This window comes from Mirounga angustirostris, unplaced genomic scaffold, assembly GCF_029215605.1.
Source record: "Mirounga angustirostris isolate CCGP_5_RB_7025 unplaced genomic scaffold, mMirAng1.0.hap1 SCAF_3, whole genome shotgun sequence".
NCBI lineage: Eukaryota > Metazoa > Chordata > Mammalia > Carnivora > Phocidae > Mirounga > Mirounga angustirostris.
This window is the reverse complement of record NW_026991711.1, coordinates 124,472,196-125,048,911: the sequence shown is the minus strand read 5'-3', so window position 1 is coordinate 125,048,911 and position 576,716 is coordinate 124,472,196. Positions and strand designations below refer to the sequence as shown.

The window sequence follows — 576,716 nt, the reverse complement described above, 5'->3', positions numbered from 1 at the left end:
ATGCATCCCACACTGGCTTGCTTGCTTGCTTGCTTGCTTGCTTTCTTTCTTTCTTTCTTTCTTTCTTTCTTTCTTTTTTAAAGATTTTATTTATTTGTCAGAGAGAGAGCACAAGCAGGGAGAGCGGCAGGCAGAGGGAGAAGCAGGCTCTCTGCTGAGCAAGGAGCCCAATGCAGGACTTGATCCCAGGACCCTGGGATCACGACCTGAGCCAAAGGCAGATCCTTAACCGACTGAGCCACCAAGGCATCCCCCACACTGGTTTTCTTTATGCCACAACTCATGCAGTTGAATATGCTTCATTTGTAGTTTCTCTTGTTCTCATCTTACTCAGTTTTGGATGTTGTCTCAGGTACAGTTCTTTCATATGTTAAATCAGTATCATCATGGTCCAGTAAGGAGAATAAAACCCGTGCCAGGTAGTTCAATAGAAGTTTAATATAGGGAAATAACCTTTTACAGAGATGTTGAAAGACCTAAAAATAAGTGCCAGTGAGGTTATCTAGAAAGTACCAATTACAAGAAGCTACTACTACCCCTGGGACCTGAGGAACAGAGAAGGACTAGTGTTATCCAAATAGGAGCCCGGGCTACCCTGTGGGAGCTAGAACCTTGGAGAAGGAAACACCCAAACATGCTGGAAGCATAGCACAGTTGCCTGGTAGGAACTGGACCACAAAGGGGGGCGCTTCCAGGTAGGAGGTGGAACCACAGAAGAGACACAGCCACTGCTTGGCATGCTCCCAAGGCATAGAGGAGAGAAACACCTTGGAGTCTCCCCCTCCCAAACTTCCATTTCCTGCCAGTAACTCTTATCGGCTGAACCTAACCAGAAGGTAGTGAGAAAAGGAGCCTGAGAATGCAGAGTAGGCCCTTGAGATTCAAAGCAGGGGAGGGCAGAAAGTGGATCTAAGAGAAAACTGGCAAATAACCTGAATAAAAATTGGAAAAGGAAATACAAATAACCAATAAACATAAGAAAATATGTTCAACTGCATTAGTAATCAGAAAAATGCAACCTTAAACTACAATGAGATACCATTTTGCTCCCCACCAAAAATGTTAAGATGCCAAGTACTGAGGATGTTCAGCAGCGGGAATGTTTGTACACACTGCTGGGGGTGCAAACTAGAAAGCACACTGGCATTGTCTAATAATGTTGATGCTGAACATACCCTATGCTCTAGGAATTCCACTTCTAAGAACTCACTCTCAGGAAAATCTAGCCATGTGCACCAGGAGACATGTACAACAATGTTCACAGAAGCATTGCTAACTACAGCAAATTACCCAGCTGGAAACTACTCAAATGTCTACCAGCAAGGGAATGGATAAAGTATGCTTTATTCTTACAATGGAACATTGCATAAAAATGAACAAACTATAGCTACACACACCAACACAGATAAATGTCACAGGCATGATTTTGAGCAAAAAAGATAAGTGCCCCCCAAAAAACTTGAAATGATTCTACTTACATAAAATTCAAAGACTTGCAAAGTTATATAGACTATTTAAGGAATGAATCATATATGGGGAAACTATAAAGAAAGGAATGATAACTCTGAGGAGGGGTTACGTATGTGTGAGAGTAAGGTGGACATGATCAGGAGGAGACCGACAGCCTAGCTACTCTTTTTGAGGTATGACACATTTTATAATTTAAAATTTCACTTTAGAGATCTAAAAGCTCATGTTCCCTCTTCCTAATTGTGATGGGGAATAAAATAATACTAACATTCTCACACATTCATGCAAGTTCTATAGTTAGATGTCCATTTTGGTATCCTTACTTATCTATTGACCTTGGCCTAGTTATACTAGTTATATCAGTCTTGTCTATGTTGTCTCAGTTTCCACATCTGTAAAATAAGGATAATAATATTTCATTCATAGGCTAATTATTAGATGCAAGAGCATACAGGAAATGCTCAGCACATGGCCTGGCACCTGGCAGGTGGCAGATGTCTGTTGTTTTGCTCACATCATGGCCTCAGCCATGTGGTGTCCTCCCCACCACCTCTATCTAGTGACTGTTACTCATCCAAGGACATCCAACCTAGTGCTTGAAGACCCTCCCACCCATCCACCCCAGCTGATTTCTCCCTTTTTTAAATGCGTAGATCTCCTGTTGCCTGCACCAGGCATTTACCATGTATTTATTTATTCATTCATCCTTTATGAGGCACTTACTGTGTATTTATTCATTCACTGATCCAGCAAATCATGGTCCAGGTACTGGAAACACAGAAGTGCCTAAACAGACACTGCCTTCATGGGTCCTGCAGCCTAGAAAGGGAGATAGACATTCCGCAAGTGAGCAAGTGAATAATTGTTCAATCCAGCTATGATAAGTGCTATCAAAACAAAGTGTGGGATGCATTGAGAACCTATCACAGAGGAAATTGACCTAGACTGCAGAGTCAGGAAAGATTTCTTTGAGGAAGTGACATTCAGGGTGAGACTTGAAGGATACACTGCTTTCTATTATCACCATAGGCAATAAATACTTATTTAAGACATATAACCTAGGTGGAGTATCAGTGCACATGTAACTACAGAAAAAGTACAGTAGTCCCCCCTTATCCATGGGGAATATGTTCTAAGACCCCCAACAGATGCCTGAAACCAAGGATGGGACCAACTCCGATAAATACTATGTTTTTCCTATACATAACCATGATAAAGCTTAATTTATATATTAGGTATGATTAAGAGATTAACAACAGTAACTAGTAATAAAAAATAAACAATTATAACATATACTGCAATAAAAGTTATGTGAATGTGGTCTCTCTTCTTTCTCTCTCTTTCAAGATATTGTACTATACTCATCCTCCTAGTAATGATGGGAGATTATAAGACACCTACATGATGAGATGAAATGAGCTGAATGATGTAGTGACATAGTTTTAGGCTTCTATTGACCTTCTGATCAGACATCAGAAGAAGGAACACCTGCACTGTGGTTAACTGAGGGTAACTGAAACCACAGAAAACAAAACCGCAGATAAGAGGCAACTACTCAAGCAGCAGGAAGCATACGTGTTAAATGCCAAGTGAACACAATGCAACAATATCCAGATGTTTGGAATCCCAAGGGTTAAGGTTCTTCTTAGAGACATTTTATATAAAATGTGAGATTTGAGCAGAGCCTTAACTGGAAGGGTAGGACTAACACAAGAGAGAGGGAAAAGAGGCATTCTAGATTGGAAAAAAATATGGCTATATGGGCAGAGATAGGAAAGGGCAAAACAGATCAGACAGGTTGCTTGAACCAAGGAGTGACATAGGAAGGTAATTAAAAGTTCAGATCGTAGAGGAGCTTGCTTTATCCTACATAAGTTTTCTTTTTGTATTATGGGCTTCTTTGAGACTCTCATGAAAGCCCTGGACCTCTTTTCTTTCTCAAAAAAATTTTTTTAAGTGTATTCATAAAGCTGTATATAATTTCAGGAGTTCACAAGCCTCCTGAACTCCCTGTTAGCACTGAAAGGATGTGAGTAGAAGAAAGGTGACATACTCCAAACAAAGATTCCTTTTCCTGAGAGAGAAATTGCTGGCAGGAAGGTCAATTGAGAAATTACTGCAACATAATGCAAGCAGGAGCTTTTGTGGCCCTACGCTAAGGTCGTGGCTCTAGGAATTTATTAATTAAGTAAACTCATATTTATTGAGAGCTTACTCTGGGTCAGGCCTGGTGCTCAGTGTAGGACGGTAATAATGAGAAGGTAAGACCCCTGCCCCCAACTAGCTCCAAGCTGGGCAGGATCAGAAAGGCAAGCAGCCACAAATGCAAAGGGAATCAGAGCAGTAGCAGATTGTCTTACTCAGAACTTTCCACTGACCAGTTCTAGAGAATCAAATCAATGCCTTTGACATCATATTCAAAGCACTTCACAACACAGCCACAACGCACCTCTCTGTTGTCATTTTCACTAAGTCCTCCACCACAACTACCTTCAACACACACACATGCACCCTGCAGGATGGCCATACTGGACTGACCTCTTCTGACATAGCTTTGCATTTTCCTGCCATTCTGTCACTATTTTTCTCCAAGTAGCTGTGCATGGTCAAATTCCTACCCACTACCCAAGGCCCAGTTTAGGTGTTGTCTTCCTTGAAGCTTTGTCTAGTCTCCGCATTCATTCTGCCCTGAGTTAAACTGTGTGTGCCTCAGTCTCCCCCAGTACTCAGTAAACCTGAGCAGGCAGGGATGTTGTCTTTTTATCTTATCCTGGGAGGTGCCCATCCTCATAATGGCAAGTGCTTAACATATCTACTGAACTAAAAGGCCCCGGTAGGGAGAGAACAGACCCAAGGTAGATTTGGGAGCCATCAGTGAAGCCTTGGCAGCTGGAATCAAGAAAGGCAACCTAGGGGCCCCTGGGTGGCTCAGTAGAGAAGCATCTGCCTTCAGCTCAGGTCATGATCCCAGGGTCCTGGGATTGAGGCCCGCATCGGGCTCCCTGCTTCTCCCTCTCCCACTCCCCCTGCTTGTGTTCCCTCTCTCGCTGTGTCTCTGTCAAATAAATAAAATCTTTTTAAAAAAAGGAAAGGCAACCTAGATGTTCCTCTCCTCATGGAAGAATTCAATCTTGGGGGACAGCAATGAAGGCGATTCTGGGTACACACCATGTGCTTTTATGAGGTTTGAAATTACAGGACATTCACACCCAGGCAACTTATTAAGTCAGCCTATTTATAATGACTACAGATCCCACAGGGAGAGGATAAATATTACTCTCACATCGCTGGTTTGGGATGCAGACTTCCACATTTCTACTGGATTATTATTATTATTATTTAATTATTAAGAAAAGAGCTTACGTGCAAAGGTCAGATGGTTATAAGGCCTAAATCGTTGGAAGTATTGATTGTAGGGTCACTCAAATAGCTCTTGCTTTTAATTCTTTAACAATTGTGGGTGAAACTGCAGCGTGCCTTTGTTTGCGCTACCCAAATACACAAGACGCAACCAAGGCCACCTGAATTCTTTGGCTTGACCGCAGCAGCAACCCTACGGGCGCAGACTTCCGCCTTTGGGGTCCGAGAGGTTGTGGGTGCCTTTCCAGCCCAGCCGGGCAATGAAGTCCTCCCACACTGAGGTGTGCTACACAGAGAACAAGGTCCTAGACAGACCCAACCCACCCACCAGGGTGTTGCCAAGTCCCAGCAAGTGCCGCGTCTCCTCAACTTTACTGAAGAAAAGGAGGGAGCCAGGACCCCCAAGCCCGGTAGTGTGCGAGACACTGCTCTCTCGCTCCACGCGCGCTTCCCGCCTCCGGGAGGGTCGGTCGTCCAGAAGGTGAGCCTAACTCTCAGCTCGCCGTCTTCCCGCCATCAATTCCACGCCCTTGCCCCGCCCCACCTCGCCAGATTGGCCGAGGGCGGAGGGGGCGTGGCCAGACCCCCCGGGAGGCTGGCGGCAAAAGCGCAGGCTGGGCGCGTCAGGACGGGTGGGTGCCGCGTGCGCCTGAGGACCCGGTTGGACTGCTTGGGCCGGCTCAGGATGAGGACGCGCTGGGCGACCCTTCGCCGCGCGGCGGAGCTCCTCGTGCTACTCCTCAGGTGCTTCGGTCTGGCGGAGCCCTCTGGCCGCACAGGTAACCGCGGGCGCTCCAGCCCACCGGCGGCTAGGGCCCTCGACGTTGTCAGGTCTGCCGGCTTTCCTCGGTTCGGGTTAGGGCTGCGCTCCGGGTCTCGTCAACTCTGCTTGCCCCGGGGGTCTGGCACCCAAGAAGTGAGCCCGCCGAAGGGGAGGTCTGAGTAGAAGGCGCTCCATGGCCCTCGGGCGCCGGGTGGAGGGCGGGGTGGGGCGTGGAGTAGCAGGGCCTTTCTCTTGCTAAAGAAGAGGCCACCTTAGAGAAGAGGCACAGTCTTCTGCGCCCGTCCCCCTCTCCCCCACCCCGCCCCGTCCTCTCGCTTCTAATACCTTGCTTCCCTGGAGTAAAAGGCTCCTCAGCACTCCCCAAACTCCGTCCAGCCCATCTCGCCCCTCCTTCGCCTCTTGGTCACCTTGGCCACTCAGTGTCTAGAGGAACTGTCTACCCACAGCGCCAAGGATGATTAATGATTGCCCGACTTCGCTGCACGATAGCCAAAGGTGCAAGTCAAAAAGGAAGTCCGGTTAAGCTATGTCTCCTAAAATAACCATGATGGTAATTCCGTTATGATGCCCTCCCCGAAAGCCTTGAGCAGCGATCCTTTCTTCTAATGAATGGGTGTATCAGCTCCAAAACACTCCGTCGAGGCCGAGGGCCGCACGTTGAAGCTCTGGTCGCTTGCCCAGGGACCTCCTTCCTGCCTCTAACTGCGGAAGCAGGACCAGGAATAGACTCCCTTCGATGGTGATGCTCTGGGTAGTGCCAGCCTCACCATACCCCCTGGCAGCAACCGGAGTTTGCTTTTACTTTCTTTTTGCCTTGGCAAAAGGTTCCCTGAGGACTTTCTTAGTTGTGCTGCATAGTGGGCAGTCAGTGAGCCATCACCACCTACCACTTCTGTTAATTTGCCTGTATGAGGAAGTAAAAGATGGGCAAGGAAGTTTTTTGAAAACTGTAGGTTCCCCCTTGTGGCTCTTCTTTTCTTGTGGCAGCTAAACTAAGTTACTGCCAGATTTAGACTTTTTTCAGAGAGTGATGGGAAGAAGCTTCCCGCAGTGTGAATAACATCACCCTATCTACATCAAGCTCCTTTTAGTGAATACTGATCTGATTCACCCTTCTCCATTCTTCTTTGACCCTCCCTGGTGGAAACTCCCAAAAGTCCTTTACTGGCTGTGAGAATTCTATTCCACCTGCCCCACAATCCAGGGAGAGAAATTTCATTGCCATAACTAACTACAGTCAAAACACACTAACCTTTCAATCACTGAAGTCTTGGTTTCCATCTACTTCTGCTTTAGTCTTACTGTTTTGTCTCCCCCACGGAATTCCAGATTGCCTTAATTTTTGCATTCTCTACAATCCCTGGCCTTTCTCATCAACCAAAACCAAAGAGCACCAGCTTAACTCCATTTTCCCTGCACTAGGTCCTCATATCCTCATAGGTATTTGTTTTCCTGCATCCTTCCTCATGCTTAGCAGCTGTCCTGGCCAGCTTACACTCACCCTCAGACCAGACTTGTGGTCCCATAAAGGGAAGCACTGGAATTTTGAAACCCCAGCCATTTGAGTAACTTGTTTGGCAGTGTGTCAGCTTCACAATGCTGGTAATGGCATGCACTCTGTCACATGTATGCAGCTAGGTTTGTGCAGATGGTCTGGGTTGCTCAGGTGCTGAAGGAGTTCCTCTGTGTCCTTGGGGAAATGCCAATGCTTATTTACTTTTTTGCCTCCTTGGAGAGCTAACAGCTTGAAGTAAACCAATCCTTCTGAGACTCTTGAGGTTCTCACCAGCCCACACCACCCAATCTGACCCCAAAGCTTTCTGACTCCTAGCAGACTGTCATGGACCCAAGGTCACTTCAGGACCTGTTTTTGAACTGGCAAACCCGGACTTCTGATTCTTTCCTACTCCACCTGTATACTCTGCACATGTGGTGGTGACCACAAAATGCTTAACATTTGAGCTGTAGAAGTTCCCCTGAAACTAAAAATGCTGCAATCTTCATCCTTCTGCCTCCATCTCCCCCTCCATTTGTCTGTGATCATAAAATGTTGATGTCCAGCTTCTCTTTGGAATGTGCAAAGCTCTCTGGTTTAAGTAAGACAAAGGTTACCTAATGATTAGGCAATAGGAGATGGTTTTCCTTTGATGAATGTGGCATACTAAAAGTTCATTTTCAATATATGATAATGCTACTTAGTTATTTCCTCTCAGACACCACTAGAATATTTATATAAAATGAAGCATATAAAAATTGCTACTAGGGATGATGAGGCTTCTTTTCATCAACCTCTGCCTTTTAGATTTGCCCAAATATTGTGTGTGGAAGTAAACATTAAAATTCCATTTAGGACCAATGTAAGGTAACATGAGCAAGATACAGCATAAGGTTGTCAATAAAGAATCTGTTTTTAAGTTGCTCTGTAATTACCTTTTCAAAGTGTAATACATTTCTGAAATATTTTATATACCCTTATTTAACAAATTTTCCTTAAAAAGGAATTATTTTCAGTCCTTCCCACTCTTCAGTCAACCATCCCAATAGGGTCACAAGACTGAGGCAGACTGAACAGCTTCTGCTAAGGGTACGGAAAATATGGGGAAACATCATGAGAAGACAAGATGCTCCCTACCTTATGTATTATGTATGAATGCTTACACATACATTATGTATGAAGGCTAATGGCAAGTTTCCTTAAATCATATCAATAATTAATGTTTGTGCTAAGTGACCACTATAGATGTCAAACATTGATTAAACATACTTGGTTAAAAGACAGATTTAGAATAAGGCAAGTATTTAGACCATAGATGTTGCAATTAGGTAAGTTTGGCAACTCTTCTTTAACAAACCTTCTCCATGCTACTCCACATCTCTCCTGTAGTCTTTCAGAGTTTCTACAAGCTTGTTAAGTCTATGGGTGTCCTAGAAGTAACACATAGAGTAAATGGGAAAGGACAAATTTTTTTTTTCTCTTCCAAAGAGTATTTGTAAAGCATCACTGTTACCTAAGTGCCCATGCCTGATACTAATAGGATTAGAATGACCTAAAATGCTACTAGCATTAGCAGGGCATAATAAAGTTGTGGACATCTGTTCAAGAATAATATACAATGAACTTAGCAAAGACTGGTAAAACCTACAAGGCTAAGAAAACTGTTATCTTGTGTAAGCATAGGATGTTAGTACTGAAAGTGGCTTAGATATCTTATATTATCTCTGCTTTCATCTTATATTTGGAGATACAGAGACCCTGGGGAGATTAAGCGACTTCCCCAAGGTCTCCCAGCTAACTGGTAGCTGAGGTAGGTCTTCAATCTAGGACCTCTAACTCCTTATTCCACTGCTTGTTCCACTATACTAACAGCTGTGGTAGCCTATTGGATTCTGCAAAGGCAACCTGAGAAGTCCAAAACTCCAAACTGCAAATGTAGCAAAGCTACTGTTAGTCCAGTTCACCTATCTGGGTTCAAGGGGCACAGAGCAAAGTGCCCAAGAAAGAGAGCAATGGGACCACAGGGCAAGGGAGGGGAAGGTTCCAGCAAGGGTGGTGGATGCCTATTCTGCAGAAGCAGACTTCTTTTTTCCTGCAGTAATTGCTGATACTTTGGAGTGCAAGATTTTTTTGGAGAAGTGAGAGAGAATAATTTGGGAAAGAGAGAATAGTTTGAAAGACCTTTGTGGGTCTGAGTGGATATTGAATAAGTAGGAGGACATTGGAGAAACTGTGAGTGATAATCTAAGATAGTATGTTTTCCTTTTTATGTTAACTGTCCTCCCAAATGGTGTCCATAAAGTAGAGAATGGCAGAGAGATGGCAAAGAAGAAAGAGTGAGGGATGGAAGCTGCTATGACAAAGACACCTACCTGCAGTCCTGTGTCATACTTTAAAATGTGAAAGCAAAAGTAGCTTAATGTTTTACAGGATTTTGTGGTGGTTCCTATTGTTTCTCTTCTTGCTACTGCTGCTGCTTAAAACAAAAAATTCTCTTTAAAGTTCAAGCTGAAACGTGACTTGATTTTATAGTTATTATTTACATGATGAAATTTCCCCTCAAGTCCTTGGTATGAGAATTTTTAACTCTGAAAGCCTGGGAATTATTATTAGAAAAGGTATTTAGCACCAGTAAAATCAGCAATTGTGAAGCTGGCATCATAATGAAAGTGCTTTTTGGGAACTAAAGTTTTACAGGTCCTTCTGCTGAACCCTTTGGTTTATTGACAATTATTGTTTAAATTTGTCTAAAATATTTCAGTTTTACTCTCATCCACATGAACTTTTGTGCTATTACTTCAAAAAATTTTTCTTTGTAAAAGCACTGGCCAAATTGTTCGATTGTAGTTTGTTGTAACAGATGTGAATCCTGTTCCACAAGCTCAGGTGTGCAAGAAACAATGCATTACTTTATTTTTATAAAATCAAAATAAATTTTATTCTGAAGTCCCATTCCACCAAGTTAACAGAACTTCAGTTTCTGTCATCACTGAGGTCTCCCTAATTCATGAGAAACTGCAGGGAAATATTCAGGGAGGTCCCTCCTGTAACCTTCAGCTTACACTCGTTGCTTCTGAGTTTCCCACTATCCAAACCTACTGGGTGTTGAATTCTGTATCTCAGGTGATTTCTGGAGCTCAGGTTCAACCTCCCTAGGTGATCCACACAGTCAGCAGCACCTGCCCAACCCCTCCCCACGGGCTTCCCATCACGTTCCTGAAGGTGCTACGGTAGAGCAGACCACAGGTCTCTCCTATCCTCAGAATCCAGACCTTCATTTCCTCTCATCCCTTTACCCCACTATTCTACTTCTGCCCCCTCAGAAGTCTCCCCATCTCCTCTGAGACACGGTAATGCCATGTAATAATTTACCCTGCCATAATAGGTAAAGTATAAGCAAGACAGAACTGTGGTCCTGAATAGGTTCAGGATATTTTTCATTGACCACCTGTCTAAGGAAGATGAAAACTAAGGAGCTTCTTCATCTCATTAAATAAAGGGGAGGGGGCATATTTCATGGAATAACAATAACAAATATACATACTCTTCTAAGTGCTTTACGGGTATGAGCTCATTTTAACCTAACATCTTCCATATGAAGTACTATTTTACAAAGGAGGAAACTGAGGCATAGTGGTTAAATAACTTGCCCTGATCACATGGGTAATAAGTAGCAGAGGCAGACTAGGAACCCTGGCAGACTGGCTCATGCTCTTAACACACACTATACTGCCTTCTGGCTACCACTGTCCTCTGACCTTGTGTAGTGCATTGCAGTTTATAGAGGTTGGAGGGTGGGAATAGTCCAGTGGTGCTCAGACTCTCCTCAGCAAGCAGGGGCCAAGGCACACTGACCACACAGTTCAGAATTCTGAAATGTCTTCCGTGACTGTCTGTCTTGACTCAGGCAATGATCCATTCACTATCGTCAATGAAAACATGGGCAAGTGCATCAAGCCACTGAATGACTGGATAGTAGCAACAGACTGTGGTGGAAGTAGGGACGTGTTATGGAAGTGGGTGTCTCAGCATCGACTCTTTCATTTGCAATCCCAGAAGTGCCTTGGGCTAGATATTACCAAACCCACAGATTCCTTGAGAATGTTCAACTGTGACTCCAGTGCCTTACTCTGGTGGAAATGTGAGCACCACTCTCTGTATGGAGCTGCCCAGTACAGACTGGCTCTGAAGAATGGACATGCTGTAGCAAGTACAAATTCATCTGATGTCTGGAAGAAAGGAGGCACAGAGGAAAACCTCTGTGACCAGCCTTATCATGGTGAGTATTGGAGAGGGACTTTGAGTCATTTGCTGTTGTGTTCGGTAAATGTGACATCGAACATGCACAACTGACCACAAATAAAGTCATGCACTGGTAAGGGCAATGAGCTAGCATTCCCAATTCCAGACACTGTGCATTATCATTGAGCTACGTATGCCTTACCATGGTGAGTATTGGAGAGGGACTTTGAGGCATTTGCCATTGTGTTTGGTAAATGTGACATTGAACATGCACAACTGACCACAAAGTCATGCACTGGTAAGGGCAGTGAGCTAGCATTCAATTCCAGGCACTGTGCATTATCATTGAGCTACCTATGTGAAATTGGTGCTACTTTTCCCCTTTTACAGGTAAGGCTAGAAGGGGTTGGGTGCCTTGTCAGAGGTCACACAGTCACTCTGTAGTAAACCTGGGATCTGGAATCTCTATGATACATGAGCATATGTATTTCCTATGATTACATTCTGAACTCCAGAGGAAAGGAAACATTAGAGTAACAGGAAATCCTTCATACAGGTTGAAATTCAAATGACCTAATAAAATCAAACCTATTCTAAGTTTAAAAAGAAGAAAAAAGAAAAAGAAAAATAAAGGAAATACATTTCTCCTTGTCTACAGATTTTTATGTAATGGAAAAACTTTAAGACCTTGGGTGAGTTCATTTTTATTTTTGGCATGGCTGTCACACTTTGATGTTTGTGTTTATGATTTTGAGTGGACTTTTTCCTCAATTGCTTTAAAAAATAAGTACAGTTGACCCTTGAACAATGTGAAGGTTAGGGGAACTGCCCCCCATGCAGTTAAAAAGTTGACTCACCCAAAACTTAACTACTAATAGCCTACTGTTAACTGGAAGCCTTACTGACAACGTAAACAGTTGGTTAACATGTATTTTGTATGCTATATATATATTACATACTGTAGTCTTACAGTTAGGTAAGCTAGAGAAAAGAAAATGCTATTAAGAAAATCATAAGGAGGGGCGCCTGGGTGGCTCAGTTGGTTAAGTGTCCAACTCTTGGTTTCAGTTCAGGTCATGATCTCTTGGTAGTGAGACGGAGGCCTAGGTCAGGCTCTGCTTTGAGCATGGAAGTTGCTTAAGATTCTCTCTCTCCCTCTCCCTCAGCCCCTCCCCCACTCAAGTGTGTGCATGTGTGTGCTCTCTCCCTCTCTCTCTCAAAAAAAAATTATAAGGAATAGAAAATACATTTACAGTACTGTACCGTATTTATCGAAAAAACCCACATATAAGTGGACCCTTGCAGTTCAAACCCATGTTATTTGAGTGTCAACTATATATGAATATTGCCTATGAGGGAGCTGATCATGAACTTTGTTCTGGGTCTAGAAACTAGATTATAACAAATTTCCAAGTTTAAAAAGAATGAGTCAGTTGGGGCGCCTGGGTGGCTCAGCTGGTTAAGTGTCCAACTCTTGATCTCATCTCAGGTCTTGATCTCAGAGTCATGAGTTCAAGCCCCACACTGGGCTCCACGAGTTGGGCTCCATGCTGGGCGGGGAGCCTACTTAAAAAAAAAAAAAAAAAGAATGAGTAGGTGTAATTAGTTACCACCCAAGCAAATCTTTTTTATCGTGTTGCTCTAAATTACATCAAATCTTGATATATAAACATATATTTAATCATCTCTAAGTCTTAACTATTATCTCACCTTTGCTCTTCTTTGTAAATTTACTTAGCTTTACAGAGATTTTTCTTTTCTCTCAAAGCTCAGTTAAGCTAAATTTGGCCCCTTAGTCTTTCAGTTATCTGCACAAATTCCTCTCCTGTAGTAACTATTTCTGTTTCCTATTGAAGATGCATGCATCCATTTCTAAGATGTGAGGTTCTACTCTTATGGGAAAGTATTAGATTAGAGAATTAGAGATGGGGATTTCCTTTTCTTTAATCCTCAGTCCTTGAGTAGTTGAACAAGTTTGTTTTTGCTAGCCAGCTTCTTCCCGTATATAAAATGGAATATTATGCAGCCATCAAAAAGAATGAAATCTTGCCATTTGCAATGACATGGATGGAACTAGAATGTATTATGCTAAATGAAATAAGTCAGTCAGAGAAATATTACCATATGGTTTCACTCATACGTGGAATTTAAGAAACAAAACAGATGAACATAGGGGAAGGGAAGGAAAAATAAGATAAAAACAGACTGGGAGGCAAACCATAAGAGACTCTTAACTATAAGGAAAGAACTGAGGGTTGCTGGAGGGAAGGTGAATGGGGGGATGGGGTAAATGGGTGATGGGCATTAAAGGGGGTATTTGCTGTAATGAGCACTGGGTGTTAAAGGCAAGTGATGAAATTAAATTCTACCTCTGAAACTAATGATACACTATATGTTAACTAACTTGAATTTAAATAAAACCTAAAAAGAAAAAAAAAAAGAAGCAATTACTTTCTGGATACCACTTAATGGCAAGTTTAAATTTTGCCCTTTGAAAATCTTTCTCTAACTTGGCAGCTAAGAGAGAACATGGAATGAAAGGAAAATGCCTTTTGAACTGGATTTGACTTGTTTCATTGTATTTGTTCAAAGATCAGAAAGGATAATTTTCTTGGCAGGGCTCTCCCTGTCTCCTGACCCAAGTTCTTTTGAGGGATATAGTTGTAATTGTAAATTCCTTCAGTCCCCCAAATTTCAGTCTAACTGGTTTTCTTTGTAATCCTATGGTTTTTATTTTATGCATTTGTAATATTCTCCTGAGAAGGGGACCTGCTCATTTCACACAGCTGCCAAAATGATCAGTAGCACAAAAAAGTTTAAGAACCCACCTAGGGTACCACCCCAGAGAGAGCTTAAACAGTCCCTCCAGCAAGAGCCCACAGGCATAAAGTATTTCCTGATCTTACCAGATACAATATTTGGAACACTGAATTTTCAAAGAAGAAATTTAGAGATTTCTGAGAAAAGGCTCCCATAGCTCTGACTCATCGTCACATACCTCAAGTTTTGATTTGCACAGAAGCCAGGGTCAAACCTGCCTCCTCCATTCCTTTCCAGGTGATTGGTACCATCTAAGTCATATATGTCAGAAATCTACAAGTCACCCTAGAGTGTCCTGCTTTCCTCTCTCACCATTTAAATTTAATCACATATTAAGTCCTGGAAGTTTTACTCTTTTAAATTTATGTAGTCCCTTCCTCTTCTTAGATTAGAGACTACTGTCTGAAGTTCAGGACTTTATCTGGGACTGCTATGTCAGACTCCCCATATTGGTTCCTGCCCTACCTTTTGTCTAGCTTTATAGAGATAAGAAGGATAAGATACTTGAGTCCCAAAAGAGTGAAATCCAAGGTTACCCAGCTTGTTAGAGCAAGGCTACCATTCAAAACCATGATTGAATTCCCCAAATATAGCTTTTTTTATTTCTCCCTTGGTTTTTGCTCTATAAATTTTTTTTATAAATTTTTTTACGTCTAATATAAGAAAAATTATTTGTCATTGTGTCCTGGGTTGCCTTTCTCTCCAACCCCCATGGGAGTCATGTTCATCTGAGAGAAAACTTTAGCTGTATAAATGTTATGAATGAATTGCTTTTGACTAGCATCCAGATATGCATTTATATCAATCATTAAGATATCTTGAGCTCACTCGCACTCTTCAAATTTTGAGTATTTGGCAAATCCAGGGGAAAATGACTGAACTGTCTACATTTTGAACAACTCTTAGGAGCCTGCCAGCCTCTTTAACCACTGAAGCTATTTTGCCTCAATGAAGAAATTAATGTTCGTTTTCCATGTAAGTGATTCAAATCACAAATTTGTACCTATTGCAGAATATGCTGTTGTTTTAAGAGTGCTATCATCATAAATTCACACAGAAGATTCTTCTCAGGAAAAGCCTGTCTCTCTAGAGGAACACATGGGATTTAAGAGGTCCAGTAGCAGTGAAGAATGTGTGAGAATAAAACTCTTCCTGAATAGTTAGCATAATTTAGCTGCTACTGATGTGGTGGTTGTTATATGCTTATCATTCTTCAAAGTATATTGTGAATAGGAGAGCTTTTTAATTGAAGCCCAGCTTTGAGCTATGAAACATAACTTGAAACCTGAGAAGGCAGCCATTAAAGTCACAAGGTGTCCTTAACATGTCAAGGACTCTAATGAGAGAGCCAGTTCTCATCTCTGTCACTTACAGTTTACTGAATGTCTTACTTAACCACACTGCAAAAATGGAGATTTCACAAAAAAGTGTAATACTTGCCCTATTAATCTCACAGGTTTACGGTAAAGAGGAAGTTTTATTTTATTTTTTTAAATTTTATTATGTTATGTTAATAACCATACATTACATCATTAGTTTTTGATGTAGTGTTCCATGATTCATTGTTTGCGTATAACACCCAGTGCTCCATTCAATACGTGCCCTCTTTAATACCCATCACCAGGCTAACCCATCCTCCCACCCCCCTCCCCTCTAGAACCCTCAGTTGTTTCTCAGAGTCCATAGTCTCTCATGGTTCATCTCCCCCTCCGATTTCCCCCTTCATTTTTCCCTTCCTACTATCTTTTTCTTTTTTTTTTTTTTAACATATAATGTATTATTTGTTTCAGAGGTACAGGTCTGTGATTCAACAGTCTTACACAATTCACAGCGCTCACCATAGCACATACCTTCCCCAATGTCCATCACCCAGCCACCCCATCCCTCCCACGCGCCACCACTCCAGCAACCCTCAGTTTGTTTCCTGAGATTAAGAATTCCTCATATCGGGGCACCTGGGTGGCTCAGTCGTTGGGCGTCTGCCTTCGGCTCGGGTCATGATCCCGGGGTCCTGGGATCGAGCCCCGCATCAGGCTCCCTGCTCCGTGGGAAGCCTGCTTCTCCCTCTCCCACTCCCCCTGCTTGTGTTCCCTCTCTCGCTGTGTCTCTCTCTGTCAAATAAATAAATAAAATCTTAAAAAAAAAAAAAGAATTCCTCATATCAGTGAGATCATACGATACATGTCTTTCTCTGATTGACTTATTTCTTAAGCACACTTTTAAGCAAATCTGTGAGACATTTTAATGGACCCTAATAGCCTGATAAAGGGTGATAAGATCTGACTATTATGCTTTACCCAATAGCCATTATTTGATATGATAATGACCTTGGTTTTAAACAAATTAAGGATATGGATAAAGGTAACCAAAATAATTACACAGTTAGCTGTTCTAATAAAACACCTTTCCAAGAGAACTGTTATCCGCAAAAGTATTGAGCACTTCCTTTAGTGTTTCTAAAGATACTTTGAGATCGGAATAATTTTTTCAGTTCCTCTCCACGTACCAGGGGAAATTATTAAAATGAAAAACTAGTTCTGCTACATCGCTGGCCACCAGCTAGTCCCATGACTGCCCAGCTAAAGCTGGTTCTTTTATAACCTGAATTACCATGCCCTGCTTCTCTCCAAGAACCTTCTCAGAGATCCAGCTGTTGTTTCCCCCACTTCTTGAGACGCACAACCTCAATTCTACCACCAATCAGTGAACAATGGGGCTATGTGTCCATCTGTCTAACTACAGTTGGTTCCAAAGTCCACACCCACCCTCAGTGATTCCAAGGTATTTTTCTGGCCCCACTCTTACTAAAGAAAATAAAATAGAATGTAAATTTAGTCTCATGCAGGGCACTCCTTCTGGTGAAGTTCTCTGCCATCCATGGTAATCAGTTGATCCCTGCTGAATCAAGCCAGAATCATTTAGCTCTTCATCACACCACAATAAATGAAGGTTTACATGGATTATCTCATTGAATCCTCTTGAACAAACCTATAAGCTAGATATGATTATTCCTAATTAACAAATATAGAAACTGAGGCTAATAAAAGTTGGAGAGCTTGCCCACAGTCCCACAGTTGAGCCAGCATTCAAGTTCAGAGCTGAATGCTGCATCCATGCTCTGAATTTTCACACTGTGCAGCCTACCTACATACTATATTCTCTTAAGTGAAAACAGCAATCTTTCTCTCACAGAAAATTTAGGAATCGGTTAACTGAAGGTGATTGTCCAGTTTTTAACTTTCCTTTCCTCTACTTCCTCCCCACACCACAGAGATATATACCAGAGGTGGGAACTCCTATGGAAGACCTTGTGAATTTCCATTCTTAGTTAATGGGACCTGGCATCATGAGTGCATTTTTGATGAAAATTATGGTGGGCCATGGTGTGCAACCACCTTAAATTATGAATATGATCAAAAGTGGGGCATCTGCTTAAAACCAGGTATGTATGGGCTAGCAGGCTTTATATATGAAAAGAAAATGGATACCATTTATGTGAGGCCAAAGGAAGAAGGAAGAGTTTGAGATAACTCAAAAATGACCGCAACAAATATTATCCTAGAGAAGGTATGTATTTGAGGAGAGAAAAGGAAGTAATGTGTAGCTATGAACTTGCTTTCAGAAGTAGGCCAAGGAAAGAACCAAGAGAAGATGGTGCCATGGAAGACAAAGGAGGAGGGAATGTTCTATAGCACAGATGCCTTAGGAAGAGGAAGTGGAAAAGGCATGAGCAGTTAGGAAATTGCTGCTGACCTTTGCTACAGCAGTTTCAAAAGACCAGTGGTCGTAGAAGCCAGGTTATAGTGGACTGAAGTGTGAACAAGAAGTAGAGAAAGCCTCTTAAGTTTTATGGAATAGAAAAAGAGCGAGGATGGTGGTTTTGGGGGGTAGATAGGTTGAAGAAAAACTGTTAGGGTGGTAGAGACTTAAGTATATTTATGGCCTAAAGCAAAGAGGGACCAAAGAGACCTATATCCCTGGTCCTCTCAAAATTAGTGGCACTGTTCTCCTGCCATTTCTTTATGTTGGGCAGAGCATTTTTTCTAATTGCTTCTTACTAGAAGCAAACTACTCAGGGTGTGCTAAAGAATTCACTGTTCTTTAGAAAGAGAGAGAGACCAACGTAGCAGTTGCATCATGATCTGGTATATAACAGACATATTTTCTTACCAGTCAGGTGGGAGTTACAGGTCATAGTACCTGACAAGTGGTAAGTGCTCCAGATTAATTGGGCAATAGTTTGGAAGAGTGTCTAATAAAGAGAAAGGGAAAAGCTCCAGACGTGGGTAATAATATTTAATACTTATAGGGCCCTGCCGAGTGTCAAGTACTATTCTAAGCACTCAAACTATATTAACCCATTCAATCTTCACACAACCCTCTAAGGTAGGTACCACTAATTATCCCCATTATACAGATGAGCAAAGTGAGGTGCAGGGGAGTTATATCATTTGCCTAAGGTCACATAGCTAATACTTTAGAGCTAGGATTCAAATCTAGGAAATCCAGTTCTGAAGTCCTTGACCCAAATAAATACACTATAATGCCTCATTCAGTAGCCAACCTGGTGGTATTACTAATGCTGATGCCTCCTTAAGGGAAGCTGAGCTTCAAAATGACGAGTTCTAAGCAACTAGAAGAGGTTATACTGAGCCAATGGTTCTGCAGCAGAATCACTTGGAAAGTATGTTAGAACAAAGATTTCTGGGGGCCCACCTCCAGAAATTATAATTTGGTAGATTTGGAGTGAGGCCCAAGAATTTGCAGTTCAGTGAGCTCCCAGGTGATGCTGATGATGCTGGTCTGGGGACCACACTTTGAGAATTTACTGTTCTCAGTAGAGGCACAGGCTTTTCAATACTCAGAACCTACTGAAAGATAAAAGCCAATATTTGCTTCAGCTACAGTTGATATCAGGCAGAGTTTGGTCAACTAGTCACTGATTTCATTTAAACCTCACTACAGTCTGGATCCAAAATTTTAGATGTGAAAGGGAGCTTAGAGGTTATCCAGTTGCAAACCCTCATTTCTCAGGTGAGGGGCAGCAGATGCAAATTAATGACACGGCCTGTCAGGGTCAGAACACATTTGTATGGAGTCTGGTGGAGATTCCAGAATTCCTGACCCTCATTCCCCAGTGTACTTATTCCACTCTACCTTGCTTCCTTGACTGTCATTAGTCTCAGTATCTTTAGCTTCCTTTGGGTGGTGGGGGTGAGAATGGGAGTATTCATATACCTCTCAGAGTTATTTTTAGGGAAGAAGCAAGACTGTGAGTTTCTCAAAACCAAGGATGGCTAAACCATGTACATTATATTTTATAGCAAACATACTGCCATCCCACTGGAAGCTTCTGGATTTACAGGCATAAGACCCCAGGGATAATAAGGAAACTTTAGGCGATGTACTTGCAAATCCACGTATTTTGTTTTCATCAAATGTCACATCCACCTCAGTTGCTATTTAGGCCATTCGAAAGTGGCTGAAGAAGCAGTGTATGCCATTCGGAAGATCAAGACCAGATTTAGGGACCAGTGCTCTGATTATAGCTCTGCCACAGACACTTCTAGATCTTTGTTCCCATCTGTGAAATGAGAGCATTAGACAAGATGATCTCAATGGGCCCTTCCAGCTTGAAAGGCCATGAGTCTAACATGTGATGGGTGACTGGTTATTGTAGGCCCTTTGGAAAACTCCCTGAGTGGAACCTGGGACACACTTGGTACAGTCTATATTGGGTTTCCTCTTCTAGAGAGTACATGGGAGTCTCTAAGTATATTTTCGAACCAGTTGTGTCAAGACCTATATATCTCATCTAAGAAATAATTTGAAGGGTCTTTGTCTGAAGTTATACTTGCTTTTTAGATTTTTGTTAAAGAAAATAATATGCACATTATACAATGAACATGTATGTCTGTATACATATGCACACGTATGTCTACATAGACATCTGCAATATTGGTTATATAATATTATGTGTCATATATTAAATCATCTGTTAAAACATTAAGGAGAAATTTAGATTGAGTTTTTCAAATAAGGTAGTCACTTGGGTTCTAAGTCTTAGTTTTAAGCAGCATGTCTGCACACACACACACACACACACAGTGGTTTCACTGCAGGCTGTAGGCAAACCCCTCTGCAGTCTGCCACCATCTTCAAGTGAGCTTGTTTTCCATCAGCTCAGGAGTTTGACAATGTGAACACATTTGAAGACTCCTACATTTCAGCAGAGGGCAGGCATGGGCTAAAATATGGCATTATAATTGATAGGGGATAAAGGGAGAGTAGAGGATAGGAGAGTTGAAGCTTTAATCAACCAAAGTCATTTAGTTCCCATGACTTCGATTTCTTTGTGTAACCAAAGAATCAAAATATGGTCTAGTCGAACAATAAGCTTTAATTTTAGTGTATCCTAAGAGTATGGAAAATGAATTGCAATATTGGTAAGCATTGTTAGTAATATAAAACATTATGCCCTTACTTTATGATCACTAATATATCTTTTTATCAACAGAAAATGGCTGTGAAGATAATTGGGAAAAGAATGAGCAGATTGGAAGTTGCTACCAATTTAATACTCAGGCAGCTCTTTCTTGGAAGGAAGCTTATATTTCGTGTCAGAATCAAGGAGCTGACTTACTGAGCATTGGCAATGCTGCTGAATTAACTTATCTTAAAGGTAAGTTTGCATGTGGTAGAGCAAATTGCTGGGATTGTAAAGATGCCATCTGTCTACCTCTATTTTCATATCCAGGTATGTTGTTTTGTATATATATTTTTCTATCTTCTCTTTAATGTCAACACTGAAGCCCACAGGCAGAAAAGTATGAATATAATCCTATTCTATCCATTGAAAATGCATTTCATGTTTGAGACTGAAAAGAGGGTAATGTTCACAAAATGGAGTGAGGTAGTGGGATTAAACTGCTACCCTAAGCCTAACTGACAAGATTTCTTAAAAGGTGAACATTAAACTCTTTGAACAATGAAAAGTAGAGAAATTAAGGAAGGTGACAAAGATGGCTGAGTCATACCAGAGGCCTCAGTGAAAGGTCCTTGTGTTGAGTAGAGGAGTGCCATCCTCAAAGGCAAGGAGAGGACTAAGAAAATCTTAAAGTGGATTTAATCAATGGACACATTGAGTGGATAGGATTTTGTTTTATTTTGTTTGTGTGGTAATGGTGGGAATTCTTAAATTTTTAATTATGAAAACATATATACAGAAATAGAAAATAACCTGAAAGAAATCTGTGTAACCACCACCCTGACTTTACACACTCTTTATACACTTAACATTTTGTCATATTGCTTTGCATTGATTGATTCCCTGCTTCCCTCCCTTTAAAGAAATACAATGATTTTGTTTTTTGTTTTTTGTTTTAAGATGTTATTTATTTATTTGACAGAGAGAGACACAGCGAGAGAGGGAACACAAGCAGGGGGAGTGGAAGAGGGAGAAGCAGGCTCCCCGTGGAGCAGGGAGCCTGATGCCGGGCTCGATCCCAGGACCCTGGGATCATGACCCGAGCCAAAGGCAGATGCTTAACCCACTGAGCCACCCAGGTGCCCCAAAATAAAATATTAACAGAGTTAAAGCTCCATGTCCATCTCTCAAAATAACCATTCTTTGAGTACTTTTATAACATATATATGTCTAAATACTGTATATGTTTTCATTATACTATTGTTCTGTTTTTAAATGATACAAATGCTTATTTGCCCATATGTAGGTTTATCCATTGTCATCTGCTGCTGTAAAGTATTGCATTGTATGAATAAACCACAACTTATCCATTCTCCTATTGAGAAACAGGTTATTTTCAGCTTTTCCTATTGCAAGGAACATCCTCAGATGTGCCTCATGGGGCAGACATGTATGAGAGTTTCTCTAGAATAGGAATTGCTGAGTCATGGGGCGCACATCTCTTCACCTCTAACCAAAAATTCTGAATTGCTTTCCAAAGGAGCTGCATTCATTTACACCTCCATTGGCACCTGGTGTTATCAGACTTAGTTGGCCAAAGTGATGAATGTGAAATGGTATTTCATTTTTCTTTTATATTTTACTGATAATTCATGTGGTTTTGTGTCTCGTGTTTATTAGGCATTCAGGTTTTCAGTTTATAATCTGCCGGTTGATATCCCTTGCCTATTTTCTATTGAGTTGTTTGGCTTTTTCTTATTGATCTGTTATAGTTCTTTACATATACTTATCTTTTCTTGTAGGATTACAAATATATTTTCCTAGTCTTTGGTCTTTTTACATTTGTTGCTTCTTATCATTTAAAAATATGTTAGTTTTAATTTGGTCAGTCAATCTTTTCCTTAATGTTTTGTGCTTATTTATATTACTTAGCAAATTCTTTCTTAGCCCTAATATGATAAACATATCCTCTCATTTTTCTTCCAAAAGTTTATAATTTTGCTTTTCATATTTATATCCATAATCCATCTGGAATAAAATTTCTAGAGGTGGGAATCTAATTTATCTTTCTCTGCATGAATGTCAGTTGACCAAGCACTATTTATTTCACATTTTTCCTTCAGATTTGTTATGCCACCTCTAATAAGTATAAACTCCCCTATTACATGTGTGTTATTTCTAGGCTCTCCATCCTATTCCTTTGGTCTACTTGTCTGTCTGTGTGTCTATTCCACACTGTTTTAATTATGCCAGCTGCATAGTATATATGGATGAGCAAGTCCTCTCTTATATTTTTTCTTGAATTGCATTGGCTTTTTTTTAATCACTTAATCTTTTCTATGAATTTAAGGATCACCTTATTAATCTCAATGAAAAACTTTATTGGGACTTTGGAATTGCATTGAATTATAGATTAATTAAAGAGGCACTGCCGTCACTACATTATTAAGTCTTCTCATCCATGAAAATGGTATGCCTTTGTACTTATTTGTGACATCTTTTATGAATTCAGTAAAATTGTATATCTTTTTTGGGGGGGATTAATTCTTCTTTTTTATTATTATTTTATGTTAATCACCATACATTACATCATTAGTTTTTGATGTAGTGTTCCATGATTCATCGTTTGCATATAACACCCAGTGCTCCATTCAGTACGTGCCCTCTTTAATACCCATCACCAGGCTTACCCATCCCCCCCTCCCCTCCCCTCTAGAACCCTCCGTTTGTTTCTCAGAGTCTACAGTCTCTCATGGTTCATCTCCCCCACCGATTTCCCCCCCTTCACTTCTCCCTTCCTACTATCTCCTTTTTTTTTTTTTTTAACATATAATGTATTATTTGTTTCAGAGGTACAGGTCTGTGATTCAACAGAGTCACACAATTCATAGCGCTCACCATAGCACATGCCCTCACCAATGTCTATCACCCAGCCACCCCATCCCTCCCACCCCCCACCATTCCAGCAACCCTCAGTTTGTTTCCTAAGATTAAGAATTCCTCATATCAATGAGATCATATGATACATGTCTTTCTCTGAGTGACTTATTTCACGCATAATACCCTCCAGTTCCATCCACGTTGTTGCAAATGGCAAGATTTTATTCCTTTTGATGGCTGCATAATATTCCATTGTATATATACACATCTTCTTTATCCATTCATCTGTCGATAGACATCTTGGCTCTTTCCATAGTTTGACTTTTGTGGACATTGCTGCTATAAACATCGGGGTGCACATACCCCTTCGGATCACTACATTTCTATCTTTTTCCATCAGAGTATTGCACATTTTTTACTAGAAAGTTTATAAACAGAAAGTTTTTATTTTATTTTTTAAAAGTTAAGAAACCCAGGGCACCTGGGTGGCTCAGTTGGTTGAGTGATCAACTTTTGATTTTGACTCAGGTTGTGATCTTAGGGTTGTGGGCTCGAGCCCCACATCAGGCTCCACCCTCAGTGGGGTGTCTGCCTCTCTCCCCCTCCCTCTACCCCTCCCCCCACCCTTGCTTTCTCTCTCTAAAATAAATAAATAAATCTTTTTTAAAAATCAAGAAACCCAAGTTATTGAGTCTCTGATGATTTGACAATGATGTTTCAGACTGAGGACTAAATGCTTTTCAGACATTATCTTATTTAATACCATATAACAACGCTATGAGGTATAGGTATTTTTATTATGCTCACTTGGCAGATGAGGAATGTGAGGATCAGAGAGGAAATGTAACTTGTTCAAGGTCACCCACAAGTAATTAGCAGAGCCAAAATTTGAACACAATCAGTCTGACTTGAAAACAAGTTTATCCTGCATGTATGTGCATTTACTTTTTATAAGACTAGTAAGTTCTTTAAAGGAAGAGGTGGGTCTCATGGGTTGTTTTTTTCCCTTTTGCACAAAACTCTAAGCATTTTTTCTATATATAAAACAAATACCTATTGACTAATTCAGATAAATCCTATCACACTGTTTTATAATAAATATAAATATTTGGTAAATTCAAACTATGAGTAAAACCCTAATATCTCCAGATAAATTAAATAATTTAATCATCATTACAGCCTCATAAGACAAGTATTTTTATGAAACTGGACAGATTCCTGACTTACAATCAAGGCCTTCAGATATTTTTGCTATTAGTAGAAACTTAAGTCTGACTTAGATAATAATTTAGGTAATTTTGTCACTTGTTAAAATTATATGATTCTTACAGAAAAAGAAGGCATTCCAAGAATTTTCTGGATTGGCTTAAATCAGCTATACTCTGCTAGAGGCTGGGAATGGTCAGACCACAGGCCATTAAACTTTCTCAACTGGGACCCAGGTAACTGCTCCCTCCTCCACCTGCTATGCACAGAGCAAAAGCTCCAAAAAAGTAAATAAACAAAAGCATCCCACTCACTGATAGCTTATAAAAATTTCAAATCTTGACAACTGTTATTATGGTTACTTCTCCAAAGAATTTTTTCCCCTAATTCCTTCTTTACTGTGATACCATTATAGACAAGTTGAACCATATCATGGATAACTGAGCATTTGTCTCTAACCTTTACGGCAACCCTACATTTTTAAGTAACAGCAGAATAAACCCCATCACATGGCCTAGAAGCTGTTCTGTATCCCTCAGGCAACTTGACGTGTCTATGACTAACCTGTGTTGTTTCATCTGCAGCTCAAATCCATACAGAAATATGTTCTCATTTTAAAACTCTTGGGGTCTCATACGGTAGTCCTCAAGTACTAACAACATAATGGCTGTATTTTATTACACAAATGAATACCTTAAAGAAAATTTTATAGTGAATAAAACAAACAAAATCCTACTTAGCCAAAAGATTTTTCTCCCCAAAAGAAGTTTAGATACCTTTTTTTAAAAAATAAAATCTTGGGCTTCTGACAAATGTAGAACCTAAGAGTTAACACTAGCTTCAATACGAAAGTATCCTGTACACATAAAAGAAAAATGGGTTAAGTGCAATAAAATACCAATAGGTCATTTTAGTTTAATGAAACTTCATTATTAGTGAATAAATTCTCTATTATCTCAGTAAATAAAATCTTTAAAGATAATTTAACTTTTAATTCAAGGTCTTAAGGGCATTACAGAATCATAAATTAGAATATTTATTATATAGAGTAGATTAAGAGCTACCGTCTGCAGAGTATGATATGGAAATTGATTGGGGGCAGAGGTTTGTTTTTGATTTTTGGTTTTGTTTTTTAAGTTAACTATACTGTGTCATAGTATTTGGCCTTGGATCCTGTATTTTAGAAGGAAGACGTATTTAAGCACATGGGTGTTCATTGAGGCTTATACATCTCAATTTAATAGAAGGTTTAACTATTTTATGAGTTCCAATAAAAGCAGAAAATTAGGAATACAAATTATTTTTTCTAACCACCACTCTGGGCCTAACCTTCTCTTTCTAATTCTTTGAAAATTCTACCGTTTAAGATATGCCTAGTGCACCTATGATAATAGGCGGATCCAGCTGTGCGAGAATGGATGCCATGTCTGGTCTATGGCAGAGTTTTTCCTGTGAAGCTCAATTGCCCTATGTCTGCAAGAAACCATTAAATAACACAGTGGAGTTAACAGGTATCTTTTTCATTTCCTTGTGCAAGTAGGTCTTAAAATTATAGTTTTGTGAAGTCAAGTAGATCCATTTCAGATATCTAATTCTACCTTTCCTTCACCTGTTCCTGCCAATGCCAAAAACTACTTCATTTAGACCCTGTGGTTGGCTATTATTAACTTTATATGTGTAAAGCTTTGGTTTGGTATATCGCCATAAGAAGGCAGAGGTATTCTAGGTAAGAAATACATTTCTGTTCACAGGTGGCTCTTTTTTCTTTGGAACAGTGGTGCTCAGAGTATGGTTCCTAGACCAAGAGTATCAGTATCACCTGTACCTGTTTGAAATACAAATTCTTAGGAACCCCCCCCCCAGACTTACTGAATCAAAAGTTCTGCAGGCCCCAACAATCTGTGTTTTAAGAAGCCTTCCTGGAGATGCTGATGCACACTCAGGTTTTATGTATGACTTGCCTCTGTGAAAAGTAGAAAACGACGGATGGGGGAACTCTTCTAGGGTTTCCAGTTCCTGCCCCGCGATGCCCACCTCTGCTCTGTCCTTCTTTGCCAGGCTGCTTCTTTAGGTTGTTGTGTTGATAAATCAGGTAGAAAAGGGGAGGTGCAGAAAGACAAACGTGTACAAGGAGGGTTTGTTTTTTTTTTCAAGGGATTTCAGAGATAAGAGAAACATGGAACAGTTGAAGTTTCTGAGGTGCAGAGAAACTTCAGAAGCCTTTGAAAGAATAAGAAGAGGGCCCTTACTATCTTGCACAAGCCCCACCACATACCTGGTATTTGATTAAATCCTCCTGAATAAGAAAAACTATTACTCAAAACTGGGAGGGAAAAAAAAGGAGGTTTTAAAATGTCTTGTTTAAAGAATGTTGGGGAAGGGAATAAAATTTCTTACCCATATAGGAGCATAAAGCTATTCTTTAAGACTAAAAAATAAATATATAGAATAAAGATTGTCAGGAGATGTTTTATTAAAATATAGGGGGAAATGAACATTCATCTTCCAAGTTGATTCAAACCAAATTTAGTCCACACAAAAAAGCATAATAGAAAAGACAGCACAGATGAAAATAAACCAGGGTGACTGATGACAGATCAAATAAATATGCTGCAGTAGCAATTATTAAGTAAATCATGATGTTTCCACATGATCGAGTAATATGCATTTATTAAAATAACTGTGCCAACAGGAAAATACAAGAGCAGAGCAAAATGATATGCCTACTTCTCATTTTAATCTTGTAAAAATATGTATTCATAGAGACAAAGACTAGAATAGGAAAATGTTTGTTCTAAGTTCAATTATGGGTATTTTTTCCTCTGTTCCTTTATCATAATTGTAAAATAAAATAATAATAATAATAATAGCAGCAAGTGCTATTTCAGAAACTTAAAATTGAGTTATCTTGCAAGTGTGAGAAGCTAACTGGACCTGAATTTTATCTTTAAATGAAGAATAAACTGTCCACATTTTTAAGATGCTGTGTTTTCTTTTTTTTTTAATATTTTATTTATTTATTTGAGAGAGAGAAACAGCATGAGAGGGGATAGGGTCAGAGGGAGAAGCAGGCTCCCCAATGAGCCGGGAGCCCGATGGGGGACTCGATCCCAGGACTCCGGGATCATGACCTGAGCCGAAGGCAGTCGCTTAACCAGCTGAGCCACCCAGGCGCCCAAGATGCTGTGTTTTCATACAACAGACATTCCAAACAGTTCAGAATCCATGAAGTCTGAGTAATTGACTTAATTTCTAATTCTATTAAGAAGGATAGAAATATTTTGTGCGGTTTTATACCTCAGTCTTTTTCTCCAGTCTTTCTTGACCATCATCTGAGTGAGTTTTAACATGATCAAAACAAAGAATCACTAATTGCATGAGGATGTAGGTCTACAAGCGGGAAGGAAAGAAGAGGTCCAGAGAGGTCCTGTGCCCTTTCCCTTGAATTGCTATCTTCTCTTTCATGTGGAGTTTTAAATGTTTTACTCTATTCCTTAAATCTCTGTCTTTTGTCCAATGGTAGGCATGAATGCACATCCCCTGCTAATCTGACCATACATGAAAGGAGGCTGGACTTCGTAACCTCTCAAAGTCAGAGATTGGAGGGGAACCTAACAAATCCCCATACCAAGGAAGATTGGTCAGCAACTGGCTTACCCCACACAATTCTCCTGTCTATTAGGACTAAGGGCAGTCCCTCCTCAAATAGTCGGAGCCTAATCATGTAGCACATTTGTATCACATTACAGTCATATCGTTATCTTTACCCTTGCAGTCATTCTTATGATGCTATGTAGAATGAAGCAACACATAAATTCATGTCCCTGTGCTATTTGACATCCCATTCCCCCGTTTTCCAGAATCTTGATGATTTAAGAAGGAAGAATTTGCAATGTTATTGATTCAAAATAGATGTATCTTTACTGGAACATAAATAGCTGCTTTTCCTGCAGATGTTTGGACATATTTAGATACACACTGTGATGCAGGCTGGCTGTCAAATAATGGTTTTTGCTATCTGCTGGTAAATGAAAGTGATTCCTGGGATAAGGCACATACGAAATGCAAAGCCTTGAGCGGCGATCTCATCAGCATTCATTCTTTAGCAGATGTGGAGGTGGTTGTCACAAAACTCCATAATGGCGGTAAGTTTTTAAAATATCCTATTTGAGAGGTTTAAAACATTCTAAGGTACCCCTATTTTTAGACTCTTGGTGGGAATGAAAGCTTACAATTTGATCCTTACAGATCAGCACTGTCCAATAGCATTTTCCGTGATGATGGAACTGTTCTATAATCTGTACTGTCCAGTACAGCCGCCACCAGCCATTTGTGGCTTGTGAACACTTGCAATGTAACTGAGGAACTGATTTTTACTTTTATTTAATTTTAATTAATTTACAAATAGCCACATGTAGCTAATAGCTGCCAATTTGACAGCATAGCCAGTGATTGAATAATTTCCCTCTTCTCATAAACTAAGTGCTATTTAAGTTGCTCCAGATGCTTAAGTGATGATTATTTCACGATTATTTCACTTTTGTAATTATTTAAAGGCTAAAGACTGAAGAACAAAAATACACTAGACAGGCTGTATTATATCCTCCTCCTAGGATTCACTAATAGTAATAGCTAATAATAGACACCTATTCTGTGTCAGCATGGTGTTAATTGTTTCCCCTGGGAGGACAGCATCATCATCCCAGGGCAGGGATGGACATCAATCCTATTCTAACTGGAGTATCTATGATTGTATTTGTAGAATTTCATTGCAGTTTTCCCCTGCTGTCCAAAAGGAGACTGTTCTTATGAAACCTTTCATAAACCAAAATGGCATAAAAACAAAGAAGCAAACACCATTTTGTAAAAGCAAAAATCCACCTCAGATTTCTTTCACTTAGTGAAAACAGGCGGTAAAAGTGAAGTGGCAGAAAGAGCTTTCGGATAGCAGAGGAAATCTGTATAACCCATAAAGCAAGGTTTATCTAAATCAGATAGCAGGAACACCTAACCTACAGATCACAGTGTGGCTTTTCCACTGTGTACTCTGACTGCATAAGTACCCTGAAACCCCTTGACTCCTGGCCTGCCTAAATTATCAATATTTTCATAGATTGATTATAGATACCATGGAGGCTCCTAAAACCCCATTATCAGAATGTAAAATCAATAACAATATACATATTGAAGTATGTAATTGAGTAAAACCAAATAAATAAAATATTTTTCTTTTAGATGCCAAAGAAGAAATATGGATAGGTCTTAAGAACAAAAATGTACCAAGTTTATTTCAGTGGTCTGATGGTACTGAAGTTACTCTAACATATTGGAATAAGAATGAGCCAAATGTTCCCTACAATAAGACTCCCAACTGCGTTTCCTATTTAGGAAAGGTAGGAAACTTCCTGTGGCTTATTTATATTCTTATTGTATACCAAATAATATTAAGATGATTTTGGTTGGGATATTTGTGTTTAAGCCTAGAAAGAAAATAAAAGGTCATAGCCCTGTAGATTGTCTTTCTGGAAGCTACTGGAAAAAAGATGTAAATAAAACAATGACTAAGTAAGCAATCCACTTCCTGTCTGAGAGTATCTGCTCTGGTCTGAAACACATGAAGGAAATCCCGTTAGAACTCAATTCTTGTGCCAGATTGGTTCTAATAAGCTGCTTTCTCTCTGGACCATCAGTATATTTAACATAACCACAACTTAAGGGAAAAATCCCATCTTCTGAATTCATGTTCAGATTTTTATATTAATCTTAATTTGAGAAGTGAAAAAATATTTTTATTTAAAAATTAGGTCCAGGGGCGCCTGGCTGGCTTAGTCAGTGGAGCATGCAACTCTTGATCTCCAGTTTATGAGTTCAAGCCCCACACTGGGTGTAGAGATTACTTAAAAAAAGAAAATCTTTAAAAATTAATTAATTAATTAAAAATTAAGTCTAATGTTTTTCAGAGAACAGCTTTCTTCTGTAGAATGCTTAACTATTTATTGAACATGCTTTAGTTAAGAGTCCAAAATAGGCTGCATGTTGAGAGAAAAGACATGTGTATCTTTATATTTTGTTTGTATCACTTTCCTGGGGACTTCTAATTATTTAGGAGGCTTGTGTCCCCCAAACTTCTAGAGAGACTTAAGTGGAAGTAATAAATGATATGTGTATTTAGGAGTGTTTCAAGAGTAAAGATGTATCTAGAAAGGTGTCATAGATGAATTTAGAAGGGTGTCACATTTGGTGCTCTATTTAAAAGGGTATTTAAGATGTCTTTGATACAGTGTCAAAGATAGAAATGAGATCCCACAGGCAAGACTAAACTGATAACATACCTAGACAGCATTCCAGTGTTTGAAACTGACTCTTATCACAATTAACTTGTTGAAATTTAATTTGAAGAAAGCAGAGTGACTTAAGCAAAAGTCATGCTAAGAGAGAATTTTAAAGTCTAAGCTAAAGTAAAGTGGAAGGAACTTTTGATTCTGGAATTCTTGGAGAGTAGCTGTTCTAATTACCATGATTATGTTATATATGAGGAGACTGAAATAGCATGGTTGGTTGACATGTCCGCAAGTTTTTAACCAATGGGCAAACTTTGACCATGTCATGTGGGAGAAGACTTGAACACTGTCAACTGCGTGTAGGCTGAGTTCTTCTTTCTTCAACTTCTGTACTAAATGTCCTTTGATGGTTTTATTGTTACTCTTCTAAGAAAATGGAATTCATCTCCACTATGATCTTGAGGTGGTGCTGAAATTACAGACTGTGAGCCACAACCTTGCAGGACTGTCGGGTAGCATTTCCTAGGAGTATGTTCCCAGACATAGTCATTCATTTTCCTTTTCCCTCCCCTTCCTCCTCCCCTTGCCCCTTGCTCACAGTTTTGTGAGAAGAAACTATCTTGATTTAAAATAAGTTAGAGTTCAACTCTAAATATATGGCAAATAATTTCTCTGTGGAAAAAATTTTTTTCTATTTTTAAAAAGTTAGGTCAGTGGAAGGTCCAGTCCTGTGAAGAGAAACTTAAATATGTATGTAAGAAAAAGGGAGAACAAGTGAATGATACAACATCTGACAAGATGTGTCCTCCAGATGAGGTATGTAAAGTCCCTATGTAAGTTTTTCTAAGCAATATTACACCTTCTTGGTTAAGGATGGTAGGTGAGACTGAAACAATTCAGACTTGGAAAATAGAAGAAATGGCTACCTTCTGTTCATTTACATTAGAGCAAATCAGAGGGCAGTGAATCATTACATATTGGCGTTCTTAGAGAAGAAAAAACGTTATAGGAAAGAGTTATCTGTTCATGATTTCTATAAAAATGTATGTGATTATAATCCTTAATGCTGATGTCTTTACTTCCCCCATTTATATTTTTCCTCTCCAAAAATAGTTCAACCAACAACGTTATAGTCTTATGAGGAGCTAGGCCCTGGAGGCAAAGAGAAATAAGACACACCTTCTGTCTGACACAAGCTCACAATCCTGTAGGAGTTATCTATGAAGTTGTATCCCACCTTCATCATGTGTATGAATTACCGGTCCATGTCCTTGATTCCTCTAAGTGTGAGATGTTACCAGTGTAGCAGAATCATGCTTAGAGGTAGGACATTAAGTCTGAACAGTGTGATATTTCTCCTCTGATTTAGGGCTGGAAAAGACATGGAGAAATCTGTTACAAGATTTACAAGGACGAGGTCCCTTTTGGAACCAACTGCAATCTGACTATAACTAGCAGGTATGACCATCAGTAAACATGTACTGGTGAACTTTTAACTCTGGGTTAGCTTTACGAAATAAGTCTCCTAAGGGAAAGGTGCATTTTCAATTTACATAGCAATTCAATCATTATAAAAACACCTACTAATTTAACTCTTGTTTTGTAGATTTGAGCAAGAATACCTGAATGATATGATTAAAAAGTATACTAAATCTCCAGGAAAATACTTCTGGACTGGCCTGAGAGATATAGATTCACATGGAGAGTATAGCTGGACAGGAGTTGGTGGAGTAAAGCAAGCTGTAACATTTTCCAACTGGAATTTTCTTGAGCCAGGTGAGTGCCTTACTCTTAAAGTAGTAGAATATATTGTTTTGTGAAATGCAGTGTACCTCCCAGATATGGTCTTCACTTAGCTTTGAAATGTGAGGCAAATGATGATCTTCAGGATGAGAGTCTGTCTATGCAACCATAAATAGAAGCAGTGACTGTGTCTCCCTTATGAAATCCTTGGGAATAACCCCCCAAAAGGAGCTAAAAAACTCAGTTTTCAGAAACCACCCTCTAATGGCACAAAGCTAGAACCATCAATGCAAGTTTATCTTTTCCATGTAAGTCTCAAACAGAATCTAGAAGCTTCATTTTGAAGTGCTTTACACTTTCATCTCTCTGCTTTTTTCTCTTAGCTTATTTCTCCAAAATTGAATGTGTTTATTTCTATTATTCCAAATGGGTGAGAATTAAGGAGGCAATATTGTAGGTATTATTTATCTGAAAGTTAGTTCATCTTTCTTTAACAAGCTCAAAGCATTGACCATAATTGGCCATGGAATCAGAATATTGTGAACCAGAAAGGACCTCAGAAGTCCCTTCTGATTTTAGAGTTGAGAAGACAGAATCTCAGAGAGGTGATCTACTTGACAAATGTTACCTAGTTATTGAATTACTAAAACCCAGATCCCCTGATTTCTAATCAAATGCTTTGTATTGGATTTTGGCTTTCTATAAAAAAAAGCTAATATGAACTACTTAGGCTATGCTGAGCAGCTTAGTAATTTCGGGTACAGCTCCAGATGCAGACCACCTGGGTTCCAGTTCTGGATCAACCACTTACTAACATGTGACCTTGGACAAGTCACTAATCCTCACTGTACCTTAGTATGACAGTAGAATCGACTCTGGAGGTCAGTTGTAAGGACTGATTCATTTGATACTGTTAGAATAGTACCTGGCAGGTAATAAACACTTCTCTTTATTACCATCATCGTCGTCATCATCATCATCATCATTATTATGAACAACACATTTCTTTCTTCTGTTATCTTTTATATTCTTTCTCCAGACCTTGGCCCAAATAAAGGGCAAGGATACTAGAAAGTATTTGGACTTTAATTTTCAAATGTAATGTTTAATTAAACTTTCTGATTCAACCCCAGCTTCTCCAGGCGGGTGTGTGGCTATGGCTACTGGAAAGTCTCTTGGAAAGTGGGAGGTGAAAGACTGCAGAAACTTCAGAGCGCTCTCGGTTTGCAAGAAAATAAGTGGGCCCATTCAGCCTGAAGAAGAAGTAGCTCCTAAGCCTGAAGACCCCTGTCCTGAAGGCTGGCATAGTTTCCCCTCAAGTCTTTCTTGTTATAAGGTAAAGTAACATTCTCATTTAGTTCCTTAATGAGGTTATCTTTCTACTATCCTAGTCCATATGCTTGTAGAAATTATGCTCCTCTCCAGGCACATATGTAACCTACCAACGTGTTTGCGAGCACCATTGAACCTTTGTCATGAGACAGCTCATCCCCAGATGAACTCATGTCTTACCCAAAAGAGCAGGGCCAGAGCCAGAACTCGCTCTTTCCTAGTGTTCTTTTGTTCTGAGAAGTTAAGTAAGCTACATGCCATGCTGACACTTTGCTTAGTATTCTCATATCCCTCTAATCCTTATGTCAAATGAAGAATTCTATCACTTCTTATAATTTAAAAAAAATTTATTCTGGGGCCTCTATAAGTCAGCTGTTCCCCAAAGAAACCATTACATACCATCCCAAAACTCAGTGGCTATAACAACAAACATTCAGTCCCATGCTCACAGATCTCTGGGTCAAACAGGGATTGATTGTTTTAGTTTAGGCTTGAATGGTGAGCTCTGCTTTCAACTGTGGGTCAGCTATGCTGGGCTCCAGGCTATGAGTTGGGATGTGCTGCCTTTTGATTGGTCTCAGGCTGAAGCGTCAGTAGCTACCAGGGGCTTGTTCTTCTTATGGTCAGTTGCTGGAGCCTGAGAGGAAAGCCTAACCATGTAAGCACATTTCAGGCCTCTGTTCATTGTACCTCCACTAATAGGCCATCGATCACAGCAAGTTACATGGCCAGGCCCCAAATCAAGGTACAGAGAAGGACACTTCACCCACCAGGAGGCCATGGCAAGAATATACGGTTATATCACAGGGAACTGAAGAACTGGGATCAGTAATTCAATCTACCATTGTATCATCCCCTCTTCTTCTTTTTTGGGAAAAAATTAATCCTCACAAACCAAAGAAAGAGTCTGAAGTGGCAAGTTTTGTTTCACCACCCTCTCTCAATATTAGCGCACCAGTGCAATCTGCCCTTTGCTTCATCTTCATCAGAAAATAGGCCTGTACTTATACTGGTCTTAGTGTATTATGTTCATAATTATGTTGTTTCTCTGCAGAAGTCTACTCCCAAAGTATTCATATGTATCCTTTATAGCCTTACCTGCTGGTCCTAGGAATGTGGGAGAATATGATGTCTTGTCGGAGCAGTTCCCCATCCTGGCTGAGGAAGGGCATCCATCTGACAGCAGTAGCTGGCCCCTGTCCTGGCCTTTTAGTTGACACTTTCAGCAGGTCCTGTTTGTGTCACAGTATATGTTTTTTCACCTGTTTTTATTACAGGTAAAAATAAAAACATTTTCATGTTATTATTACATGTATGAGAATCCATTTCAGAAGCCTACACATTTGAATTTAAGAAACAAAATAAAAGAACAAAGGGGAAAAAAAGAGAAACCAAAAACAGACTCTTAACTATAGAGAACAAACTGAGGGGAAGTGGGTGGAGAGATGGGTGAAATAGGTGATGGGGATTAACAAGTACACTTATGATGAGCACTGAGTAATGTATTGAATTATTGAATCACTCTATTGTACACCTGAAACTAATATAACACTGTATGTTAATTATATTTGAATTAAAATAGGAAACTTAATTTTAAAACCTACACATTTGACCATAATAAACTTTGAAATTATGAATACTTCATGATTATGCCAGAAAAGAGATTAACATTGTGTCTTGTTAAGCTGTTTCATATAGAAAGAATTGTAAGAAAAAGGAACTGGGAAGAAGCTGAGAGATTCTGCCAAGCTCTTGGAGGACACCTTCCTAGCTTCACTCATACGGATGAAATAAAGGAATTTCTTCACTTTTTAATGGACCAGTTCAGGTAATACTTTTAGAATGAGATCTTTTATGCTAAATTTAATGTCCTCCAGGTATTCAGAATTGACATGTTTTATTTTCTAAAAGGGTCATTCAGTGCTAAGCAGTCATTCAACATCAAGCATTTTTATGTGCAAGACACTATAAATAATTCAAAGATGAGGGAAATAGAATCCCCATCCTTTATGTGGCATGATAAAGTCCAACAGTGGGGATAAGAAAAGTATGGTGAAAATCTAGAACAAAGGTAAGGAGGGACCATGGAATTCTAAAGTCAGATGAAGTGCTTTGGGGAGTTATAATTGGGAAAAATGTTATGAAGAAGAATGGTTCTTAGAAAGTAAGGTAGTATTTTGAAAGGTAAGACCAGGAGAAGGAGCCAGAGAAAACAGAACATTAGCAAAGGTACTGAGACCAGAGTGTACAGATATGGTCAGGGAGAAATGAGTCATACCACTTAGCTAGAAAATGAGATTTGGATATGAAATTGGAGCATCCTTCTTTGCCAGGGAAAGAGTTTGATCTTAAGTCAATAAGCAAAAAACAAACAACAACAAAGGTGTTTATATGTGTGTGTATGTGTGTATATATAAAGAAAGAGAGAAAGAGAGGGGAAAGAGAGAGATGGTAGGTAGATGCAGGACAAGTAATTAGAAGGCTATTACAGCGCTTTGGTGGAAAACTACTTTGAGAATGGGTAGGAAGAATGTGAATATAGGGAAGTAATCAGAGATGCTACAAAGACAGAATCAATAAGGCATTGTGATTTTGATCTTATGGTGGAAGGATTCCTGGATGATTTTCCTGATGTCCTTAGGGACAATGTGGAGGAATATGGACCAGGTGATGCTGTCATAGGAGAAAAATTTCTCTGAAGCTTTGGGAGCAAACATGAGTATGAGGGCCTTCAACTTCACAAATTTATTTTTTTCCTTCCCTCATTTTTATGAACTGAAAAGAAGACCCAAATCTGTAAATCAAGGATTCGGGTGTACCAGGCAAAATTATGGAAAAGAAATTACCGTTTAGATATATCCTTGTGAATACTTTCCATCATTTTGACTCAAACAAAAGCCTGAAAGAATAATAGCAAAAAAAAAAAAATAAACAAAACAGGTAACAAAACACAAAACCCAGGTAGCTTCTTCTGTAGGACATTATATGTAGGAAGGCATTTAAAAACTGACATCTAAAGAGTTTTGAGGTGGGGGCACCCGGTGGCTCGGTCTGTTAAGCAGTTAAGCATCTGCCTTCAGCTCAGGTCATGATCCCAGAGTCCTGGGATCAAGCCCTGCATCCAGCTTGGGGATCCTGCTTCTCCTTCTCCCACTCCCCCTGCTTGTGTGCTCACTCGCTCTCTCCCTCTCTCTCTCTGAATCTTTTTTAAAAATAGAGTTTTGAGGTGGAAAATGTTTGCAGTATATTAATTTTAGTTCTCAATTACATTGCTTTTTGTTTGTGAAGATTATTATTGATATAACCCTATAGCTTCCTTCTCGAAAAAAATTCAAAGACACATTCCAGCTGAGAGATGAATTAAAAATCAGGAACACATGAATAGGTAGTTTATTTTAAAAGAATTAGGAGGAAGAATATATAATGTAAAAACATCCCCAGTCTAAATAATGCAATATGTATATGCAATAATAAAAATAGAAAGAAATTATCCTAAATCCTGAAAGAGAAACATGAGAATATTTTAATAAGACCAGGTGTTTAACTCTGTTTATAAATAAAAACTGGGATATAAAGAGATAAAATGGTTGTAAAAAATGAAAGTATAATAAATTCCTCATTTACCTAAAATTCATATTTAGAAACACAAATTATATACATTTTTTAAAACAGAGTGTGTTTATTTACTGAATATATAATGGGTGAAATAAAGGTTTATATAGTAAATTATAAAGAAATGAAATAACAAAGCAGGAAATCCAATATAAAGCAAGATGGCAGAAGACCAGATTTATCTCTTACCAGTTATGTTTAAGTATAAGTCTGCAAATTTCTTCAATAATGAAATTCAACTATATGCTGTTGAAAAATACCTCAAACGAATCTTACCAATTAGTACCTATCCAGCCCAAAGAGTATGATGTTCTTTTCCTAGAAGGAAGAAGCTACAAAGTGTTTCAAAGTTGAGAAATTTTGATAAAAATCCATATTTTTAACACTTCTTTAAAAATTAAAACAACAGGACACATTTTCATATTGTAGCAATAATTGGTTAGTCCTGAGTAGCCAATGGCTTACCAAGATAGGGCATCACTCTACGATTTGTGGTGGTCTCTAATTTATTACTCCTTGATCCACTTCACTTAGTTATGTTCTTGTCCCATATTAACCTAAATAGCATTTGAGTTAATAATCACAAACTTAGGGGCACCTGGGTGGCTCAGTTGGTTAAGTGACTGCCTTCGGCTCAGGTCATGATCCTGGAGTCCCGGGATCGAGTCCCACATCGGGCTCCCTGCTCGGCAGGGAGCCTGCTTCTCCCTCTGACCCTCCCCCCTCTCATGTACTCCCTCTCTCTCATTTGCTCTCTCTCAAATAAAAATAAATAAAATCTTTAAAAAAAAAATAATCACAAACTTAATACAGTAACTAAAATGGGAAAATTAAAAGAATGAGCAAAATTATATTGTGCAAATGTGAACAAAAAACTGGAGTTACAGTATTATTATTAGATAAAATACAAGTGAAGTAAAAATGCACCAGATGGGGAAATGAGATCTATTTCATATTGAATAAAGGTACAATCTACAACAACATTATAATAGTCAAGAACCATTACACATTTAATAATATTGGCATCAAAATATATGAAGCAAAAAAATTACTTATATTAGTGAAATTCTCCAATAAATAACAATAATGGGAGACTTTAACACTGTCTGATTCATCAACAAGTGAGACAGACAAAAGGAAATAATATACGAATAGTATAATTAAGATTGATTTAACCATATCCTCTTTGTTCATATATTACAAAGTCTATATATATTTTCTCTTCAGGCTCTTTGCCTGTATCACTTACAATAATTGATCTATTAGACTAAAAAGAAAATCTAAAATTCCAAAGTGGTGAAATTATACAGGTACATAAGAAGTGAAGTCAAACCCTATCCACTTATAAATTCAATGTTTCTAAGTAACTTTTTTGTCAAATAAATCAAAACTGAATAGATGATAATCACAACACTCATTCTGAAATTAATGGGATATAGCCAAAGCTATAGTTGGAGGTACATTAATAGCTTTAAGAGCTTTAATTATTAAACAAAAATAATAAAAATAAGCATTCACGTAAAAGTAAAATAAATTTCAACATCAATACAAGGAAACCATAAGAAAGAACATAATAAAGATTTTGTATAAGGATAAAGATACTTAAAATGAAGACTTAGTAAGGGATTATAAAACCCATTTCATGGAGAAATTTTTTAATTGGTAAGAATACTATGCATAATTCTATGCTGTTACAAATGAAGTTGTTAAAATGAACAATTTCTAGAGAAATACAAATTACTATACAATTGATATATTAAGTAGAAACCAAGTAATTTAATAGCCATGAAAGAAATGGAAAAAGTTAACAAAGAATTTCTTCCAAGAAAGAGATAGAAAGCATAATATATGGTTATATATGTGAATTTCTTTACATTTTATTTTATTTTTTTTAAAGATTTTATTTATTTGACAGAGAGAGACACAGCAAGAGAGGGAACACAAGCAGGGGGAGTGGGAGAGGGAGAAGCAGGCTTCCCGCGGAGCAGAGAGCCTGATGTGGGGCTGGATCCCAGGAACCTGGGATCATGACCTGAGCCGAAGGCAGACGCTTAACGACTGAGCCACCCAGGCGCCCCAATTTCTTCACATTTTAAAGAAGTGATCATTACCTTGTATTTCAGTAGTACAAGCAAGGGCTTGTATTCCATTACATAGAAACTGATAGAGACATCTGGTTTATTTTGCAAACTAGTTTAATTCTGATATCAAAGCCTATCAACAAGAGCACAAAGAATTACAGACCAACCTCATGACTAGACTTGAAAAAGTAAATACTGGTAAGTGATAGAATAACAAGCACTGATAGAGTGCTTATTATGTGCCAGATAATGTCCTAAGTGTTTTCTATTAGCTCATTTAATCCTTACAACAACCTATGAGGTCCGTACTATTACAATGACCATTTTATCTCAATGAGAAAACAGATACAGAGAAGTAAAACAATTTGCCCATGGCTATATAAATAATAAGTAAAGGATCCAATATTTGAACTATTAGAGCCCACTTCCTTCACCCACTACATTATAGTACACCAAAATAACATACCTTGACCGTGTAGGATTTCTTCCAAGAATACAAGGTTGGGTTAGTGCTAGGAACTCTGTATATCAGGTCAAGTGTCATATGAACATCTTACTGGGTGCTGAAAATACATCTGGTAAAATTCACTATTCATTCCTGGTTTAATATATAAATATATCGTAAAGTTAACATAATTAACATACAAATTCTTGGTAAAGTAAGAATAGGAGGATGGGGGTGCCTGGGTGATTCAGTCAATTAAGTGTCTGCCTTCAGCTCAGGCCATGATCCCAGGATCCTTGATCCCTGGTCATGATCAGGCTCCTTGCTCAGCAGCGAGCCTGCTTCTCCCTCTGCCCCAATCCCCTACTCCTTGCTCAGCAGGGAGCCTGCTTCTCCCTCTGCCACAACCCCCTCTCTTGAGTGCTCTCTCGATCTCAAATAAATAAATAAATAAAATCTTAAAAAAAAAAAAAGAAGGATAGTTCAATCAATAGCCATATCACATCTAATGAGTAAATATTAAATGCACTTCTGTAAAAGTCAGAAAAAGATAAAGATCCCTATTATCATCACTATTATTGATCTTTGTTTGGAATTTATACCCTGTGCATTAAGGTTTTTTTTAAAAAAAATATTATAGCATGCAAATATTTACAATATATTAAGTGGGAGGAAAAGCAAATTATGGAAGAATAAAAAAATATACTATTTACATTTAAAAGTAGATTACAAAAATACATCAAAGAAAGATAATAATTGTTACCTCTGGAAGATAAGATTTTGAGTGATTTTTGAAATGTTTGAACATTTTTCCACATTTTCCAGATTTACATTCATATACCTACTATTGTGTTTTTCTCATTAAGAAAGGGAAGTTTCACTATAATGTGCTGGAAACCTGATGCAAAATACAGTACATGTGTTCCATAAATATTCATTTATTAAGCATCTATTATAGAAGTTCAGACATTCTGGACTTCATTTTCTAGCACTAGAAATTATTATACAAGATTTCATTGCACACTAACCTGAGCTAATTTGGATATCTAAAGTCTTAATTTCCTTTTGAGGTTAGTGTTTCTTAGCTACTCCCCACAACTTTGAGAGTAGATTATAATGAATGCAAAACTCAGACCAAATCTTTCCACATATACAAACATTTATTAAGCATTCATTGAAGCAGACACAACTTATTTCATACAATCTGTTTCATAAGCTTCCAACATCCCAGCAGTCTGTCTGTCTTAGGTGTTCCAGCCACCATCTTGCAAGGAAGATTCATTTGAGGTAGATTTGGCAATATTCCTGAGGCAGGATTGTGTTCACATTATAGTTAGCATTGGGCAGTTCCGATCACCTCACCCAATGACTAGACATGGGATGATTTAGAGATCAAGCCCCAGATCCATTTCTAATGGTACTGGCTACCAGCCTCACCAGAAAGAAATAAACTTTCATGAAGGGTGAGAGTGTCTCTAAATATTTTAGCTATACCCCATATCTTAAACAATTTCAACTTCACCATTGAGAACCCACTTCTAACCTCAGGCTGATTAACAAGCTTCTTTTTTTTTTTTTTAAAGATTTTATTTATTTATTTGACAGAGACACAGCGAGAGAGGGAACACAAGCAGGGGGAGTGGGAGAGGGAGAAGCAGGCTTCCCGCCGAGCAGGGAGCCCGATGCGGGGCTCGATCCCAGGACTCTGGGATCATGACCTGAGCTGAAGGCAGACGCTTAACGACTGAGCCACCCAGGCGCCCAACAAGCTTCTAATTTTGCTGATATACACCTATTTCTGATATTCTCTCTGCTAATAACCAAAACCTCAGGTGTGGCTTTGGATAACAGACATCCTTGTGGTGGCCGCCTCTGGAACATCTAATACCCTGCTGATCCTCCTGAAGTGAGAATTTTGAGCAAGGCAACTTACTGGCCCCTAGATCTCAAGCTTGACACACACAGTATCATACTGTCTAGGCCAAAGTATTTTTAAGTAAAATATTGACATAAACAAAGTGGATTTCAACTAATACCAAGCAAGAGGTATTAGAAACCTTTAACTGGAACAGGAAGCCATGGATAAGTACTAAGCAATGAGGTTGTAGATATTTGTGGGAATTAATTGATGGAAAATGGAATATCATATGTGATATAAATGATCATTAAGAGCTTCTATATACAGAAGAGATTACACTATAAAATAACACTGGAGTGTGAGAGGTAATTAAGGAATTTTTCTTGATTTGTTTCTTTGTTTCTGAACACACTTGCTGAGTTTCCTTTCAATTAAAAAATTAATACAAGTTCATTATGTAAGATTTGGGGAATAAAAAAGTGATAATGAAAAAAATAAAAGTCACCTCAAGTCCTAGCTCTGTTATAAACATAGTTAGCATTTAATGTAAATCCTTTCCATTTTCTTCCATTCCCGTACATATAGTTTATTTTCCAAAGAATGTACAACAGTGTTTAATTTTTTTTCTGATCACAAAAGTAATATATATTTAATTCAGAAAACAGAAGAGCACAAAGAAAAACAAATCACCATAATCCTTTCATTCATAAACACCGTATTTTAGTACTCTTAACCCAGCAGCTGGTATGTGCCATATTAAGCAGCCTGTGTTGTCTGCTTACTATGTGCTCCATTAATAATGAGACCATTTGCTCACACTTTACTTAGAAAGACAACGTATTCTAAAACCAATATTGTAACCATGGCTTGAAGGGAAGGAAGGAGACAAACCCATTTATATCAGAAAATGATTCTAAAGCTTACTCCTTGAAGGCCTTACCTTTTTATTGCAGGAATTGACCTTTCTCAGAAGTCCATTGCCCAAATTGTGTATTGCATGCCAAGGAATTAAGTCAGATTACTGCTATACTTCTCTCAATCTAAGTTCCACATCTCTATTTGTATTTCAATGAAAAGGATTCATGGTGTACCAAGTCATTAAAGCTCTAAGATCTTTGCATCTCTTAATGGCAGCCCACCAGGGAAAGCCATTGTAGAACAAAAACAGTTTTAGGATTAAAGGAGAAAGCCTCGTTGGCTATGCTGTTGCTGCTACGTATACTACCTCCTGTGATGTGGCATGAATGGATTTAGATACAAATCTAAGGCTTTGCAGACTAAGCGCCCTCATCAAAGAGTATTTATTGGGGTTTATAGCTGAGATACTGTTTTCCTTAGAAACCAGATGCACTGGGAAATTTGATTGAGAGCAGGAATTTTAACACAGATGCACATAGTAACCTTTCGTGCAGTGTCTTCTTAACCTAACACCCTAAAACCACATATTTAGTGCTTGTTGGAGAAAAATTTATAAAGAGTGAGAAATTTTCCATTTGATTTAATTCTCCAGTTATGATCCATTTTTTCCCTTCCCTCAAATTTTCTAAATCCACATTAGAGGTATGCAGTGATTAATGTGATTTTCAATTTCTTCTTCTCTTTATCTGCCTATGGATAAAACAGGTCAAATCAGGAATAACTTAGAATTGAGGAAATATTTTCCACCTCTTACCACACACAGAAAAAAAACACAAGAGCTACTATTTTCTATATTTATAACACACTAATGAATCTCTTGAATTAGAAGCTAAGAACTCTAAATGTCTGGGTTGAAATGAAGTTCAATCTCAGAAAGTAGTAAAGATTAAAAAATTTTGGACAATGCAGCAAATTGTGTTTTCTGGGAAACTATGTTCTGAGGCAGAAGTGAGCTTGAGAGCAGAGGTTTCTAAGTGGGCAGAGGTAGAGCGAAGAGAGGACTGGGTGGAAAGGTAGAGACAGATCTCTAAAGAGGCTCTCTGTGGGAGCTGACTATAGAGTAAATGCAGGTGACAAATGATCTTTGACCATCTTCCTGGTTGTACTGTTGATTGTAAAAAGAAGATAGGCTGTCTAAGGCTTATTTTAGGGAAAAACAAAATGTGCACAAATTCCCCAGGCTCAAATATATTATGTGCAAAAATTTGAAAGAAATAAAGTTATATCTCCAAGGAACGAGGAAGCAAACTTTTCCTCCTCTTTATTTTACCTATCTGACTTTAATTATACTTATCTAGACCCTGTGGTTTTAAAATTCAGCAGTTGGGAAGTATGATAAATTTGGAAACCTGTTAGAAAGCTCTGAATAGTTGAAGACACAAACTGCAAATTCCTCTTATAGCTGTTAAATTCAAACTGGACTTAATTGTCTCCACTGGATTATCTGAAATCTACAAATTGGTAATCTTTTTCTGTGAAAGAAAACAGTATAGCAATAAAGACTGAAAGGGGACAGTCCTCATATTCCATTGCAATAAGTTGAAAAGCTTAAGACCGAAAAGATGAAAAGTATTTATTTATATTAAAGTATGGGGGAATGTTGAGTAGAGGGAAGAGGTAAAGAAAAGCAATTATTTTATTAAAACATGAGAAATTACTTTAAAATTAAGTTTGCTTGGGATGCCTGTGTGGCTCAGCCGGTTGCGCATCTGCCTTCAGCTCAGGTCATGATCCCAGGGTCTTGGGATCAAGTCCTGCACTGGGCTCCCTGCTCAGCAGGGAGTCTGCTTCTCCCTCTGCCTTCCCGCTCCCCACTGCTTATGCTCTCTCTCTCTCACAAGTATATAAATAAAAATTTTTTTAAAGAAGTAAAATTAAGTTTGCTCTAGCTTTGACTCACTAGCAAATTTTTTGAAAGGCAGACTTACATTTTTCAGCTAAACATTCCATATATTGAGCTTGAGAGTAAGGATTAATTTTAGATTTGGATCCTATGCCTTCTCTAATATGTGCTATATTTATATGCATGTAACATTTATATATGTATCTAGTTATGCATATATATATACACTCATATGTACTGACCATATATACTACATGCAATCAGAAGGTTAAATTATATGGAAAGTAATCAGCATCACCAAAAAAAAAAAATTACATGGATAACAGTCTACTTAAAAAGTGTCTACTTAAAAGTCTACTTAAAAAGTAATCGTTGGGGGCACCTGGGTGGCTTAGTCGTTAAGCGTCTGCCTTCGGCTCGGGTTGTGATCCCAGGGTCCTAGGATCGAGCCCCACATCAGGCTCCATGCTCAGTCTCTCCCACTCCCCCTGCTTGTGTTCCCTCTCTTGCTCTCTCTCTCTCTGTCAAATAAACAAATAAAATAAAATCTTAAAAAAAAAAGTAATGAGTAAAGTAATGAACACTATATCAAAAACTAATGATGTACTATATGCTGGCTAATTGAACATAATAATAAATTTTTTAAAAAGCCTAAAAAGTGTAACCCATTTTAGAGAATATTTTCAAACGGGGTTAGAGGTGAAGAAAATGTTTTTATGGCTACATTACTTCTATTTTTATTAGCAGTATCTTCCTAGCTAGAGAATAAGTTTAATTGAGGAAAAGGGATATTTACAATATATGTCCCTGCTTCTGTATGTTATTGTACATATCCTTCCTTGAAATGTCTATCCTTTCTCCTCTCAGTCAATCTGAATATTGAGTGTTAAACACTCAGATTTTACTCTAAGAAATATTAGCCATCCTTTGAAGACTGTCTTTTGTCCTACTAATCTCACAAAATGTTTCCTGACTTCCTGCAGTCCACAATGACCTTCTTTCTCTAAATTTTTGTAATGCTTAAAATTTATGCAGATTTTGTATCATTTGATATCTTTCCAAAATGGTTATTTCCTTGTTCATGTATATCTTGTCTCTCTGAGTAGTTTATATGCCATTTGAAGATAGATATTACGTCTTGTACTTCTCTGTATTACGATGGCACCTAGCTCAATGCCTTGTACATAGAAGTATAATAGTTATGAGTGTTAAATATAATCACTTAAATGACTGTTTAATTATGTTGTTCTGGTGTAACCCACGGAGTTTGGCTTTTAGAAGATACTTATTCTTTAAGAAAATGGTCGGGGGGCAGTTGACTGGCTTGGACGGTAGAGCATGTGACTCTTGATCTCAGGGTTGTGAGTTTGAGTCCCACATTGGGTGTAGAGATTACTTAAAAATAGTATCTTTAAAAAAAATACTTATATTTGTTTACTTTAAACTTAATGGGCAGTGGGGATTAAATAATTTTTTTAAAATCTTGATCTTGTTTAATAAAAATTTAGCCAAATGATTTGTTCTGCATTAAAAAAAAGATACTTGATTGTGTTATAGACACTTCAAGAAAATGCCGTTGCTATCTTTGTATCGAAAACATTGTCTAATATTGAAGCTCTCCATTAAAAGATTTAGAATAATCATGCACTTTTTCCCCCTCAAGTTCAAAGCAGAATAGTTTTTACCTTTCATATGAAGAACATAACTGAAAACTTAGTTCTAAGAAGTATGGTACTTTTTCCATAGCTACTTCATATTTAAAGTTCAGTTTTATTTCAGAAGACCTCTTTTTTATAGAGCTTGAAATTGTGCTTTTCAGTTAGTGACAAGACAAACTTATATGTCTTAAGTATTTTAGACATGTGAATGCTATATATTTTTGCCAAATCTGTGCTCAAATCGTTTTTTAATACTTTCTTTTTACATAGTGACCAGCGTTGGCTGTGGATAGGTTTGAATAAAAGGAGCCCAGATTTACTAGGATCTTGGGAGTGGAGTGATCATACACCAGTAAGTTTAAATTTGATTTACTAGGATCCTGGGAGTGGAGTGATCATACACCAGTAAGTTTAAATTTTCTTGTTTGGAATAATGTAAAGGGATTTTTTGTTTCCATATCAAGTAAGTTGATTGTTAAATAATACATCCACATCCTATATAACCATTAAAATTATGAAGAAGTATCTTTATTGAAATGGAAATGCATTGACATATATAAAGTGAGGAAAAAAAGATACTAGCCTCACTTTTATTTAAAAAAATAATCATGGAGCGCCTGGGTGGCTCAGTCGTTAGGCGTCTGCCTTCTGCTCAGGTCATGATCCCAGGGTCCTGAGATCGAGCCCCGCATTGGGCTCCCTGCTCAGCGGAAAGCCTGCTTCTCCTTCTCCCATTCCCCCTACTTGTGTTCCCTCTTTTTCTTTGTCTCTCTCTGTCAAATAAATAAATAAATAATCTTTAAAAAGATAAAAATTAAAAAATTAAAAATAACCACAAATAAATAAATAAATATTTTTTTTAGATTAAAAAATAACCATACAGATAGTTTCTCTATAGTCCTAAAAACATAAAAATATGGATATATAGATATAGTGGTCATCTTTGGATAGTAAAGTTTTTTTTTCTTTTTCTTTGTGCTGTTTTTTATTTCCTTTTCTCGTAATGAGAAGCTTTTACTTTTATTATCTAAAAATATAAGAGTTACATAAAGGTATTTACGTAACACTTACAGGAGCAAATTATTCTCAGATTTCTTAAATATTTACTCCACATTACCATTGTGTCAGTTCATCATATATTCTTCCAAATGTAAAATTTCTTGACTTTCATTTTCAAATGGGAGCATATCTGAAATTAGTTAATTGAATAACTAGCATTTCAACACATGCCCCAAAAAAGGTCTTTTGAAAGCTCCTTATTCTCTGTGATTTCCAGCTGCAAACTTAATACAGTATTAACCTCCACTTCTGGAACTGTAGCTTCCTTTGTTTGGACACTGATGACAGTATATTTTCTAAGTTATCTCATGATTTAACATCCTGATATTTAAAAAAAGATGAAAAAGTTTTCCTTCTTTGGCATGTGAATGTGTTTGAGTTATTAAAGCTGCCTAAATTACGTCTAAATTGCAGATACTTGCACATCAGTCTTAAGTTCTCAAGCCTTTCTTGTTTTTTAAGGTGTCTACTATTCTCATGGAAAATGAGTTTCAGCAGGATTATGATATCAGAGATTGTGCTGCTGTCAAGGTCAGTACAATGCTGGAAATCTGCATATTTAAGAAATAAATTAGGCATTGTGTGCAGTGAGGCAACAGATCTACAGAGTGTGTTTTGTATGTGGAGCATAATATTAGATGCAATGGGAGGTAAGAACACCCATGGCCCCGTCCTCAAGCCACCTAACTTAGACTTAAATTGAGAAGATAAAATTCATATTCAAAAAGGTGGCTCTTCTTACTGTACAGTAATAGGCTCCAAATTAGTGGGCCGAGGAGGGCTGATGAAACTCAGAAGAGGAAGTGATTCTTCTGGCCTATTTCCAGAAAGAGGTGGGACTTGAACTGTGCTTTTGTACAGGTAAAGGTAAGCCTTTCTAATGGGGGATGGCATGAGGAGGTGGCATAAAATACGGGAGAGTGGAAGGGAGAGGCTAAGGCAGTGAGGAGAACAGAATACAGATCAAGAAGTTTTCATTGGTGCCATAGTTGAAAACAAAGTTGGGAAATTAGATTGATGTTAGGCAACAGCATTATAAAAGTTTTTTGAGGGACGCCTGGGTGGCTCAGTCGGTTAACCATCTGCCTTTGGTTCAGGTCATAATCCCAGGGTCCTGGGACTGAGTCCCACATCAGGCTCCTTGCTCAGCGGGGAGCCTGCTTCTCCCTCTGCCTGCCGCTCCCCCTGCTTATGCTGTCTCTCTCTGACAAATAAATAAATAAAATCTTAAAAAAAAAAAAAAAGTTTTTGACATGAACCAAGGAGGGTAGGAAGAAGATTCATCTTAAGTCAGATTTCAAGATGCAGCAAATAGGACCAGAAGACATAAAAGAACAGTTAGGCATGTTCCTTTGCAAAATTCATTCAGTTACTGATTCCGTAAAGTAGTCCAAGCAGTCTGTGATGCTCTGTGGGATACACCAAAAACAAGGTGTAAAACAGTTGTCTTCACAGAACTTACGTCTAGTAGGAGATAGGTAAACAAGCAATTACAGGAGCTATGACAGGTGAGGTATAAGTTTTATACAAGAACAAGAGTGTTATGGGAGGTAATGATGATGATTAACACTGGTAATGGTGTTGATGGTGGCATCAGCTAACACTTGTTAACTCATGAGCTAGGTACTTATTATTTCACTTAGTACTTACATGACCTTGTGAGGTACAAATTCATTACAAATTCATCTTTTGAGGAAGAAATTTGAGTTCTAAGTATACATGATTACAGAACTGAAATTTAAACCCACGTGTCTGGGTCTACCCTGCTGTATGACTAGGTGTTTCTAGAAATAGAAAGGGTACTGGTTTATGGAGAAAATACTACATTTTATTTAGATATTTTGAATTCAAGCTAGTAGTAAGAAATATCCTATAGTAAGTTGAAATCAAAAGACCAGAGTTGAAGGAAAAATGTATATTAAAAAAAAAGTGCAAAGGACCAAAAGTGGATTTAGGAGAACTGTCAATGCATAAAATGTAAGATGAGGAAGTAGGAGACACATAGATTATATCTTTGCTATGCAAGCCCAAGAAAGAGATTCAAGAGAGTGATTGTTCAGAAATGCTGCAGGAAGCTTGAGACAAAGAACTGAGAAGCCCACTGGAAAGCACTATTTTCAAAGCAATTGTTCTAGTAATAAACTGCATAGTATCATGCCATTTTTATAGAATTCTCGGCTTAACACATGAGAAGGCGAAAACTTAGAGAAGTTTGTAAGGTTTCCAGAACACTGATGCAAAAACTATGTTCTATGTAAATAGAGTTCTTATGTGTAAAGAGATTAGAAAATCTCCCAAAAAAAAAAAAAAGAAAAGCTAAATAAAAGAGACACTGATGCAGCTTATGTCAGGAACAAGGCCAGCCAGGGCAGTGTTCTAGAAGGAGAATCTCCCCTTAATACCCACCAGAATCTTGGCCTTAAGAGAAAACAGACCAGCCCTTTATCTGATATGTCATTTGCAAATATCTTCTCCCATTCTGTCGGTTGCTGAGCGAAGTAAGTCAATCAGAGAAAGACATGTCTCATATGACCTCACTGATACGAGGAATTCTGAATCTCAGGAAACAAACTGAGGGTTGCTGGAGTGGTGGGGGGTGGGAGGGATGGGGTGGCTGGATGACAGACATTGGGGAGGGTGTGTGCAATGGTGAGCACTGTGAATTGTGTAAGACTGTTGAATCACAGACCTGTACCTCTGAAACAAATAATACATTATATGTAAAAAAAAAAAGAAGAAGAAGATAGTGGGAAGGGAAAAATGAATGGGGGGGGGAAATCGGAGGGGAAGATGAACCACGAGAGACTATGGAGTCTCAGAAACAAACTGAGGGTTCTAGAGGGGAGGGGTGTGAGGGGATGGGTTAGCCTGGTGATGGGTATTAAAGAGGGCATTTATAGAATGGAGCACTGGGTGTTATGCACAAACAATGAATCACGGAACACTACATCAAAAACTAATAATGTAATGTATGGTGATTAACATAACATAATAAAAAAAAAAAGAGAGAGAGAGAAAACAGACCAAAAAGTGATGGAGATTCCTCCTAGGTCATGCCCTCCCGTTTCCTCTCTTGCCTGCTTAGTGGCTGGGGTTTGTAGAGAGCTATCTCGGATCACGCAGAGGAGGTTAACATCCTAGCAGTGCAGAGCAACACCAGAGCAGGAACCTGGCCCTTGATGTCAGACTCTTATGTCCCATTTTCACAGATCTGCTTTAATCAAAATCTGGTGTTGGGAAGCCACTGAAGTAAACATTTTTTTTTTTTAGGTTGACCTTTCTCAGATTTAAAGGTGTAATCTATAATTTCATATCAGCAAAAACAGAAAAAAAAAAAACCAATAATTTACATTTTGGATATAAACATGACCTTATGATATATTTCCTGTATCAGCCCCTTTGAAGATTCTTGATTAGGCTGTTAACTATTTAAACACTGTGTTCATTCATAAACAAATGTCTTGGGTGCTAGGGCTAAAATAGATTAAAGACTATAGGGCTTACACTTTAAGGTTTTATAAAGCTGCATCAACTTCAAAATATTCTTCAATCCTCTTCCTCCTTTAGGTCACTCAAAGTCCAGGGCGAAGAAGCTGGTATTTCTATGATGACAGAGAATTTATTTACTTAAGACCTTTTGCTTGTGATACAAGACTTGAATGGGTATGCCAGATTCCAAAAGGTAAGTGGTAGTTATTCCTTTTCACAATCTTCTCATGTGAACAGTATAAATGCCAAGCCTAAAGTACCTAAGAGAGCATTTTAGTCTATAATTATAACTTTAAAAAGCCTATGAAGATGTAGTTAATACATTAAACTCCATCCTGCCTGACTCCTACCCCAAGTACAAGGCTGGTTTATTGAGATTAGATGGTACTTTCCTCTTTGATCATGAAAGAATTTGTATAGAAGATAAAATTTAAGATGAATTTAGAGAGATTAGATTTTGGAATGAAAGATTATTTCAACTAAAAGAAGACACATAGTGGAGGGAATCATTTCAATTTTTATTTTGATGCAAAATGAAGGACAAAATGAAGATAAGCTTGGGGAAAATGAGGCAAAAGTCAAGAAATCAAAATTTGGCAGGTCTCTGTAACATGTAGAAGCAATTTGCCCTGAACTCCAAAACTGGTAGTAGTTTATGGAATTCAAATTCAAATTCAAGAAACCAGTTAGCTTGATAGTAGAGGCTTTGGTGATAAAAAGGAGAGAAAGGAGAATAAAGAGATACCATTTTACTTAGCTTGTTACTAGGAAAATGTTAAAGAAATATTAAGGAAAATGTTAAGATTTTTAACAGCCAAATTATTTCTTAATAATTTTAAATAATTTTATTGGATATATTAAATTAATTAGTGGTAAATGCACAGAAAACTCTAAACTAAATTTCTGAACCGAATGTAGATCACTGAAACTACATGTATATCCTCCTCTAAGCTCTCAAAGAATGCAGAGGTTTCCTTCATGCAACTACCTATTAGAAGATTGTTCTTTTTCCTTAAAAAGGTTACCACCATATTGCCTTTAAAAGACATGATATCCAACACAGTAACTGGTAAGTCTCTTTCACAAAGGCAACTGGCAGGCCATTCATTAATAAAAGGGGAAAATGTGTGTGTGTGTGTGTTAGGTTTTTCTAAGGGAGAAATTATTTATTTCTGATTATTTGATGAAACCTAAAAGAGGAACAAAGGGAAACCAGTTTGGGTTCCCTTTAAACAAGCAGGGAGTAACTAGCATAATAGCTAATTTGGATAATGCCTCTGATTTGAAGCAGAAATGGTGATGTTCCCATTAGTCTTTGGTGTTTGCTAACATGGCACAGAGAGTGTCATTGCTCCCTCCAAGGTGCGCCCTCACCCAGTAGCTGCCACCCCACCCCCATGGCTCCTGTTTGAGTGGTGGGGCAGACCCAAGAGTTCACACCAGCATAACCATAGAAATTACAAACCAGTAACCACAGGAAATATTCCGAAGAGCATGTGGTTGTCTTTTTTTCTTTTTATGTATTTTTTCATTTTAAATGAAAAAGAAGGGAATTCACTAACTTAGCAAACTTAAATCTATTAACTAACTAAATAGATCTTCTAAATAATTGCACCCCTGCTGTCCCTGTGCAGAAACAAAATTTTAAAACTAAAGTACTTCCTGTCTCAGCCTGTTCACAGTTGTTTGAAGCCGTCAATGATTGTTTGATCCAGAGTTTAAAGGTTATGTAAACTCCCCTTTGATAGTCCCTAAATTCTAAGTTACAATGTGTCACATTCACGTAGCTGGATATTTAGTTAGTAGAGCCTCCAGAGTCTGCTCAACTGGATATTTCTGTATTAATCTGTATTTTTCTGGTTTTCTGAAAGCAGTTTACTTCTTCAGTAGCCTAAATCACTATACTTTTTCTCTAGCTCTTGCCTTTTTAAAAAAGACAAAAGATTCATATGATCTGGAGAGAAACCAGAGTATTTGCCTTTTTTATTACCTGACCCAATTGGTTCTAATTAGTTCTCTTCTCTAAAAGGGATGTTCTGACAAGCTAAAATTTTTAAATAGCCATAACCACTATAGATATATATAATTTTAAAATTATATTTTTCATTGAAAAACACTATCAAAAATAAGGCTCATAAAAATATTTTTAGGAAAATCACCTATAACACCACTATCCAAACACAACTGTTTTTATATTTCTTGATACCTTGTACACACATACATAAGCTTGTGGAAAAAAAAACCAACTTTGCACTCTGTTTTTCTCACTAATTTAAAGAAATTTCAAGATTAGACATAGGTTCGTCCAAAAAACAAATGAACAGATGGTTTTTAATTTTTTATTTAAATTCAATTTAGTTAACATATAGTGCATTATTAGTTTCAGGGGTAGAATTTAGTGATTCATCATTTGCATATAACATGTAGTACTCATTACCTCAAGTGCCCTCCTTAATGCCCATCACCCAGTTACCCCATTCCCCCACCCACCTCCCCTCCAGCAACCCTCAATTTGTTCCCTATAGTTAAGAATCTCTTATGGTTTGCCTCCCACTCTGTTTTTTATCTTATTTTTCCTTCCCTTCGCCTATGTTCACCTGTTTTGTTTCTTAAATTCCACATATGAGTGAAATCATATGGTATTTGTCTTTCTCTCACTGACTTCTTTGACTTAGCATAATACACTCTAGCTCTACGTTGTTGCAGATGATGAGATTTCGTTCTTTTGATGACTGAGTAATATTCCATTATATATATATTACATATATATAAGATATATATATAATACCATATATGCAATACCAATGCCATATATATACATACCACATCTTCTTTATCCATTAATCTGTCAATGGACATCAGGCTCTTTCCATATTTTGGCTACTGTGGACATTGCTGTTATAAACAGTGGGGTGCAGGTGCTCCTTTGAATCACTATTTTTGTATCCTTTGGATAAATACCTAGTAGTGTAATTGCTGGATCATAGATACTATTTTCCAGAGTGGCTGCACCAGTTTGCATTCCCACCAACAGTGTAGGACGGTTCCCCTTTCTCCACATCCTTGCCAAGATCTTTTGTTTCCTGACTTGTTAATTTTAGCCATTCTGACTGGTGTGAGGTGGTATCTCATTGTGTTTTTAATTTGTATTTCCCTGATGCCGAGTGATGTTGAGCATTTTTTCATGTGTCTGAACAGAAGTTTTTGACAAGATTACAAACAAGAAACTATGCATATTTTTAACTGATTTAACCCATTGTTGATAGAAATTATCCAATATACAAAGAGCTGACTCATAGAGAGAAACCAAAGATGTTGGATATATAGGCAGTCCTCTGAGGAGGGTCTTCTCTGCAGTAGGCCCAGACAACAGCAAAATTAAGAATAGCTATTTTACCCTGTAATTTCTAATAGTCATCAAACTATGTCTTTGCCTTGAAACCAGTATGACCTACAACCAGAATGAAAAGGGAGAGGGAGGCAACTAGCATCCTGTGGGAGAGGGGAGCCGAAAGTAACTAGCATCCTTGTGGAAGAGGGAAGCTGCTCAGCCCTGGAATTGTCTGGGTGCTTCTGTTGAGGCAGCCTTAAAGTGATTTTCACAGTCGTTGTGAGTTAGGTAGTGGAGTCTTGTTTTTTTTATAGAGTAGAGAGCTGAGTCTCAGGGAGCTAAGCAGCTGATCCAAAGTCCCACAGCAGTGAAGGTCTGGGAGAATTTGGACCCTGACCCACCCAACTTCAGGGCCCATAATTCTTTGTAAAGTACGTATTTTCTCTGTTTCTGATGAAGAATTCTGGGTGATTTTTATTATTTTTCTCCCAGTTTTGTCTCTCACCTCCTCAAAAGTTTCAATACTCTATTACTGTACATTGTTTACAAGGATGCCTTGGGGGACAATGAACTCTACTGACCCAGGTTTATAGAACAATTATTCAAATTGCATTAGATGGAAAAGTAGTTCCTGAATAACCTCATCCTGCAGTGATGATTATCTTGGTGCCTATTCCTTAGTGCTTCTATGTAATGTATATAATATACTCGTTTACTTATTTATACTTTCTAATTATTAGCCATATTTTATCCATCTAGTCTTTCTTTGTGGCTTCCGTGATATAAGATAGAAAACTGCTAGGAATACTTTAATAGTTAACAGATCTGCCTTTTTGATTGCCACTAAAGCAGCTTTAGCTTAGGCCCCACAAAATTCAAACTGAAGCAATCATAATATGAAAGGAAATGGTTTGGCCAGAAATGGTAGAACTCAGCAATCCTGCAAGTGCTCTTGAGTTAGATTAAAGGCACTTACTTATAGTATGACATTATCTGTAATTGGATACTAATCTTGAGCCTTTTGCTTTCTTTCTTATACAGGCCGTACTCCAAAAACACCAGACTGGTACAATCCAGGTAAGTTAAGAAATCTGAAACTTGGCCAAACTGCTTCTACCTTTTCAGTAATGTACTTAGTTAATTATTTAAGCCCAGGTCTGAGTGCCAGCTTCTCTATCACATCTTCAAGGGAGATGAAATACCTCCAGGCAGGAAAGGTGATTGGCTGGTGTGGAATGAGGCTTTGGGGCTGGATTTGTTCCCCCGTGAGTACAGGAGGGTGGCAAAGTCTCTGGCTCAGCAATCCTTGGTGCTTGGCAAGCAGCACTGCCCTGGCCAGAGAGAGCCAATAATCTAAATGGATTTATAAATAGTTTTGAACATTAATTCATGCTTAGAAGGTGCAGTTTGATCTGTGCATAACTCCAATATTCTTTTTCTTTAGAGCGTGCTGGAATTCATGGACCTCCGGTTGTAATTGAAGGGAGTGAATATTGGTTTGTTGCTGATCCTCACTTAAACTATGAAGAAGCTGTCCTGTATTGTGCTAGCAATCACAGCTCTCTGGCTACATTGACATCTCTTGCAGGATTAAAAGCCATCAAAAACAAAATAGCAAATGTAATTTGAGAGAATATATTTAAAATCTTTCTTATTTTGATATTTATTCCATTAAAAATGATTTCAGAAATCTTGCCAAAATCTACAAAAGTTAAATGTTCCTTTCAAGTAAAATTTGCCTAACAACATCCAAATTCATCGTTTCATGTTAGAAAAGTTAAATAGAACTGCATGTTTTAAAATATTCAAGATTAATTATAAATGTCAATTTATAAAATGAGCACAAATAGATAATATAAAATATTTTAATTCTTTGTTAAATTTTGTACTAGATTTTTGTTTCTTCTAATAACTAACTTTGTAAAATAGCTTTTTGTAGGAAAAATAATTTTATGTTTTTAAATTTATAATTATTTGCAATAGAACACTATATATCCAATTAACGTATGCCTATAACTACAGTGACCCTATTTTCTGTATGCAAAATAGCGCATAGTGTTATACGAAGAGTTTTCAGCTACTTCTTTGATGAAAGGACCTGATAATTTAGAGACCAAAGTCATGGAATGTCTGGAAATTTTAGTGGTTGTGGTTATGGTGGGACTGGCTATTTAAATGAAAACTCTTTCAGAAAACTGAGCACATATAAGCATGGGTGATTTTGTTGGTTGGTTGGTTTGTTTTTCAGATATCTGGTGATGAACAGAAGTGGTGGGTGAGAACTGCTGAGAAGCCGGCAGATCGTCATCGTTCTATGTAGTATGTGACACCATTGATGTTGCCTTTGTAAAGGCATTGGAAAGAAGCAGTCCCAAATTCCCCTTTAGAAAATGCTATTTATGGTCTGTTTTGAACATTAATCCATAAACTGCGTGGACTACAGAAACCAAGTCCTTTTGCATATTAGCATCAAGAAAAAAGTGGTATAAAGTAATGGCGTAACATTAAATTTAGAGTTAAAATTACAGTAGAAGACAGAATAGAACATGTAACTACGTTATGAGCTATGAAATCTCTCATTTTCTTTCAGCTCACGATATCCATGGCCTCACTTTCCTATAACATTTCGGGAGGAATGCCTGTGCATGTCTGCCAAGACTTGGTTTAGCGGTAAATTAATTCCAAATCCTTTAATGTTGATTATGTAATGTGTGAACTTCAGGTTCAGTTACTAGCTTACCCTTGCTTTCCTTTTGATTATACGTTTGGTTGCTTCATCTTCTTTTGGTTTATTGATAATGACCATGGCTCAAATTCCAAATACAAATAGAGGTGCTTTTCACTGTGAATATTTTGACTTCCTTTATCCTGCACAGTTACTTAGAAATAAACTTACCACTTTCATCACTGATAAGCATATAGACAAATTTGCAAAGATAAACAGGTAGCAATTCTAAATATAGTCTAGGTCTCTTTTCCCTTCGTTAGGCTTTGCTTTCAACCTATTTCCCACCATCAGGAACTGTGGTGGTAACTGTGGTCCTTCCACCAAATGTGTGCATTTTTATAGGCAATGCTGGTGTGCTATAGCCTACTGATAAGAGTAATGACAGAAAATAGAAATGGCTAGAGTAAAAAAGGAATACATTTTAACTGTTTGGGAAAGATCAATTGAAAGATATTTTCTTTACTACTGGATTGTTTTTAAAATGTGCTGAACAGAAAATTCTCACCCCTGTAATCTTGCTTTTCATTTCTCAGACTTAAATAAACCAGCAGACTGTGGTACCAAGTTGCCCTTCATCTGTGAAAAATATAATGTCTCTTCATTAGAAAAATACAGTCCAGATTCTGCAGCTAAAATACAGTGCTCTGGGGATTGGATTACTTTTCAGAATAAGGTAAAAAGAGAATTGCTACCTTGTACAAATGATAATTGCTTTCATGATGGTTGTATGGCCTGTGGCAGAATTGCAGCCCATCAGATAACTTCACTAAGAAAGCCTCTGCATGTTTCAGTAACTCACCTGATCCTCTACAGTGCCAGAAACCAGGTTAGCTCTCAAATTAGTCATGCCTACAGGTCTTTCAAAGTACTGTGTTCCTATTCTGTGCTAGTAAACTTAAATTGCTGAAGTTGGTTGGTCAATGGATTATAATACTTTAAATAATAAAACTATCTCTATAGCATGAAGGAAACTGACAATTTCTGGCTGATATATTTTCCACTTGAAAGAAAGCATTCAGGCAGCATCTACCAATTAAATTAGACCAGCATTGCTGTGGCTGAGGTCAAAGAGGTTGCTGCCTGTGTTCTCCTCAAGGATTTTGATGGATTCCTGTCTCACATTTAGGTCTTTCATCCATTTTAATCCCAAAGATACAAATGTAGTGATCCGAAGGGGCATGTGCACCCCAATGTTTATAGCAGCAATGTCCACAATAGCCAAACTATGTAAAGAGCCTAAATGTCCATCAACAGATGAATGGATAAAGAAGATGTAGTAAATATGTACAATGGAATATTATGCAGCCATCAAAAAATGAAATCTTTCCATTTGCAATGATGTGGATGGAACTAGGGGGTATTATGCTAAACGAAATAAGTCAATCAGAGAAAGACATGTATCATATGATCTCACTGATATGTGGAATTTGACATACAAGGCAGAGGATCATAGCGGAAGGGAGGGAAAAATGAAGACGAAACCAGAGAGGGAGACAAACCATAAGAGACTCTTAATCTCAGGAAACAAACTGAGGGTTGCTGGAATGGAGGGGAGTGGGAGGGATGGGGTAGCTGGGGTGATGGACATTGGGGAGGGTGTGTGCTGTGGTGAGCGCTGTGAATTGTAAAAAAAAAAAAAAATTAGACCAGCATTTCCCAAACTATTTTGGGGGCTCTACACTACACATATGCTAACAAAATGTTAATCATTGATCTTGCCTTCAAGGGTGTTTAACGATTAAATAGATTTGGGAAATGCTACGTTCTGTATCTGTGTCTTTGAAATGCATAATCCATATTGATATATTTATCTCTTTGGAAATGCATTTGGCTGCTAAGTAAGAGATTGCTATACTATGTTAAAACATCTCTTCTCTCACACAAAAGACGTTTGATGGTAAGTGGGCTGGGGCTGGTATGGAAGCTCCACCACATCTTCAAATCCAGGCTCCTTTTTTCTTTTTGCTCTGTCATCTTTAACATAATAAAGCTTCCAAGCTCAAGTTCAGGGTGTTCTGTCTAGAGTCTTTTCTAGAAGCCACCCAGTGACATATAGCTCATTGGCCACTCTAGTCTCTAAGGAGGCTGAAAAAAAGCATTTTGTAGAATGGTTCAAAGAACACTATTTAGGGTGTATCAATCCACACTAACATGATCATCATATTGAAAAGAAAAAGGAAGATATGTGTCTGACAACTGAAAGCATCTGCACTGAAGCTAAAATAGTAAGGATGTATTTTGGCTTTTTAAAATTAGAACAATCTTGGGGCACCTGGGTTGCTCAGTCGTTAAGCATCTGCCTTCAGCTCAGGTCATGATCCCAGGGTCCTGGGATCGAGCCCCACATCAGGCCCCCTGCTCAGCAGGAAGCCTGCTTCTCCCTCTCCCACTCCCCCTGCTTGTGTTCCCTCTCTCACTGTGTCTCTCTGTCAAATAAATAAATAAACTATTTAAAAAAATACAAATATTATAAAAAAAATAAAAAAATAAAATTAGAACAATCTTTTTTTCCCTCCAAAGATACTGGGACTAAATTAATTTACATAGTTGATGTAAATTTGAATTAAAATATCCTACCCAAAGAAAGGGGGATGAGGGTTGGGGGGATGGAGTAACCAGGTGATGGGTATTAAGGAGAGCACATATGGTGATGAGCACTGGGTGTCATATGCAACTAATGAGTCATTGAATACTACATCAAAAACTAATGAAGGACTATATGCTGGCTAATTGAACATAATAAAAAAAGGGGGGATGATTTTTTTTTTAAATGTGTGTTTTTATATAAGGAGGTGATGATTACGAGTACAGCCTTTGAAATCAGATGGGACAGAATCTAAGTGCTGACAATACCACTGTCTGGCTATTTTACCTATAGGTGAAGTTACTCAACTGCCCTGTGCCTCGGTTTCCCCATTTGTTGTGAGAATTAAATGAGATAGTATTGTGCAAACTGTTTAGCACATAGGAAGCAGTAAATGGGAGATTTTTTAAAAAAAAATAGTTTGACTAATAGACCACTCCTTAGTTGTTTATATTGAGAGTGTAGATCTGCATTTGTATAGTACTACTTTGTTAATTTCCATATCTCACAGACCAAAAATTAACAGCCCTCTAAAACATGAGGTGTTTACTTCCTATGTGAGCTTTCCTGTGTCTGGAATTTTATGCTTCATATATGTTTTTTGTTTGCAGTGTTTTCTAAAAATCAAACCAAAGTCTCTCACATTTTCCCAAGCGAGTGATACTTGTCGCACATATGGTGGCACCCTTCCTTCAGTGCTGAGCCAGAGAGAACAAGGTAACAGAATTGTTTTGGAAACATGTATTATTCTGATCTGGGGACCAAGGTAGTTCTGAGAGGCTTTGGGGAATTAGCATATTAAAAAAATCTTATTAAACTACTTTGTTACAGAATAGGCAAAAGAGTATCTTTGTAGGTAAGCAAGAGGTATTCAGTGACATTTTTAGTGTATCTTTAATTTGAATAAGTCAAATGCTTTTAAAAAAAAAAATCTCTTTTTGACAGATTTTATTACATCCTTGCTTCCGGATATGGAGGCTACTTTATGGATTGGTTTGCGCTGGACTGCCTATGAAAGGATAAACAAATGGACAGATAACAGAGAGCTGACATACAGTAACTTTCACCCATTATTAGTTGGTGGGAGACTGAAAATACCAACACATGTAAGTTTTTTTAATGGGAAATCTATATAGCTCAGGGCACCTGGGTGGCTCAGTCAGTTGAGCATTGGACTCTATTTCAGCTCAAGTCATGATCTCAAGATTGTGAGATCAAGCCTTGCCTTGGGCTCTTGCTGGGTGCAGAGCCTGCATAAGATTTTCTCTCTTCTTTTCCTTCTGTCCCCACTCCCACCTCTGCTTGCATGCATATATGTGTGCATGCTCTCTCTCTAAAAAAGAAAAAAAGTCTACATAGCTCTGTGAAATACCCAACTCTTCTATAAATTACTGTATTAAGAACAAGGGTCTGTTTTATGTTCTTGTCCTCTAAAGCTGTAGGGAAATCTTTCAGGGAACAAAAGCTACTGAGAGCAAACCCGAGCAGATTACTTAGCCTGGCCTCTGGCAAGGGCAGTGCAATTCTGCCTCAGGCAAAGACATCTGAGAATCACTGCAACAGGCCCCTCCCCCAGAAGATCAGCAAGAACATCCAGCCAAGACCAAGTTTACCAATCAATGAGAACTGCAAAATTCTAACACTAGGGGGATACAGCACATAGAATTCATGGCTTTTCCCATGATTCTTTAGTCTTTCAAAGTTAATTTTCTTAATTTTCATTATTTTTTCTTTTTCTATTTCTTTTTTATTGAAATCTTCTTCTTTTTCAACCAACATCTTATCAATTCCTCTTTTAAAGCCTTTATTAATTTTCATTTTTACAGTCATATTCTATCCCTTCATTGTATTTAACCTTATGTTTTGTGTATATACAAGTTTTTCTTTCTTTAAAATTTTGGAATACAGTTTCTCCTAACAGACCAAAATATACCCTAAATCTAGTGTATGGCTTTGTTCTGCCTGATCACATTCTCTCCATCTTAAAAAATTTTTTTTTCTTCTCTTTTCAACCAACTTCTTATCAATTCCTTTCTTAAAATATTTTTTAATTTTCATCTTTACAGTCATATTCCATCCCTTCCTTGTATTTACCCTTATTTTTGTACATATGTAAGTTTTTCTTTCTTTAAAATTTTGGGAGGCAGTTTCTTCTAACAGACCAAAATACACCCAAAATCTAGTGTATGGCTCTGTTCTATTCACCAGCCTGATCATATTCTTTTTTCTTTTTCCTTTTACCCCCTGGTTTCGGGTCTCTTCTGATTTGTTTAGTGTATATTTTTCTGGGGTCGTTGTTTCCTTTTTAGCATTTTGTTCTCTCATTCATCTATTCTTCTCTGGACAAAATGACAAAACGGAACAACTCACCTCAAAAAAAAGAACAAGAGGCAGTACCGACTGCCAGGGACCTAATCAATAGACATTAGTATGATGTTGGAATTAGAGTTCAGAATGATGATTATAAAGATACTAGCTGGGCTTGAAAAAAAAGCACAAGATACTAAAGAATCCCTTTCTGGAGAAATAAAAGAACTAAAATCTAACCAAGTCGAAATCAAAAAGGCTATTAATAAGGTGCAATAAAAAATTGGGCTCTAACTGCTAGGATAAATGAGGCAAAAGAGAGAATTAGTGATATAGAAGACCAAATGGTGGAGAATAAAGAAGCTGAGAAAAAGAGATATAAACAACTACTGGATCCTGAGGGGAGAATTCAAGAGATAAATGATACTATAAGACAAAACAATATTAGAATAATTGGGATCCCAGAGAAGAAGAAAGAGAGGGGGGGGCAGAAGGTATATTGGAGCAAATTATAGCAGAGAACTTCCCTAATTTGGGGAAGGAAACAGGCATCAAAACCAGGAGGCACAAGGAACCCCCCCCTCAAAATCAATAAAAATAGGTCAACACCCCGACATCTAATAGTAAAACTTACAAGTTTCAGAGACGAAGAGAAAATCCTGAAAGCAGCTCGGGACTATAACCTACAATGGTAGAAACATTAGATTGGCAGCAGACCTATCCACAGAGACCTGGCAGGCCAGAAAGGACTGGCATGATATATTCAGGGCACTAAATGAGAAAAATATGCAGTCAAAAATACTATATCCAGGTAGGCTGTCATTGAAAATAGAAGGAGAGATAAAAAGCTTCCAGGACAAACAAAAACTAAAAGAATTTGCGAACAGCAAACCAGCCCTACAAGAAATATTGAAAGGGGTCCACTAAGCAAAGAGAGAGCCTAAAAGTAACATACACTAGAAAGGAACAGAGACAATATACAGTAACAGTCACTTTACAGGCAATACAATGGCACTAAATTCATATCTTCCAATAGTCACCCCAAATGTAAATGGGCTAAATGCCCCAATCAAAAGACACAGGGTATCAGATTGGATAAAAAAAGAAGACCCATTGATATGCTGTCTGCAAGAGACTCATTTTAGACTCCAGATTTAAAGTGAGGGGGTGGAAAAACAATTTACCATGGTAATGGACATCAAAAGAAAGCTGGAGTGGCAATCCTTATGTCAGACAAATTAGATATTAAAGCAAAGACTATAATAAGAGATGAGGAAGGACACTATATCCTACTTAAAGGGTCTGTCGAACAAGAAGATCTAACAATTTTAAATATCTATGCCCCTAACATGGGAACAGCCAATTATATAACCCAATTAATAACAAAATCAAAAAACACATTGACAATAAATACAATAGTAGTAGGGGACTTTAACACGCCCCTCAGTGAAATGGACAGATCATCTAAGCAAAAGATCAACAGGGGAAAAAAGGCTTTAAATGACACACTGGACCAGATGGACTTCACAGATATATTCAGAACCTTCCATCCCAAAGCAACAGAATACACATTCTTCTCTAGTGCCCATGGAACATTCTCCAGAATAGATCACATCCTGGGTCACAAATCAGGTCTCAACTGGTACCAAAACATTGGGATCATTCCCAGCATATTTTCAGACAACGATGCTTTGAAACTAGAACTCAATCACAAGAGGAAAGTTGGAAAGAACTCACATACATGGAGGCTAAAGAGCATCCTACTAAAGAATGAATGGGTCAACCAGGAAATTAAAGAAGAATTAAAAAAAATCATGGAAACAAATGAAAATGAAAAAACAACTGTTTAAAATCTTTGGGAGGCAGCAAAGGCGGTCCTAAGAGGAAAGTATATAGCAAAACAAGCCTTTCTCAAGAAACAGGAAAGGTCTCAAATACACAACCTAACCCTACACCTGAAGGAGCTGGAGAAAGAACAGCAAATAAAGCCTAAACCCAGCAGGATAAGAGAAATAATAAAGATCAGAGCAGAAACCAATGAAATAGAAACCAAAAGAACAGTAGAACAGATCAACGAAACTAGGAGCTGGTTCTTTGAAAGAATTAAAAAGATGGATAAACCCCTGGCCAGACTTACCAAAAAGAAAAGAGAAGGGACCCAAATAAAATCACGAATGAAAAAGGAGAGATCACAACCAACAGCAAAGAAATACAAACAATTATAAGAACATATTATGAGCAACTATATGCCAGCAAATTAGACAATCTGGAAGAAATGGATGCATTCCTAGAGATGTATAAACTACCAAAACTGAACCAGGAAGAGATAGAAAACCTGAACAGACCCATAACCAGTAAGGAAGTTGAAGCAGTAATCAAAAATCTCCCAACAAACAAGAGCCCAGGGCCAGATGGCTTCCCAGGGGAATTCTACCAAACATTTAAAGAACAATTAATACCTATTCTTCTGAAACTGTTCCAAAAAATAGAAATGGAAGGATAACTTCCAAACTCATTTTATGAGACCAGCATTACCTTGATCCCAAAACCAGACAAAGACCTCATCAAAAAGGAGAATTACAGACCAATATCCTTGATGAACATGGATGCAAAAATTCTCACTAAAATACTAGCCAATAGGATCCAATAGTACATTCAAAGGATTATTCACCACAACCGAGTGGGATTTATTCCTGGGCTGCAAGGGTGGTTCGACATCCGCAAATAAATTTGATACAATACATTAATAAAAGAAAGAACAAGAACCATATGATCCTCTCAATAGATGCAGAAAAAGCATTTGACAAAGTACAGCATCCTTTCTTGATTAAAACTCTTCAGAGTGTCGGGATAGAGGGTACATACCTCAATATCATAAAAGCCATCTATGAAAAACCCACAGCGAACATCATTCTCAATGGGGAAAAACTGAGAGCTTTTCCCCTAAGGTCGGGAACAACGGCAGGGATGTCCACTAGCACCACTGCTATTCAACATAGTACTAGAAGTCCAAGCCACAGCAATCAGACAACAAAAAGAAATAAAAGGCATCCGAATTGTCAAAGAAGAAGTCAAACTCTCACGCTTTGCAGATGATATGGTACTTTATGTGGAAAACCCAAAAGACTCCACCCCAAAACTGCTAGAACTCATACAGGAATTCAGTAAAGTGGCAGGATATAAAATCAATCCACAGAAATCAGCGGCATTTCTATACACCAACAACAAGACAGAAGAAAGAGAAATTAAGGAGTCAATCCCATTTACAGTTGCACCCAAAACCGTAAGATACCTAGGAATAAATCTAACCAAAGAGGCAAAGAATCTGTACTCAGAAAACTATAAAATACTCATGAAAAAAATTGAGGAAGACACAAAGAAATGGAAAAATGTTCCATGCTCATTGATTGGAAGAACAAAGATTGTGAAAATGTCTATGCTACCTTGAGCAATCTACACATTTAAGGCAATCCCTATCAAAATACCATCAACTTTTTTCAAAGAAATGGAACAAATAATCATAAAATTTGTATGGAACCAGAAAAGACCCCGAATAACCAGAGGAATGTTGAAAAAGAAAAACAAAGCTGGTGGCATCACAATTCCGGACTTCAAGTTCTATTACAAAGCTGTCATCATCAAGACAGTATGGTACTGGCACAAAAACCGACACATAGATCAGTGGAACAGAATCGAGAGCCCAGAAATGGACCCTCAACTCTATGGTCAACTAATCTTCGACAAAGCAGGAAAGAATGTCCAATGGAAAAAAGACAGTCTCAGGAAGCCTGGGTGGCTCAGATAGTTAAGCGTCTGCCTTTGGCTCAGGTCATGATCCCAGGGTCCTGGAATCGATCCCCACATCGGGCTCCTGGCTCAGCGGGGAGCCTGCTTCTCTATCTCCCTCTGCCTCTCTCCCTGCTCATGCTTTCTCTCTCTCTCTCTCTCTCTCTCTCTCTCTCTCTGTATTTCTGTCTCAAATGAATAAATAAAATCTTAAAAAAAAAAAACTAGAAAAAAGTCTCTTCAACAAATGGTGTTGGGAAAATTGGACAGCCACATGCAGAAGAATGAAACTGGACCATTTCCTTACACCACACACAATAATAGACTCAAAATGGATGAAAGACCTAAATGTGAGACAGGAGTCCATCAAAATCCTAAAGGAGAACGCAGGCAGCAACCTCTTTGACCTCAGCCACAGCAACTTCTTCCTAGAAACATTGCCAAAGGCAAGGGAAGCAAGGGCAAAAATGAACTATTGGGACTTCATCAAGATAAAAAGCTTTTGCACAGCAAAGGAAACAGTCAACAAAACCAAAAGACAGCCAACAGAATGGGAGAAGATATTTGCAAATGCCATATCAGATAAAGGCTAGTATCCAAAATCTATAAAGAATTTATCAAACTCAACACCCAAAGAACAAATAATCGAAACAAGAAATGGGCAGAAGACATGAACAGACATTTCTGCAAAGAAGACATCCAAATGGCCAACAGACACATGCAAAAGTGTTCAACATCGCTCAGCATCAGGGAAATCCAAATCAAAACCTCAATGAGATACCACCTCACACCAGTCAGAATGGCTAAAATTAACAAGTCAGGAAATGACAGATGTTGGTGGGGATGGAGAAAGGGGAACCCTCCTACACTGTTGGCGGGATTGAAAGCTGGTGCAGCCACTCTGGAAAACAGTATGGAGGTTCCTCAAAAAGTTGAAAATAGAGCTACCGTACAACCCAGCAATTTCACTACTGGGTATTTACCCCGAAGATACAAATGTAGTGATCTGAAGGGGTATGTGCACCCCAATGTTTATAGCAGCAATGTCCACAGTAGCCAAACTATGGAAAGAGCCAAAATGTCCATCAACAGATGAAGGGATAAAGAAGATATACAATGGAATGGATAAAGTATATATACAATGGAATATTTGCAGCCATCAAAAAAAAATCTTGCCATTTGCAATGACGTGGATGGGACTAGAGGGTATTATGCTAAGCGAAAGAAGTCAATCAGAGAAAGACATGTATCATATGATCTCACTGATATGAGGAATTCTTAGTCTCAGGAAACAAACTGACAGATGGTAGTTACACTTGGGGTGGGCATAGCATAACAACATATAGAGAAGCTGAATCACTATGTTGTATACCTGAAACTAATGTAACATTGTGTGTCAACTATACTCAAATAAAAAACTTAATAATAATAGGAATACATATTTAGCTCTATAAAAACTTTTACTCATTTCCCTTGTGATAGTCCTCATATTATTCTTAACTATAATTATTTTGTTTCATTTTTGGTTCAATGTTTATTGTGTAGCATGTATGTATGTGTTTTTTAAAAAATCTGTAGCTCCTAAGATAAGCTTGTCTTATTTTTCTAAGTGTGTGATATGTTTCAAACATACAAAAAATATAGGAACGCTATACTTTGAGTAAATTTTATATCTAGTATTACTGATTTGTGGTCAGAGAATGAAATCTAAATAGATACTTTTATTTATGGTTGTCTTTATAGTGACTAGTATAGGATCAAAGCTTTAAGGTGAGTTCTCTATTGTGTAGTATTTACAGCTTGTCATCATAAAACTTTTATAAACATCTAATAGATTGAATTAATAATCATTACCTTTTTGCTTTGACATGTGAAGAATGATAGCAGAGTGTTACTTTTACCAGTTTTTCTTTATCTGTTTGCAATTTATATTTAATAATATTGCCATTGTTTTGTTTTATAATTTCCAAAGTTAGTTGCCCTTTGCCCATACTTTGGAAATTTTTGAGAGTTTTCTTGTGATTTCACGGTAAGCTCTTTAATGGAATTTTTTATAGGAAGAAAAATCCGATTTGGAATATAAAGTTCTCCTGCTAGGATCTTCAGACAGTTATAGTTTCATGATTGTTTGTACATGTTTGCCTTTTTGTTTAGATTTTTGAAGAAGAGTCCCAATACGACTGTGCTTTAATACTCAACCTCCAAAAGTCACCTTATACTGGGACATGGAATTTCACTTCCTGTAGTGAACGCCACACTCTGTCTCTCTGTCAGAAATATTCAGGTATAAATTATTATGTAGGTAACTATGGTACTTTATGCTGTTAGATATATACAGTATTTTTCACAAAAAATCTTATAAATGAATTTATATTAATTTGTAAACATAGCTTCCCTAAAATTTCAACATGGCTAAATCCATATTGGTTCAGTGAGTCAGATTATCTCAAAAGGAGTGTGATTTTTTTCAATTATCATTGGTTTACTTAATTAAATACCAAAATTAAGTATCAGTTGGAATTTAATAGGAGTTGCCTAATTATAGTAAGTTATGGTTGTTTTTTCTACTCTGACATTTTTCAGTTATTTGTTTCCTGGAGAAAGGAGAAAAAGTGTAATGTTTTTAATTGACTTTGGTAAACATTCACACTTAAGTTTATCACACACACACACACACATAAAGGTGTGAAGCATTATAAATGGATCACTGTGTATACCTTACTGTAACCCAAATAAAAATAAAATGTGCACTTAAAAATAAGAATCATCCATATTTTCAAAAAGATATTTTTAGAAGGTAGTACACTGTTTTCATTGATTACAATGTTTTTAACAAATGATTAAAAAGAAAAAACCTTTGTCATGTAACGAGAACCTCAAGTAGATAATCCATGTACTTCTAAAGAAATTTTTGTTAAACTATGCTCATTTGTCTCATACTGTTTAGGAACTGCTTTATTCAGAAAAAGTACTGTAAAGCAATAGTTCAGTACGGCCTCTTGTGGGTTGTTTTGTACATTTCTTTCATTGGAGCTCTCCCAGATGAAAACTTTGTAAGGGAACACCTAACACTTTCTCTTGTTGAAGGAGTTTAAACAAAGGAGGTATTTGACACCAACCTGAAATGGTAATCTTATCGAAAGCTACTTTTACTTACAGCTTTTTTTCCTTCCTAAATCAGATCAACAAAAACAGAATTTTGTTCTAATTTTAGAAAACAAATTTTGTGGCTCACACATATTACCTAAGGTACACAGCAAGACATACCTAGTTCTCCTAACCAAAATCTAAAATAAATGAATAGATTAGTAATATCTGAAGTACTCATTGTGGAGAAACTTGAAGATCAACGTCCCATGACTTGCCGGGTGGGTGATTTTTTGGTTTTTTTTTACACGCAGAAGTTGAAAGCAAACAGACCTTGCAGAATACTTCAGACACAGTAAAGTATCTAAATAATCTGTACAAAATCATCCTGAAGAATATGACTTGGTTTGATGCTCTAAGGGAGTGTCAGAAAGATAACATGCAGCTGGTGAGCATCACAGACCCTTATCAGCAGGCATTCCTAACTGTACAAGCAGTTCTTCATAACTCTCCTTTATGGATTGGACTCTCCAGTCAAGACGTAAGTTTTCAGTCCCAACTGCCTGGATTGGGTGATGGAATGTGAAATTTTTGTTGCACACAGCATTTCTCATATCAGACTAAAAGAACCTGGAGATTGTAAAATCTTACTCCAGTGAATAAGTGGATTGAAAGGACAAGTGAGATTGAAAGGACATTATTCCCTTCATGAAGTGTGTAATTTTTAGTGGCCATCATCTTTCTACTGTTGAAAGATCTGGTGCTTTATCGTTTAGATGAAGAAAAAGTTCTAGTGGACATATGTAGCTGATCACTTCTTTTTATTCTAGTTAAAGACTGAGTGGGACTCAGGAACTGCTATGTCTCCCCAGCCAATGAAAAGAAGAGAGGAAGAAAAGAATTCAAAAACCAAATAGGGTTGAGTCAGGGTGGGGGGTGGGGGGGCAGAGCCCAGAGAGAGAGGGAGAGAGAGAATCCCAGGCAGGCTCCACACCCAGTAGAGCCTAATATAGGGCTCCATCTCACAACACTAAGATCATGACCTGAGAGGAAATCAAGAGTCAGACGCTCAACTGACTGAGCCACCCAGGTGCCCCTATAGTAAATTTTTTAAAAAGAAAATTTAAATCATTTGTAATCCCAGTACCTAGTAATAAATATGATTTAATAATTTGGTATATATCTCTCAAGGTTTTTTTCTATGTACACGTATATTTTTAAGACCTTTGGGATCATACCATTTTTTAACTTTTTTTTTCACCACTTAAGGATTTTGATCTTGTTTCTTATCCTATTTTCTTTTTTTTTTTTTAAGATTTTATTTATTTATTTGAGAGAGAGAGTGAGTGAAAGAGAGCAGAGCACAAGCCAGGGGGAGAGGGAGAGGGAGGAGCAAACTCCCTGCTGAGCAAGGAGCCCAATGCAGGACTCGATCCCAGAACCCCGGGAACATGACCTGAGCTGAAGGCAGGCGCTCAACTGACTGAGCCACTCAGGCACCCTCTTATCCTATTTTCAATCTTCACCTATGTTTCTCTTTTTCCTTTCACTCTTTAACAGGTTTATTACATATCTGCATAAACTGCCTTAAATCTTTGGAACATGATATAAATAATCAAAACTTTACATTGAAAGCAATGGAAGGGTGTTGAAAGATTTTAAACATGGTAGTAACAATAACAGATTTTTACTTAAGAAAAATTATATTGGCAGAGGATGGGTGAGGAAGTGAGGGATCTAGAGCTTTCTTGTAGAAATGCATGCAGGAGCTGATGTTGGCCTGAACTAAGGCCTGTGGCAGTTCTGGGTTATATAAAATCCAGAGTGTGGCTGTGGCAGCTGGTCTCTTAAGTAGGTAGAACTGGAAGTACATAGAAATAGAGGAAGTCAAGAAGGCTGGGGAACTGGTGAGTCATCCACATGAACATGAATGTCCATAAGTCAAAGGTAGGACCAGGAGGACGAGCAAGACATGGGGCATCACCTTAGTAAATGTCAGGGAGAAACAAGGAGGCCAAGTCTTAAGTGAATGTCAGAAAGAGGCAAGGAATCTGGGAGTTGGCATAAACTTTAAAGGAATGACTAAAGGAGATAAAAATACCTATTATTCCATTCTCATAGCCCTGTGGTATCTGAGAATGGAAAAATAAACAGCCTTCCCTTGTGGGTGTTGAAAGGACATTATTCCCTTAGAAAAGCTATGTTTTAATTAAGATCAATTAAGGTCAAGAATTTAGTAAAGAGATACTTACAGTCTTAATAAAGAGAGAGGGTATTCAGCAAAGAGGGTGCAGGGATTTATCTACAAGGAATAGAAGTTCCAAAGGCCCCGGTACCTGGGTTAGTTGTGAGTGCAGCAAAGGTGAAGGAATCCAGGGTGATACCAAGTACAAGCAACATCACTTGGCCAAAGGTCCTCATTGGAGACCCAGGGGCTTAGGGATTAACTGGCCACAAAGTTACAGCTGGAACCCTAGTGGAGAACAGTTTCAGAATGAAACGGTGAACGGTGGTGTTGAAACTTAAACATGTTTGCTATTTATAGTTCACTAAGGATACTGTGTGTGGCCTTTACCCAATATTCCAAATAAACCAGTGATGTAAAATTGCCTTGGGCCTCAGGACAGCTTAGTTCATTGGGTCAGTATATAAGGCCTGGTGCTTTGGGAGTGCCATGGGGAAGGGCAAACAGGTCTGTACCCCACAATCTATCCCCTGGACTCTGTACCTCTCTCAAGATAGGTGGGTGGTCAGGCCCTTGTCAGGATGTAAAGACGGACGGATGTTCACAGACTTTTAGTGCACAATAGAATAGAGTGAATGAGGAAGCTTCATCATAAAGACAAGTGTAAAATCAGCAGTGTGAGATGCACAAGGCCTGAGTGAGGGTTGAGAGGAAGGGAGCTAACATTTATGTAGCTCTTCCTGTGTACCAGCTGGCCATTATGTTACACATTACCCCACTAATTCCAGCCCTGAGGTTAAGTGTCACATCCATTTAATAGCTGAGGGGATGGAAACTTGGCAAGGTAAACTCAAATCAAAAACTAATACATGACTGAACCAGAACTCCAAACTAGATATGCTTAGTGTCAGAGCGCATGTTCTTTCCACTACTTCATGTTGTTTCTCTGACTTCCAACAACCCACAGTTCCAATTATGTGTGAGGTAGCCCAGTGTAATGGCTCAGACCATAGACTCTAGCGTCTGATGGCCTGGAGTAGAATCCCAGCACTGCAGTATATATTCTATGGGACTTGGCACACATTACATGCCTTCAGTTTCTCATCTGTGAAGTGGATACAATAGTTCCTATCTAATATGGTTGTTACGAAGATTAAGTAAGTTAATATCTGCAAAGCACTTACAGCCCTGCCTGGCGCATGGTAAGTGCTATGTAACTGTGTGTTAAATATAAGGTAAAATTAAAAGTCGTTAGATTGACTACAAGGGACAAAATAATACAAAAGGGATAACATGATGTATTGCCACTTGACATGTATTTCTGCTGCTTACAGGATGAACTCAACTTTGGTTGGTCAGATGGGAAGCGTGTTCAATTTAGTCGCTGGGCTGAAAATAATGGGCAACTTGAAGACTGTGTAATATTAGACACTGATGGATTCTGGAAAACATCTGATTGTGATCATATGCAACCAGGTGTTATTTGCTACTATCCAGGAAGTATGCTAATTTTAAATATTTTAATTCTTAAATTATTATCAGTCTCATGAATAGTGAGATTTATGGGGAGTAGTTTTGTAAAATTTTTGTAATTTTTTGGTTTTGAAATTATAATCATGTCCTTTTTTACAACAAAATTTGTTGTGAAAATTTGTATTCAGGTAGAATTACTATATTTTAGGTACTTTGTCATTGATTTGTTATTTTAGACATGTTGTATCTTTATTTTTGTCAGCTGACAGTGGTACTTGACCTTTCAGTTTTAAGTTCCTATTAGCCTCATTTTGTATATATTTTGTGTTTATATTCTATAGGAAACTCTATTTGTGGGAATTTTTTTGGTAATTCTTATCAACAACTACTGTTTCTTTTTAAGAGCCACCGTTAAGATTCATTTGTTTGTAAGTAACAGTAATCAGCTCAAGCTAGCTTAAGCCAAAAGGGAAATTTAGATCCTCAAAAATGGGGATATAGCTGAGCTTCATGAGAATGGGAATAAGAAACTGAATGGAATCAGGAACCCAGGATACTATCTCCCACCTATCCCTTCTGTTTCTCTCTATGGATTTGCACTCTTCTTTTTATATACTTTCTGCTTCTCTCTGCACATGGTGAAACATGGCAGCTCTGTAGTTTTCAATAATAGCTGTAACTGGAGATGAATTGACTATCCCTGAATTCCAAATTCTTAGAGAGAATCTGATGTACCCTACTGAGTAAGGTACGCGATCTCTAGCCTAGTCAGAGGAAAGCGGTTTTACAACTGCCAGGGGCCCACGTTTTTGCATTTGCAGTAGAAAGAAGATACAGCTACTTTCCAGACAAAGGGAGTTGTGAGCTGGGAGAGATTCTGAATGGTCTCTACTGCATATTAAATCTGCTTGATTGGCTTTGAGTAGAGCATATCTATATTTGGATCTTCTTAAATGTATGGCTTTTTCATAAAATTTTTTAAAAAGCCAGATTTTCTAGATGTCAGATTTTCAACTATTTCTGTTTGCTTTCATTAAAGCAACAACTTAGAACATTACGTATTTCATTAAAATGTACCTTTAAAAAATAAATAAAAAATAAGATGTACCTGTCAAATTAGAGAAGATATCAGTAACCAGAAACTTAAAGATGAGTTCCCAAAGTTATAGTTAGGTGCCCATTATTAATATCTTTGTATCGTCTCTGAGGTCACCCCTGTATTTCAGGTTTGGTGATATAGGAAGACAGAAACTACATTTAACCTAATAGCGTCTCATGTTTTATATTCTCCCACTCACTCCACAGCAGGGGAAAGAAATTGTGTTAAATAAATTCCTTCCTACAGAAACCCAGTTAAGAGGTCACATTATATTTGAGTATAAACAGAACAAGCATCATTAAGCTATTATTAATTGGCTTCCTGAATATTCCCTACAAATCAAGCCTAATTACCATGAACGGGATTTAACATTTATGTCTAAAGTTAGAATTCATACCGTTGTCTTTTTTTTAGACGATACTGAAAAAGAGGTCAAAGCACTTGACAATGTTCAGTGTCCATCTCCTGTTCTATTTACTCCATGGATACCATTTCAGAACTCTTGCTACAATTTTATAATAGCAAAGACTGAATATACGGCAACATCACCAGATGAAGTTCATTCTAAATGCCAGAAAATGAGTAAGTATCTTATGTGGCCATTATGTATATGTTCATTAAAAAACAAATCTCACCTGAGGTGTGTTATAAATATTTCTAATTAGCACTAGATCTCAAAAATATTCATCTCCTAATTTCTACATTGTCAACAAAAAAAGGATTAAAATTTTGTTTAGTTAAAATGGAGAATATAAGAGTTAGTTCTTTACCCATCCATTAGAGAGCTAGTCTGTCTTTACATGTATAAACAAAATGAGTTCTACTTACAAAGGAAAAGAAATAACTCTAGCAAGCAGAGAACTGGATGTTAAACCAAGTTAGACTGTGGGCAAAGTGAAAATAGGTGAATTTGGGTGGTCAAAAGCTCACATAAGTGGTCAAAAGCCAGATAAGTAGTCAAAAGCAAAGAAGCAGCTCTGCTTAAAAGAAGTGCATATTTCACACTTTCAGCTCTTAGGACTCTTCAGATATTCCCTATGAGATCCACGGAGGATTTGTGACTTCTGAACAATGGACCTGTGAACCGTGGGAAGTTCCTATGGAAAATATCAAACCATTATTCCCAAAAGTGTGCTGTTTAGAAACTAGTCTTGAGAGATAGTCTACAAAAAGGGTCCTTAGAAAAAGAACAAGGTTGAGAAATACTATACACCACGGCTTCCTATTAGACGTTATCAAGTGTACGTCAGCATATACTTTAAAAATTATTGCCATAAATGAACTAGTTTAACTTTGTTTAACCAATGTTGGACACTTTTATCCATCTAGTCTTTTTCTGAGAAACTCCTGCTAATTTCCTGAGGAACACCTTTGGGAAATATTAAACTTTTTTAACCCTAATATAGTGATCTCTAAGGAAAAGGAAGATCTATCATATAGACCATCCAAGAAGTTTTGTTTATTATAGTCTTTGGCAGTGTATCATTAATATGGCTAAATTTGTACCAATTCAAAATAAGCTTTAAATGGGGAAAAGTGAAGTGAATCAATGTTTTAAATTCTCCACTCAGCTGCTAGTTTTACACTATTGTTTAAGACCAAATTTAACATCAAGATGTTTGGGGTACCTGGGTGGCTCAGTTGCTTAAGCATCTGACTCCTGATTTGGGCTCAGGTCATGGTTTCAGGGTCGTGAGATCTGTGAAGGGCTAAGCGTGGAGCCTGCTTAAGATTCTCTCTCTTCCTCTCTCCCTCCCCTCCCATGTGCTATCTCTCTCAAAATAAATAAAATAAAATAACATCAAAATGTTTGAAAACTTCTTTATCTATTCATTTTAGTACAATGAGATAGTTTTTAAAAAAAGATTTATTTATTCATTTGAGAGAAAGAGAGAGAGCTTAAGCAGGGGGAAGGGGCAGAGGGAGAGAATCTCAAGCAGACTCCCTACTGAGCACAGAGTCCTATGTGGAGCTGGATCTCATGACCCTGAGATCATGACCTGAGCTGAACCAGGAGTTGGGTGCTCAACTGACTGACCCACCTAGGAGCCCCAGGACAATGAGATAGTTTTAATTTACATGTCTGTCTTATTTTCCAGTATTGTTTTAGAGTTTATTAAGCTGGGAAATAAAATTTTCTAAATCTATCAAAATAAAGTGTTCTAGATAAGTAATTATTAAAATTATCGACTATTTTTTATTTAACAGATCCAAAATCACATGTTCTGAGTATTCGAGATGAAAAAGAGAATAACTTCGTTCTGGAGCAACTTCTGCACTTCAGTAATATGGCTTCATGGGTCATGTTAGGTATAACTTATGAAAGTAAGTTGTAAATCTACTGATTTTCTCTATTTGTATTCATACCTCATTATGAACTACTTGTTTACCAACCTACAAAAATATAGTTCTTCAAAGTGTATGTTTACCAATATACAAAATTATAATTATGCACTTAGCAGAACTTATATAAATACCAGACAATTTTTGTATCTCAAATCTGCCATTAAAATGCCTTTACCACCAAGGTTAGAGTTATCTGGTGGAAAATAATTTCCTTTCTCCACTATCTCTCCTACCAATTCAAGACTAACAAAAAATGACCACGCTGCCATAGAAATCTTCAATATTTTCCTTATATCTCTACTATGTATATGGGATGAGTGAGAATGGAATTATACTTCTATTAATGTTGCACCTTTGGATTTACAGCATTGGCTTGGAGTATGCATTAGAAAAATGAGAAACAGTCTGACAATGAGATAGAATATTCGAAATTGGGACTAAATGCCACAAGTCCAGGGTATAATTGCTATGAAATTTTTTAAAGATTCATTCATTTATTTTAGAGGGAGAGGAGAGAGAGAGAGCACATGCATGCACACATGGTGGCAGGGGAGGAGCAGAGGAAGAGAATCTCCAGCAGACTCCCTGCTGAGCAGGAGCCCCATACAGAGCACAACCCCACAACCCTGAGAGCATGACTTGAGCTGAAATCAAGAGTTGGCCACCCAACCAACTGAGCTACCCAGGCATTCTGCTATGAAATTTTTTAAAACACAGATTCTTTTTTTTTTTTTTTTAAAGATTTTATTTATTTATTTGAGAGAGAGAGAATGAGAGACAGAGAGCATGAGAGGGAGGAAGGCCGGAGGGAGAAGCAGACTCCCTGCTGAGCAGGGAGCCCGATGCGGGACTCGATCCCGGGACTCCAGGATCATGACCTGAGCCGAAGGCAGTTGCTTAACCAACTGAGCCACCCAGGCGCCCTAAAACACAGATTCTAATAATGGCAGAAATAAGACCAATTTAGAAAAATACTCAGAGATGTCCTGAAAATCATAGAAGTTTTAGAATTAGGAAAAAAGTAACTCTGAGACATCACACATCAAAAGCATACATCTAGCCAAAAAGGGCGGTGGGCCTTACTAAAGGGCACAGGATAATGACAGCCAAAGGCAGAAGCTAAATTACTCAAATATGAACATTTTATTTTATTTTATTTTTAAGATTTTATTTATTTATTTGAGAGAGAGAATGAGACAGAGAGAGAGAGCATGAGAGGGGGGAGTATCAGAGGGAGAAGCAGACTCTCTGCTGAGCAGGGAGTCCGATGCGGGACTCAATCCCGGGACTCCAGGGTCATGACCTGAGCTGAAGGCAGTCGCTTAACCAGCTGAGCCACCCAGGCGCCCAAATATGACCATTTTAAAAATAGCCTTCTTGGGGTGTCTGGGTGGCTTGGTCGGTTAAGCATCTGCCTTCAACTCAGGTCATGATCCCAGAGTCATGGGATTGAGACCCACATCACATCTGGCTCTCTGCTCAGTGGGGAGTCTCCTTCTCCCTCTGCCCTTCCCCCTGCTTGTGCTCTCTCTCTCAAATAAATAAATAAAATCTTTAAAAAAATATATATATAGCCTTCTCCTTGCTATCTAACCTAACATTTTTTAGAGTTGCTAAGGTTTTTCTTAAATATTTATGGCATGCAGATGAGTTAACAAAAATTAAGGTATCAAGCAATAGGTAAGACTTAGGTTGCCAGTTGAAAATGAGTTCATCGTAGGAGGACTTAAGGGCCCAAATCCTTTCTCCAATGACACTTGAATACCCTTAAAATTAAAATGGAGAGAAATTAGGTGGAAAGTTCCCAGGCTTTACCTGGAAATGACTGAGGAAACAGTGTTCCCATAGGGACCAGTGGAGACCACACCCAGGATATAGAGATTTCAATTTTACCTTCTGATATACTTTGTTAGTTATATTATCAGAAACAACTGAAAATGTATTCTGTATTCTGAAAAGCACTTTCAGATCTGTACACTTCCTTTTAAGCATCTTAACTTCTTTTTATAAATTGTATGAGTAACAAAATTTCTACTAAAATATATAGACATGAGAGATATAGAAAGATGTTTCAAGCAAACAGCAAATTTGGTTTAAATCTAATTCTTACTGGCTTAATTCACATCCATAGATTTGTTTAATTATTTCATATACTTAAATAATATTTAATTATAATGCCACTGATACAAAGGATTTTGTTTTTTTTTTTAAGTTCTGACTTTTCACAATCAGAGAAAGACAAGTATCATATGATCTCACTGATATGAGGAATTCTTAATCTCAGGAAACAAACTGAGGGTTGCTGGAGTGGTGGGGGGTGGGAGGGATGGGGTGGCTGGGTGATAGACATTGGGGAGGGTATGTGCTATGTGAGCGCTGTGAATTGTGTAAGACTGTTGAATCATAGACCTGTACCTCTGAAACAAATAATACATTATACGTAAAAAAAAAAAAAAGAAAAAGATAGTAGGAAGGGAAAAATGAAGGGGGGCACATCGGAGGGGGAGATGAACCATGAGAGACTATGGACTCTGAGAAACTAACTGAGGGTTTTGGGGGTGGGGAATGGGTTAGCCCAGTGATGGGTATTAAGGAGGGCATGCATTGAATGGAGCACTGGGTGTTATACGCAAACAATGAATCATGGAACACTACCTCAAAAACTAATGATGTAATGTATGGTGATTAACATAATAAAATTAAATTAAAAAAAAAAGTTCTGACTTTTCAGAAGTAGGTCCATGAATAGAAACTACTAAGGAAAGCCACTTGTCGACTGAAAGATGCTTCAAACTAAGTGAAAAAGTGGCCCTTTTGTACAGCAACTTTAGGAATACACCCTCGTCCATCATACTGGCCAGAAGATTGTCAGTTAAATGTTTGGGGAGAGGGAAAGAGGGCCTGGGAGACAGGAGGTGATATGAAGCAGTGAGCAGGAACCAGATCACATGTACAGTGTTTCTAGCATGTCTTTGCTGCAGGCAGATGTTTGGGTATAACCGCCTTGGAAGATGGTCATCAGTGAAAGGTACAAATAACCAGGACAACAATGGGTATGTGTAGTTTATAGTGACATCACTCTTTATGCAAATTCATCATTTTAATAGGCCTAGCAACTTATTTTTACAGAAAGTTTGGTATATTCCCATACCACACAATTCAGCCATTTAAGGTATACAATTTAATGGCTTTAATGTAGTCCCAGAGTTGTGTAGCTATCACTACCCCAAAAAGAAACACCATACCCATTAGCACTTCCTCCTCCTTCCCTATCCCTTCTCCCAACTCCCAGCAACTACTGATCTATTTTCTGACTCTATAGATTGCCCATTCTGGACATTTCATATAAGTGAGATCATACAATATGTGATTTTGTGTGTGTGTGACTGGCTTGTTCTACTTAGCGTAATGGCTTATGCATGTAGCACTGCAGTACGTGTCAGTATTTCAGTCCTTTTTATGGCTGAATAGTATTCTATTGTATGGATATACCATATTTTATTTACCCATTCATCAGTTGATGGACGTTTAGATTCTTTTCACTTTTTTGGTTGTGAATAATGCCACTATGAACATTCACATGCATTCTATGTGGATGTATATTTTCATTTATCGTGGGTATATACTTAAGAGAGGAATTGCTGGGTCTTTTTTTAACCCTTTGAAGAACTAACATACTGTTTTCCTAAGCTGCTATACCATTTTCCACACCTTCCAATTTTTCTATATTTATGCCAACACTTGTTTTTATCTCTTTTTTTTTGATGTAGCCATCTTAGTAGGTATGAAGTGGTATCTAATTGAGGTTTTTATTTTATTTTTATTTCATTTCCCTGATGACTAATGATATTAAACATGATTTCATGTGTTTATTGGCTGTTTATATATCATCTTTGGAAAAAACTTTATTCAGATCATTTACCCATTTTTTAATTATTTGTCTTTTTTATTGTTGAGTTATAATTATATATTCTGGATATAAGTTCCTTGTCAAATAAATGATTTGTAAATATTTTCTCCTATCACTTTTTTTTTTTTTAAGTAAGCTCTATACCCAACATGGAGCTCAAACTCACTACCCCAAGATCAAGAGTCTCAAGCCCTGGGGCGCTTGGGTGGCTCAGATGGTTAAGCGTCTGCCTTCAGCTCAGGTCATGATCCCAGGGTCCTGGGATCGAGTCCCACATCGGGCTCCTGACTCAGCGGGGAGTCTGCTTCTTCCTCTCCCTCTGCCTCTCCCACTGCTCATGCTCTATCTCTCTCTCTCTGTATCTCTGTGTGTCAAATGAATAAATAAAATCTTAAAAAAAAAAAAAGAGTCTCAAGCCCTACTGACTGAGCCAGCCAGGTGTCCCCCACCATCACTTTGATAGTAGAATTTGTAGCATAAAACTTTTTTTTTTAAGATTTTATTTATTTATTTGAGAGAGCAAGTGAGATCACAAGTGGGGAAGGGGTGGGGGAGAGGCAGAGGGAGAAGGACAAGTAGACTCCCCACCGAGCAGGGAGCCTGACTCGGGGCTCCATCCCAGGACCCCAACATTATGATCTGAGCTGAAAGCAGACGCTTAACCAACTGAGCCAACCAGGCGCCCCACACAAAACTTTTTAATTTTAATGAAGTCCAATTTATCTTATCACTTATGCATATCTATGCTTTGCCTACCCCGTGGTGTTGAAGAAATACTCCTATGTTTTATTCTAAGAGTATTATAGTTTTAGCTCTTATCTTTAGGTCTATGATCTATTTTGAGTTAATTTTCTGTATGGTAAAAAGAAAGGGTCTAACACATATACACATATAAATGTGTTTACTTATGTATATATATATGTTTATATATATGGTTATATATATTTATATAACTATGTATATATATATGTTTACATAAATCATATATATATATATTTTTGCATGTAGATATCCTGTGGTCCCAGGGACTACTCTTTTGTATTGAATTGTCTTGGCACCCTTGTCAAAAATTAGTTGACATAAATGTGCACAATTGTGTATGGTTTAGGTCCAGAGAAGAGATTTCTATCACTAGTTTTGTAATGTGTTAATTTTTAAATAAAATAATTATATTCACTTTCATTGCAATTAAACATATGTACAGGAGAAATGAAAATTTGATTTAAAAAATAACAAAACATAAAGCTATTACAGGATGGTGAAATTATAAGTTTAATTTTTATGTTTATAATTTGTACTTTCCAAATTAAATATAAGCATGATTTCCTGTTATGGTCAGAAAATATTTTAAAGGGATATACATAATCATAAAACTTTTTAGAAAGTAGGTAAAGAAGAAAGAGAATCGGTTGAGTTTGAAATATTAACTATAATTCAAGTCTTCATTTAATCTCTAAACATAGAAAAACTCTTTCTTCCCTAGATAATTCTCTTCTGTGGTCTGATAAGACCATGCTGTCATACATAAATTGGAGAGGAGGAAGACCAGATATAAAAAATGACAAGTTTTTTGCTGGCTTGAGTACTGATGGCTTCTGGGATTTTCAGACCTTCAGTGTTCTTGAAGAAATACTTCCCTATACCCAGAACAGCATTCTTGCTTGTAAAATTGAAATAGGTAAGTATGCTAAAGTAGACTTTCCACTCCAGGGAAAGAGAACATAAAGCTGTCAGCTCCATGGGTGGGAATCATGAACTGTACTGTTTGAGTGCCTCCTCTGTTTTCTGTCCTATGAGAGGTACTACGGAACTTACAGAAGAAGGAAAAGACACAGTCTGCATTGTCATGGTCTTAAAATCAAGGACTAAAATGTAGTTGGGGAGACAGCATTTAACTTGTTAGCATTGTTTTATGTAGGTTAGTTTTAGGTTATTTGGTACTGGCTTAAGTTTGTTGGAAAGTCAAAAGAGATCGATGAAAACAGGAATAATGAAAACAAAAAATGCTTTGAGGACAAGGCAAGACTTGGTTGGGTCTTGAAGACTGAATAAGATTTTTATAAATAAGAAAGTGTGTTTGGGTAAAGTTTTAACATTCTAGCCTAAAAATAAATGTCTCTTAAATTTGCCTAATTCCTTAAGTAAATCTATTTTTAAATGCATATCAATTTTAAATTTTTCACGGTTTCGAAACTGTTATAATGGCCACTATGGTTTAAGGCTTCTGCTAATATCCAGGCTGATCTCCCTTCATAGTGCCACAGAATAACTTTCTGGAGCATCATTTCGATCAGCAATCTCCAGTGTTCTCCTATTACCAATTACTTTGAGTCCATGTACGCTTCTAAGACTTTTTAGAAACACTGTCGATTCTAAAATTCTAGGCTTTCTTCCAGCCCCCAATTCTTCCCCCATTCTTGGCTCAATAAGGCTCTTTTTATGTCAGGCTGATCTCTTAATTGTCCCATGTACAGTGTATGCTTATCCTCATTTGCACATTTATTTATGTTTTTTTATGCACAAAAGACTTCCACCTTCTTTTTTACTTCTTTAACAAACTTTTTACTTTAGAATGATTTTTATATTTATAGAAAAGTTAGAGACAGTACAGAGAATTCCCATATACACCATAACCAATTTCCCCTATTGTTGACATCTTATGTTACTATGGTACATTTGTCACAACTAATAAGCCAGTGTGATAGATTACTATTCACTAAAGTCCATCCATTATTCAGATTTTTTTATTTTTTACTTAATGTCCCTTTTCTATTCAGGATTCCATCCAGGATACTATGTTACATGTAGTCATCATGTCTCCTTAGGTTTCTCTTGGCTGTGAAAGTTTCTTAGAATTTTCTTACTTTTGATGACCTTGACAGTTTTGAGGAGCACTGGTTATGTATTTTGTGGAATGTGCCTCGCTTTGGGTTGGCTGATGTTTTTCTCATGATTAAACTGGAGTTGTGAATTTGACGTTTAGGAAAAAAACCACAGAGTTAAAGTGTCATTTTCATCACATCATATGAAGGGTTTATGCCATCAACACGACTTACCACTGTTGATTTTAACCTTGATCACCTGGCTCTAGATGATATTTGTTAGCTTTCTCCACTGCAAAGTTACTCTTTTGCCCATTTCCATACCATATTCTTTGTAAGGAATTCACCATAATCAGCCCACACTTACAGACTGAAGAGTTATTCTCCGTCTTCCTGAGAGGGGCATATCTATGTAAATTATTTGGAGTTCTTCTGTACAAGAGATTTGTCTCTTCTCTCCCATTTTTAAATTTATTCAGTCAGTTGTTTATATCAGTATCAGCTCATGGTTATATATTTTATATTTTGGGTTATAATCCAATATGCTACATTATTTAATATTTTATTCAAATTGTTCTAGTTTGGGCTCTTTCACTTGGCTTCTGTGCCTCTTTGAAGTACCCTCATCATTGTGGTTTTGTTACTGTTATATTATTCTTCATTTGTTTTTAGCTTACTTTCTGGTTACCTTATTATTTTTTTTTTTTAGTCCTAATTTCATCTAACCTAAACTCTGCAAACTGAATTTGTGAAGCAGGCTTTCTGACTCTCTTACTTCAGAGGAATATCTCCTTCTCTACTGAGTCACACATATTATAGTGGTTAATTGTTTGGCCTGCATTTCAGGAACTGTTGTTTTCTGTACCCAATTCCTATGTGAGCTCCTTAAATGAAAGACAGTGTTTATACCTTTCTTTAGTCAACCAGACAACTGTAATATTTAAGAACCTATTATATGTGTTGTGGCAATAATGAAAATAAAGTCTACATTTTACTTCCTTTGTTAATAAGAAATCCAGTTTTATTTAACTTTAGAAATGATTGCATGTCCAGTCTTACCCAAAATATGTACTTTTTTAAATTTTATTTTATTATGTTATGTTAATCACCATACATCATTAGTTTTTGATGTAGTGTTCCATGATTCATTGTTTGCGTATAACACCCAGTACTCCATTCAATACGTGCCCTCTTTATACCCATCACCAGGCTAACCCATCCCCCCCACCCCCCTCCCCTCTAGAACCCTCAGTTTGTTTCTCAGAGTCCATAGTCTCTCATGGTTCATCTCCCCCTCCGATTTCCCCCCTTCATTTTTCCCTTCCTACTGTCTTCTTTTTTTTTTTTTAACATATAATGTATTATTTGTTCCAGAGGTACAGGTCTATGATTCATCAGTCTTACACAATTCACAGCACTCACCAAGCACATACCCTCCTCAATGTCTATCACCCAGCCACCCCATTCCTCCCACCCCCCACCACTCCAGTAACCCTCAGTTTGTTTCCTGAGATTAAGAATTCTTCATAACAGTGAGATCATATGATACATGTCTTTCTCTGATTGACTTATTTCACTTAGCATAATACCCTCTAGTTCTATCCATGTCATTGCAAATGGCACTATTTCGTTCCTTTTGATGTCTGCATAATATTCCATTGTATATATATAGACCACATCTTCTTTATCTATTCATCTGTCGATGGACATCTTGGCTCTTTCCATAGTTTGGCTACTGTGGACATTGCTGCTATAAACATTGGGGTGCACGTACCCCTCCAGATCACTACATTTGTATCTTTGGGGTAAATACCCAGTAGTGCAATTGCTGAGTCATACAGTAGCTCTATTTTCAACTTTTTGAGGAACCTCCATACTGTTTTCCAGAGTGGCTGCACCAGCTTGCATTCCCACCAACAGTGTAGGAGGGTTCCCCTTTCTCCTCATCCTTGCCAACATCTGACATTTCCTGACTTGTTAATTTAAGCCATTCTGACTGGTGTGAGGTGGTATCTCATTGAGGTTTTGATTTGGATTTCCCTGATGCCGAGTGATGTTGAACACTTTTGCATGTGTTTGTTGGCCATTTGGATGTCTTCTTTGCAGAAATGTCTGTTCATGTCTTCTGCCCATTTCTTGATTGGATTATTTGTTCTTTGGATGTTGAGTTTGATGAGTTCTTTTTAGATTTTGGATACTAGCCCTTTATCTGATATGTCATATACAAATATCTTCTCCCATTCTGTCGGTTGTCTTTTGGTTTTGTTGACTGTTTCCTTTGCTGTGCAAAAGCTTTTTATCTTGATGAAGTCCCAATAGTTCATTTTTGCCCTTGCTTCCCTTGCCTTTGGTGATGTGTCTAGGAAGAAGTTGCTGTGGCTGAGGTCAAAGAGGTTGCTGCCTGCGTTCTCCTTTAGGATTTTGATGGACTCCTGTCTCACATTTAGGTCTTTCATCCATTTTGAGTCTATTATTGTGTGTGGTGTAAGGAAATGGTCCAGTTTCATTCTTCTGCATGTGGCTGTCCAATTTTCCCAGCACCATTTGTTGAAGAGACTGTCTTTTTTCCATTGGACATTCTTTCCTGCTTTGTCGAAGATTAGTTGACCATAGAGTTGAGGGTCCATATCTGGGCTCTCGATTCTGTTCCACTGATCTATGTGTCGGTTTTTGTGCCAGTACCATACTGTCTTGATGATGACAGCTTTGTAATAGAGCTTGAAGTCCGGAATTGTGATGCCACCAGCTTTGTTTTTCTTTTACAAAATTCCTCTGGTAATTTGGGGTCTTTTCTGGTTCCATACAAATTTTAGGATTATTTGTTCCATTTCTTTGAAAAAAGTGGATGGTATTTAGATGGGGATTGGATTGAATGTGTAGATTGCTCTAGGTAGCACTGACATCTTCACAATACATGTTCTTGCAATCCGTGAGCATGGAATGTTTTTCCATTTATTTGTGTCTTCCTCAATTTCTTTCTTGAGTATTTTATAGTTTTCTGAGTACAGATCCTTTGCCTCTTTGGTTAGATTTATTCCTGGGTATCTTACGGTTTTGGGTGTGATTGTAAATGAGATCGACTCCTTAATTTCTCTTTCTTCTTTCTTCTGTCTTGTTGTTGGTGTATAGAAATGCCACTGATTTCTGTGGATTGATTTTATATCCTGCCACTTTACTGAATTCCTGTATGAGTTCTAGCAGTTTTGGGGTGGAGTCTTTTAGGTTTTCCACATAAAGTATCATATCATCTGCAAAGAGTGAGAGTTTTGCTTCTTCTTTGACAATTCGGATACCTTTTATTTCTTTTTGTTGTCTGATTGCTGTGGCTAGGACTTCTAGTACTATGTTGAATAGCAGTGGTGCTAGTGGACATCCCTGCCATTGTTCCCGACCTTAGGGGAAAAGCTCTCAGTTTTTCCCCATTGAGAATGATGTTCGCTGTGGGTTTTTCATAGATGGCTTTTATGATATTGAGGTATGTACCCTCTATCCCGACACTCTGAAGAGTTTTAATCAAGAAGGGATGCTGTACTTTGTCAAATGCTTTTTCTGCATCTATTGAGAGGATCATATGGTTCTTGTTCTTTCTTTTATTAATGTATTGTATCACATTGATTGATTTGCGGATGTCGAACCACCCTTGCAGCCCAGGGATAAATCCCACTTGGTCGTGGTGAATAAGCCTTTGAATGTACTATTGGATCCTATTGGCTAGTATTGTGGTGAGAATTTTTGCATCCAGTTCATCAGGGATATTGGTCTGTAGTTATCCTTTTTGGTGGGGTCTTTGTCTGATTTTGGGATCAAGGTAATGCTGGTCTCATAAAATGAGTTGGGAAGTTTTCCTTCCATTTCTATCTTTTGGAACAGTTTCAGAAGAATAAGTATTAATTCTTCTTTAAATGTTTGGTAGAATTCCCCTGGGAAGCCGCTGGCCCTGGGCTCTTGTTTGTTGGGAGATTTTTGATTACTGCTTCAATTTCCTTAGTGGTTATAGGTCTGTTCAGGTTTTCTATCTCTTCCTGGTTCAGTTTTGGTAGTTTGTACATCTCTATGAATGTATCCATTTCTTCCAGATTATCTAATTTGCTGGCATATAGTTGCTCATAATATGTTCTTATAATTGTATTTCTTTGCTGTCCAAAATATGTATTTTAAATAATTTAAATATAATCCCTAATACTTTTAATTTAAATGTTATAGTTGACTACGAGGAAGAATATAATACTACTCTGCCACAGTTTATTCCATATGAAGATGGTATTTATAATATTATACAAAAAAAGGTAACATGGTATGAAGCATTAAACATGTGTTCTCAAAGTGGAGGTTATTTGGCAAGTGTTCATGACCAAAATGGCCAGCTCTTTCTGGAAGACCTCGTAAAACGTGATGGATTTCCACTATGGATTGGGCTCTCAAGTCATGATGTAAGTCTTGTTTTATTTTCCAGAAATTTTCCAAATGTGTTAGAAGGTTGGAAATTTGAGCATAAGATATTAATTCAAAGTATAACATCGGATTAAGTCCTGGGACTCAATTTGCACAGCATAGTGCTTTCTTACCTTTTTGCAACACAAACCAAATAGAAAATTGTATTTGTAGAATGAAGTAGGGCAAATGGCAGACTGCAGCTGCCCTAGACACTCCCGGGCCATCCCAAGGGCCCAGTAGATGAATATCTCAACAACACCTCTCTGTCACCTCGTTGGGGCAGACCAACTGGAAAGCGGGTAAAACAGGAATAGCACAGAATCAGAAAAACCTGAGGTCCAGTATTAGTGGCAGGTCTTCCATTTACATGTTCAGTGATCGTGAGCAGGTTATTTAACCTTTGCAAGCTTATTTCTTCTTCATCTGTAAAACTGGGGTGATAATATTTTCCTTAATATAGGATTATAGTGAAGATTAACACAAAAATTTGTATAAAATGCCAAATAAAATTCTTAATGTTAGAACTAATAAATGTATATTTTCTTCTCTCACTTTCCCCCTACAAATTGCACTATATGAGAATGATGTTTTGGTAGTAAACATATCTTTTGTGCCACTATTTGAATCTTATTAATTAGTATATTCATGTACCTATAATAATGTCCAGTATACCAAAAATAGGCATCTATTGAGATTAGAATTGAAGGCCTAATTTAAATAATCTTTAGAACAAAGTGAAGAAAACAAAAGAAAGGATGACACATTAGGATTATAGAATCAAGGGAAAACCAAAAGTAATCTTCCCAAATGAATTTTGTGGGAAGTATTTTCTTCTTCCAGCCCCCTGCTGTTTGATGGCTTCCATAATATGAAAAAATGTAGCCAGAGACACAAATCGCAGAATATAAAACATAAAAAACAATATTCAGGATATTATGGAGATTGGGATTATAAATCTGTATTGTAACAAATGGAAGCCATTTGCACATCATTTAATTTCAAGTGTTATATAAACTCATCCTTAGAAAAAATAAATCTAGAGACAGAGTATAGTAACTCTGTCCATAAATTTAAAGTCCTACTTAAATTGCACCAGAACAAATGTCTCAAATCAAAGCATCAAAAGTAAATCCCTTATTTTACAAATAGGTCCAGACCGATAACAATTGTAAGCAAATAATTAAGAATCCATTCCAATACTTCTTAAAGTATATACATATATATATTTTTTAAAGGTTTTATTTATTTATTTGGCAGAGAGAGACACAGCGAGAGAGGGAACACAAGCAGGGGGAGTGGAAGAGGGAGAAGCAGGCTTCCCGCTGAGCAGGGAGCCTGATGCCGGGCTCGATCCCAGGACCCTGGGATCATGACCTGAGTCCAAGGTAGACGCTTAATGACTGAGCCACCCAGGCGCCCCTATATATTCTTTTTAATGTTATTTTTGAACATTCTTTTGTCTGGAATCAGGTTATCTCTATTAATCTTTAAAAAAATCAATTCTTATGCTAAAAAAGTCCTAAGCTTTTTTTATCTCTATTATTCGTAAAACAGGGAAGTGAATCAAGTTTTGAATGGTCTGATGGCAGTACATTTGACTACATCCCATGGAAAGATAAACCGTCTGCTGGAAATTGTGTTGTCTTGGATCCAAAAGGAATTTGGAGACATGAAAAATGCAAGTCTGTTAGTGATGGTGCTATTTGTTATAAACCTACAAAATGTAAGGCTTGATTTTGAATAACTATATTTATTAAAATATGACATTTTGTTTTGTGCACATGATTAAATATTCAAAGGAATTTTTTGTCAATTTTTAAATAAGGTTTATTCACAAATCCTATAAAAACAATTTTGATACTTTGTGAAGAGAAACAAATATGATATACCCATTCAGGGTATGTTCCCGAAGACTTTCAGTTCCTCTGTCACTGGGTACCTATTACTAATATGTGAATTTTAATTGCACTTAGCAATGTTTTTCAAAGGCTGAAATGCTCCTTTTATTTATTTATTTTATTTTTTATTTTTTTAAAGATTTTATTTATTTATTTATTTATTAGAGAGCGAGCAAGAGAGAAACAGCATGAGAGAGGAGAGGGTCAGAGGGAGAAGCAGGCTCCCTGCTGAGCCGGGAGCCCGATGTGGGACTCGATCCCAGGACCCTGGGATCATGACCTGAGCCGAAGGTAGTCGCTTAACCAACTGAGCCACCCAGGCGCCCTGAAATGCTCCTTTTAAAAAAGAGTTCAGCAACATATAAATTTGGGAAATACCTCAGGTTTGATTTACCATATTGATGGCTCTGGGAATTTCTATAGTAAAGAAATCTATTTAACTTTGTGTAACTAAGCATTTTCCAAACTTATATGATCCTTAAAATCTAAGGAAAAAGCCCCTTCCATCAGGAGCTAGACTTGGGGTCATCCTGACAGGTGGAGGCTTGAAGAAGAGCACAAGAACCAAGACCACCCAGGAGCTGCAGAAGCCTGCTGGACAAGGCAAGAGATGGTGGCAGTGGTAGTTCTCAGGGCTTGCCCTGCTTTCTGCTCCAAAGAATCCTCCAGAGAAGATTCAACATTTGGAATTAAATAGATTCAAGCAGGAAAAAAATGTGAAAACCTTATCCAGAGAAGCAAGTGAATATAAGAAAGGGAGAATGATTTCAAGAATGAGGAATAAATGGGTAATTGAGAACTGACATCTCAGTTGTTAGGTACAGAAAATAAATGTAATGTTTTAGAAAAACAATTGGAATACATGAAAAGTAAACAAAAAATGGAAAGGGCATCTGTGTTAGCTAAACAGACTTTATAGGAGCAAGTAGAATGACAACATGAACAAACACAAATTCAGTGCTATACTGGGTTGAATAGTATCCCCCCAAATTCATGTCCACCCAGAACCTTAGAATGCAACCTTATTTAAAAAGAGCCTTTCCAGATGTAATAGTTAAGATGGGGTAATGTAATGCTTGATTAGGATGGGCCCTAAATTAGGGGCACCTGGGTGGCTCAGTTGGTTAAGCGACTGCCTTCGGCTCAGGTCATGATCCTGGAGTCCCGGGATCGAGTCCCGCATCAGGTTCCCTGCTCAGCGGGGAGTCTGCTTCTCCCTCTGACCCTCCCCCCCCATGCTTTCTCTCTATCTCATTCTCTCTCAAATAAATAAATAAAATCTTTAAAAAAAAGAAAAAAAAGGATGGGCCCTAAATCCAATGACTGGTGTCCTTGTAAGGGGAGAGAAACAGACACAGAGGGAGAAGGCCCTTTGATGACAGAAGCAGAAATTGCAGTGATGGAGCTGCAAGCCAAGGATTGCCATCAACCACCAGAAGCTAGGAGGCCTGAAACGGATTCTCCTTGGGCGCCTCCAGAAAGAACCAATCCTGCTGACACCTCAGTTTTAGACTTGCCTCCAGAACTGTGAGAGAATAAATTTCTGTTGTTTTAAACCACCAGGTTTATGGCAATTTATTATGGCAGCTCTGGGAAACTAATACAAGAGCAAAATTTATTTTATTTTTTTAAAAGATTTTATTTATTTATTTGACAGAAAGTGGGAAAGCACAAGCAGAGGGAGCAGCAGAGGGAGAGGGAGAAGCAGGGAGCCCAATGAGGACCCCGAAATCATGACCCAAGCCAAAGGCAGACACTTAACCGACTGAGCCACCCAGGCACCTCCCAAGGGCAAACTTTAAAAATTGAATCTTCAAGGGGCTCCTGGATGGCTCAGTAGGTTAAATGTCCAAGTCTTGACTTCAGCTCAGGTCATGATCTCGGGTTGTGAGGTTGAACCCCCGTTGAGCTCCACATTGGGCATGGAGCCGGCTTAAGATTCTCTCTCTCTGCCCCTTCCCCTCAACCCATCTCTCTCCTTCTCTCAAACAAAACAAAACAAAACAAAAACAAAAACCTAAAAAAAATGGACTCTTCAAAAAAAAAGAAAATAACAAGTGTTGGTAAGGATGTGGAGAAATTGGAGCCCTTGTACATTGTTTATGGGAATAAAAAGTCGTATGTAGCCACTGTGGAAAATGGCATGGTAATTTTTCAAAAATTTTAACATAAAATTACCATAGGATCTAACAATTCCACTTGTGGGCATATACTCAAAAGAAATGGAGGTAGGGACCGGAACAAATATTTGTACAACCGTGTTCACAGCATCATTATTCACAAAGGCCAAAGGTGAAAGCAACCCAAGTTGTCCACTGACAGAGGAATGCGTAAGCAAAATGTGGTCTATACACACTACGGAATATTATTCAGCATTCAAAAAGAAGGAAATTCTGACACGTAATACATAATACAACCTGCATGGATGAATCTTGAGGACATTATTCTAAGCGAAATCAGCTAGACACAAAAGGACAAATACTGTATGACTCCAATTATATGAGGTACCTAGAGTTGTCAAATTCATAGAAACAGAAAGTAGAAAGATGGTTTCTGGGGGCAGGCAGGAATGGGGAGTTATTATTTAATGGCTACAGAAGCCATAGCTACTCTCTTGGTAGGAGACAGATTGTGCTGTGCAGATATACTGTATTTTGTAAACAAATTACCAAATTTTCACTTGTGGATATAATTTTAAAGTAGTTTTTTATATGGCAAGGTAAAACTAGGTTTATATTATCAAGATAAAAAGCATCCAAAGAAAGCAACAATTTTAAGTATTATCTCAAAGTAGTTACAGGCCTGCCGAGCCCGTCTTTGCTTCTTATTCTGTCTCTTCAGTTGTTTTTTACTTTAGGGTAATTCCATCTTCGAGGGCTAAATACTTTCTTCTGTTTTCTCAGTTTTAAAAATGGTATTGCAAAAAGCTAAGCAGAACATATACTCTTAGAGTATGGGCTGTAGCTGTCTCTGATGTGGGTAGTGAGTTGAATGCTTCTTACCTACAGGAACCACAGTTGCAAATAGGAGTTAGTGAGATTTTAAAAGTCAGCTATTTTTTCTGTGCATTTTTACAGTCATGTCTAACATTTTTATAGCTAAAGAGGTGTCCTCTCATACATACTCATCAAGATGTCCAGCAGTAAAAGAGAATGAGTCACAATGGATCCAGTACAAGGAGCACTGTTATACATCTGACCGGGCATTGCGCAATTTCTCAGAAGCCAAACAGTTCTGTTCAAAACTTGGTGAGTTAAAATTTATTGATTTTCTTGGACTCCATAATTTAATCATTGGATTTTTTTCCAAGAAAACAATTTGAAATAATGATTATTTTTTTGAAAATATTTTGGGGGCACCTGGGTGGCTCAATCAGTTAAATGTCCAATTCTTGATTTCGGCTCAGGTCATAATCTGAGGGTTGTGGTATCGAGCCCCGAGTTGGGCTCTGTGCTCAGTGGGAGTCTGCTTGGGATTCTCTCCCTTCCTCTCCCTCTGCCCCTCCCCACCAACACATGTACTCTCTCTCTCTCTCAAATAAATAAATAAATATTTTTAAAACATTTTAAAAACACTCAATATTTATAATAGCATTTTATAACCTATTTGCCTCGTGGTTAAGTATTTTACGATATATGAGTTAAGTGGAGTATTGGAAGAGCCATTATAAATGACCAATGTAAGAGTAAGTACATGGAAAATAAAAGTAAGTGGAAAGAAGTAGAATAAAAAATTGCTAAGTGAACGATTTGATGTGAAAATGACACATGAAATGGTTTTAAATAAAGCTAGATATGTTTAGATGAAGGGATTAGGAGGCAAATTTTTTGTAAAGGATAAGTATTAAACACAAAATTATAGATTTTCCCACTACTTAGTTATTAATAAGTAAGCTTATCCTGACCAGAGTAATCAAGGAAGCATGGGTTGTTCCTCCATTCTGCAACAGAAATGGCCCACATCCTCTGAACACCGTAAGGAACAGGACTTTTTGTCTTCAGATTTAACTATTTTAGAAAGGGCAACAATAACTGGATCTCTCCCATGAAAAATTTACCCTATAGTCAAACTGTGAAATGACTTCTAGGGAGAATACCAAGAATATTTCAAAGACCTGCATCCTTGAGTAGCAATTTAGCCAGACTGATGGCATTTATCTCATTTATTTTGCTAACTGTTGTGGAGACATCTGGCTGATTTTAAAATCTCCTTGTTACTGCTAACTACATGATGGAAATTTTTGTGTGGGAACTCTCATGTGTTATACATGTATACACACACACACACAAACACACACACAACGGGAACTATTGTGAACTATACATATGTCCTGAAAGTCAGAAGCCTCTTGCTCCCACAGGAGAAAATAGAAAGGTTTACTGTCACTGTAGTGTGGGGGTTATGCATGTAAACCTTGGAGGCAGACAAGTCTAAGTTTTAACTCACAGCTCTGGTACTTACTAGCTGAGGGATATTATGGAAGTTACATAATTGCTTCTCTTTTCTCATCTGAACAGTGAGAATGAAAATAGGACTTATTTCAAAGGTTGGGTTGCTGTAGGAATTAATGAAATAAGATAATGTATGCAAATGTAGCATAGTGCCCTGCAAATAGTGAGCATTCAAACTATTCTTATTATTAGAAAGGATTGGGATTGGCTTTCTAATTTTATAACTGGCTAGCTGCGTAAACCTGACTAATTTACTTAATCTCCTTGAGCCTTTGTTTTCTCATCTGTAAAATAGTGATAATATCTTCCCCTACAGTATTATTTAATATTAAACAAGCACATGCACACTGTGGTCTTCTATAAAGGAGGAAAGACTTGCCTTTGCCCTTCTTCCAAAGCCACCACCACCAAAGAAATGCTTTAGTTCAAGTGCTTGTCGCTGTTAATAGGCTTGTCACTGTTGAAGACTATTTGATTCCACTTAGGATTGATTTCCAAGTCTAGTTATTATTTTATTTCTATCCCTTGCCTGATGATGGTGACAGTACTATTTTCTCTGTGGGTTTAGGGCGATTTATCAAACTTCAAGATTATTTGATTCTATACTACATTTAGGAACTTACCATAACCAAATGCCAATGGGCATAACCAAAACGCTTATGTATAAAATAGTATTAAAGGAAATTCTCCCCAAGATCCCAAACCTATTTGCTTTCATTTTCATTTTAATAGAAGCAAATTTAAAGCTGAGTTATTATACAGAAATGGTTGTTGAGGAGAGCATGCTGAAACACATCTTTCTACAATCCTATACCCCACTTCTTATGACTAGCTGTTCATACACAATGGTCTCTTTGGCAGGCAGTTCCAAGATCAAAATGTTTATCAGGTAAACATAAAAATTTCTCTATGTAAAGTTTCAATCTATTTCTAAATTTTTTGGAATCTATTAATGCTATACTTTTAAAAATCTGACACAAATACCAGATTTTCAAAATATTCTCTATGTAAAGCTTGAATTTCTCAATGATCTTGATCATGGTAGTTTTTTGTTTTTGTTTTTGTTTTTCCAAATGGCTGGTTGAGAAATAGCCACTTCCCTAGTTTGCATAAAGCTAATTAGTTTACGGTTTGTTTTCCTTCAACAGATCATTCTGCAACTATTGTTACCATAGAGGATGAAGATGAAAATAAGTTCGTGAGCAGACTGATGAGGGAAAATAATAATATTACCATGAGGGTTTGGCTTGGATTATCTCAATATTCTGCCGGTAAGTGACATATTTGTGTGCACAGTGTGCAAAGAGTTCCAACTTGTCCTAAATACCAAGTCAGCCTTGCTAAAGAGTGTTAAGTGATGGTTAATTCAAATGCTCCTTATTGACGAATAAGCTAGGTCTGCTGGCTGTTTTGGAGACTTATAAATTCCTAATGAATATGCGAGTGATGTATTAGTAATGATGGAAAACACTAATGAAGTAGAAGATCAGGTTAAATGAATTGGGATGTTCTAGAGGTTTAAGATACTTGGGTTGACAATGTATTTTTTTCTCCGACAGCAATATCTGTGCCCCCCAGGCTCCCACAAAGAACTCATGACTTACTTCCCTTAGAGTTCTAGTGTCTCTCACCTGGTCTTTTGTAGCTTTTAACTGTTTTTCAGAAGGTTCTCTTCTTGTTGTTCTCTTCCCTCTTGAAACATTTTTACCAGAGAGAAAAATTTTCTTAAATGGTTATTTTGTTTTTCAAACAAGCTTAATAAAATTACAGAGAATTGGTTAAAAAAGATTTGTGGAAGAAATTTTCAAGGAATAATGGATTAATCCAAGCAATAATGGATAAAAGATTTGAGTGAACTTTAGAATTGATAAAGAATGAATTAAGAGTACAAATTCATGGGGCGCCTGGGTGGCTCAGATGGTTAAGCGTCTGCCTTCGGCTCAGGTTATGATCCCAGCGTCCTGGGATCGAGTCCCGCATCGGGCTCCCTGCTCGGCAGGGAGTCGGCTTCTCCCTCTCCCTCTGCCTCTCTCCCTGCTCATGCTCTCTCTCTCTCTCTCTCTGTATCTCTGTGTCTCAAATGAATAAATTAAAAAATCTTTAAAAAAAAAAAAGAGTACAAATTCAGTAGAATAGGAAATATGTTTTACATTTTAAGCTAAGGTGAATTCTAAATAATTGAAATAAATGCGAATCCCAAAATATTAAGTACTTGTCAAAAAGTGAATGGATTCAAAGTTGGCCATCTAAATGAATTCTAAATTGTGTTTACACTATCACCACAAGGTGGTGCTATCTCAGCTGGAAAATAAAAATGGAGTCATGGTGGGAAACCCCTCCTGGACCCTCTTGACCCTTACTCCCCCAGCACATCTTTAATGATACGAGTTTTTTAGTTGGGGGTGAGGATGCTGATGGGGATTCAGGTCTTTAGAAATCTATCTCTCGGGGCACCTGGGTGGCTCAGATGGTTGAGCGTCTGCCTTCGGCTCAGGTCATGATCTCAGGGTCCTGGGATCGAGTCCCGCATCGGGCTTCTTGCTCAGCGGGGAGCCTGCCTCTCCCTCTGTCTGCTGCTCCCCCTGCTCGTACTCTCTCTCTCTCTCTCTGGCAAATAAATAAATAAATAAAATCTTTAAAAAAAAAAAAGAAATCTATCTCTCACACAATCAAAGTGCAAGCATTATGCACTTTAATCAAAACACCACATTTTATATCAGTGCTAATAGAACTTTCTGCAAAGATGGAAATGTTCTATATCAGTGCTGTGTAACAGAGTAGTCACTAGCCACATATGGCTATTGAGCACTTGAAATGTGACAAGTGCAACTGAAGGACTGATTTCTTTATTTTTTTTCACTTTCAATAAGTTTCATTTTAAATAATGACATAGCATAGTTCTAAGTAAATGAGTTGTATGCCATTTACCTTAGAAATTTAGAGGCAGCTACCCTATGACCCAGCAATTACACTACTAGGTATTTACCCCCAAAATACAAATGTAGTGATCCGAAGGGGCACTTGCACCCCAATGTTCATGGCAGCAATGTCCACAATAGCCAAACTGTGGAAAGAGCCAAGATGTCCATTGACAGATGAATGGATAAAGAAGATGTCATATGTCATATCTCACACACACACACACACACACACACAATGGAATATTACTCAGCCATCAGAAAGGATGAATACTTACAATTTACATTGATGTGGATGGAACTGGAGGGTATTATGCTGAGCAAAATAAGTCTATCAGAGAAAGACAATTATCATATGGTTTCACTCATGTGGAATATAAGAAACAGGGCAGAGGACTGTAGGGAGAGGGAGGGAAAACACAATCAGAAGTCATCAGAGAGGGGGAAAACCATGAGAGACTCTTAACTGAGGGTTGCTGGAGGGGAAGTGGGTGGGGAGATGGGGTAACTGGGTGGTGGGCATTAAGGAGGGCACATGATGTGATGAGCACTGGGGGTTATATGCAACTGATATAGTATGGAACACTACATCTGAAACTAATGAGGTACTATAAGTTGGCTAATTGTATTTAAATTTAAAAAAGAAAAGAAATTTAGAGGTAATAAACTTAATTTTTTTCTTTAGGTCAGTCTTGGAATTGGTTAGATGGATCAAAAGTGACATTTGTCAAATGGGCAAATAAAAGTAAGACTGGTGGTGGAAAATGTAGCGTTTTGTTAGCTTCAAATGAAACTTGGATAAAAGTTGAATGTTCACAAGGCTACGGAAGAGTTGTCTGCAAAGTTCCTCTGGGTAAGTATGGAAGCTGTCCTTAAGGAATATTTTTTGAGGAACAGGTCAGGAAATAAATGTGCAACTCAGTTATGTGCAAAGTTTTGTACTGGGCCCTAAAGTCCTTATTTAGTCCTTAGCATAGTATATCCAAAAAACTTGATGAAGCCATGCAGATTTTTTCTGTCAGAAAAATAGATTGCAAGAGATAGAAATGCCAAGATGTCTAAGACTCCCAGATGAAACTACTAGACAGCCTAAAGTTTGTATAATTCTTCCCTAAGAAAAGTAGAAGCTGCCAGAGTATTAGGGAGCTCATTTCTTTGAATATGTTCTTAAGATGTATTTGATTCTATCAGTCAAATATGTAAAAGCTCAAAGGTCTAATTCTGCAGTTAGTTTGCTTCCTTTCTCCTCATTCCCATAAAACTCATGATTAATTTAGCAACAGTGCAAAACTGGACTTAATTACTTAAAATTTCCTGGAAGGAGCATCTATAGGAAGTCATAATTTAAACTTAGATTTCATCATGAATTGACATATAAAATAACCATAAAAATCTTATCTTAATTTCATTTCTAGAGAAAGGAGCTATAAATTTTTCACAGCAACAGTTTTGAAGATTTAGCATAAAAATGTCTTTTTGGTGTGTAAATATTAAATATGAAACCCCAATGCTAGATGATTGGTGTTTGTATATTCATGCATTGATTCAGAAAATATTTGGAGTGTCTGCTTATACATCATGCCCTGTTTTGTGTGCTGGGTAGGGGGATGGCTACTTTCGATTAGGTTATCAGGGACGACATCTAAGAGCAGGAGACACTGAGGCTGAGATCTGAAAGGCCAGCCCAAGCAAAGATCAGGGGAAGAGGCCCACCAGGCAGAACTACCGTTTGGAACAAAGAGCCTAAAGCAGAATGAGCTTGATGAGTGCTCAAGGAAGATCTGAAAGGTAGGCAGGCACCAGACACCCAGGAGTCTGGAAGCAAGGGTCAAGAGTTCAGGTTCTATGCTGAGTGAAATGGAAAACAACTGGAAGATTATGGGGGGAGCTGGGGAGCAGGGTTATGGTGGCATAAACCAAGAGTTCTGTTTTGGCATTCTGAGCTGTCCATACGGAGAAGAGATATTCATATGGAATGTCTAGCATGCAGTTGGACATATGAGAGAGAAGAGAGGTCAGCATAGAGATAGTATTTAAAGCAAGGGGACAAACTGAGTCTGTCTGGGCAGCATGCAAAGAAGAGGTCTGGGACAGCATTTGAAATTGAATAGCTTGGAGCTAAATGAAGTCATCCTAAAGTCTTAAATTTGCTTTAGAGCAAATAACACTTTCTTTGGCCCTAGGTAAGTCAAACACAAAAATTTACAACTTTTAACAATTTGCTATCAAAGTAAGGTAATACACTGAATGTGATGTTCTTGAAAGGGTGATGGGGAAAGTGAGAATAAAGATAATGCTTTAACTTCTTTAGAAGAAAATTGCTAAAACAATGAATAGGATTTAAATGAAAGGGAAAAGAGTTAAATCTGAAAAGAAAACGCCTGAGTGTTTGATGATGGAGTTTGCATTCTGTGTTAATGCTATGAAACAATCAGGCACTTCTTGTGTTTTGTACAGAGGTTACACACGTGACACACAGCCTAATGTATAAATCAATAATGATGACTTTTATATTCTCTCCTCCAATGTCAAACCTTTTCCTATTCTAGGCCCTGATTACAGAGGAATAACTATCACATTTGCTGTGTTAAGTGTCTTAGCTCTCATCAGTGCACTGGTTTGGTTCCTCTTCCAAAGGAACCGGTCACACTGGCCGGGCTTCTCTTCAGTTCGATATGAACAAGGAATGAATGAAGATGAGATTATGCTTCCCACTTTCAATGACTAAATTCTTCTAAGAGTTTGCTAATTTGCACTAACGTGTTAGGGAAAATGAGCCATTTCGGTTTTTCCCAGTGTCAGTATTTACTCTGTTCTAAAGTACAAATCCTAAGTACTTTTTCAGTTGTTTAATTGCTGTGCTGGTATCTACAGCGAATTATCCACAAAATGCCATGTTTAAAACTTTACTTAATAGAATGGAGAACCTTAATAGAATGGAAAAGAACCAAAGCTGGAACTAAAGTCCAAATTATTTACAGGGTAATAAATTTAATGTGCATTTTTCTCTGTAAGAATGTAGTTAGTAACTAGGATATGTATATATGAATAGCACAACTGCTTAGAGACTTAAAATTGGCATGTTACTAGGTCATAAATCTACCTTTTAGCTTTTAAGAATATTTAGCTTAGGGGCGCCTCAGTGGCTCAGTTAGTTAAGTGTCCACCTCTTCATCTCAGCTCAGGTCTTGATCTCAGGCTTGTGAGTTCAAGCCCTGCGTAGGGCTCCATGCTGGGTGTGGAGCCTACTTAAAAAAAATATCCAGCCTAATGTGAAATTTGTACCTCAAGGTAAAAACATAACTGTAAATAATATCAACATTATTTCAAAATAGTCATTTGTAGCATTTAGGAGAAATTATTAAACAATGAGATATGCTTACTTTTTTACACAGTAAAATAATGCTTTTGGCAAGATGCTTCTTATACCGCTCCAGAGATATTTCATACCAAAATTGTTTAAATGCAAATATTTTGCTTTGTCATAGTTATTCATAAAACAATGGCTTTTAAAGGAAATTTAGTACTTAACATTTTCCTAAAGTGTGAGAACATTGTTTTTAGATTGATTTAGATATACTGTAGCAGTGTGTTTTTTGTCTTTTCTTGTGTACAATATATAACTCTTTCCTCTTAAAGGGAACCAGCTAAGGATACAAGTTCTTGAAGATTTCATAATTTTTATGCTTTCTATGACATGCCAAATTTTGACTAAGAAATTTGTGTTACTTTTTTGCCCTTTTCTGTAAGCTAGAGAAAAGGGGTCTATGAAGGAAATTGTATATCTTGCATTTGTAAAAATGAAAATTTTACAGTGAAACTCTAAACCTTGTGATTACTACTAAAATATTTTAGATGATAAATGATTAAGGAAACACTGTTTTGTGATTATCACTTTAAATTTTACCAGCAAAAATATATTTTTATATTGTCCATCACCATTGGACATGATGAATTTTTTATTCAGTGTTTATACTTTAGAATATTTTTGTATAATATTCATAGATTTATTTTAAGATTTAGAGTGTTTATACTATGATAAACTTATAATTTTCTAAGACAGTTTTATTATAATCTAAAACTATAATACAGTTGTCCTGATATATTTTTATTGAATTTGTTAGACTATTCCTCTTGCCCTGTCATCTGCACAATTTTAGCTGTTAAAGACTTTCTTCAAAGAATTAAATCAACTTGACGTGAAAAATACACCTATGCACGGTGCCTGGCTGGCTCAGTTGGAAGAGCGTGCAACTCTTGATCTTGGGGTTGTGAATTCGAGCCCCACATTGGGTATAGAGATTACTTATAAAATAATAAATAGTAAAATCTTTAAAAAAAGAAAAGTACAGTTATATATAGTAGCGATGCTGTAATAAAGTTGTTTTATTTTTTTAAGTAAAACTGTTGTTGGTCCTTGTCAGAAAAAATATCTCTAGGTTGGGTTTTATTATGTTAGGCATATAGTATAACAAAAAATAAGTGTGCAGTTGTTGTAATGCAAGGTATCCTTTATTTAAAGAATAAATGCAATCAGGGGCACCTGGGTTGTTCAGTCGGTTAAGCATCCAACTTGTTTTTGGCTCAGGTCATGATCTCATGGGTCGTGAGATCGAGCCCTGCATCAGGCTCCACTCTCGGCACAGAGTCTGCTTGGGTTTCTCTCTCCCTCTCCCCGTCCCCCTACTCTCTCTCTCTCAAAATAAATAAATAAACAAAATCTTTTTTAAAAAAAGAATATAATCATCCTACATCTCTGAATGTTTGATTTGAGTTTCTTTTTCAGATGCCTTTGACTCAGCAATTCTTAGCAAGTCTTTTAACTATTGGATCAGCAGAAATTCCAATTTTGGCCCACTTACTTCTCATTTTTGGTGCTTCTTCAGGAGATCCTACCCCCATTGCCCAAACCAGGACATTTGTCAGCCACTTTTAAGTCAGTAGGTCACATGTTCAGTTCCAGGCTCATATTTCTAACTTCCACTGGACAATCTACCTCAAAGTCCTTCTCAGCATGACCAGAACTGCCCATATTGGGTTCCTTTTCCCATTTTGCCTGTTGCAGAAGAACTGAAGAAGCCTTTTCCAGTCTTCCCTAGCTTATCCAACCCCCACCTGTGGTCTAACAAAATTGGTCTCTCAAAACCAGGTACCTAAAAAAGCAAGTAAATATACCGACTGATCAGGTACAGGGGACAAATGTAGAAGTGATACCAATGATCACCCTCTTTTTCCTCTCTTCACCCCGCACACAACATGTTCCCCTCCCTGATCCTAGGGCAAGATGTCACCATTATCTGGGAGTCCCCTCTGCACATGACTGCAATGGTTTGGTAACCCCCGATCCTTATGCCACTGCTGAGTTTATGCTAGGGAAAAAGATTCAGATTCCTTTATCTTAGGTTCATTTAATCCTAAAACCCTTTTGGAGAAACGAAGACTTGTTATTAGTTCAGTAATTTTGTCTTAAGAAGACAAATTTTAACTAGATCTCAAAGACTTTTTTTTTTTAACTAGACCTCATGATCTATACAAAGTTACACCTAATTCCCTGCATATTCTAAATTAAAGCATTCTTACAATATCTACATTTCAACAGATTTAATATATGTGTATTTCTTTTTTCCAAGCTAAATTAATCACAGGCAGAATTGTAGAAAGTTTTTTTCCAACCAGTTCTACTTCTTATACTCTCTTTCATTCAATATGAAGACGCCATACCCCTCTACTCCCAAGCTAGAAACCCAGAATTCATCCTCACATCCTCTTTTTCTCATCTCCCTAATCCAACAATTCTGTCAATTTTACCTCAGGCTTCTCACAGAGTGGCTGTCTCCATTATCAACTGTCTTAATTCAGGCCTTTATCATTTTTCCTGGATTATTTGCATCTCCTCATCAGCCCTTCCTCTTCATCCTGTTTTTCCCACTCCTGGGCCTACAGGAGCTGAAATACACAGAAGAGGACTCACTCTGTTTTTGGCCTAAAGTTATCTAGGCCTCCTCCCTATCTCAGGCCAAAAGGGATCTCAGCAATGCTCGGCCCAGGGACCTACCCCAGGAACCTTCTGTGGGCTGACGATCAGCTCTGGGAAGCCCTAGGGGTTAGGTTTCCGGGCCAAATACTCTTTTAATGCAAGGTAAGATCAAGTAAACATTGTTCCAATTGCTAAACAACAGAGAAGCAAAGTCAGATAAAACTGGACTCTGGAAATTAGGAAAACATTAGTGATCTAAGCCAGTGGAAATGTAGCTAGCGGAGCCAGAATCCAGAGTGAGCTTTGAAGTAAAAGGGAAACTAGAAAATGGGGAAAGTGAAATGCTGAAAAGTATAGTGGAGAAGGAAAGGACAGGGATTGGGTCACAGCTAGAGGGAGGAGGGTGGAAGAAGGTTTTTTTCCAAAGAAGGAGGAAAGTGGTTCACAGGTTTAGAAGCTGAGAGGAAAGAAACCAGACAAATCAAAACACCCCAAAGAGTAGACAGAGAGAAGTTAATGATGAAGGGGAGAGAGATGGAGTCATGGAAGAAGATCTTGGGGAAGATGGAGGAGAAGGGTGGGTCTAAGCCCACAGAAAGAGGAACTGGGTTTGAATGGATTGGGGAAGCCTACCTTCCTCTCTGAGGCCACACAAGGAAGACCTGCGTGGAAGAGGAGGGGAGAGCAGTAAGTACTGAAGATTTTTGTCTATACCTCATGCCCCCCTATCTCTATTGAGTAGAAAGGGAGGTCTTCTGCTGAGAAACGTGAGTAGCAAATTGGGTCTTGGCTTGAAGAGAGTAATAAAAAATTTGAAATACCTGATCAGAAGAATGGGGGAGGACAATGACCAAGACAAATAAAAGGATCACAGAAAAGGCATATAGGGCCCCGATGAAATTAAAAACCATATATTTGTACTGACAACCATTAGGAAAATTGATTGGTTTCCTCTACCTGTCCTAACTTACTTCAGGAAAGTTGAGGAACAGGAGTCTGTGAAGAAGAAAGAAGAGACCCCATCCTCAAAAATTAAACATGGAATTACCAGGGATGCCTGACTAGGTCAGTCTGTAGAGCACGCAACTCTTGATCTTGCGGTCATGAGTTCAAGCCCCACGTTGGGGCTTGAATTACCATATAATCCAGCAAATCCCACCTCTGGGTGTCTATTCGAAGGAAATGAGAACAACATCTTGAAGAGATATCTACACTCCCATGTTCACTGCAGCATTATTTACAATAGCCAAGACATAGAAGCAACCTAAGTATTTGTCAGTGGGTGCATGGATAAAAAACTTTATATATATACATATCTCACACATACATATACAGTGGAATATTATTTAGCCAAGAGAAAGAAGGAACCTAGCATTTGTGACAACATGGATGAAACTTGAGAGCATTATGCTAAGTGAAATAAGTCAGCATCACAAGAAAAAAAAATTTTTAAGAAAAAAATTTATAATTATAATGGCAATGGATGTTAACTAAACTCATGGCAATCATTTAATAATATATACAAACATCGAATCATTATGTTGTACACTTGAAATTAATATAATGTAATATGTCAACTTATAACTCAATACAAAAAAAAAAAGTAAGACAGAGAAAGACAAATGCTGTATGGTATCACATATATGAAATCGAAAACAGCTGAACTCCTAGAAGAGTGTAGAGTTGTGGTTACTAGGGGCTTGGGGGTGGGGGAAGTGGGGAGATGTTGGACAAAGTTCCAGTTATAAGATGAAGAAGTTTGGGGGATCTAATGTGCAGTATAGTGATTATAGCTAATAATACTGTACTATATAAGGTTCTTCCACGTCTTTTAATGACTTGATAGTTCATTTCTTTTTAATGCTGAATAATATTCCATTGTATGGATGTACCACAGTTTGTCCCTCACCTATTGGAGGACATCCTGGTTGCTTTCAGGTTTTAGCAACTGTGAATAAAGCTACTGTAAACATACATATGCAATTTTTTGTGTGTATATAAGTTATCAACTTGTTCAGATAAATACTAGGAAGCACAATTGTTGACTTCTATGGTAGGAATATATTTAGTTTTGCAAGAAGCTGCAAACTGTTGTGCCATTTTGCATTTCCACCAGCAATGAATGAGAGTTCCTTTTGCTCCTCATCGTCAACATTTGGTTTGGTCAGTGTTTTGGATTTTAGCCATTCTAATAGGTGTATAGTGGTATCTCATTTTTGTTTTAGTTTGCAATTCTTTAGTGACATATGATGTTGAGGGTTTTCATAAGCTTTTTGCCATTTGTATATCTTCTTTGGTGAGGTATCTATTCAGATAATTTGTATATTTTTAAATTGAGTTCCTTGGCTTTTTATTGTTGAATTTAGACTCGATTTTAAAGCACTCTTTTGCTAATGATATGAGGCTATGTCAGGGTCTTACTTGGCCCTGTTTTGTGCATTGTGTTGTCTGGTGCCAGATGCCCTCCCCAGTCAATTTACAGTTGTCTAATTTATATATCTATTATAGCAAGCATCATTTTTGTTTTTTGTTTTTTCCTTAAACAACAGAACTTTATTGCTTCACATTTCTGGAGGCTAGAAGTTCAAGGTAGGAGCAGAATTCATCAAGGGCTGTGCAAGCATAGTTTAATGACACTTAATCCAGGAAACTGGTAACAAATAAAAGTTATCTGAGGGGGGCATTTGGGTGGCTCAGTCGGTTAAGCGTCTGACTTCAGCTCAGGTCATGATCTCCAGCTCAGGTCATGATTTCAGGGTCCTCCCATCCAGCCGCATGAGGCTGGGTGCTCAGTGGGGAGCCTGCTTCTCCCTCTCCTCCGCCCCTACCCCTGCTTGTGTTCTCTGTCTCAAATAAAATAAAATCTTAAAAAAAATAAAAATAAAAAAGTAGTCCACGGGGTGGAGGCTTTGAAAAGGTTTCTTATCATTAGACCCAAAGGAGGAATCTGGCAGACACTTTAACCAAGTGATCAAAACTAGCATCACCAATATGACACAGATCGACAGGGGGTCTCTCCTGGGCAGGACACATCACTTCTGTGGTACTCTCGCCAAACAAACAAAAAAAACCTGAATCCTGTTCTTCCAATCTCCCTTAAGAGGAAACCTAAGACAAACCAAAACTGAAGGACATGCTACAAAGTGTCCAGTACTCTTCAAACGAGATGGGGGAAAGACAGACAATGACAGAGGAAATGTCCCGCATTAAAGGACACTAAGGAGTCGTCATCTCGATGCCATATAAAATGATGGATTGGATTTTAGAACAGAAAAAGATCATCAGGGGGACAACTGATGCGATGTGGTAAGGGCTGCAGATTAGTGAATACTATTGTACCAGTTTTAATTTCCTGGCTTTGACCATTTTACTGGGGAGTTACATACGATGTTAATATTTAGAGAAGCTGGCTGAAGGGTTATGGAAATTCTTCCGACTCCTTTTGTAACATTTTTGAGAGTCCGAAATTATGCCAGTTCAAACGCCAGAGAGACGTGGGAGAGGCGGCGCGCGGGCGGGCCCTTGCAGCCGGGTCGGCCCCGGGCTGGCCCCCTCCCCTCCCCCTCGCCTTTCTCCCCCCCCCCCCCCCCGCCGGCCGCGTGGGCGGGTTGGTCCGCGCCCCGCACTTCCGAGGAGCGCAGCCCTCGGCGTCCGCAGCCGCCGTCATGCCCCGGCCCGCGCGGCCCGCTCTCCCGCTGCTGTTGCTGGGCCTGGTCACCGCCGCCGTCGCGGGTGAGCTGCCCTCCTGCCCCGTCCCCCCCCGGGAGCCCGACCCCGAGCGGTCGACCTCAGCCCCTGCCCAGCGGTGGCTGCAGCCACCCGAGGGTCTCGCCCTGCCCTGCGCGCCCAGCGCGTGCGCCCCCGGGGCCCTGCGCCCCCCCCCCCGCCCCGCGCCCCCCCCGCCCCCCGCCGGGCAGCGGTTTCTGAGAGCGCGCCCCGGGGAAGGGCTCGCCGAGGACCCGAGCGTGCCCTCGCTCCGCCCCCGGGCCCCCAGCTTCGGCACAGACCCCACTCGCGGGGAGGGTCCCCAAACGGGGAGCTCGTTGACGACGGAGCGATGAGACTGAGAGCCCCACAGCAGGGTAGTTTCGGGGCCACTTGGGGCTGAGAGGAGGAGTGGGGCAGCTGGCTGCGGAGATTTCCCGTCTGCGCAGCGGGGGCGGGGGGGGCGGGGAGCGGGCCCTCAGCTGGCCGCCCTGTTTGTCCCGCTGCTTGGTGTTCAAGTTGTTGAAACGGGAAAACAGTTCAGCCAAATAACCCCTGGGTCGAAGCGGGACGTGAACAGGCGAAGCTTGGAGTCCTCTAAGTTGTGTGATTTAAAAAAAGTCTTTAAGTCTGCTCTGCTGTTATGCGAGTGTCACCTGAAAAATTATACATGATTAATCAAGTCATTTCCCAAATGACTCCTGAGGAAAATAGACAATTCTGTTGACTGTGAGGGGTGGTTTTTTGTTTGTTTTTAACAAGTTTTTCGTACAAGCATGTCAAAAATATTGAATGGGGGAAAGACCTCCATCCAAAACCACTATTGATGAAGTAATTCTAGGAATTAACAAAGTAAACAAGAACTGAGTGAATCCTTATGTGGGTTTGAATAAAATGCTTATGCAAGTGTTTTGTTTTTTGGTTCTTGGGTTTTTCCCCCCCTTGAATTTCACTGTCATTTTCTAAGTTTCTCCTGGAAGCCTGCTGACAGGGATCTCTGTGTTGGAGGCAGCAGTAGAGTAGGCAGCTCAGAACCTGCTCCCCAGCTCAAAGCTCCCTTCCTGGAAGCTCTTGGGGGTCAGCATATACGACTAGTTATGCCATCTGCTGCCTGTGGAGGAGCAAAAACAAGATGGGCTGACTTGCACACTTTGTTTATGAGCACGTTCGTTTTCTTTAAGACAAGGCTGGACGGTTTTGAGACCCCCCCCTGTCCACACCCTCATATGTTTGCCAGTAACATCTGCCTGCCTGTTTAACCCACCTTCTGGGTTGCCATGCCTTCAGACTTCAGGTTAGTCAAAATATACGTCTCTTGTCACATTAAAAAAAAAAAAATTCCGTTTCTAGATGGTGATATCTCTCTTTTTCAGAGAAGCTGTTTTGAACAGTAAAACAGCACAAGCTATCTTTGGAGAAATTTGTTCTTTTTTCCTAAGTCCGGTATTAAACAGGCTTTTCAAGAGCTTAAGAGGTGCATGTCGAATAAGTTAATGCGGGTAATTAACCAACTTCTATCAGTCAGGAGGCTTTAAGGATTAATTTAGAAAGAGCATGAGCTTTGGAGTTGGGTACAAACCCTATGGCCTTGACCAAGTTACCTAACTCATTGCACTTGGAGATAATACCCCGTAGGACTATCACGAGCATTAAGCATACCTCTTGCAGGCATGCTAAATCTTGGTGTCCTCCCCTCTGTTCTCTTCCTACAAAATGAAGGGTAATTATTGCGACTAGAAAACATCGTGAGTGCCATTTTATGTGGGTTGGGTATTTGTGGTTACTGAGCACATTCACATTCATGTTGATGATATAGGGCTGAAAAACTATGCTTTTCATCACAGTACTTCACAATATCTTACCCAGACAAGATCAGGAATCTTACTACACTTAGAACTAAGTCACGAAAGAGCTTTTCAAGGTTATCACAAAATTAGCTGAGTGGCAAGATCTTAACAGAAGAGCTCCCATGGTATTGCATGAAGTATAAGTTTAATGTTGAAGTGGCAACATTCTCTGTTATTTTGGAGTTTATTAACGTAAGTGATCTTATGTTCTTAATCATTATCTTGAAAATCACGATGAACAAACCATTGTTTAAATTCCTAAGTAAGGTTCCATGGCATCCCTTTTAAAAAGTTCTTCTGTAATTGTGCCTTTTTACATTGTGGGTGATCAGTGTGTTTACTGGGTAGGTGATTTCCCATGGGTGGTATGAGACGAGTGAATATAAGCTTGTTCAGAGTAAGTCCTCATTCTGTGGTCATCATGTGGATCAGAATCTAGGTTACGAATTTTGAACTGCCATAGCCTACAAGCCCTAGATGAGCCCCTGCCTTCCTTGCTGACATTATCTTTTTTACCACTCTTCTTGCTGTTGACTCTGTTTATCCACACTGAGCCCCTGGGGACTCAACCACCTGCAGGCTCTTCTGCCCAGACTGTCCTCCCCTTCCCCTGTCCTTGGCATGGCTGCCCCCACCCACATCATTCAAATCTCTCTTCGTATGTCACCTCAGGCCCTCCCTGAACACCCCACATTCTCTATCACATGCCCATATTTTATCTTCTTCCAAGCACTTAACACTATCTGAATGCATCTTGTTTATTTATCATTTTCTTGCTTGTCTTTCCCCTTACCAGAAGGAAGATAGATAATAGCAGAGACTTTGCTATCTTAGGAATTTTTGTTTTGTTTTGAGTTGTGTCTTTGCACTTTATTCTAATTTATAATAAAAGGACCAAGAATTTTAGGTGAATGATTTTAAAAGTAAGGGGGATAATGGGATTTTAGTTTCTTTCAAATTATTTTACTTCTGTCATGAACTGATTTCAGAATTAATTCAAAGCATTAAATCATTTAATCTATTGATGTGACTTTTTCTAATTCTTTTTTTTTAAGATTTGATTTGTCAGAGGGAGAGCGTGTGCTCGCACAAGCAGGGGGGGGCGGCGGGCAGAGGGAGAAGCAGGCTCCCCGCTGTGCAGGGAGCCCCATGCAGGACTGGGTTCTAGGACATGACCTGAGTGGAAGACAGACTCTTAACCCACTGAGCCACCCAGGCGTCCCTGACTTTTTCTAGTTCTTGTAAATGGCACCGTGATGTTTCGGGGGAAATTATCTCAGATAAATTTTTGTAAATTTTGAAACATTAATAAATATTTTTCTTCTAATGAAAAAGTGAAATTACAGTTAGGTAATATTTCAGGACGTCTTTCATTGTTGAGAAGCATTTAAAAATGTGCTTTTGTGTTGAAAACTAGTTTTGCAACAGGGTTATTGTCCACAATTTTTTATGATACATATCAAATATTTCTTTATTTGTGGGTTATTTTGGATTTTGAGGGCAGATCTTGAGACTGAATCTCTAAGAAAACAGACCAGTGATGCCCAGTGAGAAAGGTGCAAAGTAACACCAGCACCCGCATTCTATAAATAAATCTCATGACAGCTCTTCTGCAGAGGGACTGGAGGGGAGAAGATGGAGGTGGACATCCTGGAAGGTGGGTTGGGGAGGGTGATGTGGCGAGGGAATGGAGTGTCAGAGTGGCTGAATTTCCTTGTGACTGCAGCCCAGAGTATGGCCACAGGCTCTCTGGATTAGTCAGGGACTTAGAACCCCACTCCTGCCTCCGTTCGTAATAAACATAATAAACAGCTCCTCTTCTTTCTCTGTCTCTGCCACAGTTGCTCTTGTGGAAGCTAAGTCCCTGTGACTCATATGTTAATGGGTGAAGGGCAAAGGTTTTGTTATTGACCAGGGGAAAAACTGCAGTCTTTGCCTTCGCTTTGTTAACATTCAGAACAAGTTATTTCCCAAGGATCACTTCCTCTTACGCTGTGCCTAGTTGCTTAAGACGAGAAATTACAAGGGAACAGAGAGTTCTGCTGGAACTGACTTGTAGTGCCAAATATTCTTGTAGATATGCCATTTTATTCTTCAGCACATGGTAATTTAGGCAGAGGATCTATATAGAAACTTTTGGAATCTGGGGTGCCTGGGTGGCTCAGTCGTTAGGCGTCTGCCTTCGGCTCAGGTCATGGTCCCGAGGTCCTGGGATCGAGCCCCGCATCGGGCTCCCTGCTGGGCGGGAAGCCTGCTTCTCCCTCTCCCACTCCCCCTGCTTGTGTTCCCTCTCTCGCTGTGTCTCTCCCTGCCAAATAAATAAATAAAACTTTAAAAAAAAAATTTTAAAAAGAAACTTTTGGAATCTTAAGTACAGGTCTTAAAAATTTTCATCAGGCTCCTAAATTTCTGTATATATTGAGTCAATAGAATTATAAAGTCATCAAACCCATAAAGAGTCACTTAGGTGCATTATTAATAACCTATCTTTCAGGACAGCTGTGAAGAAGTAAGAGTAATAGAAAAGCACTTCGCAGAGAGCATTGTGTGTGTGTGTGTGTGTGTGTGTGTGTGAAGTATATTTGTTGAAATATAATTTTATAGAAGATATTACAGAACCTCTAATTGAAAACTCATGGCAGTATTTTGGGGAGGCAGGTTTTTAATGGGAATGGGGTTATAGCAGAGATAACTTTTCGCATCAAAGAAGGCTGAGCTTAGCTTTCTGCTCATGAAGTGCATGAGCTTCAATAGCCTTCCTCACACAAAAGGAATCAGCCTCTTCTTGAACACGTTTCTTCTCAAAGTACAAATAGATGTCTTAAGTAGGGCTTAGGGCTTGTTTCTGGGCCACACACTGACCGGTAGCATGACAAGAAGGGTTCGGTGGTGAATTAACCGGGGTTACTGCTAATGCTGAAATGAACCTAAGGAGAAGACAGTTGAAAATTTTGAGGAAGTGAAGTTAGCAGTTTGTTTTGTATTTTTCTGCCTATAGCTTCTTAATTTTTTTTTTTGTCTTCCCATGTATTGCTTATTTAATTATTCAACAGTCGTCTTTGAGTTGCTGCAGTCATCATCATCCTCCTCATCCTCATTCCCATCTCAGGGGCCCATGTTTGCTATTCCCTGTCTGACCCAGATTTCCACAGGGCTTTTTTCCTTCAGCTCATTCAGACTTTTTATATGTCACCTTGATAATGAGATCGTTCTTAGACACCTTTCTAAAACTGTAGCTCTAACCCCTACCCTACTCCCAGGATCTTGCTTCTCTGTTTTAACTTTCCTCCTCAGTACTTATCACCATCTTTGGTTGCTCGTCTCCAAGATGGCCCCAATGATTCTTTCCTGCTGGTAGTCATAATTTTGTGTAGCTCACCCCAGCACTGAATAGGGGTGACCTATGTAATCAATAGGATATTGCAGAAATAACAGAGTGTGTCTCTTAAGGCTGGCTTAGAACCATTTGCTCCGAGAGAAGCCACCTGCCATGTCCTAGGGACCCTCAAGCAACCCTGTGAAGCAGTCCACATGGTGAGAAACTGGGCCTCCTACCTTTGGCCAGCACCAACCCACGAAGGAGCCTTCTTGAAAGCTTATCCTCCAACCCCAGTTCAGTGTTCAGATGGATGCGGCCCTGGCAAATAGCTTGACTGCAGCTTCATGGGAAACCCCAAGCCAGAATCACCCAGCTAGGTAGCTGCTTCCAAATTCCTGACCCAGAGAAACTGTGAGATAATAAAGGTTTTTTATGTTGTTGTTGTTTTAAGTTGCTAATTTGTTACATAGCAGTAGATTGCTAATATATCATCTAAATATAAAACACCATCTAACATAGCTTGCCTTTGTGTATCTGCCTCCACTAGAATGTAAGCTCCAGGATGGCAGGATTTTTTTTCCTTTTTGTTCACTGTGGTATCTAGCACCTAGAACACCTTTCTCACAACAACCCCCATGATAAGTACTGTTATTATCCCTGTTTTCCAAATAAGGAAACTAGAGCACAGTGACGTTAAGTAACATATCCAGGATGATGTGGTCAGAGCCAGATTCTCCACAGCTTAATGTTCTTACCAGAACCCTGCCCTGTCCTAGTGCTCTGCATGATATCTTGTGTTATGTACAAGACGCTATGATAGTTACTATTGAGGGTACACTGAGGTTTAAGAAATGGTCTCTGTTGTCATGCACTTAACAGTCCAATTGGGAAAACGGTAAATATCAGATAACTGGCATACAGGGCAGGATTTGATCAGTGCCATATGAAAGTGTGTTGGTCATCAAAGGGTAACAGAGCTCCTTTTCCAAGAATAATGGCTACCTGTGGTTCTTATGCGTAGGTCTCCATGGTTTGTGCCATCTACTCAGTTCCCTAGCCACAGCTAATCCAAACAGCGATAACTACCTAAACCAAAGATCTAGGCTAGACAGCAGCTCAAGGGAGTTCCTGGTATAAAAACCCTGTGAGGCCTGTTTACTGAGATAGAATCTTCAGATTTCTTATTATCCCATGTATTCTTACAAAAAATCTCTATCATTTGGAGTAACCTGAGCAAGTCTTTAGTCCTTGTAACCAGAAGGGCGTCTCATCCATGGTGTAATGCAAAGTGCTGTGGAAGTTCAGAGGAGAGAACTGACCCGGGAGCTGCCTCTGAAATAAGAGTATATTTTAACCAATAGGTAGTTTAGAGAGCAGAGTTCTAAAGCTTTCACAGAGCATAAGAACTACAAGTGTACAAAGAAATAATTTATAAATTTACATCATTTGGTATTGATTATATTTTTGTGTATTCAATAAAAGACTTATTTTATTCCCTATAAACCATATTGCAAAAAATATTTTTATATTCTTATTATCAGGAGAAAATATTATGTGTGGCTTTGACTAGAAATAATATGGCAGCATCTGTCAACTTGTGATTCAAGAACTTCCAGTGATATGGAAAGGTGTTTCAGGTGTCATCAAACATGGTAATGGAGTCTGTTTCCATTTAAGTTTTTTTTTTTTTTAATTCTATAAGGATAAAGAAAAGGCAACAAAAGGAATCAGAAGAAAATAGGAGAAGAAAAAAAAAGAAGAAAATCAAAATTTGCATTTGACAGCATCTGCCCTTGTGACTTTGTATTTGAGTTTCATTCTGGAAATGACTGTTTGTTTTGTCTATCATGTCTTAACACAAAGAACAGTATCTGATGGGAGGAAGGAGAGGAGGGAAGAGACCTGCCTACTTCACTCATTCAATATTTGACTCTTTACTAGGTGCTTGTCATTTTGCTTTCTGTGGTACTCCCTCTGTTTTGGAATTTCTTTTTCTTTTTCCTTTTGTACATGGCAAACTCCTTTATCCTGTAAGTTGTAGCTCAAATTATTTCCTTCTTTTTGAAATGTTTCTTAACTTTACAGGTTATTTACTCTTTCTTTTATTATCCTATACAGTATTTTACCTATCATACCTTTGTAATATCTGTTACGTGCATGTGTCAAACTCGCCCATCAGACTGAGCACTTTATGTGAAGGACTCATTCCTCGTTGTATCTCTTTCTCCTTACCCCTTAGCACTGACCATTATATCTGACATACAGAAGATGCTCAGCGAATGTTTGTTAGATGGGTGGTGGGTAGATGGATGAACAATTATTAATAACTTGTTCAAAGGTGTGAAAAGGGAACTCTGCTTCTGGCTATCAATGAGTGGGGAGAACAACTAGAAATTCTAGATGAAATTCCATACAAATCGTAATTGCAGGCCGCAGAGAGCTGCTATGGGCGTTGGTTGAGGTGAGCCCAGTATTGTGTGTATTAACTTTTCCCCCTAGGAGAGTTGCCAAAATCTTAAGCAGCTAAAGGAAGAACAGAGTTTTGGGCAGTCTCATGGTGTTAAGGAGACAAAAATTTGAGTTTTAACTTGCCAAAGAAGAGAGGCTGTACTTAGTATCCAGACTTTCTTTGGGATCCGTGGATATTGAGCCTCCCAAAGGCTATAACACCTCCCCAGGTCAACTCAAACCCTGACTGTATTAAGGTAATTGTCAATACCCAAGCTTCCTACCAGAGTACCTTCTAGAGAAGAATAGCTTCATCTAGAGCCTCTGCATTTTTTCCTACACAGTGTCTGGTAATTGATTAAAAAACAAAACAAAAAAAACAAAACCAAAACCCATACCAGGCATAACAAGTAATAGGCTAAAGGAGAAAAGAAACAAAAATAGACCAAAAGGCAACCCAGAAATTAGAGTTCTCAGAAATGGACTTTAAAATAACTAATAAGTTCAAGAATATAGATAATAAAATTGAGAATTTTGGGCACCTGGGTGGCTCAGTCGTTAAGCGTCTGCCTTCAGCTCAGGTCATGGTCCCAGAGTCCTGGGATCGAGTCCCACATTGGGCTCCCTGCTCTGCAGGAAGCCTGGTTCTCCCTCTCCCACTCCCCCTGCTTGTGTTCCTGCTCCCGCTGTCTCTGTCTCTGTCAAATAAATAAAATCTTTAAAAATAAATAAATAAATAAAATTGAGAATGTCAGCAGAGGTCCAGAAACTACAAAAATATAAACAAATTGGAATTCCATAACTGAAAAAACATTGACATTATGAACTCAATAGATGGGTATAACAGCAGATTTGTTAAAACCTAAGGAGTAGATTAGTAAACCAGAGGGGTGCCTGGGTGGCTCAGTCGTTAAGCGTCTGCCTTCGGCTCAGGTCATGAGCCCAGGGTCCTGGGATCGAGCCCCACATGGGGCTCAGTGGGGAGCCTGCCTCTCCCACTCCCCCTGCTTGTGTTCCCTCTCTCACTGTGTGTCTCTCTCTCTCTGTCAAATAAATAAAATCTCTTTAAAAAAAAAGATTAGTAAACCAGAAAGAACAAGATTATAGTATGGAGAGCCAAAAGTATTAAAAATATGGAAAGGAGCAAAGGGAATATTTGGGACATGGTGAAAAGTCTAACATAAACATAATTTGAATCCCAGAAAGGGAGGAGAGAGAAAATGGAATAGAAGTGTTATTTGAAATAACAATGGTCAAGAGCTTTACAAAAGAGACCAATGAAAATAAGCCATAGATTCAATAAGTGCACTGAATTATTAGCAGGATTTAAAACACACGCGCGCGCACACACACACACACACACAAACTAAGCATGCCACTTTCAAACGCCTAAAAAACAAAGATAAAGATGATCTTGCAAGCAGCCAGAAAGAGCAACAATCAGACAAACCGCTGATTTCTCCATTAGAATGATGGAAGTCAAAACAATAAAATTACATCTTAATGAAAGATAAGCTGACAATCTAGAATTCTGTACTTGCAAAAATATCCTTCAAACATGAAGGCAGTATAAGATATTTGCAGAAAATAAAAAACCGAGGGAGTTTGTAATAGACCTGTACTTAAAGAAACACCAGAGGGTGGAGGATCAAGATGGCAGAGTAGGAGGATCCTGAGCCCAACTCCTTCCATGGACACAGCAAGGCTGTAACAACATATAGATCAACGGTCTCAGACCAACCTGAAGACTAGCACAGCAGCTCTTCCACAACCAAAGATGCAAAAAAAAAAACACCACACTGGGAAGGGTAGGGAGGGCAGAGATGTGGTCATCACCACTAAACCGGCCTTATGAGAAACTTTCAAGGGACTTCTTTAAGCAGAAAAGGCCATAAATAGAAGTAAGATTATGAAAGAAAAAATTTCACTGGTAAAAGGAAACATATATAGTGAAAGTAGTGGATCAACTACTTATAAAGTTGGTATGAAGGTTAAAAGAAGTAGTAAAGTCAGTTGTATCTACAGTTAAGGGATACACAAAAAGTTGTAAATTATGGTGTCAGGCATAAAATGTGGTGGGGGGAGTAAAAATGCAGTGCTTTTAGAATGTGTTCAAACTTAAGCAACCATCAATTTAAAATAGACTGCTATATACATAGAATGTGTATATATGAACCTCATGGTAACCACAGACCAAAAACCTATATATAATAGGTACACAAAAATAAAGAGAAAGGAATCCAAACATAACATTAAAGTCCTATCACAAGGGAAGGAGCAAGAGAAGAAGAAAGGAACAGAGAACTATAAAAGCAATCAGAAAGCAATTAAAGAAATGGCAGTAAGTACATAGCTATCAGTAATTGCTTTAAATGTAAATGGTCTAAATGCCCCAATCAAAAGACATAGGGTGACTGAATAGATTTAAAAAAATAAATAAGACCAGGACGCCTGCCTGGCTGGCTCAGTTGGTAGAGCATGCAACTCTTGTTCCTGGGGCTGTGAGTTCAAGCCCCACATTGGGCATAGAGCTTACTTAAAAAAACAAGACCCGTCTGTATGCTGCCTACAAGACTCGCTTCAGACCTAAAGACACATGTAGACTGAAAGTGAAGGAATGGAAAAAGACATTACGTGCAAATGGAAATGGAAAGAAAGCTGGGTAGCAATACTTACATCGAACAAAACAGACTTTAAAAGAAAGACTATAACAGACAAAGAAGGGCATGGCATAATGATAAAGAGATCAACCCAGCAAGAGAATATAGCAGTTACAAATATGTGTACACCCAACATAGGAGCACCCAAATATATAAAGCAAATAGTAACAGACCCGAAGGGAGAGATTGACAGCAATACAATAATAGGAGGGGACTTTAACCCCCACTTACATCAATGGACAGATCATCCAGACAGAAAATAAGGAAACCACAGCCTTAAACAACACATCAGACCAAATGGACTTAATAGACATATAAGGAACCAAGCCGCAGAATATACATTCTTTTCAAGTGCACATGGAACTTTCTCCAGAATAGATCACATGTTAGGTTACAAAACAAGTCTCAATAAATTTAAAAAGATTGAGATCCTATCAAGCATCTTTTCCAACAAACATCTGGTATGAAACTAGATATCAAGTACAAAAAAAAAAAGGGGGGGGGGGAACCCCGCAACCGTGGAGGCTAAACAACATGCTACTATAAACAACCAATGGGTCAAGGAAGACATCAAAGAGGGAATTTAAAAATACCTTGAGAATAACAGGTGTTGGCAGGGATGTAGAGAAAAAGGAACCCTCATGCACTGTTGGTGGAAATGCAAACTGGTGCAGCCGCTGTGAAAAACCGTATGGAGGTTCCTCAAAAGATTAAAAATAGAGCTACCATATGATCCAGGAATTCCAGTACTGGGTATTTACCCCCCAGAACAAAAGACAATTCAAAAAGGTATATGCATCTCTATGTTTATTGGAGCATTATTTACAATAGCCAAGATACGGCAGCAACCCAAGTGTCCATCCATAGATGAATAAAGATATATACATCACCACACAATGGAATATTACTCAGTCATAAAAAAACTGAAATCTTGCCATTTGTGACAACATGGATAGACCTGGAGGGTATTATGCTAAGTGAAGTCAATCAGACGGAGAAAGACAAATACCGTTTGATTGCACTTATATGTTATATCTAAAAGAGTTCCTCTGAGTAAGGACCAGACTTTCAAAGAGGGCAGCAGAGGTATATAGTGAAAGTACGATGGCTGAGTACTGTTTCTCAGGAAGAGGGTCTACGGGCCTAGCTGCTCCACTTACAGACTTTCAGCAACGCACCCTGTTTTCAGACCCTCCCTGAACCCTGCCCCTCCAGACGTGTCTGGCCTCTCCAATTCCTAAACATTTCTGGACTTCCTTGCTTTTTAACTCCTGGGATCATACTGCACATATAATTTTACACTCAGGTTTTTTTTTAACTTAATGTTTCATTAAGCAAATGTTCCTAAAATATCCCTACCAACTACCTGTAAGACACTACACGGAGAAAGTTCTAGATTCCTACCAGAGTTCAAGCCAAGGTAGTCAACATGTGTAATGCAAGTACTTATAGAACAGCAGGAAGGAAAAAACCTGTATACAAAATAAATTTTATCTTGAGACACCTACTCTCATGCTAGTGCATCTTGAATGATTTAGTTTTTATTTTTTTTAAAGATTTTATTTTTAAGTAATCTCTACATTGAACATGGAGCTCAAACATAGAATCCCGCAATCAGGAGTCGCATGTTCTATGGACTGAGCCAGTCAGGCAGGAGCTCCCATTTAACTACTAAATGTAGCAGTATGAGGCCAGGAAAAATTCAGTTCTCACCATGGGGACAATTTTAAGTAGCCTCTAGTATTGCTTAGGTTATTGACCCACCTGCTGTAACAATGAATTAACGATGACTAACAAGATAGTAGTTTATTTTTTTCTCTCCTCACAGTCTGAGTGTTATATGGCTCCATGTAGGATCCTTCTGTCTTGTTGCTTTGTTATTCCTAGGCTGTTTCCATTGTTTACATGATTAAAGGGGGCTAACTACATTTCGGCCAGTGGGAAAGGGAAGGTATGATCCAGGGAGCATACTCCTTCCTTTTAAAGGCAATTTGCACCTGTCACTTCAGCTCACAGCTCATTATCCAGAAGTTGCTGGAAGACTGGAAAACAGCTTGGTGGACATGTTCTGTGCTGTATGAGAAGCTGAGGTCAAAAGACCTTCACAAAAAATAAATAAAAATAAAATAAAATTATACCGAGTAAATACACAGGGAGAAAAAAGTGCTGGGTTCAAGTAGGGGACAACTAATGTTCCCTGCCATATTCTGAGTTTAGTAAACTCAAGGTTGTTGAATTTAGATTAACAGTGCTGATGGTTAAGTTCTGATCTTTGTGGTAGGGCGTTCTTTTACTTGTTCATATTAAAATTACAATACATACAGAACTTAAAAATAAAGCTAGGTAAAAATCATAGTGACTTTCCCTACATAGACCTAAGAGAATAGGGAAGATTAAGCTCTTTTTATTCACTGGAATTCAGTAAAATCCTCCCCCTTTCTCCATTCTGGCCTGTGAAATCAAGCTCTTCAAGGCTTACTTTTGAAAGTAAGTTCATGCTAACTAATGAAATTCCAGAGCCAAGACTTAAAAATGTAAACATTTATAATGAACAACAAAAAATCACAATAGGGAAGAAGGAGGTGCCATTCCACTCTGCACCTACAGAGGAGGAGATATAGTTCTGTTTCATAGAATTAGTTCAAAGAATCTGCTTTGATGAGGTGTTAAATTAAGAACATTCATAAGAACATCAACCTTGCTTTCCTGTGTGACAGGAAAACTTGTCTGAATATTCATAATCTCGCAACTTGTCTCTGCTCTTGGAAGTATAATTTTTAAAAAAAGCTCTTGCAAAACTCTTGAGCCTTGAAATTGTTACTAAATACTGCAAAGATAACCTTCAAAAAGAGTTTGTAATTCTGGTTGGTTTTTCTTCTGGATAGTTTGTTGCCTTGGTAATAATTCTGTAATTTACAAGTCTGAGTTCCTAAACACCCTAAAGACTTGTAACTTTGCTCTGTCAAATCAGAAGAGAATCATTGGCACATTTCTCTTTTCCCACATGTAGAATGGAGAAAAATAAATTCCTATCACACTAGTTGATTTCTTATTTTAACAAAGAGCTTTGTGTCTAAATTCTCTTTTTCTTTGAAAATTGAATATCTAGTATCTTTATCTTTAGGAATTCATGGAATTCTTCCCAAGTTATTTCACAGTGTTTCTCTTTTCCCACACAGACTGTCCTTCATCTGCCTGGGTTCAGTTTCAAGACAGTTGTTACATTTTTCTTAAAGAAGCCATCAAAGTAGGAAGCATAGAGGATGTCAGAAATCAGTGTACTGACCATGGTAAGCTTATTCTTTTTTTTTCCACAGTCGTAAATGGTTTTATCTAATTTCTTCAAAAAATGGTTTTGTCATATCTTTCACCTGGGTCCTTGTAATAAATGAACAATTTTTATTGTACAATATACAAGCCACACAATGGAATTGGGTATATATTTAACCTTTGAGTTTGAAGACAGCTGTTAGACAATCCTGTCCAAAGCTACATGACAGAAACTTAGCAACGGCACTATCCTTTTAATGTGCATACTCGGTGCCGGGCCCTGTGCTCAGGTACATCAGCTGTTTACCTGGGTTTAATTATCCTAACAGACCTATCAGGTGCTTTATCATTAGCCTCTTTTCATCAAGGGGAGAAATGAAGTTCAGTTATTTGTTCAAAGTCGTGCGGTAATAATTGGCAGAGCCAGAATTCAAACCAGGTTCGGATCTGAGTTTAGGGCCATGGTTCTTAATCACTCTGTTTTCTGCCCTTGAGAGTGCTGTTTTGGGTATGCAGTGTGGGCAGAAGTCAGATGGGACCACGAAGTGAAACTGGTAAAGAAGTGTCTGTTGGAGAAAAAGGAGAAAAAGGCTATTTGCTAGCAGATACACTTTGTGTTCTCTGGAAAGTATATTTACAACTCCACATTGTGAAATATTTCAAATAAATATGTCATTTTTAAAAAAATTTATGAGAGAGAGAGAGAGAGAGAACATGCACACACAAGCAGGGAGAGTGGGAGAAGCAACTCCCCGCTGAGCAGGGAGCCTGACGCGGGCTGATCCTGGGACCTGGGACCATGACCTGAGCTGAAGGCAGATGCTTAACCGACTGAGCCACCAAGGCACTCCTAAAAATGTCATTTTTAAAAAGGTGTGTCTGGGTGCTCTTTATACATTTGGCTGTTTGGCCCAAAGTGCATCCTTGTTGTTAAGCCTCTAATTGTTGTGATTCTCATAAGTTCAAACTGAAACTAGGATGTGGAATAGCATCTCTTTCAACTGAAATATCTATGATGGTGATACGACAGTCCTTGATTTTTTAGAAGTGCTTTTTATTACTGCATGAGATCTAAAATCTCTTGATCATTTCATTAAATTTTGTCTTAGGCTTATTAATAACTCCAGAATTTAGAAATGCCCTTTACCTAAAAAAAAAAAAAAAACAAACCAATTTCTGACAACCAACCAATATGACATTTTGGAAGAATATCAAATCATACTTATAGAAGGAATGAACGTAAGCATAGAAGTTTTTAATCCCATTAAGTGCCACATAGTACTCATATTGTTTCCCTTTGAGAAACTCATACCTGCCAAATGGTGTTGAATATTGCTTCTCTGAAAACAAAACAAAATTTCCAACGTACCAGTATGGCTTCATTTTAAAGGAATTGAATAATAGGAATTTTTTTAAAAATATTTTATTTTTAAGTAATCTCTACACCTAACATGTGGCTTAAACTCACAAGAGATCAAGAGCCATGTGATCTACCAACTTAGCCAGCCAGGTGCTGTGAATAATAGGAATTTTTTATTTATTTTTTAAATTATTTATTTATTTATTTGACACAGAGAGACACAGTGAGAGAGGGAACACAAGCAGGGGGAGTGGGAGAGGGAGAAGCAGGCTTCCCGCTGAGCAGGGAGCCCGACGTGGGGCTCGATGTGGGGCTCGATCCCAGGACCCTGGGACCATGACCTGAGCCGAAGGCAGACGCTTAACGACTGAGCCACCCAGGCGCCCCAATAGGAATTTTTTAAATGGGGTTTCCCCGTAACAATTTTCTATCTCTTTTTTGAAAAAAATCACTTATTTTACATATACTTAGGCATAGATTTCAGTAACAGAAATTATATCGGAGGCTGAGAAACAAGAAGAGACACGTTTCTGTACTCGTATTAGCTTGTATGAACCACAAGGTCAAAGTTTACTGTCCGGCTTTAATACGTATGTTTAGCAGGTAAGCAACTGCTTAGAAAATAGAGGCATAATTAATACTTGTTGGCTGACTTCTACAATTCAAGTGTAGTGGTTTTTTGTGGGTTTTTTTTGTATTTGCCATTTTTCTTTAGCCAACAAAGCAAAACAGAATTGGAAACACCCAACAACTTTGTGACTTGATCTTGACTGCTTGTTTCGGAGTCCATTAACTCTCCTTGTTTAAGCAGGGTAGCCATTTAGGAATTTTAAATTGTTATGTACAAATTTGCTTATAAAATTTATCTTCTGTCTAAAAAGATATATATCTCTTTTCCCCAGTTAAAATTTATAAATTCAGTTCATATTACTGATTAGATTTTTTAAGCTTTCTCATACATTTCTGTTAACCTTACCATTTATTTGATAATCCTCTATATTTGTTTCCACTCTGGAAATACCCAGTTCACTGATGAATTAGAAAATTAGCTAAAATTAATCATAATGCTGGTATTTATTTTTGGCTAGAGTAGTGTTTTCATTTAGAGTAGTATGGTGGACATGGATTCAGGGTTTGCTATGTATGAAGAAGAAAGAGCATAGGAATACTAGAATATTTACCTTTGGATTTATAAAATCTTCCCAGCTGTACAAAAATCCTATCTTAAACCTATCACTAGGGATTTAGAAAACAAGTGACTTGTTACCTTTTGGGCTGCAGAGAGCTATATTTAGAAATATTCCCAGGGCTTTGTGCTAATTTTCTTGATATTACCCTCTCATTATTCATAATGAGGAAAATGCGAGAAACTAAAATTTTTCTTATTTTGCAACATTTACCTTTAATTTATATGTTATCATTATAATAGAAGAAATAAATGTTTTCAGCCTTCCCTTTTTGTGATTTGTGAGCTATGTCACTAGCTATTAAAAGAATTAAAGGGGTGCCTGGGTGGCTCAGTGGTTAAGCGTCTGCCTTCGGCTCAGGTCATGGTCCCAGGGTCCTGGGATCGAGCCCCGCATCGAGCCCTGCATCGGGCTCCCTGCTTGGCGGGAAACCTGCTTCTCCCTCTCCCACTCCTCCTGCTTGTGTTCCCTCTCTCGCTGTGTCTCTCTGTGTCAAATAAATAAATAAAATCTTTAAAAAAAAAATTAAAGACCCAGATTACATCTCAACAGGTACTGTCACTGGTAACGCATTGTAAAAAAAATTTTCTTGAGCACATGCATTCTTCAGGGACTTATGCAGTCATTTGTTAATGAAAATGAAAGTGTGTCTTATTTGCCTGACACAGTAATTTAAGTTTATACAGTATTTAATTAGATTACAGGTTACAGGGTTAAGAATCATTAAAGTTCCATTGGCTGCCACAAGGTCAAAGAAAAGGATGAAAACCTCATCTCTGAACACTTAAGCCTAAACTATAACCTAGTTAAATACTTCCCTTGAGAATTTTTCTAGAGTGGCATTTTGGTTACGTTTCACACGTGAATACAAGTATCAGGGTAAAACAGATGAAAAGTCTGTGTGACATTTAACAGACAAGCAGCTGGAAAGGATAAGAAAACCATCACAGAGTTTTTAAAAATGGAGATAGGACTCAGGGAACCCTGTGAATCCTAACTTTGGATTAAAGTATTATTAAGCATTTTAAAGGCCAGTCTTATTATTTTTTTTCTTTTAAAGATTTTTGGTAATTGCACAATTTATGCAGGATCACTATAAAAAATGAGAAAAACGTGTGCAGATCTTCTAAAAATAAAACAAATCAGGGTCCCCTGGGTGGCTCAGTTGGTTGGGCATCCGACTCTTAATTTTGGCCCAGGCCACGATCTTGGGGCTGTGGGATCGATCAAGCCTTGAGTCAGGTTCGCTAAGCGGGGAGTCTGCTGGAGATTCTCTCTCTCCCGCTCCCTCTGCCCCTTCCCCCCGCACTCTCTCCCTCTAAAATAAATGAATAAATCTTAAAATAAAATAAATCAAAATCACCCTAAATTGCACCACCCTAAGGAAATGTAATGACTGTTAACATTTTGGTAAGTATCCTAGGCTTTTCCCCCCAGGCAAATTTATAAAAAAATACTTTTTTTTTTTTAATGTTTAAGAAAAGGGATCATAGTTGGCAAACTGCCCTGTAATCTACATTTTCCCTTAAAAATGTCTGTGGCAGTAAAAATACAATGCATATTTCCTAATAAATGTACATTAATCTGTACATTAATAATGTGCAGAAATTCCATAACTGATTTAATTAATCCTCTAATATTGGCTATTATTTTCAATCTTTGTCATTATTTTCAATCTTTCATTGTCATGTGATAACCATTAATAATTGTGTTTATTTGAACACAGAGCCTATGATTGTTTTAGCATAATTGTTAAGGATTGCTGGGTCAAATAATGTGTTTTTAGGGTTTTTGACACATCTTGCCAAATTGTTTCCAAAAAGGCTGTACTAATTTTTACTCCACCTAATCACTTATGAGTTCCTATTTTGTTATACCCAAGGCCAGCACTGTTTAATCTGTAAGCCTGGAAGTCTGCTTATTTTAATTTTCATTTATCAGTGAGATTGCATTTTTCACACATTTCTTGTGTTCTCTTTGCTTCTATGAGGGTGAATTATCTTTTTTACAGTTTGAAACTAATTTTTTTTTCTATTAAGGTGTTTGCTTCTTTATTTATAATGGAGCTTTAGTCTACGAGTTTGTGATTTTCTTCTTTAATAATACAATATGGTTTGGGGGAGATTTTTTGGCCCTACAGTAATTTTCTTTCCCCTGTAGTTAAATTTCTTCTTTTGTACAAGCCCCTTTTAAAAGATGTAGAAGTGGTCACCTAATACAAATTTTTTTTACCATATCAGTATGTAACAGGAGCTCTGTCTTTTCCATTTGTTAACTTATGAAAATCATTATCAACTTGAGCGTAATGTCATAAATAGAGCAGCCTATGATTTAAGCCTCCTATAATTCTCAAAGTGTGGTCCCTGGATCAGCAGCAGTGGCGTCACCTGGAACCTGTTAGAAATGTAAATTCTCAGGCCCCATCTCACTCTGGCTGAATCTGAAACTCTGGATGTGGCCTAGCACTGTTTTAACAAGCTGTCCGGGTGATTCTGATGCTTGCTCAAGGCGGAAAACCCTGAACTAAGACAATATTCTGACATTTTCGGGAGCCTTTGTTAAGTCAGGATGGTTTTGGAAGCATGTAATTTAAGAGTAGGCAAGACTTCTTCCTCGTTTCTCCGTGTAGTTATATTAGTTGTAGTACAGATAGTGGGATGTTTAATTTGCGAGAGAGATCTTTGTCTAGGTTGCGAAGCAGGGTTAAAGGGCTCTCGGAAGGGTAGTCACTCCTGACAGTTATGGGGTGCTTAGACTGTAAGGACGACAGCTAATGTATGTGACACACACAGATGGCTGCTGGTCTTGGCTCTGGAATCGTGCGAAAGAGCCCCAGGAAGGATCAACCATCTAGTGAGAGCGAGGACCTCCTCGCTCAGTTTCCCAAAGCCGAGACTTTTCTGAGGACCACAAAGACAGTTAGGGGAAGGCGCAGGGCTTTGGGCAACAGGCACAGGCAGGCAGTTAAGGAGGCCGGTCAGACACTGTTGCTTGAGCTTCACAAGGTCTTGGAGCTGTTCTGGCAGGTTGCCCTCACAGTTTTTAGCTCTCCTGGGTGTGGTCAGAGCTTGGCCTCCTTACGGTAGTGCAGTGACGACAGGAGAAACCATGAGTTGCTAGAGCAAGAAGTCATGGGAAAGAGTGAAGTTGAGAGATGCAGAAAATGTGTTGATTGCTCAAGCCTCGCATGAGGTTTTGTTCCCTTGTCTGTAAATTACCGACTCTGTGAATGAAATAGAGTATAAAATGGTCCTGCCCAATTTATCCCATTTTACTTTTCTCATATTTTCAGAAATGTGCTTATTCTCAAGCTGAATCTTAAAAAGGTGTATAAGTGTAATGTTATTATAAGTATTATAATAATGTATAATTTTTATATACTTCATGTGATTTTCATTGATTCTGGAAACATGCTTTTTTTTTTCCTACCTAAAAATAATTCCAGGAGCAGACATGGTAAGCATACATAATGAAGAAGAAAATGCTTTTATACTGGATACTTTGAAAAAGCAATGGAAAGGCCCAAGTGATATCCTACTAGGCATGTTTTTTGACACAGATGGTAAGTAATATTTACCCTTGTAGGAAATCATTTTTTTTTTAAAGATTTTATTTATTTATTTGAGAGAGAGAGAATGAGAGACAGAGAGCACGAGAGGGAAGAGGGCAGAGGGAGAAGCAGACCCCCTGCCGAGCAGGGAGCCTGATGTGGGACTCCATCCAGGGACTCCAGGATCATGACCTGAGCCGAAGGCAGTTGCTCAACCAACTGAGCCACCCAGGCGCCCCAGGAAATCACTTTTTTTAAATGGTACTAAAATTGATGACTTTGAGATTCTTCAGTTCTCTAGTTCAAGTTGGTGTTTCCTGTGGTGTCCGGGTATTGTTTGTTCAGTGTGCACCCTGTACCCAGTACATGACCTGTACTGACTGCAGCTTTTCCCTGAGCAGCTCAGTGTGTTTCACACAGAAGAATCAAAGTTGATTCTTTTGTCTGGATTAAAATACAGTTCTAGGCTCAGTATTTTTCTAATATGGTAGGGTCATAAATATTAGTGTGTCAACAATAGGATAAAGGTAATTGAACTATCAGAGCAATACTATGTATTTAGTGTCCCTGTAGAAAACAAAAGTACATACATAATTAATGAAATGAAACTACTAAGTTTACTATTAATATTTTAATTTTCTTGGCTATTTCCCCATGAAAATGTTACTATATTAAATTCTTTTCAAGAACTTTTTTTTTTTTTAAAGAGGGAGAAAGGGGGAGAGAGAGGAGAGAGAGAATCCCCAGCAGGCTCCATCCCCAGCGCAGAGCCCAACACAGGGCTGGATCTCATAACCCTGAGATCATGACCTGAGCTGAAATCAACAATCAGATGCTTAACCAACTGAGCCACCCAGGCACCCCATCCATAGAACCTTCTTCAACCAATACCTTTTTTAAAAAAAGATTTTATTTGAGAGAAAGCGAGAGAGAGAGAGAGGAAGAGTGACAGCAAAAGTGGGGTGGAGGGGTGGAGGGGTAGGGAGAGAGGGAGAGGCTGACTCTCTGTTGAGGAGGGAGCCCGACTTGGATCTCCACCCCAGGACCCTGAGATCATGACCCGAAGCGAAGGCAGATGCTTAACGGACTGAGCCACCCAGGCGCTCCTTGAACCAATACCTTTGATGTGCTTGTACACAAGATATATTCTTCCTCCTAATTTAAATCCCACGATGAAAAGTTTTGACCAGACATACCTTAGTAACTTCCCATCTTTAATCCTAGACCCTTTTCTATGGCTCTAACGGTTTAAAACTGTCCTACTGATGAAAATATTCTTAACTGACAGATGCACGTTTCAAGTGGCTTGATCAGTCAAATATGACATTTGATAAGTGGACAGACCAAGAGGATGGTGAGGATCTGGTCGACACTTGTGCCTTTTTGCACACCAAGACAGGTGAATGGAAAAAAGGAGATTGTGAGATTTCTTCTATGGAAGGAACCCTTTGTAAATCAGCTAGTAAGTATAACTGAGGACTTTTTTCCATTCCTAGAGGGGTGGGGAAAGTAGGGCTGGTTTTAAAATAATATTCTCTGAGACAGTTATGCCTCAATAAATTAGAGGGAGTAAGAAAGATTTCAGAACATATTAGGATGGTTTGCTGGCAAGTCTCTCAGAAGTCAAATGTAATTCTCTTACATTTCAGAGGTAGGACCAAGCTTATGTGAACCAGGCATACTTTTATCCTATCTTATACTTAAAAGCCTACAAGAAGTTAAAAATTTCTTCTGTTGTTTGAAGGAATCCTCAGTTCCCTTGCATTTGATTTGATTAAACAGAAATGAAGAATACTTTGACTTCCAAAATTCTAATGTTTACTACAAAGAATTTGACCCTGTACAAGTACTAACTAACATCTTTTGTTTAGACAAATGAAGAAAAACCGCATTGTAGTTTATAATTCATTCTGGATTAAAGTGTAATTTTTCTTCTGACCTCTCAGAATGCTTTTCTTTTTTCCTTTTTCCCAAGGGCTGAGCTCTGAACCTGGCCCCTGCCCCTCCACACACCTACCACTCCCAGGCTCCGGCCATCCCCTCCTCCTCATCAGAATGCTTTCTAATGAATATAATTATTGTGTCCCACAGTATTTTGATGTTATTATTAAACATCAAAGTTTGTTCTAAGTTTTAGAATTGTTTTCCCATTAAAAACACTTAAAATTTCAAAATATGATTTCAGGATGCCTGAGACACATTGGCCATTTCCCCATTTCGCCTCTTTAGGATTTACCCCCTTCTACTTCTACTGTAAACCAAAGCTGTTTTTCCCTTTACATTTTACTTTTTTTTTTTTTTTTTGCCTCAGCAGGGTTCTTAACTACAGTTTATAGTGACTATACTAAGTTTCTCATAGTTTTATGGTAGTAGAATTCAACTTCCAGTATTTATTGGATTTTAAAAAGTTGGTTCTTTTCATGTATGAAGTCTCAGGGCACCATTATTATAAACCAAATTTTTAAACTGTAACTTTGAAACATCAGAAATAGTGAATCCATACTAATAAGATCACAGGTGTACACTTCAATTTTACTAGCTTCGTTTTCTATACTTTTCTACCAAAATTCTGTTTTCTTCACCTCATCACTTTTTCTTGAGTTACCTAATACTTTTCCACCAACCAAGCTAATGCATTTCTTTAGACCTCTATATCTTCTTTAAAAAAACAAACAAAAAAAACCTTTGTTCAAAATGGAAAACACAATTGACCAAGCAATAGAAATATGGATAATATTAAGCTGTTAAATAAGGGGTTCATTTTTAACTATTCTGAAAGTGTTTAAAGGCAAACTTAGAATAAACATACTTGAATTTTAATTTTAATTTTCTTTTTTCTTTTAGTCCCATATGAAAAGAAATATTTATCAGGTGAGTCTTTTGTTAAAATTCTTCCCACAAGTAATATTAAGATTCAAATGTTAAAATATTAAAGACCCCTTAAAAATTAATTGTATAACATAAAGTAGAACAACTTTTGTAAGAATTTAGAAGGGTCTCTTAGTTTAGGAATAAGACTTGACATTCTAAATATAACTGCAGGTTACGAATTTTATAAACACCAAAAAATATTTCCCATTGAATTCCATTGTTTTTGTAGGCAGTCACTCTGCAATCTTTCATTTAAAAAATTTGACCTCATAGTTGTAATTCATGAAGCATCTGTCTTAAGGGTTTACTAAATCCTTTTTAAAGAACAGGTAATATATTAACATGGCTCAAAAAGCAAAATTATAATGAGGCAAACACTAAAAATCTGTCTCCCAACTTGCCCCCATCTACCCTGTTCTACCTTTATCCTTAATGGGCACCCGTTCAGTTTCTTCTTTAAATGAATGTCTTATTTCTTTTTGCCAAAATAAGCAAACTGAGATATGGGACTTATTTTGCCCCTTTTATTCACTAATATATTTTAGATATCTCTGTATCATTACCTATAGATTGGACTTCTTCTTTACAACTGAATACTCTTTCACTGTATGGATATACAGTTATTTAACCAGCCCCAGATCCTTCTTAGCTTGTTTCCAAACGTGCTATTACAGTGCTGCAATGAATGAATCTGCCTTGCACAAATACTTGTTATCTAAAGATTAGATTCCCTGTAAATGGGTTGAAAGTGGATATAGAGCTTGGATCGATACTAATAGTAAGAGGAACTGCACCATTTTGCATTCCCAGAAACAAAGGGTTACAAAACTTGTGGATTTTTGCCAATTGGTTGTATAATTTTTAATCTATTTTTTTTAAGAGATCGTGTGTGCGTGTGGGGGGGGGGAGGGGCAGACGAAGAGGGAGAGGTAGAGAATCTTAACAGGCTCCATGGTCAGCGTGGAGTCAGACACAGGGCTCCACAGCGTGGAGTCTGACAACTGAGATCATGACCTGAGCCAAAATCAAGAGTTGGACACTTAACCAAGCCACCCAGGCGCCCCATTTAATCTCTTTGAGGTGTAAGTTGCACAGATCTTAAGCGTATAGTTTGATGGTTGCCTCTGTATACACCTGGCTATCTCTCTCTCAAATCAAGATACAGTACATTTCTGTTATATTAAAAATTTCCCTCATGCCCTTTCCCAATAAATGTAGCTCCTACCACCATCTATCCTAGTTAACCACTATTGAGTTCTATCGCCATAGTTTAGAGTTGCTTGTTGTTAACATAAATGTAATTCTACTGGCTTCTTTCAGTTTTTTAAGATTCACCCATGTTGGGTATATGTTGTACCTATTTTACTGTTGCATAGTATTTTATAAATACATCACAATTTGTCCAATCTCTAGTTATGTATATTTGGGTCATTTCTAGTTTGGTACTACTATGGTAAGAGCTGCTTGTGAACATTCTCAGTTGGATCTATTTTGTCACTCTCCTGGAGTACATTCCAAAGAGTAGAATTGCAAAGTCATAGGATAGCTAATATGTTTAGCTTTTATTAGAACCATCACATAATTTTTCAGTGGTTGAACTGTCACATTCCTGTCAGTGTATGCAAGTTCTATTCACTCTACACATCCATTCCATGAAAGTCAACCTGATTTTAGCCATTCAGATGTTACATGTAGCAATCTGTCATTTTAATTTTCATTTCCCTGATGAATAATGTTAAGTACTTTAACACACTTATTAACCATTTCAATGTGTTCTTTTGTGATATGGCTCTTCAGGTTTTTTGTCCTTATTTCTAATTGGATTGCCTTCCCGATTGGTAGTTTTTTTTTTAATTCTAGATATGAGTTGTCATATGTATCGTGGATATTTTTTCTCTGTTTAGGGCTTGCTAGAACTATGATGGAAGAGGAGGAAAGGAGTGTTTGAGAGTTCATGTAGATATTGCAGAATCATGTTCTCACTCTTCCATAGGAATAAATATTAAAAAAAAATCAAAAAGGGGCACCTGGGTGGCTCAGTCGTTAAGCGGCTGCCTTCGGCTCAGGTCATGATCCCAGGGTCCTGGGATCGAGCCCTGCATCGAGCTCCCCGCTCCGCAGGAACCCTGCTTCTCCCTCTCCCACTCCCCCTGCTTGTGTTCCCTCTCTTGCTGTGTCTCTGTCAAATAAATAAGTAAAATCTTAAAAAAAAAAAAAAAAATCAAAAAGAGCAAAGGAGCACCTGGCTGGCTCAGTTGCCCAATTATGGGGCTCTTGATCCTTGGGGTAGTGAGTTCAAGCACGCTGGGTGTAGAGCTTACTTAAAAAAATAAATCAAGGAAGGCACCACTTCATAGCCATTAGGTTGGCTATGTACAAAAACAAGAAAACAGAAAACAAGTGATGACAAAGATAAGGAGAAGTGGAACACTTGTGCATTACTGGGTAAGAATGTAAAATGGTAGACAACAGTATGGTAGCTTCTCAAAAAACTAAAAATAGAAATACCTACGATCCAGGACCTCCACTTCTGGGTATATACCCGAAAGAAGTGAAAAGAGGTATCAGACATGTGTATGCTCACATTCAGAGCAGCATTAGTCACGATAGCCACGGGTGGAAGTTGCCAACCCAAGTGTCCATCAACAGATGAATGGATAAGCAAAACATGGCTATATAACATTATTTAGCCTTAAAAAAGGCAATTCGGACACGTCCTGCAACATGCACAAACTTGGAAGAAATTAGTTGCTAAGTGAAATAAGCTGGTCACAAAAGGACAAATACGATTTCATTCCAATTATATGAAGTACCTGGAGTAGTCGACCTTATAGACACAAGGTAAAATGCTGGCTGATGGGAGGGGCGGGAAGAATGGGGCATTCTTGTTTAATATATAGTGTCTCGGGTTTGAAAGATGAAGAGTTCTATGGATAAATGGTGACACAGCACAATGTGAATTAATGCTATAGAACTGTCAACTTAAAATGGTTAAGACGGTATATTTTGTTATGTGTATTTGACATTAAAAAACTGAATCAAGAAAAGCCGTGTAAGCATGTTATTTTAAACATGGAGGCAAATAACAGAAGTTACCAGGAATGGGAATGCAGGGTGAGTGAGTAGTAGGACAGAAGGAGCACAGGATTTTTTGTTACATATCTTGTAGAACTCTGAATTTTAAGCTATGCACATGTATACGGGGGTGGGGGAGGATATATGCAGATGAAAATGTGTAGAAAAGAGTTGGTAGGTCTATGTGGTTCTCAGAACCCTATTAGGAATAGCTGAAAGATCTGGCAACATTTGATCCAGAGTGGGCTCTGAATTCAAGAAATACGTATTTCATGGGGCACCTGGGTGGCTCAGTCGTTAAGCGTCTGCCTTCGGCTCAGGTCATGATCCCAGGGTCCTGGGATCGTGCCCCACATCAGGCTCCCTGCTCCATGGAGAGCCTGCTTCTCCCTCTCCCGCTCCCCCTGCTTGTGTTCCCTCTCTCGCTGTGTCTCTGTCAAATAAATAAAATATTTAAAAAAAAAAAATACGTATTTCATAAATGTTTAACTACAATGTGCCCCGCTGTCTTGATACACATTTTTTTATCTGAGGGTCTCCAATAAGAATACAACCCACACCTTAACAAATTGTGACTACTACACACTTTTATTTTAGGACCAAAAAGGAGAGAATTCAGCTGTGGCCATTTACCCAACTCCTCCTGTGTTATTTTTTTAAAGAAGCCTGTCAGTATTTTAAAAATATCAATGGTTCTCTCTCACTTTAACAAGTAACTTTTGGCCAATTTTCTTTGCTAATCTTTACATTTTATCATTTTAAAAGCATAGCTTAAAGGAGGATATAGGTACATTCAAATAACCATAATGTAAAAATACATCTATAAAGAGAAAATAATTTGAGATTTTTTGGACATACTTTTGGGTGCTACTAAATGTAATACAAATACCTTGCCCCCAAAGCATTTACCTCCTCCTAACTCCTAAACTGAGTTAATTTCCCTGGACTGACTTACTGAAAGATTACAAGGGTTTTGAATAGCCAAGAACTGTTAAGGTTGAACATAACTAAGGAATACACACATAGATACTTGAATTAAAAAAAAAAAAAAAGGCACCTGGATGGCTCAGGTCATGATCTCAGGGTCCTGGGATGGAGCCCTGTATCTCCTGCTCAGTGGGGAGTCTGCTTCTCCCTCTGCCCCTCCCTCAACTCACGCTCTCTCAAATAAAAAATGTTAAAAAAGGGGGGGTGGAGGATACTTTTATTGCCATTCCTGGTTTTTTCAGTGGAACAAATTTTAAATGCCAAACACCAGGGGCACCTGGGTGGCTCAGTTGGTTAAGCGACTGCCTTCGGCTCAGGTCATGATCCTGGAGTCCCGGGATCGAGTCCCACATCAGGCTCCCTGCTCAGCAGAGAGTCTGCTTCTCCCTCTGACCCTCCTCCCTCTCATGTTCTCTGTCTCTCATTGTCTCTCTTGCAAATAAATAAAACCTTAAGAAAAAGAAATTAAAAAAAAAAAAAAATGCCAAACACCAGATGAACCAATAAGCCTCATTAATGTAAACAAACCTCTAAAGACAACTAGTCTTGAAAAGAGCAGTAAATATAAAGTAAAACCCAAGGGAGACAAACAGAACTGTAGTATACCCTGAGTGTGGGTGATTTCCATTTTAGGATCTCAAAGTAGAGTGGCAAATTGTAAACCTTGGTTGAAATCTTGAATGACAGTTATTCAAGCTAAGAAGCATAATAAATGTGTAATTTATTTTATCAATGTGGGAAGATCCTTAATTTTAGGCAAATATGTACATGATGAAACTATATTTGTGCTCCCCCAAGTGCAATACCAGTAACTGATTTCCATATATATATACATATATATATATATTTTTTTCTGTCTTTTCCTTTTCAGATAACCACATTTTAATATCAGCTTTGGTGATTGCTAGCACAGTAATTTTGACAGTTTTGGGAGCAATCATTTGGTTCCTGTACAAAAGAAACTTGGATTCTGGTTTCACCACAGTTTTTTCAACTGCACCCCAATCACCTTATAACGACGACTGTGTTTTGGTAGTTGCAGAAGAAAACGAGTATGCTGTTCAATTTGACTAAGATTTTGGAAATCTCAGATTAAGGCGTCAAATACTTTGACAGTGATTCCTGTGCAGGATTTTAATGTAAAACTTGGCAATGAAAATTAGTTTTTATGGTTTATTTCCTTATTCCAGTAACGTTCATTATTCTCATGTAATCGCTGTGACAAAAATTGATCTTTAGGTTCTTATAAGAACTTTTAAAAAATAATCATAATTTAGTAGTTTTAACCACTTCCCTAAATGCACCTTTCACTTGAAACAGTTTAAATAAAGCCCAAAGTAGTAAAGCAGATAAAAATAACCCAGTCTACTGCTCTATCTTCCTTCCCATTTAATTGAACCACCATGGGTTATAGTTGAATTAAAACAAAAACAAAACCAAAACTCTCCCTACCACTGTAGTTTTACAATCACCAGGTCTTTACAGTTTCTAGGTCTTGCTCCTTTATTAATAAACAAGATACGGGAAATAAAAGACTATTAAATAGATCCACATGCTATTTACTATGGCAGATAATTCCTCTAATATTTTTTATCTTCCTTTTTGAGTTAGATGTAGAAAATATTGTAGATTTTAAGGAGCCCATATTCCACGTAATTTTACAATTTCATTACTTTAGAAATCACTTTGGAGCAGAAATAGTATTTAGCATTGATCACAAATGGTTAGAACTTCAACAAAATTTTATAGATTTTTTGAAACAGTAAGATTACAGCTATACCAGGAAGGTGTGGAGGAGGCTGGCAGTGAGGCTAACACTTTTACCATAGAGCCCCTTTAAGGATTTTTCTCCTACCACCAGATCTGTTCCTATCTAAGGTATCTCATGCTCTCCAACTACTGATGAACTAGCCATTCAATGACATGAAAACTATGTAAGCAAAAACTCTAGAAAAACACTACGTACTACTGTAGTGGTGATGCTCAAAGTTTTCAGTGAATGTACATTTTAAGACAAAGGTGAAAATCATTTTGGGGGTAAAAAATGAAAATGAAAGCTCTGAAGCAAGAATGATTTTCCTTATCCTTTACGGCTTAAAAATAAAAGATAAAGAATATGCAGAGTTCACATAAAATTAGATTTACTCTATTTAGAAACTTGGAAGCTCAAAGAAGTCATCTCTCTCCCTAACCCACATGCCATCAGTTATGGGGAATACTTAAGGGAAGATACACTCTCTCTCATGCTTGACCAATGGCAACAAAGCCCCAGCTTGTGCCATCCGTTTACACTGGCACTATGAACAACATCCTTCATCACAACTGATGGCACTATTGTTTACTGACACAGGAAAAACTACGAAGTGATAACAGGACTATGCAGTGTGGCTATGTGGTACTAAATGAGCAGATGTTACACTAGCTGTAGTCCACAAAACAATGACAATCTGTAAGCGCTTTAAACTTCTGAGATCTTGGATACTGTCTATTTTATTATTGATAGGCTGAGTGGTACAAATAGTGAACAGACTGGAATTCCTTCCTTTTTCTATTCAAGTTCTACCAGTCCTTTAAGAACTAGGCATGATCCTAACTCTTCCTTAAAATTTTCTCTAATAGTCAAATTTCTACAATGTCCAATATGGTAGCCACAAGCTACATGTGGTTATTTAAATAAATTAAAATTAAATATAACTTTACATTCAGTTCCCTAGTTGCATGAGGCACACTTCAAATGCTCAAAACACGTGTAGTTAGTAGCTACCATGTTGAGCAAAACAAATTATAGAACATTTCCATTATCACAAAGTTTTATCGGACAATGCTGCTGTAAAATCTCCCCTTCCACTTAACTCCCATACAACTAATTTTCTTCTGTTCATTTTGATAACTTCTACCCAGTGATAGCTCTTCCAAAATGGCTGCTTTAACTTGATTTAATTTTCCACATTTGATTTCATCTTTCAAGTAAGTTCTTAGAGGTCCCTGGTAGTGAAGTAGTAAATCTTAATTTTCTTCATGTATCAGAACATCTGTAACCAGCCCTTGTATCTATTTGGTGGTCAACAGCTAACTGGATCGGTCAAATCTGTATTTATTTTTAACATTAAGAATAACATAAAGTTCTTGTTTACATTCAAAATGTATAAATTTCTTTTTTGAACATCTTGGTTCTAGCTAATAAGGACAATATAAATTCTTAGGTTTGGCAAGTATCTAGAGAGAACAGTATTACAACTTCATTTTCCTAGGAATTTGCATTCTACATATGGTCTCTATTTGTTTAGGGTTTAAAAGTAACAACCAGTGAAAAGACTTTCCTTATTCCCTCTAATTCATACTTACAGGGTATTGGAAGCTTATACAATACTGAAATATGAAACAGTAAGTGGTACTAAGGCACTATGAGAATACTATAAAGCTCAAGCCACTGTGTATCTGTCATTAAGCATTTCATATAACAACACTATAAACTGCACGCCAATGGAATGTTTTCTACTATTTAAATAAAAAGTTTTGTGGGTTAAGCAGAAGATACTTAATTTGCATGCTGAGTTCTATTAAAAGTGTCAATGTTTCAAACTCAAAGCATCCCTAAAGACCTGGACAATAGATACTGAAACTGGCATCCTTAAATTTTGTATTTTTTCTTTAAGGCAATGAATGCAAAGGTAACCTGTGAGTTGAGCAAATGTTTTAGAAAGTTATATATTTTTATATGAAACAGGATTTTATTTAATAAAGTTCTTGGCTCTAATGTTTGAAGTCTACTCTGAGCACCAATTTAAAAGGAAACATTTCAAACTATAAAGTAAATCAATCAGTATGCACTTTATTTCCAGCCAAAGTTTTTACATTAAGACCAACAAACTACGTGTGGGCAAACTGTTGATTCACATTTGAGAAATTACATGGTTTCTACTTAGGTTCTGAAAATGTAGTTCGTTGCTGTAACATAAGACTTTATTTAATCTGAAACCACCTGAAGGTGTTTAAAAGTGTATGCTAAGGCTGTTGACAGAGGAAATATACAGTGTTATGAAAGTATACACAACTCATGACCACAGTGTAGATCTATTCATGGTGAATAGGTAATGTTCATCTGTTCTCCAAAAGTCGTGAAAAATATTAAGTCACTAAATAAATGCTCAGAATTACCAAGGAACAGTTAAAAACGACCAGGATCCAAACAGGTTATTTATATCATATTTATCTATAAAGCAGTGACAACACTAAAAAACACATTGAAAACCAGTGTTTTAAACTTTAAATGTGGGATTAAAAATATTCTGTTAACTTGAGATTGCAATAATTTTTTTCCCAAATAGCATTTGACGGGCAATTCTGATATATTTTACAGCTGTAATATTCCTAAAAGGAATATCTACATACTATGGCCTATCAAATATAATCTGCATTTTGCAAATTAATACAAAACTTTATCCATCATTTATACATTTTATACTTATATATTTTTTAAAAATTAGATTTTATTGCTAAGTGAATTTATAATTCATATTAAATTTGGAAACCTAATATATATGCTTTCATAACTTACTCCCCAGTTGATTTTTTAGAAACACTGGAAGCAAATAATTATGAAAATGAGACTGCAACGTAAGGCATTTTGAAAGGAAAAATAATTAGGTGCCATTTGCCATTTTTATTTCAAAAGCATATTTTGTCCCACTTTTTTCACTAGCAAGAGACTAAAACATGAACCTTTTTTCGTAGATATGACTGCAGTAATCAGAACACAAAAAAGAGTCATCAGCATTGCTTAGATATCTAAAACAAGGGTAACACTTTCCCACTCACCTAAAAGAAAAATACTTTTTGATTACCAGTTTATAAACAGATTCACTGGCCATGTTAAAAGGTCCAGCAGAATTTTAATTCAGCAATACTTGAGAATGAATATATATACTTGTTGTGTGTGTATATATACACACACACACACACATATAGTCAATGTATTCAATAGGCATTCCCCCACAGAATTAATTCATACTTAATTGCCAGTTTTAATAAACACTTGTTCACAGATCATCCATTTGTCTTATATGAAGTTAGGCAATATCAAATGTTCTGTTATGGTCTCCATCTTCTTCGGAATCATCCTCTGAAGCTGTGGAAAGAAAACAGGATGATCAAGAATGATTTTAAGGGGGATGAGAATGGAAGTGTAAACATGAAGCCAGAATAGCAATGACTTGTACAAGTAAAATAAAAATCCCAATTTAGTATACTGTTTGGTCAAAATGCTAAGTTATGACAGGGTTAGGGTGGTTTGACTGTGGGTGATGCGATCCACAATGCTCCCACCCCCAACATCTTCCTGTTAGGTTAGTTTTTATAAATATGAAAATGCTTAAAAATGTGCTTCAAGAAACGTCCTCTAGGAAGCGGAGATCAATCTGTGTTGACAGCAGCTAATGATACAGACACCAGAGAGAAGATGAACTTGAGGCAAGTGCTCTCACACACCTGAGTAGAATCTGGTTTATTACTGCTGCATGTTTGATGCATCCGATGAGAATGAAAAAAAATGTACACAGAAGAGATTATGGGTGTTCTTGCAATTTACATCAAAAGCTATGTCTATACAATGCCAAGAAAAGCTCTATTTAGTCAAAAAAGCTTTATATAGACACAGCCTAAGTTAAAATAATTGGACTCAATAAAAATCTTTTGTTGAGATTACTCTTATGCTTCCACATTGTCAGAAACATCATTTTTGCATATTTCTGACATCAATTTATTATTAAAGTAGCTCAGAAGTTTAAAATACACATCCTAGAATGTCTATAGGAAAGACATAAGTAAAAAACTATGTATTCTATAAACTGTTCTAGGTGTTGAGGAAAATGGAAGTTCACTAAAATAAACACCCAACCAGCATTTCCCCTATTATCAAGGGCAGAAAGGCTAAATGTATACTCTTCTTGTATTAATACTGGACCCAATATTTAAGAGCACCCAACAAATGGAATCAACAAAAAAATTATGCTACGTGTATGGATGAAACTAAGTTTCCACATTTCAGTCTATTTATCTTGCAGAAATCTTAAGTCCATTTTTAATAAATGGTATCAAGCATATACTTAGCTCATGAATGAGTAAATCCTATGGTTAAGTTTTATGCTGTATCATGGAGAAATATCAAACTAAAAAATAAAACAGCTTTTCAGGGAACTTCTCATGTTTTCTATTTGATTAACTCCACCGGAGAAGAAAATTCAGGGTAATATTCTAAGTACTAATCAGGTAAGAATCTAAGTACTCTGGTACTTAGGAGTAAGCTTGCAGCACTCACATCTTTCACTCACAGCTGAGTTTGGGTATATTTTACCTCCATCTTTCTCATATGTTGGGAGTAGACACTGCTATGTTTAGGAAACTAAATTCTAAATGAGAATGTTAGTTTAAAAAACAAAACAAGCAATCTGGGGAAAATATACAGTGAAACAAATTACTATCATCACATCTGGCAAAGTATAAATTATAATTGACCAAAAAAGAGATCTCTGTGTTAGACTACACAAGGGATCCGAACTAAGAAGCTATAAAAGAAAAAATATACCAAATGAATTCCCATTTTATATACTACTTGCTCCTTTATATACCATTCACACATAATGAAATGTGAAAATGCATTATCTGGTTGTACCTCTAATCCTCTCAAAACTTAAAAACAGTACAGACTTAATGACAAAAATCCATGTCTTAGAATATTCAAGGCATTAAAAGGTTCCCATGAAGACCAAGTCCTTCTCAAACTTTACTTCAAAGGACGCTGAGCTTTCCCTAAAGGTAAAAATGTTATTCACACTACAGATAATACTCCAAGTGTTTTGAAGATGTATAGAAGATAATCAAGTGGAGAATACATATTTTAAAACACTTCAAAGAGTGTAATGGAATCTGATCTTGGGGAGCCAGTTGCTTTGGGTGAAAAAGTACAATAGGTAGGGTAATCTTGGATTCCCAGGAACTGTTTCAGAGCCACCAATGTCTGTGCCCACCTGATACGAAGCACCCTGGAGGTTGTAGGACTTTGAGGTTAAGCTGTGCAGATGCCTGTAAAGATTTGGGCATTAAGTGCCTTCACATAGGAGCCCAGGCAGAAGTCCTAATGCTGGAACGTGATCTTAAGAGATTGGAGCTGCTGGCGGAGCTGGCTGCCTATTAAAGGTCCATGAGGACCTGAACAAGGAGCAAAAAAAAAACTATGGCTTCTGTTATAGACTCAGAATTAGGAATCTTTCACCCCTATTTTCCTAGAACTGTAAACAAACCCAGGGAAAACCTTTAACGATCTAACAAAGTTGAATAACAAGTCAAATTTCATAGACACACACACACAAATCTAACAGATTTAGAAGTGTGGTTTGACCAGTAAACGTTTTCTTTTTGATTAAAAGTTTTAAAATTAAGGTGTTCAAAAGTAAAATTTTATTTAAAATAAAATACTTAAAATACATCCTTTTGTACCTTAAAATTAATAGAATTAAAAAAAAAAACATGCTTTAAAAAACCTGTCAGTTGCCCAACCCATCTTCCCAAATCAATTATTTTGTTATTATTAGGCCTATAAATGAAGCTCTAATTTGGCAGAAAGAATATACAGGTAGGTTTTGCTCTGTGGGTTTAATTTGCAAAAGTAAATTTAACAAGTCTGGGAAGGGGAAATTCCACCTACTTTCGAGATCTTCCATATGTGCCTGAAGAGTTCTTGCAAGGTTAATAAACTAGAAACAATGCAGAAAGAAATATAGTAGTTTAAATGTTGCAAATGGATCTAAAAAGAGAATCAGTATAGGAGATTCATTTCTACTTAAAAAAGTCAAACACCATTTTAAGCCTTTAAATAGGGGTCTTTTTACCCCCACATCAAAAATTACAAGCTTAGGATATTATCTTTTAATTGGTATATAATCATTATATAAATGGTCATGCAGAAATCATGAATCATGTAGAAACTGAAAACAGATACAATAAAATAATTTTATCCAATGGCATTCTGTCTTCTTGCATAAATACAACACCTCAAAAATTATGGAGAAAAAAAGTTAAAACCGTTACAATTTGGACACAAATGAATTCACTTTTAGTGGTCAATTAAAAACAAAACAAAACAACAGAATAGGAACAATAATCAATATTTTCCTGCCTAAATTTGATAGCTCCAGAAGTATTTTAATTCAGTAAAGACTTCCACTTTAATATAATTTGTCTGTATCTTTTTACAAAGGCATGAATCCAACAGATCTTATTATATGCATTATATAAGGTTTATTCATTTTGAAAAGATAAGTCACCTTTTAAGAAATAATTTTATGGCATTTACTAAACTTAGGTTCTATGATTTCTTAAGTCCTTAGAAGTCAAGAGATCTTTGCTCAAGTTCTGAATGCTCTTGGTTGCTCATTCTTTTTTCTCTCAATGATAATGTCCAAAAGGCTCACAGGAATAATGTTCACATGATTACAGAAAAATGCTTTTTTAACCAATTAAGAAGCAGTATATGTATTGGTTATTTGATAATTTTCAAAATAAACAGAAACATTACATCCCACCAGAAACTTGGCTCTATTTTTATCATCAGAGTGAACGTTTTAAAAAATAGTTTGAAGTATATCTTTGTGAACACATTACAAGATATGAAGTGTTTGTTCACAATGCTAGAGTAATAAGATGTAGACCCTAGCCCCTGCCACACAAAATGGGCAAGGCAGCAGAGTATAAATTCCCTATAGTACACTGAGGTAAGATTACTTATGAGCACCTAAAAGACAGCTAGCTCAAGTGTTACATTAAGGTAAGAGTGAACAGAGTAAACACACAATGGTCCATATCTTCAGTAGTTTGTAATATGAATGCTTAAAAATTAGCACACTGGTAATCTTTTATGGGACAGTAACAAATGAAATTGAAGTTAATTTCCCATACTCTTTCGGATTTTGGAGTTCAATTTCAATGTCAGGTTTCAAAGTTGTAATAATGAATTGGATTTTCCCTCCCCAATTAAAAAGAGCATTTCCCCTAGGTGTTTTCAATTCCATCCCTGTTTCTCACTGAAATATATTCCAATTACCTTCAAGAGCTAGAAAATTACTTCTCTAAAAATAGCTTTATGACAAAATTAAGCTGTTTGATACAGAAGTAAGGAAGACAGCAATTTCTATTAAATCTACAATATCTTTATTTTTAAGATACACTTTAATATAAGAGCTCCCCAAAGAAAATAGAATGTGAACATATAAAACAATGTGCTTTCCAAAGCAAACACTTGCAGCATCGCACCCTCCCATCACCCCAACTCCAATATTACTTACTCGGACACGTGTGCTTGGTTCATTTGTATTTCCCATCATATCAGAAAAGCTTTGTTCGCACAAGTGCAATAACACAACTAGGTAGAGACCAGAGCTGATAAACTCATACTCAGCCTTCAACAGGGAAGCAAACAAGAGAAAAAGAAAAATATAGAGAATGAAAAATTAGTAGAATGAGATTGATACTCATGGTATACTGATAAACTAGAGGAAATGTATTTATAATCAGTTCCCAGGAAGAGATACAGTGCCATCTATTAAAAAAGAAATAAAAAGCCATCCTTCGTAGTTTCCTAAAATTTTACTAATGCTTTATAATGTGTTCAAATAGGTCCATGAATAACTTCTTTATTCTCATGTAGTCTTCCCTTATGTAATTATTTATATAAAAGTGGGAAAAAATTCATTTGATGGTAGAATGAATGCTCTGGTTCCCTATAAACCTCAAAATAGATTTCTTTACACAAATGGCTATAACTGTTTACTTAAAAATTAGCATTTCATCTACAGCTATATCAATATATTATGTAACTAAAATCCTACTCCGAGAGGTCAAGTGTTTCTTATGTAATTTAACTAATTTAAAGGCAACAGCAGATAGAAAAATAAACTTAAAAAAAAAGGTAGTAAAGTAACTTCCAGATATCATTCCCATAGAAATTTGCAGTGGGCAAAATAGTTCTTTGGTTCAAAGCTGTTCTATTGTTTCAAAGCTAAGAATACAAAACATGAATATAGTGTTATTAAAAATCTAAATTGTTCTGTAATTGTTACACAGTAAACTATCTGTAGATTGCATCTTTTTTTTTTTTTTAAAGATTTTATTTATTTATATGACAGAGAGAGACAGCGAGAACAGGAACACAAGCAGGGGGAGTGGGAGAGGGAGAAGCAGGCTTCCCGCTGAGCAGGGAGCCCGATGTGGGACTCGATCCCAGAACCTTGGGATCATGACCTGAGCCGAAGGCAGACGCTTAACGACTGAGCCACCCAGGCGCCCTGCATCATTTTTGTTAATAACTTATCTGAAGTTAAGAATTGTATGTTCTTAGTACGAACTAGAGCGAGTTACTGATTACAGATTCTTCAGAATACTCAACAAATTTCAAACTGATTAAAAGTTTCTCTAAATATTTCATTAACTGCTTATTTTTAACTTAAAAGGAAATCATGTATCTAGAAAATTTAAAAAAGAGTCTAATGGTTATCACCTTGAAAAAGATGAAGGCACTGGATAATGAAAAAATAAACTGTATTTAAATGAAGGTAGTTGTCAGGCCACTAGAATCCATGATTCACAAAGAACAAAGATGTTAAAGCCAGGAAGCTTAATCAAGGCTGTCATTTACATCCTTGAAGAACAATAAAAACATTCCTAGCTATACTGAAAAGCCAAAAACCACCTTCAAGAGACATGATGGAGCACTTAAGAAAGAATGGCAGGAGAAAACCATCCTTTGAAACCTACTCTAATTTTGAGAAGACAAAAACAAACAAAAAAACCAAGAAGAAAAACCACAAAATTCTTTGCATTATTGCACCCTTCCATACTTCCCCCAACCCCATTCTTTAAAATACCAATGTCTTAAGAATTTAAGACAATTCCTTACTGAAAGTGATATTCCCTTTGGAGTACCTTTTGGAGTATTCTTCATTAAAGAATAAAACAATAATTAACATTAGAGTAGCATCTGTACTACAGCAACTGCCTCATGTTTCATTCATTAGATCAGTGACTCTTAACCTGGATGTAAGCAATTAGCTTCAAGAGATCTGAGAATCTGTAAAATTATGTACAGATTTTGTGTCTATATATATTTTGTAAGGAGTGTTTCTGGTCTTAACCAGATTTTCAAAGGGTATCCATATTCCCACATTTAAAAAGTGAAGAATGTCCACAAAAGATCATATATTGCATGTTTCCATTTATATGAAATATCCAGAATAATCCACAGAGACAGAACACAGACTGGTGGTTGCCAGGGGATGGGCGAAGGGGGAGGGAGCAACTGCTTAATGGGTATAGGATTTTCTTTTAGAAATGAAAATGTTCTGGAACTAGATGGAGGTGATGGCTGCCCAGCACTGCAAATGTACTAGTACCAATAAACTGTTTACCTTGAAATGGTTGTTATATAAACTTCACTTCAATTTAAAAAGGGCGGGGGGGGGGAGGAGGAGATGTCCATTACTCCCTCATTTAAAAAGTGTTTTTCAAGCATTCATGCATTCTCTCACCATCATATCTCTTTTTATCACAAATATGCTAAGCACACATGGACAGTATGGCTCTAGAGTCGACCTTTGTAATCTCTTTCAACATCTCCCCGCCTCCCCTGAATTTTCCTTTATAAAGGGAAAAATACTGAGCTCTAAGCTTCAAGAAAAATGAGTGATCAAATCAATGGGGGTTGGGGGTAGGGAGCAGTGATCAATACATACCAAAAAATCTGAGAAATGAGAGGAAAATATTTGAAATAAAATCTTAATATGATCAGAGAAATCCCGACATTATTCATTATATAAGTAACAGCACGACTGTAGTGATACAATACTGAAGGAAAGAGAAACAATGTGAACTTGGAATAAATGATTTCATAAAAGGTAACTTGTTCAACATAAAGAATGAAGTGGGAATGGGGGGAAATAGGGAGGGTAGAGGGAACCAGACAGGAGGAAGAACAGGGGGCATCAGGTAGGTCGGTAAAAAAATTATTCCTAACATAAAAAATACAGAACTAGGATGCAGATCTGGGGACTGGTGTTTCAATTATTTTCCAGTACTCAGAGGCATTCACAACTAGACAGCTATGGGGAGAGAAGGTTGGCATTACTACTACTCTGGGACTAATTTCCTAAGCTTTTATTATTTTCAGGTTTATTTAGAAAGCATTGAATTTTACCTTAAACTTAAAATCTGTGACTTGGTTATTTGCCTTTCGCTTTAAAAAGTTAGGGGAAAAATAATACAAAATTATAAAATCATATAATACCTAATGTAATAACAGAGAATTAATTATATTAAAAACATTACTATTATTATTTCAATGCAGGTTTTCTGACCATGATTTAATCTTTTCTTCAAGAGTTGTCCTTTAAGCATAGAATAGACACTTACCAAATTAGGCAAAATATACTAACTTGTTCATTTGCATGAGCTCTATGTAGTTCATGAATATCAAAATCCTCCAGGTTAAGCTGCAACTTCTCTTTACAGAGTTCACAGGTGGTTACAGCCTCTAATGAAGAACCTGGTAAAATTAAAAGTAAAGCTTAGTTCTGCTATGTCTCCACAAAACATTTTTCCTTGTAAAGTTATTTTTTTTTAAATATTTTATTTATTTGAGAGAGAGAGCCTGAGCAGAGTGGGGGGTGGGGAAGAGGCAGAGGGAAAAGCAGACTCCCCGATAAGCAGGGAGCCCAATGTGGGGCTTGATCCCAGGACCTGGATATCATGACCGGAGCCAAAGGCAGCCGCTTAATCGACTGAGCAACCTGGGTGCGCCTCCTTGTAAAGTTTTAAGCTTAGACTACAGAAAATCAAAAGGGAGAAAGGAAGTAAGATTGCACTGGTAACACTAATGTGCTTGTCAGGTCCTAATCTATGGAATTTAGGCCCACGCCCATTATTTAGGTATCTGTTGTTTTCTGCCTCCCAGAAATGCACATACATCCCCAACCCTGACAGTGGGAAGCTGACAATGGAATGTCATCTGTACTTCCTACTTCCTCTTCAAGTACCTAGGCAAGATGCCATGAAAACAATTTTAAATAATACAGTATCCCAAACAATGAGTTACCTATACCCAGGCCAGTATCTCTGATATGACAATATAGACCTTTTGTGCTCTAAGAAATGTGTCTTCCTTATAAGGGAGGAGGGGAAAAAAGGAATCCACCTCTGTCTAGATAAAAACAGCTCCTTTCAGCCATAAAAGGAATGAAGTTCTGACACATGCTACAACACGGATGAACCTTGAAAACTTACTAAGTAAAATAAAGCAGATACAAAAAGGACAAATATTATAATATGATTCTATTTATGTGAATTATGTAGAACAGCAAATTCAGAGAGAAAGTGAGTAAGTTACCAGGGACCGGGGAGAGGGGGGAGTGGGAGTTGCTGCTTAATGGATATAGTTTTTGTTTGGGGTGATGATAAAATTTTGCAAGTGGATAGTGGTAATGGTCACACAACATTCTGAATGTACTCAACGCCACTGATTTGTACACTTAATAATGGTCAAAAGGAAAATTTTACATTATATATATTTTATCACAATTAAAAGGAAAAATAAAAGCTCCTTCTATCCCATATGCATTCAGTTATGGGTTACTCCTAAGCTTCTGGCTCTAATAGATAATAGTCTGTCTAATTAAACATATAGCCATTTCCCCACCCCCCATCCACTGTTTTTATTTTTAGAGCTTTAAACTGAAAAAGATGTCCTAAAAGTTTGAGAAGTCATGTGATTAGCTGTGTAGAGGTTTAGATTCAATTCAGCTACCATTTGTTGACTTTGTTATGTGCCAAAATTTAGAAGGGAAAAAGTAGTAACCCCTGTTGTCTTCAAGGAGCTCTTAAAACTCTTAAAACAGTAAAATTTGGTGTAAAGTCCAAGACAGCCATAGTAATTTATATGCATTTTCTTTTGAAAATACCTGAACAGAAAGTGAGTGCTATTGTGAGGCAGTATGTTGTCTCAAAATGTCCTCTAGTCAAACTACGTAAGATAGTCACAGTATTTCAAGGAACAAATAAAACCTAGTTGTTGTTGTTGCTGTTTTAGGAGTCTAACGTACTTAAAGATTTTGAAATTAAAATGCCATCTGGAATATTTTAATTAAAAAAAAAAATCAGTATTTCCACTGAACTAAATTCAGGGTAAGTCCATATTACGACCTGAAGGAGAATATAAAGAATGTGAAAGATATTTAGCAGACATTTCCTAAAACTATCCTCTGATTCAGAAGCAGGAAAAGTATGATTATAAAATATGAACCCTGGATATAGACCATTTAGTACAAATTCTTATACATCTTAGGGATTCATTTTTCCTCTTGTAGGAATTAAGTGACTTATAGAACAACATTCAAAAAGGTCATATACAGCAGGGAAAAGTCCATTTATGCCTACATTGTTTAGTCCAGGGCTCTTTCTATGTATACCCCACGTCATTCAGTAGGCCCTGACTGCATTTGTCTAAACTCGTACGTCTATAGACTTGCTTTTATTCATCTCTGCACACCTGCAGAATTTAACAGTCCATACATGGCAGCTGCTTAATAAATGTTTAAATCAATCTCTACCAGAATGAATCTTCTACCATATGGGTCTTTATGTAAGTATGAGAAAGGCTTGTGGAAATTTATCAGGAATGTTCAGATCTTGAGATCTTTACATTCATTTGACCAAATCTTAGAAAGTACTTATTATACCCTGATAAAACCCATCAAATTGAGTATTTACCACATGCTCAGTACTGTGAGAAACTATTTATAAACATCATCTCATCTGACCTTCACACCAACCCTGTGTGGTAAATATTACTCAGTTTGACTCATAATGGAACTGAGGCCCAATCCCAGAACTACTTAAGAATGTCCGAAACTAGATCTAGGTATATATATTTTTAAAAACTCTAATGGATAATTGTGACCAGCAGCCAGGGTTGAGAACCAATGTTAAAAAAACTTATTCGAGATCTTCCAGTTAAGTGTTAGAGCCATTATCCCAATCTTGTCTTATCTAATTCCAAAATGCCTATGTTCTTAACACACTGTATTATCTGTTTTTCTGCCTACACAACACTAACAATGTAACTGCAAATATTATCAGAAAGTGAATCATGTTGTTTTTCATTTTGGTAATGGCTAACATTCCTGGGCCAAGAACAAATAAATGCTTCCATGCTGAACACTCATTTCATCTTAATAATGCCCCAGGGCACTGACTTAATAAAGACAAGAGGCTGTCATAACACCATATAGCTAAGAAAAGGCTGCTACAGGTGAGATGGGTCTGTCCCACAGCTTTGGGATCAGACTACCTTAAAGCAAAACATAAGCCCCTGACCCCAAGGAGGCCTTGGCTACCTATTTATACAAAAACAAAATTTTCCCAGGAGTCTCATAATCTCCAGCTTGAACAGGTTACCCAACTCTTCCAAAAGATTATTAAAATTAGTATTAATGCCATCATACCTCAAAAATGATTTTCCTATGTCACCATTGTATCAGACCGTCAATCTCATACAAGTGTGTCCATTTACTAATCTGATCCAATTTCCCACCCTTCTCACCCTACTAGTCATTTTCACTATGTCCTCTGGTACTCATGGTCTAAATTTCTCATAATCAGTCTCTTTTTTTGATTAATCTCTTCAACTTCATGCCTAAATCGCAGTGCCCCTCTAGACTGATACATACTTTTTTTTCCCACAACAACCCCTTGTACCTCAGGACCAAGAAGTAGAAATAAATAACCCCTATACCTATTGCTATTTTGAAACTCTAAGTCCATCCTCTTTCATTAATAACTTTAGCACCTGGATTTCCATCTTTATCAACTTCTTGGCTACTTCAATATCCATACACATTTCCTCAACATCCATGCTTCTAAGTATTACCCTTCCCCAGCCCAGCCATTCCCTACAGTCATACCCTTGGCTTTGTCATCATAGTTTTCTGCACTACCCCTAAATCTGTATTTTAGGCATTTTCTCCACTGTACCCACAATTTCTCATCATTTCAAGGTTACCTACTCTGGCAATTCTCTTCAATGCCAATGAGACTCATAGACACTAACCCTACCACTTTCTCACTATCCACTTCCTGATGTCCTTACACTCCCCCTCTTGATTTTAATTTCCATGGCCACCACAGCTATGTCCTTACGAATATCCTTAACTCTCTTCATCATATTTGCCTAGCAAAGATCCCAACCCCAGCAAACTCAAATCCATGTCTATATCCAAACATCTGAAAACTGCTTCTAAAAAAATGTACATCTCACTTTTTAATCATATTCAGAGCCACAGATTTTTATGGACACTGGTACCTCCAGAAAACCCTAAAAATGTCTTCAAGTATTATTTTCCCTACATACCAAATCTCTTAACCTGTCCCCTAATCAGCTAAAGACCTTACCTCTTTCTTTTAAGAAAACAGAAGTAACTGTAATTACACAGGAATTCAAGCAAGCATCCTCTCATCAAAGCAACAAACTGACCATATCCATATCTACACCAGCCTTCTAGATATAATTTTTTTTCCTATTAAAGGCTAAAACTTTTTTCTTTCCATTGTATCTTTTATTAAAATAAAAGATGCCCTAAAATCTCCCACTTCAAACTAAAACAAAAAACACGTCTTATGACCCCATTTTACTCCCCAATTCCTCCCCCTTATCACCAGTCTCCTTAACAATAAAGCTTATTGGAAGAGGGGTCTATGTGGCTGCTTCCTGTCTTACCTTTTCTCTCAATCCCATTAATCATGCTCATGATTCCACCACTCCACAAAAACCGAAGCCACCAAGGACATTCATGCTACCAACTGCCATTTCTTTGTTCATATCTCTTTGTGATACCTGACAGGATTGATCATACCCTCTTCAGAACACCTTCTTCTTTTGGCTTGTACAATACTACATTTTCTTAGTTTTCTTCCTACCAGACTGAGGCTACTCCTCAAATCTCCTCTGCTCCTATTAAATGCTTGGGTGCCCCAGGGCTCTGTCCTGGCATTCCTTTGATACCTGGTTCTTGCTCTTGGGATCTTACTTAATCCCATAGCTTAAAATTATTACTTATGTGCTCTAATTCCCCAAAATTTAACTTTCAGAACTAATGATCTCCTGAAACACCAGGTTTGTCTACTAACTGCCTAGATGACACTTTTAGATGGTTCTCTAATAAGCTGTTTATGTCTAAAACAGAATTATTTCCTGCCCCACACTTATTCCATTCCTACTTTTTAGTTCAGTAAATGGCCCCACCATTTACTTAGTTGCTCAAGGCAAAAATATAAACTTCTCAAATTGTTCTTTCTCCTTCACTACATCCAATCCATTAGCAAGTCATACAGAATCTACCTCCCAAACATACCAGAATCTATCCATTTCTACCACTACCATCACCATCTCTTATAAGATAGATTCCTGGACGGACTCCCTGCCTCTACTCCTATCCCCCTAAAATCCATTCTCCAAAGAGCAACCAAAATAAAATCATTTTACTCCCCTGCCTTTCAGTGGCTTCCCATCACACTTAAGACAAAAATCTAAACTTCAGACATTCGTTTTAAGTCTTAAATGAGATAACCTCGGCTAATCTCTCTTATCTCAACTGTATCACCTGTCTCCTTACCACTCATTATACTCCTGCCACACTGCATTTCCTTCAGTTCCTCAAACACACCTGTCATGTTACCACCTTAAAGTTTTCACACTAGGAGTTTGCTCAGTTGGAATGCTTTTGTCCTCATTTTGGAATAGCTAGCTCCTCTTTGTTCAGTTTAAATGTCCTCACCTCAACAAGGCATTCCTTTAACACCCAATACCACCACCAAAGCAAGTGCCTTGTCTGTCTTGTCCACCATTCTAGATCCCACATTTAGAACTGTGCCTGGCTGCCTAACGGGTACTCAATAAACAATGAATCCCTATAGTAACCTTATTATTACTGCACAACAGCATTAGAAACAAGTATTTCTCAAGGACACACAGCTGGTAAATAGTATTATTTCTTCAATTCAATTCAAAAGGATCTTACATAACATATAAGGATCAACCGTGATAACCAATTATAGTTATCAACATCTATGAAAAAGTAGTTTGTTGGGTTAATGAAACATAAGAGGGGTGCCTGGGTGGCTCAGTCGTTATGCGTCTGTCTGCCTTCGGCTCAGGTCATGATCCCAGTGTCCTGGGATCGAGCCCCACATCGGGCTTCCTGCTCAGCGGGAAGCCTGCTTCTCCCTCTCCCACTCCCCCTGCTTGTGTTCCCTCTCTCGCTGTATCTGTGTCAAATAAATAAATAAAATCTTAAAAAAAAAAAAAAAAAGAAATATAAGAAACACTAGGAGAAATTAAATTTACAAAGACTAATGAATGCTCTTTAGTACTTTTGCTTCAAAAAATAACATACTTTTGATGTGTATAACTTTCACAATAAATTATAATCAGATTTGCTAACTAAAATGCATTTATATGTACATCTCTTGGAAAAACTGTGAAAATAAAATACATAAAAAGGTAAATCTCACCAGAGTTAATTTTGGCCTGTAACCACTTTTTCATACATTCTTGGTGGACATACTGCAAACTTCCCGTGCACTTGCATGGCTCTATCAGCAAGTTAGATGATGATGCAGCTGCCATCTGACAAATTCTACATAAGTCACCTTCTTCTTCTTCAGAGTCCTCTAAAAGGAGGCTAGAAAAGAAGGAAAGTTTTGTAAACAGCTATGATAACTCATCCTGGTTGGTCATTTCCAATCATACCTAATCTCAAACAATGTTTTTGTTATTTCTACTCATGTTCTGAGTAGAAAAAAGCAAAAAACCTTAAAAAACAGCGACCACCATAAAAAAACCAGTTCAATAAGAATGAAAATTACAATATTTTAAAGGTAAATGAAACAGGGTATCTCCTATTATTTTTAAATGCTTTAAGTAATTTTGCCTTTGATATCACACTTCAAGTTCCTTATTTTTCACGATCACTTTACAAACATCCCTAAGAGATTTTAATTTTTACAGTATCACAGACTACTTCAAATTCCAATAGTATAAAGGAATATACGTATATACTTACCACTTTTCTCCTCCACCTCCTAAAAAAACTGTTAGGACAACTTCAATAAATTAAATAATGACCTGTGTTTTTTTCATTTACATGCTATCAGAACCACATATATTTAAACTGATAAGACTTTTTATATTAAATCACAGTAAAAAACAATAGGTTTTTAAATTCTCCATTTCCCCCACCTGTTGCAATGTTATTCAGTCATCCTGATTTTTACAGGGCAGGCTTTTAAGTGTGAAGCCTTTCCATTAATCTATGTTCTCTATTTAATAGGCCAACATGTACTGCTTAATTTAAATGCAAAATGATAGGTGTGTGTGTATGTGTGTATATATACATATATATATATATAATTTTTTTGTTAAAATCACTATTACCTTAGTCTATTGCTGGCATGAAAGAGGTACTCAGTAAATTAAAACAACTGAATGCTTAAACTGCTACTGAAATACAAGTGGATTATACAGGTTCCTAATGAATTTAGCAAAAGATGTGTGGAAAGAGGATTAGATGCACAACGACTAAGTGACTATCATGCTCTGGCTGAACCAGAGATATAACGTCAAGCATAAATATTTATGTTTACCTTCAGATTTAACCTTCTTTGGCTTATAGTTTCAATTATTTTTTATTTGGGGGGTTCAATTTCTTAGATTCTTATTAATTTACCTGCAGAATGTCTTAAAATCTTCATGTATGAGCAAAATACATAATAAAGGAATACACATACAGTCTCTATGACAAAATAACCAACAAATGCTGCTTTATAAACTATCTAACCAGACAGGGTGGTGCTGGCTTAATTTGTTTCTCTCTGGAAATTACTAAACTAATGCTTTGCTCTATTTATACCACTGCACTCAACCTAACTTTGAACACAAGAAATATAATAGTTACTAAATTCCTCAGCAGACAGCTTGTAATCAGAGGGAGTTGCGATAATGACATTAAAGCTAACACTACCAGGGCAGTGAATCTTTCTCCAAGGAAAAACAACAAACTTTAAGTGTAGGAAAATAGTCCCATGGTACAATTTGTCCTACATAAGGAAAAAAGGGAATGTTGTGGCCTAACATCCAACATCTCAGTTCCCTGTCCCCAGAGGTAGATTTGAAAGTATTTCTTCTTCTTAAAAAAAAAAAAAAAACTAAAACGACAGTAACAACTATGCTTCCCAACAATTCCATTACAATAGGGCTTTACGAACAAGAAAAAAACAAAAACACAAAACACCCCACAGCCTTCACTTTACCTAAGTCTTTTCTTCCTACAAGTATATTTTACATGTACTATCCTAACCTGTTTTATCGGGAAAATTATTTTTTATAAAAATTATCTTAATAATCGGAAAAACTAAGTACACTAACATGACAAAATAATCAAGTTGGGACTAAAATCTCTGATTTTTCATCTTTTCCCTCTTACCAGAGATTTTTAAGCAATCTTCAACTCTACAAAGATACATTTACATAAAAAGATTCTAAGTCCTGAATTTAAACTAGTATTTCTATCAAATATTCACAATATACAAAGAATATTAGGTATATACCTGGACTTCAAAAACAAAATAATTTGTGTAAATGATTTTACCTCATTCCAAAAAAGAGTCTGAGATAAGAAATACAAATAAATGGTAAATAAATCTTATTAAACGCTAAGACAGATTGTTTTGATAACCCATAACCACTGGAGCCCCTTTACCAATCCCATTTAGCAATGGTCTACCAAGGAACAGGTAAGAGATTACGATTTTTGTCTTTTTGTGCATCTGTATCAAAAGCTGGTTAAAAATAATCTTAGATTATTTCTTGATGCAATCTATACTCCCAGTGCCTACCTTATTAATTCTCATCCATTTCCTTTGAGAATCTAACATTTTAGTGGATATAAATTTTAAGGAAAAGAAATCTCAGATACCAATGTTATGCGAAACCATTTATAGAAAAGGACTTCTTCCTCTGATCTGCTCTTCGCTTTACGAACTTAAGACAGGTATTCAAATTTACCTCTCTTTTATTTTCTGCAGTCTTTCTGGGTCTCTTGAAGGTGCACTTTTAGTTTTATCACTTTTTCCATCAGATGAACTCCAACCTGAAGGAATAATATCTACAGTAATCATGACATTGTCGGTCAAATTATTTCCAAGTGCTGGGGGGACTGCAAATCGAAATAAGGAACCAGGAAGGACCCCTGTTATTCCTGTATTTCTTCCACTGTGGGCTGAATCTGATGTGGAGCCACCTGTAGCAGCATTACTCGAAGCTGCAGATGCTTGTGATCTGTTGGCAGTAGCCCCAAGGGGGTCACTCTGTGCTTCAAGGTGAACCACTTCATTTGATTCTCTTCTAAAAATATGATGAGATCTAGGTGGTATATCAGAGGTAGGTATCCTTGAAGATTCATCTCGTCCCTCTCGTCTCCTTCTAGAAAACAAAGGTGTGCATCTATTTCTAAGTGAGGAAGATAACCATGGTCCTGTATTTCTACCTTCAGGTTCTTGGTTAAAATTTTCTGAATCTGGCTCAGAGCTATGATTTTGGCTAAGAGAGGACAAACCCCATCTTCGCCTAAGAAATCGAAATCCCTGAGAAGTTTCAGATGCCCTATTATCGGGAACATCAGAGGTTGATGCTGCATTGCTACGAGACTGTGAAGCTGTCAAGATTCTTGGAGACACGTAAGAATTTTCAGAACTCAATGATCTTGTATTCAAGGAATCCTGGCTAGATCTTCGTGAAAAAAAGGTAGATGACATACTAGAAGCTATACGCGACAGCAATCTCCTGGTCGAACGTCTACCTTCGTTGTCAGAAGATTCTTGAAATGATCTTTGAGATGAACCAACCCTATCTGAACTGCTTGAGGTTTCATCTCTATTTGAAATATAAGAAAATCCAGGTTGTGTACTGCTTTGGGGAGATTCCAATTCTCTTGGAGAAGAATTTGATCTTAGAGAATTTCTACTAGAGTCCCTAGAACATGGTATGGTCTGATGTTCAGAAGGCATCTGGTGGTTTGTGGATGATGTATTCAACTGTAAAGTGCTCACTGAGTTATCTTTTGGTCTTGCTCCCTGTGAATATGAAGAAGGAACTCTGTCTTGAACATCTATTTTTGAAAGAAAAGAAAGATACCAATTACGTGAAATAAAATTTGAGTATTATTAAATTTGCATTTATTAACTAATTACTGTAAACTGAAATACTGGATTCAAACCAAATACTGCTATATTATAAATATACAGCTTACCTCTTATTATAGGGAAAAAAAATAAATATATTTCTCTTTCTATACCTTTGATAAAATCCAGTACATTGTAAACTGAAAAGAAAGAAATGTGTCACAGCTTATGAAATAAACATCTAAATCTACTAACTTGTTGAAGGTATAACAGTCTGAATTTGTTAATCAGAAATTGATATGATAATATCCAAATGGACAAGGATTTTAAATGGGCCAAATAATTCACTGTAAATGACTCTCACAACAAATAAAGACAAAATAATCCTCGGGAGACAGTGTTTTGGAGATTCTTCTTACTCTGTAATAAGCATAAAACTTATTTCACACAAATATTATCATCCTTATAATTTTATGACAAACCTTGTTACCAGCTAAAACTTTCTCCAATCTTTTTTCTTTCAAATTAAGAGCAGTGGATGTTATCTCTGGTTACTCATCAGACATACCTCTACTTGCTCGGTGCTGGGTCAGAATAGCGCCCTGGTAGCTGCAATTTTGAAAAGTATACTACTGGTGGTTCAAATCTTGAAATGGGATGAGAAATATTTTTGCCTTCCTTTATAAGGAATACTCATCCATACACCTACTTAAGAGTAAGATTGCTACTGCACTAACGCAGGGAACCTCGTGAAGGGATAAACTCTTAGTGGTTAAATCTTTTCTATCCTATACTTGCAGACCTCCAAGCATAGATGGTATTGATACTATATACTACAGCTCCTCCATCTGAAGCCAAGCAAATAAAAAGATGTTTTCACTGTCTTAAGCAAAGGCTTGCCCCAATAAGCTCATTTAAAATAACCTACACCTTTAAGAACAAATGTATTTTCTTCTATGTAAATCAAACTCCACTTTTGCCTGCTAGATCTGCCAATTTCAAAAAGCACTTTCTGTTTTTCAGTATTTCTGTTTCATAGTATTTAATTTTGAAAACCTTAAGCTTAATGTACACTGACAGAAACAGTGTGGATCTTTATTGCAACTGAATGAAAATAAAGGTACATTCACGTTAAACAAAAGTAATTCTAAATTATGCCAACATGTTGATTTCAAGCTTTAGTTAGGTCAGAATTTTTTTCAGTAAATACAGTAGGTATTATATATGTATTGTCTCTTATGATTTTAATAACATTTTCTTTTTTATAGCTTACTTTATTGCAAGACTACATTACATAATACATATAACATAAAAAGTATGTGTCAACTGTTTATGTTTTTGGTAAGGCTTCCAGTCAGCAGTACGGTTTGAGTACTAAAGTTTTGGGGGATTCAAAAGTTATACATAGATGTTTCAAGTGCCAGTACTGGAGGATGGGGGGAGATAGGTGTCGGTTCCCTCACCCCTGCATTGTTCAAGGGTAATGTATAAGGCAAATGATATTGGGGTATACAAAAATTATGTAGTATAATTTAGAACATAAGCATTCTTAAAAGGAAAAGCGTAAGAAAATTACAGGCAGATGGAACCTAGATATTAATGTACATCTATTTCAAACTTTTTATTTTTAAAAACATAATAAGGTACTAGAATACATATTAAGCTATTTTGAAATCTTCACAAGATGCACTTCATGTATTCATTTGTACTGTGATTTTAATGATATAGAGAAAGAAAGAAATAAAACATTATTAGATAAGTTACACATAACAATACAACTTATACTTACATGATGAAGTTGTGAAATCACCACTTCGGTGACTATAATCCATAAGATTACTAATGGAAGAATCTGCTCTTCTCTCTAAATCTCTTCTCTCTCTCATTAAGTCAGTTCCAAATGATCCAAGTACCATTGATGAAGATCTGGGAACTTGATTATGTCTCCATGAAGAATCTTAAAATAATTGAAGACATTTTAATTCAGAGAAAGCTTTCGAGGTTTCTGATGACCAATCTTCAGTATTACACAGGGAGGTTATTGTGATTTATTATAGGAATCTTCAAGGTTACACAGTTGCAATCAGAAGCAAAATTCAGCAAAATATAAAATTATTCTTAATGAACTCATCACTTATAAAATTATTTCCTACTCAGAAACACATTCTTCTCTAACACTAAAACCTACCACCCATCTATGATGCCAATGTCTCAGTCACTTTCTAGAACATCTGACCATACAGTGTAAACATAATGTAAAATAACTACAGAACAAAAATGCAAATCAGAATTTTAAAAAATACCATTTATTAGTGATATATGACTGTATTTCTGAGAATGGGCATTAGATGCAGAATTTCCTGAAAAGTCAATGAAAGTGATGTTGGAGAGAACAGCCAAAATCAAAATCAAGCCATCTCAAAATGGAAAATGTTTTACTACAGATACTGACAATATTTTATCAGAAATATTATCATTGACATCGCACTTGGTTCACTCTTATTCTAAGAATTAAAGTATTGTTGCAATCGTAATCTTTTTAAATGAAATCATACCTAACAAAATACATTAAAGGTAAGTCTCACAACCTTGCCCCTATTTACCTTGAAAATTTTGGTTCTTCCTTTCCTAGTCCCAATAGCCTTATTGATTCCTCCTCATTAAGGGAAATGGCCCAGGGTATTTAATGCTATGCCTTCACAGAGTAGAAGAGACCAAAAATATCTGGTGTTTCTCTACAGTGTTAAGCACAGTCTGCTCTTACCCATCACACTACTCTTAATATTCTTCAGATGGGCACTGTCTTTCCCAAGGAGGTCCTGTCTATCAAAATAGAAAGGAATCGCTTACACTACTTCAACTGATAATACATAAGCATTTCAAGAATTTTATCTTCCAACTGTGTCATCACAAATTCTGTCTCATCTTAAAACTATTTCAGGCATTCCCTGATGTTTCATTTGAAGAGGAGTGTAAGTGTGAGGAGGGAACCTCTTGCCCTCTCAAGAAAAAGAAAGAGCTTTTCAATTTGTGCAACAAATGTGTGTCTGTGAGTACAAAATACCATGTATGGAGCTTTATGGATAAGTCACCTAAATCCCAGAATGGTTAAGTGACTTGTCCAATGCCATATAGCTAGTTAGACGGCTAAAATCCCCACATTCAGATTCCTTATATAGAACTCCTACAAAAACACCAACTATTTTTGTTTAAAGAATTTCTGTTTTTGAAAAATAAGCATAGACCACAACATTTACAAAAGATATGCTTAGGATAGGAAATACTAATACGTATCAGTAAATTTGCCTTTCTAGTGTAACAATTACAAAACTGACTTCTTATATAATAACCGGCAAAATACATGTCACTTTTACCAATTTGATTACCATGCGTATCAGCTATTCTAATTAATCAAAATATGCTAATCCTGTTTGTGTCGGATATTTGTATCAAATTTAGAATAAAAATCCAAAACTAAGAGTTTATTTCAGTTGTAGCACTAACTTAAGGTAAGATTTGAGAAACTCCACTACATTTGACCCACTATCTTACATGCATTCTACTTGCTTAATACCACTAGGTCTTGGAAAAAGGGCTTTAGTCCAAAATGCATAGATAGTGACTCTTACACAGATTTAACTCTTACCTGATACTGCATTTAAACCATGTCCAGTATTTCTCCCGACTGAGGTAGATGTACAGTTTGTGCAGGAAAGTTTAGGTCTTTTTGAATCATGATCCCGTTGCTGGTTTTGTGATCTTGATCGTGCTCCCTGAGTTATCTCAGATTCACTATACCATGGAGACTGAAATGGTGATGCAGATGCTGATGCTGATGGAGACTGTAAGTTTAAAAAAAAAAAAAAAGTGTTCTGATGGAACAACAGAATGCTGCTTGCATTCAGTCTATGAAATTTAATCCCCAATTTCATTCATTCCTCGTAAGCACAAATTGTTCTACCATGAAGGTTTTTCATAGTCTTTGTTCCTTTCTACCCACGTGTCTCTTTACTTTATACTGTAATTGTACTTTGCTGGGTAATCAATCAGATTTAGATTAAATCTTCCATGTAACTGTATATAATCACTTGGTTAGAAAAAAGTGAAGAACAAAAATCTTAAAATCATTTGTTTTCTTGGTTTAATATTTCAAACTCCTGAGGAACTGGTTTCCTATCCCTAAAGGACCAAGAAAAACACTAATATATAAACTTATTATGAAAACTACTATAAAAACAGTTTTTTTTTTTAAGATTCTATTTATTTGTCAGAGAGGGAGAGAGAGAGAGAAAGAGACTGAGCAAACTGGGGGCACGGCAAGCAGAGGGAGAAGCAGACTCCCCGCTGAGCAAGGAGCCCAATGTGGGACTCAATTCTAGGACCCTGGGATCACGACCTGAGCCTAAGGCAGATGCTTAACCGTCTGAGCCACCCAGGCTTCCCCCCAAAAAAGGTTTTTCAAATAATAAAAAAATCATCCTGCATCTAATGCCCATTCTCAGAAATACAGTCATATATCACTAATAAATGGTATTTTTTAAAATTCTGATTTGAAAGTTTTTCATCAGTGAAGCAAGAAACAGATAAATGAGTACATATTAAACACAGTACATATTAAAACTCTTAACTCAAGGTTTTCTCCTTTAATACGTTAAGTATACACAAACAATCCATAACATAAAAATCACTCAGAACGTACAAACTATTTTACTTCCCCCTAATTCTTTAATTGGTTAAGCAATTTAGTCAATATAAGGCATAAAAAGGATAAGGATTAGTTTGTTCCCTTAAAAATGTAGGTTTAAATAATAAGAACATAATATTTCAACCATAATTGTTCAAAGTATCTTTTTCTTTAATGCTTCAATTACAAGAAGCATACTGCAAGCTTTCAGGGAACTATATTAGTTCATGGTAACTCTACAGAATAAACCTTGCACACAAAGAAAAGCAGTCAAGATGCAAAGCTGAATAAGGAGGAGTGGGCCAGATCAGGATTTCATTCATCCCTTGAACAGAGAATATTTTGCCCAGTGAATGTGGCTTCAGCTTAGTACAAACTTGGTCGCACAAGCCTTCCGCACCAAGTCCTCCACAGAGCCTCAATCAATCAACTGGAGTAGCATTAGAGATAAAATTCATTAGATATTTCAAAACCAAACCATCTTATGTGCCATAATTAGGGTATTAGGGACCATGTGCTATAAGCCAGTGATTCTAAGACCTCTGAATTTCAGAAACTAAAATAAAAATGTTTCAATGTAAAATTTAGAAAGAATTGCCGCTTTTGACAAGTAAATGAAAATTAGCAAATACCATCTAATCCCACCCCCCGTTTTTAAAAGGGGCATTTTAGGGGCGCCTGGGTGGCTCAGTCCTTAAGCGTCTGCCTTCAGCTCAGGTCACGATCCCAGGGTCCTGGGATCGAGCCCCACATCGGGCTCCCTGCTCCGTGGGAAGCCTGCTTCTCCCTCTCCCACTCCCCCTGCTTGTGTTCCCTCTCCCGCTGTGTCTCTCTCTGTCAAATAAATAAATAAAATCTTTAAAAAATAAAAATAAAGGGCATTTTATATGCTCCCAAAACATGATGGATTTAACAGAATAAAACAGACAAAGTGAATAAACTTCATTTGCACAAAATCTTTTCCTTATTTTTCTTGTTTTGCATGGACCAGACAAACTGTTACTGAATAGCACTTGTGTAAATATGACTTTGGGAATTACTGAATGAGGAAATACCATCAGATCAACTACTTCTTAGAAAGATACTTAGAGCATTGCGGAAGATAAAAAAAATGGAATAGAAAGTAGGAAGCTCAACTATAAAGTCATTGAAATGGCAGGAAATAAGTCCTTGTGACAAAATGAGAACAGAGAGTAATTGTAAGACATAAAAACTAATCAAATTTAGAGACACAGTGAGAAATGAACAAAAAGTCTAAAATCAATCCAGTTTTCAGGCATTGGCTATTGATGGGAAAAGATGCACTCACTGTTCAGGAAACAATTTTCATGACTCAACTCTAAAATGCAGCCCATATGTCATCCCAGAAACAAAATGCTTGTTAATATAATATATGGAAAGGAAAAATAAAGGTTCTGACCAGTATTTCTGCTGGCTTAAGTTCAAAATCAAAATCAAAACCTTTTTTAGCTCCTACCAATTTGGTTCACTGTTCAATTATCTTTGGTCTCAATCATTTACTTTTTACCATTTCTAAATTATTTTAACAATTAAATAAACTAAGTCTTTGTTTTTTGGGTTTTTTTAGGGAAAGAAAGATTTCAGTCCTACCTCACTCCCCAACCTCCAGAGAAGAGAAAGGGGGGGGCTGAAGGTTTAAACAGCCAATGGCCAATGACTTAATCAATATGACTATATAATGAAGCCTCCATAAAAACCCAAAAGGACACCTGGGTGGCTCAGTCAGTTGAGCATCTGACTTTTTGTTTCAGCTCAGATCATGATCTCATGGGTCATACAGTAAAAAATTATTATCTACTATGCTACCGCACAGTTAACAAATTGTCTTCCTTTGTGACTGAGAACTTTTAAGATCTTCTCTCTCACCAACTTTCAAATATACAGCATGGCATTATTAACTATAATCACCATACTGCCCATTAAATCCTCAGCACTATTTTAAAACTGGAAATTTATACCTTTTGACCACCTTCATCCATTTTGCCCAACCCTACCCCCTGTAGTCTCGTAACCACCATTTTGTTCTCTGTATCTATAAATTCAGACATTTATTTGGTGGTGGGGGTAGGAAGAAACTCTCAAACAAGTTCCACGCTCAGCACAGAGCCAGACACAGGGCTTGATCTCAGGACCCCGAGTCGTGACCTGAGCCAAAATCAAGAGTTGGACGCTTAACCAACAGAGCCACCCAGGCATCCCCAGAGTTTTCTTTAGAGTCCACATATAAGTGAGATCATTAGGGATTTGTTTTTGCCTGATGGATTTCATCTGGCATAATGCTGTCACAAATGGTAGGATATCTGTCATTTTTATGCTGAACTGTATTCCATTGTATATATATATATACACACATTTTCTTTACCCATTTATCAATGGCCACTTAGGTTGTTTCCAAGTCTTGGCTCTTGTAAATAATGCTGCAATGAACATGCAATTGTAGATATCTTTCTGAATTAGTGTCTTTCCTTCCTTCAGAGAGATAATACAGAAGTGGAAATGTTCGATCATATGGTAATTGTATTTTTAATCTTCTGAGGAACCTTCCTACTCTTTGTCATAGTGACTGACTGCACCAATTTATGTTTCCACGAACAGCGCAGGAGGGTTCTTTTTTCTCCATACCCTAGCCAACACTTGCTATTTCTTTTTGATAGCTATTCTAACAGGTGTGAGGTGATGCTATTGTCTTCCCTTAGTGATGCTGAACACCTGTTCATGTACCTACTGGCCATTAATGTCGTCTTTGGAAAGATGTCCATTCAGATTCTCTGCCCATTTTTAAAAATAATTATTTTTTAAAGATTTTATTTATTTTGGGGGGGGTGGAGGGGCAGAGATGTGAGATTCTCCAGCGGACTCCCCGCTGAGCGTGGAGCCCAACATGGGGCTCAATCTCACGACCCTGAGATCATGACCTGAGTCGAAATCAAGAGTCAGATGCTTAACCAACTGAGCCACCCAAGTGCCAACCCCTGCCCATTTTTAATCAGATTTTTTTTTTTTTTTGCTACATAGCTGTATGACTGTCTCTTTATGTGTTAGAGATTAACCCCTTACCAGTGAAAATATGATTTGCACATATTTTCTCCTGTTCGGTAGGTTGCCTTACCATTTTGTTTTGATGATTTCTTTGCTATGCAGAAGCTTTTTAGTTTGATGCTGTCCCATTTGTTTACTATCGTTTTGGCTGCCTTTGCTTTTGGTGTGAAATCCGAAAAATTACCACCAAGACCCCTGTTCAAGGATCTTACCACCTCAATCTTCTAGGAGTTTTATGGTTTCAGGTCTTAGGTTCAAATCTTTAATCCACTGAGTTGATTTTGTGTATTGTATAAGATAGTGGCCCAGTTTCATTCTTTTACATACGGCTTTCCAGTTTTCCCAACACCATTTACTGAAGAGACTCTCCGTTCCACACTGTATTTTCTTGGCTCCACTGTGGTCAATTAATTGACCAAATATGTGTAGGTTTATTTCTGGGCTCTTTATTGCATTCCATTGATCTACTTATTTGCTTTTATGCCAATATCATACTGTTTTGATTACTATTAGTGTTATAATATAGTTTGAAATCAGGAAGCATGATGCTTCCAGCTTTGTTCTTTCTCAAGATTGCTTTAGCTATTAGGGCCTTTCAAGAGTCCCAATTTTAGGATTGTTATATTTCTGTGAAAAATGCCACTGGAATTTTGGTAGAAATTGCACCAAATCTGCAGATTGTTTTGGGTAGTATGAACATTTTAACAACATTAATTCTTCCAATCCAAGGGCACGAAATAGCTTTCCATTTATTGGTGTCTTCTTCAACTTCTTTCATTATCAATGTCTCATAGTTTTAAGTATACAACATTCACTTCCTTGGTTAAATTAATTCCCCACAGGTATTTTACTTTTTGATGCAGTTGCAAATAGGATTGTTCTCTTAATTTCTAATAGTGTGTAATAGAAATGCAACTGATTTTTGTATACTGACTCTGTACACCATAATTCTACTGGATTTATTCAGTTCTAACAATTTTCTAGTGGAGTCTTTAGGGTTTCTATAAATATTATCATGTTATCTGGAGAAGAGAGGCAGTTTCACATCTTCTCTTCTCATTTGAAAGCCTTTTATCTCTTGCCTAAATACACTGGCTAGAGCTACCAATGCTATGTTGAACAGAAGTAGTTAAGAGTAGGCATCCTTGTCTCTTTAGTTTGATCTTAGAGGAATAGCTTTCAGCTTTTCACCATCAAGTATGATGTTCACTGTGGAATTGTCATATATGGTCTTTACTACGTTGAGGTATGTTCCCTCTGTACCCATTTTGCTGAGTTTTCATCATAAACAGATGAATTTTGTCAAACACTCTTCCTGCATCTACTGAGATGATGATTTTTTTAAAAAAAGATTTCTCCTTCATTTTGTTAATGTGGTATATCACATTAACGAGATACGTTGATGTTGAACCATCGTTGTATCCTAGGGATAAACCCGACTTGATCATGGTGTATAATCCTCATATTATTGAATTTGGTTTGCTAATATTTTGTTGAGGATTTTTACACACATGTCCATCATGGATATTGTCCTATAAATTTCTTTTCTTATAATGTCTATGTCTGGTTTTGTTAACAGGGTAATGTTGGCTTCATAAAATGAACTGGGAGTGTTACATCCTCTTCTGTTTCTTGAAAGTTTGAGAAGTTGGTAGAATTTATATAAGTGATCTGATCCTGGACTTTTTGTTTGTTGGAAGGTTTTGATTACTGATTCAATCTCCTTACTCGTTAATGGTATGTTCAGATTTTCTACTTCTTAATTCAGGTTTAGTGGGTTGTGTGTTACCAGGAATTTATTTCTATAGGTTGTCCAGTTTTTGGAATATAATTGTTCATAGTAGTCCCTTATGATCCTTTGTAGTTTTATGGTATCGTTTATTTCATTTCTGATTTTGAATCCTCCTCTCTTGGTGAACCCAGCTAAAGGTTAGTCTATTTTGTTTAGCTTTAAAAAAAAAAAAAAAAAAAACACACAAAAAAACAGCTCTTAACTTCACTTATCTTTTCTATTACCTTTTTAGTCTCTATTTACCTTCTGATCTTTTTAATTTCCATTTTTCTACTAACTTTGGGCTTACTTGGTTCTTCTTTACACCACTCCTTTATAACACTGCACTGGAAGTTCTAAGTAATGCAATAAGGCAAGAAAAGGAAATAAAAGGTACACAGATTGGGAAGAAGACATAAATATCTTTATTTGCAGATGATGCCCTCTACTATGTGGAAAATCTCACAGAATCAACAACAACAAAAAAATCCCTTGTAGAATAAAGGATTACAGTAAGGCTGCAGGACACAAGGTTAATATAAAAAAAAAGTCAATCGCTTTCCCATATATCATTAATGAAAAAGTGGAATTTAAAATGAAAAACCTGGGGCGCCTGGGTGGCTCAGTCATTAAGCGTCTGCCTTCAGCTCAGGTCATGATCCCAGGGTCCTGGGATCGAGTCCCACATCGGGCTCCCTGCTCTTCGGGAAGCCTGCTTCTCCCTCTCCCACTCCCCCTGCTTGTGTTCCTGCTCTCTCTCTATCTCTCTGTCAAATTAATAAATAAAAAATAAATAAATAATTAAAATAAAATGAAAAACTTTTACAACTCAATGATAAAGCAACAAATAGCCCAATTTAAAGATAAGCAAAGGATCTGAAGATTCATTTCTTCAAAGACATAAAAGTAGCTAATTAGCACATGAAAAGATGCTCACAATCATGAGTCATCAAGGAAATCTAAATCAAAGCTGCAATGAGACATTTCACACCCATGATAGGATGGCTAGAATCAAAATGTAAGATAAGTGTAGGCAAGGATGTGGCAAGATCAGAACCCCCACACATAACTGCTGGGAGGAATATAAAATAAAAATGGTCCAGCTAGTTTGGAAAATAGTCTGACAGCTCCTCAAATAATGGAACATAGAGTTATACTATATGACTGAACAATTTTACTCTTAGGTATAAACCTAAGGTAACTGAAACGTAAGTCTGCATAAAAACTGCACATGAGGGCACCTGGGTGGCTCAGTTGGTTAAGCGACTGCCTTCGGCTCAGGTCATGATCCTGGAGTCCCTGGATCAAGTCCCGCATAGGGCTCCCTGCTCGGCAGGGAGTCTGCTTCTCCCTCTGACCCTCCCCCCTCTCATGTGTTCTCTCTCATTCTCTCTCTCTCAAATAAATAAATAAAATCTTTAAAAAAAACCCAAAAAAACCGCACATGAGTATTTACAGCACCATTACTCATAACAGCCAAAAGATGGAAACACAAATGTCTTATCAGTGGATGAATGGATAAACAAAATGTGATTTATCCAAAAAAATGGACTATTATTCATCCATAAAAAAGGTATACCCAATTCAATGGCATAGTGTTCATCCATAAAAAGGAATAAGGCACTGATATATGCTGTAACACAGATGAACCTTGAAAGCATGCTAAGTGAAAAAAGCTAATACGAAAGACTACAGTGTATGTTTCTACTCATGTAAATGAAAGTCCAACATTGGGAAATCTAGAGAGACAGAAAGTAGACTACCGGTTGTTTAGTGCTGAGAGGGTGGGGCAGTGCGTGATAGCTAGATTCTGGGTTTTTTTCTTGAGGTGATAAAAAGATTGACTGTGGTAATGATTTGCACAACTCTGTGAATATACTGAAAACCACCAAACTATACACTTTAAATGGATGACTCATATGGTATGTGACCTATAACTCAATAAAGCTTTTTTGTTTTTTTTAAAGATTTTATTTATTTATTTGACAGAGAGAGAGACAGCGAGAGAGGGAACACAAGCAGGAGAAGTGGGAGAGGGAGAAGCAGGCTTCCCGCTGAGCAGGAAGCCTGATGCAGGGCTCTATCCCAGGACCCGGGGATCATGACCTGAGCCGAAGGTAGACGCTTAACCACTGAGCCACTCAGACGCCCCTCAATAAAGCTATTCTTAAAAAGAAAAAAAAAAAGAACCTTAACAATTACTACAAATAGAACCAATGCTATCCACTGAACAATGCTTAATCACTTGGAAATTATTTAATACACAGTAACAGAAGCAAATCCAGAATGAAATGCTCTTCTTTGGCTCCTCATTTCAATGAATCAATGCCGTGACTGTGATGACTGCTAATTCCTGCTTCGAAAATTTTCCAGACCAAAATTATCTTAGCCATATGCAACACCATGGAACTTTGACCTCTAAATATTCATGTGCTAGAGCATCCATTGCCACACTACGGTAAAGTCTTATTTCCTACTTTCTATTCAGAATGAGTAGTCTTTTCAATTCTCATTAAAAAAAAAAAAAAGACATTAGCTGATTTTAAGATTTATGAATTCATTCATGCCCAAATCCAGGTAAGAAACCTTATAAATACACCAAAGAGGAGGATCTGGAGTCCATTTATCACTCAAAACTCCCTAATACGTAGATGAAGACTACCAGAAAACTGGTATTCAGATCACTCTATTGTCCCTTTACAGAACTGTTTTTCACTAAGCTGTACACTTTGGCATCATGTCCTTTGCTTACACGGAGATTTACCAAGAAACAAGTTGAGTAAACTAGCAATATACTAATAATATTAATTTATTAATAATATTACGCCTCTCATTATTTCATATTAAAAGTAATCAATCTCAAAGCAAAAAAGGAAAAGTGTAGCGGGATTAGCAGTTCTTAAAATTGAGTTATAGAAATATATGTGGAACTTACATAAACAATTACATATTCACAGAATGCTCCCAAATTTTTACTTTTAACAATATGAATTAAAGGAATTAAATTTCCTTTAAAAAAAATATTTAAAATTCTACTTACTATTAACAAAGAGGTAAGATGATCCTAGTTCTCAATCATTCAAATTGTAACAAAAACTTCAAGATGAAGCAACAGAAATATAAGCAAGATTAGTAACAGAGGCAGCCCAGCTTACAAATGGCTGAGAACCAAAAGATCTTCAGAAAATCAATTGTTCGGAACTTAGAATCTATATTTTCCCAAAGAAACAATGCTATCTGTGAATCTTAGATTCTTAAACTCAGGTACACTAATATACTAGTCATGTGACTGAGGGAAACAACTTCTCTTTTCAGATTTCAGATCCTTTCCTATAAAACGATACAAGTATTATCCTATTTAAAATTAAAAGCAGGGGCGCCTGGCTGGCTCAGTCGTTAAGCATCTGCCTTCGGCTCAGGTCATGATCCCAGGGTCCCGGGACCGAGCCCCGCATCAGGCTCCCCGCTCCGTGGGAAGCCTGCTTCTCCCTCTCCCATTCCCCCTGCTTGTGTTCCCTCTCTCTCGCTGTGTATCTCTGTCAAATAAGTAAATAAAAATCTTAAAAAAAAAAAAAGCTGTATTTAAAAAAATAAAATTAAAAAATTAAAAGCAAAAAATGTTCTACAAAATGTTAAGCAATATATAAATATAAGGTATTTCCCTATTATTTAATCCTTAACATAACAAATTGATCGATCATGCCTAGTCCTGATCTCCTTTCTGAAGCTTCAGCTTTACTAAGTGTCTGAGACAAGGGGAGTGTTATGTTGCAAGCAGTTCAGTGATTTTAAAATATTCCCTCTGACATTTAAAGGCCTCATTCATTTAATATACATTTTGTTAAGTAGTATTAAGAATATTATATAAAACTAAATACGTAATATGTAATATAAATATTCTGACATTATTACACTATACCTTAAATGTATCTATTTAAGCCAATATAAAGCCAGGAAATAATGATAACAGTAGCAATCACAATCATCATCATCATAAACAGAAACATCTGAACCCTTACTAAGTTCCAGACACAGTTGTTTTAAGTGCTTTAATGTATTCTTTCTTTCAATTAATCTTAATAACAACCACGTGAAAAGCTACTGTTACCACCATTTTACGTAAGAAACACAGATATAAAATAATTTTTGCAAGAACACAGAAGTCTCAGTTTCTAAATCAAAACTAAAGAGCAAAGCAGGCTAGGAGTACTGATTTAAGATTGGAAATGTTCCTATAATCCATTAAAAAAAATTGGATGCCATTTAAAGCAATTGAAAAACATTAAGAAAAACTCGAACCCTGATTTATCTTATTAAGAATCAATAAAAGACATAAGTGGTTTTATGCTTGCATTTGTTTAACCTCCACAATGAAAACTAAGACTTTTAAAGTAATCTAGGACGTTAAGAAAAAGAATAGTCTTGAAGATACTTATCTTTTCAAGTGAATGTCAATAAATTTTCTAAATACAGCTAAGACTTTTAGTAGCTAATATAATTAACTATAACAATTATAATAAAAACAAATGCAGCAGCTAACATTTATATAGTGTTTATCATGTGGCAGGCACTATTCTCATTCAGTGTAATAATTCATCTAACACTAACAACCTAATTGACTGATACGGAAAATAACAAAGAAAGATGTAATAAAGAAACTTGCCCACGTTCACACAGCTAGTTAAGTAGTGGAACGGGACTCCAATCCAGGCAGTAGAGTCTGGTTTCAGAGTCTGTTCCTCACTAATAAGCTATATGAAAAATTAGAGAAAGATCTGTAGACAAATTTTTTATGAAGACAATATAGGGGAAAAAAATCAATCTGTGCTCTTATTAAGTCATAATCATTTAATCCAGAACTTTTCTATAGGATGCAGATATGTGATTCTGTACCTCTGGTAAGTGTTCTTTTGTCTAGCAACAGAATAAAAAAATACATTATCAATCAGCATTTAAAATGAGACTCAGTAAACAGTTCACAGAAAGTGAGGAAGTTGGGGCGCCTGGGTGGCTCAGTCGTTAAGCGTCTGCCTTTGGCTCAGGTCATGATCCCAGGGTCCTGGGATCGGGCCCCATATTGGGCTCCCCTGCTCAGCGGGAAGCCTGTTTCTCCCTCTCCCACTCCCCCTGCTTGTGTTCCTGCTCTCGCCATCTCTTTCTCTGTCAAATAAATAAAATCTTAAAAAAAAAAAAAAAGCGAGGAAGTATGTAATATATGCATTTTAGAGAATATTTTTACTTTATTCTTTCTCTGAATATTTTATAAAATGCTTATTACTGTGTAGAAATATTTTAAAATGACACTTTTTCATGTAATATATCACATGATATATACATTTATAAATACTTAAATGGAAATTTTCACTAAAAGATTCTCTTAGATTCAAGTTACCTAACATCAGAGTTGTGCACATGATTTAATTAGCTGTTCAGCCAATAATGCAATAACCTGAAATTTGAAAGATGAACAATATGAATTGCATGAAACCTAAAAATCATGCCTTCTGAGATTTATACTGTTTTTTTACTAAAACTACTATGTTTATAACACTAATAAGCCATTTCAAAACCGTAAGTGCTATCAATCCAAAGGAAAATTAAGAGTAGCTTATGTAGATCATGAATCTGCAAACTCATTATACTAAGCATGAAAATAAAGTCCCAAAATTTGTCTAAAAGATTGTTAGTAATACATCTTCACAAGACAGTCTGCCAATTTAATAATCACCCATCACTAAAAGCAAAATATTTAGAAGCCATATTAAAGAAAAACTTAACAATCATTACTCTACCACTGCTTTGTGTACATGCAGAGAAAAGTGAGATGAATCGGTATAATGTTAAGAAAGGATGCAGTTTTTGATCCTTTCACCAAGTCATCCGCACTAATTTAGTCAAATTTATACTTAAGTTGATACTTGCGTTTTTTAAGTAAATAAATAAGTAAATAGGTTTCCAAGTCTTTGAAATACAGTATAATGATTTTACATAAGACCACAAAGCCTTCCTCATAATTTTGAAGTCCACAAAGATTGAAAACATTGAGTTTTTGCTACTTGGTGTGAATAATCATTCATTTTCCTGCAGATATTATTAGTGTGTTTTATTACAGGATGCCTCAGATCCATCTGAGCTTATTAACTACATTCATTACTTTTCTAAAATCTAAAAACCATGTGGCCCCAAGGATTTTGAAAGAAACTGTGTATATACATTCCAAATTAGGATGTTACCTGATATTCAGAATCCAGTCTAAATGAAGACTCTCTTGAGTGATAGGTATCATTTAAACTATTTCCTCTACTTCCAGACATCATCCTAGCACTTAAAGAGCTGGGGGGTTGAACAGAAATTCTTCTTGGAATCCTTGAAGGTTTAGACTCCATTCTTGAGGTTTCCTGTGAAATGCAAATGTTGATTAATTGCCTTTGGGAAAACATGCAAACCTTCGATTCTTAATCCTCCTTAATCATCAGCTCAAATCAAGAATTAACCATGCAAATTAACTATATCTGACATTGTGAATTATGAGACTATCAACACCCCTCTTCTCTAAGGCAGAAGTCTAAAGTCCATCAAAGGCTTCCTACTGCCGATAGAATGAAGCAAACTGATAAAAGAGGGATGAGGAACTGAGGTTGTTTCCAAAGCCTGGGCTTTTTTCCTTACTCAATTTTGTCTCTATGGAATCCAACACAAATTTGTTCTTGGCTGTCTTGCTATTCTTATTAGTAATGTTTAATACTCAAACCATGAGCATTAGCTATACTGTACTATTTGCACCCCCCTTATCACAATATTCCCTCACAGGACTTTGTACGTACCTGGAAACTCTATACATTCCCCATTCATTTCCTTGTCATGGTATGAAATCAACCATTTTTCTTTGTGTGCTTCTACTCTGTATATACTTTTAAGACACACTACCTTATGCTATAATTTGTTTTCCTATCTCCCTTTCTCAAAAGTGAGAATAATTTCTAACTTTTCTTTACTAAACATTCCTCAACCTACACCAAGAGTCACAATAGCTATGTGTGATCTTTTAATTATACAGGTATCTCCCCACTTTTCAAAAGTCCACATTATGCCACATCACTTTTATGAAAGACCTATATATAGTCCCTGCTTTCGCTAACCAAAAGAAATCCAAAGACAATTTTTTGGTCTTATAAAAAGGCAACGAAAAGTGAAAAAACAGCATTCAGCATTTGTTTTGCAGCATTATAGAGGCAGTGTGTACCCTAAGTAGCAAGTGACAACACCAACCTCCTTCCCCGGGAGCTACACTTGTCATCTCAGCATCAAGCTACCATAACTTTAAACTCTGTCTACAAGCTTCTGTGCTTTATCTCAATGTATACTGTGTATCCATTAGCAAGATGTGGTGTATGGTAACAGAAAAGTCTGAGAGAGGTTATTTTTTGGGTCTGGGAACACTCAAAAGCTTTCCCATATAAACTAATGGTAATTGCTTCTTCACTTTTCACCATTCCAACTTACAAAAGGATTCACAGAAATGCTCTACTTTTGGACAGAGGTGGACACCTGTGTGTATATGAATGGAATGATACAATATGTATTCTTTTATGTCTGGTTTTATTTGCTCAACACTGTATTTGTGAGATTCATTTATATTGTAGCATGCAGCTGTAGTTAGTTCACTCTAATTAGTTTATATAGTGTTTCATTGTATCAATACACATAAATTTGTCCATTGTATTGCAGATGGACACTCAACTATTTCCAGTTTTAGGCTATTACAAATTGTGCTGCTATAAAGACACTACTTTTATAAATCAAAAAAACTTTAAATCACAATAATCTCTTCAACTTCTCCCCACCCACTTTCAAGGTGAAAACTTCCCTTCTTGTTCTGGTAGTGGATTGACATTAAACCAATTACAAACAGATGCACTTCACTTATCTGATATGCCACTTAGGTAAGGTATATTTGCTTTATTAAAACATTCAAATTTAGGGGCATCTGGGTGGCTCAGTCATTTAGGCGTCTGACTTGATTTCAGCTCAGGTCATGATCTCAGGATTGTGAGATGGAGCCCTGCTTCAGGCCCTGCATTGGGCATGGAGCCTACTTGAGATTTTCTCTCTCTCTCCCTCTCCCTCTGTCCCCTCCCACCCCACCCTCCACCCCTGCCCCCCCAAAAAGGAAAAGGAAAAGATAAAAAAAAAAATTCAAATTTAAACATTTAAGGTGAAAATACCTAATCTATTTTTGGCACGTAACCTCATTAACTTGCCAACTTCGGATCAATCACCACTTTCTACCTTAAGTTACTACAAAAGAATTTCCTTTGTTGATAATATTTACTTTAAAAACATGGTATCAGGCAATAAAAGAGAATGAAGAGAGGAAAAAACACCAAAACATATGGTCTATATTGCAGCAGAGGATATACAACAAACATGAAAAAGATGTAACACAAACTCATTCTCAATTAAAATTATTCCACTAAAAATATCCAACTAATGACAAACCACAGTAAAAGTCACAGAGATATGATTAAATAAAAGAAAGCTTATCAAAAAAGGCTGGTTTTGAACTTCCAGTTAAAACATGACAGATTATCCTTATGCATCTATTTTGCCCCTCTTTCCAAAACCCTGATAAGATGACAAATGAGGGGCGCCTGGGTGGCTCAGTCCTTAAGCGTCTGCCTTCGGCTCACCCTGCATCAGCTCCCTGCTACGTGGGAAGCCTGCTTCTCCCTCTCCCGCTCCCCCTGCTTGTGTTCCCTCTCTTGCTGAGTATCTCTGTCAAATAAATAAATAAAATCTTAAAAAAAAAAAAAAAAGACAACAGTAAATTAATCCAAAGGGGCCACAGAAGGCAACAGATTTCAATGTGTATTTGGAAAATCCAAAGGAGGAGTAAAGGCACAATAATTAAGCAGAGAAGATAAAACTACACCCTAGGCCCTTAGAAAGAGGTAGAAACTAGAAGCTTTAGCATATGAAAAAGAACCATGACCTGAAGGTACAAGATACCATAAAAGAGAAGATGCGTGGCTTAAAATCAAATCTGTAGTTGAAGCAGTAAAACCCCAAATTCTTCCCCTAGCTTCATTCTTACAAAAGTATTTATTCTCTCAACAATAAGGATTTCAGAGGCAATCCATCCCACCCAAGTATACAATCAAATCTGCAGGGTTAAGTATAAAAAATAAAACCTATATGCTCAATGCTGAGACCTGAGAACTTTTTCCCAGTCCTATTTCTACAATGTTGCCATAAAATTAAGGGATTTTACTCTTGGATCACCAAACAAAACACCAGAGATAAGATTTCTGATACTGACATTTGGACTGCTCCCAATTACCAAGCTAATCTGCTGAACATCCTACCCCACAGCAAAGTCCACTAGTCATCAAGAGTTTTCTAATCAGTTTTTTTAGTGTTTCCTTCAAACAGATAAACATTAAGAATTACTAAGTATCCAATGAAACCCTCTGATATGAAAGACCAGGATAACCCCCCCCCAAAAAAGGAACTTAAAAGAAAATTTGGGGGAAATAGCTAACTACTACTCTCAAAGAGATCAAAAGACATCCATTCATAAACAGGGAAACTGGAGTATAATAAAGAATTTGTGGACATTCAAAATGGGATACACTTTTTAAAAACTGTGATACAATGAAATGAATAATTCAACATAATTATTGGGAATAAATTGAGGAAACCTCTCAGAAATAGAAACTACAACTTTAAAATAGAATTAACCAAGGGAATTATCATCTTACTTTAGCTATGATTAATAAAGAGAGAAGAAAGAAAATGGAAAGAAAACTACCAAAGAAATAAAAGAACCTTTCTAGAACTGAAGGATACAAATCTCCACATTGAAAGGGCTTTAGAGTACCCAGCAGGATCAAAGAAAAAAAGACCAACACTAAGCACAATTTATCATATTGAAATTTTAGAACACCAAAAATGAAGAGAAGATCCTGTACTGGCTTCTTAATTACAACTTTAAAAAATCTTAAGACAATGAAGCAATGCCTGTAGTACTGAGAAAAATGCTTACCCTTGAATTCCAATCTAGCAATTAAATGTGAGGTGGAGAATAGGGACCCGTTTTCAGACATGCAAGATCTTTTGAAAAGATCAAAAAACAAGACAAATATCAAAGGAAGATAAATGAAGAGTATGTCCAATGAAAATGAGAGTGTAAAGAATGAAAGAAACAGACATGGAACCCAGGAAACTGTTAAAAAAGGAAAGTTTAGACACAGAACCCAAGAAATAGTTCCAAAGGTATGTAGGAAGCATAGGATCCAGACCAGAGCAGGATTGCAGATAATGGAAGCAAAGTTCAAAGGGGAGGAGGTGGGGCATATGGAAACTATTTTGGCATATATGGCACAGACCATGATACAACTGGGTAAGAAAAATTGCTAAGTACAAAGAACAAACGGCAATTAAATTTCCTCCATTATCAGTTATTGTTCAAGAAAGGGGGTGTTTCGGGGTGCCTGGGTGGCTCAGTCCTTAAGCCTCTGCTTTCAGCTCAGGTCATGATCCCAGGGTCCTGGGATCGAGCCCCGCATCGGGCTCCCTGCTCAGCGGGAGCCTGTTTTGCTTCTCCCTCTCCCACTCCCCCTACTTGTGTTCCCTCTCTCGCTGTGTATCTGTCAAATAAATAAATAAAATCTTAAAAAAAAAAGGGGGGGGGAGGAGTGTTTGGGTGAAACTTGGGTGAATATTAATTATTTATAATAATGTAAACATAAGGTATTGAATCAACAATTTTGCTACAAACATGTATGGGATGGAGGTGACTGGGGAAGTGAAGACAAGGGTGAATAAGGAAAATACATAGGAAAAATCACTGAACAGTATAAACATTCTTCAGGAATGTGAAGGTAGGGGGCGCCTGGGTGGCTCAGTCGTTAAGCATCTGCCTTCGGCTCAGGTCATGATCCCAGGGTCCTGGGATCGAGCCCCGTATCAGGCTCCCTGCTCAGCGGGAAGCCTGCTTCTCCCTCTCCCACTCCCACTCCCCCTGCTTGTGTTCCCTCTCTCGCTGTGTCTCTGTCAAAAAAATAAAATCTTTAAAAAAAAAAAAAAAGTGAAGGTAAATCCCAGAACAGCTAAAAAGTTGAGGGTAACTGCCTTTGGAAAGAGACTGGAAATGAAGGGTGGGGCAAAGTACTCCTCTTTTCCTTTTTAAAATAGGATGACCATATTTCCTGGTTTGTCTAGAATCTCCAGAAAAGTCGTAATTCCTGCTCATTATCCCAGGACAATTATTAATAGTCCTTGGGTTGTCTCTTAAAAGTGGCCTGGTTTGGATGATAAAGCATACAGTTGCCTAACATAAATCTTTTCTACCTTCTAGCTTTTTTTTTTTTTTTAAGATTTATTTATTTTAGAGAAAGAGAGCGAGCAAGCAGGGTCAGGGGCAGAGGGAGAGAATATCCCAAAGCAGACTCCCCACTGAGCAAAGCGAGATGCAGGGCTCTATACCAGGACCCTGAGATCATGACCTGAGCCAAAATCAAGAGTCAGTCGCCTAAACTACAAGCCATCCAGGCGCCTATCTTCAGCTTTTATAAACCATTTACACTACATCCATATAAAATTTTATTAAAAATAATTATGGGGCTCCTGGGTGGCTCAGCTGCTAAGCGTCTGCCTTCGGCTCAGGTCATGATCCTAGGGTCCTGGGATCAAGCCCCGCATCGGGCTCCCTGCTCGGCGGGAAGCCTGCTTCTCCCTCTCCCACTCCCCCTGCTTGTGTTCCCTCTCTCGCTGTGTCTCTCTCTGTCAAATAAATAAAATCTTTAAAAAAATAATAAGAAGAATTATGAATTGGACATTCAAAGAAGGTATACATTAGTAACAAGAATATCAATGGTTAAATACTGACATGCAAAAACCCATAAATGATTTAACAAGTAGCAGGTTCATCATTTTATTAAGATGGCTATATAAATACTAAACAAAGGACTATAAAAAAACTATTTGTGTATTTGTGATGAGGATATTAATAGAAAAACAAAATGTTTTTTTAAGAGATATAGGCTTACACATGGTTCTATAATAACAATTATGCTTCTTAATCATACCTTATAGTTTACTTTGTATTTATACTCAATTCTTACTTGCAGACTTACTTGCAAAATGAAACTAACCTAGTAGGAAATCTGCTCAAAACAAATCTCTTGGGAGAAGGCAAAGAGGCAGAGTCCTCTGAGATATAGAATTTATACTCTATGAAACTATTTTTGGCAACTCCTCTACATAAATTGATTGAATTCTGACAATGTAGGTGTTAACCAGAAAACTTACATAATTTGGTTGCATAAGTTGTAGGTCAAAAGCACAGAAAAATGTAGGAAAAAAAATAAAATGTGCAGTCCTTGAAAGACTGCTACCAGACCACTTACAGAGTACTACGGAGGCATCTTTTCAAGCCTAGATATTTAGTGTGTGCTAGGCACATTAATACTGAACAAGATGATGAGATGAGGACGTTGAATGTAAGCACTGAGATAGTGACTATGAACATGTAGTTAGGTAGAGAACAAAGCACTCAAATAATCATGTAACTTGAATTGTTGTAAGTGCTGTAACAGAAAAGTATAAGCAAGAACAAACTATCAGAAAAAGGTATTTGAAGTTCAATACTTTTAACCAAGACTTAGAGTACAGCACAAAAAAGCTCCTAAGTACAATCTTTCCTCAATGGTCAGTATAATAGTCTCTCAGTTTTTCTAACACTGTACGTCTTTAAATCTAAATTTCTTTAGATTTGATTCCTGTTAGACAGCTGTTTGGTAATTAGATGAACATTACCACCAAGGGCTGGCTTCACAGGTATATGACATATGCAGAAGTACAAGATGCTGCACTTGACTAAAAGCTCTGCTCCTGACATCTTGAAATTCTTGGTAATTTCATCCTTGAACTTGTGTTTTCTTTTGGGGGTGGTGGGGGAAAAGGAAGAGGGAGAGAGAGAATCTTAAGCAGCCTCCATGCTCAGTGCGTGTGCCCAACTCATGAGCCGAAATCAAGAGTTGGATGCTTAACCAACTGAGCCACACAGGCGCCCCTAAACCTGTGTTTTTTAAGTCAGATAGGGCAGTGGAGCATGAGCTTGAGCAGAAGGGATATGTGACTATTTGCCATGCCTTCCCACTCAAGTTGTACACAGCATTCTTGATTGTTATGAAATTTCCACAGCACACTTAATTTGTACTCTGTTTAAGCCTCATGCAAGTCCTAGGCATCACGGGTCCACGTGAATTATCTGTTCATGTTTCTTATCAACGTATCTGAATAAGTTGAGGCACTACCAGCTCCAAGGGGCTGATTTTCCATTCTCCAGACTTGGTTTGAATGCAGAAAAAAGAAAATGAGCGACAAAAATCTTTTGATCAGTATTTGAGACTTTTAGTGAACTTTTCAGCGTTGGAAATGAGGTCACTTGGGTGAAGATTCTCTGGAGCAGATATTTAACTGCTAGTTTACCTAACTGGTTGTGATTTCACCCTGTTCAGTATACCCTCCTCACTTTTGAGGCATTTTAATAATGACGGACATAAGCAAGAGGAATGGAAAATAGATACATTCATACCAACTCTACAATTTATGTAGTTGTTCATCTCATAAACCTGTGACTTGTTAGCTACTAGGAAAATTGGCTTTTTTCCCCCCCTCTAAAGGTAATTTCATTCTGCTGGGCTTCCTAAGAAACTCTGTAGAGCTCTTCAAACTAAGTTCATGTTTTCCAGTTACCTGCTGAACATTATAAAGGATCTTTAGACAAAAAAAAAAAAAAAAAAAAGTGTAACAGCACAATTCAAATCTATTCTGTGGAAATAATCTTGCCTTAAACCTTCTCTCAGTTCAGATAAAAAGCCTAAAGAAATTCTGTATCATCACCTGACATGTAAAATTCTGTAATTCTGTGCCTGATATTATCTGAAAATTATCAAAAACTCATAATCACATGTTAAATGCAACTGAGAAACTATCTCACAACTCACACTGGAAAACAAATTAAAATTGAATTTTACAATGTTTTCAGCAAGACTTTACTTGGATTACCAGGGCCACTCTGAGTAAACCAACAAAGTCAGTCTCTAATAATACCATGCTTGGCTCTATCTAAAGTGAACTCACATTTTCATCTTTTGTATTTCATTCTACTAATAATGGTGACATTTCCAATCAAATTTTTTTTTTCTAGTACCTTACTAGAAAGGAGGTCTAAATTCTTTAGCCCAGCATCCAGAACTCTAACCTACTATTTCCACCTAATTTCCAACTGCCACCAAAAAAACCAAACCAAACCAAACAAACAAAAAACCCCCTAAAAGTTACTGAGTACTTTTGGGTGGCTCAGTTGTTAAGCGTCTGCCTTCAGCTCAGGTCAAGATCCCACGGTCCTGGGATCAAGCCCCGCATCGGGCTTCCTGCTCGGCGAGAAGCCTGCTTCACCCTCTCCCTCTCCCACTCCCTCTCCCACTCCCCGTTTGTGTTCCTGCTGTCGCTTTCTCTGTCTCTGTCAAATAAATAAGTAAAATCTTAAAAAAAAAAAAAAAGTTACTGAGTACTTTCAATATACCAGGTAGGGTGCTAAATTCCATAAATATAATAATAAAACCTATTTCCTGAAACTCATATTTCAGGGGCAGAGGGAGTGGAATAAAAATAAGTACAAAAATAACTGTGATACAAGTATAATAGCAGAGATATACAAAACGCTATAGAAGAGAATCTGAAGTTCTTGATAGCAGATTACTCAAAGCAATCCTTCCTCAAAACAATGAAAAATGTTAGATTAAAATATAAAAAGCATCCTCTTAAAAGCAATGGAGGCCTGACAAGACAATAAGGATATGTAATGAAGTGAAAATGGGATTCCAAAGAGATACGAAAACACAAAAGCCACTTCTGCCCTGGGAGCATTTGCAATTTCTAGAAAGTTTAAATTTTCATTTTACCAGTCCTGTGGAAGAAATCAAAGCCCAGGACATGCATAAAGCATGGTTATGTGGATACTGATTTTACTAGTCTCCCAACTTGTCTCTGCTTGAATACTTCCAAGCAAAATAAAACAAATAAAATTGTGCTTAAATATTCCCTCACTGCTTAATGCATAGAAAAATATAAGAGAGCATCACTCTAATTCCTAACATAACAAGAATGAGCCAGATAATCTATTAAATCACTTTTCTCAAGTGCACCAGAGCCGAGGCTACGAATTGAACAACAAAGCATGGTAAGCCCCTCCACAAGAAGAAATAAAACAAAGGTGGCCACAAAAAGGCTGATAAGAAACAGCCGAAATTTATCAAATTCTTAAATATCTAAAAATAAACATCTGCTAGTGTGAGACAGTTTAGAAACTCTGGGAGCCTCGACACAAGGTGAGTCTTTTCCAAAAGCCTCCATTGAGAGCTCATAAGAATGAGGACAAACAGGAGAGCTGAAAGTCTCATTCTCTATAGTTATGACCACGCAGAGCCTGCCTATGCTTAAGAGAGAACCTGAAGAAGGTCATCCATGCTCCAGATCCTGCAGGAGTACAAGGTGGGATTGGTTGTGGCTAGGAAAGGGGGTATGAAAACCACTTCCAGCACAGATTCTACACCAATACAAGGCAAAGGTCTGTGGCCACTTGCAGGACTATGAAACCTGCTTGTCCAAGATCTCTCATCAATACAAGGCAGAGATCAGTTGCTTTGGGGGTGCAGGAAGGTTGGGGGGGCATGGCAGGGGTCTGCATGCACTCTGGACTCTAGGAGGCAGAGAGAAGAACAGAAATTTTGAGACAGCCCACCTCTGAGGACCAGGCACAGAGAGCCTGCCTGACTAGAGAAAGATATACAGAACTAAGAACACCCCCTTTTACCATGAGCTTTGCTTCAAATAAGAAACAAAGGCAGCCTACTGCTGAGAGAGTTACAACAGCCTGAAAGAGAGAGAGAGACCTCTTTATGATACAGATGTGCAGGGCCTGCAGGAAGTTGAGGATAGTGAAAGAATACTAAAAGAAATCCTCCAGTATCCCAGGCCTCACACCAAGCACTATGTAATAGCAGTCTACTACTGAAAAACTCTGAAGGTAAATAAAGTGATGATAAAGTTCAAGCCTGGCTCAACTATAGACTAAACCAACTCAACCCATCACACTAACAGCCTGACAGAAGTAGAGTATGTCCATATCCAGGTTTAAATATTATTTATCTCAATTTCCACTTTTTTTTTTTAACTTACATTGTTTGGCATTTAACCAAAAATTACAAGACACACAAAAATATAAGGAAAAAAAATTAACACACTGCCAAGAAGTAAGAGTCAGCAGAATCAGATGAATATGGCCCCAATGTTGCAAAGTGGAAAATTGGTGCATTTAACAATAAAGTAAGCAAAACTAAAGAACTAGGGAAAAAGGCTAAAAGAAAATTATCCAGAATGAAGCATGGAAAAACAGATGATGATAAGTATAGAAGGGAGAGTTTAAGAGACACCAAAAGAGGAGTAAGGAAATCTCCTGTACACTTAGTTGGATTTACACAAGGAAAGGACCAGGGCAGAGAAAAACACTGAAGAGATATTGGGTGAAATTTTTTCAAAACTGACAAAAGGATCAGAGTCAGGAAGCACAACAAGAATTATTACCAAAGAGAATTAGCAATTACACCAATTTCTAGATCAGACACTCACACCACACTGAAAACTGTATTTAAAAACAACAAAAACCTGAAAATGCCAAGGGAGCACTGACTGGGAATAGCCAAAAGTTCCAGATGAGAAAGACTTCAGAGGAGGTTAACAACTGAGTTGACCTTTGGAGAATAAACAGAGAAAAAGAGAAATAAGGCATAAAAATGCTAAAACATGTTGAAGAACTGGAAAATAGAAAATAATTTGAGTGTCAGAGTGAAACTGAAGGTATGGAAGGGGAGAGAGGAACACAAGTCTCTGAAGGGAATGACTACGTAAAATCAGACCCATATTATAAAGGCAATCTTGTGTCCTTTGCTCAGGAGTTTGTACTTTAACAAGGCAATGGTTTTGAAGTTTTTTACCACCAGTAATTTGTATATTATTTTTCTCCCTAGTACCCCAGAAATTATATTCCAGAGCTTTCAAAGATGAAACATTTATCTAGTTTTGCCTAACTTTATAATAGATTCGTATACATCTTCCTGCATTTCTTACAATACTGAAAGTTAGTAATTAATTTTACTACCTTTGTGGAATAATAGGGAACAATCAAATGCTACAGGCTATAGGCTCAGAAACTACTAAATACCAACAGCTAAAAACAAACAAAAAAAATCCCCTGAGTTTGTCTCCAACTAAGGACAAGTTATTAAGAAGAAACATACTGGCTCCAAGGCAAATTAATGAGGGTCCAAAAGTAAATACATAGAAAGCAGATTTGGGATGCCTGGGTGGCTCAAGTGTCTGCCTTCGGCTCAGGTCATGATTCCAGGGTCCTGGAATCGAGTTCTGCATTGGGCTTAAGTGTCTGCCTTCGGCTCAGGTCATGATTCCAGGGTCCTAGAATCAAGTTCTGCATTGGGCTCCCTGCTCAGTGGTGAGCCTGCTTCTCCCTCTGCCTCTCCCTCCTGCTCCTGCTCTCTCTCTCTCAAATAAATAAATAAAAGCTTAAAAAAAAAAAAAAAAAGCAAGCGGATTCAATAGGTCGAAAAAGAATTCTTTGGGGGTTGGGGGAATTATTCAGGATACTGATGAAAACCAAATCTTTTTTCTTTTTTGGCAGGGTTCGCAGAGTAGAAAACAAAAAAGCACTGGATGAGTTTTAAAGAAATGAATCGTGTGAAGTACACAGAGGAGGACTAGAAGCATGGTGGAAATAGTTTTGAAACACAGAGGATAGCAAGCTGAGGTGGTAACAGCTTTTCAATCACTTACACTGATCCATTTACTTCTCCCCATACACATATGCTACCTCCATGCCTTCTGATTTCACTGTACTTTCTATATGGTCAGCCTTAGTGCTCCCTCTCCACTGGTTATGCCTAATGAGTAGAATTTGGGGCACAATGAAAAAGTGAACTGAAAAGCTTCTGGCAGTATCAGAAAACTCTCAAGACCAAAGAAGTTTTACCTATTTCCCTACTTAACAATAAAGCTTTCTTTGAGCACTACCACAAATTGTTTACCAAGTATGACTTGGATTTCTGATTACCAAATTTAGAAAGCTTATTAATTCCTAAGATCAGAAAAATGACAGCATAATGTTAAAAAGTTTTTTGCGGATTCTGCTTATAAAGGGATCTCTCAAATAACATGTATCCTTTCCCATCACTCTCTAGACCACTCTGTTCCATTACTTACAATAACAGTGTTATTCAGGATCTGTCAAGAATCACACAGTAGTCATAAACCAAATAACTAGACTAACAAAAGAGGCCTCAGGCCCATCTACACTAACAAACAGTATGGCCCACACCTAAGACTTTCCCTTTATTTAATTAATTTAATTAATAAAGATAGAAATAAATATGAAACTGAGGCCAGGCAAGGTAAATTAAGCATTGCCCAATTTTTGGCACAGCAGCCAATTTCTAACCATTTGCAGAAATGACAGTTAAGAACGCAAGCTATGAGATCGGTCCTTTACTTGGTGTGACCCTAGGCTTAATTTCTTCAATATTTATTTGCCTACAAAATGAGGGTAATAGTACCAACTTCCAAGGTATATTTTGAACTTTGCTGGCACATACTACGTATTCAGCAAATACTCACTACTATTAAGCAATGCTATCACTATTAAAAAGTTTCATACAGCTTAGTAGATATTCTCTTGGCTTTTTCATTACTTGAAATTTATCTTTTTGTGCCTGGGTGGCTCAGTCAGTTTAGCATTCGACTCTTGATTTCAGCTTGGGTCATGATCTCAGGGTCCTGGAACTGAACCCCACATTCGGCTCTGCACTAAGCACGAAGTCTGCTTGTCCCTCTCCCTCTGCCCCACCCCCGCCCCTGCTCTCTCTCCCTCCCTCTCTAAAATAAATAAAATCTTTTAAAAAAATTGTCTTTAGCACATAATAAAAAGACTTTTTAAAGTCATTCAGATTTATTACAGGAGGATAATTACTATCTAAAAAAATACCTTGCCTATATAAGTATATGCATAAATACTGGGAAAAAGAAGCATTATTAACATTTTATTGTTATCTCTGGTTGGGTTCTGTTTTCTGCTTTATATTCAGTTTTCCAAAATTTCTTTAATGTACTTGGTCTTCCTTTTATAATTAAGGGAAAGTTATTTGCAAATGAAAAGACATGTTTAATAACTTCTAATAAAATCTATAAAGAACTTCTAAGAATTCCCTAAATTGAAGTACTACTGGTCTACCCTCTTTTAGTATCTACATACCACAAAAGAAATAAGTACTAAGCAAAAATGTACTATTCTAGTAAATATTAAGTAGAAGATAAGGTTAAAACTTCTCACAGAATGTTTCAAATACCTGAGTATGCCTTAAAAAATTTACTATAAAAAATTTCAAACATACACTAGAGACAGTAGTAAACCTCCATGTACCAATCTAGTCTCCAACAATTATCAACACCTGACTTACCTTATAGTCTGTTTTACCATCCTCTATTTTAAAGAAAATCCCAATCATGACATCTTTAAAAGTGCCTGTACTTAAACTATTCTAAGCAACTTGTGGTAAATTATAGAACATGGCTGCAAATCCCTCCCATCCAAGTACGCATACCTCTTTATATTGTGATGTTGCTGGAGGTAAAATCTGATTTTCCCCACCCCTTGAATATGGGTTAGTCTTGTGACATTTACTTTGACTAAGAGAATGCAGTGTTAAGTGACATTATATGATCTGCAAAGCTGTAAGTCTTACAACTTCCACTTTCACTCTCTTGGAATGCTGTCTGGGACCCCCATGTCATTAGGCCACATGAAGCAAGGCCTAAATATCAACCAATACCAACTATCAGACATGTGAGTAATGCCATCTCGGACCTTCCAGTCTGAGAAATCCCACAGCTGAATGCTGGTGCATGAGTGAACCCTGGCAAAACCAACAGAACTGCTCAGCAGGTACACAGAACTGTAATAGTAAACAGCAGTTTTAATCTACTAGGTTCTGAGGTGGTCTCCTATGCAGCAATAAAATTTCATAACTCATCCTAATTTTAATTTTGCTACAATTATTATTATGTACCCAGTTTCTATGAAAAATCTGATTCTATTTCAGGGTCTAATTTAGAATTTGTCTTAAACATCTAGTGGAGTTGCAGTTAGTGAATTATCAAGAGCACAATATTACTATACAATAAATTCACGGCATGAAGGCCAGAGTTATCACACAAAATACCTATGTACTTTAATAGCCACTAGTCTTCCGGAAGTGCAAACATAATTCCATTATTTACCTCTATTTCTTTTCTTTAAAAAACCTGCTTCTGAGAGAAAAAAATAGATATATATTTTAAATGGGAAATGCTAGTGTTTTAGTGATCCCAGTGAACCTGGAGATATGCAAGCTGTGCATGGTCACAACAGAAAGTCTTCTAAATAACTGCCTCTGGGTTTTTATTTTTTTTATTTTTATTTTTTTTAAAGATTTTATTTATTTATTTGAGAGAGAGAGAATGAGAGAGAGCAAGCACATGAGAGGGGGGAGGGTCAGAGGGAGAAGCAGACTCCCCGCCGAGCAGGGAGCCCCATGCGGGACTCGATCCAGGGACTCCAGGATCATGACCTGAGCCGAAGGCAGTCGCTTAACCAACTGAGCCACCCAGGCGCCCTGCCTCTGGGTTTTTAGATGACAGCTATTTAAGATACAAAAATATACCCATGCCTTAAATAATAATTAGAAAAATGTCTAACATCTTCAAGAGAAAATATGACTATTAAGTCTACACTACTTTAAAAGACAATATGTTCTTCTCTGAAGTATATTTAATCTGTAAATGTCAAGTTTCAATCTTCATTCAGAGTGGACACCATTTTAGGGTTTTTTTCCTGAAAGGTGAGAAACACATTACAATGGAGTGCAATGATCCTAGTAAAAGGTAAGAACCTAGCTTTAAGGTTCAAAATTTGCCCTCTTCTAAAGCTGTTGACAAAACTGGGTGTAGAGCAGTAGGTGATTTCAAAACCAGATGTTCAACTTATGTAGTTTAACTGGTAGAGCCACTGAGAAATATATTTGAGAGCAAGAAAAACCAGTTTTGACCACATGAGTTCAGACCAGGATAGAAAAGTTAAGATCATTGAAAATTAAACCCCAGCCAACTCTCAAATTAGAATTTTATACCCACCCTTGGGTTCATCTTACTATTAGCAACTGTATTAAAGATAGAGTTTCTATAAAATAATGATTTGTGAGAAGATAAATTATTTCATTACAACAGAATTTTGCTTTACTGATTTCAAAGAGCTCTTACAAGGAATTCAAAATCTTACTCATTTTACATTGTAATCCTACTGTGATCAGTTGTTAATCCTGTTACATTTAAGAGTTAAAAGGGTCATTAGTTCAGTTTAATTTACTGGTTAAAAATAAGGTTTGATCCAAGCATTTCACTCTGCATTCCACTTATACATTTCCCACTGTTCTTTATTACTGGCACTTAATTATCTGCAGTAACAGAAGGATGCTGTCAGTAAAGGTAATCTAAAAATCATTTTTACTGGGCTTAGGGACACAATAGCTCTCCATTCCCAACAGCACAGAGCACTTTCTAAAACAGGAGGTCTTTCATGTCACCTTCCACTCAATTTTTTGCAGCTATGGGAACAAATTGTCCATTCCTAAAACAAAATACGATACCATGACTCTGCAATTTCCTTATCAAACTGCTCGTCATCTTCACATCTCAGTTCAAGCAATACTTCCTGTAAAAAATTTCCCCAAAGATTAAACACCCCTCCTTTATGCTCCCACAGTACTACTATGTTCTTACACCAAGGTAACAGCAGTAGTTTATACATTAGTCTCATGACTAAACTGTGAGTTGTGGAAGGTGGATGCTGTGTAAAGCTCATTCTTGTAATGTGAAGCCCTGGTCTAGTAGCCAAAATACAACGAATAACAAATTATCAAAAATATTATGCATAATTTGATAATTTTGCACTATTATTTTCCTAAAATAGTAAAACATGGGCAACTCTTGAACATATGCGAGATGAAGAGTTGTATGAAATGGATATGGAACTCATTAAAAATTGGCTGTATGAGTGCCATGGATGACGTCTCAGTTGATTATCTGACATCTTCATGTAGAACATATGTGCATGTCTATATAAGGGAATCTTTGTGCTTTATCTTGGAAAATAAGCTCTCTTGCCAGCGTAGCAAAGAATCATCACCTGTATTTAAGTAAGTAGAAATTTTTAATCATTCTTATTCAAGACATCTGACCCTGCATGCAACTTTGGAAAAAAGACAAGATTATGCATACCCACATGCTTACATCTGTGGCATAATTTAGAGAGCAAGGGAAAAGTTGTAAAAAGTTCTTATCTAAAAACATTTGTAGTATGGAACTTACATAAATACATTATTGGAGGGAAGGGGATATTACAGGCAGAATAAAATTTTAAGGTCATTCTGACCGGAATATAAACAACTGGACTTCAGGTATCAATTCCAATTGTTTATATCCATTAAAAATTCACTCCCAGAATATTACATCCCCTAGGTGTTGACTACTACCAGCTACCTCATCTAATTTAATCCTCACCTCAAGGAAAACTGCTAAGGAAATCTGAAAAGGTTAAATAATTATGGCAAAATTAAGACTCAAACCCAGATCTCCTGACTCTAAATGCCTCATACACCACAACTGTTTCACAAGAGGCTGTAGAGCTGTAAATGAAATACTGACCCCCATTCCTGAAACAAAATGTTTATCTCATGAAAAAAATCTAGTTACACCATGTGTTTGCCTTGTTAACAAAAGTACACCGTTTGGTTTTTAAATCAAAAATTCATTTTTAACCTTACCTTAGCTCTAGATAGAAAGGAGAGAAGGGAGTACGGGGAGGTTTAAAATAATTTTTACAAAAAGAATTAAGAAGTCCTACAAAATTAAAAAAAAAAATCTTTTACTAAATTCAATTTCACTTTGGCACTTTTACTCTCAGTAGTGCCAAACGACACTAGTCGTGACGAATCCATTTCCAGGACAGATTTTCCCCATTTATTACTATCTACATGTGTACGTAGAAAAAAAAATATTAACTGTAGTATTTTATGGTGCTTCTTCATACATGTTCATCGTCACTACGCAGTTCCATCAAGATGAGGGAATATTCTACAACTGGTGCCTTCCATTATTTTCACTTCTTATGCCAACAGGTTTTATATATATATATCATCAACTATTTCAATTTGAAGAACACACAATTTCCCACGATACAAAACAACTCCCGAAGTATCACGATATTCAAGAAAGGGAGCGATCCATGAGCAAATCTTCACCGCAATTAAAGGGCTGGCAAAGACCCTCCAAATGGAGACCGGGTTGGCGGAGTCCCAACCCTCCCCGCCTTCTACACGGCGCTCACTAAATACTTCACTCGTGACACTCCCCGTCCGTAGGGCTCCAGAGGATCCCCCTTACCCTCATCCAACAGGAGGCCGCCAAAGGCCAAAGTAGGACCCAAGCCCCTCGCCCTCGCCGACCCCACGTCCATAAAGAAGACGTACAATCTGCCTGTCTACCCGTCACAAACTCCACCACCAGACGAAAGGCCGCCGGCCGAGGCCTGCGCCCGGCCGCCCTTCATAACCGCGGTGCGGATCACGCTCCTCCGCCCCAACTAAAGACCCGAGGGAAGCAGCCTCCGCGTCCCCAGGCCTGCACTTCGTTTCCTCCCCTCCCCCACGCGGCCTTGGTTAGAACCAACTCCCCGAGAGGGAGAAGCCCGAGCGCCGCAGCTTATTACCCCTGCTCCCGAGCTGGCACTGAACAAGGCGCGTCCTGCTCGTAGCGGCCACACCACCGCCTTCCTCCTCCGAGTTCTAGGCCCCTAACTGAGGCAGAGCAGTCCGCAGAGAAGCACAATGGCGCCCGCCCCTCTCCCGGATCCGGCGCAGAACCAGCCGCCACCCGTTAAAAGCCCCTCCCTTCTTCTCCTCCCCCCACTTCACGGACTCCCCCCACCGACTTCTCGCGAGAGGGGCGGTCCTGCGGGGACCCGAGAGCTGCGGGCGGGCCCGACGTACCCTACCGCGGGGTGGTGCTCTGACTGCGGCAACCGTTGAAGGGCTGCCCCCGGGGAGGCAGCAAGGCGCCACCGGTAAGCAGCTGCGGCTGGTCGGCTGGCGGCCTGGCGGCTGGGCCAGCGAGGGTGCGGACGCCGGGAGCGGGGCGCTAGAGGCCTGGCCTTACTTGGCCGCGCTCGCCTGCCTGGCGAGAGGCTCTGATCCAGCCCTACAGCTCTCCGGCGCCTGAGTCCCCGCCATAGGCTCTTGCCCTCCCGTAAGCCTGCAGGACCCACTGCTTGAAATACTGCCCAGCTATTTTTTTTCTTTTTCCTTTTTCTTTTTTTTTGGCCCTTGGTAAGTGGCGCAGCGAATGTTTATTGACTTGAATCAAGCACTGCCTCTTCCGACCTCCCCTCCTCCCGCTCCCTGCCCGCCCTGTTTGTGGTCTGCGAGCCCTACCCCTTTCAGGGTAGGAGCCGGTTTCTCCGGGACCGGTCCTTGGTGGTGGTCATTCAGTCTTGGTGGTGGTATACTTTTACAGTTACGTCTTTTAAAATCGTGATACTGATCTTTGATAGTGTAGCTACATATTTGGCAGGAAAAATTCACTTAGAGGGAAGAAAATTGTGAGGTAAATGGTCTGGTGAAATTTGGGCGAAACTTTCAAAAACCTGTAGATGTGGTAAACTTAATATGTAAATGATTAGTAAAAAATAAAAGGGAGTAAGTTAGAGAAGAAAGCCACAATTTATGTGGATTTAGATATTACGTGGATTCAGGTGATAATGTGCGTATTTTGAATAATTTATCAAACATAAAAATTCTTTACCGGTAAAGATAAGTTTTTGAAACTTGTAGGCTTACTCACGGCACCTGATTTTTAAAGTGACTTATTTTATTAGGTTTGAAGCAATGCATTGGATTCAAATAATTCCAATTAATGAAGTATGAGGTTTATATGTATTTTTTTGTCATTTCATCTGAAGGGAATGCACTATCACTTATCCCATTTCACTCTGGGAGATTAACAGATTGTCTATGCTTCACTATTATAAATAAAGTGTAAAATATTATAAATTTTAAAGATTTAAAGTTTATTATTATTTAAAGTTGTCAGGTAAATGCCAGTCTATGTTTTTAGGATGTGAGTTAAAGAGCACCTGGTATGGGATACAGTGAACACATTACTTTAGAGGAAATTAATTTGCCCTTTTTAGGGAACACATTTTTTTCTCAGCCTGTTTGAATATACCTCTAGCATTGTGGCTATTGATATACACAACTGAAGCACCAGATTGCATGAGTATAAATCCTAGTTCTGTCTCTTATCTTACTACCTTTCTTGTCTTGAGCAATTCCTTAACCTTGCTAAAACCTGTTTCTGTAAAACGGGGTTTAATAACAATACCTGTATCCTATAGGATTGCTGAAAGGATTAAATGAGATAATGCATCAGTTCCTGGAACATCGTAAGCATTCCATAACTTACCTATTGTATTCCATGTCTAAACCACTGCTAATACTGTGTTTCTGGGGCTTAATATTTTATAGGTCCCTTAAACATCTTCTCAAGTATTTTCTACGCTAAGAGGAATGACTGCACCATTTTCCTGAGCTATGGCAGTCAGACCTGGTAGCACTAACTTCTCTACAGAACCCCCAAACCCTGCAAGAATGGTTCAGATTTTGGCAGATTATGGCTTCATCCCCACCCAGAACTGATGATATCAGCAGAGGTGAGTGTGGCACCAATTTTCTATGCTAAACATACCTTCCAGACTCTAATTTCTTAGTGATGCTAGTAATTGGGTAAAGATCGCTGATAACTATGTTTTTATTCCTTGAGAATGGTTAGTTATTGTCTTTTTAAAATACCTTCTCTGATTTGAGTTTCCATGTAACTATCACTATCAACAAATAATCATTGAAATTTTCCTATGTTAAAGACAATTTGATAGGAATTGTGGATACAGATGGGTTACAATGGTGACTATGTTTTCTGAACTAAAAATCAGTACAAAATGATTTGACAGGCAAAATTTTTGAATTCAGAACTGTTTGACCAATTTAGATTCCATAATTTTCTTTTTTGCACAAAATTCCCCTAATTGACCTTCCTTTGCTAAACTTTTTGTCCTTATGACCAACTCTGACACACCTTTTTGTATCTAAATATCTTGGTTCATCACTTGCCCACACCACTCCTATTAGTTTCCATTTCTGAACTTGGTTTCTTCTCTACATTAGGCTCTTACTTACTATTATTAATTTCCCCCTTCTACTTTATAAATTTGTCATTTGGTCATGGTCATAACAGCCCTTTCCTCTTGTGGTTAAACATTTCTTCAACTATCTAATAGCTTAGAGATCTCTTTCAGATATTGAATTTAAAAGTTCCAATTTTTCTTACTTTTTTGTCATTCTACAACCTAACCTAAGATGCTTTTCTATGTAAGGGCAATCTTACAGATACTCTTCTCTTTGAATAAACCATGTGATCTTGAAAAAGTATGGTCATGTTTGCTTTTTATAAATCAAATTATTTTTAAATGTAGGTTATTTCTTAAGTTTTTGAGTAACAGGAGGTAATACCGGGGATGAGAAAAGAGTGGTTATAGGGAGGTCCCTGAGTTGAAAAGAAAGGATACCAATTTCTTCTTAAATGGGAATCTTATTAATCCCTGGAGAAGGAAACCATGTGGAATCAATCAATTTGGGGATCTACTATTTCAGGTTATGGGTAATTCTATTTTTTTAAGATTTTATTTATTTGGGAGAGGGAGAGCGCGAACACACATGGGGGATGGGGAGGGAGAGAGTTCCGAGCAGATGCCACGCTGAGCAGAGCCTAACATAGGCCTTGATCTCACGACCCTGAGATCATGACCCGAGCTGAAACCAAGAGTTGGATGCTTAACCAACTGAGCCACTCAGTGCCCAAGGAATAGATAATTTTAAATATGTAATATTATTTAATAATAGATTGAGGACTCATCCTTTTTTTTTTTTTTTTTTTTAAGATTTTTTTATTTGGGGTGCCTGGGTGGCTCAGTCATTAAGTATCTGCTTTCAGCTCAGGTCATGATCCCAGGGTCCTGGGATCGAGCCCCACATTGGGCTCCCTGTTAAGCGGGAGGCCTACTTCTCCCTCTCCCATTGCCCCTGCTTGTGTTCCCTCTCTCGCTGTCTCTCTCTGTGTCAAGTAAATAAATAAAATCTTTAAAAATATATATATTTTATTTATTTATTTATTTGAGACAGAGTACAAGCGGGGAGGAGGGTCAGAGGGAAAGGGAGAAGCAGATTCCCTGCTGAGCAGGGAGCCCCAATGGGGGCTCAACTCAGGACCCCGAGATCATGACCTGAGCTGAAGGCAGACACTTAACCAGCTGAGCCACCCAGGCACCCCTAGGACTCTTCCTTCTTACTTAAAGATCCTGTGCTTTAAATCTTTGATATAAAGAATTCCTTTCATTCCAAAAATGATAAACCCCTGATTTAGTGATTTTGTGAATTTTAATTTTTCCCTTAATTGAAGGGAATTTTAAAAATTTGAGTTTAGTCAAAAGGTACCACATTTAATAAATAAACATCCAAGACACTGTTGATTTCTGCTGCAATAATTTTCAATCCCCAAAGCTAATAGATGAAACAATATAAAAACAAGTAAAGAGAATACCATTTTAAAACCCTCACTGAAAAAAAGGGGGGAAAAACCCACCTCTCTGAGAAACCCTTTCTTTTTATTTTTTTTTAAAGATTTTATTTACTTATTTGACAGAGAGAGAGAGAGAGAGAACGCAAATAGGCAGACTGGCAGGCAGAGGGAGAGGGAGAAGCAGGCTCTCCACCAAGCAGGGAGCCCAAGCCCCTGAGAAACGATTTCTTATACCTAAGCTCATGATCAAGAACTCACTGGTTCGGGGTGCCTGGGTGGCTCAGTTGGTTAAGCATCTGCCTTCGGTTCAGGTCATGATCCCAGGGTTCTGGGATCGAGCCCCACATCGGACTCACTGCTCAGCAGGGAGCCTGCTTCTCCCTCCCTCTGCCAGCAGCTGCCCCTGCTTATGCTCTCTCGCTCTCTCTCCGTCAAATAAATAAATAAAATCTTAAAAAAAAAAAAAGCACTCACTGGTTCTAGGAATATCATTCTTGCTCATATAGCTACTCTAGAATATATGATCAGAAGCAATTCCCAATTTATGAGGCGCCTGGAATCCATATGTGAAGCACATTTCACACTGCCTGAAACATAGTTTTAAATAAAAACAGCTATCTTTTAATATTAATAATACTAGGGGTTGGAAAAATATGGTATACAAGCCAAATCTGGTTTACTGCCTATTAGTGTAAATAGTTTTATTGGAACACAGGCAGGCTATGTTTATATATTGTCTATGTATTAGGGTTGGCCAGAGAAACAGAACAAATAGTACATAATAGTACTACCTATTTATTTATGTGTCTAGAGAATTGGCTAACACAGTTGTAGGAGCTGTTAACAGTGAAATTTGTAGGGTAGACCAGAAGGCCAGAAACTCCAGTGGGAATGGATAGCACAGTCTTAAGGCAGAATTTCTTCTACAGAAAAGCTGTTTTTGCTCTCAAGGCTGATTAGATGAGGCCCATCATATTACCAAGGATAATCTCCTTTACTTAAAGTCAACATACTGTAAATGTTAAGCACATTTACAAAATACCTTCACAGCAATGCCTAAATTAGTGTTTGATTAAATAACTTGATATTCTATATTCACTAAGTTAACTCCTAAAAATAACCATCACCACCTATGACTGCTTTTACCCTGCAGTGGCACAGTTGACTAGTCGTGATAGAGACAATAGGGCCCAGAAAGCCTAGGATATTTACTATCTGTTTTTTTACAGAAAGTTTGCCGACCTCTCGAGTAAACCGTGAAACCCTATTGAACTGACTCTGTTCCTTTAATAACAGTCAAGCTAAACATACACACATCAGAATGATAATATTTGGGCTCTATGGCTACTTCAGTTTACATTTTATGAGACTATAAGCAGAAGAGTATCCAAATACTTACATAAATTCCTTGGGTATTTCCTCTGGCAAGTTTGGTCACTGTCCCCTTCTCTTAATTTTTCTTCATGTGTATGATCTTATAACAATGTAGGTATGTGATTATGCATACTAGCTATTTTAGTACAGGACTTTTCTCTTGCTTTTTTCCCCATTCCTTCATAATTTGGCTCTCCTGCCTCTGATTACGACTCTACAAATATCCTTACAAAATTAGTGAGTATCTTTCTGCACTTTTTTCTGCATGATCACACAGTCTTAAAAGAATATTTCTAGAGGTGCAGTTGGGTAAGCATGCAACTCTTGATTTCAGCTCAGGCCATGATCTCGGGGTCCTGAGATTAAGCCCAGTGATGGGCTCCACACTGAGCCTGGAGCCTGCTTGGGATTCTCTCTCTGCTTCTTCCTTTTCTCCTCCCCACCCAGTACACGCGCACTCTCTCTCTTTCGTAAATAAATAATAAATAAATAGAAGAATAGTTCTGTAACACACACGTGCACGTGTGCTCTCTTTCTTCTTCTCTCTCCACACACACACAGAACTCTTCATAGTTTTTTTAACCATTTATTTTATAAAATAGCATCAAATTTCACTGTGGATATTCATCTTGCTTTTTTCAACCAAAAGTACCTCTTATCTAAATCCCTATTTATATTGATTGCTTATCCTTTCTTTTCAATTGTGATAGCTGTTACCACTCTGTCCTGTCTTCATAGTGTTTTTTCAACTCTCTCATCTTTTTCTTGACTTGCTATTTAGTATCTTTAGCTAAAGATACATTCATGTGGTAAAATGTGTCTGTGATTTCTTTTATAACTTTTGGGTTTCTAGCTTAGTTTAAAAAGTCATACCTATCCCTGGACTATATCGTGTAGTATCCTAGATTTTCTAGACTATGTTTAAACTCAAATTAATTTTTGTATATGGAATAAGGTAATAAGATACAATTTTATGTTCTATTCAATGGATAGCCAGCTATGCTAGTAGCATTTCTTAAATAATCCTGTCTTTATGTATGGCTTTTGTCACACATTGAATTTTCAAATTTATACTGGATTTATTTCTAGATTTCCTATTGTGAAAACTAAACTATTCAGAACTATAAACTATGCAGAGAACTATCACTTAGGTCCCTTTTGAATCCTTTTCACATATTGATACTGTTCTGCATTTCAGTCACCTAAGTATTTAACGACTGAGCCACCCAGGCGCCCAGTCACCTAAGTATTTAATAATAAGAAATGGTAACTCTATTTCCTCCAGAATCACCCAGTACATCTAACTGGCTTGCATTATATACAATGCATGTTATACTACTAACCTGCCTAGGAATTATCTTAATTTTTTTCCACTATTCATTTCCTTTTCTCAGCAACTTGCTAAAGCCATTGAATATACTTCATTATTTAAAAACACCTTATCGGGCACCTGGGTGGCTCGGTCGTTAAGCGTCTGCCTTCGGCTCAGTTCATGATCTCAGGGTCCTGGGATCGAGCCCCACATCGGGCTCCCTGCTCAGCAGGAAGCCTGCTTCTCCCTCTCTCCTCCCCCTGCTTGTGTCTCTCTTTCTCAAATAAATAAGTAAAATCTTTAAAAAATAAAAATAAAAAAAATAAAAACACCTTATCAATATTTGTATTTCATAATAATTTTTTAAAAAAACTGTACACATAAACACAAATATATTACTTAGCTTAACCCTGTTTCCTATCCCAGAGTCCAGTCTCAGTTTTTCACCATGTAGCATTGGCCATTCTTGACAGCAAGTGGGCCATTTGTACCATGGACAATACAGAAGAAATCCTAAATTTTTCTACATTATGTCATCATAAATGTTATAACAATGACATGCTTTAAATACTTCATTTATAGTTAATGTTTGTAATTTTTAGCCTTAACACAGCACACAAATATGTTGGCGGTAGTTGTTGATTTTGTTGTGGCTTGAATATTACTCTCTTTAAAGCTAAGAACATTCTACTTTAAAAAATTATATTTTAATTCAGTTCTTAGAAATATTAATTCAGCACTTTTTTGTTTGCATACAGTTAATTGTGCTTAAATTGTGGAAAGGCTTTTCTCAGGAAAGTTATTATTTTACTGTTTTGAAGTCCATTCATTAAGGTATTTATTCTTATGAACTTTATCTCAAATAGTTCTTCAATTGAAAGTTTTGAACATGTGTTTTCATATTAGGGTCCTAGGATGTGAATGAAAATATGAAATACAACTTTAATGAATATTTGGTTTCCCTTAATAGTTTTATAAATATATTGATATGACTGTTTTGTTTTAGACATCGTTTCTTTAGATTGATAACCAAATGTTTTCTTGGTCCATCAATTTTGCTACTAGTCATCATGTTACAAATTGATAGAGTACTTCTAAAATACAATTATTTTCATGAAGTTATATATCAGGATTTTAATAGGCCTTATTAATAATCTTTAATCTGAATAAATACATAAATTATAGCATTAAGAAATTAATTGGATAGATGAAAATTTGTATCTAAAGAGTTTGAGAAAAGACTTTAAAGTTAAATTTTAGTAATTTTTTTTTTTTAAGATTTTATTTATTTATTTGACAGAGAGAGCACAAGTAGGCAGAGGGAGAGGGAGAAGCAGGCTCTCTGCTGAGCAGGGAGCCCAATGTAGGGCTCGATCCCAGGACCCCGGGATCATGACCTGAGCCGAAGGCAGCCACTTAATGGACTGAGCCACCCAAGCGCCCCAAATTTTAGTAATTCTTCCTGATAATGTTCAGAAATAAAAACTGTTTTAGTGTTTAGTCTTACCTGTGCTTAGAATCAAGCCACATAGAAGCTATTAGCACTTATTCTCTGCAATGGAAAAAAGTGTATAGAAAGACCTAAATATACTACTGCAAAACTTTGCTTCTAAATCAACCAAAGAGAGAGAAAAGCAACTTTATATACTGAGTAGAAGTTTTTACACCCTATTTAGAAGACTTTTGTTTTCTTGCTAGCAAAACTGTTTATAGAATTTAAGCTTTGTTCATAGCAAAATTGACAAAGACTATCTTTGCAATATTTCTAACTTATTTTATTCAGGAAAATGTTTTGGAAAACAACAAAACCTTATTAATATAAGGTAGATGAAAAAATGCTTTTAAGAATAAAATGTAAAGTAAATTTTTAAATACAGATTCAACTTTTAAACATTACATTGTTATATTTAAAGTAGTAGTAAGGGAGCATTTCCCTTTTTTCCTACATTGAAAAAAAATATTTTTAATTTAGCATTCCATCAATTCATATAGATGAATGAATAAATTACCTTTATTTATGAAAAAACAAATGACACAGGTCCTTAGTCCTCAAGAATGAGACCATGTATTCCTGTTAAAAATCAAGGAATAGTGGTTTCAGTTTTTGGTAACACATGTCAGGAGCTTGGAAATCCCCACCCTCCATCCTAACAACAAGTAAAAAGCTGAACAGACTGAAAAATCAGCAGCTGTTCATGAATTTATAAGAGAGAGAAGGACACAAGGCAAACACTACCCCCAAGATTGGAGATACTAGACAGACAAATATAGTGAGTTGTGACTTATAGGAGTAGAGACTCAGGAGCTGAAACCACCACAGGAACAGATGCCTGGGTAGGAAAACCTGAACTATAATTGATAAATTGCTGGAGGCTCAGTGTGGACAATTCTAAGACATAACAACTCCAGGGAGACCCAATCATAGGCCGTCACAATATTGTGAGATTTACTTTCAGGAGCTAGAACCGATTCCCAAAGTAAACAACTCTTGGACTTCTGGCAAGGGGAAGTCCATTTTCCCTGGGTTTTCCCTATGGCAATAGAACCCTTAAAAACCAAAAATCAAAGAGAACAAAAAGTATAAAAACAAAACAAAACACAATATCCAAGGACTGTGGAACAACTAGAAAAGATACAACATAGGTGTAATGGAGACCATCTCAGAATCAAGAAAAGGACAGAAGAAATATTTGAAACAATGACTGAAAATTTCCCCCAAATTGACACCAAACAAGATGTCCAGGAAATTCAGAGAACACCAAGCAGCATAAAGGCCCAAGAAAACTACACCTTAGCAGATGACTTTCAAATTGAAGAAAATCAAAGATATAAGAATCCCGAAAGAGGCCAGAGTTAAAGAACACCTTACAGAAACAAAGGAACAAAGATAAGAATTACACCAAATTTCTCCTCAGAAACGAGCAAGCAAGAGTGTCAACTGAAATATTTAAAGTATTGAGAGAAAAAACCCACTAATGTAGAGTTCTGTACCATGTGAAATTACCTTCAAAACTGAAGGAGAAATTGACAAATAGAAGTTGAAGATATTTGTTGACAATAGACCTGCTTTACAAAAAATGTTAAAAGGAATTTATTACAGAGAAGGAAAATTCATATCTATGTGAAGAAAGGAAGAGCATCAAAGAAGGAAAAAATGAAGGTAAAATATGAACTTTTATTTTTCTTTTTAATCTAGTAGCAGTTTGTTCAAAATAATACCAACAATCTATTCAGTTATGTATTCTTATGTATCTGTCTATGTATGTGTATATAAGTACTTCTGTATACTTACAAAATGAATAACAGCAATGATATAAGAACAGGAAGAAAGGAATTACGATTATTTTGCTATTATGAGATACACTACTTGTGAAGTAGTATATTGTTATTTGAAAGTGGATTTGGATTGGTTGTGAATGTATATTGAAAACTCTAGGGGTAACCAGTAAAAAAAGCAAAAACAAAAGAACTATAATTAATATGCTAAGAAAGAGAAAATAGAATCATATAAAACATTCCGTTAAAATATAAGAGGCAGAAAAGAGTGAAAGACAAAAATAGGAACAGAGAAAAAGGACAACAAATAGAAAATAGTAACAAATGTAATAGATATTAATCCAAGTATATCCATAATTATGTTGAATGTCAGTGGTCTAAATGCACCAGTTAAAGGACGTCATCAAAATGGATGAAAAAACAAGATCCAACTGTTATGTTTTCTACAAGAAACTCATTTTAAATCTATACGTATTATGTATATAAGCAGACTTCAAAGTAAAGAAAACTAGTAGGGATAAAAAGGAGGATTACATAATGATAAGGGGGTCAATTCTCCAAGAAGACATAACAATTTTTAATATGTATGCATCTAACAAGAGAGCATCAACCTACATGAGGCAAAAGTGATAGAACTGCAAAGAGAAATAAATGAATTCATTATCATAGTTGGAGGCTTCCATACTCCTCTCTCAGAAATGGATAGATCCAGCACATAGAAAATCAGTAAGGACATACTTGAACTCAGCAGCATCTTTAATCAACTGGATGTAATTGACATATATAGATGCCTTCATCCAAAACAGAAAAATTAACATTTTCTCAAGCTCATGTGGAACATTCACCAAGATAAACCACATTCTAGGATGTAAAACACACATTAACAAATCTTAAAATAGAAATACAATGTCTGGGGTGCCTGGATGGCTCAGTCGTTAAGTGTCTACCTTCGGCTCAGGTCATGATCCCAGGGTCCTGGGATCAAGCCCCGCATCAGGCTCCCTGCTCTGCGGGAAGCCTGCTTCTCCCTCTCCCACTCCCCCTGTTTGTGTTCCCTCTCTCACTGTGTCTTTCTCTGTCAAATAAATGAATAAAATCTTTAAAAAACAAAATAAAAAAGAAATACAATGTTTGCTCTCAGACCATAATGGAATTAAATTAGGAATCAACCACAAAAAGATAACTAGAAAATCTTAAAATACATGGAGATAAAACAGTATACTTCTAAACATAGGAGTTGAAGAAGAAATCTCAAAAGAAATTTTTAAATATTTTAAATTTAATGAAAATATAACTTAATCAAAATTTGTGGGAAGCAGCAAGGCAGTGCTTAGATTATAGCATTGAATTCATATGTTAGAAAAGAAAAAAGATCTAAATTCAATAAGTTTCTACCTTGAAACTAGAAAAAAGGAGAAAATTAAGTCCAAAGTAAGCAGAAGGAAAAAAAGAAAAATAAGTATTAGGACAGAAATCAATGAAATTGAAACCAGGAAATCAATAGAAAAAAATCAACGAAACTAAAAGCCAGTTCTTTGAAAAGGTCAATAAAATCAGTAAGTCTCTAGCTAAGGTTAACTAAGAAAAAAGGAGTGTACAGGGGCGCCTGGGTGGCTCAGTCATTCAGCGTCTGCCTTCGGCTCGGGTCATGATCCCAGGGTCCTGGGATTGAGCCCCACATCGGGCTCCCTGCTCGGCGGGAAGCCTGCTTCTCCCTCTCCCACTCCCCCTGCTTGTGTTCCCTCTCTAGCTGTCTCTCTCTCTCTGTTGAATAAATAAATAAAATCTTTTAAAAAAAGAAAAAAAGAGTGTACAAATTAACAATGTCAGAAATGAAAGAGAGAACATTACTACAGATTTCATGGAAATTGAAAGGATTACAAGTGAATACTATGAACATCTCTATGCCCACAAATTTGATAACCTAGATGAAATGGACCAATTCCTTTAAAGACACAATTTGTCAAGACACACACAAGGAAATAGATTTGGATAGGCCTATATCTATTAGAGAAATTGAATCAATAATTCATAACCTTCCAAAACAGCAAGCACCAGGCCCAAAAATGGGTTCACTACTGAATTGTATGAAACATTAAGGGAGAAATTATACCAATTCTCTACAATTTCAGAGAATAGAAGCAGAGGGAATAATTCTTAACTTGCTCTGTGAAACCAGCACTACCCAAAACCAGGCAAAGACATTATAAGAAAATAAAACTTGAGACTAGTATTTCTTATGAACATAGATGCCAAAATCCTTAACAAAATATTAACAAATCAAATCCAGAAATGTATAAAAAGAATTATATATCAAGTGGGATTTATCTCAGGTATGTAAGGCTGTTTCAGCATTAAAGAATCAGTTAATGCAATCCAACACACCAACAGGCTAAAAATAAAAAATCGCATGAACATATCAACAAATGTAGAAGCAGCATTCAACTAAATCCAACACCCATTTGTGATAAAGACTCAGCAAATAGAAATAGAGGGGAACATTCTCAACTTGATGAAGAGTATACAAAAAATCTACAGCTAATGTTGTTAATGGTAAGAAATTTGAAGCTTTCCCACTAAGATCAGGTACAGTGCAAAGATTTCTCATCTTACCGCTCCTTTTCAGCATTGTACTGGAACTCCTTGCTAATGCGATAAGGCAATGAAAGGTGTACAGATTGATTCACACTGTATATGTATATGAAATCACCATGATGTACACTTTAAATATCTTACAGTTTTATGCCAATTATACCTTAATAAAGCTGAAATTTGAAAAAAAAGGGTATGTAGATTAGGAAAGACATAAAACTTTATTTGCAGATGATATGGCTGTCTATGTAAAAAATCTGAAAGAACCAAAAAAACTGGTGCTAATTGATTATAGTAAGGTTGCAGGATATAAGGTTAATATACAAAGTCAGTTGCTTTCCAGTATATATACCAGTAATGAACATGTAGAATTTAAAATTAAAAATTCAGTGCCATTTACATTGTATCCAAAAAGAAATACTCTCCAAAAGAAATACTTGGGTATAACTCTAACAAAGTATGTATAAGCTCTATATGAGGAAAACTTTAAAATTCTGAGCAACAAATCAAAGAACTAAATAAATGGAGAGAGATTTCATGTTCATGGATAGGAATATTCAATGTCAAGAGGTTAGTTCTTCCCAACTTGATCTATAAATTCAGTGCTGTCCCCCCAAAATCCCAGCAAACCATTTCATGGACATTGACAAACTGATTCTGAAGTTTATTCAGAAAACTCAGAATAGGGCGCCTGGGTGTCTCAATCAGTTAAGCATCTGCCTTCAGCTCAGGTCATGACCCCTGGGTCCTGGAATTGAGCCCCACCTTGGGCTCCCTGCTCAGTGGAGAGCCTGCTTCTCCCTCTACCCCTCTCCCCTGCTCATGCTCTTTCTCTTTCTCTCTCTCTCAAATAAATAAAGTCTTAAAGAAAATTCAGAATAACCAACATAATATTGGAGAAGAAGAACAAACTTGGAGGACTGATGCTACCCAAAATTTTAGACTTACTATATAACTACAGTAATCACAGCAGTGTGGTATTAACAAAAGAATAAACATAGATCAATGGAACAGAAGAGTGATAAGTCAACTGATCTTTGACAAAGTTCCAAAGGCAATACAATGAACAAAGATAGTTGCCTCAAAAATGGTGCTGGACCAACTGCATATCCACATGCCAAAAAAAAAAAAAAAAAGGAACTAGATACATACTTTACACCCTTAATCAAAATTAACTCAAAATGGATCATAGGTCTAGTATAAAATGGCAAGACTATACAACTATAGAAGACAAAACAGGACAAAACCTAAAGACTATGGATATGGTTATGCCCTTTTTTTTTTAAGATTTTATTTTTAAGTAATCTCTGCACCCAGTGTGGGGCTTGAACTTACAACCTGGAGATCAAGAGTCACATGCCCTACCAGCTGAGCCAGCCAGGTGCCCCTGGTTATGCCTTTTTAAATAAAACTCCAAAGACAAGGTCCATGAGAGAAATAATTGATAAGCTGGACTTCATTAAAATTAAAAACTTTGGCTCTGTGAAAGATGGTGTCAAGACAGTGAGAAGTCAGGCCATAGGCTGGGAGAAAATAGTTGCCAAAGGCAAGTCTGATAAAGGACTGTTATCCAAAATATACAGAGAATACCTAAAACTTAGCAATAGGAAAATAACTGAATTTTAAAATGAGCCCAGGACCGTAACAGACACATCACCAAAGAAGATATACAGACGGCAGATAAGCATATGAAAAGATGCCCCACATCATATGTCATCAGGGAACTACAAATTAAAACAGTGAGATACCACTGTATACCTATTAGAATGGCCCATATTCAGAACACTGATAATACCAAATGCTGACAAGGAAGTGGAGCCCCAGGAACTCTCATAAAATTCTGGTGGGAATGCAAAATGGTACAGCCACATTGGAAGATAACTTCTTTTTTTTTTTTTTTTTAAGGATTTTATTTGTTAGAGCATAAGCAGGGGGAGCAGCAGGCAGAGGGAGAGGGAGAAGCAGGCTCCCTGCTGAGCAGAGAGCCCAACGTGGGGCTCAATCCCAGGACCCTGGGATCATGACCTGAGCCAAAAGCAGAGGCTTAGTCCTACCGAGCCACCTAGGCGCCCTGGAAGATAACTTCTTACAAAATGAAAATTTTTTTACAATATGAAACATACTCTTACCACACTATCCAGCACTCACATTACTTGGTATTTACCCAAAGGATTTGAAAATTTATGTCCATAGAAAAACCTGCACATGAATGTTTATAGCAGCTTTATTCATAAGTGCTAATTTTGGAAGGAATTCAGATGTCCTTTAGTAGATGAATGGGTAAATAAACTGTGGAATATCCAGGCAGTCAACTATTATTCACAGTTAAAAACAAATGAGCTTCAAGTGATGAAAAGACAGGGAGAAAACTTAAATGCATATTTCTAAATGAAAGCCATCATTCTGAAAAGGCTACATATTATATGAGTCCAAATATTTGACATTTTGGAAAAGGCAATACTGGAGACAAGAAAGATTTGTGGTTGCCAGAAGTAGGATTGGGGAGAGATGAATAGGCATACCATAGAGGATTTGTAGGCAATGGAAATAGTCTTTACAATGTAATAATGATGAATATATGTCACTATACTTTTGTCCAAACATAGAATATACAATAGCAAAAGTGAACTCTAAGGTAAACAGTGGACTTAAAGTGATAATGATGTGTAAATATAGGTTCATCTGTGGGGGGAAAAAAGCCATTTTGGTAAGTGATGTTGAAAATGGAAGGCCATCCTGCCATGTGGTGGCAGGATGTATATGAGAAATGTTTGCACTTTTCCCAGTTTCAATTCTAAAAATGCTCTTGAAACATAAAGTCTTTTTTTAAAAATCCAGGAAAATCTTAAAATAACCATCATTACTTAAAGAAAAAATTACTACTTAGAGAAAAAAATAAAAATTAGATTCTATGGGCGCCTGGGTAGCTCAGTAGGTGAGGCATCTGCCTTCAGCTCAGGTCATGATCTCAGGGTCCTGGAATCGAGCCCCACATTGGGCTCCCTGCTCAGTGGCCAGTCTGCTTTTCTCTCTCACTCTCTCTCTCAAATAAATAAAAATTTTTAAAAATTAGGAGATTCTATGTTTGTATCTATAACTGAATGCATTCTCTTTTAATATTTGCACTGTGAGATGTATATATAAATTTTATTTTATAATGTTTTTTTCTTGGTGGCTGATGGTTATGACATTAATCACATTTAGATTTAATTTATAGAATACTTTATAATATTTTGGATTGCCATTAGAAATTTTTTAAATCTGTAGTTTTTATTAAAAATTAAGCATTGCGGGGTGCCTTGGTGGCTCAGTTGGTTAAGCATCTGCCATCCACTCAGGTCATGATCCCAGGGTCCTGGGATCAAGTGCCGCATCGGGCTTCTTGCTCAATGGGGAGCCTGCTTCTCCCTCTGCCTGCTCCTCCCCCTGCTTGTGCCCACCTGCACGCTCTCTCTCTCTGACAAATAAAATCTTTTTAAAAAATATGAAGCATTGCTCCGTTCACATCAAAATGAAGTTTTGTAGTATTTTCATTTTCTTTTTATGTTTTAAGATTTTATTTATTTTACAGAGAGAGAGTGCAAGCAGGGGGCAGAGGGAAAGGAGGAGAGACTCTCAAGCTGACTCTGTGCTAAGCACAGAGCCTGATGCAGGGCTCGATCTCATGACCCTGAGATCATGACCTGAGCCGAAATCAAGAGTCTGTCGCCCAAGTAACAGAGCCACCCAGGTGCCCCTGTAGTACTTTTCTTTAATCAATTTGTTTGCTAGTTAAATTTGCTCTAGCATTTTTGATAATTAGATCATGTTTAATTTAACCATGAAATATATGGAACACCTACAATATATATACATAATATAAATTCTACTTGAACATCTTTTTTTTAAAGAATTTTATTTATTTATTTGAGAGAGAGAGAGAGTGAGAGCAGGAGTGGGGCGTGGGGAGGGAAGGCAGTAGCAGACTCCCCACGCTGGAGCCTGTCATGGGGCTCAATCCAAGGACTCCAGGATCATGACCTGAGCTGAAGGTAGAGGCTTAACCAACTGAGCCACCCAGGGGCCCCTGAATATCTTTTTTCTGAAAAAAATTAGACTACCTCTTTATGAGATTGGGAAATTTTTCATCCTGTTATTAGTGTTATGAATTGAGATAAACATTTTCCCCTCTCCCAAATCATATGTTGAAACCCTAATCCATAATGTGATGGTATTAAGAAGTGGGAATTTCAGGAAATAATTAGGTTTAGCCTGTGTTATGATGGTGGGACCCTCATAATGGGATTAGTGCCCTTATAAGAGGGAGGAGGAGAGAACCATGGAATACATGATGATAAGGCAGCAGTCTATAACCCAGGAAGTGGAGCTTCATCAGGCACGTTCATGTTGGACTTCCCAGCCTCCAGAACTGTGTGAAATGTGTTGTTTAAGCCACCCAGTCTATGGTATTTTTGTTATAGCAGCCCCAGTTAACTAAATAAAATGGTATAGAATAAGTAGTAATGAATAATATTAATAGAAAATAGATAGTATGAAAAGATTCTAAGTGGAATTTACAATTAATAGAATTTACTCTTGTGTAATTATTTTGTGAATTGCTGCCTGATATTAGGGACACAGGTAGACTCTTTTACTTGCCAGACTTTATTACTTATTATTATTATTTTTTAAATTTTAATTCCAGTATAGTTAACATACAGTATTATAGATGTTTCAGGTGTACAATATAGTGATTCAGCAATTCTGTCCATTACTCAGTGCTCATCATGATTAAGTGTACTCTTAATCCCCTTCACCTGTTTCAGTCATCCTCCCACCCACCTATCTCTTGGTAACTATCAGTTTGTTCTCTATACTTAAGAGTGTTTTTTGGTTTATCTCTTTTTTCCTCTGCTTGTTCTTTTGTTTCTTAAATTCCACATATGAGTGAAATCATGTTATTTCTCTTTCTCGAATTTATTTTACTTAACATTATACTCTCTAGTTCCATCCATGTTGTTGCAAACAGACTTTATTATTTAAATTAGTGTTTGTGGTAGAAATTGCCATTTACAAATAAACTTTTGAGTTTAATAGCAAGTCATTATTCAAATATTTATATTCTATGTGTTTGAATAACAACTCATTGAGTTACGGTATCTTTTTTTAAAAGGAAGAAATTGACATTTAAAATTTTTATAGGAACCTGGTTTGAAAAAGACTTTTAAATAGTTAAGTTGAGGGTCACCTGGGTGGCTCAGTTGGTTAGGCAGCTGCCTTCGCCTGGCTCATGATCCCAAGGTCCTGGGATCGAGCCCCACGTCAGGCTCCCTCCTCTGTGGGAAGCCTGCTTCTTCTCCCTCTCCCACTCCCCCTGCTTGTGTTCCCTCTCTCTCTCCCTCTCTCACTCCCCCTGCTTGTGTTCCCTCTCTTGCTGTGTCTCTGTCAAATAAATAAATAAAAAATCTTTAAAAAAATAAATAAATACAAAACACAAATTTTTCAAAATATATGAATAAAATGTTCTATGTCATTCAAATTATCATAGATGTTGAAGATATGAAATAGAAATACAATATTAATGCGAAATTCTCAAAGCTTTTTTTTTTTTTAAAGATTTTATTTATTTATTTATTTGACAGAGAGAGAGACAGTGAGAGAAGGAACACAAGCCCAGGGGGAGTGGGAGAGGGAGAAGCAGGCTTCCCAGTGAGCAGGGAGACTGATGCATGGCTTGATCCCAGGACCCTGAGATCATGACCTGAGGCGAAGGCAGAGATGCTTAACGACTGAGCCACCCAAGCGCCCCTCAAAGCTTTTTAAAAGAACATTTATCTAAAAGGTGAACAGCCAGCTCCCTAGGGTTACTTGTATTTATGGTTTATTTAAAACAAATTCATTATTTTGAGGCACTTGGTAAGACATAGTATCGGAAAACTTTATGCTCATATCCTATGCTGTGTTCTGGTTTCACAAAAAGACTGTTGGGCACCTGGGTGGCTCAGTCCGTTAAGGATCTGCCTTTGGCTCAGGTCATGATCCCAGGGTCCTGGGATTGAGCCCCACATTGGGCTCCCTGCTCAGCAGGGAGTCTACTTTTCCCTCTGCCCCTCCCCCCTGCTTGTGCGCGCACTCTCTCTCACAAAAATAAATAAAATCTTTTTTTTAAAAAAAGACTGTTTAGATCTGTACCTCTGAAACAAATAATGCAATATATGTTAAGAAAAAAGGAGAAGAAGATAGCAGGAGGGGAAGAATGAATGGGGGAAATCGGAGGGGGAGAGGAACCATGAGAGACGATGGACTCTGAAAAACAAACTAAGGGTTCTAGGGGGAGGGGGGTGGGAGGATGGGTTAGCCTGGTGATGGGTATTAAAGAGGGCACGTTCTGCATGGAGCTCTGGGTGTTATGCACAAACAATGAATCATGGAACACTACATCAAAAACTAATGATGTAATGTATGGTGATTAACATAACGATAAAAATTTAAATTAAAAAGAACTATTAATACATCTGAGGGGTGCCTGGGTGGTGCAGTCGGTTAAGCATCTGGCTCTTGGTTTAGGCTCAGGTCATGATCTCAGGGTCCTGGGATCGAGCCCCACATCGGGCTCTGTGATCCGTGCAGAGTCTGCTTGAGTTTCTCTCCCTCTCCCTCTGCCGGTCCCACTCATGTGTGCGCTCTCTCTAAAATAAATTAATTAAAAAATATATATCTGAAACAAAAAAAAAATACTGTTTATAATACTATGTAGTGCATAGTATTTGATAGAAAGTTAAATCATACATATGTATATATATATACTATCTATATGTGAGATACAGCTACACCCATTAATAAAATGGTTTTATATTGAGGGGAATAGTAGTTTTTTGATACACTTAGTTTCATAAGATACCACACTGAGTGCTCTGGCAATGGTGGTTAGCAGAATAACAGGCGCTAGCCCAAATGATAATTATTGGTAATTTGCATTGAGTCTTTTCATTCAAATATTTAAAAGTATTTTGGAAACACTAATTAAACCTTTCACAACCTCTTATAATAGATACTATCAAATTAATTACATATTTCATATGAAAAAACAACAGCTGAGAGAGGCAAAGTTATTTACCTAAGATCACATATTATTTAACTGATAGAACCTGAATCCCAATAGAACCAAATTCCCAATAGTCAGTTCTAACTCCTGTATAAAATAAAATCAGTGCAGTAACACTTAAGGAATGCTATTGTAGCTCCAAGAATAAAAATACTAAGTCACAGAAATTTAAAGAAGCATCATTACTAAAGCAAAATATCTTTTACTAAAACTAATTCCAGGTTAATTTCTATTAAGTATAGGTAAACATTCTTCAAGTATAAGGAAATAATAATTTCATTTGACATTTTATTTTTAATATTATGGTCATTAGGTTTTTCACATGGGCTGTGTTCCGATAAATAAAGCTCAATAAAAGCCAAAAGTAGTATGGTCTATGAATAAGATACCCTCATATAGAAATTATTTTAAACTACTAATTTATTAAACTTGACTGTTTAAAGAAAAATAATTTTCCTGGTGGAAAGAGAACCTTAAAAAAAATAAAGTATCTCGGAGCACCTGGGTGGCTCAGTCATTAAGCGTCTGTCTTCAGCTCAGGTCATGATCCCAGGGTCCTGGGATCGAGCCCCACATCGGGCTCCTGGCTCAGCCAGGAGCCTGCTTCTCCCTCTCCCGCTGCCCCTGCTTGTGTTCCCTCTCTTGCTGTCTCTCTCTGTGTGTCAAATTAAAAAAAAAAAAAAAAAAGTATCTCCTTTTGAATGTAAGACTTGTATTATTTTGCATTTAGTTAACAATGTTTCTTCTACAGTTGTCATTACTGATTACATACCACATGGTTTATGAATTATTTGAATGCCATGGTAAGATTACAGTATCTATAATATACCTTATACTATATGGACCATTGAGTCAGTGAAGATTAGTCAGTTTCAATATTGCTCTCAAGCAGTATTATCATTGTGGTACTAGAGTAAAAATATCTCAAACCATTAAGAGCCTGACCGTTCTTCATCCAGGAAAAACAAAACAAAATATTTACAAAAATATTAAAAACTAGATAACTGGAGTAACAACAAATGCATGAATCTGAATCTCCCCACATATCCTCCAAAAAAAAAAAAAACAATAAAGAACAAAGGAAACTACACATAACCCATGTTTTAACATAACTAGAACAAAGAGAGTGTTCAAACTACATGTTATCTGTAAATAGAAAAATGTATACCCAATCATAACAAGCCATCATTCACACCTCTGTGCAAGCCATGGTGGAGAGCAAGAGTGGTCTGCATAAAATTGCAGAGGACAAAAAGGGAGATAGTGACAGGCTTAAGACTGATTAAAATCACTTTGAGGAGGGGCACCAGGGGGAGCAGCAGGCAGAAGGAGAAGCAGGCTCCCCGCTGAGCAGGGAGCCCGATGAAGGACTCGATCCCAGGACCCTGGGATCATGACCCGAGCCGAAGACAGATGCTTTACTGACTGAGCCACCCAGGCATCCTCAGAAGAATATTTTTAAAAACAGAAGGGCAAATCCCTTCACATTGCCATGCCCCCCAAATCCCAAATCCCATCAGTAAAGAAATCATTCTTTACTCAAAGCAGAGAACATTCTATCTGGTCTATGATATAGGAATCTTAGAAACTGCTCCAGTCAGTCTTGTTCACAGAAACACAGAGGTGACAGCAATGTGAACTACATAAAACTAATTTCAAAAGAAAACAGGAAATGAGAATAAAAATTGTTTCTGTTGATGAAAATGCCTATTACCCTTCACCCTTCACACACAAAAAAAAACAACAGAAACACCCAGACATAAAGATAGACATGGAATAGATCTGTGGAATAGAATTGAAACTGCAAAAGTAGGGGTTCCTGGGTGGCTCAGGTCATGATCTCAGGGTTGTGAGATCAAGCCCTGTGCCAGACTCTGTGATGGGTATGGAGCCTGCTTAAGATTCGCTCTCTCTCCCTCTGCCCCTCCCCACTCCCCACTTGTGCACATGCATAGGGGCCACCTCTCTTTCTCTCAAAAAAAAAAAAGTACACTGATTAACAGAACAAAAAATTTTTTAAAAAAGTGAAAGAAGAAAAAGTACAAAAATAACATCTTTATGGTCAGTTTATTTTCACCAAGGATGCCAAGACAATTCAATAGGGAAAGAAAAGTATTTTCAACAGTGGGTTCTAGGACAAATGGATATCAACATGTAAGGAGATAGAAAATAGATTTAATGGTTTCCAGGGACTATGGAAAGCAGAAATTGGGAGTGATAGCTGACGGGTACAGGGTTTCTTTTTGGAGTGATGAAAATGCTTTAGAATTACACAGTGGTGATGGTTGCATAAACATGTGAATACACCTAAAATCATTGAATTGTATATATATGTATATTTTATGTACTAGGGCTGCCATCATAAATGCCACAGACTGAGTGACTTAAACAATGGAATTTATTTCTCACACTTCTGGAGGCTGGAAGTCTGAGATGAAGGTGTCAGCAGGGTTGATTTTATTCTGAGGCCTGACCTTGGCTTGTAGATGGCTGTGTTCTCACTGTGTCCTTACATGGTCACTTCTTGGTCTGTGTGTTGCCTGTGTTCTAATCTCCTCTTCTGATAAGGACCAATAATACTGAATTAGAGCCCATCCATATGTCCTCATTTTACCTTAATTACTTTAAAGGCCCTGTCTCTAAATATATTTACATTCTGAGGTACTAGATGAATTCAGCATACGAATTTGGAGGGAGAGGGGACACAGTTCAGCCCATAACAGTGTAAAAAGTTCAATTTTATGATATGGAATTATAGCTCAAATTTTAAAAAATATAAGAATCTCCTTTGCAGACCTCTCTTTAAATATAATTGAAAACCTAAATGAAAAAGATAATTTCAAAGTAAATACTGTTTATTTGAGATAATCTAATTTCATTTTTTTTTTTTTTTTAGAGAGGCAGCAGGTGAGAGAAAGCGAGAAGGAGAGAGAGGAATGACAGAGGGAGAGGGAGAGAGAGAATCTTAAGCAAGCTCCAAGCCCAGCCCAGAGCCCAATGTAGGGCTCGATCTCACAATCCTGAGATCATGACCTTAGCCAAAAATCATGAGTCGGATGCTTACCAAAGTCACCCAGGTACCCCGAATTAGTCTAATTTCTTTAAAGACATAAAGATATCAAAGACTACTTTCTAAAAAAACACCAGGCCCACATGGTACCACAAGGATACTTTATGAAACATCTAAACACCAAATAGCCTCAATGCTCTATAAATTGTTCCAGATCATTGAAAATGAATAATACCAATTCTTAAAGAAAATACAAAAAAGAAATTATAGACCAAATTCAATTATAAATACTGATACAAAGTACTAGATAAAATATTGCTTAACAAATTCCAATACCACATTAAGAAAATAATACACCACGACCATGTAGGATTCTTTCTAGGAACACAAAGTTGGTTAAATATTAGGAAACCCATTAATATATCCCATATTGAATATAAAGAGACAAATCATATATAGATGCTGAAATGACCTTTAAAAATCAACACTTAGTAAAAACACTCAACAAATAGGAATTGATGGATATTTTAATTTTAACATCATCGTAATGGGAAACACTAAGGGTTTTTTCACTACTACCATTAGGAACAAGGCAAGGCTATCCAGTAACTCCACTAATGGCAATGCAATTAAAAAAGAGCAATCAGTAGAGGCATAACAATTAGAAAATAAGAAAACTCTATTTGCAGATAAGATAGTATACCTGGAAAACCCTAGAGCAGGAATCAGTAAAGTAGCCCAGTGGCCAAATCTGGTCATATCATTTTGTTTGTGCATTGCCTTGTAGTTACTTTTCCTTCCACTGTCACAGTTGGATAGTTGTAAAAATGGTTTGACCCAACAAAGCTGAAAGTATTCTGACATTTTATAGAAAAAGATTGTGGACTCCTGACCTAGAGAATCATTATGTATTATGTAACTAACTCAAACAATAAAATAATTCAGTAACCAGCAAGCTATAAAATTAGCATTTAATATAATTCAATAGAACCTAAAATCCTTTACATATACAAACATTTACCAGTTAGAGGATATAGTCGTAGGGAAAACCCCAATTAAATACCAACAAAGAAGATAAAATACTTAGGAATAAAAAAACAAGAAGTATACAAAAGCTATTTGAAGAAAACTTTAAAATACTTCAGAAAGATACATAGATTTGACAAATGAAAGGGCAGTTCTCTTTAATTTGTAATTTTAACATAATCTTTAAAAAATGCCAACATGCTTTTTTTTTTTTTTTAAGATTATTTATTTATTTATTTGACACAGAGATAGAGAGCACAAGCAGAGGGAGCGGCAGGCAGAGGGAGAAGCAGGCTCCTCGCTGAGCAGGGAGCCCGACATGGAGCTCCATCCCAGGACGCTGGGATCATGACCTGAGCCGAACACAGCCACTTAACTGAATGAGCCACCCAGACTCCCGCCAACATGCTTTTTTTATAGAGCTAGATAAGTTGATATAGAATTCATATGGAAATACAAATATGTAAAAATAGCCAGGAAATGTTTCAGGCAGGAATCATCAATGGATCCTACAACTAGAACATGAAGAGTTGATGACAAAGGTGGATAGTTTTATAGTGTCAAAATACCTCCCCACAAGATACTTATTAATCACTAAAGGAAAAAAAGCAACTTTACAGTTGAGGCACCAACTTAACCAAGTTGTCAAAGTTAACATTATTAGTAATGGAACAAATAGACATCATGCATCCTAATAGTCTCTTCAACAAATGGTGTTGGGAAAACTGGACAGCTACATGCAAAAGAATGAAACTGGACCACTTTCTTATACACAAAAATAAATTCAAATTGGATTAAGTACCTAAATGTGAGGCCTGAAACTATAAAAATCTTAGAAAAGAACACAGGCAGTAATTTCTCTGACAACATCTGTAGCAACATATTTCTAGGTATGTCTCCTAAGACAAGGGAAACAAAAGCAAAAATAAACTACTGGGACTACATCAAAGTAAAAAGCTTCTGCACAGTCAGGGAACAATCAAAACTAAAAGTCAACCTACAGAATAGGAAAAGATATTTGCAAATGACATATCTGATAAAGGGTTAGTTTCCAAAATATATAAAGAACTAATACAACTCAACACCCAAAAAATAATTCAATTAAAAGATGGACAGATGACATGAAGAGACATTTCTCCAAAGAAGACATACAGATGACCAACAGGTATATGAAAAGGTGCTCAACATCACTCATCAGAGAAACAGAAATCAAAACTTCAATGAGATATTGCCTCACACTGGTCAGAATGGCTAAAATTAATAGCATAAGAAATCCAAGTGTTGGAAAGGATGTGGAGAAAGGGGAACCCTCTTACACTGTTGGTGAGAATGCAAACTGGTGCATCCACTCTGGTAAACAGTATGGAGGTTCCTTAAAAAGTTAAGAATAAAACCACCCTGTGATCTGGCAATTGCACTATTTACCCAGAGAATACAAAAATACTAATTTGAAGGGATACATGCACCCTGATGTTTATAGCAGCATTATCTACAATAGCCAAATTATGAAAAGAGCCCAAATGTCCATCAACTGATGAATGGATAAAGAAGAAGTGGTACAGGATGCCTGGGTGGCTCAGTTGTTAAGTGTCTGCCTTCAGCTCAGGTCATGATCCCAGGGTCCTGGGATCGAGCCCCACATCAGGCTCCTTGCTCCGTAGGAAGTCTGCTTCTCCTCCCACTCCCCCTGCTTGTGTTCCCTCTCTCACTGTCTCTCTCTCTCTGTCAAAAACTAAAATCTTTAAAAGAAGAAGAGGAAGAGGAAGAAGAAGTACAGGGGCCACTGGGTGGCTAGCTAGTTGGTTAAGCATCCAACCTTGATTTCGGCTCAGGTCATGATCTTGGGGTCATGAGATCGAGTTCTGCATTGGGCTTGCACTCAGCACAGAGTCTGCTTGAGATTCTCTCTCTCCCTCTACCCCTGCCCCCACTCATGCTCTCTTGCTCTCTCTCTCTCAAGTAAATAAATCTGTAAAAAAATAAAAATAAAGTACACACACACACAGGAATATTATTTAGCCATAAAAAATAGTGAAATCTTACTATCAACAATGGAGGGAGCTAGAGAGTATTATGCTAAGCAAAATAAGAGGAAGACAAAATACCATATGATTTCATGCATATATGGAATTTAAGAAACAAAACAAATGATCATAGGGGAAAAAGGAGAAAGACACAGCAAGAAACAGACTCCTAACTATAGAGCACAAACTGATGGTTACCAGAGGGGAGGGAGTGGGGGGTTGGGTTAAATGGATGATGGGGATTAAGGAGTGCACTTGTTTGTGATGAGCACTGGATGTTGTATGTAAGTGTTGAATCACTAAATTATACACCTGAAACTAATATTACACTCTATGTTAACTAACTGGAATTTAAATAAAATTTTTCAAAAAAGACAGTAAGAGACATTTCTCCAAAGAAGACATACAGATGGCCAACAGACACATGAAGAGTTGCTCAACATTACTCATCATAACGGAAATGCATATCAGAACTACAATGAGTTATCATCCCACACCTGTCAGAATGGCTGGAATCAGAAACAAGAAACAGCAAGTGTCGGTGAGGATATGGGGAAAAAGGAAGCCTTTTGCCCTGTTGGTGGGAATGCAAACTGGTGCAGCCACTGTGGAAAACGGTATGGAGGTTTTTCTAAAAGTTAAAAATAGAACTACTCTACCATCCAGTAATCACAGTACTGAATTTTACCCAAGAGTGCCTGGGTGGCTCAGATGGTTAAGCATCTGCCTTCAGCTCAGGTCATGATCCTGGGGTCCTGGGATCGAGTCCCACATCGGGCTTCCTGCTCCTCAGGGAGCCTGCTTCTCCCTCTCCCACTCCCCCTGCTTGTGTTCCCTCTCTCGCTGTCTCTTTCAAATAAATAAATAAAATCTTTTTAAAAAAATGAATATTTACCCAAAATACACAAAAACACCAATTCATAGGGATATATGCACCCCTATGTGTATTGCAGCACTATTTACAGCAGCCAAAATTTGGAAGTAGCCATCGATAGATGAATAGATAAAGAAGTGGTATGTACATACCATGGAATATTATTCAGGCATAAAAAAGAATGAGATCTTGTCATTTGTAATACATGGATGGAGCTAGAGAGTACAATGCTAAGTGTAATAAGTCAGTCAAAGAAAGACAAATACCATATGATTTCACTCATGTGGAATTTAAGAAACAAAACAACTTAAGGGAAAAAGAGACAAACCAAGAAACAAACTCTTAACTATGGAGAACAAACTGATGATTCCCAGATGGGTGGTAGATGGGGGAATGGGGAAAGTAGATGATGGGGATTAAAGAGTATACTTATCATGATGAGCACTGAGTAATGTATAGAATTGTTGAATCACTGTATTGTATACCTGAAACTTCTATAATACTGTATGTTACCTATACTGGAATTAAAATAAAAACAAACAACAACAAAAAAAGAAACTCTGGGCAGCTGGAAATGTGGAAGCCTTTACCATATTGTCATCTGATCAGACCACCTCAGCAGCAGAAACAAACACATGTGGGCCTAGAGTGAACTCCAAAGGGGGCTCTTTCATGGAGAAACCAAAACTGAATGATTCACCTGGAACACCAAATGGTGAAACTGATCCAGCCAAACAAATAGAAAACCTTCTCATCCAGACCACAGAAGTGGAAACACTGGCCCATCCTACTAGTAGCATTGACTGGATATCACTCTCATTTTCAGTGGATCTGCTTTCTTCTGTGTGTGTGTGTGTGCGTGTGTGTGTGTTTTATTTTTAAGGAGAAAATAAAATGCACACCAACATATCAAACAAACAAAAAAAATGTAACCTGAATTTAAACATAAAGAAACATCAGTCAAACCCAAATGAGGGATAATTCACCAAAATGGCCTGTTCTCTTAAAAAATGTCAAGGTCAAGAAAGAGAATAAGGAACTTGTTTCAGATCAAAGACTAAAGAGATGTGACAATTAAATACAATGTATGACAGTGGGCTGAGTCATTGGACAAGACAGAAAAAATTATTTTATTTTATTCTATTTCTGTCATAAAGGATGTTAATGGAACAATTGGCAAAATGTGAAGGTCTGTAAATTGGATAGTGCTATGTTAATAGTAATTTACTTATTTTGATAAATGTACTTTTTAAGGAACTATATTGAAATATTTATAAAGGGGAATGATGTCTGCAGCTTGTTAATCAAATTCAGAAAAGCGTAGAGGGAGGAGAAAGACGGATAAAGCACATGTTAAAGTTTGCGGAATCTGAGTGAAGGGTTTAAGGAAATTGTAATTTTTTTAAATAAACTTTTAAATTTTGGAATAATTTGAGTTACAGAAAAGTTTAAAAGATAGTACACCCCTCACCCAATTTAATTTTCTTTGATATTGTCATTTTTAGTAGTACATTGTTGAAAACTAAACCAATATTGGCACATTACTGTTAACTAAACCCCAGATTTTATTCAGATTTCACCTGTTTTCTATGATCTTTTAAACTTCAAACTTTAATCACATTTTGTAATTTTTTTCATTTAATGTCCCTTTTCTACTTAAAGATCAATCCAGTGTACCACATTGCATTTATTTGTCATCACTCTCCAATCTCCTTTGGTCTGTGACAGTTTCTCAATCTTTTCTTGTTTTTCATGACTTTGACAGTTTTGAGGATACTGGTGAAATTGAATGTCCCTCAATTTTGGTTTGTTGTGTGTGTGTATGTAAGTGAAGTACCCTTTTCATCACATTATACTGGGGAGTAGATGCTATCAACAGTGTATCTCTAGTGATCTAAATCTTGATATCTTAGATAAGGTAGTATCTGCCAGGTTTCTTCTCTATATACAAAGTTCCAATTTTTCTTTTCTTTTTTTTTTTTTTTTTATTATTTATTTGAGAGAGAGAATGAGAGAGAGAGAGCACATGAGAGGGGGAAGGGTCAGAGGGAGAAGCAGACCCCCTGCTGAGCAAGGAGCCCGATATGGGACTCAATCCCGGGACTCCAGGATCATGACCTGAGCTGAAGGCAGTCGCTTAACCAACTGAGCCACCCAGGCGCCCACAAAGTTCCAATTTTTCTTACTCTGGGAGGGAGTCACTAAGTCCAGCCCACTCTCAAAGGCAGGGGTGGGGCAGGTTAAGCCTCACCTCCTGGACAGGATAGATTCTACATACTTTATAATGAATATTTGACTCTTCTCTATTTTTTATATTTCTATGGACTCATGTATATTTGTTTCATTCTTTGGGTTAAATCTAGTACATTTGTCACTGAAATAGTTCCGGCTTTAGCCATTGTGAATCCTGATAAACTATGGCCTTTTGACATGACCCCATCCTTTTGGTTTGTGAGCATTTCCTTGCTTTCTAGTACTATAAAATGCTTCTGCTTTATCTTGTATTTTCCTTGTCCCAGCCCTAAATGGGCTATTTTTCCAGAGGCTTGTTCCCTTTATTGAAAAATGATATCTAGAAACCAAGATCTTGGCACTGAGTGGTTTGTACTATTTTGTAACTTTACTGTAAGTCTGAAATCGTTTCAAAATAAAAAGTAAATTTTAAAAAAATGAGTTAAAAGTTGTAAGATACATATCCTATTTGTTATTCTTAAGTGTAATACTTTAAATTATGTCAGTTACCAAATGTTACCTTTTAAAATTCATTGATGCTTATTCTTTTTTGATGCTTATTCTTTCTAAATAAAAATAATATATATAATAAATAGTATAATAAAAATAATATTTATAGTTTACTTGGTATCTAGAAATTATTAATAAATTATACAACCTCAGTAGAACATTTTTATGCATTTTATTTGCACCTTTTAAGTGGAAACACTTTGTCATATTTCCCACCTCTTATGAAAAGCATCGAGGTCTGTGATTAAATTCATGAAACTATTTACATAACAAAACTAATAACTAAGCAGTCTTACATACATGCATACATAAAAGGGCATAAAGGAAGGAGATCTTGACATTACTCATAACTCTTTCAAGTAATAATACCTCCAACCTCAAATTCCATTTTAGTGAATAAGCATGATGTGGACAGCTTGGCCTGTTTGACAGGAAATTCCATGTAAAAATAGAGCATCTCTTGTGGAAGTTTTAAGATATACCTCTGATCTAACAGATGCTTCTGGTCTATATCCTAGAAAATCATTTTAATTATTTTTTAAGTTTTTTTCTTTTTTTTTACTAATGTCTACACCCAGTGTGGGGCTTGAACTCATGACCCTGAGATTAAGAGTCACATGCTTTTTTTTTTTTAATTTAGATTCAATTAGCCAATATATAGTACCTCATTAGTTTAGTATTCATCAGTTGCTTATAACTCTTCTGACTGAGCCAGCCAGGCACTGCCTTAGAAAGTCATTTTAGAAAATAAATTATTTCTTCCTGGATACAAGTACAAGTAAGGAAAGCACAAATGAGGATATAGGGTATGCTTTAGGTCTTAGGGACACTAAGAGTATATTAACAAATAATGCAAAAAGAATGTGAATAAAGACAGCTACAATGTCCATTTACAATGATGTGGATGGAGCTAGAGAGTATTGTGCTAAGTAAAATAAGTCAGAGAAAGACATACCATATGATTTCACTCATATGTGGAATTTAAGAAACAAAACAAATGAGCAAAGGGAAAAAAAAGAGAGGCAAACCAAGAAACAGACTTAACTATAGAGAACAAACTGATGGTTACCAGAGGGGAGGTGGTGGGGGATGAGTTAGATAGGTGATAGGGATTAAGGAGAGCCCTTGTGATGAGCACTAGGTATTGTATATAACTATAACTATTGAGTCACTATATTGTACACCTGAAATTGATATTACACTGTGTTATCTAACTAGAATTTAAATGAAAAAACTACAATGTAGCAAAGATATAAGTTGTATGGTTTTATACCATCTTTTAAAAAAAGATTTATTCATTTATTTTAGAGAGAGAGATTGAGAGCATGAGCAGGAGGGCCAGAGGAAGAGGGAAAGAATCTCAAGCAGACTCTGCGCTGAGTGTGGTGCCCCATGTGGGGCTCGATCTCCAACCCTGAGATCATGAACTGAGTTGAAACCAAGGGTTGGATATTTAACCAACTGGCCATCCATGAGCCCTATGGTTTTATCCTATTTTTATATAAAACTTTTATACATGAATAGAAATTTTCTAGATCATTTTCAGTCTGCAGGTTGTTACCAATGGGTGTGTCGTGAAGTTAATTTAGTCACATTTTTTTCAAGTTAAGTAAGACAACAGAAAATGCCAGTGTTAGATACATAATTACTGTTATAGAAACTTTTGTTGCAGGTGTTTATGTGTATGAGCAAGTGATTTGAAGATTGTGATGCATTTCTTATTTTGAATCTAGATCAAAAAAAGTATTTTAAAAATATTTTAAATATTTTAAAAATACAGTTCTAGAATTGTAGACCAAAACACTAAAAAGTGGACCTCTGAGGAGTGGGACAGGGATTTGGGAAGAAAAGATCTGGAAACTTTAATTTATACTTTTGCACAAACAGTAGAGAAAAAGAAGGTAAAACCATGCAAAGTGGTGATCTAATTTGCAGTTTCCATGCAAAGTTAATATAATTTTGTCAGATCTTCTCTCCCATGATGTATCTCTTTATATGTCTGGAAGTTTTTGGAGCCTGATATAAATCCCCTTTCTCTCACCATGCTACTTAAGTCTTACTCCTTGGAGCTGGCTAAATGTGCAGATGGGGGTGCTATGTAATGTACAGGATATGGACCATATTAATTTTCTAATATCCTTTCTCCCCTCATAAAACCTGAATTCTGAAATATTTCTGGTCCCAATATTTCACATAAAATGTAGATTTATTTATTGTCCTCTAGCTTCTGCTATTGTTGGTAAAATGTTTTTTCAGTCTTAATTTTCATTCTTTTAGGTAATCTATTCTTTCTGGTAGATTTAAGATTTTCTCGTTTCCTTACTATCCTTACTATTTTTATCATAATGTGTCTGGGTAAGACTCTTTATTCTGTTTGTACATTATCAATCTGTGAATTTAAGTATTTCCTCAATTCTGGAAATTTTTCAGCTATTATCTATTGAATATTACTCCTCTGTTATTCTCTTAAATAATTTCTGGAATTATTCTTAGATATATGTTGTAGCCTTTAGAACTATCTATCCTGTCTTTTAAATGTGTTTTCCTATTTTTATCTTTCTCTATTGAGAATTCATTGTAGCACGTTGGTACAACGTTGGTACTAACCAAAAACTATTTCCTCCATTTTTTCTTCATGAACACTTTTTCTTTGTTTATTCAGTGGGTAATTATGTGCATCAGAAAAGATATAATGGGTAGAGGCACATGGGAGTGCAGTTTGGCAGTTTCTTAGAAAGTTAAACATGCTAACCATGCAACCTAGCGATCTTATTCCTAGGTATTTACCCAAGAGAATGAAAACTATTTCCCACAAAAAACTGCACGAGAGTTTTTATCAGTTTTATTCATACTTGTCAAAAACTGGAAACAACACAAATATCCTTCAACTTGTGAACGGATGAAGTGTAGAATGTCCATGGAATGGAATATTTCTCAGCAGTACAAGGGAACGAACTACTGATTAATGCAATGAAATAAATGAATTTCATAAAGCATTATGCTTAGATGAAGAAGCCAGACTCCAAAGGCTACATACTGTAATTGTACTTATATGACATTCTGGAAAAGGTAAAACTATGGAAAAGGTAAAACAGCAGTGGTTGCCAGTGGCTGGGTGACAGAGAAGTTGACTACTGTGGTACTTAACATCCTAATTTCTAGAACCTAAAAAATGTTACCTTATATGGCAAAAGGGACTTGCAAATGTCATTCAGTTAAAGATCTTGAGATGGGCAATTATCCTGGGTTATCTGGGTGAACCCTAAAGGTAATCACAAGAGTTTTTTAAAAATGTAGGCAAGAGATGGTAGCAATGGGACAACAGAGATTGGAGTAATGTGGCCAGGAACAAAGGTATACTGGCAGTTTCCAGAAGCTGGAAGAAGCAAGAAACAGATTCTTCCTCAAAGCCTCCAAAAGGAAATAGGTATGTCAACACCTTAATTTTAGCCCTATAAAACTCATTTCTGGGATGCCTGGCTGGCTCAGTCAGTAGAGCATTCGACTCTTGATCTCAGGGTTGTGAGTTTGAGCCCCACATTGGGTGTAGGGATTATTTAAAAATAGAATGTTTTAGGGGCCCCTGGGTGGCTCAGTTAAGTGTCTGACTCTTGATTTCGGCTCAGGTCATGATCTCAGGGTCGTGAGATCAAGCCCTATGTTGGGCTCTGCTCTGGGTGTAAAGCCTGCTTAAAATTCTCTCTCTCCCTCTCCCTCTGCCACTCCCCCCCCATGAGCTCGCTCTCTCTCTCTCTCAAAAAAAGAATATATATATATATGTATATAGATATATGAAATAAAATCTTAAAAAGAAAAGCTCATTGGAAGCTTCTGACATGCAGAACTATATGTTTGTGTTTTTAAGGAACCAAGTTGCCATATATTAGCTGTTGTAAATAATGCTGTACTGAACATGGTGGTACAGATAATCTTTTCGAGATCCTGTTTTCATCTCCTTTAGATATCTACCCAGAAATCAGATTGCTGGAACATATGGTAGTTGTATTTTTAACTTGTTGAGGAACTTGTATACTGATTTCCATAGTAGTTGTACCATTGTACATTTCCACCAACAGTACACAAAGGTTTGATTTTCTCCACTCAGTGACTTAGTCTAGCTAAAGTTTTGTCACTTTTATTTATATTTTCAGAAAAGCAGCTCCTAGTTTCATGGATCTTTTGTATTGTTTTTCTGGTCTGTATTTCATTTATTTCTGCTCTGATATTATTTTCTTTCTTCTGCTAATTTGGGGCTTAGTTTATTTTTATTTTTCTAGTTCCTTGAGGTGTAAAGTGGTTTGTTTTGAGATCTTTTTATTTTTATTAGATTCTTTGTGTTTCTTAATGTGGGCATTTAGCTCTGTAAACTTCCCTCTTAGAGCTGACTTTGCAGGGGCGCCTGGGTGGCTCAGGCAGTTAAGCACCTGCCTTTGGCTCAAGTCATGATTCCAGGGTCCTGGGATAGAGCACCACATTGGGCTCCCTGCTCAGCAAGAAGCCTGCTTCTCCCTCTCCCACTCCCCCTGCTTGTGTTCCCTCTCTCGCTGTCCCTCTCTCTCACTGTCAAATAAATAAATAAAATCTTTAAAAAAAAAGGGGGGGGCGGCGCCTGGTGGCTCAGATGGTTGGGCGTCTGCCTTCGGCTCAGGTCATGATCCCAGGGTCCTGGGATCAAGCCCCACATCCAGCTCCTGGCTCGGCGGGGAGCCTGTTTCTCCCTCTCCCTCTGCCTCTCCCCCTGCTCATGCTGTCTCTCTCTCTGTATCTCTGTCTCAAATGAATAAATAAAATCTTAAAAAAAAAAAAAAAAAGAACTGACATTGCAGCTTAGGCTTTTGATATGTTGTGGTTCCATTTTTGCTTGTTTCAAGATAGTTCTTGATTCTCTTTTGATTTAGTTTTTGACCCATTGGTTATTCAGGAGCATGTTGTTTAATCCCCCTGTATTTAAGAATTTTGCAGTTTTCCTCCTGTTACTGATTCTTATTTTCATACCATTATAGTCAGAAAAGATGCTTGGTATGATTTGAGTCTGACTTGTTTTGTGACCTATTATATGATGTATCCTGGGAAATGTTCCTTGTGCATTTGAGAAGAATGTGTATTCTACTACTGTTGGGTGGAATTTTCTGTATATGTCTGTTCCATTTGGTCTAAAGTATGGTTCAAGTCCAACTTTCCTTGTTGATTTTCTATCTGGATAATCTATCCATTGTTGCAAATGGGGTATTACAGTATACTGTATATAGTATATAGTATATTGCTGTTACAGTATTGTCTATTTCTCCCTTCAAACCTGATAATGTTTACTTAATACATTTAGGTGCTCTAATGTTAAGTGCCTATATATTTAAAATTGTTACGTCTTGATGAATGGACCTCCTCATCATTACATAATGACCATTTTCATCTCTTGTTATCATTTTGGGCTGTAAGTTTATTTTGTTTGATGTAAGTACACTTGATCCTTAAACAGTGTGGGATTTAGGGGCACTGACCCCCAGCAGAGTTGAAAATCCACATATAACTTTTGACTACCCCAAAAGTTAACTAATAACCTGTTGACCAGAATTCCTTACCAATAACATAAAGACTCAAGACATATTTTGTATGTTATATGTATTATATACTGTATTCTGACAATAAACTAGAGAAAGGAAAATGTTAAGAAATCATAAGGAAGAGAAAACATTATGATACTGTGTTTATAAAAAAAAGTCATATATAAGTGGACCTGCACAGTTCAAACCAGTGTGGTTCAAGGGTCAACTGTATAGCTACCCCTGCTCTCTTTTGGTTTCCACTTATGTGGAATATTTTTTTGCCATCCCTTCACTTTGTGCCTATGTGTGTTCTTAAAGCTGGAGTGAGTCTCCTGTAAACAGCATATAGTTGGGTGTTAGTTTTTTTGTCCATCCAGCCACTCTATGCCTTTTGATTGGAAAATTAAACACATTTACATTTAGTGTAATTATTGATAGATATGAACTTGCTAATGCCAACTTATTAATTGTTCTCTGGCTGTTTTTTAGTTTCGTTATTCCTTTTTTCCTTTCTCACTGCCTATTTTTATAGATGAATGATTTTCATTAGTAGTATGCTTTGATTTTCTTCTCTTTATGTTTTTGGATATCAACTATAGGTTTTTGCTCTATGTCTACCATGAAGCTTACATAAAATATCATATTACAGTCTATTTTATGCTGGTAACAATTTAACTTTGATCACATACAAAAAACGCTATCCTTTTACTCCCTTCCCCTTTTATGTTTTTTGATGTCATGATTTACATCTTTTTGTACTGTGTATCCCTTAACAACTTGTTGAAGCAATACCTATTTTAAATACATTTGTCCTTTATCCTTTATACTAGAGTTAAGTAGTTAACACATCATATGACAGTATTAGGGTATCTAAATTTGGCTATATGCTTACCTTTACCAGTGTGTTGTTTATGTTCCTGTGTTTTCTTTTTTTTTTTTAAGATTTTATTTATTTTTTGACAGAGAGAGAGACAGCGAGAGAGGGAACACAAGCAGGGAGAACGGGAGAGGGAGAAGAAGGCTTCCCCCAGAGCAGGGAGCCCGATGCAGGGCTCGATCCCAGGACTCTGGGATCATGACCTGAGCCGAAGGCAGACGTTTAACGACCGAGCCACCCAGGCACCCGTTCCTGTGTTTTCTTGATATGAATTAGCATCCTTTTTATACAGGTTGAAGATCCCTTCGAGCATTTCTTGTAACAGGTTTAGTGGCGATTAATTTGCTCAGCTGTTGTTTAGTAGGGAAAGTATTTTACCTTCAATTCTGAAGGACATATTTACTCTGTTAAGTTTCTTGGTTGGCAGTTTCTTTTTTTTTTTCCTAACACTTTGAATATGCCATCCTGTTCTCTTCTGGTCTGCAAGGTCTCTGAAAAGTCCATTGATAGCTTTATTGGGGTTCCAATAAAGAGAATTTTCTTTTTTTCTTACTGCTTCAAAATTTTTCTCTTTTTCTTCAGTTTTTGACAGCTTTATTATTGTGTCTTGGAGATGATTGTTTTCTATTGAAATTGTGAGGCAGCCTAATGGCATCACAAACTTGGATGTCTAGATATCACCCCAGATTTGGGAAATTTTCGGCCATTATTTCTTTAAATAAGGTTTCCGTCCCTTTATCCTTCTCTTCCCTTTCTAGCACTACACTGATGCATACATTATTTCACTTTGATGGTGTCCCATTAGTACTGGAGGCTTTCTTTATTTCTTTTCATTATTTTTTTCTTTTTGCTCCTATGATTGGATAATTTTAATTGATCTCACTTCTAAATCTCTCTCCTGCTTGTTCAATTCTACTATTGAAGCTCTCTAAATACTTTAGTTCAGTCATTGTATTCTTCAGTTCCAAAATTTTTGTTTGGTTCTTTTTGTGTTTTCTATCTCTTGTTGAACTTCTCGTTTTTTTCTTTTATTGTTTTCTTGATATTGTGTAATTGTTTCTCTCTTCTCTTGTAGCTCTCCAAGCATCTGTAGAATAATTATTTTGAATTCTTTGTCAGGCCATTCCTGGAGGAATTTACTTTTTCCTTTGGTGGAGATAGGTTTCCCTGATTCTAGATGGTGCCTGTAGCCCTGCATAGGTATGTGAACATTCGAAAAAGCAGTTACTTCTTCCAGACTTTATGGACTGACTTTGATAAAGGAAGCCTTTCACCTGTGAGTGGGGACTTGCTGTATCATGTTGCCTTGATTCTAGTGGTACAGGGTGCCAAGTGTGAGGGTATGTGCCAGTACCAGGTCCAGCAAGGGCATGATGTCTCTTTGGTTCAGGCTGCTGAGGTCCATTGTATTGGCAAATGTGTGGTCCTTGGCAAGCAGTGGTGGCAAGGTCTGTTGGAGTCCTCAGCAAGCTCTTCCAGGTCCAGTGCCCAGGGAAAGTAGTGGTGGGGACCAGAGTCAGTGGTTTGCACACACTCAGCTATGGGAGTCAGCTGTGGGTGCCTATGTAGTGATAGGGGCCAGTTGCGGACATACTCATAGTGATGGGGACCAGGGCAGGTAGGAAGGGCCAGGGCCGATTATTGGCTTACTGGCAAGTGCAGAGGCCCTGTGGAGAGGTGTGCTCTCCTGTGGCTGCTCACTCTAACTTCAAGTGTGTACACTGTAGTGGGGGGCAGTGACGGGGTGAGGCTGGGGTGTGCAGGTGCACAGCTGGAAAAGTTAGCTACAAGTGAGCACCATGGTGCCAGCTTTAGTGACAAGAGGCCAGAGTTGATCTGGGCCCACAAGCAGCTGCAAGGCCCTGGTTGTCTGTGTGGTCACCTGTGGGTGCATGTACCACCATCACTACCCCCTCACCCCAACCCACCCCACCAAAGGCATGTGCACTGTAGTGGAGGCTGTTAACGGGCATCAGGCCAGTGATGTGTAGCTGCACAGTTGAAAGGGCTACCTCTGAACGTGGCAGTGGGGGTCAGCCATGTGGGCCTAGGCCGGTGTCTTGCACTTGCACAGCTGTAGAAGCTCAAGCTACCAGACTCTGGCAGGGATGAGAAGGGACTCAGCTAGCGTCTTATACTTGTGCAGCTACAGTGGGCTGTGCTTAGTGAACACTAATTCCTGTGGGGCAAAATCTGGTGAAATTTTTTTTTTTAAAGATTTTATTTATTTATTTGAGAGAGAGAGAATGAGAGACAGATAGCAAGAGAGGGAAGAGGGTCAGAGGGAGAAGCAGACCCCCCGCTGAGCAGGGAGCCCGATGTGGGACTCGATCCCAGGACTCCAGGATCATGACCTGAGCCGAAGGCAGTCGCTTAACCAACTGAGCCACCCAGGCGCCCCCACATTGCCATTTTTTCCACAACCTTTCCTTAAAATTTTATCTGCCGTTTTTATGTGTTTGGAATATAGGAAGAGAATCCAAGTATGTACCTACACTATTAGAATCTAACATGGATGTCTAACAAATAGGTAGTATGAAGACATTAAAAACACAAACTTATTATCAAATAAGTACCAAACACAAACTGGAAGAATAGCTCAATACAGTTGGTGACAAATAAGATTTTAACAATTTCTCCACGGACTATAACCTTGTCTTTACTCCTCCTCTTTTTCCTCCTCCTCCTCCTCCTTTTTCTGAGATTAGGCTCTTTTCCCTATATATATTGGGTTTTGTTCTGGTACAAAAGTCTGCCCAAAACTACCCCATCAGTCTCTCTCTTGCTCTGTCTTGTGAAAAAGCACACATTTGTAAATAGGACAAGGATTAAGAATAGGATTATTTTTTTTCTATAAAGTTAAAATAATTTTATAAGGATTGTAGTTTATTGAGAATAATTTCTCCTAAATAGGAAAAGGAACATTTGTTGCAACTGGAGTCCCAACTCTGATTATGTGGTACTGGCAGGCTAGAGCTGGGCATTGAACATTCTGAGACTACATCAAAGCTCAAAATCAAAGTGTGTCTTGATTGATAATTGATGTATGCCATGAGCAGAGGAAGAGGTAATAGTGGCCTGATTATTTACCACTTCCTTTCTAGATTTTTAAAAAATTCCAGTATAGTTAACATACAGTGTTATATTAGTTTCAGGTGTAAAATATAGTGATTCAATAATTCTGTACATTCTTCACTGCTCATCATGATAACTGTACTCTTAATCTCCTTCACCTATTTCACCCATCCTCCAGCCATCTCCCCTCTGGTAACCAACAGTTTACGCTCTATGGTAAGACTATCTTTTGTTTTGTTTTTCTCTTTTTTTCTTTGTTCTGTTTCTTGAATTCCACATATGAGTGAAATTATATGGTATTTGACTTTCTCTGACTGACTTATTTCACTTAGCATTATATTCTAGACTTCCATCCAGGTCTTTTCACATGGCAAGATTTCATTCTTTTTTATGGTTCAGTAAAATTCCATTGTATATATATACTACATCTTCTTTATCCATTCATCTATTGATGGATACTTGGGTTGCTTCCATAAGTTGGCTATTGTAAATAATACTGCAATAAACATAGGGGTGCGTGTATCCCTTTGGATTATTGTTTTTGTATTTTGAAGGTAAATACCCAGTAGTGCCATTACTGGATGGTAGGGTAATTCTATTTTTAACTTTGAAAAACCTCCATACTGTTTTCCACAGTGACTGCACCAGTTTGCATTCCCACCAATGGTGCAAGAGGATTCCTTTTTGTCCATATCCTGACCAACACCTGTTGTTTCTTGTGTTGTGGATTTTAGCCATTCTGATGGGTGTGACATGATATCTCATTGTGGTTTTGATTTGCATTTCCCTGATGATTAGAGATGTTGAGTATCTTGTCATATGTCTATTGGCCATCTATATGTCTTTGGGGAAATGTCTTTTCATGTCTTCTGTCCATTTTTTAAATTGGATTATTTGGCCTTTTTGGTGTTGGGATGTATCAGTTCCTTATATATTTTGGTTACTACCCTTTATCAGATATGTCATTTACAGATATCTTCCCCATTTGGTAGATTGCCTTTTAGTTTTGTTGGTTGTTCCATTTGCCATGCAGAAGCTTTTTATTGTGATGTAGTCCCAGTAGTTTATTTTTGCTTTGGTCTCCCTTGCCTCGGGAGACATACCTAGAAAGATGCTGCTATGGCCGATGTCAGAGAAGTTACTGCCTGTGTTCTCTTCCAGGATTTTTATAGTTTCAGGTCTCACATTTAGGTCCCTAATCCATTTTGAGTTTATTTTTGTGTATGGTGTGAGGAAGTGGTCCAGTTTCATTCTTTTGCATGTAGCTGCTCAGTTTTCCCAACACCATTTGTTGAAGAGACTGTCTTCTTCCCATTGCATATTGTCACCTCCTTTGTCCAAGATTAACTGACCATATAATTGTGGGTTTATTTCTGGGCTCTCTGTTCTGTCCTTTTGATCTGTGTCTATTTCTGTGCCAGTACCATAGTGTTTTGATTACCACAGGTTTGTAGTAGATCTTGATATCTGGGATTGTGATACCTCCAGTTGTGTTCTTCTTTTTCAAGATTGCTTTGGCTACTCAAGGTCTCTTGTGGTTCCATACAAATTTTAAGATTATTTGTTCTAGGGCGCCTGGGTGGCTCAGATGGTTGAGCATCTGCTTTCGGCTCGGGTCATGATCCCGGGGTCCTGGGATCCAGTCCCGCATCCGGCTCCCTGCTCGGCGGGGAGCCTGCTTCTCTCTGCCTCTGCGTCTCTCTCTCTCTCCCCCTGAATAAATAAATAAATAAATCTTAAAAAACAACAAAAAAGATTATTTGTTCTAGTTCTGTGAAAAATGTTGCTGGTATTTTGATAGAGATTGCATTAAATCTGTAGATTGCTTTGGGAAGTATGGACATTTTAACAATATTTGTTCTTCCAATCCATGAGCATGGAATATCTTTCCATTTGTTTGTGTTGTCTTCAGTTTCTTTCATCAGCGTTTTATAGTTTTCAGGGTACAGGTCTTTCATTTCCTTGGTTAAGTTTATTCCTAGGCATTTTATTATTTTTGGTGCAGTTGTAGATGGGATTGTTTTCTTAATTTCTCTTTCTGCTGCTTCATTATTAGTGTATAGAAATGCAATGGATTTCTGTATATTGATTTTACTGAATTCATTAATCAGTTCTAGTAGTTTTTTGATGGAGTCTTTAGGGTTTTCTATATATAGTATCATGCCATCGGCAAATAGAGGTGGTTTTTTTTAAGATTTTATTTATTTATTTGAGAGTGCAGAGCGTGAGAGAGAGCACGAAAGAGGGTTGGGATGGGGAAGGGGCAGAGGTAGAGGGAGAAGCAGGCTTCTCGCTGAGCAGGGAGCCCTCTTCGGGGCTCAATTCCCATACCCTGGGATCATGATCTGAGCCGAAGGCAGACGCTTAACTGACTGAGCCACCCAGGTGCCCCAATAGTGAGAGTTTTACTTCTTCCTCACCAATTTGGATACCTTTTATTTTTGTTTTTTGTATGTGTGATTGCTGTAGCTAGGACTTCCAGTACTACATTGAATAAAAGTGGTGAGAGTGCACATCCTTGTCTTGTTCCCCATCTTAGAGGAAACATTCTCAATTTTTCACCATTGAGTGTGATGTCCACTTCAGGTTTTTCATATGTGGCTTTTATTATGTTGAGATATGTTCCCTGTAAACCTACTTTGTTGAGGATTTTTATCATGAATGGATGTTGTACTTTGTCAGATGCTTTTTTTCTATCTATTGAAATTATCGTATGGTTTTTATCCTTTCTTTTGTTGATGTGACAGATCACATTGATTAATTTGTGAATATTGAGCTATCCTTGCATCCCAGGATTACATCCCACTTAATCGTGGTGGATGATTTTTTAAATGTATTTTTGGATTGGATTTGCTAATATTTTGTTGAACATTTTTGCATCTAGGTTCATCAGAGATATTGGCTTGTAGCTCTCTCTCTCTCTCTCTCTTTTTTTTTTGGTAGTGTCTTTATATGGTTTTGGTATCAAGTTAATGCAGGCCTCATAGAATGAATTTAGAAACTTTACTTCCTCTTCTATCTTTTGGAGTATTATGAGAAGAATAGGTATTAACTTCCTTTAAATGTTTGGTAGAATTAACCTTAGTTAAGCCAGTTGGTCCTGGATTTTCATTTCTTGCGAGGTTTTTTTTTTTTATTACTGATTCAATTTCATTGTTGGTAACCAGTTTGTTCAAATTTTCTATATTTTTTTTTATTTTTTTCGTTCAGTTTTGGGAGGATAGATGTTTCTAAGAATTTATCCATTTCTTCTAGTTTGTTCAATTTGTTGGCATATAAGTTTTGTAATCTCTTACACAATCCTTTTTATTTCTGTGATGTTGGTTATTTCTCACCATTCATTTCTTTCTTTCCTTTTTTTTTTTTTTTTAGATTTTATTTATTTGACAGAGAGAGACACAATGAGAGAGGGAACACAAGCAGGGGGAGTGGGAGAGGAAGAAGCAGGCCTCCCGTGGAGCAGGGAGCCCAGTGCGGGGCTTGATGTGGGCCCGTGCATGGCTCATGGGATCATGGGATCCCGAGCCAAAGGCAGATAATCAGCAACTGAGCCACCCAGGCACCCCTCTCAACATTCATTTCTGATTTTGTTTATTTGAGTCCTCTCTTTGTTCTTTGATGAGTCTGGCTAAAGGTCTATCAATTTTGTTTATCTTTTCAAAGAACCAGTTCCTGGTTTCATTGATTGATTTATCAATTTAGTTTCTCTTTCATTTAATTTTTATTATTTCCTTCCTTCTAATGGATTTGGGTTTTGTTTGTTCTTTTTCTAGCACCTTTAGGAGTAAGGTTAGGTTGTTTATTTGAGATTTTTCTTGCTCCTTGGGGTAGGCCTGTATTGCTATAAACTTCCCTCTTAGAACAGCTTTTGTTGCATCCCAAAGATTTTGGCTCATTGTGTTTTAATTTTCATTTGTTTCCATGTATTTTTTTTATTTCCTATTTGATTTATTGGTTGACTCATTCATATGTTTAGTAGCATGTTATTTAACCTCCTTGTATTTATGTTCTTTCCAGGTTTTTTCTTGTGGTTGATTTCTAGTTTCATAGAGTTGTGGTCAGAAAAGATATATGTATGACTTCCACTTTTTTTTTTTGAGACTTATTTTGTGACCTAACATATGATCTGTTCTGGAGAATGTTCCATGTGCACTTGAAAAGAATATGTATTCTGCTGTGTTAGGATGGAATGTTCTGAATATATCTGTTAGATCCATCTGGCTGAATGTGTCATTGAAAGCCACTTTTTCCTTGTTGATTTTCTGTTTGGATGATCTGTCCATTGATATAAGTGGGGTATTAAAGTCCCTACTATTACTGTATTACTATCAATTTCTTCCTTTATGTTAGTTATTTTCTCCTTTATGTATTTGGGTGCTCCCATGTTGGGTGCATAGATATTTATAATTGTTATATCTTCTTGTTGAATCATCCCCTTTGTGATTCTATAGTTTCCTTCTTTGTCTCTTGTTACAGTCTTTGTTTTAAAAAGTATTGCTACCCTATATCTCAGCTGGAATGGGGGATGGGTTAAACAGTGATGTGGATTAAGGAGTGCACTCATCATGATGAGCACCAGGTGAGGTATGGAAATATTGAATCACTATTTGTTGTGCTGTCTCTTTAAAGGCAGGGACTCTGCCCTCCTAGCTCTCCCAGAGTGGAACCCACTGATTTTTAAAGTTCCAGATGTTAAGCCCCACTGATTGTTGGGACCCACAGGTTTTCAAAACCAAATGTTATGAAGATTCATCTTCCCCATGTGGATTCCCTGTACCAGGGGTGCCTGGAGTGAAGGTCTGTTTCTTTCTCCTCTTTATACCCACTGTGTTTCTCTAGTGGACAGTCCCATAGGTCATTTGGCTCCCGACCACATCTTTGCCCTTCCTGTGCTCGTCTATATGGCCTCTTCTCTATATTTAGCTGTAGAGGGTCTGTTGTGCCATTGTTTGGATCATTTTCTGGGTTATTTTTACTAGGGTGGGTATTATCTAGTTGTATCCCTGGGTCGAGGTGAGCTTTGGATCCTCCTACACCACCATTGTCCTTGGAAGTCTCACCTTTTTGGTTTTTAAGTAAATTATGATATATGCTTATGTTTAAAGGAAGTTTGACTATTCAGTCTTTCTATTTTACTTTTTTCACATATAAATAGAAATAATTGTCTTCTTTTTTTTTTTTTTTTAAAGATTTTATTTATTTATTTGAGACAGAGAGAATGAGAGACAGAGAGCATGAGAGGGAGGAGGGTCAGAGGGAGAAGCAGACTCCCTGCCGAGCAGGGAGCCCGATGCGGGACTCGATCCAGGGACTCCAGGATCATGACCTGAGCCGAAGGCAGTTGCTTAACCAACTGAGCCACCCAGGCACCCCGAAATAATTGTCTTCTTAATGCTTAATCCCTGAATAGTAATGAAGTAACTGAGGCAATTGAAAATATTTATTTAGGGGTGCCTGGCTGCCTTAGTCAGTAGATCGTGTTGTTCTTGATCTAGGGGCTGTGGGTTCAAGCCCCATATTGGGTGTAGAGATTGCTTAAAAATAAAATCTTTAGGGCGCCTGGGTGGCTCAGTTGTTAAGCGTCTGCCTTCGGCTCAGGTCATGATCCCAGAGTCCTGGGATCGAGTCCCACATCAGGCTCCCTGCTCTGCGGGAAGCCTGCTTCTCCCTCTCCCACTCTCCCTGCTTGTGTTCCTGCTCTCGCTATGTCTCTCTCTGCCAAAAGAATAAATAAAATCTTTAAAAAATAAATAAATAAATAAATAAATAAATAAATAAATAAATAAATAAAATCTTTAAAAATATATATGTTTATTTAAATTCTTACTTTTATGGGGTGCCTGGGTGGCTCAGTCATTAAGCGGCTGCCTTCGGTTCAGGTCATGATCCCAGGGTCATGGGATTGAGCCCCACATCAGGCTCCTTGCTTAGCAGGGAGCCTGCTTCTTCCTCTCCCACTCCCCCTGCTTGTGTTCCCTCTCTCACTGTGTCGCTCTCTGTCAAATAAATAAATAAAATCTTAAAATTAAATAAATTCTTACTTTTATGAAAGTTACATTTTCATGTCACATTCTTTATAAATATCTGACTTACAAAAGGCTTCTAATAGTAAATCGACTACATTTAAAAATTAGAAAAGAGCCTAGACACAAATCTTTGTAACTCTATTCACAATCACTCCTAAGTGGAAACAACCCAAAAGTTCTTCAGTGGCTGAATGTATAAACAAACTATGGTACTACTTTTTATACCATGCTACTATACACCATTCTATATATTACATAGAATACTGTTCAACAAGAGAAAGGAGAGGAGGATGGGGGATTGGTTAAACAGCGATGGGGATTAAGGGATGCACTCATCATGATGAGCACCAGGTGAAGTATGGAAATGTTGAATCACTATATTGTACATCTGAAAGTAATATAACACCATATATTAACTAGAATTAAAATTTAAAAATTTCAAAAATGAAATAGGTATAAGAAATTGGCTAATGGGCACCTGCATGGCTCATTTGGTTAAGCACCTGCCTTCGGCTCAGGTCATGATCCCGGAGTCCCAGGATCGAGTCCTGCATTGGGCTCCCTGCTCGGCAGGGAGTCTGCTTCTCCCTCTGATCCTACCCCTTCTTGTGCTCTCTCTCTCTCTCAAATAAATAAAATCTTTAAAAAAAAAAAGAAATTGGCTAAAAAAACAACGGGAAGGAAGGAACTATTGATAACTGAAAAAATTTGGTTATCAAAGGGATCAATGAAATAAAGAAACCCTTCTCAAGCGTTTACATTATGTATGATCACCTTTATAAACGATTTTTGCAAAGACAAACCTATATTGATAGAAAATAGATCAGTGGTTGCCAACGGCTAGGAATTGTGGGAATGTGTGACTACAAAGGTATAGTAAAGGGGATTTTGAAGGTGGAAGGTGTTAGAAGTGTTCTGTATCCTGATTGTACTGATAGTAACATGAGTCTGTACATGCATTAAAATTCATAGAACTATCTACTCCTTCCAAAAACCAAATTTTAAATAAATTGTAGAAAAGAATCTAGACTAGGACTTTGAGTTGGCTTTAGGTTGTATATGTGCTATGATAATGAAGTGAAAGGAAAATTCTGAGGATTAGAAAAAATATCTAAGAAATTACATATACAAAAAAACCCCACATTGTATAGCAAGTTGGCAGTTGGGGTTAGTATATAGTGTCTCATGAACTTGATTTATATTTTGTAATGGAAAGGGTATATATAAGCATTTTACTCCAGAATAGGCACTGGCCTTGTAGCATTAAGTAAAACAGATGTTCTAAGAAAATGCTCCACTTTTTTTCCCCCTAGTTGGAATAGCACGGAATTCGATGATCTAATAATACCTATCCTAGCTGTAAAGTTTGGTTTGTTTTAATTTTTGCCAGATAACTTTTTTGAGTTTTCATGTTTAAAGTATTCATTTTTTAAATACTATGCTAAATAAAAATTTAAGACCACTAGGTGGGGATGTAAACAATACAGCATTTGTTATTTCTCTTGTGCTTAGAAGTAACTTTATAGGTACAGCCATAAGCATAATCCTGAAAAGAGGAAAGAAAACAAAAAAAACAAAACCATAAAAGTATTTGTTTTTATATTTCTAAATGTTATGGTAATCTGGATTTGGGAAAAATGAAGCTTCTGAAATAAGAATAAAATCATCTGTGCTCAAATAGCATATTCTGAAACCACAATTTCTTTGGATGACTCCTCATTGTCACAATATGTGATATTCGTTGCTTTACGGGTTTACTTTGTTCTAATACATGTTTAATGATAGATATGAAATTAGAAATAAAATTTAACAAGATACATTATAATTTCCTGTCTTTCAATCCTCTTTTTGATACTACAAAAAAGAATGATCATTTACCTCTGTTTAAAATTATGCTAATTTCATGGCTTATTACTGATTTTTAGTCTTATACATATAATTAGCAAAAAACATAGCTACATTAAGAACATTAAGAATATCTTTAGAAAATTACTCTATAATAAAATACCATTGTGCTGTGTTGCAAACAGTCTTTTAAAGAGTACTTAGAAAAAAAATTAGAGAATGAGGTTTTTTTTTTCTTTCTTTTTTACCTCTAAAATGAGGTGAGCTGTATAGCTCAGGAATTAAAACTGTCTTTTTATTTCTTGAGAATTTTCTTCTCTCATACTGTATGTTTTTGTTACTTTTCAAGCAAATGAACATGATTATTGATAATCGTGTGGGCTTTGGTATGTATACATCATATCACTGTTGAAGATTCCCTTTAACCACAGTACAGGACTTCTGTTCAATAAGGCCTGACACCTGTTTTTCTCTCAGGAGTCCATCTTAGATTTTTGGTTGCTTAGTGCTCGTCATCAGCATTTTGACTGAACTAAAATTAAAAGGTTTAGCATATGTATTATAATTTAAATGATTTATTCAACAAGGAAAGTATGTCAATTTCTAGCATAATGGAAATAAATTATAGATTATTATATATCTGTGAAATTCTCAGGTAAAATCAGCTCAGAAATGGAGGTCTGAGACTATGCTATATTTAATATTTATAGCTTAGTTAAGTAAATGTGGCAATTTTTAAGGGAATAACCATTCTTGTAAATGAATAATCACTTTTTTAAGACTATGCTTAATATATATATAACATAAAATTTACCATTCTAGCCATTTTAGGAACTCATAACATATATAACATAAATTTTACCACTTTCTTCCATTTTCAAAGGTACAATTCAGTGGTATTAATTATATTCATACTGTTGTGCAACCATCTGCTGTTTGCAAAACTGTTTTCATCACCACAAACAGAAACTCTGTAACCATTAAGCAATAACTCCCCACTTTCCTCAGCTACTGGTAACCTCTAATCTACTTGCTATCTCTATGAGTTTGCCTTGAAAAACTTGATTTTAATATAATTTTATATTTTTAATTTTTCCATTTGGATGAAAGATATTTAATATGGTGGAGGTCTACTATTGTCATTTGGAAGAAATAAAATATAACAATGAACAGTACTGTGTACACATATACAGATACACAAATGGCTCTGAATCATAACAAACAAGTTACTTATATCAGTAAGTTTACTAAGCATCTTATTTATTCTTAGGATTTACTTAGTATTTTCAGGAAGAAGAGAGCTTACAACTCTTCATTTAATTCTTATGATGTGCTTCATATTAGGACAAAAATCAGGGAATAATACATATATACATACATACATAATTAAGGCCCTCATTTTAGTCACATTAAGGTGACAAATGTAATAAAACAGTATAACATAGACAATAAATACAGGCATATAAATTAGAAGGAAAAATGACTCTAAAATGTATTTCATTTTAAAGGTTGTTCCATTTAACTGTTTCAAATCATACACAAGACACATTAGTTGAAAAATACCAACAGAAACAGTAAATAAATGGTATAAAATATTTTTACTGATCTTAAGAAACTGCCTCTCAGATAAAATTATTTTTAAAGGAAGGCTTTGCTTGCACTGTAAGCCAAACATTACCACTGGAGTTTTCTGAACAAGAGTAAATAAAGAATTTTAATGACTGATCAAATATTAAATGTCTACACCTAGAATTTTCTGAAGAAATTTAGATGATTCCTAATTTAATAAGAGGCTTCAGGTTTTGGTGTTGCTGAATGGAAAGATACCTGGTAAATAGATCAACAAATGAGTAAATAGATCAACAAAAAAGAGATCAACAAACAGATTTTGTAAAAATTTCCATGCTGAACTTAACAGTTTGATTCATATTATAACTGGGTATATTGAACAACATTGGTGATAAAGATAAGTACATCTTTTCACTTAAAAAAGGTAAAATGAAAAAATATATAAAAAGCTAAAATTTTGTTATATTCCTGGTAAATATAAAAATATAGTGGATAATTATTAAATCAGTTGAGGAAACCTGAGAAACCATTTTTCTGTGCATTATTTTAGGTAAAAATGTACCCTTAATTATCCCAGAAAAATTACTTGATCTATTTTTTAATATCTCTTGAGATGGCCTTTGTTGGATTTTATAATTCTGTAACTGGAAGGGTTTTTCTTTATAATGTTTTACTTATGTTGCTATGACATTCTCTACTTCTAACTTATTCCCTCATATCCTGAGTATAAATGGAGAATAAATAGTTCACTAATGCATACAAATTCTTCCTATCCCTGAGTGAAGGATCAGAGGAATTGTAGAGTTGTTTGGCTCATTCAGTTTCCATTAAATTATATTCTATTGTGCCTTCCTGTACTGAAGAGACTGGAAAGCTAAAAATTGCATTTCCTGAATTCCTTGGCTGCTAGGGTTCTGGATGCACATTAAGTCCCTTCAATAATATGCATTCCTGCAAAATTTGGAAGGAAGAAGTGAAGTGAAGGCTACTTTTCTGTTCCTCTTGGCTGTTACTACTGGGCAGCAGGTTCAGGAAGGTGTTCAGTGATTTTGTTCTGGGAGTCATTTTTATTTGTATTTATTTATTTTTTAAGATTTATTTATTTTAGAGAGAGAGAGAGCACAAGCAGAGGGAGAGGCAGAGGGAATATCAAGCCGACTCCGCTTTGAGCACGGAGCCCCACATGGGGCTTGATCTTATGACCTGAGATTATGAACTGAGCCAAAATCAAGAGTCACACTCTAATCCAGCTGCATCACCCAGGTACCACTGAAAGTCATTGTTAAAGAGTCTTTTTAGGGGGTGCCTGGGTGACTCAGTTGGTTAAGTGACTGCCTTTGGCTCAGGTCATGATCCCGGAATCCTGGGATCAAGTCTTGCATCGGGCTCCCTGCTCAGCAGGGAGTCTGCTACTCCCTCTGACCCTACCCCCTCTTGTGCTCCCTCTCTCACTCTCTTTCTCTCAAATAAATAAATAAATAAAATCTTAAAAAAAAAAAAAAACAAAAAAGAGTCTTTTTAGAATCTGTTCCTCCAGCCCTTCCTGTAGTTTGTATTCAGCTAATTCCCTGTTAAATGTCTTCATTAATAAAGAAATAACATGAGGCACCTGACTGGCTCAGTTCATAGAGCATACAGATTCCTGATCTTAGGGTCATGAGTTCAGAGTCCAATTTGGGCAGAGAGCTTACTTAAAAACAAAAGCAAAAATACACAACAACAAAACAATAGAAACATTGCCACTAAGTCAGGAAAAGATATGGATGCTTAATATTGCTATGAAAGTTTTAGACAAGACAAAGAATTTGCAGTCATAAAAACTGGAAAGGAAGAGGTAAACCACTTCTGTTTACAAATGGTATGATTCTCTATCCAACAATGCCCAGGAAAATTAGTGGAAAAACTATTTAATTATTTAAAGAATTTAAATAGCAGGTTATAACTTCAACTTAAAAAAATTAACATCCTCATGACACACTGGACAAGATGGACATCACAGATATATTCAGAACATTCCATCCTAAAGTAACAGAATACACAGTTCTTCTCAAGTGCTCATGGAACATGCTCCAGAATAGATCACATCCTGGGTCACAAATCAGGTCTCAACTGGTACCAAAAGACTGGGACCATTTCCTGCATATTTTCAGACCACAGTGTTTTGAAACTTGAACTCAATCACAAGAGGAAAGTTGGAAAGAACTCAAATACATAGAGGCTAAAGAGCATACTTTAAAAAAATGAATGGGTCAACCAGGAAATTAAAGAAGAATTAAAAAAAAAAAAAACTCATGGAAACAAATGAAAATGAAAACACAGCTATTCAGAACCTCTGGGATGCAGCAGAGGTGGTCCTAAGAGGAAAGTGTATAGCGCTATAAGCCTTTCTCAAGAAACAAGAAAGGTCTCAAATACACAACCTAACCTTATACCTAAAGAAGCTGGAGAAAGAACAGCATATAAAGCCTAAATCCAGCAGGAGAAGAGAAATAATAAAGATTAGAGCAGAAATCAATGAAATAGAAAATAAAACAGTAGAACAGATCAACAAAACTAGGAGCTGGTTCTTTGAAAGAATTAATAGGATCGATCAGACTTATCAAAAAGAAAAGAGAAAGGACCCAAATAAATAAAATCATGAATGAAAGAAGAGCGGTCACAACCAACACTGAAGAAATACAAACAATTATAAGAACATATTATGAGCAACTATATACCAACAAATTAGGCAAACTGGAAGAAATGGATGCATTCCTAGAGATGTATAAACTACCAAAACTGAAGTGGGAAGACATAGAAAACCTGAACAGATCCATAACCAGCAAGGAAATTGAAGCAGTAATCAAAAATCGCCCAACAAATAAGAGCCCAGGGCCAGATGGCTTCCCAGAGGAATTCTACCAAACATTTAAAGAAGAATTAATACCTATTCTTCTGAAGTTTCAAAAAATCGAAATAGAAGGAAAACTTCCATACTCTTTCTATGAGGCCAGCATTACCTTAATCCCAAAACCAGACAAAGACCTCATCAAAAAGGAGAATTACAGACCACTATCCCTGATGAACATGGATGCAAAAATTCTCACCAAGATACTAGCCAATAGGATGCAACAGTACATTAAAAGGATTATTCACCCCGACCAAGTGGGATTTATTCCTGGGTGCAAGGGTGGTTCAACATCCACAAACCAATCAACATGATACACTACAAGGAGAAGAACCATATGATCCTCTCAACAGATGCAGAAGAAGCATTTGACAAGTACAACATCCTTTCTTGATTACAACTCTCCACAGTGTAGGGGTAGAGGGAACATACCTCAATATCATAAAAGCCATTTATGAAAAGCCTACGTGAATATCATTCTCAATGGGGAAAAACTGTGAGCTTTTCCACTAAGGTCAGGAACATGGCAGGGATGTCCATTTCTCATCACTGTTGTTCAACATAGTACTAGAAGTCCTAGCCTCAGCAATCAGACAACAAAAAGAAATAAAAGGCATCTGAATCGTTAAAGAAGAGGTCAAACTCTCTTTGCAGATGACATGATACTCTATGTGGAAAACCCAAAGACTCCACCCTATAATTGCTAGAACTCATACAGGAATTCAGTAAAGTGGCAGGATATAAAATCAATGCACAGAAGTCAGTTACATTTCTATACACTAACAACAAGACAGAAGAAAGAGGAATTAAGGAGTCAATCCCATTTACAAAACCATAAGGTACCTAGGAATAAATCTAACCAAAGAGGCAAAGAATCTGTACTCAGAAAACTGTAGAACACTCATGAAAGAAATGGAGGAAGACACAAAGAAATGGAAAAATGTTCCATGCTCATGGATTGGAAGAACAAATATTGTGAAAATGTCTATGCTACCTAGAGCAATCTACCCATTCCGTACAATCCCTATCAAAATACCATCCCCTTAGGTGCCTGGGTAGCTCAGTTGGTTAAGCAACTGCCTTTGGCTCAGGTCATGATCCTGGAGTCCCAGGATTGAGTCCTGCATCAGGCTCCTTGCTCAGTGGGGAGTCTGCCTCTCCCTCTGACCGTCCCTCACTCCTGCTTGCTCTCTCTCTCTCTCTCTCTCAAATAAATAAATAAAATCTTAAAAAAAAAAATACCATCCACTTTTTTTTTTTTTTACAGAGCTGGAACAAATAATCCTAAAATTTGTATGGAAACAGAAAAGACCCCGAATAGCCAAAGTAATGTTGAAAAAGAAAACCAAAACTGGTGGCCTCACAATGCTGGACTTTAAGCTCTATTACAAAGCTTTAATTATTAAGACAGTATAGTACTGGCACAAAAACAGATACATAGATCAATGGAACAGAATATAGAACCCAGAGATGGACCCTCAACTCTATGGTCAACTAATCTCTGACAAAGAAGGAAAGAATATCCAATGGAAAAAAGACAGTCTCTTTAACAAATGGTGTTGGGAAAATTGGACAGCCACACGCAGAGGAGTAAAACTGGACCATTTCCTTACACCATACACAAAAATAGACTCAAAATGGATGAAAGACCTAACTGTGAGACAGGAGGCCATCAAATCCTAGAGGAGAACATAGGCAGCAACCTCTGTGACCTCGGCTGCAGCAACTTCTTGCTAGACATGTCTCCAAAGGCAGGAGAAACAAAGGCAAAAATTAACTATTGGAACCTCATCAAGATAAAAAGCTTTTGTACAGCAAAGGAAACAGTCGACAAAACCAAAAGACAACCGACAGAATTTGCAATGACATATCAGATAAAGGACTAGTATGCAAAATCTATAAAGAACTTATCAAACTCAGCACCAAAGAATGAATAACCCAATAAAGAAATGGGCAGAAGACTTCCAAATGGCCAACAGACACATCAAAAAATGCTCCACATCACTCGGCATCAGGGAAATACAAATCAAAACCACAATGAGATACCACCTCACACCAGTCAGAATGGCTAAAATTAACAAGTCAGGAAACAACAGATGTTGGCAAGGATGTGGAGAAAGGGGAACCGTCCTATACTGTTGTTGGGAAGGCAAGCTGGTGCAGCCACTCTGGAAAACAGTATAGAGGTTCCTAAAAAGTTGAACATAGAGCTACCCTATGACCCAGTAATCACACTACTGGGTATTTACCCCAAAGATACAAATACAAGTACAAAGTGATCCAAAGGGGCATCTGCACCCCAATGTTTATAGCAGCATGTCCACAATAGCCAAACTATGGAAAGAGCCCAGATGTCCATCAACAGATAAATGGATAAAGAAGATGTTGTGTATATATACAATGGAATATTACGCAGCCATCAAAAAATGAAATCTTGCCATCGGCAATGACGTGGATGTAACTAGAGGGTATTATGCTAAGCAAATAAGTCAATCAGAGAAAGACAATTATCATATGATCTCACTCATATGTGGAATTTAAGAAACAAAACAGAGGATCTTGGGGGAAGGAAGGGAAAAATAAAACAAGATGAAATCAGAGAGGGAGACAAACCATAAGAGACTTTTTTTTTTTAAGATAGTAATAATACACTATATGTTAATTGAATTTAACTTTTAAAAAAATGCTGTATGAAATTCATCAAGGAATAGAAAAGCTGCTCACTCCCAACCATAACCGTAAGTTACGTAAGGAAGAAAAAGCAAGTACTGTTCAAACTACTTTTTTTTTAAGATTTATTTGTTTGAGAGAGAGAGAGCACGCATGTGCACAAGCACAAACAAGCAGCTGGCAGGGGGTGTGTGTGTGGGGGGGTCGTGCTGTGGCACAGGGGCAGAGGGAGAGCTAGTATCCTGAAGCAGACTCCCAGTGAGCGTGGAGACTGACCCAACGTGCAGGCCAATCCCAGGACCCTGTAATCATGACCTCAGCTGAAGTCAGGTGCTTAACCGATTGAGCCACCCAGGGACCCCAATAAATACTGGTTTTAATATTTTTTCATTTAGGGGTGCCTGGGTGGCTCAGATGGTTAAGCATCTGCCTTTGGCTCAGGTCATGATCCCAGGGTTCTGGGATCGAGCCCCACATCGGGTTCCTGGCTCAGCTGGGAGCCTGCTTCTCCCTCTCCCTCTGCCTCTCTCCCTGCTCATTCTCTCTCTCCCTGTGTCTCAAGTGAATAAATAAAATCTTAAAAAAAAAAATTTTTTTTCATTTACCTGTAAATTTATAGCCAACAGTAAAATAGTTTTCTGTGTATTGACAAATTTTGTAAAGGTTATGGAACAATCATAAATTTTCCAATAATTATTTAAAAATCTGTATATGTTTCCAAGGATGCCTGGGTAGCTCAGTTGGTTAAGCATCTGCTCTTTGGCTCGGGTCATGGTCCCGGGGTCCTGGGATCGAGTCCTGTGTTGGGCTTCCTGCTCAGCGGGGAGCCTGCTTCTCCCTCTGCCTGCTCCCCCTGCTTGTGCTCTCTCTTCCTGACAAATAAATAAATAAAATCTAAAAAATAATAATAAATAAATAAATATCTTCATATGTTTCTGAATGAAGTCATTTTTACTGTCCTACATTCTTGTGCAAAGTGTAAATTACTTGTATATCTCAATTAAAACTCCCAAAAATAAACTAGTAATAATTTAAAATTTTGATTTTACATTTAATTGTATTCAAAGGTATCAGAAGAAGTAGGAATATTGAGTATAAATTAAACTAAAAGGTTTCATTCAAATAAATTCAAAGCTTTGAAAAACATCACAGAAACAAGATAAAGGATAAAACCCATAGGATCATTTCAATAGATAAAAAAAAAGCATCTAATAAAGTACAACATCCATTCATGATAAAAACCCTCAACAAAGTAGGTTTACAGGGAATATAGCTCAATATAGCTCAACATAATATGGAAAACCTGCAGCTAACATCACACTCAAAGGTGAAAAACTGAGCTTTTCCTCTAAAATTTGGAACAAAACAAGGATGTCCACTCTCACCACTTTTATTCAACGTAGTACTGGAAGTCCTAGCCACAGCAATTACACACACAAAACAAAATTTAAAAGGCATCCAATTGGTAAGGAAGCAAAACTCTATTTGCTGATGGCATGATACTATACATAGAAGACTCCACCAAAAAACTACTAGAACTGATTAATGAATTCAGTAAAATCAATATACAGAAATCCATTGCATTTCTATACACTAATAATGAAGCAGCAGAAAGAGAAATTAAGAAAACAATTCCATCTACAACTGCACCAAAAATAATAAAATGCCTAGGAATAAACTTAACCAAGGAGATGAAAGACCTGTACCCTGAAAACTATAAAACACTGATGAGGGGCGCCTGGGTGGCTCAGTCATTAAGCGTCTGCCTTCGGTTCAGGTCATGATCCCAGGGTCCTGGGATCGAGCCCCGCGTCGGACTCCCTGCTCTGCGGGAAGCCTGCTTCTCCCTCTCCCACTCCCCCTGCTTCTGTTCCCTCTCTCACTGTGTCTCTCTCTGTCAAATAAATAAATAAAAATGTTTAAAAAAAAAACACTGATGAAAGAAACTGAAGACAACACAAACAAATGGAAAGATATTCCATGCTCATGGATTGGAAGAACAAATATTGTTAAAATGTCCATACTTCCCAAAGCAATCTACAGATTTAATGCAATCTCTATCAAAATACCAGCAACATTTTTCACAGAACTAGAACAAATAATCTTTTTTGTTGTTTTTTAAGATTTATTTATTTATTTATTCAGGGGGAGAGAGAGAGAGACGCAGAGGCAGAGAGAAGCAGGCTCCCCGCCGAGCAGGGAGCCGGATGCGGGACTGGATCCCAGGACCCCGGGATCATGACCCGAGCCGAAAGCAGATGCTCAACCATCTGAGCCACCCAGGCGCCCTAGAACAAATAATCTTAAAATTTGTATGGAACCACAAGAGACCTTGAGTAGCCAAAGCAATCTTGAAAAAGAAGAACACAACTGGAGGTATCACAATCCCAGATATCAAGATCTACTACAAACCTGTGGTAATCAAAACACTATGGTACTGGCACAGAAATAGACACAGATCAAAAGGACAGAACAGAGAGCCCAGAAATAAACCCACAATTATATGGTCAGTTAATCTTGGACAAAGGAGGTGACAATATGCAATGGGAAGAAGACAGTCTCTTCAACAAATGGTGTTGGGAAAACTGAGCAGCTACATGCAAAAGAATGAAACTGGACCACTTCCTCACACCATACACAAAAATAAACTCAAAATGGATTAGGGACCTAAATGTGAGACCTGAAACTATAAAAATCCTGGAAGAGAACACAGGCAGTAACTTCTCTGACATCGGCCATAGCAGCATCTTTCTAGGTATGTCTCCCGAGGCAAGGGAGACCAAAGCAAAAATAAACTACTGGGACTACATCACAATAAAAAGCTTCTGCATGGCAAATGGAACAACCAACAAAACTAAAAGGCAATCTACCAAATGGGGAAGATATCTGTAAATGACATATCTGATAAAGGGTAGTAACCAAAATATATAAGGAACTGATACATCCCAACACCAAAAAGGCCAAATAATCCAATTTAAAAAATGGACAGAAGACGTGAGAAGACATTTCTCCAAAGAAGACATGCCAGTGGTCACAGACACGTGAAAAGATGCTCAACATCTCTAATCATCAGGAGAGGCTGGTGGCTCAGTCGTTAAGCGTCTGCCTTCGGCTCAGGTCATGATCCCAGGGTCCTGGGATTGAGCCCCACATCAGGCTCCCTGCTCAGTGGGAAACCTGCTTCTCCCTCTCGCACTCCCCCTACTTGTGATCCCTCGCTCCCTGTGTCTCTGTCAAATAAATAAATAATCTTTAAGAAAACAAACATCTCTATTCATCAGGGAAATGCAAATCAAAAAATAACAAGGTATCATGTCTCCCCCATCAGAATGGCTAAAATCCACAACACAAGAAAAAACAGGTGTTGGCCAAGATGTGGAGAAAAAGGAAGCCTTGTGCACTGTTGGTGGGAATGCAAAGTGGTGCAGCCACTGTGGGAAAACTGTATGGAGATTCCTCAAAAACTTAAAAATAGAACTACCATATTATCCAGTAATTCCACTCCTAAATATTTACCCCAAGAATATGAAAACACTAATTAAACAAGTTATATGCAACCCTATTTTTATTGTATCATTATTTATAATAGCCAAATATGGAAGCATCCCAAGTGTCCATCAGTAGAGGAACAGATAAAGAATAAATGGTGTATATGTATATGTATATATACACACATATATATATATATCCATATCCAATATATCCATATATTTTTCATATATACATATTGTATGTGTATATATATAATGTACATATTGTGTACATATACATATTATGTGTGTGTGTATATATATATATATAAAATGGAATATTACTCATCCATAAAAAGAATGAAATTTTGCCATTTGCAACAACATGGATGGATCTAGCAATATAATGCAAATGAAAATAAGTCAGAGAAAGACAAATACCATATGGCTTCACTCATGTGGAATTTAAGAAACAAAACAAAGAAAAAAATAGAGAAACCAAATAATAGACTCTTAACTAGACAACAAACTGATGGTTACCAGAGTGGTGGTGGGTGCGGGGATGGGTGAAATAGGTGAAGGGGATTAAGAGTATACGTGTCTTGATGAGCACTGAGTATTGCATAGAATTTTTGAATCACTGTATTATTCACCTGAAACTAGTAACACTATGTTAACTATACTGGAATTAAAATTTTTTTAATAAAATAAAATATTAAAAAATAAAAACCAAAGCTTTGAAAAAAGTAAAAATTAGCACAAACAATCCCAAATAAAAAATATGTTAAAAGGAGTTCCTGGGGGCCGCCTGGGTGGCTCAGTCGTTAAGTGCCTGCCTTCGGCTCAGGTCATGATCCTAGGGTCCTGGGATCGAGCCCCACATCGGGCTCCCTGCTCGGTGGGAAGCCTGCTTCTCCCTCTCCCACTCCCCCTGCTTGTGTTCCCTCTCTCACTGTGTCTCTCTCTGTCAAATAAATAAATAAAATCTTTAAAAAAAAAAAAAAAGGAGTTCCTGGGTGACTAGGTCAGTGGATCATGTGACTCTTGATCTTGGGGTTGTAAGTTCAAGCCCCACATTGGGTGTAGAGATTACTTAAAAATGAAATTTTGCAAAATGATACGTTAAAAGGTTTTAAATATATAAAAAAAATTATTTGAAACCCTGGTATTTTGTTTTCTGAAGTTTCATTGTATTTTTATATGTTTTTTAATATATTGTAAAGCCTTTAATTGTTGTTACTTGTGAATGAATTTGATATATTTAACAAATCTATCATTCAGTAGATAGTAGAATGTTAGCTTTTAGTCAATAGATTTTTGGTGGATTGACCTGATCCCTAGACCATTCCAACCTGATTAAGTCCTGTTTGATACTGGGAATTAAATGATAAGCTATACACATTCACAAACTCATATATACATACCTAAATAGGTATGACATATATATCTATATCCAGCTATAAATCTGAGAACCTGTCTTTGACTTAGTGTGCACAAGGAAAGTCTAAAATAGCCTATGCCAAGCACTAAATTGTTATAGATATTACCTCATTAAAGTGAAAGAAATAGAAAATAGTCATTAAGCAATCTATGGAAAACATTACAGAAGAAGAGAAAATGAACATTAACCCCCAAATCAAAGAAAGAATATAAAACTGAAAATTTTATAAACATTTTTAATTTCTGCTACAAGGTTAGAGAGTAAGTATGATCTTGATAAAAGTTGAGCAGAAAACCCAAAGTACAATAGGAAAATGTTAAGATTGGATAAAAAGAGTGTTGAGTGATATCAGGCAAGATTTCAAGGAAATTAAAATTTTGCTGGTAGAATTTAAATCTGTATTAGTGGCAGTATGTATCCAAATTATCATGCAGACAAACCACTGATGTGATTTTGAGTTTACCCTGTAAGCAGAGAAAAAGAAGAAAATATAGAAATGATAGTATTTTTAAAGCATATCTAACTTAGATAAGTTACAAAATAAGCAACTGGCAAATGAGGAAAAATAAAAAATATTTAATAAGATTTTTTAATCTAATAATTCCAGTTAAATAATTTTGTATAATCTACAAAGAATCAACAAAGATGAGAACCATTCATAAATCTACCTGACAGTATTTTTGAATTATAATAAGAAGAATAAACACTCAGAAGAGTAATGATTCTTATAAGGAAATAAAATTTAATATACATTAATTATTAAGAAATCTTGGGGCACCTGGGTAGTTCAGTCAGTAGAGCATGTGACTCTTGATCTTGGAGTCCTGAGTTTGAGCCCCGTGTTGGGTGTAGAGATTACTGAAAAATAAAATCTTAGGGGTGCCTGGGTGGCTCAGTTGTTAAGCGTCTGCCTTTGGCTCAGGTCATGATCCCAGGGTCCTGGGATCGAGCCCCACATTGGGCTCCCTGCTCCGCGGGAAGCCTGCTTCTCCCTCTCCCACTCCCCCTGCTTGTGTTCCCTCTCTCGCTGTGTCTCTCTCTGTCAAATAAATAAATAAAATCTTAAAAAATAATAATAAAATAAAATCTTAAAAAAAAAATCTTTACATGTTTCAGGCTCATTTGAATGGGCTCAACTTTCTCTATAACAGTAAATTCTATAAGAAATAGAAGAAACATTTAGGGAAAAGATTGATTTAAGAATTTTGTGTTCAACTGATTGGTCTTTCATTTTCATAGGAGGTATAAAGAAATTTTCACATTTCCAGGGGCTTAGAAAGTAAATACTTCCCATCCCCTGTAGAAAAAAAAAAAAAAAAAAAAAAAAAAGACATACTCCTTAACTGAAAGATGATTTTTAAAGATCTTTTTAACCGGGTGCCTGGGTGGCTCAGTTGGTTAAGCGACTGCCTTTGGCTCAGGTCATGATCCTGGAGTCCCAGAATCGAGTCCCGCATCGGGCTCCCTGCTCGGCAGGGAGTCTGCTTCTCTCTCAAATAAATAAATAAATAAATCTTTTAAAAAAATAAATAAATAAAGATCTTTTTAACCACTTCAATAAAACAGCTGTGATGTCTTTGTTGCGAACCCAATTATCAATTTGTAATCTTTATTTTACTAACTTATGAATGGCAGTTGAAAGAATTCATTACTATGTCCTCCTTGAACATGTTTTTTACTTGATGTTTACATTAGTCTTGGTTTTTCATTCATTTTTTGGGCCACTCCTATTTAATTTCCTTCCTTAGTTTTTCTTCTTATATCCAACTTCTAAGTATTGCAGTACCACACGGCTTTAGCCTGTCTACAGTTACTCTTTGGTGATCTCAACCATTTCATATTTTAAATCCTATCAACAGTCATTCATTCATTTTTATTTTTTTTTCAAGTAGGGTCTGTCCCCAACATGGGGCTTGAACTCATGACCCTGAGATCATGCTTTACCGACTCAGCACCCCTACTATCAACACTTTAAGTACTATAAGGAAGTAACTTCCAAATTTGTATCTCTAGCCTTAGACCTTTTCCCTAAACTCCAAACTTATATAGCCATCTTTGTACTTAACATCTTTTACCTGAGTGTTTAGGTAGCATGTACAACTTAACAAGTACAAAACCAATCTATTGATTTATACCAGACCCCAACCCCTTTACCCAAAGCAGCACTTTTGCAGTATGTTTATGTAAATAAGTGATAACTTTAGTTTTTTAGTTCCTGATGACAAAAATCTATGGAGTCATTATTTATTCCTCTCTCTTATAGCACATATCCAATCCACCAACAGATGCTTTCCACCTACCTTCAAAATATATTCAGAATCTGACCACTTTCTCCTACTTCAATCACTACCATCAATTTTAAGCTTAGTATTATCATCCCCTGGTTGGATTTTTTAGCAATCTTCTATATGGTCTCCTAACTTCTATTCTTGTTCTGGTAAAGTCTGTTCTGACACTGAAGCACGAGAGATCTTTTCCAAAGGTAAGTCAGACTATGTCATTTCTTTGCCCAAAACCACTCAGTGGTTTCCTAGGTAGGGTGAAAATCCGAAGTCTTTCTATAATGGCCTAAAAGCCCTACAAAACATGGCACCATTAATGGCCCTCTGTGACCTTATCTCTTGGTGCTCTTCTTGACCACATTAGCCTATTTACTGTTTTTGGGGTTTTTTAAAGATTTTATTTATTTATTTGACAGAGAGAGAGACATAGCAAGAGAGGGAACACGAGCAGGGGGAGTGGGAGAGGGAGAAGCAGGCTTCCCGCTGAGCAGGGAGCCCAATGTGGGGCTCGATCCCAGGACCCTGGGATCATGACCTGAGCCGAAGGCAGACGCTTAACGACTGAGCCACACAGGTGCCCAGCTTATATACTATTCTTAAACAATTAAGCGTTTGCAAATCTTGTTCCCTCTGTCTGGGAAGCTCTGCCCCTATATGTCTACATGCCTTATTCACTCACTTCTTTTTAGGTTTTTGCTCAAATATCTTATTAGTGGGCCCTTTTTCACTATTCCTAGAACTTCTTACACATCTTGCCTCTACTATTTTTTCTCCATAATATTTGTCATAGTCATATATCACGGGCATCTGGGGCACCTGGGTGGCTCAGATGGTTAAGCATCTGCCTTTGGCTCAGGTCATGATCCTGGGGTCCTGGGATTGAGCCCCACATCCGGCTCCTGGCTCAGCGGGGAACCTCCTTCTCCCTCTCTCTCTGCTTCTCCCACTGCTCATGCTCTCTATCACTGTGTCTCAAATGAATAAATAAAAATCTTTAAAAATATATATATAACAGGAGTCTGCAAATTATGGCCAGTGAGTTAAACCTTACATACCACTTGTTTTTGTACATAAAGTTTTCTCAGAAGGCAGCTATGCCCACTTTTTTTTTACACATTGCCTGTGGCTGGGTTTTTCACTACAAAAGCAGAGTTGAGAGATTGCAACAGAGACACATGGCCCACATAGCCTAAAACATATACTGTTTGCCCTTTGATAGAAGTTTCCTGACCCTGGTGTATACTGTGTGTTTGCTTGTGTGTTTATAACTTATCTTTCCCTACAAGAAAGTAGCCCCATGAGGGCAGGTTTACTTTTTTCACTGCTGTATCCCTAGCACCTATACTAGGACCTGAGATATAATAGATGTTCAATAAATATTTCTGGAACAATGAAATGACTGAATGAAAGAAAAGACCTGGCCTAGTGTAGTGATTAAAGGATATATGAAAGGATTTCAGTAGAAAAAAATTCCTCTAGATTTAAGCTTTGTTATTACGTGTCATTACCATCTAAAATAATTAATATACTTCTAATTAAGTATGTTTTCAATTAAGAGACTTTTTGTGTAAAGGTAGTAGAAAGAAGCTACAGAATTTCACTCTTCTGACACTTAATGATATGAGCTACAAAAATTTTTAAAAAAAGGAAGGAAAAGCCAAAACAAAACAAAATGTTCACCAGCAGTAACCAGAAATGAGAAACAGGATAGAATCCTATATAATACATTTCAAAAGAAGGAAAGAAACAGAAGATTTGCTGAAGCATAGTGTGGTGCCCAACCTCACATCTAGTCCCCAAAAGCTATCTCAATCTCAAGATTAATGATGATCTTGACATGCATCATTAATACACCTATAATAGTAGAAGAATAGATGAATAGTGTCTCCTTACATTTTTCTCTTTCTTACTATGCAGAAATAGAAACAGCTGCTGGGAAGAGATGACTGAAAGGTGAAAAACGAAGGATAGGGATGGTTTCTTGGCAGAAACAGAGGCTTCAAGACTCCCGAACTAAGGGAATGATCTGAATCCCAAGGGCTGTCTCCCTATGAAAAAAAGATAGGTTTCCTCCTCTAAGTATTTAAGATGAACCTCCAAGAAAATCTCAATTAATTCAACTTAATTCCTCCAACAAAAGCTGCACATAAAACCTGCAACAAAAGCTCCAGCTGAGGGGCACCTGCTTGCTCAGTTAGTAGAGCATGGGACTCTTGATCTTGTGGTCATGAGTTTGAGCCCCACACTGGGTGTAGAGATTACTTAAAAAAAAAGTTCCATCTGAATTGTCTCCCTCCCCTCATAGTTTAGCCATGCTAAGTAGCTCACTGTTCATAAATTTAATTTTTGCCATTTTTAAAGATCCAGCTTATATTACCTTGTTTCCAGGTGATTTCTGTCATTTGTTTTGCTTCTTATAGGATAATCTTTCTCCCTCTTTTGGATTGCCTCTCTTCAGTGAAGAATGAGAGAGAGGGAGAAGGGTTATAAATATATAGGGGGAAAGAGTAAGGTTATAAAAAGTAATTTGAATTCATTTGGGCTGGGGATATTTTAATGTCATTGACTCTCTTTAAAAAAAATTAATGACATTTTTTTGTAAACAATTCTGGTAAAATAGTAAAAGCTTCCCAGAATAAACACAAAATATTGCTTTCCAGTATTTTTGTCTCTAAAAGCGGAGAAGACACTAAAGCTGAGGAAGTATTAATTCAGTGTTGCACTCCTCAGAGCAAAAGCAGTTATAAACCATACAGTTGCCAAGTTTATTAAACCAGCAGCAAAATAATAAATATTATGTCTGGCAACAAGTCAGAATCAACTATTGGCAAAATTCCTTTAAAGTAATACATTTGGACACTATAATATCAATGATATACAGTATGAAAGCACAGTTACTCTAACATGTGCATGCTAATAGATACTGGGCTTTACAGTTGGATGAAACCTTTTATGTGAAGAGTATGAATGAACTTTTTACCTTATATGCAGTTCATTTATGAGGGTGAAGTGCTTGACAACTTCTTTTTTTTTTTTTTAAATTGCTGAAAAACCATGCTAAAGGGGAGGAAATTTTAAAAATTTGGATCATAATTATTTTGAGAGCCAAAAAATTTTCTGGAAAAGGTGTATTGGAATCTATATTGATGGAATAAAAACTATTGGACAAGGAACAACATTACTCTACTAGTTAAAAGAGTTGACACCTGAATATTATTTCTCATATTGCATTATTCCCAGGGCACAATTATCTGTAAACAACATGGACTGATCTGATTCAGTTTTTATTTTTATTTATTTCTTTTTTTAAAGTAAGTTCCATGCCCAGCGTGGGGCTTGAACTCACTATCTTGAGATCAAAAGTCACACACTTTACCAACGGAGCCAGCCAGGGACCCCAAAATAATAATCTTCTAATATTTGAAAACTATTAACAAATTAGCAAGAAGTCCCTCACATCACTGATGAAAAAGTTGTTGTTTTTTTTTTCATTTTCATCTTACTCACTTACTTAAAAGTATCAATGGCCATTTATATAAGAACTACATTCTTCAACTTCAACTATAGGTTGGCTACAAATAGAGCTACAGACACATGAGTTTGGTAAAATCAAAGTATTCTGTGAGAATCAACTGGCTATATGGATTTTACAATACAGTGTTGTATATTTTATTATTATTTGAAATTTATTCAAAAAATTTCCCGGATTTACCACCACACCTCTGTTGGGGAGGACCACAATTACTAGACTTCAAGGAATTCACAATCCATTTGAGAGATGTGAACACCCTAAAATATCTGATACAGTGTGATGAATACTCTAACAAAGGTATTCAAAGTAAAATGAGTACACATTAGATTATTTTTTCTGGGTGGAGATGGGGGGAAGAAAGATGTGTATGGGACACCTGGGTGGCTCAGTTGGTCAAGCGTCTGCCTTTAGCTCAGGCCATGATCCCAGGGTCCTGGGATCGAGCCCTGCATTGGGCTCCCTGCTCAGCGGGGAGTCTCCTTCTCCCTCTGCCTCTCCCCCTGCTTGTGTGCTTTCTCTCTCTCTGACAAATAAATACATAAACCTTAAAAAAAAAAAAAAAAGAAAGATGCATATAAGTCAATCTCATCGTGATTAAGCCTTCTTTGCCTTACAGTTTATCTTGATATATTGTTTTTAATAATTTTGCCTTGAAGGAGAGTTTCAAACTATTCAAGGTAATGACACATGCCATTTGGGCAAGCCCTCTGAAATCACAGAAGTGGTCTTTTCTGGGTTAGGAAGAAATCTATTTTTTTAAAGATTTATTTATTTATTTTTGAGAGATAAAGAGAGAGTATGGGGAGGAGCAGAGAGAGGGACAAATAGACTCTGCGCTGAGAGCAGATGACATGGGGCTCCATCTCACAACCCTGAGATCCTGACCTGAGCCAAAATCCAGTCGGATGCTTAACCGACTGAGCCACCCAGATACCCCAGGAAGAAATATTTTTTATCTCATATCAGATTTCAAAAATTCATGTGACTACCTTCCCACTTTACAGTCAACATGTTTCAAGTGAAAAACCAGAGTTTTATAATCACTGCTCAGTTATTTTCACAGCATTTTGAAAAATATATACTTAAGGACCCAGATTCATTCCTAAGCACAATTTTCACTACTTCCTTTAAGAACTGAATCAAGGGGTGCCTGGCTGGCTCCGTTGGTAGAGCATATGACTCTTGATCTCTTAGTACAGGCCAGTAACATTTTTAAATTTCCTTTGTAAAAAAAATCTAATGTTGAAATCTATCTATCTTATACACATGCACACACACACAGATATATATCAGTATATATTTCAACACAATTTCAAATTAGGCTCCCTAACGTACATTTGATAGGAAATGTTGAGTAAATTTTTGTTTCCTTTACCAGTTTTCAAAATTATGAGTTGGTTCCCTAGCATCATTCAAAGATGAAAAATTATGTTTTTTAAAATGTATCATTAGGGGCACCTGGGTGGCTCAGTCGTTGGGTGTCTGCCTTCAGCTCGGGTCATGATCCCAGGGTTCTGGGATCAAGCCCCACATCGGGCTCCCTGCTCCGTGGGAAGCCTGCTTCTCCCTCTCCCACTCCCCCTGCTTGTGTTCCCTCTCTCGCTACGTCTCTCTCTGTCAAATAAATAAATAAAATCTTTTTAAAAAAAAGTATCATTATAAATTTACATATTAAGATATATTTGGGGCACCTGGGTAGCTCAGTCGGCCATCTGCCTTCAGCTCAGATGATGCCATCATGATCTCAGGGTCTTGGGATCGAGCCCCACATTGGGCTCTCCACTCAGTGGTGAGTCTGCTTCTCTCTCTCCCTCTGTGATCTATGTTGCTTTCACTCTCTTTCAAATAAATAAAATATTTTTTAGAAAAGATATATTTAGGGGCACCTGGGTGGCTCAGTCATTAAGTGTCTGCCTTCAGCTCAGGTCATGATCCCAGGGTCCTGGGACTAGCCCCACATCAGGCTCCTTGCTCAATGGGAAGCCTGCTTCTCCCTCTCCCACTCCCCCTGCTTGTGTTCCCTCTCTCACTGTCTCTGTCAAATAAATAAATAAAATCTTAAAAAAAAAAAAAGATATATTTATGTTTTGGGGTGCCTAGGTGGCTCAGTTGGTTAAGCGTCTGATTCTTGATTTCAGCCTGGGTCATGATCTAAGGGTTGTGAGATCAAGCCCCCAGTCGGGCTCTTCGCTGAGCATGGAGCCTGCTTAAGATTGTCTTTCTCCCTCTCCCTCTGCCCCTCCCCACTCCCTCTCTTAAAAAAGGTATATTTTTGTTTCAATCCATTGTAGTTAGTCTTAACAATGTTCAAATTGTCTCATCTTTGGCCAGTGGGAGTCACTTCAAGTTGTCCTCTTTAAATTGGTTCTCCAGCCCTTTAATGTGATGCCAATAATCTTGATAGTTTTGGTTTGTTTTGTTTTTGAGAGAGAGAGAGAGTGAGCGCGTGAGAGGGGGAGGGGCAAAGGGAGAGGGAATCTCAAGCAGACTCTGCACTGAGTGTGGGAGCCCCTCTCTGGGGGCTGGATCTCACAACCCTGAGATCAGGACCTGACCCAAAATCAAGTCAGATGCTTAAACGACTGAGCCACCCAGGCACCTAATAATATATATATATATATATATATATATATATATATTTTTTTTTTTTTAGAGGGAGAGATTTTACTTACTTATTTGTCAGAGAGAGAGAGAGCACAAGCAGACAGGGGGAGAAGCAGGCAGAGGGAGAAACCCAGGCTTCCCGTTGAGCAGGGAGCCTGATGCAGGCAGGACTCGATCCCAGGACCCTGGGATCATGACCTGAAGGGAAGGCAGATGCTTAACCGACTGAGCCACCCAGGCGTCCCTGATGCCTTGATAGTTTTCAGGGTTAATGGTGTAATAGGGTATTCTGGGCTTATCTTGAACATTTCCTATCCCAAACCTGGAGTCAGCATTGGCATCAAGGAATTCTTTTCAGGTACAAATGGTATTTAGAGGCCATAATATTGGTACACAGGTGTGGGCTTGTTGCTACTGCAATAGTCTGTTTCTTAGACTTTTATAATGGGCAGAATTAGGAAGTATGTATTTTTAAATATAAAATATGTAATGAGTTCTTCATACATCTAATTCAGGATCAGAGAGTTTTTATGTAACTCATTCATTTTATATGTTTCTTTTTTGTCACATAGCAAAAATTAAGTTTTAAAAATACCAACTTTGCTTTTTGCAAAACATCCATTTGCTTTTTCTCAGACTATGCATGCAACAATATTAAAATAACAGCACCAATTCAGGCCGCAAGAATATGGTTAGTGATAACAATTTAAGTTCCTGTTTTGTTGTTGCTGCTTTAAAGTTATTTTTCTTATTTTATATCCTATGAGAGATATACTGTTAAATTACTGTGTTTGTGTGTGGTTTTTAAAAATTATTAAATGGGGTCACCTGGGTGGCTCAGTCGTTGGGCATCTGCCTTTGGCTTGGGTCATGATCCCAGTGTGCTGGGATCGAGCCCCACATCAGGCTCCCTGCTCCGTGGGAAGCCTGCTTTTCCCTCTCCCACTCCCCCTGCTTGTGTTCCTGCTCTAGCTATCTCTCTCTGTCATATAAATAAATAAAATCTTTAAAAATAAATAAAATAAAATAAAAATTATTATATGTAAAGTGACTTGGAATAGTCTCTGTATGGAACTCCATATACAATTAAGTTTATTTCATTTAGCTTTCATTTTTTTTTTTTTTAAGATTTTATTTATTTATTTGACAGAGAGAGACACACAGTGAGAGAGGGAACACAAGCAGGGGGAGTGGGAGAGGGAGAAGCAGTCTTCCCGCAGAGCAGGGAGCCCGATGTGGGGCCCGATCCCAGGACTCTGGGATCATCACCTGAGCCGAAGGCAGATGCTTAACGACTGAGCCACCCAGGCGCCCCATTTAGCTTTCATTTTGATGGGAGTGTTTTAAAATTTAATTTGTTTTTGTTTTATAATTATGTAAATTATATGGTTCCAAAATCACATCTACAAAACCAGTTTTATGAGAAAACTTCCTACTATTCTATCTTTTCTACCTGTTCCCTTTCTCCTTATAGGTAACCATGTTTTTTAAGGTTTTGATTTTTCCTTTCATTTAAAAAATTAAATAAATATTTGGATGAATGGTAGCATACGATAGAAGTTTTTCTCCACCTTGCTTTTTTTTTTTTAATTTATTATATACTGTGGTTGTGAAATACTTCATACTATATACATTCCTCATTCATTTTTAAAAATTGCATAGTACTCCACTCTGTGTGTGTACCCTAATCAATTCAACCATTTCCCTATGATGAACATTTGGGTTATTTCCAAACTTTACCTATAATAAACAATGCTTTAGTGAATATCTTCTTATATATATATTTATATATCGATTTTATATTTTCGTCCGTGTAGGTCAGATTCCTGGAAATGGGTTTTGCTAGTCAAAAAAAAAAAATGCATATGTAACTTTGCTAGATACTGTCAGATTCTCTGTTGTTGAGGTTTTTTCCATTTTTCATTTCAACAAGCAATATTTGAGAGTGGTCCTTTTCTCATAAGTGCCTTACTAACAGGTTGTGTTGTTAAATTTTTGGATTTTTGCCAATTTGTTGGGTGAGAAATAGTATTTCAGTGATTCTTAATTTGCATTTCTCTTATGAGCAGGGTTGGGAGTATTTCTATTTAAGGGACATTTGCCTTTTTCTGTAAAATGTTCAGGCTGTTGGTCTTTTATTCATTTTTAGATACTCTTTATATATACGGTTATTGGATTGTCTCATATAAGTTACAATATTTTTTGAGTTTCTCATTTGTCATTGTACTTAGCTTGTGGTATTTATTTTCTTTTTTGTCATATAAAACCTTTTTTTTAAGTGCTATATAAAACCTTTTTAGTTTTATGTATTTGAATGTATTTTATGTATTGCCAGTATTTCACATTATTGCATCTAGTTTTGACCATTGCGAGTAATGTTTTCCCTACTCTCCAGTTATAGAGGAATTGACCCATAAGTTCTAGTACTTGTGTGGTTCAAATTTTTACATTTAAGTATCTGTTTTTAAAATTTATCCTTAGAATAGATCCAAATTCATCTCTTATGACTACCCAGATCCCAACACCACTTATTAAAAAGTCAATTTTTTCCTCACTGCTTTGAGATACAGCTTTTATCTATGTTAAATTTTCATATGCATTTGGGTAAATTTCTCAATATTCTATTGTGTTTCATTGATCTTTTTCTCAGGTGCCAATGCCAGCTGTAAATTATAAAGGCTACATATATAGTGTATTTTAATATCTGATATGAGATTGCCCCACACACTTTCAGTGCTCTTCTTTTTCAGGGCTTTTCTTGTTTTTTTTTTCTTTTTATTCCAAAAGAATTTTATAATCAATTTTATGCTTATAACACTGTTCTTAATCAGGAGTCTTTATCTGAAGCACTGTCAGAGTTTTTTTTTTTTTAAAGGAGAAGAAATACTTGCTTTCCACCCCAGACCTACTGAATCTCTGGATATTGGCCCTGGGTATGTATATTTAAAAAAAAAAACTTTCTGGTAGATTCTGATAATCCCATTAAAAATGGCCTTATAAAGTATAAATTTAAGTTCTAATTCATGACTATTTTATGATTTGTATTCTCTTATATATTCTGGATCTTACTTAATGACTCCAGCACTTATCCAGTTTTTTAAGCCAGAAATTCCTGTAGTCTTCTTTCAGCCCCTTCCTCTCCCTTAAGTCCCTGTTTTCAGTTGGTCACCAAATCCACATTTTACCTCAAAAACATCTGGCTTTAAATCTCCAGTGCCACTGTCCTTCACTATCTTTCTCATGAACTGTTTAGCACTTTGGTCATACTACAGTCTATCATTTGCACTGCCTACATAGTTGTTGCTCCCTAAAAACAAGGTTGATCATGTCACTCCTTTGCTGACTTTTGTTGGCGCTCAGGATAAATTCAGTCACCTTACCATGGTATCTTAGGCCTTTCACTCTCAGGTCCTACCCTCCTTTTCCTTCTTCATCCCTGGTATTCCATACCTCACAATGAATACTCCTGTTTCGGTGAACTTCTCATTAGTGGATGGACACCAGGCTTAGTAGCTCTTTTTATTTAAACTTACAGCTTCTTTTACTTAGGATCTGCCCCTCCGAAGCATTGCCTGGTAGGCTGTCGGTATTTGAGATGCAGTTCAAATGACATCCTTTTGATAAAGCTTTTTTTTAGACTCAAAGTCAGAATTATTTGCCCCGTCCTCTTTATTCTAGCAAAACTTTATGATTTGTATCTTTATAATGTGATTTATGTGAGTCTTTAATCTCTCAGGAATTTCACACTTTCAACATCCACCAGAATGTGAGCTTTTCATGTTTTCCCAGTCTCTAGCAGAGTGCATAGCATATAGTGAGCACTCAAATGTTTGTTCAATGAATGAAAACAAATAACTCTTCATTAGTTTGTACTGATTGAAACTGAAACAAGACATGACAGTGGCCAGCTTGTTCTATTGAGATCTCTCATATTGGCTTTTTGTATCAGCCTTCCTAGACTTTGTTCTCTGTACATACATGTCAATTCCTTATCCTTTGAAGATCCATGTATAATACCTATAGTAATAAATTAGATACCTAACCATCTTTATCTCTATATCTCCCTATTTGAAAAGTTCTATCTTGGTCTTAAAAATAGATGCTGCTTTACAGAAGAAGTGCAACAATTTACATATAGTGATGGCATAATTAGCATGGGATAGGTATATATCTTATATAGAATTTCAGAAATAATTATCAGTAATATTAGAAAAGATGTTTGTTAAATTCTTTTGCAATTCTGAAGATGAAGTACTAATTTAGATGATTATTCTAGGTAGAGAACTAAGTGCTACCATAGTCAAATTATTTTATAATTGTAGTAATTATTCCCCCACCCTCCAACTCTATGACTGTGTTGTAATCTTTGAAACAATCAAATGTGATAACATAAAGAAGGGAAGGAATCATATTAAAAAAATAATTTAAGCACAATTTCATAGAGGGTAGCAAATACTAGAATAATCCAGTTTTAAATTTCTAGTATACTTTTTTTAAAAAATCAGTTTTAAAGGTATAAATTGGATAATTAATATATTTGAACTACCAAATAGCACCAAATTATTTTAAATATATATTTAAATACACAAATTAAAGCTTTTTTATTGAAATGTAGAAATTCATCTTATGAATATTAGCTAATCTGAGTTTTTCATTTATCAACTATTTTGTTAATTATTGATTTCCATTTAACTGCATTTCAGCCTTAAGAGTGTTACAAAAATATTTTTCAAATTATTGGAATAATGTATAGTTTTGATAATAAGTATAGTTTTTAAATATTTTAAAGACAGTAAAATCAAGTTCTTTATTATCATGACTTTTATCCTTTATTCCAACATTGACAACACTGAGTCTTATTTTGTACAAGTTACTTTATCATTCACCCAAGGAAAAGACAACTTTGTGTTATATATGGCTGCAACTTGAAATTATATATACATACTCTTAAAAACATTTTTTGGATTATGATTTTAAAATCAACCAGAAGAATGATAGGAATTTTTAATATGAGTTTTTATTTTTATATAAGTTTTTATATAAGTTAAACACTTTTATTACCAATGTACCCAGTGTTTTCTGTTGATTAGGTATATATTCAAAATTTAATAAGTGAATTTTATTATGTCAAATGTTTTTCCCACAGGTTTCTTCTCTAAAAACAGGCAATATAAATTACATATCTTTATGAAACCTAGTGTTCGAATAAACAAAGTACCATCTTCAACTCAATATCATTTCAAAGTATTACTGGAACCTAAAATTGAAACTTATTTTGCTGTATTTGAAGTATTTAAGTATCCTTAGTTTTCCAAATTACTCAAGTGTGCATTTAACTTTATTTCAAGAGAGAATTCCGTATAAAAATTGAGGCAACTTGAATCTAGCCCTTTTTAAAAAAATCTTTTCAAAATTGAATGCTTTCTTAAAAGTAATGCTAGTGATTAAATTGTCAGAAATGGATTGTTGAAATATTAATAATTCTTTATCTATAGAAATATCAGTGAGTTGCCTTGTTTATTTCCAAATGTTTTAAAATACTGTTTGAGTAATGACCGCTATTATTTAAAACTCATGAACTTTTTTTGTTAATTATTTTGGCTGGAATATCTAAATGCTAGCATTCACACTTATATTTTAATCTATATTTTTCTTCTGGAACATTATTGGTGAATTTTGAGATTGCAGAACTCTTGACCCAGTCATACATGTACAGAGCTTGGCCTCTGAGTTAATTAAATATGAGTTAATAATATATTATAAGGAAATTATTGTCCTTATTACAGTTATTAGGTAGTTACTCAAATTATAGCTTCAAAGGAATGCAGAGCATGGAAAACTCAGGATTAAATTATGCATTTGAACCTTAGGCCAGCTTTTACTGTAAAGACAGTTTTCTGCTAGGAGAGAAATTGTATGTCATTGAAATTAAATGCTTTTCTGGGGATGGAAGGTTCCAGTTTTTAATGAAATTACTGAGTGTGGTGTAGTGAAATGATTAAAATCTGTATTCCGGGAATGTGGCAAGGAAAAAAAATCAATAAGTGCTAGCGCAGCTTTGCTGCTCAATGTGAATCCTGAGAACGAAATAAACTACTACAAAAATAATAATTAAAAACATATCAGCACATTAATTTATTTAGCATCAGTCTCCTGAGACATCATCTTCACTAATTTTTAGCATACATTTTACTGTGTAATGAGCAGCCTTTTTTTCAGATATCCCTATTAGGCAGGCAGTATTTCTGCCCTTCCCCCAGTGCTCCTGCATTGCAATCATTGTACTTGCACTTATTATGTTACAAATGACCGAGGTAAGGCTGACATTCTCAGTGCATGCAAAAAGACCTAGTCTGCCAAGCTTTTTTTCCCCCCCTAATGAAGCAGCTTTGTGAAATCTCCCCATGTGTTAATACTAATGAAGATCCTCCAGCACAATTAAAATCACAGCCAGTGGCTGAAGAGGAAACATAAAACAATAGCATCTTTTAAGATACATTTATCCACAAATGTATGTACAAAATATACATATATAGTCAAGTTATTCTTCTGTGGCTTGCCTTTCACTTGCTCTTCATCCTGAAAATTAAATCATGCAATTTTTAATTATATAAACTTGGAGACTTTAATGTGTTCTGGGGGAAAAACACTACCTCAATAAAAAAGATTAAATTATATATATTCTTGTGTAATAAAGCGTTAACCAAAGTTATGGCTTTTTAAAAATCATTTTTAGGAAGCTATGGGGTAGTGTACCCAGGAGGGAATAGGGTGTATTTCACCTTTATTTTAACTTCATTGGTTTCAGGATGTTGGGATTGGGGGGTGAGGGAGAAATGTAAGGGTAAACAACAAAAAGTTGTGAGATTCTGGGGGTAGACAAAAAGCATACCTCCTGTGTAGTTTAAAGATGGATCAATGAGCTACCAGTTTTAACTTGATTTTTAAAAAAAGTGTTCAATTCCTACAGTTAGGTACCCCCCCCCTTTGACTTCAGAAATTGGAGGGAAAACTACAATTGAGATTACCTTTTACAGTTTTAACTTCTAACTTTAAAACGTTTTGCTGTTTTAACGTGTTATATTTAAATTTTAATTCCGTGCATCAACACTACTGCTAATTTAATTTGCCCGTGTTTGGGCAGCAGCGTTTTATCCCGGGACCATCCTGCGTCCTGCTTTTTATTTTGAGTTCTAAACATCCACGAATTCCTGGCATATTAATTTAGTTGGTTTACAGACTTCAACCGAATTCTGAGTTTACAGACAAAAAAGTTTAGGTGGAGATGGTTAATCTATGCTCCTTATTGTCCAGTTATCGTTTTTTAAATTAGGTTTCCAATCCTATTTTCTAGAGTCCTACTTTGGAAAGAAAAAAATATTAAGTTTCTTAACTTTTTCCTGGGACAAGGATCGGTTGCAAACTCAAAGCTACAGTATTCTTGGGAGGAAGAAGCAACCCCCCTCCCTCCCTTGGCTCCTTTAGGAGCTGATAGGTCATTTATTATTGGAACTGAAATGGTATAAACAATTCTCTCTCTTTTTTCCCTTGTTAACAGCAACTTTCATTGTTAGAGAGAGGAGAGAGAGAGAAGCCTTGTTGGTTGACGTCACTTGGTTCATGAAGCCTTCGCCTAGAAGTGAAGCTGCTGAACAAACCTTGAGAAGAATCATCTCCTGCTTCAATCTGCTGCTGGATAGGAACTAATCAGAGAGAGGCGGAAGGCGGAGAAGGAGGGAGTCAAGGGCTTTCCCGATCACAAATCTCACCTCCACTCCAACTCTCTTTATACTTTCCTTGCAAAAATAATAATCGCGATAAGGAGGTGGTAGGGTTTCCAAAAACAAAAGTCGTAACCTTCAACCATCTGGGGAAGGCAAAAATCTCATCCACCGCAACTCTCAGTTTGAAAGTAAAGGTGAGTTCAAAATCTTCGGGTGTGAGGGGTGCGGGTGAAGATGAAAATTCCAAATGTTACAAAGCCGGTTGTGAGCTGAACAGGAGAAACTACGCTCTTGCGAGCGGGGACTCCGGAGTGGCTTCTCTCGAGGCGCTCGCCCTGCCCGCCCTGCTCGCCCTCCGCGGCTGTTTACCCTCGCCGGTCGGTGTGTCTCTTTGTTGTGCTGGCTGGAAGGCTGGGGCGGTGCTCGGGGTCCCGAGCGGAGTTTGGGGGAGGAGGACGCGGTCCTGGGGGGGAGGTGGGGGGTGCGGTCTCCGGAGAATGTAAACTTTATTCCTAGCTGCCAGTGCGGGACTTCGGTGCAGCAGGGCCGCGGGCAGACGCAGCCGCCGCCAGTCCGCCTCCTTTGTGCCGGTCGCCCTGCTCGGCCGCCCGGGCTGCGCGCCTCCTCCTCCCTTCGGCTCCCAGCGCTCGGGTTGCCACCAACAGTTTTGCTTCTTAAAGGATAACCTCTGGCGCTGTTGCGATCGCCGTTCCTACCCCGGAGTATACGCTGCTCCCTCAATCCCTGCCGGGGTAGTTTCAAGATACCCCCCACCCCCCCCCAGTCCGCCTACTGCTGCCCTTTTTTGCCTCCGCCCCCTCTTCCCTTTAGGACTGCTGATCTGCTCCTGGGCACCCCCCCCCCCCCCCGCATGGGCCTCTTTTGCTTTCTCTGTGTAGCTTGGAGCTCCAGAGTTTACAGAAAATGGGCTGGGGTGGGGGGTGTTGTAATGGGGGCAGGTGGGACCGGGAAAAGAGCTGGATACTTGGGAAGATCTATGCTTGTACACAGGGTTAGAGGAGCACAGCTCTTCCTGCAGTAATGTCTGTCTCCTAGCAGTTCTTCCCCGGGAACAACCGCCAGCCCTCAACTCTTCTTCGCTCTTTTAATCTTCTTGTCGCTCCCCTCCCCCCTTTCTCTTTCGCGGCTTTCCTCCTGTTAAAGTAGTTCCATGAACCCCAGAACTGGGACTTGGGAAAGGAAGGAAGTGTTGGGAGAGTAAGAGCTGGCTCTGTTGTTTGGGCGATTTTCTCTTTTCTCTCCCTCTGTATTTATCTTTTGTGTGTTGCTTCCTTATAAAGAGAGAAGCAGCTGCAGTCCTTGGCCGAGTTGTTGAAATTTATCCCTTTGTGTATATTACAATATCCTCCATTTTTTTTTCCTGCCCTCTAAACAACAAGCGTTTCGCCATCTTGGGCAATTTTTATTCCCAAGTCTCCCTTTTTTTATTTTTGAGAAAGGGAAAGAAGCCCTAGAAAGGCAAAAAGTGTGTCTGGATAAGACTCAAAGTTTAGGGAATGTTCAGGGGGCCCAGTGACGTCATGTAAACTTTATCGAGAAATTTTCCCAAGAGAACATTTTTCACCTCATTTTTTCCCGGTTTTGAAGGACCGTGTAACTTACTGGTTAAAGATAAGTTGTGTTGCTTATTTTGGGGTCTTGCACTCAAAATGAACCCTCAGCGTCTACACATTTTACGTTTTGGTAACAGGTGGAAAATTATGTGCAAAAAGATGGTATAAACTTTTACAGTGTCATTGGTATTCACCTAGCTTTTTGTCTACGTGTTGTTTTTTTTTAAAGGTTTCAAATGTTATTTTTAATCAGTATATTCCTTTCTCATTTACTCCACTCTGCTGTGGATTTTTCTTTAATCGGCTTGGTTAATATTTTACGTATAATCATTTTAGATTACCTAGATCCCCTTTTGTAATTAAATGATCTATTTTTTTTTACATATTTCCTTACATTTTGGAAAGATAAAACTATTAAAATACCTGGAGATACTGGATACTTTTAAAATTTAGTAGCAGATATTAAACGATTGGCAAAAATGTATTTAAAAGCAAAATTTATTTTAAAATATATTTTATAACTTCAAGCTGTAAGCTCTTTGTCAGCCATTATGAAAAAATAAACAATAAAAATTAGTGTTGTTTTAATTTGCTTGTCTAAAATAGTTTTTTATCTCACAGAAGTTCGGTTGGTCACATGACCAAACTTAATGATACACTGACTGGTATATAAATAAGAGGTACTGTAAATTGAATGGGAAAGTGGAATTCTGTCTCCTGTAGTCATTTTCAGTCAGCATATTTACTTCTAACAAGGACATGAAACTGTCTGTATTTAATTTGCATTCTCTTTGTCTTCTGGGTTGGGGAAAAACACTGACTACAATTAACTAAAAAAAACACAAAAACTAATAGAAACAATTCTGAATACACTGAAAAGGTTTGTCTAACAAAAATTTACATTGTATGTAGTAGTATGTTTTTATCTCTGTAGCAGTCTTCTTTGGTATTATTTGCTGTGTTATTTATCTTGGAATTTTCTTTATGTAAAACGCTATATAGAAAGCTTGACTGAATTGAATGTCTGCCATTTATGTGAATTGTAGGTAGGTGAAAAATGTTTAAATAGTTAAGAGCACATAGAACAGATGGTTTTAAATTATACATGCAACAAAGGACTAGAAGATTTGGCAGATTATAAATGGCAAGCAACAGAGGATAAGCAGTTTAAGAAAATGGTAGTTAAGTACATTGGATGTCTCACACCTATTGTAAACGCTGTACATATTGTCACGATGCTGCATAATCAATAATTTAGACAACATTGAGGCACTTGTAAGTTTCAGATAGAAAAAAGTCAAATTTTACAAATGTTTGAAATGAATGGCTGAATGTAAAATTATTTTAAGCCTGTGATGACAAATAAGAGTCTTATAGGGGAGGTGATCAAATTGTATGCTGTAAAAAGAAAGTTATTTATCAGGACTTAATATTGTATTCATATAATGGTTAGGAGAAAAGTAGGAGTAGGCAGATATTTTAAAATCCAGAGAATAGTATCTTTACTGTCCCTATATGTTAAATTATTGCTGAACTATAGTAGCATTTACTCTTTCAAACACTACTTAAAATATTTTTAGAGTATTCAGTCTTGGAAATGCATTTATTAGAATTCTGTTGGCATAATTTACTAAGTACTTATTAAATGAAGGAAGGATGTATTTCAGTATTATTTTTTGAGTTTTGTACGTTATGATAATTTTTCCTGGTGAATATAGTTTGCTCTCAATTTTTAAAATGTAAAGATTTTTATGTAGCTTTTGCCTTTCTAGAAGAATCTGAGTAATTATATTTATCATTTTTCAAGATTTAAAATAACAAAGTATTCAAGTTAGCAGAAATTTGTTTTTATTTTTATGTCATTTATTTAAAATGCGTTTAAGTCTGTAATGGAAACCTTGGAATTTTAATTCTGTTGCCCTTTCTCTCATTTCTTTGTTTGCATGTTTATTATAGAACTGCAGTGTAAAGGAGCAGATGTTTTGCCAAACATCCTGATGTGTTGCTTTTTCTTATGGGAGTGCATAACTGTTCCTTCTGATGCATCAACTTGACAGCTGGTTGATTTCATGGAGCTGCTAAGAAGCCATTAGTGGTGTCATTGAATTGAAACAGAACAGTCACTCCCAGCTTGAACTGCAATTGTTAATGTCTTTGTTGCTACTTTTGTGTTACTATACAAGATGTAGGATATCACAGTTGCAGGAAAGTTCCTGTTTTCTGTCTTATCTCTTTGAATTAGTGAAAAAATGTGTTAAACTTGATTACTTTTAGGTTTAAAGATTTCTCAAAAGAAAAGATTTTAAATTGTAGTTTCTGAGTTTCTGACCTAGTCTTAGCTAGGACTACCAAAAGAAGTGATTTAACACAAAGTAATGTGTGATTTTGACCCCTAGTTGAAATAGTATCTTAATGATTTTTAATATACTTGATATCCTGGGGATTAATTAAATTACCTAGTTACGTATTTTAAAAAGTTTTTGATTATATAAAATTAAGTATTTCATACCATAAGGTTTTAAAAAATTGTGCTTTATTTAATAAATGTTGACTTGTTTGATTAAATATTTCTTTAAACTTTTGTTGCAGAAAGTAATCAGAAGAGAAAAGAATTATTGAGGAAATGGGCAATTTTATATTTAATTTTCTCTCTAAAGAGGTGAAGATAGTAAATAATTGACTAGTGGTCATTTAATGATTTTAAAAATTGAAATGGTATTTTTATTATACTTAGTAACTTCTAGTGATAGTTTTCAGCTATCAAACTATGGAACTAAAAGGTGTCAAATCATCCCATTGATACTTAAGTGTTTTCTACTTATTTTATTTATTTATTTATTTATTTGATAGGAAAGGAGATAGGAAAGAGGAGGAATAAGGAATGACCATTCCAACAGAGAAAACATATTTTTTTAAAAATGTGTAAAAAAACCTTTAGGATAATAAGTTTAAGGGTATATGATGTAGTTTACCACTATGTCAGGAGATCTTTTCTAGTTTTAGTATTTACTCATTTTTAATTCTTTAAGTATTCTTTAAGAATTCTTTTAAGAATTCTTTAATTCTTTAAATCTTTAAGTACCATAAGCATTTAAATAATTTTTCAAAGAGCATAAAATTTATAACATTTAAAATAGTTTGCCTTTAATAAATACTTAAAGTGTGAAATTGGTGATTAGAATATATGATTTGCTGAGTTAAATGCCATTAAAAGGACTTCCTATACAATATAAACAAATTGTAAACACTTCTAATACACTGCTAAGTGATTCCAGAATTATGATTTCCTGCAATTATAAGTTTATAGAGATGTTTTCCTTTTAAATAGACCATGCATTACTAAGACTTCCTTCAGGTAATATACTTTCTCAACTCTTTTTATATAATAGCCATACAGTTCCTTAAAAAGAAAATCATTCTGTTACCTTAGCCTATGATTCAATTTTTAAGAAATATATTTACTCATAACATTTATGTCAAGGCAGATACTCATATAAACTAAATTATGGTAAATTATATATTAAATGTAAACTTTTATTTTATTTTATTTTTTTTAAGATTTTATTTATTTATTTGACAGAGACACAGCGAGAGAAGGAATACAAGCAGGGGGAGTGGGAGAGGGAGAAGCAGGCTTCCTGCAGAGCAGGGAGCCCGATGTGGGGCTCGATCCCAGGACCCTGGGATCATGACCTGAACCGAAGGCAGATGCTTAACGACTGAGCCACGCAGGCGCCCCTAAATGTAAACTTTTATTTTAAAGGAATCTCAATGCTTAGCTCATTTTTACAGGTAATATGGTCTTAATTGTAGTGCAGATCAGCATCCCATCATTGAAGTAGGAATTTTTCCACATTTGGTTATTCTAAACAGAAGAGTCATAAAAAGTTTAAATTTTCATTCATAAGTTTTTCTGTTGACCCTATTAACTTTGACATTATGGGCAATATGTATAATTAATTTACAGTTACATACGGAATTATAAAATATTGGCAACATCTTTGCTGAAAGAAAAACAAAATAAATTTATAGGACTTTCAAATCTATTTTGAATGTTATGTGAATTGTGGCAATTCATAATAGAGTCTGAGATGTAAAATATTTAATAGTCTTGATACTTATAGTTTAAACAGTTTTAAAATGAATAGGGTTTTATAAGAGTATGAGGTGAAAATACAGTTTTTATCCCACATATTTAAAAATTTACTGTATAAGATGGGGTGTTTTCTATCTTTCTTTAATTAATGCTTTTAAAATAGTTGTTTTTATAATTTATGAAATTTGATTTGTATTTTGGTTTTTGAATGCCTTTCATTCAAGAAAAGAAGTGTTAGAGATAATAATAATGTAGGTAATATATAGATAAGAACCTTTACTAATTTTGTGTGTGCACATGTGTGCATGTGTATTTAAGGAAAAAGGAGCATTTGGTTTGAAGATAATTATTGCATTGGTACTTCAGCTATGTGTAGACATAATTGTGTGTTTTTCCACTGTTTTCTCCTCTTAACACTTTTCCACAAGCATGCACTCATTAATCAAAGACGGTGCACTCCTGCTGAGGGCAGAGAGGTTCATCAAATTGGCAGTCAGTTTGGTGTAAAGAACGGTGTACTGAAGCTCTTAACTCACTGGGACATAAATAAATCTAAGGTCTTTGTATGCAAACCCTGGAGGTTAATACTGTATAATTCAATGTCCTGTCTTTGTTTTTATGATTGATGTTTTTAAATGTTACAGGCTTGATGCAAGTCTTCTAGTAGATCAGGTCTGACATTCTGATTGGCTGAAGTAAGAAAGCATTAGGTTGTCAGAAGGACTTTGAGTATGCTGCAGAGATTTTGATTTTTTTCTTACGAGATCATTGTCATATTGCCTGAGCTGTTACAGGAATGTACCAATGATTGACATCCCCCACTGTGATAATGGACCCAGTGCATGAAATGCCAATAGTTTGGTCCTATTTGTTCGGAAGCTTACTGCTATTTGTATCCTTAACAGAGCTAACATGTAGAACAAGAAAAACTACTGGGATTTCTCTGTAGAAATAGTGCTGGGATTTGGCTTTAACATGAATTGGTTGCATATTCATAATTTAAGAACAGCTGGTTACAGCAAGCACATAGTCATTTGCAAGCTATTATAAACCATTCCACTCACACATGGAGCCTGTGCTTGGTGATTTTTTTTTTTTTTTTTTTATTGATCTACCTGCATTTAAAATCTGGTCACTGCTGCTACAGAAGCTCTTCATTTTAGCTGTGTTTGCAACATAGAACAGCTTCAATTTTAAATATTTAATTTAAATGCTGTATAAAATGAAGAAGCTTTGAAAGAACCAAGTGTAAAAGGTCAATAATGTATTATTCATATATATTTCATCTTGACCAAAAACAAACAAACCTAGATTACACAACCATTGTAATTTTTGGAAAATATGTTTTATAATTTTGTCTTTAGATAAGTAACTGAATTATCTTTGATTTGAAAATACTGTTAATTATATTTTGCTAGTTATCTATAGTTTTAGCTAACAACACAAGCAATAGATTGTGATTAATTAGCCTGTAAAACAATTTCACATAATATATAGAAACGTGACTGTACTGTTAGTTTATGAGTGGTGTAAGACAAGATAGAAAGGAAGAGACACAAGACATAATTTGATTAGAGTAATGCTAATCATAAAACCAGAAAGCTACTTTAATTTTTTTTATAAGAAATGTAATGAGGAGTCTTCTGCTTTTTGGGTCCCTTCTGGAATATTAAGCACAGCTATGCTCTTACAGTATTTAAATGATATGTATAGGCTAGTCCACTTGTAATAGTTTCCTGCATGTTGTGCTGCCTAGTAGTGGCTGAAAGAAGAGGAGAAAACCTCTATATCTCAAGCTTTCAGTGAGAAGAGTGGGAGGAGAAATGTTAAATGTGATTTCAGATATCCTTGTAGGAATCACAGGGAGCTCTGCCTTGATTTGTGTATGTTAAAATAAGTGGATACCTGAGTGATTTGTAAGGATGGTGATTATATTGAGCCTTCTATACAACATAGTGTTATGTTCACATGTGCATGCATGTGTTTGTCCCCATGCTAGATGATGAAGTAGCTTTCAGCACTTCAAGGTTGAGTACCACTCCTAAGAGTGCATTTTACTCTTTCTTGGCTTCACAAATGGCTGGATATGTTGGTAATATAATAGAATATATGGCCAAATTTAATCTAGTTGATAGTGGGCTGTACTCTTTTCTAAATAATAAATTCAAAGGTTATTAAAGGACAATGTGTTATATTTTAGTTTTGAGTTGCATATGATAATAACTTTATTACACAGTTAATTTGCTATTATTTGAGGTTACCTTAGTCATTTTGTGAATTATCGGATGCCCCTTTTCTCTGTTTTTTGGCTATTGTCCTTTCAGTTATTTTCCTGCTCTTTGGAATCTCATCACAGAATAAACTGAGGAACTAAAAGGAAGTAAAATTCAAATAAGTTTTGTTTCCCTTCCTCTCCCACTTCTTGATAGATCAGAAGAAGAGAACTTCTTAGGTTTTCACCAAAATGAAGGTTTCAGATTTTATTTGTCTACCTTTTTTGGTTCTCATTACAACAGGTAATTATATTTAGATAAAAAGAAACATGAGGTAATGAACTCAATTTTTAAAATATTAGTAACCCTAGGGCATCTGGCTGGCTCAGTTAGAGGAATATGACTCTTGATCTCTGGGTCATGAGTTTGAGCCCCACATGGAGTGTAGAAATTATTTAAATAAAACTTTAAAAATAAATAAAATATTAATAACCCAACAAAAGAGTAGGAAGTGTAGCCGTTACTTGAAAAATGAATTGACTCAGTAATGACAACCACTGGAGAATCACTGGTATTTGATACACCTTTATTGTTTTAGTATCAATAATAGGGAAAAAAGGGGACAGCTACCTTCATTCATCAAGTTTATACTGAATGCAGTGTTCAGCATTCTTAGAGAGCTATGGTTGAAAGTTTGTGAAAGCTCAGAATAGGGATGAGATGACTTCGGTTGGAATCATTAGAAAAGGCTCTTTTGGTTTAGATAGCATTAAATTAGACCAAGAAAAATGAGTAAACTGAATATTTGGAGATCAGGAAGAAAGGATCCAATAAAAGAAGGGCGTTATGAGCCCCTCATAGAACAAATAAATTAAAGCTAGGTCTATTAGTTACCTGGAGTGGTTGGGCAACCTTTTTGAGGTTACCTCAACCCAAACCTCTTCTCCCAGAAGAAAAAGAATGTTATGGGATCCTTCTTTTCCTCCATTGCTTTCAAGAATGACTGCTTGGCTTTTCTCTGGAGAGGGTGGGTTAATCAGTTTCAAATCATCTGTTTCAGTGATAGGCTTATTGTTTGTGGAGGGCAGTTTAAAATTGACAGAACTTCCCTTTCTGATCAGTTATTGAAGTACTGTGTTTCTTGTAAGATTAATCAGAACCAGTCCTTTCTCCTTCATTCTCTTACAATGCTTTAAAAATGGTTTTTGTTTTTGTTTTGAAACGTAATGCATGGTTATACCTCCTAAGAACATTGGGCAAGAGAGGACATTTCTGTTTTCCTTTTCTCAGTTTACTGGTGAAGAATTAGCTTTCCAAGGGGATTCAATGACTGACTCAAAAAACATTTTTACTTCTTTTAGTTACTTTGGGTGAATAAAGAAGATAGACTGGCTGAACTGCCAATAATAGGAATATCCATAAGGACAAAAAGAAATAAAATTTATAGCCCCTATTTGTAATTACATCAGTACTGAATTTCACTAATAATAGAAATACCATTTAAAATAGAGAATATGGGCGCCTGGGTGGCTCAGTTGGTTGGGCGACTGCCTTCGGCTCAGGTCATGATCCTGGAGTCCCGGGATCGAGTCCCGCATCGGGCTCCCTGCTTAGCAGGGAGTCTGCTTCTCCCTCTGACCCTCCCCCCTCTCATGCTCTCTCTATCTCATTCTCTCTCTCAAATAAATAAATAAAATAGAGAATATGGGGCACCTGGGTGGCTCAGTCCGTTAAGCATCTGACTCTTGATCTCAGCTCAGGTCTTGATCTCGGGGTCATGAGTTCAAGCCCCTCGTGAGCTCCGTGCAGTGTGTGGAGCCTAATTTAAAAAATAGCGTATGAAAAGGAAAGATACAAAAAAATTCACACACAAATGTATGAGGTCTTAATTTTCAGTGGTTAGACTTTTCCTATCTTCATGATTGCTGCACTAAGATAATGAAATTTATTCATTTTCCTTATTTACAATGTTGTGATGACTATTCACTTGCAAGAGACGTGCCAGAAAAAAACCTTAAAACTTTCACATAATTATTTCTTGTATGATGATGTGTTTTGAGATAAAGTTGGGAATGAGTAGAAATAGAGGGCTATCTAGTGTCTGAGTTGAGAAAGAAGCCATACTTTTCTGGTTTCATGATGACATGGTTATTGACACATTACTTCTGGACTACCCTGGGAAAAGGATTACTGTTGACATGAACCATTATGGTAACATAAGAAACAGAAAAGCCCATCTTGAGCATCTAAAAAAATCAGGGAGCAGCCTGTAAGTCACAAAATGATGTGTTTCTCCTTTTATGGGTTAGTGTAGCATACTGGAAGAAATAGGGTCTGCCAGGCAACAGTTACAGACAGAGGTTGTGGGTCAAATCTCTTTATTTTAAAAGAGGGGTTACTGCAGAGCTAAAGGAAGTGTTGCTAGGGGGTGGGTAGTAACAACATCAAAGAGGAGATAGTTTTAAAGAAGGCTTTTAAATGGGGTTAAGAGAAATGGAGCACTGTTACACAATTGAGCACTCTTGGAAAATCTCAAGATTTTCTGCATTTTGGCCTAAGTACTTTAGCATTAACTTCTTATGCACTCTCATTAATATTTTCAGCAGCTTAGAGAAAAGAACTCTTATCTATAATCATACCTTGGGGATTTGAAGTAGGAAGTTGAAGGGTTAGGGAAGGGCTGTGTAAACAGTAAACATCCGGTCCAGGAAGAGAACATGTAATACTTTGGCCAGTTAGGTGAAAGCTTTCTTTCCCTTCCCTTTCCAGAAAGACTGTTCATAGATGTACTGCCAAAATTCAAAAAGGAGAAGTATTGGTTTAAAGAATTCGTAAGTGCTTTTTTTTAACAATTGTATGTAAGATGAGTGTTTATTTTTTAAAAAAGGAATAGACACATGATTATTTTTAGCCTATTAAAGAGGTGAGGTATCCTCAATTCAAAGAGTTTTATTTATTTATTTTTTTAATTAATATATAATGTATTATTTGTTTCAGGGGTACAGGTCTGTGATTCATCAGTCTTAACACAATTCACAGCGCTCACCATAGCACATACCCTCCCCAATGTCCACCAGCCAGCCACTCTATCCCTCCCACCACCTTCCACTCCAGCAACCTGCAGTTTTTTACCTGAGATGAAGAGTCTCTTATGGTTTGTCTCCCTCTCTGATTTCATCTTGTTTCATTTTTCCCTCCCTTCTCCTATGATCCTCTGTCTTGTTTTTCAAATTCCTCAGATCAGTGAGATCATATGATACTTGTCTTTCTCTGATTGACTTATTTCACTTAGCATAATACCCTCTAGTTCCACCCATGTCATTGCAAATGGCAAGATTTCGGGGTTTTTTGTTTGTTTGTTTGTTTGTTTTTTTGATGGATGCATAATATTCCATTGTGTATATATATGACATCTTCTTTATTCATTCATATGTTGATGGACATCTTGGTTCTTTCCATAGTTTGGCTATTGTGGACATTGCTGCTATAAACATTGGGGTGCACATACCCCTTCAGATCACTACATTTGTATCTTTGGGGTAAATACCCAGTAGTGAAATTGCTGGGTTGTATGGTAGCTCTATTTTCAACTTTTTGAGGAACCTCCATACTGTTTTCCAGAGTGGCTGCACCAGCTTGCATTCCTGCCAACAGTGTAGGAGGGTTCCCCTTTCTCCGCATCTTCGCCAACATCTGTCATTTCCTGACTTGTTAATTTTAGCCATTCTGACTGGTGTGAGATGATATCTCATTGAGGTTTTGATTTGGATTTCCCTGATGCCAAGTGATGTTGAGCACTTTTACATGTGTCTGTTCGCCATCAGAAATATCTGTTCATGTCTTCTGCCCATTTCTTGATTGGATTATTTGTTCTTTCGATGTTGAGTTTGATAAGTTCTTTATAGATTTAGGATACTAGCCCTTTATCTGATATGTCATTTGCAAATATCTTCTCCCATTCTGTCAGTTGTCTTTTGCTTTTGTTGACTGTTTGCCTTGCTGTGCAAAAGCTTTTTACCTTGATGAAATCCCAATAATTCATTTTTGCCCCTGCTTCCCTTGCCTTTGGTGATGTGTCTAGGAAGAAGTTGCTGCAGCTGAGGTCAAAGAGGTTGCTGCCTATGTTCTCCTCAAGGATTTTGAAGGATTCCTGTCTCACATTTAGGACTTTCATCCATTTTGAGTCTACTTTTGTGTGTGGTGTAAGGAAATGGTCCAGCATCATTCTTCTGCATGTGGCTGTCCAATTTTCCCAACACCATTTGTTGAAGAGACTGTCTTTTTTCCATTGACATTCTTTACTGCTTTGTCAAAGATTAGTTGACCATAGAGTTGAGGGTCCATTTCTGGGCACTCGATTCTGTTCCATTGATTTATGTGTCTGTTTTTGTGCCAGTACCATACTGTCTTGATGATTATGGCTTTGTAATAGAGCATGAAGTCCGGAATTATGATACCACCAGCTTTGCTTTTCTTTTTCAACATTCCTCTGGCTATTCGGGGTCTTTTCTGGTTCCATACAAATTTTAGGATTATTTCTTCCATTTCTTTGAAAAAAATTGATGATATTTTGATAAGGATTGCATTAAATGTCTAGATTGCTCAAGGTAGCATAGACATTTTCACAGTATTTGTTCTTCCAATCCATAGCATGAAACATTTTTCCATTTATTTGTGTCTTCCTCAATTTCTTTCATGAGTATTCTATAGTTTTCTAAGTACAGATTCTTTGCCTCTTTGGTTAGATTTATTCCTAGGTATCCTATGGTTTTGGGTACAATTATAAATGGCATCAACTCCTTAATTTCTCTTCAGTCTTGTTGTTGGTGTATAGAAATGCCACTGATTTCTGTGGATTGATTTTATATCCTGCCATTTTACTGAATTCCTGTATGAGTTCTAGCAGTTTTGGGGTGGAGTCTTTTGGGTTTTCCACATAAAGTATCATCATCTGCAAACAGTAAGAGTTTGACTTCTTCTTTGCCAATTTGGATGCCTTTTATTTCTTTTTGTTGTCTGATTGCTGAGGCTAGGACTTCTAGTACTATGTTGAATAGCAGTGGTGATAGTGGACACACCCTGCCATGTTCCTGACCTTAGGGGAGAAGCTCTCAGTTTTTCCCCATTGAGAATGATATTCTCTGTGGGTTTTTCATAGATAGCATTGAGGTATGTACTATTTATTCCTACACTGTGAAGAGTTTTAATCAAGAAAGGATGCTGTACTTGTCAAATGCTTTTTTTGCATCTACTGAGAGTATCATATGGTTCTTGTTCTTTCTTTTATTAATGTATTATATCACATTGTTTGATTTGTGGATATTGAACCACCCTTGCAGCCCAGGAATAAATCCCACTCGGTTGTGGTGAATAATCCTTTGAATGTACTGTTGGATCCTATTGGCTAGTATTTTGGTGAGAAATTTTGCATCCATGTTCATCAGGGATAGTGGTCTGTAATTCTCCTTTTTGATGAGGTCTTTGTCTGGTTTTGGGATCAAAGTAATGCTGGACTCATAAAATGAGTTTGGAAGTTTTCCTTTCATTTCTATTTTTTGGAACAGTTTCAGAAGAATAGGTATTAATTTTTCTTTCAATGTTTGGTAAAATTCCCCTGGGAGGCCATCTGGCCCTGGGCTCTTGTTTGTTGGGAGATTTTTGATTACTGCTTCAATTTCCTTACTGGTTATGGGTCTGTTCAGGTTTTCTATTTCTTCCTGCTTCAGGTTTGGTAGTTTATACATGTCTAGGAATGCATCCATTTCTTCCAGATCGCCTAACTTGGTATATAATTGCTCATAATATGTTCTTATCCTTGTTTGTATTTCTTTGGTGTTGGTTGTAATCTCTCCTCTTCATTCATGATTTTATTTATGTGGGTCCCTTCTCTTTTCTTTTTGGTAAGTCTGGCCAGGGGTTTATCAATCTTATTAATTCTTTCAAAGAACAAGCTCCTAGTTTCGTCAATCTGTTCTACTGTTCTTTTGGTTTCTATTTCATTGATTTCTGCTCTAATCTTTATTATTTCTCTTCTCCTGCTGGGTTTAGCTTTATTTGCTGTTCTTTCTCCAGCTCCTTTAGGTGTAGAGTTGGGTTGTGTATTTGAGACCTTTCTTGTTTCTTGAGAAAGGCTTGTATTGCTATATACTTTCCTCTTAGGACCGCCTTTGCTGCCTCCCAAAGATTTTGAACAGTTGTGTTTTCATTTTCATTTGTTTCCATGAATTTTTTTAATTCTTCTTTAATTTCCTGGTTGACCATTCATTCCTTAGTAGGATGCTCTTTAGCCTCCATGTATTTGAGTTCTTTCCAACTTTCCTCTTGTGATTGAGTTCTAGTTTCAAAGCATTGTGGTCCGAAAATAGGCAGGGAATGATCCCAATCTTTTGGTACCGGTTGAGACCTGATTTGTGACCCAGGATGTGATCTATTCTGGAGAACGTTCCATGGGCACTAGAGAAGAATGTGTATTCTGTTGCTTTGGGATGGAAGGTTCTGAATATATCTGTGAGGTCCATCTGGTCCAGTGTGTCATTTAAAGCCTTTATTTCCCTATTGATCCTTTGCTTAGATGATCTGTCCATTTCAGTGAGGGGGGTGTTAAAGTCCTCTACTACTATTGTATTATTGTCAATGTGTTTCTTTGATTTTGTTATTAATTGGGTTATATAATTGGCTGCTCCCATGTCAGGGGCATAGATATTTAAAATTGTTAGATCTTCTTGTTGGATAGACCCTTTAAGTAGGATATAGTGTCCTTCCTCATCTCTTATTATAGTCTTTGCTTTAATATCTAATTTGTCTGGCATAAGGATTGCCACTCCAGCTTTCTTTTGATGTCCATTAGCATGGTAAATGGTTTTCCACCCCCTCACTTTAAATCTGGAGTCTAAAATGAATCTCTTGCAGACAGCATATCGATAGGTCTTCTTTTTTTATCCAATCTGATACCCTGTGTCTTTTGATTGGGGCATTTAGCCCATTTACATTTGGGGTGACTATTGGAAGATATGAATTTAGTGCCATTATATTGCCTGTAAAGTGACTGTTACTGTATATTGTCTCTGTTCCTTTCTGGTGTATGTTACTTTTAGGCTCTCTCTTTGCTTAGTGGACCCCTTTCAAGATTTCTTGTAGGGCTGGTTTGCTGTTCGCAAATTCTTTTAGTTTTTGTTTGTTGTGGAAGCTTTTTATCTCTCCTTCTATTTTCAATGACAGCCTACCTGGATATAGTATTTTTGACTGCATATTTTTCTCATTTAGTGCCCTGAATATATCATGCCAGTCCTTTCTGGCCTGCCAGGTCTCTGTGGATAGGTCTGCTGCCAATTTAATGTTTCTACCATTGTAGGTTACAGTCCCGAGCTGCTTTCAGGATTTTCTCTTCGTCTCTGAAACTTGTGAGTTTTACTATTATATGTCGGGGTGTTGACCTATTTTTATTGATTTTGAGGGGGGGGGGTTCCTTGTGCATCCTGGTTTTGATGCCTGTTTCCTTCCCCAAATTAGGGAAGTTCTAGATTGAACATTACCAGAACTTTCCAGTATTTGGTTTTTTGGGGTTGTTGCTTTTAATGAAGTATTCTATTGACATAGTATCTTGATTTGACCTTTTTTGCTTTAATGTGAGACACTTTTTGTGAAATAGGTCTCTTTTTTGCAACTTATTGCAAATATTTTATTTTTAGTAAGTAGCATTTGATATGTTTCTGCTTAAGTCCAGAGGTACCAACTAAATTACTTACATCTACCTGGGTAAAAATGCATGTTTATTTTTGTATTTGTTAATCTCAGGACTTCACAAGAGACCTGAAAGTAATCCTATAGTTACCCATGGAAACAAGTAAAAATCACTTATTTTTTCATGTTTCATACTATTGTGATGTGCTAATAATCACATATTAGGCAGTAGTGATTAGTTAAATAAATTGATCATTAAATTGAGAAGAAGAATCAGGCTGACATCTATTACTTAGTAACTAGAAACAATTCAAAGTGCTCAGAAATAAAACACGTAGCCCATAATATGCTTAAGGAAGTCATAATTTACTTAGAAAGGATGTACATAGAGTGCGATCTCATCTTTTGTGATTTTAACTCATTGAAATCAAATTATTTATGTTAGGAAAAAATGTGGGTGGGAAAGGAAAAACAATTTCAGTAAACATCATTCATTCAGTGATTTTATCTATAGGCAGGATACACGAGTCTGGTGCTCTCTGGATAGTTCTCATTGTGTGGCATCTTACAGTCACTGTGGCTCTTATGTCTTAATATAAATTTTTTTTTGTATATCATAGCTCCTAAGTGCAGGCCATCTATGAATATCTGGAACTCAACTACATAAATGACATCTACTTTAATGCTGGCAGTCAAACTGGCTGTGTTGGACTTATTGAGAGATCATGTATCTGTCTCCAGTATGATTCATGTAAAAGATAATATTTACTATATTTTGATATAGCCTACTGACTAGAAACTATCCCTCATCCCCCAATAAGATGAGTCTCTACTGGGGGCATCTGTGTGGCTCAGTTGCTTAAACATTCAACTCTTGATTTCACTCATGTCTTGATCTCAGGTTCATGATTTCAAGAATGTGTGTAGCCATGGAGCCTACTTTACTTTAAGATTTTATTTATTTGAGGGAGAGGGAGAGAGAGAAAGAACACGGGTCGGGGAGAGGGAGAACCAGGCTTCCCGCTGAACAGGGAGCCCCATGCAGGGCTTGATCCCAGGAGCCCGGAATCACAACCTGAGCTGAAGGCAGATGCTTAACAATCTGAGCCACCCAGGCACCCCAGCAATAGATATTTTAGAACGGCAACCTGAACGAAGAATAGATTGGAGGGAACCCTACCTAACTAAAATGTGTGTGTAGTGGGAGATAAAGTTACAAAGGGGTTTGGGTTAGCTAATAGATTTTTTTTAAAGATTTTATTTATTTATTTGACAGAGAGAGACAGTGAGGGAAGGAACACAAGCAGAAGGAGTGGGAGAGGGAAAAGCAGGCTTCCTGCTGAGCAGGGAGCCCCATGTGGGGCTCGGTCCCAGGACCCTGGGACCATGACCTGAGCCGAAGGCAGATGCTTAATGACTGAGCCACCCAGGTGCCCCAGGTAATAGATTTTTAAGTGGAGATGTGAAATGATTAAAAATTTAGAAAGATAGATCCAGAAGATCTCTGTTAAATGTATAGAAAGTAGAGACTATTAAAAGAAAGACCAGAGGGGAGGGGGGTGGTGGGCTGTGTTATCCTGGTGATGGGTATTAAGGAGGGCACGTATTGAATGGAGCACTGGGTGTTATAGGCAAACAATGAATCATGGAATACTACATCAAAAACTAATGGTGTAATGTATGGTGACTAACATAACATAATTAAATTAAATTAAATTAAAAAAAGAAATAAAAAGGTAAAAAAAAAGACCAGTGACTTATTGCAGAAATTCCAGTGTCAGGTGGTAATGACTAGACTAATAGCAGTAGAAGGCAGGAGGATAAATATGAGGTACATGATAATTTAAAGGAATGGGGTTGAGCTAGTTTAATCTATTTCTTATGACTATAACAGTAATTTGATGTAGCTGAACACTTATTTCTCCTTTCCAGATATTGAAAGTAAGAACAAGAGAGGTTGGGGGCACCTGGGTGACTTAGTCGGTTAAGCATTTGCCTTTGGCCCAGGTCAAGATCTCAGGGTACTGGGATTGAGCCCTGCATTGGGCTCTCCTCTCAATGAGGAGTTTGCTTGTCCCTCTGCCCCTCCCCTTGCTTGTGGCATGCTCTTAAATAAATAAATAAATAAATAAATAAATAAATAAATAAATAGAATAAGTGAGATTGGCTGTGGCTTACCACTTGCCAGTGGTTAGATATTATTTCTAACATATCATAACAATCTAACAATGATGAGTTTAGCTTAAGATAAACCCTCATCTGTTTTTTAAAACCCCTTCTACTTTACTCCTGGTGTATCACATTGTATGAAGATGAATACTCACATCCAGTTAACCTCATATTTTTCATTTTTGTTTGTATTTATTGCTCTGTATGTGTTTAAACCACTGCTAAACATCACTTTCTGAAAACCCCTGGGAGATAGGAGGCAGCATGTTCTAAACATATTACGAACAGACCATACTTTTTATGGATCCCTGAGGATAGACTTTCATGAATCCATGATTTTACATATGATGTTCCCTGTATGCAATTCTTATTCCCTCTCTTTCTGCTTGGCAAAATCTGCTTATTTTCTAAGACTTCTGAAGAGTTATATTTTTGGAAATTTTCCCAGCCCTGTACTTCCTCACAGGGTTATCTGATTCTTCCCTTGTGCGGCAGTGGAATGCTAATAGTGGAGCCCATGGTTGTGCATACACATAGATTGATTCCTTACTTCCGACCTGTATAGATAATGCTTCAATGCACATTTTTATGCATAGTACTTTTATTTGTTGCTGTCTGACATCATTCCATAGGAAAAATCCCCCAAAATATAATTATTAGGTTAAGGGCTGGGAATACTTTAAGGTTCTTAATATAGGTATTGTAAACTTGGGTTTTGAAAGGATTGTATGAGTTTATAGTATTTCACAAGGTGAAATACTACACCTTCACTACACCTTCATTGGATTGGGTTATAGTCACCATTTTTAGCCATTGTCGATTCCATTGCAGAAGAATTGTACTTTATTTAATCTGCATTACTGTGACTAATTAGAATGAGCATCTTTTAGGTAACCTGTTTCTCTTTTGTGATTTGTCTTTGACATTGCCTGTTACTGCACAGAGGTCTTAATATATTTATTTTAAGCTATTTATTAATTCTTCTAAGTATTAATGATATTATGCTTTTATTATATTTATTATAATTCTTTAACTTTTTAATAGTTTTTTATTTACAGAAATGTGAAATACTAACTTGTCATTTCTTCAGATTTTTAAAACCATTGTTTCCATTTTTAAGCTTAAAAAATGTCTTCTTCCCGGGGCACCTGGGTGGCTCAATGGGTTGAGCAATTGACTCTTGGTTTTGGCTCAAGTCATGATATTGGGGTCTTGGGATCAAGCCCCACTTAAGGCTCTGTACTCAGCATGGACTCTGCCTGGGATTCTCTCGTTCTCCCTCTGCCCCTCCTCACACTCACACTCACACTCACACTCTCTCTCTCTTTCTAAAATAAATAAATAAAATTTAAAAAACAAAAACCAAAAAAGACCAAAACCGGGTGCCTGGGTGGCTCAGTTGGTTAAGTGTCTGCCTTCAGCTGAGGTCATGATCCCAGGGTCCTGGGATCGAGTTCCGCATTGGGCTCCCTGCTCGGTGGGGAGTCTGCTTCTCCCTCTGCCTGCTGCTCCCCCTGCTTGTGCTCTCTCTCTGTCTCTGACAAATAAATAAATAAAATCTTTAAAAAACAAATGTCTTCCTTCCCAGAGTTTTTATAGACACTTCTCATATATTTTGTTTCTTGACATATAATTCTTCCCATTCCTTTTTTTAAAGTAAACTCTGTGTCCTAAGTGGTGCTCGAACTCCTGATCCCAAGATCAAGAGTTGCATGCTCTGCCGATAGAGACAGCCAGACATCCCCTTCCCCATTCCTTTTTGCTAGTAAAACTACCCTTTAATGCCCATATTAAGACCCAACTTCCTGTCAACATTTAGTATCTGTACCACATTTCTGCTGTATACTCTAAAAAATCTCTATTATAAGGAATGTTGAACTAGATAACTAAAGGTCAACTTTTTAAGGCATTGTCAATTTTTTTTTAAAGATTTTATTTATTTATTTGAGAGAGTGAGTGAGAGAGAGAGAGAGAGCAGGAGCAGGGGCAGAAGAAGAGGGAGAGGGAGAAGCAGGCTCTCTTCTGAGCAGGGAGCCCGACGTGGGGCTTGATCCCAGAACCCTGGGATTATGACCTGAGCTGAAGGCAGATGCTTAACTGACTGAGCCAGGCGCCCTGGCATTGTCAAATTTTTTTTTGTTTCTACCTCTTGTAATAGAATTCTTTATAAAAATACTAATTTTATTAGGTAATACTGAGCATGTTAAAAATAAATTTTCCTTGTTAAGATAGGGTTATCTTCCTGGTAAATAATTCTATTATACTTATTAGATGCCTGAATTATGACTATTTGGGAATACAACTTGAACCTTTAAAAGGTAAATTCTCATATTGTTTTATATTTGTGCCATATGTTTATGATAAAAGTAAATTGTACATGCAACTCTACAACTTGCCAATTATTCCTTCTTAGAGTTAATCATGTTCATTGTTCTTTGATTTTTTCTTTATATTCATTTGTTTGTTTTCTAACATTTAAAAAAATTGAGGTACAAATGACGTATAACATTATGTTAGTTTTAGATGTACAAGACCTGTTTTAAAATTGAAGGTGTATTTTTGACAAAAAATATCCTCAAAAGTTTTGAAAAATACAGAAAATATTAAGATAAAAATCTTAGGGGCGCCTGGGTGGCTCAGTTGTTAAGCGTCTGCCTTCGGCTCAGGTCATGATCCCAGGATCCTGGGATGGAGTCCCACATTGGGCTCCCTGCTCAGTGGGGAGCCTGCTTCTCCCCCTCCCACTCCCCCTGCTGTGTTCCCTCTCTCGTTGTGTCTCTCTCTGTCAAATAAATAAATAAAATCTTTAAAAAAAAGATAAAAATCTCAAATATCCAAAATTCTATTACTTGCATTTTTATTTTATTTTATATTGAAGTTTATTTAATGAAATGAAAGTTTTCATAAATGAAAAAACAGCAAGTTAGTTTCATAAATGTCCTCTCTAAAAAGAAAATGAGGGAGCTGGCATAGAGTGAAATGGTTTTGTGATATCAAGTAAGAACAAATAAAAAAATCCTATTAAATTAAGCAAAAAAAGGACATTAGTGACCTTGGCAATAATAGTTTTAGTGGAGTGGTTTGGACTAAAGCTAAAGAAATAGGAACATGGAGTTTGGATAGTTGTTGTTTTTTAAGGGAAATGAAAAGAAATTGGCAAGTTTCTAGGAAGGAAATGTGGGCTTGAAATGACTTTCTTGATGAGAATGAAGATATAGGGGCAGAGGATATAATTCAGAAATTCTTTGAGAAGTGGGAAAACATGGGTTCCAAAGCCATGTTAGACTGATTGACATTAACTAGAAGGAGGGGTACCTCTGTAATTAGAGGGACTGAGAAGATGTGGGTGTGTATAGCAGTGAGATTGGAGCTTTGGTGGAAAGAAATTTCAGAGTTCAAGTTCCAGATATCAGAAATTCTTCAAGTAGAGGGGCACCTGGGTGGTTTAGTCGGTTAAATGTCTGATCCGACTCTTGATTTTGGCTCAGGTCATGATCTCACAGTCATGAGATTGAGCACCTGTCAGGCTCTGTGCTCAGCGAGGTGTCTGCTTGAGGTTCTCTCCCTCCCTCTATCTCTGCCCCTCCCCTTGCTCATGCACATTCTCTCTCTCAAATAAATAAATAAATAAATAAAATGTTTAAAAAATTTTTTCAACTAGAAATGCCTCTTTGCTGGTTTTTCATAAAACAAAGTTTTAATTTCTGATCTTTTTTTCTATGTAAGTATTTGTGTGTGTGTGGTTTTTTTCTTTTTTTAGGAAATAGATATTTGTAGTTTTTCATTCTTTTTTACTTTATTCTTTTTTGGATTATATCAGGAGGCATTTTCTTGTGTCATTAAATATTTTCAAACAGTATATAATAATTTATTCAACTACCCAAGTTTGGGGCATTTAAACTGTTTTTGGTTAACATGTAACATATAATGAAATAATTTAACATCAAACATCACTAAGCCTTTGTGCATATTGTAATTTATTTCATTAGGAAACATTCCAGGAGATTGACTTGCTGGGGCAAAGCATAATGAATGGTTTATTTATGCAGTGGTATTCTGGTAACAACTGGTTTGTGTGTTTGGCGGAGGGAGTCTCGATTTATAGTGTGTGCTCTTTTCCCTGGTGTAAATACTGCTGACACGGCCTGTTTCATTCCAACAATTTAATACCACTGAACAGAGTTGGGATGTGTAGACACACAATTATTATACAGTATCTGTACCAAGCTGATACAATAGATGTAAATAACCTCAACAGCATAGAGAATAATAAAATGTGGTAAAATAATTAGGAAGTTGAGTGTTTATTGTCTTATTTTTAATATACTTTATTGATTGGTGTTTATATAATTTAATTTTTTAAAGGTTTATGTATTTATTTTATTTTATTTTATTTATTATTATTATTTAAGATTTTATTTATTTGACACAGAGCAAGAGAGCACAAGCAGGGGGAGCTGCAGAGGGAGAGGGAGAAGCAAACTCCCCGCTGAGCGGGGCTGGATCTCAGGTCCCTGGGACCATGACCTGAGCTGAAGGCAGATGCTTTACTGACTGAGTGACCCAGGTGCCCCTATGTATTTATTTTAAAGAGAGGGTGGGAGTGTGAGTGGGAGAGGGGCCAAAGGAGAGGGAGAGAGAGAGAATCCCAAGCAGACACCCCTCTGAGCATGGAGCCCCACATGGACTTGATCCCACAACCCTGAGATCATGACCTGAGCTGAAACCAAGAGTCGGACACTTAACTAACTGAGCCACCCAGTCACCCCTATATAATTTAATTTTTAATAATGACTTTTAAAATTTTTAATAATGCTTAACAACTAGGTCATGAAATTCCTGAAAATTTTAGCAATTTTCACAATTGTTAACAATTGACTCTTGTGAACTTCTCTGAGCAAGCTCTAACACATTACTAAGTTATTTTTTTTCTTTTTCCTTTCTTCTTTTTCCCTTCTTTCCTTTTCTGATATTTATTGTGGAATCCCCCCCCCCCCCGCAATATTGTTATTTTCAATATAGGAAGAAATAACAAGTATTTAGAAGAACAATGTTGCATTCTTTTTGTGTATGGCTCTAAGGTTTGTTTTGCTTTACACTTGAATTTTTTTTTTTTTAAGATTTTATTTATTTGAGAGAGAGAGAATGAGAGACAGCACGAGAGGGAAGAGGGTCAGAGGGAGAAGCAGACCCCCTGCTGAGCAGGGAGCCTGATGCGGGACTCCAGGATCATGACCTGAGCCATAGGCAGTCGCTTAACCAACTGAGCCACCCAGGCGCCCATACACTTGAATTTTTATCATAGATGGAATCTACTTAAGTGAAAGAGGTGAAGTGTGAACTCTCAGCTTTATTTTTTTCCCCACAAGCTATTCAGTTTTCCCCAAAGCATTGTGGAGTAATTCCTACTGGCCATTGATTGAATTACTCAACTTTCCTACTTTTTCTAGTAATTTTTCAGTTGATTCTCTAGGATTTTCCATATATGTAATCATATCTTATGCAAATAGAGATGATTTTGCTGCCACACTTCTAATATTTATAACTTTATTCTTTGGTTAAAGAATAGAGTTGACTAGTATTAACACTGAGCATACCCTTATTTTTTTCTGATTTTTGAAATGCTTCAAATACTTCATCATTGTCTGTGATACTCGCTTTTGGTTTGTTAGATGTGTTTTTGAAAATCATGTTAAGCAAGTATTCATCTATTTCTATTAAGACTTCAAAAAAAATTCAGAAAGGAAGTTGAAATTTACTTAAATGCATAGGCAACTTGGTAATTCTTGATGGCTTTCTCTATTTACCTTTGTGTGTGTGTTTTAAAAGATTTTTGTTTATTTATTTGACAGAGAGAGCACAAGCAGGGGGAGCGGCAGGCAGAGGGAGAGGGAGAAGCAGACTTCCTGCTAAGCAGGGAGCCCAGTGTGGGGCTCGATCCCAGGACCCTGAGACCATGACCTGAGCCAAAGGCAGCTGCTTAATCAACTGAGCCACCCAGGCACCCCTACCTTAGTGTTTTTTAAGTGTTTTTCATTTTATAATTTCTGCTAGACAGAGGTTTAGATGTTGATGGTTTTCAATATTTGGGATAAGCAACAAGATGAACTGGGCAAAAGGAAATATAGTTTGTTTTCTCCTAGAACTTTTTTGCTGAATCTCTTGAGATCTGTGTTGTGGGTGTACCTGTAATCCCATGTTTGAGGGTCAACCTTTGATTTTAGCAATTCCCCTCCTCCAGGGAGAGCCTGGCATATCTGTGGATGGGGGATATCAGCAAGGGGAGAATTGTTACTCTGTAACACTGTGGATTATGGATTTTGTATGGTGAGTCAGTACTTGTGTCTGCTTAGTCAGATTTGATCATCACTTATAAAGCTGGCTCCTTTTCAACCCTAATGACAGGTTAAGGAAAATTAGAACAATGAGGCCCAAAAGGCCCCTTGATGTCTTTCTCCAAAGTGAACATGAGCGCCAAGCTCTGTGATTCCCATTTCTCTTATAGGCCTTCCATGTTCCTAAACTTCAATTCTATAAATTGTGGGTTGGGACATTTCAGAATATTCTTATTTCTTAAAATCTGCCGCTTATACCCTTGGAACATATGTGTATAGAGTCAGAGTCTTGTTACGTGTTGGTATTTTCCCTGACTTTTTTGATGATGGATTCCTTATACTAGTTTTGATACTTTTGGGTGGATTTTTGGGAGGGATTATTTGAATGAATGCTGTTTTATTCAGATTTTATGGCTCTTTTCACATATTCATGAAATGCTCCTCAGGAGAAGTTGTACTATCTTCTACTCCTTCCTGTGGACTTTGAAAATTTTTTTTATTGTATTCTTAATGGGGATAATTTTATTTTAATATGTATATATATATTTTTAAGATTTTATTTATTTATTCAAGAGAGAGAGCGAATGAGGGGAGGGGCAGAGGAAGAAGCAGGCTCCCCACTGAACAGGGATACCGACACCGGGCTTGATCCCAAGACCCTGGGATCATGATCTGAGCCAAAGGCAGACTGAGCCACCCAGGCACCCCTAATTTGTATATTCTTAATTGTTACAGATAATCATATGTTTCTGTTTACTGGGGAATTATATTTGTATTTGAATTGTTTAGAAGGAATGGTTTTGCTAAGTTTTTTGGAGGGATATGATCATAATAATTTTAAAGATTTTTCTTGATCCCCCCCCAAAAGGCTGGTCTTACTATGAGGTTATGGCTGATTATTTTCATAGGAGCAAGCAAGAATGTTAACCAACCTCCTTGAGTTTGCTTTTGCATGTCTTAGTAAAGCCTGTACACTACTGTACAACTACTATGGCTACAAAATAAACTTTTTAACTTTTAGTGAAGAGTCTCAGCTTGGACTTTTATTTATTTTTCATTTTATTGTATTTTTTTAAGATTTATTTATTTATTTTAGAGAGCACATGAGTGGTGGGGGGAGGGGCAGAGGTAGAGGGAGAGAGAGGAAGAGAAGTATCCTTCTGCTGAATATGGAGCCCAACTTGGGGCTGGATCTCATGACCCCGAGATCATGACCCAAGCTGAAATCAAAAGTCGGACATTCAACCGACTGAGCCACCCAGGTGCCCCTCCGGAACATTCTTATAAGAGGATTAATATTTGGATGCATAGAACTAAACAGAGGTGTATTCCAGATTGTCTGTAGCTAAAGATGCAAAAATTTGGCCAAAGTTTATATGTTCATTGTGGTAAAAAGTGGTTGAAATGTAGACTTTGGACATACTCTTTGTTTTCTGATGTTTACAGGTTAGCACATCATGTATTTTATAAATGAACATTTATTGTTATTATTTTAGTTGTCACATAGAGGTAGGGGCTTAAATTTTTGTTTCCCTTAGCAGTAAGAGCAAGCGCATTAGGTATGAGTTTTGGCCAAACTGCATTATATCTTAATGCTTTACTTTGTCATTTACTTATTAAGTATTTGTTTTAGGCAAGGAACTCTTCGAGTTAGGGTAGGAGGAAATCAAAAGGTGAATAAGATACCTTATTCGTTACCTAATTTAGCAAAATACTCAAGTTTATCAGCATTATTTAGCATGTTTTAAAACCTTAAGTAGCATTATACTCTATGTATCATTTTCCAACATGCTTTTTCTACTAATCTTTGTATTTTAGTTTCTGTGGGTCAGGAAACTGGGATTGGCTTAGGTGGTTTTAACTCAGGGTCTCTCTTGAGGTGGCTATCAAGCTTCCAGTTGGAACAGCAGTCATCTCAAAGCTCAACTAGGGCTGGAGGATCTGATGCCAAGCTCACATTGTTAATGACAGTTCCTTGTTGGCTGTTAGTAGGAGGCCTCAGTTCTTTGTCACATGGTCATTTCCATAGTGCTCCTTCTGACATGGCAGCTTGCTTCCCCCAGAGTAATGAGACAGACACAGACACAGACACAGACACAGACACGACACAGACACGGAGACAGAGACAGAAACATAGACTCTTTGGAGTGACAATGTTTTGAGAGAGGAAGAAGAATATTTTGAACATAAAGCAACTTGGAAAAGAATAAACAGTTCAAAGGATCTAACAAAGTCATGATTTTGGATACTCACAAACTTAAAATGACCCCAGAAATATTTAGAAACTTTGCTGAAGAAATTTGTATTCCAGACACATATGTATTTCATTTGTATAAAGTATATGCATATATTTGAAAGGCTAATACTAGTATTAATAGAAGGTTTATTTTCATTCTTAAAGGTAGCTGCTTTGCTTGAAAATAAAAAGTCACATTAGAATCCACTGTTTCAAAGAAAATCAAAGTCTAAAATGGAGTCCCAGTTAGGATCACAAAATATGCTATCATATTTTAAAGGCTTAATTCTAGTACTGTGAATTTTGTGATGGAGGGTAAATCTGGACACTTGGTGATTTTAGAGTTTTGTTTAGTTTCGTTTTTTGGCCACCCAAAGTGGGAGTGGAATCAAAATTTTTAAAAGTTATAATGGAAATGTAAATACTTTTCCATGAAAACAAGGAATACTGGACTAGAAGACTCCTCCCTTTGAGTATCTTTAAAATTATACGAATTGTGATTCCATTCTTCCTTTTCATCTTTTGCAATTCAGTACTTGACTATCCCTATATAACTGTTATCTTAAAATCTTTGCTTCTGCTTCCTGATTCTACCTTTGTTACCATAGAAACAGAAGTGGACTAGGGAAATTGGCAAGACAACCAGCAACTGAAATTAATGAGGATTCCAACTCTTCACCTGTAGTTGTGTTTCATTTACGACTCCTGTTTTAAAAATAAGCAATGTAAGGCCTGTTGAGTAGGAGAAAAAACCCTGAAACTTAACTCTCATTTGCTTCAGACTTGTTTTGCCTAGAAAGCTTAGGAAAGAACCTTTCTAACAGCTTGGAAAAGAGCTTTTCATTCTTGTGAATGGTTAGACTACTATCCATTTTGTGATGTTATACCTTTAGATGTTTATAATATGCTTTTCATTCATAGGTATTAAAATAACACATTTTCTAGGGAATGAGTTGTGATATTATGTGATGTAAGCCTAATGTGGTCAATATGTTTCCACACATACTATTTAAGTGAACCCGGAAAAATAGATTTTAAATTCTGAGAAGATATTAAAGATATTATTATATGTAATCAGACTATTACTTGTGTATCATGTCAAGAAACAAATGTTTTAAAATAAAATTTAAAAATGTAAAATGTTATTTTTAAAGCTAATTAGAAACTTTTAAAAGGTACTGCTTTGGGGCGCCTGGGTGGCTCAGTTGGTTGGGCGACTGCCTTCGGCTCAGGTCATGATCCTGGAGTCCTGGGATCGAGTCCCGCATCGGGCTCCCTGCTCGGCAGGGAGTCTGCTTCTCCCTCTGACCCTCCTCCCTCTCATGCTCTCTGTCTCTCATTCTCTCTCTCTCAAATAAATAAATAAATAAAATCTTTAAAAAAAAAAAAAAGGTACTGCTTTGCATTTAAAAAAATATTAGACTAATTAAAAAAATTTTTTTATTAAGTAATTTCTATGCCTGATGTGGGGCTTGAACTCACAACCCTGAGATCAAGAGTCGCATGCTCTACCAACTGAGCCAGCCAGGTGCCCCTCTTCTTCGTATTTTTAATTTTCTTCTTGAAATGTAGGTAAATCTGATAAAGTTTACATTGTAAATAGATGAACTATTCGAGTTCGTAGAAGTTTGCTTCCTTCACTGTTTTTTTCCTTTTTTACAATTAAGAAATAGCACATTTTAAAGAATTTTTTGCTTTAGAAACCTAAATTTAGTCTGCTTTCCTCTAGTTGCTTCCTTTAAAATTTTTAATTCCTATATTAAATCTACAAGCATACCTCGAAGATATTGTGGATTCTGCTCAGGACCACAGCAATAAAGTGAATATTGCAATAAAGTGAGCCAAATTAATTTTTCGGTTTCTCAGTGTATATAAAAGTTATGTTTATACTATACCATAGTCTGTTTAGTGTGTAATGATACCATTATGTCTAAAAACAATGTACATATCTTTTTTTATTTTATTTGACTACAGTTGACATACAATATTACGTTAGTTTCAGGTATACAACTTAGTGTTTGACAAGTTTATATATTATGCTATTACAGTTTCATTGACTATGTTCCTTATGTTGTGCCTTTTATTCCTGTGACTTATTCATTCCATAACTGGAAGCCTATATCTCCTATTCCCCTTCACATGATTTGCTCAAACCCCCTCTCCCCTCCTCTGTGGCAACCATTAGTTTGTTCTCTGTATTTATAGGTCCGGTTCTGTTCTTTGTTTTCATTTCATTCATTTGTTTTTGTTTTTGTTTCTAGATTCCATTTATGAGTGAAATCATATGGCATTTGTCTTTCACAGACTGACCTGTTTCACTTAGCATAACACTTCTGGTCTATCCATGTTGTCTCAAATGGCATCATCTCATCATTTTTTATGGTTGCATAATATTCCCCACAGTAGAACTGCTTTCAAAGCTGGAGTCAATCCTCTCAAACCCTACCACTGCTCTATCAACTAAGTTTATGTAATATTCCAAGTCCTTTGTTGTCATTTCAGTAGTCTTCACAGCATCTTCACCAGAAATACATTCCATCTCAAAAAACCACTTTCTTTGCACAGCCGTAAGAAGTAACTCCTCATCCATTAAAGTTTTATCATGAAATTGCAGCAATTTGGTAACATATTCAAGACTCCACTTCTAATTGTAGTTCTCTTGCTATTTCCACCACATCTGCAGTTACTTCCTCCACTGAAGTCTTTAACCCTTCAAAGTTCATTCATGAGAGTTGGAATCAGCTTCTTCCAAACTCCTGTTATGTTGATATTTTGACTTCTTTCCATGAATCACGAATGTTCTTTTTTTTTTTTTAAAGATTTTATTTATTTGAGAGAGAGAGAATGAGAAAGAGCGAGCACATGAGAGGGGGGAGGGTCAGAGGGAGAAGCAGACTCCCTGCTGAGCAAGGAGCCCGATGCCGCACTCGATCCTGGGACTCCAGGATCATGACCTGAGCTGAAGGCAGTCGCTTAACCAACTGAGCCACCCAGGCACCTGAATCATGAGTGTTCTTAATGGGATCTAGAATGGTGAATCATGTCCAGAGGTTTTCTATTTACTTTGCCCATATCCATCAGAAGAATCACTATCTGGCAGTGATAACCTTACAAAATGTGTTTCTTATATAACAAGATGGGAAAATCAAAATTATTCCTCGATCCATGGGCTACAGAATGATGTTGTAGTACCAGAAATGAAAACAACATTTATCTCATTGGACATCTCCATCAGAGCTCTTGAGTGACCAGGTGCATTGTCAATGAGTAGTAATATTTTGAAAGGAGTCTTTTTTTTCTGAGTCATAGGTCTCAACAGTGGGCTTAAAATATTCGGTAAACCATGTTGTAAATAGATGTGGCTGTCATCCAGGTTTTGTTGTTCCATTTATAGAGCACAGTTAGAGTAGATTTAGCATAATTCTTAAGGACCTAGGATTTTTGGAATGACAAATAAGCATTGGCTTCAACTTCCAAGTCACCAGCTGCATTTATCCCTAACAAGAGTCAGCCTTTCTTTGGAAGTTTTGAAACCAGATACTGACTTCTTTTCTCTAGCTATGAAAGTCCTAGATGACATCTTCCAATAGAAGGCTGTTTTGTCTACATTGAAAATCTATTGTTTAGTGTAGCCACCTTCTTTAATTATCCTAGCTAGATCTTCTGGATAACTTGCTGAAGTTTTGATATCAGCACTTGATGCTTCACCTTGCACTTTTATGTTATGGAGATGGTTTCTTTCCTTAAACCTCATAAAACAATCTTTGCTAGCATCAGACTTTTCTTTGGCAGCTTCCTCTCCTCTCTCAGCCTTCATAGAATTGAAGAGAGTTAGTGCCTTGCTCTGGATTAGGCTTTGGCTTAAAGGAATTTTATGACTGGTGCGATCGTCTATCCAGACCGCTAAAATGTTCTCCATATCAACAATAAAACTGTTTCACTTAATTATCATTCATGTGTTCATTGGAGTAGCATTTTTAATTTCCTTCAAGAACTCTTTGTTTGCATTCACAACTTGGCTGTTGGGCACAAGAGCCCTAACTTTTGGCCTGTTTCAGCTTTCAACATGCCTTCCTCACTAAGCTTAATCATTTCTAGCTTTTGACTTAAAGAGAGTGTGACTCTTCCTTTTCCTTGAACACTTACAGGTGATTGTAGGGTTGTTAATTGACTTAATTTCTATATAGTTGTCTTGGGGAATAGGGAGGCCCAAATTGAGGGAGAGAGATCCATCAGTGGAGCAATCAGGACACACCCAACATTTATTAAGCCCATCATCTTATATAGGCATGGTTCATGGCACCCCAAAACAATTACAATAGTAACATCAAAGATCACTGATCATAGATCACCATAACAAATATAATAATAATGAAAAAATTTGAAATAGAGGCCTTCCAGTGGGACACTGGCTGGGGTCTTCTGCCTGGGTCAACCTTCATGCCCACACATGCCTGCAGCCCTAATGCTGTCTCTGCTGTGCCCAACACCCCATGCCCTGGGCTTCCCTGTTGGAGGGGCTCTGCAACCAGTCCCAACTCTGCTGCCTCAACCTCTGCTGCAGCCTGAGTGGGCCTTTTGTGGGGCACTTGGGGCTGCTCTGTCTGCAATGGATGGATCAGCTGAGTCTCCTGTGCTCTTGAGCACCCTGGGGGTGCAGCTGCAGCATGCAGCCCACTCAGGGGGACAGAGCTTTTGTTGAATTACTGAGTGATGAAATTAAGGAGGAAGGGAAGAGGCAGAAGCATAAGTCCCTTCCCAAGGTGGCTGGAAGTTGGGAGCTGGAAGTGAATGGGACAGAAGCCAAAGTAGTGGGGAAAGTTGCTAGAGAAAAGATCATTCATTGTCACTTTCAACATTAACAATAGCATCCTGCCAACATTTGAAGGAGAGGAGGAGCCCTCCTAAGGGCAGAGGGTTGAAGAACAGGAGCCTGAACTGACGTCCACTCCCAATTTCATGGTTGAAGTTATAAAGAATGGTAGCAAGAAGGCCCTACTGCTGGACTGTCACTATCCAGATGAAGTTGGGCAGGGAGAGGAGGACAAGAGTGATATTTTCTCCAGGGAAATGAGTGTTCAGTCCATTGGCAAGCCTGAGGGGAAGTACACTCAACACCGATCACTTGGCTTAGACTTTATATGACCCCCTGATGGATTTCCTGGCAGGCTGAGGGGTGGACAGCACTTTTGTAGTGGAGTTAGTGGAGCTCAGCACAGCCCTGGAGCATCAGGAATACATTACTTTTCTTGAAGATCTCAAAAGTTTTTGTCAAGAGTCAGTAGAGCATACAAGACATTGAACATCTTAAATTTATGGCAGGTTTTGCTTTGGCCAGGGAGCACACCTGCTCTGAAGCCAGACATGCACATACTTTGGGATGGTTTTCATTGTAATATCATGGAAAATAATTCAAATTTAAATTACTTCCATTGCTCTCTTATTTACTATTCATTTATTCTCTACAAATCTGTTGTTCCTAGATTTTTGTATAACATAATGCTGGACAATAAAATTGGTTTATCTCCTTCCTCAAAAAAAAAAAAAGAAAGAAAAATCGAAATATTCCAAGAATTACCAAAATGTGACACAGAGACACATTGTGAGCAAATGTTGTTGGGAAAATGGTGCCAATAGCTTGCTCAAGGCAAGGTTGCCACAAACCTTCAGTCTGTAAAAGCACTCTCTGTGAATTGCAATGGAGCACCAAACAACTGTATTCCCGAAAAGGCAGTGTTTTTGTTTTTGAAGAACTTTTTTTTTTTTAGATTTTATTTATTTATTTATTTATTTGAGAAAGAGAGAGAGAGAGAGAGTGGGGCAGAGGGAGGGGCAGAGAGGGAATCCTCAAGCAGACTCCACACTGAGCACGGAGCCCAACTTAGGGCTTGATCTCACGACCTGAGCCAAAATCAAGAGTCGGAAGCTCAACCTACTGAGCCACCCAGGTGCCCTTGTTTTCAAGGAACTTTTACTTGTTTTCTATCGAGTGGGTGATTAGCAGTAGCTGCTTTTTGCCAGGTGTCTTTTCTTATAGTATTGTCTCTTTCACTCTTTTTTTAAGATTTTATTTTCTCTGCACCCAATGTGGGGCTCAAACTTACAACCCCGAGATCAAGAGTTGAATGCTCTACCAACTGAGCTAGCCAGGTGCCCCTTCGTATTGTCTTTAAATCAAGTTCACTCTAAGGTTTGAGAAATGTTTCTTAGATTACATGATTTTTAGGCTCCAATCTTATATAATAATGGTCTTTGAACTGTTTTTCTGGGTTTTGTTTGTTTTTGTTTTGTTTTGTTTTAGCTGTTTTGATTATGCTTCCCTAACAGTAAAAATGTTTTGGAGCATAGATCACCTATATATGTGTATGTGTGTGTGTATTTATGAATTATATAAAATATATATATTTGTTTATGAATTATATAAGTTTACTAATATTCTAATATATTATGTAGGATATATGATATACTAATAAGTAAAATGAAAATAAGATGAGGTAAAGATGATATAAATAATATCTTAAAATATTTTGCTAAAAATTAAGGCTTTAAGTTATGAGCCAGTTTCTCAAAGTGTACTGGACACTTAGGATGATAGTTGTTAACAATAATAAGATATCCACATTACAAGTAATTTATTGTTAAATTCTTTATTATTTTTGGCAGAGATCATCCTCCCCCCTACCCCACCATAATGTGGCTGATAACTAGGAGCAAAAGCATCAGCTTTGGCATTTTTCTGTCATTTCTGTGATTCTGTTACTTGTATTATACTCTATCTTGGTCTGTTTTGGCTAACAGAATACCATAGACTGGGTGGCTTATAGACAATAGAAATTTATGTCTCACAGTTTTGGAGGCTGGGAAGTCTAAGATAAGATGCTGGCAGAATCCAAGTCTGGTGAGAGCCTGCTTTGTGGTTCATAGACCGTAGCCATCTTACCATGCCATCACATGTTGGAGGGAGCAGGGAGCTAAGAGGCCCCAATCCCATTCATGAGAGCTCTACCCATGACCTAATCACCTCCCAAAGGTCCTCTCTTCTAATCTTAACACACTGGGAGTTTAGAATTTCAACATAAAATTTGGGGGGTACACACACATTCACACCATAGCATATTCATGTTTTGTTTTGTTTTGTTTTGGTAGAAATGTTTTTAAGCCCCTCTTGTGAAATTTAGTTTAAAATAGTCAATAATACCCACTTTACCATTGACATATATATTGTGATTCTGGACAATATGCTGACCAAATGAATACGGATACCACTATGAGTTCTTCTACAATGTGGAATTCACTTCCTACAGGATAGCTTGGGTACCATATGTGATGCACAATTGTCTAATATTCAACCCTGTGGGTGGTGCCAGTCTCAATCCACACATAAAATTTTGGTGTTAGTAGTTAGAAAAATTTTCTTATTTTTTCCCAATAAAAATTGGACACTTTATGGTTTTTTCCTACACTTAAATAGATTGTTTAGTCTTTTGTGTTTATGTATATCTCCCTAAGATAGAGTGGCTAAATGTATTAAATCTTTACTTATATTTGAAGAACTGATTTCATATTAAATTTTAAATTTTACATATATTTTAATTTTTAGTTTTAGAGATGTGCAGCAACTATTCTATTTAAAGTAGTTGATTTACTTGCAAATAAAGTTGAACACAAAATTAAGCAGGGGTTCTCAGAGGAGAATTATTCACCAAGGGGACATTTTCAAATATGTAGGATGTTTTGATTTTTCACAATGATTGAAGGGAGGTACTGACAAAGAGGGCAGGGCCGGCAATGCTAGCCATCAGCAAGGTTTGAAGAAGCCTCACCCCGATCAAGAATTGTCCCATCCAAGATATGAGTAGCGTCTCTAAAATAGCGAAAATCCTATTTTGGAGTTGTTATTTCTTAAGATGACTCATAATTAATTCATAGATATATCTAATATTTTTTATACTGTGGATTAAAATTAAAGCTTATTTAAATATGTTTATATAATGACAAGGTGTAGCTATCAAAGATATTTTCCTTTTACTGGCATTTTTTTTTTCGATCATGCTATACTGCATACCATTCCCCACAGCATTGAACAACTACTGTTGGTAATTCATTTGGCTGAGTGCTGAGAGTGTAGACATGCATAACACTGTTACTTTTCTCTCTGTTCACAGGCTAGCAGGGGGGAAACAGTCATGTAAATTACAATAAAGAGTGATAAGTACATCAGAAGAATTAGATTTAATGTAAAGAGGTGGCTCTGAGAAATTGGGTACTATTTTAGGGAGAAAGTCAGCATATTGTTATACCCTGAGGGCAAGGACCACATTTTTATCATCCAAAAGTTACATGTTTACAACAAGCACTGGACCTTAAAATTGGTAATATCATCATAGATTATAGTGATTAAACAAGTTGAAATCTTAACAAATTTTTGAAGAATTAATTGAAGTATGTTCACGTGGGCAAAGTGGTAAAGTACACTGCTAGCAAATACTGTTGGAAGATCAGGCTAACAAGTGATGAAGAAACTTGCAGGTGATGGGACATCATTAATGTGGGCTTTTTTTAAGTTAAGTTTTTAGGAGGAGAGAGACATAAGATTTAGTCAGATTTCAGTTTTAGAAAATTATCTCTACTGGCATTGTGGAAGGAGGAGAGGGATGCTATCTTTTCTTAGTAATGAACTTCAACGTATAAAATCTTACAGGATCAAAATTTTAACTGAACATCTAAATTCAAGCTTTTTTTCCCTAGTATTTCAAGTTTTATTTAAATTTTAGTTAACATATAGTGTAATATTAGTTTCGAGAGTGGAATTTAGTAGTTCGTCACTATATATAACACCCAGTGCTCATCACAAGTGCCTCCTTAATACCCATCACCCATTTAGTGCATCCCTTCTAAATTCAAGCTTTTATACATTAATTTATATTATTTAGTTTTAGAGTTTATATTATGGCAGTCTATTTTATGTAGAATAATTTTAATTTTTCACTATATTTTTAGTTATTCTTACGATATGTTATTAGGTTTTTTAATGTTCAAAATGACCAATTCAGGGGCGCCTGGGTGGGTCAGTCGGTTAAGTGTCTGCCTTCGGCTCAGGTCATGATCCCAGGGTCCTAGGGTCAAGCCCAGCACTGGGCTCCCTGCTCAGCTGGGAGCCTGCTTCTCCCTCTGTGTCTCCCCCTGCTCATGCTCTCTCTCTTTCTCTCTCAAATAAATAAATAAAACAAAACAAAAAAACCCCAAATGACCAATTCATATATACCAGTAATATTTGGATATATAACAGGGAGAATAATTAGTGATCTCGCTTAATTTTTTTTTAAAGATTTTATTTATTTGAGAGAGAGAGGGCACATGAGAGGGGTGAGGGTCAGAGGAAGAAGCAGACTCCCTACTGAGCAGGGAGCCCGATGTGGACTAGATCCTGGGACTCCAGGATCATGACCTGAGCCAAAGGCAGTCGCTTAACCAACTGAGCCACTGAGGCGCCGCTTAAATTTCTTTTTTTTTAAGTTAGAAATTTATAAGCTTGAAGTTGATTAATTGGTTCAACTGAAGATTAGTTAACGCTTTTTTTTTTTTTGAGAGAGAGAGAGAGAGTGCGTGAGCAGGGAGGGGCAGGGTGGATCTTAAGCAGGCTACACACCCAGCGCAGAGCCCAACATGGGGCTCAATCTCATGAACCTGAGATCATGACCTGAGCCGAAGGCAGATGCTTAACCGACTGAGCCACCCAGGCACCCCAAAAAGATTATTTTTAAGTAAGCATTCAGGCAGCAAGCAAGTCACAGCTGACAAAACTTCTGAGAGAGATGTGGAAAACTTGAAAGAAGTTTGATTGCTGCCATTAAGCACAGGGACAAAGTCCTAGTCATTTATTTATTATTTATATTTTTAAAGATTTATTTATTCATTTTAGAGAGAGAAAGAGGAGAGAGAGCAAGAGTTGGGAGAGGGGCAGAGGGAGAGAGAATCTCTAGCAGACTCCCCACTGAGCGCAGTGTCCAACCTGGGGCTCCCTTTCATGACCTTAGTTCATGAACTGAGCTGAAATCAAGAGTTGGATGCTTAATTGACTGAGCCACCCAGGCACCCTAGTCTTCATCATTTAATGAGGGCATCACTGTATTACAGTTATAAAATTAATATGTAGGAAATATCTAATTGATTTTGTTAGATGATTCTGAGTATCAGGAAAAATACTCTTATTTAAGGAGGAAGGGAAAGTATGTTAACCATCTTAACTAGCATATTTCTAGTATGGATACTTAAGTTTTTAAAAATGACTTCTAACCATTGTTTGCCAAATTTACAGTAACAGAAACTTCTTATCCAATGCAGTTGGAGGTGATAGCTGTTCATTTAATCAAAACAGTTAAAATGGGAAATCATTACAAAGATATATATATATACACATATATACATATAAATGTAAACATTTAATAACCCAAAACTTTCACATTCATTTGTGATTTTTTTTTAAAAAAATCTGGGGGGGTGAATTTATACTTTTTTATTTGAGGATGGATTCTTTAAGTGGAAATCATTGTGTCTTTACTGAACCCACACCTCCAAATTCTTTAAAGTGAAATAACCTAGATTCTTACAAAGCTTTCTGGGTGCAGAGTTCCTGCATATTTTTATGATATCTTCTGTCAATATGTATGCTTGTCTGCTTGTCTTACCTAGTCTAATTAACAGTAACTTTAAGAAAATATTTTTATCAAGTTTTTCAGAAACATTCAATTTTCAGGGAAATAATCTTTCTTTTTGCACTAATTTCATTATGTTATAATTAATGAAATTACATGAAAACAGTATCAAATATTACTAGCCTTTTTAAAAAAAGATTTTTTTAAAGATTTTATTTATTTATTTGACAGAGAGAGAGTGAGAGACCACAAGCAGGGGGAACAGCAGCGGGAGAGGGAGAGTCAGGCTCCCTGCTAAGTAGGGAGCCTGACCTGGGGCTCCATTCCAGGACCCTGGGATCACAACCTGAGCCGAAGGCAGAGGCTTAACTGGCTGAGCCACCCAGGCACCCCCCCCAAAAGATTTTATTTTTATTTATTTTTGAGAGAGAGCGAAAGCATGAGGGGGCGTGCAGAGGGAGAAGGAGAAGCAGGCTCCCTGCTAAGCAGGGAGCCTGAAGCAGGGCTTGATCTCGGGACCCTGGGATCATGACCTGAGCCAAAGGCAGACGCTTAACCGACTGAACCACCCAGGCGCCCCAAATATTACTAGACTTTTTTTTTTTTTTTAAGATTTTATTTATTTATTTGACAGAGAGAGAGAGCACAAGTACGCAGAGAGGCAGGCAGAGGGAGAGGAAGAAGCAGGCTCTCCACTGAGCAGGGAGCCCGACGTGGGGCTCCATCCCAGAACTCTGGGATCATGACCTGAGCCGAAGGCAGCCACTTAACCGACTGAGCCACCCAGACGCCCCCAAATATTACTAGCCTTAATACGTTTCAGAACCAACAAGATTTCCTAGGCATGCAAATGAAATAGTGGGAGTGAAAATATGGCCGACTGGAAAAAGAAAGAAATAATTGCCAATAAGATTTTTGGCTTTGCAAAACTTCTTCATTCCATGTGCCTAGTATTTATTACCCAACCCATCATCAAATCAAATCATATTTGAGAGGTATCTCAAAGAGATCTGCCCAGAAGTAGTTCTGGAGGTCAATCCAGTACACTAACCTTTCTGCTCTCTCATACTCTAGCCTGCGGTTTTATTAGATGGATGTAATTCCTTTTGTTTTCCTATAGTTGCTTCATATTACCCACGTCTCCCTTTTGCATCATCATGTTTCCCTTTCTTGGATTATTACCACAACATACTCGGTAAATAAGATCCTTCTTTTCATTTTCTTCATTACTGCCATAAATTCTCTGCTTTTCACTCAGTGGAATTTTATTTGCTACCTATAATAATCTGCTACCATTTTTTAAAAAATATTTATTTGAGAGAGAGAGAGCACGAGGTCAGGAGGGGCAAAGAGAATCCAAGCAGACTCCCCGCTGAGCAGGGCGCCTGCGGTGGGACTCAAGCCTGCTGTGAGGCTCAGTCTCCAGACCTTGAGATCACAACCAGAGCTAAAACCAAGAGTTGGACATTTAACCGACTGAGCCACCCAGGCGCCCCTCTCCTGCCATTCTTTCTTTCTTTCTTTCTTTCTTTCTTTCTTTCTTTCTTTCTTTCTTTCTTTCTTTCTTTCTTTCTTTCTTTCTTTTTAACTGTACATTTGACTTTATTTTTTTTTTATTCTTATGATAATCCCCATACATTACATCATTAGTTTTAGATGAAGTGTTCCATGATTCATTGTTTGTGCATAACACCCAGTGCTCCATGCAGAATGTGCCCTCCTCAATATCCACCACCAGGCTAACCCATCCTCCCACCCCTCTCCCCTCTAGAACCCTCAGTTTGTTTTTCAGAGTCCATCGTCTCTCATGGTTCGTCTACCCCTCCGATTTCCCCCGCTCCATTCTTTCTTGATCTGGCTTTAGTCATGCTTTTGTTTCAGAACAACTCCACAAAACTGTTCTTATCAGTGTCCCTGATGACTTCTGTGACTTCAGTCAGTTCTCAATTCTCACTTTCTTGACTAAACCTGTTGCATTTAACAAAGTTTATCACTCTGTCCTCCTTTAAACTTTCTTTTCCTTTCCCTTCCACAATTTCATATTTTGTTTTTCCTCCTAGTTTTCTGTTTTTCCTTTCTTTGCTGGTTTCAAGTTTCCACCCATACCCCAGGCCTCACTCCTTGCACAACTTCTGTTCTTTCACTATAACTGTCTTGGTGAAATAATTCAACACCCTGGATTTAGATAGCACTGAGATGCTAATGACTCCCAAAGTTGCTTATTCCATTTTTTAAGCAGATTTTTTTTCTATTGAGGTATAATTGATGTATAACATATTTAATAGTATTTATATATGATGTGAAATAATCACCCCATTAAGTCTGCTTAACATCTATCACCACACATAGTTACAAATTTTTTTTCTTGTGATGAGAACTTTTAAGATATATTCCCTTAGCAACTTTAAAATATGCAATATAATTTACTATCCATGTTACCATGCTCTACATTACATCTCATGACTTATTTCTTTCATAACTGGAAGTTTGTAACTTTTTTTTTTTGAGATTTTTATTTATTTGACAGACACAGTGAGAGAGAGAACACAAGCAGGGGGAGTGAGAGAGGGAGAAGTAGGCTTACCGCGGAGCAGGGAGACCGATGCGGGGCTCGATTCCAGGACTCTGGGATCACGACCTGAGCCAAAGGCAGACACTTAATGACTGAGCCACCCAGGCACCCCAGAAGTTTGTAACTTTTGACCTCTTCACCCATTTCACCTGTTCTCCCACTCCTGGGTCTGGTAACCGTCCATCTATTCTCAGTATGTATGCATTTCTTTTTCTTTTTCTTTTTTTTTTTTAGATTTTCTACATATAAGTGAGATCATATGGTATTTTTCTTTCTCTGACTTAGTTCATTTAGCATAATGCCCTTAAGGTCCGTCCATTTTGTCACAAATGGCAATATTTCTATTTTATGGCTGAGTAATACTTCATTGTACACATGTACATTTTCCTTATCCATTCATGCATCAATGCATACTTTGGTTGCTTCCTGACTATTGTAAATAATGCTGCAATAAACATATATATCTGGGGGTGAGAGTTAGTATTTTTTATTTTCTTCTAATACCCGGAATCGGAATTGCTAGATCAAAGGGTAGTTCTATTTTTCATTTTTTGAGGAACCTCCATATTGTTTTCAGTAGTGGCTGCACCAATTTACATTCTTAACCAACAGTACATGAGGGTTCCCTTTTCTGTACATCTTTGCCAGTACTTGTTATTTCTTGTTTTTTGATAACAGCCATTCTAACAGGTGTGAGGTGCTACCTCATTGTGGTTTTGATTTGCATCATCTTGATGATCATTGATGTTGAGCATCTGTGGACCATCTGCATATCTTCTTGAAAAAATGTCTATTCAGATCCTCTGCCCATTTTTAAATCAGATTGTTTCTTTTTTTGCTACTGAGTTGTAGGAGTTCTTTCTATATTTTGGATGTTAACTTCTTATCAGATATATGATTTGCAAACATTTTCTCCCACTCAGGTTGCCTTTTCATTTTTTTTTTATGATGGTTTCCTTTGCTATATGGAAGCTTTTTAGTTTGATTTAGTCCTACTTGCTTACTTTTACATTTGTTGCCTTTGATTTTGGTGTCAAATCTAAAAAAATGATTGCTAAGACCATTTGCAAGGAGCTTATGACCTATGTTTTCTTCTAGGAGTTTCAGGTTTTATGTTCAAGGCTTTAATCCATTTTGAGTTGATTTTTGTATATGATGTAAGATAGTGATCCAGTTTCTTTCTTTTGCTTGTAGCCATCAAGTTTTCCCAATACCAGTTATTAAAGAGATTGTTCTTTCCCCATTGTTTATTCTTGCCTCCATTGTCACAAATTAGTTGATTGTATATGCATGGGTTTATATCTGGGCTTTCTATTTTGTTCCATCGATCTTTGTGTCTTGGTTTGTTTTTATGCCAATACCATACTGTTTCGATTACTGTAGTTTGGTAATATAGTTTGAAATCAGGCAGTGTGATGCCTCCAGCTTTGTTCCTCTTTTTCAAGATTGTTTGGCTATTTGGAGTCTTTTGTAGGTACATACAAATTTTAGGATTTGTTTGTTCTATTTCTGTGAAAAATGCTATTAGAATTTCAATAGAGATTGCACTGAATGTGTAAGTTGCTTTAAGTAGTATGGACATTTTAACAATATTAATTCCTCCAATCTGTAAGAATGGCATGGAATATTTTTTCCATTTATTTGTGTCTTCTTCGGTGTCTTATAGTTTTCAGTGTACAGGTCTTTCACCTCCTTGATTAAATTAATTCCTAGGTTTCTTTGTTTCCTTTTTGATGTAGTTGTAGTTATAAATGGGGTTGTTTTCTTAATTTCTCTTTGTGATAGTTTGTTATTTGTGTATAAAAATTAAACAGCTTTTTGTATATTGATTTTGTATTCTACAACTTTACTGAATTTGTTATTTATTACTTCTAGTAGATTTTTTTGGTGGAGTCTTTAGGATTTTCTTTCTTTTTTTTTAAAACATTTTACTTATTTATTTAGACAGAGACATAGTGAGAGCAGGAACACAAGCAGGGGGAGTGGGAGAGAGAAAAGCATGCTTCCTGCTGGGCAGGGAGCCCAATGCAGGGCTCGATCCCAGGACCCCAGGATCATGACCTGAGCTGAAGGCGGACGCTTAGGACTGAGCCACCCAGGCGCCCCTAGGATTTTCTATTTTTAGTATCTTGTCATCTGCAAGCAGAGACAGTTTTACTTTTCCATTTCTGATTTGGATGCCTTTTATTTTTCTTTGTTGCCTAACTGGTCTAGCTAGAGCTTCCGGTACTATGTTGAATAAAAATGGGGAGAATTGTCATACTTATCTCTTTCATCTTGTTCCTGATCTTAGAGGAAAAACTTTTAGTTTTTCACAATTGAGAATGATGTTTGTTGTGGGATTGTCATATATGACCTTTATTATGTTGAGGTACATTTGTTTTATACCCATTTTGTTGAGAGTTCTTAATCATAAATGGTTGTTGAATTTTGTCAAATGCTTTTTCTACATCTATTGAGAAAATCATATGATTTCTATCCTTTATTTTATTAATGTGGTGTATTATATGACTGATATATGGATGTTGAAGCATCCATGTATCCCAGGGATAAATCCCACTTGATCATGATGTATGATCATCTTAATATATTGTTGATTTTGGTTTGTTAATATTTTGTTGAGGACTTTTGCATTTCTGTTCATCAGATTCATTGGACTGTAATTTTGTTGAAGTGTCCTTGTGTGATTTTGTTATCAGGGTAGTGCTGGTCTCATAAAATGAATTTGGGAGTGTTCCCTCCTCCTCTTCTATTTTTTTGAAAGAGTTTGAGAAGGACCTTTTCTTTTTTTTCAATGTAATAAATTTATAAGCCTGGAGTTTTTCCCCCTGAACTCAAGCTCTCATACCAACTGCTTTTTTTGGCACCTATACGTACAGTTTATTAGACATCTCAAATTTAATATTCTCAATGTTAAACTTGAAGGACCAACATTACCCAACTTTAAGATATACAATAAACCTACAGTAATCAAGACAGGGTGGTATCGGCACAAGAATAGACAAATAGATCAATGGAAAAGATTGGAAAAGCCAGAAATAGATCTATATCAATATAATCAGTTGATCTTTGACAAAGCAAAGCAATAATAAAATGAAGCAAGGATAGTCTTTTCAGAAAATGGAGCTGTAATAACTGGGCATTCACATGCAAAAATGAATCTAGGCACAGACTTTACATCCTTTATAAAAATTAATCTAAAATGAATCACAGACCTAAAATGAAAAAGCAAAACTATAAAACTTCCAGAAGATAACATAGGATAAAACCTAGATGACTTTGGGTATGGTTATGCCTTTTTAGATATAACACTAAAGCCACGATTTATGAAAGAAGTAATTGTTAACTTCATTAAAATTCAAAACTCTGTCTATGAAAGACAATTACAAGAGAATGAGAAGACAAGACCCAGAATGAGAGAATATATTTGCAAAAGACACACCTGTTAAAGGACCATTATCCAAAGTGTATAAAGAACTCTTAAAACTCAATAATAAGAAAACAATCTAATTTTAAAAGGGGCCAAAGATCTTGACAGCTCACCAAAGAAATCATTATGGCAAATAAACACATGAAAATGCTCTACATCATACATCATCAGGGAAGTTAAAACTAAAACAATGAGATACTACTGCACACCTATTAGATTGTCCAAAATCTGAAACACTGACAACATCAAATGCTGGAGAGGATGTGGAGCAACAGAAACTCTCATTCATTGCTGGTGGGAATGCAAAATGGTACAGCCACTTTGGAATACAGTTTGGCAGTTTCTTACAAAATTAACCATATTCTTACCATACATTTTACCCAACATGCTCCTTGGCATTTACTCAAATTATTTGAAAACTTATGTCCACAAAAAAGGTTGAAGTTTCAATCATGATTACCAAAACCTGGAAGCAACCTAGATCTCGTTTAGTAGGTGAATGGATAAATAATCCAGAAAGGGACTCTTATTCAGTATTATGAAGAAATGAGTTATCAAGCTATGGAAAGACATATGAGGAACCTTAAATGCATATTACTGAGTGAAAGAAGATAATCTGAAAAGGCTGCAGACTGTATGATTCCAAGCATATGACATTCTGGAAAAGGCAAAACTGGGCATAATAAAAAGATCAGTGTTTGTCAGAGGTTCAAAGGGTAGGAGGGAGGAGTTAGGTGCAGCACAAAGGATTTTAGGGCAGTAAAATTAATCTGTATGATATTATATTGGTAGATGCATGTCATTATATATTTGTCCACACCCATAGAATGTATAATATCAAGAGTGAACCCTAATGTAAAGTATGTACTTTGCATGATAGTGATGTGTTAGTGTTGGTTCATAAATTTTAACAAATGTGCCACTTTGATGGAGCATGTTGATAACAGGTATACATGTGTGGGGCCAGGGAAATCTCTATCATCCTATCAATTTTGTGAACTTAAAACTACTCTGAAAAATAAAATCTGTAAAAGCAAGCAAGCAAGCAACCAACCAACCAACCCATATGACTTAGAGTCTTTGCAGTAGCCTAAAAGACCCCACATGATCTTTCTTATAGCCCCTTACCAGTCTCAGGTCACTTCTTATTACATTTCCTATAGTTACTCTGGGCCAGCTACATTAGACTCCTTGGTGTGTCTTGTATACATAACAGGTAAACTCCTGCTTTAAAACATTTGCATTTGCTTTTCCTTCACATAACCTTATGGATTGTTCTCAGCTCTTTCAAACCATTGCTCCAAAGTATTCTTTTGTACGGCACCCTAACCAAAATTGCAAACCCTCCACCCTGCACTCCCTATCCCTTTTTTTGTTGTATTTTTACCCTTGGCACTTAATGGCCTTCAAATATTTTTATTGTACTTTTCTCTCCTAAAGAATGAAAGAATTATTTTTTGTTTTTCTTTCTACCAGTGAATAACATCTAGACAGCACTTGGCACATTAAGTAGACCCTGAATATGTTTTTTGTGTGGGTGGAATAAATGAATCTCATTGTACTATTACACTTGATTTACTTGTCTTCATTCCACTAGACTCTATGCTTCCTGAGAGGCAAATGCTACAACTTCTGTGTCTGTTTCTTCAGTATTTAGCACACGTGGTTGTATTACATTTGTTCAATTTACAAAAGAATATACTCATTTTATACAGGTATGATCATAACAAAATTACACATTGGAATTTTTTCTCTTATGTTTATAGGTACTTTTTTGGTTGCTATGTATTCTACATAATTATACACATTACTTTGTTAACTTTCAAAATTCTTGTGAAAAGTAGGCCAGTCATAAAATAACATTGAAACATTTTCTTGAGTTGCTATTTAGTCATTTATTTAACTATTGATTATTATGAGCATTTAAGTTTTTTAACTTGTATTTTTTTTTTAAAGATTTCATTTATTTATTTGAGAGTGAATGAGAGAGAGAGAGAGAGCACAAGCAGGGGGAGTCAGAGGGAGAGGGAGAAGTAGGCTTCCTGCTGAGCCCGGAGCCGGATGTGTGGGGCTCCATCCCAGGATCCTGAGTCTGTGACCTGAGCTGAAACCAAGAGTCGGACGCTTAACAGCTGAGCCACCCAGGTGCCCCCAGAAAGATAAATATTTAAGATCTTTTAAAGATACATTTAAGATCATTTAAAGATACACTTAAGTCTATCAGTTAAATGTATTCCCCTTTGACTCTGCCAATTGCCATTTCCAGAATCACTCAAAAAGTTTGCTGTGTATTCTTTTAGACCTTTTTTATGCATATGACTACATATATATACAAAAGCTAAATTAACAAAAACTAGTTGATATATGTATTATTCTGTAGTTTATCTTTTTTATCTTGGGTCCCAGAAATCTACTGTGTCAATATATAAAATGTCTTCTTTGTAAAAATCATGCTATGATGTATAATCTTTTAATTATTCCTCTATTGACAGACATTTAGTTTGTCTAATTATGAGAAATGGTGGGTTACACAAAGTTAAATATTTTCTTTTCTGCAGTACGGTGCATTAGGATTCTTCAGAGAAGGTAAATGGTATGCAGAATTTCCTGAACTTGTTTTACCAATAGAACCTTTATTTTCATGGAGCATATAATTCTTCCAAAGACATATCACTGATGCTGCATTAGATATATCTGGAGCTCTAGTCAGTCTTCTTGTTTTACTTATAGTGAAATTGAGACTGAGTAAATGGAAAATTGGAACCATACTCTGTTTCTTGACTGTTTTTCCATGTTTCTCCTGATGCTTTGAATTTAATCTTCATTTAATACTTTTTCCTGAATTCAAATAGGAAAGTTATGCACTAGGATTTTTCATAAGGGGAAAAAGTAGTTTTCATGTGTTGATACTAGGAAAAGTTAACGCTTGTATGTTTTTAGGTTTTTCTTTATATCATTATGGGATATCTTGGTAGGTAATTAGTGACTAGTGAAGACAAGGTTTCAACTAGTTTGATAAAACTTTTCTTTCTTTTTTAAAAAAGATTTTATTTATTTATTTATTTATTTATTTATTTATTTATTTATTTATTTATTTATGGAGAGAGAGAGAGAGCTGGGGGAGGGACAGAGGGAGAGGAAGAAAGAGAATCTCAAGCAGACTCTGCACTGAGTGGGGTTCCCAAAGCAGGGCTTGATCTCAAGATCCTGAGCATCATGACCTGAGTTGGAATCAAGAGTCGGACACTTAACCAACTGAGTCATTGAGGCCCCCCTCGATACAGCTTTTCTTAAATAACTTAAAGTCCTCTGACATAAATGAACTAGTTCCTTTCTCATGTTTGAATAATTCTTTCAATTACTTTAAGAGTCACTTGAAAAGCAGTATTAAGTTTCATCGTGCCTAGTAAATTTCTTAGCAATTTCTTTTGCCTTTCTCTTCCTCATTCAGGTTAGTAGTTTTATTTTTTGCAGTATTTAGGAGGACTCTAGTCATAATTTTAGATATGTTTTATAATAGAGATACCGTTGAATCTTTTTGCCATAATTGGTCTTACTTTTGCCTTTCCCTGAGTTGTCAAGTTCTTCTAATCTTAGGGTACAATTCAAAGTATGTTTTCTTTTGCTCACGTAATGTTTGCTTGGATCAGTTATTTTGTGCAATGACCAGTCATTGGAGGAAGAATTGATATTCCTCTTTTAGTTCTGTAATTGTTTTTTAAAGTATGCATAGTCCTATAGAAAGTTTAAGTAATACATAAAGAATTTATGTAAGAAAGGTAAGTCACTTAAAATCCTTCTATCTGGAGGTCAGCACTGTAACATTGTACTAATATTGAACTTTCTTCTCTGTAAGTATACACACATACATTTATAAATACAAGGTCATACTCTATTGACTTGTAATTTTCCATTTTACTCAAGAAAGTATGTTGTGGAGCACTTTTCTTCTCATGAATATAAAGAATATAAATCACTTCACAGTCACTACAAAGTCATTTTATGGATATACCCTAATTCAATTAATGCTCATTAATAGACATTTGGATGGGCTCAAAGTTTTCCAAATTATGAATAGTTCCCACTTGAACATTTTTGTAGATTTGGCTTTACGCTCTTGTGATTATTTTTGTAGTGTAATTCCTAAAAGAGAAATTGCTGGATCAGAATTTTGGTACTTGTTGCCAAAAGGCTTTCCAAACAATGGTAACAATTTATTCTCTCTAAAATTATATGAGAGTGTACTTGCTGCCACATCTTACTCAATTCTGGGTACTTTTTTTTTTTTAAAACCTTCGATAATCTGGTGCATAATGATGATTGAAGATTATTCAAATTTGTATGTCTTTGATTATTAGTCAGATTTAATATATTTGTAGGTAATGGCCACTTTTTTTATACACTTTTTTTATATGTTCACCCAACATGGGGCTCAAACTAACAACCCGGAGATCAAGCATCACCTGCTCCACTGACTGAGCCCTCCACATGACCCATCTAATGGCTACTTTCGGGTTTTTTTCTGTAAATTTTCTGTTAACATCTTTTGCTCATATTGGTATTATGCTGTTAGGACTTGGCATATATTTATTTCATCCTCACAAGAATCCTTTGAGATAGGTTCTATATCTGTTCCATTTTACAGTTGAGGAAGACCTGTGTAATGCTCAGCACTAGCAGGTCTGCCAAAGTCTTGGATTGGTGGCTCATATCCATCAGCTCGTTCAACTTTAGCACTGGTCTCATCCTCAGTAGCTTTTCCAGGACTACTACCTTCACCATGAAGCTTTATGAGCTTTCCCAATTCAAATTTGGGCTTCTTCAGCATTTTTACTTTTCTAACAAAGACATCATGGAGTGGATAAATAGACTAGCAAGGCTTTTCTGTCTTTTCTGATGGTGTCTGGAATCAATTTATTGACCACTTCTTTCAGTCATTTGTCTGCACCTCTTGGGTTATGATTTCCATCACCTGTTTCCAAATTTGGCAGACCTGCTGGTGCTGAGCATAAGAGGTCTTCCGATCTGATTGTTGTGTTTTTTAGTAAAACCAACACAAAATAGACAAAATAACCATCGGTCGTCTTAACGTTAACATGAGCTTCAATCATGGTCTGCCATTTTTTGACCATGGAGCACATTTTGTCACAGGTAAGAACCATGCCAAGGAAATTAGTCAGTTTTTGCCCTGATCATCCTCAGTTGTAAATGCAACTTCATCATTCTGCAGATCAGCAAGGCTCACTTCAAAAACACGACCCTTGAGGCCATCAGATGTGATTTTGGTGCCTTGAGTTCTTGTGACTAGTGTTTTTCTAATAATTCTTATATTGAACATAACTGGTGCTTTCACATCATACCAGTCTTTCTTAGAAAATAAATCAACCACTTTCTTCTTGGCTCCCTTTCTGCTGCCTTTTGTAAGCCTCTTGTTCTTGCTGTCATGGCACTGCTTAGGGAGCCAAAAGGGTTTCTTTCATATTCTTATTTCTTCCTCAGTACTTCAGTTTTAATTGTTAACTGTATAAGTTTTGATATTTCTTAGGACAGACCTCTCATCTTTGCTTACTTATTTCAGAATTCTTCTGTTAGTTGTTTTTTCACATATATTTTGACCACTTTTGTCATTCCTAGATATTAATCCTTTGAGTTTTGACTGGGGTTGGACTAAATTCACAAATTCTAATTCATTCTATTTTTATTTCATTTTTTAACTTACAGAGTGAAATTTTCCTGGGACTAGAAAGTAGTCATTCATTCTTGTTTCCTGGTGTATCTTTTCTTCATTAATCTCTCACATATTGGGTTTATTTCATGGCTTTTAATGGCAAAATTTTTATCCAGCTTTTTGTTCTGGTTAAGTCATCTTCATATAAGGGCAGATTTATAAAGACCTACTATTTGCTTAAGAATATACAGGTAGATTCTTCTTGACTTCTTTCCCTGTTTATCTGGGTACTATTTTGTATCTTGAAGGCTTTGATAATAGAGGTTTATTCAGTCACTTCGTTCCTCATTCAACAGCCTGAGAGGTTAGGGAGGGAACTTGATCTTTGTTTTTGTTGATTGTTATTTTGTTTTCTTTGTGACCATTGCATTCATATGTAGACTCATACCTTTGGAAAAACTGCCTGCCCAGACCCCAGTTCTGCTTTTACTCCCACTTTATTTTATTTTATTTTTAAGTAATCTCTACACCCAACGTGGGACTCACAACCCCAAGCTCAAGAGTTGCACGCTCCACGAGCCAGCCAGGTGCTCCAGGTGCTCCTTTACTTCCACTTTATGAGTGCCTACTTGGTGAAAGATAGTTTTGAAAATTTGCCCTGCTGCCTAAGAGCATTTTATCTGATAAGACTATGTATCCATATATGCTCCTAACCCCTTACCACCCCTGCAAACAATTGCAGCCTCTATTGCTATTATTTTATAGCTGTGAAAAAACCCTAAGGAGATTGGTGTTTACCTTTCCTATAATGTTTCTCCTTATATATTGCCAATTTGAGAGATTCTTCCTCCACCTACACCCCAGAATCAGAGCAAGCCCTGACCACTCTTTGGAATCTGGGTCAGAGGTGAATGCTGAGTAGTGGCTATACTCATTCTCTTTTAGCTGTGCTTCTGCAACAGTGAATGTTTTTTGATCAGTGGCAAGGGTAAGAATATCCCCATGTAGTGGACCAGTATTTTCCATGGCTCTCTTTAGTCTTCATTCCTTATTCCTAACACATTTGATCCTTTACTGGTTCTAGATTATAATTACAATGAATCAGGCTAAAAAACTTCTCAGTGAAGAGCTTATCTTGAAAGAGTCAAGGGGTACCTGGGTGGCTCAGTCGGTTAAGCGTCTGCCTTCAGCTCAGGTCATGATCCCAGGATCTGGGATCAAGCCCCACATCGGTCTCCCTGCTCAGTGGGGAGCCTCCATCTCCCTCTCCCTCTGCCACACTCCCTGCTCATGCTCTTTGTCTCTAATAAATAAATAAATAAAATATTAAAAAAAGAGTCAGAACTGATATGTGTTATAGTATTTACTATTTGCTCTCCTGTTAGTTCTTCTATACCTGCCCCAAACAAAAAGCTTTTATTTTTTGAAGTCTTTTATCTTTTTAAAATTTTAATTCCAGAATAGTTAACATATAGTGTTATATTAATTTCAGGTGTACAATACAGTAATTCAGCACTTCCGTATATCACCCAGTGCTCATCACAGCAAGTGCACTCCTTAATCCCCATCACCTATTTCCCACCATTCCCCCCACCCACCTCCCCTCTGGTAACCATCAGTTCAAAACAAAAAGCTTTTAAAATCATTGTCTGATTCAGTGTTTTTGGTGTAGTAGAAATTTTGGAAGTAGAACATGTTTGCTCATTGTGGAGCAGACAAAATGAAGTGCCAAGGTACCTATGGTCCTATGAGGTATCTAGCAGGTATTAGAGATAATCTTGATGATTGAGATGTAGTAGTATGGTCACGCAGTGCTGCTTTGGGTTCTGTATAACAACTTTTCATATTTCTTTTCACTTGTTCCTGTGACATGACCAAGAGAAATCCTTACCATTGTTTAGGTTTGGGACATGGTGGCGTTTAAGTCCTTTGTAGTCTGCCACTTTGCTGTCTATATAATGTTGGTAAATCTAATCTGTCTATAAGCTTCAATTTCCTTTTGTGTGATGATACATGCTTTATGTACTTCACTGATATATTAAGAAGTAATATGAAAAAATATAAATTATCTTTATTGATTGTAAAATTTCATACAGATAAATAAGATTTGTGCTAGGATACTATAAAGCAGTTATAGGAGACAGTGTTGGATTTCTATCAGAAGATTCTTTTCCTACCTGCATTAAGACCTTACATTAGTATAAAGTCTAATTTACCTTCTTGTAATATATATTATATTGTTTATAGAGTTAATAATGATTATATAAAGCAAAAACCAAGGATGGTATATAATGTGAGAAAGCAACACTATTTTAGCAGTCTAAATGTGATTTAGCACAAGTACATTAATATTGTGGGAATGGGTTTTTGTCTGAATGTATAACTTCTAATATACTAAAGCTTAGATTTTGTTCAGAGTTAATATAGAAATGGATGAAGAAAAGGATTCCAATCCATATGTTCATAATTTGTATTAACCATATTATCATACTTCCTTCTCATTGTTATAAAGTGAGACTAATATAATAATAATAATAATAATAAATAAAAATTACAGCTGAAAGGAAAATTAAGATTAAAAAATAATGAAGGGTACCTGGGTGGCCCAGTCAGTTGACCATCCAACTCTTGACCTCAGCTCAGGTCTTGATCTCAGGGTTGTGAGTTCAAGCCCCTCATTGGGCTCCGTACTGGGTATGGAGCCTACTTTAAAAAAAAAAAAAAAAGAAATATAAAACAAAAAGGCTACTGAAAAATTAAAACAATGAAGCAGCAAAGAAGAAAGTAAATCAGAAGTAACATAAAATAATTCTAAAAGGATAGAATGAAAATAAAGCACTGATAGAATCTGGCAAGTAACAGCAAAGGAAACAGTCAACTAAACCAAAAGACAACCGACAGAATGGGAGAAGATATTTGCAAATGACATATCAGATAAAGGGCTAGTATCCAAAATCTATAAAGAATTTATCAAACTCAACACCCAAAGAACAAATAATCCAATCAAGAAATGGGCAGAAGACATGAGCAGACATTTCTGCAAAGAATACATCCAAATGGCCAACAGACACATGCAAAAGTGCTCAACATCACTCGGCATCAGGGAAATCCAAATCAAAACCTCAATGAGATACCACCTCACACCAGTCAGAATGGCTAAAATTAACAAGTCAGGAAATGACAGATATTGGCGAGGATGTGGAAAAAGGGGAACCCTCCTACACCGTTGGGAATGCAAGCTGGTGTAGCCACTCTGGAAAACAATATAGAGTTTCCTCAAAAAGTTGAAAATAGAGCTACTCTACGACCCAGCAATTTCACTACTGGGTATTTACCCCAAAGATACAAATGTAGTGATCCGAAGAGGCATGTGCACCCCAGTGTTTACAGCAGCAATGCCCACAATAACCAAACTATGGAAAGAGCCAAGATGTCATAAACAGATGAATGGATAAAGAAGTTGTGGTGTATATATACAATGGAATATTATGCAGCCATCAAAAAACCCGAAATCTTGCCATTGGCAACGACATGGATGGAACCTAGAGGGTATTGTGCTAAGCAAAATAAGTCAATCAGAGAAAGACAAGTGTCATATGCTCTCACTGATATGAGGAATTCTTAATCTCAGGAAACAAACTGAGGGTTGCTGGAGTGGTGGGGGGTGGGAGGGATGGGGTGGCTGGGTGATAGACATTGGGGAGGGTATGTGCTATGGTGAGTGCTGTGAATTGTGTAAGACTGACGAATCCCAGACCTGTACCTCTGAAACAAATAATACATTATATGTTAAAAGAAGAAGAAGAAGAAGATAGTAGGAAGGGGAAAATGAAGGGGGGAAATTGGAGGGGGAGACGAACCATGAGAGACTATGGACTGAGAAACAAACAGAGTTTTAGAGGGGAGGGGGGTGAGGGGATGGTTAGCCTGGTGATGGGTATTAAGGAGGGCACGTACTGAATGGAGCACTGGGTGTTATACGCAAACAATGAATCATGGAACACTACATCAAAAACTAATGATGTAATGTATGGTGACTAACATAACATAATAAAATTAAATTTAAAAAAATTAAATGCAAAAAAAAAGATTCTGGCAAGTATCAGACACAGAAGTTGACATTTTATTCATTCTGCTATTACTGAATTATGTTTGTCAATCACCACACTGGCTGAATCAATAGAAAACCCATTCATTTTGACCCATGAAATGTTAGTCAGCAAGGACTGAATTCAATGATGCAAAAAAATGTTTTCAGCATTTATAATATTAATAAACAAACATTGCTAGAGGCAATTTCCTGGAAGTTCTGAATCTTAATCAAAATTACTGACCAGATACAGAACGTCCTGATGTAACTGACCCCATTATATTTATCCAGTTTCATGAAAGGCACAGATCTGACAGTTTTCACAATTTAGGTGTAATAAACTGACAGTACTTTGAAATTACATGTATTTTTTGGGCGCCTGGGTGGCTCAGTTGCTTAAGCGACTACCTTCGGCTCAGGTCATGATCCTGGAGTCCCGGGATCGAGTCCCGCATCGGGCTCCCTGCTCGGTAGGGAGTCTGCTTCTCCCTCTGACCCTCCTCCCTCTCATGCTCTCTGTATCTCATTCTCTCTGTCTCAAATAAATAAATAAAATCTTTAAAAAAAAAAAAAAGAAATTACATGTATTTTTGTATTTTACTTTTGTAAGTTACATGTTAATAATTTCTTATATTCTTTAGTGTTATGCATTAGAATTCCATATTTAGCTTCTACCTATTAGGCACAATTTTTAACTCTTTACATAAAATTTCAAGCTGCAAAAAAGCTGCAAGAATAAGAATAGTGTAGAACACCTAGTATAGCTTTTATCCCGTTTTCCAAATTCACCTTTTTCTTTTTTGTTCTGAACCTTTGAGAGTAACAGCTCTTTACCCCTAAACGTTTTGGTGTGTATTTTTTTCTTTTTTTTTTTTAAAGATTTTATTTATTTATTTGACAGAGCAAGAGAGCACAAGCAGGGGGTACAGTAGAGGGAGAGGGAGAAGCAGGCTCCCTGCCAAGCAGGGAGCCCAATGCGGGGCTCAATCCCAGGACCCTGGGATCATGACCTGAGCCAAAGGCTGACGCTTAACCATCTGAGCCACCCAGGTGCCCCTTGATGTGTATTTCTTAAGAATAAGGGTACAGTTATCATCTTCAGAAAAATTTAAAGTTTACAAAACTCTAATCTCCTGTGCATATTTTAATTTTTACTAGTTTACCGGATATTTTCCTTTTTGGTTTTTCTTCCATTCAATACGGAATCCAGTCCAGGATCAAGCTTTGCAATTAATTGTCATTTTTCTTTGGTTTCCTTTAATCTATAACTTCTCTATAGCTTTTCTTTATCATCTTTAACATTGATGTTTTTGAAGAAAATATCTTCTCCCATTTCTTTTTAATTGAATGCCCCTCATTTGGGTTTGTGTGATATTTCCTCATGGTTAGAGTCAGATTATGCATTCCAGGCCAGAATACTACAGAATACTTGCATTGTAAGTGACCAGCTTTATGTTCCATTCATTGCAATTAACTCGTTGAACTTTCTTTCTGCCTAGCTCTTTTACTCACTTGTTGTACTGCACACAATCAGGATGTTAACAGTGTTTTTAAAAGAACATATGGTGTTACGGGGATTGATGGTGGTGATGGCTGCACAAAAATGTGAATGTACTTAGTACCATTGACGTCTACACTTAAAACTAAGATGGTAAATTTTGTTTATTTTAACACAATTTAAAAATGGGAAAGAAAAGAACATATGGTAGACCTAAGTTTTATATTTCTTGTGAACACCATTAGGGACTAGTTGCCTGGAAAAAGTCCTATACATATAATACAGCCTTTAAAAATACTTAGTAATTGTTTTATAATTATTAACATCATTATTTTAATTAGTAGATAATGTAGTACAGGAATAAATTTTATTCTGTATATGACTTGCTTTTCCTATGATGGTATACTATTACTTTTGTTTGCTTCTCATCTACCACCTCGCACCTCAGCATTCTTAAAATGTTTTGATATTTTCTCATGTATCAGGATAAAAAATCAGCAAAAGAAAAGTCATTTGTTTAATAAATTGCTCTACTTTAAGAAAAGAAGTTATCCTGGGTCTACTGGCTCAGCCAGTAGAGCATGTGACTCTTGATCTCAGGGTTGTAAGTTCAAAATCCACATTGGCTATAGAGGTTACCTAAAAATAAAATCTTAAAAAGGAAAAAGAAAAAGTTGTCCTGCTCTTAATGTTCCTGGCTTATCAAAATGCATACGAAATATAATAAACTCTAATAGATGATAACTTACCTTTTAGCTTGGCCTATACTATATGGATATGTGGAATTTTCTATTATAATTACTCTTTTATTGTGGTATTAACCCTTAATAGAATCATCCACATAGTCCTAAATATAAGAAATTTAAACTAGATAATTATTATTATTACATTTATAAAAAGTAATTTGCCATCTGGTCCTACTACTCTATTGAAATAGTTCCTTTGTGCATTATGAGTTATATTCTCCTTTTTAAATCCAGTGACCTTGTCTTAGTCTTCATCATCTCATTACCTATAGTATTAGCAATGAATCAGGACTTTTTGAGTCAAAATTAGTCATGAATTATGAATTCCCATATAAAAAATATTTTTATTACATTCTATTTTTTTTGTGGATTTTATTTATTTGACAGAGAGAGACACAGTGAGAGAGGGAACATTAGCAGGGGGAGTGGGAGAGGGAGAAGCGGGCTTCCCTTTTTATTACATTTTAAAGAGCTGTCCGTTGGTCTTCTATCTTCAAGAGAATTTTAGATCCAAATGATTTGCTTACTGCCTGAGGTATTGGGGGGGTAGTATTAAGAGTAGAGCCCCCAGGGGCGCCTGGGTGGCTCAGTTGGTTTTGTCTGCCTTTGGCTCGGTCGTGATCTCAGGGTACTGGGATCAAGACCCACATCGGGCTCTCTGCTCAGCGGGGAGTCTGCTTCTCCCTCTCCCTCTGCCTGTTGCTCTGCCTACTTGTGCTATCAACCAAATAAATAAAATCTTAAAAAAAAAAAGGGGGGGTAGAGCTCCTGGGACACCTTGATGACTCAGTCGGTTAAGTGTGGGAATCTTGGTTTCGGCTCAGGTCATGATTTCAGGGTCATGAGATTGATCCCTGCGTCTGGCTCCATGCTCAACACAGAGTCTGCTTGTCCCTCTCTCTCTGCTCCTCCTGCTTGCACATGCTTACTCTCTCAAATAAATAAATAAAATTCTTAAAAAAAAAAGAGTAGTGGGCGCCTGGGTGGCTCAGATGGTTAAGCGTCTGCCTTCGGCTCAAGTCATGATCTCAGGGTCCTGGGATCGAGTCCTGCATCGGGTTCCCTGCTCAGTGCATAGCCTGCTTCTCCCTCTCCCTCTGCCACTCCCTCTGCTTGTGCTCTTCTGTCTATCTCTCTGTCAAATAAATAAATAAAATCTTTAAGAAAAAAAAAAGAGTAGTACTCCCGAGGATAGTAATATCTCTAAATAATTTCCAGAGTCTTAAGCTGAATGAACCAGTGGGTCTGATCCACAATGGTTGCTTTAGCTGTACTGTCTTGCAGAGATTTGAGGCTGTCTGTGCTAGGGGCTAGATTCATTTCATTAACTAAATATAATTATTTATTGAACACCTATTATGGATTAAGCATTGGGAAAACAGTGATGCACAGAACACATTTCCTGCTCTCAAAAATTTAGGGAAAGATTACTCACTCTAAATAAATACTCACTTGAAAGATTAGGTGATTACTGTAAAGCTTAGACTCCAAAAATCAGAGAGATCCAGTAGAGGTTCTAGTTCTGTTATTTAAGTGTAGGGCTATTACAAAAAAATGGATTTTTTGTTTTTTAATAAATTCTAACCATTTTCTTTTTTTAAAGATTTTATTTATTTATTTGAGAGAGAGAGAGAGCACAAGCAGGGGTGCGGCAGGCAGAGTGAGAGGGAGAAGCAGGCTCCCCTCCTAGCCAGGAACCTGATGCAGGGGGCTCGATCCCAGGACCCTGGGATCATGACTAAGCCGAAGGCAGACGCTTAACCGACTAAGCCACCCAGGTGCCCCAAATTCTAACCATTTTCAATAAATCCTGAAGTTACATAATAATTTTGAAGTTTAGAGTTTGAAAGACCTAAGTGGGTTTTTATAGATCCCTTTAAACTGTGTCAGTTAGTTAATAAAATCAAAGGATTTTCCCATTCAAATATTGGTATTCAGAATTCTCTACATTTTAATTACGGTATCTTTGAAAAGAGATGACTTCTAGAATAAAAATAACTTTAAAAGTTGTTAATAGAAATATTCTTTTGTATAAATTTATTATGGTTACAGAGATTTGTCTGTTGTATTTTTTTTTAAAGATTTTATTTTTTTAAGTAATCTCTTTACCCAATGTGGGGCTCAAACCCATAACCCTGAGATCAAGAGTAGCATGCTTCAGTGACTGAGCCAGCCAGGCTCCCCCAGAGATTTGTTTTTTATTATTATACGATTGTCTAATTCTTTATTTTGTAGGGGAGAGAAATTCAAGTAGAATGTTTTGTAAGTAGACATTATTAAATGTATTAAGGGAACATCTGTCTAAAATGGCACTGTTTTGAATCTTTCTATAAATTGCTTCCATGCAATCCAATTACTGTATTTTTTACTGGCAATTGTGTCACTCATTTCTAATAAACTGAATTTAGTACATTCTCCACAATCAAGATTCCAAATATTTTCACTTTCTCAAGCCTCCAACCTCTCCTTGGCCCCTTGCAATGTTTTTTAAAACTTAAAAAAAATGTTTAAAACATTGCAAACATAGACTATAAACTAATACAATGAAAATGTTTATACTGTACGTACCACCTTGCTTTAATAAATGTTAACTTTTTGCCACATGTTTCAACTTACTTTACACAAATAAAATAGATACACTTGAAATCGTATATATACCTACCCAACCCCATTCTTTCTCTTTCTTCTCTCCATAGAAGAGAGATTTATGTTAATCACTCCTAAGAAAGTGTACATTTTTGTACCATACATGTATATGATACACAGCATTGTTTGGCATGTTCTAAAACCTTATATAACATTATACTGTATGTATCATTTTCCAACCTGCTTTTATCACTAATCTTTGTTTTTCAGATTTATCTATGTTTATTTATGTACTGTAAGTCATTCATCTTAATTGCTGAACAGTATTTCATTGTATGAATATAATACAGTTAATTTGTCTGTTCTCTTAATAATGGATATATAAGGTGTTTATACTTTTTCACTGAGCGTCACAAGGAACATTCTTCTACTTGTCTTTTTATGCATAGCTGTGGGAGTTATGAAGAGTATATATCTAGAATTGGATTTGCACCTTGAAATGATTATCTAATGACAAATTGCTCTCTGATGGTTGTATATAACATTCCACAGTCCATAGGTTTGTGTTGTAACTTGGGACAGATCTGACCTCATGGCTGCCAGCAGACCACACACACCTGTCCTTCAGTGTACCCCCTTCACTGCTCCCAAGTGCCCCCTGAGCCCCTGATATCTGTACATCTGGAGAGTGGGTTCTGGGAGCCGCTGTCCCTGCCATGCCTCATTGGCTTTTCTGGATAACATCATTATGTAGGGAGCAGTTGCTGCAACAAAATGCATGCAAGTTTCAGTATCTTTTGATCCTTTATGAATTTGATGTTATTAGACAACATTTTTACCAATCTGACTGGTTATTAAGTGATTCCTGATAGTTATTTTTATTTCTCCCACTGCCTGGTTGAAAATCTTTCATATGTTTACTAGTTATCTAAGATTCTTTTGTGATTTGCCTGTTCTACTCTTCAACAAAATTGGATAAGAGTTTTTAATCACAACTTATATTTGAATTTTACTGAATACTTTTTTGCATTCTTGAGAAGATATTGTAGGGGCGCCTGGGTGGCTCAGTTGGTTAAGCAACTGCCTTCAGCTCGGGTCATGATCCTGGAGTCCTGGGATCGAGTCCCGCATCAAGATCCCTGCTCAGCGGGGAGTCTGCTTCTCCCTCTGACCCTCCTCCCTCTCTTGCTCTCTGTCTCTCATTCTCTCTCTCTCAAAATAAATAAAATCTTAAAAAAACAAAAAGAGAAGATATTGTAATTTTCTCCTTTTAATTCATTAATATTGTGACTAACAATAATAGCTTTCCAGAAGTAGACCTGTCTTTGTATTCTCTCAGAATAAAAACTGCTTAGGGACACCTGGGTGGCTCAGTCAGTTAAGGGTCCAACTCTTGATTTCAGCTCAGGTCATGATCTCAGGGCCAGGGATTGAACCCTACATCGGGCTCTGCACTGGGCATAGAGTCTGCTTAAGATTCTCTCTCCCTCTGCTTCTGTCCCCCCCATACTCCCCCCACCCGCACGCGCGTGCATGCTCTCTCTTGTGCATGCTTTCTCTCTCAAATAATAACTGAATCTTTAGAAAAACTGCTTAGTCATGATTTATTAATAGTATTTTTAGTATTCCACTGGATTTGATTTATCAATTTATTTTGGATTTTGCAACTGAAATTGGTTTGGGTTTACTTTCAAAATTAATCTAGCTTCATGGGGTGCCTGGGGGTCTCAGTTCGTTAAGCATCTGCCTTCAGCTCAGGTCATGATCCCAGGACCCTGGGATTGAGCCCCGTATCGGGCTCCTTGCTCAGCGGGAAGCCTGCTTCTCCCTCTGCCTGCCACTACCACTGCTTGTGCTCTCTTTCTCTGTCAAATAAATAAATAAAATCTTTAAAAAAATTAATATAGCTTCATAAAATGAGTCTTTTCCTCTTTATCTTTTCTCTTTTCCATAATAAATAAATACTTAATCTAAAAGAAAACTGGTAAAGAGGGAAAAGAAAAAAATAATAATACTAATAGAAAACAACTAGCATGATGGTAGATTTAAACACAGTCATATCAGTATTTATATTTAATGTAAATGATCTAAGTACTTCAATTAAGAGAAAGAGATCATCAGATTGGATAAAAATAAGAACCAACTATATGCTATTGAAGAAAAACTCATTTTAAATATAAAGACATAGGTAGATTAAAAGTAAAAGAGTACGAAAGAAACTCTCTACAAATAATCAAAAGAAAGCTGGATTAATTAAATTAATTTCAGACTAAATAGATATCAAAGCAAGATATATTATCAAGGGCTACAGAAAATAATAAGGGGTTACTTTCAGCAAGAATTATCGAGACAGGAAAAAATGTTAAAATCACAGGCACCTAAAAAGTAACAAAATAAAATGAAAAACATGTGAAATTTAAAATCTTACATAAAATAGATAATGTCCTAGAGAAACATAAAGTATTAAAATTGCTTCAGGACTTTTATAAACCTGAGTAAATGAATAATCAAGAAAGAAACATCTGCAATTAAAATTACCCTCCTCTAAATAAGAAAAAATAATCTTTAATGAATGATTGTATTTTATATAGAATTTCTCAGTTTTGAAACTATTCATTTTGTTTTGGTTTCTCTTGTTGCTGAGGAATAATCTGTCAGTATTCCTTGTGAGGTAATATGTCTTTTTCTCTTTGACTTTTTTGTTGTTGTTGTTATTTCCTGTTTATCCTATCTAATGTTCCACAATTTTATTTTGATGATGTGTCTAGGTGTGGATATATTTTTGTTTATCCTTCTTGGGACACAAAATATACTTTGAATCTGAGAAATGAATTCCTTCCTCAATTCTAACACATACTCACTTATTTAACTCTTCAAATATCACTTCTTTATAATTTGCTCCACTTCTTTTAGGACCTTCCTATTGTATGTTGGAGCTTCTTAATATCTCCTACATGTCTCTTAACTGTTTTTTTTTTTAAACTAAGTTTATTGATACATAATTCACCCATAAAATGTAACCTTTTACATAAATATACAATTCAATGGTTTTTAATATATATTCACAAAATTGTGTAACCATCACCACTATGTAATTTTAGGACCTTTTATCACCTCATGAAGAAATCCCATATATAAACGAGAAGTCATTCTCTACTTCACACTCCTCTGAGTTCTAGAAACCAATAATATACAGGTTTCTAACTCCCATGGGTCCTAGAAACCAGTAATTTCCTATTCTGGAAATTTCATATAAATGGAACTTTACAATATGTGGTCTTTGTGATTGGCTTCTTTCACATAACATAATGTTTTTTTAGGTTCACTCATGTTGTAGTATTTATCAGTACTTCCTTTCATGTTATTACTGAATAATCTTTCATTGCAGGAATATACTTCATTTTGTTTATCCATTTATCAGTGATGGACATTTGAATAATTATGAATATTAAATAATTAGGAAAAATGCTGCTATGAACATTCATGTACAAAACCTGCACACATATAGATTTTATGTGATATGTTTTCATATCCCATTTCACATTCATAAACCCAGTTCTCTTGGGTTTATACCTAGGAAAGGAATTGCTGGGTGACATGGTAACTCAGTTTAACTTTTTGCATAACTGTTACATATTTTTCAAAGTGGCTGTAACATTATTACATAATTGTACCAGCAATGTTCAAAGGCTCCAGTTTCTCCATATCTTCACCAACACTTGTTATTTTCTGTCTTTTTCATTTCAGCCATTCTAGGGGGTGTGAAGTGTTATCTCATTGTGTGTTGGATTTGCATTTCTCCAGTGGTTGATGATGTTGAGCATCTTTTAATGTGCTTATTGTTCATAAGTAGATATACTTATACTTCTTTAGATAAATTTTTATTAAAATCCTTTTCCCATTTTTTTTTTAAGATTTATTTACTTATTTATTTGAGAGAGAGAGAGAGAGAGCATGAAACGGGGGAGGGTCAGAGGGAGAAGCAGACTCCCTGCTGAGCAGAGAGCCCGATTCGGGACTCGATCCTGGGACTCCAGGATCATGACCTGAGCCGAAGGCTGTTGGTTAATCAACTGAGCCACCCAGGCGCCCTCCTTTTCCCATTTTAAAATGTTAGTTGTTTTTAACAAATTGAGTTTTAAGAGCTTTTAATATATATATTTTTCTAAAAGATTTTATTTATTTACTTTAGAGAGCGAGTGAGTGAGCGGGGTGGGTGGGGAGAAGGGCAGAAGGAGAGGGAGACTCTTAAGCAGACTCCACACTGAGCAGAATCTGACACAGGACTTGATCTTACAACCCTGAGATCGTGACCAGAGCCGAAACCAAGAGTCGGGGTCACTTAACCGACTGCGCCACCCAGGCACCCCTCATACAATTTCTTTTTTAGATAAATGCTTTGCAAGTATTTTTGATTCTGTTGTCTTTCTACCTTCTTGACAGTGTCTTTTGAGGTATAAAAATTTTACATTTAGATACAGTTCAATTTTTCTATTTTTTCTTTGATTGCTTGTGCTTTTGACTTCAATTGCTTTTGCTTTTGACATCATATATAGGAAATCATTGCCTAATCCAAGGTCAAGAAGATTTATACCTATATTTTTTTCTTAGAGTTTTATAATTTTAGCTCTTTTGGGGGGTTGTTGATCCATTTTGAGTTAGTTTTTGTGTATAGTGTAGGGTAGTGGTCCAACTTCATTCTTTTGCATTTGGATATCCTATTGTTCCAGAACTTTTGTTGAAAAGACACCCTTTCCCTGTTGTAGTGTTTTGTCACTCTTGTCAAATATCAATTGACCAGGGGGCATCTGGGTGGCTCTGTTGGTTAAGCGTCTGCCTTCAGCTCAAGTCATGATCCTAGAGTCTTAGGATCAAGCCCCGCATCAGGTCCCTGTTCCCTGGGGAGCTTGCTTCTCCCTCTCCCTCTGCCTGCCGCTCCCCATGCTTGTGCTCTCTCTTTCTCTTTCTCTGTCAAATAAATAAAAATAAAATCTTAAAAAAAAATCAATTGACTACAAAAGTAAAAATTTACTTCTTGATTCCCAATTTCATTTCATTTATCTAAATATCTAACATTAAGCCAATATCACACTGCCTTTAATTGCTGTAGCTTTGTAGTAAGTCTTGAAAAAAAAATAAGTGTAAACTTTCCATCTTTGTTCTTCTTTTTCAGGATTGTTTTGGCAGTTCTGGGTCCTATATTACCAAATTTCTTATAAGTTCTCCTTTCATGTCTTACCTCTGTGAGGTCTTGTTAACCTTCTATGATTTTTTTATCTGAAATTATTTTTTTGAAGATCACTCAAAATATCCTTCAGCCAAATTCAGTATTCCTCTCTCTTGTTCTGTGTTTCTCTCATTTCCAGTTTTCTAGGAAGATCTTTCCCTTCTTCTCTTCTAATTTCTAGTCTTTTTCTGATACTTTTTCCCCTCACAGTATTTTGCTCTTCCAGCTCATGAGTACACTTCATGTCCTAAACATTCTGTTAATCTCTGGAAAAGAAAATTCTAATTAAACACAATCTTCATTCTGAAGTTATGATAAATAAAATAAGAGACAAGTATGTAAGTCCATGCTAAATTCTCAGTCTTTCATAAAGGAGAATCAAATTTTTGTTTTTGGTTTTGATTTTGATAATATACTTTGGTTTAAGTTTAGGCAAACTTGAAAGTAATAGTTTAAAAGAGAGGGCTTATGTTAAAATAATTATAAGAGAAAAAAGCAAGCATTGTCTATATAGGGAAATTAAATACAAAGAAATAGCAAAAAAGGGAAAAACAAACTAGAAAAATGATGCAAAAATGACTGTACATGTTAATAAATTAAATATAGTTTACCTTTTTTAAAATTAACTTTTCACTCATTCATTTTCCCAAAATAAGTGTATTGAGTATTTTTTTTTTCCAACAACAAATTCCTCGATTCTCTAACACCAAGTGGGTCTCCAGCAATTTAATTCAACTCTGACATTATTCAGAGTTAGTGCAGATCCCATGGGTTAAGGCTCAATCCCACAAGACTGCCCCCACTTCCAGTGCCAGCTGCAGATGGGGATCCCAGGCTACCCACACATCTGCCTGGCCAGCTCCAAATCATGGATTTCCATGACCCCATCCCTCAGTACTCAGTAGTACTCAAGAAAGTGTTATGCCTACTATTACAATTTATAATAAAGGATATAGATGAATAGGCAGGAGAAGAAGTATATAAGGTGATGTCCAGAAGGATCATGAGCATAGGGTCTTCTATCTCCATGGAGTCAGTGTATATGATCCTCTTTGCATGTGGATCTGTTCACTAATGTGGAAGCTCTCTAAATCCTATCATTTAAGGGTTTTTATGAAGATTACATAGATATGATTGATTAAAACATTGGCCCATTGTTGATTAAACTCAATCTCAAGCCCCTCACCTGTCTTTGGAGGTGGTAGAGCTGAAAGTTCTAGCCCTCTAATCAAGTGTTGGTTTTTCTGGTGACCAGCCCCCATCCTGAAGCTATCTACTTAACCTTCCCCATGAGGCAACTCACCAGCATACAGTGGTAGTAAATTTATTTTTATTTTTTAATTAATTAATTATTTATTTTAGAGAGAGAGAGAGAGAGTAAGCTAGCATGAGTCGGGGGAGGGGCAGGGGGAGAGAGAGGATCTCAAGCAGACTCTGTGCTCAGCATGGAGCCTGAAGAGGGGCTTGATCTCACGACCCTGAGATCATGACTTGAACCAAAATCATGAGTCAGATGCCCAACCAACTGAGCTGCTTGTGTGCCCCAGAGATGGTAAATTTAAATTCCAAAACTTTTGGGGCACCTGGGTGGCTCAGTTCGTTGAACGTCTTACTCTTGGTTTTGGCTCAGGTCATGATCTCAGGGTTATGGGATTGAGCCCTGTGTCTGGGCTCTGTGCTGGGCACAGAATCTGCTTAGGATTCTCTCCTTCTCCCTCTCCCTCTCCCTCTGCTCCTCACCCTGCTCTCTCTCTCTCTCTTTCTTTCTCTCTCAAATAAAATAAAATAAATAAAATCTTTAAATTCCAGAACTTTTTGGAGCTCTGTGTCAGGAACCAGGGATAAAGACTAAATATTTATTTTTTCATTATACCACAAGCATCTGTTATATATTAGACATAACCATTGCTTTTATGAAACTTGGTGTCTAGTAAAGGAAACAAATTAATAAAAAGAAGATCCTAATAATATAAGTTAATTAGTGAAAGAGATATGCACGGCATCTGATGGGGTATTAGATCACCACACTTATCCAGGCTGCAAGCAGTGCTGAAAGTTGGCATTGGGGTCAGAGGGCAGATGGCAGAGTTTAGAAAAGGGTTTCTGGTAGAAGTTGCTCTTCTCTAGACAAAAGGAGAGAAGACAGAGAGAGAAGGGATAAAAAGTGTCCTGGGGCTAGAAATGACAGGAAAAGGTCATTTAAAGTAGGATCACTTTCCCCTCAGGGTGATATATTGGAGAACTTTCAAATCGAGTATTAATCTACTTTTTTATCTCTTGCCCTCTTCTTTACAGTCAAATCACATTTAAAATACTGGGTTGAAATTGTCCATATTCTAAAGTGAAATTGATTTCTAAGTAAGAACATTTTAAGTTTTAAAGTTTAAACCAAAGATCAGAATCTTTATTCTCCATATTCTGGTATTGTGCATCACAGGAAGTTGAAGCACAGATAAAATACACAACTTAGTGTAACAGATGTGTATTGAAAACCTGTGGTGTATCACACACTGCACAAGGCTTACTGTTTTATCATGGAACATGTTTTTTTCAAGATTTTTTTTTTTTTTTAAGTAATCTTTACACCCAACGTGAGACTCAAACTTACAACCCTGAGATTGGGACATATGTTCTACCGGCTGAGCCAGCCAGGCATCCCTATCACGAAACTTTTTTTTTTTAAAGATTTTTATTTATCTGTTTGAGAGAGAGAGCGAGAACAGAGGGAGAAGCAGAGGGAGAGGGACAAGCCAGATGTGGGGCCTGATCCTACGACCCAGAGACCATGACCTGAGGGGAAATCAAGAGTCCAATGCTCAACTGACTGAGCCACCCAGGCACACCCATGGAACAATTTTGTATCTTAATGTACTGACTTAGTTTCTTTGGATTAAGGTAGAAAACAAAACAAAAAATTATCTCCCAGACAAATTAATTGCTGAAAATGGTGAAATTTTAATTTATATACATTTTAAAATACTCTAATAAAGTAATTAGAAAAGTGAAATCATTTTTAAAATATTGAGTCAAAATATATGTGTGTGTGTGTGTGTGTGTATATATATATTTTATTTATTTATTTCGGAGAGAGAGAGCACACACCAGCATGAGTTGGGGCGGGGGGTGGTGCCAGAGGGAGAAGCAGCCTCCCTGCTAAACAAAGTGCCTGATGCAGGGCTCAATCCCAGGACCCTGGGATCATGACCTGAGCTGAAGGCAGACGCTTAACTGACTGAGCCACTCTGATGCCCCCCCAAAATATATTTTTTATCATGAGAAATTTTAGGTATCTTTTTTATATATTTTTGTTTTAAAAATTGTAATTCTACCAACTTCAAAAAAGAAGCAGACATTTGCATCTTTTTATACTATTTCTGCTTAATATTAGAAAACTTGTTGATCAAGTAGATAATTACAGAAGTTCAGCATTAAATCTGTTTTTGTGTAATGAAACTTCTTTGCCTATTTTGTTTAGGTATATGATGAGAAAAGGAAGAACACAGTCTGCACACTTTGCTGTATGTTGGTTATTCTTTGGGTTGCTACAAAAACAATCATTGTTTCATCCTGAATAGCTCAGTTCACAATTTTTTTAGAAACTGAAGGCAGCAGCTGTTCTCTTTGAAATATTCCAACTTTTATGTTTATTTAATTCACTAGTAATTTGAGAATAAGGATCAATTTTTAAATTTAAATCTTTATGCATTGTTTTGAGAACAGGCTGGGTGGCATTAATATATAATGCTGTGTAGCACTGATAATATCACAAATATAGATTGAAATTATAAATCAAGACATAATTTGTTATGGAATAGATGGCATATGTTAATTGTTACTTGATAAATGCTGCCTGTGCATCACTAGGTAGAACAGAGATCATACTAAGTAATGTTAGGGGATAGGTCATAGAAATCCTAATATAAGGAAAAGAATAGTAAGTGGTATGATAAAACTCATTTACTATGGCAGTAGTGAATTAAAATTATATCTAATAAAATTTATTCAAGTAATTAAACTTATTAATAACTCTTCATGATCTTGTTCTCTTCTCCCAGCAAATTCAGTATTATCTTTGTTTCAAATTCTGTCTCTTAAGAATCACATTCTTCAGAAACTCACAAGTGTTCTTTTCACCATCTTTTTTACCTTGAATTTAAGTTGCTGATTGTGTCTGGTGAACTAGCTTGGTGATCAGTACCTTATATTCCTAGAACTTTAAAGGAAAATGTTGCCTATTCAGACCAGAGTAATCGAGGCACTGGCATATTTTTGGCCGCTGTTGAGAGTCAAGCTAGCATTGCCTTTAAAGCTCCATATGAGAGTTTTTAATTTTTTTTAAAGCTTTTCAGTCTGCATGAAGAACTCAGTGAGTATGTAAATATGCTTTACTTCCTCAAGCTGTAATCCATTTGTTACTTTTGAAATGCTTCATGCTGTTTTAATATCCACCTTTTTTCTGATTATTTGACAATTGCCAGTTTTTGTTGAAATGTTAAAACAATATGCCTCTTTATGGATACCAACTGCTCATTAACTAGGCAACACATTTGATAGTGAGGAGGAAGAAAATTCACAGGCAGTGCAAGGATTTGTGTTGATATTGGTTAGCATTATACAGTAGATCCATATAATATGATGTGTTTTCTGCCTTAAAGTAGTTTTGATCTTTTATCATTTTCACAAATTATAATTTATTTTATTTTGTCACTCCTAATCTGAGCACTGGCAATAGATGAAAATCTTTAAAAATTCATTGTGAACAAAAAAGGATTAGAACATTTCTCCAAAGAAGATATACAAATGGCAATAAGCACATGACAAAGTGCTCAACATCATTAGCCATCAAAAAATGCAGATCAAAATCATAATGAGATAATACATATCCACTGGGATGACTATAAAAAACCAATGGAGGGGCGCCTGGGTGGCTCAGATGGTTAAGAGTCTGCCTTCGGCTCAGGTCATGATCCCAGGGTCCTGGGATCGAGTCCCGCATCGGGCTCCCTGCTCCTTGGGAGCCTGCTTCTCTCTCTCTCTCTGTCTCTCATGAATAAATAAATAAAATCTTAAAAAAAAAAAAAATGGAAAATAACAAGTGTTGGCAAAGATGTGAAAACTTGGAAATCTCATATACTGCTTGTGGGAATGTAAAATGCTGCAGCCATTTTGGAAAACAGTTTGGCAGTTAATAAGTTAAATATAGAATTACCATACAACCCAAAATTCCTGTTCCTTAGGTATATATCTAAGAGAACTGAAACATTATGTCCACACAAAAATCTGTACATGAACGTTCTTAGTGTTATTCATAATAGCCAAAAGGTGGAAACAACCTAAATGTCTATTAACCAATGGATGAATAGATAAAATGTGCATACAATTGAATATTATTCATCTGTAAAAGAGAATGAAGTACTGATGTGTGCTATAGTATGGATGAGCCTTGAAAACAGTATGCTAAGTGAAAGAAGCCACATAGAAAAGGTCACATATCATGATTCCATTTATGTGAAAGTGTCCAGAATAGGCAAATTCATGGAGACAGAAAATTGATTAGGGATTTCCAGGGGCTGAAAGGGAGAGTCTGGAGGAGAATGGGCAATGACTGCTTAATTGGTATGGTGTTTCTCTTTGGGATATTGAAAGTGTTCTGGAATTAAATAGTTTCTCAACATTGTGAATATAGTAAAACCACTCAACTGTACACTTTAAAATGGTGAATTTTATGTTATGTGTATTTTATCTCAATTAAAAAAATTCATTGTGATTTCTAGCATTATATTTTGGGGAGGAATACCTGAAATAGGTAGAGTACTGCTTTGGATATTCCACATCTTTTCTTTGAAATAAAGTTATGTGTGACACACTTGAACCCTGTTGAGCTGCCGAAATGCTCTTAAGTACTATGCCATTGGCCAGTCTCTGAGGAATGTTAAAGAAATAGTTGTTCAAGACTGATTACTTTGTTTATTTGCTGGAATCTTTTTGACAACTCAATAGAATGACTTTCCTCAGGTCTCAGTAAGCTCTCTTCCTTCAAAAAAATGATTTAACTTTATGAGTACTGTGAATGATATAAATCAACAAAAGCAGTATATGGTGGTCATTTCTTTGCATTGATTATCAGGAAACTCAAAGCCCTATCTTTGGTCGCTCCCATTACAAAAGGTACAGGGCCTTGTGGTATGCATTTTGAAACTAACCTTTTTCTTGGCCTAATGTTATTTTTCTCACTCTCAATTTCTAATTTTAATTTGTATATTATGTACCTAAGTGTATTATTTCATATCTTATTTTAGAAAAGGACAGAGTATAAAAATACACAAGGAGGGGTCCCGGGGTGGCTCAGTCAGTTAAGCGTCTGCCTTTGGCTCAGGTCACCATCCCAGGGTCCTGGGATCGAGCCCTGCGTTGGACTCCCTGCTCAGCGGGGAGCCGGCTTCTCCCTCTCCTCCCCACTCGCTCTTGATCTCTGTTGCTATCTCTGTCTCTCTCTCTCTGAAATAAATAAATAATCTTTTAAAAAAATAAATAAAATAAAATAAAAATACGCAAGGAATTGGGACATCTGGGTGGCACAGTCCGTTGAGCGACCGACTCTTGGTTGTGGCTCAAGTCGTGATCTCCGGGTTGTGAGACAGAGCCCTGTGCGGGGCTCCCAGCTCAGCACAGAGTCTGCTTGGACTTTCTCTGGCCCTCCCCACTGCATGCATGTGCAAGCACTTGCACACTGCATGTGCAAGCACCGCACACAAATAATTGATATGTGAATTGCTTTCTGTTTTGAGTAGAGTGATGAGTTATAGAAGAGACAGTGCTGGAAATCCAAAAGTGGAAATGGGTCAATACAGAGGAGGGAAAAGGGAAAGTACAATGGAGATGTTTTTAAAAGTCGCTGGCTTTACTCTTTATCTAATGTTGATCCTATTTAAGCCCCAGTGTGCTTAATCAAATAAAAACTGTGTATGGCATTATTCTTACACTGTGCAGCTGTATGGGTATAGCTTAGAAGGACATTGCTGTCACATCATAAAATACATCAACATTGCTTTGCATAATCTTTTCAACATGACAGCCTCTATTATAAAATAATACTGTTTCTAAGGGATTTTTAACTTAATTATGTATATAATATTTTCCCCCTATGATTTTCAATATAGTTTCCATATAACCCTTAAATTAATTACATGTCTTATATTTATTATCTTTGCCTTTCTAGCAGCAAGGACAGATTTATGCATTTATTAAATGCTTAGTAATCATTGATCTTGCTTCTGTAATTTTCCCCATCATCATTCTTTTTTTCTCTAGATCATCTCATCAGCATATGTACATGCTGTACTGTTCCCTCATTTTAATACAAAAATATTTCAAGATCCCATATCCCCTTTGAGCTACCGTACCATTTCTGTACAGTCCTTTATAGCAAAACTCCTTCAAAGAGTTGTCCATATATGCCACTTCTACATTCTCATCACACTTTCTCTGCTTTACTTATCCTATTCATGCCTTTGTCTTAACCATTCCACTGAGAACCATCTTGTCATGGGCACCAGTGAATTTACCTCACTAAATCCAATGGCCGTTTCTTAGCCCTCTGGTTAAGGGTTGTCCAGCAGCATTTGTCACAGTTGATCATGTCATCTCTCCTGAAGCTTTTTACTTGGGTACTTAACTTTGTCAAAGCCAAATTCTTGATTTCTTAATACTATCACTACCACCACCACCAAATTCCTACCCCAGTGTTCTCCATCTCAGTGTTTGGCAGCATTATTCACCCAATTGATCTGACCAAAACTTTGGAGTCATTCTTGACTCTGATACTTTTTCTCTTAGTCCATCAGCAAGCAAATATCCAACCACTTCTAGCATCGACATGGCTATCATGATAGTCCCCTCATTTCCACCTGAATTACTACAGTTCTCTAAACTGGTCTCTCTGATTTGATTAATCTCTTCCTCTCCTATTCCCAAGATTATTCTGTATACAGTAACTAGGGTGTTTGTTTTTTGTTTTTTAATCAGATCACATCACTGTCTTAGTGAAAGCATCCCATATGGCTTTCAACACACCTGGAATAATATCCAAAATATTACTGTTGCTTTCCAGGTCCTCTGTGATCTGTGCCTAGCTCTCCTACTACTGACTTCTAACTTACTGTGCACCAGCACTGTGCCTGCTTGTCATTTTTTTAAAACACCTAAGCCTTTCCACCTCAGGACCTTCGTACTTGGTATTCTCTCTACCTGGAGCATTTGTTCTTACTTCAGTCTCATCTCTGGACAGTAGTCTTCTCAGGGAGGCCTTTCTTGCCATCACTCCCATCTCCTTACTCTTCATTGTAGTACTTGTCACTATGAAAAAGGATATAATTTTTGTACTTTTTGTTGTTTTGAAGGTCTTCACGATTTCTGCATAGGTTCTGTGAAGACAGAGACTTTGTATTTTTCCCTGCCATATTTCCAGGTCTAGCACAGTGCCTGCCACATAGAAAACTCTTGATAAATAGTTACTGAATGGATGAACAAATGAATCCCTTGATTTAATTAATGTTTTAACATGTGTATTAGTGAAAGAAAAATTTAAGATTGGTTTGTGATTTATATAAGATTTTCTTTTCTTTTTTTAAAAGATTTTATTTATTTACTTAAGAGAGAGAGCGAGAGAGAACACAAGCAGGGGGAGGGACAGAGGGAGAAGCAGGCTTCTGCTGAGCAGGGAGCTAGATGTGGGACTTGATCCCAAGACCTCGGGATCAAGCGAGCCAAAGGCAGACGCTTAACAACTGAGCCACCCAGGCATCTCTATATAAGATTTTCACTTGTTCATTTTTCACTATTGTGGTAAAATATACATAACATTTAAATTTAACATTTTAACCACTTTTAAGTATACAGTTCAGTGGTATTAAGTACGTTTACATTGTTGTGCAGCCATCACCATCTTCAGAACTTTTTCATCTTCCAAAATTGAAACTCTGTACCCATTACACAATAAATTTCCATTCTCCCTTTCTCCAGCCCCTGGCAAATCACCATTGTACTTACTGTTTTATGAATTTAACTATTCATGTACCTCTCATATAAGTACCTCACATCACAATATGTTAAGTATCATATTGCGTTTGTCCTATTGTGACTGGCTGTCTTAGTCCTGTTTGGATAACTATAACAAAATACCATAGATCCGGTGGCTTATAAACAATAGAAACTTATTTCTCACAGTTTTGGAGGCTGGGAAGTCCAAGATCAAGGTGTGGACAGATTTGGTGTGTGGTTACAGCCTGCTTCCTGGTTCACAGATGGCTGTCTTTTTGCTATAACTTCACATGGTGGAAGGGACAGGGAAGTTCTCTGGGGTCTCTTATTTTATAAGGGCACGAATTCCATTCAGGAGGGTTCTGTTCTCATGGCCCAGTCACCCCCCAAATCCCCATCACATTGGGGATTTCAACATATGAGTTATGGAGGTGCGGGGGTGGATACAACAATTCAGTCTGCAGCACTGGTTTATTTCATTTAGTGTAGTGTCTTTAAGATTCATCCAGATTGGGGCACCTGGGTGGCTCAGTCGGTTAAGCATCTGCGTTCGGCTCAGGTCATGATCCCGGGGTCCTGGGATCGAGCCCCACATCGGGCTCCCTGCTCAGTGGGAAGCCTGCTTCTCCCTCTCCCTCTGCCTGCCTCTCTGCCTACTTGTACTCTCTATCTCTCTGTCAAATAAATAAAATTAAAAAAAAAAGATTCATCCAGATTGTTGCTGTTAAATGTTTGTAAGTTGCATTTTTTTTCACTAAGTACATAGCAATTAATTATACCAATGCCCTACACCTCTCTTTCATCTGTGTACCTCTAAAATTTTATAAGCATAATTAACTAAACTTCACAACCTCAGTGTAAAGTAGATAATTATGGTATGGCAAACTGAAGTTCTAAGAGATTGCCTAAGGTATATAATGAATATATGCCAAAATTCTGAATGAGGACCAGGTTATACAATTTATTATTGAAAGTGTTAGACCAGATTTCTTGTTTATGATGAAATCATTCAAGGGTTCTAAAAGCATATATATACCAGTAATAATTATAAAGTCCCTTAGTATTCATGGCAAAGTTCTTTTAATAGAAGAGAAGAAAATATATATTATCTGAAACCTAGTTTTTTTTTATTCGTGATGGCAAGTTTAGCTATTTGGATCTAACTTTTTTTTTTTTTTTTTTTTTTTGCCTTTATCTTGTTACATTGCTTAACTGCCTCATAAGTCCTCATAGCCATAGTGTGAATTAGATATTTGAAGGTTTGGATTGGAATAATTTCATTTCAGTTTCTTTAGCTATGAGACATGAAACCCTTAAAGAACTATGAGCTTATGTGTTTGTCTTTAATTGTTGGCTTGTTCAAGTGAGGGTTTTTTGGTTTTCTGTTTGTTTTTTTTTAAGGCAATCTTGTAAGTGGCAAATTATTGATAAGACTAAGATGGACTCTGATTTTGATAAAAACTAAAATTTCCCCATAATTATATTCAGATAATGTGTTTAAGTTAGTTAATAGTAATCCCTGAAGGCTTTACCTCTTTGTGCTGCTACAATTTGAGTTGAATTTCCTAAAGAACTTAGAAAAATAAAAGTATAGCCAAAACAGCATATAATTTTTCTCAAATGAAGCTCTTCATTATGTTACTTCACCCAAGTGATTAGTTCATTTTTGGATATTGTGTATATATTAACCTCAAGAATGTTTCAACACTGGTTAGCAGTGCTACCCACTTTTTTCCTCTACTGGATGACCATTTATGGCTTTAAAGCAGAAACCTATGAACCAGTGAGTAAATATTTTGAGAAGTGCTAATTAGTGTTGAAAGAATAGGGTGGTAAAGTTGGGGAAACCACGCAGCTTATATATATTTAAATTTTTAAAAAATGGTTCACGAAATCTAATAGCCGGTTGTGCTGTGTTTACATGGTTTTTATTATCAGCAAAATTACGAAGTTACCATCTGAACTCTAGCTAAACTTCATGTAATAAGACTTATGTTAGTTGCTTAAAAGTTTGTGAGTTAACCTTTGGGAATTATAACTTTTCTTTTTTTTTTTAAAGATTTTTTTAAAAATTTATTTATTTGAGAGAGAGAATGAGAGAGAGAGAGAGAGCATGAGAGTGGGGAGGGTCAGAGGGAGAAGCAGGCTCCCCGCCGAGCAGGGAGCCCAATGCGGGACTCAATACCGGGACTCCAGGATCATGACCTGAGCCGAAGGCAGTCGCTTAACCAACTGAGCCACCCAGGTGCCCGGGAATTATAATTTTCTAAAGGTTTCAATCATACATAACAATAAAGACAAGCATTTCAAATGCGGAATATGATTCATTTTGAGGGGATGACGGTTTTTTTATAGTAAGAATAGTGAAATTATTGATACATTTTAGTAATTTATAGAAATGTAATTTGTTTTATAAGAAATGTGAAATCATTGACCATACAAGGAGTGCTTTTTAAATGATCTCTGTTTATATTTGGTCTTACCTGAAGTAGTAGTATGGACAGTGAGTTGTTTAGTTGAAGAGAGTAGTAAGAAGCTTGGAGAGGGTGACAAAAAGTTAGAATCCTGGTAATTCATTTCTTTAAGGCTTTAAAGAGATTATACATGCTTTTTTTGTTTTTGCTTTTGGTTTTGTTTAGCACTTAAGGAAGCTTTCTTAAGGGAAATCTCACTTTGCTCTAGGTTTTATTTTTTTTTAATCCGTTATTCTTTTTTTTTTTTAAGATTTATTTATTTATTTGGGAGAGAGAGAGAGAAAGCAAGCAGGGGTAGGGGCAGAGGGAGAGAATCTCAAGCAGATTCCCAGCTGAGCATGGAGCCTGACCCAGGACCCAATCCCAGGATCCTGGCGTCATGACCTGAGCTGAAATCAAGAGTTGGACACTTACCTGACTGAGCCACCCAGGCGCCCCACGTTAGAGGTTTTAAAATGAGAAACTGTCATTTGCTTTTTCCTAGACTTGTGTCAGTAGGCTATAGAGTCATCACTTTCTAACTTTGAGTTTCTCTAGGGTAGATAGTGGACTCCTGATTATTTCTAACAGCGGGTATTGAATTAATCAACAGCAGGTTTTGAATTAGAGGACTACTTACCCTACCAGAAAGCCTGATGAGGTCTTCAAAGCCAAATAGTGGCCGCATATAGAACCTAGGCGTTGATGATCTTGCTTTTTTTGATAAAAAAAATTGTAAACAGTCAAAATAAAAATTGATGGCTTTGAATTGGTGAATCTGTAGGACTCTTTGTTTCTTTCATTTCTGTAAGTTGTATGAACACCTGACTTCAGGGAGTCAGTTGTCTGTTTTAAGGTAGGAGGTTCCATCCTTTTTATTAATTTCACTGTATTTTAGGTTTAATGTGAGGTTGCTGGAATAATTGGAACTACTGCCTTCACATTCTCTGTGAACATTAAGGAAAGAAGCGCATCAGATATTTTGCTACATACCCTGCTTAGACACAGTTGAAACTGAGGACAGGAGACATTCAGTGAGTTTGATGCATCAAAAATACTGCTTGGAATTGGAACCCGTATCTATTAACGCTGCCTGTTTTCCTTTCTTTTTCTACCTTGGATATCTTCCCCCATGAAATCAGGAAAACAACTTTTAGCCAGGATACCAGTGTTTGTACAGGTCAGGAAATGATTTCTATTGCTTTATTTGCATGTAAAGTAAGTATCTAAATTAATTGGTGCCTATCCAACTTGAAAGAGCTGCTTAACAAAGCTTTTTAAATTGTGTATAATGTCTTCTATTTCTATACTCACTTTAGACTGAGATAGCAGGATTTTTTCATACATGCCATATTACATGCTTAGTTAAAACTTTTGTCTTGCTATTAAAGCTTGCTCATCTTTTCTTCTTAAAACATAATAATAAAGGGAAAACAATTGATAGCAAAAGAGACTCATAAGGATCAGGACTGTCAAAGTTGTTAATAAAATAAATTTCTTTTTTTTTTCTATGTTCTATTGAGGTTTTAGTCATAATGGTACATGTTCTATCCAGCTGAACAAAGTAAAGCAAATTGAAACTTTTATTTTTTTAAGATTTATTTATTTCTTTGAGAGAGACAAGAGCCTGTGTGAGTGGGGGGAGGGGCAGAGGGAGAGAATCTTTAAGCAGACTTCTGCTGAGCTCAGAGCCTGATTCAGGACTCTATCTCATGACCCATGAGATCCTGACCTGAGCTGAAACCAAGAGTCCAACACTTAACTGACTGAGCCACTCAGGAGCCCCTAAGGCAAACTGAAACTTTTAAATAGCAGGCAATATAAATGCACGCAGAAAAGGTTTAGAACTCAATTCTCTAAAACTCAAGAGTGTTTCCCCATATAAGCCCTATGATACATTAAGGATGGTAAAATAAATCTTTTTTTCCCACCAAACATAAACTTGAAAGTTATTCAAAGATAAAAGAATTCCTTCCCAAATTTGGAGCAATTTTTCTGAAATGAACATATCCTACCCAACACAGTTGAGGTTTTTTTTTTTTTTCCCCCCACTTCTAAAAAATAGAGAAAAACATTTTCAAATATGTAGGAGAATCATTTACAGTTCAATCCTGGTATGGTGTCAGAATTGCTTAGTTATTCTAATATGGTAGCCACTATCTACCAGTGGCTATTTAAATCTAAATTAAAAATAATTAAAATTAATGTTTAAAAGTCAGTTGCTTAGTCACAGTAGCCATATTACAAGTGCTCAATAGCAACATTTGGCTGTGGGCTAGGTGTTGGGACAGCTGAGACTGAACATTTCCATCATTGCAGAAAGTTTCATTGCACAGCACTGCATAAAGTGCTTATTCCGTTGGTGGTGATCGCAATTTTATTAGTTTCCCCAGTGGTTTCCTAATATTTATGAGTATTTTCTACTTCCCTCCTAAAAAAAAAGAAATATTGCTTATCAGACCCTGTAATTTTTTTCTATCGAATAATTTACCCAATTAAAAATATTAATGGTCAGGATTTGAAATAGCTAGATGATGGTAGAAGCACGTTTAGAGTTTTAAAAAGTCTTTATTAAACCTTAAAAATGTATGCCAAAATATGTGTAGTTGTGAATCTTTAAAAAGAGAATGATATAATGTCTGCATTCCAAGACTGCCAACCCTGAAACAGCCTAAAGTAGCATATGATTTGTGAGATTATTTTTCTTTCTTTCTTTCTTTTTTAAGATTTATCTGTTTATTTGAGAGAGAGAGAGAGCGTGCACGTGTGTGTGGAGTGAGGGGTGGGAGGGGCAAAGGGAGAGTGAGAGAGAAATTTCCACAGACTCTGCACTCCTATCACATGGCTCGATCCTACCATCCTGAGACCATTACCTGAGCTGAAACCAAGAGTCAGATGCTCAACAATTGTACCACCCAGGTGCCCCTGTGAGATTATTTTTCTTATGTGATAGAAATAGATTTCTTTAAAAAATAGAAATAATTTTTTATTGTATAACCACACCTTGAAAAGTGCAAACACAGCAAAAACATTAAACTGATATATAAATGAACGATTAAATATTTAATGACTATTTAAATGAATTTTAGAGTTAAGCAGCATATACTTCTATGTTCAGATTGAGTGAGGTGAGAAAATGTAGGTATTCTATTCATTGATTCCTTTGAATCTTTTCAATAAGCTAGGTAGGGATAGATATCCTTACTTTGTGTGTGTTGAGACTTCTATGGTTTATGTTAAAATCAGTTACATAAAGAAAGACGTTCTGTTTTGGGGCAGAAGAGATAAAATAAAGATAGTTATATGTTAATTACTGAAAGGTTGCTTATATAATTGTATATCTTGATTTATCTCACAGTTTAACACTGGTAGGTGTTTTCTAAGTATAAATATAGTTGAGATTGTCCCTGTGCATATTTACTGAAATGGTGACTTGTAGAGAACTAGGACATAACCAATATATTAGTTGAATTATGTTTTCATAAAATGTAATATTAATTTTTATATGTGTAATTTGAATATATTTCCTAGTTTCAAGATTATTTTAAAGAATTACCTTTCCTTATAAAAGCCACTTAGGATTTTTATGAGAAGCTTTAAGATTTGTCTGGCTTTATCTAGTGTCATTTTAATTTCATGTATTTTTTTTCTTATGCATTTGCACGTACCCAGTAAGCCATGTGTAAAAATTGTTACCATGATGAAGGAATGCCTTTACTAGTTTTTTATGCTATTAGCTTTAGAGCTTTAAATATAGTATGCAGTTTTAAGTATAGATATAGTCTTAATTTCCTTGTATTTTTTTCTAAAAAAAATAAAATGGAACATTTATTTTTTTATTTAGTCACAAATATTGTTTGAATGTAACTATTTTAAAAAAACTTTAATACCCTTTTGAATTACAGAGTTTAATAGAAAGTATAATTGCTTCTTTCATAAGACTTTTTGTATTGACATTTTATCATCACAAGGCTTTTTAGTGTGTGTGTGTGTGTGTGTGTGTATGTTTGTTTGTTTGTTTGTTTAAAGTAGAGTCCACATCCAGTATGGGGCTTGGATTCACGACCCTGAAATTAAGAGTCACATGCTGTACTGACTGAGCCACCAGGTGCCCCACATGACTGCTTTTTATATTGATTTAAGTTGAGAGCATAATGCTAGGAAGTAGCTCCTTGAAGGCAGGTCTTTGGATACAGAGGATAATGTGTTTGTTGGCAGAATGGAATGGATGGAAGGTGTGAGATAAAAAAGGAACCAAAGAAAACTCAGTTCTCTTGGACAAGTCATGTATACTCTCTAACATCTATTTTTCATGAGTATATAATAAGTAATATCTCTTTCTTGCTACTTTGAAGGAATTGTTACGAGGATCTGATGAAATAACATACGAAGACCCATTATGAATATTAAAACACCATAATATTCTGTCATTTTTTTAACACAAAACATTTAAAAGCTTATCTTAAATCATGCCTTGTTAATTGAGAAATTTCAAAAAGCTTAGATTTTATAGGGATAAGAACTCTAAGCTCTCTATAGTTTAGGAAATAGTTTAACTTACAACTTCCTTTCGGTTTATAATGTATAGTTCCTTCCCAATGATATTTTCAGTCTTTACTAGTTTTGTCACTTTTCATAAGGATGAGCCTAAGCCATTTCTCCTATCAATTGATAATAAATTGCTCACATTCTAGCCATAAAATGGGCTGCTAATCTGATCATAGAGAAAAAGTTATCTATAAACAGTACCTGTATCTTGTTTATAGTATATTAAGACACTGTGATTCTCTTCTTAGTAAATATTTGAGTAACAAAAAGCAACCCAAATGTCCTATAGCTTATTTACTAATATGTTAACACCCCATCTGATTATAAACAAAACATAATCTATCATCCTATAATAAATAATGACCCATAAACAACCTGCAAGTGCTTCATGCTTTGTGTCATGCCAGTTATACCTTCCCTGACTTTAGATTGATTTAAATATGACTTACAGCATCAAGAAAGACAAAAATTCTTAACAAATGTTTTAGTTTCTGAAATTACTTACTCAGATATGATTCAGCTGAATACTATTTCTGTTTTCCTATTGCAGATTTCTCAACAGTGATGTCACAAGATTGACCACATTGATCACAGTAAGACCAAAATGATAATCTTTTAAGGATGTCTTGTTTTCTCCAGAATGAGAATTGTGTTGGAAAATATTTATAATTTTAAATTGTTATTCTTTCTCTCAACAGGCAATTAAATGTTTACATTTTCTATGAACCACATCTCATACTTCTAGTTAATTATTTAAATACTAAAAATATTGCTTTAAATGATCTTAAAACATTTAAAATGAAAATTACTTTTAATATATGACTGAAATTACATGCTTAATTATATTAATACATTTCAGTGTGAATCATAATCGGAACATCCTGGTTTTTTTTGTTTTTTGTTTTTTGTTTTTTAAAGATTTTATTTATTTATTTGAGAGAGAGAATGAGAGACAGCACGAGAGGGGAGAGGGTCAGAGGGAGAAGCAGACCCCCCGCTGAGCAGGGAGCCCGATGTGGGACTCGATCCCAGGACTCCAGGATCATGACCTGAGCCAAAGGCAGTCGCCCAACCAACTGAGCCACCCAGGCGCCCCAGAACATCCTGTTTTTAAAATTTTTGTTTTTATGGGAGCCTGGGTGGCTCAGTTATTAAGCATCTGCCTTCGGCTCAGGTCATGATCTCAGGGTCCTGGGATTGACCCCTGCATCGGGCTCCCTGCTCTGCAAGAAGCCTGCTTCTCCCTCTTCCACTCCCCCTGCTTGTGTTCCCTCTCTTGCTGTCTCTCTCTCTGTCAAATAAATAAATAAAATCTTTAAAAAAGAAAGAAAGAAAGAAATAAAATTTTTGTTTTTACTAAAAAATGACAGAACATTTAACGTGAATCCATATTAAGAAAAAATTTACAAAAATAAAATTACTTGAGATTGTAATCACTTATTAAGGAAAGACTGAAAACAGCCTTGAAAGGAATCCTTTCATTGATATTTAAATGATTTATAGAGAGTCTTCCAAATATGGGGAGTTGTTGAAAAGAGATAGTTCTCATAAGTAACTGATATTTTTCCTCTTGAATTTTAAAGTGGTAATTTCTACTATATATAAGGAAATATGTTTCTTAAAGAAAAAAATTTTATCCAAGGCCTTGATCCACTTTATTATAAAATTACTAAGTAGTAAAAATATAGCATTTTTGAAAAATTCTTTTAAATAACAGAGAAATAAATTTAGAGTAAGTTATTTACTCAATCTGTTTCTTTAATCCTGTTCTAATTGTTCATTAATTGTATAAGCAGTAATTATCAGAAATGTAAATTCATGTGTAGATAATCTTTGTATTTATGTTTTAACTTTTTTTTGAAAACTGGTTTATTTTTTTAAGCTTAACATTTTTTAGAGCCCAGAGAGGACTTTTATTGTATTTTTAAAGTCTGTATCATCATCAAGTATGCAGATGTTCAGATGTTTATGGCATATTCATTCCTTTTCCTAAGGGATCACTTCAGCTATTTCTGATATGCAACTCTTTGCTTGTTTGTTTTTTTCTTAATCAGAACTTTATTACTCTGACTGAATAGTTTTACAACAAAATATTAACATACTTCTGTAGTAACCTTCTGTTTATCATTAAGTACTTTACAGTCAAGGAAGTTAACATTACCATTGGATTAAAAAGTTTTTAATTTGAAAATGCTGACTCACTATACATTTTAGGGGGTAATATTAAGAGAGTATGTAATTGCTATTGTTCTAAATTCAAGAATTTCAGGAAGAGAGGTAGTATCCAATATTACCTGATATAAAATAAGTTAAAGACTAAGAAATATTCATTTGAGATGTTCATAAGTGACGGATAATAGAAACCCTTACTTTGTAATAATATCAGGGCTGTGAGGCCTTCTCCAGCCTCTTGAATCAAGAAAAGAGGGTAGATTTCAACATTGATTTCCTTTGAGGGGACTGTGGAGTGAGTAGTTCAAGTGTTGACCATGGGGCGGAAATAAAGTGAGGCCAGGGAAGGGGTGATATGTTCAGAGAAAATGGAGAGGTTAAGGAACTAGGCAGAAGTAGATAAGCTGATGAAATGAGATGATAAAGTACTAAGTAAAAGAGTAGAATATTGTGGCTGGGGTGGGAAAGGATATTATAGATTGTTTCAGAGCTGAAGCTGTAATGAGTTTTTGTATACTATATAATATACATCTTTTATAGTTTTTCCTTAGAAATTTTCAGAATTCAGGGGAATTTCTATTTTTCCCAAGTTATAATCCACAGAAATGTTCAAATCTTTTAACTGATCTTCCATCTTCCTGGCCATCATCCATTCCCTTGAAGTATATACATCCTCAGTTTAATCTTATTAAAGCATTCCTTTGACTCTTTCACTTCTCTACTTGAAAATGTTTAGTGACTTCCCATTTCCTCCAAGATCAAATTTAGATATTCTAACTTAGTATTCAAGCTCCTCATCAATTTGGCTGTAATATATTTCCCAGCCAAATACTCTATTGGTCAAGAAGAATCCTATACTCTACCCAATGGGGACTACAAACTCCACATTGCAAATTCATTTTGGCTCCATACTTACCTTCATGTCATTCCCTTTCCCTAGAATATTCTTTTTTGTTTTTTTAAGATTTTATTTTTAGTAATCTCTACACCGAACATGGGGCTTGAACTCACAGCCCCAAGATCAATAGTTAAATGCTCTACCGGCTGAGCCAATCAGGCGCCCCTCCCTAGAGTATCCTTTTTCCATTTTGGGTTTTAGTTTTTTCTGATGAACTCAGACCTCTCCTCTAATACCCTGTCCACATGTAATCATCTCTTTGAGGCCTTCCCTAAGCATCCTAATTGAAAGGGATTCTCTCTACCTAGTAGTTTGGTAATGCTTAATTTTTATTATTCTTATGTTACTGATAACCTATATTCTCTTATATTTTACGTATTTTAATATATATTTTCCACTGTGCTAAGCAAATGAGTATTCAGCCAATGTTTGCTGGTAATCATAAGTACCCCAGAAAGAGCTAAATTAATTAGTGTCTTTAGTTTTCCTATATTAAAATTGAAATAAGAATATTAATGCCTGAATATCCAAAAGTGAACCATGGGAAGCAAGGTGGATGGGAAAGAATGTAGGTTTAAGAACTAGAGAGAGCTTGGGGCTTCTGGTGTCTCAGTTGGTTAAGCATCTGACTCTTGATTTTAGCTCTGGTCATGATCTCAGGGTCATGAGATCCAGCCCCTCTTTGGGCTCCATGCTCATCGGGGAGTCTGCTCAAGATTCTCTCTCTCTCCCTCTCCCTCTGCCCCTCCCCTCCTCACTGTTTCTCTAAAATAAATAAATAAATCTTTTTTTTTTTTTTTAAAGAACTAGAGAAAGTTCAAGTATTGTTGCCACTTATACCATGTATGTGACCTTAGGCAAGTCAGCCTCTTTGTGCCTCAGTATCTTCACCTGTAAAATGATGCTACATACATTTAAAAAGGATTGCTATGCAAGATTTAAATGTAATGTTTGTTAACTTTCTTCCCTCTTACTTAACTTTATATATGATTCCTTTACACATACGTGAAGGGGCATGAAATCAGGTGTAAAGATCAAGGATATATTGCAAACATCCAAATTTAACATACTCACACATTGTGGCCTTTTGTCTATAAGTTTCAGTAAATAAATTTCTACTTTCCATGTTACATATATTATGATAACTTAATTGACATATGAATTCCAGCCAGGAGGCTGATTAGATCTTTTGATATGTTGTGCTTTTATTTAGAGAAAAAGACCTCACTAGAATACTAACATCTTAAAAGGCTAGAATGAACTTTAGAATGGTTCAGGTTGTGCTACATTCCCCTTATACAACAGATGAGAAAACCAAGGTCCAGAGAGTTTGAAGGGAGGTAATATGTGTAATGGTTAAGAAGATGAACTGAGGTCAGAAAACCCTTTGTTTACGTGTTGTGATCTTGATCCAATTACATAGTCTAAGATCCATTTTTTTCCTCTCTAAAGCAGAGATAATATTTATATCTCTAGGAGTGCTGTGAATATTAAGTGACACCATGCTTATAAAGTATAGCACAGAGGCTGAAACATACTAAATTCTTTTGACCCCTCATCATAGTCATATCATCACCTGTAAAGTTACTTTTCTCAAGTCACATAGTGTGAGATCTTAGCCTACCTAACCTGATTTTGCTTTATTCCACCATAATTTTTAGTATTGTTTTGTGATCACATCTACTTGATTAAAAATTTCAGCATGGGGGTGCCTGGGTGGCTCATTAGGTTAAAGCATCTGCCTTTGGCTCAGGTCATGATCCCTGGGTCCTGGGATTGGGTCCTGGGATCAAGCCCTGTGTGTCGGGCGCCCTGCTTAGTGGGGAGCCTGCTTCTCCCTCTCTGTCTCCCTCTCCCCCTGCTTGTGCTCTCTTGCGTGCTATCTCTCTCAAATAAATAAATAAAACCCTTAAGAAATTAAATAAATAAATAAATAAATAAATAAAATAAAAATCTCTAGACAGCATTTATAGGCGTATAATAAAATAACTCATAGATTTTTTCCTTCTCAAATCTTTCCAGGTTCTTTGTCTTTGAGAGTATTCATGCTATTTCACTTACGTGCAGTTTTGTTAATACGTGATTTCATTAATACATTAGCTATATTTTTAAATATTTTGATTTATCCTTTTACTACATATTTTAATAATCTGCCACAAAGCAGCTTTTAAAATAAAATGGGCTTTTCTGGTTTTGTTTTGTTTTTATTTTTAAAGAGAGAGAGAGAGAGCTCTCACGCGTGTGCGTGAGTAGGGGGAGGGGCAGAGGGACAGGGAGAGAGAATCTTAAGCAGGCTCTATGCCCAGTGTGGAGCCTGATGAGGGCTGATCTTACAACCCTGAGATCGTGACCTGAGCTGAAATCAAGAGTTGGATGCTTAACCGACTGAGCCACCCAGGCACCCCAAGCCTTTTCTGTTTTTGTTAATATTCCTTTTTCCCCTTTGTACTTTTATTATAAATTTCACTTAAATTTTTTAGAGACTAATCTCTACCAACAGAAATATTTCATTTAAAAATTGAAATTTAGGGGCGCCTAGGTGGCTCAGTTGGTTAAGCGGCTGCCTTCAGCTCGGGTCATGATCTCAGGGTCCTGGGATCGAGTCCTGCATCATGTTCCCTGCTCCATGGGAAGCCTGCTTCTCCCTCTCCCTCTGCCACTCCCCCTGCTTTTGCTCTCCCATTCACTCTTTCTGTCAAATAAATAAATAAATAAATCTTAAGTAATAAATAAAAATTGAAGTTTAGAAGGAATTATTAGATATTTTACAATGTACACACTACTAGAAATATTGGCAGTAGATAGCAAATTTAAAACGTCAGCTATCTACCACAGATAAGATATAACCAAGTGTCATAGTGACCGGTAGTTGTCCCTAAATGTTGATTTTTCCCGTCTACTAATATTTTCCTAGCATGTCAAAACCTGGAATAAATATTTCCCAGCTTCCCTTGCATCTAGATGTGGTCATGGGACTAAGGTTTGGCTAGAGATAAATAAGCAGAAGGACTGTGTACAACTTAAAGGAAGGGTTGCATTCCCTCTTTTTTTCCCCTTCTTCCTTGCTGGCTATAATGTGGACAGGATAATTGGAAATGAGTGGAAAACCCAAACAAGAATGGGCAAAGCAATAAAAGAGAAAGTTTCTAATATCTTAAGGATGTTACCTTGTGCATGTCTACCCATGGTGACTTCCTTGATATGACAGAGATAAACTTATTTTTTTGTAAGCCACTGGTTTCAGGTTTTCTGTCACTCATGCCTAAAATTAATCCTGACACACCAAAATAATTTGACAAAGAAAGTTTATGCCATTGTTAAAATGTCTTTGGTTTGTTTATATTTCATTTACTTTTATTAAACTCTGCTGTCACTTTTGATAGCTTGGATTTTAGGAGAAAAATAGGAAAGGGAATGATTCACTGTGTCTAGGAAAGGAAACTAAATAAATCTTTACAGAGAAGGATGACATCTGGTCTAGAATTTTGAAGTATGTATTAGAAGAAAACATTAATTCCAAAAGATACATGCACCCCTTTGTTAATGCAGCATTATTTACAATAGCCAAGATATGGAAGCAACCTAAGTGTCCATTGATAGATGAATGGTAAGGAAGATGTGGTAAGTGTGTAAATATATGTGTATGTACACACACACACACACACACAGACATGTACAGACAGAAGAATATTATGCATCCATAAAAAGGATGAGATCATGCCATTTTTTACAACATGGATAGACCTAGAGGGTATTGTTCTAAGTGAAATAAGTCAGATTGAGAAAGACAAATACCATATGATTTCATTCATATGTGTAAAGCAGTCATGCGAAAAAACAAAACAAATGAATAAACAAAGAAAAAAGCATAATCAGACCTATAAATACAGAGAACAAACTGATGGTTGCCAGAGGGGAGGGAGATGGGGGGATGGGCAAAATGTGTGAAAGGTGGTGGGAGATACAGCCTTCCAATTATGGAATGAAATCAGCTTCCAATTATGGAATGAATAAGTCACAGGAATAAAAAGCACAACATAAGAACTATAGCCAATGATGTTTTAATAGTGTTGTATGGTGGCAGATGGTAGCTACACTTGTGGTGAGCATGGCATAATGTATAAACTTGTTGAATCACTATGTTGTACACCTAAAACTAACATAAGACTTTGTGTCAACTATGCTCAAATAAAAACAGTTTTTTTTAAAGGAAGAAAATCCAGAAAGAGGAAATAGGCATATAGATTTGGAAAGAACATATGTTCCAGGACATGCAAATATTTTGGTCCAATACTGTTGAAATATAAAATTTGAGGAAGTAAATGAGCCTAAAGTTTAGATCTTGTAGGAGTTTACTTACCAAGAAGTTTGGTAAGTCCCAGGTACCTAGCAAAGAGTTCTTTTAATATTCTGTATATTTTTCTTTATTTTTATTCTTATTTTTTTCATGGTTTTTCCATTAAATATTCTAAAAATAAATATATTTTCTATTAGTGTTGAGAGAGGAAGAACAAAACTAATATTTATTTATTCACTGTTTTTTAAGATGGTAGGTGCTTTCTATTTGAGCCTTTATTACAGTTTACAGATGACTGAACTGAGACTCAGAAAGGTCAAGTGTCTTTCCTAGTGTGTTCAATTGATAGATAAGTCGTTATTTGCAAAGTAGAGAAATTAGCCATTTCCAGAAGAAGTCTGCCATGTATTAACTGACCTTTATTTTTCTACTTTTTAAATACCAAAAGCAGAGATGTATATTTGGATAAAAGACCCTACCCCCTTAATGCATCTCCAGCAAAAGTTGCACCATTATACCATTAATGGAGCTAAAAGCATGCATGGTGTTCTGGGTGAGTGACTGCAGATATAAATGATACTATGCTGCAGAGACCCAACTAAACTTCTTTGAACAAGTGGAAGTGTACAATGTTACAGGCTCATTTGGTTTAAAATTAGTTCTTACCTAAAAATTCTAAATGAGCTACTGTTCAATAAATATGCCTAAAAAAAGAAAAAGACAGTAATCTTAACATAGTCTAGAAATAAATTATAGAAGCATGAGAGCACCATATAAAGGAAAAAAGTTTTCTACTTTGGTGTTCTTTTGCTGTAGTGAGTCTAGCACCTAGACTAGGTAAATGTTTTCTGAATTAAAGTGACTTGAAATTTAATTTTGTTAGTATATCATTTTCTTCTCTCACACTTTCTAGAACACCAATGCAGACTTCCAGATGTTAGTCAAGGAGCAGAAAAAATACAAATATAATCTACAAAAGCTGTTTCAGAGATGAGAGGAAGATTGTTATAGACTGAGTTATGGAATTATGAAGTTTGATTATTATTTTTCTATAAATATACAAAGGAAAAACTGTAGAAGAGGAAAGGTTTTGATAAAAATGGAAAATTCTTATTGTATAGCATTGAAAAAGCACCTAGGTTAGCATGTCATAGATGTAAAAAAAAAAAAAAAGTTTAACTAGGGGCACCTGGATGTCTCATTTGGTTGAGTCTGACTCTGTTCTGGCTTGGGTCATGATCAGGGTTGTGGGATCAAGCCCTGTGTCAGGCTCCACACTCAGCACAGAGTCTGCTTGGGATTCTCTCCCTTTTTCTCCCTCTCCTCACGTGCTCTCTCTCTCTCAAATAAATAAAATCTTCTTTTTTAAGTTTAATACAAATATTACTAATTCTGTCCTTATGTGAATGCTTTTTTGCAAGCACACATTTTAAAAACATTACATTAATAGGTATATTTCCATCATAATATAGGATAGTGCAAGTAAACTTTTCCACATGCAAAGTATGCCATCTATTTTATGAATAGCATATCTAATGTTTTACAATCTTATTCTCCAGTTTGCTTTTGTCTCAGGAAAAACTACTTACCTTTCATTCATAAAATTCTTTTTATTGCCCCTATTACTGAATATTTCTGGGTGTCTTTTTTTTTTTTACTCTAGTTCTTCCATATTTTTAGTGTCAAACTTATAGAAATGAAATTTTAGAAAACTTACACAGTTGACAGTAAACTCAAATGTCACAGTTCCCCTCAAATGTTACCTCTTCCATAAAACCTCTGGATTCCCTTGCAGTTGGAATTAATATTCCTATCATTTCTGCCTTTCTCATATTCGTTATGTCATAGCAGTGTTCTTCAACACTACCTTGGACCTGAGTATGTAGATATATTCTCTGTGGAGAGGGGGTTTGCTACAATAATTTACAAATGTTAATAAAGAAGAAATTAATACAGGCATAGTCTTTTATCACCTGGGATGCTTACCTTATAACCAATTACTACCGTGTACTTTCAGAACTATGATTGTGTTTAATTATGTCAGTGTAATAAGAAAATAACAAAAATAGATTTGACATGTACAAGTGGTTCATTTGTACCAAGTGAAGGCCAGATGACATCAGAGTGAACTAAATTAAAGCTTTGTAGTAGTTGGAGTAGAAAGAAATGGTGGCAATATTAAATTATTCAGGGAACACTAGATTATTAGATAAACATGCCAAACTCAAATGTAACTGGGAAATAATGGGGAAGTAGTAATCAGTACCATATTCCATCATGTTGAGTGCAATGATTTCATTTTAGCAAAAACATCATATGGTAACAATTTGAAATCTGTTAGTTTTGTGACTTTTGGGAGGGGGGTGAGAGATGGAGAAAGCATGTGCAAATGGGGTGGGGGGACGGGCAGAGACGGAGGGGGAGAGAGAATCTTAAGTAGGCTCCATGCCCAGTGTGGACTGGACCCTGACTGGTTGCTGAGTCTCATGACCCTGAGGTCATGACATGAGCCAAAATCAAGAGTTGGATGCTTAACCAACTGGGCCACTCAGGCATCCCTAGTTTGGTAGCTGTTTTTTTTTTTTTAAGATTTTATTTATTTATTTGACAGAGACAGAGATAGCGAGAGCAGGAACACAAGCAGCGGGAGTGGGAGAGGGAGAAGCAGGCTTCCCGCTGAGGAGGGAGCCCAATGTGGGGCTCGATCCCAGGACCCACCCTGGGATCATGACCTGAGCCGAAGGCAGACGCTTAACGACTGAGCCACCCAGGCGCCCCAGTTTGGTAGCTTTTATGTGCATACTTTATAAATTTGTTTTGGTAGTATGTTGAATTAGATCTAATAGCAGGAAGAGTTTATCCTTATCCATAGTTTTAGTTTTCTATGTATTTTGGTAATATAATTTAATTTCAGTCTACCCATGTGTTCAGAAGATATTTTTTCTCCATTTGTAAGGGTCTATACATACGTTTCAGAAACATTCTTATAAAGCTCTTACCTGCCTTATGAGATGAGTTGTGTGTTTGGCTACTTCACCTGTTAGACTGTAAAGTCCTTACCATCTATTAAAGGCATAGATTATGTTTTATTCATTCTTGCAATTCCCTTAGAGTCTGTTAGAGTGCTTTGTATCCAATAGTGGCACAGCAGAAATTTATTCAATAAACTGTCCTGTGCTTGTGTGTCTCTTAGTATGATAATGTCAGGATGAACCAGAATGGATAAATACATAGAAAACATATAGAAAATATATAATTTAACAATTTGAAATTCATACAGGTTAGTAAATTCTTCTTTTTAAATTAAATATCCCCTAGGGTTTTGATCACTTACCATGTTGTATGAATTACTTGAAATTGGTAACGGATCTATAGGTTGGTAGGGGGAAAATGAAAGATCACATGGCAGGCTAGAACTGAATGTGGAGATGTAACCACAATGCTTCAGGGAGCAAGATGGTGCATCATTGCAAAAATGTAGTTTTATTTTTATTTAGTTAGGGCAGCTTGAGAGCACTGGTTTCACAAGGAAGAGGAGACACAAGAGAATGGAATGGAAAGGGAAATGGGAAGTCACTAAAGATGCCATCTTCCATTTCTGGGGTACTGCCTGAAGTCACAGTGCCTAAGGAGTGTTCTCTTTAGCTTAGGTGGAATTAAAATTGGCATAAATTTTAAATCTTCTAGAGTAATACAGTAAGTACATTTTCTACTTTCTAATTCTATTAGATTTTTGCATGATGTTGCCACAGCGTAGTTTAGTTATCTTACTAACTTCTTAAATATCTTCCCATTTCCTACTTAAATTGAATTACCTGTTCCTAAATTTCAAAGCCATTCAAAGTTAGCTTTGTCCTATCTATGTAACTTTCCAACACACAGATTTTTTCTAGTCAGGACATTCTGTTTTTTTTTTAGAACATTCTTTTAAAAAAAAAGATTTATTTATTTTAATGAGAGAAAGAGGGAGAGAGGAGAGAGCACAGGGAGCGAGGGACAGAGGGAGATGGAGAGAGAGAATCTCAAGCTGACTCCCCTCTGAGCACAGAGCCCAACACGGGGTTCGATCCCATGACCCTGAGATCCTGACCTGACCTGAAACCAAGAGTCAGATGCTCAACCTACCAAGCCACTCAAGTGCCCCTAGTCAGGACTTTCTTATAACCAGAACATAGAGTGATGATTTTGTCTGTGTGTCTTTTTCCATACATCATTTCCTTTGCTTGAAGTGTTGTTACCTCTTTATCCAGTGCCAATTTATTCTAAGAATGGTCTTGTAGTCTTTTATGACAACTGTGACCTTAACTGAGCTCCCTTTTCTTCTCAACATTTTATCTTTATTTCCTGTCCACAGACTTTTAAATTTTAGAATCTTTGTTTGCAATTCTGTATGTGACATTGGTAGCTTGCTACCCCACAGCACTAAACTCAACATGTCTAAACTTGAACACATTCTCTTCCAATTTCCCAGAAACCTTTTCCTCTTTGCATGTTTCCTGTTATTGTTCGATGATATCAACATCCACTCAGCCACCCAAGCCAGAAATATTAGTTATCTTTAACTACTTCTTTAAAAATTCTCATCTGGTCTGATATCAGATCACTGCATGCAGTGTAATAATAAGAGCCAGTGTTTATGGAGTACTTGCTGTATGCCAGGTACTAATCTAAGAATTTGATTTGTAGTAACTCATTCAATCTTCCTAACAACTTTATTTATCACTCCTGTTTTATGTAAGAAAGACATGTATTTGCTAATGCAAGTACACACCACCACTATGGAGCTGTCCATCCAAATGAAAACAAAAGAAAAATTATTGAATATGATCAAGACTAATTTATAAGAAGTAGTAAGGATAGAGGGACATATTAAATGATACCAGGAGATAAAATCAGGAAAGTCCATACTGGGAAACTCTAGAAGACAGAAGACCTATTTTCTTCAACTAAAAATATTAATGGCATGGGGATGTGGTGGGAGCAATTACAGATTAGAAGAGACTTGAAGGACATATCAGCCTATTCTAATGTATATGTCATATTTGAATCCAAACTCAAACAATTAAAAAATATTATTTAAGACACAGAAATGTGTATACTGATTCAATATTTAATATTAAGGAATTATTATTAGAAAGTATTGGAGCTATGATAGTAGTGTTGGGCTGTTTAGGTAAAAAGCACAGGTCTATACTTAAAGGCATAAGCATCTATGTCAGAGGCTTGAGAAAAAAAACCGCTTTCACCAATCACTTTTTTTTACTTGGTCTCTGATTAAAGGGGTGACAAAACATTTAGTTCAATCCATTTATTAGACATAAAATATGATTTGTGATTTTACTAATGCACAATTCTACAGAAAAATTCACTATTGTATCATGTTTTCTCAATATTCAGTGTTTGTTTTACAGAAATATGGGTAGTTGAAGGGAATAAAAACCAATATTTCTAGAACTTCTATAAAAATGATGATGATGATAATCAACAGTTGAGTGCTTAATTATGTGCCAGGCACCCTTTCATGAGTTTATTGTTTTAACTTATTTCATCCTCCTAACTTCATGAAGGTCGTATTGTTATTATCCTCATTTTATAGAAGGGAAACAAGCTATAGAGAGGTTAAACAATTCACCCAGAGTTACGTTGTTATTAATCAGTGAAGTTCAGAGTTAAAGCCCATTCAGTTTGACATGGATCCTTGTGTCTTTACTATACTACACTGCTCTCTTTTTGCCATGGTGCTATTAATATTTATCTCATTTACTTCATTTATTTGGGAATGTCTTAATTTCTCCCTCATTTTTAACATATAGTTTTGCCAGATATAGACTCCTTGGTTGATAATTGTTTTTCTTTAGCACTTTAAACATATCATTTCAACTGCCTCTGGCCTCCATGCTTTCTGATGAGAATTGGCCGTTAATTTTATTGAGGATTCCTTGTAAATGATGAGTTGCTTCTCTCTTGCTGCCTTCAAGATTCTGTTTTTGTATTTGTCTTTAAAGAGCTTGACTATGTGTCTCAGTGTGATTCTCTCTGTGTTTATCCTATTTGGAGTGCATTGATCTCTTTGGCTGTGTAGATACATGTTTTTTTCCCCAAATTTGGGAAGTTTTCAGTCATTATTTCTTCAAATATTTTTCCCCCTTTTTCTCTTCTCCTTTTGAGAAACCCATAATACATCTGTTCACTTCTCCATACTTTTTTCTTTCTGTTCCTCAGCCTAGATAACCTGAATTGACCCATCTTCAAGTCTGTTGGTTCTTTCTTATGTCTCTTCAATCTGCTTTGAACCCCTCTAGTGACTTTTTCATTTCACATATTGTACTTTTTAGCTCCAGCATTTTTATTTAGTTCCTCTTTATAATTTCTTTGTCTTTACTGATACTCTCATTTTCATATATTATTTTCCTGGTTTCCTTTTGTTCTTTGTCCATGGTTTTCGTTAGCTCTTTGAGCATATTTAAGATGGAAATTTGTTGCTAGTAGACCTGCCCTAAAAGAAATGATAAAAGGAGTTCTTAATGCTGAAATGAAAGGACATAGACAGTAACTAAGAGCCATATGAAGAAATAGAAAAACTCTAATAAAGGTAACTACATAGGTAAATATAGGGAACATAGTGCTTTGAAGTAAAAAAATAGAAGGTCAGTGTAGCTAGAATACAGAGAACAAGGATTATGGTTTGAGATTAGCAACCATAAGATAAAGGGCATTGTAGAATGGGATAAGGTGTTTTTCCTCCCCTTACCTTAAAAGCAGTGAGAAATGTTTGAAGTGTAAATTAAAGTTTGAATTGTCAACAACCCAATTTCAATTGAGACTTACAGAGGTTGAGCAACTCACATAAGTCATACAGTGATCAAGAGGTAGAACAAGGATCATAATCCAGGAGTGTCTTGATCTAATATCTTGACTACTGTATTTCTTACAAATATAAATTTAAGAAATATTCAAGAAATTATAACTTGAAATTTCTGTGACCTAAAATTGTTCATTATTATTTCAGCAGATGATAACCAAATGCCAACTATGTTTCAGGGATGTGATTTTATTTGTTCCAAATGCAGTCATGGTCATATCAATTTTTTTTTAGCTCTGCTTGTGACCTATTGCTCCTCAGTAAACAGGTGAACCCATGATGCTCAATAGTGACGATTAGAACAAACATATATTTGATCTCTTCCTATGATTTCTTCCACTTTCAACTCCTGTCTTCTAAGGGAGAATTAACAATGAAGGCTAATTGTGTGCCAGACAGTGTCCAAATATCATTTTATCTTAAACTTACTGATATTAAGTAACTGTTCCAAGTGGACATAATTAGTAATTGGTATAACTGGGATTCAAATTCATACTTCTTTAAAGTCAATGATGTACTCAAAGAATCTGCCTGAGAAACTATTCCCTAGAAAGGAATTGTGAGCCATTCATTCATTCAATCAGTATATTATGTGCTTCACATTCAGTCACTTATTTATTCATTTAACAAACATTTATGGAGCACTGACTTACATGCTTCCACTGTCTAGCTATTGTAGATATTGTGGTCAGTAAGGCAAGTTTCCTTGTGTTTACTTTTATCAGGTTAATTTTCTAGTAAGAGAGCAGAAGTAAATAAATACATAAAATATTTTTAATAATTGATAAGAACTCCTAAGGAGGGTGAAAACTAAGGAAAATGTGATAGCACATATGGGGCAGGGTAGAATTGAGGGCAGTATACTTATAAAAGTTGGGGAAGGCCTCTGTAAGGGGGCAACACTCATATTGAGAAATCATCACCAGAAGAAGCCAGGCACGTAAGGATCTGAGGAAATAGGAATCACAGTGCTGAGGCTAGGATATTGTAAACTGGGGAGTAGAGTTAGGCAGATGTCATCAAAACTAGTTAGAACTTTTTTCCAATGTGAAGAGAAGCCACTGGAAGTCTTTATGGTTGGTGTTTGATTTTATTTTCCTTCATCTCATGTTTAATTTGAAAATGTTCCACATTCAACTTTTCTCCTACTGGAGGCTTTTAAGGAGGAAGCCATGTCTAGTACATGGGTGGCTTTAAAGCAATATTATAAATTCTTTATAATTTATATTTTTGGAGGTATTCTGTTTTCTGATTCTTAAATTATATATACCATTGCTATCAGAATTAAGAAGTTTCCATCATCTTAAAGAGAAATTCATGGATATGCATTATTCCTTGACTCTAAACATTACATTGTACCTTTTAGTAAATTTCCAAAGATGGAAAATATATTGTTTCTTGTCTTTTCTTTAAGAGCTTAGGATCTAGTGAAGAAACAGATACACAAACCAGTCATTATAGATGTAGTAGATCCCATCATAGAGGTATATATACAATGTTTTTGGAATATGGAAAGAATGGTGTGATCCCTGAGGGTGGGAAAGGCCTTATCAAAAATTTTCATTCTATAGAGATTTCCCATTATGCTCTTTGAAGCATAGTAGGGGCTAGGTATCACTATTTGAACAGTGATGCTTAATGCTACAAAAAAATCTTTAGAAAGTTTATGATTTCCAGCTATATAGCAAAATAAATAAGTGGTACCTGATTTTGTATTTATGAGAAAGTTGAATTTCTTTTCTCAGTGGAGGGTGAAAAAGCATTAAGGGTGTTCTTTCTTACTGCTGCCCTTTCCCCCTTCTGTTTTTTCTCACCCTTTATCCTCTATTTTTATGTGTACATGAGGTGGGAAGAAGATGAAATGTTATAAGTTTTGAAGGGAGGTATGCTGTTTGAGGGAGCAGGTGTGATTATAAAAAGGGAATTTATTTATTTTTGAGCTGGTGAAAGCCTCTTCAAGGGTCCTCAACTGGGAGCTTAGATCTTTTCCCCGCTCAAAATCCCAGTTAGATATATAAGGTTTCCTATCATAATATTAAGCAGGCACTCTCAGAAATAAACCTGTGAGAGTGATAGGAGATTAATGTCAGTATAACTGGAATGAGCGACATGACACTAGTGAAGAAAACTATGTGCTTTATAAGTCTGTTGGTCAAGAATCAGAGGAAGGATTCCTAGAAAATAAAATTGTATGAAACCTAGGCAGATGCCCAAAGAGAAAGTACAAACTTACAAATACAGAGTACCTGCATGTCAGGATATGAAGAGAAATGAAAGCAGCAAAATGTAATTTAGAACATAAGTATGCTGAGAGAATTGAAGGGACTGAAGGAGGGGGTGTTATTTCCTCCTTAGCAGTTAAGTATTCAGTCAAAAAGGAGTGTGGTGTACAGAGTGAATATAAAAAGAAAAGATAAAAGAAAAACACAGCAGAATTTCGAGAAAGGGTAGCCAGCCTTTATATAATAAAAAATGACCTTTAAAGTTAATTGCACCAGAGTAATTACCCCTGAAACCAGCATCTTCCAATAGAAAATGATTTTTAATGTAGAAAAAAATTCATGAGACTGAGGAATAGGACAATAGGTAGCTTGAACATAAATATTTAGTTTGGCTAATTGTTGAAGGCCCACTAATTTGATAGAAAAATGCATTTTAAGAAAACAAGCAAAGAAATAGGAGAGGGATGAATAGCAACAAAATTCTGGAAGCTGGAGAGTGGACAGATGAGTAGTAACCAATTTAGAAGAGTGAGAGAACTGAATAATTAGCTGACAATGAGGAGAGCTGGGAAGAAATGCAAGAATGAAACCCTTGAGGACTCCGGAATGATCAATTCCAAGTATCTCTGGAAGAGGCAGCAACAGTGGTGGGGGACAATTTATAGGTACAGGTGAATCTTTAGAGACAAAGACTGTATGAAAACGTAAAATGTTTATTAAACATTCATTAAACACAAAAGTCCAGGGCGCCTGGGTGGCTCAGTCGGTTAAGCATTTAAGTGTCTGCCTTTGGCTTGGGTCATGATGCCAGGGTCCTGGGATCGAGCCCTACATTGGGCTCCCTGCTCAGTGGGGAGCCTGCTTCTCCCTCTGCCTCTGCTCCCCCTGCTGTGCTTGCTCTCTCCCTCTCTATCTCTCTGTGTCAAATAAATAAATAAAATCTTTTAAAAAATAAATAAATAAACATAAAAAGTCTGTTTAACCGTTTTATTCCTCAGATCTCCTGTATTTAACACAGTTGGATGCCTCCTTCATTCAGTAGAAGACTGGAGGTATGATCTCACTGATACGAGGAATTCTTAATCTCAGGAAACAAACTGAGGGTTGCTGGAGTGGTGGGGGTGGGAGCGGTGGGGTGGCTGGCTGATGGACATTGGGGAGGGTATGTGCTGTGGTGAGTGCTGTGAATTGTGTAAGACTGACGAATCCCAGACCTGTACCTCTGAAACAAATAAGACATTATATGTTAAAAAAAAAAAAAAGAAGATAGCAGGAAGGGAAAAATGAAGGGGGGAAAATCGGAGGGGGAGACGAACCATGAGAGACCATGGACTCTGAGAAAACAAACAGGGTTCTAGAGGGGAGGGGGGTAGGGGGATGGGCTAGCCTGGTGATGGGTATTAAAGAGGGCACATATTGAATGGAGCACTGGGTGTTATATGCAAACAATGAATCATGGAACACTACATCAGAAACTAATGATGTAATCTATGGTGATTAACATAACATAATAAAATAAAAAGAAAAAAAAGAAGACTGGAGGTTTGTCCTCTGTAGTGGATGAAATTGAGCATCTTTGGACTTTAAGTAAATGAAACACCTTTGTGGACAAGGGCATCAAAGGAAGATGGGGTTTGAGTGAAGGCTTATTATATACTGAATATTGTGGTCTCCCAGTCAACTTTGCTAACTTGGCTCTTACAGAAAAACCTAAGGATAAAAACATCAAGGGGATTCCCAAGTGAAATGGCTTAGCCGGATGAAATCCACAGTTGACAAGCCTCATACAAGTTGACAAAATTTCCAATTGAGTTTTTAATGTTCCATTCTATAATATGAGTGGATATGTAAGGGTCATCAGAAATTTGAGGAAAGCCTGTATTAGAAATAACAAAGACCTAAACATATAAGTAGAAAAAAAAATAGAGGAAACAGAGACTCTACAAGAGGAAGAAAAATAATTGGTACAGTTAATATCTTTAGAGAAGTAAGAGAAAACAATGTGTCCATGTCGCAAGAGTTTGCTATAAAAAATGAGTGGGCCAAAACCAGAAAGCTCTTAGAAGTTAAAATATCAAATGAAAAGCTTACTTAGAAGGATTAGAAGATAACATTGAGGCCATCTCATAAAAAATAGATAAGAGGAAGTAGAAAACAGGAGAGAAATCATTGTAGGACCAAGACAGAAGGTATAATCTGAATTATAGGAGAGAAATATGTATTTCTCTAGTATTTATACACAATATATATTATTTATAGAGAGAGAGAGGGAGGAAGGGAGGGAGAGATGGAGGAAGGGAGTAAGAGAAGAAAAAATTGAGGGAGGATATCTGTAATAAGTAATTATAAATTTTTTTCCCTCATACAAAAGACCTTTTGCATTTTTTAAATGTTCTTAACCCTGGTATACTTCTCCTTTCTCATTGGAAAAGAACTTGATCAAGTCCTATCTGCTTTTTTTTTAAAGCTTTTTATTGAGGTGAAATTCATATGACATAAGATTTACCATTTAAAACTGAATAATTTAGTACATTCATCATGTTGTATCCTGTCTCTATGAATTTACCTTTTTGAAGATTTAATATAGATGGAACAGTACATATATGAAGGCTTCATATATGTTTCTGGCTTCATTCACTTGTTTTGGAGGTTCATCTACCTTGTAGTGGGGATCAGTATTTCATTCTTATTTGTAGCTGAATAATATTTCATTGAATGTGTATACCACAGTTTATTTATCTGCTCATACGTTGACGGACATTTGAATTGTTCCACTTTTTGACACTGGGAGTCATGCTGCTATGAACGTGTGTGTACTGGTACTTGTTTGAGTACCTGTTTTAAGTTCTTTTGAGTATTTATCTAGGAAAGGAATTGCTGAGTTAGATGTTAATTCTATGTTTAACTGTTGGAGAAACCACCAAACTGTTTTCCCCAGCAGCTGAATCATTTTGCTTTCCCACCAGCAATGTATAATATTTCCAATTTCTTCATTTCCTTGTTAATATTTGTTAATTATATTTGTTTATTTATTTTTTAGTATTATAGCTATACTAGTGGGCATGAAGTGGTACCTCACTGTGATTTTTGATTTGCATTTCATACATTGCTAATGATTTTGAGTGCTTTTCAAGTGGTTATTGGCCATTTATGTATCTTCTTTGGATGTATATTCAAATCTTTTGCTCATTTTTAAATGGGTTTGTTGTCTGTGTTGTTGAGTTGTAAGATTTCTTTATATATTTTGGATATTAGGCCTTTACCAGATATATGATTTGCAAATATTTTCTCCTATTGTGTAGACTGTCTTTTCACTTTCTTAATAATACTTTTGATACCCCCAAATTTTAATTCTTTGAAACCCAATTGATCTATTTTTTTTTCTTTGTTGCTTGTGCTTTTGGTATCATATTTAAGCACCCATTGCCAAATCCAAGTTCATGAAGATTTACCACTATGTTTCTTCTAAGAGTTTTATTATTTCACTTATGTTTAGGTTGTTGATCCATTTTCTTAAGATTTTATTTTTGAGGAATCTCTACACCCAACATGGGGCTCAAACTTACAACCCTGAGATCAAGACTCCCATGCTCTACTGACTGAGCCAGCCAGGTGTCCCAATCCATTTTGAATTAATTTTCCTATTTATTGTGAGGTAGGGGTCCAACTTAGTTCTTTTGCATATAGATACCCAGTTTTTCCAGGACTATCTATTGAAGAGACTCTTCTTTCTTCCACCAGATGGTCTTGGTGTTCTTGTCAAAACTCAGTCGGCCATTAATGTATGTGTTTAATTTCTATACTATCAGTTCTGTGTCATTGGGTCTATATGTTTGCCTCATACCAGTGCCACACTATTTTGATTATTGTAGCTTTGTAGTAAGTTTTCAAATTGGGAAGTGTGAGTCCTCTAACTTTGTTCTTTTTTAATATTATTTTGGTTATTTGGGGCCACTTGCAATTCTACATAAATTTGAGCATTAACTTTTCTTTTTCTATAAAGAAAAAAAGCTGTTGGAATTCTGATAGTAACTGCATTGAATCTGTACACCACCTTGGGTAGTGTTGCCATCTTAAAAATACTAAGTTTTAAAATTCATGAGCATTGGATGTTCTTTACATTTATTCAGATCACCTTTAATTTTTTTAGCAGTGCTTTCACCTCCTTGGTTAAGCTAATTCATAGGTATTTTGTTCTTTTGGATGCTATTGTAAATGAAATTGTTTTCTTAATTTCTTTTTTGGATTGTTCATTGTTGGTGTATAGAACACGGCTGATTTTGTGCATGTATGTGTGTGTGTATGCATGTGTGTTCATCTTGTACTCTGCAGCTTTGCTGAAATTGTTTATTAGTGCTAGTCGGGTTTTTATTTTTTGTTTGTTGTTTGTTTTATTTTTGGGATTTTCTATCTTTGGAATCATGTCATCTGCAAGAGATAGTTTTACTTTCCAATTTGGATATGCCTTCCTTTCTTCCTCCTTCCCTCTCCCTTCTTCCCTCCTCTTTCTGTCTCTCTCTTTCTCTTTCTTTTTTGTGCCTAATTACTTTGGCTACCAGCAGTGAAAGCAATCATTCTTGTCTTTCTTCCTGATCTTAGGAAGAAGGCTTTTAGTCTTTCACCATTTAGTTTGATGTTGGCTGTGGGTTTTTCAGAATTCCATTTTCATATTGAGGAAGTTCCTCTATATTCTTAGTTTTCTGAATTGTTTTTTTTATCATGAAAGAGTGATGGATTTTCTCAAATGTTACTTCTGTGTCAATTGAGATACTGATGTGATTTTTCCCCTTTCATTCTACTAATGTAGTATGTTATATCAATTGATTTTCTTATGTTGAACTATCTATTTATTCTTAAAATTTAATTGCCTTCTCCAGCAAGATTTTTCTTACATTCCCAAATTGATTAAAACATCAGTTCTTTCACTGTGCTACTCTCTAGGATGGAGAACCTGATTACACTTTTATTATTGCATCTGGTTGTTGTTTGTAATTTGTTTGCTTACATCATTTTTAAGATTTTTAGAATCCTAAAACCTTTTTTCTAATAATGTATAATCTTACGGATCTCTTCAGGAAATATAATCTCTAGTCAGTTTTTGCATAACTTTTAATAAGTTGATTTTCAGTAAAAATTTTATATATTTGATGGGTGCATTAACAAATATAATATCCTCATTTGAATTTAATCTTTGATAATTTTTTGGTATATAAAGACAATTGTTTTTTTCTATTTTGCAAGGGACACAATCTTATTATATTTTTAATTATATAAGACATACTTTATCAACTTTCAAGTCTAGGCATCTCTGTATAAGAACCTAAAGGCATCTTTTTTAACACAAAATTTGCCATGCTAACTTTTCTAATTGTACAGTTCAGTAGTGTTAAATATAGTCAAAATGTTGTGCAACCAGTTTCCAGAACTTTTTCATTTTGCAGAACTGAAACTCTATACCTATTAAACAAGTTTCCATTTCCTTCTCCCTCCATTCCTTGGCAACCATCCTTCTACTTGCAGTTTTTATGAATTTGACTACTCCAAATACCTAATATAAGTGGGATTATCTTTTCATTTGCTGAATTATCACTTTATGTCCTCATTGGCTCATTTCCTTACTAATGCACCTCATGCTTCTGTTTTTTAACAAAAAATGTAAAAAGAAGCATCAAAACCATCATAGCAACTATATCAGTATTCTGCTGTGTGATACAGGGATTGACTATCATGAGCACTCATCTGATTGTCACTTACCACCACACATGATATACATTTAAGGTTCTCAGCCTATTTATTTTTGCTTACTATGTTATGTTATGTTATTTTGTTTATTATTTTATTTTATTACTATATAATTATTTTATTTTATTTATTTTTATGTTATTTTGTTATTTTATTTGTTATTATAAAGAGATATTTAAGCATGCTATAGCCTCATTTAAAAATACAAACACTTTGAAACAGTTTATGAAACTCCTTGAGAAGTTTTACTTATAGTATTCAATTGTAAGCTCTTTGTGGACAAAACTGCCTTATTCACATATGTCTGTTCACAGTATTAGAACTTAAGCCCTCAGACTTGTTTCTAGTTTCAATTTGTTGGATTGATTGGATTTTTAATGTCTTTGTGTAGTTATTTGCTCATGTGTTTAGCAAATTTGTATATGATTTTAACTACATTGTGAGCCAGTTACTTTCCATTAATTGTTCTTTTCTACAGCACTATTTAAAGAGGGATTAATATACGAAGACTTGGGAACCAAAACAATTATCAAATCACTATAGCAGCAGTAACTCATTTATATCTTTGCCACAAAGATATGATCAGCATTTACTAAACAATCTACTGGACAATTGCAGTAACTCTAGGCCATTTCTTACCATGAGTTTTACTTGGAGAGGTGGAAAAGGAATAGATTTATTTTAGTTAAATGTTAATAATGAAAAGAGAATGTTCATATCTTTGAAGAGAGTTGGGTTCATTATTATCTGAAGTTGTACTTGCATTTTCATAGGAAACACTCTAATTATTTTTAAGCCATTTTCTTTGTCTTATTTTAAGCATTGTACTATGGTCATTTTTACATCCTGAATGTTGGACTTACTAGGCAAATTAAAAGAAAGTTTACTTTTAGTCCTCATACTCTTCAAGTAAAATAAAGATATATTTTAAAAAGAAAGTAGTCATTTTGGAGATCAAAGTTTGTGAGTACATGGAAGTGTTTTTACCAAAGAATAAAAATTTACCATATGCTAATATGTACAGTACCTGCCAATTATATTATACCTTCAATTGATTATAATGTTAAGTATTGAGAATTAAGAGTAATAAGCTCTGGGTGCCTGGGTGGCTCAGTCATTAAGCATCTGCCTTCAGCTCAGGTTGTGATCCCGGGGTCCTGGGATCGAGCCCCACTTCGAGCTCCCTGCTTGGCGGGAAGCCTGCTTCTCCCTCTCCCACTCCCCCTGCTTGTGTTCCTGCTCTCGCTATCTCTCTGTCAAATAAATAAATAAAATCTTAAAAAAAAAAAGAGTAATAAGCTCTGGGGCATCTGGCTGGCTCAGTTGGAGGAGCATGGGACTCTTGAAGTTGGGGTCATGCTTTTGAAACCCACGTTGGGTGTAGAGATTACTTAAATAAATGAAACTTAAAAAAACAAGTAATAAGTTCTGATACGCTGTTTTAATTATTTATTATAAGCATACTTAATGGAAGAAACAAGTGGAGTTACTAGAAGTTAACTTACCTCTTTTCTATGTTTGTTAAATTTAACTACTTTCCTGAAAAATATTAAAATTGTTAGTTAATTTTAAAATTAGTTATGGAATACAGAGTATTTTAGAATATGATTTAGATTGTAATTTAGTGCTTAGAAAAAAATTTGTCTTTTTTTTGTTTGTTTGACACATTCTTCTAGGAACACACTTTATAAATCCTCCATATATTTTGAATCATGACATCATAATAAGTAGGAAGTTTTTCTTGAAATTAAAAATAATCATTGTCCAAAAATAACTATGAAATATGAATAAAATTTTAATTTGATTATGGCCTTTCTTGTTGAAGGAAACACTCTAAAAATATTTTCTCCTTTAACCAAATTTCATATCCATTACGGTTTTCAGTTCATGCTTCAGGATTCATCTCCCCTTTGAACTGATGTTAAGGAATGAATTTTTTGGTATGTGGGTTAGTCTACATAAAAGACAATTTTTTATTGTTTCACCTATGTTCATTTTATCTCACTAATAAAGTTATTATATGCTTAAACATGGAAATCATATCTTCTTTTGCCTTTCCCTTAGTTCCTAGGAACAGGTATTTAATGAATTAGCTAATGATTAATGCAGGCTCAGAAATGCAGCGTTAATTCTGAAATTGCTTCTTCTGTCTTTAGTTTTGTGGCAGTTGTGTTTGGGGTTGTACCTGTTAGGTGAAAATAACCATACTTATTATTTTTGGATGACGTACTTTGTATTTCTTAACTTTTTCTATCTACAAAAAATGCTAAATCTTCAATCAGTCAGGACTAAGACTATTTCAAAAGATTTCTTGCCTCTACAACTTCAAATTTGTTCAGAAATTAAGATGCATGTTATATATGAAACTGAAAAGAATCTTAAAATCATATCAAGTCTAGTACTTCCATTTTGTAAAACCAACCCTTAGAGTGACTGGCTCTATGTTACACAGTCAGTTCATGGCAGAGTCCAGCATCAGTGTCTAATTTCCGGTTCAGTGTTCTTTTTCTTTAAATTAGATGGCTTTATTTCTTTTTAATGTATTCTTTTTTTTTTTTTTTCATGTTATTTTAGAAAGAGGATCACATTTCAGGCCTCTTTCTGTTAATAGTATCACCATTTCTCACATCAGTATATGAATCCTGGTATCATGTTGGATTGCTCTCCTTCCTCTGGCTCTAGATCAGAACTTAAAAGTGCCCGTGCTCTGGCTTCATTATCTTTTGCATCCTTTGCATCCTTTTGCCTTCTTTGTTTTCCTTTCATTCCCACCACCACCCTATTAGGTCATGTTTAGAAGTCTCTCTAGTTTCTCTGTCTCCAGTATCATGTTTCTTCTTCTCACACCTTGTGGATAACATTGCCACAGTAACATATATGAAATCATGATTTCTTTTTCCACATCTTTATTTATGCTATTCCCTTTTTGGGGAAGATTCTGTTTCTCCCTCTGCATACATATTCAAGACCAAGCCCAAATCTCATTTCCTTTTTAATACAGGCCACATCTACCTAAATGGGGTGCCACTTAACGTCTAGGGTCAGTTAGTGTCTGTAATCATTTGACATCTAGACTCATGGTGTCCTGTAATAGAGTGCTACAGCAGGAAGAGACTTTAGATGTCACCTATCCTAGTCACCTCACTTTATAGTTGGGTAAATAGTTCTCCTAGAGTTAAATGGCTAACATAAGCACTTGGAGGGTTCAGAGTAGAGATATAATTAGACTTCAGTCTCCTAACCTGTAACCCAGAATTCCTTCCTGTGTAACACTCTTCCTCTCACGGTAAAGTGCCTTGTCTTTTTAAGTGATTTTTCATGAGTTCATGTATAATTTCTGCTACTTGAAGCCGAGAATCTTGCTTTAAACTTTTTTGTAGTCCCCTTAATGTTTTGCGTATAATAAATAGGACTTAACTGAATCTTTATTTATTTTATAGAGAATTGCTTTCAGATAAAATTAATATTTTAAATAAGGTTATTCCATTTTCATAAATACCAATTACCAAGGATTATACTGCTTTTATTTAAAAGGGATGAAAGAAGAGTTTTTAATAGTTCTTGGAAGTTTGCATCTATTTCTAATACTTTAACAAACAAAAACTAGGAGGAAATAACAAAATATAATTGAAAAATTCTCTGGCTCTCTTTTATTGCAAGGCAGATGGCTTTCACTTGTTACAATATTAACAACATTGATTTATGTACAAAACTAGAAATTTTACCAACATTCCTTCTTTGCTTTAATGTTTCCAATTTCTAAGGAAATATTTTATATGAAATAATTTTCTAGCAGATGGTATTGTGTGTAACTATGATATAGTTTTGTTGTCTTAGTTATTAAGCCATTACTGAACACTACGTAGTATGGTCTTTTCAGGTTTTAAAGTTTTATGAATATATTTGATTTAGAGCGTGTAAGTAAAGCAACAAGAATTACAGCAAATATAGACACTTTAAAATTCTTTTCAACTCAGCATAAATAAAAATGGTACATTAGAGGGAAGCTTAAATACCTATCGGGTGAATAAAGCATGGGCTTCATGCTTATAGTTGGGGATATATGTATCATCTGCTTTAGATGGCTTACAGAGGTGATGTCAAGGTGAAAGCAGGCTTGCAGAATGGTTGGAAATCATTGATATTCTGACTTGGAGGCTGTAAATGGCTCAGTGGCAGATGGAGTCTTTGTCAAGGAAGAGAAATGGCAGCTCTGGAGCATCATAGATGTTTTGCTAGCAGCTCAGCACACAGGCTCTGACCTTCTAGTATTCAGGAGTCTTACTTATGCTCTAATAAATTGTCTTCAGCTTTTATTCACCTAAAGTAGATAAACAGTACTTATCATATTTCAGGACAAATTGAGGTGTTTAATTATAGGGAGACATAAATATGTTTTATTATCTCGTTTTTAAAGAAATAAGCTTTTAAGAGAATGTGCATTTCTTGGTATCAAAAGTATTTCTCAGTTAGTTTACAAGAGAAAAAAACAGTAGAGTTTAACTGGGAAAAATTAATTTTGTAGAGTCACAGAATATTAAAGCTAGAAAGTATATTAGAAATCCTAGACAAACTCTCATTTTACAGATGAAGAGACCAACTCTCAGAGACTGATTTAACCAAAGTAGTCAAATTAGTTCCTGAAAAACACTAGGTAACTGTTAGATTATTTCTTGTTATACATATAAAATACCTTTCATTATAAAGGTAAAAGAAACTATTCTCTTTGAATAAAACTTAGAATACCACAACGTATACACTTACAGCATAAGAGAAGATAATTTTAGAGACTTTTATTTACTATTCAATTGCACATACTTTTATTGAAAAGCAAGGTTTTTTTTTTTTTTATTTTAGTCTGTCATCACTAGATTGTGGTATAGAAAAATTTTTGTTGAATGGAGAGTTTATACCTGGGTTATAAAGTTATATATGCATGAACTTTCTTCTTAGTCCTTAATAAGAACATATTTAAATAATATTTTGTTTCAATCAGAACCAGTTCAAATATATATTTTGTGCTGACTTATTCGAGTATTTTTAAAAGTCTGTTCTTTTAGAAATATTGCATTTCATATTAAAATATGACTACTATATTAAATATTGAAATAAGGGTTTTATACTGAGATATTTTGAAAAAACGTTGCATGTATCAGTGAGAATTTCTTCTAGTTTTTAGTGGAATACATGTTTCCATCATGAAGAGTATATTACCATGCAGAGTGTGTTCAGCTGAACAGCTGACCTATGTTAAAGAGTACATCAAGACTCAAATTGAAAGTGGAAGCATTACACACCTAAAATCTACTAAAGCATTTGACAATTGCTGAAGTTAGAGAATGGAGTCACTGTCCATCACAGAAGAAAAGGATCCTTTGCTTTAAAGGGTCAAGGTTGCTACATTCAGTGCCTCCAGTTGGAGTCTTTTGTAAGCCAGTATCTAAAGAAGCACAGTTCAAGAGAAATTTGACAATAATTATACAGAATGATGCCTGTGCATTTTCTACGGATAAAATTATTCAACAGTTTTACAAATGTTTTTGATTAGGAGACAGATTTGAAAGGTTAGTGTTGAAACCTTCCAGAATCTTGAAGTAAATTTTTGGTTTTGTTTATAAGTTTTGTTTGGATAAAACTGGTCAGACCTTAATAGATAGAATGTGGGCATGAAAAATATTAATTGTTAACATCATAAAGGAGAATACTATTCCTATTAATGGATATGTTGATATGTAGCTATTTCACCAATTATCTACTTTATTATTTTATTTTATTACTATTTTTTTAAGTAACATGGAGCTCAAACTCACAACCCTGAGATCAAGAGGTGCATGCTCTACTGACTGAGCCAGCCAGGCATCCCCCGTTATTTACTTTAATATGAAGTAAATAACCTCAGTTAGAAGTTAAGTGATGATTACTAAATTATTCAACAACAAATTATTGAGTGCTTAGTACATGCAAGTGCTGGGGATAAGGCGTAAACAAAACAGACTCTGCACTCATGGGGCTTACAGCCTGTGAGCAAAAGGGATAAAACTTAATAAATTGATATTTAATATGTTAGATGGCAACCAACACTGAAGAGAGATAAAGCAAATTAAAGGTTATGAGTACAAGGGCTGTGGAATTAGTATTTGTTACAGAGTGGTCAGTGAAGTCCTGTTTAATAGGATGGCAGTTTAATAGAGATCCTAAGAAAATGGGGGGAGCAAGTCACACATATATCTGAGTGAGGACTATCCCTAGGAAAGCAGTAAATGCAAAGACATTAAGGAAGACTGTGCTTGGCATAACTGAAGAACAATAAGGAAACCAGCATGACTGAAGTGGGATGAGCAATGGAGAGTAATAAGTGAGGTTGTAGAAATTTCACATAAACCTACATTTTAGATTTAATTCTTTTTTTTAAAGAGAAGATTTTAAAAACTTATCTTCTAAGCTTAACCAAAGCCCACATTGTTGCTAAACCAATAGTCCCCAAAGTAGTCTTAGTAGACTGCACTGGTTGTATGGAGTGAGTATTGCATGAAAAAAAAATTTCATGGTCAAATAAGTTTGGGAAACATAGGTTAATGTTAAACAGAATGACAGGGGGCACCTGGGTGGCTCAGTTGGTTAAGCGACTGCCTTCGGCTCAGGTCATGATCCTGGAGTCCCGGGATCGAGTCCCACATCGGGCTCCCTGCTCAGCAGGGAGTCTGCTTCTCCCTCTGACCCTCCTCCCTCTCATGCTCTCTGTCTCTCATTCTCTCTCTCACAAATAAATAAAATCTTAAAAAAAACAGAATGACAAAATTTGTTTAACAACTGTTTCTGTGCATCTTTTAATGTGCCAATAGGTTTTGTGAATCTCTAACTTGTTTGACTCTTCCTTCAAAGAGCATCTTATGGTACTGGTGCTTTCCATTGCTGTGGTAAATGCTGTGTTATCCAATACTACAGGTTAGCTAAAGGTTGAGAAAAGAATTTTCTACAAATGCTATTTCATAACTTCTCTATTCACCTTAAGCCAGCACCTTTCCCTGCCTGCTTTTTCAGCAAAGACTGCATTATTTTTTTTTCTTTAAATATTTCTCAAATCCATCCTTTCTTCTCTATTCGTAATGCCTAAATCTTTATGTAGGTTTGCATCATGCCTCACTTGGGCTGTCACTGTAGACTCCCAACTGGTGACTCTGCCCTTAGTCTTGCTGTGTCCAAATTCATCATCCTCTCAGTGACAATTTAATTGACATCACAAATCTAACTAGATTATTCATCTACTTAAAATAATTTACTAGCTTCCCATCACACAGAATAAAATTTAATCTCATTTGCATGGCATATGAAATGTTCCATAATCTGTCTCCTGCCTACACCCAAAATTTGGCCTAAATCTCTCATACTTAGGACTCTCCAACTTTAAGACCATGTATACTTCCTTAAGCATGCAGTGGGTGTATTCTTTTGCCTTTGTTCAGTCTATTATCTCTTCCTGGCACAGCCTTCCTAAAGGTTTAGAACAGATGTAATTTTCCCCAAGAACACTCTTAAGTTCTTCCTGGCTGAGTCAGGTGCACTGATGTATAATTCTGTCAAAGCACTTAAAAGAATAAAATAAAAATATGTATTTTATCTACTCTCTAGATTCTGTACCTTGTATCTATCTTAAGTGCTTCATACTTTTGGTGGATATTAAAAATTTTTGAAATTAACTCTACTAAATATTTGAAGACCTTCTGATAGATTTATCAGATTTATCAATTTCCCCTTTTCCTACTTCAAAATCTCTTTGGATTGTAAAATTAAATATAATATATAAAACTTTTAGAAGGAAACATAAGGGAAAATCTATGGGATGTGACTTGGTGAAGAGTTCTTATACACGACACAAAAAGCATAATCCATAAAAGAAAAAATCAGTGAAGATCAGTAAATTGTACTTTGTAAAAATTAAAACCTTTTGTTTTGCAAAAGACCCTGTGAAGGTAATGAAAATACAAGCTATATACTAGGAGAAAATATTTGAAAACCACATATCTGACAAAGTACTCATATCTCATTAAAAACTCTCAAACTCAACAGTAAAAATGCCAACAGTCTGATTAGAAAATGGGCAAGGAGATGAAGAAACATTTCACCAAAGAGAATGTATAGATACCAGTTGAGTACATGTAAAGACGTTCAATATCACTAGCCATTAGGGAAATGAAAAAATGAGTTATCACTATTCATGCATCAGAACAATAAAATAAAAGATAGTGACATATATCAAATGCTGGCAAGGATGTGGAGAAATGGAACTTTTATACATTGCTTCCGGGAATATAAAATGGTATAACCACTCTGGGAAAGAGTTTGGCAGTTTTTCAAAAAATAACAAAAACCCACCAACAACAAAAAAACTAAACATACCCTTACTACATGACCAGACTACCACAGTCCTGAACATTCATCTCAGCAAAATGTACATATTTGTTCATAGCAGCTTTATTTGTCACAGCCAAAATTGGAAACAACCAAAATGTCCTGCAGTAGGTGAATGGCTAAATACAGTATGGTGTGTCCATTTTGTGCAATGCTACTCAGCAATAAAAAGGTTTCAATTATTGATATACATAACAATTGGATAGATCTCAAGGGCATTCGGTTAAGTGAAAAAAGCCAATCTCAAAAGTCACTATGATTCCATTTATATAAAGACAAAATTATAGGGGCACCTGGGTGGCTCAGTCATTACGCTTCTGCCTTCGGCTCAGGTCATGATATCAGGGTCCTGGGATCGAGCCCCACATCGGGCTCCCTGCTCGGCGGGAAGCCTGCTTCTCCCTCTCCCACTCCCCCTGCTTGTGTTTCCTCTCTCGCTGTGCCTCTCTCTGTCAAATAAATAAATATTTTTTTAAAAAAAGACGAAATTATAGAGATTAAGAACAAATTAGTGGTTACCAGGCTTTAGGAGAGGAGTATGGGTGTGACTGTTAAGGAGTGGCATGAGAGAGATCTTTGTGGTGATAGAATAGTTCTGTATCTTGATTGCAGTGTTGCTTATATGAATCTACACATATGATAAAATGACAGAACTATACAAATATATTGTAGTTAGTTTCTTGGTTTTGATATTGCACTATAGTTATGTAAAGTATAAACCATTGGTGGAGACTGGGCGATGGATAAGTGGGACCTCACTGTGCTATTTTTGCAACCTTCTATAAATGTATCGTTATTTCAAAATTAAAAGTTAAAAAAAATTATCTGTTTTCTTCTTCTACGTCTCCACCCATCTCTGAGAAAAAAACTTTACATCACAGTCCCATGTTCAGTGCAGCATTACTTACAATAGCCAAGACATGGAAATAACCTAAGTGTCCCATCAATTGATGAATGGGTAAAGAAAATGTAATATTTATATAAAATGGAATATTATTCAGCCATAAAAGGAAATCCTGCCATTTGTAACAACATGGATAAACCTTGAGAGCATTGTGCTGAGTGAAATAAGTGAGACAGAAAAACCAACACCGTATGATCTCATTTATATATGGAATCTGAAACAAAAGACAAACAAAAAACCCCAAAATACAAAAAACAAAAAATTGTGAACTCATAGATACAAAGCATAGAATGGTATTTGCCAGAGGTAAGGGGTGGGCAAAATGGGTGAAGGTGGTCAAAAGGTACAAACTTCCAGTTATAAAATAAGTCCTGGTGCTATGGTGAGCACTGTGAATTGTGTAAGACTGTTGAATCACAGACCTGTACCTCTGAAACAAATAATACATTATATGTTAAAAAAGAAGAAGAAGAAGAAGAAGATAGCAGGAAGGGAAAAATGAAGGAGGGGAAATCGGAGGGGGAAACCATGAGACTCTGGACTCTGAGAAACAAACTGAGCGTTCTAGAGGGGAGTGGGGGGATGGGTTAGACTGGTGATGGGGGGCACATACTGAATGGAGCACTGGGTGTTATACGCAAACAATGAATCATGGAACGCTACATCAAAAACTAATGATGTAATGTATGGTGATTAACATAACATAATAAAAAAAAGAAAAACAAACAAACCAAAAACTGTCTCACCCAGAGTTTATTCGTGTTTTTTTTTCTTTCACTTTTTTCCTTTTCTTTGTCCTCTAGAGACTTGTTTCATTGATCATTCATAAAACATATCCATCTTCTCCTATCTTAACTGGTTTATTTAGGATTGTCCTGTCTTAAATAAAATGATAAATAGAAGTAAATAAACAAAACCTTTGCTTCCCTCAAGTGGATGTGTTTGTATATTAAAGATATATATCTATGTTAATATGTGTAGCTCTAGGCCATTTGTTTTAACTGCTGTATACTATTTTATTATGTAAACATCCCACAATCTTTTAATTTATTCATTTTCTAATATTTCATTATAAAAATACTGCTGCAATTTACATTTTTTAAAAAGATTTTATTTATTTATTTGACAGAGACACAGTGAGAGAGGGAACACAAGCAGGGGGAGTGGGAGAGGGAGAAGCAGGCTTCCCGCTGAGCAGAGAGCCCGAGATCAAGAGTCATATACTCCACCAACTGAGCCAGCCAGGCACCCTGTTAGATCAATATTTCTTTTTTTTTTAATTTAATTTTTTTTTTTTTTGAGAGAGAGAGAGAGAGAGAAACAGCATGAGAGGGGATAGGGTCAGAGGGAGAAGCAGGCTCCCCGCTGAGCCGGGAGCCCGATGTGGGACTCGATCCCAGGACTCCTGGATCATGACCTGAGCCGAAGGCAGTCGCCCAACCAACTGAGCCACCCAAGCGCCCATTATTTCTTTTTTTTTTTTTTTTTTAAGATTTTATTTATTTATTTGACAGAGAGAGTGAGAAAGTGAACACAAGCAGGGGCAGTGGGAGAGGGAGAAGCAGGCTTCCCGCTGAGCAGGGAGCCCGACCTGGTGCTCGATCCCAGGACGCTGGGATCATGACCTGAGCCAAAGGCAGATGCTGAACCATCTGAGCCACCCAGGTGCCCCGAACAACTCATGATTTTTGTTAGGGAGCTTGCAAGCTGCGTCAAGCTATTCTTCAAATATACGCAGTGCTTTTCAGCTTCTGCTTTTCAGCGTATGTCTTCCCTCCACTTATGATGCCATTTTTTCCCAGTTCCTCCACCTGGCCTTCTTTGCCTTTCAAAATCCTATACAGTTTTCAGAGCCTACTTTAGATGTCACCTTTCCTGAAGCCTTTTCTGAAGTCCTCATTTAATTATGCTTCCATAGTTATATTGCTTGATGGTATAGTTGTCTTAACCCCTCTAGGGTTTGATAAGTAGAATATTTTGTCCATTAATCTATATTGCCCTTGTAGCACTTACCATAATGTCTTGTATATGGTAGGCATACTATTAACTAAAATAATTAAAGATCACATATTAATTAAATCTAGCTTCACCAATTAGAACAATTTGGGGAGAGATCAATTTGAGTGAGAAAAAAATGCTTAATTATTTAATTTTATCTAGTGTTCTTAGTTTGAAACACCAAAGAATAAACAGTTGGTCTCTATATGTGACTTTGAAGAGCAGCAAACTTTGTGATAAGTATGAGTTGTTCAGTAGTTTCCTTAAATCAGAGTTTTTCAAACTATATTCTGAGGTAGTTCTGTTGAGATGCATTGGCTACTGCTGGATCCCTCTCCTGTGCCAAAGTGCAGGCCTTCATTAATTTTTTTACTATACTGGGCTTCCTCACAAGATTCTATTTAAGAAAGAATCCTTCTGCTGAAAAATTTAAAATAATTTCTAAGAAAGTGTAAATACTTCCATTTATCCATTTATTTAATACTTTCCAAGATCTTACAAAAAGATATTATTCCTGCCCCCTTATTCTTTTATTACCACAAATTTCAAATCAGTAGACCATATGAATATGAGACTTCAAATAATTAAATAGATGGTAGGTAATGGGCTTTGAGTATGACAAGTAAATTGTTTATTCTTTGAATATTCTGCATTTTAATATGGATTTTTGATGAGTTAGAATATCAGAAGTCATTGGAATTGGTATACAAATTTTTAGGTAGGTTGAAGAATTTTCTAGATCATGCCTTCTTAAATTCTATGGTACATAAGATTGTGATTCAGTAGGTTTGGGCTGGGGCTTGAGAGTCTATTTCTAAGAAGCAATTGCAGTGTTGGTGGTTTGTGGACCACACTTGAGTCGCAAGGAGCTAGATGACCTTCCAAAGCTCATCACTGCATTTTAGGATTCCATTCTTTGCCCTAGTGAAAGTAGGTTTTCAGTATTGCCATAGACATTTGTATAAACTGGCTATTTCTCTACAGTCTGACTTATATTTTGCCATTTTAATAGAAATTTCTGGTTTTCTTAGGGAAATACTTTGTGTGTGGATTAATCATTGTTCTGCGATTATGTGGTTCTTTTCTTAAAATCACCCTTCATGGTTTTTAAAATAGTCTGGAAAATGATTAGACTGTAAGTGGCAACTTTCAGAGAGTTTAAATTTAATAAGGAGCATTCAGTTTACTTTTTCAACATTACTGTAATATTTATTGACTTTTGTTATTTTGCAGAATATTGCTTGAGGTTAGATATTAAGGTATTACAAAAATAAAAATAGAAAACTTAATTTTATTTGACTGAGGCTGCTTTAGTTTATATAGGTATTGCTATTTTTAAAAGTTGTTATTATCATGAATTAGTAGCAATTATATACCACAGCAGGTTAGGCTGTTAATTTTATTTGTACCACACATGAATTGAAAACCTAATTGTGTAAACAGTCAACCAATAGGATGGATAGTCATTTAGTTAAATAGCTTATACTCAAAAAGACATAAATCAATTCTGAGGGATAGTAAAGCTTTTTTTAAAAAGATATATAATATCAAGTACTTTCATAGTCTTTTGGACTTTTATAGAAAATTGTAATAACTAAATCATAAATTAAAATAATAAATTTATAAGAAAATTATCAGAATTATTTACTTTTGATAAATGGAAATTGGTGGTTAACTTTATAGACCAGGATAGCAGAGTATTTTGGGGAGAAAAATTATGATTTTAATCTAAAAGCATTAGAATAATTTGCATGTTGATAGTTATATCAGCCCTATATTATTTCACTTAATAACTGTCAGTAGTAGAAATTGCTGGAGGATTTATATTATTACAAAAGTGACTTTAAAATATATAATTTTTGGGGGTGCCTGGGTGGCTCAGTCAGTTAAGCGTCTGTCTTCAGCTCAGGTCATGATCCCAGGGTCCTGGGATCAAGCCCTGCATCACCTGCTTCTCCCTCTCCCTCTGCCTGCCACTCCCCCTGCTTGTGCTCTCTTGCTCTCTCTCTGTCAAATAAATAAATAAAATCTTTAAAATATGTATATATATATATAATTTTTAAAAATTTCTTATTAAGGGGCGCCTGGGTGGCTCAGTCTTTAAGCGTCTGCCTTCGGCTCAGGTCATGATCCCAGGGTCCTGGGATCGAGTCCCACATCGGGCTCCCTGCTCAGCAGGAAGCCTGCTTCTCCCTCTCCCACTCCCCCTGCTTGTGTTCCCTCTCTCACTGTGTCTCTCTCTGTCAAATAAATAAAATCTTAAAAAAAAAAAAATTCTTAGTAAGTAAGCACTAACATTGCTATAAAAGTTGTCATCTGGAATTTATGTCAGATGTTGAAAAAAGTTTTTTTCAGACCTGATCCAATTATTTTGTATAGAAATAAACCTCCTTTGTTTTTTCTGGTAGCATCCATTGATTTTTTTTTTTTTCCCCAGAGGTACATTAATAGTGCTGATAGAAGCAGAACAATTGGAATTTACATTAAAAATAAATGTGATGAATAAAAAGCATTACACTATAATATTATAGTCTTGATTTTCTTTACCAAAGTTCTGAAATCTAAAGGACAAAAATACTGACAAGGTCAAGAAAAAAATGAAAGAAAGAACAAACGATGCAAAAAGAAAATGACACTGAGGTCTTGGTTTAATACATATGTATTCCAGGTTGATGGTTGATTTCATTAGCAAATCTCATTGTTATGCAATGTCTGTTCTTCTGCAGCAAAATGAATATTGTATTCTCACAGGCTCTGGGTGTATCTATTATGTTGCAATAAATGAAAATATATATATTTGTAGCTTCCTTTGGTTTACTCTTTCCAGTTTGCTTTTTAGGAAAAGAAAGAAAATCAAATTATATTCTTTCTTTTATTGTTAAATTTGTTCAAAAGCTTTTCAATTTATATGATGATAGATGTTTCCTACTTTTGTTCTTTGAGGTAAACAATTATAAGGTGGTTAATAATGTAACCATTTTAATTATCCTATAACTTTTTAAATGACTAGAATATGATCTTGATTGACTTAAGATGCTAATCAATATGAGTTTCTTAAGCATATGCTTTCTAACATATTTTTAAATGTTAAGAGTGCTGGGGCGCCTGGGTGGCTCAGTCGTTAAGCATCTGCCTTCGGCTCAGGTCATGATCCCAGGGTCCTGGGATCCAGCCCCGCATCAGGCTCCCTGCTCCGTGGGAAGCCTGCTTCTCCCTCTCCCACTCCCCCTGCTTGTGTTCCCTCTCTCGCTGTCTCTCTCTCTCTCTCTGTCAAATAAATAAAATGTTAAATTTTTTTTAAATGTTAAGAGTGCTTTTCCTTATTGCAAGAAAAATGTTAAGCAAGTGTACATATTATGTCAAATGTAAATACTGCTACCTTTTGCAATAGCAAAAATTGTACATTGAAATTACTATACTTAGACTGAATTTTCATAAAATAGGAAATTCAGAAATAACAAATTTTGGTGGCTACACATTGGAAAAGTTCATTTAATAAGGGAGTAGGCTGCATGACTCTTTGAGTTACATATATGAGTTCAAATATGGATCAAACTATATTGGACACAGTCGTTATTCAATTTTGTTCATTTTAGGTCTGACACTTATATAAAATCTGTTTGGTTTTTGGTAGTGTTCTTAAAAGTTGTTCTTACAGTTAAAATTCTTTTGACCATCTTGAAAGTAGAAAAGCCTAAGGTTTGATTTAATATGGGTTGATTCGATACACCATTTAGAAATTATCTGTATAGGGACGCCTCAGTCATTTAGGCGTCTGACTTTGGATTTTGGCTCAGGTCATGATCTCAGGGTTGTGAGATTGAGCCCCACATTGGGCTATGTTCTGGACATGGAGCTTGCTTAAGATTCTCTCCCTCCCTCTCCCTCTGCCCCTCTGTACCACCCCGCCCCACCGCTCTCTCTCAAAAAGAAAAAAGAAAAAAGAAATTACCTGTATGGTAAAAATTGGCATCTGGCTCACTCGATGCAATCCTAATAAATATCCTGTTCATGTTGAACAAACATGAACTGTAATAAATATGTACAGCAGTTTATTAATGCATAAGTTAATTTGTACTTATGGTGTTTGCATTTTATGATTCACAGTGAGTAATATAAAATGAGGAATTTCAAAATCTAGTAAGGCAGATCCCTAAAATAATTAGAGAATAATATAGAGCTAAATCAGGTAGAGAAAGAAGGTTTTATGGGCCCAAACAGGATCTGAGAGAGGAGCATTCTGAAAGTGATAAGATCTAAACTGCTAATGAGATGGAGAAGCAATGGGAAACAGAACATAAATTTGGCATCTTTGGGAGAGAGAAAAGCAACCCACCCAGCTACAATGGAAGATAGGATTTGCTCCTACTTATTCCACATGTGAAAATCAGGTTATAGCGTTGTTAAATTTTAGTAGTAGTATTCAGTCCGCATGTATGGTATATTGAGAGGCTACCATTGCCAACCTTGTTTTTCTTGTATAATAAAATGAGAGAGATTCTATTTGTGGTAATTTTACAACTCTCTTTTCCCCCCACCAATAACATAAAAAACAAATGCTATAAAACTATGCAAAGATTCATGCTCTAAAATGAATCCAAATTGGTGCAGACTGAATGAGAACATAGGAATCTAAGTCAGATTTTTTTTTTTTTTTACCATAGTTAGAAATACCAAACTGAAGAGGAATAAAAGTCATCATAGATCGGGTTTTCAGGTTGTTGGATCGAGCAGGATTATAGAAAGTCTAACAAAGAAGAGAGGAATTGTTTTAAGTGAAAAAGAGAAGTTCCCTTTGAAGTGTCTAGACTTCCCTAACTACCAGTGTCTTCTCTTTCATCTGCTCGGGAACCACTGTTATAGCTTGCATGCCCATTTTTACTTACTCATCCAGCAGAAGAACCTGAATTTAGAAAATGAAGTATGAATTTGGAATATGAAAGTGGACTGTGAATTTAACAAAAGATCCCGGGATTGTTAGTGTTTGTTTAAAAACCCAGATTAAATAAATTACAGAAGCTCTCCTAGGAGGATGGCTTATTTTCTGGGTAACTTTTCATTAGTTATGACCCCAGCTTGCACTGAGGAAGTGTTAAAAGAAATTTTCATATGAAATTTGTTATTTAATTTCTGTAAAGATGCTGTTGAAAAAATTATTGCATTGTCCAGTGTTACATTATTGAAAAGTATAAAAGAAATTTCTCCCAATTCTGAGTACTAGGAAAAGCTTTGGTGCTTGTTTGTAATACATCTTACAGAGAATTAAAATTTTGTGATTTCTTTTTTTTTTTTTTTTAAGATTTTTATTTATTTGAGATAGAGCAAGAGTGAGCAAGAGAAAGAGCACGAGCAGGGTGGGGGAGTGGTGGGTAGGGGCAGAGGGAGAGGGAGAAGGAGGCTCTCCACTGAGCAGGGAGCCCGACAAGGGGCTCAGTCCCAGGAACCTGGGATCATGACCTGAGCCGAAGGCAGACGCTTAACCGACAGAGCCACCCAGAGGCCCCTAAAATTTAGTAATTTGGTCTTGTTTCCCACTTTACTTTTATTGCTAGGAAGCTCAGAGCTGAACCATTTACATCTAAGACAAGGCCTTATGATAGATGTTTCTGTGTTTCAAGTTTACCTTGTGTTTCATCTTTCTTCCTTCCCCTTATTTTCTCTTTATTCATATTAATTTATATTTTGAAAGCATCTGTTCTGCTATTCATATTTCTCTAAGTCACATTAAATTATTTTGGAATAAAATGGGCTATAAATAACTCTGTAAAGCGTATTTATTGCCAGCAGAAGACAAGCAATAAAAGCAGGAACCTTTCTTCCTCCTTGTGTCCCCTCCGTCTCCCCTGCCCCCTCTCTTCTTTTTGTATGAATTTCTTAAGTCGTGGATGACTAATCTCCTCTGTGGTTTCTTAGACTTGCCAGGGGCAGGGGAATCCCTTCTGAAGCTTTTTGCCAGTACAGAGCTACCAGGTATAGGTCATAGTCCTGGGTGTGCCCAGTCCAAGAGTTCCTGACTTGAGAGAACAAGTAGGGCTGAATTTCATCCTAGAGGAAGAAAAGGTGTCTTTTTCTCATATGCGACCTCAGAGGGGGTCTTTTTCTAACTCACAGGGTACCACATATATTACCCTGGTTTTTGGCCCAGCCCTTCCACCTGAATTATAAACTAATACCAAAACTCGCTGATTGTTGATAAAAGCCACCTTGAATGAAACAAAATTTCAAATTTATTGTCTTTACCTCTATATTTTTATTTCATTATCCTCTAAATTTGACGTATTATAGGAAACTAAGATAGTCATGGATCTTTGAAATAACTGAAATAATAATTTTCCAATTTAAAATTTAGGGTTTTTTTTAGTATATGAATCACAGTCAAAGCTACATATTTAGTAAAATTATATTTAAAAAAAAATTTTTTTTTAAGATTTTATTTATTTGACAGAGAGAGAACACAAGCAGGGGGGGCTGCAGGCAGAGGGAGAAGCAGGCTCCCCGCTGAGCAGGGAGCCCGATGCGGGGCTCAATCCCAGGACCCTGAGATCATGACCTGAGCAGAAGGCAGCCACTTAACAACTGAGCCACCCAGGTGCCCCTATTTTAAATTTTCTATAAAGGAAATAAGGGCTTTGTTTTGCATTCCAGGTAACTATAGAATATTTGAATTATTTCATTTGACCAAGAAATTCAGCTGGAACTGAACTGGAACTGGAACTCCGTATTCATAGTTTTCTGAAAACTTGCTGTCTATTTCATGGCATTGTAGTAAAGATGGTGATTAGCGACTTGTGTTAATGTTTAATACTGAATACACACTCCTTTTAAATGACACATAATGTTTGTAATGAGGCCTATTCTGAGATTCTGTTCTCTTGGCACAGTTTTCTCTACTTGGGTGTTCTTTTTGTTGTTATTAATTTAATTGTCACTTTGTTTTGTTTTCTATTTCAGTACATTAGAATTTTATTTCACAAATAGAGTAAATATGATTTAAGTAATGAAATTTAATGCCTTGATATGATTATATTGTAAGAGGGTCGTTAAAAGCTCTTTGATTTCAAATTAAAGCATGTTATGTTCCTAATAAGACATAGATACATGGCCTTAGTATATATAGATTTAAGATAAATTCAGTTTTGTAGATTAAGAAAAAATATCCTAAATATTTTTAAAGTAGTGAATTAGTTTATCATTTTGACTGAGTATGTGTGTTTGTTTTATACCTTTAGTTAATTTAACCAAACTCTCATTCAACTATACTACAAATTTCAGAGAGGAAAAAACAGCAGTTTTGGGGGAAAAAACTGAGGACAAGAAAACTTAGTCTTCAAACTAACAATATTTTTTAAAAGATGCTCACAAGTAAATATGTTCAGTTTTATTTTCTTTTTGAAATGTGAATTTTAAAGGATGCTGGGAATAGCTTCAAGTTTTGTAAACTTTTCGATTCGTATAACTGAGATTTTTTTTCCGAAGACTGCCACATAAATTATAAAGCAATATTTTTGCAGGAGCTTGCTCTGATAAAAATAGGCTTATACTTTGACTAAAATTTAATTTTGGCCTTTAATTATAACTCAGAAACTTCTTTTATCTACTTTCCTGAAGCAGTTGAAATTTAAACACTTTTCCTTATATTTAGCAGGTTTTAGAACAGTTATTCTTAGTTGTTTTTTTATATATATATCTTATTAGCATTGCCTCGTTTTTTACAATTTACTTGCCAGGAGTAATTTTTAAAACCTACTTAAACAGATTCATTTTCAAGCATTCCTTATTATAAACTGTGTGCCTATACATGTCAGGAATAAACGCTCCTTAAAAAAGGGAAGAAAGAACTCTTTATTGTCTGTTTTGACGTTAATAAAATGAAGAAAAGAACGATTACTTGAGACATCAACCTTACCTGGCTTAGTTTTGTCACGTGAGCATTCACGTTTACTGGTGATCTAAGTGCTCCACCTGCCTTTCAGTTTGTTTACCAGGAAATCAAGATGTGTAAACTGCAGGAAGTACTATTTGACCCTCTCCGACAGTATCTCATTACAATAATTGCTAATCTCTGAATAAGACAGCCATGTTTTGTGAGTAACAGAGAGAGAGGTTGTGTTAGGTAGATTTTAGGTGTTTCAACAAATAGAGCATTGTAAATGCTTACTTGGATTATGTTTTCATGATAGCTTTTGATAAAAGACATGTGGTGACCTTTGGGGTCAGCCAAGCTAGGACACAATAGTAGGTATTCTTTCATTCCTTTTAACTGAAAAATATCACGGCTTGTTGTTTTGGAGTGCTGTCACTGCTCTGAATCGAAAGGATAATGGCTACTTCCTGATTAAACCCACTCTCCACAGTAAGCTGTTAATGTTATACTGTATGTCTTTTTCTCTTGTAAATGCAATAGTATTGGGTGTTTTCTTTACTTTTTATCATTGTCTTTTCATAGATAATTCTGTTCTAAATATATCCTGAAGTTTAAGTTTACAATTAGAGTAGAAACTACTGTTTTAAGTTTGGAGAATTTCTTTTAATGCAAAGTATTTCTGTTTGGTAGCAACCATCTCATATACTCATTGTAGATTTTGGTTAAAGAAATTGGCCTTTAAAAAAGACACTGAAATGATAAATTATATTAAACTGTCACTTTCTTGGCACTCTAAGGGAAAAATTTAAGTTATTTAAAAAAAATAACTTATGCGGTAAATCAGATTAATTTTTTCAGGGAATATTTGGATAAAGTAATTTTGGTTTTGTTTAATAAATATCACAAATCTACGTTTGTCATAATTATTGTTGATAATTGTTTTAATTATCAAATTAAATTATTGTTCTTAAATTCGTTAAGAGATCCTTGTGATGTAAAAACAGTATTAAGTACTCGGAATATAAGAAGGGAATAATGAGCTTCTTAGTTTTAATCCTAAAGCTGGCAGTCACTCCATCTGTGGTCTTGGGACAATCATTTAAACTGCTTTACCTCTGTTTTCTTGTCTACTGTCCATATGAGTGTTAAGTAAAATGTGTATGTTTGTTTCTTTATGTTAGTATAAACTATAAAGAAAATTAGTTTTCACAAGTATTTTATAAAATGGAGAACTGACTCTGGAGATAAAGTAGGAAAACATTTAGGAGTCACAGTAGACAGGGAAATAATAGAAAAATTATTTCTATTATAAAACAATAGAAAAACTATTTTTATTATAAAATAAGAGAAAACAGGGTTTAAAATAAACACTACGTAATTGGCTTTTTAATTTGGACAGAATTGTTAGTTTTGCTCAGTTCTTAATATAACATTACCAAAAGATGATACTTATTGTTGGATACATGACTGAAATGAAAAGTGAAAAGCTTGGAGGTGATTTAGTAAAGAGTCACAAATGTACTTAAATCTTTTTCTCAAAAGTCTTATTTCTGGAAATAAGATTATTCAGAGCAGAGGGAAGAATGTGTGTATATATATGAAAGGCCTATAAATGTAGTTCATCTAAATAGTAAGATGTTTGATTTTTAAATTCTAGTATTAGGTATCTTGGCCATATAAAAGAAAACATATTATGAAATTATTAAACATTGAAGGCAGTTACCAAAGATAGTTTTAGAACCTAATATCCAGAAATATTTAAAAATATTCTGGGAATAATGTAAATATAATTTTACTTTTACTGAGAGAGTTAAGGTACCTTCTTTTGCAAAATGCTTATCAAAATTATTTTAGGTAACAATTCTTAATATAAATCATTGGTGCTTTTTAGGAGATTCTAAAGACTAGTGAATATTTTAGTTTAGTCAAGTTATTGAAGTAGGACTTACAGTAGTGGCTCTATTTAATTTGTAATAACAAAAAAAATTTGTAATAACGAATAATAGATGTCAATTACTGACTGCTTAATATATAATAATCACTGGGCCTAATTCTCTTGTCTGAGATACAAACTTTTACCTTTACCCTTTTACAGTTGTTTGGGGCTGGGCCTGAGAATTAAATTAAAAAGTGTAGATCAACAGGAGAAAAGCATACAAATTTATATAAAGAAGTTTTGTGTGACATAGGAGTCTGCATAAGGAATGAACACCCAAAGAAATGGCAAAACCTACTTGTTTTATATTAAGTTGAACAAAGAGAGGCAGTTGTGGGAAAGTGACTATGTGCAGAGGCTAAAGGGAGAGAATTATTTTTAACAAAGTCTGTGTAGAATTATCTCAGCCTCAACTTTTTGTCCTTGATGATATAGGAGGACATCTTTCATAGAGGAATGACATTTTTTGCTTTTAAGCAAAAGAAGGAAGGTCAGAATGTTTTCCTTATATTTGCTGTTTTTCAAGTGCCTTTAACTCAAAATAGTCAATGTGCTAGAGTGACACATTCTGAATCCTTCACTATTACCTGCATTTTATATTTGGGATAATCACATGAGATTCAGATACCATCATTACTCCTCTATTTTTACTGATAAGGAAATAGTTGTAGGGAACTTAAATAATTTCAACAGTGTTCTTATAAGTGCCAGACCCAGACCAATCACACTAACAGAATCCAGAATCCAGAACTCAGTCTTCGGTGTCATGCCTTTAAGCTTTGTGTTTATATTTTGGAGATAATAAAGATGCTTACACCTTGATGTAGATAGTTTTATTTTTTTCATCAATTTATTAAATAATGCCGAGTACTTACTAGGTGTCAGGCACTCTAAGGAAGTACCAGCACTACTAATGGAAAGTAAAATAAAATTCCTTGTTTCAAGAAATTTACAGTTTAGTTGAAAAGACAGAAAATTAACAGGCTATTTAGTACAGTTGATAACTGATATAATAGTGGTCAGTGCAGGATGCTAAAGGCAACAAAGGAAGTATCTAATGTATTCTTTTATTCACATTTTTATTTGCATTTTTGGTGCTATTCTAGGTACATGGGATATATCAGTGAATAAAACTTTTCAAAGCTCTCTGCTCTTGTGGAATGTATAGTGGGGCTGCGGATAAACAATAAGCATGATAAATAAAGTATATAGCACATTTGAAGTTGGCAAGTTTTATGGAAGATAGAAAAAGTAGAGCAGAATAAGAAGGCTATGGTGGTGATGGGTTGCAGAGGTTGAGGAAGGATTTATAGAAAAGGTGATATTTGAGCAAAGACCAAGGAATTGGTCAGCTATGTGGAATTCTTTGGGAAGAGCCTTCCAGGCAGAGGGCTTGAGGCAGGGGCTCAGAGTGTTCAGAGTAGTGGACCGTGTGACTGGAGCAGAGTGAGGGAGAAGGGAGGGTAGACAAGATATTGACAGAGGTAATTGGTGGAAGAGTCAGATCATGTACGGCTTTACAGACCTCTATAGTGACTTCAGGGAGCCATTGCAGGGCTATCAGTAAATCTGGCTTGTACTTTAATTTAAAAAAAAAATTTTTTTTTAAGAGTTTATTTATTTGAGAGAGAGAAAGAGCACGAGCGGGGGTAGGGACAGAGAGAGGGAAACAAGCAGACTTCCCGCTGAGCAGGGAGCCCGATGTGGGGCTCAACCCCAGGACCCCGAGATCATGACCTGAGCTGAAGGCAGACGCTTAACCGACTGAGCCACCCAGGCGCCCCTGGCTTGTACTTTTAAAGGATCACTCCAGTTGCTGTTTTGAGAATAGACTATACAGGGAGGCATTGACCACTAGTTAGAAGGTTCATAGAGTAATCTAAGTGACTGAAGTTTGACAGCAGTCAAATTCTGATGTTTTTAAGGTACAACCAAAGAAGTCTTTTGGTGGATTGGATGTGGGATATGAGAGAAAGAGAAGACAAAATGACTCTAAGGTTTTGGCTGAGAAACTGGGAAGGATGGTTTTGCCATTGGCTGTGAGATAGGGAAGGTATTTAGATGGAGCAACTTTGGGATAGAAATGGGCCATCAGGACTTTGGTTTTGGATGTGGTAGATTTTTTTTTTTTTAAGATTTTATTTATTTATTTATTTGAGAGAGAGAATGAGAGACAGAGAGCATGAGAGGGAAGAAGGTCAGAGGGGGAAGCAGACTCCCCACTGAGCAGGGAGCCTGATGCGGGACTCGATCCCGGGACTCCAGGATCATGACCTGAGCCGAAGGCAGTCGCCCAACCAACTGAGCCACCCAGGCGCCCCGGATGTGGTAGATTTTTAAGTGTCTAGTAGATATGCAAGTGGAGATTGTGAGAAGGCTTTCCAGAGGAGATACCATCTAAATTGAGGCTGAAAAATGAATTCAACTTACCTGGTCAAAGAGGTGCCTTATGATGAGATTCAAGAGCATTCTTTATACACTTAAATGAATCTTAGCATTTTCTACTTTAACTACAGAGTAACATCTAAACATCTAAAAAGTTATAGTATTTTTAAAAGTAATAAAATTGCTTATTTCAAAGAACAATTTATTCTAGTAGTTTAATTTTCAGAATATTTCAGTATCTATTATATTAATGAGTTTGAGTTGTACTGGGTGCTATTACAAATGTTGATTCTCACCATAGTGACATAAAATAAATATGATTCCCATTTTACACCTGGAGAAATTGACTCTGAGGGAGATTAAAATTGCCTGAGGTCATTGATATATTAAGTGATGGGTCTGTATTCAAATCTAAATCTTTAGATTTCATTGCCTATGCTCATTATTTTAAAAGTATATGATATATTAAACTTTGTAAAACTTTAAACTTTTGTTTAAGGTCTCAGGGAGTTGTCTTTTTTTGTTATCCTTATTGCAACATAGTGATACCCTTGAGACATAAGGCTTATAGCTTCTCCATCATAGAGTTAAGCTGTTTGTTGGGGTTTTTTTGAATGTCTGCACAACTTTCGGTACAGTTACCTATTACAGACAGTCCCTCCACTCTTAGCTGTATCCCCATGCCTAGTGCTTAATACGTGCTTAGAGAATTACACCTGCCATCATCATCATCTTTATGCCTGTGACCTTGGAAATCACAATCCAAGCTTGTTGGAGTCATGTGTAAATTATAAAACCTCAGAGATTAAGGGCATGAGGACTTTTTAATTAATAAAGAATGAGTTTAACTCATGTATTTATCTGATGGAAACCCATTTTTGTTTCTTTCCCCTTATTGGCTATTTTCTGGGGAAGTGAATTTGATAAATAAATTTGATAAATTTCTAGTCAGCTGTGTTTCTGACTAGAAGAGCAATATTCTCTGAGATGTCAGTGGATATTTTCAATGTAAAAGTGAATATAAGTCATTCTGCTTCAGTAGGGAATAGAAACATAGTTGTTCATTGAAACAGATTTACTTTTGAGGTAATGATACTATACTTTAAAACTTACACATTTGCTCTTAGATCGAAATATAATTTATATAATGTATGGTATGTTTTTAAAAACACACTGAAGAGAAGGTCATTTAGACATCCTGCAGGAAAGAAATATTTTAACAAAAGCATTTTACACACTTTTATTTTTATTTTTTTAAAGATTTTATTTATTTATTAGAGAGCGAGAGAGAGAGAGAGAGATCACAAGTAGGCAGACAGGCAGGCAGGCAGGCAGAGGCAGAGGGAGAGGGAGAAGTAGGCTCCCTGCTGAGCACGGAGCCCAATGCGGGGCTCTATCCCACAATGCTGGGATCATGACCTGAGCCAAAGGCAGACGCTTAAGCGACTGAGCCACCCAGGTGCTCTGCATTTTGCACATTTTTAAAAGTACCAGGTCATGACCTGAGCTGAAGGTAGAAGCTTAATGGACTGGGCCACCCAGGTGCCCCACATATAGTTTTCTTAAAAGGAAAAGAGAAAAAGGAAACATGTATGTGTAAAAAGCCCCTCTTAAAGTTAATTTTAATAAAATAATTAAGTCTTCTGGTTGCATGTAATTCCAATTTTGCAGTAATATTTTATAGAATATGGTCATTAAATTTCTGTTTCTCCATTCCTAAGAATCTATTGTGAAAGGATAAGTATGGCCATTTCCACAAGTAATTAGTGTAACTTTAGTGTAATTCTACCCAATGTTCAGATTTTTTTTTAGTTGCCTTTTTCACATTATAAAGTAAAATCATTCTTACTTCTATCTAACTGGAAAATACACACAATATACCTTTAAGCCAAAAGACAGGCTTATTTCACTGGCTGGATAAGGTCATATAACCCAGGAAATGGGAAGCAATATTGGAATAGGGAAACTTTTTGACCTAATTACAAACATCCCTAGGAAGGATATAAAATATAACAAGCACATAAACAATAATTAATTACACTTGTGGATTCAATATGGAAATAGTAATAACAGATATAATTGGTCACCTTAATAAGAATATTGTTTAGGACATCAGAGAAGTAATTTCTGGAAATAAAAGGAAGACTAATCAGAAGCTTCCTTTAAATTTCTCATCAAAGATGGGGGCACCTGGATGGCTCAGTTGGTTAAGTGTCCAACGCTTGACTTTGGCTCAGGTCATGGTCTCAGGGTCATGAGATCAAGCCCCAGTGTGGGCTCTAGGCTCAGCAGGGAGTCTGTATGAGATTCTCTCTCTCCTCCCCACACCCCCACACCCCCAAACCCGCTTACTGAGTCTTTCCACACATAAGTAGGAACTAAGAATGAGATTATGGGGTCTCTTAAGTCATCAACAAAGGTTAAACTTGGAGAAGGCTTTTGAGGAAAAAAGTTTCCACTTGGTTAAAACCAAAAAGATAATACTTGAACATAGAATTGTGGTTGATTTAAATACTTTGAATAAGCTACTGAAAATTAAATAATTAGATAAAATATTTTAAACGTTGTGACATTGCTAAGCTGATAAGAAAGTAAAGAATTTAAAAGGATCAAAAACTAAGTGAAGCAGAAAATTTAAAGAGGAGGATTAGAAGGCACTATTGTTAAAATGTCCATAGTATTCAAAGTGGTCTTTAGATTCAGTGTAATCGCTATCAAAATCTCAATGGCATTTTTTACAGAAATTGAAAAAAACAATTCTAAAATTCATATGAATGAATTAAATTTATTAAGATCACAAAGAGCCAAATCAATCTGTAGAAAGAAGAACAAAGCTAGAGGCATCACACGTCCTGATTTCAAAATATGAGGTGAATGGATAAAGCTACAGTAATCAAAACAGTATAGTACTGGAATAAAGACAAACATATAGACCAATGAAACAGAATAGAGAGCCTAGAAATAAATCCATGCATATATAGTTAACTGATCTTTGAAGAGGGTGCTAAGAGAACACAATAAGGCAAAGCTAGTCTGTTCAGTAAGTGGTAATGGGAAAACTGCATATCCGTATGCAAAAGAATGAAATTGGACCCTTATTTTACACTATACACAAAAATCAACCAAAATGGATTAAAGACTTAAATGTAAGACCTGAGGTTGTAAAACTCCCAGAATAAAACTTAGGGGAAAAACTTCATAACATTGGTCTTGGCAATGATTATTACAGATATGTCACCAAAAGCATAGGCAACAAAAACAAAAATAAGTGAGTAAGAGTACATCAAGCTAAGAATCTTCTGGACAGCAAAGGAAATAGCAGAGTGAAAAGGCAATAAAGGGAATGGGAGAAAATACTTGTAAACCACATATCTGATAACGAGTTAATCTTTAAAATATATAGCTGACCCTTGAACAACATAGGTTTGAAGTGTGTGGGTCCATTTACACATGGATTTTTTTTCAATAAATACAGTGCAGCATTGTAAATGTATGTTTTCTTCCTAATGATTTTCTTCCTAATATTTTCTTTTCTCTTGCTTTAAGACTACAGTATATAATACATATCCAAAATGTTTGTTAATCAACTATATTATTGATAAAGCTTTTGGTCAACAGTAGGCTATTAGTAGTTAAGTTTTTGGGGAGTAAAAAGTTATACACAGATTTTTGGCTGTTGGGGGTGGTCAGTGCCCCTAACTCCCATGTTGTTCAAAGGTCAACTGTATAAGGAACTCTTACAATTCAATAGTAAAAAACTAGTAACTAATAACCTGATTTAAAAATGGACTAAGGACTTGAACAGACAGTACTCCAAACAAGACATGCAAACAGCCAACACTTATATGAAAAGATGCCCAGCATCACTAATCAGAGAAATGCAAAGCAAATCCACAAAAAGATATCCCTCCACACCTTTCAGGATGGCTATTATGAAAAAATAAAAGACAAGTGTTCTCTAAGATGTAAGGAATTTGGAACCCTTGCACACTGTAGGAATGTAAAATGATGCAGCCACTATGGAAAATAGTATAGAGGTTCCTCAAGAAATTAAAAATAGAATTACCATATGCTCTGGCAATCCCACTTCTGGGTATTTATCCAAAAGAATTCAAATCAGGGTCTTGAAGACATATTACTGCTCCTATGGTTCATTCGACACTATTCACAATAACCAAGATGTGGAAATATCCTAAATGTTCATCAACTGATGAATGGATAAAGAAAATAATTATATGAATATAATGGAATATGGTTCAGCCTTAAAAAGAAGAAAATTCTGATGTATAAGACAACATAGATGAAACTTGAGAACATTATGCTAAATGAAGTAAGTCACAGACAGATGCTGCATGATCCCATTTAAATAAGGTATCTAAAATAGTCAAATTTATAGAATCAAAGAGTGGAATGATTGTTTCCAGGAAGTGGCAGGAAGAAGAAATGGGGAGCTACTAATCAATGGGTGTAAAGTTTCAGTTAAGCAAGGTCAATAAGCTATAGAGATCTGCTATACAGCATCATACTGATAGTCAACAGTAATGTAGTATACACTTAAAAAATTTGTGAAGAAGGCAGATTTCAGGGGTGCCTGGTTGGCTCTGTCTGTAGAGCAGTCGACTCTTGATCTCAGGGCCATGAGTTCAAGCCCCATATTGGGCGTGAAGCCTCCTTAATTAAAAAAAAAAAAAAAAAAGGTGGATTTCATATTAAGCATTCTTATGACAATAAAATAAAAATTAAAAAAATTTAAAGAGGGTAAAAAAATCAGCTTTCATTTCAAGATATCTGCTGAAACTAGTGATTGGAATGTATTTTTAGGCCATGTAATCATCCATAGTAGAAATCAAATGTATCTTGCTATTATTTCTATTTCAAAATATCTCTACTTCCAGTTAGAAACAGTATGGTCCCTTTTGAACCTCACTTTTTCAAGTTTTTGGCCAAGTTTTTGGCTTTTTTTTAAAGATTTTCTTTGAGAGAGAGAATGAGAGAGAGGGAGAAGGAGGGTGCATGAGCAGGGGGGAGGGGCAGAGGGAGAGAGAGAAGCAGACTCCCCACTGAGCAGGGAGCCCTGATACGGGGCTGGATCTCAAGACCCTGGGATTATGACTTCAGCTGAAGGCAAACTCTTAACTGACTGAGCCACCCAGGCGCCCCTTAAGTTTCTTTTTAAAAGCATTCGTACCTTTAGGGACACCTGGGTGGTTCAGTCGGTTAAGCGTCTGCCTTCTGCTCAGGTCATGATCCCAGGGTTCTGGGATCGAGTTTCACATCAGGCTCCTTGCTCAGTGGAGAGCCTACTTCTCCCTCTGCCTGACGCTTCCCCTGCTTGTGCTCTCTTGCTCTCTCTCTCTCTCTGACAAATAAATAAATAAATAAAATCTTTAAAAAAAACCTTAAAAAATAAAAGTATTTGTATCTTTAGTATAACTGTTATCTTTGTCCCTTTTCATTTTTCTTTTTTAAATTATTTTATTATTCAATTTAGAAGATTACTTATCACATGGTAGGAAGCATAAGTGAATCCTAGATCTAATTTGATTCCCGGTATGTTAGTGTACTGATATACTGATATACTGGATGGAGTGGTGTTTAAGGTGTGTTTGTGCCAACACTGGCCTTTTCCAATACATCTATCACCAGATGTGGACGAGTGTCTTTGTTTGCCTGTTGTTCTTCCCAGATCTTCCTTTTTATCTTCTAAGATTGTCCAGAATTTCTTTTACCTCCTTACTCTATTGTAGTGAATTTCATTACTGAGTCAGCATTGATCTGTTGCCTAATAAATTTTCTCTAGATTTCATAGCAGATTTCTCCAGGTTTTGGATTTCTTCAATATCTCAGGCTACATTTTGGAAGCAAACCTCTGTGTTTGTTGTTGTTGTTGTTGTTTGTTTGCTTGTTTGTTTTGTCCTTGGAAACATCGAGATCTCCTTTGCGGCCATCCAGATTTTCTTTGATGGCCATCTACCATCTTTCAGAAGGTCCTCTTTTCTTATTATTCCAAACTCTATTTGAGGGTCTCATGAATCTTTAATTTTTTATTGCTATAGTTTAGTTACCTTATTATGGACACCACTACTTCTCTGTTGGCTCATCCTGCGAGGTATTATACCTGATATCGAGCAGGTGGCTTGTGTGTGAGTGATGGATTGTCATTCCTACTAATAGTGCCAATTGTTGGACTCTTAGCTCTTTGGATATTTTTTCTTAATAGTTAGATTCTTTCACTTACCTCATTATTTTTTCCTTTCCTTTTCTTTTTCTTATCCTCCTTATACCCTAGGACACAAATTACTGAGGGTGGGATGGACTCAGTAGTCTCATTTATCTTTGACCCCAAAAGGAAAATATTCAGGATATCAAAAATTGGGAAAAGGAGAGCAAGACATTGGTGGTAATGATGTTTTCCTTGCTAGCCCTGTATTATAATAGATCTACAGTTTCTGAAAGGCAGGCCCTCTTTTCTAAGCTGCAGCCTAAATATTAAAAGTATTCTTCAAGGTTTGGGGTGTTTCTTCAACCAGGCCTACTTGTTTTTTTGTGTGGGTTTATTGCCCAAGTACCAGGAGATTTCTTCATCTAATAATAGCTAATAGAAATCTACATCATTCCTCTCTGAAAGCTTTTCTACAGTCTTTATTTCCTAAGTAGGATCAGTTTGTTCTAATCTGTTTATTTTATTAATCATTCCTTAGACGTGATATTAAAGCTGAACTCTGTGGATATTCAGGTATCCAGTGTGTCATATTACAATTCACATATCCTGAATAGCTGGGACAATAGGTTCCATTGCTATGCCCACTTCTGCTCTCATCATGCTGGCTCCCTCCTTTTGGGGTCAAAGATAAATAATTGAGAGTACTGAGTCCATTTCCACCCTCAGTAATGTAGAGACTCAAGAAGTGATAGATAAGGGTTACCTGGTAAGGGATTCATGGCTGGCTGGAGAGCCTTACCCAGGTAGTCACATGTTCTCGTAGAAACTTTTTGGGAGGTGTGGCAATCCTTTTATCCCTCCTTCCTTTCAGTATGCCTACTGTATATGTAAACCTTGGTTTAAACAATCTACTTACAGCAGCCCTTATAAAAGTTCTTTGGGAAGAGACAGAAGACACTTGGAAAGTAGAGATATTTGGTTCAGATTTCTCTGTCCGTGTTATGGTAGGAGGATGACTGAGAGTTCTCACACCTGCCCTTATTACCAACCACCCTGAAGGCTCACTTGGACACTTGGACACAATGTAGACACTCTGTAATATACAGTTAGCTTGTGCATCTGTAACCTATTCAGATCCTTCATTAACAATTGTTTTTCAAGTTGTTGGTTATCAGTTCTAGTGTATAAAAGCTCTTTTTACATTTATCTGCTATTACTTGTATGAATTTGTCTCTATATTTTATTAATTTTCCCACCTAGCTTTTGGACCTTAAGATTAATTCTATTTTCTTCCCATTCTCTCGTGGGATCTTCTCATCTAGGCTGTCTATGTATTTTCCTACTCTTCTTGTACTCGTCTTAATCCCTCCTACTACCTCAGTCTAGCAGATCTTTTTTTTTCTTTTCATTTTAGTCTTATAGCATCCTTAATATGATATACCAGGCCAACAGTTCAGTGAGCACTAGTTGATTATTATTTTCATTTGAACCTTGAAATTGATAGAATTTAGCAAGGTTGAACTGAAGCTTTTTAAAACACTATGGCAATCAATTACAACTCTGGTTCCCCATTAAAATCTCCTAGAGAGCTTTCCAAAACTGTTAATGCAAAGCTCCCATCCCCAGAGACTCTGATATAACTGGTCTGAAGTTGGGCCTTGACATAAGTACAAATATTTTTAAGATCCCCAGGTGTTTCTAATATAGAGTTGAGAACTATTACATTAAAGGAAGTCTAGATAAAACTCAAGTAGCAAAGAATTCATTTAATAGTAAATATTTGAAAACCTAGTAAGTAAAGGTACTGTGCTAGAATTCTCTTCTACTGTGAAATAAATCATACGCTTGTTTGTTTCACTAGATTCTAACTTAAGATTTTTATTGGTCAAATTTTCTCAAAGTGGATGAGTACTTCCATTTGTAGTGGGCTTACTACTTTTATCTGAAGATATATTGTCTAAGTCATTTTTTAAAAAATTTATTTATTTGACAGAGAGCACAAGTAGGCAGAGCAGTAGGCAGAGGGAGAGGGAGAAGCAGGCTCTTCACTGAGCAGGGAGCCCAACGCGGGGCTCGATCCCAGGACCCTGGGATCATGACCTGAGCCAAAGGCAGACGCATAACCGACTGAGCCACCCAGGCGCCCCTGTCTAAGTCATTTTTATAATGTTACTCCTGTCCATCAATATTCAAAGTAAATTGACTGTAATTATATAGTAAACATGTAGCTTTGTAAATCAAGTTCTATTTACTATGGCAGATTTTGAAACAATTGTTTTCTGCATCTTTGTTTAAAATATGTGCTACCTATACAGATTGAATAGCAGAAAACCAAATTAGTTCATGAGAAACTTTGTTAGAGGAATGTTCTGGACCTTCACTTTTATGTATTTGTGGATAATATTTCATATTTATATAAAAATTATTTTGCTGTGTAAGCAGAGTGGAATCTCATTTATCTGTCTTCAGTGGGACTCTAATGTATGTCTTAACAGAGAGATGTTTAATATGAGACTCATAAACCTAGTGTGACTGAACAGACCTCAGGATCTTGCTATGTTTTAAGTAAAATAAAATTAGCTAACACAAGGGAACTAGTAACCCTAACTCCTTTCCTGTAATGAATTTGAGAAGTTTGATATAAATACTGGAAAAGAGTTGATTGGCACAAATAGATCACTAGAATGGCAAGTTAAATTTTTAGGTTTCAACAGTTTATTAAAATGAAAAGAAGGGACACCTGGGTGGCTCAGATGGTTAAGCCTTTGACTCAGGCGGTGATCTCCAGGTCCTGGCATCGAGCCCTGCGTTGGACTCCCAGCCCAGCAAGGAGTCTGCTTCTCCCTCACCCTCTGCCTCTCCCCGTTCTTGTCCTCTCTCTGTCTCTCTCTCTCTGTCTCTCTCTCTCTCAAGTGAATAAAGTCTTTTTTTAAAAATGAAAAGAGGGGCACCTGAGTGGCTCAGTTGGTTAAGCGACTGCCTTCGGCTCAGGTCATGATCCTGGAGTCCCGGGATCGAGTCCCGCATCGGGCTCCCTGCTCGGCGGGGAGTCTGCTTCTCCCTCTGACCCTCCTCCCTCTCATGCTGTCTCTCATTCTCTCTCTCAAATAAATAAATAAAATCTTTAAAAAAAAAAAAATGAAAAGAGGGGCATCTGGGTGGCTCAGTCGTTAGGCATCTGCCTTTGGCTCAGGTTGTGATCCCGGGGTCCTGGGATCGAGCCCCGCATCGGGCTCCCTGCTCGGCGGGAAGCCTGCTTCTCCCTCTCCCACTCCCCCTGCTTGTGTTCCTGCTCTTGCGCACGCTCTCTCTCTCTCTGTCAAATAAATAAATAAAATATTTTTTTTAAAAATGAAAAGAAGAAGCCTAAGTACCAACAAAGGATCTGTACTTTGAATTTTACGAGTTAGGTTTTTTGAATGATAGGATAAATGTACTAATCAAGAGTAATGCTTTTGCTTTATCAAGTTCATAGTGTATTTAAAAGAAGTTAAAGTATAAAACATTGGTTTATTTTATTCAATTTACTTAACTAGTTTGCAAAAATTTTTTGAAGAGATTTTCTGATTTACTCTCTAATGTTCATGACTTTTTGGAATTAAATAGGCCCCCAGTTTGTCGATCCTTTTGGATATCTGTTCATTTATTCATTCAACAAAGATTCATTGAGCATATTCTATATGCTAGGACTGTTCTATGACTCTGAAGATACCGTAGTGAACATTATATAGTCAACAATCTTGTGAGGGAGTCAGACAATAAATAGAAAAATAAAATATAGAGTAGATGGTATATTTTAGATGGATAAAATATATTTTAGATTATAATAAGTGCTAAAGAGAAGTGGTATTGGTGATGTGGTGGTGATTTTTAAATAAAGTGGCCAGGAAAGGCCTCATGAAGAAGGCAATGTTAGGACATTTGACCATTTTGAACTAAACTTGCAGGAGAAGGTTTAAAAAAAAAGCATTACTAATGTCTTTTCAAAAGAAGAGTCCCAAGCACATGGGAAAACTATAGTTAGAGACGTTAAATTAAATTGCCCAGTGTCAGATGCTATTAATTAGTACCATAGCTGGAAGTGCCACCTTACTCCAAGTGCTCTTCCTTGTTATTTTGCTCTTTTATTTGGGGATCTGAAGATGAGATGTGGTTGGTTATTATATATGTTATCGTTACACTTTTCTGCTATTTATTGAGAAGATCTATAATCAGCTAAAATAATTACAGTTTTTTAGATGGATAAGAAAGCATAAACAATGATAAAACTTTTGCTTATAAGTATAGAATTACAGAAGACCAATAAGGATCATATTGAATAAGTTGATATTCATACTTAGAACAGGGGCTGCTTCTACGTAAGGTTGAAGTAACTTTTTTCTACTATAATGGTAGTGGGATTGGGTTAACTGATCAAAGATTTGGAATACAGGATAAAGACTATTTTGTACTAACTTTAACAAGGATATGGGGACTGTCCAACAGAGCAGCCAGAAACCTTGGAGTTAGTCTAGGGCATTAAAATAGTTATCAAGGGAATCCAGGGTCTTACACAAACAATAAATGGAACCATCAAATTAAAAAAATGAGGAAGAATGAAAAGTTGATAGAAGTGACAGAACCAGAATAGACTCAAATAGAAACAGGAGAGTGGGTTCAAAATTAAGATCATGATTGACAAGTATATGTCTAACTGTCCCTCTTAGAGGTTCTTAATATTTGTTATTGAGTTTGGAGTGATAGATTGAAGGAAATGTGTAGACCTTGCTGGCTAACATTTTTCCACTTCAGAAATTGAAAATGGATAAGTAGTTTGTTTAGTTATTGACAAGTGTATTTATGAAGACTTAAAGTTATTTCTACATTAAAAAATTTATAAGAAATAGAGGTTTTTTTCTATGTCTTAAGTTTCTTTTTCATTTTTTAAACTGACAATTGGTAGTAAATGTTACCATACATATGATGCAGAGATACTGAAAGAATTTTAAGTAGGGAAGTGGCAGGATCAGATTTTTATATTAAAATGATTACTATTTTTGTAGTAGGATTATTATGGCTGTTTGGAGGCTGTGTGGAGGAGGATTGGGGAAAAGAGAAACAGACCTCTTAGAGAAGGCTATTGCAATGTTTTCAGTAAGAATTGATTTAGGATTGTAAGATAATAGTGGGAATAGAGAGAAGATATGTAGGAAGCAGAATCAGCAGAAGGGAATGAACAGTTTATGTGGCTTAGAATCTCAGGCTTATTTTTCTTTATCAAATCCCTCTATTATAAAAATCTAGCTAGTCACATGACCATTCAAATGAAGTTGTGGAACAAGTCTGATAAGTACTTAGGAACTCATAATCTTGGATAAACCTGTTCAGTTCCCAAACTGAATTAATATAGCGTTAGCAAGTTTATATTAATGTGTATACACACACACACACACAGATGCAAAATTAACTACAAGGTGAGTTCTTGAGAGGCTTTGATAACTGACACATGAAAGGTCATTCTGGGAACATTCTACATTCAATCTTGGATATAGAGGCTGAAATTGAGAATACTGACTTTAAAATTTCAGTAGAGAATGCATTAAGTCAAATAGCATCTTATCAACAAGAGATTCAAATAGTCTTTTTTTTAATTTAATACCAGCTTTATGGACATGTAATTCACATACCATACAATTCACCCATTTAAAGTATACAATTGAGTTTTTACTGTATTCACAGAGTCATGCAACCATTATCACAATCAACTAAAACATCTTTATCATCCCAAAAAGAAACTCAGTACTTATTAGCCGTAACTCTCCATTCTCCCCCAAACTTCCCACAGCCCAAGGCAACCACTAATCTACTTTCTGTCTCTACAGATTTGCCTTTTTTGAACATTTCATATAAACAGAATCATGCAATATGTGGTCATTTGTGACTGGCTTCTTTCACTTAGCATGATGCTTTCAAGGTTCTTCCATGTTATAGCATGTATCAATATTTCATTCCTTTCTATTGCTGGTTAATATTTCATTTTGTGGATATATTTTATTTATTTATCACTTGACAGTCATTTGGGTTATTTCCACATTCATACAGAAGTATTTATGTGGACATATGTTTTCCTTTTTCTTGGGTATATACTTAGGAAAAGAGTTGCTGGGTCATATGGTAACTGTTTAGCCTTTTGAGGAACCCAAGTATTCTTTTTTTTTTTTAATTTAAATTTTAGCTAGTTAATATGTAATACAATATTGGTTTCTGGAGTAGAATTCAGTGATTCATCACTTACATACCACACCCAGTGCTCATCACAAGTGCCGTCTTTAATACTCGTCACCCCACCCACCTCCCTCCATCAACTTAGTTTGTTCTCTATAGTTGAGAGTCTCTTATGATTTCTTTCCCTCTCTTTTTATTTCCTTTCCTTCTTCCCATATGTTCATCTGTTTTCTTTCTTAAATTCCACATATGAGTGAGATCATATGGTATTTGTCTTTCTCTAACTTATTTCACTTAGCATAATATATTCTAGCTCCATCCACGTTGTTGCAAATAGCAAAATTTCATTTTTTGATGTCTGAGTAATATTCCATTGTATATATATACCACATCTTCTTTATTCATTCATCTGTCGATGGACATAGGGGCTCTCTCCATAGTTTGGCTATTGTTGATAATGCTGCTATAAACATCGGGGTACATAGTCCCCTTCAAATTTGTAATTTTGTATCCTTTGGGTAAATACCTATTAGTGCAATTGCTGGATTATAGGGTAGTTCTATTTTTAACTTTTGAGGAAGCTTCATACTGTTTTACCCGGTGGCTGCACCGTTTGCATTCCCGTCAACCATATAAGAGGATTCCCTTTTCGGGCGCCTGGGTGGCTCGGTTGGTTAAGCGACTGCCTTCGGCTCAGGTCATGATCCTGAAGTCCCGGGATCGAGTCCCGCATCGGGCTCCCTGCTCAGCAGGGAGTCTGCTTCTCCCTCTGACCCTCCCCCCTCTCATGTGTGCTCTCTCTCTCTCAAATAAATAAAATAAAATAAAATAAAAAAGAGGATTCCCTTTTCATCGCATCCTCGCCAACACCTGTTGTTTCTTGTGTTGTTAATTTTAGCCGTTCTGACAGGTGTGAGGTGGTATCTCATGGTTTTGATTTGTATTTCCCTGATGATGAGTGATGTTGAGCATTTTTTCATGTGTGTTAAACATCTAAATGTCTTTTTTGGAAAAGTATCTATTCATCTTTTCTGTCCATTTCTTAACCAGATTATTTGTTTTTTGGGTGTTGACTTTGATAAATTCTTTATAGATTTTGGATACTAACCCTTTATCAGATATGTCATTTGCAAATACCTTCTCCCATTCAGTAGGCTGCCTTTTAGTTTTGTTGATTGTTTCCCTCACTGTGCAGAAGCTTTTTATCTTTTTTTTTTTTTTTTTAGATTTTATTTATTCATTTGACAGAAAGAGACACAGCGAGAGAGGGAACACAAGCAGGGGGAGTGGGAGAGGGAGAAGGACAAGCAGGCTTCCCACGGAGCAGGGAGCCCGATGCGGGGCTCGATCCCAGGATCCTGGGATCATGACCTGAGCTGAAGGCAGACGCTTAACGACTGAGCCAGCCACCCAGGCGCCCCTCTTTTTTTTTTTTTTTTTAAGATTTTATTTATTTATCTGACAGAGAGAGGCACAGTGAGAGAGGGAACACAAGCAGGGGGTGTGGAAGAGGGAGAAGCAGGCTTCTCTCGGAGTGGGGAGCCTGATGCGGGACTCAATCCCAGGACCTGGAGATCATGACCTGAGCCAAAGGCAGACACTCAACTGACTGAGCCACCCAGGTGCCCCAGAAGCTTTTTATCTTAATGAAGCCCCAATAGTTCATGTTTGCTTTTGTTTCCCCTGCCTCTGGCGACGTGTCTAGTAAGAAGTTGCTATGACTGAGGTCAAAGAGGTTTCTGCCTGTTTCTCCTCTAGGATTTTGATGGTTTCCTGTCCCACATTTAGGTGTTTCATCCATTTTGAATTTATTTTTGTGTATGGTGTAAGAAAGTGGCCCAGTTTAATTCTTCTGCATGTAGCTGTCCAATTTTCCTAACACCATTTGTTAAAGAGACTGTCTTTTTTCCATTGGATATTCTTTCCTGCTTTGTTGAAGATCAGTTGACCTTAGAGTTATGGGTCCATTTCTGCGTTTCCTATTCTGTTCCATTCATCTGTGTCTGTTTTAGTGCTGGTACCACACTGTCTTGATGACTACAGCTTTGTAATAGAGCTTGAAATCGGAACCATGATGCCTCCAGTTCTGTTTTTCTTTTTGAGATGCTTTGGCTATTCAGGGTCTTTTGTGGAAACCCAAGTATTCTTAACTTTTGAACATTTGAAGTGGAATATTTATTTATTTTTTTTTTTTAAGAAATTTTTTTTAAGTTTCTTTTTCTTTAAAGATTTTATTTATTTATTTGACAGAGAGACAGAGAGAGAGGGAACACAAGCAGGGGGAGTGGCAGGCAGGAGGAGTGTGAGAGGGAGAAGCAGGCTCCCCACTGAGCAGGGAGCCCGATGCGGGGCTCGATCCCAGGACCCTGGGATCATGACCTGAGCCGAAGGCAGCTGCTCAACCAACTGAGCCACCCAGGCACTCCTGAAGTGGAATATTTAGATAACCACTTTAAGCATAGTTTTGTAGTCCAAATAAGTATATATGGTTCTATCATTAGACTGCATTTATTTTATTTTATTTTATTTTATTTTATTTTTTAAAGATTTTATTTATTTATTTGACAGAGAGACACAGTGAAAGAGGGAACACAAGCAGGGGGAGTGGGAGAGGGAGAAGCAGGCTTCCCACGGAGCAGAGAGCCCGATGTGGGGCTCGATCCCAGGACCCTGGGATCATGACCTGAGCCGAAGGCAGACGCTTAATGACTGAGCCACCCAGGTGCCCCTGCATTTATTTTAGTAATCAGTAAGCTGTTTAAAAAAGATACTTAGTTTTATTATTTCATTTCTTATTTTTAGAATGATTTTGTTATTGAGTTGACATTTGGTTTTACTTGGTTTTAGAAATACTAAAATTGGCCCGTAGTTATATTAATTATATCACTATATTTAACTGTTAAATATTTTCATATATTTAGTGCAGATCGTGTTGAGACATGTTTGGGATATATACTTAGGGCCTTCTACTATAAATGTAGGCAGTTAAATTCTCTTTGAGCAATGTATGGAGGGTCTTAATTCTTCCAAATAAAAATTAGGGAGTACTATATTAATACTTAGGGCTGTTGATATAGTAAGAAATGGACAAATTAAATGCAATTCAGAAAATAATAAAAAATTAAGAGGAAAATGGAAGAGACCTATCTGAAAGGATATCAGTACATAATTTGACTAAATTTTACAGTTAAGAGAATGGTGAAGGGAATTATATAACTACTTGTGAATCTGTGGAGATTATCAGTTATCGTAAAGGAGAAAACTTGATCCCTAAATTACTGAGAAAGGGAGTTATAGTCTGAACAAAATGGATTTTTTGAATAATGAAAATTATAAAATTATGTATTCTCAGGAAAAAGCAGTTTTATTTTGGTTATCTAAAAACTAAACTGAGGGATACCTGGCTGGCTCAGTCGGTAGAGCACGCGATTCCTGATCTAGGGGTTGTGAGTTCAAGCCCCACGTTAGGTGTAGCAATTACTTAAAAATAAAAAATCTTAAAAAAAAAAAAAAAAGCTGAAAATGTCGCTGTTACCTAAAAACAAAACCTTAAACTATACTATTATCCATAGCTAAAGTAATGATAATACTGTTTTGAGGGGTATGTTGACAGGGGATAGCCTAATATATTTCAACATCTGTTCATGTTTACCTGTGAAAGAAATCTGCTTAGAAGTAAAAATGCTCTTGACATTTGTCACTTATTTTTGTTCATATTTAATTTATGAAAGAAATGGTATTAAGTTTTAATGAGCTGTTTTCCCATTCTTGTATGTTTAGTTTGAAGAAAATAAAGATATTTTCTTCTGAATTTTGGCCAGACATATAAGGACCTAGCAGGAAGTGTGCTTAGGCACTCTCTTTACAATAGCTCTTTAAAGTAGGTATAATTAATCCCATTTTACTGGTTCACAAACTAAGACTCGACAGACACACTGGCTATGTTTTAAATGATACAGTGAATTTATAAAATAGAGACAGACAGTAAAAAGTCAATATAATTAGCAGCTGCCTGGATAGAAGCTAAAGTGCTCTATAGTTCAAAGATGGGAAGTTGTGGCCTAGGGTTAGTCACAGACAGCTTTATGGATAAAGTGACTCTTGGGCCTATATTTGAAGGAAGATAGTATATGGACTCTTGGAAGGGAAAACAGAATATGTCTTGGTAGTATAAATAGCATGAGCAAGGATAAGAAAAGACAAGACTTAGAAAACATGACATTTGTTAGGAAGTTTTCTACCAGTGTCTTTGGTTACAAGTAATAGTAACCCACTAAAACTCATTAGAAGTGTGGGTGTTTGGAAGGCTAGAGAGAAGTTTTAGGGAATACAAAAAAAAAAAAAAAGAAAAAGGCAGGTCTAAAGAAAAGAACCTGAGATTGGTAATACTTTCACTTTTTCTCTGTCAGGACCACTCAGCTTCTCTGTACATCTGCTCTTCCAACATTTTTTCCAACCCACTTTTCTTTAGCTTGTATGTTCTTAGGCCTTTATGATTTCCCACTCAGTAACAACTTCCTCTGTTTTGATTAGTTAAAATGTCTATGTCAGAGATAATCTGATTAGATCATAGCATCCTTTAAGGCAGCTAACACACGTCATAGATTTCTGGCTAGCCATTGTCTCCTCAAGGTCATTTCTGGTTCAGACAGCTTTGACCATGAGAGTTGGGTAATGAGGCCCACTGTTGAGGGTCAAGGATTACATCAGTAGCAAGAAGTCTTATCTGGTGAATTAAATGGTTTATATAGAGGAAGAATGGGTGAAGCACAGGAAAAGCACAATGGAGCATGGACCTCCTACTTCCTGGATGGAGGTGAAGGTTGGAATTTAATTTCATGAAAACTGTCATATTTAAAAATTAGTTCAAGGCAAAATCTTTTTTCTTACCAGTTGGTAGCCTATCCTACATGTGATGCTGCATCTCTTCAGAATCTTAGTCTCCCAACCCACCTCTTCACACCTCAACCCTCTAGCTCTTCTTTCACACTATTTCTCCTCTCTCTGGTCCTAAAGATGAGGAGAGATTGGATAAAAATCTTCAATTATTTCAGGGTTAAAAGAGAACAAGAATTATAAGACACACCCTAGTACCCAATACAGGTTCAAGACTTAGACATTATATGTCATATGTGAGGAGTTGGATTTTTTAAAAAATTTTCTCCGGTGTTCTAAAAATATTTCTGAATTTAGTAAAGTGAGCATATACATTTTTATTTACTAGGAAAAATTTTAAAATTTTGTAGTAATTTAGATTTGGGTTAAGTTATGGTGAGAATAGTATGAAATGAAAAAAATTGAGGGAAAATTAAAAAATGAAAATTATTAGATGATGAACTCTTCTATAAGGCAAAGACAGGGACTAATCTATATATTCTAACAAGTACTCTGTTACATAATTTTGTTGTAGATAATAATAATTGTTAAATGAATTAGTAATAGATAAGCTATTTCAATACAAGAGGCAGAGAGAATATTCTTCATGTATAATAATTTTTCCTTGAAATTTTATCAGAATTCTCAAATTTCTCATTCTCTTTAACTTCAGTAGTATTAATTTTTAAAAAGTATTTCTTCTTCACTTAAAATTTATGTTTGGTTTTGGACACTCATTTCTGTTTCTCCCACTTTACTGCGATATAAGATACTACCATGTGGTCTCTATAGATACTATGATTTACAACTATAGATGAATCATAAATGTAATCATTAAAGAATAATTAAAATTATGTAATAGCCTATGTATTATAAAACAATTACAAATCCCTACTTAGATTCTAAGATGGCAATTTATTTTCAGAAGCATTTTACTTCTTCATACTAAATGTTTTATGTTTTTTTTGACTTTGAGAAAATGTATAACCTTTAGTATAGATATCCCTAATCATTAACAAAATAAAGAATAAATGTAATATCTTTCCAATGCAGATCTGACTTATTTTCCTACTTTTCTGTTTGCTCATTTACCTATATGGCTCCCCAAAAGGCCACTCCATTTCCTCAATCTATACCATCTTCCAATACCTGGTATCACCATGATTGTCACTTAGCTCAATTTTTTGCAAGGAAAAAACTGTTTAACTCAACTTTGATCAGGTTTTCACCATTGCACCAATCCACTAGACTATAAACCCTTGAGGTAGACTGCTTAACCTAATTGACTTATTCATTATATCCCAAACACCTAGCATGCTTCATGATTTAATAAATGTCTTCTGGGGTGCTTGGGTGGTGCAATTGGTTAAGCGTCTGACTCTTGTTTTCGGCTCAGGTCATGAACTCAGGGTCATGAGATCAAGCCCTGCGTTGGGCTCTGTGCTCAGCATGGAGTCTGCTTGTCTCTCTCCCTCCTCCTCTATCCCTTTCCCTGCTCTCTTTCTCTCTCTCAAATAAATAAATAAAATAAAATCTCTTTTAAAAAGATAAAGAAATAAATGTCTTTTGAAGGTTGAACATGTTTCCATACATGGTTAAACTTTGTATAGTTGGTGTCCTTATAGCATCTGAGTGAAGTAACTTTGATCTATCTTTAATTAGCTGAGTATGCAAAGTAGATGACTATAGCATTTAGGCACCATCCCAGGTGTCCAGCTAATATAATATCCCATATTACTTTGTCATAGGCTGGAAAGTTACGAGTATAGGTCCCTGAGTCCTAGAGGAAATCTAAGAATTTTGTACAGCCACTCTTACTTTATGGACTGTGTACAAAAAGCATGGATTCTGCTAGTGTAGTAGTGCGCACACACACATACAATGTTGAGGGGTGTGTGTGTGTGTGTGTGTGTGTGTGTAGGAGGAGGAGGAGGAGGAGGAGGAGTCATAGTAATCATTCCAGTATAGCAGGTAGTATGATTAGGGATTATAAAATCCTTCTGTGCTTCGCCGTAAAAGACATGCATTATTGGGAAACCAAATAGATCAGTGTTTCTCAAGCTTCTTTTATAATGACCCAGAATATTTCATTTTTTCCAAAATCAAAGACCCCACTAAAAAAGAGAATTATAGGCCAATATCCCTGATGAACATGAATGCAGAATTCTCAGAATATCTCATTTCTTATGACATTGATATGTGGATTTCATGACCTTCTAATAAATGGGTCACAGTTTTGAAAATTTTTCTGCAACTGGGACTAAAGAATTCAAAATCTTAGAAATGGCCTAAAATTTTAGGGTTCAAAGCCAGTGTTTTCTGTGTGTTATTTATCTTTGATTCTCTCACTGGAGTAATGGGTTCCTCTGGAATTCTGATGTGAGTTCTAATATAAAAGGGCATTGGGATTCAAGGCTTTAGCTTCTTTTTCAACTCTTGAAAGACCCTACTTGTACAGGGAATGTTGTCAGCATCAGTAGAGGGGCAAGGGGAAACCCATGCAAGGAAATCCTTTATCTACTTCTGTTCTGTGAAGCCACCTTTTTTTTTTCCCTGTTAAATTCTGTCTCTCTAAATGCATTGAGAACATATATGTATATGTATATGTATATGGCCTCTTCTGTCAGTAGTAACTGAACCTACAGTATTGCAATTAAAATAAACTTTAGATTTGTACTAGGAATATTTTGTTGGAAATGTTAAGAAGAAATGCAAGTTAGAACAATAGAGTTATTTGAGATTACCTCCTAAGTGAATGGTGCAGCTTTTAAGTGAATAGTTTCCAAATGGCTATACCACCTTAAATAATCTACAAGTGATTTTAATGATATCCCCAGAATTTTGGTAATGGCAAATATACTCTGTGAAGCAATCATGATAGCATGATAATAGTTTCAATTTCTTCATGAAGGTAGCTGCTGTCCCAGATAACTTCTTGCATGCCGACCTTCCTCAAAAAGCCTTGGTAGGGTAGTATCTGCCCTAAACTTGCCAACTCATGCTTTAACAATTTTAACAGCTAAAGTTACTCAATATGAAGCAGACTACCTTGTTAAGCAAGAAAATTTCAATGTCTCAGGGAAGAATATTATTACATTTCATTCCAATTTTTAAGGATACAAACCAACTAGACAGCAAGCAATTTTGATGAACCAAAATAAAATTTAAAAGTCACACTAGCCGTGTTTCAAGTGGTCAACAGCTATCACATTATCGATACCAACTTGAAACACGGCTAGTGTGCTTTTAAATTTTATTTAGTTTTAATTAAATATAATTATCCTCATATTGTTGGTTAATGGCTACTCTATCAGACTGTGCAGATTTAAACATTGCTTTTGATACATTGGTCTTTGGTTCATCAAAATTGCTTGCTGTCTAGTTGGATGCTATCCTTAAAAATTGGAATGAAATGTAATGAAAAGACTTGATTATTTTTAAATCTAGCTGAAGGTGTAACCACACAGAGAAGAACTATTTAAAGAGACTTTTAAAATATTATAATTTGACTGTATATCCCTAGTGGACTACATGCTAAAGGCCAAAAGAATTGTTTTCAGTAACTATATTCTTGTGTTGATGTTGGTATTGTTATTCTGAGATTGTTATTCTTTTGGTTGTGTATTTTGTCATAAATCAAATGAGTAATTCTGTGTTGAGGACTGAAAGTGTAAAGAACTGATATTTGGTACAAGAACTGAGATTTTTTGGCAAGTGAAAAGCAAGAACTGAAGATGTAAAAATTGATATGGTACATCCTATAATCCTAAATATAAGTTGAAAGCGTTGACATGACCTTTGTCTTTAAAGAATGAAATACAGTTTTTTAAAAATTTATTTTTTCTATATTCCAGGGACCTGTAACCTAACTTCATACACTCACAAATGCAGAACTCTGCTGAGGCTTGCACTACCCTCATGAAGCTACAGTCTCCATTTTCACTCCCTACAATTATATGTTCTTGACCCCTTATTATGTCTGACCCCCTCCCCCCCCTTTTTAAAAACTTTTGATCGCCTTCACCCATTTTTCCCCACCCTCTGCCTCCTGCCTCTGGCAACCACCAACTGTTCTCTGTATCTATGAGCTAGGCTTTCTTTTTTTTTCTTTCTAATTTTTTTAGATTCCACACATAATAGAGATCATACAGTATTTGTCTTTTTCTTTCTGACTTACTGCACTTAGCATAATGCCCTTAAGGTCAATTCATGTCATTGCAAATGGCAAGATTTTATTATTTTTTTAATGTATGCTCACAATCTCTTTATCCATTCATCAACAATGGATACTTAGGTTGTTTCCATATATTGGCTATTGTAAATAATGCGGCATTGAACATGATGGTGCACATATCCTTTTGAGTTACTGTTTTTGTTTCATATTGATAAATACCCAGAAGTGGAATTGGTGGATCATATGGTAGTTACATTTTAAATGTTTTCAAGGAAACTTCATACTGTTTCACAACAATTTATATCCCCACCAATAGTGTACAAAGGGTTCTCTTTTCTCCACATCTTCGCCAACACTTGTTATTTCTTGTCTTTTTGATGATAGCTATTCTAACAGGTGTAAGGTGATATGTCATTGTGATTTTGATTTGCATTAACCTGATGATTAATGATGTTGAGTATCTTTTTATGTACCTGTTGACCATCTGTATGTTTTCTTTGGGAAAATGTGTATTCAGATCTTCTGCCAGTTTTTAATTGGATTGTTTTGGGTTTTTTTTTTTTTGCTATTGAGTCATATGAGTTTTTTATATATTTTGGATATTAACCCTTTATCAGATACATGATTTGCAGATATTTTTTCCATTCAGTAGGTTGCCTTTTTATTTTATTGATGGTTTCCTTTGCTGTTTGGAAGTTTTTTTAGTTTTATGTAGTCCCACTTATTTGTTTTTGTTTTTGTTGCTTTTACTTTTGATGTCAGATTCAAAGGAGCTTATCTATGTTTTCTTCTAGGAGTTTTATGGATTCAGATCTTAACTTCAAGTTTTTAATCCATTCTGAGTTAATTTTTTGTATGTAATTTTATGTATGGTAAGACAGTTGTCCAGTTTCACTCTTTTGCATGTGGCTCTTATTTTCCCGACACCATTTATTGAAGAGACTGCCCTTTCCCCATTGTATGTTCTTGCCTCCTTTGTCATAAATTATTTAACCACGTATGCCTGGATTTGTTTCTGGGCTTTCTATTCTATTCTACTGATCTGTATATCTGTTTTTATGCAAATCCCATACTGTTTTAATTATTTTGGCTTTGTAATACAGTTTGAAATCAGAGAGCATGATTCCTCCAGCTTTATTTTTCTTTTTCAAGGTTGCTTTGGCTATTCAGGGTGTATTGAATTTTAGGATTGTTCATTTTTATTTCTATGAAAAATGCCATTGGAATTTTTATAGGGATTGTGTTGAATCTGTTGATTGCTTTTGGTAATATAGATATTTTAACAATATTAATTCTTCCAATCTGTGAGCACAGAATATCTTTCCATTTAGTTTTGTCTTCTTCAATTTCTTTCATTAATGTCTTGTGATTTTCAATATACTGATTTTTCACCTTCTTGATTAAATTTATTCCCAGGTATTTTATTCTTTTTGATGCAATTGTAAATGGGATTATTTTCTTAATTTCTCTTTCTAATAGTTCACTATTAGTATTAGCAACACAACAGATTTTTATGTATTGATTTTTGTATCCTGCAAGTTTACTGAATTCATTTATTAGTTCTAATAGTTTTTGATGAAGTCTTTCGAGTTTTCTGTATATAAAATCATGCCATATGCAAACAGACAGTTTTACTTTATCCTTTCCAATTTGGATGTCTTTTATTTCTTTTTCTTGCCTAATTGACCTGGCTAGGACTTTCAATATTATGCTGAATAAAAGTGTGGAGAGTAGACATCCCTTTCTTGTTCCTGATCTTAGAGGAAAAGCTTTTAGCTTTTTATCATTGAGTACGATGTTAAGCTGTGGGCTTGTCATATATGACCTTTATTATGTTGAAGTACACTACCTCTATACTTGCTTTGTTTTTATCATAAATGGATTTTGAATTTTGTCAAGTGCTTTTTCCACATCTGTTGAGATGATCATATGATTTTTATCCTTCATTTTGTTAGTAGGTATATTGCATTTATTGATTTGTAGATGTTGAGCCAGCCTTGCATCTCTGGAATAAATCACATTTGATCATGGTGTATTATCCTTTTAATGTATTGTTGGATTTGGTTTACTAATATTTGGTTGAGGATTTTTGCATGTATGCTCATCAGGGATATTTGCCTGTGATTTTCTTTTCTTGTGTCATCTTTGTCTGGTTTTGTATCAGGGTAATGCTGGCCTCCTAAAAAATGAATTTGGAAGAGTTTCCTCCTCTTCTACTTTGTGGAAGAGTTTGAGAAGGATTGGTATTAATTCTTCTTTGAATGTTTGATAGAATTCACCAGTGAAATTATCTGGTCCTGGACTTCTGTGTTTTAAAAAGTTTTTGAATATGGATTCAATTTCCTTACTAGTAATTGGTCTGTTCAGATTTTCTGTTTCATCATGATTCAGTCCTGGTAGCTTGTATATTTCTAGAAATGCATCCATTTCTTCTAGGTTGTCCAATTTGTTGGCATTTAAGTGTTCATAATAGTTTCTTATGATCCTTTGTATTTCTGTAGTATAAGTTGTAACATCTGTTTCATTTCTGATTTTATTTATTTGGTATTGTCCCTTTGTTTCTTGGTGAGTCCAGCTAAAAGTTTGTCAGTCTTGTTTATCTTTTCAAAGAATCAGCTCTTACTTTCATTGATCTTTTCTATTGTCTTCTTAGTCTCTATTTCTGCTCTAATTTTTGTTACTTCCTTACTTCTACTTGGGCTTTGTTTGTTCTTGTTTTTCTAGTTACTTCAGGTGTAAAGTTACATTGTCTATTTGAGACTTCTTGTTTCTGGAGGTAGGCGTTTATCACTATGAAATTTCCTCTTAGGACTGCTTTTGCTGCATCGCAAAAATTTTGATATGTTATATTTTCCATTTTCATTTGTCTTTGGGGATTTTTTGTTTGTTTTCTCTTTTCACTTTTGACCCATTGGTTGTTCAGTAGCATGTTGTTTAATCTCCACATATTTGTGAATTTTCCAGTTTTCTTCATATAACTGATTCTAGTTTTATATCACTGTACTTAGGGAAGATGCTTGGTATAATTTTAGTCCTCTTAAATTTATTAAGACTTGTTAGTGCCCTAACATATGAATTCTGGAGAATGTTCCATGTGCACCTGAGAAGAATACATATTCTATTGATTTTGATAAGAATGTTTTGTGTAAATATGTTAAGTTCATCTGATCTAACTTGTTGTTTAAGGTCAATGTTTCCTTATTGATTTTCTGTCCAGGTGTTCTATCCTTTGATATAAGTGGGATATTAAAGTCCTCAACAATTATGTATTGCTCTCTATTTTCCCCTTAGGTCTGTTAACATTTGCTTATATATTTAGGACCTCCTATGTTGGGTGCACAATGTAAGTGTTATATCCTATTGTGGGTTGACCTCTTTATCATTATGTAATGCCCTTTTTTGTCTCTTATTACAGTCCTTGTTTTAAAGTCAATTTTGACTGATACAAATATAGTTACCTCTGCTTTCTTTTGGTTTCCATTTGTATGGACTATCTTTTTCCATCCCCTTACTTTCAGTTCATATGTTTCCTTACATCTAAAGTGAGTCTCTTGTAGGCAGCATACAAATTGGGTCTTGTTTTATTTATCCATTTAGACACATAATGAAACACAGCTATTTTTAATGAATTATTTTCTTTGAATTGTAAAATCTAAAATGTGACCACTTACTATTTTTCTTTTGGGGTAACATTGTGATAAGATAGAATTAATACTATTTAGCTGGATTATCTTCACCCTCTAAACAAGTTACTCTTAGGTAAATAAAGGAATATATTTTTACAAATATGAATGACTTTTTTCTTATAATATTAGGAATATTGAGATATTTTAGTACCATTTAAACTCAGATCTTCCCCAGTGTTTCCCGGAGTACCTATGATTTCTATGCTGGAGTTTTAAAATATTTTAATATTCCCTGTGATCATTTTGAAACAAATTTGATAGAATACTGGCTCTAATATTGGGATTTTACAATTTAATAATTATAGCATTGCTATTTTTCTTGCCATATCTTTGTTTTCTTTTTGAATATGACCCACTAATTTAAGGCACATAAATAATGAATACACATTTTCATTTATTCAACAAATATTTAATAAGCAAATGTTTTGGGCAAGGTACCCTACTTAGACTCTATGGGAACTGTAAGATATTACAAACCTGATTTCTGCTCCCATAATCTTATAGATTTTGTTCTCATAAACTTACAGATTGCAAGTTCATAATTGTAATACAGGATAAAATATAAGTACAATAAAATAGACTGTGATAAAATGCTTTTTAAAGATTATAAATTTCAGAGCTTTGACTTCTCAAAATTGTCAATAGTTAACAGTACTAAGGATTTGGGGTGATTGGCTTCCAGCCTGGGTAATAAGGTAAACCTCCATGGAGTGTCATTTTCACCTGGGACTTGAAGAACAGGAAGAATTTGATATGTGGGTATTGAGCAAGGGGTGAAAAACATTGTAGAGAGGAGAACACAACTTGAACTAAGATAAGGATTTGGGAAAGTGTGGGTATACTAACATTTGGGTTTGTTTGGGTAATATTGAGAGGGAAATTTTGAGAAGTGAAAAAGTTTAGAAGGTAAGCCTGAGTAGTTTGGGTTCAATTTTTTTTGTTAATATGGGAAAAGAGTGGACCTTGAGTATGTCATGTGATATGTCATCACAATGCTCTTTTTTTCAAAAGATTGTTTTGTAGGGAGAGAAGAGTCACTTAGATGACAGTTCAAGTAAGGAAAAATGATGAAAAGATTAGGATAGTGATAGTGGTTATCTCTAGCATCAGATGGCTATAATATTAGATAATGGAGATTTTTAAATTCTATTATGGTGTGTGAGAAGTCTTACACTAAAATGGTTCCTGAAAATTTAAATATAATTTCAGTGGGGCACCTGGGTAGCTCAGTTGGTTAAGTGTCCAACTCTTGATACCAGCTCAGGTCTTAATTTCAGGGTTGTGAGATTGAGCCTCACTTTGGGCTCCATGCTGGGTGTGGAGCCTACTTTAAAAAAGTAATAATAAATTAAAAAATAATAATAAATATAATTTCAGAGCTCTAAAATGCTATAAACTTTAACAGAATATATTCAGTAGTCACCCACTATAGAATTAATTTTCTCCCAACCACTAGTATACAGGTGATCCTTGAACAACACAGGTTGGAACTGCATAGGACCATTTATGTGCAGATTTTTTTTTCAGTAAATACATTAGGAAAATTTTTTGAGATTTGCAACAATTTGAAAAATTCACAGATGAACTGCGTAGCTTAGAAATATCAAAAAAACTAAGAAAAAGGTATGTCATGAATGTGTAAAATGTAAGTAGATTCTGGTCTGTTTCATCACTTACTAGCACAAAATATACACAAATCTATAAAAAGTTAAAATTTATTATAACTTACAGACTATTCATGGCACCATTCACAGCTAAGAGAAATGTAAACAAACATAAAGATATAGTATTAAATTATAACTGCATAAAATTAACTGTGGTACATATTTACTACTGTAATGATTTTGTACACACCTCCTACTGCTATCACAGTGAGCTCAAGTTTTGCAAGTGTCTGCTTAAAACGCTGAGTGATGCTAATCATCTCTGCATGAGCAGTTCATCTCTCTAGTAAATTGCATACTGCAGTCAAAAGTGATCTCTTCTGGTTCTTGCATACTTCTCACATTGTTTAATGCAATACCGTAAATCTTAAATAACATCTTGGGACCCATACAAAGTGCCCCTATTGGGTGCTGGAAGTGCTTCCAAGAAGCAGAGAAAAGTCATATTACAAGAAAAAATTGAATTGCTTGATATGTACTGTAGGTTGAGGTCTGCAGCAATAGTTGACTGCAATTTCAGAATAAGTGAATCTAACACAAGGACCATTGTAAAAAAAGAAAAAGAAATTCATGAAGTGGTCACTGCAGCTACACCTGCAGGCATGAAAATCTTACGCTTTTTGTGAAATACCTTTTTCTCTTGTACTGAAAATGCAGCTTTTATGTGGGTGCAGGATTGCTATAAGAAAGGCATACCTATATACCTATAGACTCCAATAGGATTTGAGAAAAAGCAAAATCATTATATATGACAACTTAAAGTAAAAGGAAAGTGAAGGATCTAAAGCTAGAAAATTTAATGCCAGCAAAGGATGGTTTGATAATTTTAGAAAAAGGTTTGGCTTAAAAAATGTCAAGATAACAGGGGAAGTAGCTTCCGCCAACCACGAAGCCCTAGATGAGTTCCCAGGCACCATTAAGAAAATTATTGAGGAGAAATAATTAGGAAGAAAACTTGCCTAAACAAGTTTTTAATGCAGATGAAAGTGCCCTATTCTGGAAAAAAAGTGCTGCAAAGACATTCAGTAGTAAGAAAAACAAGGAAGCACCAGGATCTAAGGTAGGAAGGACTGCATTTTAAGATGGGGACTGCCCTTATCTGTAAAGCTGCTAACCCTTGGTTAAAGGAAAAAGATAAATACCAGATACCAGTCTTTTGTTTGTACAAGAAGAACCCCTGGGCAAAAAGAATCCTTTTCTGGGTTGTATCCATTGATGCTTTGTCCCTGAAGTCAGAAAGTACCCTGCCAGTAAGGGACTGCCTTTTATTTTATTTTTTTTAATTATTTTTTAAAGATTTTATTTATTTATTTGTCAGAGAATGAGAGAGAGAGAGCATGCGCACAAGCAGGGGGCGTGGCAGGCAGAGGGAGAAGCAGGCTCCTCGCTGAGCAAGGAGCCATATGCGAGCTTGATCCTAGGACCCTGACTTGATCCTGAGCCACCGAAGCGCCCCAAGGGACTGCCTTTTTAAAGTTCTTTTGATGTTGATTACCCAGAGCCTTTTAGGGCTCTTTACACATGGTACTCTATTGAAAGGTTTGTCAGTGCAATGGAGGAGAACCTTGATAGAGAAAACATCATGAAAGTCTGGAAGGATTGTACCACTGAAGATGCCATCATTGTTATAGAAAATGCTGTGAAAGCCATAAACCCAAAACGAATTCCTGCTGGAGAAAACTGTGTCAAGATGTATTGTGCATGACTTCACAGGATTTACAACACAACCAATCAGGGAAATCATGAGATTGTGATTATGGCAAAAGAGGTGTAGTGCAGGGGATGTAGAGGGGTTTCAAGTGGATCTTGGAGAAATTCAAGAGCTAATAGATGCCATACCAGGGGAATTAATAGAAGATGACTTGATGAAAATGAGTCCTTCCAAACCAGTGCCAGGTGATGAGGAAGAAGACATGGAAGAAGCAGTGCCAAATTGACATTAGATAATCTGGCATTAGTGTTCTAATTACTTAAGACTGTTTTTTACTTCTTTTATAACATGGACCCTTATGATATGGGCACTGAAACTAAAGCAAATGGTGGAAGGATTGATACTGTACAGCAATGTTTCTAGAGAAATTAAAAGCAAAAAAGTCAGAAATCATAATGTGCAGTATTTCTGTAAAGTTACACTAAGTGTGCCTGCCTCTCCTGCCTCCCTTTCCACCTTCTCTGCCTCTTCCACCTTTGCCACCCATGAGACAGCAAGACCAAGCCCTCCCCCTTCCTCCGCCTTCTCAGCCTCCAGTGGAAAGACGACAAGGGTGGAGACCTTTATGGTGATTCACTTCCACTTAATGAATAGTAAATAATCATTATGCTGTACATTTAATAAACTTATCTGTTGTATGTGTCATATGAAAATCTAATAACTGTACAGCAAGAACTGAATAAGATGTTTTTGTGTCATTACCATCATCACCCCCTAAGTTTTCATCATGTAGAACATTGTATGTAAGACTTGTGTGGAAGTGGATAGCCTATACTTAACATAGGCATAAGGTGAATGATATTTAATATAAAGTCAGTGTATTAGTTTTCATTACTGTTTCATAACTTTGCTTTCAAAGAATTACATTACTGTACAGTATGCCTCTCATAATTGGAGAAACTATGTATCAGCCTATGCATTAGTGTATAGGCTTGGTTACTGTGAAGCATTGTATCCATTATACTAGACTATCATAAAGCAATCATATTGCTACATTTTCATTATCAGTGCATGAATACCTGTAAATAAACACGAATTTCTTTTTTTTGCATTATCTTTATATTTTTGATGTCTAACGTTTGTTAATGATACATATAATTATCATCTACGTTTTTTATCATATATGATTTTTTATAACATTTTCTTTTCTCTGGCTTACTTTATTGTAGGAATACAGTATATAATATGTATATAAAATGGATATTAATCAACTGTACATTATCAGTAAGGCTTTCAGTTAACAGTAGGGTTTTAGCAGTTAAGTTTCTCAGGAGTCAAAAGTTAAGCAGATTTTTGACTGCACTGGGTTGGGTGGCGGTTGGCGCTCCAATGCGCTCCCCTGCATTGTTCAAGGGTTAACTATACTTCTATGCTTGCTTTCTAGAAGATAGGGACATGTTCAAGTTTTAGAAAACATGAAACATCAAAATGCACATGATTGCTTACATTTGGGATGTTTGAAATCACCTTTTAAACCTGTCTATAAGTAGGTTCTGTAAGCAAATTGGTTAGATTTATATATATGTTAAGCCTAGTTTTTGATATCAATACCCAATTAAAGGAGAGGAAGACATGGTATTAGTGAGTGTTGGTAGGACTAGACTAAATTTTTGTGAGCTTGTTTTTAAAATTATTTTTAGGGTTATGTGACCCTGACACATGTTACACAGATATAAGTTGTATAAACTTAATAGTAGCCATAGATTCCTGCAAACTTGTGCTTTTTAATAGATCATTATAACAAGTCATGGAAAAGCTATTTTTTGAAAACTTTTCATGCAATCTGAGGAAGGGCAATAATTTCAGAAAACATAAGTGCATTTTCTTTTCCTGATCATGCCTTCATTTATAATAAACCTCTGAGAAAGTGGAATCTGATCAGGCATGCATACCAGAGCTCTAGAGGTTAGCATTGGGCTAGCCAAAGTTCTGTTTAGTATGATAAATGTGACTTCATTTGTCTCTTCCAGCCTCTGAGACAAGGATTGTCAGTATTAACTTAAAATTCCTAAAAGTATATTTCTGACCTTATCAGTCTTGAAGGAATTAACCTGACATAAGACTATAATACTAAGATTTAGTTTAGGTTAGATGGGTCACACCCATGCTAGTAAATTCCCAGGATGTTGGGCAGATTTTATTGCTATTTTGGACTTGTGTGGTATAAAATTTTGTATAAAATAAGTGAACATTCTCTAAGTCTCGGATTGAAAAGTGTAACAAGGGGAGATCTGATTAACTTACATGTTTCATGTATGTATTTTATGTTGATTTGATCCAGATTTTTTCAGTTAAAGAGTCTTAATTATAAGTAAATTTGGTATTCACACAAGGAATAGAAGCATAGGTTTTGCTATGTTCTGTTGGACCCTAGCATTAATGATATTTTGTCATAAATTTAGGAAAAATAATAATATAGTAAAATACGGTCAGAAGCAAGATACATCTTTCCAAGAAGTCAAAGTTTTTGACATAGATCAAAAAGAAGGAATAGGAAGAAAACAATACAATACAATTACAAATTTCACCTTTCTGGAAAAATGTTTTTCTGTTACTTTCCCAATAGGAAATTCTTAAAACTTGAATTTATTTGGTAAAAGCAGTGTACTTAGTTGAAATATTGTCCATTTTTATCTAGATCTTAATTTTTCTTTGAGTTTATCCAGTTTGGAGTTTGCTCAGTTTCTTGAATCTAATCAGTTATGTCTTTCATCAAAAATGGGAAGTTTTCAGGGTGCCTGGGTCGCTCAGTCAGTTAAGCATCTGCCTTTGGCTCAGGTCATGATCTCAGGGTCCTGGGATCAAGCAAGCCCCATGTCAGGTTCCCTGCTCAGTGGAGAGTCTGTTTCTCCTTCTCCCTCTCGCCCTCCCCTTCCACTCATGTGTGCACGCTCTCTCTCAAATAAATAGATAAAATCTTTAAAAGGGAAAGTTTTCAGGTACTATTATTTCTTCCAAGTAATTTTTCAGCACCACATCTCACGTCTCCTTCTGTGGCTCCAGTGACACAGCTATTAGACCTTTTGTTGCTGTCCGACATGTCCCTGAGCTTTCATTATTTGTTTTTAATGGTTATTCTCTCTGTTCAGATTGGATAATTTCTGTTTATCTATCTTGAAGTTCATTAATTCTTTTCTATATCATCTGCATTCTACTGTGTCCATCCAGTGAGTTTTTAACTTTTGTTATTGCATTTTTAATTTTAAAATTTCCACTGGTTCTTTATATCTTCTCTTTTAATGTGGAGTCTTTCTATTTTTCCACTTGCTTCAAGCATGTTCATTATAACTTGTCCAATAATCAACAACTCATTTATACTATATAATAGGCATCTAGAAATAAGAATTTGTCTATGGTTAAGTAAACTATTATTTTTTTTACAAGATTTTATTTATTTATTTGACAGAGAGAGAGCACAAGCAGGGGGAGCAGCAGGCAGAGGGAGAAACAGGCTCCCTGAGGAGCAGGGAGCCCGATTTGGGACTCGATCCCAGGACCCCGGGATCATGACCTGACCCGAAGGCAGTCACTTAACCAGCTGAGCCACCCAGGCGCCCCTAAGTAAACTATTATTATTAGTGAATAATATAGCTGAGAGGAAATTGGTTTTATGACTTGATACAGAATCTTGTATTTGGGTTAGTGAACAATTAGTCTAAGTCAATAACATTTATACAGCAGTTTTCAAAATACATGTGGTTCTTTATGGAATATTTTTTTTTTAGCATCCTTTGTAATTTTGGGCTCTTGGTTAATGGTAACTGATATGTAGAGTTTGTGACTAATTCATCTCTTTTGAACCATCTGGGGCAAATGATTATAAGTCTTCTTCCTAAAGTACCCTCAGGGACAAATTTTGCATCTGTAAAATCACTTAATATGTTCTTGATCAAGAATTTTTTCTACACCAGAAATAAAATTTAAGATTATACTTGACACTTGAAATATGTCAGAGTTAGAGGCCCCAACCCCCTATGCAATTGAAAATCTGTGTACGCGTTTTGATTCTCTAGAAACCTAATAGCCTAACATTGACTAGAAGGCTTACTAAGAACATAAACAGTTGATTAACACATATTTTGTGTATTATATACTGTATTCTTACAGTAAAGTAAGAGAAAAGAAAATATTATCAAGAAAATCATAAGGAAGAGAAAATACATTTAAAGTAATGTACTATATCCAGGGGTGCCTGAGTGGCTCAGTTGGTTAAGCGTCTTATTCTTGGTTTCGGCTCAGGGCATGATCTCGAGGTCATGGGATTGCACCCTGCATCCGGCTCAGTGCAGAGTCAGCTTCAGATTCTTTCTCCCTCCCCCTATGACCCTCAGTGCAGGGCTCAATCCCACCCTGAGATCATGACCTGAGCTAAAATCAAGAGTCAAACACTTAATTGACTGAGTCACCCAGGTGCCCCTGTACTTTTTTAAAACAAAATTAGAACCTCAATGAGATACCACCTCACACCAGTCAGAATGGCTAAAATGAACAAGTCAGGAAATGACAGATGTTGGCGGGGATGTGGAGAAAGGGGAACCCTCCTACACTGTTGGTGGGAATGCAAGCTGGTGCAGCCACTCTGGAAAACAGTATGGAGGTTCTTCAAAAAGTTGAAAACAGAGCTACCCTATGATCCAGCAATTGCACTACTGGATATTTACCCCAAAGATACAAATGTAGGGATCCGAAGGGGTACGTGCACCCCGATGTTTATAGCAGCAATGTCCACAAGAGCCAAACTGTGGAAAGAGCCAAGATGTCCATCGACAGATGAATGGATAAAGAAGATGTGGTGTATATATACAATGGAATCAAAAGGAATGAGATCTTGCCATCAAAAGGAATGAGATCTTGCCATTTGCAATGACGTGGATGGAACTGGAGGGTATTAATGCTGAGCGAAATAAGTCAAACAGAGGAAGACATGTATCATATGACCTCACTGATATGAGGAATTCTTAATCTCAGGAAACAAACTGAGGGTTGTTGGAGTGGGGGGTGGGGTGGGAGGGATGGGGTGACTGGGTGATAGACACCAGGGAGGGTATGTGCTCAGGTAAGCACTGTGAATTGTGCAAGACTGCTGAATCTCAGATCTGTACCTCTGAAACAAATAATGCAATATATGTTAAGAAAAAAAAAAGATAGCAGGAGGGGAAGAATGAAGGGGGGGAATCGGAGGGGGAGACGAACCATGAAAGATGATGGCCTCTAAAAAACAAACTGAGGGTTCTAGAGGGGAGGGGGGTGGGAGGATGGGTTAGCCTGGTGATGGGTATTAAAGAGGGCACTTTCTGCATGGAGCACTGGGTGTTATGCACAAACAATGAACCATGGAACACTACATCTAAAACTAATGATGTAATGTATGGTGATTAACATAACAATAAAACATTTTTTAAAAAGAAACATAAAGGTGGAAATAATAAAAATGTCTTTCTATAATTCTTCTAAAAAAATAAAAATAAAACAAAATTAGATCATACTTTATGTTATATATGTTGCCTTTTTTCATTTAACACTAACCATGAATGTTTTCTTGTGTTAAATAGTATTAGAAAATAAGATTTTTAATGGGTTATGTGTTATCCACTTTAATAAATATTTCAGTTTAGGGCACCTGGGTGGCTCAGTTGGTTAAGCGACTGCCTTCGGCTCAGGTCATGGTCCTGGCGTCCTGGGATCGAGTCCCACATCAGGCTCCCTGCTCAGCAGGGAGTCTGCTTCTCCCTCTGACCCTCCTCCCTCTCATACTCTCTGTCTCTCATTCTCTCTCTCGCAAATAAAAAAAAAAAATTAAAATAATAAATAAATATTTCAGTTTATTTTGTTGGAGTAGAGAAATTCTTCCTAGATTTTGATGGGTCATTAGCCCTCTTAATTTTTTATGTTATTACGTTTTCTTCTTCTGGGTTTTTATAGGTATTTTTAGAGGGAAAAGAAAAAGGCTGAATAAGAGACTATTTTTTAGTATATGTGCTGCTGAAGTGAGCAGAGACTATTTTTTAGATGCTTTTTAAAAATTTTTGTTTCTAATGAATCATGGAACACTACATTAAAAACTAATGATGTACTGTATGGTGACTAACATAAATAAATAAATAAATAAACAAATTAAATAAATAAATAAAAGAAATTTTTGTTTCCTTTAAGGTTTTTTAAAGTTTATTTTCTTTAATAATCTCTACACCCAACATGAGGCTCGAACTCATGACCCTGAGATCTCAAGTCACAGGCTTTTCTGACTGAACCAGCCAGGTGCCCTTACATGCCTTTTTTTTTTTTTTTTTTTTTTTAACCAGGAGTTCTTAAGACCACAATTCTCATTCTTTGGTCTTCTTATTTTTGGCCTAAAATTTTCCATTTTTTTTTTTTAAATAAAATTTATTTTTTGTTACATTTTAATTGTTCACAGTGCCTTATCTGTTTCTTCCCCTATTTCTTAAAGTGTTAAAAAAGTATAGTGTCCACACTTAACATGTCCCTTAGTAATTCAGATTATAATAAAATTTCTTAAATACCAAGAGTGAGGTCAGATTTTTGCCTCTGACACTTAACAGCTTTGTTTATGGCAAGTTACTTAATTTTTATATGTCTGTGTTTCCTCATCTGAAAATTATTATTATTGATGACAATATATTTGCAGTTTACTTGGTATAATTAAAATAATGAAGAGAAAATACTTAACATAGTGCCTGATATAAATACTAGACTCCCAATAAGTAGTATGGTGATGGGTGGAGTTATTAATGGGGTTTTAAGTGGTGATGATACTGTCAGTAATAGTAGAATGTATTTGATACATTGATCCACATTGAAATTCAGTTTTAAGTTAATTTACTTGTTATGTAATCTGACTCCTCATTTTTTTTTTAAACTCTGTTTCTTTTTAGTGTTTTTTCCAATCTTGTATTCATGGTGCTTTTGGTCCTTTATACAACTTTGAACATATTCCATTTGAACTGTGTGTTTTCCAATATATCTATTATCAATTTTATTTTGCCTGCCGTAGAATTAAACAATTTCACTAAAACTGTTTCCCTGAAAATTTGGTGAATGTATTTAATTATTTCAGATTATTAAATATATAAACAAAAATTCAAAAGGGTAAATAATAGGATCAACATTTAAATATCTCCCTCATCCTATTTTTTCACTTCAGTTTTTCACTTAATTATTTTTTAGAGTTTAATGATAAGAGTGTCAAGGAAAACAGTCATGACTATGAAAAATGTCTCTATAATTTCCCCTTATGTTTTATATTTAGCTCATTCAACCAAAAAATACTGAGCACATATTATGTATGAGGCTAAAGAATGTAGATGGAGGAACTTTGTAGAGCCTTTCAATGATTTTACAGTTTATCTTAAATATAACTGCAGTGTTTATTGAAAAGTTGAAGAAGTGCCATTATCTAATTTATATTTTTAACAAAGTTTACTCTATGAAGAATGGATTTTAGCAGCAAGGATTAGGGTACTGGGACAAGAAAACAGTTTCTAGAGGAAAACTGTTAGTGACATGGATCAGGGTGGTACTATGGAGATGGAAAAATGTAGATCAATTTAAAATTATGGTAGAAGTAAAAAATAAAATAAAATTATGATAGAAGTAAAGTTGAGAAGACTTGGCAATGGACTGGATTGGGGGTCAGGAGGATAGACAGGTACATGCTGAACCCCCTTTATGGGATATGAATTCCATGCTTTGCATACAGTGTTTGCCTCCTGCATTAAAGATACCATTGTTTAAATTGTTCCATCTGATTTGTTTGCATTCCCCCAGTCAGATTGCTGCCAACTTTTATTCTAAAATTCTCTTTACCTCCTGGTTAATTTCTGTATTATTTTTATAGTCTGTCTTTCTGCTGAGCTATAGACTCGCCTGATTAGATTTTGCTTAACTTTCATGCGTTGTTTTGGCAGCGGGATCCCAACACTGAAGTCATACTAATGATGGGCCAGACCTGAGTAAGTGATGTTATGGGGGGCAAGTAAAAAAAAAAAAAAAAAAAGAAAACCATAAAAGTAGACAATTTCATTTTAATAATCTTAGTTGAAAATGAGGGTAAAAAATATGGGTGGCAAAATAGGGATGAGTGGTCAAAGGAGAGTTCTTGTTGTTTTTAAAGATGGAAGATAACTGAGAAGAGTCCAGTAGAGATAGAGAAAAGGGAGAGAATGATCAGTGAGGTAAAGTTCCTGACAAGCTGCAAAAAGGTGATAATTAGTTTAAGAGAATGAAGGAAGTCTACCTTCTCCATTTTAACAGGTGGGAAGGAAAGGATGAGTCATTAGATTTTAAATTTTCTAAGAGGAAGAAATTGTTTTACTATAATATTGTAAATCCATCACTTAGTCCCCCCCCCCGACCTCCAATGGGGAGGTTACTAATTAATGTCAATAGAGCCAAGCATTCTATTCAACAATTACCTTATTTTATTCTTATTCTTTTTGCTTTCCTCTTTAAAACAAATGAAGATTGAAAACAGAGAAGAGAGAACTGAGTATCCAGGGGGATACTGAAAAAGAGTTAGTAGGTAGTAAGATGTGTCACTTACAACTTCCCCAAGTAGGTGATTGACTCAGTCTACCAGGGTCAGGGTATTTGGGGTACAGAGTTAGGAGGATGTTCTTCGTAGGGGAGTAAGATCTAATTTGAAGACACATTGTACAGTGGCTTGAAATTAGGATTTGAAGACCAAGCAAGAATGAAAGTGCCTCCTACTTCCAGTTGGGGACTCAGATTTTGAAGTCACAGCAAATAGGATTGGACAGATGGTCATGTTATTAAGAAGTGATATGAGAAAGAGATCCTTTAGATCAGTGGTTTGAAAACTTTTTTTAAATGCAATGGGACCCTTTTTTCAAACAAAATCTCACATGGTATCTCACTATACAAAACAGATAAAAGAGGATCTTTGATGGAAGCTAGTAGCATATGGGCTAGAGCCATACCCTCTACTTCTTTCTCTCCTTGCTTTTTTCCAACACACTTAAAAAAAAGATTACAGTCAGCCCTTCTATGTATGCTTAATTAGAAGCTGACCCCTCAGGTCAAATTCATGGTGATTAGCTAATAAAGCTCCCTCACAGAAAGATCAAGCTGTGCATTTGTTGCATCTTCCCTTTGCTGGACATGGTAGCTGTTTAAGAACCCTTTCTCTGCTTGGTGCAGTCGTGTGGATCCGTGAGTGTGAGCCCCACTGCCCACCAGAGCCAGGTGATGTAGAGCTATCCCTTGGAAGCAGTCCAAAAATCGGTGTTCTAGATAGGGGTATGATTATTACAGTGTGTGGGACCAGGAAAACAATCTCCCCTGGCCTCCACAAGTAGGCAGTCAAGAGGTGTTTCCTAGGTAGTAGCCATCAAAATTGGGGCACTAGTTGCATGTAAAAGCTTCCTTCTGGAAGATACTGGTGTTCTGGAGTACAACAGAGAGGGAAGTGTGAAGATGGCATCTGCCAGTCTCCATCCTTGGCGAGTGTTCCAGCAAGCTCCTGGATGTGTGTGTTAAATTAGATGCTGCTCCCTCATGCCGATGCTTTAACATAAGTAGGTGAACCTTCTTCACTTTAGGTCTGGGTGTGATTGGCTGCCTCTGAGCTGGGTCCTGGGGTGGGTGAGTCCTTTAAGAGCAGTTTCTCAGATCACATGGTCTTGTAGGTCTTGGAATGTAAGCCTTGTTGGGTTCTCAAAGTTAGTTGTTTTGGGGGCCTGTTGGGTTCTCAAAGTTAGTTGTTTTGGGGGCTCATCTCTCAAGTATGTGTCATAAAAGTTGGGGTGCCCAATGTGGGCCTCGAACTCTTTGCTCCCCAGGGAGAACTTCTGGGTTTTGAGTTTCTTCCTGGTTGTGGGTCTCTGTGCCAGGAGTGGGGTTTTATAGCATTTTATTCTTTAAGAAGTGTGTTTTTCCTGTTAGTTTAGCTTTGCTTCTTTCCCGCTGAAAGGGAGTTTTAATTCTAGTTCATCAGACTGTAGTACTTGGAGTCTTTCTTTATTCAACTTCTGAGTGTATGTGGATATCTTGCATAAAGTAACAGGACTTCTATTTGTTAGCCTGCTTTGTTTTTCTCAATCTCTTATTCATCAGCCTCAATTACTCTCCAGAAATATCTCAGAAATTCCGGTTAATTTTAGTTGTATTTCCTAGTTAAGCAAAGCTTTAGGTCTTTTTGCTTGTACTTTGGGACTTTGTAGATGAAAGGAACAATTAACTAGACATTGTCTCTCTTTTTATTCTTCTGACTTTTGTATCCTTATTAGAAATCTCTAATCCTAGTCAATAAATTCATATACTCTACCTGCAGTTTAGATGATCCATACATGTTAAATTTTGCTCAGATCTTCTATAATATTCTTTTATATCTTAGGATAACCTCTTTCTCACAGGTATCTCATTGCAAAGGAATATTTAATCCTTTTGAATAGATATTAACTGAACAGTATGAAAATCAGTGCTTTACTCTTGGATAATTTTCTTATCAAGTCTCTTGAGGTATAAATAAGATGAGTAAATCTTTAAAAGATTTAGCAGAAATTTGTAATTTAGCATGATACACATTAGGAGATAGAACCAGGCCAATGAAAGGGAGGATAAGGAAAAAGTGGAATTAAATTGTTAAATATTTTAAAGAATTATTTATTCATTTTTGGGGGGGTGAAGGGTAAAGGGAGAGGGAGAGAGAGAATCTCAAACAGACTCCCCACTGAGTGCCAGGGCTCCATCTCATGACCCTAAGATTATGACCTGAGCTGAAATCGAGAGTTAGACGCTTAACCAACCGAGCCACTCAGCCACCCGAAATTGTTAAATATTTTAATGCAATGTGAAGGTTTTGTTTTGTTTTGTTTTGTTTACCATCAAGTTGATAAAATTCTGATAGTAGGCACTATCAGAGGGTTAGTTTAGTTCAAACCTATCATTTTTCAGATAGGGAAACCGGTATTTAGGGTGTCTGAGACTTGCTCCAGATCACAGGCTGCAACCCAGGGCACCTGATTGCCAGCCCGCTTTTGTTTGGGGATGTAATTGTTACTCTTTACAGTGGTAGTAAAATGTGTGAAGCTTCAAAGGAAATTGGTTCATTTTATATAGTCATGCTTTAAACCACAATATACTATACTTAATGACTCAAAGTAACTATTTTTGAAAATGTAGGTAAAATAAAAGTTTTGTAATTAGAATGATTTTCCTTCAAACATATTATATAATTCTGTTTGTTGTCTAATGTTTCTGCCTTATCTCCTGTTTCACAAAATCCCTTACCAGAAAAGTGTGTGTGTCTTCTTGGCTTTTGTTTTTGTTTTGCTACTTAAAATCTTGAAATATTATTTGTCCAAGTGTTCAGTTGCCTGGAAGTTACCTAAAGAAACAGTTTTATAAAAGCCTTTGTCAGAACTTTTAGAAAATACTGGAATTGTAAATCTGTCAGTGGTACTACTAAACCAAAAGCATCAGCATAGTGACTACCTCATGATCTTTATTATTCTTGATTATTGTTTTTCACTTGAGTTTACATTGCAAGGAAAAGCCAGGTTTCATCACATCTACTTTTGTGCTTTGAATTCCCACAGAGAACTTTTGGTATTGTTGGCAAAGATAAAGACAGAACACTTTCTAGAAGAAACATCTAAGTCTCTTTTTATGTTTACTTTCTGAATATTCAGTCTATTCTGTAGCTGTGCTTTTAGCACTAAAGAATCGTGCAACTAAAACAAAGGGCAGCTGATCACATTTGTATTTCTTAGTCAACGTGTCTTGTCCTTCCCTAATAGCACCTGCTCAGGTTTATGCCCAGCAGCTGTCAGCATTCATAAACACTGTGATTACACAAAAGGGAAGTTTGATATGCCTGAATTTGAACAGTGTTATCGTTAACAACTGATCATTGAGTCTTTCTGGAATGAGTATAGAAAATCATCATGCAGGAAAGTTGTTTGTGGTAATTCTGATTTCTGTCTATTCTCAGAATTGTTATTGGCAAATATCATCCTAGTAAAATATAGTAAATTCATATTATCCAGCATGAGCAGATATTCTGATATGTGTTAATGACATATCGTACTTTATCAATTTCAAACAATTAGGACAAAATGTAAAATAAGAGACTAGGGTTAGACTGACACAAATGATAGGTTGAATATAATGATCATGTTATAATTTGTCACAGTGTCAATAAATCAGTTTGAATCATCTTATTATAACAATTATGTAGAACTACTACTTAATAGAAAGTTTTAGTTAGTTGAATTCTAAGTAATATAATTTTTAATACTTTAGATCAGGATCGCTCAACCTTGGCACTACTAACGTTTTGGGCCAGGTAATTTTCTGTGTGGGGGATGTCCTGTGCGTTGTAGGAGTTTAGCAGCATCCCTGGACTCTTATCGCTGCAGTACTAAGATCAAAATAGTTGAAATAAAATAATACATGAATAATGCAGATAATAGAACTTCTAAGGAAAAGCTTATGCTCTACATAGGCATTTTTTTTTAAAGTTAAGCCCTTTTCCACTTAAATGAACAAAAGGAACCAAGAATAAAAGAGAAAATTCCACTTTTACTGAAACTAAAAAAGGCCCTTAACATCATACTACTAGCTGTAGTTCTATTCTTTCTTATTGCCAGGTTTAAATTTTATTTTTAAACAATGTTATAATAAGGAACCTATTAGTATTTTATTTCTACAGAATAGATTCTCAAAAGTAGATTGTAAGATCCAAGTATATGTATATTTTTAATTTTAATGACCATTTCCAAGAAAAGATCTCCAATAAGCAATATGTAGAGACTGCTCATTTTGCTTTCTGGGTTTTACTTGCTTTAGTCCTGAATCAAGTTATAGCAACAGAAAGAATTACAGCAACAGAAAGAAATATACGTAGGGTTCATAATTTATTATCCTAAAAAAAGTAATGACTATTATTTATTGAATAGTTTTATGCCAAGTACTCAGCTAAAGTACTTATTTATATCACCAAATTATTTTTGCTGTGGAGTATAAAGGCAAATTTAAAAAAAAAAACCTTTACATTATTTTTTAAAAATAACATATTTAAATAGTACATTTTATAATTTTTTTAAGACAATGAGGTTACCAGCTATACATTTTTAAAAATAGCCCTTTTCTGTAAACTCTTAACTAGGTAAAGGATACATAATTTTTGTATGTAGTGAAATGAGACTTGTTGGTGAAAATAATTTGTGGAGAAAATGTCAGTATGGGCCTTGCCATCAGACCAGCCACATGTCTCCAAGCTCATTTGTGACTGTTTGATGGCCCAAAACCTGCCTTTTAAGCATTAGTTTCATGTAACCATCAATACCAACTACTCTTTTCCATGATGAATGCTAATAAAGAGAAAGAAAAGTTCTTTAAGAATATGGACATACTCATTATAGCAGTATCATCATCTGTAGAGGTGATTGAGAGCAGTGACAGAATATGAAGAGAAACATAATGATGGATATTTGTATATATTGCAAAATGATCATCACAATAAGCCTATTTAACATTCATCACCACACAGTTACAATTTTTTTTCTTTTGATGAGAACTTTTAAGATCTACTTTCTTAGAACTTTCAAATATACACTATAGTAATACTAACAGTAGTCACCATGTTGTACATTATATCCCATGACTTACGTATTTTAAAACTAGAAGTTTATACGTTTTGATCCCCCTTCACCCATTTCTACTCTAGATTTTTAATATCAACATAAACTTACAAGACGACCAATGTAAGTTTGCACCTGAAATAGCTAAGCAAAAAAAAAAAGTTACATGTAAGTGAATTGGTCATTATAAATGGGTTGTACTAAGGCCATTTTAACTATAGTTCAAACCTGACATTAGTAACAACTCTAAAATATATTTGTCTTTTTGGTGGGGGAGGAGTGCTTGCTCTGATAGAGGTTGCCAGGTCAGATCCTTGGATGCTTAAGACTTTCAAGACTGAATTTAGAAGACAGTCCATTCAAATGTGGTGTTATTTTCTTGAGTTAAGATAATATGGGTATTCTGTTGTAAATGAATAGATGATGAGGTGATTTAGGAAGAATAAGAAGTTAATATGTTATATGCAAGTCTATTAAGAGAAGTTTTGGTACACTTAACATTAAACTTATTTCATAAATTGGTATTTTAAATTATACTTATGTTTTCATTCCATATTTTATCTTTCTGAAGAACATGTATTTTGAAATTATTTCACATTTTATAAAAGTATGCCTAAATGTTTGACTTATTTTGATAATAAGGTATGTTTAATTCTTTGAATAATTCCACTATCTAGTACTGAGAATTAACATTTTTCTCCCTCTCATAGATATGGAGTCTGGAGAACGGTTACCATCCTCAACAGCCTCCACCACTACACCTTCATCTTCTCTACCTTCTGTGGCTTCATCAGTTTCAAAAGGCGGCCTTTCCACGGGAGCTGCTTCACTTAGCTCTACAATCAACCCATGTGGTGAATACCCTTTATTAACTCAGTTTTAGAATGCCATCCATTTACTAATTTGCATTTGTAGTATTTTATTGAACTGAATAAAATGATTTCATTACCTCTTTTGACCTGTTGAACAATAACTAGGTTAAACATCTAGTTTGTGCTTTTTCTGTATTTTACCAGCACACTGAGATTGCACTTTTCATGCTTATTAGAAGCTCTCTTTGAGAGTTTCATCATAATTTCTTAATTTGACCATTTCAATTAATAAATGAGTACACGCAAAATGTTTTGAAACAATAGGCCCATGAGGGAGTGAAGAAATACAAAGGAGTCCTTGGTGATAAGATTAGGTACTAATGCTATGGACCTTTTATTCTAAATTTGCTTCTGGTATTTGAAATAATCCTTCACCAAACTCCAGCTACCCCTGTTCACAGATGTGTACTAAGGGAGATAGATCATTTACTCGATGGAAAATATTTTAAAAATTAACAGCATGACAAGTTTCTCTTTAAACATGAACAAAGTTTAGATTGCTAAAAAGACAATAATAAGAGCTTTATTTCAGAAATTAAAATACCATAAATTTTTATTAATTATGTAGAAAGTTTTTTAATTACAAAATCACTCTTTGTTCAAACACAGGTTTGGTAGAATACATCCTTTTTTTAAAAAAAGAAAACATGTTAAGTGTGATTAACTCATTCCTTTATCACTAGGAAGCTTTTTAACTTTAAATATTTTTTATCTTAAAGATTATTTCGTATGTTTATAAGCAGAAGAACTAAATGATATCTCACTTTTTAAAATTAGATTTATAATTTTGGATAAATGCAATGCATAAATATGGAATGTTTGCTAACAAAATACCTTGGTAAATTGCCAAATATATATTTGTTCAATTATTTTTTTAATCAATGGAATGACGGGAAGGATGTCATTTTGTCATTGATGTATCAGAACAATTTTTTGTAGAATTTTCTTAGTGATTATAAAATAACTAAGATAAAACACTCTTTTATTAAAAAAATAAATAAATAAAATCCCTGTTCTCTTGCATCCTGTGCAGTCTTGGTTAAGTCCTTTCACAACTTCATGCACAGTTCCCTTATATATGAAATGATGAATGCCTTCGATGATATGCTGTATTCAAAAATAGTGATGCAGGTTTATCTTAAGTTAGTTTGTCTAAGTGATTGCACACAATTGTATCTTTGTAGTTATTCTTCCCTGCTTTTTATAATTCTTCTCTCCTTAGTTGTCAACTCATTTCAGTGTATCTTCCAATCTGCCGTCTAACTTTGTATTTACTTCTGAATTAGTCTTTATATAAGGTTTCTAGAGAATTTTTTTTTTTAATGTTGAAGATTTAATAGCATTCTTGAGTACAGAGCCATGAGTTTTCTGGACACTTTGCTGTTACCAATTTCTCAGTTTTCTGAATTAGTCACATGTTGGGCACTATTTTTTGTTGGCAGTAGTTGGGAGTTGCAAAAGGGGTGTGGGATATGCTGAGTTGCTGGGTAGCATCAGAAATTTCCTTGTCTGGAAAGGAATTCATTTTTTATCATTTATTTACCAACTTAAAAGGCTGTAGACTTTTTAGATTGAGTTGCTTATTTTGAATGGAAACATTTTATTTCTATGTTTATTCAGAAATAGATCAGTTATTAACGCATTATACTTTCAGTATGTACAGCATGAGTTTTTTCACTTTCTAAGAAAATGCTTTTTTTTTTTGTTTTTAGCTTTCACAGTGTTACGGTTTATGTTTAAAGTAAAGCCTTATATTAACTTCCAACCCAAAGGTTGCTTAAGAGAATGTGCAGTTGTCCTACATAGCTCTATTTATCATTTTCCTGTCTTCTCTTATTTGATTCATTCTTTTTGGCTCATTCATTCTGATAATTCTCTTCATTTTAAAACAAGATCGTAGAGTGTTAATGGGCCTGGACTCTGTCTTAATAAACAACTTAAATCTCCTCAATTTGTTTGATTTATAGAGACAAGAAAACAATTTTCATCTTTAAAATGTCAAAACCTCAGCAGTTCTTTAATGGCTCCTTTGAGGACATTCTGTTGTTTTAAACAGTTATTTTAATTGGCCATTCTCTGTCATCTTCATTAATGGTATGTCTATAGGAATTCTTCTGAGTTACAAAGGATGTAATTCAAACCTTTCAAACTTTGAATGATCAACTAATTTTTTTGAGTGAATACCTTGTCAGGATTTGGGAGTATACCTACCTACAAGTTAGTCTGTCACTATTATGGATGCTGGCAGAAGACATGAAACTCCTGGGTCAGAAATTTTATTACTTATTGTCACAGCAATTAACATGAATATCATGTTGGCATTGGTTCCCCATGCCTCCCAAGTCCCACAGAGGCTACCTGATAGCCCAATTGAACCTTATAAATGCAGTGGGTTTGTATCACAGCTGAAGAATACTGAACTTGGGGAATCCATTGCTTTCATAAAAATGAAAGCAAACCCACTCTTTGTCTTAAAGAAGATGTTGCTTTATCTTTCAGGGTTGTTCCTTGCAAATGCAATCTTGAGAAATGGCCTGCTTAAAAAGTGGTCTAGGCTTTGCATTCTTAGCATACCCAGCGACAACATGCAGGGACCTGGGAGGATTGCATCTCACAACACAACACACTTTAATTTTATTGTAGTAACTAGGTTAGAAAACAACATTGCAATAATGATTGATTGATATAAGGCTATCTGCATATGGATTTTGTTGGTCTTATCAGAAGAGTAATATTTCTTTTCCCTTTAAGGTATGAGTTTTTAAAAATAACTGCCTATTTCTAAAAAATAATTTGGGACAGCTTTCAGTAAATGTATTGGCACAATAAACAAACAAAAAATAACTAAAATATCAAAACATAGGCTCTAAAAACTGAAAAGGTGTTAGCTGAAGAAAGCCACTCTTACCGAACAAAAAACTTACTGAATTAGCTGCTAAGAATAAAAGGAAAACATAATGGCTTACATGACTCACACACCATTGCTAGTAAGCATATCAATTCCTCAGATGAAAACCGAACTTTTTTCTGGCCCTGAATGGTGTAGGAAATATGTCACCAGAATCTTTGTATAACAAGCCAAATGATGCACAGTATCCCATGGGCCAATTTCACAGATACTCAGACGATTCCACATACTGGCTCTGAGTGAAGGCTAAGAGAATAATAGTTTCACAATTACACTTTATCAAATTTGTTTGAGATTTGTGGTCATTGACCTAATCCAAAGATAGAACTTTGATAAATTTCAGTGATAGTTTAAATTGTGTCATAGACCAGTGGTTTTCAACCCATTTTTAAGGGTAGAACCTTCAAACAAAAGCTTATAAAAATGCTGAATATATAAAACAAATAAGCCATTTAAAACTTCTCTGGCTAAAGCCTGAGTATGCCTACTTTTTTTTGAAAAATTAAAGAGACTGATTTACATATGTATCTTAATTCCCTCTATAGAAGTGTGCCAAATCATAGTATATTGAGGAAATTGCAAGTTGACCAGTAAAAGCCTCAACTTAGGGTATGTGTCAGTTCTGACAATGCTTAACTATGAGTAGGAAAGCATGGCATTTAAGCACACAAGCCCATTGAAAGGCAGTGCCAAAGTGGGTAATGCCATCACAGACCTGGGCTCCTAATTTTATATTGTGTCTTCTAGAGTATGGGACTTTCATGCTCACATGTGTATCCCATGGCTTTAAGTTTCATCATAATTTCTTAATTTGACCATTTCAATTAATGCCTCTGCCTCCTTCTTGAAAACCTGTTTGGGGAAAAGTTTGTATCAAATTAGTATTATTTCTTCCTTAAATTTTTGGTAGAATCCACCAGTGAAGTCATATGGGTTTTCAAGGTTTTCTTGTTGTCGTTGTTGTTGGAAGATATTAAAACATGAGTTCAGGGTGCCTGGGTGGCTCAGTTGGTTAAGCGACTGCCTTCAGCTCAGGTCATGATCCTGGAGTCCTGGGATCGAGTCCCGCATTGGGCTCCCTGCTCAGCAGGGGGTCTGCTTCTCCCTCTGACCCTCTTCCCTCTCATGCTCTCTGTCTCTCATTCTCTCTCTCTCTCAAATAAATAAATAAAATCCACATAGAGCACTACTTTCCAGAAAAGAAGGTGGGGTGGGAGTGGGGCAAAAGTTGCTTGCCAGCTTACTTTGACCCTTATTAAAGAGCTTTCCCAGAAACCCCATCCAGAGATTTCCACTTATTTCTCTTTCATCAGAATGGTAATCTCAGCTTCAAGGAAGGTCAGGAAAACTAGTTTTTAGCTGAGCATACTGCCGTCCTGAAGAAAATAGAGGTTATTAGTAAGGAAGGAGAGAATGGATCAGCAATATGTACTATGGCTAAGTGGAACCAGAGGGACAGGAGTTCAAGCTGGGGAATGGGCTCATGTCAGATCATTTAGGACTCCATGTGTGATGCTTAGGAATTTAGGCAGAATAATGTATTGATTAAAAGCAAAGATTTTGCAATTGAATATCTTGAAATGGAATCTTGGCTTATCTACATTTAGCTATGTGAATTTGGGTAAATTACGTATTCCTCTCCGAGCTTTAGTTGCCTCATGTATAAAATGGATATGACCACCCATTTTGCAGCATTATCAGGATAAATGAGATAATGCCTGTTGTACAGTAGGGGCTTAGTAAATTATAACCATTATTTTTATTCATACTTCATCCAAGTGGAAGGGTTTTATATGATCACACTGCTTTGAAAATGAAAGCTTTAGCATCATGTTGAACATCAGTTTGCAATGGGAATGACACCAGAGGCAAAGAAGACTTTTAGGAATTACTTGTATTTATCTGGGTGAGAAATGATATGGGCCCATATTAAGGAGTTATTGGAGATGGAGAAAGAAGGTTGCAGAGATATTTAGGGAGTAGATTCTTATAGGACATAATGACTATTCAGATTTGGCAAGGCAATGTTTAGAGAGAGAGAGAAGCCCTGACATGACTTGAATAACTGGGTCAGGAGTGATGTAATGAGAAATGTGGAGGAGGAATAAGTTTTAAAGGATAAAAGGCTTAGGTATCTTTTTGCATGTTGCATTTAATGAAATGTACATCCATTTATATATCCACACAACTGCTGGTGGATATTTGAGTTGTTTTTACCAATTACAATGTTATGACCATTAAACATGGATTCCAATGCATATAAGCGTACATTTCTGAAAATGTCTTCAACTTTACCAGTAGTACTAATTTATTTTCCCACCAGCTGTATATTAGAATTCCTGATGCTTGTCATCCATGCTAACACTTCTCATTGACAGGCTTTTTGATTTTTGTCAATGCTGAATACTAAATAGTGTCTCATTAAGGTACATTTTTATGTTTTTAGCCTTTTGGATTTCTTCTTTTTGAAGTGATTATTTAGGGCTTTGATACATGTTTCTATTGGATTATGTATCTTATAGATTTATGAGTGTATTACATTTTGGATGCTGGTCCTTTTGTCAGTTATATTTGTGGGAGATATCTTTTCCCAGTCTGTGGTGTGTCTTTTTTTATTCTAAATTGTCTTTTGTTTAATAGAACTTCCAATTTTAATGTAGTCAGATTTATCAGTATTTTTATTTATGCTTATCCTTTTTGTCTTGTTTAAGAACTACTCTTTTACCTTCGAGGTCATACATATATATTTTTTAAAGATTTCACTTACCTCTCTTTTAGTATTACTTTGAAACATCTGTGGTTATCAGATATCAGGCCAGTTGTGATAGACTGAATTGGCCTTTTGGTTTTGCAACTGTGGCCATTTGGGGCTGTTGGTTAATATATCTGTCAGTTCAGCCCATGATAACACAAACCACTAAGGCTGTTTAAGCAGAAAGAGATTTAATACAGGGAGTTGGATACTTATGAAATTATTGAGGAGCTGGTTCCCTCATCCCCACAAAAGATTTCAGGGCATTACTGTTGAATTGGCCTGCTTAAGGAAACTACCTTTGGTTGAATCAGGACACCACCTTTCCAACTGAAGACTCCATGGATCATACCACCTTAGCTGCAATCCAGTAATCAGGAACCACTGACATAACTGCCCCCAAGGTTGATCTGTGATACCTGCTAGATCTATACAGCTAAAAGGATACCTTGTGGGCTGCTAATCTGCCAGCTTAACTCAGTTTTTAATTCGTTCCAAATACATCTGATTGGCAGAATCTAAATAATACCCAGAATCCTGGCTGCAAAAGAGACTGGTAAATGTAATTTTTAGCTGCCCAGCTTCTGCATCACAGGAAGATACACTGAAAGAAGTTTAGAACAAATGTTAAATGAGCCGATTACCTATCCACTTGAGCTCATCTAGTGATAGGCCTCCTGCCATATCTCCCAACCTGTGAAGTGTAATAAACTGATACATATAGATGAGCTTTATTCCAGTTTCAGCAGTTTTTTTCTTCAGAACATTTCATAGCTCATGTATACTTAGCACAAATCTCTTTTGAGGGGCGCCGGGGTGGCTCAGTTGGTTAAGCGTCTGACTTCACTCAGGTCATGCTCTCAGGGTCCTGAGATCAAGCCCCACGACAGGCTCTGCACTCAGTGGGGAGTCTGCTCCTCCCTCTCCCACTGCCCCTCACCCTACTACTCATGCCTGCATGCTGTCTCTCTCTCTCTCTCAAATAAATAAAATCTTTAAAAAAGCAAAAGAAATCTCTTTTGAGATTTGTCAGAAATGATATAGTTGACCTCTGCCTCCTTCTTGAAAACCTGTTTTGGGGAAAAGTTTGTATCAAATTAGTATTATTTCTTCCTTAAATTTTTGGTAGAATCCACCAGTGAAGTCATCTGGGTTTTCAAGGTTTTCTTGTCGTTGTTGTTGGAAGATATTAAAACATGAGTTCAGGGTGCCTGGGTGGCTCAGTTGGTTAAGCGACTGCCTTCAGCTCAGGTCATGATCCTGGAGTCCTGGGATCGAGTCCCGCATCGGGCTCCCTGCTCAGCAGGGAGTTTGCTTCTCCCTCTGACCCTCTTCCCTCTCATGCTGTCTCTCATTCTCTCTCTCTCAAATAAATAAATAAAATCTTTAAAAACAAAACAAAACATGAATTCAACTTTTTAAATACCAACATAAAACTATTCAGGTTATCTTTTTCTTCTTTAGTGAGCCTTGGTTGTTGATGTCTTTCAAGGAGTTTGTCCATTTCATCTAAATCATTGAATTTATGGGCACATTGTTGATCCAAATAATACCTCATCCTTTGAATGTCTTCTCTTTCATTATTGATATTAATAATTTGTGCCCTTTTTTCTTTCTGACTGGAGGTTTATCAATATTTTTTGAGGTTTATCAATATTATTAATCTTTTTGACAAACTAGCTTTTGGTTTCATTGATTTTTCTCAGTTTTCTGTTTTATTGATTTCTGTCCTTTATTATCTCCTTCTGTTTTTCTGTGAGTGTGATTTCTTTTTTTTTTTTTTTGTAACTTCTTAAAGGGAAAGCTTAGATCATTTATTTAAGACCTTTCTTTTTCTTATATATGCATTTAATGCTATAAATTTCCCTGTTAAGTACAATTTGACATTTTGATTTTTTTTTTATTGATGTCCATTTTAATGTCATTGTGGTCAAAAACATACTGATGATGATCTGTGCCCTGTTTTTTGGCTTTCCACGGTTGCTGTTTTAGACTGGCACCCTGTGGGTCTCCTTTGTGCCTGTGAAAATTGTCGGGTCAGCCAAGTACTTAGGCAGAGATGAGTCTCTTTCTCTCTGGTTCCCTTGCTTCTAAGATTACCCTGTACTACTTTCCAGCTGTTCCGCCAGCTTTGGACTCTGTACTCTGATGCTTCAGGCTTTCCGCTGTCTAAGCTAATCATGGTGAAGGAATGGACTCAGTTAAGAAATACATCAAACTCAACTGATCTGCCATGGGTAGCTCTGTCTTTCAAGAGTAGATTTCTCTATGTTCTCTGCTAGCTATTTTGCTGTGCCCCTTGGGTCCATCCCCATTCATGCAGTGTACTCATAGCTAGGCATTTGGATAGTTCAGGCTCTGAATTTGAGCCTCATTGTTTCTGTGGTTTGCTCACTGCCAGAGTTTCCCCTTTAAATTTCCTGATGTTGTTTTAAATCAAGGTTTTATTATTATTTTCTGTGGATGGTTCATGTGACCTCTACACCGCCACTACAATATTACCTGAAATTGTCCCCGTCAAAACAAATCACTTTAAAAAAAATTTTCACTTAAGACCCCAGGGGTGATATGTGACCCAGTCTAGTCAATCCAAATATCTTTTTTTCCCAGGCAGTAGTGATTGGTTAAGGAATAATGGGCACATAATGTAAGTCAGACTGATCAAAGACAAAGAGACTCCATTCTGGGATTTTTATTAGTGAGAAAGGATACCCTTTTGTCTCACAAACATAGGAGATAGGGCCCATTTGAGGACATAGAGCCAAGAGAAGAAAGAGAAATTAGGTACTGGTAAACTTTCAATCAGTCTTCCTTATCTAAAGGGAGCTGTTTCCAAAAGTTTTTACACAATATGAGTTAATACATTCACCTTTTCAGTTAGCCATTTTGAATTGGGTGTTTGGTACTTTTTGACCTAACTGATATACTCTTCATGATCTAATCTCTGCCTACTTAAAACTTATCTGGTACTGGGGGTGCCTGGGTGGCTCAGTTGTTAAGCATCTGCGTTTGGCTCAGGTCATGATCCCAGGGTCCTGGGATCGAGCCCCGCATTGGGCTCCCTGCTCCGCGGTGAGCCTGCTTCTCCCTCTCCCACTCCCCCTGCTTGTGTTCCCTCTCTTGCTGTGTCTCTCTCTGTCAAATAAATAAAATCTTAAAAAAAAAAAAAACCACCACAACTTATCTGGTACTGTTCTCATTCTGTTCCCAGTATCTTTCTGAGTCCCTGGCCTTTTACTTCTTCAGATACAAAGCATTCTTTCCCAAAGCAGGATGTCAAACATGTTCTCCCTCTGTCTGGGAAATTTTCATGTGGCTGATTCTTATGCTTTTTCTCACGTTAAATGTCCTGAGACATTAATTGGAGAATTCTCCTCTTCTCACAGTGTCTAGGTAATTGTTCCACTGTTACATATTTTTGTCCCTAATAATTTCCTCCATCATACTCTTCACAATATATAATTATACATTTGGTGTTATTTTACTTATTTGTCCCTTTTCCTACATTTAAAGGACAGGAACTATATCTGCTTTCTTTTATCAGCATGTTCTAGTCAGTGCCTGGCACAAAATATATGCTCAAGAAGCAATTTTTGAAGAAAGGAAGGAGATGAACTTGCAGGACTTGGACTTGAAAATTAGATGATAAATTAACTTTAATAATTTTTCTAGGCCATGCTATATTTTGTTCTGGTAGTACCAAATGGCTAATGCAGATTTTAGTTGGGGATGGGCATTATAAGCCACATGGTGAGGAATCTTAAAGCATCAGTTGACCTTGGGTGCCTGGGTGGCTCAGTCGTTACGCGTCGTCTGCCTTCGGCTCAGGTCACGATCCCAGGGTCCTGGGATCAAGTCCCCCATCGGGCTCCCTGCTCCACGGGGAGCCTGCTTCTCCCTCTCCCACTCCCCCTGCTTGTGTTCCCTCTCTCGCTGTGTCTCTCTCTATCAAATAAATAAAATCTTAAAAAAAAAAAAAAAGCATCAGTTGAACTTACTGGACAGGGAATGAATAAATAAAACCCTGCAAGTCCAAAGTTATTATTTCATTAGAACTTCTCATTTAAAAGATAACCAAGAGTTAAGTTTACAGTCGCTAGACAATCATCAAAAAAATGAGATAGGCCTATTCTTGTGGGTTGGAGTATAAAGCCAAGGTTTCATTCCAGTTTCTTTTAGTATTTATGTTATGGTATAAATAACTATTATAACATTTTTAGTTGATCTGTCTATAGTGTAGATATCTATAAATTTCATAAATAAAGGCTCTCAAATGTTCAGCTGTATAGCCTTCCTCAGTGGGTTTGTTTTTGAAATATTATTTTACTTTAACTTTTATTTGTAGTTTTAATTTAGAATTTTAACAGTAAATTACTATAGAAGGTAATGCCTTTGAATCAGTTAAGTACTCATAAAAATAAACCCAGTGTTATAGATTAAATTTTACCTCCTCCCAAAAAAAGATATTGGAGTCCTAACCCCCAGTATCTCAGAATGTGACCCATTTGGAAATAGGGTCCAGTACGACTCGTTTCCTTATAAAAGGGGGAAATTTGGACACAGAGACATGCACAGGGAAGCCCATGTGAGGACATATGAAGAACACCTGAGGTTCCCAAAAGCTAAGAGAGAAGCATGGAACAGATCCTTCCTTAGTGCCTTCAGAGGGAGCATGGCCCTGTCAACTCTTTGATTTCAGACTTCTAACCTCTGGAACTGTGAGATGATACCTTGTGTTCTAAGGCACTCAGTTTGTGGTACTTCGTTATGGCATCCCCAGCATATTAATATACCCAGTATGTTTCTCAAAGCTGATTTTAATAATTTTTGCTCATTATAATAATTTTTTATTTATTGAAACATAGGTAAAATAAGATTTTGGAATTTGATTATTTTTAGTGGTCTTTTTTTCTATTTCATTATTAAAGTACAGCTGGATTTGAAGATAAAAGTATATATAAAATATTATATATTTTTAGCATCTTAATCCATGAACTCTAAATCCTTTCATTGGTCTAACAAAAATGCTTTTTACAAAAGAGGAACTGCTCCTGTCTTTAACAACAGTCATTTGCTGAACTGAAACGAAAACGGTTTACCATGTTCAGTGTTAGAGAGTGGCAGCTTTAGTTCCCAAGGTTACCTAGGCTATTAATGACTTATTTTCTAATTAAAAAAAAAAAAAACTGTTTGGAAGGAAAATAGTAACTTGACATAGAATCCAGGCAGATCACAACTTAATCAAGTGTTCAAAGTTAGTATCACCAGGACACATAGCAACATCTTGGACCCCACTGTTGCACTGAGAAGAGTGTATTGCTTCTCCTTCCCAATGTTGCCTAACCTCTTCTAAACATGAGAAGGCATTAGACAAACTCACATTGAGAGATGTTCTACCAGTACTCTTCAGTGGATCAAGATCATGAGCGAAGACTGAGGAACTGTCACAAATAAGAGAAAATTAAGGAGATACAGCAACTAAAACTGATAAGATCTGAATAAATTTTTAATTTTAGTTAATTAAGATTAACTTCCTGGTTTTGAAAATTATATTTTGTTGTATAAGATGTTAACATAGGGAGGTTGGGACTCTACTAATTTTGCAACTCTTGTGAGTCCTAAAATAATCTCAAAATAAATGCTTAAAAATAAAGGCTTTATTTCCATGCCATGCATCTTTTTAAATATTAAAATGTAGGGGTTAACTTACTGAGAAAGTTTTGAGACTGCAGGAATAGAATGAAGATTGTTTGCAGGAAATGTCACCATTAACTATAGAATTCTTTCTGTTCTCTAATCAAAGTTCAAGGTTAAGGTTCGTACACTTTGAGTTCCAGAATATTTGAAGATTAATATATTTAAGAATTTTAATGTGAGCCAGTAATTTGAGCATTTCTTTAATTTACAGTAATTTTGATGATGTTCAATTTGGTTATTACACTTATTCATTACTAGTGTTAAAGTACACATGTAACTTTTATTTGAATGCGCTGCCATCTTTGATGATTAGCCTACTTTGCAGGTTGTATTCTAGAAGCTGATTTTCAATGCTGTAAAATTATGCTTATAATTTTAAAGAACTAGAGACGAGTTTGAAGACATGTTGCAACAAGTTTGTGAAGCGATGAAAGATTAAAGAAAGACATTTTTATTTCTAGCATACAAAAAGCAACATTTGTGGAGTTCTATCATTGTAATCAGTCTCCTTGATTTTTAAAAAGATTAGATGCTTTAGCATACTTCTTGTAATTATTTTGTTTTAATTGGCTATCTGGACTTTTCCTGACAGGAGATTTTGTTCACTGGTAGTTCAGGTTCAAGGCATTAGTACAGTATTTATACTATTTTGTTCTTGTGGGAGGAAAACCCTTATTGTGTTGTGGCATGAAATGCACTATCATTAATAAAGATACTTGCAAACAGGGTTCTAGAGGGGAGGGGGGTGGGAGGATGGGTTAGCCTGGTGGTGAGTATTGAGGAGGGCACATTCTGCATGGAGCACTGGGTGTTATGCATAAACAATGAATCATGGAACACTTCATCTAAAACTAATGATGTAATGTATGGGGATTAACATAAGAATAAAAAATAAATAGATACATAAAAAAAATAAAGATACTTGCAGTTACCGTGCGTTGTTACTGAGACACTGACATGTAACTGCTTTAAATTACCTATACATATGTTGACTAGCAGAATTTGAAAAGCTCTGCTCAGAAGTGTTCAGCTTCTTATAATATAAGTCAGAACTTAGGTATTATGGATGTATATTAATTTTTATTATGCAAAATGTGCATTGTTACCTACCCATTAAAATAGAAACTAAAAAGTTCATTCATAATATAGAAATTATGTTTGAATGTTAATATCTGTTGAAAAGAATAAGTGTAATCTTCTAAAATTATTTTCATTTTACGATACAATTTATCAGGTTGCAAATGTTTTCTCTGAGCAAAATTGAAGAGTTTTAATCATAATAAGTTATAATTTGGAGCATCTTCTGATATTAGATATATTAATGTAGAAAAAAATTACTTCTCCAGAAGTGGAACATTCTAATATCCAAATAATCTTATTTTGTAGTTGTAATATTAATAGAGCCTGTTTGATTCATGTTGTATTTTGTTTCATGTAAGACAGTATCAGTGCTCTGTTTTAAATGTAGTTATAGCATTCACTGAGCCACCACCAGTCCATGATCAAAAATCAAGGTGAACAGTAGCTTAAAATTTCAAGACCGCTAAAGGCTAAGGACATTGTTCTGGTAATAGAACCAAGGGTGTAATCTAAACAGCACCCCCTGCTGTATAAAAGATTAAAGCCGCAACATAGAATTAAATCAACTTCTAATTTCCCAAAGACCTTTGAGTAACATTGTGAATGCTTTTTATAACTGGAGCAGAGAAAAAGTGAGATCTACAGTTGACCTTTGAACAACACAGGTTTGAACTGTGTGGTCCCCTTATACACACTTTTCTTTTCAATAAGATAGCAGGAGGGGAAGAATGAAGGGGGGGAAATTGGAGGGGGAGACGAACCATGATAGACGATGGACTCTGAAAAACAAACTGAGGGTTCTAGAGGGGAGGGGGGTGGGGGGGATGGGTTAGCCTGGTGATGGGTATTGAGGAGGGCGCGTTCTGCATGGAGCACTGGGTGTTATGCACAAACAATGAATCATGGAACACTACATCAAAAACTAATGATGTAATGTATGGTGATTAACATAACATAATAAAAAAATGCAGTATAGTACTATAAATGTACTTTCTCTTCATTATGATTTTCTTAACCTTTTCTCTAGCTTACTTTTTGTAAGAATATGGTATAGAATATAGATAACAAAATATGTGTTAATTGACTGTTGATGTTGTCAGTAAGGCTTCCAATCAACAATAGGCTATTAGTAGTTAAGTTTTGGGAGGATTTTCAACTGCAGAGGGGGTGGAGGGAGGGTTGGCACCCCTTACTTCTATGTTGTGTAAGGATCAACTGTATTCTTAACCATTTAAAGAATAATTCCTGGTTGTTCTAGCCTTTTAAAAGAAGAAAGAAACAAAAGTATCATTTTAGTTGTCTGTAGCAGGTATTAGGAAGTGTTGCCCTTGCAGCGATAGGTTTGTTTTATGCAGTGTTTTGTAGAGAGTAAAAATGATTAAGAGATGGCCTTTTCCTTTGTAACTTTATATTCTAGTAATGGTATGGTAAAAGATAGCAAGTAATCATGAAAGTTCAAAGAAACCCCAAAGCATGTCTGGGAAATTCAGAGATACTTCTTACGCAATATGTTTTTGAGATGGTTAGGATAGATAGGATTATATGAGGCAAAAGAAATGAAAAAGCATGTTACACAGGTGGGGGGATAGGGGAGTTGTGAAGTAGAAGAAATAATGTCACCAAAAGTACAACATTGGGAAACATTTGTTAAACACCAATTATGTTTCACACTTTACAAGTATTGGGGATACTGAGATAAATGAGATTCAGCTTTTGTTCTCAAAGAACTAAAATCCTAGTTTACCAATTATTTGCATAGAAGTGATAGTTAAAAGAAGCACATGAAATAACTGAAAAAGAAAGCATACAGAAAGGAAAAAATATAGCTGGACAAAATCCTTAAGAATGCTTACTTTTAGAAAAGAAAATCCAATAAAGCAGACCAGAAATATTATTAAAAGATACAATTGAGAAGATCAAGACAGTTCAAGAGCTGGAGCTTAAGGGCGAACATGGGTTTTGTATGTCTGTTTGTTTGTGGTTTTTTTGGTCCCCCTCCCCCCTCCCATTCCCCTGAATGTGGGTTTTATTTATTTTATTTTTTTTATTATGTTATGTTAATCACCATACATTACATCATTAGTTTTTGATGAAGTGTTCCATGATTCTTTGTGTATAACACCCAGTGCTCCATGCAGAAAGTGCCCTCTTTAATACCCATCACCAGGCTAACCCGTCCTCCCACCCCTCTCCCCTCTAGAACCCTCAGTTTCAGTTTGTTTTTCAGAGTCCATCGTCTCTCATGGTTCATCCCCCTCTCTGATTTCCCCCCCTTCATTCTTCCCCTCCTGCTATCTTCTTCTTCTTCTTCTTCTTTTTTTTAACATATAATGTATTATTTGTTTCAGAGGTACAGGTCTGTGATTCAACAGTCTTGCACAATTCACAGCACTCACCATAGCACATACCCTCCCCAATGTCTATCACCCAGCCGCCCCATCCCTCCCACCCCCCACCATTCCAGCAACCCTCAGTTTGTTTCCTGAGATTAAGAATTCCTCATATCAGTGAGATCATATGATACATGTCTTTCTCTGATTGACTTATTTTGCTCAGCATAACACTCTCCAGTTGCGTCCACGTTATTGCAAATGGCAAGATTTCATTCCTTTTGATGGCTGCATAATATTCCATGGTATATATATATCACATCTTCTTTATCCATTCATCTGTCGATGGACATCTTGGCTCTTTTCCACAGTTTGGCTCTTGTGGACATTGCTGCTATAAACATTGGGGTGCACGTACCCCTTCAGATCCCTACATTTGTATCTTTGGGGTAAATACCCAGTAATGCAATTGCTGGGTTGTAGAGTAGCTCTATTTTCAACTTTTTGAAGAACCTCCGTACTGTTTTCCAGAGTGGTTGCAACAGCTTGCATTCCCACCAACAGTGTAGGAGGGTTCCCCTTTCTCCGCATCCCCGCCAACATCTGTCATTTCCTGACTTGTTAATTTAAGCCATTCTGACTGGTGTGAGGTGATACCTCATTGAGCTTTTGATTTGGATTTCCCTGATGCCGAGCGATGTTGAGCACTTTTTCATGTGTCTGTTGACCATTTGGATGTCTTCTTTGGAAAAATGTCTGTTCTTGTCTTCTGCCCATTTCTTGATTGGATCATTTGTTCTTTGGGTGTTGAGTTTAAGAAGTTCTTTATAGATTTTGGATACTAGCCCTTTATCTGATATGTCATTTGCAGATATCTTCTCCCATTCTGTCGGTTGTCTTTTGGTTTTGTTGACTGTTTCCTTTGCTGTGCAGAAGCTTTTTATCTTGAGGAGGCCCCAATAGTTCATTTTTGCCCTTGCTTCCCTTGCCTTTGGCGATGTTTCTAAGGAAGAAGTTGCTGTGGCTGAGGTCGAAGAGGTTGCTGCCTGTGTTCTAGGATTTTGATGGACTCCTGTCTCACATTTAGGTCTTTCAACAATTTTGAGTCTGTTTTTGTGTGTGGTGTAAGGAAATGGTCCAGTTTCATTCTTCTGCATGTGGCTGTCCAATTTTCCCAACACCATTTGTTGAAGAGACTGTCTTTTTTCCACTGGACATTCTTTCCTGCTTTGTTGAAGATTAGTTGACCATAGAGTTGAGGGTCCACTTCTGGGCTCTTGATTCTGTTCCATTGATCTATGTGTCTGTTTTTGTGCCAGTACCATACTGTCTTGATGATGACAGCTTTGTAATAGAGCTTGAGGTCTGGAATTGTGATGCCACCAGCTTTGCTTTTCTTTTTCAACATTCCTCTGGCCATTCGGGGTCTTTTCTGGTTTCATACGAATTTTAGGATTATTTGTTCCATTTCTTTGAAAAAAGTGGATGGTATTTTGATGGGGATTGCATTGAATGTGTAGATTGCTGTAGGTAACATTGACATCTTCATGATATTTGTTCTTCCAGTCCATGAGCATGGAACATTTTTCCATCTCTTTGTGTCTTCCTCAATTTCTTTCATGAGTATTTTATAGTTTTCTGAATACAGATTCTTTGCCTCTTTGGTTAGATTTATTCCTAGGTATCTTATGGTTTTAGGTGCAATTGTAAATGGGATCAACTCCTTAATTTCTCTTTCTTCTGTCTTGTTTTTGGTGTATAGGAATGCCACTGATTTCTGTGCATTGATTTTATATCCTGCCACTTTATTGAATTCCTGTATGAGTTCTAGCAGTTTTGGAGTGGAGTCTTTTGGGTTTTCCACATAAAGTATCCTATCATCTGCAAAGAGTGAGAGTTTGACTTCTTCTTTGCCGATTTGGATGCCTTGATTTCTTTTTGTTGTCTGATTGCTGTGGCTAGGATTTCTAATACTATGTTGAATAGCAGTGGTGATAGTGGACATCCCTGCTGTGTTCCTGACCTTAGGGGGAAAACTCTCAGTTTTTCCCCATTGAGAATGATATTCGCTGTGGGTTTTTCATAGATGGCTTTTATGATATTGAGGTATGTACCCTCTATGCCTATACTCTGAAGAGTTTTGATCAAGAAAGGATGCTGTACTTGTCAAATGCTTTTTCTGCATCTACTGAGAGGATCATACGGTTCTTGCTTTCTTTTATTAATGTATTGTATCACATTGATTGATTTGCGGATGTTGAACCAAACTTGCAGCCCAGGGATAAATCCCACTTGGTCGTGGTGAATAATCCTTTTAATGTACTGTTGAATCCTACTGGCTAGTATTTTGGTGAGAATTTTTGCATCCATGTTCATCGAGGATATTGGTCTGTAATTCTCCTTTTTGATGAGGTCTTTGTCTGGTTTTGGGATCAAGGTAATGGTGGCCTCATAAAACGAGTTTGGAAGTTTTCCTTCCATTTCTATTTTTTGGAACAGTTTCAGAAGAATAGGTATTAATTCTTCTTTAAATGTTTGGTAGAATTCCCCTGGGAAGCCATCTGGCCCTGGGCTCTTGTTTGTTGGGAGATTTTTGATTACTGCTTCAGTTTCCTTAGCGGTTATAGGTCTGTTCAGGTTTTCTATTTCTTCCTGGTTCTGTTTTGGTAGTTTATACATCTCTAGGAATGCATCCATTTCTTCCAGATTATCTAATTTGCTGGCATATAGTTGCTCATAATATGTTCTTATAATTGTTTGTATTTCTTTGGTGTTGGTTGTGATCTCTCCTCTTTCATTCATGATTTTATTTATTTGGGTCATTTCTCTTTTCTTTTTGATAAGTCTGGTTAGGGGTTTATCAATCTTGTTAATTCTTTCAAAGAACTGGCTCCTAGTTTCGTTGATCTGTTCTACTGTTCTTTTGGTTTCTATTTCATTGGTTTCTGCTCTGATCTTTATTATTTCTCTTCTCCTGCTGGGTTTAGGCTTTATTTGCTGTTCTTCCTCCAGCTCCTTCAGGTGTAGGGTTAGGTTGTGTATTTGAGACCTTTCTTGTTTCTTGAGAAAGGCTTGTATTGCTATATACTTTCCTCTTAGGACCGCCTTTGCTGCCTCCCAAAGATTTTGAACAGTTGTGTTTTCATTTTCATTTGTTTCCATGAATTTTTTTAATTCTTCTTTAATTTCCTGGTTGACCCATTCATTCTTTAGTAGGATGCTCTTTAGCCTCCATGTATGTGAGTTCTTTCCAACTTTCCTCTTGTGATTGAGTTCTAATTTCAAAGCATTGTGGTCTGAAAATATGTAGGGAATGGTCCCAATCTTTTGGTACCAGTTGAGATCTGATTTGTGACCCAGGATGTGATCTATTCTGGAGAATGTTCCATGGGCACTAGAGAAGAATGTGTATTCTGTTGCTTTAGGATGGAATGTTCTGAATATATCTGTGAAGTCCATTTGGTCCAGTGTGTCATTTAAAGTCTTTATTTCCTTGTTGATCTTTTGCTTAGATGATCTGTCCATTTCAGTGAGGGGGGTGTTAAAGTCCCCCACTATTACTGTATTGTTGTTGATGTGTTTCTTTGCTTTTGTTATTAACTGCCTTATATAATTGGCTGCTCCCATGTTAGGGGTATAGATATTTACAATTGTTAGATCCTCTTGTTGGATAGACCCTTTAAGTATGATATAGTGTCCTTCCTCATCTCTTATTACAGTCTTTGGTTTAAAATCGAATTTTGATATAAGGATTGCTACTCCAGCTTTCTTTTGGTGTCCATTAGCATGGTAAATGGTTTTCCACCCCTTCATTTTCAATCTGGAGGTGTCTTTGGGTCTAAAATGAGTCTCTTGCAGACAGCATATCAATGGATCTTGTTTTTTTATCCAATCTGATAGCCTGTGTCTTTTGATTGGGGCATTTAGCCCATTTACATTCAGGGTAACTATTGAAAGTTATGAATTTAGTGCCATTGTATTGCCTGTAAGGTGACTGTTACTATATATTGTCTGTGTTCCTTTCTAGTCTATGTTGCTCTTAGGCTCTCTCTTTGCTTAGAGGACCCCTTTCAATATTTCTTGTAGGGCTGGTTTTGTGTTTGCAAATTCCTTTAGTTTTTGTTTGTCCTGGAAGCTTTTTATCTCTCCTTTTATTTTCAGTGACAGCCTAGCTGGATTTAGTATTCTTGGCTGCATATTTTTCTCATTTAGTGCTCTGAATATATCATGCCAGCCCTTTCTGGCCTGCCAGGTCTCTTTGGATAGGTCTGTTGCCAATCTAATGTTTCTACCATTGTAGGTTACACATCTCTTCTCCCAAGCTGCTTTCAGGATTTTATCTTTGTCTCTGAGACTTGTAAGTTTTACTATTAGATGTCAGGGTGTTGACCTATTATTATTGTTTGAGGGGGCTTCTCTGTGCCTCCTGGATTTGGATGCCTATATCCTTCCCCAGATTAGGGAAGTTCTCTGCTATAATTTGCTCTAATATGCCTTCTGCCCTCTCTCTCTTTCTTCTTCTTCTGGGATCCCAATTATTCTAATGTTGTTTCGTCTTATGGTATCGCTTATCTCTCGAATTCTGCCCTTGTGATCCATTAGTTGTTTCTCTCTTTTTCTCAGTTTCTTTATTTTCCATCATTTGGTCTTTTATATCACTAATTCTCTCTTCTGCCTCATTTATCCTAGCAGTTAGAGCCTCCATTTTTGATTGCACCTCATTAATAGCCGTTTTGATTTTGACTTGGTTAGATTTTAGTTCTTTTATTTCTCCAGAAAGGGTTTCTCTAATAACTTCCATGCTTTTTTCAAGCCCAGCTAGTATCTTTAAAATCATCATTCTGAACTCTAGTTCCGACATCGTACTAATGTCCGTATTGATTAGGTCCCTGGCAGTCGGTACTGCCTCTTGTTCTTTTTGTTGAGGTGATTTTTTCCATCTTGTCATTTTGTCCAGAGGAGAATAGATGAATGAGAGAACAAAAAGCTAACCAGGGTAACAACGTCCCCAGAAAATATACACTAAACAAATCAGAAAAGACCTGAAACTGGGGGAAAAGAAATGGAAAGAAAGAAAAAAGAAAAAGAAAAAAGGAAAAGAAAAGGGTAAAAACAAACAAAAACAAAACAAAACAAAACAAAAAAACAGAATATGATCAAATATGAACAGGCTAGTGCATAGATCAGTGCCACACACTAGATTTTGGGCATATTTTGGTCTGTTAGAAGAAAGTGCCTCCCAAAATTTTAAAGAAAGAAAAACTTATATATGTACAAAAATAAGGGTTAATATGATCAAGGGATGGAATATGACTGTAAAGATGAAAATTATAAAAGATTTTATAAAAGGAATTGATAAGAAGTTGATTGAAAAAAGAAAGAAGAGGATTTTTTTTAAAAAAGGGAGAGAATGTGATCAGGCAGGAGACTAGAACAAAGCCATACACTAGAGGTTTAGTGTATATTTTGATCTGTTAGAAGAAACTATATCTCAAAATTTTAAAGAGAGAACAACTTATATATATATACCAAAAATAAGGGTTACTACTGTGAAGCGATAGAATAAGACTCTAAAAATGAAAAATAAAAATGATTTTTTAAAAAAGGGATTAATAAGATGTTGGTTGAAAAAGGGATAAAGAAAAATTCAAAAAAAAAAAAGAAAAGACAGTTAAAAAAAAATTAACTTTGAAAGACTAAAGAATCTTGGGAAAAGAGCCATGAATTCTATGTGCAGTATTCCCCGAGCGCTGGAGTTCTGCCGGTCTCATTGATCGGTAAACTTGGTCTTGGCTGGCTTTTCTTGGTGATCTTCTGGGGGAGGGGCCTGTTGCCGGGGTTCGCTAATGTCTTTGCTGGAGGCAGAATTGCCCCGCCCCCACCGAGTCTGGGCTAAGTAATCTGCTCAGGTTTGCTCTCGGGAGCTTTTGTTCCCTGCAAGCTTTCCGTACAGCTTTGGAGGACGAGTGAAGATGGCGGCCTCCCAGTCTCCACCCAGGAGGAGCCGAGAACTCGGGGCCCCACTCTTCAGTGCACCCCCAGAGAAAAGCAGTCAATCACTCCCGTCTCCCCGGTCTCTGGCTGCACTACGTGCTCACCCGGCCTGTCACCGAGCGTTTCTATCTCTGGCTCACGATCCCGTGTGGAGTCTCCAAACCCAGCAGATCCCTGTGGTGCGCTCCCACACTGCTCCTCCAGGGGAGAAAGGGGAATGTCCCCGCATCTGCCACTTGTTGGGTCCCTGCTGGAGGAGCAGTGGCCTGTGCCTTGGATCACAGTTTATGGCAACCCTGAGCTGCGAGCCTGCTCCTCGGCTCCGTCTCTGCAGCCGGCTTCCCCGCTCCGAAACCTGGGAGCTCTGCTGTACTCACGCACCCCTGGTCTTCCTGTGACCCTGAGGGTCCTGAGACCACACTGTCCTGCGAGGGTTCCACCCACTGCTTAGCCACTGGAGCGACGTCCCATAGTGGAGCTGACTTCTAAAAGTTCCGATTTTGTGCTCCGCTGCCCTATCACTTGCCGGTAGAGTGAGTGACAACTTCATTTAGATATTGTTCATGTTTTCTGTTCATGAGACTCCAAGGTTTAGCTCATTTACTTCTTCACAAAAATAAAATTGATGTTTTAACTATGCATCTAAGAATGCTTACTACCAGTTCATTAGCTATTATAGAAGTATTTCTATCAGCTTCTGACCCTTTATAATTTTAATCTGTTCTGAATTTTTATTCAGTTTACCCCACAGATTTTTTTCATATTAAATAACTGTTACATAGAGTTGACAAATATAATTTAAGAATTATTATTTTGTAAAATATAAATGAAAAATGATTCTAAAATCCTCAAACTAGAATGTTCACTTCAACTTGCTTATCCAGAAAACTGATGTAAAAGGAAATGTAACTGATTATAGTATGTTTTATAAATGAAACATTTGATTAAGGACATCTGATTCATGAAGTTGAATTGATGGGTGAGAACCAGGGATTTTACGTGTAAAAATAAATATATAAATACTGGTTCTTAATGTTACAGGTTCATTTTTTTTTTAGAGAAATTAGCTGGCTTTTTGAGAATTTGCAAAAAAAAAAAAAAATTACACAGTCTTTCTGGTGGCCTGTAGCTAGTCTTAATGATGTCTGAATGACCTTTTCTAGTAGTATGTCCTATTTTTGTTTGACTCAACTTCAGTGCTAATGTAATCTAGAATTCTGATAACACAAAAGTACTGAATTCAAAAATTTTCTGTTTAGGCTGTGATGAACAGAAACAAAGATTGGCTGACTCCCTTGTGCTCCTTTATAGTTTCTTTGTGGGCCGTCCTTGCAAAGACACTTTGAACATCTTCCCTATGAGACCCAGCTATTGTGTTGTTATAATGGGACCTTGATCCTCAATCAGAAGTTTTTATCTTATAAGTTGATATAAGATATACTTGGTGTAATTTATTTAAATCTTACTACCTCAATAAAAAAAATGTAATGTTATTTCAGTAAATAATATAGGGTTTATATTAGTCTCTAAGGGTATACTCTAACGTTTTTGATGATCCTCTTGGCTCCCAGGGAATAAAAAAGCAGTGCAGAGATCTCCTTGATAACTGATAAATGATAACAAAAAGTCTACCTAGTTTTAGCTTTTATTTTTACATTTCTCAAATGTATTATGTTAAAAGTAATTAAATTGCAGTGCACAGTTAGGTATGATATAAACAGAAGATAATAAAGAAGACCTATCCTTATTTTAACACAGAGCATAATACCTTTCACACAATAAATTCTTAAAATAGCCTGGAGTGTGAGGTTTGATACTCTATTTTCATAGTATCAGGCTAGGGAAACTTAATTATTTCCTGGAAGTAAAAGGAGGATTTTCAAGTATTAACAAATTTCTGTCAAATCTCTTACAAAGTATGAAAAATAAGTTGTATTTTTAGTTGTATAACATTTCAACCTGGAGTTTATGACACTTAGAACTAGATTCTCTTTAGAGTGGAGATTGAAAAGTCACACATTTGAACTGAATGTGATCCTTCCATCACAAAGTTAAAAATGACTTTTATATTGATAACCACCCTTAGATGCATTTAGAAATATCTTAGTAACTTTGTTCATTTAATCTTTATGCTATCTTTTGTATTGCTTTATTAGGCTAGAATATATCCCTTTTTGGTATGAACTCTCCTCACCTGAGAGCTGTTGGAGACCATAGCTTCACTTCTGGCACTTGGAACTGGGAATGCTTTGCCCAGAGTGTGTGATAATTTGCATAATGGCTTGGTGACGAATTCTGGACTAACTTCATTGGTTTTCAACCTTATGTTAATAGAACGCTTTTATTTTCCTTGTTATGAGTAAAAAAAAAAATTGATAATAATGTACATGTATTAACAGAAAGTTCAACTCACGTCAGCAGGTCAAATTATTATAATTAGTGACAATTACGTACCTAAAACATTATTTTCCAAATCTCAAATTCGAAGTAAATAAGGTTATACCACTCATTTTCATTATATTTAGAGTACTTTCATATTTCTAGAAATATTCTGTAGGGTTTGAAGAGCAGAAATAGAAAAAGGAAAAATGTAAAATAAAAATTTAATTGATAAGAAATTATTATAAATTTTAATTATGAACACTGAAATCAGATAAATCTCATCTGTTTTTATAGTACAACTTTAAGTGTGTTTTTTTCCCTCCCAGGACATTTATTCAGAGCAGCTGGGGATCAACCGTTTAACCTGTCCACAGTGTCGAGTGCCTTCCCAATGGTCAGCCACCCAGTCTTTGGTCTACATTCAGCCAGCTCAGGGCATTCAGAATTTGGTGGTTTGGGGACACTTGGTACACCCACAGCCTTAGCCGCACATCCCCAACTAGCATCTTTTCCAGGTAAACATCTGTTACAAACAGTGTTCAAGGAAAGGAGGAAAGCTTGAAAATGTTCAAGCAGTAATTTGTTTATTAAATTGAACAAAAAGAATAGTCTAATGCCTGGTATATTAAAACTCTTGTACAAGAATTGATGCAATCCTATTTATCATGTGGGAAAGAACCCCCACACTATGTGTGCTAGATGGCAGCACAATTGTATTCAAGTGTTTAGCTAGAGAAAGGGGCATCTGCCACAAAAGTGAATAATTAGGCCAAGTTTTTCTCAAGCTTTTTATTGAAATATAACATGCAGGAAAGTGTACATATTGTGAGTGTAGAGCTTGATGAATTTTTTTAGCTTTATTTGATTTTTAAAAAATTATTTAACTTACAGTGGAAAGTAAATTACAGTTCTTATAATGAATATCTCTGTATTTTTATTTTGAGTTCTCACTTCTCTGCACTTTCCAAGGATGATGAACTTGGCTCTTAAATTTCTATATTTTTCCATATTTGATCAGAACAACTATAGATTTGCACCACTTGCATTACAGCAAGACCAGAATTATCCCCAATTCTACAAGTTCTGAAAAATTCGGGAGCTCAGGAAGGCACCAATTAAAGCTTTAATTGGACAAGCATGCTATAATTTTTCTTGTTATATTATTTTGAAAGTCTAAACTTTCATGTGTTTCCAGTGATTGATTTTCTATAATAAATTTTAGTAAGGGATGCATGGTTTGGTGTTACATAAAATAGTTTAAAAATTAGAGCAAAATTCTAGAGACAAATAGACCTGAATTTAAATCTGGCTATGTTACATTTTAGCTGTGTGATCATGAACAAGTAATCTGACCACTCTGCCTCAATTTTCTCATCTGAAAAATGAGGATAAATAATAGTACCTGCCTCTTAGGGCCCTTGTGAAGATTGAAGGAGATAAGCCATATCAGTACTGATTGCAATGTTTAGCATACATGATAAGTACATAATTAGTAATTATCATTATTATTTCCTCTTGCCCACTTTAATGGGTAATAAACTGTCAAGTGCTTCTTCAAAAGGAAACAAGTATCTCATTTTAACTATATACAGAATGGAAAGATGGTTGGATGTATATTTCAAGCACTGTTTCTTGAGTCATATTATTTTTTTAATTCAGCTGTCTGGGAGAGAGGAGCTGGTGGGGAGAGGTAATATGCCTAGAAAGTTAAAATAAAGTCTTAAACTAAGTCTTAAAAAAAAATACTAATAGGAATTTATTTTGGCCAGTTTCTAACATGATCGCTTAGCAAGGTGATCAATCCAATAGACATTTGCTGAAATATAGGATTTCTGATTAAAAATCAAAATAGATAGTAGTAATATAGTTACTGATGTCTTAAAATTTTTTTTATCATTTTGTCGTAGTTTATTACACCATTGCTTTTGAGCTTTTCTAAACCACAATATAATTGCTACATTATTAAAATCAAATACTATCTGTACTGGAATGTTAGTTAACAAGTGTAAAGAGTTACTTATCTGGACTTCAATAGTGTTGATACTTCCACTATATAAAAAGAAAGTTAATAACTTCTCTAAGAGCCTGAATTATTCACTCATTTAATTTATTGTACAAAATTCTTTGAGCATCTAGTATGTTCTGTGCACTGAGGAATACCTTGACATAGTATGTGTTGTTTACAGTGTTTAGGAGATGGATAAACAGACAATTACAAGACAGTCTTTAATGGTAAAAGTATGTCTATATAAGCATACTTTTTTTCGCCAAATGGACACTATGCCTAGATCTAGATGACTCATTTGTTTAAGTTGTAGATTGGGTATAATAATTTAAATTTAAATTCTCTATAATTGCCTTTATTCAAAAGGGTAATCTAATTGCCAAATTTTTGAAATCACCTAAAAATAGAAGACACACAAGGAAGAAATTACTAGAAATTTTAAATAAAGAATAACTTACTTTAAAATTTTATGTACTTTTCTGCATTTCAGATGATTAAATCAACAGATGCAAAATTATTTAATGGATATTAGTATATTATTTCCATTTTATATTGAAATAGTATTTCACAGTAATTTCTTTAAAAATTTTCATAATTTTTGGTCATTATATTTTTATATTATATTACCATGAATTTCTGTGAAGCATCTGCCTCTATCAAGTATGAAAGATTTAAAAATTCTGCTAGATCTTCTAGGCTCAGTATCATCTGAAATATTAGACTCTTTCAGTTGAATATGATTAATGTTGCCAATATGCTGTTACCTCCTTTGAATACATTTAGAAACTCATCATAGGCAGGTTTAAGTAAACCTTATTTTGTATATTTTGTTTTATCAACAAACTATTTTGTGAGTGACTAAATTTGTTTTCTCTTTTCTTAAACTTGGAAGATAAATAAGCTTGTCATTTAACAAAAATTACATTATTTCTTATGAAATATTAGACATTTATAAAGTTTGTAGTCAGAAGCTTTACCATTTTCGTATTTTTATTTTTTTGATCTTATTTACTTGTTTTTGTTTTTGTTTTTTTACCTGTGGTGTCAGCTTGTTTATAACATACACATTTTCCAACTTTTTTTTTCTAATCCCCATTATGTAGTTATTTATAGTGACGTTCTAAAGTACAGTGTTATGGTTATTTTTTTTTCCTGAGGTTATATCTAAAATATTTGAATCTTATTATACTTTGATTACCTTACTGATTTGTGGGTTGTTTATGAAGTCTATACATTCGGCTGTAACACTTTAATTATAGACTCTATATTAAATAATATAAATATCTTTAGGAAACGTCAGTCCCTTTTTATTAGCTATTTGGAACCTAGGTTTCAAACCTATACATAATAATAGATTCCAGCTGTGCTGAGACAAGTCCAAAATACACAGTTTTTCTTCCCACCTAAATATACTTCTTTCATCTAAACAGTGGATAAATGATTAATGCTTTTGTATAGTTATTCTTGGTTCAGTTCCCATCATTCAGGCACTGCTAAATATGCATTCATGCCATTTCACTAGCAATGCCTTCCTGCAGTGCAGAAGAATAGCTTTTGCAGTTTTTTGCTTATACTGTTTTTAGACCTTTTAGAATAGCAGCTACCATGAACATTTCACTTTTTAAAGAAAACAGATTTTGCCATTAGATAATGAAGGTGCACATTGCATTACATCCTATTTTTAATGAAGAGATATTCCTAGAAAAGATTTAAAGATCATACAATACAGTAAACAGTATTGAATTTTTCCCATACTATATTATTGGGTTTCTTTTCTCGAATTTTCTTGTGGTGGTTACAATCAGTGAAAAATATATCATATCTCTTGGAAGATTAACCTGAAAGGTCATAACTGATTTGGTGATCTGGCAGGTTATCCAAGTGGAAAGATTATTTCTGAGATTTTAAATGGGGCAATACAAGACTTTCTTTTGGATTATTTTCAAATCTCTTCTTAATCTTCACCCTTTTTGAAAACTGTGTTTATAAAATTTGGCTTCTCTCCTTTTCTAAAAGTTTTAACTAAGAGCCACTGTTTGAACATCTAAATTGCATGTGATGATTTTCTACCATTGATTCATTTTACATTGATAAAACAATCATTGTTATCTGTAATTTATGAGAGAAAATATAAACAAAATCCAAGCTTTCCTTATTAACTTTATGGGAAGGAATGTTATAAACCTTTTATATTTTAATGATTTGTTTTGGAAATCTTTGAATACTTTTCATTTCTGAGACAAAAAAAAAAAAACCCACTGCTTTTGCTATCTTTATGTTTTTATTTAAGTATAGAATATCTTCTTTCATAAATGCACTTGAGGTATACTGGTTTATAGTAGCAGTCTTTGTATTATTATTTATGATTTATCAGACCAAGATTTAAATTGTATGTAATTTAAACATATTTTTTTAAATTACATAGGAATTTCTTACATAGGTTGTAAATGATAACCTTAAATTCTAAGGTTTTGAAATACATTAGTATATTCTTAAATATTATTTCTTTACTAATTTAGAAAAATTATGGTATAAGTGATCAAGAAGTCAAACAGTTCTTTGTCCTTCCAAATTTTCCATTTTATTTTTAAAACCATAGACTACCTTTTTTCTTCATAAACTTGAGTTCAAAGAAGTTGCCAAGTGAGGATCCTTGGATACTATTTTAATGAGAGGAGTGATGCGTGTATAACATAACATCTAATCAGCTGTCTTATAGTTAGATGATCAGAACTGTGTATGATTCAGCTGTTCTGTTCCAAGATGGAACTTGATATTTTTTCCAGGAATAAAATATAAAAAGCATTGTTACATTAACTAGGAAGTTAATTCAAGTATTGTTTGCTTGTTTGTTTGATGTTTGGTTTTGAGGTGCAGAATGGTGGCGAACAACAGATGTTCATAGTCGTACAGGGGCAACCTTCTTTCCACCATTACTGGGAATTCCACCACTGTTTGCTCCTCCAGCCCAGAATCATGATTCTTCTTCATTCCATTCAAGGACTTCAGGAAAAAGTAATAGAAATGGTCCTGAAAAAGGTACTCCTGTTAACTTAAGTGATGTATTAAACTCTCCATTCCAATACGTATTTTCAGTAGAGTTTAGGTTTAATAACATTTATATAACATTGTACTAGACACTTTTTCACAATGTCTTGCTTACTCCTTACAATAACTCGGAGAGATTGGAAGTATCCTCATTTCACATCCAAGAATAAATAAGTGATTTGAGGACTGCTTATATGTCAGTGTGGCAGAGGCAGGATTTGAACCCAGGGCTTCTAACTCTCAACTCTCACGGCTTTTTCCTTTATTTCAGTATAAGATTTACTTCTGTAATTAAGCATTAAATTCATCAAAACTAATATCCAAGTACTCCTTTTTTTCTTTTAAGTGATCATTAATATTTCTGCAGTTGGTAACTGTTGTTAGAATAGCATTTGTAAATTATAATAGGATTTTGAATGATTTATTATTATTATCATTTTTCACTTGGGTAAGAGTTTTTGGTGAGTTTGCTCTGAAAAGGGAAATATTTGCATTTAATTATATTTATAAACATTATTTTAATTGAAGTGAAATCCAGATAAATATAAAATTACCATTTTAAAGTGAACAATTCAGTGGCATTTAATGCATTCACAGTGTTGAACAACCACCACCTCTGTTTCAAAACATTTCATTACTCCAAAAGGAAACTCCATACCCCTTAAGCAGTTTCTCCCCGTTTTTCCTTCCCTCAGTCTCTGGCAATCACTAGCTTGTCTACTGTCTCTATAGATTTATTGTGCATATTTCATACAGATGGAATCATACAATATGTGACTTTGTGTCTGACTTCTTTCACTTAGCATGATGTTTTAAAGAGTCATTCACATTATACATAGCATGTATCATTACTTCATTCCTCCTTTGACTGAACAATATTGTCTTGGATAAACATGTTTGTTTTTATTTTCAAGGTGTAAATGGGTCAATAAATGGAAACAGTACCTCATCTGTATCTGGTATCAACACACCTGTATTATCCACTACTGCTTCAAGTTCTGTGGGACAAACCAAAAGTATAAGCTCAGGTGGAGGAAATCGAAAATGTAATCAGGAACAAAACAAAAACCAGCCTTTGGATGCTAGAGCTGACAAAATAAAAGATAAGGTAAGTTATTCCTTCAAGGACAAATATATAACAGATCTTTATATAAGCATTCTAAGGTTCAAACCAACTGAATCTATGGAACAATTTCTTATGAATTACCACTCCTGTTTTACACATGTTTATTTTTATGGTTTGGTACTAACATTAGGGCCCTTAAGAATTACAACTGTCAGCACCAGTATAAATAATACAAATAGTAATGATAGCTAAGATTTATGGAGAACTTAACACATAATAGCTCTACTCTAATTGTTTTGCATATAATACCTATTTTAATCCTCTCTATACCCCTAATTAGCTAGGTATTATTATCACAAATGGAGAAACAGAGCCTCACAATAGTTGGCTAGTAATTGGCCAGGATTTGAGGTCAAGTGGGTTGACCCCAGAGCCTATGTTTTTAGGAAAACAAAGATAAGAAAACATTTTATTATGGGAAATTTGAAATATAAAGAATAGACAGAATAGCATAATATTCCTGTGTACCCATTATTCATTTTCAACAGTTACCACCTCGTGGCCAGTTTTATTTCATTAGATCCCCAGCTGCGCATGTTATCAATTTATGCCTCTCAGCTCTAAATTCACTCTCCTCTCCTTTACCAGTTGGCGCAATGTTAGACCTTGTCAGCAGAGGGTCTTGGAGAAACCCTGGAAGAAGAAAGGGCTTCAGTTTCTGGTTCCAGTGTTTTCTTCTTGCTCTTATGCTGTGGCTGCCAGAGGGTAGCTTTCTCACCAGCTGGCAGCTTCTCTGTGGGCTCTGTTTAAGAGACATTGTAGTACACACCGTGTAGTGGGTCTCCCAGGGGCATCTTAGTAGTAAGTTTTGCTGGGATGCCAGTGGGTGGCTTTCCAGCTAATTTTACTGGCACCCCAGCGAGGAGGTTTCCAGAAACTTTTCCTGGCATGCCAGCTGGCATGTTTCCTATTTGCCAGCCTTGACCTGTGATGCCTCAGTGAGCTTTTCTGCCATCCAGTGGGCAACAGCCACATCCTCTCCAAAGTCTGAAGTTCAGCCTCGGGTGAACAAGGTTGGAAGATAGAGGCCCTCTTCCAAGTTTACCTTTATTTTACTACTCTACCTCTGCCCTACAGTAAGTGGCTATTCCCTACATCTGCTATTTCAGGATTCTTTTTTTTTTTTTTTTTTTTTTTAAGATTTTATTTATTTACTTGACAGAGAGAAAGATAGTGAGAGCAGGAACACAAGCAGGGGGAGCGGGAGAGGGAGAAGCAGGCTTCCCGCCAAGCAGGGAGCCCGATGTGGGGCTCAATCCCAGGATCCCAGGATCATGACCTGAGCCGAAGGCAGACACTTAACAACTGAGCCACCCAGGCGCCCCACTATTTCAGTATTCTTTAGAGGTCTCTTTATCTCTCTTAGTAGTTCATATTCTACTACTAATTAATAATTCCATATGATAAAATCTCTCTGTTCAAATTGCTGATGTGGTTTCTACCTTCTGACTAGACCTAGTCTGCCATAGAAAAGGTATTATTATCAGGAGTAGGGTGGATATGCAAATTGCATGTGATAAATTCACTCTTAATATTCTGGTCACTCTGAGCCTTTATATTTCCTCTTCCACATCATGCCAGGGAAGCTGTGCCATTTCCACTTTGTTAAATGTAGGCCACCACTGAGTCCAGGTTTCATGCATCCAAGCAAGTAAGCTGAGATACTTCCAGCTATATGAACTAACACATTATATCCAGAATTTCTAGTAAGTGTACCCATATTAGTGAATTTGGTCCGCTCTCATTTGTAATTTCTTCTTGAGCGAGGGGTCTTGGTTTATTTTTGAATTAAAGTCTTAGCATCAACTGCAAACATTTTGGAAACAAAGATAATAACTAGGGCAGCATCTTCTCATCTCTAAATTCTATAAAAACCAAACTGAAGGCCTGGTTTTCTAGGGGAACAGTCAGCAGTTTGTGATTGGGTGCACATCACTTTCTTCACCATCTCAGCTATAATACCAAGGGGACTGTCTCTTCCCCATTGTCTTTTCTTGCCTCCTTTGTTGTAGATAAGAATTGACCCTAAAAGTGTAAGTATTTCTGATCTTTCTTTTCTTTTCTATTGATCTATGTGTCTGTTTTTGTGCCAGTACCCCACTGTTTTGATTACTACAGCTTTGTAGTATATCTTGAAATCTCGGATTGTGATGCCTCCAGCTTTGTTCCTCTTTTTCAAGAGTGATTTGGCTATTCGGAGTCTCTTGTGGTTCCATGCAAATTCTAGTATTATTTGTTCTGGTTCTGTGAAAAATATTGTTGGTATTTTGATAGAGATTGCATTAAATCTATAGATTGCTTTGGGTAGTATGGACATTGCTTGGGTAACCTTTTTCATATGCAGTTTGAAAAAATGTTCTTTAGCTAATTTTGATAATCCCTCCTGGGGGTTGCTATCTTAGCAGTACATATTGAAAATCATTGATTAAGTCCAATTCCTTCATATACAATGCATGCATATTTAGAATAAATGTAGATATTTTAAATTAAACAATGTACATCACAGACTAAAATACACATACAGCCTGTTGAGAAAAAACAAACAAACTGTTCAACTTTGAGTAAGTTCCACTCCTGCTATTACAAGCCAGTAACATGTTGTGACCACAACAGCCAGTCTTTTTAAAACATGAGTGAGTTCTTATGGTTTTAAGCTATCCTATGTTATCATTCCCTCCAGTAGTTTCCTATCTCACTCAGCCTACAAGACCCTGTATGATCTAACCTCTGCCAGTCCATCCAGCCTTATTTTCTGTGGCTCTCTCTCCCTGGTTCCCTGTGCTGGAGCTGATTTAGCTGGCCTCACCATTTTTTTTAACATATCAGACTTATTTCATGGCTTTTGCCTTTGGTCTTTCCCCTGTTCTTGAAGGCTCTACTCTTATCTTTATGTGAGTGTTTCTCACTCTCCATTTAGATCTCAGCTCGGAAAGATCTTACCTGATAACTGCATCTAAATCTTCACACACCCCCCCCCGCCCCCCCCCCCCCCCCCCCGCACACAGTCTATCCAAGTATCCTGTTTTAGTCATGGTATGTATCACTAAAAACACTTATTTACATTGTTTGTTGATTCTCTTCTCCATTACCACTGGGGCAGAGTTGCCGTCATACCTTTGTATCTCTGGAGAGGAGAGCAACTATGCCTGGTACATAATAGCCTTGAAGTTGTATGTATTTTGTTACTGAAAGAAATAAGTATACAGTGAAATGAAAAAGTTCAAGGAGAGGGTTCTGAAAAGCTTTCCCAGATTGGAATGGGGTTGGGGGGCTGGTTAATAAGCTCTTCTCTGGTCATTTTTTGATAACCTAAGAAGACTCATTTTTAAAATGTTTAAATGACAGGAAAGAGGCACACTACTGAATTGTGTATGAATACAAAATACACACACACACACACACACATAACTAATAGAGACTAAGGAGACAAAATTGGTAATACTGAAACTAATTTTCTCTTTTTCTCTAATACCTGGACTTGTATGTTCACTTCTACATTTTTTCTAAAATGGGGACTAAATTTGTTACCTTATAAAGGCACAGACTCTTTGTATATTGTCATGTATGGTCTGCAAGGACTATCTGCATCAGAATCCCATTAAAGTGCTTGTTAATGTAGATCCCTGTGCCCTGTTTGGAATTGGGACTCAGGAATCTGCTGGTTGTAGCAAGTTCAGCAAGTAAATGTTTTGCACTCTAAAACTTTAGAATCCACACTTCTAGACCCACTCTTGAGGCATGTAGACTCCATTTCTCATGCCACCTTTAAATTAAAAACTACACATATTACTTGGGCATTAAAATAGGAGTTTATTTTTCTCTAGTAAATTACTGTATCTCCCTTATTCTTTTCCTTTCTTAGCCTCTATTAAAAACCAAAGTGGTAACTTCTACTTGGACTCTTTATGATTTTCATAATCTTGCTATACATGCTTAGAAACCCACAACAGATTTTGGTTACAATGAAGGAGAATTTTCTCTGCCAAATAAATGGTAGGCTTAATGTTACTATATTGTTAGTATTTTGTTATAATAGTAATAGTGTATTGTTACTATTGTTTCTCTTTAATCTCTGCTTTGGTCTTTTTCATTCTGTGATACCCACACTATTCCAAGTCAGTGTCTCATCACTCTGCTTTATTGTGAGGGAAAGACATAGCTCCAGGAATGATGGTTACTATTAGTCAGCTTATTGAAGTGTGTGTCTCTGGAGGAAGCATTATGGTTGCTAGTTTGGAAGGGTTAACACAGGTTACCATTGCAAGGAGAGTATAACAACAGGACTGACTTTCTTCACTCATATGTATTTCATTTCATTTAAATCAAATTTTAGAAAGCACAAGGGAAAGAGTACTAATGTGCAATCTATAACTATTGCTTCAACTTCTTTCTGTAGAAGTGTATTATTGTCTTTCATGCCCCAACTCACTAGTCATGACAGACTGTATTGCTGTTAAGACCATAACTTTTGTAATTCATTGCTTTTGTAATTTATTGCTGCTTTTTCTATATTTTGTTCTTTATTTTATCTGTCAGTGAATCCTGTTGAAATGTTCCTATGTAACTTTGGATTATACTCAGTCTTGCTCTATCATGTCAGTATTTCTCCTTTTTAGTCTTCCTATTGGCGAGTTTTAACTTTTCCATTGTTATATAGATATTTAGTCATAATTCATCTAATGATTTTTCCTCCTTTGTATCCACTACTATTGTCTATTCTTTTTTTTTTAAGATTTATTTATTTAGGGGCGCCTGGGTGGCTCAGTCGTTAAACATCTGCCTTCGGGGGCGCCTGGGTGGCTCAGTTGGTTAAGCGACTGCCTGCGGCTCAGGTCATGATCCTGGAGTCCCGGGATTGAGTCCCGCATTGGGCTCCCTGCTCGGCAGGGAGTCTGCTTTTCCCTCTGACCCTCCTCCCTTTCATGCTATCTGTCTCTCATTCTCTCTCTCTCCAATAAATAAATAAAATCTTAAAAAAAGCATCTGCCTTCGGCTCAGGTCCTGATCCCCGAGCCCCGCATCGGGCTCCCTGCTCTGCGGGGAGCCTGCTTCTCCCTCTCCCACTCCCCCTGCTTGTGTTCCCTCTCTCGCTGTGCCTCTCTCTGTCAAATAAATAAATAAAATCTTAAAAAAAAAAAAAGATTTATTTATTTATTTATGTAAGAGTGGGGGAGGGGCAGAGGGCGAGAGAGACTCTCCAGCAGACTTTCCACTGAGTGCGGAGCCCCTCTTGGGCCTCTATCTCACAACCCTGAGATCATGACCTGAGCTGAAGACAAGATTCAGAGGCTAAACCGACTGAACCACCCAGGCACCTCTACTATTGTCTGTTATTTAAACACAAAAGTTTTTTTTAATGTGACCTAATGTCACTTTCTACCAATTTTGGGTTTTCTTTTTCCTGTAGAGCCTTTAATGTTCCAATTAATATCTCTCTTTATCGTATTTTCTATCTTTTCTGAAGTGAAATATAAAAATTAAATTCATTGCTAAAGCAGCCCTTAAGTCTTTTGCTACTTATTTTATCTTCTCTCCAATACTTATTACATATGGATTTTTTTGCTTTCATATTAGTCATTTGTCTACTCTACCACCACCTGCACTAGAATGTAAGTTTCTTGAAGGCAAGGACTCTATCTTAGATATCTTGTTGTCCAGCATCTAGAAGGTGTGTTTGGCACGTTATATATAAATAATTGGTTATTGACTCACTATCCACATAAAAAAGAAGACTACAGCTAAATATAGAACCTAAATGTCTGTAGCCCTTATCATAATTGGAATTATCATTTTGTAAATTGCTCTTTTTAATCTGCCATACGTTTTGAAGCATGGCAGTCATATGAATAGATATACATATATACTATGTCAATGTTTCTAATGTTCTGTACATGACACAGCCTGTACTTTTCATTGGAGAATTCCGATCATATAAATTAATTGGATCTGATTGTTGAATAACTACCCTTACAACATGTGACTTTTCTCTTTTTTCTAAAATGACATTTTGAGATGGAAATATCACTTGAAAATTAAAAGAGCATACCTCTTACTGAACTTTGAATTTTTCCAAAAATAAAGTCTTGCTAAAAACTTGTCTTTATCCAGAAACCAAGGAAGAAAGCTATGGAAAGTTCTAGCAACAGTGATAGTGATTCGGGCACATCATCAGACACCTCAAGTGAAGGCATTAGTAGTAGTGATTCAGATGATCTAGAGGAAGATGAAGAAGAAGAAGATCAAAGTATTGAAGAAAGTGAAGATGATGATTCTGATTCAGAGAGAGAAGCACAACATAAGAGTAACAACCAGGTATAAATAGTTTATTGGCAGTATCCACACATTCTTCCTATTTAGGAATTAACTGGTTTATCTTGACTCTCAAAGTCTATAAAGTTTAAAGTTAATCATGTCTTTAGTTCTTAACATTTGCCCAAGAAAGGAGATGGAGAAACATTTTTATTTTTTTTTTAAAGATTTTATTTATTTATTTGAGAGAGAGAGAATGAGAGAAAGCACATGAGAGGGGTTAGGGTCAGAGAGAGAAGCAGACTCCCCGCCGAGCAGGGAGCCCGATGTGGGACTTGATCCCGGGATTCCAGGACCATGACCTGAGCTGAAGGCAGTCGCTTAACCAACTGAGCCACCCAGGCGCCCTGGAGAAACATTTTTAAAGGGACATTTGGTATATTTTCTAGTGAGCTTTATGTAACTATCATAACTAATTAGCACTTTTTAAAGTACCCTTTTTTCTCCCAGTTTTACTGCATGACATTCTTTGTTTTAATAGATACTGAGAAGTCGTCTTTTTATTTTTATTTACAGGTGCTATTACATGGCATTTCAGACCCAAAAGCAGATGGACAGAAAGCAACTGAAAAAGCCCAGGAAAAAAGAATACACCAGCCATTACCTCTTGTGTCTGAATCCCAGACTCACTCATCATTCCAATCCCAGCAGAAGCAGCCTCAGGTTTTGTCACAGCAGCTTCCATTTATTTTCCAAAGCTCTCAGGCAAAGGAGGAATCTGTGAACAAACACACAAGTGTAATACAGTCTACGGGATTGGTGTCCAATGTGAAACCTTTATCTTTGGTAAATCAAGCCAAAAAGGAAACTTACATGAAACTCATAGTTCCTTCTCCTGATGTACTTAAAGCAGGGAATAAAAATACCTCTGAAGAATCTAGTCCTTTGACCAGTGAAATGCGATCCAAACGGGTAAGTGAAAAATTACTTATAGAAGAATTTCATTATTAGAGAAAGAGCTTTCATATTGTCTTATAATATGCAAGTTTAAATTAAATTCTACTCTTATTTCCATACTTTATTAGTTACCAGGAAGAGAATATGCACATGAGAAAGCTAGATTTCTCTGATTTTATAGTTACATATACATCGCTTAATATATTTTTGGCAACACAATCGTGTCATTTTTTTTTCCTGAGGTATAATGATTTAGTAGTAAGGGGAGACATATGTTTGAATAAGATATACTCCACAATTATTTTTGTTTAAGATCAATGTCCTTTTTTTTCTAATATCAATATATTCTTTTTTAAAGAAATAAACTTGAATAGTTTACTTCTGTAATCCTGTCAATTACAAGCATAAAAATCCTTTATGAAGAATCATTTTCCTTTGCCATTTTTTAAAAGAATTTTTTTAAGATGTTTTATTTATTTTAGAGAGAATGTGTGGGGGTAGAGGCAAAGGGAGAGAATCTCCAGCAGACTTCCCGCTGAGTGGGGAGCATGGAGCCCGACTCCAGGCTCAGTCTCACAACTCATGAGATCATGACCTAAGCTGAAACCAGGAGTCAGACATTCAACCGAGTCACCCAAGTGCCCCCCCCACTTTTTTGAAGAATTTTTTTTAAAGATTTATTTGTTTTAGAGAGAGTTCCTTTGCCATTTTTAACAAATTATATGAAATACAAAATATTTTGAATAATTTTATTTATACAAATACCAGAACCACTAATCAGAGAATTTTTTCTTCTTTATTTTCTTGCTATTGATTTTATATCACTACATAGTCTACATTCATATGTCTAGTAGAATTCTAATAATTAAATGACCAATGCCTTTTTTTTCCCTAAAGATTTTACTTGTTTATTTGAGAGAAAGAGAGAGAGAAAGGTGGGGCATGAGCAGAGGGAGAGCATGAGCAGGGGGAGAGGCAGAGGCAGACTCCCTGCTGAGCAGGGAGCCCGATGTGGGACTCGATCCCAGGACCCAGGGATCATGACCTGAGCCGAAGGCAGACGCTTACCTGACTGAGCCACCCAGGTGTCCCTGACCAATGCCTTTTATTCTAGAACCAATCTAGAGTAGAGAAAATATATTATGTTTGAACACAATATTCTGTCTTTTGATTACAAAAATTATCATTAGGCCTCCTAATCATTAGATAATTCTTGTACAGCTCTTGCTGTTTGCCAGCTATTGTTTTAAGTGCTGAAAATGCATTTACTCATTGAACACTAACATCTGTAAGTGCTACTAATATTATAATGCCCATTTACAGACAATCAAATTGAGATTCATGAAACTTAAATAATTCCCCCAAGATCACACTGCTAGTTAGTAATAGAGTTAGAATTCATATCTGGGCAGTATAGCACTAGAATCCTTGTTCTTAAACACTGTGATATGCTGCCTTTCTTTCTTAAAAAAGTTACAGTGTCCTTGTCCATTAAATCTTATTTTACTGTGAAGAATTTAAGAACAGGGTCAAAGTAAAAAAGACTTGGATAAATCGGGCTTTTTTGAGAATCTAAATGAGTAGTTCACAAGCCTAAGTATACACTAGAATCACTTGGAAAACTTAAAAAAAAAAAAAAAGAATAACACCTCAGAACAATGAAATCAGGATCTCTTGTGCTGAGACCAAGGTATTGCATATATCAAAACTTCCAGGGGCGCCTGGGTGGCTCAGTCGTTAAGCGTCTGCCTTTGGCTCAGGTCATGATCCCAGGGTCCTGGGATCGAGCCCCGCATCGAGCCCCGCATCGAGCCCCACATTGGGTTCCCTGCTCTGCGGGAAGCCTGCTTCTCCGTCTCCCGCTCCCCCTGCTTGTGTTCCCTCTCTCGCTGTCTCTCTCTCTGTCAAATAAATAAATAAAATCTTAAAAAAAAAAAAAAAAAAAGCTTCCAAATGGGTAGCCAGATTTGAGAATCCCTGATCTACATGGAGTGACCAATGGTATTATACCATGCATACGATAACTTGTAATGCACTGCTCAGTCATAAGGAGGTATTATTATTGGCATCACATTATTGACTCTCCATGAGTCAATTAAGCAAACTAAAAATTACATTGTTTGAGTTATTTTAATTTTTCATTAATGTATATTCCACTTTAAGATAGATTATAGAGCGTATCAAGAGTTATTTGCATTTTGAAAGGTTTCTTGATTTTTCAGTTTCTTAAATATTTCTTATTAAAAGAATTTTATATGACTGCCTATTAGAAAGTCACTTATTGAACACTTGCTTAATAAATGTAACCAACCTAGTCTTCCTATACATTTGATCTTATGTAATTCTTACAAAATTATGTGAGGTAAAGAAACTAAGGCTTAGAGAGATTAAGTCACTTGCTAACATCATAGAACAAGTAAAGAGTAGAAGGATTTTAAACCAAGGTCATTCTTACATCAAAGCCCATGATTAAGATGAAATAATTTGGTGTTTCTAAAATGATAATGGTAGTTCATGGGAAATATTTTATGTGAGTGGATCTTCACATTAGACTCAACTCCAAATGACTTTATCTACTTTTCATTGGTACCTAGTATTGAGTTAAAGGGTATTTTATAAATATTTTTCTTACATCAGCTCTCTTTCTTTATATGATAGTCTAACATATAGAATTTTGCTTTATTCTTATGAAAGTCTCTATTTCATGTTACCTGCCATGTATCTGTTTCCTCCACTAGTCTGATTTTTTTTAGTATTATTTAATCATTGGTTCTTTCCATACACGTATAGTATAGACATTTAATTCAAATCAATACACATTAATTGGATCTATATAACAGTAGTGAATTTTCTTTATCAAGTTTTGCCTAGAGGATTTTTTGTGTAGACTGAGAGACTCAGTAAGGGCTGGGAACAAGAACTTGGAGGTAGGACAGAGTTTCAAACCTGTCTTTCCATACTCTTGTCATCCAAGTGTCTATCTTAGAACAGCAAGACATTTGCTTCTGTGCAGTTCTCAATTTTCTCCCCTCTTCCTTTTTATGTACCACCCCCAATATCAAAAAGCACAACATATTTGCCTTAAAAGAGTAACAGCTACTACTCTTAGATAAAATAGTGATCTTTGGTTATTTTTGAAAACCTTCAGGTGTCAATATAGGGGAAGTGGGTCTTTAGAATTATGGAGTGAGAAGCAATTTCAGAAAATTAAAACATAAAACTAAAGGGCGAGGTTTTGTTTTCATGACTGTTTTGATCCTATGTATTTAGAAGGAAAATTTACTACCTGTAAAAAAAAAGTACAAAATGATTATATGACATAATTTTGTTCTAAGAAATGAAAATACGCTAAATTTTTCTGCTGAAAACTTAAATCAGTATATATTAAATATGAAGGTAAGTACATTATATACATATACTTACATGTAATACATAATATTTCTATATTATATAAATATTAAGTAAAATTAAGTATGTTAATGTATTTTATATAAGAATTTTGCCATAAAATTCTTTTTAAAAGGTAAATACAATTATTTAGTATAATTTTCCATATTTTATTCACTGAATAAATACTAATTAAGTACTTTCTTTTTGTGAAGCATTGCCTTAGGTATGACAGTCTTTGTTTACAAAGTGAAGTGTTACAGTAAAGATATTAAATAAGATAAAGCAGTTTATTAGGAATTGCGTACTGCTTATTAGTACTGCTCCTTTAAAAGATTTAATACGTCATTCTATATTGCATTCCATCTGCATTTATACTTCCGAAACGCCCACCGCAAATTTTTGCCGACTAGAGTGTTCAGAGCCCAGATCCAAGCTGACAGCACTGCTGATTTTAATTTTAAGGCAACCATTTTCATTACAGATTTTACCTTCTGAAATTTAACTGTATTTCTAGTAACTTAAAATATTTTAATCATTCCACTTAAGTATTTCATGTATTAATTATATATATTTAATAAAGTTTATACGATTTTATTCTTTTTAAGAAGATTCTGAGAGCCAAATAATTTTTTGTTTCTATTTACAGACGTAAGTTCTATGGCTTAGTGGTTTACAGATCAGTTTTTTCCAAAAGTATAATTTTTCCAAACTGTTGTATTACACGCTTTCTAATGCTCATGTGCTAAAGGCACTCTAAGGTAGATCCCACAGACTGTTGAGCCGGAAATGCCAACAGCTTCATATCATGTCTGCCACAGGTAGCATAGGGTAACAGACAGGAGGGAAAGGAGTTCAAAGGAGAGAGACGACGAGTGCTTCTGGCTGGAACACACCTGGAAGACTTCTTGGGTGGGATTGTGAAGAAGGAACAAGATTTCATGAGCTTGAGATTTCTAAGAGGAGGACGTTTCACACAGAGAAAATGATTGTAGGGTGCCTGGGTGGCTCAGATGGTTAAGCGTCTGCCTTCGGCTCAGGTCATGATCTCAGGGTCCTGGGATCGAGTCCCGCATCAGGCTCCCTGCTCCTTGGGAGCCTGCTTCTCCCTCTGCCCCTCTCTCTCTCTCTCTGTCTCTCATGAATAAATAAATAAAATCTTTAAAAAAAAAAATGATTGTAGCAAAATGTGGAGGTAGTGAAAGTATGACATGCACAGGGCATGGCGAATAGTCCAGTTTGACTAGAACGTTCTATTAGTGCCTACTTGAAAAGTCATTTGAGGATCAAAATTAAGTGTTTAGGCTTTATAAAGTTGCCAATGACAAAGGAGACACTAAAGCTTTTAACCAAGGAGCTAAACAAGGTATTAGGCTGTAGTTTAAGTAGTAGAGGCTGTAAATTAAGATAAAATTGGCAGTGGCATATAGCATATATTGGGAGTCGTGTGGGAAGAAAGGGTGGTATGGCTTAAGTTTGAGCAATATTTTAAGGAAAGAATCCAAAAGACATAGGGATACGGCTGACTTGGAAGAGAGAAAAGTAAAAGATGTTTTTAGAGTTTCAGATTTAGATTATCAAGACAGTGGGAGCAATAATAATGAGAGAGGGGCAGTCAGGAAACCTATATTTTGAGGGGAGAAAGACTAATTGAATTTTAAACATATTATGTCTAGCCAAGATTCAGCAACCAACTAGTCATCACTGCCACTAATTTTAAGCACTTGTAGATCATGATTTAAATTTGTATACGAGCAGCTGTTGTCAGATACGGGAGGCAAATAGAAGTAATCTTTGTTTTTATGGTACATTGTTGTTTTGTTTTTTAACTTATGTTTCAACAGGAACAATATAAACAGACATTCCCAGCGCAGTTAAAGAAACAAGAGTCATCCAAGAGCTTGAAGAAGGTTATTGCAGCTTTGTCAAATCCAAAAGCAACCTCTAGTTCACCAGCACATCCAAAACAAACAGTAGAGAACAGCCACCCTAATCCATTCTTGACAAATGCACTTTTAGGTAATCACCAACCAAATGGAGTTATTCAAAGTGTCATTCAAGAAGCTCCTCTGGCACTTACTACCAAAACTAAAATGCAGAGTAAGATTAATGAAAACATTGCTACTGCAAGTAGCAGCCCTTTTTCCTCACCTGTACATTTGAGTACAAGTGGGAGAAGGACCACTGGCAATCAGACAACCGTGCTACCCTCTGCCTCTCCCATAGTGCATCCTCAAGGGAAGGAAAAAGCGGTTAGCAATAATGTAAACACAGTAAAAATACAGCACCACCCTCACCCTGCAAAATCTCTAGTGGAACAGTTTAGGGGAACAGATTCAGACATTCCCAGTAGTAAAGATTCTGAAGATTCAAACGAGGATGAAGAAGAAGATGACGAGGAAGAAGATGAGGAAGATGATGAAGATGATGAATCTGATGACAGCCAATCAGGTTATTTTCTATTTTTAAATTTGAAGTATTTATCTAAATGCTGTGTGGACCAAAACAGTTAAAGGAGGTTCTTAGTTCGCAGACTTAGAGTCTTTGTCATTCACTGTGTTTCACGCAGCTATGTGCCTGTCCATAGTGAGCTGGTAAAATATTGGAGTGATTGAAATTAGAAATCCTAAGTTAAATTAAATAAATTCTTTATTATTCATTTAACATTAAACGAATAAAAACTTTAAGTGAAAATAGATGATGCATAAATTAAGAAATAACTTCACAAATTTGCTTAATTTTCATTTAATTCATGACCATTTATTTGTCCTTTCTTTTTCATTTCTTCTGCTACTTATTTGAATGTGTCAGTAGATATTTTGAATGAAGGAGGTAAAATTGTAGTCAGTCATTTAGAAAGCACTAGAAACCTAAATCCCTATGAATGTCCATTAGCAACACAGAACTTACTTAATCAAGTAGAGTGCTCCTTGATTTTTTTTGATTTGCTTTCTAGTTTTGCTTTTTTTTTTAGACTTCTTTCCATTTTTCTTCCCCTTAACTCTCCTCATTGTTCCACAGAAGATTGAAAGCATAAAGGATAAGATAATTTAAATTTTATATACAAAGGTGAAATACATATTATAAAAATATTTGGATTTGTTACTGGTCAGCCACAAGTCCAATGGTAAATTTTCTAGCTGCCAATATGAATAGGAAAACATAGTCAGTTATACATCTTAAAGCGTCTAAGGTAGAAACAACCTACTTGCTCAGGGTAAGAACAATTTTCCTGATAATATTTTTTCCTGGGATTCCCATAAATACAACTTTGCATGATCGAGTATGAATATCGTTATGAATAACTTTCAAAGGCAATTTTTATAACAAATTTCAACATAGGCAGATGGTACTACACAAAACGTGATTCCACAAAAATTGTTATTCTGGGAACGTTTAAAATACATTCCAAGTATCAGGCCCTGTGTTTATCGAGTTTAATCCAGGAATAAAAAATACCTGTTGTAAGAAGAGATGCATTTATAGGACGACATTCCTAGACCAAACTTAAATTATTAAACCATTAAATGTTCCCACATAATTATTTATGTAACCTGGTCTTTTGTGAAGCCTGAGAAGCCTGATGAGGTCTTGCATCTAAATAAAATAACACAACCAGAAAAGCCAAGAATCTTTCAGAAAATGGTTTTCTTTTACCTCAAAGCCCAAATGAAAGAATGATGGTAGTTTCAGACTTTTCTTCCTCATACTGAACCTAGTATACTTCTTAAGCTATTGAAATCTATTAATTTAAAGAATCAATTTTATTCCCTCTATACCTTAGTTTCTCTATTAAATTAAAAATGATTTCGAAACCACTAAGCAGAACTCATCATGTGAATAGTGTCATGTGAGAAGAACTGTTTTATGATTAAGGTGTTGAGTAAAACCGATACTTTGAACAAAGAATTTTGAGAATTTGTAGTCTGCATACATTGTACTCAAATAGCTTGTAAGATAGTAAATTTTACATGAACTCTTCAGGAAAGTCGCTCAGTTGAATTCAATCACAGATGTTGATTCCTAAACTATTCCATTTAGATACAAACTGCAAATGTTGGTGATGATCTAGTTATAATATACAAATGCTTCTTTTACTTCCCAGAATCAGATAGTAATTCAGAATCAGATACAGAAGGATCAGAAGAAGATGATGATGATGATAAAGACCAAGATGAATCAGATAGTGATACTGAAGGAGAGAAAACTTCAAGGAAACTGAATAAAACAACTTCCTCTGTCAAAAGCCCTTCCATCAGTCTCACAGCTCACTCAACACCTCGTAACCTCCACATAACAAAAGCCCCAGGCTCTGCTCCTGCTGCCTTATGTTCTGAGTCCCAGTCACCTGCTTTTCTTGGCACACCTTCTTCCACACTTACTTCAAGTCCACACTCTGGTACCTACACTTTATTTTTATTATTGTAAAGTAGAAGTCAAACCATAGCAAGAATTCTTATTTATCCAGTGTTCTGGGGATGACCTCACTGGAATCAAGTGTTACAGCTAGATTCGAGGTTGGCTAAGAAAGGTCAGCATGTATTTTCAAAGGATATGACCAATTACCATTTTTATTCTGTGCTTCCCACTTAAGAACCTGATTGATGACAGACAGCTCTTGATTTCAATTACCTTCCTGCTTTTGTGTTCAGTTTATGCTCCTAGAATTTAGAATTTGACTAACAGTTGGACTTTTTTGTACTTTATAAAAGTGAGCTCACTAGGTTACTTGAGATACAATTGCATATCTGCCCAACACATAGCCAAAGGTCATTTGAGTTAGTGAGTAGCATTATTATTTCATTAACATGCCACATCTTTTTTTTTCTATTTGACCTTTTATAAACGTCTAGAGGTCTTCATTAAAAGTTTTACATTAATATTCCAAAAGGACTTATTTCTATTTCAATAGCTAAGAAAATATGGAATTGTATAGTACAGTATCCGGTTGCTTTACTGATTTCACTCTTTTCTTAGAAATGTCTAGTTTTGCTTTCATTTGCCACAGACCAGTATGATATTCTACTAATTTAAGATGCACATATTTGCATTTGTGAAACTTGGCCATTGTCTATGAAGAATTTTACGTATAATCATAATCCTCTTCCTTTGTACTTTAGGTTAAAAGATCTGGTAGTGGTTTTGACTATGGATTTATATGAACATAGAAGTTACATTATTTTTAAGTGTTGAAATTTTTCAGCATCTTAAAACTCATATTCTCAATGAAAACAACTGTACCTGGTTTTCTGAAACCTCTATCTATGATTTTCCTCTTCCTTCTTTAGCTATTTCTTTAAATACAAAATGAGAGGAAAGCTATGTATTTTTACCTTCCATTGTATTTTCTGTAGAAAGACCAGTTATTCTATCATGCAGACCAAAGGAGACAGAAAAAAAAATCCTCTGTATAGTGTGTTTTGTTGCACATCATCTAAAAGTAACCTACAAGTTGCAGAAATACCTTCAGTAATTCAAGTCATTAAGATATATTATTTAAAGAAAAGTTTCAAAACTATTGAAAAATTGTCATCTATATAAACTAATCTTTTATGTTAACTGGCTGAATTTTCTTGAAGGCACTTCCAAAAGAAGAAGAGTAACAGATGAGCGTGAACTGCGTATTCCTTTGGAATATGGGTATGTAAAATAAGATTCTCTTTTTGCTTTGCCTCCACATATTTATGCATGTTTGATTACTCACTATATCTCACTCTCTGCTATTCATAAAAGAATTGAATATATTGCATAGTATTTATTAGAGCAGAAGAGCTAGAGCAAAGGGCAAAGAAGTTGATATATCAGAAAACTGAAATGAAGGCCAACTACAGTGTTTAGGTATGGCAACACTGGGATGGGGTCACGCGGCAATGGGACTACCGACTGAAAAAAGACCAAGCAAGAGAAAATCATTTGGCAGAGGGCAGGGCGGAGACACAGTTAAGAGTATGAGAGGTTTTTGCAAAGATGGAATTAAAGAACAGTAAAAGCCACTGTGGGCAAAACTGGGGGACGTGAGCAGAGTGTGGTTAAAATGGTTTAATTGGAGCTGAGAAGTTTTACACTCGAAGTACGTGATCCTCAAGGAGCAGAGAGCCAGGTTTATGGTACTGTTTTCACCTAAAGCTTCTCAGATATAAAAAATCAGTACACATTGACACATGTTACTGAATTTGTCCGAATACCCAAAGTAATACTAGTTACGATTTCTAAGAAATTTAACGGAGTTCAATATTTGTAACTTGAGTCTGATTAATTTTTAGTGGAATTACTTAGCTAAAAATCTAAGTAACTTTAATGATAAATGTATCTGAGTTGTATGATTAGGGATTTCTTTTTGTTTTATTTGTATTTTTCATGTTGTCTAAAAAGCATGTGTTCTTAAGTTTTTTTTTAAAAAGCTTTCTTAAAACTAAGTATGTTATAACTCTCATTTCTGTTGCCTGTAGCTGGCAAAGAGAGACCAGAATAAGAAACTTTGGAGGGCGCCTTCAAGGAGAAGTAGCATATTATGCTCCATGTGGAAAGAAACTTAGGCAATACCCTGAAGTAATAAAGGTACATACTTTTCACCAAATAACGTACATTTGGTGCCTGTTAAGCATGTTTATGGAAAAAAGGTGCTCTCCTTTCTCAGATAAAGTTCCTTGATACAAGATAATTGTCTTGTATGGGTCTAAATGTACTTAACTTAAATTGATCTTCTCTAAATCCATAGCCCCTTGATAGAATATGCAAAACGTTAGTGTCCTGAAGAAAGCTCTACATCAAAGCTGGGTTGTAATTATTAAAACCTTAAGTGGAAAAATATGTGATTTTTTCAGTATCTCAGCAGAAATGGAATAATGGATATCTCAAGGGACAATTTCAGCTTCAGTGCAAAAATAAGAGTGGGTGACTTCTATGAAGCCAGAGATGGACCGCAGGTATCCACTTTTTAAAAAGTATAGTCTTTAAACCAAAAAGTAGTACCATAACCTAAATGAAGTAAATTTCACTACACTCTGAAGCATTGCCTTTTGTTAGTTAATTCGTATAAGCCATACATATAACTTTGTGGTTAACACTCACCAAGGCCTCAATTTACTATATTCCAGTAACAAGGAGCTTTGACATAATAGATGTCTTTTTCAAATTTTTTAAGTCCACATTTTCCTGTTTATTTATTTTGTCAACAGTTTTACAGTTTATACAGGTATAAAATTATCTGCATGTTCCCGTGAAATATAGAAAAACATTAGTTCCCTGAAGGGTAAACTAATTTAAAGGTAAATTAATTTGAATAGGAAAAATATGTTGTTAGAAGTCAGTCCAAAGGGGAATAAATATGCCTTAGTTTTTGGGAAGGATCTTGTCCATCTGATTATGCCATGCTACATGAGCCATTTTCACAAGTTTGATAATTTGGGGTTTGGGGACGTTTCCTTACTATTAGGTGAGTGAAATTTCTGCTTTTTACGGAAATTGAATTTTTCACTTAATTATGTACATTTCTGTGAATATCACCACAACTCCCTTTTTGCCTATGGGTTAAGTACACACCTTACCAATCAGCACAAAGAACCCACCACAGAGACTTCATTTCCTATACGTTTCCTTTAGGGTTCTGCTTTTGTTTCTAACTTGGATTCAGCTACATATGCTTATTATTCCCTTTAACTTTATCAGCTCCATTGAAAGAGGACCTAGTTAAGGAGTGAGGAGACCTAGATTCTTGTTAACCTTGTGAAATAGACTTTGTGATTTCAAGCATCAAAATAATGCTACCTTTTCCCTCAATTTCCTTGTCTGCAAAATAAAGACAATAATAATTTTACTTCTGCCTCATAGGATTATGGTGAGGTTAAGATGAGATCATATGCATGAAAATGTTTTAAAAGCTTAAATTGCTCAGCCAACTGAAGTTGATATTTTGTTTCTTGACTCTTTCTTCCTTTTGGCACAGAAAGAAATCTTTTCCAGTAATAAATATTTTCTAGTGTGAATAGGCAGGTTCTTCCATCCTATCTTACCCTCTAATATTATAATTAAAGAAAAAAAAAAAAAAGGCCTTCCTAATTCTGCAGGAGGTTTTTTTTGAGACCTCAAACATTAAGGGAATTTTCCAAGATCACACCATCTCAACCAGGCAGAGACATAATTAAAACTTAGGGTTTCTAACAGTAGTCTTTTACATTAATCATTTAACCCATTTTCATTATTGTCTATGACTTTTTAAGGAACACGTTGCATCCAGTTCCGCTTGTTTCTTTCCTGGTAATTCTAAAATGCCAAAATATATTTCTCTGAGGCTTAGCTTCTTGATTGAAATACATTCTAGAGGGCGCTTGGGTGGCTCAGTCGTTAAGCGTCTGCCTTCGCTCGGGTCATGATCCCAGGGTCCTGGGATCGAGCCCCGCATCGGGCTCTCTGCCCCGCGGGAGCCTGCTTCTCCCTCTCCCGCTCCCCCTGCTTGTGTTCCCTCTCTTGCTGTGTCTCTCTCTGTCAAATAAATAAATAAAATCTTTAACATATATATATATATATTCATTCTAGGATTTTTCTCTTTTTATTTTTTAAACTTAAAAAATGTTTAGGGGCGCCTGGGTGGCTCAGTTGGTTAAGCATCTGCCTTTGACTCAGGTCATGATCCCAGGGTCCTGGGATTGAGACGCCTGTTGGGCTCCCTGCTCAGTAGGGAGTCGACTTCTCGCTCTCCATTTGCCTCTCTCCCCGCTCATGCTCTCTTGCTCTCACTCTCTGTCTCTCAATAAATAGAGAAAATCTTTAAAAAAAATTTTTTTTAAATAAAGATTTATTTAAAAAAAAAGTTTAAACTTAGACTAAATCTGTTACCAAACAGATCCTCAGAATTTTATTGTTATTATACCCACTTCCATATGTACTGGATCAGTTTCTTATCACAAAAAATAGTAGAAAACCATAATAATCTTATTTAAAAATCCTAATCATTTTTTAATCTTTTGGCTCATGGTATCAAATCCTTACTTGTCTTATTTATGACAAAGATATCCTTATGTGTTTAAGTTGAATAGATTGTTGTTCTGAGAGGAAAGCTAATTGCTGTTCAATACATAAAGGATTTTTAGTTTTGTATCAGTGACAATTAGACTTAATCTATAAAGCCTCATTAGGCAGAATAAGATGTTCTTTGACATCCATTCACTTTTTATTAAACATAGTCAGTGTTTCCAAATGTGTATTGCTTTGTTGAGAGATCAGTTCATCAAGGAAATATGATGAATTACTAAATTCAGAATATGTGAAGCTGCCAACATTTTGGCCGACTGCTAAGGGAAAATACTAGCAATTTTGAGAGCACTTCTGTCAGTTAAAAAAATTAGTAAGTTGGATTTGTTTCAGGATACTTTGAGAGAACAACAATTAAAGGTAAGTAATCCAAAAAAAGTTCAGTGAATTAGAAATGCATATAGTACATATAATTGTAGAACCATTTACATTTCCATATGTTATATGATGAATATGTATAAGCATATAGTTAATTAGAAATGTATATAATTATGTAATAATTTTCTATGAAAATGAACAAAGATTATATATTTTTGTTAGAGTAACTATAATGTGTGATAATTTGAATGGCCTAAATTTTGTAGAAGATGTAAAATATAGTTTGGCCAAGCCACTGGTACTATGCAGAAATGATCTGTGTGTGTTTACAGTATGTCTGTCTTTATACAAGTTGCAGAATGGGAATGATGACTATATAGATACTGAAAAACAAAACTGCATATTGAAGGATTGGGAGAAAATGTGTCAAGATTTTAATGATAGATGTAATGGTTGGTGGTACAGTGGATCATTTTTTTTTTCTTTCTACTTTTTGCAAGTTTCACATTTTCTAAAATTTGCTTGTATTACATACAAAGTGAAAAACAATTTTATATTAAAAAATAAATACTTCTACCCCTTCTAATAAAGGTAAGCATTCAGTTTTCCAAATGCATGGAGGGTTGTACCTAATGACTTGGAATATTACTGCTACAGTTTTCCAAGCTTCATTTATCTTTTTTGGATGTTTGTTAGCAAATGAAATGCTGTATTTGCAGATTTGTTACTATTCTTAGTCACTTTCCTAATAAACTATTTGCATTGGAAAATATAATTTCTCCATCATATTTTTCTTTTTTCTCATAAAGTTATCAAAAATAACCAATATTAGTTCTGTAAGTTCTCATTTTATTCAAGGCATTTCAAAAATTTCAGCAGTGGTATTGCAAAGCTCTATGTTTTACAAATAAAATTTAGGAAATGATAATTTCTACTAGAAGATAATTCTAGTCTGCAATAGAGAACCATGGTTATTTTGTTTAAGTTATTTTTCAGTCAAGGTATTTCTGAGCTTAAGATAGATTATACATATATTTATTAACAGCAAACATTTGAAAATATTGACTCACTGTGCATATAATACAATATGAGGAGAGGTATGAGAGCTTATATTTATTGAAATTTAAGTAAATAGACAACAATCTAATGATTGCTTTCAAAATGTAAGAAAGAAAAGTCCTTAATTAAAGTAAATAGAGTTGACACAAGAAATGGGGGGGCACTTTAATCTATTCATTATCAGTGTTATTTATTTCAGTCTACAAATGTGGTAAGAGATTTGTAGAATCAGCTACTTGTCAGTGTCTTCTGATACTTACATGCCAATCACTTCCTACAGGCTTCTATAAAAACCATGATTTTAGGGATAATAGGCTTCATGGAACAAAATGAACCCTCTTACAAGGCCATGCTTTATGGGCTGGCTACCTTGTAATGAAATTCTGTTAACTATTTCAGCCAGTGAAACTCCTTTGAAAAGAGTTTAAGGTAAATAGATTCCTTACAGACTTCTGCTTCATCACATTATAAAGAACTTGTTAAACCTAATGTTTATTGTTGTTTTCATTTTATTTTGGTTTTGGGTGTCAGAATAATAATAAGGATGAGCTTGACATATTTTGGTAAATATAAAATGAGGTTATTTTTATTTACCTAAATAAGATATTTAGGTTAAAAGGTTTCCACAGTTTTATTAGGAATATATGAAGGCTTCAAGATAAATTATTAATGACAAAGATTATTTTGAAATATATGATCGTCTACTTTGAAAAGTATGTTTGTGAATTGTAGAGAAGAAAACATTTAATCATAAATGTAATAATTATGTTTATTTTTTCAACCAGTACGTTCATAAGCATAGACTAATGAACGTTTACTGTATTCAGGGTAGAAAAACAAAGAAAAGGAAGGATGCAAAGAAGGACCAAGTTAGAAGTGACTTAGAAAATACTGCCTTTTCTATTTGAGATGTATGTTTTTTAAAAAGATTTTTTTTCTTTTTAAAGGCCATTCTCATGGCCTTTTCCCTAAAGGCATTTTCCATAAAGAAAACTGAACACATTTCAAAACTACAGAAATGAACTTGAAAGCCTAGCTTTGAAAAAACAAAACTAGTGTTTGTAGAGAAACTGAAGAGTACAAAAGACATAAGAGTTAGGATCACTGGCTTAGAGAAGATAAAACACTGAGCACAATGCTGTCCAGCGAAAATCAGGATTTTGTTAGTAAGGAATATCGGAAACTTCACAATAAAGCAGACAACACACAGTCTCTGGCAAGATTGTAATGCTGCTAATTATTTCATATAAGTAAAGAACAAAAGATTGGGAGTCAACAACCAGGGTTCTAATTCAACTCTGCTGTTAACTGTCACACCTAATGCAACATAGCTGTGGGCATATATGGACACTGAGAACATGAAAGATCAGTACCAGAAATCTAAAATACTGAAAATTTATGTCACTAATCTACCAGGTAGGATTTTTGATGGCTAGGCAAGAGCCTCTACTAGGAGGCCAACTGTATGAATCCAAGTGTGGAGCTAAAGAGGTATTTGAAGGTCATGGCTCTTAGAGGGTAACCTACTGTGAGTAACTAGAAAGAATGGCCAGCATTGTGGAATAATTGTATCAAACCACATCTTTCTCAGTGCTTTTTAGTAGGTGACGCCCATCTCCCCAGCATAGATAATCTTACTCTTTCACATATTTGAAATGCTATTCAGTATGATAATAAACTATATGATTACAGTAGATTAAGAATCCCTAATGCTGTAAAGTTCGTGGTACATAAAGCTCTCACTACCTATCTCTGCACTGTAAAGTAACTAAAGATAGATATAATGCTAAAATATGAAATAGGCATTAAGGAAATTCAACAAAATTTTGATTTTTCTCATGATATTAACTTTAATGTTTTTCTTAAAATGGAAAGTTCTGTCAAAAATATTTGATACCCTCATGTTGTTTGTGCCCTAAAATTTTTCTTAGATTCCTGGCGGGGTAACTCAGCATCCTATGTTACTTTGAAAAGCTGAGGCCTACTTTTCTAGGCCTTAATTTCCTCATCTCTAATGTGAAGGATATATATCATAGGAGGTCTTTAAGATCAATTCCCTCTTAGGTATAACATTCAAAAAGCTTTTTAATTAATTTTTAGGAAGTAAAGGATTATGAAAGCATACCTATAAAGAAAAGGTGGTGAAAAAAATCAGTTTTGTTTACTTGAACTGTGGTTAAATTTACTGAAAATTATTTAGCCAGAAATCAATTGGGTAAATGACCAATTCACCAAATGACTAACAGATCTAAAATTATCAGACCAAATATCTTAATCCAGATTTAAAATAATTCACCTCAGCTGTTTTACTACCAGAGGCAAGGACTGGGATAGAGAAACAGGTCCCAATCTGGAAAAACATGAGTAAAGTTCCTCCATTCACTTACATAACATTGAGCATTGGAAAAGTATTAGACATCTCAAGTATTAACATGGGAATTGACACTTAATGGCCCAGGACTGCAAATCCATGCTGAAATGGCTACAGCAAAGTCTTGGTGATACTCAACTTAAAAAACAAAAACAAAAACTCAGTAATTTGGCAAATAGATTACTCAATGAATTGACTTTTGGTGGACTGGTTTACTTCTTTTACTTATATACCCTTTACTAAATCCCAAAATAAATCAGCCTACAAGTATATAAAATCAAACAAAATGGAATCAACAAAAGAAAAATAAAGACAAGCTATGATATCAAATTAAAGCAAGAATGAGACTGAGAATACATTTCATTAAAACCTGAACATGTTGCTGGCAAATCACATATGGACTTAGCTGTCAGTAAAATGTAGGATCCTAGGTAGACAATTCAATGTCTGTAAGATAAAGTGAAAACAGGCCAATTGCTCATGAGATGTTCAACTATACTTTAGAGTACCATTTATGAAGAATAATAGAAATGTTGAAATACAAATCATATTTAAATTAAATTTCATATAATTTTTGAATTTCTAAATATAGAAAATATTTTAAAATTATTCATTTGAATTTGTTTTTATTTTATTATGTTATGTTAATCACCATACATACATCATTAGTTTTTGATGTAATGTTCCATGATTCATTGTTTGCGTATAACACTCAGTGCTCCATTCAATACGTGGCCTCTTTAATACCCATCACCAGGCTAACCCATCCCTCCACCCCCCTCCCCTCTAGAACCCTCAGTTTGTTTCTCAGAGTCCATAGTCTCTCATGGTTCGTCTCCCCCTCCGATATCCCCCCCTTCATTCTTCCCTTCCTACTATCTTCTTCTTCTTCTTTTTTTTTAAACATATAATGTATTATTTGTTTCAGAGGTACAGGTCTGTGATTCATCAGTCTTACACAATTCACAGCACTCACCATAGCACATACCCTCCCCAATGTCTATCACCCAGCCACCCCATCCCTCCCACCCCCCACCACTCCAGCAACCCTCAGTTTGTTTCCTGAGATTCAGAATTCCTTCTGTCAGTGAGATCATATGATACATGTCTTTCTCTGATTGACTTATTTCGCTTAGCATAATACCCTCTAGTTCCATCCACATCATTGCAAATGGCAAGATTTCGGTTTTTTTGATGGCTGCATAATGTTCCATTGTATATATACACCACATCTTCTTTATCCATTCATCTGTTGAAGGACATCTTGGCTCTTTCCATAGTTTGGCTATTGTGGACATTGCTGCTATAAACATTGGGGTGCACGTACCCCTTCAGATCACTACATTTGTATCTTTGAGATAAATACCCAGTAGTGCAATTGCTGGGTCATAGGGTAGCTCTATTTTCAACTTTTTGAGGAACCTCCATACTGTTTGCCAGTGGTTGCACCAGCTTTCATTCCCACCAACAGTGTAGGAGGGTTCCCCTTTCTCCGCATCCTCGCCAACATCTGTCTTTTCCTGACTTGTTAATTTAAGCCATTCTGACTGGTGTGAGGTGGTATCTCATTGAGCTTTTGATTTGGATTTTCCTGATGCCGAGTGATGTTGAGCACTTTTTCACGTGTCTGTTGGCCATTTGGATGTCTTCTTTGGAAAAATGTCTGTTCATGTCTTCTGCCCATTTCTTGATGGATTCGTTGTTCTTTGGGTGTTGAGTTTGATAAGTTCTTTATAGATTTTGGATATATTTTTTAAAGTTCTAGTTAGTGCTTAAGGTATAAAATACCTGAGAGTAAGAAGTTTTATTCGTACGTTTTCTGAAGTATTTTTCCATCCTGTATCTTCACTTTGGGAAGAAAATATCACTACCATTTCCCTTTTCCGTATTATCTAGAGATCACTTCAAACTTAAATCACCTTTCTGGTCTCCATTCAGACTTCTCTCCTTCACATCCAGGTAGTTCTCCCTCCTAAAAGACCAATGTGTTCACCTTCCTTTCCAGCTCTAATTCTCAAGCCCTAATTCAGACCATCATTATTTTTTAAGTGGACAATTCAGACAACCTTTTGTCCCAACCTCTAAACTCTTTTTCAAATTTGTGACTACTTGGCATGTGGTCCTTGAATTACCTGCATTGGAATGCGTGCTGTCCCAAGTTAAAAATGTTGGTCCTTTCGGGGGAGAAGATTCTCATTTACCTTTAGACACTGCTATGCCTTGTACAAAGTAGGTGTCTCAACAAATGTTTAAGTAGTGGAAACTTTTTATAATACATGACAGTCTTATATTGCACTTTTATAGTGCATTGAAGTGTATATTATTTGGTGTACTTATTTACTTATGTTAATTATTCTGTTCAGTCTTCTGAAATAAAACATAAATCTTTTTTTCTTCTCTCTGTAGTATATATAGAAATGAAGGTGTTATTGCTAAAGATTGAAATTAGTAACTTTTGAAAGCAGAATTATAATGGTAAAATGACCTGATCTGTCACCATGTCCATCATGTTTATCATCTATTTTCTTTTTGTCCTCATCTTTCAAATCTTAGTTAAGAAAGACAATTTTCAGGAACCATTTACTATCTTAGTCTTAGAAATTAAGAAAAAATAATAAGCTAACTCTCTTTTGATGCATAATTTCTGATTGACAAAAAAGCTTATAGCATATGAATCAAGTGATATAAATTATATTTGTTTTTTCTGAGGAAAAGCTTATTGAGAAAACTACATTTTTCTCCCCTTCACAATTATTTTGACTACTCAGTGAATTAAAGCTGTAATTTAAGCTTCCAATTTTCCTAGCAGTCCATTTCTCATTTTCTAAAATCCAGGAGTCAGAAGACTATATATGTAGCACAATATATGCAATTCCCTTGGCAAGTATTTACTTTATAAATGCCAAGGGCAAAAATGTAAATGGTAATGTCACTATATTTGTCTGGCAAATTTTGGGCACCAAAATAATCTATTCCTTTTTTGACACAGGTATATTTTCCTAGCTGAATAAAACAACTATTTAAAAATTGTAACTGGATTAAAAAAAAAAAAAGATTGTAACTGGATAAAAAAGATAAATTGATAAAACCCTTTAAATCTTGGCTAAAGTTGACTTTATTATTAATGAGATACTTTAAAAACTAAATGCACATTCCTTTACATACTCTTTTATTAGTCTCTCCTACTCCAAGTGTCACGAATGTCACTTTTATATTTTTCAATTTATGTGATGCATGCTGCTTGGTGCCTAAGAGCATAATAGAAAAATGAAAACCTAAACTAATCAAAAGCTTCCTATACTGGTGAACATAAAATTGTTTTTACTCTCTCTTTTTTTTTTATTCTTATGTTAATCCCCATACATTACATCATTAGTTTTAGATGAAGTGTTCCATGATTCATTGTTTGTGCATAACACCCAGTGCTCCATGCAGAATGTGCCCTCCTCAATACCCACCACCAGGCTAACCCATCCTCCCACCCCCCTCCCCTCTAGAACCCTCAGTTTGTTTTTCAGAGTCCATCGTCTCTCATGGTTCATCTACCCCTCCGATTTCCCCCGCTTCATTCTTCCCCTCCTGCTACCTTCTTCTTCTTCTTCTTTTTTTTTTCCTTAACATATATTACATTATTTGTTTCAGAGGTACAGATCTGAGATTCAACAGTCTTGCACAATTCACAGCGCTTACCAGAGCACATACCCTCCCCAGTGTCTATCACCCAGTCACCCCATCCCTCCCACCCCACCGCCCACTCCAGCAACCCTCAGTTTGTTTCCTACAATTAAGAATTCCTCATATCAGTGAGATCATATGATACATGTCTTTCTCTGTTTCATAAAATTGTTTTGATGGCTTCCTTCTTAGTGGCTTGTGGCATAAAAATGCAGTTAGTAGAAGTATTGTTCCTATTCCTTTGAAATCTCAGGAAAAAATTTTTACTTTCTTCATAATTAACTTTTAAAATTATTTTTCACATGAGAGTTACTGAAAAGAGTTAGTACAGATATTATTTTAAACATATAAATATAGACTATATGCATTAGGTTTTTTCACACAGTCTTGCTGTGACATGCTTTCATGGCTGAATATTGTGATCAGTCACTTATCAAGCATAAAAACATCTTGGTAACAATCAACAACAAATATGTAGTGGTTAAGACCACAGGTTTTAGAGTTAGTCCCAATTTCGAAATAGAGTTCTGTTCCTTGTTGCCTCTGTACCTCAGGAAATTATTTAACCTTACTGGGTCTGAATTCTCTCAGTTGAAATGTAGGAACAATAAAACTCACCTTATTGGTTAGAGTTGTTATGAAGATTAAAGTATATAATGTATTGAAAATGCCTGGAACAAACACAGTGCTCTAAACGTAGGAAGTAACTATCATCCGTTATGGTAGCAAGAGTAGTATTTGTATTTTTAGTACCCACTGAATGAAATATTCATAGACTCCTGGCCCCAGGTTAGGAATCATGGCATAAAATGTAACTCAAGAACTTTTTATTATTTTTGGTTGCAGAATTGCCTACAGTTGTTCAAGCTAAATTCCTAGTTTAAGATTCTTTTGAGAAAAAAGCATATTTTAAGAAGCCTTAACCTTCATACTAAAGGAATTCTCTTAAAAAAAGGAAGAATGAAGGGGGGGAAATCGGAGGGGGAGATGAACCATGAGAGACTATGGACTCTGAGAAACAAACTGAGGGTTCTAGGGGGGGGGGGGTGGGGGGATGGGTTAGCCTGGTGATGGGTATTAAGGAGGGCGTGTACTGCATGGAGCACTGGGTGTTATACGCAAACAATCATGGAACACTACATCAAAAACTAATGATGTAATGTATGGTGATTAACATAATAAAAAAAGAAATAATAAAACAATTATTTTAGACGGATTACTTTAAAAGGATGCCCTTCTTGTATCTGAACGTATTACTAAGGACAATAAATAAGTGTATTTGTTTTGTTGGACATGTGGAGGATAATAAAAACCAGACTCAGATTATATCTATGCACTGAGCAGGATTATTCCTATAATGCACTAGCATTATGCTGGTGTAGGTGTGTCTGTTGGGGGACTTACAATTAGAAATCTCAAGTATATAATATATACCACGTACCCCATCATCAGCTTTAGAAATTATCATATGGCCAATTGTTTTATGCCTCCATCTACTTCTACTCTTCCATAATTTGCTAAAGCAAATCTAACACATCTTATTTCATCTGTAAATTTTCAATGTGTATCTCTAGAAGATAAGGACTCTTGTTTTCTACAAGAGTACCATTATCACACTTTAAAATGATAATTTCTGGATATCATCAAATGTTGGGCATTTTTCACAGTTTCAGTTGTTCCTTAGTTACCATAATTATCTGAAGTTTATTTGAATCAATATCTAGATAAAATGTATTTGATACATCTTTTAAAGCTCCTTTATACTTCTTACAGTTCCTTTTTTTTTTTTTAACTTCTTAAAATTTACTTGTTGAAGAAACTGGGTAATTTGTAGAATTTCCTACAGACTGGATTTTGCTGTGTAGTTTAACATACACGTTTTATCCTATTTTTCCTATAAAGTCATAGTAAATAGGTCCAGACTTAATCAAATATAGGCTTGATTTATTTGGTTGGGGGGCAAGATTAATTTATAGGTGATGGAGTGAACCTCCATCAGGAGGCTGATGTCTGTCAAGTTGTCTCTATTTCTGGTGATTGCCAACCATTCAAGTTCAATGCTTAGATCCATGAATTCATCAAGTATTGCACAAATGTTGATATTCTAACTTATTCCTTGATTTATTAGCTATTATATTTCTATAAAGAGAAACTTCCTTCTGTTATTTGGATAGCTTCATGATTGGTTGAACTGATAACACATGAAAACAGTCTATAAGGTTGTCATCACACAACTAATATTTTCAAATATCTGCCAACTTTATGGTCATTACAGTTCAGAAATGGTGATTGATATATCTCTGTGTTTATAGATACATATGTTTATAAATATGTTTATAGATATAGATCTCTCTATGTATTTAAAGTTGAAGGTATTAAAGTAAGAATACCAAAGATATGCCAAAGGCAATGAATAATTATAAATTTAATTTAAAAAATAAAATTCCTAAGGTTTGTACTAGCTTTTATAAATTTCAAAATATCTGAATTGACCTAGAATTTTCTGATCTGTTGATCACTTGTGTTTATTTTGTTTCTAATATATTATTTCTATAAAATGTTAATTAAAAGGGAATGCAGTGGTGTCTTTTGAAAGAAGAGGATGTCATTCCCCGTATCAGGGCAATGGAAGGCCGTAGAGGAAGACCACCAAATCCAGATAGACAACGAGCGAGAGAGGAATCCAGGATGAGACGTCGGAAGGGTCGACCTCCAAATGTGGGAAGTGCTGAGTTTCTAGATAACACAGATGCCAAACTGCTAAGGAAATTGCAAGCTCAAGGTAGGAAATATCATACATACAACACTGTAATAATCATACTAAAAAAGTCTATGTATCTCTTATGTTTTTGACTTATGAATGATTGATACTGCTCTCACTTTCTAAAAGTAGATATTTCTGTTAGAATAAAAATGAGAAAATAAAATCCCACTGGTAACTGGAGTTCTTTGATTAGGTAAGCTCCTTTCAAGAGCCATACTCATAAACACATTATACCCTATGTGTTTAGAACTACAAAGGTGGGGGATAAGCTTTTAAGGCTTGCACAGAAAGGGAATCAACCAGCACTTGGCACATGCCTTAAGGTTGTGCCAACATTCTGGAAATTCTCATTTTAACAGCTCCCGATTCCTTGAGGTGGTACAAGGGAATAACTCCAAAATATGTGGATCTGTGGAGTAAATTTTCAGTTAGAGAACTCCAATTACTGGTAAGTAACCCCAGTCTTTTTAGTTTGAGTTCTTCTGTAGTCTGGATATATCACACATATTTTCAAAATGGCCAACTAATAGATTTAAATCAAAAAGTACTTAAGATCACTAGAAAGTGTTACTTATCAAGCACAAAGTGCTCATAATAACCTCAAATGTGTTGTAACTCCAAACTACACATAAATTATCAACATGAAGTTCCCATGCTATGTCTGACACAGAGAAAGCTGACGAAAATAAAGCAGTTCTGTTAGGAGTTACCAGTTATAAATGTGAAGCCTCTTAAGGCTGTACATTGGTGTCTTACAGTCACAAGCATATATGGAAACATATATATCAATATAAAATAAAGGTTTAAGAATAAAAACAGACTTAAAAGACTAATAGGATTTTACTTCTCATGGTTTTTTTCTGGAGAAAAAGCTTGACTTATTTCTGTTTATTGTAAATACCGTCATAATATTGACTTCTTTATTGCTGCTTTGTTTTTATTATAAAACAGGCACCCACAACAAAAACTCATAGAACAGAATGCTTCACAATAAAGAGACACTCATTCTCACTCACTTTAAAATAAAAGACACTCATAAGTGGTATCATTATTAATAGTTTTTTGTAAATCTATCCAGAAATGTGTACACATACTCCTATATACACACATACAGTCATATGATACCATATATGTATACATACACATGTATAATATGTTGTATTATATATCTATATCCTTTTTCACTTCTAAAATAAGTAAATGAACTTATATTGTACATCCTATTCAGCTCGCTTTTTTCCACTTAATTTATCTTGAACTTCTTTCTGTATCTGCACTTAAAAATTAACCTAACACATTTAATAGCTGAATAGTAAGTGATGCACCATGTATGGCTCTGCCATACTTCATTTAATCAGTCTTTTGTGATGACTATTTGAGCTGTTTCCCAATCTTTGCTATCACAAACAGTCCTGCAGTAAACCGATATTACACATTTATTCATATCCTTCTATGGGTATGGCTATCCATAGTATAAAATTGTAGAGATAGAATCTTTGAATCAAAGTGTATGTGCATTTTCAATTTTGGTAGATAGCAGGCAAACATTGTCTCCAAAAAAGTTGTACTAATTCATACTTCCACTAATAGCATGTAAATTAACTGCCTGGCATATAACTTAATGTCATATAAAATTTTTCTCTGCCATAGTATGTTAGTGAAATTTTTTTTAGCTTATTTATTTATTAATTTAAGTGATCTCTCACCCAACATGGGGCTCAAACTCACAACCCCAAGATCAAGAGTTGCGTGCTCTTCCAACTGAGCCAGCCAGGCAGCCCATTTGTGAAATTTTTATGTTATTTTATTTGGTTTCTGTTAAGACTTTCATCTCCCCTGACTAGTTACTAGTGAAGGCTGAAAAAAAGTTATTAACAGATATAGCCATAAATGATGAGTTTTAAAATTAATATTGTCAATAATCCACTGACTCTTCTGATGAATGTATAATAGTGATGAGTATACATTGTTTGCCTAAAATAAGAAAGCTTAAAATTAACTGATACCCAAAGCATGGGCTCTTCATGCATATCATGCATATATAATACAAATGCTATTAATACTTATATCTAAAATGGTAACTTTATATTTGCAAAATTAATTAAATTTTATTTTTAACAATACAGAAGCTAATTACTTAACTTTTACCCAAAGGTTTTTCTCCCTCTAGATTTCAATTTGGTTTGTATTCCGTTACATAGGTCTCCCTTGTTGTGTTATGTTGCATTTTGCAAGTTCTGTTACCTTTGACCTGATAATGTATATATGTTTTTTTCTCAACAAGTATATAAATGTTAAATATTTAACAGTAAATAAATAATTATTATTAATATTTAGAAGCATATATGGTAAAATATGCATGTTTTTTCTTGGGAAGAAAGGAATGAATCATTTTATCACCGCTTTTACTTCTCAAAGGCTTCTACATTAACAGTTTGAGGGGGTTATCTGAGGGGATTCTAGCAGTTTCTGTTATATATTATTATTCTACTAGGCCTCAACTAGACTGAAAAACTAGACTTAATTTGAAGAAAAGTTCAGAACGGTAAAATAAATGCAAACTTTGTACATCCAAGCATTATGAAATGAGAGCTCCCTAATTTCTCAAGAGAATAAATGTAAGAATCTGAGAGGGTTTCAATATGAAAAAGATTTTTAACCTAATAAACTTGCCAATACCATTAGTACCTTAAATTTTCTAAGATATCAGATAGTACCTCTCCATTCCATATATCATAGAACCTGAGATGCTATAGTCATTGCAATGCACCATTAGTTTAAGATGTACACAAAGAAAGAGAAGTGCTGCCGATTGTCAGACACATTCTGATTTTAGACTATATTTAAAAATGCACCTTAGTATCAAAGAAGTGTGGTATATCTAAAATATCCCTAATCGTGTGTGTAAACTATTTCAAAAATAAACTTTTATCTTTAAAATTTAAATAGGTAATTTCTTAATCCATAACAGATATTTTCAAAATTGATATTTCAAAAGTCAGTTATAATAGATAATGTATTCAGCAACCATAATCTAAATTAATGAGAAGCTGTTGGGAGCAGTTTATTTCTCAGAGCGTGAGTGAATTTTCTAGGTCTTCTCATTCTCCTTCCTCCATAGTGTTTCCAACTTTTAAAAACATTTTCCAACTACTCATAATGTAAAGTTTAAGCTATGTGAATTTTTAATGATTATTAAGAATTTTACCTTCCTTCCTAAAGTAAAAAGATATGGGTTGAACTTCTTTTTTTTTTTTTTTTAAGGTTTTATTTATTTGACAGAGAGAAAGACAGCCAGAGAGGGAACACAAGCAGGGGGAGTGGGAGAGGGAGAAGCAGGCTTCCCGCGGAGCAGGGAGCCTGATGCGGGGCTCGATCCCAGGACTCTGGGATCATGACCTGAGCCGAAGGCAGACGCTTAACAACTGAGCCACCCAGGCGCCCCTGGGTTGAACTTCTTAATGGTTTTCTGTCCTAAGGGTTTAAAAATAAAAATTACTGTGTACTTGTGTGGGCCTTGAAGTTGGCCAATACTTTCTTACACAAATACACACCTAAATATAGCATTTCTTTATTATAAGCCAGACTTCTGTTTGAGACCATCAGTTTAGCTTGAAACAAAAGATCACACCTATGCCACATTTTCTAGGACACATTTCTCTTTAACCACTTGACACATCTTTGTATTTTAAGGTAGACTTAGATCTTCATAGTAGAGTTCAGTGAAAGCTTTCAGTTCTTTCGTGTTAGAAAAATAGTCATCTGGTACTATCATAGGTGAGAACAGTATCCTTCAGGTGTATTATTATTGGAGTTTGCTGATTCTGCAACCTCGTTTATAGATTTTTATTTCCCAGGGTATTTAGTGAACAGAAGATCCTTTTTATGTGGCTTAGGAATTCTTGATGATGCTTATAACCTAGTGTTGAAAATTATTGGAGGATTAGAAATATATTTTAGCAGCATCTTCCATTTCATCTTTCATTAACAATTCCCTTTACATCCCATCTCCTTTTTTAAAGACTTGTTGGTAGAAAATAAGCCATAGTAACGAAGGTCACCTCAGCTGTTACAAGGACATAGGGTTAGGTTCTTATGTAAAATCTCAAGGCATTCAACTTTTCTTAAAAGTTCTTAGAACTAGTAGCATATAGACTGTGAAGTCAGAAGAACCTGGGTTTATATCTTGGCTTTGCTATTTAACCTTTGTGAGCCTTAGTTATTTATCTATAAACTGGGCATAATGTTGCCTAGCTCATAAGATTGTTATGAAGATGAAACAAGATCATGTAAATTTAATACAGAAGTTTAATAAATGGCAGAAATTATTAGTAAAGCTCAAGTAATTCAGGTGTTAGCCAATCATATTCATTACTGAATATAATATATAGATTTCTGAAAACTCATCTGCTACGAAGTTTAAAATAATGTCTAATATAAGGCGGTATTTTATGAGTGATACTATGATACACCACTTTTATAGTTAAAAGTATTCTGACCAAGTTTGCCAGCAGAAGAAAGTATGACATTAAATGCTTTCTATATCAGTTATCTACTGCCACACTAATTCTGGGAAACAGCCAACCCCAAAACTTCAGTGATGTACAACACTAGGTATTAATTGTTGCACAGATGGAAGCAGCTGGAGGGAAATTAGGCAGCTCTGCTGATCTGGGCTGGGCTTGTTCACATATGTGAAGTCAACTGACTCCACGTGTCCCAACCTTCAGCAGCCTAGCCCAAACATGCCCTTATAGTAAAGGGCAAGGCACAAGAGTAAAAATAGAAAGAGTACAGGTATATTGTCAAACTTCTATGTGCATCACAACTGCTAACATCCTGTTGGCCAAGAAAGATCACATGGCTGAACTCAGCATCAAGGGACAAGAAAATATATTTTACCTCTTGGTGAGAGGAACTGCAAAATCACATTGCAAATTACATGGAGAGAGGGAAGAATGAAAGTTGGGACCATTTTAATTATGTCAGTCTATCCCGGTTTCGTACATTTGTCCTTAAAACTTAGGAGGACTGGGTTGTCTTTGAAACTCACTGACATTCTGTACTCTTTTTATTTAGGAGATTTAGATCCTCTCCTTTATAAATGAAAATGTCACTGGATTCAAAAACTTTACCACTTATATAGCTGATTGAGATACTGAGTTTTAGAGGCTTTATATTTGTTCGATTTGGGGTTCTTTTTCCTTTTTAAATATTCTGTTATTCTTAAGACTGAAGCTAAATCACTATTTTTGCATATCAGCAGCTATTTTCCTACAAAGTGGGGATTACATGAAATGTGAAAAAACATACTTAGATTGACCTCTATGAAGAGGATTGAAAGAAGTATCATTTTTGTGTAGTCCTGTATATGGGGTCATATTTGGTGAAATAATTTGGCAGTTTCTACGGGAAAGGGACAGGAAATTTTCTGCCACGCCATTCTCCCAGTTGGTATCTAACCTTAGGCAATTTTCTTAAAAATTATGTCTTTCATGATGATACCAGTTTCACGCAGTTATTGTTCTTAGGTTAGCAGTTATGTAAAGTTGTTAATAATATTCCTTGAAATTTCGTGTGTTTCAGAAATAGCCAGACAAGCAGCGCAAATAAAGCTTTTGAGAAAACTTCAAAAGCAGGAACAGGCTCGAGTTGCCAAAGAAGCCAAAAAACAACAAGGTGGGTGATTTAAATGAAAACATAAACATGAAGAGTAAGTATTGGGGAATTCATAAGAAGCTTCTCCTCTTCATTCCCTTGCTGATGATATCTGTGCTTTGGTTTTTCACCATAGCAATAATGGCTGCTGAGGAGAAGAGAAAGCAAAAAGAACAAATAAAGATTATGAAACAACAGGTACGTTTATGCATTGGAACTGATTTTTAAAACACAAGTGTTATATTGGGGCTCTATTGGTATATGTATATATGTACATTATTTTCATTTTGATTTCTGAAATAACAGTATTTCACATTAATATTATGTATCTTAGAAAGCTGTCCTCTCGCATTAGTTAAAATTCACCTCATCTTTTTAAGATTTTATTTATTTCTTTGAGAGAGAGAGAGAGAGAAAGAGCGTGCAGGCAGAGGGTGAGGGAGAAGCAGGCTCCCTGAAGGGAGCCCAAAGCGGGACTCGATCCCAGGGCCCAGGACCCTAGGATCATGACCTCAGCTGAAGGCAGATGTTTAACCAACTAAGCCAGCCAGATTCCCCTAAAATTCACCTCATTTTTTAACCAAGTCTTCTACTTCCAAGTTCTTAGAGATTACCAAAAAGTAAATCTAAGTATTTTTAATATCTTGATAGAGTTTGAATATAAGTGAACATCTTGAACAGCTTTCAAACTTTTTAAGTGTATCAGTAAATGAAGGCTATTGCTTGAATGCTCATATTTTAGTAGGAAAAGCTTGTTGTAATGAAACATAAAATATGAGTAAAAAGTTAAACTCAAGTTATATAGAATAGGGTTTGTTCCCACTGCTTCTGAATGCTTAAAAATTACTACTACAAAAAAAACCAAGAAAGCATTACTTCAGCATATCCAGCATTCATTCTATCTTATGTCTACAATGTCTCTCCCCTATGTAGTTTTCAAAATTAAGGATAGGTAAATGAAGTGATTTTTAAATTTTTATAGGTAAAGCATTACATGACAAGATATTTGATTTAATTTAAGATGGGAGTGTGTGAACTACTCTGCCATCTCCACATAGTCACATAACCATTAAAGCAGAAAGGAAATGGGGGAAACTACGATTTGTTTAAATTTTTTAACAGCAAGTAGTTATTTCTGAGTATGAAATGAAGTAAGTTGTGTTACTATATAAATAGCTGCTAAATAAATGGGTTGGGCTGGATGTGATGTGGCTATTTCCAAGGTTCCTTCCAGTATTGGCTAAGGCAGTGGGATTAGGGAGAGTTGATGGGGAATGGGGAGCCAGAACTTAGTCTGTAGTCAAGGAGCTGAGAGTTGAATATGTTCTCTGCTGCTTAATATTTTGTGACCTTAGATGAGTTATTTAACCTCTGTGTCTCTGTTTCCTCCATGGTAAAAGAAAATAACTGCATTAGCTAACGATTTAATGAGATCGTGAATGTAAAACGTCTATCACAATGCCTAGCACAAAACAAATGCTCACTTTTTAAAAGATATAAAAACACCAAACTATATGGTGTACTCCTTTACTGTAATTTAATGTAGTCAATTTTAAACTTCAGTTCTTTCCTTAGTTTGTTGATTGTGACTGCTAAAGACACTATAAGATTGACTTAAAAATATGTAGTCTCATAAATAGGTTTATTAAAATATTATATTTACTACATATTACATATATATGTAAAAATAGTTTATATTTCATTTTAAGTGAAATACTATTTTTTTATGGTTTAGCCTATTTCCTGATGGCTAGAGACCCAGCTTTGTGATCCTAAACTCTTGAAGTGGCTACACCCTAAGCCTACGTAGTTTTTGCTGCTCATCAAAAAAAACATTGGGGTCCCAAGGTTCCAGCAACACTAATACAAATGAACTGATATTAGATATTCATTGATATTTGTCTGAAGGTAGTCTCGTAATACCATTTGACTTATTCCTTGTTGCCAACAAAGTGAATCAAAGTCTAGCAAGGTTTACTCACACAGGCAGTTATACAATGCCTATTTTAAAGTCAGCATCAGATCTGGGATAAAATAGTAGCATGTGCTTCTCATCCTCTGGATTATTTTTTCCACCTAGTTGGCCTAAAATGTCACCATATAGTCCTCAAAGCAATTTTCTGGAGGCTTCCAGAAGCATTATTATGAAGCAAAAGGAGCAAAAGCATTGGAATCTAACCAGGTCTTCTCTGTATTTAGTATTTGACTTTAAGCAAAATATATACCCTCTAGGAACTTCAGTTTTCTTTTAGGTTAAAAAAAAAAAAGATAACTTCAACTCCCATGTTGTTTTTTTAAAGGATCAATAAGATATTTTACGTAAAGTGCCCAGTTCAGTGCTTGGGCACTCAATATTATAAGGTGACCCAATATTATAATTTATAAGAAAGATTTATCTCTGCTAATATCAATGACAGCACTACCAAATATATGTAAATATGTATGAATCACTTGGACAGCTAAGATAAAGTTCTGACTGAGTGTACTTAAGTCCAAGATTCCATACCTGTCTCTGTGCTTAAGAGAAGAATGAATGACTTTTGCTGACTTGAGAACATACCACCTTATAACCTTATGGTTAACAAAAGCAGAAAAATTAAATCACAAATGTGCTTTACGTAGGTCTCAAGTTCTAATCTAAATAAATATATCAAATGTGGATCAAGTACAGCCTTCTCTAAGATTTTGAAATGAAATAAAAGATACACTTGGGTTTTTATGTTTGGCAAGCTATAATTAATATTCAGTACCAAGTAGGATCACCAAAAGCAAAATTATAGAATGGTATCAGTCTTCTAAAATCAGAACAGTAATTTCAGAAATCTCATTTTCTTGCAGTAGAGCCCTGCAGGGAATCAATAACATTAGTGTGGGGGAAAAAAGGAATAAGTTTTAAAACATTAATGCATAGCTTCAAAAGGTACACTAGCATCTGGAGATTGGAGTAGGTATTGTAATAGAAAGTAGTATAAAATGTGTTGGTTCTAGAAATCCTAGGACAAGTGCAATTTGCAAGTGGAACAATTTGCATAGTTTTTTGTTTGTTTGTTTTTTAAACTATGTATTCTCATCAGTGCCAATTTGGGAATTTCAAAGGGATTTATAAACATGAAATTGTTAACAGTGTACTTAGAGCATATTGCATTTTAAAAATCACATGTAAAGTTCTTATCAAACTTTACATGATCATTAAATTCTGAAACAATAACTATTATGTTAAATTTAGGCAATGTGAATACCTAGTATGTCATGTGAATCATTCCCTAGAATGTTAAATTGTAATCAATCCATTTTTATTTTATTTATTTATTTATTTGAGAGAGAGAGAGAGTGCAAGCAGAGGGGAGAGGGAGAAGGAGAAGCAGAAGCAGGCTCCCCGCTGAGAAGGGAGCCCCACTCGGGGCTCCATTCCAGGACCTTGAGATCATGACCTGAGCTGAAGTCAGATGCTTAACCAACTGAGCCACCCAGGCGCCCCAATAATTAATCCATTTTTAAATAATATGAGATTACTTCTGAATTTGGCTTATTGTAGTAATTAAAAGTAATGTCATGTTATCATGTTATTCACCATGTGAAATAAATTATGGTATGGAAATTGTTAATAATTATTACAATTGCATGGTACTCTATACTTTTTAAGCATTTTAATTTCATCATAACAGTGAGTAAAGGGCAAGCACCTATTTTATAAAAGAGTAGTTATTTGTTCAAGATCATGCAATGAATGACAGTAACTCAGGATGAGCCTTAGGTTTTCTGACTCCTGAGGTACTATTTTTTCCTATTATTCTGACCTAGATTTATCTCAGATTAAATATTACTTGTACTTGCATACAGGCTAAATGAGTTTAATTACCTTGGTTGACCTGGTTTCTATATACTTATTTAGCATTTGTACTTCACAAATTGTTTTGAGAAATTTTATGAAATCATATTAATTTAAGACATGAATGTATATAAGATGTTAAGCTAAATCATTAAGTTTTATATCCAGCATGGGTAACCTTTGGTAAATGTGTACTTATATCATTTGATTCCACTTAAATACTTTTCACCTATATATTTAGTTTATTGTCTTAAATTATCATTATTTTTTCTACAGGAAAAAATTAAGAGAATTCAACAAATCAGAATGGAAAAAGAACTTCGAGCCCAGCAAATTCTAGAGGTAGAACTCTTAAATTTGATATAATTAAAGTAATTAGTCATGTATCTTAAAGTCTACAAAAATAAAAGTTTTACCCACATGATCTCTCACTCATACAGATTAATATGTTCATCAGAAATTCTCTTTAAATGTAACGCATAGAATGAGACCTTATCTGAACCTTACTTAGCAGGCTAATCTAATCCTAACAGTAAAAATGCAGAAAATCAGACAAAACAGAAAAAGAGGAAACCTCTGAGCAGCCAGTATAGTTAGTTGTCAGAAAGTTCCTGTGCGAAAACTCACGTTCTTTACTTTTAGAAAACCCATTAGGACTTATAGTCAGATATTTACTTTCAATTTAGACATAAAACATTACAAAAGTAAAGTAAATTTTCAGTGTAGAAACAGTTTAACTAGCTTGGTTTTCTGGTTTCTAATATATCCCTCTTGCCCTGAAGCTGCTGGAATAGGGCTAGAGGACATATATTGGCAATAGCAAAAGTAATAGCCAAAAGACAGCAAGGGAAAATGCAGAAAAACTCCAGCCTGCCTATATAGGAATTCAAAAGCCTAGCAAGAGTGTGTAATTTTATATTTGAATAGCAAACAGTTTTCAACACCTTAATGGCCAAAATACATTACTCTATCGAACTGTGTAGTATAATAACTGATGTTCAGAACAATGGCCCTGAGTCATCAAGAAAAAGCCAAATTGTGTTAAGTGTACTATGTCTGAACAGGCATATGTCTCAAAATTATTTTCATCCCAAACTGTGAAAATAACTTTTAATGTTTAAAATTATTATAACCTCTCAGCTATTCAGGAAACCATTGCCATATAAAACAATTTCCTGAGGACTCCAGATAGCTTAGGTTTTCTGTTACAGTTTTTTTTCTGTGCAGAAATATACACATATTTCCTTATCCACTTCAAATTAATTTTAAAACCCACCAAATAGAAAATATGCCTATCTTAAAGTAAACTGACAATAACTACTGGATGGTTATAAAACTACTAGATAAAGACTTTAAGATTGTGAAGCTCAAATTTGATAGCATGATCTTGATATTCAAAGCGTACTTCATGAAATATGTTTACTTAAAAAAAAGCCTTTAATTAACCACATTGTACAGCTAGAGAAAATGAGATTTAATGTTTCATTTAAATCATCTGAGTAATGGATTTCTTTATCTCAAATTTCAAGTGTTAAAAAAGAAATTTCAAATAAAGTGGACACGTGCATTTTTCATGTGTTACTGATTTATTCATGAAATAACTTTTATCGGTTAAAATCCACCCCATTTTCTAAACTTTCTACGATGATTGTGTTTTACTTTTAAAAATCAGAAAAAAAGATAAGACATTCCACAAAATCAGTTTTTTTGTAATTAAGTTTTGAGTTAAAATGACAATAACACTCAGTTCCTTCGGACTTTTAACAGAGATTGAAGAGTAAAAGCTGACACACTCTTATGCACTTAAGAACTTTTGTATATCTTCATGCTAATCTATACATTAAAAATGAAATTAGTATGTTAAATATAATGTTAACTGGAGAGAAATCTGTAATTGTCTACGTATATGTTACATATTGTTTTGTACTTTGTGAGACATGTAGCTCCATTTTCAAGTCTGAGATGATTTTCAAGTTGGAGTGGTGCTGTTGCATGACTTTGAGACCTGTTTTGCATGCACAGGCTAAAAAGAAAAAGAAGGAAGAAGCAGCAAATGCCAAATTATTGGAGGCCGAGAAACGAATAAAGGTTAGTTTAGATGAGAACATCACACAGTTTTTATTTTTGAAAAATAAAACATCACTGGTGTGATGTTACACCCGTATCGATTATATGAAAAAAAATAGCTCTCCTCAAAATGATTATCTTAAAAAAATGTTTAGCACAGATACATGTGTATAATGTGTGCTTTTATTGTATGTATATCATATGTATATGTTTTTTAAATTTCATTATATGGGTTTTATGTGATGATTTGAGCTCTTTAAGTAGCAAACATCAAATCAGAAATGCAAACTATTGCATAATGCCTGTATATAGTTTTGCTGAATCAGAATGATCTTCCCAAAGCTATTTTGTGTTGTTGATGTTTATGTTTCAAATTGTGTCCCAAATCTGATTTTCTACTTAGATTATAACTTTATCTCGGTTAATGTCCAGCAACTGTTTTAATTATTAAAAAGTGAAGAGCCTACAGAAACAAAAACCTAACTTGAGCAAACTGTTATTTGCCAATAATAAAATTAGCCATTGTTAATTATTGTAATGTTTTGGTTTTGATTTTCTGTCATGAAGCATTAGAGTTGGACCCCCCCAACCACACACACACATTCTACCCCTCACCTTCCACTTTTTCTCATAATTAATTACTGAAAGAGGGCAGCTGAGTGATCCTACTGGTTTCGGAAACAGACACAATTATATCCTGTAAAGCCAGGGAACTGTTAGTTACCTTTTCTACATTGACTCTCTTATTTTTTCTTTAGATTTCTACCCCTTTTCATCACTTCCCTTAATATCATCTAGATTTTTATCTTTATAAGAATATTTAAATTGATGACATTTGTAGAATTGCTTGCATTAAGCCCCGCCCCCTTGGGGTAGTGCCCTTGAATTATAGCTGAGCGTGAAAATCTTACACTGATCTCAGTCTGTTGTTACTTTCATTCATAGATAGTGCACAGAAATGTATGGATGCTGTTAAGGTACAATACAGTATATTTGGGAATTTATGTTCAGAGTGGAGAGAGTTCTAATCAGCTGGATTTGAGGGTTCTATATAATGTATTAAAATAGTTTTAAAGATACATGTATCAATTGTATCTGATATGCTCTGACCATTTAGCTAGTCAGTTCAGCAAATGTGCCATTGAAATATGCTATTAGGTTATTGAATTTTAAGTTTAAATGGCTACTGAATAAGATCCTTGCTTCTATCGCCTAATCTTTCTGTATTAAGTAGGAGCATATGAAATTGCCACTATGTAAGTAAAAAATGATCAAATATTTGCAATTCCATGTGGCTCGACCTAATGGAAGATTATAGAGTCTCAGAAAAGGAACTTTTAATACTTGTACTGTGTTCTAAATCTTCTCTAAGAATTATATATTAAGAGTTTCTTATTTTTAAGGAAAAAGAAATGAGAAGACAACAAGCTGTTCTTCTGAAGCATCAGGTCTGTATACATATAGTTATACAGTTGTTGAAATGTACGTTTTATAATTTTTCTTAAGTCTATTTTGGGGAAAATCTTCAAAATGTTTTCTTAAAAGTTTCCAAAGTAATTCCTGCTTACGTTTTTCCTTCATCTTACGGTTTATTGCCTTGCTTTGGTATTGGTGTCTTTTGGGGGGTTAAAAATTGGTTTCATGACTCTGTGATTTCTGTTTCATAATGTTGTGCCAACTCTTTCTACCAGGAGTTGGAGAGGCATAGACTAGATATGGTATGGGTATGTTTATTTTTGTACATCTAACACCGCATTGTGATTTGGTTGTGATATGGTTGTCATAGCAATGCATACAGCGTAGCACTGGCTGCTGTCATATTACATACTGCTGCATGGCTTTACAGCACAGTGCATTGCATACATCTGCTTGTCTGTCCGTCAAGAAGTATGAAACAACTCCAAGATCGCTAATTGAATTTTGCAAGCCTTATATAAGGCTGCCGTCTAAAACTTTACATTACTGATGTCACGATGAAAGTTGAATCACTGTACAGTTAGATGCGACATTGACCCATATTCTCCCATCATTCTAGGTGCAAAACTGCCATTGAACACAATGGGAATTTTGAGTTAGGTTGATGAGAGAATATGAAATCTATTCTGGTTTTATAGACAAAATTTTGGAAATAATTTTAGAAATATCCCTTTGGGGGGACCAAATACGTTTAAACAAAATGAATTCATTAGATATAACTGTGATTTTTTTAATTTTAAAATAAAATGAGATGATCAAAACTAGTGCCTACCTTATTTTCATACTGTGCCTTTTAGATTCCATTTATTAGCCCATGGTGCAGCTTTTATGGTCTTTAATAGCGCATCAAGTGGCAGACATCAGTAAACAGGAATATCCCATTTCACTGGTGTTGGTTTGTGAACCACAACTAGTTTAACTAAATTGGTATAAAAGCTCTAAAAATATATATATTTCTAATTTGTTGGTGGCCTATTGAATTTACAAAACAATAGTGTGCTTGAAATAAAAATAACTTAATTCTAAAACTGTGAAGTGGAAGTGATTATAAATCAATTTCTACCTGACCTAAAAATTCAAGAACAATACAACCTTTAGCTTGATTGGCCTATAGTACATATTTGTGGTTTTTCTAATAGCAGATGTAAGGTAACTGACCTGTTCCAGCCAACCATTATGCTTTTTGTTCTGCCAGCTTTTGAAGGAGCATCACAACTGACCATAAGTAAATCTTGTATGCTTCTGTTTACACTGTCTCCATGTTCATTGCTTTACCTTTTTGCTTTTGATTGTTCTTGTATTTGCTTTCTAAACCTGAACTAAAACATGCACAGACTGGCCATTCTTGTCTTATATTTAGTATTTACTGTGACTTGTCTATAAATGCTAAACATGCTATACTGAGTTTTGTTTTGTTTTGTTTTGTTTTTCCATTTCAAAATCAAACTATAATTATAGTTATTTTCCTAATTTTATCTGGCCTAATAGGAACGAGAGAGAAGGAGACAACATATGATGCTTATGAAAGCTATGGAAGCTCGTAAAAAAGCAGAAGTAAGTGCATGTTTCTAGAAAAAAATATTAGTATTTTTTCCTAAAGCATTGGTTTTTCTAAATATAAATTTTTCATAGTATAGGTTTGTCATGGCTCACTGGCTTTCACAAGCAAGCCAAATATTAAAAGTAATAACTGTCAGAACATAAAAGAATGTAGGAAGGATTCCAATCTATGTGTTAATTTTCTTGGCTGAGATTTTAATTATCTTTTTTTAATGTAGTGAATGGTATTTGCTTGGATAAAAGTTTAATATTACAGCATGCCTAAACAAGTCCTGTGTGTCCTAACTGAAATACCAGTCAGTCCAACCATGGACTTCTGCCTTCAGAATTATTCTTTACTGTTCTATTTGTAAAATTGGGCTTAAGTACTTTCCTTAAAATAGACTTTTAACAGATAATTCAGAATAAGGAAATTATTGAAATAGGTCAAAATGAGCTTATTTGGAATGTAATAGAAAGCAATTAAAGGTTAAAATATATATTACAAAGGAATGCATTGTGTATTAAAACCAGTTGAATAGAAGTATGGCCATGATATCCAGGGCATTGGAGTGTGAGAGACTCAGAATTCCCATACTGACTCTGAACCAACTTGCTTTACCTCTTGAGGCTCAATTGCTTCTTTCTTCCTTTCTTCCTTCCTTCTTTCCTTTCTTCCTTCCTTCTTTCCTTCCTTCCTTCTTCCTTCCTTCTTCCTTCCCTCCTCTCCTTCTGTTTTTTTGTTTCAGATTTTTATTTAAATTCTCGTTAGTTAAAGGTTATTTCTTCTTTTAAATTGAGATAATGATACTTACCTCCTTGGATTATAAGATTATCAACTGAGATAAACATTTAATAAATGAGAATTAATAAAAATAACAGTTCGGTCTGGAAGTTGGAGAGGCCTGTATTTCAGTATTTTGGCCTCAGCTCTGGCTTAAACTATCATTATAGATTTCTAATATAGAGAGACAAAAGTATATTGCTTAGGAACCTGGACATAAAAAAAAAAAAAAGTAATCTGAACACTGTATCCCAGTCACCTGGATTTGAATTCTGGTTTCAGTGCTTTCCAGCTGTATGACCTTAGGCAAGTTATTTCACCTGTCTGCGATTCAAATTTTTCATCCATAAAATAGAGATGATACCAGTTCCTATTTCATTTTGTAGTGATGATTAACTGGGTGTATATCTGTATGAGGGCATGTGTGAAGTTTCTGGAACAAAGCGTAGCGCCACCCAGTGCTTATAGTTCCTTATCACTCTGCATGTGTTTGCTGTGTAGAGTGGGCCTAGCAAGATGCATAGCCAGGTTGGGAACTACTAACATAGATTACCTCTAAAGCTTCTTCTAGCAATCACTTCTTGTGACTCTCCTAAATTTCATGGAAGTTTTGCCTTAACATTTTTCTTACTGTCTTTTCTTCCAAACCTGTTAATTATCCAGGCCCACTGACAGCCTTTACACCTAACATAACAGAGAGTCTATGTGTGGTTTATAACCATAATCTCTGAAAAATGACAAGCAGAGAAAGAGAAATGCAACAGATTCTGAGAACTGGAGTGGCTGTTATCTCTGTTCCCTTCTAAAAGCAGTATGGCAGTGGGAGAGGTAGGAAAGGGGATTAATTAAAAGCTCAACCTAATTACCTCCAATATGGAGCAATGGAAACTGAAGGAACAACTCAGGAAAAATACCTAGAAAATCCCTCAAGAGACAAGTTCCTTTCTACCAAGTATACTTCTTTGCAGAGGACTAAAAAAAAGCCAGGGCCTGCCATTCTGATTTTTCCTGATGGGGAGGAAAGCTAAAGAGAGGCACAATAATGACAATAACCCAGAGCATATCTCCAGATATACTAGAATTTAGTAGAAGGGGAGAACCCAAGAGTAAGAGTAAGATCATCAAAGAGAGTAAATGCCCAGATTTAATTAAAATTAAAATTAAAAGGTGCCCAAAGCCCCAAAGGCATGACCTCTTCCATTGGTTTTTCATATTTCCAATTGCCTAGGAGAGTAAGAAAAGCTGCTGAAGAGAGGTGGGCAAGATCTGGTTTGAGTGAAAGATAGCAGCCACAGGATAAATGAAGATAATTAAAATTAAACCTTCTAAGAAGCCACAAAAGGCCAAGAGCACCTTTCATGGGAAAAAAGATTTACCTTTGACTAGATAAAGCAAACCAGGTACATCAGTTCCAATAAAACTTGGAAAGGGATATGAGAAACCAAGTACAGCTCTCCCTCTCCTAGCTCATTCATCCTCAGAAAAAAGAAACATGAGTAACCTACACAGTATTCACCCTTCTATCTGAAGTACTTCAAAAAATAAAAATAGGTATCAGATAAAGTGAGAAGGAACTAAAAACGAAAGCACCTATATTGAGGCAATACACATTCCTGATTGGGCTGCCCACATCAAGCATTAAGTAATTAGGAAAGGAATGTCAAGGGCGCCTGGGTGGCTCAGTTGGTTGAGCCCCTGCCTTTGGTTCAGGTCATGATCCTGGAGTCCCTGGATCGAGTCCCGCATCGGGCTCCCTGCTCGGCGGGGGGTCTGCTTCTCCCTCTGACCCTCTTCCCTCTCGTGCTCTCTGTCTCTCATTCTCTCTTTCTCAAATAAATAAATAAAATCTTAAAAAGAAAAGAAAAGGAATGTCAAGGCAACCATGCCAAAATATTAAACAAAAAAAAAAAGAAAAAGAAAAATGTGTGTATGTGTGTGTGTGTATAAAGTAATAACATAACCTCCCTTTACTTGTTTTCATTCTTGTTTTCCTCTGCACTCCCTATGTGTTCTCCACAGAGCAGCCAGAGTGATCTTTTCAGAAAGTAAACCAGGTTACATCTTAACACTATCCATTGGCTTCTCCTTGCAATTGTAATAAAGTCCAAATTCCTCACCATGACAAAGCAGTCCCACATGCTCTGACCTCCACCTGTCACTTCAACTTTACCTCATACAATTTGTCTCTTAAAAGAGTACTATATTCCGGTCATTTTTGTTTTTTTATTATCCTAAACAGAGGGTCTTTACCATTGCTGTTCTTCCACCAAATATTTGAGTGGTTCTTATTTGTTGTTTAGTTATAGATCAAATGTTAACTTGTCAAAGAGGCCTTCCCAGAACACCTAATTTTGCCTTTTATTTTACCTCACCTCTGGAACTCCATTCCTTTATCTTATTTATTTTACGGTTGTTTATGGTCTGCTTCCTCCCAGGATGTAAGATCTTTGAGGACAGGACTCTTGTCTGTCTTGTCTACCACTATAGACACAGGTATATAGTTGGAGCTTAGAAAATTGTAGTTGAATGAATGAATGAATGAATGAGTTAAAATGAAAATGGCAGTTAAACCAATTGGTGATAAAAATATCATTAAAGAATGAATACATTTGGGGCGCCTAGGTGGCTCAGTTGTTAAGCGTCTGCCCTCGGCTCAGGTCATGGTCCCTAGGTCCTGGGATCGAGCCCCCTCCATCGGGCTCCCTGCTCAGCGGGAAGCCTGCTTCTCCCTCTCCCACTCCCCCTGCTTGTGTTCCCTCCCTCGCTGTGTCTCTCTCTGTCAAATAAAATCTTAAAAAAAAAAAAAAAGAATGAATACATTATTATGTTTTCTTTCTATATAATTTTCTTTATGTAATAATAAAATATTTTACTCTAGGTGGTTTTCTTAAAGTTAGACATTTAAGGAACTATTATTTAAAATGACATATGTCACAAGCAATCCTTTATTGGAATGTTTAAGAGAACCCCACGGGTAAAACTGAGCTCTTAAAATGTTGTTATCCTCTGATAACTATAGACTTGTGAACAAGACTAGATAATTTTACCAGTTATTCTGATTTTAAATTGTGTTCCTCTCTTGAATGGTACCTACAGATCTGTGATCAACTAGGATTTTATTTTTTTAACTTCTTAAACTACTATTTTGTGCACAGCATTAGATTAGATACTTCAGGAAAAACAAAAATAATAATGATGATTTTTTTATCATATCAGAGATAAAAATTTACAGTATAAACAGGGAGTAATTAGGCATGTGTTTTTACTGGCAATCCAAACTTTCACCAAATCTTTGTATCAACGTGCCACCTCTATGAATATTAACAAAATATTGCTATATGCACTTGTCCATTTCCTTATTACTTAACATGTAAAAGATGTAACTAGTGTAATGGGCATATCTTGGCTTCATATTCTATGTCCTATTACCTATAATTTTTTTTCTGTTATTAACTATTAAGAAAACAAACTTTATTGTAAAGTTAAAGCCACATGATACCTAGGCAGGACCAACTAAAAATTCTGAACTTGCCTATATGTAACCCTTGATTCTAACTTTCAGTACCTTCAACATTTAATTATTAGATTGTGAAGAAAGAAAAATAGAGAAGGTAAACAAAAATACTATGAATAATATTTAAAGAACTAATGAGGTTAAAAAAATAAGTAGCTTTCACCTTGTTAACTAAAAATTTCCTTTAATATCTGAAATTATTCCAAGAACCTCCCCATATCTATCAAAGTAAGATGGTAATACAAACACCACTTTTATGTTACTCTGTGTACACTACACTGATCTTTCTGATTTAGAATTAACTCAATAAATTTTTACTAAAATAATCCCAATTTCTGTATTTTTTCTGTTTTATAAATCTATAATTAGTAGGGCGGCACCTGGTTGGCTCAGTTGGTTAAGCATCTGCCTTCAGCTCAGGTCATGATCCCAGGGTCCTGGGATTGGGGGCGGGGGCGGGGGGGAGGGTGCATCAGATTCCCTACTCAGCGGGGAGTCTCCTTCTTCCTCTCCCTCTGCCCCTCCCCCCTGCTCATGCTCTCTCCCCCACCCCATAAATAAATAAAAATCTTAAAAAAAAACCCTATAATTAGTAAGAATATTCAGACTTACATAAATTGCCTTACTTGTTATTTCTCTTATTAATTTTAAAGGATCATTACTATATCATCATAGTTCATAAATATTTTTGTAAGAAAATGTCGGAAAGAATAGTTAGTCTCATGAATAAAAAAGGCTTATTTCCTAGTATAATTCAAATATAATATGAGACACATCTGCTTTCATTATTACTAAGCACTAGAAACAGGTTGGTTAAAGCAATGTGACAAAGTAGTTCAAAATCTCCTCTTTCATTTATAAGAACTGTAAACCACACCAGTCACAAATTTATAATCACTATACTCATATTAACTGAATAATCAACCGTAGTAATCATCAGAGTCTTTTATATGTCTCCCTCCAAGGATCAATAAACTACAAAAGGTTGTTAAATATACAGCTATCACAGAATGACTCTGTCAGCACTTTAGGAGACAAAACCATAAAATAGAAGAGAGTAGTTCAGGTTTCAGAAGTCATCTAATAAACAATTTGAAAGCAGAAAAAATATGTAACCCCTCCCCATCCATGATTCAAGTCATGAGACTATTTTATAATCCTATATTTATATTAATCATTAGTTAGTGAAAAATGAAAATAAGTAGAATTGTGCACGTAGATGGTTTTGTTTAAGCAAACCCATTGTTCAGTTGAAGACATAGTAAATATACTTCTGTGGCATCCTTGTAATATTGTATTTATACAGTGTACTTATAATGTACTTTAATTTTAAAGTTAAATACTCTAAAAACATATAAAGTGATTTTATATTAACTATATGATAAAATGTTAAATGTTCCATAAACAAAGTCAATTTTTGAAAGGTTATTATCAATTTAATTTAGGTATATTAAAATCTCTGATTATCTGACTCAAGAATGATTAACAATATTAATTTTAATTTAGGAGACATTTATAGCAGCTATCTACACAGTATTAGATACATAATCTAAAGTAAGTCCAGACTTCTATAATACTTTGGGAAATTTTAAGAAAATACAATAACTGGGAGGTTTGATTCTTTTTAAATATTATACCTATAAAATAAAATTTTTATTAAAATATAAAATGTAGGGGTGCCTGAGTGGCTCAGTCATTAAGCGTCTGCCTTCAGCTCAGGTCATGATCCCAGGGTCCTAGGATGGAGCCCAGCATCGGGCTCCCTGCTCTGCGGGAAGCCTGCTTCTCCCTCTCCCACTCCCCCCGCTTGTGTTCCCTCTCTTGCTGTGTCTCTCTCTGTCAAATAAATAAATAAAATCTTTAAAAATAAATAAATAAAATGTAAAGGTCTCTCTCTTCATCATGTGATTCGTAATTTTTTCATTTGTTTAAACTTAATTTTCATAATATTTTAAATGTAAAAATAGTCCCTTTAAAAAAAATTACCGATTGTTCTATGCATATTCAGTGTTACCGTAAAACAGTATTACTTTTAATCTTTATATATGTCTTCTATAAATGACTTGTATTATTAATCTTATTTATTTTTGTATTCTTCCTGCACTCTGAGGTAAACCTGTGTCTCTTAAATTATATTTATGTCTTTGAAATTTAAGTACAAGTTGCTGTCAAAAGAAATGTATTCTCCTAATTATGCCCAGAACAAAGACCTAAGAGACGCAGTAGAATCATAAAAAGCAAAAAAAGTAAGGCATCTTTGCAACATTGTCTCTTAAAAATGTCTTGTTTTGCAGTCTGATAAGTTGTAAAAGTTTACAATAACAGGTCATTCTACCACATTCACTGGTTTTTAAACTTCTATGATTCTAAAATAGAATAAATTCATTTCATACATTTATTATTATGCTATAGATTTCTGGAAATACTGTCATTTATGCCTTGAGAGCCCCTAAAGTAATCTTTTTGTGTGAGTAAAAAACTGGTTTTGAAATTTTCACCCTCTGTATTTTGGGCTGTTTAGGATAATCTAAATTTAATGCATTTGCTATCAAAAGGTGTTTCAACTTTGAAATGAAATTTAAATGACTTCTTAACTAAAATATTAGTCATATTTTGATATGGAAAATTCCATTACTGTAATTAAGATGATTAAAAAGATATTTTATTATAAATGACTTATATTCCGAGAATTCATTTACTTCAAGAATTTCTACATCTAGAAAACTGGAGAATATGGGGTTATGAAGGCCAAAAAAATTTAAGAGGAGACATACTAAATGCTTGTCATTTTTGACAGTCAATCTAAAATATAGTCAGGAGCTATATTTTGTAGTCATTTGTAGGCAATCTAAGTTATTGCCCTGAAATTTAACCATTGTTAATGTAAAATATGTTTTAACATTCCTTTCATATTATGATAGGTTTCATAAGTCTTCTCTGGTACATCAAAGGTTTGTTGTGAATTGACCTTACAAAACGAGAAAGTTCCATTGTGAAATCCTAGTATTTGACATAACAACAAAACATAATATTATAGGGGTGCCTGGGTGGCTCAGTCACTTGGGCTTCCACTCTTGGTTTCAGCTCAGGTCATGATCTCCAGTTCATGGAATCGAACCCTGCGTTGGCTCCACACTGTGCTTGGAGTCTGCTCTCTCCCTCTCCTCTTGCCCCTCCCCCAACTTGTGCACGTGCACACATGCACTCTCTCTTTCTAAATTAATTAATTAATTAAATCTTTAAAAAACCATGCTATTACAGAAATTAAGTGTAGGATAAAACATGGTAACTTAATTTGTCAAGGAAAGGCTTAGGTGTGGGGTGCCTGGGTGGCTCAGATGGTTAAGCATCCGCCTTGGGCTCAGGTCATGATCTCCAGGTCCTGGGATCAAGCCCCATGTCGAGCTCCCAGCTCAGCAGGGAGTCTGCTTCTCCCTCTCCCTCTGCCTCTCCCTCTGCTTGTGCACTCTCTGTCTCTCTCCCTTTCAAATGAATAAATAAAATCTTAAAAAAAAAAAGGCTTAGGTGAAAAGTTGGTAAATATTGCTCTTTCAAATAGTATACCAAATCTAGAAGAGAGAATACTACACAGTTTAAACATCTTCAAATTTGGCCTAAAATAGTACTGCCACTTTAAACTTTAGTTTCTGGAAAAAATTACCAGATAATAAGTCTATTTAATTTTGATATGGGGACGGTGTATTTGCAAACACATCAAATCGTAGTGTATGCAGTTAAAATGATTAAGAGCTTAATAATGCTGGAGTAGATGTGAGAAATATATCTTAGATATTTTTAAATTCCCAAATATAACTTGAATATTATTAATAAATGTATTAAACTCTGCTTTTGGCTACAAGGTTTGTGTATAATTGAAAATAGAAGACATCAATTATGTCTGTCCACAGAATAAAAAAAAAAGTTGAGAAAAAAATCAGCTATTGAATATGTTTAATGACTAGTACAAATGTTAATCTATCGTTATTTATATGGCATTTGTGGAATTAATCATTCAGCCAATGAATAAATGCTTAAATAATTTTTATATATGCACACCAAATATTTCTGTTAAAGACATATGACAACTATTGTAGTTGGAAATAAGAACAACATTGAGACCAGTGGGAGAGGAAAGTTGAACTGATACAGGCTTGATAGGGAGAAAAATAAAATTGTTAAAAACTTCCTTGAAGTGTCTGGCAAATTGTACTGCTGGGAATTGAATAGGCCCGTAAAGAAACAGGTGAGTAAGTTTATTCCTCTGACCTCTAGAAGCTTACACTAAAGTGGAAGAGATCAACTTTAGACAAATAATTGTCCCACAGTGCAATAAATAATATAAGTTATGTGGAAGCTCAAAAGAAAAAAGAGAAATATTAAAATGCCTCAAGCACTTACGAGAAGAATAAAAGCAGGCTTTATTTCTGGGCTAAGGAAGAGAGGTTCTGCATTCCAGGCAGAGGAAATGGCGTATACAAAGGTACAGTGTTGTAACTCAGTATGACCTACGGGCAGAGAGGAGGAAGGTGCAAAGAGGGGGTTGATCAGTTTTCACCTTGTGTATGCCCCTGTCTTGGCTTTGTTGCTTTTCTCCTTCTCCTCTGTCTCCTCCTCTTGTCTGTACTCCTCGTCTTCCTCCCCATCCTCCTCCTTGTCCTTTTTCATCATCTTCATCATGAGGCAATGCCTCAAACTGGTTACACTGTCTTCTCAACACAGGTGTATCACACAATGTAACTAGAGCATGGAAAATTCACTGAGAATCATGACATATGAGACCAAAACTTGTGTGGGGCTAGATTGTGACTGTCTTTATATACCATTTTAAATATTAGTTGATTGTTGAGGGGACCCAGAAGCTCTAGTTCTTTGAGAGTTATCTTGTCTTATACAATTCATTAAAGTTCATTAAATAAATGAGTAAATTCACCAAATTTACTACATTTAGAGACTTCGTGTTTCCTTTGAGGTATCCCTAATACTTCAAGACAAGAATGGATGCTTGTCTTTAAGTAATAAAGGTCCTACAAATTTCTAAGATTTCTTGGAAATCTTCATTTTATCCTAAAAATTGATGTCATTTTACTCTCCAGGCCATACTATAACCATGCTTTTAACTGTAAAAATATTGCCTATCACTAGCTAAAAATGGTATCCAAGAATATAAGCCATATTTACCCCATGATGTTAAATGCACTCTAACCCATTGTCTGCATATCCCTGAAGTATTATGTACCCCCAGATTGCCATAAAAGTGAAGTTGGCACAGTGAAGAGAGCGTTAATGTCATACATGTCCTTTCTCTCTTTTTGAAAAGAAATGGTAACCATTTTCAGCAGTTTTAGTGACTAGTAGTCTCAATTATTATTTTTGTAATTATTATTATGAACATCATTAAGAATTCTGGGTTAGTCCTATATGGTAGAAAAATTTACACCAGCTACTTTGAAATCTATAAGAGATTTGTTTTTTTCTGTTGGTGATTGTAATTCATTATTCTGGTAAGTGACCAAAATGTTTTCTCTTCCTTGGAAGAATTCTTAGAGCAAAATTCATGTGTTTATAAATTGAAAATCCAATTCTGGGGAAAAAATGTTCTACCAATGATAATTTGATTTGAAAATCTATACTGCATTGTGGGAATGTTGCATGTTAATTGTGTATATTTTATGTCATTAGACCCTCAGAAACTGCTTTTAGTTTATGATTAATAAGATTGATTGTAGCACTTTTTGGGTGTCAATAATCTCACAATATAGCTTCTGAATCATTTTCCTCCCAAATGTCTTATGAATCAGTAACCCAGAAATTTAGAGGTTGTATAACAATGAGCCGTGACTTGAGAATGTCATATAAAAAGGCTCTCATGACCTGATCTCTAGCTTTGTATCATGATACGCAGCAGCTGCTCAACCTGCAACCTACACCCCACTCGTGACACTAGTAGCAGTTTCTCAAATACACTGCGCTTTCTCTACTCTGCCTGGAAGATCCTCTCCTCTGTGTCTCCCCTGTGGCATGCCCTCCCGCAGCAGTCAGTATGCTCTCTTTGCCATGGTAATTGAAACAGAGATAGCTAGAAAATGGGCAAAAATGCTAATATATACAGGAAGCAATAAGTGCAATGTTAAAATTATAATATAATATAATATAATAATATAATTAGAGCTATGAGAATTAAGAGAAATTGGTACTGGGGCGCCTGGATGGCTCAGTCGTTAAGCGTCTGCCTTCGGCTTGGGTCATGATCCCAGGGTCCTGGGATCGAGCCCCGCATCGGGCTCCCTGCTCAGCGGGAGGCCTGCTTCTCCCTCTCCCACTCCCCCTGCTTGTGTTCCCTCTCTCGCTGTCTCTCTCTCTATCAAATAAATAAATAAAATCTTTAAAAAAAAAAAAGAAATTGGTACTAAGGAGGAGGTGGTAGTGCTTAAATAAGATTAAGATCCACTAGATGGGAGTAATGACCTTCCTGCTTGGAGTGCACCAATATAAGGAGGTGAGGAAATAAGATGTTCATCAGGAATAGCAAATAGGTTGACTAAATCTACATAGAATACAAAAATGGGAGATAAGATTGAAAAAAAAAAAGAGTTTTGAATTCAGAAGTAAGGAGTTGGACTTTATTTTGATAAAAATAAAGAAAATTGAAAGATTTTTAATCAATGAAGAGACATGACCAGCTTTATAAAAGTAAACCCATCATTAATGTGTCAAAGGTGTGAGGTAATAGGTTAGAACTGCCTAATGATTCCACTGTTATTTCTCATCTAAGTTAGAATTGTATTTGAGGTCTGACACTACTATTAACTGTAGAGAATCTCTTGACTTCTTCCAGCAGAGTGTTGTCCCCTACAACAGGGAGACAGGATAATTATTTCCATATTGCTGCCATTACTGAAAATATTTTTTTAATGCTTTTGGAATTACCTTCAGAATCCATTTTACATTCTCTTAAATGTTGTTTATGGTGGCAAATAATATTTTGGTTTCGTCACAGGTGCTATCTTAAGACTAGTTAATTGGAAGAACTGCTTTTGCAAATTCAAGCATGTTGCTTCCACATTCATGCTGTAAATCCTCCCTTGCTTCCTGGAGCTACACAAAAAATTGTGTTAATACTAGCTAACTGTATTTTATAAATAATTACCCATGTGCCTTTTATATATCTGCTTTTATTAATAAGTATTTTATTCTCATATTGTAACCTGGGGAAGGATTGAATAAATTTTGAATAATAGAATAATCTGAGTTGAGTCTGATATTGAAAATACAAACACACACACATACAGAGTCATAAGATTATTTTAAAACTCAAAGGGTGAAAATAAGTCATTGTTTCTATGTAGTTCCAAGTCTATTCCTAAATCTCCTAAGATAATTCTGTTCATGGAAATAATAACCCTTTGATAACTTTTTAAATTTTTAACTGGAGAGTTTTCAAACACATAACAGTGACTAAAGAGTCTGTTGGACTTGGTTTTCTTTTTAAGGAAAAAGAACGGTTGAAGCAAGAAAAACGTGATGAGAAAAGATTAAATAAAGAACGTAAACTAGAGCAACGAAGATTGGAATTGGAAATGGCAAAGGAACTAAAGAAGCCTAATGAAGATATGTGCTTAGCAGACCAAAAGGTAACTTATCATGTGAAACATCTCTTTAATAAGTTTAATTTTTCCTGTGTCTCACCTGATTCCTTTGCCAGAGTTGCCATTATGAAAGCCTTTTATTTTTAACCAGAGCAGTGGGTTTCCAAGTCAAGGTCTAGCTGCCTTTCCTGAATGGCCACCAATAAACCTCTCCAGAGCTCCTATGCCAATAATGACACTTCTTAATACCTAAGTGGAGCATGTAAACCTTTTTAAATTGAAGTAGAAATACTGAGGAACTCTGCAAAGATGAATTAGAGAAATGGATAGGATTTCTATATGTCATTTGGTTCCTCCCAGGCATTTAGGTACGGAAAGCTCCAACTCCTCACCGCACACCCGTAGATATTTAAATAAGTGAAGGTTTATAATCTACAACCTCCTTCAATGCTTTAGTGAGTGTAGCTAACTTTTATTGAGTATGTTTACTACATGCCAGGCACTATGCTAGGTGCTTCAGATGAATTCTCTCGTTTAATCCTCACCGTAGTCCTGGGGAACTGGTATTTATGCCCATTTACAGATGGGAAAACTGAGACACAAAGAGGTTAAGGAACTTGCCCAAGATTACACTGCTAATAAGTGGCAATTTGGATTCAGTCTCCAGTTTGTTAAATTCCAGAGTCCATACGCTTATCATCTCGAAAGCCAAGAAGTATATCCAACCACAGTACTTCATATGTGTTTTCTCTTCCATCATGCTTCACAGACATGTAATGTGGCTAAAATATATAAAAGTAGAAATTTGCAAAGAGCCAAATAATATTGGTATCTGGCATGATTTCATATACTTATGAGTAGAAATCTATTATGTTTGACTCTAAGAAGATGGTATTTCTCAAAAATTATATTAATGGTGCATATCATCTCTATGATACTATATCAATAATATATTATTATACTTGATCAATAGCATCTATATTTATTTATAAGTCATATTAATCTGATATACAAATAATGATCATCTCTTAATCTGTGTAAGCTCTCTTCTAAAGTACTTAAAGCAAACTTTTAATACTCCAGTGAGGATGTAATTATATTAATATTCCATTTAGTTACTTAGCATAAATACCTTTAAATAAAAATGAAATTATACATGCTAGTTTTAGTCAATTGGATGTTTAAAATTTCCTAAGCCCAGAATAGGCATATATGTTAGTTAACACATTTAATAAGCCCCATAGTGAGCAAATATTTTTTAATCATAAATGAGCTTTATCTCCTTGCATCTTTTATTTTTATTTAAATCCATATGCATTGTATCAAATATATGTTGATTTTAAGCCTTATTTTTGTTAGCTTTGTTAAATACATTTTTAGAGTCATATGGAAATGTATGCATATGATAGGGTTCAGGAAAAGTCTCTGAATTAAATGGTTTTCAAAAGGAACATAAAAGATTTGTATGGTATCAGCTATTATCCATAGTTCTGTGTTTCCATACAATATTAGTAGAAAAGTATTTGATTAGTTAGCTTAGGCAGCTTAGGATAGTCTCTATAGTCAAAGAAAGGTAGGGGAACATTTTTGAACAAGACAAATTCAGAGAAATAGAAATACTTACAAGTCACATTTTTTTCTACTCAAAGTTTAAGATATAATTATTGAGTCCCATTCATGTAGAATAATATTTTTAATTTAGATTACCTATTTACTTAATTTTTAAAATGTTTATGACAACTAGTACTACAGTTTATTAAAATGTTAATATGTAAACATATTTGAGGAGGCGCAAAAGAGACACCTTTCTAATTTTTTTATTGAAACTCAGTATTAATGTTTCGCTACATATAGGAAACCTAAAGATTGTTAGTTGCAGTATAAATGGGTTCTTGATAGGGTCATGGGTTCTGATCATGTTGACCTAGTAATGTGTCCACATTCATTAGCCAAAAATGCCACCATGCCCAACCAAACAGCCCACAGATGCACACCGTTAGTTTCTGAGCTCCCAAAGTAGCGTGAGATATAAATTGGTCTCCATCATTAGAAGAAATCAGTACTCCACTAAAGTACGTCCATGGGAAGGTACTTTTGAAATGTTTCTTATGTTATCTAGTTTTTGCTCCAGCCATATAAACCAATGTTTATCAATATGTAAGTTAGTTAAAATCAGTGTTCTCTTTTGCAGAAATCTCAGTTCATGTTGGGTTCAACCAAAATTTACTGTTGGTGACTTGCATTCAAGAGCCTATCTATACTTAATACCATGGGGTTGTGGTATTGTGTGCCCCTGGGGGATTTACAATCCAGAGGGAAAATCACGGGTATGATGCAGGAAAAAGAAAGATAGCAACTTCTTCTACTTCAGAAGATATAAAATTATGGCTTTAAAATGACTTATTTATTATTTTGTTTTATGTGCAGCCTTTGCCAGAGTTGCCTCGTATTCCAGGACTTGTTCTCTCTGGAAGTACATTTTCAGACTGTCTCATGGTGGTGCAGTTCTTACGAAACTTTGGTAAAGTTTTGGGCTTTGATGTGAATATTGATGTTCCAAACCTGAGTGTTCTTCAAGAGGGATTGCTAAATATAGGGGACAGCATGGGTGAAGTACAAGACTTGCTTGTGAGGCTCCTCTCGGCTGCTGTATGTGATCCAGGTCTAATTACAGGATACAAGGTAAAAAAAAACAAAATGTAAGTTTTTTTACAATTTGTACTATTGGTGCATTGTTAGCTGGCTTTAGCATATTAGCAGAAGATTGTATGGATTGATCCAGTTTTTTTCTACACATCTCACAAAGTTAAGTGTAGATCTGCTTCAGGTTAAATTGGTACAAACCTAGAAAAACCTGGTTCATAAAGCCTAAGAATATAGATAATTCCCAAATTATTCTTTTCCTCTAGCTGTCAACAAAAAACAAGCTCATATAAAGAAATACCCATGTGATATGAGACAAAACAGAATTCATAATTCATAAAGCAGTTAGAACTTATGTGTGCCTTCTGAAATTATACTGTGTTCTCTCTGAATCACTGTGAATAATGAGGCTGATCAAAGCACCTATAGACCAGCACATGAAGACTCTTAATGTGGATACCCAATAAGTTCAAATTTATCTTAATTTCAACTAAGGTACACATTTGGGTCAGCCTTGCTATAGATAATATTGTAGAGTGAGAAGCTTCCAGATGCATCTGTTAATTTCTCCTCCATCTCCCTGTTCATTTATTATTGCAGGCAATAGAACCCATGACACCAGACAGCCAGAACACAATAGTAGTGCTCTTGAACCTACCCCTCACTACCACTGATAGAATGTCTAGATAAAGCCTGGAAAAGCTTAGGATAGTCTCTATAGTCAAAGAAGGTGTGATAGACTATTTCTACCCATGAGTTTACATACTATTCTCCCTGCCTAACTTTTTTTTTATTATGTTATGTTAGTCACCATACATTACATCATTAGTTTTTGATGTGGTGTTCCATGATTCATTGTTTGCGTATAACACCCAGTGCTCCATTCAATACATGTCGCCTTTAATACCCATCACCAGGCTAACCCATCCCCCTTCCCCCCTCCCCTCTAGAACCCTCAGTTTGTTTCTCAGAGTCCATCGTATCTCATGGTTCGTCTCCCCCTCTGATTTCCCCCCCTTCATTTTTCCCTTCCTGATATCTTCTTTTTATTTTTTTTAACATATAATGTATTATTTGTTTCAGAGGTACAGGTCTGTAATTCAACAGTCTTACACAATTCACAGCACTCTCCATAGCACATACCCTCCCCAATGTCTATCACCCAGCCACCCCATCCCTCCCACCCCCCACCACTCCAGCAACCCTCAGTTTGTTTCCTGAGATTAACTTTTAACCTAGGGCTTGAAGAAGGAATAGAAGGATTACAAGTACTTAAATACTTGGCTATCAATTGCCTATTTTTAATCTCCACTCCATCAAAAATATGAATAAAGTCCTTGTCAGTAATATCTAGATCAGGTAATATCCGTATTTTAAAATCTTACTGTTTTTATGTCATGAATGGTTATGATCAATAATGATAAAAATGTCAAACTTTTATAGGCCAAAACAGCTCTTGGAGAACATTTGCTAAATGTTGGTGTGAATCGAGACAATGTTTCCGAGATTTTGCAGATTTTTATGGAAGCCCATTGTGGACAAACTGAACTTACTGAAAGCCTGAAAACCAAAGCTTTTCAGGCTCATACCCCAGCACAGAAAGCTTCAGTCTTGGCTTTCCTGATCAATGAACTGGCATGCAGTAAGAGTGTGGTGAGGTAAGCATATACCCAGACTTTTCTGGTGATTGTTTCCTGTTTTGAATTTGTCTAATCACAAAATAATACAAATTTCTTGTCGAAAATTTTGAAGTAACAGACTAATGCAAAAAAATTTAAATTTATACTTGATCTCACCATTCAGAGGTGACTGCTGCTAGTAATATTTTAATGTATTTCTTTGCAGTCTATTGAAACAAAAATTTGAATCATACAGTATACAGTCTTTGTAACTTGTTTTGTTTATATAGTAATTTTGTTATTTATTTATACACTGAAATGTAAAAATACTTTTTTTTGCTTGTAGTGCCAAAAATGAAAGAATCCAGAATTTTTCTTTTTTTTGATGTCTTTCAATGATTGATGACTACCTGATTTTCCTTAGTAGCCATTCCTAGACTTATCCAGCTACTTTTTATTTTATTATCTACTATTATCTACTAATGCAATCTTAATATTTTTAGCTTATTAATTTATTAATTTGTCCTTTTAAAAAAAAAAAACTATCTCATTTAAGAGTCAAAGTACTCCACTCTAGTATTTCAAGATTTGGTGAACAAATCCACATTCATCTTGTTCTTGCTATTTATTATTTTACAGATTTAAATATGTTACTTTTAGTCCTTTACCTTTGTAGGAAAAGGATCAATCCAAATATTTTGGAGCTATGCATTTCTACATTACTGGACATTTTAAGTTTTCTATATATCTCTAAGATAGGATAATATATTAATATAATTTTCAATTGTTTTTGCTATTCATAGGCAATCATCATTTATACTTACCAAAAACTGCATCAATATACTTATTACCAAATTAATGTATTACATAATGGATTAATTTATGTCTTCCAATTTTTGCATTGACAGTGAAATTGACAAGAACATTGATTATATGTCAAACTTGAGGAGAGATAAGTGGGTAGTAGAAGGTAAACTTCGCAAGTAAGTCCTGTTTTATTAAAATTAGTTTACTGTTTTTCCTTTGTACAAGTTCCCCTGTAAACCATACAAGTTGGAAAGATAGAATTTCAACTTTATTTTGTCTTAGAATTACAAAAGGTAAAGCTTTATAAAGATGAGGTATGTAATTAATGAAACTCAGGGTCAGAATTTGCAGTGGACAAAAGATATAATGAGATTCATTGAGCTCATATTCTTCAAACTTAGAAAACAGTCCATTTATCTTCTTTATTTCAAAGAAATCAAGTAGTCGCATTTTCTAAAATTTTGCTATCAGGTTACTTTTGTCGTAAACAGAGCCTGTTTGAAACTACCACTTTTTTTTTAATCGCTTTCTAATTAAAGTTTGCTTTTACAGAGGGTCTAACATATCCAAATGTAGTCAGCATTGAAACTTAATTAGCTTCCTGCCAGGAAATACAATGCTGAAATTATTCAACTTCTATGTTAAGAGGATAGTTTCTTTGCAGTAATTTGAATTGAATTTATTCAGTCTGATAGTATGAGATCAGGAATTATCACTTGGCCTTTGCTAGAGTTAATCTTCAGCCTTCTCTAAGTTTTATTTTTTTAAATGTGTTCTAATTCCAAAGAGATATCCTGAATAATTCTTAAAGTTAATATATTCTATTATTTCTGGAAATATGTTTGTTAACTTCCTTAATTCTAATTTTTATTGTCATTGATTTATTCCTTAAAACTCATGCTGTGCTCTTTGGGACACCTGGGTGGCTCAGTCAGTTAAACGTCCAACTCTTGATTTCAGATCAGGTCATGATCTCAGGGTCATGAGATCGAGCCCTGGGTCGGGCTATGTGCTGGACATGGAGCCTGCTTGAGATTCACTCTTTCTCCCTCTGCCTCGGCTCCCCCCTCCCCCCACAATGTGCACGCTCTCGATCTTTCTCTGTCTTAAAAAAAAAACAAGGGGTGCCTGAGTGGCTCAGTCAGTTAAGCGTCTGCTTTCAGCTCAGGTCATGATCCTGGGATCAAGCCTGCTTCTCCGCCTGCCCCTCCCCCTGCTTGTGCTCTCTCTCTCTCTCAAATAAATAAATAAAATATTTTTTAAAAAATGTTATGCTCTCGGGCGCCTGGGTGGCTCAGTTGGTTAAGCGACTGCCTTCGGCTCAGGTCATGATCCTGGAGTCCCTGGATCGAGTCCCGCATCGGGCTCCCTGCTCGGCAGGGAGTCTGCTTCTCCCTCTGACTCTCCCCCCTCTCATGTGCTCTCTCTCTTTCTCTCTCATTCTGCCTCAAATAAATAAATAAAATCTTTAAAAAAAAAAATGTTATGCTCTCTAAAAAGTAGAGCAAGAAGACTTTACCATATCATTTTTTTCATATTTAAAGGCTCAGAATCATTCATGCTAAGAAAACAGGCAAAAGAGACACTTCAGGTGGCATTGATCTTGGAGAAGAACAGCATCCATTGGGCACACCCACACCAGGACGCAAACGAAGAAGGAAGGGAGGTGACAGTGATTTTGATGATGATGACGACGATGATAGTGATGACCAAGCTGATGAAGATGATGAGGATGAAGAAGATAAAGATGACAAAAAAGGAAAGAAGACTGATATCTGTGAAGATGAGGTAATTAAATTTAAGTTGATTTTAAACCTAAGACTGCATAACATATTGAAAAATAACAGATTTTGGAGTCAAATGAATTTGTGTTCGAATTCCATTTTGACAATTACTTCCCTCAGTTTCTTCATCTGGAAACTGAATGTTATAATATTGACCTCATCAAGTTTTTTGTGAGGTAGATACTGAATACAGTGCCTACACATAGAAGGCACTTACACTGAATAAAAGAAGTTAAGTTTTTCTTTTTATATAATGACTTGAGCATTCTCCAGAGAACTATGCAGATTCTTAACTTTAGGTGTTCTCTTTTATTCCGGTAACATAATATCTTTCATTTGTACAATCCTTCATGCCCTAAAAGTGTTGTCAGGTTTAGTGAGATTGGTGTATTTCTTAAATACCGGTTTATTATGTGCCTAGCTATGAGCACTTTTGATCAAAGAGGAATAAGACACTGGAAGTCCCCTCTCAATTTACAGTCTCACTGAGGAATATTTGAAATAAGAAAATGTAATGTGTTAAGTGTTCACTGATTTGATAGCAGTATTTAAAAGGCTTTCTGGACTCATTAGCTGAGCTACCAGTTGGGCTACATGTTGATCTGGGGAAGAATCTACAGAAAAGTGTTCCAGGCAGAGAGAACAGCATGAGCGAGGACACAGAAGCCTGAAACCACAATGTGCTTTAAGGGGATTACAGGTGCTTCAGTGTTACTGGAGAGCCTCATATCTAACAGCTGTGTACTAGGATTTTATACTTTTTTTGGTGATAGGAAGCCACTGAAAGGTTATAAGTAAGGAAAGGACATGGTCAGTCTTGAATTTGAAGTGACTCACTATGGCAGTTCTGCAGAAGATAGAAACAGATTTGGGTAGGGCAAGATCAGAGGTGGGAAGATCAGTCAGGAGATAGTGCAGTAGTTTAGATGAGTTGTGAAGCGTCCACACACTAGACCAATGGTAGTTGGGATAAAGGAAGAAAGGATTCCATAAATATTTAGTGGGAAGAATGAGTAGTATTTGAAGATGGGCTGTGTAGGTTGATGGAGGGGTAAGATTGATTCCCAACTATCTGGCTTGGTAGACTGCATGCTATTGTTGGCATTACTGAAAGAAATCAGGAGCAGCAGATTAAATAGATGGTAGGGGAGGACAGGAGGAGGGAACAGATCGCTGAAGACAGGAAATGATGGTAGCCTTATTTTAGACTTGTTAAGTTTGAAGTGCCTATGCAGAAGTCAGCAGTCAGTTGGATTTAAGAATCTGAAGCCTGAAGAAAAGGTCAGTCTTGAAAATATAGATCTAGAGGTTATTAGCACATAGACAATAATTTAAAATCATAAAGTGGATAAGTTTTCACAGGGGAATTGATTTAGTGAATAGAGTAGTGGACTGACATTGGAAACCCAGGGGACATCAATATTTAAGAGCTGAAGAAGAATATTTTTGCTGAAGAAGAAATAGTCAGGTAGGAGATTTCTGTAGTGGGTCAGGAATCCCCAAGATCACCTCCAGAGTCAGTGATTTAGTAGGAGAACTCAGAGAACTCAGAACCTAGTCATGCTATGCCAGTGAATTCTTAGAGCAAAAGGAAACAAAGCACAACCAGAAAAGGCATATGAGCCAAAATCCAGAGGAAAGCAGGCTCAACTAGAACTTCTAAGAGTCTTTTCTTAGGGAGTGACACAGAATGGGCTTAATGCTTTCAGCAATAAGTTGTGACATATGTGAAATGTTGTGTATTAAGGAAGCCCATTAGAGACTTGGTGCCCAGAGTTTTTACTGGGGGCTGGTCACATTGGCATCCCCTGCATAGCATCGGCCAAAATTCCAGACTCCCAGAAGAAAAGTATCAACCACATTGTTAGCACAGTTTAGTGAGCCAGTCTTATCAGAGTGAAGGAAACCCTTCAAAACCCAAGTTCCCAGACACCAAGGGCCAATCTTATGAGCAAGCCTTTCAGAGGACAGCAGTCAGGCCCACAATGTTAACTCTTTTCTACTCATGTAGTAATAAAAATCAAGAAAATCGAACATTTCAAAAAGGAGAGAGTGATAAACAGTATGAAGGCAGCAGGAATCCCATGTGATGAGGACTAAAAGTATTCACTGAAGTTGGCAATGTGGACTCATTTAACCAGTGCCAGCACAATTTCATTAGAGGGGTAGGAGTGGAAACCAGGCTATGAATGAGAAAAATAGAAAGTGAGAAAGTGAAAATGACTGCTTTAAGCACTGTACCTCAGAAGAAAGGGTAGTTAGTTCCTAGAGGTAGACAAAGACCAAGGATTTTTCGGGCGCCTGGGTGGCTCAGTTGGTTGGGCGACTGCCTTCAGCTCAGGTCATGATCCCACGGTCCTGGGATCGAGCCCCGCATCGGGCTCCCTGCTCTGCGGGGAGCCTGCTTCTTCTCCCTCTCCCACTCCCCCTGCTTGTGTTCCCTCTCTCGCTGTGTCTTTCTCTGTCAAATAAATAAATAAATAAAATCTTTAAAAAAAAAAAAAAAGACCAAGGATTTTTCAGATGTAAAAGACATGAGATGATTTTTGGTTGAAGGGAGTCAATAAAATAAGAGAGGGGGGTTGAAGATTAAGGAGATGAAGAGAATAATTAATGTTATAAAGTCCCTAAAGATTTTGGAGGGTATTCAATCACGGTGGAGGGGCTAGCTTTGAAGAGTAGGCTACAGGGAAGAAGGCAAGGTCATAGAGTGTGTGTGTGTGTGTGTGTGTGTGTGTTTAAGGTAAGCCACCATAAGCCACAAGCCACAGAAATAGACATGTATAAAAGGGAAATAAAGGTTAAAGTTCACTTTTTACCAGAAGAGAATGCTAGAAATACTGATAAGCCTGCAGAATGATACTCAAAAGACAATATACGGTCAATCACTCCTTTTGCCCTCAATTCCAGGAGTATTTAACTAAGGAAGTCGAGAAAGAATCTTTTTTTAAAGATTTTATTTATTCATTTGTCAGAGAGAGAGAGAGAGAGCATAAGCACAAACAGGGGGAGTGACAGGCAGAGGGAGAAGCAGGCTCCCTGCTGAGCAAGGAACCCAATACGGGACTCAATCCCAGGACCCCAGGTCATGAGCCAAAAGCAGACGCCCCACGAACTGAGCCACCTAGGCATCCCTTGAGAAAGGATTCTTTTCCTTTCCTACATCAACTGTGTACTGCTGGAGAAATAAGGAAAGAAGACTTAGAGGGATGAATTTATTGATAGAATGTATGAAAATAATACCTAATCAAGACCAGTGATGAATTACTGAATCAAAATTTTGACTGAATCTGGATAATGTGGAGGAGCTTAACAAGATCATGTGCTATACAGGTCTCTTAAGTGAAAATAGCATACATGCAAAATGTTTTCATAAATTCTTCCCCATGTTGTATTTTCAACCAAAATGATAAAAATCACTAGAATGAGCTTTACTTCTTTTGAGTACCAATCTGAAAAGGAGACCATATTGAGATTCCTTGCAGAAATTAATTATTTCATAATGTTGTACTTTTGAAACCACTCGGTCATATATTTTCATGCTGTGATAAATAATGTGAAGAGTATATAATTTGGATATCAGAAGTATAATTACTCAAAAGAAACCATTTATAACCAGTCTGTGCTTCATTTTGCAAGTGGAGCTCTCTCTATAGCAGGAATTAAACCTTTCTGACCAATATGAATCACCTTTTCATAGAATTAGGGTCACTCTTCAGCACTTAATGTTATAAATTGTTTGAAGTGTTAACTCCCATAAGTTTTAAAACTCTGTATTGGGATTTCAGTGTATTCTACTGGGTAGTTATCCCACTAAATTAGAGTTTATTTACAGAAATTATTTGTTTTGCCAGGCTGTTTTTTTCACATGGAAATTTCACATGGAAAATTTTTTTCTTTAAGGGAGATTAAAAATCATTATTAATTATTTAAAAATCATTATTAGTGTTTTTTAGGCCAGATGTGTTATTTAAAGTGGTACTTTATTTTTTTATGAGTGTTGAATTATAGAGTTAATTAGATTGTAGGGTTTCATTGATCAAAATCCTGGCAAATGTATAGCTTGTTATTAATATGAGAAAACAGTTTAAAAGCTTTTTAAAAATAATAAATATTTTAGGACCTAAGAAGGCAAATTAGCAATTCATTTAAATGATTTGAGAGCTGTTCCTCATAATGGGGAACTGGCAGCCACTTCTCAATTTCCTATTAAATAAAATTTTAAATGAATCTGACTGGTAAGATAGGCACATTATTCCTCCAAAAATAGATTTGGCCTCTTGATTAAAGTATAGGTCATGTCAGTAGTTATACTTCTTAAAGGATTAATTGCAGAGACCCACATGATCTCTTTCAGTTAGAAAATACGGCCCTTGACTAGGTCATAGATAGCCCTTTGCCTCAAACATGATCCCCTCTTCTCACTTTTCATTCCTTTAACACATGGAGTCTCTCTAATACTTAGATTTGTGTTGAAACTTTTGTGAGCCTTAACTTCACAATTAGGCATGTAAGGTTATGTGGACAATTAAACTCCAGCATATAGGGACATATAATGGCCCTCTCTATTGGATGATAAACCATGGAGAACCATGGCAGGAATTCTGTGTTCTTAATTTTGTTGTTGTCTTTCTCTCTGGTCTTTCAAGTTCCTTCATATTTCTTAAAATTATAAGGACTATTAGCCAAAGCTCCTTTAAATAAAACTTTAGTTGACATTTTACTTCTTTTCCATCATAGGAAGAGTCTTAGAAATGGCAGTTAGGGGCGCCTGGGTGGCTGTTGGTTAAGCGACCGCCTTCGGCTCAGGTCATGATCCTGGAGTCCCGGGATCGAGTCCCACATCGGGCTCCCTGCTTAGCAGGGAGTCTGCTTCTCCCTCTGACCCTCCCCCCGCCTCATGTGCTCTCTCTCTCTCTCTCAAATAAATAAATAAAATCTTAAAAAAAAAAAAAAGAAATGGCAGTTAATTTGGCTGATACATAGCTACTTCGATGACTTATTTCAAATATTTGTTGATTGAATTGTATTTTTACATAAGCAAATTATCAAACATTTATCCTTTGGTTAAAAGATCAGTTTAGAATCCTATAGATATGTAAATATCTATTTGAGAGTCAAGATTTAACGATTTTAGGTTTCTTAAAATCCAAAATAGAAATCATATTGCTATTAGCACAAAAAGTATGCCTAAATGCTTTTGTAATTTGGTTCACTAAATTTGGATAAGGAGTAAATAAATGATAGATAATGGTAAAACTGTTGAGATTTTCCTTTCACTTCCTTTTATTGGGGCCATAACCATACCAGTGTAGAAATACCTGTTCATGAGTGGTTGGTGGCAATGTGGCTTTGTAAAAATGCTTATAGAAAGTGAACATCAAAAATAAGTTTCTGATTTTTTATCCTAAGATGTACCTGCATCTTCTCATTAAAGTACAATTTTCAGAAAGAAGGAAAGTAATCTTACATATATATTAAATGCCAGGAACTATACTAGTTGCTTTCAGATCTCTTCTTATTTAGTTCTCACAAAGATCCCATGTTATGGATAATGTTATGACCAATTTACAGATAACAAAACAGTCTTAGAAAAGTTAAGTAATTTGCCTATATGAAAGTAGTGCAGCTGAGATTCAAAGAAGCACATATACCTTCTATTACCTCATACTTTCCCTCTCAAACATATAATTTGGGGTTAGTTTTCCTATATTTTCTAGAGTGAAAAAATTCATATAGTCATAAATGTACTTTCCGTTTATGAAATTAGCACTATATATAGTAGAGATTATTTTTTTCTTCTAAAAGCTCAATGTGTTCAAAATGTAACTTAACCTTCTTTGCTCTAAAAATGACTCTTTTGATTAACAGTACCGATATTTTTGCCGTTCCCAGATTTAAAGCCTTAACATCATAATTTACTCTTTCCTACCTCAGATCCCAGACTTGTCAGGACTTAGTAGTCCTAATTAGTAATATCTCTTACATCCATTTGCTTTTCTCATCTCTGTTTCTTTGACACCAGCGAGGCCCACATTCTCCTTCTCTCTTGAATCACTGCAGGAATCTACTAACAAGATTTGCCAATTCTAGTCCTTTCCCTGTGCCAGGCCATCTTACAACTGTTACCAGATTATTCTTTGTAAAGCATAGTTCTGATGTTTAACCTCCCTCAAAGGATATTATTGCCCATTGCCAAGCACTTAAAGCTCTCAACAATTTAGCCCTCAACTCATCCATGCCTCATCTCCCACATTATCTCTTGATGTATCTTTCAGGTCATGATGTGTCAAACTCTCTGGAATGCCCTGCCTTCTTTTCTCTCATTGATCAATTCCTAACCATTCTTCAATAGCTGATTAAAACACAACTTCTTAAAACAAAAACAACCACAGCAACAAAACAAAAACACAACTTCTTCTGTGCAATCTTTCTTGGTATAGATTCCCACTAGAATAAATCTCACCCTTCCATGAACTCCATGACTCTTAATCTCTACCTATCTTGAGATCCTTATAGCTTCCTACTATTTGATGGTTTTATTTTTTAGTGATAATATTTTGTCTTCCTACCAGATTATTCTATTTATAAAGAGCAACAACTGAGACTTATTTCCATAGTGTCTGTCCTGGTACTTTGTGTGGAGGAGACTTTCATTAAATATTTGCTGATTGATTAAAGAAATAAATCTTAAAAACAGGTAAATGATACTGTATTTTGTTATGTATAGGATGAAGGTGACCAAGCAGCAAGTGTTGAAGAGCTAGAAAAACAGATTGAAAAACTGAGTAAAGTAAGCACTTTCCAGATTACAGTTAACATCTTTTTTGCAGGGTTTTAAAGATCCACCTCATATGGAATTAGTTCTTCTGGCTGCTAAATAAAAACAAGCTTTTTTATAAGTAATTAAAATGAGGAGCTTTAGAAACATTCTCACAAACCTTAAATGTTTAATGCCAAGGTTAAAAGCCTAAACTTAATCAGGGCCTATATTCTTCAGCTCTTCATTTAAATACAAAATATAAGTAAATGCATGGTTTTATTTCTTGGAGGTAATTACTTTTAAAGTTCAATCAAATATCGTAATAGTTTCAGCATCTTATGTTTTATTATACATTACTATATTTGTGTATTTTATTTGCATTGGATTTATAAACTATATATTTGTGTACTTGTCATTTAAAATATTCAATTAAAAATTGAATTTCAGTAGCATTAGTGAAGTTTTAAATGAACTTTTATAAAAAAGATGAATTTTTTAAAGTATTATGAAATTAATATTATGAGATACCTATATATTATATCAATGTTAGATTCATCTCAAATTTACCCCATAATTTAGTGTATGTTGCCTAGGTTTACAGTATGAGTATAAACATAAGCAAATACAGATATGGTCAATTACATATGTGAGAATCATTTGTCATACACTCTATCATCAATAGAATTGAACTAGTTGTGGCCAGTAAAATATTTGAGCACATTGTTTATTATCAAGCATAAGATGAGTTTTACTATAAGATAACTGATAAAATAAAGCATCTTTTTAATCCATGGTAACAAAAATATTCTAAGTACTTTCAAAATAATTTCTAACTTTGTAAATGTTACTGAAATTGAAGTCAGGCATGTAATATTTAGCTCTTTTGCTGTCTGTTCCCAGTAGTGAAATTTATCTGCTTATTAAGGGCATAGTAAGTATAAAGTTACTTATATATTAATTTTTAAACCACTTGACACCCATAGCTTAATTATATGCATCATTTTTTAACAGCAACAGAGTCAGTACAGAAGGAAGCTCTTTGACGCTTCTCACTCTTTGCGTTCGATGATGTTTGGCCAGGATCGTTACAGACGCCGGTACTGGATTCTTCCCCAATGTGGGGGGATTTTTGTAGAAGGCATGGAGAGTGGTGAAGGTAGGAACTATTAATCTGTTACAAAATAATATAAGAAGCCATATTTTTTAAACCCTGTTACTTCCTCAAAATATTTTGTGCTTCCAGAATCAAATTTGCTTTATGGGTAAACACTGTAACCTTGATTCCCATTCCTTTTGAACTCATAATGCCTCTTTCACTGAAAAATATTCCTTCCCTGTTCATGATTTCTCTTCTGCCGCTCTTTCTGACATCAAACATAAACTATTCTTTTCTTATTTAGTGGACAAGGATCTTCACCTGTATTATCCTTTATAGCTGCTTCTCCATTTTTTTCTCCCTTCCCATTGTCAAATTTCTAAACATGTGGTTTATTCTTCAACCTTTGCAACAAGCATCCATCCCAACAGTATCCCTGGAGATAACTTGCTTGAACTAAGATCCTTATCATAATCCTCATTCATCTTGAAATCTTGTTCATGTTTGAAATTTATGATCACCTCCTTCTCCATTAAACTTTTTTCTTTCTTGAGTTTTGTGTTACCACACAATCCATGATATTTTTTCCTTTAGACTCTTCTCTTGCTGCCTCCACTTGTGTTACATTAACTAACTCAGCACACAGTGCATTTATGTGCTAGATAAACCATCTGAAATTGAACTGTATGTTTGGGTGTTTCCAAATGTTAAAATTCTGACGGGACTGAGAGTATTATGTCAGTGCTTACAAGTCTGAGGGTGTAGCAATGGCTCCACGGTGATACCTGTAGGCAAAAACTTCTCTCAGCACACTTCTTTTTGAATACCCGCTTTATGCCGGGCATTTTTAGGCACTAGAGGAGATTCAAAGATATAAAACACAATCCATGCCTTGTAGTAGTTTAACAGTCCAGGGGAAAGAGCGGATTGCTTAATCCCATAGATGTCCAGATCCAAATTTTTTTTAAAGATTTTATTTATTTATTTATTTGACAGAGACAGAGAGAGAGTGAGAAAGGGAACACAAGCAGGGGGGACAGCAGGGAGAGGGAGAGGGAGAAGGAGAAGCAGGCTCCTCGCCGAGCAGGGAGTCCGATGCTGGGCTTGATCCCAGGACCTTGAGATCATGACCTGAGCCGAAGGCAGACGCTTAATTGACTGAGCCACCCAGGTGCCCCCAGACCCCAATTTTTATAAAGTAGTTGTTTTTAGCAATGGAACCACCCTTTTTTAAAATAAAAATCTTTTGGAAGGGGGGCAGTTAATAATGCATGTAAAATAGAGTAGTGTAGTGGCTGGCATGTAAGCATTGTTGGCATATAGTAAACAGTGTTGTTTTACACAATAATATATTTCCTATGGTTTCAAATTATATGAAGTAAGAGTATAAAGTCATGTACTGGAATGATACGTGAAACCCATGTGCTGCCTTTCCAGAGCAGGAGTTGCTCATGGAGTCAGGGAGGGTACATGGAAGCTTCAGCTGCCTTTTATCTCTTTTTAAAAATTGATGTTGATGGACCAGCATGTTGATTTTACAGAATAGTGTGGTGGGTTCCTTTTTAACTATTTGTTAATTTATTTATTTAATTTATTTATTTAATTTGTTTAATTTGTTTTTTATTTTTAATTTTTAATTTTTAATTTATTTATTTATTTAATTTGTTTTTTAAATTTAAAAATAAACAATTAATTTAATTGTTAAGTTATTTATTTAAAACATAAAATGTTTTAAAAATAAAAATATTTTAAGCATGGAAAAAACTAGTAAGTGGGAATACATGAGTCTAAGAAGTTATTGCACAGCAAAGGAAACCATCAGTGAAATGAAAAGGCAATCTACTCAGTGGGTAAAAATATTTGCAAATCTTACATCTGATAAGGGACTAATAACCAAAATATATAAAGAACTCATGTGACTCAAAGCAGAAAAACGATCTGATTAAAAAATGGGCAGATCTGAATGGACATTTTTCCAAAGAAAACATACACATGGCCAACAGGCATATGAAAAGGTGCTCAATATCACTAATCATCAGAGAAATGCAAATCAAAATCACAGTAAGATCTTACTTCACACCTATTAGAATGGCTAGAATCAAGAAGACAAGAAATTACAAGTGTTGGTGAAAATGTGAAGAAAAGGGAACTCTTGTTGGTGGAGATGTAAATTGGTGAAGCCTATGGAAAAGAGTATGAGAGTTCCTCAAAAAATTAAAAATAGAACTACCATATGATCCAGCAATTCTACTTCTGGTTATTTATCCGAAGAAAATGAAAACACTAACTCAAAAAGGTATATGCACCCCCATGTTCACTGCAGCATTATTCACAGATTATTTTACATATTATTGCAGGATATGGAAACAACTTATGTGTGTCCATCAATGAATGAATGGATAAAGACAGTGTGGTTTACACACACACACACACACACACACACACACACACACACCCCATATGGAATGTTACTCAGCCATAAAAAAGAATGCAATCTTGCTATTTGCCACAACATGGATGGACCTCAAGGACATTATGCTAAGTGGGGTGCCTGGGTGGCTCAGTTGGTTGAGCATCTGCCTCCAGCTCTGGTCATGATCCCAGGGTCCTGGGATTGAGTCCCGCATCGGGCTCCTTGCTCAGCAGAGAGCCTGCTTCTCCCTCTCCCTCTGCCTGCCACTCTGCCTACTTGTGCTTTCTCTGTCCAATAAATTAATAAAATCTTTTTTAAAAAAGGACATTATGCTAAGTGAAGTCAGAAAGAGAAAGACAAATACCATATGAACTCTCTTATATATGTAATCTAAACAAATAATAAAAAAGAAAAGAAAACTAAACTCATAGATACAAAGAACAGATTGGTGGTTGCCAGATGTGTGTGTTTGGGGGTGGGGGGTGGTAGAAGAAATGGGTAAATGCCTCTTGAAGGCAGAGACTAATATAGGCAGGGGAACTACACTAAAATAATCTGGGAGTTAAGTACACATTGGATTGGCAAAAAAGGGGGTGGAAAAATCAGTTGTGGGATCATTCTAGTAGTCTAGATTAAAAGTAGGAAGGCCCTAAGCTCAGGTGCAAACAAGGAACATGGGAAGAACATGATCTCTTAAAGGTAGAAATCCTATGAAAAATTATTGTATATGATATAAGTGGAATCAGAGATAAATTTGATGAATTAATCCTCAGTAGAAATATTGTGATTTTTTAAAACTGAATCCAAGAAGCCAAGAGGAGGAGCTTGTTTAGAATGAAATTAAATGAAAGTTTTAGTATGGAAATCTATTTTTTATTTAAGTATAGTTAACATAGTGTTATATTAGTTTCAGGTATACAATATAATGATTCAACAATTCCATATATTACTCAGTGCTCATCAAAATAAGTGTACTCTTTTTTTTTTTTTAAGATTTTATTTATTTGAGAGAGAGAGAGGGAACAGGAGCAGGGTGAGTGGCAGAGGGAGAAGCAGACTCCCTGCTGAGCACAGAGCTCAACTCAGGTCTCAACATGCGGCTCAGTCCCAGGACCCTGAGAGCATGACCTGAGCTGAAGTCAGACACTTAACTGACTGAGCCACCCAGGCACCCCAAAATAACTCTACTCTTAATCCCCTTTATTTCATTCATCCCCCAACCTACCTCCACTCTGGCAGCCACCAGTTTGTTCTCTGTATTTAAGAGTCTGGGGATTTTTTATCTCATTTTTTATTTGTTCATTTGTTTTGATTCTTAAATTCCACATATGAGTCAAATCCTATGGTATTTGTCTTTATCTGACTGACTTATTTCACCTAGCATTATACCTTCTAGGCCTATCCATGTTGTCCCAAATGGTAAGATTTTATTCTTTTTTATAGCTGAGTAATATTCCAGTGTGTGTGTGTGTGTGTGTGTGTATGCCACATCTTCTTATTCATTCATTTATTGATGGACGCTTGGGTTGCTTCCGTATCTTGGCTATTAAAAATAATGCTGCGGGGCGCCTGGGTGGCTCAGTCGTTAAGCGTCTGCCTTCGACTCAGGTCATGATCCAGGGGTCCTGGGATCGAGCCCCGCATCAGGCTCCCTGCTCCGCGGGAAGCCTGCTTCTCCCTCTCCCACTCCCCCTGCTTGTGTTCCCTCTCTCGCTGTCTCTCTCTCTGTCAAATAAATAAATAAAATCTTAAAAAAAATAAAAATAAAAATAATGCTGCATGCGAAAGAATGAAACTGGATCATTTTCTTACACCATACATGAAAATAAATTCAAAATGGATTAAGGACCTAAATGTAAGACAGGAAACCATTAAAATCCTAGAGGAGAATATAGACAGTAACCTCTCTGACACCAGCCATAGCAGCTTCTTACTACATATGTCTCCTGAGGCAAGGGAAACAAAAGCAAGAATAAACTATCTGAACTTTATCAAAATAAAAAGCATCTGGGCAGTGAAGGAAACAGTCAATAAAACTAAAAGGCAACCTGTGGAATTGGAGAAGATATTTAGAAATGACATACCTGATAAAGGGTTAGTATCCAAAATATAAAGAACTTACAAAACTCAAATACTCAAAACACACAATACAATTTAAAAAATGGGCAGAAGACACTGAAGAGACATTTTTCCAAAAAAGACATACAGATGGTGAACAGACACATGAAAAGATGCACAAATCACTCATCATCAGAGAAATATAAATCAAAAGTACAATGAGCTATCACCTCACACCTGTCAAAATGGGTAAAATTAACACAAGGAACAACAAGTGTTGGCGAGGATGTAGAGAAAGGGGAACCCTCTTGCACTGTTGGTGGGAATGCAAACTGGTGCAGCCACTGTGGAAAACACTATGGAGGGTCCTCAAAAAGTTAAAAGTAGAACTACTGTACAGTCTAGCAATTGCACTACTAGTATTTATCCAGAGAATACAAAAATACGGATTCGAAGGGGTACATGCACCCCAGTGTTTATAGCAGGATTATTTACAATAGCCAAATTATGGAAAGAGCCAAAATGTCCATAGACTGATGAATGGATAAAGAAGTGGTATGCACACACATGCGTGCACGTGCACACACACACACACACAGTGGAATATAACTCAGCCATAAAAAAGAATGAAATCTTTCTATTTGCAGTGACATGGGTGGAGCTAGAGAGTATTATGCTAAGCGAAATAAGCCAGTAAGAGAAAGACAAATACCATATGATTTCACTCATATGTGGAATTTAAGAAACAAAATAGATGAACATAGGGGGAAAAAGAGAGAGAGGCAAACCAAGAAACAGACTCTTGACTATAGAGCACATCCTGATGGTTCCCAGAGGGGAGGTGGGTGGGGGATGGGTGAAATAGGTGATGAGTATTAAGGAGGGCACTTGTGATGAGCACTGGTGTTGTATATAAGTATTGAATCACTAAATTGTACACCTGAAACTAATATCACACTGTATGTTAACTGGAATTTTTTAAAAAAACTAATGACTCAATAAACATGAGTGCATATACCTTTAGAGATATAATTTAAAATTATAAAATTGCAAAAAAAGTTGTAAAATTGTTTGTCACTTGTTAGATGCAGAGCCTTGGTAAAGCTTAAAAGCAGTAAAGAAGTACCCAGGCAAGTGGCTTTGCCTTATCTATAATAAGAATCATCTGAGGAGCTTAAAAAAACCAAGAAACCTAGCCCTACCGCAGACCAATTACATATTCTTCAATTTGATTAAGGGCCACATCAATCTCAATCACCTGGGCATGTAAATGTGAAGTTATTTAGGGCTTCTATTTTTCCTTCAAAATGTCTTAAGTTAATCTCTGCAACACTGCTGAAATCGGTTCTTTATTAATATGTATGTGGATTATTACACCTGTCCCCAACTTCTCTATATACACTCTCTTCCTTCCATTACATTCTGTCATCATGTCTCTACTCCAAAACCTTGAATGACTCCCTATTGCTGATAAGATGATGTAGTATGTCTGTATACAATCTAGCATGCAAGCATTCAAGGCCTTCTATAAATCTGACTTCAAAATATCTTTATACTGTTCTCCAGTATGAATTAACATAGACAAGTCTACCCACCATTGCTTAACGTATGTGCATTCCTCCTTCTTTGCATGCCTTTGCGTGCTTTGTTTTGTCAAATTCTGTTCAATATAATGCTAACTTGCCTTTTCTTCACCATCTGAATTTCACCTTTCTTGATCCAGCTCAAGTTCTAGCCCTTTTATAAATTCTAGTTTATGTAAGTGGAATTAATTTTTACTATCTGTGAACTCCTAGAAAACCAAATAATTACACCATTATCTTGGCAATTGATAGATATACTGTTCATATTATTTAAGTTTTATAACTGTCACGTACTTTTTGATTCTTCTTAGTGTTAAACATAGTACTTTATATATCACAGGCACATTAAAAAATACTTTAAGAAAGTAAGTAATTAAATGTCTTTATAAGGTTTATAAGAATAGCTTATAGGAAACTTTTCTTTTTAATTTTAGGTCTCTCATATTAAATAACATTAATTGAATTTGTAGTTATTGGACCTCAGTTTCTGTTCAGGCCCTACCATTTAACCTCTCTGGACCCTGATTTCTCTTTCTACAAAAGAATTTTAAATTTTTTTTTTATTCTTATGTTAATCCCCATACATTACATCATTAGTTTTAGATGTAGTGTTCCATGATTCATTGTTTGTGCATAACACCCAGTGCTCCATGCAGAACGTGCCCTCCTCAATACCCACCACCAGGCCAACCCATCCTCCCACCCCCCTCCCCCCCAGAACCGTCAGTTTGTTTTTCAGAGTTCATCGTCTCTCATGGTTCATCTACCCCTCCTATTTCCCCTGCTTCATTTCTACAAAAGAATTTTAATAGGCTTTGTATAAATTCTTTTGTTGTTATCATGTCAAATAATGGATTTAAGAGAGCTACAAAGTGATATATAAACATTAATTGTACTTTATACTATTATTTGTGGTCATTGCATGGTACAGGGGCAAAGTAAGAATAAATTTTCACTTAGGGGTTATTTTCTCATAAAGTTTTTATTAATTCACTGATGAATGTGCATCTGCTATATTATTTTAAGTGCTATGAAAGTTATAAAATAAATAACAGATGTAGATTCCTTCTCTTTATCTTACAGCTAATTAAAATGGAAAAACCTTTATTATTTTAATCATCAAGTGTTTAATATGCACTTATATTGTACCTTGTACTAAGTACTATGGAGATATAAAAGAATCAATTAACTGTCTCTATCCAGAAAGAGCTCACAATCTAATTAGAAAGATACACCATATATGAAGACAAAGAACAAGAGCATATTAGTGTGCACTGTAGGCAAGTAGTGTGAGAGACAAGGCTGATAAGGATGAATAAGTACTAATGGTAGAAACTTCCATTAAAGAAGTGGATATTAAAAGTTAATACAGTCTTAACAATATGCAATATCCTATTCCTCTCATTTATCCATTTTTAAAAGTTATCTAAAAGCACAAACTGTTTTTAATGAAATTAGACTTAACATTCATCTATTTAAAAGTTTAAATGCACAAGTTTTAAAAAAATAAATGCCCAACCTATTTTTTAAAATCCCTATAATAGCTTTATCCAGAGAGAAGATATCAGATCTTGATTACCTCCAAAGAAAACTGTTAGTTCATGTTATACAAGATGCAAGATAACTCACACCATAAGTGATCCACATGGTGCTAATAACAACAAAGTTTATCAGTATGGTAACTCTAGAGTAGAGACATAACAAAGAACATAGGATCTGGCTGAGCCCCCATATCGGTTCCACAGGAGTGTTGTCCAGACTGCAGACTGGACAAGTAACAAGAGCACCCCAAGAGAGAGATGCCTTCCTTCATACTCTGTATTTATAGATTAGTCCAAGAGGAGGTAGAAAACCCTTTGTTTCTCTAAGCAACAACATATATACCAAAGGACCTCTGGGCCTGGGAATAGCAGTAGGGAGTACAAATACAAAGGGCAGATTCCACATACTGAGAGCCTTGGGAACAGTGCCCACAGCAGCTAAAGGCCCTGCTATCCCTCTGCAAACTGGCTCAGTGGCTAATCTGGCTTGCTGATGGGCCTCAGGAAAGAGTGAAGGAGGAGAGACCCTGTAGCCGTTTAGCTAAAACTGAGGGTTTAGTCCCCTTCAGTCCACCCCCTGACCCTTGGTGTGGCTCACTAGATGTATGCCTTCTATCAGTTGCATTTTAAATGGTGCCTTCTGAAGGAGGCATCCGATAAGCCAGAGAAATTCCAAAACAAACAATATTCCGCAACATTAGTAGATTTAGAGTTCCCCTGAGCCATATGTCTATAGTATATCCAACAAATGATCCGAAACTATGCATTTATAATACTACTCAGGTCAAAGAATCAATGCGAATGTGTTCAGTGATAAGAGCCTAAGCCTTCTCAATGGCAGTGTCCCCCAGGGTCGCTGATTTGGGGTCATACCCTCAGCTTCATGGGTGCCTATCAAGGAAAGAGCCCTTGTGCAAAGTAATGAAAGCTTGTTTCCCTATGTACCTGTCAACTTACAAGTAGGTTCTGATGCTGACACTAGAGATCGTAGCTGGAAAGTCTCGAGTGCCTTTGAGATTTTGAGTCTTACCGACACAGTATCGGTAAGAAAGGAGACGAGAGAATTATTCACGCTACATCCACGCTCTCACCTTCTGTGGTCAGGCATGTTTATGCCCACGCCAAGTCCATCATTGTCTTCAGGGGTGATCCATACAGTCTGTCCTTTTTTTCTGGAACAGTAAGTTCCACATGAAATCAGGAGGTGCCATTTTTCCCACCAAAGATGTCCTCCAGACAGAGTACACTATATGGGTATAAGGACTGCAGCAAAGTCTCCTGCTTGTAGGGTGAATGCACAACAAGAATTTAGAATTGTTTGGAGTAAAGAGAGAATCAAAATTGCCCCTCCTGGGGATGTTGCTTGCAAGTGTCATCTGGAAAGCAAGAGAATATCGACATTTGTATCCATCCATTCATCCGTAATATGAACAACAGGAACCTTCCAGCCACCTGTTGAAAGGTACAAAAAAAGGAGAGGGATGTTGAGTATAAAAACTCAGTGTCCCCAGCATACCAAGTAGATTCTTCATCTCTGCTCTTCAACTTCAGGATGTCAGGGAACTTCACCGAAGTGTAGGGACATTTATGAGGTGTGAGGAGTTTTCAGACTATAATCAGTAGAGGGCAGCCAGACCAGAAAGTGGACGGAGGTCACCATGGAGGGGTTAGTGCGACCATCTTTTAGAATACTACTCCAGCGTTCTGTAATGCCTGTGGAGAAGAGGGAGCATGGACCAGCCACTCAGTGCTATGTCGGCCAGCCCATTGCTGAATGGCAGCAGCTGTGGAAGGAATTCCGGTTGTTTGATTGTATCATTTCTGGAAACCCTATATATAATAAATATGTTTCGGTCTTAATAGTGTTATATGGTCCACACATGGAAGAGGCACAGTAACTCCTCCATATCCAGGAAAGATGTATCCTATTCAGTGGCTGGAGGAAATCAGATAACTCAAAAGCGAACAAATGCCATCAGAATATCTTCGCCAGAGTCAAAGGCCCTTGTAGTGCTAGTGTCAAACAGCGTTGTTAAATAGTGAAATGGCCTTGTTCGGTACCCCTACCTGAATCTGTTCTTCCATAAGAAATGCAGTCTTTCTCCTCCAGGTATGTAACTGGGTTGTGCAGCCTTGGCAGGCCTGGTCAGTGCACCTGAGTGTTGACCGCATGCCTGGCCAACAGTTACCAAAGCTGCCAGTAGAGGTCACAGCAAATATGTCCAACTGATACGTGGGAATGCTTGTGCAGGACTTAAATAACCCAGTATTTCCATGCCAGTATGCAGTCTGATAAAGGAACAATTGGAGTTCACACAAAAGGCCCCAAAGCCTTTGCAGTGATTGTGATTCGGGCTTTGAGCCCTAGGTAACAACCAATTCCCAGCAGTAATAAAGGAACTTGTTGGCCAAGGCTTTTTTGCATTCTGGAACTGTAGGTACTTGGTCCCTCGTTTCTAGCAAACCCATAAATGTTTGAGGCTCTTCTCCTTCCCAGTACAGTGAACCAAGGAGGGTGGTTAGCAATCTCTTGGAGGGGGACCCAGGGATAGAGCCCTAGTCCTTCTTAAACTTGAAAGAGCCCATATCAGGAACAAAGGAAGTCTGGCTTCTGGAGTTGAATCACACTCATAAGGTGGAGCTGATGACTGTGAATATTTCCACCCATAGCCCCATTTCAGGAGTTGAGATGATACAGGGTATTTCCCTAGGTTCTGTTCCCAAGTCCTTTCCTGAAGAGTCTAGAGACTGGGATCTCTTACTGGATGGTGGTTGGGGGTGAGGCTTAACAGCTGTAATCTCTCAAGGACAGTCCTCCCCGGGCACCTTCTTCACCTAATCTGGTTATCCCCCTCTCCAAACAACTCTTCGAGCCTGTGGCCGTTGGATCTTCTGTGTCTCATCTCAGGTCTCTTTTCCACCATCTCAGTAGGTCTTTTAGGTTTTTGAAGTGGATAACACTTCCACACTCTAGAATTGCACAACCCATCAACTTCTGTCTTACCAGTCCTTCTCTTTATGAGCAGTACTACATTTATTGGTGTGAGGGAGTCTGCCAGAAGTCTAGCCTATCCTCTCCTTCCTCTGTTCCTCTTTTCTTTTTATTTTGTATAGAAACCTGTGCCATGTATTAGGCTCTCTCTTTCCATTTCCTCCCCTGAAATGGGGCTTGTATGACCTGAAAGAACTATTTCTTTTCTAACATTGCTTCTCAGAGGAAGGAGTAAAGTCAAAGCCATTGTCCACTTAGGTGGACCTGTTCTGATTCTGTCATTTAACATTCTTTGCACTAAGTTCATGTTGTCAAGCCTTCCCCTCTCAAGCCCTGGGTTTTCTTATAAACATGCTAACATAGCTAGTGTCTCAGAGCAGCTACGTCCTATGTGGATCTAGTCCAGTTCACATTCAAGAGTCTCAGGAAAATCACCCCAGCAGGGATCTATTTTACCAAAGCTACCAAGCAACCAGTTTGAAAAGGGTGGCCATACCTGTCCCAGCACTACTAGTCAACCCAGACTGCTCATTCTGTAACAAGGGCATGTGTTTCCCCCTCGTCCGCTTGTTTTAATACCACTATTGTCCCTTCATCATGCAAACAAGCAAGCCAAGCCTCTAAGGATCCTTCCAAGTGCTGCTTTTGGTAGTGGACCTGTTGAGAACCTAGTTCTTCTTAACTCTGTTTATTGTTGGACTTCCTTCTGCTGGTATTCCCACTCAGGCTCCTACAGAGCACGCCTCACAAAAACTGGCTTCCTGTCACAGGGCTAGTTGCCTCATATATCATAACAGAGGGATTCTGGGAGTTTGCCCCACTTTCCCTTCTGAAGGGGCTGCCGTCACCCTTTCCAGGTCACCCTCCAACTTAGGACTCATGGAAATCTCTAAGTTGATTCAGAAGGAGGGACGACTGCATTTCAAGCCACTTTATCACCCCTAGTCTCCCTGTTTAGTGTATACTTCAGGGCTTCTGCCATCCTTGGGCACAGCTTCTGAGACCATCCTAACTCCACCAAGTGAATTACTGCTGACCCCAAGGAGAAAATCTTCCACCCCTGCATGCTCCCCTTCCAGAAATCCATGACATTAGGACTTTCTTGGACACCAACTGCTGTACAAGATGCATGGTTACAAAAACCACTAATGGCACACAGAGTGCTAATTGCAGCAAAGTTTATTAGTAAAGGTAACTTACAAGCAGAGAAGTAATAGTACACAGGATCTGCCAGCTCCCACAGTGGTTCCAAAGGACTTGGACGTGTGACAAGAGCACTCCAGGAGATAAAACACTTTACCCTACACCTTGCTGTGTGAAAGGGTAGAAGGCACTGTTTCTCTAACAGTAAACCTGTCAAGGGACCTTTGGGTCTAGAAACAGTGCTAAGGGGTATGCATACCAAGAAGCAAAGTGTATATACCTAGGACCCTGAGAACAGTGTTGACATTAGCTAGCTGAAGATTCTACTGTCCTTCTGCTGGCCCTCAGCAAAGTGGAAGGAAAATGAAACAAGTTTGTTGTTAATTATATGTACATACTGTGATGTGAATGTTACTCTTCCATTTGGTATTAGGATGTGGTTACAGCATTAGGTCTAGAAGTATAAAACATAATTCCTGTTATGGATATGTGGGGGACTCTTACCTGAAGGGAGAGGGTATTATGGTATCGATCATCTTTTTTTTAAATTCCTGAATCAGACTGGGAAGGGACAATCCTAGAGAGACAAATGTTGAGAATCTATTTCCTTTAGACTTCTCCACTAAGAAGGTAATAAGAAGAATCTCCTAGGAGCTGGATCACGGTAGCACTATCGACATAAAGACAGCTGAAGACCAGTGCAAGTACTCCTGAGGTTCTGCTCTACTGAATGGGAAAGTGCCTTTGAGTCCTGTGACGAAGCCATTGCCTAGAGACCTGTATTCTATGCCAGGCTTTTTACATTTCTTCTTTTTTTTTTTTTTAAAGATTTTATTTATTTGACAAAGAGAGACATAGCGGTAGAGGGAACACAAGCAGGAGGAGTGGGAGAGGGAGAAGCAGGCTCGCCACTGAGTAGAGATCCCGATGCGGGGCTCGATCCCAGGACCCTGAGATCATGACCTGAGCCGGAGGCAGACGCTTAACGACTGAGCCACCCAGGCGTGTGTTTTACCTACAGTGTGGTAAAATTTATTTGGAAGTTACAGCTTGCTTCAGCCCAACTAAAGAGAACCAAAGGAAAAAATTTTCACTTGAACTTAGAGTGGCATTGGACCCTTGGGTCCAATGACAACTCCTAGGTGAACAGAGAGGGTTCAAAGTGATTTTGATAAAATTCAAGAAGACGTATTCTCTTTCCAGTAGAAAACATGGTATTTTTTTAGGATTTATTTTAATTGAGAAATGGTATTTTCTTTGTCATTATGCACTTATATTTAGTACCAGAGAAATGAATCAAGTGAACAGCACTCCCTGTTTCATCTCTTGTCTTCCTCTTCTTCAGTCTGTTTTGAAGATGTTTATTAATACTCATTGACACACGTCAGAGAAGTAAGGACTGCAAGGAACTAGGGGGTTGTATGAAATGGAGATAGAAAATTATTTAAAATTAAAGAATCTCTTTATACTAAACATCCTGTATACACTTTCAAATTTTTAAAAATAATTTACATTTTAATTAGAGATTTAGCTGTTTATAATTAAGCAATTTGAATGTAAAAGTTAAAGACAACCATGAGTAGGCTATTAAAATGTATCATCAGCTCGATGTACTTTATTACATGTAAATGGGATGTCATCTAGTCTCAAACCAGTAAAAATTGGTTGCCTGGTTGGTTATTCCATTTGTTTTTGGACATATGACAGAGGTTTTTTTAAAGATACTAGTTCTCAGAATAAATCAAGAACAACTATTAGTACTTCTTTACTAACCAATAACTTGTATAAAGCACAGGTATATGAAGAGCATATTTGTGACTCTTTCCACATTTGCCTAATTAGAGGTGATGAAGTAGGGTTTTCTTCTCAGGGCAAATGTGTAGAAGTGCATAGAGATATGAGGCATACGATTTTTTGCTAGCTGCCTTTAAGATTTTTCTGTATCATTGGTTTTAAGGAATTTGATTATATGTCTTTGTGTAGTTATCTCCATATTTCTCTTCCTTGGAGTTTGTTGCATTTCTTGGATCTGTAGTTTATAGTTTTAATCAAATTTGGAATTTTTTCAACTATTATTTTCTCAAACTTAATGTCCTTGTCTCCTAATTCTACTATCTTGTTAGTTTGGGGTCAGTTTTCATTGATTGATTTTTCTAATTATGTGTCCTGTTTTCATGTGTCTTTGCATGCCTTCTAATTTTGTTTGGATGCCTAACATTGTGAATTTTACCTTGTTGGGTGCTGGATATTTTTTAATTCCCACAAACATTTTTGAGCTTTGTTTAACTGGAACACAGTTAAGGTACTTGGAAAAAGTTTGATCCTTTCAGGTCTGGCTTTTAAAATTTGTTAGGTAGGACTAGGACAGTGCTCAGTCTAGGGCTAATTATTGCCTAACTACTGACGTGAGATCCTTGAGTACTCTACCTAACATCTGTGAATTTTGAGGTTTCCCAAGCTGGTTGGTAGGAACAGGTACTATTCCCAGCCTGTGTGAGCACCTAGCACTGTCACCTCTTTTTCAAGTCTTTTTCAAGTGGTTCTTTCCCTGATCTCAGGTGGGTTCCTGACACTTCGGCACTGATGAGTATTCAGCTGAACACTCAAGGGGTCCATCCACAGATCTGTAGAGTTCTCTCTCTAGGCAGCTCTCTCCTCTCCAGTACTCCCTCCTGAGCACTCAAGCCACTTGGGTCTCCCTTGGACTCTCAGTTCCATCTCCTCATCTCAGGAGTCTGCCAGCTCTGCCTGGATTTCTCATTGTGATGTAGCCTGGAAACTGTCCCAGGGCAGTAAGCTGGAGCAATCATAGGGCTTGCTGCATTTGTTTTCTCTCCTTGTTACCTGATGTCCAGGTTCTTATAAACTATTGTTCCATATTATTTTGTCTGTTTTTTGGTTGTTTCATGCAAGTAGGTGAATCTAGTCCCTGTGACACCTGATTGTGCAGAAGCATAAGTATGAGGAATAGGCTTTTAATTTGGGGTAGAAACTAACATCAAAAGAAGGATGTAAGAGCTATTTCAAACATTAATAGAGGATTGGTTAAATGAATCATGATATGTCCATATAATAGAATATTATGCAGCTGATGAAGTATAGTTATATGTTTTGCCATTGAAAGCTGTTGAAGGTGTATAGTGAAAATATTAAATACATTCTTTTTATTTCATCATTAAAAAATGTTTATTGAGTCCCCATTTTATAGCAGGCACCATGTTAGGCATTTGGGACCCAATAATAAGCAAGGTAGACATTGCTCTACCTTTAAGTAAAGCTTGTTGATTTAAATTCTAGTGTGTGGGAGGGGGAATGGAATAGAAAATAAACAGAATATTGTGTCTAATGGTAAATTCTGCCAAGTAAATATACAGAATGATATTCTAAGGTGAATGGGATGGAGACCATACTTTAGATAAGGTGATCAGAAGGGCGCCTGGGCGGCTCAGATGGTTAAGCATCTGCCTTCAGCTCAGGTCATGATCCCAGGGTCCTGATAGAGCCCCATGTCGTCGGGCTCCCTCCTCAGTGGGGAGTCTGCTTCTCCCTCTCCCTCTGCTGCTCCCCCTGCTTGTGCTCTCTCTGTCAAATAAATAAAATCTTTAAAAAAAAAAAAAGATAAAGTGATCAGAGAAAACCTCTGTGACAAAATGACACTTAATCTGAAACATGAGGTAAAACAGTATTCTAGGCAGAGGGAATAGCAAGTGCAAAGGCCCCAAGAAAGGAAAGAACTTAGCATGTTTGAGAAGATGAAAAAAGGGAGAAAGGAAGAACAAGGACAAAAGTGGCCAGAGGTTGTGGAGGTTTCCAGGAACTATCATACAGTGCTGTAGGCCTTGTGTAGGGATTGGGATTTTGTTCTAAGTTGCAGAAAAGTGAAGAGTAGTATCCCATTTGTGTAGTAGTGTAAAATGATAGTCACAAGGATGCATATAAGATTTCCAGAAGGAGCTACAGGTGTAATTAGTTATGGTTACCTCTAAAGAGTAGAAATAGGGACTGAGGGAAGAGGACAGAAAGGGTTTTACTTTATACCTCTCATTACTGAATATTTTATCTTGAACATATATTACTTTTCAAATCAAATAAACTAGTGGATTTATATTTTTAAGAGTTTTTATGAATTATTTTTAAAAACATTTGTCAAAAATATAAACCAGAGGTTCACAAAGGAGAAATACCAATAAACCTATGAAAAGATAATCAGCCTTAACTAGTGATCAGAAAAATATACAATTCAGATTTTCACCTCCCAGATATTGGAAAAGACAAATATCGTTAGTATTCAGTTTCACTGAGGGATAGGGAAATAGATGCTTTTGTGTACTTCTGGCATTAATATGTATTGATTTAGACTTTCTAGAGGGCAGCTTGACAATTATATCGCAAAAACTCTGAAAAGTACCTATCAGGGAGTTTTTTTTTTTTTTTTCTAGAAATTTATCCTGAAGAAGTAAGTCAAAAAAGAAGTTTTAAAGTCCAACGATACAGATACAAGGTCATTCATCATTTACAGCACTGTTTATCATAGTGAATAATTAGGCCCTATTAATAGCCATCAGTAGAAGATTGATTATTTAAATTATGATAATATTCCACTGAAGATAGCCATTAAAATTTATGGCGCACTTATGTATATATTAATACATTAGGATGTTTACAGAGTATTATTCAGTAAAACATGTAGGTTAGAATATTATAATACGATTTCCTTTTTTTTTTTTTTACTTTATAGGCTTACGTGTATATGTGTATATGGTTATGCATAGAGAACTCCTAGAAGGATTTACACAAAAATGTTAATAGTAATTTTTGTTGTGTATTAGGGCTTTTAATATTTTAATATTTTAAAATTTTGTAATGGTTAATTATAAAACTACATTAATTTTCCAATGAGCAAATGTAGCCTATAAAAAACAAGACCATTGTTTTTTAGTAAGTAATCTCGAAAAGTTTATTTATATATTTATGCATATTACTTGATAAATAGTAATAATATACAATTAAAGTATTGGTTGGATCTGAAGCAACTGATCTTTTTAATACTTTTCACTTTTGTAGGACTAGAAGAAATTGCAAAAGAAAGAGAAAAACTGAAAAAGGCAGAAAGTATCCAGATCAAAGAAGAAATATTTGAGACCTCTGAAGATACTTTAAATTGTTCAAATCCAGATCACTGTGAGCAAAAGGAAGATCCTAAAGAAAAAGATAACACAAATCTGTTTCTTCAGAAACCTGGCTCTTTTTCAAAATTAAGCAAGCTTTTAGAAGTAGCTAAGATGCCTCTTGACTCAGATATGATGATCCCCAAACCAAATAGTAGTGCAAATGGGTGTACATTGTCTTTTCAAAATAGTGGAAAACATTCATTGGGCAGCATTCAATCAACAGCAACCCAAAGCAACATGGAAAAGACAGACTCTAATAATCTGTTCAATACTGGTTCAAGTGGTCCAGGGAAGTTCTACAGTCCTTTACCCAATGACCAGTTGTTAAAAACACTGACGGAAAAAAATAGACAGTGGTTCAGCCTTTTGCCAAGAACCCCTTGTGATGACACTTCACTTACCCATGCTGATTTATCAGCTGCTTCCATAGTGACTCCTCAGTCTCAGCCACCATCTACGTCCCCCTCACCTGCCCCCGCTCCCCTTCTGGGATCATCTTCCTCTCAGAATCCCGTGGGCCTCAATCCATTTGCTGTATCACCTCTTCAGGTTTGTACTGCTCATTGTAACTCATTTCTATGTTGCTTTATTTAATCTTTGATCCCGTGAAAATTCTCACTCCAGGGGAATCAGTTGGATATTTGTATTATCCCTGCCACAGTTTGAAAACTGGAAAGAGTCACAATCGCTATCACCAAGCTTCATTACAACTATGCATTTCTAGTCTAAGGCAAAGGCTTCTTGAATTACCTTTTTTTTTTCAGAATTTAAAAAATAATTTCAGGTGCTAAACATTTTTCCTAACTTTTTAGATTGTTCTACTTTTAAAATATTTTGGTTTTTTGTAGATGAAAAGTGGAGGATCTATGATGGGACTCCAGTTCTGTGGATGGCCCACTGGCATGCTTGCTTCTAATATTCCGTTTACATCACCTTTACCTAGTCTGGGATCGGGATTGGGATTATCTGAAGGAAATGGTAATTCATTCTTGACTCCCAATGTTGTTTCAAGTAAAAGTGAATCTCCATTGCCACAGAATGAAAAAGTCTCTTCAACTCAACCTGCGGCTGTTGAAGTAGCAAAACCAGTAGATTTTCCTAGTCCAAAACCTATTCCAGAAGGTAGGTACATTGAGATAGTTTTTAGCCACTGACTTTATTTCATTGTTAATAGAGTCCTATATTATAACTGAATCTTCGATGGTTATATATGTAGTTATAAATCTTCTGATTTGTGTTGTGCCATTAATTCATATTCAAGATATCTGTAAAAGATGTACATATTTATCTTGACTTAGAAATGCAATTTGGCTGGTGGAGAATTATTGACCCAGAGGATCTAAAAGCTTTGCTCAAAGTGCTGCATTTCAGAGGAATAAGAGAAAAGGCGTTACAGAAACAAATTCAGAAACACTTGGATTATATTACTCAAGCCTGCATCAAGAATAAGGATGGTGTGTACCTAAAAGAGATTTCTGCTCTCTTGCTTACTTATGAAAATTAATTCTTTTACCTTAAAATGTATTTTAGTATGTCTTAATTTATTACTAACGGGCATTTTGCTCTGTTTTGCTCAAAAAATAGTAACCGTGTGCATTTCTTAAATTGGCATTACTTTCTTATAATTTTTTACAACCTGCAGACATATTGTGTTCTTAAAAAAAGAATATTCCTACTTTTGAAAGCAAGCTGCCTGCATACACACAGGTGCACTTGTGCCTGTTAAGTTACATTCACATGTTACCCCTGGAATTTTGCTTACTTTCTGAAAGAAATCATTGGGGAATAAAGTGGATTTTAAAACTGATTTCTTTTCTGGGGCGCCTGGGTGGCTTAGTCGTTGGGCGTCTGCCTTCAGCTCAGGTCATGATCCCAGGGTCCCGGGATCGAGCCCCGCATCGGCTCCCTGCTCCGCGGGAAGCCTGCCTCTCCCTCTCCCACTCCCCCTGCCTGTGTTCCCTCTCTCGCTGTATCTCTCTCTGTCAAATAAATAAATAAAATCTTTTAAAAAAAATTAAATTAAATTAATTTCTTTTCAAATGTAGTTGCTATTATTGAATTAAATGAAAATGAAGAAAACCAGGTAACTCGAGATATTGTGGAGAACTGGTCAGTAGAAGATCAAGCAATGGAAATGGATTTGAGTATTCTTCAACAGGTGGAAGATCTAGAAAGGAGAGTTGCATCAGCAAGTTTGCAAGTGAAGGTAAAATTGACTTGGAATAAAATCTGTTTTTAGGATAATGGAAGGTAACTAATATTTTATATGCCTGACATTTGCCAGTTCCTATGTTAAATGTCTTCATTTTATCTCATTTAATCCTCATCATGATCCTGAATTAATTTTCCCCATCTTACAGGTAAGGAACAAGGCTCAGAGTAAGTAACCTGCCAGTGGTCTTATAGTAAGTGGCTAAATGTGGGTTCAAACCAAGTCAGTCTAACTGCAGTACCCATGTTCTTTTTACTAAATCTTGCTGCCTCCTTAATGACAATCAAAACTATCATTTCTGGTATGCAGTTCTTCACTGCAAGCAGAGTTTCACAGTTTTACCATGATAATATAATGCTCTATTAAACTCCTACTACTGTGTTTCATGTAGGTCCAGGAAGCACCTCTATACAAGCCATGCTGTATGTCAGACTGTCACTGTATATAATTTTAAATTGGAGAATATAGATATATCTGAATATGTGTTATATTATGATACGCACACTCACACACACACCCTACGCATATATATAAAGTTTTAATTTATGTATTTGTCTACTGGGCATTACCATTGTCACAAACAATGATCAAAACTGGCTTCCAATGGAAAGGCGAAAGGAAGGAAAGCTTTACCTTTGTGTAAGACTTTTGGGTTTTGTAAAGAGGAGTATAAAGGTCTTCTCAATTGATAATAAGGTGACATCACTGAGAACAAATGGATTGATAGTGAATAAGCATGAGACAGACACCTGAAAAGGTTTAAAAAATATAGTTTCCATGTAATTTGATTTGATATTTCACATTTTATCCAGATTTTATCCAGAATGAGAAACTTATGCTATAATGCTATCCTACCCAATGATTAAAATATTTCCTCAAAATTACTTTAATGCTGGCATTTGGAAATTTTCAGGGATTTCCAAAAAATATAATTTCCCAGAGCTAATAAAATATCCCTTTCTTGCCACAAACATAATTACCAACTTTGGGAAGTTTATCATTTGCTAGGCAACTATATGAATCTTTTTCCTGGTACTATAATACAATATAAAAATGCCTCACTTATCTGGCATCTTCAACAAGTGAACTCTTCTACACAAGTTTATTTTCTGGAGAAATGATAATTATTCCATTTAGTGCTATAATTTTTTAACATGTTTGTTGGATCACTTATGTATTACACTGCCTTCTTAAATTGAGAATAATGAGTTTGATTGAAATTATCTTGATGACACAGTATCTTCAGTATGAAGACCGATGATTAGATAATGATTCCCTCAGGAAATGTGAAGAGGTTTTGCCCCTCCGGTAAATGATCCCAGTGTGCTTTGATTTTTAAACTATCACATCTGCTTTCTATAGTCTGTTTTCTCTCATGGTCAGTTGTCACTATTTGCTGGTTTAGATTTGATTGGTTCTACTAGCCCTATTTTCCTCCAACTCCCCTCCCGCACCCCCAATCTGACTTGCCAATTCTGACTGGCTGTTCGTTGGAAAAGGATATCATCACACTTTTATAGTTATGCTTAAAGTCAGAGCATGGGCCTGAAACATTTTCCTGGAGATATACTCAAATTTTGTTATAATGACCTTATCACATAACCAGCTGCTTAGATGTTTTTGGCTGTGTTCTCAGTAGCTAAGGTGGAATATTTTTAAGTGGTATGTAGTATCCTTTTCAAACTGTAAAGAATGAGGCCATTGGATATGACTTGTACCTAGTGCACTTATGCATACTACTTATAATCTCATACTTACGTCCTAAATATAAACGTTCTACTGAGTTAATGAGAAAGAATTGATCACAATATACAAGACAAAATAATTATCACTAAAGAGATTTAATAAAAAACATAATGGTCATTTTGTTTCTTATTTACTAAGTACCTATTCCACATTAGGCAGTGGACATCACAAAATTGGATACAAGGTGGTTTCTGCCCTCAGAAAGCTTGTCATATGATAGGGAGATAAGACATGGACATCTCTGTAGAATCTAGTAACTCATCACAGACAAGTACAGAGTTATGCATGAATTTTGAAAAAGAATACATGACTTGGGAGATATGAGAAAGATCAGGGAAGATTTCGTGGAGAGGTCAAGATGGAATTTGAGAAGATGACGAAGGTTTTGACGGTCAGAGAACAGGGAATGCCATACTAGAAAAAGCGAACAGCATGAGTGGAGCACCAGGATCAGGGGGCTCAGAACATATCAGTGGAATGGCAAGTCGTGGAGTTTGACTGCAGTGTAGGGTACATAAATGGGAACATGTGAGAAAGAGGTAGATTGAGGTACTTGAATGTCATGGTAAAAATAGGGACTTTGTTAAATAGTAGGGAGTCTTTGAAGGATTTGGAGCTAGAGGATTGATATAAGCAAGCTGAGTTGTAGGATCATTTATTTATTCAATCAACATATATTGAGTGCCATCTGTTTGCCCTACTCTGCTGGAGATAAAATGGCTAAAAGCAGACATGGCCCTCATGGAATTTAGAGGTAGAAAAATGTTAATCAAATAATCATAGCAATGTAAAATTACACAAGGCTATGGAGTATTATGTGGTTCTATGAGAGCCTGTCACAGGGAGATTTAACCTCCCAAAGGAGGTCAAGGAAGGATTCCCTAAGGAAGTAAATTTTAACACGAGAGCTACAGGATGAGTAGAGTTAAGTAGATGAAGAGGAGCAGGGAAAAAGCCATACAGACAAATGTAACAGCTTAGGCAAAGCTCCTGTGGCTGAAGGAAAAAATGGTAAGTACAGAAGGGTGGTAGAAGGAGTGAAAATGGAAAGGAAGAACCAAGTTCAGGACTACCGAGAGTTTTCCATTTAAGTGGTCTCATGAAATGAATAAATATTTACTTATCCTCAAATCCTTCAGAATACTTTGCTAATTTTCATTATACCTTTCATAATATCAAAGTTATTAAATTTTCTTCTTCAAACTTTTCTTACAACTGTTTCTTTTAATTTTCTGTTCTTGTTTCTACCTAGCATTAGGAAACACAAGGTAAAAACTTTCAGTAAAGATCCTTGAGATCTGCTGGTGTCTGCTGCTGTATTTTAAGTACAGGTAATTCACCCATCAGGCATTTTAAGAGAAAACCATAATAACATTATTCTCTTGATATATAGGGTTGGATGTGTCCAGAGCCTGCATCAGAAAGGGAGGACTTGGTATATTTTGAACATAAGTCATTTTCTAAATTGTGCAAGGAGCATGATGGAGAATTTACTGGCGAAGAAGAAAGCAGTGCAGATGCATTAGAACGGAAGAGTGACAACCCCCTAGATATAGCTGTAACCAGGCTGGCTGATTTGGAGCGGAACATTGAGAGAAGGTATCTGAAGAGCCCCTTAAGTACCACCATTCAGATCAAACTGGATAATGTGGGCACAGTTACTGTCCCTGCTCCTGCACCATCCATTAGTGGTGATGGTGACGGGTAGGTTATTGAGATTAACTTGAAAAATTATTGTGCTTCTTTGCTAATTGGAGCCTATTTTCTATTGCCTGTTATCTATGTATCTTCTTGTATGTCTGTGATCCATATGGATCATGCTATTTGCATGGTGCTTTGTAAAAACATTTTTTTTTTTTGTTATGTGCGTTGATAATCCTGCAAAGTGATCTTACATTTACCTGGTTGTGACTAAGCTTTGAGGCACGTAGCCACAGTCTGTGCACTACATCAAATTTAGTTGCTTAAACCTTATTCTTATTGGCTGTTCCATGTTTTTGTCATTGCTTGGCTTTCAGTGTGATGATTGTTTCACCTTCAGTAACCATAAATGTGGATGTGACCTGCTTAATTTTTCTATATTTCAATGCAGAATTGAAGAGGATATTGCTCCAGGGCTCAGGGTATGGAGAAGGGCATTATCAGAAGCTCGCAGTGCTGCACAGGTAGCTCTGTGCATTCAGCAGTTACAGAAATCAATAGCATGGGAAAAATCAATTATGAAAGTTGTAAGTGTTTTCATTTAAGAAATACTATAACTAATTTACTTTGTCCTGTTTTTCCCAACCTCTAAGCCTTTCTTAATTAATACATTACTTATTGTCGAAATAACGTATGCTTTACTTGAGTTTGTTTAATTCTTAAATACTGTATCAGTTTGATACTTTTCTCCTTATTTTGAGCTTTTTGATGGAAACTTCCAAACATGTTATCTCTTCTTTTTAAAAATCTTGATTCTCCTTCCACTGAATATTGTTTATAACTCTGACTGAGGTTATTTTCTGTATTCTGTTAACATAATAGATGTTCATCTAAATATTTTGAAGACCCTTTCACTCTTGTAAACATTCCAGTTGCTAACATTATCTGCTACATTCACTGCATTCTTAAAATGTCTTTATATTTCTATCAGTTTTCTTTTTTTTCTGTAATGCTAAGAAATAACTAGATAAATAAATACAAAATAAACAGAGAGCTCTTAGTTTGTGCACTTGATATCATGTATATGGCATCGGAAGTAGCTGACATGAAGAGTAGGTCTTTTATTTATTTTTTTTCTTCTAACCATTAAAACTGGTTTTTCACCTTCTTTGCTGAAGCCCAAGTAGTTATCATTGTGCAGTGGCCTCTACCTTGTACCAGGCACCAAATGCTATATATTCAAAATGAAAGCTATAGTTCATATATCTTCCAGAGAGATGCTCATTTTAAACATGTTCATGTCCCTCTTGCCTCTTATATCAGATACAGAAGTATTTATTATATGTGAACTTTTATGAATTACTTTGACATTTGCTTTTGAATTACAGATTAGCTATAAAATCCAAACATTTGAGATTTGTTTTTATGAATGACTAATAGTAAAATTCCTTACTTAAAATAGTCATTCCCCAAAGAAAAGAAGTGATCCTTAAATAATTTAACATTCTTTCTTTTATTTTAACCTCTAAGTTTAGACTACTCAACGCCTTATTCATTCTTACAAATAAATTTGGTTTCTTCTGTGGTTTTTCCCTTCTTCATATAAAATATCCATGGAATAATGAATCTGCAGTTTTCACAATCTGCTCAAATTTAGGTCTTTTCCAATCCACATTACAATTTACCGTAAGATGGAAGGCAAGTTCTGTTCATCTGGTAGCATTTTTACCAGGTAAAAAGAATCTTTCTTCTAAAACTTATTATTAAAACCAGTTTTAAAATCACCTTGGAGAAATATACTTGGTGAAGTCTAGACTGTAATGATCAAAAGAGATTGAGTTCTACATCAAAATGAAACTGGAACAGTTCTTTTCCTCATATACACCAAAATAGTCATCATGATATGATCAGATTTGTTATAACCTGTATATAGAAACCCAAAATTTGTACCAAAATCTGCCTTTATACTTTCTGTAGTCAAAAGCTTTATTTCATTTCTGGCAAATTCATAAGTCTTTTTCATGTTATTAATATACATTTATCATTATTTAACTCCATCTCATAATTTTCATTTTTTAATATTTAATTGTACATTATTTGCTATGAAACTATCTTGAAAAGAAGGCATAGTTTCATATTCAAAGGTTAATAAGCACTTTTTAACCTTTAACTAGAAATGTAATAGTGCCTAGAATAATCCTCATAACAAGTCCTAACAAAATGTTAAAGTACGCAGTACCTTTAGAAATACCCTCTTTGCCGGAGACCAGGCTTATCATGGAAAGGAGCTGTCATAATTTGCCTCCAGATAATTCTCTGCCCACAGTATGCTTTATATTGTTGTTAATGTTAAGCATAGGCAACAGCCACTATTTTATGCTCTACATTTGCTCTAACATGTTATGAACTATTGCTGTGACTTTTCCAAAGTGTTAATGAGCTTGATACCTGCCACCTTTTTTTATTAAGTATCAGAAAATAATTTTATTTTTAAACCATAAATGTGAGATGTCAGAGAGACTTTATAGTATTTCTGGGTAGCTATTATAAAAAATAGAGTTTACTTAATGTTCATGAAACTGATTTTTAACCTTTTTTGTCATAGGGATTTAATTATAACTTTCTAAATGTTATTTCTCAATATTTTTACAATAGAAGTTTTAAAGATGTAACTTAAGTTTGGAGAAGGTATTTAGTGATGTGGTATTAGGAAAGGTCATAAAATACTTACTGTTGGGATGATAAACTCTGCTGCTTTTGCTCTTAGCACACATGACAATTTTAGTATTATGCATATTACATATACTTGATAGATATTTAAGCTGAATAGTGTGTATCTGCCATTTCGATAAGATTTTTAAGCTGTCATCGATGTGCATATTGAGTTATATAAGACTATTTTAGACTTTCCCAGATTAAGATTTAATGTTGTATTGAAAGTTTTAAAAATTAAGTTTGAACAGTCAAGCTGTTTTGTTTTTAAGAGTATAAATATATAACTTTCAATTAGTGTAAGTGACTTACAGTTTAAATGTTTTTATTTTTCAAAATAATTGATTGCAAGACATTTTCTACTGTGACAGAGTATAAGCTAAATGTCAAAACACAGGGTTAGTACTGACCATTTTTTAAAGCTATCTTGAAAGTTTTTCTTTTCTAACTTTGCTTCTTTCCCTTTGTGAAACTGGTTATACAGAGTATGTATGCATGGGGGGAAAATCTCCTTACAGATTTTAAAGTTCTTAATGGTATTAGAAACTTTTTCACAGAGAAGAAATAATTTTATTTTTAGTTCTACAAAATAAGTTATGACCAATTAAATTCTTTGATTTAGTTTATTGTTACCAGTTTTTTTGGGGTTTTTTTTCCTCTTTAGAAATCATTTTGTAGGATCCATTTTCTGTACTTGTGACACATGTTTGATTTGGGTTGAATTCCAAAGTTTCTTGGTTTGGACACATTTTTTTTAATCAATCTCAAAAAATAGATGGATAATTTAACCAAAATATAGGGTCATCTTTTTACTGTTGTATATAAGTTTGATACTAATACAAGTTTCCTAATTTTGATCTTAAAAATTACTCTAACTCTTACTTATTTCTTTCTCAGGATATCATGAGGATGCTAAGATAAGCAAAAGATGAAATACGTTAAAAAATTAAAACACCATGTATTAAAGCTACTCATTGCTTTATGTGCTCTAATGTCACGTTAATGATTTCATATGTTAATGTGTACATGCTTCTGAAGTGTGTGCAGGCATTCAACCTCTAGCTTTGTTCTTTGCAGTGTACCTGAAATGTGCATTTACCCCAACTGAACTGCTCACCCGTCATGTGGTCCATATCTGTGTAATGAGAGATACATAGATGTGTATGGCTACTGTATATTTGTTAGCAAGCGGAATGTTTGTTACTAATATGAATTAGGAATTATGGTGTGTTTAATATCCCAATAACTATTCTTCACAGCAGAGAGCTAATTTTAAATGATTTCTCATGTATTATAGTACTGCCAGATCTGTCGAAAGGGAGATAACGAAGAACTGCTTCTCCTTTGTGATGGCTGTGACAAAGGCTGTCACACGTACTGCCATAGGCCCAAGATTACCACTATACCAGACGGGGACTGGTTCTGTCCCGCTTGCATTGCTAAGGTGAGACTGACCTAACACTAAACCGTTCAATTGCCAGATCAAAATGCAGAGCTGTATGGGGGTTTTTTAAAGATATAATTCATAGGCCATAAAAATCACCATTTTAAAGTGCACAACTCAGTGGTTTTGCAATATTCACAAAGTTGTACAACCATCACCACTATTTAATTCCACAACAAATTTTTCATGACCCCAACAAAGAGCCTTTGTACCCATTATCAGTCACTCCCCATTCCCCATCTCCCCTTAGCCTTTGGCAACCAATATTCTACTTTCTGTCTCAATGGATTTGCCTATTCCGGTCATTACATATAAATCGAATCATACAATATGCTGCCTTTTGTGTCTGACTTCTTTCACTTAGCACAATATTTTCAGGGTTCATTCATGTTCTAGCATGTATTAGTACTTCCTTTTTATAGTCAAATGATACTCCGTTATTTGGATATACCACATTTTGTTTATTCATTCTTCAGTTGATAGACAGTTGGGTTGTTTCCATATTTTGGCTATTATGAATGATGCTGCTGTGAAACATTCATATATAAGTTTTTGTATGAATAAGTGTTTTCACTCATCTTGGGTGTATACCTAGGAGTTAAATTGCTAGGTCAGATGGTAATAGGCATTGTTTTTTAATTCACTTTCTGGTCACATTTAAATTAGAAACCTGTGGACACCCATAACGGATTGATAATATGATAATAGAATTAGAAAGTAAGAAGTGTAAAAGGGTCAACATGTGTTGAGGGCCAGAGTCTTTGTTAGGTGTTTCCTAACTCAGTCACTCCCTTCCATGTTTAATCTCTTGGCCAATAACTACCATTAATCATTACCAGTAACTGCCATGTCTCCATGAACTAAATTCCAAACATCCATCTATTCACTGCCTCCTTTCTTTTCAGTCTACCCTCTTTCACACTCAAACTCCAACAATTCTTTGACCTCCAGTCCATTTATCTGAAGACCTTCTCACTGTCCCTCTCCCCTTTCATGTCCTGTCTTTTCTCCTAACCTTGCTTGTAATATGTCAGCATTTCATTATCATAACCATTGCATCCACCTTTATCCCCTTTGCCTCTCTCTCACTTGGGAAGACCATCATTCTGGTTAATCCAACTCTTGACTTCCCTGCACCTATATTTTTATATCTGAATGTGGTTGGAGAAAACACCCAGCCCTTTAAATTCGAGGCATTAAGAAGGCCTTTAATGGTGCCTGATGATTTACCTCCAACTCTGTCTCCTCCATCCTTATTGTCAACTGATGACCTTACTCCCATTTCCCTGTGAAAATAGAAGCCACCAGAAGAAAATATTACAAGAATTTGCCACCACATGCACCATTCTTCCTGTGTCTGTGCTCACATGCTCTACCTTCTCTCCTGTTGCCGTGAACTGCTAGTGGGCTCTGACAGACTCAGTTCCCCAAGGTATGCCTCAGAACCAACCCCCTCTCACCTTCTTAGGAGTATGATTCCAACAGTTCTCTCTTCTCCTGCACCATCTATGTTTCCTTCTCCCCTGGGTTCTTCTCATCAGCCCACTAACATGCTACTATTCCTTCCGTCTTGAGAGAACTAAATAAACAAAAACCCTCTTCTGGGCTCACTTCTTCCTTGATTCACTTCCCCCATTTCTTCCCTTCCCTTTACAGAAGAACTCATGGAAAGTTTTCTGTTCTGGTTCTCTGATTTTTCTCCTCCAAATCACTCTTGAACTCATTCCAGTCAGATTTTCACCCCCATAGCTTCTCCAAAATTTCTCTTATCATGACCACAAATAACTTTCACATTGCTTAATTCAGTGATCAGTGCTTAGGCCTCATCTATCCTATTAGGTATATTTGATAGAGTGGAGCACTCCCTTTCCTTGAAACCCTGTTTCCACTTGACTTCTAGGATTCCATACTTACCTGGTTGTCTTCCTGCCTTTGCTCTTTTTCAGTCCCTTTGCTGGTTTTTCTTATCTCCCTGATCTCTAACATTGGAGCACTTTCCTAGCTTCAGGGTTATCTGTAAAATGGCATAGTATCTAATTCAGAGAGTTTTTTTTTTAAGATTTTATTTATTTATTTATTTATTTATTTATTTATTTGACAGAGAGTGTGCGCACGCGGGGGAGGGGCCGAGGGAGAAAGCAGGGGGAGGGGCCAAGGGAGAAAGAATCTCAAGCAGGCTCCCAGCTGAGCATGGAGCCTAACGTGGGACTCCATCCCACGACCCTGAGATCATGACCTGACCTGAAATCAAGAGTTGGATGCTCAACTGACTGAGCCACCCAGGCATCCCTAATTTGTAGAGATTTTTGAAGATCAAATATGGTCATGTGTGTAAGAGTTTTTATGACTTTAAAGTTCTGTTACATGTATATTAATACTTTATTACATTTGATTTCTATTATTTATTTTTATAATATATTTTATATATTTTTATAATGTATTTATATTTTATAAAATAGCAGAAAGTCCCACATGGCATTATATTCACTAATAATCACTTTTTAATTTTTCATTACTTGATTATTTTGTCATATCTAGTGTAATTCAGTAATAATTTTCACTGGTTGTACATAAATTATCTTTTAGCTTCTTAACTGTCAAGTTATAGAAATTTCCCCTAATGCTTTATTGATTACTAACAAATTGATATGTTAATTCTTGAGTTATCATCTGGTAGACTATAGGAGGTTTTGTTTTCAGTAAATTTGCTTAAATTAGAATTTTGGCTATCATTCAAGGAGTGGACTAGGAGACATATGACCTATGATCTAATTCAAGTGCTTCTAGGTAATGCAGATTTCTAAGCCTCTGCTCCCTGTTTTTTTAAAGGTAGTGAATTAGATGTTATGTTTCTTATAGCAATAAAAATATTAAACATTTGATTTTGATATATAAAGATTTTTAAAGTTAATGTTTTTAAACTATCTTTCCAGTTAATTCAGTTTTTGTAAGTATTTATACTGTCTTACTCTCAAATGGCTATTTATGCACATATTTTATTTTTACTCTGTGTATATGTATGTACATGCCAATATATATACATGCACTTTGTTATATATATTTATTAAATTTATAGATTTGTTTTATGTATATCTCATAGGATCATAGAATCAAAAAGACATGTGTATATGTGTATTGATGCACACATATATATGTATAAATATACATACACGTATTTATACACACTCATAGACACACACACATGAGGTTTCAAACTCCAATACCTGTAAAAGTCAGGCAAATAACACCAAAGAGTTGGGACTGTGGCAAATAGGAAAGTCATGCCCCAATTTAAATATAACAGTCATTACTCAACTCCAGCCAGTTGTTGTCATGTAGACATGTGGGCCCAATGTTCCAGGATCTACCAGTATTTCAAGTTTATGGATTTTATGCATATCCTCCCAAATGTTTAGTGTTGGCACAAACTCAAGACTTTTTACAAGCATTATATGAGCCAAGCAGCAACACATTCTGTGGGCTCTTTACAGCCTGTGAGCCACCCAGTCACAAACTTCTGATATATAAATATATACAAACAACAGAAATGTGCCCTTTTATGTGTAATCTGATAGGTTCTGCTTTAGACATACTGAAGTTCCTCTTTGAATTTGGGTTATAAAAAGATAGAGAAGAAGGTAGGGAGTGGGGCATCTCTGTCCCAGAACAAAGTAAATCAGGTAACAGAGTAACTAACTATATACAAGCTTGCTTTTAAAAGTATGTTTCTGTGGGGGCGCCTGGCTGGCCCAGTCAGTGGAGCATGTGACTCTTGATCCTGGGGTTGAGTTTGAGCCCCATGGTACATGTAGAGATTACTTAACAAATAAAGTCTTTATGAAGGTAAGTGTGGGTATGTGTACAGTATGATGAGGCAAGCTGATAAACATTACTTAGTAAAGAAATGTATAAACTTCATTGTCTTTTTGAAACACAAAGTTCTTTTGATTCTGTAATTTAAATTTCATGTTTTCCTACTGTAGTTATGAGTTTGTTAGAAAATGATCCCAAGTAATAATTTAGTTCACATATAGAACTAGAAGTTTTGGCCCCTTATTCATGAAATTTTGTTCTTAAGTGACATAATTATTCAATCCAACCTAATCTTCATTAAATGGACTTTTTCATTATGTTAAGCATTCTCTTTCTCTTTTTTTATGATTTCAGAGTGATAAAAGCTTAGTGTAATATGAAAACTCAGAATATCAGATATTCATGAATAAAAATTAATAAACTAAATGGAAAAGAGACTTAGTAAAACATGTTAATTATTTTAGTTAGTGACAAGGGGTAGTGATTCTTTGATATGATATGGGGAAGGTATTAGATTTATAGTTTGCCTTATTATTTCAGGCAATTAAAATCTCTCCTTAACTATACTTTTAGCCTTCCAATAGAGAACCAAATAATTTTAATTGCTTATGGGCAATTATTTAAAAATATTACTAGAAAAGTTCATGAAATCCTCAAAGAAATTATTATGAAGTACTCCAAAGAAATGTTTTCAGCCAGATTTATTTCAAGAATACAGCCAGCTTTAGATTGTGGCTAGACTGAATATCTGACTCTACATATCTCTCTTCTATGATCTATTATATTTATTATAACATTTAACTCTCAAAATATGATTTATTTCCCTATTTCTGAATGGGGGAGGAGAGCTCGTTGTTGTATCAGTGTGCTGACCGCAAGCTGTAGTTACATTGCATAAGGCTACACTGAGATTTTTTTTTTATGTAACTTTAGAGCTAGAATGACCTTAGCAGTTATCTTTCTTATTTTACAGATGAGAAGATAGGGCCTCACAGATATATTTGTACAAATTCCATAGCTAGTTACTGACAGAGCCATAGCTAGAATTCATATCCTTTAAATATGATCTCTTTTATACTGTGTCTTTATTGTTTTCCTCAAAAACAGACATTTTTTTTCCTCTCTCTCTCTCTCTCTCTCTCTGATTTTTCACCATTGCTTTGTTCACACCTGGGAACCACAATTTAGTGGAACTCTCTTTTTATAGGAAATGCTTTTTTTCCTTTATCCAAAAATAAACAAATATATACAAATTTCCAGTAGATTTAATCACTTATAAAGGACTTTTTCTTTATTTGACACTTTGTGAGCTATTTTTCATGTTTTGGCCTAGTTTTTTTATTACGTCTTCAATTGTCTTATTAATAAGCTCTGTATTGTTTATTTGTTATTTTCACCTTTGTTCCTAATTGTGTTCTAAAAGATAGTCCTTTTGTACCTTTAAACTCATTTGGTTAGTGACCTAGACTAAAGGAATACTGCCAAATTCTGTAGTACCAAAGATGGATTACCATGAGATCAACAGCTTCAAGTTTTAGGAGTTCTTAAGATAAATTTTCATGCTTTATTAGATTTTAACCTTATATTATGGGAGATCAAATTCATAGAGCTCTCTTAAAAATAAAATTATCAACCTTGTAGATCAGAGATAAAATTCCTTTTGTTTGTCCTGTCAGACTTTAATAATTTAAAATAATAGGTCTGTAGATGGTTATTTTCTTATACCTCATTTACTTTTTTTTAAATTAAGGCAAGTGGTCAAACTCTAAAAATCAAAAAACTTCACGTCAAAGGAAAAAAGACTAATGAGTCAAAGAAAGGCAAGAAAGTAACTTTAACAGGGGATACTGAAGATGAAGACTCTGCATCTACAAATAGTTCACTAAAAAGAGGAAACAAAGACCTGAAAAAAAGAAAAATGGAGGAAAACACTTCTGTTAACTTGTCAAAACAGGAAAGTTTTACTTCTATTAAGAAACCTAAGAGAGATGACTCCAAAGACCTCGCTCTTTGCAGGTATTATTTCAGTTTGCATGTACAATATATTTATAACATTTCATTTTATTTGTTTAGAAATTTTCTACTATATCAAAGGTGACTTTTTGACAATTTATATAAATAGGAAAATGTAAAGTCTATAGTATAAATAAATGTATTCATCTTTTAAAATAAATTAATTTGCATTGCTTTTACTTGAAAGATTATAAAAATGAAGTTTTTAATAAAAATTTATAATTCTAAAGCATAGATACTGATTTCAAACATTATTTTTTTAGTATGATCCTTACTGAAATGGAAACTCATGAGGATGCATGGCCTTTTCTACTTCCTGTAAACTTGAAACTTGTTCCTGGTTATAAGAAAGTTATTAAGAAGCCTATGGATTTTTCCACAATTAGAGAGAAATTAAGTAGTGGACAGTAAGTAAATAATTTCAGTTCAATACTTATTGAATGCCTAATATCTGCTGGGTACTCTTCTGGTGAGCCAAAAATCTCTGCCTTTGGAGAGAGGGCGTGTGTATGTGTGTCTGTGTGTGTGTGTGTCTGTGTGTGTTTGTGTTTGGTTAGGGTAGTACGGTATGAAAGACAAGTCCATTAAAATTGTTTAAACAATTAAAAAGCAGTGTGATAAAGCTGCCTTTGACATTGGAAGGCCAACCAAACCCAGCCTGAAAGGTAAAGAAAAATAACAGGGAAGCCTCCCAAAGTAAGTAAATAACATAAGGTGGAGCTTATATTTTACATCAGTGGAATATTGATAATATCTCATGTGGATTTAACAAAAATTGACTGTAATATTTTCAGATCATTACAATGTAGAGATAAAAGGTCATTGGAAATTTTAAATTAAATTAAAATTTAATTTTTTAGATGTTAAAAGTTTAATTATGGGTTGTTGGAGAATACTAAGAATGCATTTATTAAATGTGGGAGAAGACTATTATTTGCTCCTCGCTACCATATTGTCTTTGTGATCCTAGCTGAAGAGTAAAGTGACTTCCTGGCCACAGTTAATATTTGTTAGACCACCTCAAACTCCTACCAGAGTAGCAGCTGTTAATGGAATTTATTTGGTTCTGAACAGTGGCCCATTTCAGAGCCCCAAACATGAGGCTGTTCACTTACAAAATAAGCCCGCACAAAAGCATTCCACATGTGAATGACCAGGAGCTGTGAGCTGTATGTGTTCTCTTCTTCATTCTCCTCAGCTCCTCTTATTCCTTATTACTGGTTTAGCTTTAATGGACCCTGTGACCATACTTTAGGCAAAGTCACAAAAAATATGGAGGAGGAAGGAACTTTACATCAAAAGACTATCTATAAAGTAGATTTTAATTACATTATTATTGTTGTTATTATGATTACCGTTATAACGCAATATGTTATTTAGTTCCTCCTTAATGTTCTTTTGGTGAAAATCACTGTGCTCCATAATTTACATGCAATTTATAAGAGTTGAGTAGAACTTAACTCAAAATGATCAGTGTCCTTCTCACATGTTTCAAAAGATTATGTCTGTTTTGTTTTATTTTTTAAAAAATTACGGAAGGGACCTGCCCAAATTCAGAAAACATTTAAAACCATTAAAACTCTTGGTTCTAATGTGAACCAAAAAGCAATAGCTCCTGTCTAGCTATGAACTAGTTCTTTTGCTTTTTCTATCAAAATAATCAGATGTTTAGGTGGGTAGCATAATGGACTTAGAATCAACATGGCCGGGACAAAGACTTACACAGAAAGGCTTTACATTTTTCTCCAGTTCCTGGATAGAGGATAAATCTAAACCTCAGTGTGTTGTGATGAGCACTGGGTGTTATACCCAACTAATGAATCATTGAACACTACATCAAAAACTAATGATGTACTATAATGTGGCTAACTGAACATAAAACAAACAAACAGACCTCAAAATCCCCAAAATAAACACTAACACAGAGCTTAGACATTACCAAACATTGGTGTTCCCTTTTGAAAATGAGTCCTGGTGAATGGAGGAAGTCACAGCAGCGGCAAGGCGAGAGAGGGAAGCAGTTCTATATAACCGTGTTTGTGATGCCAGTTGTGTGGGAAGCAAAATTTAGTGGGTTCAAGCTCCTCTAACTTCAAGTTGTTTGATTAAACCCAAACTAATAAATTGGAACCAAAACTCATAAACAGTATTTCAAATGTTTAAACTAGAAATTTATCAAAAAGAGGGGAGGAAGTACTTGCCTTAATGAACCTTTCTGGGTTCCATCAACTGTGGGACTAGTATTTGTCTCACCTAGAATTCTGTCCTGAATTTTAGTCTCCCCAGCATTAATCATGAACCATTTCATATAGTAAGGAACAGTCTAAAGAGATAAATATTTCTCAAAGTAACTTTTAAATATTTTATAAAATTTATTCCCACACATGCTGTATGATTCCATTTATATCAAACTTCCAGAATAGGCAAATCCATGGAGAAAGACCAGTTAGTGGTTGCCAGGGACCGGTTAGGGAAGAATGGGAAGCAACTGCTTAATGGATACAGGGTTTCCTTTTGGGGCAACAGCAATGTTTTGCAAGCAGATAGAGGTGGTAATAGGAAATGTTGGGAATGCACTAAATGCCACTGAATTGTCCACCTTAAAATGGGTAACTTTATGTTATGTGAATTTCCCCTCATTAAAAAATAATAATAATTCCCAGAAGAACAGGAAAATGGGTGAGGTTACATCAGGTCTGAATTAATTTTGTGAGCTCATTACAGATAGAGAAATGTTACTTTATTATTGCACATAGCAGAGGGAAGTGAGAAGGTGTGGAAGACTGTACAAGGTATCCCATCAAAAAATAATTCCACTTTTACCAGGTCTCAGAGCTTCAGTGTGTACTTCAAGGGTATTTCTAATACGTAAATTATTTTAGTACTTAGCTTACCATAAGCTAGAATTAATTTAAATTTAAATTCCCAAAAGCTCTCTTTCAAAATGTATTGGTTTGGCTTGGGTTGGCTTGAAACAAACCACTCCTTTCTTACCAGTGAGCTGACGCAGATTCATTCACCTTTCTGTTCCCTTTGCCATGTTTCTACAGAGAAAGATGACGGGGCTTATCCCACTGAAAAACCACTGAAGCCACAGTGCTTCTTATGGAAAAGCAGGTCTTCATGATGTTATCTCTGATAAAGGGATAGCACATTTTTTTAAATTTTTTGCCTGTTTTGGATTATCGTGCTCCAGTGCTCGAGCAAAAGAGCACATCCGAAGAGAAAAGAACAGAAATGGGAAGTGGGGAAGATTTAACTCAAAGCAGTATATCCTGGATGTATATAGAAGCTACAGGGCAAGTGTAATGTTTATAGGGCACAGGAAGCATTTCCATTATTTCTACTGCAACGAAATAGTTTTCAATGTGGATGATAGGGTACCACAACTGGCCAGAGGAACTAATAAACCAGTTAAGTGGGATGAGTCCTGGGAAAGCACACTATGTACAGGTCAAACAGGAAATTGGATGTGGGGAAAATGCTAGTTAGTTGAACTGTATCTTGCTCCTCAGAGAAATGTGTTTTTTTCCATTTAATCTTTTTAAATCCTACATTGTTCAGAACACATGCAATTTTTTAGATGTTCATCTATAAGAGAGTATAATATGTTTTATATCCATTTAAATGTAGTTATCCTAATCTTTTTTCTTTCAGTTTCACTTTTTCATTTTACCTTTTATTACCTCTTCATTTGTTTATAAAACAAAGCCACCCTATAAAAACAACCTCTAAATCATGTGTTTTCTTTCAGATATCCAAACCTTGAAACCTTTGCTGTAGATGTCAGGCTTGTTTTTGACAACTGTGAAACATTTAATGAAGATGATTCTGATATAGGCAGAGCTGGCCACAGTATGAGGAAGTATTTTGAAAAAAAGTGGACAGATATTTTCAAAGTGAGCTGAAGTTATAATAATCTTTTTTTTTCCTTTTAAACAAGGACAAATGAGACCAGCAGTGTGAACTGTATTTACATAAATGTGCAAGGCACATACATAATGACTTTTTTTCCTTAAAATAAGAATCACAAAAAAAAAAAAAGTATCAGAAGAATGATACCATTTTTAAAGGCTTCACTCCTACAACAACCAAGGCCCTTGGTTATTGGTTTGTGTGATTTATCAGCTAATTTAGGTAGAACAGGGAAGCACACCCAAAGAATTTTCAAAGGAAAGGGTGTTATAGTGCAATAGCAATTAAAATATATCAAATCGCACTGAATATTCAACACCAGAGCTCTAATGTGGGAAATGGTTCTCCTTTCCCTCTCAATAAATATCTATTTTTCATTTTTTTACTTTGTAGTTTATTTTTTAGTGAATGTATTTAATTTTATGAATTATTTATGATTAAACCACATCCAGAATCTTCGTTTTCTGTGAAAAGGAAGAAATAGAAAATTGCTTTAAATCTTGAAAATACAACAAGGAATGTTTTAAAATATAAAACAAAGCCAAGGTAAACTGTTTACACTGATGTGCTATAAAAGCACCAAAAATAAACTTTACTGTAGAGTTACAAGTACATTTATATATATATACATATATATATATGTTGCTGCATCACTTGTGTAGTTAAATTGTATTTCAAGACAGTGAAGAAAAATTGACATGTATATACTGTTCACTATTGTTTATATTAAGTCTTGTTTTAAATATGTATTATGTGTATATATTGTTTGGAGACATTATTGTTTATGCCTTAGAAGGACTGTAGCATCTTATTTTAGTCTGAAGGTAATTATAGCTACACGGCTTGTACAGTAATTATCCTCTACCAACACTGTGGCGTCTCCTTGATCTTGGTAGTGCCTGCCTTTGAAACAGGGTGTAGGGGATATTAGTTTTCCATTTTTCTATTTTGTTATATAATTTTAAGCCACCAGGGCCTAAATTAAAGTATAATCATTTGTATCCATGTGGAATAAAATTGTGACAATTTCCTACACACACAGTATTTTTTCATAGAAACATTTCCTTCCCATTTGCCTTGCCTCAGAAATAAACTTAAAAGACATTTGTAACCACTGTGTTTTATCTACTGTGTGTTGTGGTGGCCTGTTGGAGGCAAATAGATCAGAATTTTTTTTGTACCTATGTAAGAGTACTTGAAGTTTTATTTAAAATCAACTGTTGTGGAAAAGGTAGCATTCTTTTTTTTAGGAGTGTTATTTTTCTCTACTATGTGTGGCACGGATACAATAAAAGACTTTTACAAACTAGTTTTTTAGTTTTTCTTAATGAGCCTGAATATATATTCTTTTCAAAAAGATAGTTAATTTCAATTTGATTTTTACAAAATCCTAAAGGAGGAGCAGCAGACTGTGTAGTTCAATGAACACTGGGCTGGGTGGAGGAGGGTGGGTTTAAGTCAAGTGCTGTGCCTTTCATTAGCGCCTGAGCCTCTCTCGACCACATTTTGTTGTTGTTTTCACATTTTCAATATGAAAATATTAGAATACATTTTAAAAGTCTTGTTCTGATATGAGAAATGTCTCTGTTGGTAGACATGTAACCAATTGTCAGTAGTCAATAAGAAAAATTGATCATATCAATTAGTCTAATAAGTCATGAGCTACAAATTCAAGCATTAATGAAATAGGATTTGATGCCTTGCTGGGCTCTGAGGAATCACTGGTGAACAAGACAGGCACAGGCCCTTCGTGGAGCTTACAGCCTAGTGGAGAAGTGGTCCTGAGATGATGTCCTTAGAGAATGGCTTTTTAATAGTGAAGAGAGAATAGAAAAGTTTTGAAGAAAATGTTCCTAACTTTAAAATGCTTCGAAGCCACCAAGTATTTTCCAAAATTTCTAGATTGTTTGTAGAGACTGATATGAAAACCAGCTGTTATTATGTAAATATGTCAGTTTCTGTTAACCAAGTATTGCACTTACGCCTCAAGGGGCTCGTGCTTAATCAAAAAGACCATGTAAAGAAAAGAACAAGGTGGTGCTGTGAATAAAGTGTCTGGGTTTTTGTGTTTATAGATATGCCAGATGCTCCATGGGGAGTCTTCTTCATGGGGGTGTTGTGCCTTAGGGATGATACATGCTTACGTTAATTTATATTAGATGGTATATAAGCAGCTTGGTAATAATATGTCTGGTGTCTGAGGAGTTCATAAATGAGAAATAAAATACTTAAACACATAAAGCACAATTTTTTAAGAGTGATAATTTTCTTTTAAAAATAAATAAGATATCTCTGAAAAAAGGAAAGCTTGGTCAATATGGGCTCCTTTAGACCAGTGTCTTCATTGTTACTCAACAGGGGTAGCTGTTCAAGATGTGGGCATGATCAGAAAAGGGCAACTGATCTAGGTAACAATTTGTGGATCATTTGTTATGTGAATATGAATCTTGCAGTCACAGTGCCCTGGGTTGGGTATATCTTCAATAAACCAGTATCACTGTTCTCTTCACATATAAAAAGTTTTCCTAACCCTCTGCTGTCACAGAATTACAAGTAAACACAACATACTTTAATTAAGATAAACTAGGCTTTAAAAAAAAAAATAAACTAGGCTTTAACCTGAACCTTCTCCATTTTAGTTTCAATTGCTCTGTAAATTATAAAACACTAGCTTGCCCTCATGATTAGGTTTAGATTATCACTCAAGTAGTAACCAACCAGAATAACCGAATAGTGCACTACTATTAAACACAGAAAATAATCATCAGTCTGAAACAGTATGTAGAGAGTAAATTAATATTTATTTAATTGATAACCATAGTGAAAATTAAGTGAAAACTTAACCTATGGGTATACCTTGAATTCATTAGAACTAACTTACATAAATGCAAGGTGATCCCTTTTTCTTGTTTCAACCCCAAAATGAAATTTGTTAAAAGTGCTAATTTTAAATTATGAAGGCTCTAACCTGTCCTTAGTACCTTATGTACCCCCTTTGTGCTCCTTCTCTTTTCTATCACCTCCATCCTCATCGCCTTTGAAGAAATTTAAAATCCTATTCATTTAGCCTCCCAGTAAACACATCCTCAAGGAAATCTGGTATCAATCATTTACTCCTTCTGTAAATTTTTTTGTGTGGGCTACCTCTCTCAAGGTTATTTGTATCTTAGATATCTCCAGTTGAGTAATGAAAGACGTTTGTGTTCTGTTAAAAGAATTTCATTCCAATAAGGGGACAAAGGAGGTATTTTTAAGAGAATCAAAATTTTCCTTCCACAGGAATATGACTCATAAAAAAACACAGCACTGGGAAACTAGTAGAACCTTATCTACTAGGAAATTTGCTTCAGTGAGATCTCTTAAACCTGCGTGGGCTATACTACTACTCTACCTTAAAGAGAAAAAAAATACTTTTTAAGCCTCAGCTATGTAAAATTGAGGTAACTCCTCTCCTCAAGTCATGTCACATTCTTCACATTATTCTTGTAAAGCCCTTCTTTTATTTTTTTCCTTCTTCACTCAGCAACTCTTCAATTTCCTTCCCCCCACATACAAATATTTTTAATATATCTTTCCAGTTAACCTTTTATATATTTAGCAACATGTGTATCTTTACAAATAGTGTGAAAAATGGTTTTGTTTAAACTTTATCGGTTACATTATGCTATAAATTTGTTTTTCTATTTTGAGTTGAAAAAAATAATATGTAAATCTAGTTCATTACTTTTGATTGCTGCAAGGTATTGCATCACAGGCATATACCACCTTTTATTTTCAAATTTCTCTTAAGAATGAAAACCTAAGGGGCACCTGGGTGGCTCAGTCAGTTAAGCATTTGACTCTTGATTTTGGCTAAGGTCATGATCTCAGGGTCCTGGGATCAGGCCCCAGCTCAGGCTCTGTGCTCAGCAGGGTGTCTCCTTGGGGATTCTCTTCCTCTCCCTGTGCCCCTCCCCTCTGCTCACTCCTGCTCACTCACTCACTCTCAAATGAATAAATAAACCTTAAAAAAAAAAAATACCTAAGTTGCTTGCAATTTCTTGCCACTGCAAATAATCCTGCAGTGAATGTTGTCATACATATCATCCAAGATGTTTCCAAATGATTTTTGTTTTCTGGTATGTGTGCCCTTGTATAATCCTTTTCCACATTGTATCAGGGTTAGCCTGTGTGACCAACATAATATGGCAGAGTGATAGCCTGTGAATTCCCAGATTAGGTCATAAAATACATTTCTGCTTCCACCTTGTTCTCTTGGATCATTTGCTCTGGGTAAACCCAATTATTATGTTATGAGGACACTAGCAGCCCTCTGGAACAGCCGATAGCTGGCACCAACTTGTAAACCACATGACTGCAGCATCTTAGAAGTGGATCCTACAGCCCAAGTTAAACGTTCAGTCATCCAGTTGACTGGAGCCCCAGCCAACATCTGGACTACAATTTCATGAAAGATTTGAGCCAAAACCACCCAGCTAAGCCACTCCTGAGCTGTTTCATTTTTTTTTTAATTGGAGGATAGTTGACATATTAGTGTCGAGTGCACATCATAGTGATTTGCTCTTTTTATACAGTATGAAATGATCCGCATGATAAATGTAGCTACTATCTGCCACCATACAAAGTTATTACAATATTATTGACCATATTCCCTGTGCTGTACACTACATCCCCATGACTTTATTTTTATAACTGGAAGTTAGTACCTCTTGATCCCCTTCACCTATTTCAGCCCCCCCAACCCCTCTCTCCTCTGGTAACAGCGTGTTTACTGTATCTATGAATCTGTTTCTGTTTTTTTTTTTTGTTTTCCACATAAAAGTGAAATCATACAGTATTTGTCTCTGTCTGACTTATTTCTCTCATCATAATACTTTCTAGGTCCATCTATGTTGTCACAAATGGCAAGATTTCATTCTTTTTTATGGCTAAGTAATATTTGTGTGTATGTGTATACACGCCTTATCTTCTTTATCCATTCATCTGTTGACGGACATTTAGGTTGCTTCCATATCTTAGCTATTGCTACAGTGAACATAGGGGTGCATATATCTTTTCAAATTGGTATTTTTGTTTTCTTCAGATAAGTACCCAGAAGTGGAATTGCTGGATCATGTGGTGGGTTTTAGTTTTTTGAGGAACCTCCATACTGCTTTCCATAGTGGCTGCACCAATTTATATTCCCAACAGTATACAAGGGTTCCCTTTTCTCCACATCCTAGCCAATACTTGTTATTTTGTCTTTTTGATAATAGCCAATCTAACCACTGTCAGGTAATAGCTCACTGTTATTTTGATTTGCATTTCCCTGATGATAAGTGATGTTGAACACCTTTTCACGTGGCTATTGGCCACTGTAATGTCTTCTTTGGGAAAATGTCTATTCAAATCCTCTGCCCATTTTTAATTTTTTTTAATATTACGTTGTGTGAATTCTTCATATATTTTGGATATTAACCCCTTTCTGGATGTATGACTTTCAAATATCTTCTCCCATGCAGTAGGTTGCCTTTTCGTTTTGTTAGTGATTTCCTTCACTATGCAAAAGTTTTTTATTTGATGGAATCCCATTTGTTTATTTTTATTTTTTTTAAAGATTTTATTTTTTTTTATTTTTTATTTATTCATGAGAGACAGAGAGAGACAGAGGCAGAGGGAGAAGCAGGCTTCCCGCGGAGCAGGGAGCCCGATGCGGGACTTGATCCCAGGACCCTGGGATCATGACCTGAGCCGAAGGCAGACGCTTAACCGACTGAGCCACCCAGGCGTCCCCCATTTGTTTATTTTAGCTTTTGTTGCCCTTGCCTGAGGAGACTGGTCCAATAAAATATTGCTAAGATTGATGTCAAAGAGCTTACTATGTTTTCTTCTAGGAGTTTTGTGGTTTCAGGTCTTATATTCAAGTCTTTAATCCATTTTGAATTTATTTTTGTATATGGCATAATATAATGGTCCACTTTCATTCTTTTGCATGTAGTTGTCTAGTTTTCCCAACCCATGGATTGAAGAGACTGTCTTTTCCCCATTGTGTATTCTTGCCTCCTTGGTCATAGATTAATTGACCATATATGCTTGGGTTTATTTTTGGGCCCTCTAGTCAATTCCACTGATCTAAGTGTCTGTTTTTGTGCCAGTACTATCCTATTTTGATTACCATCACTTTGGATTATACTTTGAAATCCAGAAGCGTGATGCCTTCAGCTCTTTGTTCTTCTTGCTCAAGATTTTGCTTTGACTATTCCAGGTCCTGGTGCTTCCAAACACATTTTAAGATTGTTTTTTCTATTTCTGTGAAAAATGCCATTGGTATTTTGACAAGGATTGAATCTGTAGATTGCTTTGGATACTATGGACATTTTAACAATATTAATTCTTCCAATCCATGATCATGGAATATCTTTGCACTTACCTGTGTCTTTCATCAGTACTTATAGTATTTGGTTTCCAGGTCTTTCACCTTTGTCAAATTTATTCCTAGGCATTTTATTCTTTTTGATGCAATTGTAAATGGGATTATTTTTTTTTCATTTTTGTTTGATAGCTCATTATTAGTATATAGTAATGGAACTGCTTTCTATATGTTACTGAATTATCAAGTCACAGAAACTATGAGATAATAAGTATTGTTTTAAGTCACTCCGTTTTGAGTAATTTGTTACACAGCAATAGGAAACAGACTGTGTGATAAGAGTTTCTCTAGGATGTACACAGGTTAGGTATGTGCACACGTTCCATGCTATTACCATAATGCTCTCCAGATGATTGCACCAGTCTACACACCTACCAGCAGTGAAAGAGGATTCTTTTTCCCTACCTCCCAATGAGTGTTCAATATTTGCTTGTATTATTTTTCACTAACAATTTATTACAGATTTTGAATTTGAATACCATGTTTTGAAAAGTATCAAGCAATTTACTCATATTAGCAGCTTCAATGTGCATGTTTGCAGTTTTGTTTTTTGTTTTTTGTTTTTTTATGTAAGTATCATTTCTAACCCTATCTGCTTTCTAGGGACTGTAAGAACGGCACCAAATTTTACTTTCAGCCCGTGATATTCAGGAGATGAAACATTTGCCTTTGCTGTAGTTCATTGGGAAAGCTGATATTGCTAAAGAAAAAGCTCAGGTATATGCAGGTGAATAGAAAATATTGAGAATTCTTAGGTATTGCTGGGACTTGCGTAGATTTTATGAGTTACTATAGCAAAAGTAGTGCTTGGAAGTGTGGTGGGTAAGGAGTTAGCTAACTACAGAGTTAGAGGAAAAGCTAACTTGGATCCTCTGGACCTTCACTGGAAGAGAATTTTGCACCTTGGCATTTAATCAAGGGGGAAGGCAGGAGCACCTGGGTGGCTCAGTCGGTTAAGTGGCCGACTCTTGATTTCAGCTCAGGTCATGATCTTACGGTCGTGAGATTGAGCCCTGAGTAGGGCTCTGCACTCAGCTGGGAGTCTGCTTGAGATTCTCTCTCCCTATCCCTCTGCCTCCCCCACTCTATCTCCAATAAATAGATAAATCTTTTTTAAAAAATAAATCAAGGGAGAGGTAGTAGCAAAATTAATATCTGAGATCTGTTTATAGTTTCTCTACCTTGACTATACATGTGAAAATCATTTGAGTTGTTGTCATTGGATGACTAAAAGTGTTGTGAGGTGTAAGTTGTATGTAGTTCATTCTTGAACTTTTTTTTTTTAAGATTTATTAGAGAGAGAGAGTGTGTGTGCTCAAGCGAGCAGGGGGAAAGGGCAGAGGGAGAGAGAATCCTTAAGCAGATTCCTTGCTGAGCAAGGAGCCTGATGTGAGGCTCAATCCCAGGACCCTGAGATCATGACCTGAGATGAAATCAAGGGACAGCCTCTTAACTGACTGAGCCACGCAGGTGCCCCCATTCTTGAACTTAAAAAAAAATTAATTTTTAACTAAAATATGTTAAAGTATCAAGCTCGATTTCTAAGGGTATTCTTATTCTCCCTGAACAGACTCCTTACCATCTCCTTTAATAAAAAAACAGCCCTAATAATCAGGGGGGTGGATATCAAAGAATATGGTGAATCTTGAGGGAGAATTCAGTAGTGAATGATAGAGGCCTAAGGCTTAGAGCCAATTGAGAATATATCTTGGGTTCTGAAGTGAAAGGAAAGCTCAGTGAGTTCATTAGATCACCAAAGGGTAGTGAGGCATTTACACAACACAGGTTTGTATGGAGACAGTATAATGCTTTGAGAGGCTATCTACTTATTCTAATGATTCCTCCATTTCTCAAAATATGTTTACAACTCCTTTTAAAATACTGCTTTCAGCATTGGTAATTTTCTGAATCTTTTCATTATAGCAAATCTCAATTCTTCTTAATATAGGAGTGACTTTTTAAAAACATTCTGTTCAACCACCAAAAACTATCATGGGAGGGTGCCTCGGTGGCTTACTGGGTTAAGTGTCCAACTCTTGGTTTTAGTTCAGGTCATGATGTCGGGGTCATGAGATCCAGCCCTGCTGGGGCTCCATGCTCAGGGGGAAGTCTGCTTCTCTCCCTCTCCCCCTCCTCCCACTTGCCCTCGCATGTGTGTATACACTCTCCCTTTCTCTCAAATAAATGGATAAATCTTTAAAAAGAAACTATCATGTAGATCTATGTTCATGTTGGTAAATTAAGTGAAAAAACTGGTTACACTATAGAATATAGTAATTCTGTTAAAATATATTTAATGCACTTAGTATGGGGAGAATTCTGAAGGGATGTATAAAAATGTTCACAGTGTTTTCCTCTCTGGTAGAATCTGGGAAGATGATGTCTTTGTCATCTTCCTTATCCATATATCATATCTTTGCAACAAATGTGCATTATTTTTATATTAACATTTAAAAAGACCCAACTGGGGCACCTGGGTGGCTCAGTTGGCTAAGTGTCTGCCTGTGCTCTCTCTCTCAAATAAATAAAATCTTAAAAAAAAAAAAAAAAAAACCCAACCAAGTATGGTAAATTTAGCTGGTAAATATAACTGGTGAATATACTAAATAATACTGTTTAAGGATTAAAGATTGAGGCATAACGTAATTGAGATGTGGCTTACTTTCACATCTATTCTCTTAAGTTAAATAGCTTTCTATTGTATAGATATTTTCCATGTGGAATACTTTAACTGTATGTAGTAGCTGTCTTGTCTCCTTATTTCCTTCTGTCCGCTCTTGTATATGTTGGTTCAGGGAAAACTGGGCCCTTTTCTAGCTCCAGGAGAGTGAATCTTAATTAATGGCAATTCCATTCCTCTTGAAAGTCATTGCTTAACAAATGGGCATGTGATACAATTCTGGGCAGCGGCACATGAGAGAAAGACTGCTGGGGGACTTCAGAAGAATTGTCCAGAGGAGAACTGTCCAAAGGGACATCAGTGACCGTCATACCTTCTTATGTAATAAAAAAACCATGA

General features: G+C 36.3%; 3 protein-coding genes, 1 long non-coding RNA gene and 2 pseudogenes across 33 annotated transcripts; 3 read left to right on the top strand and 3 right to left on the bottom strand.

Moving 5' to 3' along the window:
* The first annotated feature begins 5,431 nt into the window (after positions 1-5,431).
* Positions 5,432-133,977, top strand: LY75 (lymphocyte antigen 75). 2 transcript variants are annotated; one of them, XM_064586600.1, is made up of 39 exons: positions 5,453-5,609; positions 11,017-11,388; positions 17,443-17,613; positions 20,689-20,853; positions 24,810-24,920; positions 26,052-26,195; positions 28,638-28,829; positions 29,920-30,077; positions 31,671-31,781; positions 32,335-32,423; positions 32,572-32,741; positions 33,842-34,044; positions 35,726-35,868; positions 46,726-46,807; positions 47,977-48,045; positions 51,082-51,196; positions 55,376-55,411; positions 55,779-55,954; positions 56,583-56,653; positions 56,925-57,004; positions 57,596-57,735; positions 60,258-60,363; positions 60,592-60,752; positions 67,894-68,023; positions 69,141-69,367; positions 72,346-72,511; positions 73,998-74,165; positions 75,792-75,908; positions 81,323-81,517; positions 86,865-87,091; positions 88,650-88,818; positions 92,092-92,241; positions 94,593-94,715; positions 97,048-97,215; positions 119,498-119,608; positions 125,581-125,697; positions 126,974-127,147; positions 128,530-128,556; positions 133,490-133,977. In XM_064586600.1, exons 1-39 carry the CDS (start codon positions 5,516-5,518, stop codon positions 133,690-133,692), a joined length of 5,631 nt encoding a protein of 1,876 aa, XP_064442670.1. In that variant the 5' UTR covers positions 5,453-5,515; the 3' UTR covers positions 133,693-133,977. The 2 variants fall into 2 exon arrangements, with proteins under 2 accessions (XP_064442669.1, XP_064442670.1); XM_064586599.1 differs by lacking the exons at positions 119,498-119,608; positions 125,581-125,697; positions 126,974-127,147; positions 128,530-128,556; positions 133,490-133,977 and adding an exon at positions 98,912-101,074 and having other exon boundaries at positions 5,432-5,609.
* Positions 133,978-136,430: 2,453 nt separating this feature from the next.
* MARCHF7 (membrane associated ring-CH-type finger 7) lies at positions 136,431-188,492 on the bottom strand. Of its 9 annotated transcripts, XR_006789615.3 has the most exons (11): positions 188,341-188,492; positions 170,639-170,803; positions 158,537-158,732; positions 156,680-156,847; positions 153,776-154,877; positions 151,225-151,394; positions 145,098-145,207; positions 141,957-142,070; positions 140,321-140,369; positions 139,644-139,824; positions 136,431-137,746 (listed from the first exon to the last, which is right to left on the bottom strand). XR_006789615.3 is itself a non-coding variant. In XM_045868784.3 (10 exons), the coding sequence occupies exons 2-10, from the start codon at positions 170,789-170,791 to the stop codon at positions 137,688-137,690; spliced, it is 2,121 nt and encodes a 706-aa protein (XP_045724740.1). In that variant the 5' UTR covers positions 170,792-170,803; positions 188,341-188,491; the 3' UTR covers positions 136,431-137,687. The 9 variants fall into 9 exon arrangements, 3 of the variants coding, with proteins under 3 accessions (XP_045724740.1, XP_064442672.1, XP_064442673.1); XR_006789616.3 differs by lacking the exon at positions 139,644-139,824 and having other exon boundaries at positions 145,075-145,207; XR_010410160.1 differs by lacking the exon at positions 141,957-142,070.
* A 71,898-nt stretch (positions 188,493-260,390) lies between these two features.
* Positions 260,391-263,181, bottom strand: LOC123839375 (uncharacterized). The gene is made up of 2 exons (XR_006789617.3): positions 263,054-263,181; positions 260,391-261,974 (listed from the first exon to the last, which is right to left on the bottom strand). It is a non-coding gene; the product is annotated as an uncharacterized LOC123839375 (long non-coding RNA).
* Positions 263,172-568,597, top strand: BAZ2B (bromodomain adjacent to zinc finger domain 2B). Of its 21 annotated transcripts, XM_064586590.1 has the most exons (40): positions 263,172-263,313; positions 342,485-342,527; positions 359,384-359,437; positions 424,026-424,070; positions 430,433-430,576; positions 454,064-454,252; positions 458,614-458,781; positions 459,705-459,898; positions 466,025-466,228; positions 466,742-467,137; positions 472,354-472,960; positions 474,615-474,908; positions 476,089-476,149; positions 476,959-477,067; positions 477,334-477,435; positions 489,534-489,744; positions 495,313-495,405; positions 495,521-495,582; positions 499,490-499,555; positions 501,236-501,301; positions 502,684-502,728; positions 502,972-503,004; positions 504,245-504,310; positions 516,084-516,224; positions 518,607-518,861; positions 520,266-520,480; positions 521,350-521,424; positions 522,793-523,036; positions 529,763-529,825; positions 530,807-530,951; positions 547,686-548,341; positions 548,641-548,914; positions 549,091-549,246; positions 549,838-549,998; positions 553,144-553,454; positions 553,843-553,978; positions 557,401-557,547; positions 563,111-563,376; positions 563,637-563,780; positions 567,128-568,597. In XM_064586590.1, exons 5-40 carry the CDS (start codon positions 430,435-430,437, stop codon positions 567,279-567,281), a joined length of 6,651 nt encoding a protein of 2,216 aa, XP_064442660.1. In that variant the 5' UTR covers positions 263,172-263,313; positions 342,485-342,527; positions 359,384-359,437; positions 424,026-424,070; positions 430,433-430,434; the 3' UTR covers positions 567,282-568,597. The 21 variants fall into 21 exon arrangements, with proteins under 21 accessions (XP_064442660.1, XP_064442661.1, XP_054362161.2 ...); XM_064586591.1 differs by lacking the exon at positions 424,026-424,070; XM_054506184.2 differs by lacking the exons at positions 359,384-359,437; positions 424,026-424,070 and adding an exon at positions 278,354-278,402 and having other exon boundaries at positions 263,179-263,313.
* Positions 292,240-299,161, top strand: LOC129045630 (complement component 1 Q subcomponent-binding protein, mitochondrial-like; annotated as a pseudogene).
* Positions 310,719-311,417, bottom strand: LOC123839119 (small ribosomal subunit protein eS1-like; annotated as a pseudogene).
* Positions 568,598-576,716: the final 8,119 nt, after the last annotated feature.

Bases quoted from the DNA above. Each gene is read 5' to 3' on its own strand.
- LY75 (XM_064586600.1), top strand. From the start codon at position 5,516: ATGAGGACGCGCTGGGCGACCCTTCGCCGCGCGGCGGAGCTCCTCGTG. The intron at 72,512-73,997 runs GTATGCTAATTT...TCTTTTTTTTAG, and splicing joins TATTTGCTACTATCCAGGAA to ACGATACTGAAAAAGAGGTC. The intron at 94,716-97,047 runs GTAAGTGACATA...TTTTTTCTTTAG, and splicing joins ATTATCTCAATATTCTGCCG to GTCAGTCTTGGAATTGGTTA.
- MARCHF7 (XM_045868784.3), bottom strand. From the start codon at position 170,791: ATGGAGTCTAAACCTTCAAGGATTCCAAGAAGAATTTCTGTTCAACCC. The intron at 154,878-156,679 runs GTAAGTATAAGT...TTTCAAAAATAG, and splicing joins TGATTTCACAACTTCATCAT to ATGTTCAAGACAGAGTTCCT. The intron at 137,747-140,320 runs GTAGGTGGAATT...TTCTTTCCACAG, and splicing joins ACATATGGAAGATCTCGAAA to CTTCAGAGGATGATTCCGAA.
- BAZ2B (XM_054506183.2), top strand. From the start codon at position 430,435: ATGGAGTCTGGAGAACGGTTACCATCCTCAACAGCCTCCACCACTACA. The intron at 474,909-476,088 runs GTACCTACACTT...ATTTTCTTGAAG, and splicing joins TACTTCAAGTCCACACTCTG to GCACTTCCAAAAGAAGAAGA. The intron at 516,225-518,606 runs GTAACTTATCAT...TTTTATGTGCAG, and splicing joins TGTGCTTAGCAGACCAAAAG to CCTTTGCCAGAGTTGCCTCG.